General features: G+C 45.8%; 8 protein-coding genes and 6 long non-coding RNA genes across 24 annotated transcripts; 5 read left to right on the forward strand and 9 right to left on the reverse strand.

Moving 5' to 3' along the window:
• Positions 1-814: 814 nt before the first annotated feature.
• LOC139051387 (uncharacterized) lies at positions 815-9,236 on the reverse strand. The gene is made up of 3 exons (XM_070528407.1): positions 8,821-9,236; positions 6,734-6,976; positions 815-1,339 (listed from the first exon to the last, which is right to left on the reverse strand). Exons 1-3 carry the CDS (start codon positions 9,234-9,236, stop codon positions 1,156-1,158), a joined length of 843 nt encoding a protein of 280 aa, XP_070384508.1. The 3' UTR covers positions 815-1,155.
• Positions 9,237-13,308: 4,072 nt separating this feature from the next.
• LOC139051386 (uncharacterized) lies at positions 13,309-27,427 on the reverse strand. Of its 3 annotated transcripts, none has more exons than XR_011509363.1 (4): positions 26,904-27,427; positions 24,742-24,984; positions 21,573-21,994; positions 13,309-14,912 (listed from the first exon to the last, which is right to left on the reverse strand). XR_011509363.1 is itself a non-coding variant. In XM_070528406.1 (3 exons), exons 1-3 carry the CDS (start codon positions 27,317-27,319, stop codon positions 21,811-21,813), a joined length of 843 nt encoding a protein of 280 aa, XP_070384507.1. In that variant the 5' UTR covers positions 27,320-27,427; the 3' UTR covers positions 21,484-21,810. The 3 variants fall into 3 exon arrangements, 1 of the variants encoding a protein (XP_070384507.1); XR_011509364.1 differs by lacking the exon at positions 13,309-14,912 and having other exon boundaries at positions 21,484-21,670; positions 21,746-21,994; XM_070528406.1 differs by lacking the exon at positions 13,309-14,912 and having other exon boundaries at positions 21,484-21,994.
• Positions 27,428-31,355: 3,928 nt separating this feature from the next.
• Positions 31,356-45,471, reverse strand: LOC139051249 (uncharacterized). Of its 3 annotated transcripts, none has more exons than XR_011509286.1 (4): positions 44,941-45,471; positions 42,797-43,039; positions 39,628-40,049; positions 31,356-33,036 (listed from the first exon to the last, which is right to left on the reverse strand). XR_011509286.1 is itself a non-coding variant. In XM_070528238.1 (3 exons), the coding sequence occupies exons 1-3, from the start codon at positions 45,354-45,356 to the stop codon at positions 39,866-39,868; spliced, it is 843 nt and encodes a 280-aa protein (XP_070384339.1). In that variant the 5' UTR covers positions 45,357-45,471; the 3' UTR covers positions 39,539-39,865. The 3 variants fall into 3 exon arrangements, 1 of the variants encoding a protein (XP_070384339.1); XR_011509287.1 differs by lacking the exon at positions 31,356-33,036 and having other exon boundaries at positions 39,539-39,725; positions 39,801-40,049; XM_070528238.1 differs by lacking the exon at positions 31,356-33,036 and having other exon boundaries at positions 39,539-40,049.
• Positions 45,472-50,745: 5,274 nt separating this feature from the next.
• On the reverse strand, positions 50,746-407,914 carry LOC139051388 (uncharacterized). Of its 6 annotated transcripts, XR_011509367.1 has the most exons (6): positions 361,091-361,270; positions 359,196-359,335; positions 297,803-298,020; positions 238,741-238,883; positions 61,250-61,492; positions 57,142-57,566 (listed from the first exon to the last, which is right to left on the reverse strand). XR_011509367.1 is itself a non-coding variant. In XM_070528409.1 (4 exons), exons 2-4 carry the CDS (start codon positions 63,695-63,697, stop codon positions 57,383-57,385), a joined length of 843 nt encoding a protein of 280 aa, XP_070384510.1. In that variant the 5' UTR covers positions 63,698-63,760; positions 103,098-103,394; the 3' UTR covers positions 57,142-57,382. The 6 variants fall into 6 exon arrangements, 2 of the variants coding, with proteins under 2 accessions (XP_070384510.1, XP_070384509.1); XR_011509368.1 differs by lacking the exons at positions 359,196-359,335; positions 361,091-361,270 and adding an exon at positions 407,823-407,914; XR_011509365.1 differs by lacking the exons at positions 238,741-238,883; positions 297,803-298,020; positions 359,196-359,335; positions 361,091-361,270 and adding exons at positions 50,746-51,121; positions 63,282-63,780 and having other exon boundaries at positions 57,145-57,566.
• Positions 88,992-95,978, reverse strand: LOC139051236 (uncharacterized). Its single transcript, XR_011509279.1, has 4 exons — positions 95,719-95,978; positions 94,501-94,553; positions 93,249-93,438; positions 88,992-92,171 (listed from the first exon to the last, which is right to left on the reverse strand). It is a non-coding gene; the product is annotated as an uncharacterized lncRNA (long non-coding RNA).
• Positions 253,058-258,197, forward strand: LOC139051274 (uncharacterized). The gene is made up of 3 exons (XR_011509299.1): positions 253,058-253,405; positions 254,165-254,278; positions 256,649-258,197. It is a non-coding gene; the product is annotated as an uncharacterized lncRNA (long non-coding RNA).
• Positions 400,868-414,850, forward strand: LOC139051389 (uncharacterized). 2 transcript variants are annotated; one of them, XR_011509370.1, is made up of 4 exons: positions 400,868-401,227; positions 403,897-404,096; positions 414,479-414,581; positions 414,697-414,850. It is a non-coding gene; the product is annotated as an uncharacterized lncRNA (long non-coding RNA). The 2 variants fall into 2 exon arrangements; XR_011509369.1 differs by having other exon boundaries at positions 414,479-414,850.
• A 3,553-nt stretch (positions 414,851-418,403) lies between these two features.
• Positions 418,404-420,386, reverse strand: LOC139051371 (micronuclear linker histone polyprotein-like). Its single transcript, XM_070528389.1, has one exon. It carries the CDS (start codon positions 420,384-420,386, stop codon positions 418,404-418,406), a length of 1,983 nt encoding a protein of 660 aa, XP_070384490.1.
• Positions 420,387-430,725: 10,339 nt separating this feature from the next.
• LOC139051352 (uncharacterized) lies at positions 430,726-444,361 on the forward strand. The gene is made up of 3 exons (XR_011509344.1): positions 430,726-431,086; positions 433,416-433,615; positions 444,003-444,361. It is a non-coding gene; the product is annotated as an uncharacterized lncRNA (long non-coding RNA).
• A 3,568-nt stretch (positions 444,362-447,929) lies between these two features.
• On the reverse strand, positions 447,930-449,912 carry LOC139051372 (micronuclear linker histone polyprotein-like). The gene has a single exon (XM_070528390.1). It carries the CDS (start codon positions 449,910-449,912, stop codon positions 447,930-447,932), a length of 1,983 nt encoding a protein of 660 aa, XP_070384491.1.
• Positions 449,913-463,544: 13,632 nt separating this feature from the next.
• Positions 463,545-478,535, forward strand: LOC139051335 (uncharacterized). Its single transcript, XR_011509339.1, has 3 exons — positions 463,545-463,911; positions 466,567-466,766; positions 478,343-478,535. It is a non-coding gene; the product is annotated as an uncharacterized lncRNA (long non-coding RNA).
• Positions 478,536-482,267: 3,732 nt separating this feature from the next.
• Positions 482,268-484,250, reverse strand: LOC139051373 (uncharacterized). The gene has a single exon (XM_070528391.1). The coding sequence runs from the start codon at positions 484,248-484,250 to the stop codon at positions 482,268-482,270; it is 1,983 nt and encodes a 660-aa protein (XP_070384492.1).
• Positions 484,251-493,884: 9,634 nt separating this feature from the next.
• LOC139051364 (uncharacterized) lies at positions 493,885-508,694 on the forward strand. Its single transcript, XR_011509346.1, has 3 exons — positions 493,885-494,245; positions 496,916-497,115; positions 508,329-508,694. It is a non-coding gene; the product is annotated as an uncharacterized lncRNA (long non-coding RNA).
• A 3,560-nt stretch (positions 508,695-512,254) lies between these two features.
• Positions 512,255-514,228, reverse strand: LOC139051374 (micronuclear linker histone polyprotein-like). The gene has a single exon (XM_070528392.1). The coding sequence runs from the start codon at positions 514,226-514,228 to the stop codon at positions 512,255-512,257; it is 1,974 nt and encodes a 657-aa protein (XP_070384493.1).
• Between the last annotated feature and the right edge of the window lie 9,044 nt (positions 514,229-523,272).

Below are 523,272 nucleotides of genomic sequence, written 5' to 3' on the forward strand. Positions count from 1 at the left end.
ATAAAGAACACAGAAAGCTTCGCTTACTGTACTTCACAAGACCTGTCAGGAATTTTCAGCCGTTGTGTAGGTACGAATATGGGCAAATAAACTTTTATGGCCTTCGTAAAGCAATTAAATCAACATCAGCTGTCACATCTACGAACGACCACAATAGTTTTCAACATAGTGCTACAAGCCGAGGGAAACGTTCCCGCTACGCTTAGTGTTGTTGTCGGAAAGGATATATTGCGTTTCTGAGCTACCAGAGTTAACATTTAAGGAGGGGTGGAACTTGCAATAATAATAATAATAATAATAATAATAATAATAATAATAATAATAATAATAATAATAATAATAATAATAATAATAATAATAATAATAATAATAATTCTACTTCATCTTCCCAAACATTGACCCGTCCGAACGTACAGTCCCTCTTAGGTCTGAGCGATACGAACACATTTCTGCGTATGTGACTGTGTGTTCATATTTTGCGGCTATCCCCCAAGCAATCCTTAAAAATGGAACGCTGAATCCTGGCAGCTTTAGAAGGACTTCCTTTCGAGCAGCGCGGCGTGCAATTCCAGCGACCCCTGTGCGTCCGTGGATTACATTCCATTGCAGGGTATTACAGTCAAGCACACAAACGGAACCATTTGACTGATCTGGCCACATTGTCGCGAGGCAGGATTGTCGAGCTGACGTTGTAGCTTTTGAACGGTATAGTTATAAATAAAAAAAAAACAGATATACAGTGCAGGGCTCATTCAATTTCGCCCATTACCACCGCCCCCAAACGCAATGCTCAAGGAATTAACATAGCAACATATTTCGATCGCAAAAAACTGTAATATAAACTCATATAACAATACTACTTTCACACCAATACACTGAAAAAAATGTAAAAAGATACGAAACAAAAGCGGACGCACTCCCCGCAAGCGGCGCCACAGTTTCGTTGCACTATCGCCGCGGGATAGCGACACGGCGACTAGCTCGCAGCGGTTGCTGGGCGCGTCCTCGCCAAACCCTGCGCAAGGTGACCATCCTGTAAGCTGAGTGGAGCCGCCAGTGCACCCCCAAAGGTCTACTGTGGCCATCGTGCCAGCGAACCGAGTGCCCTTCGAAGTCGCTGGTCGCGTGGTCAGCAGGGAACGCACGGTGAGCCACTCAGCTTGGATAAGCACAGCGGAGGGGACGGCAACGCCGCCTGGAGAGCCTGGGACTGTTGCAACGCTGCAGTTGTGACGAGGTGCAGCCGAGCAGACGGCAGCCACCCGCGCGTTGAAGCAGGAGACGGTGGGCGACTCCTGTCGGGATTGCCGTACTGTCGTCTGCTCTGTTCGCGGAGAACCTGATGGAAGAAGGGAGAAGATGCGAATTGTTTGTGACTCAGCCAGGGGGAGAGTCAATGTCCTCTTTCCCAATTGGAAAATTAAAAATTTTACAGCAGGTGAACGCACTGTATCGCCGAAAACAACTTCTCGATGGTTTGAGCTTGTGTGAAGCTGCTAATGATGTGTTCTACGCAGTTAATCGAATATACTTCAAAAAAGCTATCATCCTTTCAATGTCTTCAGAACGATTAAAGTACAGATTTATCTTTTACACATCTAGGAAAGAAGGTTTGTCTATATGAAGGAGCTCTGCCAAAGGAATAGTTATGTGCTGAACAAGCTTTAGAGAGCGTAAGTGTAGAAGAAGAGACGGGGTTTGGTATGCAAAACAGCAGCATACGCGAACATGGATGAGTGCGTATACTGTTCGAATTACTTCGAACACTCTCTCACCTAACCGTACACGGTGAAATAAAACGCTTTGTCTAATGCTTTCTGTGATATGGATAACGCATTTGCAGTGGAAGAGGAAAGGAGTTGTAGAGCTTTGAGGACATGAAAACTCAGTTGTACGAAAGCACTCAACGTTGAGGAAGGCTCATGAATGAGAAAAAAGTCATCCACGCGAACTTTCGCATTTTTTTCAGAATTTAAAAAGGGGAAGCGAAATAAAAATTTGGCTTTGTGAAATCTCGTTTTCACTGTTTGTTTTAAGTTCAACTATAGTATGACGCTTTAAAGAAAACCCTTCACCATTTTTCAGAAACAGAGCTCCTCAGTTGATGAAAAGTTCGTCCGGGTCCGGAGAGATCGACCTTATGACCAACGCCTTTGATTGGCGGTATTTCTGAGTTAACGAAGAAGTTAACAGATAGCAGCAGGAAGGCGAATTAATCGACATCTCCAAGCACATGGACACTGAACATCGGAAATCAGTTCTACTGAGCAGCGCAAAGGGAGGAAGGATCATGAAAGAGAAAATTGTCATCCACCCAAATCCATGTGTTTCGATTGTCGACTGATTCGCCTTCGTGCTGCGTTCACTGAAGGTAGACTCCTGTTTATCTCAGATGGTGGAAAGACCACCCCGGAAAGGCGTCTGTACCGGCTTCGATCCGCGAACCTGGACGAATGTTCCTTGAATTTCGAAGCTTTCTTTTATAGGCAGCTAATCTGGACACGTGGCATGCTATCGTCGTAAGTGGCTGCTGGCGGAAGCTTGCGCGTTTTCTGTAGAACGATCAGGTTGTTCACCAATACCTGAAGATACAGGGCAAATATTCAAAAAGGCAGGTGAAAGAGACCTGCTATAGAAAACAAGCCACGCGAGACAAATGCAGTGATTAGGCTGTGGAAAGCTGAAATTTCGTTCCCACAGGCGTTAAAGATCCAGCTTTGGAAGCCTGTGGAAATGACGAAACGTTTGGCTCGATTTTCGAGGCAAAAACAGCCACTGTAATAACACTAGGGCAGCTGTCGATATAGTCAGTAAATTGTATGTAGTCCGACAACATCTTTTGATTGATGCCTGTCTCAACTCTCCGTAAACAGCGTAGGGCTTTTCTTGAAAGCGATTTTGGAGACACTGTTGAACAAATCCCCATGGCACCTTGATAATCCAAAGCTTATCGTTGTAGCACCGTCGGAAGCAGAGACAGTGTGGTTTAATAGCACGCTCCTATCTCTGCATGTGAAGCGGGTAGCACTTCACTTCCACGGTATTTTTTTTTTCAGCTAGACACGACTTAGTTATACAGAATGGCACCAGAGGGCGGAAACAAAAACTCAAACATTATTTTCGATTGCTTTTTTACAGTGTTGCTGCTGAGATATTGTTATAAGATATTGCTTTAAAGAGACGTAGCAATCTGTTGCACATTTAGTAAGTATTCGTGTTTATAGCAAGAGCGTATTCCTTCCACAACATACCTAAGTACATACGAGCGTCTCTGTGCTACGTATATAAATAATATAGCCAAAGAAAGGCTACTTTGCCATTTAAGGCGAGCAATGAACGTAAAACGCACAATTTGTCCCCTTCAATGTGAGCAAGCAATATACAGTGCTCCAACACTGTTGTTTATACAGGCATCTATAATTTCGGCAGAGAGGTGAAATAGCATACAGGAGCCCCTTAAAATAAAGCTATTCCAATCCGTTTTTATTCCAATCTGTTGACGTCATATTTATGTAACCATCGACGCAACCATCGTTCGGTGACCCGCGGCGTTGTTTACAGAGGCCAATATGAAGCGCTCCTCGCTATAGGAGGAGACTTTGCTTTGCTTCTAAAGCAAATAGCATTGCCTACCTTCACTCGTTTGTCTAATTGGCGGATCAGAGGCGAGGACTACGTAGAAGTGGCGAGCGTTTCATTGGGGCCGAGCTACCGCAGTGAAAGTATATAACCGGACGAGGATGGCAGTGCCGGCGTCGGCGATTAGCCCGCTTCCCTTTCCTTAGCTTTCGCTTTCTGGTAGACATGCTGGGGGACATGCTACGGAAGGGTAAAAATGCCGCTTGAACGAACCCTCGGGGTAACAAAGGTGGTGGAGCGATGTCGCGTACCCGTGAACGAAAGTATGCGGATCACGGGATCGCCAACAAAACGGAATTTCTTCGTAATTAACATGCGTAAACGGAAACCAATGAGGGCGTTAGAAAAATCATAATGCAAGTTTGGACTGCAGTCTTTAATATCAATGTGCATTCACAGACACAGGACAAAATGAGTTTTAACGGCAATCTCTTTTCCGTATTATTTTAGTCATGGGAATGGGTGCCGAAAGGCCTCGACAGCATCCTGTGCCGCGGAAAAGTTCCGAAAAAATTCAGATTTTTACGTCACTTCGAAGTGGTGAGTTTTCGTAGTTTTTTCACATCTCGTGACTGGCCGGCGAAGTGGGGACAGCCCAAAAAGATTTGACCAACAGCGCACGGCTCTTGGTGAAAAAGTCGAAGAATCTGAAATATTTTTCTTGTTCGGTTTAATTGCAGAAATGGAATATAATAATTATAATAGTTATGCGTTATTGCGCCCATGGATGTTTGGGTAGGTCATGGTCAAATGAAGCAAATTAAAGCGGTCATGGACAAATGAATGAAAATAAATTAGTGCTACTCATTCGTTTCACAAAAGGATTCATCGGACTTCTAAGAAAGAGCTCTGCCTCTAGACGAGCAATACAGTATTGCACTTTAACGCCTTAATAGTTTGCCATTTCATTTACAAAGAACCACATCAAAACTTCAGACCGTAAAAATAGCCATGTTTAAAAAAGCGCTGATGCGGATAAGAGGACCTTCGTACAAAATATTGCATACGAAATACAAGCAGGCCTGTTTGTATCTAGAAAAATAGGCGTTTTCGACACCGAAACCGACAAGAACGCCTCTCGCTCGCTGAAATGAAGGAGACAGTAGATCACTGAGAACGAACTCGCTTGACCCTTTGGCAAACTCTGACAGTTCACGCATCACCCGGGCCAAGTGAAATAACGCAGGCCGTGGTTTGGGATTTACGGCACTCGCCGTTTGCTTAAATGCCATTTGTGGGCTCGAATTTATTAAAAGAGAAATTACCGGCCAATCTTTGCCAAGACTACTATCATAGCCTGGTGCTACTCATTTAAAATCAACCTAGCCAAGTGTAAAATTCGTTGCTGCTGGACATTAAACGGGACATACAGTGTCATTTGTTCTTGAATACTTTAGTTTCGAGGTGACCTCGACGCTTCGGGTGGTACGGAGTGTAAGTCAGGACTCAGTTTTCCATCGGCATCCAGATGTATATATCTGCACGAGAAACTGGCTACTCGGCATAGTTTCTGTATTTTTCTCAAGACTAATGCACGGGAAAATCAGTTGCGCAATATTTAGTATGCCTGCCAAGAGAACTAAATAACTCTGTGTCGCGTCCTCCTGGGTGGCGCGTTTCCTTCCACATTCAACTGTCGTCAGTGCACCCACAGTATACGCTGCGCATGTGGCTGTTGACATCGCGAAGGTGATGTGAGTCAAGGCACATCGCCTAGGCTGAGAGACCCTTATGGGTTTCCTCTATCGCTTCGTTCTACAGTCGGGTGGATGACAACTTTGCCTTTCTTTCGCTCCTTTGCGGACACAATGACAGTGATTCGCCGCTTCCACCAGGCGATACCTTTTCTGTAAGACCATATTTCACCACCATATGGTCTAGCGACTGGTCTCATGGAAGACTATAGATTGCGAGGCAAAAGTGGCTACAGCGACTTTTGGCTTCCGCGTATTATATCCACGGTGGATCGACAACCCGCAGCAACACATTTTCTCTATCTATTCATTGTTAAGTTGGCGCGCTTGTTTGTTTTCTTTCCTAAATATTTACATATCAGTTGTATGTTTATGGTATTTCTAAAATAAAAAAAAATCAATTACGGTGTTTTACGTGCCAAAACAACGGTCTGATTATGAGGCATGCCGCCGTGCAGTACTCCGGAAATTTGGACCACCTGGGTTTCCTTAACGTGCACCTAAATCTAAGTACACGGGTGTTTTCGTATTTCGCCCCTGTCGAAAGCAGCCGCCGTGGCGGCCGGGATTGGATCCCGCAAGCTCGTGCTTAACAGCCTTACACCGCTGCCACTAAGCAATCACGGCGGGTGTATCGTACTATTTCTCATCCTGCACGCTTTTATCTATAAGACGTACTTTCGTACGAACCTTATCGCATCTATTATACTCCTGTGATATTGCGTCTTTTTTCATGGTAGATGTATATGGTTCAGGTGTCCATAGAGAAGTCAAACAGTAAACAAGCCCGCAGCCTCTAGCTTTCCTCTTCGTCTACGAATTCACGTGAAGTTACCAACGGTACTGTCCGCTTTATGAGTCAACACATGCAGATTTTAGAAATATATCGTTCATATATTACTCAGCTACAAAGTTGTAGACTTGGTGCAGCTCTTTACCTCGTGTCTTTTCAAGTTTTTCAAGGTTTCACGTTATAATTTCAAGTTATATGCGACTGAAAGAAAAGAGCGATTATGCGAACTAAAAATTTGCTCTTCACAGCCCGTATATTTTTACATACTCTCTCTATCTCATAACAGCTTTGACTGTAAAGTCAAATAGCCCAGAACTGGGTACTAATGAACAGTCTACATGTCCTTCTACAAGTACGGACATCGGTATTTGACGAAAGCGCTACAATCCCTTCGCTGAACGATAATTTTACATTGAAAGATTACGCTAGATGATTACCTCAAACCGGCCTATAGGCAGTAGTTCATCGTGACACCTCGGCTTAGCCGAGCATATATGTGACCTACAATCACGGTGTCTCTTACGAGATAAGATGGCGTAAATGGAATAGTAATGAAAGAGGCCGCACATTGACTGCAGCGTATTAGTTGGACTGGTGTTTGGCTTACCTCGCGTGTAGCCTCCAAATGCGGCTGCTTGGTGCAGCCACGCCGTGCGTGTCGCCGTTGCTCTCAGCCTTGATGGCGTTAAGCATCGTCAACGCGCACGGCAGCGGGTCACGTGGGTGGATGCGTAGCCTGCAGCCCGAGACGTCGAGGCTGCGCTCGGCAGAAGTCACGTGGTCGCACTCGACGAACCGGCCACTCGTGGTCGCGGCCGCTTCCGATCCACGCGTACTCGGGTCTCGCGCACTGCGTTGACAATGCATGGCGACAACGAACACTGCTGTTGCAATGCACATTCGTCAAGCAAGGCTCCGACGAACGCCGCAGCTCGTCTCAGGAAACGTGTCCTGCTTCATTGGAAGCAAACAGCGCCTTCAGAATCGAAACACTAACGACGTCATCGCCCATCCGGGAAGCAGGAAAATAGATTCTGGCTGCTCAATTGGGTATTCTTACCATGCATATATGCTACGAAATGACGATTGGCGCGGAATATGCATAGTAATGTTGGTTCTGGAAATCCAACTACCATGTGTTAGGATATAACATAATTTATTCTAACTCATCCTCACCACACTGAAATGGTTTTATAGATTGCCAAAAATTATTCTGTTTATTCCAGCAATTGCTATTTTTCGTTGTATTTCAAACTTGATGTTAAGGCGCGACCGAAAAGACCTCTACCAGCGGTATTCTGTGTTAGGATTTCTCTCTTCGATTTTGTTTATTCACAAACGACTTCAGTCGAACCAATAAAGAAACGTAAAAAAATAAGAAAGTGCCCTAATAAAATACTTCGCGCTCTACTGTGATTAATACGTCATGCGCCACTCGATTTACTGTCAGTTTTTCGTGCCAGAATTTCAAGACTTTTTGCTGTGTGTTCAATTTAGGCACTTTTTTTTTCATAAAGGGGCAAAAGCCTGAACTTCATCCTTTGATTCCCTGCTTTTGTCTATGTGACACAATGTGGTATCGGAAAGGTGTCCTTTGGGACAAGAAAGTGTCTGAATGCACGCTTTTCAAATGTTAATTTGCTATTTGATTCTTATGCAATTTTTATGGAAGCAGAGAGCGGCATCGTATATACAGAGGAGCGCCAACTTATCACGTACCCAAAGATGTTGTTCTTGTTCTCGTTGCTATTATTATTATTATTATTATTATTATTATTATTATTATTATTATTATTACGGGGTTAAAAACAGTCAGACGTGTATTTACACAATATTTACAACAATTATATCATCTGACAAGATGGTAGCCAGCGCGCGAAGCCCAGAACATCGTCTCCTTCCGAAGATGATTAAAACATCTTCTTCGTCAGCTTGTCACATTAATATTATTAATATATTATTATTATTATTATTATTATTATTGTTATTATTATTATTATCGTATGCTGCTAAGTTCTTAGCCCATCTTTTTTATACCATTGTTCGCACACGAAGATATATCAATACAATAACACTGAGTCATAGGCTGTAAGCCTTCCTCAAACAATGCTATCCAACGAAATGACGTGGTCTAGCTGTGAGGAGAGTTGAAATCAGTTGGGGAACCAACACTACCAAGCAACGAATGGATAAATAAATATGATAGGCGCTGTATTCACGCGTAGAAGATACAAACCTCCCAATTTACGGATTGGTTCTCCTTGGCGCAAGTCGTGTTCGTCTCTCCTTCTCTAGACTTTTTGTAAAAGAATAGCAATAATTGCGCTTTCGGCGGGCTTTATCTTCCTTCTGCCAGACTAGTGCCGATACGAGACGTCGCCGAATTCGCACAAGTCCATTCAAGGCGCTCAATCGTAACTCCTTGCTTGGCCTTGGGACGTGAAAATTAAGCGATGAAATTCTTTGTATTTGCGGCATATAGCGGAATACAACCGACTGCCTGAGCCCACGTGTACATTTAAGGCGTAAACGTGTAACTCAACAAGTTACACGCTGTCTTTCTTTTCTTTGCGAGGCAAAACAACCCGTCAATGGCATTTTCGCAACAGTATAGAAATAACATAAAATTTGTCCACTGAGGATGTTTGGAGTGGTCCTGACATATGATATAGAAAACACCGAATTGACCGTTACCTCTGCATCAGTAGGCGCACGGTGAACCTCGAGGCTTCCACCGTCTGGTGCCAGGCTCCTTGCGCGGTCCATGGTACTTGCATGGTGGTACGCAGGGGCACGGTGTCCTTGACGCCCATACCAACGAGCGGGTACCACTCGGCCCTCGGGAACAGCCTCCTGGGATGTCCTGCGTGGCTGCCGCAAGTGCGTTCGTCGACCGTGTACCACGGCTTGAGGTACCGATTATCCGGGAGGACGTCCTCGGTGGCCATGTTACTGAACGAGTAGGCCGCGTCATCCTTGGGCCCATCTGGAAGTGCGGCGAGTGAAATCGGGGAAGGCGTCTTGCGGCATGGCGTCTCTTCCGACATGGTTGACAGGCAGCCTTGGAGGAGACGGTGAACTTCGATGCCGCTAGGTACGCCGATCTCCATGACAGGTAGCAGGACGATGCGGTTCCTTTCTGCGATGGTTCTACGTGCGTCCGCCACGATTAGCTGCGTGTTCGAAAGCGCGAGACAGATTCTCCTTTGTCGCGTGGGCCTCGCGTGCCAGCGCGTGAGGGCGTGGCCTCCGTGTCGTTCTTCTTTTTCCTCTCTTCCATTGCTTAACCTTCTTTAGCGAGTCATAGCGCTTTGCTAATAATGGAATAATAATAATAATAATAATAATAATAATAATAATAATAATAATAATAATAATATAGTAATAATAATAATAATAATAATTGCTAATAGTAATAATTCTGGCCCGCTCGCGAGCTCTAGCGGTGAGTGAAATTAGCTGAAATGAGAATGTGTAAAACCCGCAACGGCTGTACAGATATGGGCAAAATTTGTTGCATTTAATAGATAAGGTTACAAGCTATGAAATATGATTGATAAAAACGGGTAAGTCCAAAAAATATTCATACGCAAATTTTACACATCGTAATCCTCCAGCAAAAACAGACAACGCACTTCTATCAAGTGCATCTCTCCGAGAAGATAAAGCGGGAAAACGGCATATATGAAATCATAGTCTACGTGAAATTGTTACAATGTTTACAAGTGTGTTGCGGAAGTCATCATAAAAATAGTGGTACTGTTCAGAAAGGTGGGTCATAGATCACGTTTATCTGCTCTAGCCGTATTATTAGGTGTAGTTTAGTGATTGGTAATTCTGTTTTTCATTGCTGAATTAAAGAGTTGTAAACATGGCGCTTGGCTTTCGTGTATTTTGAAAATATCGAACAATATTGATATTACCTTTGTGTTCGAAATGCAACAAACCGCATCGAAATTGCTGTTGTGGTTGCCGAGTAAAAAGAAATCTGGCAGTTTTGCACGAGGCGAAGCATCGATTGCGATAGAAAATATTAGGCGTCTATACGGAGGGAGGATAGTACTTTTATCGGCCGTAAACTAGTAAACATTGGCTATTGACTAAATTCGCAAACATAGTTTTATGCGCGCACACGGAAACATGAACACATCTCACTCGATGAGCGCGGACGCCCGCTGTAAAAATGCTGGCGTCACGAAGAGCGGCATATGCAGCGAGTGAATTGACTCTAGTGCTGTCTCTCACTTCAACGCGTTCTAAGCGCACACGAAACCATCAGCTAACGGCACACCTACGACTATGAACCGACCACCTGTCGCTTTCACGATAGGGCCGGCGCGACCGCGCAAAGCCGTGGCATACGTAGACGCCGCCATAGGAGAACGTGTCTTCTCCTACTCCCCCCTCCCGGTGCCTTGCGCCCGAAGGAAGACGGCGGGCTTGCTCCCCGCCTCCCACGCTTGCACGAGCGAGATCGAGCCTCCATCTTTGGCTCATCCTCACACGCTCTCACTAGCAGCTATAGCATGCAGCTAGCGGCCACGCCGTTATGGAACTTGGACTTTATACGGAATATCATGACGACCGCGGTGACGGCCTAAATGTGCCTGGAAGTGTCTATATAATTAGTTTTGCAATGAAACGATGAGGGCTCCCCAACTAAAGCTTAGGCTTGTCACACATACTGTTAGCAGAGGTACAGCGCGTTCAAAGGTGCCAAATCGTCAGGGCATTGAAGTAATGCAATATGTCAACGTGAATGTCTGCTGTTAGGAATGGCCGTACGGGGTGGCAACGTGCCAGCTTTCAGCCCGCCGCACGTGTTCCAAGCCCCCCAGACGAGGCGCCTTCCGAGAACTGCGGATGACCGGCAGCCACGTGGCGCGCGGTCAGCTCTGGAATGTGGTATGCCGCCGCGCCACCCGGGACGGAGCACAGTTTTACGAAGCCCTCGGTCGACGACACCGCGAGCTATGCTGTACCGAGAGTTGTACAAAGCCCTCTGACGTCGACTCCGGAGCCTTTGTGTGTGGGCTCGAACTTGTGTGCATTAGTGTGTGTGGGCCAAACGGCGGGGCGGTGGCAAGTTTACAATGATTGGACGAACATTCCCGACCACTCGTGCTCCGTCCACGCCGAACGGTGACGTCAAGCGGAAAGCTTATAAGCAGCGTTTGCCGGCTGCTAGAGCGTGCTCGTGTCGTGCTCGTCGTAGGGAGCTGAGTGCTCGTTGTTATGCTCAAAATGTAGTAGTGAGCTGTGTGCTCGAATACTGTTTGCTGAATGTTAATCTTGCGGGCTCCATATGGGAGTCGCGCTAGACTGCCGATGTGTGTCTTGTCTTAAAATATGTTAATCTGTAAATAAATCCTGTTCACCGAATTCATCTCTACGACTCCTTCAAATGGTGGCAGCGGCGAGGTAGTCCGACGACCCCTACATCTGCTTGACAGCCGTAGGATCGTCCGACGAATCTAATACTGCCTGTCTATCTGCAGACTCCTCGAAACGCCTGCAGCCGCACCTTCCAAGGCGTATAACCTCTTTCTAGTGACTTGTATCGTTGTATCATTCTTTTATTGTTGACATCTATCATTCCCCATCCAGAAGGGAAGAAGTGCCCACGCGGGCACTACGCACACATCGTTGTGCAGGAGAGCGCGCCGCCTGCATCATCATCATCATCATCGTCGTCGTCATCATCATCATCATCACCACCACCACCACCACCACCACCACCATCTTCATCATCCAAAACCTTCATTGGCTTCTATTTACAGGGTTATTTGTGGCAGTCTGTCAGGGTCATTTTTGACGCTCTTTGCTGGGTTTAGTAGGGGTGGGACCCTTTGTCCAGGGCTCCATTAGTTTCAACTGCCCTTCGTGCTCGCTGCACGAGACCAGTTTGGTCCTAGCAGTGGTCGCCGGCCAGCTGTGCCTGCCATTGCTCCCCACTTGGATTTATGATTTTGGCGACTGCTGTCATATGTTGGCATTCCCACGTTATCTGTTACAAGGTGGCTACCGGATATTTATCTGCGCATCTGGCGGGGTACACGTTTTACTGTGTAGATTTAAGTTGGGCAAGGTTCCTGTCTGCATGGAGCTGTCTCGAATAAGTGACCTCCGCCCTCGTGAGTGATTTATGTGGGGGAGGATAGCGTATCCTGGTTCCCCTGCAGTAGTGTGCCAATAAATCCGAGTATTCACTGGTAACAGACGGTGGACTTTCGAGTTTGGATTCTTCGGGTACACGGATTGCATACCGTTGAGCAACATGTCCGTCTCTTCGTTCCCCGGCATTCCTGCATTGCCCGGCACCCACAGGATCTTGTGTTGGATCGGCTGTGGCTGTGTTGTGTGGAGTGTTACGCCGCCTCTCATCTCGGGGAGTAAGTAGTACACAGAGGGCGCGGTGGCCTATTCTGCTGTTGAGGAAATGTGAATCAGCTGGAATGGTTAGTGATTTGCCGGTTCTGAAGCCATCCGCCGCAGTTAGAGCGACGGCTCCTCAGCTTCAGTCACGCTTCTTCAGTTTATTGAGGCGCTTGTAATTTCGGAAAGGCTTGCGTTGAAGACCATGGCCATTCTGCGTCCTTGTTCGCGATTTTGTGCGGCTGCGTTCACGTACACTACGTCGTTTTTGGTGGAGAACGTGCGTTTGATGTCTGTGCGTTGGATGTCTTCAGCTGATGTCGCGTCCATCGGGTTCCCTTTTTTAAAATATGTTTGCGAAACTTTCACAAAGCTTGTAATAGAACTTACAAAACATATTTCTCGTTAATAATTTTTGCCCGGCATATGAAGGCTCCCCACGATTTACAACGTGAGTCTGTCTTTGCCGTCCGGCCTCGAGGTGACGTGCTAGTGACGTTAGCCAATGAAACTAGGCGCGTCTATGGGGTTAAATATGACTTGTTCATTTATGAGACGAGCTCGGCAGAGCTCACGAAGAGTACAAGCTTGGCCGAACGGCAGGCCTTCCCTCATAGCGCCCCTGCTCTTTGAAGTCTCATCGTGCCTTATTCTGGCACTTCGAAGATGCCCAACCCCATATGGAAGCAACAGATAATCAAACCAAGAAAACATAGGGAAAGAATTTGTAGTATTACTTGGAGTGTATAATTGATAAGCTAAGGGAAAATCAAAGCCGATGAAAAAGCACGTCCACTCTCCCAGGGCACCATCCCCCTCTCCATGGGCCGTCGGGGGACTGTTCACGCTCCTCTGGCTACTGGTCCGGCGGGCACGAGTACTGCGGCGGCTGCCGCCGCCTCAACGTGCGCGGATTCCACCCCTGGTTCAACGGGCGGCACAGCCGGCAGCTTGACGGACATCATGCGAGCCATCTCGCTGCTCTCGCAGCAGGTCAACTACATCGTTTCGGCCACCTTCGGCTTCCCGCCCGCAACCTTACCATCACCGGCTGGCTCGAAACTGCCGCAGTTCCACGGATTTCAGAATGGGCCTATTCTGTGGGTACAAGCATGCCAACACGCTCGGCGCTCGCCATGCCTGGCCCGACAACACGATATTGCTGGTTGCAGCGGGGAGGTGTCGAGGTGGTGCCAAGGCGTGGGGCAAGTACGAAGGTCACAAGTGCCGGTCCTTGGCAGAATGGAGCGCAGCTCTGGCGGCTGTTTTCCGCCCGCTCACTTATGCCTACGAGGAGCCCCTGCAGCACTGCTCAGCGGCCGGAGCTCCTGAAGTGCACCACCTTGAGGTGGCAGTGGTGAATGCCTGAAGAGAGAGGTACGCAGACGTCCTCACGATAGACACCTACTCACCGGTTGTCGCCGTCGGCTACACAACAGGCCGTGGGAAGCGCATGACGACCGCCGGTGCTGTGTCGTCCCACCACCGAGCGGTGCATCACAAACCAGCCCAGTGGCTCCACCACGGCTAGTTAACACGCAACAGACCACCGCTGCTATTTTGACATGGCAGTTTACGCCAGCTGAACTGCACCGACGAAAACCCTGTGAGCTCCGGAGCAGCATTATCTCGCTGCTGCAGCTGCACGTGGTAATATTTTCACAAATAGCTTCCCCATCTGCCCTGCTTTAGACACGGAATGCGAGCCATTTTCTCCACCACTGGTCTCGAACTCTGCGTCGGCATCCGACGCTATACCATCACTTCCAGAGGCCGAGACCACTTTCCACCCACAGAAGCCGGCGAAACGACTCCTAAACTAATCAACGCCGGGGCGCATGGAGGTGCCGACGCTACCACTCCAGGAACCTGCCCTGTCTACGTATCGCAATGGAGGTGCTTCCTGACTCGTCGGAGCCACATCCTTGGGTGTCAACGCAGTCGTTGGCCGAATTAGCGGCCGTTCACACCGCACTGAGGGAGACCTTGCTCAAGGTCATTGTCATCAAAGACCTGCACGCATGCGAAAGACGTGCAGGACGCGCAAGTCACCACAATAGACACGCAGCAGACTAGATGCGCAAACCACGCGGTTTTTTCGTCAAGTTCGGCTGATTCGAGCTCAACGGGTAGTCTCGATAAGTCAGCTGCACCGTTGCGAAGAAGCACGCGACGGCTGAGCAGAGGGCCTGCTCACTGTACAGGATGTCCTTTCGTGCATGCATGCCAAATTGCGACGGGACAATCGTCGACGAGCCTGCGACCAGCGCGCAACCGAGCCAGTGCCGCCCGCCATGAGAAGCTGGTTGCGCGCTGGACGGCGCACCAACGACGACTTGACACCCTGCAAGCCGTGGCGGAAACTTGCAGCGTGGCCGAGTGCGGAGAAGAGATGTACTTGGGCGCGGGCGCTAGAAAAGTAGAGCAGGCAGAAGTCAACAAGGCGTTCTGGCGGACGGCCGATTTGTCTGATTTGCTCTGTACTATATATATAGTTTGCGCCTTTGAATAAATACATTATAAGTATGCCTAGTATGTGCGGCATTGAGTTGGTATTAACCATTTGATTGATAATCAAAAGATGCCATCTACTACAGGTCTTGATTTTATTAATTCAGCAATGTTAAAGTGTACGGCATTATTTTCGTCTGTTATTCTATCTAAACTGTTTGCTCAGTCATTACAGTATTTATCGCTTCCTACAGACCGGAAAATGGCTAGGGTGGTTCCAGTCCGTAAATCAGGTAACGCAGATTGTCCCGACAACATCCGACATATCTCATTAACTAGCATTCCATGCCAAATCTTGGAACACGTAGTATAATCCCACCTCATCGATTTCCTGGAGAGCAACTCGTTCTTCCATCAATCTCAACAATGTTTAAAAAAGAAACTTTTTCAGGCGATACTCAACTTTTCTGTTTCATTAACGATTTGTTCACCGCCTTGGATCAAGGATTTGATATTGACTGTATCTTTTTAGATTTTGCCAAAGCGCTCGACACCGTATGTCATGATCTACTTACCCATAAACTTAATGAGCTTAATATTGACCCAAATGCCTTGTCTGGAATTAAAGAGTTTCTTTCTAATCGAACTCGATATGTCACAACGAATGAGTATTCATCTGCTTTATCAGCAGCTACACCCGGATTGCCACAAGGCTCCGATCTTGGGGCCTTTACTTTTCTTGATTTATATTAATGATCTCCCCTAACTCGCACATCATATATCCGGATGTATATCCTACGGACAAATGCAAGACATGTGAATCCAGAGCCACTCTGGAGCATATATTATGGGAATGCCGAGGGCTAAATAGCAATAAAGAAAACGCGGCCTCTAGCAGCAGCCTTCGCACGCGCTGGGAAGCCGCGCTGCTCAGCCCCGCCCTCGAAGATCAATTATGGGCCGTCCAGCGGGCCGAGGATGCCGCCAGGACCCAAGAACTCCTGGCCGTCACCTAGGCGGGGCCTTTGGCCCTCCCCACCAACTCGCAGGGCACACAATAAAGTTCTTTCTTCCTGCTCCTCCGTAACTGTGCAACATCACCATCAATTATTCTGTTCGCAGACGATTGTGTAATATACCGAAAGATCACTAACACTGATGGTTCATATAAACTGCAAGGGGATCTTTACAATGTGTCATTCCGGTCTATGAAATGGCTCATGAAACTTAACGCTAGCAAGAGTAAGTCGATGCGCGAGTCACGTACGGCCAGTAGTGGCAATGAGTGAAGATATGTACCGAATGACACTTTATTACAATCTTTTAACGCTCACAAATATCTCGGCCTTCACATAAATAATTATCTGTTGTGGAATATGCCTACTAATTGTATTACTGCAAATGCAAATCACATATTATGATATCTTCGTCGTAATTTTTCCACTGTTCCTACTTCTGTAAAATTGACACTCTACAAAACCCTAGTTTGCTGAAAACTAGAATGCGAATCTGCCATTTGGGATAACAATCAAGCATGACTATAGCCCCTTCCCTTGAAGCGATTCAAAATCGAGCAGCTTGCTTTACCTAACCATTCCCGCCATTCCAGTGTAACATGTATGACAAAAACCTGAATCTGCCAGATCTTTGATTACGCCGCAAATGTGCTCGCAGTTGCCTATTCCCCAAGGTTTATCGCTCTAACCACGCACTCGGGAATCAACTTATCACCCCACCTTTCCCCGTTGCATACCGTTATGAGCACAGATATAAAGGTGCCGTCCCACACTGCCGAAAGAACAACTACCATGATTCTTTTTTACCCCGCACAAGTGTCGACTGAAATAATAATAATAATATTTGGGGTTTTACGTGCCAAAACCACTTTCTGATTATGAGGCACGCCGTAGTGGAGGACTCCGGAAATTTTTGACCACCTGGGGTTCTTTAACGTGCACCTAAATCTAAGCACACGGGTGTTTTCGCATTTCGCCCCCATCGAAATGCGGCCGCCGTGGCCGGGATTCGATCCCGCGACCTCGTGCTCAGCAGCCCAACACCATAGCCACTGAGCAACCACGGCGGGTGTCGACTGAAACCACCTTCCTGCTTCCATCATTCAGATCGCAGATACGTGTTCATTCAAAACAGCAGTTTACCACGCTATCGCTCAACATTTTTTTCCCTTTATACAATTGTCTGCATTTTACTTTGCTCTGTTACCACCCCTTTCTGTAATGCCTGCGAGTCTTGAAAGTATGTATATTAAATAAATAAAAATAAATAAATAAATAAATAAATGTGTATTTTTGTGTCCCCATTAACTGCAGGTTATGTACCATTTGAGTGTTGTAACTCCAGGACTGTACGTGTTAATGAAGATTTTTTTCCTTTTCTTCCTTTTTCTTTTTGGCTGCCGCACTTGGTTTCTGAAAAATCTACCCGTCCTTTTAAGTTGAACCATAAGAATGATTATTAGCTAGATTTTTGCCCTCCTCCGTTTTTTTTAACTCACGATAACGTGCATGCTTTAAAACAGCTAGGATATTAATGTTCAAATGCAATGCTGTATCTGACAGCTTTGCAAGAGGGAAAAAAAAGAACGTGTAATATGTGATCGTGTTGAACCCGAATATAACCAACATAACCAAACGCGAGGCGCGTTTAGAAAAAAAAAAGTAAAACCAGAAATACTTACGTTGAATGCGTGCAAATACGGTAAGCGTATGACCTCGTTCTTTGAATGCCATAGGCGTACAGCTGCGGAGGCGGGCGGGTGTTGATTTCACGTGCGACCGTTTCCGCAGTTTCGCCCTGACCCCGCAGTACCTTATAACGGCTTTGCGCGTCAGTATGCCGTGTATCATTTGTCCACTTGCCATATTTGTATGGACCTTGAGCCTAAACTTGCCTGTTTGCCCGCAACTGCTGTCCTGTGTATAGTAGTAGCGCTTCCTCGCCTTCTCACTTCGCCTTTTCCCTCTCCCGCCCTCCCCCCACATTATATATATATATATATATATATATATATATATATATATATATATATATATATATATATATATATATATATATATATATATATATATATATATATATATAGTCATATCATAAGAAGCCAACAAACACTTACACCAAGGACAACATAGGGGAAATTACTTGTGCTTAATAAAAGAAATAAAGAAACGATAAAGTACCGGAAATTAAAGTGGTTGAAAAAACAACTTGCTGCAGGTGGGAACCGAACCCACAACCTTCGCATTTCGCGTGCGATGCTCTACCGATTGAGCTACCACGGCTTCGTTTTTCCCATCCACTTTCTTGGGTATTTATGTGTCCTAGTAGAACCCTGGGAATGTTAGCCAGCGCCACCACTCACAGACCTTGGCGGCGGACGTGGAACGTCTTTTTTGCCGCAGGCGTCACGAGAACGTAAAGCATATATATATATATATATATATATATACATATATATATATATATATATATATATATATATATATATATATATATATATATATACGTATAATATATGACCTTAGACTTCTGCCAAGCAAAGGACCAGGCAGGATTCCGTAAAGGCTACTCAACAATAGATCATATTCACACTATCAATCAGATGATAGAGAAATGTGCGGAATATAACCAACCCTTATATATAGCATTCATTGATTACGAGAAAGCGTTTGATTCTGTCGAAACCTCAGCAGTCATGGAGGCATTACGGAATCAGGGTGTAGACGAGCCGTATGTAAAAATACTGAAAGATATCTATAGCGACTCCACAGCCACCGTTGTCCTCCATAAAGCAAGCAACAAAACCCCAATAAAGAAAGGCGTCATTCAGGGAGATACGATCTCTCCAATGTTATTCACAGCATGTTTAGAGGAGGTATTCGGAGACCTGGATTGGGAAAAATTGTGGATAAAAGTTAATGGAGAGTACCTTAGTAGCTTGCGATTCGCTGATGATATTGCCTTGCTTAGTAACTCAGGGGACCAATTGCAATGCATGCTCACTGACCTGGAGAGGCAAAGCAGAAGAGTGGGTCTAAAAATGAATCTGCAGAAAACTAAAGTAATGTTTAACAGTCTCGGAAGAGAACAGCAATTTACAATAGGCAGCGAGGTACTGGAAGTCGTAAGGGAATACACCTACTTGGGGCAGGTAGTGACGGCGGATCCGGATCATGAGACGGAAATAATCAGGAGAATAAGAATGGGCTGGGGTGCGCTTGCCAGGCATTCTCAGATCATGAACAGCAGGTTGCCATTATCCCTCAAGAGAAAAGTATATAATAGCTGTGTCTTACCAGTACTCACCTACGGGGCAGAAACCTGGAGGCTTACGAAAAGAGTTCTACTCAAATTGAGGACGACGCAACGAGCTATGGAAAGAAGAACGATAGGTGTAACGTTAAGGGATAAGGAAAGAGCAGATTGGGTGAGGGAACAAACGCAAGTAAATGACATCTTAGTTGAAATCAAGAAAAAGAAATGGGCATGGGCAGGACATGTAATGAGGAGGGAAGATAACCGATGGTCATTAAGGGTTACGGACTGGATCCCAAGGGAAGGGAAGCGTAGCAGGGGGCGGCAGAAAGTTACGTGGGCGGATGAGATTAAGAAGTTTGCAGGGACGGCGTGGCCACATTTAGTACATGACCGGGGTTGTTGGAGAAATATGGGAGAGGCCTTTGCCCTGCAGTGAGCGTAACCAGGCTGATGATGATGATGAATATATGGGTACCGCCAGCGAAGAGTGGCAACGCTGTCATTCATTTCACGACTGCGTCATTTCTACCAATACCACCAGGAAGAAGTTAACGTCGAAGCACTGCCTGATATCTGCGACCCTACGTCATCGAATGGAGCCGTTCCAAATAACGCACCTTACCTTGGCCGTTAGGCTTGTCAAACGGTGCGCCCTGGCACGGGAACATTGTTTGCTTGCCATTGCAATCGTGTATCTATTGTCATGGCTCGTCAAATATTGCGTCCAGTAGCTTTTGTGCGTTAGATGAATCAATTCACTTGTTGGATCAAGTTGTCTACAATTTCTCGTGCTGTCCAAAATCGCGTCGCTACCCATCCCCCCATATGATTTCAAAAAGGTCCACATTTTATTATTGGCGTTACATTACCATGCGCATGCCTAAGAAGTGTTGTGTTCCCAACAACCGGGGAAAGCTCGACGCAAAATGCGAGGTGCGTGCGTTCAGCTTTCGTTGCCATAATCGTCTGTGCTCTAAGTGGATACGCTGTATACATCACAAGATCTCATTACTTCTCAGCACTATACAGGGCGAGTATTGTCAAATACATTTTAATTAGGGTTGGCCCAAACGCTCTTTAAAAATATGTTGTTCGCAGAGTATTTAACCGGTACCAAATAGCGACTTCTAGCGAAAGTTTTACCGTGTGTCGAGCAGAAATATGTCACTTGCAGATAACATCCCTTACACACGAGCACACGGTACCAGAGAGAATCAACGTTACTTGATGTAGAAGGATATTTAGAAGAAATGCAGAACATAAATGTTTTGCAAAGGCATCAGCAGTGTTCGAGACATCGCCATTTTCATCATCAATACATACAGCTCTTCTTACAACCGTGAGAGTGCGCGTAGCTCCTGAAATATTTTGATTTACTTCTCGTGCTGGCTTCAACACGTTCAACTTGAAAGAAGTGATCATTGTTACAATCAAATTACAAAGGTAATGACAGCGCCTAAATTTTTCAGTTTCTACATATCTAGGCCTGTTGGCCCAGCTTTTCTGTGTGCGCGGTCTTTCAGATTTATTGTCGTGTATAGTACTTTACAAGACGAGTGAGGAATTTTGAGCCATTTTGTAGGTACGAATATGGGCAAATAAACTTTCATGACCTTCGCAAAGCAATTAAATCAACATCAGCTGTATATAGCTGTAGCTGTAACTGTATATAGCTGTATCAGCTGTAAGGATATATTGCGTTTCTGAGCTACCAGAGTTAAAGGAACACTTAAGGAGGGGTGGAACTTGCAATAATAATAATAATAATATTAATAATAATAATAATAATAAGCTGCGTAATCATGTTCTCGTGCTTCTACTTCATCTTCCCTACCATTACCCCGTCCGAACGTACAGTCCGCAAGTCCCTCTTATGACTGTGTTAATGTGACTGTGTGTTCATATTTTGCGGCCCTCTCACAAGCAATCCTTAAAAAGGAAGGCTGAATCCTGTCAGCTTTAAAAGGGCTTCCTTTCGAGCAACGCGGAGTGCAATTCCAGCGACCCCTGTGCATCCGTGGATTAGATTCCATTGCAGGGTATTACAGATAAGCACACAAACAGAACCATTTGACTGGTCTGGCCACATTGTCGCGAGACAGCGTTGTCGAGATGACGTCGTAATTTCTGAACACTATAGTTATCAATAAAAAAAAACAGAATTACAGTGCAGGGCTCATTCAATTTCGCCCTTTATCATCGCCCACAAACGCCATGCTCAAGGAATCAACATAGCAACATATTTCGATCGCAAAAAACTCTATTATAAACACATATAAGAATACTACTTTCACACAAATACACTGAAAAAATTTTAAAAAGTTACGAAAGAAAAGTGCACCCACTCCCGGCAAGCGGCGCCACAGTTTCGTGGCACTATCGTCGCGGGATAGCGACACGGCGACTAGCTCGCAGCGGTTGCTGGGGGCGTCCTCGCCAAACCCTGCGCAGGTACACCAGCCCGTGAATGCCGTGGAGCCGCCAGTGCGCCCCCAAACGTCTAGTGTGGCCATCGTACCAGCGAACCGAGTGCGCATCGAAGTCGCCGGTCACCTGGTCAGGAGGGAACGCACGGTCAGCCACTCAGCTTGGATAAGCAAAGCTGAGGTGGTGGTTAGGCCGCCTGCAGAGCCCGGTGGTGTTGTAACGCTGCAGTTGTGAAGTAGTGCAGCCGAGCAGACGGCAGCCACACGCGCGGTGAAGCAGGAGACGACGGGCGACTCCTGTCGGGATTGCCGTACTGCCGTCTGCTCTGTTCGGGGCGAACCTGATGGAAGAAGGGAAAAGATGCGAATTGTTTGTGACTCAACCAGGGTAGAGTCAATATCCTCAAGAACGAGTAAAGGACTGATTTATCTTTGACACATCTAGGAAAGAAGGTTTGTCTATATGAAGGAGCTCTGCCAAAGGAATAGTTATGTGCTGAACAAGCTTTAGAGAGCGTAAGTGTAGAACAAGAGACGGGGCTTGCTATGCACTACAGCAGCATACGGCAACAGCAGCAGTTACTTCGAACACTCTCTCACCTAACCGTACACGGTGAAATAAAACCCTTTGTCTAATGCTTTCTGTGATATGGATAACGGATTTGCAGTAGCAGAGGAAAAAAGTTCTAGAGCTTTCAGGACATGAAAACTCAGTTGTACGAAAGCACTCAACGTGGAGGAAGGCTCATGAATGAGAAAAAACTCATCCACGCGAATTTTCGTATTTCTTTCAGAATTAAAAAAAGTGGAAGCGAAATAAAAATTCGGCTTTGTCATATCTCGTTTTCACTGTTAAAGTAGTATGACGCTTTAAAGGAAGCACTTCACCGTTTTTCAGAAACCAAGGTCCTTAAGTGATGGAAAATTCGTCCAGGTCCGCAGAGATCGACCTCATGCCCAACGCCTTTCATTGGCGGTCTTTCGGAGTTAACGACGCAGTTAACAGGTCACAGCAGGAAGGTGAATTAATCGACATCTCCCAGCACATGGACACTGAACATCGGAAATCAGTTCTACTGAGGAGCGCAAAGGGAGGAAGGACCATGAAAGGGAAAATTGTCATCCACCCAAATCCATGTGTTTCGATTTGTCGACTCATTCGCCTTCGTGCTGCGTTCACTGAAGCTAGACTAGACGGGGTCGCCAACAAAACGGAATTTCTTCGTAATTAATACAAAACTCGTAATGCCAAGTTTGGCCTGCAGTCTTTAATTTCAATGTGCATTCACAGACGAAGGAGAAAATTAGTTTTATCTCCAATCCCTGGTCCGTATAATTTTGGTAAAGGGTATGGGTGCCAATAGGGCTGCACAACATCATCTGGCACGCAAAAGTTCCGAAAAAATTCGTTTTTGTTGCGCCACTTCGAAGTGGTGACTTTTCGTAGTTTTTTCACATCGCGTGACTGGCAGGCGAAGTGGGCAAAGCCCAAACACATTCGACCAACAGCGGACGGCTCTTGGTGAAAAAGTCGCAGAGTATGAAATTGTTTTTTTTTTCTTTTGCTAGAGCTAATGATTCATAATACGTCATATGAGTTGAAGGGTTTTCCTGACGTCACGTGAAAGACAAGCGAAGTGTTGGTGGTCCGAAAAAATTTTACCAATCGTGGAGGGCTGATTGCAGAAATGGAATAGAATAATTATAATAGTTTTGCGTTAATGCGCCCACGGATGTTTGGGTAGGTCATGGCCAAATGTAGCGAAACGAAGCAAATTGTAAAAAAATAAATTAGTGCTAGTCATTCCTTTCACGAAAGGATTCCTTTTCCTTTTCCTCGTAGCTTCAACCAGGCGATACCTTTTCTGTAAGACCATATTTCACCACCATATGGTCTACGGACTGGTCTCACGGAAGACTAGAGATTGCGAGGCAAAAGTGGCTACAGCGACTTTTGGCTTCCGCGTATTATATCCACGGTGGATCGACAACACGCAGCAACACATTTTCTCTATCGCTTCATTGTTAAGTTGGCGCGCTTGTTTTTTTTTTCTAAATATTTACATACCAGTTGTATGTTTATGGTATTTCTAAAATAAAAAATAAATTACGGTGTTTTACGTGCCAAAACAACAATCTCATCATGAGGCACGCCGCAGTGCAGTACTCCGGAAATTGCGACCACCTGGGTTTCTTTAACTTGCACCTAAATCTAAGTACACGGGTGTTTTCGTATTTCGCCCCTGTCGAAAGCAGCCGCCGTGGCGGCCGGGATTGGATCCCGCAACCTCGTGCTTAACAGCCTAACACCGCTGCCACTAAGCAATCACGGCGGGTGTATCGTACTATTTATCATCCTGCACGCTTTTATCTATAAGACGTACTTTCGTACGAACTTTATCGCATCTATTATACTCCTGTGATATTGCGTCTTTTTTCATGGTAGATGTATATGGTTCAGGTGTCCATAGAGAAGTCAAACAGAAAACAAGCCCGCAGCCTCTAGCTTTCCTCTTCGTCTACGAATTCACGTAAGGTTACCAACGGTGCTGTCCGCTTTATGACTCAACACATGCAGTTTTAGAAATATATCGTTCATATATTACTCAGCTACAAAGTATTAGACTTGGGGCAGCTCTTTACCTCGTGTCTACTTTTTCTAGGATTTCAAGTTATGTGTGACTGAAAGAAAACACGGATTGTGCGAACTAAAAGTTTGCTCTTCACAGCCCGTATATTTTTACATACTCTCTCTATCTCATAACAGCTTTGACTGTAAAGTCAAATAGCCCAGAACTGGGTACTAATGAGCAGTCTACATGTCCTTCTACAAGTACGGACACCGCTATTTGACGAAAGCGCTACAATCCCTTCGCTGAACGATAATTTTACATTGAAAGATTACGCTAGATGATTACCCCAAGCCGGCCTATAGGCAGTGGTTAATCGTGACACCTCGGCTTACACGAGCATATATGTGACCCACAATCACGGTGTCTCTTACGAGATAAGATGACGTAAATGGAATAGTAATGAAAGAGGCCGTACATTGACTGCAGCGTTTTAGTTGGATTGGTGTTTGGCTTACCTCGCGTGCAGCCTACAAATGCGGCTGCTCGGTGCAGCCACGCCGTGCGTGTCGCCGTTGCTCTCAGCCTTGATGGCGTTCAGCATCGTCAACGCGCACGGCAGCGGGTCACGTGGGTGGATGCGTAGCCTGCAGCCCGAGACGTCGAGGCTGCGCTCGGCAGAAGTCACGTGGTCGCACTCGACGAACCGGCCACTCGTGGTCGCGGCCGCTTCCGATCCACGCGTACTCGGGTCTCGCGCACTGCGTTGACAATGCATGGCGACAACGAACACTGCTGTTGCAATGCACATTCGTCAAGCAAGGCTCCGATGAACGCCGCAGCTCGTCTCACGAAACGTGTCCTGCTTCATTGGAAGCAAACAGCGCCTTCAGAATCGAAACACTAACGACGTCATCGCCCATCCGGGAAGCAGGAAAATAGATTCTCGCTGCTAAATTGGGTATTCTTACCATGCATATGTGCTACGAAATGACGATTGGCGCGGAATATGCATGTTGGTTCTGGAAATCCAACTGCCATGTGTTAGGATATAAGATAATTTATTCTAACTCATCCTAACCACACTGAAATGGTTTTATAGATTGCCAAAAATTATTCTGTTTATTCCAGCAATTGCTATTTTTCGTTGTATTTCAAACTTGATGTTAAGCCGCGACCGAAAAGACCTCTACCAGCGGTATTCCGTGTTAGGATTTATCTCTTCGATTTTATTTATTCACAAACAACTTCAATCGAACCAATAAAGAAACGTAAAAAAATAAGAAAGCGCCCTAATAAAATACTTCGCGCTCTACTGTGATTAATACGTCATGCGCCACTCGATATACTGTCAGTTTTTCGTGCCAGAATTTCAAGACTTTTTGCTGTGTGTTCAATTTAGGCACTTTTTTTTCATAAAGGTGCAAAAACCTGAACTTCATCCTTTGATACCCCGCTTTTGTCTATTTGACACAATGTGGTATCGGAAAGGTGCCCTTTGGGACAAGAAAGTGTCTGAATGCACACTTTTCAAATGATAATTTGCTATTTGATTCTTATGCAATTTTTATGGTAGCAGAGAGCGGCATCGTATATACAGAGGAGCGCCAACTTATCACGTACCCAAAGATGTTCTTCTTGTTCTCGTTGCTATTATTATTATTATTATTATTATTATTATTATTATTATTATTATTATTATTATTATTATTATGGGGTTAAAAACAGTCAGACGTGTATTTACAGAATATTTACAACAATTATATCATCTGACAAGATGGTAGCCAGCGCGCGAAGCCCAGAACGTCGTCTTCTTCCGAAGATGATTAAAACTTCTTCTTCGTCAGCTTGTCACATTAATATTATTAATATATTATTATTATTATTATTATTATTATTATTATTATATTTATTATTATTATTATTATTATTATTATTATTATTATTATTATTATTATTATTATTATCATTATTATTATTATTATTGTTATTATTATTATTATTATTATTATCGTATGCTGCTAAGTTCTTAGCCCATCTTCTTGATACCATTGTTCGCACACGAAGATATATCAATACAATAACCCTGAGTCATAGGCTGTAAGCCTTCCTCAAACAATGCTATCCAACGAAATGACGTGGTCTAGCTGTGAGGAGAGTTGAGATCAGTTGGGGAACCAACACTACCAAGCAACGAATGGATAAATAAATATGATAGGCGCTATATTCACGCCTAGAAGATACAAACCTCCTAATTTGCGGATTGGTTCTCCTTGGCTCAAGTCGTGTTCGTCTCTCCTTCTCTAGACTTTTTGTAAATGAATAGCAATAATTGCGCTTTCGGCGGGCTTTATCTTCCTTCTGCCAGACTTCGCACAAGTCCATTCAAGGCGCTCAATCGTAACTCCTTGCTTGGCCTTGGGACGTGAAAATTAAGCGATGAAATTCTTTGTATTTGCGGCATATAGCGGAATACAACCGACTGCCTGAGCCCACGTGTACATTTAAGGCGTAAACCTGTAACTCAACAAGTTACACGCTGTCTTTCTTTTCTTTGCGAGGCAAAACAACCCGTCAATGGCATTTTCGCAACAGTATAGAAATAACATAAAATTTGTCCACTGAGGATGTTTGGAGTGGTCCTGACATATGATATAGAAAACACCGAATTGACCGTTACCTCTGCATCAGTAGGCGCACGGTGAACCCCGAGGCTTCCACCGTCTGGTGCCAGGCTCCTTGCGCGGTCCATAGTACTTGCATGGTGGTACACAGATGCACGGTGTCCTTGACGCCCATACCAGCGAGCGGGTACCACTCGGCCCTCGGGAACAGCCTCCTGGGATGTCCTGCGTGGCTGCCGCAAGTGCGTTCGTCGACCGTGTACCACGGCTTGAGGTCCCGATTATCTGGGAGGACGTCCTCGGTGGCCAAGTTACTGAACGCGTGGGACGCGTCATCCTTGGCCCCATCTGGAAGTGCAGCGAGTGAAATCGGGGAAGGCGTCTTGCGGCATGGCGTCTCTTCCGACATGGTTGACAGGCAGCCTTGGAGGAGACGGTGAACTTCGATGCCGCTAGGTGCGCCGATCTCCATGACAGGTAGCAGGACGATGCGGTTCGTTTCTGCGATGGTTCTACGTGCGTCCGCCACGATTAGCTGCGTGTTCGAAAGCGCGAGACAGATTCTCCTTTGTCGCGTGGGCCTCGCGTGCCAGCGCGTGAGGGCGTGGCCTCCGTGTCGTTCTTCTTTTTCCTCTCTTCCATTGCTTAACCTTCTTTAGCGAGTCATGGCGTCTATACGGAGGGAGAATAGTACTTTTATCGGCCGTAAACTAGTAAACATTGGCTATTGAATAAATTGACTAAATAATGGAATAATAATAATAATAATAATAATAATAATAATAATAATAATAATAATAATACTTTCTAATAGTAATAATTCTGGCCCGCTCGCGAGCTCTAGCGGTCAGTGAAATTAGCTGAAATGAGAATGTGTAAAACCCGCAACCGCTGTACAGATATGGGCAAAATTTGTTGCATTTAATAGATAAGGTTACAAGCTATGAAATATGATTGATAAGAACGGGTAAGTCCAAAAAATATTCATACGCAAATTTTACACATCGTAATCCTCCAGCAAAAAACAGACAACGCACTTCTATCAAGTGCATCTCTCCGAGAAGATAAAGCGGGAAAACGGCATATATGAAATCATAGCCTACGTGAAATTGTTACAATGTTTACAAGTGTGTTGCGGAAGTCATCATAAAAATAGTGGTACTGTTCAGAAAGGTGGGTCCTAGATCACGTTTATCTGCTCTAGCCGTATTATTAGGTGTAGTTTAGTGATTGGTAATTCTGTTTTTCATTGCTGAATTAAAGAGTTGTAAACATGGCGCTTGGCTTTCGTGTATTTTGAAAATATCGAACAATATTGATATTACCTTTGTGTTCGAAATGCAACAAACCGCATCGAAATTGCTGTTGTGGTTGCCGAGTAAAAAGAAATCTGGCAGTTTTGCACGAGGCGAAGCATCGATTGCGATAGCAAATTATTAGGCGTCTATACGGAGGGAGGATAGTACTTTTATCGGCCGTAAACTAGTAAACATTGGCTATTGACTAAATTCGCAAACATAGTTTTACGCGCGCACACGGAAACATGAACACATCTCACTCGATGAGCGCGGACGCCCGCTGTAAAAATGCTGGCGTCACGAGGACGGCATATGCAGCGAGCGAATTGACTCTAGTGCTGTGTCTCACTTCAACGCGTTCTAAGCGCACACGAAACTATCAGCTAACGGCACACCTACGACTATGAACCGACCACCTGTCGCTTTCACGATAGGGCCGGCGCGACCGCGCAAAGCCGTGGCATACGTAGACGCCGCCATAGGAGAACGTGTCTTCTCCTACTCCCCCCTCCCGGTGCCTTGCGCCCGAAGGAAGACGGCGGGCTTGCTCCCCGCCTCCCACGCTTGCACGAGCGAGATCGAGCCTCCATCTTTGGCTCATCCTCACACGCTCTCACTAGCAGCTATAGCATGCAGCTAGCGGCCACGCCGTTATGGAACTTGGACTTTATACGGAATATCATGACGACCGCGGTGACGGCCTAAATGTGCCTGGAAGTGTCTATATAATTAGTTTTGCAATGAAACGATGAGGGCTCCCCAACTAAAGCTTAGGCTTGTCACACATACTGTTAGCAGAGGTACAGCGCGTTCAAAGGTGCCAAATCGCCAGGGCATTGAAGTAATGCAATATGTCAACGTGAATGTCTGCTGTTAGGAATGGCCGTACGGGGTGGCAACGTGCCAGCTTTCAGCCCGCCGCACGTGTTCCAAGCCCCCCAGACGAGGCGCCTTCCGAGAACTGCGGATGACCGGCAGCCACGTGGCGCGCGGTCAGCTCTGGAATGTGGTATGCCGCCGCGCCACCCGGGACGGAGCACAGTTTTACGAAGCCCTCGGTCGACGACACCGCGAGCTATGCTGTACCGAGAGTTGTACAAAGCCCTCTGACGTCGACTCCGGAGCCTTTGTGTGTGAGCTCGAACTTGTGTGCATTAGTGTGTGTGGGCCAAACGGCGGGGCGGTGGCAAGTTTACAATGATTGGACGAACATTCCCGACCACTCGTGCTCCGTCCACGCCGAACGGTGACGTCAAGCGGAGAGCTTATAAGCAGCGTTTGCCGGCTGCTAGAGCGTGCTCGTGTCGTGCTCGTCGTAGGGAGCTGAGTGCTCGTTGTTATGCTCAAAATGTAGTAGTGAGCTGTGTGCTCGAATACTGTTTGCTGAATGTTAATCTTGCGGGCTCCATATGGGAGTCGCGCTAGACTGCCGATGTGTGTCTTGTCTTAAAATATGTTAATCTGTAAGTAAATCCTGTTCACCGAATTCATCTCTACGACTCCTTCAAATGGTGGCAGCGGCGAGGTAGTCCGACGACCCCTACATCTGCTTGACAGCCGTAGGATCGTCCGACGAATCTAATACTGCCCTTCTATCTGCAGACTCCTCGAAACGCCTGCAGCCGGCACCTTCCAAGGCGTATCACCTCTTTCTAGTGACTTGTATCGTTGTATCATTCTTTTATTGTTGACTTCTATCATTCCCCATCCAGAAGGGAAGAAGTGCCCACGCGGGCACTACGCACACATCGTTGTGCAGGAGAGCGCGCCGCCTGCATCATCATCATCATCATCGTCGTCGTCATCATCATCATCATCACCACCACCACCACCACCACCACCACCATCTTCATCATCCAAAACCTTCATTGGCTTCTATTTACAGGGTTATTTGTGGCAGTCTGTCAGGGTCATTTTTGACGCTCTTTGCTGGGTTTAGTAGGGGTGGGACCCTTTGTCCAGGGCTCCATTAGTTTCAACTGCCCTTCGTGCTCGCTGCACGAGACCAGTTTGGTCCTAGCAGTGGTCGCCGGCCAGCTGTGCCTGCCATTGCTCCCCACTTGGATTTATGATTTTGGCGACTGCTGTCATATGTTGGCATTCCCACGTTATCTGTTACAAGGTGGCTACCGGATATTTATCTGCGCATCTGGCGGGGTACACGTTTTACTGTGTAGATTTAAGTTGGGCAAGGTTCCTGTCTGCATGGAGCTGTCTCGAATAAGTGACCTACGCCCTCGTGAGTGATTTATGTGGGGGAGGATAGCGTATCCTGGTTCCCCTGCAGTAGTGTGCCAATAAATCCGAGTATTCACTGGTAACAGACGGTGGACTTTCGAGTTTGGATTCTTCGGGTACACGGATTGCATACCGTTGAGCAACATGTCCGTCTCTTCGTTCCCCGGCATTCCTGCATTGCCCGGCACCCACAGGATCTTGTGTTGGATCGGCTGTGGCTGTGTTGTGTGGAGTGTTACGCCGCCTCTCATCTCGGGGAGTAAGTAGTACACAGAGGGCGCGGTGGCCTATTCTGCTGTTGAGGAAATGTGAATCAGCTGGAATGGTTAGTGATTTGCCGGTTCTGAAGCCATCCGCCGCAGTTAGAGCGACGGCTCCTCAGCTTCAGTCACGCTTCTTCAGTTTATTGAGGCGCTTGTAATTTCGGAAAGGCTTGCGTTGAAGACCATGGCCATTCTGCGTCCTTGTTCGCGATTTTGTGCGGCTGCGTTCACGTACACTACGTCGTTTTTGGTGGAGAACGTGCGTTTGATGTCTGTGCGTTGGATGTCTTCAGCTGATGTCGCGTCCATCGGGTTCCCTTTTTTAAAATATGTTTGCGAAACTTTCACAAAGCTTGTAATAGAACTTACAAAACATATTTCTCGTTAATAATTTTTGCCCGGCATATGAAGGCTCCCCACGATTTACAACGTGAGTCTGTCTTTGCCGTCCGGCCTCGAGGTGACGTGCTAGTGACGTTAGCCAATGAAACTAGGCGCGTCTATGGGGTTAAATATGACTTGTTCATTTATGAGACGAGCTCGGCAGAGCTCACGAAGAGTACAAGCTTGGCCGAACGGCAGGCCTTCCCTCATAGCGCCCCTGCTCTTTGAAGTCTCATCGTGCCTTATTCTGGCACTTCGAAGATGCCCAACCCCATATGGAAGCAACAGATAATCAAACCAAGAAAACATAGGGAAAGAATTTGTAGTATTACTTGGAGTGTATAATTGATAAGCTAAGGGAAAATCAAAGCCGATGAAAAAGCACGTCCACTGTCCCAGGGCACCATCCCCCTCTCCATGGGCCGTCGGGGGACTGTTCACGCTCCTCTGGCTACTGGTCCGGCGGGCACGAGTACTGCGGCGGCTGCCGCCGCCTCAACGTGCGCGGATTCCACCCCTGGTTCAACGGGCGGCACAGCCGGCAGCTTGACGGACATCATGCGAGCCATCTCGCTGCTCTCGCAGCAGGTCAACTACATCGTTTCGGCCACCTTCGGCTTCCCGCCCGCAACCTTACCATCACCGGCTGGCTCGAAACTGCCGCAGTTCCACGGATTTCAGAATGGGCCTATTCTGTGGGTACAAGCATGCCAACACGCTCGGCGCTCGCCATGCCTGGCCCGACAACACGATATTGCTGGTTGCAGCGGGGAGGTGTCGAGGTGGTGCCAAGGCGTGGGGCAAGTACGAAGGTCACAAGTGCCGGTCCTTGGCAGAATGGAGCGCAGCTCTGGCGGCTGTTTTCCGCCCGCTCACTTATGCCTACGAGGAGCCCCTGCAGCACTGCTCAGCGGCCGGAGCTCCTGAAGTGCACCACCTTGAGGTGGCAGTGGTGAATGCCTGAAGAGAGAGGTACGCAGACGTCCTCACGATAGACACCTACTCACCGGTTGTCGCCGTCGGCTACACAACAGGCCGTGGGAAGCGCATGACGACCGCCGGTGCTGTGTCGTCCCACCACCGAGCGGTGCATCACAAACCAGCCCAGTGGCTCCACCACGGCTAGTTAACACGCAACAGACCACCGCTGCTATTTTGACATGGCAGTTTACGCCAGCTGAACTGCACCGACGAAAACCCTGTGAGCTCCGGAGCAGCATTATCTCGCTGCTGCAGCTGCACGTGGTAATATTTTCACAAATAGCTTCCCCATCTGCCCTGCTTTAGACACGGAATGCGAGCCATTTTCTCCACCACTGGTCTCGAACTCTGCGTCGGCATCCGACGCTATACCATCACTTCCAGAGGCCGAGACCACTTTCCACCCACAGAAGCCGGCGAAACGACTCCTAAACTAATCAACGCCGGGGCGCATGGAGGTGCCGACGCTACCACTCCAGGAACCTGCCCTGTCTACGTATCGCAATGGAGGTGCTTCCTGACTCGTCGGAGCCACATCCTTGGGTGTCAACGCAGTCGTTGGCCGAATTAGCGGCCGTTCACACCGCACTGAGGGAGACCTCGCTCAAGGTCATTGTCATCAAAGACCTGCACGCATGCGAAAGACGTGCAGGACGCGCAAGTCACCACAATAGACACGCAGCAGACTAGATGCGCAAACCACGCGGTTTTTTCGTCAAGTTCGGCTGATTCGAGCTCAACGGGTAGTCTCGATAAGTCAGCTGCACCGTTGCGAAGAAGCACGCGACGGCTGAGCAGAGGGCCTGCTCACTGTACAGGATGTCCTTTCGTGCATGCATGCCAAATTGCGACGGGACAATCGTCGACGAGCCTGCGACCAGCGCGCAACCGAGCCAGTGCCGCCCGCCATGAGAAGCTGGTTGCGCGCTGGACGGCGCACCAACGACGACTTGACACCCTGCAAGCCGTGGCGGAAACTTGCAGCGTGGCCGAGTGCGGAGAAGAGATGTACTTGGGCGCGGGCGCTAGAAAAGTAGAGCAGGCAGAAGTCAACAAGGCGTTCTGGCGGACGGCCGATTTGTCTGATTTGCTCTGTACTATATATATAGTTTGCGCCTTTGAATAAATACATTATAAGTATGCCTAGTATGTGCGGCATTGAGTTGGTATTAACCATTTGATTGATAATCAAAAGATGCCATCTACTACAGGTCTTGATTTTATTAATTCAGCAATGTTAAAGTGTACGGCATTATTTTCGTCTGTTATTCTATCTAAACTGTTTGCTCAGTCATTACAGTATTTATCGCTTCCTACAGACCGGAAAATGGCTAGGGTGGTTCCAGTCCGTAAATCAGGTAACGCAGATTGTCCCGACAACATCCGACATATCTCATTAACTAGCATTCCATGCCAAATCTTGGAACACGTAGTATAATCCCACCTCATCGATTTCCTGGAGAGCAACTCGTTCTTCCATCAATCTCAACAATGTTTAAAAAAGAAACTTTTTCAGGCGATACTCAACTTTTCTGTTTCATTAACGATTTGTTCACCGCCTTGGATCAAGGATTTGATATTGACTGTATCTTTTTAGATTTTGCCAAAGCGCTCGACACCGTATGTCATGATCTACTTACCCATAAACTTAATGAGCTTAATATTGACCCAAATGCCTTGTCTGGAATTAAAGAGTTTCTTTCTAATCGAACTCGATATGTCACAACGAATGAGTATTCATCTGCTTTATCAGCAGCTACACCCGGATTGCCACAAGGCTCCGATCTTGGGGCCTTTACTTTTCTTGATTTATATTAATGATCTCCCCTAACTCGCACATCATATATCCGGATGTATATCCTACGGACAAATGCAAGACATGTGAATCCAGAGCCACTCTGGAGCATATATTATGGGAATGCCGAGGGCTAAATAGCAATAAAGAAAACGCGGCCTCTAGCAGCAGCCTTCGCACGCGCTGGGAAGCCGCGCTGCTCAGCCCCGCCCTCGAAGATCAATTATGGGCCGTCCAGCGGGCCGAGGATGCCGCCAGGACCCAAGAACTCCTGGCCGTCACCTAGGCGGGGCCTTTGGCCCTCCCCACCAACTCGCAGGGCACACAATAAAGTTCTTTCTTCCTGCTCCTCCGTAACTGTGCAACATCACCATCAATTATTCTGTTCGCAGACGATTGTGTAATATACCGAAAGATCACTAACACTGATGGTTCATATAAACTGCAAGGGGATCTTTACAATGTGTCATTCCGGTCTATGAAATGGCTCATGAAACTTAACGCTAGCAAGAGTAAGTCGATGCGCGAGTCACGTACGGCCAGTAGTGGCAATGAGTGAAGATATGTACCGAATGACACTTTATTACAATCTTTTAACGCTCACAAATATCTCGGCCTTCACATAAATAATTATCTGTTGTGGAATATGCCTACTAATTGTATTACTGCAAATGCAAATCACATATTATGATATCTTCGTCGTAATTTTTCCACTGTTCCTACTTCTGTAAAATTGACACTCTACAAAACCCTAGTTTGCTGAAAACTAGAATGCGAATCTGCCATTTGGGATAACAATCAAGCATGACTATAGCCCCTTCCCTTGAAGCGATTCAAAATCGAGCAGCTTGCTTTACCTAACCATTCCCGCCATTCCAGTGTAACATGTATGACAAAAACCTGAATCTGCCAGATCTTTGATTACGCCGCAAATGTGCTCGCAGTTGCCTATTCCCCAAGGTTTATCGCTCTAACCACGCACTCGGGAATCAACTTATCACCCCACCTTTCCCCGTTGCATACCGTTATGAGCACAGATATAAAGGTGCCGTCCCACACTGCCGAAAGAACAACTACCATGATTCTTTTTTACCCCGCACAAGTGTCGACTGAAATAATAATAATAATATTTGGGGTTTTACGTGCCAAAACCACTTTCTGATTATGAGGCACGCCGTAGTGGAGGACTCCGGAAATTTTTGACCACCTGGGGTTCTTTAACGTGCACCTAAATCTAAGCACACGGGTGTTTTCGCATTTCGCCCCCATCGAAATGCGGCCGCCGTGGCCGGGATTCGATCCCGCGACCTCGTGCTCAGCAGCCCAACACCATAGCCACTGAGCAACCACGGCGGGTGTCGACTGAAACCACCTTCCTGCTTCCATCATTCAGATCGCAGATACGTGTTCATTCAAAACAGCAGTTTACCACGCTATCGCTCAACATTTTTTTCCCTTTATACAATTGTCTGCATTTTACTTTGCTCTGTTACCACCCCTTTCTGTAATGCCTGCGAGTCTTGAAAGTATGTATATTAAATAAATAAAAATAAATAAATAAATAAATAAATGTGTATTTTTGTGTCCCCATTAACTGCAGGTTATGTACCATTTGAGTGTTGTAACTCCAGGACTGTACGTGTTAATGAAGATTTTTTTCCTTTTCTTCCTTTTTCTTTTTGGCTGCCGCACTTGGTTTCTGAAAAATCTACCCGTCCTTTTAAGTTGAACCATAAGAATGATTATTAGCTAGATTTTTGCCCTCCTCCGTTTTTTTTAACTCACGATAACGTGCATGCTTTAAAACAGCTAGGATATTAATGTTCAAATGCAATGCTGTATCTGACAGCTTTGCAAGAGGGAAAAAAAAGAACGTGTAATATGTGATCGTGTTGAACCCGAATATAACCAACATAACCAAACGCGAGGCGCGTTTAGAAAAAAAAAAGTAAAACCAGAAATACTTACGTTGAATGCGTGCAAATACGGTAAGCGTATGACCTCGTTCTTTGAATGCCATAGGCGTACAGCTGCGGAGGCGGGCGGGTGTTGATTTCACGTGCGACCGTTTCCGCAGTTTCGCCCTGACCCCGCAGTACCTTATAACGGCTTTGCGCGTCAGTATGCCGTGTATCATTTGTCCACTTGCCATATTTGTATGGACCTTGAGCCTAAACTTGCCTGTTTGCCCGCAACTGCTGTCCTGTGTATAGTAGTAGCGCTTCCTCGCCTTCTCACTTCGCCTTTTCCCTCTCCCGCCCTCCCCCCACATTATATATATATATATATATATATATATATATATATATATATATATATATATATATATATATATATATATATATAGTCATATCATAAGAAGCCAACAAACACTTACACCAAGGACAACATAGGGGAAATTACTTGTGCTTAATAAAAGAAATAAAGAAACGATAAAGTACCGGAAATTAAAGTGGTTGAAAAAACAACTTGCTGCAGGTGGGAACCGAACCCACAACCTTCGCATTTCGCGTGCGATGCTCTACCGATTGAGCTACCACGGCTTCGTTTTTCCCATCCACTTTCTTGGGTATTTATGTGTCCTAGTAGAACCCTGGGAATGTTAGCCAGCGCCACCACTCACAGACCTTGGCGGCGGACGTGGAACGTCTTTTTTGCCGCAGGCGTCACGAGAACGTAAAGCATATATATATATATATATATATATATATATATATATATACGTATAATATATGACCTTAGACTTCTGCCAAGCAAAGGACCAGGCAGGATTCCGTAAAGGCTACTCAACAATAGATCATATTCACACTATCAATCAGATGATAGAGAAATGTGCGGAATATAACCAACCCTTATATATAGCATTCATTGATTACGAGAAAGCGTTTGATTCTGTCGAAACCTCAGCAGTCATGGAGGCATTACGGAATCAGGGTGTAGACGAGCCGTATGTAAAAATACTGAAAGATATCTATAGCGACTCCACAGCCACCGTTGTCCTCCATAAAGCAAGCAACAAAACCCCAATAAAGAAAGGCGTCATTCAGGGAGATACGATCTCTCCAATGTTATTCACAGCATGTTTAGAGGAGGTATTCGGAGACCTGGATTGGGAAAAATTGTGGATAAAAGTTAATGGAGAGTACCTTAGTAGCTTGCGATTCGCTGATGATATTGCCTTGCTTAGTAACTCAGGGGACCAATTGCAATGCATGCTCACTGACCTGGAGAGGCAAAGCAGAAGAGTGGGTCTAAAAATGAATCTGCAGAAAACTAAAGTAATGTTTAACAGTCTCGGAAGAGAACAGCAATTTACAATAGGCAGCGAGGTACTGGAAGTCGTAAGGGAATACACCTACTTGGGGCAGGTAGTGACGGCGGATCCGGATCATGAGACGGAAATAATCAGGAGAATAAGAATGGGCTGGGGTGCGCTTGCCAGGCATTCTCAGATCATGAACAGCAGGTTGCCATTATCCCTCAAGAGAAAAGTATATAATAGCTGTGTCTTACCAGTACTCACCTACGGGGCAGAAACCTGGAGGCTTACGAAAAGAGTTCTACTCAAATTGAGGACGACGCAACGAGCTATGGAAAGAAGAACGATAGGTGTAACGTTAAGGGATAAGGAAAGAGCAGATTGGGTGAGGGAACAAACGCAAGTAAATGACATCTTAGTTGAAATCAAGAAAAAGAAATGGGCATGGGCAGGACATGTAATGAGGAGGGAAGATAACCGATGGTCATTAAGGGTTACGGACTGGATCCCAAGGGAAGGGAAGCGTAGCAGGGGGCGGCAGAAAGTTACGTGGGCGGATGAGATTAAGAAGTTTGCAGGGACGGCGTGGCCACATTTAGTACATGACCGGGGTTGTTGGAGAAATATGGGAGAGGCCTTTGCCCTGCAGTGAGCGTAACCAGGCTGATGATGATGATGAATATATGGGTACCGCCAGCGAAGAGTGGCAACGCTGTCATTCATTTCACGACTGCGTCATTTCTACCAATACCACCAGGAAGAAGTTAACGTCGAAGCACTGCCTGATATCTGCGACCCTACGTCATCGAATGGAGCCGTTCCAAATAACGCACCTTACCTTGGCCGTTAGGCTTGTCAAACGGTGCGCCCTGGCACGGGAACATTGTTTGCTTGCCATTGCAATCGTGTATCTATTGTCATGGCTCGTCAAATATTGCGTCCAGTAGCTTTTGTGCGTTAGATGAATCAATTCACTTGTTGGATCAAGTTGTCTACAATTTCTCGTGCTGTCCAAAATCGCGTCGCTACCCATCCCCCCATATGATTTCAAAAAGGTCCACATTTTATTATTGGCGTTACATTACCATGCGCATGCCTAAGAAGTGTTGTGTTCCCAACAACCGGGGAAAGCTCGACGCAAAATGCGAGGTGCGTGCGTTCAGCTTTCGTTGCCATAATCGTCTGTGCTCTAAGTGGATACGCTGTATACATCACAAGATCTCATTACTTCTCAGCACTATACAGGGCGAGTATTGTCAAATACATTTTAATTAGGGTTGGCCCAAACGCTCTTTAAAAATATGTTGTTCGCAGAGTATTTAACCGGTACCAAATAGCGACTTCTAGCGAAAGTTTTACCGTGTGTCGAGCAGAAATATGTCACTTGCAGATAACATCCCTTACACACGAGCACACGGTACCAGAGAGAATCAACGTTACTTGATGTAGAAGGATATTTAGAAGAAATGCAGAACATAAATGTTTTGCAAAGGCATCAGCAGTGTTCGAGACATCGCCATTTTCATCATCAATACATACAGCTCTTCTTACAACCGTGAGAGTGCGCGTAGCTCCTGAAATATTTTGATTTACTTCTCGTGCTGGCTTCAACACGTTCAACTTGAAAGAAGTGATCATTGTTACAATCAAATTACAAAGGTAATGACAGCGCCTAAATTTTTCAGTTTCTACATATCTAGGCCTGTTGGCCCAGCTTTTCTGTGTGCGCGGTCTTTCAGATATATTGTCGTGTATAGTACTTTACAAGACGAGTGAGGAATTTTGAGCCATTTTGTAGGTACGAATATGGGCAAATAAACTTTCATGACCTTCGCAAAGCAATTAAATCAACATCAGCTGTATATAGCTGTAGCTGTAACTGTATATAGCTGTATCAGCTGTAAGGATATATTGCGTTTCTGAGCTACCAGAGTTAAAGGAACACTTAAGGAGGGGTGGAACTTGCAATAATAATAATAATAATATTAATAATAATAATAATAATAAGCTGCGTAATCATGTTCTCGTGCTTCTACTTCATCTTCCCTACCATTACCCCGTCCGAACGTACAGTCCGCAAGTCCCTCTTATGACTGTGTTAATGTGACTGTGTGTTCATATTTTGCGGCCCTCTCACAAGCAATCCTTAAAAAGGAAGGCTGAATCCTGTCAGCTTTAAAAGGGCTTCCTTTCGAGCAACGCGGAGTGCAATTCCAGCGACCCCTGTGCATCCGTGGATTAGATTCCATTGCAGGGTATTACAGATAAGCACACAAACAGAACCATTTGACTGGTCTGGCCACATTGTCGCGAGACAGCGTTGTCGAGATGACGTCGTAATTTCTGAACACTATAGTTATCAATAAAAAAAAAACAGAATTACAGTGCAGGGCTCATTCAATTTCGCCCTTTATCATCGCCCACAAACGCCATGCTCAAGGAATCAACATAGCAACATATTTCGATCGCAAAAAACTCTATTATAAACACATATAAGAATACTACTTTCACACAAATACACTGAAAAAATTTTAAAAAGTTACGAAAGAAAAGTGCACCCACTCCCGGCAAGCGGCGCCACAGTTTCGTGGCACTATCGTCGCGGGATAGCGACACGGCGACTAGCTCGCAGCGGTTGCTGGGGGCGTCCTCGCCAAACCCTGCGCAGGTACACCAGCCCGTGAATGCCGTGGAGCCGCCAGTGCGCCCCCAAACGTCTAGTGTGGCCATCGTACCAGCGAACCGAGTGCGCATCGAAGTCGCCGGTCACCTGGTCAGGAGGGAACGCACGGTCAGCCACTCAGCTTGGATAAGCAAAGCTGAGGTGGTGGTTAGGCCGCCTGCAGAGCCCGGTGGTGTTGTAACGCTGCAGTTGTGAAGTAGTGCAGCCGAGCAGACGGCAGCCACACGCGCGGTGAAGCAGGAGACGACGGGCGACTCCTGTCGGGATTGCCGTACTGCCGTCTGCTCTGTTCGGGGCGAACCTGATGGAAGAAGGGAAAAGATGCGAATTGTTTGTGACTCAACCAGGGTAGAGTCAATATCCTCAAGAACGAGTAAAGGACTGATTTATCTTTGACACATCTAGGAAAGAAGGTTTGTCTATATGAAGGAGCTCTGCCAAAGGAATAGTTATGTGCTGAACAAGCTTTAGAGAGCGTAAGTGTAGAACAAGAGACGGGGCTTGCTATGCACTACAGCAGCATACGGCAACAGCAGCAGTTACTTCGAACACTCTCTCACCTAACCGTACACGGTGAAATAAAACCCTTTGTCTAATGCTTTCTGTGATATGGATAACGGATTTGCAGTAGCAGAGGAAAAAAGTTCTAGAGCTTTCAGGACATGAAAACTCAGTTGTACGAAAGCACTCAACGTGGAGGAAGGCTCATGAATGAGAAAAAACTCATCCACGCGAATTTTCGTATTTCTTTCAGAATTAAAAAAAGTGGAAGCGAAATAAAAATTCGGCTTTGTCATATCTCGTTTTCACTGTTAAAGTAGTATGACGCTTTAAAGGAAGCACTTCACCGTTTTTCAGAAACCAAGGTCCTTAAGTGATGGAAAATTCGTCCAGGTCCGCAGAGATCGACCTCATGCCCAACGCCTTTCATTGGCGGTCTTTCGGAGTTAACGACGCAGTTAACAGGTCACAGCAGGAAGGTGAATTAATCGACATCTCCCAGCACATGGACACTGAACATCGGAAATCAGTTCTACTGAGGAGCGCAAAGGGAGGAAGGACCATGAAAGGGAAAATTGTCATCCACCCAAATCCATGTGTTTCGATTTGTCGACTCATTCGCCTTCGTGCTGCGTTCACTGAAGCTAGACTAGACGGGGTCGCCAACAAAACGGAATTTCTTCGTAATTAATACAAAACTCGTAATGCCAAGTTTGGCCTGCAGTCTTTAATTTCAATGTGCATTCACAGACGAAGGAGAAAATTAGTTTTATCTCCAATCCCTGGTCCGTATAATTTTGGTAAAGGGTATGGGTGCCAATAGGGCTGCACAACATCATCTGGCACGCAAAAGTTCCGAAAAAATTCGTTTTTGTTGCGCCACTTCGAAGTGGTGACTTTTCGTAGTTTTTTCACATCGCGTGACTGGCAGGCGAAGTGGGCAAAGCCCAAACACATTCGACCAACAGCGGACGGCTCTTGGTGAAAAAGTCGCAGAGTATGAAATTGTTTTTTTTTTCTTTTGCTAGAGCTAATGATTCATAATACGTCATATGAGTTGAAGGGTTTTCCTGACGTCACGTGAAAGACAAGCGAAGTGTTGGTGGTCCGAAAAAATTTTACCAATCGTGGAGGGCTGATTGCAGAAATGGAATAGAATAATTATAATAGTTTTGCGTTAATGCGCCCACGGATGTTTGGGTAGGTCATGGCCAAATGTAGCGAAACGAAGCAAATTGTAAAAAAATAAATTAGTGCTAGTCATTCCTTTCACGAAAGGATTCCTTTTCCTTTTCCTCGTAGCTTCAACCAGGCGATACCTTTTCTGTAAGACCATATTTCACCACCATATGGTCTACGGACTGGTCTCACGGAAGACTAGAGATTGCGAGGCAAAAGTGGCTACAGCGACTTTTGGCTTCCGCGTATTATATCCACGGTGGATCGACAACACGCAGCAACACATTTTCTCTATCGCTTCATTGTTAAGTTGGCGCGCTTGTTTTTTTTTTCTAAATATTTACATACCAGTTGTATGTTTATGGTATTTCTAAAATAAAAAATAAATTACGGTGTTTTACGTGCCAAAACAACAATCTCATCATGAGGCACGCCGCAGTGCAGTACTCCGGAAATTGCGACCACCTGGGTTTCTTTAACTTGCACCTAAATCTAAGTACACGGGTGTTTTCGTATTTCGCCCCTGTCGAAAGCAGCCGCCGTGGCGGCCGGGATTGGATCCCGCAACCTCGTGCTTAACAGCCTAACACCGCTGCCACTAAGCAATCACGGCGGGTGTATCGTACTATTTATCATCCTGCACGCTTTTATCTATAAGACGTACTTTCGTACGAACTTTATCGCATCTATTATACTCCTGTGATATTGCGTCTTTTTTCATGGTAGATGTATATGGTTCAGGTGTCCATAGAGAAGTCAAACAGAAAACAAGCCCGCAGCCTCTAGCTTTCCTCTTCGTCTACGAATTCACGTAAGGTTACCAACGGTGCTGTCCGCTTTATGACTCAACACATGCAGTTTTAGAAATATATCGTTCATATATTACTCAGCTACAAAGTATTAGACTTGGGGCAGCTCTTTACCTCGTGTCTACTTTTTCTAGGATTTCAAGTTATGTGTGACTGAAAGAAAACACGGATTGTGCGAACTAAAAGTTTGCTCTTCACAGCCCGTATATTTTTACATACTCTCTCTATCTCATAACAGCTTTGACTGTAAAGTCAAATAGCCCAGAACTGGGTACTAATGAGCAGTCTACATGTCCTTCTACAAGTACGGACACCGCTATTTGACGAAAGCGCTACAATCCCTTCGCTGAACGATAATTTTACATTGAAAGATTACGCTAGATGATTACCCCAAGCCGGCCTATAGGCAGTGGTTAATCGTGACACCTCGGCTTACACGAGCATATATGTGACCTACAATCACGGTGTCTCTTACGAGATAAGATGGCGTAAATGGAATAGTAATGAAAGAGGCCGCACATTGACTGCAGCGTATTAGTTGGACTGGTGTTTGGCTTACCTCGCGTGCAGCCTACAAATGCGGCTGCTCGGTGCAGCCACGCCGTGCGTGTCGCCGTTGCTCTCAGCCTTGATGGCGTTCAGCATCGTCAACGCGCACGGCAGCGGGTCACGTGGGTGGATGCGTAGCCTGCAGCCCGAGACGTCGAGGCTGCGCTCGGCAGAAGTCACGTGGTCGCACTCGACGAACCGGCCACTCGTGGTCGCGGCCGCTTCCGATCCACGCGTACTCGGGTCTCGCGCACTGCGTTGACAATGCATGGCGACAACGAACACTGCTGTTGCAATGCACATTCGTCAAGCAAGGCTCCGATGAACGCCGCAGCTCGTCTCACGAAACGTGTCCTGCTTCATTGGAAGCAAACAGCGCCTTCAGAATCGAAACACTAACGACGTCATCGCCCATCCGGGAAGCAGGAAAATAGATTCTCGCTGCTAAATTGGGTATTCTTACCATGCATATGTGCTACGAAATGACGATTGGCGCGGAATATGCATGTTGGTTCTGGAAATCCAACTGCCATGTGTTAGGATATAAGATAATTTATTCTAACTCATCCTAACCACACTGAAATGGTTTTATAGATTGCCAAAAATTATTCTGTTTATTCCAGCAATTGCTATTTTTCGTTGTATTTCAAACTTGATGTTAAGCCGCGACCGAAAAGACCTCTACCAGCGGTATTCCGTGTTAGGATTTATCTCTTCGATTTTATTTATTCACAAACAACTTCAATCGAACCAATAAAGAAACGTAAAAAAATAAGAAAGCGCCCTAATAAAATACTTCGCGCTCTACTGTGATTAATACGTCATGCGCCACTCGATATACTGTCAGTTTTTCGTGCCAGAATTTCAAGACTTTTTGCTGTGTGTTCAATTTAGGCACTTTTTTTTCATAAAGGTGCAAAAACCTGAACTTCATCCTTTGATACCCCGCTTTTGTCTATTTGACACAATGTGGTATCGGAAAGGTGCCCTTTGGGACAAGAAAGTGTCTGAATGCACACTTTTCAAATGATAATTTGCTATTTGATTCTTATGCAATTTTTATGGTAGCAGAGAGCGGCATCGTATATACAGAGGAGCGCCAACTTATCACGTACCCAAAGATGTTCTTCTTGTTCTCGTTGCTATTATTATTATTATTATTATTATTATTATTATTATTATTATTATTATGGGGTTAAAAACAGTCAGACGTGTATTTACAGAATATTTACAACAATTATATCATCTGACAAGATGGTAGCCAGCGCGCGAAGCCCAGAACGTCGTCTTCTTCCGAAGATGATTAAAACTTCTTCTTCGTCAGCTTGTCACATTAATATTATTAATATATTATTATTATTATTATTATTATTATTATTATTATATTTATTATTATTATTATTATTATTATTATTATTATTATTATTATTATTATTATCATTATTATTATTATTATTGTTATTATTATTATTATTATTATTATTATCGTATGCTGCTAAGTTCTTAGCCCATCTTCTTGATACCATTGTTCGCACACGAAGATATATCAATACAATAACCCTGAGTCATAGGCTGTAAGCCTTCCTCAAACAATGCTATCCAACGAAATGACGTGGTCTAGCTGTGAGGAGAGTTGAGATCAGTTGGGGAACCAACACTACCAAGCAACGAATGGATAAATAAATATGATAGGCGCTATATTCACGCCTAGAAGATACAAACCTCCTAATTTGCGGATTGGTTCTCCTTGGCTCAAGTCGTGTTCGTCTCTCCTTCTCTAGACTTTTTGTAAATGAATAGCAATAATTGCGCTTTCGGCGGGCTTTATCTTCCTTCTGCCAGACTTCGCACAAGTCCATTCAAGGCGCTCAATCGTAACTCCTTGCTTGGCCTTGGGACGTGAAAATTAAGCGATGAAATTCTTTGTATTTGCGGCATATAGCGGAATACAACCGACTGCCTGAGCCCACGTGTACATTTAAGGCGTAAACCTGTAACTCAACAAGTTACACGCTGTCTTTCTTTTCTTTGCGAGGCAAAACAACCCGTCAATGGCATTTTCGCAACAGTATAGAAATAACATAAAATTTGTCCACTGAGGATGTTTGGAGTGGTCCTGACATATGATATAGAAAACACCGAATTGACCGTTACCTCTGCATCAGTAGGCGCACGGTGAACCCCGAGGCTTCCACCGTCTGGTGCCAGGCTCCTTGCGCGGTCCATAGTACTTGCATGGTGGTACACAGATGCACGGTGTCCTTGACGCCCATACCAGCGAGCGGGTACCACTCGGCCCTCGGGAACAGCCTCCTGGGATGTCCTGCGTGGCTGCCGCAAGTGCGTTCGTCGACCGTGTACCACGGCTTGAGGTCCCGATTATCTGGGAGGACGTCCTCGGTGGCCAAGTTACTGAACGCGTGGGACGCGTCATCCTTGGCCCCATCTGGAAGTGCAGCGAGTGAAATCGGGGAAGGCGTCTTGCGGCATGGCGTCTCTTCCGACATGGTTGACAGGCAGCCTTGGAGGAGACGGTGAACTTCGATGCCGCTAGGTGCGCCGATCTCCATGACAGGTAGCAGGACGATGCGGTTCGTTTCTGCGATGGTTCTACGTGCGTCCGCCACGATTAGCTGCGTGTTCGAAAGCGCGAGACAGATTCTCCTTTGTCGCGTGGGCCTCGCGTGCCAGCGCGTGAGGGCGTGGCCTCCGTGTCGTTCTTCTTTTTCCTCTCTTCCATTGCTTAACCTTCTTTAGCGAGTCATGGCGTCTATACGGAGGGAGAATAGTACTTTTATCGGCCGTAAACTAGTAAACATTGGCTATTGAATAAATTGACTAAATAATGGAATAATAATAATAATAATAATAATAATAATAATAATAATAATAATAATAATAATAATAATAATAATAATAATACTTTCTAATAGTAATAATTCTGGCCCGCTCGCGAGCTCTAGCGGTCAGTGAAATTAGCTGAAATGAGAATGTGTAAAACCCGCAACCGCTGTACAGATATGGGCAAAATTTGTTGCATTTAATAGATAAGGTTACAAGCTATGAAATATGATTGATAAGAACGGGTAAGTCCAAAAAATATTCATACGCAAATTTTACACATCGTAATCCTCCAGCAAAAAACAGACAACGCACTTCTATCAAGTGCATCTCTCCGAGAAGATAAAGCGGGAAAACGGCATATATGAAATCATAGCCTACGTGAAATTGTTACAATGTTTACAAGTGTGTTGCGGAAGTCATCATAAAAATAGTGGTACTGTTCAGAAAGGTGGGTCCTAGATCACGTTTATCTGCTCTAGCCGTATTATTAGGTGTAGTTTAGTGATTGGTAATTCTGTTTTTCATTGCTGAATTAAAGAGTTGTAAACATGGCGCTTGGCTTTCGTGTATTTTGAAAATATCGAACAATATTGATATTACCTTTGTGTTCGAAATGCAACAAACCGCATCGAAATTGCTGTTGTGGTTGCCGAGTAAAAAGAAATCTGGCAGTTTTGCACGAGGCGAAGCATCGATTGCGATAGCAAATTATTAGGCGTCTATACGGAGGGAGGATAGTACTTTTATCGGCCGTAAACTAGTAAACATTGGCTATTGACTAAATTCGCAAACATAGTTTTACGCGCGCACACGGAAACATGAACACATCTCACTCGATGAGCGCGGACGCCCGCTGTAAAAATGCTGGCGTCACGAGGACGGCATATGCAGCGAGCGAATTGACTCTAGTGCTGTGTCTCACTTCAACGCGTTCTAAGCGCACACGAAACTATCAGCTAACGGCACACCTACGACTATGAACCGACCACCTGTCGCTTTCACGATAGGGCCGGCGCGACCGCGCAAAGCCGTGGCATACGTAGACGCCGCCATAGGAGAACGTGTCTTCTCCTACTCCCCCCTCCCGGTGCCTTGCGCCCGAAGGAAGACGGCGGGCTTGCTCCCCGCTTCCCACGCTTGCACGAGCGAGATCGAGCCTCCATCTTTGGCTCATCCTCACACGCTCTCACTAGCACCTATAGCATGCAGCTAGCGGCCACGCCGTTATGGAACTTGGACTTTATACGGAATATCATGACGACCGCGGTGACGGCCTAAATGTGCCTGGAAGTGTCTATATAATTAGTTTTGCAATGAAACGATGAGGGCTCCCCAACTAAAGCTTAGGCTTGTCACACATACTGTTAGCAGAGGTACAGCGCGTTCAAAGGTGCCAAATCGCCAGGGCATTGAAGTAATGCAATATGTCAACGTGAATGTCTGCTGTTAGTAATGGCTGTACGGGGTGGCAACGTGCCAGCTTTCAGCCCGCCGCACGTGTTCCAAGCCCTCCAGACGAGGCGCCTTCCGAGAACTGCGGATGACCGGCAGCCACGTGGCGCGCGGTCAGCTCTGGAATGCGGTATGCCGCCGCGCCACCCGGGACGGAGCACAGTTTTACGAAGCCCTCGGTCTACGACACCGCGAGCTATGCTGTACCGAGAGTTGTACAAAGCCCTCTGACGTCGGCTCCGGAGCCTTTGTGTGTGAGCTCGAACTTGTGTGCATTAGTGTGTGTGGGCCAAACGGCGGGGCGGTGGCAAGTTTACAATGATTGGACGAACATTCCCGACCACTCGTGCTCCGTCCACGCCGAACGATGACGTCAAGCGGAGAGCTTATAAGCAGCGTTTGGCGGCTGCTAGAGCGTGCTCCTGTCGTGCTCGTCGTAGGGAGCTGAGTGCTCGTTGTTATGCTCAAAATGTAGTAGTGAGCTGTGTGCTCGAATACTGTTTGCTGAATGTTAATCTTGCGGGCTCCATATGGCAGTCGCGCTAGACTGCCGATGTATGTCTTGTCTTAAAATATGTTAATCTGTAAATAAATCCTGTTCACCGAATTCATCTCTACGACTCCTTCAAATGGTGGCAGCGGCGAGGTAAACCGACGACTCCTACATCTGCTTGACAGCCGTAGGATCGTCCGACGAATCTAATACTGCCCTTCTATCTGCAGACTCCTCGAAACGCCTGCAGCCGGCACCTTCCAAGGCGTATCACCTCTTTCTAGTGACTTGTATCGTTGTATCATTCTTTTATTGTTGACTTCTATCATTCCCCATCCAGAAGGGAAGGAGTGCCCACGCGGGCACTACGCACACATCGTTGTGCAGGAGAGCGCGCCGCCTACATCATCAACATCATCATCATCATCATCATCATCATCATCATCATCATCACCACCACCACCACCACCACCACCACCACCACCACCACCACCATCTTCATCATCTTCATCATCCAAAACCTTCATTGGTTTCTATTTACAGGGTTATTTGTGGCAGTCTGTCAGGGTCATTTTTGACGCTCTTTGCTGGGTTTAGTAGGGGTGGGACCCTTTGTCCAGGGCTCCATTAGTTTCAGCTGCCCTTTGTGCTCGCTGCACGAGACCAGTTTGGTCCTAGCAGTGGTCGCCGGCCAGCTGTGCCTGCCATTGCTCCCCACTTGGATTTATGATTTTGGCGACTGCTGTCATATGTTGGCATTCCCACGTTATCTGTTACAAGGTGGCTACCGGATATTTAGCTGCGCATCTGGCGGGGTACACGTTTTACTGTGTAGATTTAAGTTGGGCAAGGTTCCTGTCTGCATGGAGCTGTCTCGAATAAGTGACCTCCGCCCTCGCGAGTGATTTATGTGGGGGAGGATAGCGTATCCTGTTTCCCCTGCAGTAGTGTGGCAATAAATCCGAGTATTCACTGGTAACAGACGGTGGACTTTCGAGTTTGGATTCTTCGGGTACACGGATTGCATACCGTTAAGCAACATGTCCGTCTCTTCGTTCCCCGGCATTCCTGCATTGCCCGGCACCCACAGGATCTTGTGTTGGATCGGCTGTGGCTGTGTTGTGTGGAGTGTTACGCCGCCTCTCATCTCGGGGAGTAAGTAGTACACAGAGGGCGGGGTGGCCTATTCTGCTGTTGAGGAAATGTGAATCAGCTGGAATGGTTAGTGATTTGCCGGTTCTGAAGCCATCCGCCGCAGTTAGAGCGACGGCTCCTCAGCTTCAGTCACGCTTCTTCAGTTTATTGAGGCGCTTGTAATTTCGGAAAGGGTTGCGTTGAAGACCATGGCCATTCTGCGTCCTTGTTCGCGATTTTGTGCGGCTGCGTTCACGTACACTACGTCGTTTTTGGTGGAGAACGTGCGTTTGATGTCAGTGCGTTGGATGTCTTCAGCTGATGTCGCGTCCATCGGGTTCCCTTTTTTAAAACATGTTTGCGAAACTTTCACAAAGCTTGTAATAGAACTTACAAAACATATTTCTCGTTAATAATTTTTGCCCGGCATATGAAGGCTCCCCACGATTTACAACGTGAGTCTGTCTTTGCCGTCCGGCCTCGAGGTGACGTGCTAGTGACGTTAGCCAATGAAACTAGGCGCGTCTATGGGTTTAAATATGACTTGTTCATTTATGAGACGAGCTCGGCAGAGCTCACGAAGAGTACAAGCTTGGCCGAACGGCAGGCCTTCCCTCATAGCGCCCCTGCTCTTTGAAGTATCATCGTGCCTTATTCTGGCACTTCGAAGATGCCCAACCCCATATGGAATCAACAGATAATCAAACCAAGAAAACATAGGGAAAGAATTTGTAGTATTACTTGGAGTGTATAATTGATAAGCTAAGGGAAAATCAAAGCCGATGAAAAAGCTCGTCCACTGTCCCAGGGCACCATCCACCTCTCCATGGGCCGTCGGGGGACCGTTCACGCCCCTCTGGCTACTGGTCCGGCGGGCACGAGTACTGCGGCGGCTGCCGCCGCCTCAACGTGCGCGGATTCCACCCCTGGTTCAACGGGCGGCACAGCCGGCAGCTTGACGGACATCATGCGAGCCATCTCGCTGCTCTCACAGCAGGTCAACTACCTCGTTTCGGCCACCTTCGGCTTCCCGCCCGCAACCTTACCATCACCGGCTGGCTCGAAACTGCCGCAGTTCCACGGATTTCAGAATGGCCCTATTCTGTGGGTACAAGCATGCCAACACGCTCGGCGCTCGCCATGCCTGGCCCGACAACACGATATTGCTGTTTGCAGCGGGGAGGTGTCGAGGTGGTGCCAAGGCGTGGGGCAAGTACGAAGGTCACAAGCGCCGGTCCTTGGCAGAATGAAGCGCAGCTCTGGCGGCTGTTTTCCGCCCGCTCACTTATGCCTGCGAGGAGCCCCTGCAGCACTGCTCAGCGGCCGGAGCTCCTGAAGTGCACCACCTTGAGGTGGCAGTGGTGAATGCCTGAAGAGAGAGGTACGCAGACTTCCTCACGATAGACACCTACTCACCGGTTGTCGCCGTCGGCTACACAACAGGCCGTCGGAAGCGCATGACGACCGCCGGGGCTGTGTCGTCCCACCACCGAGCGGTGCATCACAAACCAGCCCAGTGGCTCCACCACGGCTAGTTAACACGCAACAGACCACCGCTGCTACTTTGACAGGGCAGTTTACGCCAGCTGAACTGCACCGACGAAAACCCTGTGAGCTCCGGAGCAGCATTATCTCGCTGCTGCAGCTGCACGTGGTAATATTTTGATAAATAGCTTCGCCACTTGCCCTGCTGTAGACACAGAATGCGAGCCATTTTCTTCACCAGTGGTCTCGAACTCTGCGTCGGCATCCGACGCTATACCATCACTTCCAGAGGCCGAGACCACTTTCCACCCACAGAAGCCGGCGAAACGACTCCTAAACTAATCAACGCCGGGGCGCATGGAGGTGCCGACGCTACCACCCCAGGAACCTGCCCTGTCTACGTATCGCAATGGAGGTGCTTCCTGACTCGTCGGAGCCACATCCTTGGGTGTCAACGCAGTCGTTGGCCGAATTAGCGGACGTTCACACCGCGCTGAGGGAGGCCTCGCTCAAGGTCATTGTCATCAAAGACCTGCACGCATGCGAAAGACGTGCAGGACGCGCAAGTCACCACAATAGACACGCAGCAGACTAGATGCGCAAACCACGCGGTTTTTTCAAGTTCGGCTGATTCGAGCTCAACGGGTAGTCTCGATAAGTCAGCTGCACCGTTGCGAAGAAGCACGCGACGGCTGAGCAGAGGGCCTGCTCACTGTACAGAATGTCCTTTCGTGCATGCATGCCAAATTGCGACGGGACAATCGTCGACGAGCCTGCGACCAGCGCGCAACCGAGCCAGTGCCGCCCGCCATGAGAAGCTGGTTGCGCGCTGGACGGCGCACCAACGACGACTTGACACCCTGCAAGCCGTGGCGGAAACTTGCAGCGTGGCCGAGTGCGGAGAAGAGATGTACTTGGGCGCGGGCGCTAGAAAAGTAGAGCAGGCAGAAGTCAACAAGGCGTTCTGGCGGACGGCCGATTTGTCCGATTTGCTCTGTACTATATATATAGTTTGCGCCTTCGAATAAATACATTATAAGTATGCCTAGTATGTGCGGCATTGAGTTGGTATTAACCATTTGATTGATAATCAAAAGATGCCATCTACTACAGGTCTTGATTTTATTAGTTCAGCAATGTTAAAGTGTACGGCATTATTTTCGTCTGTTATTCTATCTAAACTGTTTGCTCAGTCATTACAGTATTTATCGCTTCCTACAGACCGGAAAACGGCTAGGGTGGTTCCAGTCCGTAAATCAGGTAACGCAGATTGTCCCGACAACATCCGACATATCTCATTAACATATCCGACATATATATCCGACATATCTCATTAAATTCATCGGCACTACCACGTGCCATCCGTCTTTGGAATGACCTCCCTGATAACATACCCTCCATATCTATTCTCGACACGTTCCGCTCTCAGTTACTCATGCTTTTCCCATCTAATACCGTTCACGAGTGACCAATCTAGTGTAAGTTATCGTGCATTTTTTGCCATGTTGTATATCATTTTCATAAACGGTATTCCTTTGCTCTGTTAACAGTAACAAGTGTTCATGTGCCTTCATATACTGCTTTGTATTCCCATTTCCTTCAATATTGTGTAACATGTTAATCTTTTGATAGCACTGTTCCTATTGGAAATTTGTACTTTTTATACAATTTACTGTTTAATGTGCCCCCCTTACTTTATGCCCTTCCATAGGGCCTGTAAGGTTCTTTTGAATAAATAAATAAATAACTAGCATTCCATGCAAAATCTTGAAACACGTAGTATAATCTCACCTCATCGATTTCCTGGAGAGCAACTCGTTCTTCCATCAATCTCAACAATGTTTAAAAAAGAAACTTTTTCAGGCGATACTCAACTTTTCTGTTTCATTAACGATTTGTTCACCGCCTTGGATCAAGGATTTGATATTGACTGTATCTTTTTAGATTTTGCCAAAGCGCTCGACACCGTATGTCATGATCTACTTACCCATAAACTTAATGAGCTTAATATTGACCCAAATGCGTTGTCTGGAATTAAAGAGTTTCTTTCTAATCGAACTCGATATGTCACAACGAATGAGTATTCATCTGCTTTATCAGCAGCTACACCCGGATTGCCACAAGGCTCCGATCTTGGGGCCTTTACTTTTCTTGATTTATATTAATGATCTCCCTAACTCGCACATCATATATCCGGATGTATATCCTACGGACAAATGCAAAACATGTGAATCCAGAGCCACTCTGGAGCATATATTATGGGAATGCCGAGGGCTAAATAACAATAAAGAAAACGCAGCCTCTAGCAGCAGCCTTCGCACGCGCTGGGAAGCCGCGCTGCTCAGCCCCGCCCTCGAATATCAATTATGGGCCGTCCCTGCAGCGGGCCGAGGATGCCGCCAGGACCCAAGAACTCCTGGCCGTCACCTAGGCGGGGCCTTTGGCCTTCCCCACCAACTCGCAGGGCACACAATAAAGTTCTTTCTTCCTCCTCCTCCCTAACTGTGCAACCTCACCAACAATTATTCTGTTCGCAGACGATTGTGTAATATACCGAAAGATCACTAACATTGATGGTTCATATAAACTGCAAGGGGATCTTTACAATGTGTCACTCCGGTCTATGAAATGGCTCATGAAACTTAACGCTAGCAAGAGTAAGTCGATGTGCGTGTCACGTACGGCCAGTAGTGGCAATGAGTGAAGATATGTACCGAATGACACTTTATTACCATCTTTTAACGCTCACAAATATCTCGGCCTTCACATAAATAATTATCTGTAATGGAATATGCCTACTAATTGTATTACTGCAAATGCAAATCACATATTAGGATATCTTCGTCGTAATTTTTCTACTGTTCCTACTTCTGTAAAATTGGCACTCTACAAAACCCTAGTTTGCTGAAAACTAGAATACGAATCTGCCATTTGGGATAACAATCAAGCATGACTATAGCCCCTTCCCTTGAAGCGATTCAAAATCGAGCAGCTCGCTTTATCTAACCATTCCCGCCATTCCAATGTAACATGTATGACAAAAACCTGAATCTGCCAGATCTTTGATTACGCCGCAAATGTGCTCGCAGTTGCCTATTCCCCAAGGTTTATCGCTCTAACCACGCACTCGGGAATCAACTTATCACCCCACCTTTCCCCGTTGCATACCGATATGAGCACAGATATAAAGGTGCCGTCCCACACTGCCGAAAGAACAACTACCATGATTCTTTTTTACCCCGCACAAGTGTGGACTGGAACCACCTTCCTGCTTCCATCATTTAGATCGCAGATACGTGTTCATTCAAAACAGCAGTTTACCACGCTATCGCTCAACATTTTTTTCCCTTTATATAATTGTCTGCATTTTACTTTGCTTTGTTACCACCCCTTTCTGTAATGCCTGCGAGTCTTGAAAGTATGTATATTAAATAAATAAATAAATAAATAAATAAATAAATAAATAAATAAATAAATAAATAAATAAATAAATAAATGTGTATTTTTGTGTCCCCATTAACTGCAGGTTATGTACCATTTGAGTGTTGTAACTCCAGGACTGTGCGTGTTAATGAAGATTTTCTTCCTTTTCTTCCTTTTTCTTTTTTGCTGCCGCACTTGGTTTCTGAAAAATCTACCCGTCCTTTTAAGTTGAACCATAAGAATGATTATTAGCTAGATTTTTGCCCTCCTCCGTTTTTTTTTTTTTACTCACGATAACGTGCATGCTTTGAAACAGCTAGGATATTAATGTTCAAATGCAATGCTGTATCTGACAGCTTTGCAAGAGGGAAAAAAAGAACGTGTAATATGTGATCGTGTTGAACCCGAATATAACAAATATAACCAAACGCGAGGCGCGTTTAGAAAGAAAAAAGAAAAACCAGAAATACTTACGTTGAATGCGTGCAAATACGGTAAGCGGATGACCTCGTTCTCTGAATGCCATAGGCGTACAGCTGCGGAGGCGGGCACAGAAGTGTTGATTTCACGTGCGACCGTTTCCGTAGTTTCGCCCTGACCCCACAGTACCTTATAACGGCTTTGCGTCAGTATGCCGTGTATCATTTGTCCACTTGCCATATTTGTATGGACCTTGAGCCTAAACTTGCTTGTTTGCCCGCAACTGCTGTCCTGTGTATAGTAGTAGTGCTTCCTCGCCTTCTCACTTCGCCTTTTCCCTCTCACGCCCTCCCCCCACATTATATATATATATATATATATATATAAATATATATATACATATATATAGTCATATCATAAGAAGCCAACAAACACTGACACCAAGGACAACATAGGGGAAATTACTTGTGCTTAATAAATGAAATAAAGACACGATAAAGTAACGGAAATTAAAGTGGATGAAAAAACAACTTGCTGCAGGTGGGAACCGAACCCACAAGCTTCGCATTTCGCGTGCGATGATCTACCGATTGAGCTACCACGGCTTCGTTTTTCCCATCCACTTTCTTGGGTATTTATGTGTCCGAGTAAAACCCTGGGAATGTTAGCCAGCGCCAGCACTCACAGACCTTGGCGGCGGACGTGGAACGTCTTTTTTGCCGCAGGCGTCACGAGAACGTAACGCTTATATATATATATATATATATATATATACGTATAATATATGACCTTAGACTTCTGTCAAGCAAAGGACCAGGCAGGATTCCGTAAAGGCTACTCAACAATAGATCATATTCACACTATCAATCAGGTGATAGAGAAATGTGCGGAATATAACCAACCCTTATATATAGCATTCATTGATTACGAGAAAGCGTTTGATTCTGTCGAAACCTCAGCAGTCATGGAGGCATTACGGAATCAGGGTGTAGACGAGCCGTATGTAAAAATACTGAAAGATATCTATAGCGGTTCCAGAGCCACCGTTGTCCTCCATAAAGCAAGCAACAAAATCCCAATAAAGAAAGGCGTCAGGCAGGGAGATACGATCTCTCCAAAGTTATTCAAAGCATGTTTACAGGAGGTATTCAGTGACCTGGATTGGGAAAAATTGGGGATAAAAGTTAATGGAGAGTACCTTAGTAGCTTGCGATTCGCTGATGATATTGCCTTGCTTAGTAACTCAGGCGACCAATTGCAATGCATGCTCACTGACCTGGAGAGGCAAAGCAGAAGAGTGGGTCTAAAAATGAATCTGCAGAAAACTAAAGTAATGTTTAACAGTCTCGAAAGAGAACAGCAATTTACAATAGGCAGCGAGGTACTGGAAGTCGTAAGGGAATACACCTACTTGGGGCATGTAGTGATGGCGGATCCGGATCATGACACGGAAATAATCAGGAGAATAAGAATGGGCTGGGGTGCGTTTGGCAGGCATTCTCAGATCATGAACAGCAGGTTGCCATTATCCCTCAAGAGAAAAGTATATAATAGCTGTGTCTTACCAGTACTCACCTACGGGGCAGAAACCTGGAGGCTTACGAAAAGAGTTCTACTCAAATTGAGGACGACGCAACGAGCTATGGAAAGGAGAACGATAGGTGTAACGTTAAGGGATAAGAAAAGAGCAGATTGGGTCAGGGAACAAACGCGAGTTAATGACATCTTAGTTGAAATCAAGAAAAAGAAATGGGCATGGGCAGGACATGTAACGAGGAGGGAAGATAACCGATGGTCCTTAAGGGTTATGGACTGGATCCCAAGGGAAGCGTAGCATGGGGCGCAGGAAAGTTAGGAGGGTGGATGAGATTAAGAAGTTTGCAGGGACGGCGTGGCCACATTTAGTACATGACCGGGGTTGTTGGAGAAATATGGGAGAGGCCTTTGCCCTGCAGTGAGCGTAACCAGGCTGATGATGATGATGAATATATGGGTACCGCGACCGAAGAGTGGCAACGCTGTCATTCATTTCGCGACTGCGTCAATTCTACCAATACCACCAGCAAGAAGTTAACGTCGAAGCACTGCCTGATGTCTGCGACCCTACGTCATCGAATGGAGCCGTTCCAAATAACGCACCTTACCTTGGCCGTTAGGCTTGTCAAACGGTGCGCCCTGGCACGGGAACATTGTTTGCTTGCCATCGCAATCGTGTATCTATTGTCATGGCTCGTCAAATAGTGCGTCCAGTAGCTTTTGTGCGTTAGATGAACCAATTCACTTGTTGGATCAAGTTGTCTACAATTTCTCGTGCTGTCCAAAATCGCGTCGCTACCCATCCCCCCGTATGATTTCAAAAAGGTCCACATTTTATTATTGGCGTTACATTACCATCGGCATGCCTAAGAAGTGTTGTGTTCCCAACAACCGGGGAAAGCTCGACGGAAAATGCGAGGTGCGTGCGTTCAGCTTTCCTTGCCATAATCGTCTGTGCTCTAAGTGGATACGCTGTATATATCACAAGATCTCATTACTTCTCAGCACTATACAGGGCGAGTATTGTCAAATACATTTTAATTAGGGTTGCTTTAGAGAGCGTAAGTGTAGAACAAGGGACGGGGCTTGCTATGCACTACAGCAGCATACGGCAACAGCAGCAGTTACTTCGAACACTCTCTCACCTCACCATACACGGTGAAATAAAACCCTTTGTCTAATGCTTTCTGTGATATGGATAACGGATTTGCAGTAGCAGAGGAAAAAAGTTCTAGAGCTTTCAGGACATGAAAACTCAGTTGCAGGGTATTACAGATAAGCACACAAACAGAACCATTTGACTGGTCTGGCCACGTTGTCGCGAGACAGGGTTGTCGAGATGACGTCGTAGCTTCTGAATGCTATAGTTATCAATAAAAAAAACAGAATTACAATTCAGGGCTCATTCAATTTCGCCCTTTACCATCGCCCACAAACGCCATGCTCAAGGAATCAACATGGCAACATATTTCGATCGCAAAAAACTCTATTATAAACACATATAAGAATACTACTTTCACACAAATACACTTAAAAAGTTTTAAAAAGTTACGAAAGAAAAGTGCACCCACTCCCGGCAAGCGGCGCCACAGTTTCGTGGCACTATCGTCGCGGGATAGCGACACGGCGACTAGCTCGCAGCGGTTGCTGGGGGCGTCCTCGCCAAACCCTGCGCAGGTACACCAGCCCGTGAATGCAGTGGAGCCGCCAGTGCGCCCCCAAACGTCTAGTGTGGCCATCGTACCAGCGAACCGAGTGCGCATCGAAGTCGCCGGTCACCTGGTCAGGAGGGAACGCACGGTCAGCCACTCAGCTTGGATAAGCAAAGCTGAGGTGGTGGTTAGGCCGTCTGCAGAGCCCGGTGGTGTTGTAACGCTGCAGTTGTGACGTAGTGCAGCCGAGCAGACGGCAGCCACACGCGCGGTGAAGCAGGAGACGACGGGCGACTCCTGTCGGGATTGCCGTACTGCCGTCTGCTCTGTTCGGGGCCAACCTGATGGAAGAAGGGAAAAGATGCGAATTGTTTGTGACTCAACCAGGGTAGAGTCAATATCCTCAATAACGAGTAAAGGACAGATTTATCTTTGACACATCTAGGAAAGAAGGTTTGTCTATATGAAGGAGCTCTGCCAAAGGAATAGTTATGTGCTGAACAAGCTTTAGAGAGCGTAAGTGTAGAACAAGAGACGGGGCTTGCTATGCACTACAGCAGCATACGGCAACAGCAGCAGTTACTTCGAACACTCTCTCACCTAACCGTACACGGTGAAATATAACCCTTTGTCTAATGCTTTCTGTGATATGGATAACGGATTTGCAGTAGCAGAGGACAAAAGTTCTAGAGCTTTCAGGACATGAAAACTCAGTTGTACGAAAGCACTCAACGTGGAGGAAGGCTCATGAATGAGAAAAAACTCATCCACGCGAATTTTCGTATTTCTTTCAGAATTTAAAAAAGTGGAAGCGAAATAAAAATTCGGCTTTGTGATATCTCGTTTTCACTGTTAAAGTTCAACTGTAGTATGACGCTTTAAAGGAAGCACTTCAGCGTTTTTCAGAAACCAAGGTCCTCAAGTGATGAAAAATTCGTCCAGGTCCGCAGAGATCCACCTCATGCCCAACGCCTTTCATTGGCGGTCTTTCGGAGTTAACGACGCAGTTAACAGGTCACAGCAGGAAGGTGAATTAATCGACATCTCCCAGCACATGGACACTGAACATCGGAAATCAGTTCTACTGAAGCGCGCAAAGGGAGGCAGGATCATGAAAGGGAAAATTGTCATCCACCCAAATCCATGTGTTTCGATTTGTCGACTCATTCGCCTTCGTGCTGCGTTCACTGAAGCTAGACTAGATGGGGTCGCCAACAAAACGGAATTTCTACGTAATTAATACAAAACTCGTAATGCCAAGTTTATCCTGCAGTCTTTAATTTCAATGTGCATTCACAGACGAAGGAGAAAATTAGTTTTATCTCCAATCCCTGGTCCGTATAATTTTGGTAAAGGGTATGGGTGCCAATAGGGCTGCACAACATCATCTGGCACGCAAAAGTTCCGAAAAAATTCGTTTTTGTTGCGCCACTTCGAAGTGGTGAATTTTCGTAGTTTTTTTCACATCGCGTGACTGGCAGGCGAAGTGGGCAAAGCCCAAACACATTCGACCAACAGCGGATGGCTCTTGGTGAAAAAGTCGCAGAGTATGAAATTGTTTTTTTTTTCTTTTGCTAGAGCTAATGATTCATAATACGTCATATGAGTTGAAGGGTTTTCCTGACGTCACGTGAAAGACAAGCGAAGTGTTGGTGGTCCGAAAAAATTTTACCAATCGTGGAGGGCTGATTGCAGTAATGGAATAGAATAATTATAATAGTTTTGCGTTAATGCGCCCACGGATATTTGGGTAGGTCATGGTCAAATGTAGCGAAACGAAGCAAATTGTAAAAAAATAAATTAGTGCTAGTCATTGCTTTCACAAAAGGATTCCTTTTCCTTTTCCTCGTAGCTTCAACCAGGCAATACCTTTTCTGTAAGACCATATTTCACCACCATATGGTCTACGGACTGGTCTCACGGAAGACTAGAGATTGCGAGGCAAAAGTGGCTACAGCGACTTTTGGCTTCCGCGTAATATATCCACGGTGGATCGACAACACGCAGCAACACATTTTCTCTATCGCTTCATTGTTAAGTTGGCGCGCTTGTTTTTTTTTCTAAATATTTACATACCAGTTGTATGTTTATGGTATTTCTAAAATAAAAAATAAATTACGGTGTTTTACGTGCCAAAACAACAATCTCATCATGAGGCACGCCGCAGTGCAGTACTCCGGAAATTTGGACCACCTGGGTTTCCTTAACGTGCACCTAAATCTAAGTACACGGGTGTTTTCGTATTTCGCCCCTGTCGAAAGCAGCCGCCGTGGCGGCCGGGATTGGATCCCGCAACCTCGTGCTTAACAGCCTAACACCGCTGCCACTAAGCAATCACGGCGGGTGTATCGTACTATTTATCATCCTGCACGCTTTTATCTATAAGACGTACTTTCGTACGAACTTTATCGCATCTATTACTCCTGTGATATTGGTAGGTGGTGTATTTCATGGTAGATTATTCGAGAAGCGATTCGCCACATCTGCGGCGAAAGACCTCAGGAGTGGTGCATTTTCACGGACTCAAAACCCGCGCTGCAAATTTTGGGATGCTTCCTGCGCCACACCGCATATCAGGTTCTGGCCCTGCAGATCACCGAGCTACTTTCATACGCTCAAGAAAAACACCACCGCATAGTGTTCCAATGGATCCCGGGACACTGTGGGCTCAGCGGTAATGAGATGGCCGATGCTGCAGCAAAGCGCGCCCTCAGCAATGGCATGCGAACTGTAGTGCCATTCTCCAGACCGGACATCACATGCCTCCTGTCGGAATTAATGAGGAGTGCGACGAGAACATACTGGGCCCAGCCAGACGCTCGTCACGTCCGCCTTAAAAGCCTGGATCCCGATATGAAATTTCCTATTCTGCGTGGAATTCCACGCCCTCATACATGCCTGATACACAGACTGCGATTAGGCGTCGCCTTCACGCGCAAATATTTGCACATTATTGGACGGACAGATTCCCCGGACTGTTCAGTGTGTGGCGCTGTAGAGACTATAGAACATGTGCTCGTGGTGTGCCCTGAGTATGCGCGAGAAAGACTGACATTGGCAGATACATTGAGGCATTTCCACAATGGACCACTGTCGGAGGACCTCTTGCTAGGCGCGTGGCCACAGAGTTGGCAGACGACAGAGACAATGCGAGCACTTTCACGTTTCCTAGGTGACACGGGCCTGGACTCACGCCTGTGATACCAGTTGTGTAATGTGTCATTCACCTCGTTCCTCCCATTATCATCCATCATTGTGACTCCTTTTCGTCCCCTCTTCCCCCTCCCTTACGTAGAGTAGCAGGCCAGATCCTCCATTATCCGGCCGACCTCTCTACATTTTCCAATCTTTAAAAAATACTTCTTCTTCTTCTACATGGTAGATGTATATGGTTCAGGTGTCCATAGAGAAGTCAAACAGAAAACAAGCCCGCAGCCTCTAGCTTTCCTCTTCGTCTACGAATTCACGTAAGGTTACCAACGGTACTGTCCGCTTTATGACTCAACACATGCAGTTTTAGAAATATATCGTTCATATATTACTCAGCTACAAAGTATTAGACTTGGGGCAGCTCTTTACCTCGTGTCTACTTTTTCTAGGATTTCAAGTTATGTGTGACTGAAAGAAAACACGGATTGTGCGAACTAAAAGTTTGCTCTTCACAGCCCGTATATTTTTACATACTCTCTCTATCTCATAACAGCTTTGACTGTAAAGTCAAATAGCCCAGAACTGGGTACTAATGAGCAGTCTACATGTCCTTCTACAAGTACGGACACCGCTATTTGACGAAAGCGCTACAATCCCTTCGCTGAACGATAATTTTACATTGAAAGATTACGCTAGATGATTACCCCAAGCCGGCCTATAGGCAGTGGTTAATCGTGACACCTCGGCTTACACGAGCATATATGTGACCTACAGTCACGGTGTCTCTTACGAGATAAGCTGGCGTAAATGGAATAGTAATGAAAGAGGCCGCACATTGACTGCAGCGTATTAGTTGGACTGGTGTTTGGCTTACCTCGCGTGCAGCCTCCAAATGCGGCTGCTCGGTGCAGCCACGCCGTGCGTGTCGCCGTTGCTCTCAGCCTTGATGGCGTTCAGCATCGTCAACGCGCACGGCAGCGGGTCACGTGGGTGGATGCGTAGCCTGCAGCCCGAGACGTCGAGGCTGCGCTCGGCAGAAGTCACGTGGTCGCACTCGACGAACCGGCCACTCGTGGTCGCGGCCGCTTCCGATCCACGCGTACTCGGGTCTCGCGCACTGCGTTGACAATGCATGGCGACAACGAACACTGCTGTTGCAATGCACATTCGTCAAGCAAGGCTCCGATGAACGCCGCAGCTCGTCTCACGAAACGTGTCCTGCTTCATTGGAAGCAAACAGCGCCTTCAGAATCGAAACACTAACGACGTCATCGCCCATCCGGGAAGCAGGAAAATAGATTCTCGCTGCTAAATTGGGTATTCTTACCATGCATATGTGCTACGAAATGACGATTGGCGCGGAATATGCATGTTGGTTCTGGAAATCCAACTGCCATGTGTTAGGATATAAGATAATTTATTCTAACTCATCCTCACCACACTGAAATGGTTTTATAGATTGCCAAAAATTATTCTGTTTATTCCAGCAATTGCTATTTTTCGTTGTATTTCAAACTTGATGTTAAGCCGCGACCGAAAAGACCTCTACCAGCGGTATTCCGTGTTAGGATTTAGCTCTTCGATTTTATTTATTCACAAACAACTTCAATCGAACCAATAAAGAAACGTAAAAAAATAAGAAAGTGCCCTAATAAAATACTTCGCGCTCTACTGTGATTAATACGTCATGCGCCACTCGATATACTGTCAGTTTTTCGTGCCAGAATTTCAAGACTTTTTGCTGTGTGTTCAATTTAGGCACTTTTTTTTCATAAAGGGGCAAAAACCTGAACTTCATCCTTTGATACCCCGCTTTTGTCTATGTGACACAATGTGGTATCGGAAAGGTGTCCTTTGGGACAAGAAAGTGTCTGAATGCACACTTTTCAAATGATAATTTGCTATTTGATTCTTATGCAATTTTTATGGTAGCAGAGAGCGGCATCGTATATACAGAGGAGCGCCAACTTATCACGTACCCAAACATGTTCTTCTTGTTCTCGTTGCTATTATTATTATTATTATTATTATTATTATTATTATTATTACGATCTTAAAAACAGTCAGACGTGTATTTACACAATATTTACAACAATTATATCATCTGACAAGATGGTAGCCAGCGCGCGAAGCCCAGAACGTCGTCTTCTTCCGAAGATGATTAAAACTTCTTCTTCGTCAGCTTGTCACATTAATATTATTAATATATTATTATTATTATTATTATTATTGTTATTATTATTGTTATTATTATTATCGTATGCAGCTATGCTAAGTTCTTAGCCCATCTTTTTGATACCATTGTTCGCACACGAAGATATATCAATACAATAACACTGAGTCATAGGCTGTAAGCCTTCCTCAAACCATGCTATCCAACGAAATGACGTGGTCTAGCTGTGAGGAGAGTTGAAATCAGTTCGGGAACCAAAACTACCAAGCAGCGAATGGATAAATAACAATGTTAGGCGCAATATTCACGCGTAGAAGAAACAAACCTCCTAATTTGCCGACGGGTTCTCCTTGGACCAAGTCGTGTTCGTCTCTCCTTTTCTAGACTTTTTGTAAAAGAATAGCAATAGTTCCGCTTTCGGCGGGCTTTATCTTCCTTCTGACAGACTAGTGCCGATACGAGACGTCGCCGAATTCGCACAAGTTCATTTAAGGCGCTCAATCGTAACCCCTTGCTTGGCCTTGAGATGTGAAAATTAAGCGATGAAATTTTTTGTACTTATGGCTTGTAGCAGAATACAACCGACTGCCTGAGCCAACATGTTCATTTGAGGCGTGAACGTGTAACTCAACAAGTTACACGCTGTCTGTCGTTTGTATATATTTCTCTGTCCACTGAGTATGTTCGCAGTGGTCCTGACATATGATATTGAAAACACCGAATTGACCGTTACCTCTGCATCAGTAGGCGCACGGTGAACCTCGAGGCTGCCAGCGTCTGGTGCCCGTCTCCTTGCGCGGCCCATGGTACTTGCATGGTGGTACACAGATGCATGGTGTCCTTAACGCCCATACCAACCAGCGGGTACCACTCGGCCCTCGGGAACAGCCTCCTGGGTTGTACTGTGTGGCTGCCGCAAGGGCGTTCGTCGACCGTGTACCACGGCTTGAGGTCCCGATTATCTGGGAGGACGTCCTCGGTGGCCAAGTTACTGAACGCGTGGGACACGTCATCCTTGGCCCCATCTGGAAGTGCAGCGAGTGAAATCGGGGAAGGCGTCTTGCGGGATGGCGTCTCGTCCGACATGGTTGACAGGCAGCCTTGGAGGAGACGGTGAACTTCGATGCCGCTAGGTACGCCGATCTCCATGACAGGTAGCAGGACGATGCGGTTCGTTTCTGCGATGCTTCTACGTGCGTCCGCCACGATTAGCTGCGTGTTCGAAAGCGCGAGACAGATTCTCCTTTGTCGCGTGGGCCTCGCGTGCCAGCGCGTGAGGGCGTGGCCTCCGCGTCGCTCTTCTTTTTCCTCTCTTCCATTGCTTAACCTTGTGTAACGAGTCATAGCGCTTTGCTAATAATAATAATAATAATAATAATAATAATAATAATAATAATAATAATAATAATAATAATAATAATTGCTAATAGTAATAATTCTGGCCCGCTTGCGAGCTCTAGCGGTGATTTAAATTAGCTGAAATCAGAGTGTGTATAACCCGCAACCGCTGTACCGATATGGGTAAAATTTCTTGCATTTAATAGATAAGGTTACAGGCTATCTAGTTCGGGAAGCACAATATCAAATTATGCCTGTGCATATTTCTAAATATGATTGATAAGAACGGGTAAGTCCAAAAAATATACACAGCCAAATTTTGCACATCTATAATTCGCCAGCAAAAACAGACAACAAATTTCTATCAAGTGAATCTCTTAGAGAAGATAAAGCGGGAAAACGGCATATATGAAATCATAGTCTACGTAATATTGCTACAATGTTTACAAGTGTCTTGCGAAAGTAAGAATAAAGAATAGTGGTCTGTTTCGGAAAGAAGTGTCATAGATGACGTTTATCTGCCCTTGGCGTTTGATTAGATGTACTTTAGGGATTAGTAAGATTGTTTTGCGTTGCCTAATTACGGAGTTGTAAACTTGTGCTTTGGCTTTCTTGAATATTGAAAATATCGAACATTAATATAAGAACACTGGCGGAGTAAGAAATGTAATTGCTGCACTTGATATTGCCTTTTTGCTTGAAATGCAACAACCCGCATCGAGATTACTGTTGTGGTTGCCGAGTAAAAAAAAAAACAAAAAACGTCTGGCAGTTTCGCACGAGCCGAAGCATCGCTTGCGATAGCAATATATTAGACTGCTATACGAAGGGAGGATAGTACTTTTACCGGCCGTAAACTTCTAAACATTCGCGTTTTGACTAAATTTACACGCATGGTTTTATGCGCGCATAGGGAAACACATCTCACTCGATGACCGCGGACACTCGCTGTCACAATGCCGCCGTCACGAAGAGCGGCATATGCAGCGAGCGAATTGACTCTAGTGCTGTCTCTCACTTCAACGCCTTTTAAGCAGGGCAAGCACCGCGCAAGAAACCATCAGCCTTTGGCATACCTAGACCATGTACCGATCGCCTGTCGCTTTCACAATGAAGCCGGCGCGACCACGCTAAGCCGTGCCATACGCAGACGCCGGCGTATGGCACGGCGCCCCTCTCCCGGTGCCTCGCGCACGATGGAAGACGGCGCGCTTCCTCCCCGCCTCCCAGCCTTGAACGAGCGAGATCGAGTCAGCATCTTCGGCTCATCTCCTCCACGTCCACTTTCGGCTATCCCGCTTGCGGAAGAAGGTATTCATTATCCTCATAATATTCTGTTCCGCAAACGCTACTAATAACTCTCCCCTGATATTCCTAGTGCCTATGCCATATTCCCCCACTGCCTTGTCTCCAGCCTGCTTCTTGCCTATCTTGGCATTAAAGTCGCCCATTAGTATAGTGTATTTAGTTTTCACTTTACCCATCGCGGATTCCACGTCTTCATAGAAGCTTTCGACTTCCTGGTCATCATGACTGGATGTAGGGGCGTAGACCTGTACAATCTTCATTTTGTACCCCTCATTAAGTTTCACAACAAGACCTGCCACCCTCTCGTTAATGCTATAGAATTCCTGTATGTTACCAGCTGTATTCTTATTAATCAGGAATCCGACTCCTAGTTCTCTTCTCTCTGCTAAGGCGCGGTAGCACAGGACGTGCCCGCTTTTTAGGACTGTGTATGCTTCTTTTGCCCTCCTAACTTCACTGAGCTTTATTACATCCAATTTACTGCCCTCTAATTCCTCCAATAGCACTGCTAGACTCGCCTCACTAGATAACGTTCTAGCGTTAAACGTTGCCAGGTTCATATTCCAACGGCGGCCTGTCTGGAGTGGCCTATTAGAAAGACTATAATGACCCCATTTCATCCCTTTTCATATTTTTTCTCACGCTTTTATTTTTGTCACGCTCTTCTTTCCGTCTTTACTTCCCCTTTCCCTTCCCCTAGTGCAGGGTAGCAAACCGGAGGTTTTAAGTCTGGTTAAGCTTCCTGCCTTTGTCTCATTTGCATCTCTCTCCCTTTTCCCCCAAATTTCAGCGGTCTACGACCTTCGCCAACCGGAGGCATGGGGCGCTGCGTCCGGTGTAATAATGTATTCCTTGCGCTGAAGCCCATCGCGCCTATAGACACGCACTTTAGCTGGAGACCACTTTACCTGAATACACGCGCACGGGGAATTCAATGGCAGGAAACAGGCGCTGTTTCTCGTGGATCGATCGCGCTCTGCGTTTTTCACACATGCAGACTTTTCACATTGTCGTTTCGGATGGACTAACCGCGCCACCTGCGAGCACCTGTATAGTGGAACGCCGAATTTACACATGGCCATAGCGGAGCCCTCTTTGGTGAAAATAAGGTGAAACAAACTATGCAAACAACGCATTTGCAGGAATATAACACGAATTTCTTTTCTCTCTCGTAATTTCTGGGCTCAGAACGTGCCACGCGTTATATTCCAGTTCATGACACGAATTATAACGCGTTTCGTGTGTGTTTTATTTTTGCCTGTTCGCTGTGCTTCCGTGCCCGCTGCCATTTCACTCGCGCGAGAGCGGCGAGCTGGGAGGGGCTCCCTGTGCATTTTTGAGTCGTCTCTGGTCTGCTGATTTTCCACGGTGTTTACGCCATTGCGGTTACTGCGTAGCAACACGATGGACGCTGTTGTGCAGGCGCGTCCAGGGAGAGCGGTCTCCGAACTCCTGCGATGGGTCACCGCGTAACTAGCTTTACCGCGTTCGGTTGTGTCGCCAACATTTCTGAAGTGGCGGTTGTCCGATAACCTGGGTGGATGCCACAAATCGACGACGCTACGCCGCGGTTCTCGCTATAGCGACAAAGACGCCACCACCACTAGTCTTGTCCCTTTATTTCGCTACGGTAGTTCACAGAAACAATGAATATCTTCACATTCTAATAAAACGCGCTCCATCATTTCCCTAGTTTACCGCGGCAAGCACACCAGCGCCATCCAGGGGCTATTAATGTAAGAAAGAGGTAGGCCCAAATGTTTCTGGCGAAGGCATGCATTTCCGCCTGCCTTGAGCAGTTTATTTTGAAAGACCAGCAGATGTCTTCGTTTAACGGAATAGAGTCCGACTAACTGTGACCAGCCATTCGTTGAGGTGATTCTGGCTCTGAAACAAATTGACTCGATCAAATGGTTTTCGTATTCATGACCCACTGTTACGTGGGCTGAACAAGTTTACTGGAGCGGCACTATAAACGCACTATAGCATCGTCCACTCTTCTCGTATGAGCCTTGCGAGTAGCCAAGCGATATTGTGAGCACAACTTTGGGTTGATGCCCGGCAAGATTATGTTTTAATGACGTCTTCTTAAGTTTCGCATTACCCATGTTTTCTCAATAAATAATAAAATCTAAATCATATCGAATCGAGATGTAATAAGGTGATAAGGCTAGAAATGGGAGAACCTACATACTTGTACTGTGCGAGGGTAGACAGTCATGTCACTAATGCCTCCTGATAGCAACTTAATGCTTCTGTTTGATTTAGAAGTCTCTATATGTCCACCGAAAGCGCATTTCTGTATCGGTGAGTTGGTTAATCTAACCTTGAGTGCCATGATTATATTGTGTAGGAATATAATATATGCGCTACAAATGCTGCTAATTGAATTTGTTAGTGATCCGTAAAGGCAACCTAGCGAGTTAGACACGAGAACAAACAAAGAATGAAGTGAACACACATGGCGCTAACTTAGATGTATACTACTGTTGCCTCCTTGTCTGCAACGCGCTACGTTTTCTTAAGCGGCAACCGCATGCGTGCGTTATGAGTGACGCGGCAGGCAAATCCCGTAACGCCGACGCGTTGGGGTGGCATGGACGCGACATCGCGACAGAAGGTAGCAAGAAATTTCCATATTCATTATTCCATATTTATTTCTAATAGTGTATTTATTCCGAGAACAGTCCAAATAAATACAATCGCACGCACCTAAAAAAATTGTAAACGTGCCGCGAGGCCAACGTTTTATCGAGATTGCCCAAGGTGTAGATTTAGCATTCCAAGAACAGTGTGTTCAATGCCACCAGTATGAAATGTTCGGCCGCCCAACTGGTAGGTAGTGGGTGAGTGAGGGAATAAACTTTTATTTGTTCCTGCAAAACGCGATAAAACGAGCACCCGGCTAATCCCACGACGGGACTGACAGATTTAGTCTGCCGGCCCGATCGCGGGCGCACTGGACGGCCAGGATTTGATCCTCAAAGACGGGACTTCGCAGGAGCACGTCCCACTCTTCCTTGGTGAACTTCGGGCGCAGCGACCCGCACTCCCAGAGCATATGAGGCAAAGTGACGACCTCACCACAGGCCACGCAAGAATAATTCGGGTAAATCTCGGGATATACGCTGTTAAGGAACGCCGGATTTGGGTAGGAGTTCGTTTGCAGGTGTTTGAGTGTGACCGCCTGCGACAAATAAAAACATTCGCGACTCTCAGTAGCGTTTACAGACTACCAGCGTCAAAAGAAACAACCGATCTCAAAAATGAAAAATAGCACCGATACTTCATCCTCAGCGTGACATGATACGAAGCGAAGGCTTAATTCACTCGAAGGTGGAAGAGGCAAAGACATAACAAGAAGCTTCGCAGACGTATACACGCGCTCAACAAGCAAGTGACCGAGTATGCGGAACAACTATGCAGGGAAAACTGGATGAAGATGTGTGATGACCTGCAAGGCACACTGTCTACGAAGAAGACTTGGAAGCTGTTGCGACACCTCATAGATCCATTAAAAAGCAAGAACGCATGCGTCCGAGACCTCACAAGAACGATCAACAGTTACGACGGGGACGGGGAGAAGCTCATTCGTGAACTCACAAGTAAATACCTCAAGACCGAGAAGAGCGGTAACCCGACTCACGAGTATGAAGGCGATAGCAACGTCGAGATGGACGAAGCCTTCACCGAACTGGAGCTGGTTGCGGCCATCGATGAAAGTAATCAAGGCAGCACACCGGGAATTGACGGCGTTACATACAAGATGCTAAAAAATATGGGCGACAAAAGCCGAGCTGAACTGCTAAACTTCGTCAACGCGTCCTGGGAGAAGGGTTCGTTACCAAAAGAATGGAAAGAAGCGGAGGTGCATTTCATTCCCAAGCCGGGGAAACCACCCCACGTCGACAATCTACGCCCCATCTACCTCACGTCATGTGTAGGGAAGGTGGTCGAGCGTATGGTGTTCAAGAGACTTCAGAGACATTTGGATGTCACTGATCAGATGCCACCGACCATGTACGGATTCCGGAGGCACCTGAGCACGCAAGACGTCTTGGTGCAAATACACGAGCTGGTTATCAAGCAAGCGAAGACCCCTACGCCAAGAGCTATCCTGGCGCTCGATCTCAAGGGGGCATTCGATAACGTCACACACGAAAGTATTCTTCGTAACCTGCACCAAACGGGACGCGGAAAGCGGACATTCAAATATGTGCAGGATTTCTTAACCAATAGAACGGCAACCATCAAAATTGGAGAGGAGAAGTCGGAACCGATAGCCCTGGGAGACAGAGGCACTCCGCAAGGATCGGTTCTTTCGCCGCTTCTCTTCAACCTGGCACTCCTCCCTCTCCCGACTTTGCTTCAAGACATAGAGGGCATAGATCACGCTCTCTATGCAGACGATAACACTGTGTGGACGTCGAGGGCAGGGTCGGAGAGTTGGATGGAGGAGACCCTTCAGAGAGTGGCAAAGACCGTGCACGAGTTCGCTAAATCGTTCGGCCTCAGTTGCTCGCCACAGAAGTCCGAGTTACTCGTCATCAAGCCAAGAAGAAAGAAAGGAGACCAAGAGAACGTACGCATCACCATCGACGGGACGACCATAACACCAACCACGCAAGCACGTATCCTGGGTGTCATCTTCCAGAACAATGGCAAGGCGGGAGCGTCGATCGACAAAATCAAAGTTTCAACGGAACAAATTTCGAACATGATCAGAAGAGTCACAAACAGACAAAGGGGATTGAAGGAGGACGATGTACTGACGCTCGTCCAGGCCTTCTTGACGTCGCGCATCGTTTACGCGGCGCCGTACCTCAAGTTACTGAAAAAAGACAGGGACCAGTTGAACGTCATTATACGAAAGGCAACCAAGATGGCGCTGGGCATTCCGAAGCATTCTTCGACCGACAAGCTTCTCGGCATGGCCAAGCACAACGTCGTCGAAGAGCTAATAGAAGCTCATCTATCTAATCAAAGAGTTCGGCTCAGTCAGACGTCGGCGGGACGTCGCGTTCTTGCCAAGTTGGGCTGGCAAGAGGCAGAGCGGAAGGAAACGGGGCCGTTACCCAGGTTGTGGGTGCATAAAATTCACAGTAAGCCACTGCCCAGAAACATGAGGTCGGGTCGTAACGACGGCCGCAGAGCAGCTCGTATAGCGGCCTTGACGGAGACTTTGGGTCAAATAGTAGAAGAGGAAGAGGGGGTCACTCTCTTCACAGACGCTTCGTTACCCAAGTTTTCATCGAAAGCAACGCTGGCAGTTACGACGCGGGATGTGCTCGTAACCTGCGCCTCCATCAAGACGTCTTTCCCAGAGGTGGCAGAAGAGGCCGCTATAGCGCTAGCACTCGCGCAGCCCAAGGTGGGAAGAATTGTCACCGACTCGCAAAAGGCGTATAACAACTACAGGAAGGGGTGGGTGTCTCTTGCGGCACTAGATATTCTCCAAAGTGAACGCGACATACCTGAAAGGAAAGTTGAGTTAATATGGACACCGGCTCACTCTGGGCTGGAGGGCAACGAACTTGCCCACCAGTTCGCCCGAGAGATGGAACACCGGGTTGAGGAAGGTGAGCCACAGTCCATATTTAGTTACAGAGACATTACGAACCATTATAAGACGGAGAGGCGCCGTTACCCCGATCCTCACAAATCGCTTAGCAGAGAACAGCAAGCGATCTACAGGCAAATACAGGCAGGATCCTTCCCGCACCCTTACCTTCAAAACAAGATGTACCCGGAAAGGTACGAGAAGGATTGCAACTTCTGCAAAACTCATTTAGGCACGCTCCAACACGTCATTGGAGTATGCAATTTCATCAAGGCGATCCCCCTACCTCTTAACTGCCCCGCTACCCTACCCCATGCCTCATCCACCCTTACCGAGCGATGGAAGACCTTGCTAACCAGCACCGCCCTGGAAGACCAGCTCGTCCTGATCTCCAGAGGCCAGGCGGCTAGGGAAGCATATGGGTCCCGTGAAGAGGGAACCACTTCCATCGACGGCGTCTAAGAAGATGTCGAGCTCGGCTCAATAAAGTTGTTTCTCTCTCTCTCTCTCTCTCTTAATTCACGATTTCTTGATGTCATAGCGGAGAGCAGGTAGCAGAAGCGAATACAGATCGAAGCGGGAGCCCTAATCACTGCCATGTTGCTCGGCCTTCATGCCGTAACCGGTGGAGAACGTCACGCGGACCTCTTGGTGATAAGCGAAATTTTGTAGCTTGCCAAAGCCGGCAACGCGGCAAGCAACGACGATGATCGCCCTCCGCGACGCCAAAACCTTCGCTGTCGCTTACCGCCGTCGCTCGAAAATCGCGCGCCCGTGGTTGAGCCTTTAGGGGATCGCTATTTATGTTTGTGTCTGTTTGTGTTCCTCTACAAAAGCACTTACCCCATACTCGGGAAGCATTCCACTCGGTCGAGATTAGGTGCTCGGTACCTGGAGGTATACCTTACTCGATGTATACTAAGGGCTTTCGCAATGTGATCACATGGGTACCTCTTACGGAAATCTAGGTTATAAGTAGTGTTTACGACCAAGCCTTCCCAACGATGCATTTGTCATTAGAGATGTTAATGTTTTTTTTTTAACTGCTGCTACGAACCTGCATTTTTTCAATAACCACATAACGGTTTAATTGTTCCTGTTGTGATTGTAACTTATATTTCATTGTTTCTTATGTTGTCGCTGTTGCATTGCATTGATTAACATTGTACCCACTCCCCTCTCTAATGCCCTATGGCTTTGAGGGTAATTGATGAAATAAATAAATAAAAAATGCCTGTGGCTTAGCTAAGGTTAAGCCCAGGATGCGAAGCATACTAGCCTTTGTTTTAGTTGTTGAACCAGTGTTTAGCCTGGTGAACTGCTGTTGCTTGGCTATATTTCGTTCGGCTAGACGAAGAAACAACTCATGCATTACTCTGCTTATTCCTTTATTATGCATTGCATATTGCAATCACTCAGTTCAGCCCTTGGGCGCGGCCGGGCAGCCACCATTGAGGGTATGAGCCATTGTTCATTGCTGCGCGTCTCATATGTGGGTCTATTCTCTTTTAAGTTTGCGGGAGTTAGGCCGCAGTACCATCTGTGCGACCGCAGGCGAGCGCACGAGCTGAGACCCGGCTATGTAGCTACGCGGCCGCAAGCGAGCGCACGAGTTGAGCCTCCGCTTTTGCAGCTGTTATGACGTCATATGGTAGCTACGCGGCCGCGCGCGGCGCAGCAAGGAAGAGCGTGGTTGTGCGGCTAGTATGCTTCGCATAATAAATAAATAAATAAATCATAAGAAACACTGGCTGACAGACACTTTCGCTTATACAGCTGTGCGCTGGCACTTCTTGATGATAAGGGAAGTCATACAGACCGCCACTGTCCTACTTCTTGTATTTCAAGTAGCAAGCTGAACCGCAACTGGCATGTTCTTAAGTGTTCCCCATTCACCTCTGCGCCATAACACGTCGCGCAGCGCGGTTCCTCTTCTGAAACAGTTGTGCACGTGCTTTCCTTCGCTTGACGTCCACACGATTCAACATGTCAGGATTTTACACATACAGGGTGTTTCAGTGAACACTTTCAAAAATATTTAAAAGTTGGCTGTGGCAGACATCACAATTCTAGTTCATGAGCTGGTCTACTCGAAGTGGTGGACAATACTTGCACAAAAAATTGAGATGCAAAATCGACTAATTAATAAAAATTCACTAATTATTGTTTTAACTAGTAACATTATGGCTCATATTGCAATTTACATATTCTAGCCGTGAAGTTCGCAAGGCGGATCCACTTGGAACGAATTTTCAAGATGACACCAGTTTCGAGATAAAAATTCCGAACTCCCGAACTATGCGGAGACATGCATGGCGTTCCAGTTAATTTGTTAACAAAACGTTGTTACATGCACTGAAGTACATACAAGTAACTGAAACGCCAATGCATTTCTTCGTAAAGCTCGGGAATTTATATCTCAAAAGTGGTGTCGTCTTGAGAATTCGTTCCAAGTGGATCCGCCTTGCGAGCTCCCCTGCTAGAATTTGTAAATTGCAATATGGGTCATAAGAAAATTAGCTAAAAGTTAATTAGTGAATTCTTGTTAAATGGTAGATTTGGCATACCAATTGTTGTGCTAGTAGTTTCCGCCGCTTCGAGTAGACCGGCTCATAAGCTAAAATTGAGCTATTTGCGGCAGGAAACTTCTAAACATTTTTGAAAGTGTTCGCTGAAACTCCCTGTATATGCCGAACGCTGTTTCGCTTCCAATCGTGTACATTATTCTTGCAGTCTTATGTGCGATAGCATGTTGAGTAACCTGTTCAGTTTGTTGTGCGATAGCTCAGTGTTTCATTATTGAGAAGCATCAGAAAATGTCTAACCATTTGAATTATTTCCCTCCAGTACATAGTCGCACTTTTCACAAATCACTGATTACTTAAAGACGCAATGTCCATACTAAGCACCGTGAATGGATGTGCAAGAGGAGTACAGATGATGGGATCAACAGTTGATGAGTATTTTTGATAATGCACTGCAAATGATGTCCTTTGATGCGACTGCCTCCTCGCTGAAGATCAGTGCTGCCATTTTAGTGGTTTTCTCAATAGACTTAAGGGCTTCTTGGTCTGTTTAGAGGTAATTTTTACTGTTTAGTGACCAGTGACATTTTTATGAACGCGACAGAAATCGGCGGCATTTTAGCGACTTCCAAGTTAGGAAAGTTGGGTTGAAAAAGGCTTTCAGGAATGCGCTTTATTATTCGAAAACTAGAAAACGGTGGCTGAAGTTGACTGTAAGGGGTACGGGCTCTAGATGATGATGAAGCAACATGGTGGTTGCAAATGACCGAGGCCATATTCCGGGGTTCATTGCGTCGAGAGAGACCGCCTTCACATTGTGCTCACAGAATGCACGTTGTTATTCTTTATAAAACTTGTTAAAATGGGTCTTAACACTGTGGTTGCTGCAGTTTCACTAAGTACGGTTCGAATGCTGGACGTCTTGTAAGTGTAGCAGTAAATTAACATACCAAAACCTCTTGCAATATATTTGATGGAAACATTCAGAACGCAGCATGCCAACAATAGGGGATATTAAACGCATAAGTGAGTACATATTCGGGAGAGGCTGGGCTAGTTCATGCAAATCTAAAAAGACCGCCTAACGGCTTTCGGACGAATCAATACTCCACGGAGCTTTCTGGGGCATCTAGGAGCGGCAACTTAGTTTTGTAACTGTATGAAGGTCACGCAATTGCCATTCCATATTAACGTGGCGAAGATCGTGTCGCATAATTTAGTCGTTTTTTTTTCCTTTTATAGTGCTGGAAGCTAAAACATATGCAGGCATAACTTAGTTGACGAAGTGCGCCATTGATCTAGGACAATCTGGTGACCCGTGTTATGTAAAACTGTGCTCTATTTACAATCATAAACTATCAAAGCCAATGCAGGATTTACGCTATCCTTATGAAGTTTTGTTTTTTGCTGAAATAGTAAATCAACATTTCTGTACACCTTGTTGGTAAATTCACGGTTTAGTCTTCGTATGCGCGGGTACTAGACGAACATGAAACGTTCCGCTAGGTTAACACTATGTTAACGAATAATAGACTGTTTCCAAGAACGCCTAGATTATATAACATTCAACCGACAGTTTTAGTGGCTAGTTTAGCGACATTGAAGCAAACCATAGCGAAAATTTTGCTACTTGTTTATCTGTGTTTCCCGACGCGCTAGAAAAAAGTTAGCGACACTGCTGAGGATTGCCGAAGAATATGTCGGAATACACTTCAGCGGACGACGTAGCTTAATAAATTGCCCGGTGACAGTATCAATATCGTGTGGTCGTGTTCAATTTTACCTTTCTTGAAAAGTGTTTCGGGGTGTTCCCACGAAAAATGTGGCAAAGAAAAAGTGACATGGCCTTCCTTACTGCTTCATAAACTGCAAATTATGGCCTGTTTTGATTACAATAAAACCCAAGTGTACCGCATTGCCTAGTCTTTTAACGAATATACAATACAGGACGATATCACAGTGAACCGATCCAAGCACAGAGAGCAAACAGATTGCAGATGAACAGCTTAATTATTCATGGATTCGGAGCACACAAAAAATCTAACAAGTAGCCTTGGTTCTTGAAGAGACGATTGTGGCTTTGTGATAACTTGCCCTGAGGCTGGTCCCTTAAACTGTGGCCCCCCTCTAGCCTTATTTGCAATCCACTCGACGATCACTTGTGCAGCAGGATTTAGTCAATCGTCAGGGCAAAGCACCACAACATCAGGAACGCCCTAAACGTATCCATAATGCAGGTGGCGATGAAACTGGAGAGAGAGGAAGGGAAGCATGTCTGGAGCCATTTCAGGTCTTGACCTGAGCATGTCGTGGCAATTGACGCAGGTTATATTGAAGAGTTTCATTCGACAAGGTTTTTTTATTACTGTCCAAAACATTTTGCACGAATGCAGTGATTTTGTCCTACTGTTTTGGATGTTCTTCAATGCGTAGTAAATTTTCCTGTTTTACCTCAATGACCCTATGTCATTCCATGTAAACTAACAGAGTACATTAATTACTATCCTCTAATATTGCTCTTTCAATTTAGGAACTTCTTTATCAAGCAGCACCATAGCTTCAGAAATTACTACTGATGTCAAGCACAGCTTCTTATATTTATTAACGGCTTGTTTTCTGTTGTCGTCCGATGTTACGGTATTTACTGTAATGATACTGTAATGCTGAATTACAATCAACCATGCTTATCGCACACTCGGTTTAATACGCCGTAAGCTTTCCTCTACTCCTATAGGTTTCCGAATCTGGTATATTACGAAACGCTCCCTAGGCCGAAACTGAAGTATGCTTAATCTATATGGGCTCCTCATTCAACATTATTTTCGTATTCCAAAGCCATTCCAAACTGTTCTGCAAGATTGCTTGTTGGCATCTTCTCTCATAGTGCATGTGTCTCTTCAATTAAGTATTATCTTGATCTTCTTGACTTCGCATATACAAGAAGGGTTGTCCAGCTGTGCCTGTTTCATAAAATATTTTTTACGTCGCTTTACACATCTCTTCCCGTTCTCATCACATCTCAAGGTTGAGAACCAAGTTGCCACTCCAACATATATACAAACTCGTTTGTGCCAACGGCTGCTTTTTTTTTTCGGCTTGTAACCGCCTCCCCACATCCATTGCCGGCAATCCTCACCATGCTTCATTTAAAGCCGCTATTGCTAGTATTGTATAGGTGCACATCGAATGCAGAAGATTATTTTTTGGGCGCATACTCACTCCTTCTTGTAATGCCCAAGAGGCCCTGAGAGTATTGAAATGCATAAATAAAGTACGTTTTGTAAGAACAACCAATTTGCACGTAAATAACCCCACCATGAATATAACGAGAGGGGGGACTTTCGGTCTCTCATATATATATATATATATATATATATATATATATATACGCGAAGTGACGCCGCAAATAAAAAAAAACAACTAAACGGGGCATAGAAACGGATACTCGCAGGGCTTTCGTCGTTCTTACTGTGAACTCCGGACAGGCCGCCGTTGGAATATGAACCTGGCAACGTTTAACGCTAGAACGTTATCTAGTGAGGCGAGTGTAGCAGTGCTATTGGAGGAATTAGAGGGCAGTAAATGGGATATAATAGGGCTCAGTGAAGTTAGGAGGCCAAAAGAAGCATATACAGTGCTAAGAAGTGGGCACGTCCTGTGCTACCGGGGCTTAGCGGAGAGAAGAGAACTAGGAGTCGGATTCCTGATTAATAAGAATATAGCTGGTAACATACAGGAATTCTATAGCATTAACGAGAGGGCGGCAGGTCTTGTTGTGAAACTTAATAAGAGGTACAAAATGAAGATTGTACAGGTCTACGCCCCTACATCTAGTCATGATGACCCGGAAGTCGAAAGCTTCTATGAAGACGTGGAATCGGCCATGGGTAGAGTGAAGACTAAATACACCATACTAATGGGCGACTTTAATGCCAAGGTAGGCAAGAAGCAGGCTGGAGACAAGGCAGTGGGGGAATATGGCATAGGCACTAGGAATAGCACGGGAGAGTTATTAGTAGAGTTTGCGGAACAGAACAATATGAGGATAATGAATACCTTCTTTCGCAAGCGGGATAGCCGAAAGTGGACGTGGAGGAGCCCGAACGGCGAGACTAGAAATGAAATAGACTTTATACTCTGCGCTAACCCTGGCATCATACAAGATGTGGACGTGCTCGGCAAGGTGCGCTGCAGTGATCACAGGATGGTAAGAACACGAATTAGCCTAGACCTGAGAAGGAAACGGAAGAAACTAGTACATAAGAAGCCGATCAATGAGTTAGCGGTAAGAGGGAAAATAGAGAAATTCCAGATCAAGCTACAGAACAGGTACTCGGCTTTAACTCAGGAAGAGGACCTTAGTGTTGAAGCAATGAACGACAATCTTGTGGGCATCATTAAGGAGTGTGCAATGGAAGTCGGTGGTAACTCCGTTAGGCAGGATACCAGTAAACTATCGCAGGAGACGAAAGATCTGATCAAGAAACGCCAATGTATGAAAGCCTCTAACCCTAGAGCTAGAATAGAACTGGCAGAACTTTCGAAGTTAATCAACAAGCGTAAGACAGCTGACATAAGGAAGTATAATATGGACAGAATTGAACATGCTCTCAGGAACGGAGGAAGCCTAAAAACAGTGCAGAAGAAACTATTAATTGCCAAGATTCAGATGCATGCGTTAAGAGACAAAGCCAGCAATATCATTACTAATATGGATGAGATAGTTCCAGTGGCTGAGGAGTTCTATAGAGATTTATACAGTACCAGCGGCACCCACGACGATAATGGAAGGGAAAATAGTCTAGAGGAATTCGAAATCCCAAAGGTAACGCCGGAAGAAGTAAAGAAAGCCTTAGGAGATATGCAAAGGGGGAAGGCAGCTGGGGAGGACCAGGTAACAGCAGATTTGTTAAAGGATGGTGGGCAGATTGTTTTAGAGAAACAGGCCACCCTGTACACGCAATGCCTCATGACCTCGAGCGTACCGGAATCTTGGAAGAACGCTAACATAATCCTAATCCATAAGAAAGGGGACGCCAAAGACTTGAAATAGTATAGACCGATCAGCTTACTGTCCGTTGCCTACAAACTATTTACTAAGGTAATCGCAAATAGAATCAGGAACACCTTAGACTTCTGTCAAGCAAAGGACCAGGCAGGATTCCGTAAAGGCTACTCAACAATAGATCATATTCACACTATCAATCAGGTGATAGAAAAATGTGCGGAATATAACCAACCCTTACATATAGCTTTCATTGATTACGAGAAAGCGTTTGATTCTGTCAAAACCTCAGCAGTCATGGATGCATTAAGGAATCAGGGTGTAGACGAGCCGTATGTAAAAATACTGAAAGACATCTATAGCGGCTCCACAGCCACCGTAGTCCTCCATAAAGAAAGCAACAAAATCCCAATAAAGAAAGGCGTCAGACAGGGAGATACGATCTCTCCAATGCCATTCACAGCCTGTTTACAGGAGGTATTCAGAGACCTGGATTGGGAAGAATTGGGGATAAAAGTTAATGAAGAATACCTCAGTAACTTGCGATTCGCTGATGATATTGCCTTGCTTAGTAACTCAGGGGACCAATTGCAATGCATGCTCACTGACCTGGAGAGGCAAAGCAGAAGAGTGGGTCTAAAAATTAATCTGCAGAAAACTAAAGTAATGTTTAACAGTCTCGGAAGAGAACAGCAATTTACAATAGGTAGCGAGGCACTGGAAGTAGTAAGGGAATACATCTACTTAGGGCAGGTAGTGACGGCAGATGCGGATCATGAGACGGAAATAATCAGAAGAATAAGAATGGGCTGGGGTGCGTTTGGCAGGCATTCTCAGATCATGAACAGCAGGTTGCCATTATCCTTCAAGAGGAAAGTGTATAATAGCTGTGTCTTGCCAGTACTCACCTACGGGGCAGAAACCTGGAGGCTTACGAAAAGGGTTCTACTCAAATTGAGGACGACGCAACGAGCTATGGAAAGAAAAATGATAGGTGTAACGTTAAGGGATAAGAAAAGAGCAGATTGGGTGAGGGAACAAACGCGAGTTAATGACATCTTAGTTGAAATCAAGAAAAAGAAATGGGCATGGCCAGGACATGTAATGAGGAGGGAGGATAACCGATGGTGATTAAGGTTTACGGACTGGATCCCAAGGGAAGGGAAGCGTAGCAGGGGGCGGCAGAAAGTTAGGTGGGCGGATGAGATTAAGAAGTTTGCAGGGACGGCGTGGCCACAATTAGTACATGACCGGGGTAGTTGGAGAAGTATGGGAGTGGCCTTTGCCCTGCAGTGGGCGTAACCAGGCTGTGAGATGATGATGATGACTGTGAACTGTCGTAGCGAAATAAAGTGAAGCGACTAGTGGTGGTGGCGGCGTCTTTGTCGCCATATACACTCTCAGCACGGTAACGTTTATAAAAGGGGCATATTCTCACAGATTTGTGCACCTTTAATAAGTTCAACATTAGCCTTTAAATATTTAACCTCCATTAAAGGTAGGTAGGCGTGCACCTAAAGTAGAAGTCAAAACACTTTAAGCTCCAGTATAGGCATACAGTATTGAGCGCCTTTGCCTAAATATAGAGGTTGCTTGCTACAGTATACCGTTTGAACCATTAAAATGCTTACGCAAAGCGGCTTGCTGGAGGTCCCAGATGGACACCGCGCTGCGCATGCTCCGTATAGCCGGTATCGCCTAGCGACGGGGACGCGGCTCTTCTTTCTTTCAGACTATTCTCTGCTTGCGCCTCATCTTTCTTGCGCGCTTCTTTCTGCGGCCGTATTAGGCAGCCTACAACCATGCGCGGAGAAATGTGCGCTCTCGCCGAGGACGCCCTTCGGTCAGTCCTTTGCGGAGGCTGCCTTTACACGCGCTTTGCACTTCGAAATATTTCACGTGTCCACCTCGTGCGGTTTCCAGGGCATAGTGTGTCCCTGTGTCCTTCTCAGTCAAAGAAAAAAAAAGAAACATTGTGTTTTGTAAGCAACTTAGACCTTACGCGTACCGCAACATCTCCTATTCGATCTCCAGGATATGAAGACAAAATAATGCCACCTACTCCCCAAAAAGGCGCAACAAAGGTGAGCGTAAGAGCCACAGAAATATCGTTATTTTCGAATAGTATATTGTAAGTGACCGACTCATGTTTTTTTGGGTTACAATTGTGCAGTTGCTAACCAATAAATGAGGCAATTATTCGCTTTGCCAACGTAAAGTGTTCCGACCGTTGGCTCGCGCTGTTGCTGTTTTTCTTCTCCTGCACATGCATTTGTGTTTACTCGGTGGATTGCTCCTAAGGTATCATTTAGCATGCGAAAATGAAAAAAAAAATGAATTTCAGCTGACCGATTTTCTTTTTCAAATTTTTGCATGCTGAATGATACCTTTGGAACAATCCACACAGTAAGCGTAAATGCATACGCAAGAGGAGAAAAACAGCAACAGCACGGATCAAGGGTCTGAACGCTTGACGTTGTTCACGGGCAAATCAATAATTTCCTTTATTAATTGTTTAACAACCACACAATTGTACCTAAAAAGAGTATGCATCAGTCACTTACTATGCCATTCGTAAGTAAAGATCTGTTCTCCCGCACTCACCTTTGTACTTTTTGAGGGGCAGAGAGCATTTTTTCATTACATATCCTTGCGGTCGAAGAGGAGATGCTATTGCTTGTGTAAATTCTGAGTTGCCAGCAAAACGCAGTTTTATTTTTTTGTGTGTGTGTGCTTAGGCTGAGAGACACAGGGACACCCTTCGCTCTGGAAACCACATGAGGTGGACAGGTGAACTATTTCGAAGCGCAAGCGCGTGAAGAGACAGTGTCCAAAAAGGACTGGCCGAGTGGCGTCCTCCGCGAGGGCTCACATTTCTCCACGCACGGTTGTAGGCTGCTTAAACCGGCCACGGAAAGAAGTGCGCAAGAAAGAAGAGGCGCAAGCAAAGAGAAGCGCGAAAGAAGGAAATGACGCACCTCTGTTGTTTATGGACAGGTGGCTGGGTGTATCATGCGCGGATTTGGCCTTTCTGGTACGAAGCCCAAGGGGTGGCGCGTCTCCGTAGCTAAGCCGCACCCGGCTCGGCGGACAATATAAAGAGCGGAGCCCATATAAAATTCTCTGCCAAAAAAAAAGCCACTCAGCTGAATGGGGTAACAAGAGGTTACTTTCATTTATATCACTCAAATCGTTGTATATCAGCCAGCAAAGGGCTACTGCTAGTATCCTTTCGGATTTCTGACGAAATGAAACTTCCCGTGAGATAGTCTATTGCTCAACATTTGAGCAAATATTTAACGGCAATGTTCCCAACAATACAGTTCAAAAAACAATATGAAGGCCTGAGGAGAAGGCACACTTAGCTTGTATAAGTATTTCGAGTATAAACTGACAGTTCCGCAACTATAGTATAGGGTTGTTTAGAATGCAATATCTTTATTTTAAAATAGAACATAGGATACACTACAAATACAGCAGGCCTTGCTGGCACATGACTAGATTTGAAACTTCAAAAGAATAGTATCACTTGCATACTATCACAGGAAATCACTTGTATCATATCACGGTGTTTGATTCATGCATGTCATCATTAAATCCACGTTAACCGTCTATGTAAAAGTTTGTACTGCACTCAGGAAGCAAGAACTGAAAGCAAAGGTTAAGCATATGAGATTGCAGGCACTAAAGCATGAATTGGACACTTGTGTTCAGACCCACCTTGGACACTACCGAAAAAAAAAAGCTTTACACATTCTGTGCAGCTTTAGAGCAGGACAATAAAGACCCTCCCAATGCAATGTAGCAAATGCAAAAAAAATATACAGAGTTTCGGCTATGGTGACACCTAAAAAAGAAGACGGGGCCATAAGGCCATGCATGCTTCCAAGCCAATATAAATGTAAATTGGCATCAAGACCAAAAACTAGTCTTTCAACCTAAGTCTCAACAAACATAACATTAAAAACAAATTTTGAAATTAAAGCTCTATACTTGTCCATGTAAGCACTGGAGGAAGCATTTTCTCTGTGCATGTGAGCAATAAGTATCTCTCAAAGGTTGTAACATTTGCATCATATTACACTATCAGCTATACATGACATCAGTGAAATGCTGTTAACTGTCTGTATAAGTTTGCACTGCGGTTAGCAAACAATAAAACCAGGAAAATTTGAACTGCACCATGATGTTACAGGCACAACAACAGGAATGGGACAATTGTTATTATATGACATTTGAAGACCACACAAGTATTGTTGCACATGCTGGTGTACATTAAGAATATGGTTCCAAAGACACTCCAAATAGAATATAGCAAATGCAAAAATTCAAGATTATAAATGTTTGATTATGGGTAACATCTGAAAAAGAAACACTACCATAGAGCCACATACAGCGCTTCCAAGTCAATATTAAAGGGAAAGCGGGAGGCAGACAAAAAAAGCAGCCTTTCATGCTGTAATTGAGCAAGAATAAAATTAAGAACGGATGTTGAAATTACACTTCTATACATGTTCATGCAAGTAGTACAAGCAATGCTTGCATACATGTGAGCTAATACTAAAATATTAGCAAATATACCAGACAAATATTTCAAACATGCTGACTAATGTGTAGCAATGTAAAATAGTAAGATCATCACACTTCAGTTGTGGCACTTGAATGATACAACACACACACCACCACAAATATCAAGTATCACCTTAAATAAAGTATAGCTCACTAGTTTACATTTGTAGGTATTTAAAGTAAATGCTCATATTGCAATAGAAAATCAAGGCTGCTGAGTTTGATCACGTTGTTATATACATTTCTATCGCTGGCACCACAAGTATTCACTCTCAAAGTCTACTTTTAAGCATGCTAATCTTGTTAAACAGGCTATCGTCTAAGCATGATAGAAGCTTTTTGCTGTGTTTTACTGCGATAATGTATCAGAATCACAGAAGGCCATTTGACACTAACACGGCACCTATGGCATCTATAGATGTTATGTTCGTTTGTACGCAGAAAATTTGGGAGCTCAAGGTTGCTCTCTTTTTTTTTCTTCACGGCCATGAAGCAATAATGAAAAAAAACCATCGAGCACAGCGCTGCTTGGCAGAACACATTTATTGCTACAGCAGCACCAGGAATGATGCAAATAGACATAAATGTTGATAGTTCATGTACAATATGTCTAAATAGAAATACATATAAGTTTTATACTATCATAAGGAAGACGATCTCAGCCCTGTTGAGAGCGCAATCATGTCTGTTTGCGGCCAGTATGTTAGTTGTATATTCTCCGAACTCCAGTGAAGCCTACAAGAACAGAATAGTATTCCTAAATTCTTATATTTACTTGTTTAAGTCGTACTGCAAACAGCTGTCAACATGTAATGAAAGAGGCATGAATTAACCCCAAATAGATAAAATATTACCACAGAACATATAATTAAACGCGCGAAATTTAAGTATGTTCTATGAAGGTCATTTCGGTAACAATAAAAATTCAAGGTTAGATATTAAAAAAATATATTAATCAATTCAAACTAATCATGCAAATTAATTTCGAAGTCATTTCGTACTCTTCAGTACAAAAAACAACACCGGAAGAATGTGACAGTTTAACAGTAGAAACGCGATATCAAGTAATTACGAAATGACGTACTGCAATTAATATTATTTAATTAAGGATATTTACAATTCATTTCTAAACATATGGCCACATCAGCACAAAACACCAGTTACGTGCATGAGGTCTAATGCCGTGCGTACGCCCAAAAGTGCAACATGCACTCCAGCTTTAAGAATAACCAACACGGTGTCTCATAGAGATAAAAAATAAACGTGTTTATGAAACGAGCGAGCAGTGTGCTTCAATAAAACTCGGAAGCGTAAGCATGAGCAGGAATTGGCGGTGAAATATACGACGGACAATGCCGCCTCCCCACCCGGCACTCAGTCGGGAGGAGGCCGTAATCCTAAGACAAATACAGACCGCGTCACTCCTCGCTCCCGCAGTGCTGCACGTGCTTCACCCAGAGCTCTATCCGAGTGGGCTGTGCGGTGTCTGTGCAGCGGGTCCGACGGACCAATAGCACATCATGTGGGACTGTGCCAGGTTCCCGACGGCAGCTACCTCCAGGACTTACCCGCCCCAACTTCAAGGTCCACTGCAGTCTGCAGACAAGGACTCACGGCTATGGGCCGTCCAGCAGGCCGGGGTAGCGCTCGAAAAGCACAAGCCTCATGACCTACTACAAACGGGCCCAACTGGCGTAGTGCAGAGTAAGGTATAACCCCGGGTCGGTGCTTGGCCAGCGTCACGACTCGTTAAACCGTCGTTTGCCGGCACTTTATTAAAGTTATCCATAGCCTATTGGCCTCGAGCTCCACCACTGGAAAAGCTGGCGCCACCGTCGGCGTGACGTACTAGGAGGGATCACGTGGACATAGCGGCCGCGTCAGCTGCTTCGGGCGCGCCGAAGCGAGCTGAAAACGAGTTTAATTCCCTCGTACGCTGTGGTCCTCATTTAGTGGCGAAATTTTCCCGCTTCGAGTGTCTCCTTTACAACGCTTGAAAGCACTACAACAGGTAGTGGCTGCCTTTGAAGGCGCGCAACATGGTAGGCTACTGCTCGGTGCCGCAGGGCCGGACGCACGTAACGGAGGCCGGTGTCAGCCTTATTCACACGTAGCCGCAGGACAAGAAGCTGCGTGAAGCCTCGCGAAACATAAAACCGGCAAACAGTCATCGGCTACAACTCGGGTATGCAGCAAGCACAGACTCGAGGAAGATTTCTGCCCGGTCTGCGATGTTCTGAAAACGCGCACTGAGACGCTCGCCCGAGTCCGCTGCCCGACTAATGTCATGACGGTTTGGTCTATGAACTTGTCGATGCTATAGATACTGGCAAGTTCAGTGGAGTGGAAAGGCAGTGGTAAGAAGCACATTTGAAAAAAGCATGGCATATGGTCATATTTCTGTTATGAATTAATGCACTGGGTTACAAAAAAGGAGCAACGGGAAATTGCACACTGAGAACACCGATAAACATACAGTGCGACGCAACTCGAGAAATAGTATTGAAAGGTCGAAGAATTTAGAAGACAAAAAAAGATTGAATCGTCGCGACGGCACATCACAGTCCCCGTAGGTGTCGAAGTCTCTACAATGAAATTATTTTTGAACAGCTCTGATAGTGCCCACGCAACAATGGTTGCTTGTGTACTGTCAAATGCTCATATTCAGCGGCCTAAAACTCATGGCACGGTGCGAAAACGCGCTCGCGGGGAAAGCGAAACAGTGCGCGGACAAGGATGCAGACGCGCAGTCGGTCGCTGCGAATCTGCGCGATCGCTGCATTGAGGCTTCGTTCCATTACAGTCCATTTAGTTATACAAACACTATAAGAACATATTTCACATAGTTTGCTCTCAGCGTTTACCTACCTTTCACGCAAGAAGCCGGTTCGGGAGACTCCATCGCGGCAACTGCGCGCAGTGGCGTTCACTGTACGTATTCGGTAAAGAGATAGCGTCTGTAAAAGATTGTGCGCGTTCAGTTTGCCCAAGATTATCATTTAGACAGTAAGAAACTTCTCTCGTTTCGAAAGTACTTACAGAAATGTACGGGAGAGCTCGCGCGTGGTCTTTACAGTGAGCGCTGACAGCAAAACCTATGAGGAGCGCGCCACGTGATCCCTCATACTACACACTAAGAAAAAAAAGAGTACCTCTTACTCTTTTCGGAGAGTCTGGATTCGCCACGTATACGACACACTTTGTGGGAGACACCCGAACTATCTTTCGGCAGAGAGTCCCGAGACTATCCGTGCTCAATACAAGGTGTTTGCGTGACTCCGCACACAATAGTCATGCACACTCTGTTGTAATAGTCGCCTATACCCTCTCAAAAGGGTTACAAGACTAGTGCTGAGGGAGTCCGTTAACAATTCTAAATGAGTCGAACGACTCAAGATAAAAGGGTGACATGACCAGTGCTGAAGGATTCGGTCAACTCTTCTTGACGAGTCTGATGACTCCAGCAGTGTGTGTCAAGTTACCCTTAGTGCGTGGTGCAGGACTCTTGTAAATGGAGTAAAATAACTAATCCGTGTAAGTCGTTTGACTCTCGGATGGCAATGTCGAGCCGCTTTTCAAAATGTGTCACCAACTTTTGCTGTAATTACACATGACTATGGCTAGTTCTCAAGATGGCTACTGTGAAAAGACAACATATAAGAAAGAACCCATAGCAAACTTGCCAAAAAGGACGTGGCAGGTTAGCAACAAAATGTTAACATTTCATCACCCTTTGTTGTCTTCTGGAAAATTCAAATGTATTAGTCAGCACAGAATCACCATGAAAGCAAGACAGTTCTCATTACCATTAAACTGGAATCAATAGCCAACCAAGCAAAACAGTCTTAAATAAACATCCAATATGTAGCCTGCAGGTGCATATGCATGACACTGCAACGCAACTCAGAACCATAATGAGACCCCAAAATATTATGTAACCCATGTAGAAGTTCAATTCAGCACTGCACAGGTCTCTAATGTCAAAACATTTATAGGTTAAACCTATTTCACTGTTCTTCGAGACGTGTTTTTATTTAGAACTTACGATTTAACATTTTAAGCAAGTAAGCTACACATAACAAATAAAGAAGGCCGCACTTATGTACAAAGGAGACCCAGATAATCAAGTGCAATAAAAACAATATTCCAACTTAGATTACATAATCTATGCGTTATACTATGCTTGCTGAAAACAACTGGTTGGCAATTGATAATCCAATCTAACAGTAAGAACAGCTGTCTTACCTTATGGTACTCTTGTTGGCACTTTTCCCCCACAACTTGTGCGTGTTAGCGTCAGTTGAAAATTGATCTGAAAAATACCACATTAAAAAGTTGTGCATCAATTTTATTGTCATACAACATGCAACAGTGTATAAAAGCTTCACAACAGATAATATTACAAAAATAAATAGAGCAAAATTTATACTAATTGTTTATTTATGTTGACAAACATACTTTTCAAGACTAAGTATAATAGCTGATAGACAATTTCGCAGATTGCAATAACCACTAATACAAAACTTGCCATAATGCAAACACGCTGACAAAATATGTAGCACAGGTAGCTGTATTTTGTTACGGCAAAGATAGCACATGAATAATGAGGACAAGGGAGTTAGCAGAACACAAACTATACCCAGCTGCATGCATGCAGCTGTAACAATACACATGGTGCACCGAGGTCCAAAAGAAACAAAGAGGAAAATGTGAGGAAGGCTTCTTTTACTCATCACAAGCTATCCTGTAAGAGCAGACAGATTATGCACTGGCTGTAATGTGCCCTCAGCACATACGTAAATAAGTTCCATTAGATGCCACATTTGCAAATCACTCATACAATGTTCTTGTGATCGTCCTTATTCCGATTTTTAACTTGGAAAGCATGACTGAGTTATGTAATGCTTCCCTACACTTTCGCACATATGCAGAAAGAAGTGTTTCTATAAACACGGGAGATCATGGAAGGATGACTGACACATACTTCTTTTAATTCTTTTGTCTTGGTCTTTATGATTATCTACCACAGTAGTCTTTTGTAGAGTGAAACACATTCAGATAATAAATACACTGTGGGCAACAAAGTGTGAATACCTGTTCTTGATTTCTACCTTTCTCAAGTGTCCCACTAAGGTAAGATTGGTGCAAAAAATTGTCTTCCCAATGTATGCGTTCCCACAAAACAGGAGCAGATGATAAGCCACATTAATGGTGCGTGAAATAAAACATCTGTTCTTAACATTCTGTTCTTAACTTACCACTGCCATTGCAATCTGGTGCGATTTTCTGCTTTGTTGTGTACTCTAGCACAGGTGCTACGCAGTTCACTTGGTGCCCAAAGCAACTCTCACACTATAGCAGGATGTCAATTTTGTTTTTCAAATTCTAAGCGAAACTCAGGTTATGGGGGACAATTGTAAACTTATAGTTTTGCTTTGTATCTTCATAATGTTGTAGAGCAGGGTAGAAAGCAAGAACAGATATTTATAATTTGGGGTCCCATTGTGCATTGCATGGATATGTTTCAATGAATGATAAAACTACTTGGTAGATAAGAGAATTAACTTCGAAGTCTACCATATCAGTAACTGGAAATTTTATGTGTAATTGAAATTTTGTGATTCCCAGTGATGAAGAAACAGTTTTGATAATATGTGCCAAGGCAACTAAGTCACTCATGCTCACAAAGGAAACAAAATAAAAACAACCAAGATTGCAATAAGTTCCAACTTGCAACCAAAAGTGAGACACCTCACATGACTGACTTATGTATTTACTGAGCATGATTTACATCTAGCGCATAATCTGCTTGTACAAGATGACGAACAATTAGTTACTGTTGCTTTCTCTCTGGGGCATTTGGCTCTTCTGAACACATGCACATTGTGTGGCAAAGCTGCGTGGATGTAGCTGGGCACAGCTGTTATTCAGCATCAGTCTGTTCTTATGGTCCTGTACTATTATCATTGTAATTTATAATTAGCAAATAGCCTAACTATTGGGTTGATCAGCTCCATTTTAAACAAAACATACTGACAGATTTCCCTGTTGATCGCTAACAAAGTGATGGGTACATCATTTCAGATTTCAAGAAACAGCTGTGGAACAGAACAAATGCTGAAGACAGAAAATCTACAATGACCAGTACCTTCTTTATTAAATGCCATGTACTAGCTTTTTCTGCAATGAATACCATTATAACCAAAAATTGTAGCCTGAAAAAATAATTGGGAAATATTTACAAAAGTGACAGAGATTAGAACTGCATGTTAATTACATATGTCTTCTTAAACAAGATCACGATAATTGAAGTTTCATTAATTTTAGCAAAACACTGACATCCCATTATTGAAGCTAGTCAGTGCTGAAGGTATTGTTAGTTTGTAGGAGTCCTCAGACTGGCAGCTCTGAAATATTTGTCACCATACTTGGTGGAACATGCTTTGCTCTTTCGGATATTACTTTGCCAAAAAGCCTTCTGTAATCCTTGTAGGGCAATTCTGTGTGGAAAAGAAATCTATTTGATCATTACTTTTTGGGTATATGTATCTCAGAACTGGTGCTAGTCTGAGTTCTTACAAAGTAGACGTTATTGAGTACTGTAATTCTAATGCCTGCCACAGCTAAAATTTATGTTAGTGAAAATTGTCGCACTGTCATGAAGCAGTTATGTTCAATAATTAGTGGCAGTCACCGGTGAAACACTCAGTACAAAACACAAATATATGGAGTCAAAATTTAAATGTCCAACAAAGTCACGTCTCAAGTCTACATTTCACAGAACTGTCTTTTTTTCTGTTAGTGTGCCAATACCAATCGCACATTCACAAACATTTTAGTATTGCACTTCTGGTAAATGCAGGAAAATTCACCGTCTTTAACAAAAGCCCTTGGGAAGACAGCCCATATTCGCTTCGACAAGAGGACTTGCCTTAAGCTTTGTGTCGCTATGTTGTAGGTCACTGTAGCAAGGGGAACGTTTTGCTGATTGAATATTACTCGAAATATTTTTATTATTTGTACTAGAGGTTTCAAAAGAGAGCCAATTGTAGAGTTCTTCACGCAGATTTCATATATTCCATTAGTTTTTGTTTAGCTGCTTCGTGAGTTATGTCCTTTACAACGGCAAAATACATAGAGATATTTGCGGGCACTTTCTTGTGTATTAAATTTTCACAAAAAAGCAGTGTGCTGCAGCTAACTCAGCTCCCTGTAGACTGCCAGGTGCCGATATCTATTCAAACAGCACGTAAAGTTACTAGAAGTATGCAAGATTAGTAGGCAGGCAGGCAGGCCTGCTACTAAAGTTATTGAGAATACTTCAATAATTTTTTCTCACAATAGCATGAGAATAACCTCATGCTTTATAATTGTCCTATACAAATTAAATTTGGCATACATACTCTTCAAGATAAGCACAATACCAGTATTTAATTGAAATTGCAATCTAAAAATTATTTAAAGTGGCCTAATATTTTTTGCATAATTCCAGTAATTGTACAAGCTGTTTGGATAGGTATCGCCACTTTGCGGTATACACCTAGCTAAATAAGATACAGCATGAAACCATTTGCGAAACCTTTACACACAAGTGCCCATAAAAATATATTGCCACTATGTAGGACATAACTAAACACCAGCTACACAAAAACCAATGACAATTCAAATCTACATAAAACTGCCTATGAATAGCAGTACATTCAAATTTCTAGTACAAATTAAAAAAGTTGTTTCGAGGAGCATTTCCCCTTAATAAGTGGGTGTCAGTGTTTCTACCAAAGGGTTACAAAACTCCTTGAGGCATACCGTAGGGAGTTTTATAAATAGCACACACATGCATCTGTCTAAAAAGTGCCATGCCCTGCTTGCATTCCTTAGACATTTTTCTGCATTCTGTTGTATGTCACCGTTTGCATCCCTTAACACTGACGGCGCAAAACCGAAAAACAGCCTATTAATACACTTAATTTTTAGCCTGTAAAGGGGTTGTATGCGAATGGGGGCAGCCAACTCTAGCATGAGAATAAAGAAATATTTGTTCTCGCATTAATGAAACCAGTCAAAATATAATCTCGCAAATCTGGAAATGAATGCACAAAGAACCTTGCTGATTGTTACATTAGTGTCCCGAACAAGATCTTTTGATGTTTATAATTCCTAGTTTTATTCACTTTCCTCTAGTAACTGGGCTTTGACCTAGAATACTCAGTGTAGGAGACTAACCCAGGCCTGGAAGCCAATATTTAAATCTGAAATAGACATTCATCCCCCGACCACATGGCACTGCTACGTCATCAGAAGAAACATGCATCCATGGACATGTAGTCTGTAAAATTATTTTTACATGATCTGTAGCGTTACTCTTGCACTAACAAATTCTGAAAATTAGGAAATACATCTGCTATTTAAAGCACTGCTGCAAACCCATGTGTTTGAGAAATGCAATACTCAAAAGGTGTAATACAACCAATGTGTGCATGAAACCTATGCTGCCTTTGACATTCGTCAGTGTGGCAAATAAGCACTAAGAAATGCCAAGGGTATCATAGCTTTCATGTCTCAAACCTTGTATGCGAGTACCAGTATCTTTGCAGTGAAAGAAGTCACATTATTACCAGACTTATGAGGGGAACCAATGTTTCTCTAGTTCAATAGTTTCTTTCTTGTGCTCCTATATCCTTGAGTTTTTAAAAAATAATGGGTGCTTGAAATAAGTACTCTATATTGCTCTTAAATTTATCCTGCACCAGAGCCCGTGTTATGTTATATTTTTTGAACACATTGCAGTGCTGTAGATTATCAAAGGAAGAAAAAATGCCGTAAGTTCGTATTTTAGCCTTCCGTACAACAAGAATTAATAACCTATCAATTACATCCACAAGTACGAAAGAACTACGAGAAACGGGGCTTAAAGGCAGGTATACATTAGAATAGCAGGGGCTGATGGTGAGAATTCTAAGAGAAAGGAACTATTAAAAACTAGATACTAAAGACACATATGAATTATAACAGAAATATTTACAAAGAATTTGAAGAGACAAATAGAATGTCTGTTCAAATCACTCCACCCCAACATTCATCCATGGTTCGATAAGTGATCACAGCCGGTGATGCTGTTTGGATAGATGGTAGGTGAGGCACAGCTGTGAAATAGGTAGCACATGTAGAGGGGTCACCAAAGGTTGCACGCTGGTTGCACAGCAGGTTGCCTTGATCTCCGGACTCCCTCGACCCTGATGCGTTGAGCCTGGTTATACGTCGTTCGCAAGAGGCCTGGCCCGAGTGTGCGGCATGGCTTGGGTAAAATTTCGAGGCAACCTGAAAAACACAGTTTCATATATTAGCACCAAAATATTCTGTACCATAGGGCAAATCTGAAGTTTACCATCTGCACATAGCAGATGATGAAAACAGACACAAGTCACCAGACTCAAGGTATATAAATGTGCAAAAGTGGAAATGAATGTGAAGAGCTGCTTATAGGATGGAATCCTTCAATTTGTCTTTTGTGGATCAATAATAGTATCTTAACATAAAGTCAAGTGTACATGACCCTCCCTATTTGTGTAAGTAGGGTATTCCATGCCAGCTGTTCCAACCTGGCACACAACCACTTGGAATTTCTTCTTGAAAACTGATGGCCTTTCATTATAGAAAAAATCTCAATTTCACACAATACTTGAAGCAAAAAAAAATTTTTACTGCCATAAACATTATGTCAAATTTCGTGTAATGCACCAAAGTATGCATCATAAAATGGCAGCCAGAAATTTGGTTATTTCATTAAGAGGGCCAAATTTTTAACAACGAAGAGAAGCCTTACACCAAAAACTTGACTGCTTATTAGCCACTGCTCAGTTTATTATGGCTGATTAAAAATGGACAAAATGGCTTATTAACTTTATTTTCACAAAAGTGACCTACAGCAAAAGCTGCAAATTTATGCAATCCATGTGTTTAGGACTTGTGCTGTGTGCAAGAATGGTATCAGAAGGATACATTATGCAGCAGTGCAGAGAGGAGGATGAACTTGGAAAAGAAGACAGTTTTGGTGTACGTTTATCGGCCTGCTTACCATTGAGGCAGCCCTAGTAAATTTATGCCAAATACCATGTATGCGCGTACATTGTATTCTTTTTAAATTGGTATAAAGCTTTATCAAAGTAGTTTTTGTGTTAAGCAAAAAAAATTGTGCAAGTGGTCTCTTGCAGTTTGAAAATTTACATCGCATTTCGTCTAATACACATAGCCTCTTGGCGGCTAAGACAAAATGCATGGACTTGAGCATCCCTGCACAGATAGCAGGGAGTCTAAACTACTTCGAAGTTACGTCTTTCATTGCTGAGTGACAAGCCATTTCACTCAAAAAGACGTCACTTAATTACAGGTATTTACCTGAATCTTTCTGTCCGCTGTCAGCCTGCTGGCATCATCACTAAGGCTGCCAACTCCCTAGTGGACATAGTCGGGACATGGTGGCGGCAGGATGCAGTGGCAGAAGCCGCCAAAGGCTCCCAACTACCTAGTGGATGTAGTCAGGACAGGGTGGTGGGAGGACACAGGGGTAGGAGCCGCCAGAGTGTACCTGCAACAAATTTGCACAAATGTTCTTAGTCCTACCATGACATGATTTACAATAAAACTGAGCTGTCTGTGTAACATGGCTACCAATACAAATAAAGGTAAACAGTTAGGCCCTACGACACAACTAGAAGCCCAACAAAAAAGAAACGGTACTTATGTTTATGAAAATCCAAACAATGAAACAAAAAATGTGTAACCGGTTTGTGCATGGAAGCTCGGTTGAAACCTGAGCTCATACCATCAAGTGATCTGCTAGACAACTGCAAGCCTGCCACCTAAATATGTCATTGTAAATTATTTTTACATGAATTATGTTAAGCTGCATTAATACAAGTTCAAAATCTCTTAATATAAGTAAATCACCAAGCTAATTCAATTAACGAATTCCAGTGGTCGTTAATGCAACAAAGTGCAAGCTCGGAATAAAGCTGGCTAAACTGGGCAGTGAAAAATAACAATGTGGTTCTCTACATCTTGTTTTCCTGGCTTTCGCTTTAGCGCTGGAATATACAAGAATTTTGACATTCCTCATATTTCACCCTGCTAATTTTTATGCCATAATGCATAATACTTCAGCAAGAGGAATAATGCTTTCTTTCAACCGTAAATAGTGATAGAACAAAAAAATTCATTGGAGCCAACATTTTGAGAAGAAAAATCTCCTTCTTTTTGTAAAAATATTGGCTCCAGCGGTCCTTGTTCTACGGCTCTTCATCAGTTCAAGTCTCTTGTCCTCCTGTGTACCTCTGTACTTTCAATGTTATGTCAATGAAACTGTAATAACGGATCATTAGTAAATGTAGCTGATGAGGAACTTGGGCTTGTTGGTAGATAACGACAGAGTAACTGCGCAACATAAAGATACGGACAAAGGAGGCTTGTGTGTGTTGTCTCCTCCAGCCATGTCCCCCTTTGGGTGATTACTCTGTCTCAATGTAAAACTGTTACCCTTTGCACAATAATAGTAAAATGCATAAAGACAGGAAAGTGGACACAAAAATTACAACAAATAGCATCATATGCTAATGAGATATGCAAAAGTGCCTGCTACGATTTGTCTCACCCATAACGTGCTGGTAAGATGGTGACTTCTGGCTGTTGCCATTTCTTGAATACCTAAAATAAAATACATTTCAAAATTATAAAAATATACAGGACAACAGCAGTAGCCGAGGACATAATGCATTGTTTAGTACAAGAAGGTAAACTAATCTCCGATACACGGCAGACGAAATTTCCTTTAAGTTAGTAGAAAAATACAACACACTTCATTTCATTCAATACTGTCAGCGTTTCTTGCTACAAGAAAAAAGGTATTTCTGCATGGAAGCAGCTAAATAATAAATGGCCTTCTACTTTTACAAAATATGTTGCAGCGACTAAGCCAACTACAGCTGTATATACTTAAAATTGCTGTATGCACATTACAATAGCCAAGACAGGATAAACTTGGGTTCATATGCAGCTCACTGGAAGGTACAACTTTGCAATCAACTCATTTCTGCTGGGCAAATATACGCACTAACATAAAACTACACATAAAAGGACCTTTTTTTTCATAAAACCACCGGACTCAATATAAAAAATCCAGTAGCAATAGTACAATTTTACCACATAACACAGCCAGGTTTTGTAAGCTTAGTAGGATTTACTATATAAATGTTACAGCATATTCATGCTTTTAAATTTTTACAACCGTGAAAATAAACATTACGTAAAAATAATACATTATATATAGGCTTAGATTGTGAGCTAATGTGTTTTCTACTTACAGCCAAATGCACAAAAAGTTTGTTCTCTTTCAGCGCTTTGAAAGCGCCGTGTCTGTTCGCTTGTGCATGCAGCCGCTTAACCGCTCTTAAAATATCTGTGCTGCCACATCGCCTGACACTGCCATACAGCGTTGTAGCGCTTTTATTATTCGCGGCAATATACCTAAAGCGCTAGTAAATCTTCAGAATGCACAAGCTGCCTTTTCGATTACCTGTCTTCGCCACGCGAAAGTCACACTGGTGCTAATATTGTATATACACTTCAAGTTACGCAGTACTTGATATTCTACGGATTTTTCGATGCGACAGGCCACTCGTCACTAGAGTCGTTAAGAACGGTGTTTATCCTGAGGCTTCCGTCTGCCAGTAGTATTTCCGCATACATACGCGCACGCATGCCTAAGAAACGTCTGTGAACTGCCAAGAGAAACATGGCGCAAAATGTAGCCGTACCGGAAGGGCCGAGTACGCGCCGTTTGTAAACTCGGAACAAAAGCTGATATGCTTACCTGAGACGTTAAGAGAAATATGGCACAGGTCACTCCCCGCTGGTAGTCGTTCGTATGCATCTGGTCGTCTGTCCGTTGCGATCTCCCATATCACAATGAAAGATGCAGTGCAAACCGCAGCACTTCGGGCGCTTATCGGCGATACGCTGCTGCTGGCGGCAGTCCCCTCGTCGCAATCACACAGCTAGGACAGAAGCTCCCACCGTAACTTGCCACAACGCTTGGTTGCAGTCGCCCTTAACGCAGCGATTTCAGAACCACTCAACGACAACGTACTCGCGCGTGATGCAGCACAAGTTCAACATGGCGTCATGCTATTGACGGCTTCAGCTTTGGATCATTTTGTATCTGCACAACTGGGCAAAACAGTTGCGCTAGTTTCGGTTTTGTTTCCTTGCGTTGAAATAAAAACTGTTTTGCTCACTGATAATTTTACGTCACTTAAGTAATGTTTACGAATGAAACAGCCATGAATTTAACACGCGTCTTGAAATACCCGCTACGTTCACTTGGCAGAAGCAAAATTTTCTCGTCCGAGTGTGGTTGTGTTTTAAATATCTATCGCTGGGCTGTCGGAGCGTGCTCGAAGTATGAAGACGCGGCGTAATTGTCCTTAATTTGCTTAGCTATAACGGTGCGGCTGCCCTTGCTTTCTGTCGAGTGCAGTTTGCTCTGATGTAAGGTAGAACTACAAAGCCGGCCATGTTACTGAATGATCTAGTGCACCTGAAGCTGCCAGAACTCCGGTATTTCCTCCACAAGTTCTTGCGACTGTGTGCCGCTCTCACCAAATGCGAGCGTATAGTCATTTGGCGGAGATTTAGCAACACATTTTCTAGAACTATCGTTCACCGCTCTATCACGACATGGCAGCAGCGTGGTTGGTCCTTAGTAAAATTTTCTATGTATTGCGAATTTTGCGATAGCAATTATATGGACACAACCGCCGAAATATATCTGTCGGTGTTGCCGTGAGCTTACGTATAAAGTGCGATAAGATCCTATCCTGCGCCGTTAGCTGTGCGCGTTAAAGGAAGTGTACGAGGGCGAGCCGAGATGTATAGTGCCTGGATGGGTGCCCCAAGTATCTATAGGTGGTCACGTCATAAAACGCGCGCAAGCCGGGGAAAGGAGGCGCTGGTTTAGCACACTTCTCCTCTGGCCGTTGCTCTAGCCCGGTCTGGCGCCACTCTCGCTCTGTCTTGGAGATAATTGCCGATGGGTGCAAAGTGGGGAGGGTGGGGGGGAGAGGAGAAGGCGCTTCTATATCGCCATTTCAAGTTTCGGGGACGCTTTGAAGGACGAGGCAGCAGAAGCGTTCTGTCCGCTCTGTTCGCGCCCTTCATCACGCGGACGCTGTGGCAGCGAGTGTTCGCGGTCATTGAGTGAAATCTGTTCATGTTTGCACGTGCGCGCGTGACCCCGTGCTTGCTAATTTACGGAGTAAGCGATTGTTTACTGCAGTTTATTCAGGCGATGAAGCTACAAACCTTGGTTCGTGCAGTTGTTCGTGCAGTGGTTCATATGCAGCATTGGGGGGGAAACTGCTACATTTTTTTTTAATTTCTGGGGGGTTCAAAAGCAGTGCTGCGTACGCTAGTGTTTGTTTCTGGTCGCGGAACACAACGCACTGCGGTAGCCCAGTGGCTTTGGTGTTGCGCTGCTGAGCTCGAGGTCACGGGTCCAATCACAACCGCAGCAGTCGCATTCCAATGGGGGCAGAATGCGAAAACGCGCGTATATTGTGCATTCCGTGCACGGTAAATAACCCGAGCTGCTGAAAATAAATCTGCAGTTTTCAATTACCGTGCGCCTCATAACAAGATCTTGATTTTGGAACCTAAATCCTCAAAATTTACCTTAACGTAGCGCAATTACATTTACAATCGACACTGTTGAGTGCGCCTACTGAACTTGTTATCTCGTTTCTGTGCTCTCTTTAGTAGCCAATGCTATATTTTTTAGATTCACTTATGGTCAGAATCCATTGTGACAAATCCGGGTCTTCCTTAGCATAGGAAGCCAGCTATCGCTTAAGCGTGTGATATATCAACAAACATGTTCAAGGAAAATCGATATTTAGAGTTCGATGTAATTGCAGAACATGACAAGCTTGACGAAAGAATGATACACCGCATGTCGGTAACATGTCGGTAACATCATTTCAGCATCAAACAAAACACTCGGTTTTCTAAAACGTCACCTTCGTCTTGCCCCACCACATGTTAAATTGCTCGCGTATAAATCACTTATAAGACCCAAATTAGAATATGCATGCCCCATCTGGAGCCCACTTCAAGCATATCTAATCACCGCATTGGAAGCTGTGCAGAATCGTGCTGCCCGATTCATTCATTCCTCATACTCTTATGACGTCAGTGTTTCATCCTTGAAAGCTACATCCGGACTGTCACCCCTTTCTTTTCGTCGTCGCATTGCTAGCCTCACCCTTTATCACAAATTCTTTTATTCTCCTCTCAATCAAGCACCGTATATCGCCGCCGCATCACGCATATCTCACCGCACCAGTCATCCCCTTCAAGTTGCCCGCCCACTATCACGCAGTGGCGTAGCCAGAAATTTTGTTCGGGGGGGGGCTACTCCACTGGCCACATATATATATATATATATATATATATATATATATATATATATCCAATTCACGTAAGATACAAATTGACACAGCAAACTTGTCCGCTTTGACTGTTATAATAAATGCGGTTTACAGAACCACAATATCTGTTCTTCATGCATAGCTATTAGTTTGTAAACGCCGTGCTTCTATTTTTTCAAACTTTCGAATTTTCCAAAATATTTTAAACAGAATTCAGGCCCTAAATCGAAGTTCTGTTTCCAACAGACACTAGGATTTAACTTTCTCTCTCAAATGCAACCAATTTCAATAAAAGCGATTAGCAGGATTATCTCAGAAAAGCGTTTCTGCGTTTTACAAGTATTTGAATAGGCCGCGTCGGATTGGGCCCGACCTAAAGCTTCCTCTTAAACAATTTATCGAGGGATCAAATACATGAATAATAACTGCATTGTCATTGCCAAATATGCTGCAAACGAATTCTTGAAAGCTACGCTCTGTGAATACAAGTAAACTATGTTTTTTGTTTTTCATAAAATATTATACTCGTATGTGCCAAAAATTGTGCCCAACGTAACTGACGTCAATGCTTCCATGTTCTTTGTCTATTTATTAAGTAAAGAAAATATCACATGAACTTTAGAACTATATCAGTTCGAAACCAGGAAAGCAGTGCATGCCGCTGATATGAAAAATTAAAAACCAATGAACTGAACAAGTTGAGGACAAATATGTTAATGAAACTTTGTCATTCAAGAACCGTGCTTACATTCTTGTATATATGCAATGGCCAGTGAAAAATCTCAATGATGCTGTCGTTTGTTCCAATGTATTACGCAGGAGTAGCTGTCCCTTGTCGTGTATCGTGAGTAATTGCACCGAAGTTATAGTCGCGACAGAGAGCACGTATAAAAAGCAGGAGTTCTGCAAGATATATGAGGGCAAGTCAAATGAATGAGCCAACAACGGGTTACTTTATTTAAAAGTAGTCTTCATGAGAATTTAGACATTTGTCCTATTGACTAACGAGTTGTGTGATTCCCGTCTTATAAAACTCCTTGGGTTGCTGCTTCAAAAAGTCTGTATCTTGTTTCCGTGAGCTGTTTTTTCGGTTGCCCCAAAATGTAGAAGTCGCAAAGGGACAGGTCTGAGCTGTATGGCGGATGTTGCAGCGTTTCCCACTTGAACTTTGCCAGTTTTGTATTGACCGCATAAGCGACGTGGGGACAGGCATTGTCGTGGAACAAGATGACCCCATTCGTCAATTTTCCGCGTTATTCGTTCTTGATTACGACACGCTGCCGTTCTGGCGTTTCACAATATCGGAAATAATTGATAGCCTCTCAAGATTTAGCAAATTCTATCAGTAATGGACCCTGCCGATCGAAAAAAAAAAGTCAACAACACCTTTCCAGCGGAAATGATGGCCTTTGCGTTCTTTGGGCGTGGTAAATTCGAATGTTTCCGCTGTAAGCTTTGCCGTCGTGTTTCAGGCTCGTAGTAGTGGCACGAAGGTTCGTCCCCGATCACAGTTGCAAACAAGAAGTCGTCATGCTGATTGTGATACCCGATCAGATGAGTCAAGGCAGCGCGAAACTTCTCCGTCTTCTCGCGATGGATAAAAATCTTGGGGATCTATTGCGCACCAAAGAGCCGATAACGAAGAAGCTCATGAATTATGGCGTGAACCGAACCGTGACTGATGTTCAGACGGTCTGCCAGTTCATCGATGCTAATCCTCCGTTCTTGTTTCAGCAGCTCATGAACCTTTGAAATTGTGTGGGGGGTGATTGCACGATGGTTTTGGCCCTGTCTTGGAATGTCTTTGCAACGTCCTTTGAACCGTTTGCTCCAACGCTTCACAGTGGTCAATGAAATGCAGTGTTCAACGTACACATCAGTCATATGGTGATTAATTTCTGTTTTGGAAACACCTTCAGCTGTCAAAAACTTCGCGACACCGAGTTGTTCAACTTTTGAAGTGTCCATTATGTGACGCAACCATATTCAACCCAGTGTATGAGAGCATTAAAGAACATTTATCTTCACACCTGCGTGTCACTTTTGTAAATGAGATATGCCGTTCTCCTACGCGCATGCCTCGCAGATAATGAACCGAACCAATATTGCGCGGTTAGGGTAGGCTCACTTTCATTTGACTCGCCCTCGTACATTAGAAATGGGAAGATACAATGGAATATGCAAATGCGAAAATACGGCTTGATAAAGGACAAAAAAGTGTCACTGGAAACAAAGTTCACTGCATGTATACACAAAACCTCGCAACAAGATATTTAAGTATACGTATAAGTCTCCAATGAGTCTATGTATGTAACTGCATAAGTTAACTGAATATAATGCGTCTAATAACTGTATAACTGTAACAATTGTATAATGCGTATATAAAACTGTAATAAAAAAGTAACTGTATATAATGCGTCAAACAAGGCAAATAAACATGTTGCACAATCATAGATTCACAGAATCCTATATTCCGCCCCCATTCCATCCACTCCCCCCGATGTATTGCGCGCGACGGAAGGCGGCGCGCTTGCTCCCCGCTTTTCTCCTTTGCGCACACAAGACTGAGCCACCATCGTCGGCTCACCCATTCCACCTCCCCTCCTACGCTTTCACTCGCACATACAGCATGCAGCGCGTGGACTTTATACGAAACATGAGGGCGATGGCAGGAATGCGCCTGGAGTGTCCATATAATTGCTTTCGCAATAATATAATAAACGTATCTGGCAACTGAAGCGTCCCGTCGCCCATTACTTTCCGCAAAAGAAGTATCAAAATCGAACATTCATCATGCGACAATTCGCTGCGCTGCAACAATGTATTTTCTTTCTGTGAGGTGGACGCACCGAAATGAAAAAAAAATAACGCATAGGAAAGTATCTTGGCCAGAATCTAATGCCTACTTCGGGCACCTAATGGGGCTTGGTCCACTGAGAACCATACGCATACTGCTCAGTATCCTACAGCGGCGAAAGAAGACTGTCCGGAAAGGTTCCGCTCAAGGAATGCGGTGCAATCCTTCGAGTCCCCACAGTGATGGCGGCGAGCGACCATTGTATTTTTTTCTTCTTGTCTGCTAGCCAGAAAGCGTCCAAAACTCTGTCCGGTGAAAATCCACTCGGCCAGAGCAAACCGAACGCGCACCGAAGTGTACCGCACGGTGGTCGGGGCCATACGAGAAAAACGTATGCGCTCTGGTTGGCTCTGGCAGCCCGCAGGTAGGGTAGCGAGAACAAAAAAAAAAAAAAAAAATTCAAGAGGCTCAATGTGTCCTCGCGAATAAAAGTCAAAGTAGAAAAAATAAATAAGAACGTATTTACTTTGGCTGGCTTTAGTGTCTTGACATGGATGTTCTGGCGTAGGTTTAAAAAGATGTTGATATTTTTTTATGTGACATGACGGCACAAATGAACCACCCCAACGCTTCGTCTCATTGGACCTCGCTGCCTGCTTTGTCAACTCGTCTGCTAGTGTGTTGATTTGGCTTGTCTCGTTGTATGTTCCGATATAAGACTTTAGAAAAGTCAATAGACCTTTGGCGTCAAATGTTTATAACAACATTAAACCCACAAAGTTCCGCAATTGAAAATCTGAAGCACAACTTTGGAAATGTCAATGCACCTTTCACATCAAGAGCTTATGAGATATATACCCATAAAGTTTCGCAATTGATATCCATGCGCTTCATAGATTCTGTGGCCTCAGTGAGATGCCGCGGCGAGCCCGCTCACCATCAAAGCGCCCTTAAAACTTTGTGCTCGGATGGGACTGCTTGGCGTTATGTGACTCCCGGTGTATGGGCGTTGCCACGAAATCCAGCCGGAGTTTGCAATCTTCGTGGTTAAATGTCTTTTCGAGCGTCAAAAAGACATTCTAGACAAAATCCAGAGTGATTTCCGGCGCCGGGGGTCGCTTTGGTCGGCGGTGCATGGACAGCACGAAAAAATTTCGGGGGGGGGCTGAAGCCCCATAAGCCCCCCCCCTGGCTACGCCCCTGCTATCACGTACTACTACGTTTTCAGCCTTGTTATTTCTCCGAGCAGCCACGGACTGGAACGGCCTACCCCATGACATCGTCGCCATCGCTTCAACACCTGCTTTTCAAGAACGCGTAACAGATAATAATAATAATATTTGGGGTTTTACGTGCCAAAACCACTTTCTGATTATGAGGCACGCCGTAGTGGAGGACTCCGGAAATTTTGACCACCTGGGGTTCTTTAACGTGCAACGCGTAACAGATCACCTTCAATGTTAAATCACCATCGCTGTTTGTTTTCCTCACTACAAATGTAATCCCACCCCTTATGTAACACCCCCTGAAATGGGGGCCTTTAAGGAATGAAACTGAACTGAACTGAACTGATTACAACCAGGACAGGAACCCGAGGGCCTGCCTAAAACAGAAGACGTTATCTGGTATTTCTTCTCCTGCATTTTAATCTTTCTCTCGCCAGACTCATCTCGAATATCAGAGGAGTCGCAATCTTGCACGACGACTCTTCGCGTCCTATTAAGAGTCAAACGACCCACACACAAATGTTGACTCTTGTTTTGTGACTCTACCCGCGCGAAAATGGGTCTTCGTAAGAAAAAAGAGAGTCAAGTTGCTGTGACTCACTTTTTACTCTCTTTTTTCTTAGAGTGTACGCCAGCGAGGCGCTTCCGATAGATGGCAACTCCGTAACTCCTCGCCGCCAATACTATGCGACCCACACACACGCACCAGCAAATAAATAATTGAACAGGAAGCATTGCTTACCTGGGTCACATTTATTGCTGTCTTCAGTATTCGTTACAGCCGTCACAACATAAGCGATGCTCACCACTCTCGCGTAAGCGAAGAACTTTCACCATATTCCATCAGCAATGCTGCTCCTTGCATTGGCCAGTGCCACGCATTGCGCCAATATGTCGCTTATCCACGGCGGCAGTGCTTCTTTTCAGCGGCTCGCGCACCTATTTTTGGTAACTGCACAACGCGTCACCAGCGAATCAGACATACAACACGCTTGGTAAGCGCACGCCACGAAATCAAAGAGCGTTTAACAGCGGTTAAAGCGATGAAACAAAGCGCGGCACGACCGTTACAAAAAGGCCGCATCGGCGATACTCTTCCCGGCATGCTTCTTGAGAGCTACACAACGCAGAGGAGAAATGACTGCGCTCGCTTTTGGCTCAAGCTGAAGCGCGTTTGATTATGGCGTCCATCTACAGAGCGCAAATAAAAACAATAATCAAGCTACAGTTCCACCAAAGTGTCACATAACAGCCATATAAATATTCTAATATTCTATAGTTTAAAGATGTTGCTGTTAGTTTGTAGCTGTATATTTTCTCTCTGCTCATTTGGCCGGGCGCCATTGTGGCCTCATACCGTGAGTGCCCGTTCATCTCTCTACGATACCTTACTGGAGCGCCTGTCGCCTGCTGTAATGTGAATGTAGCGGCGTCATTATCGCGTGTTAGCGAGGGAGCAAAAGCGGTGCGTGTCTGGCGTTCTGTATAAGGAACCCGACATTTGCTGCAGTTTAGGAACCACCTCCTAATATGCGTTAGAAAGGAAAAAAATAAAAGAAACACAGCGGCATATTACGTTATGTTGCAGTGCACAAAACATTTTTCTCCCCTGCAGAATAGTTGTTGGGCCTGCTCGACGCTTTCATTCTGTCGGTCATCGAGCTTTTACAGTATTTCAACGTGCGCCCGCGCGCACCCTTCAATGTGCGTCCTGCTGTCAAAGGGTGTCCTGTTTCAGCAGAAGATTTCAAACGTGACTAAAGAAAGCGTTGATGCTCAAATACAAAAAAAAATTATTGGGTACAAATGTATCTTCACTCACCAGAATGCATCTGCGTTTAATTTTTCTGCGCGCAGGTTTTGTACCAAAGCCTAATATGCCTGCGGTGGTAGCAGTAGTCCTTGCACCACACTGAACCGTAGTTACAATTTATGCCACAGCATCGTTCGCCACAATATTCTCCGATGTATGTTTAATATTTCTGTGGCTTGCTTTTACATCATAATGGCACGTATGTAGTATATAAAATTGGTCACTGAATTGCTGCTGGTTGACTTGAGCATGCGCTCGTGCAATATTTAAGCTTTTCTTAATATTGCGAAAACAAACATTCCGACTGGCACCAATAACATATTTAACACCATATTTTACCCGTTAGTCCTGGCTGAAAATATCATATCAGAATCGCCAACGCGACACAATAATCAGCAAACTTCCAGTCCATACAATAGGTCCCCTGAGACACGAATCACAACTTTTTTTATATAAGTTACAATCTAAAGGTTACGAGAAGAGTTGAAGTAACATTTAAAATAGCATACTTCGACACATGTAACTTCTAGCCGAGACTGAAATTAACAAAAACACAAATATCAAGTTGGTTTAGTAAACTCGTAACCTTTATATTATAGGTTACTTGCAAATAAAGCTGACCTTAGACGTTACTGTGCTAAGAGTGTAGGCGAGAACCGCGGCGTCGCGTGGTCGATTTGTGGCATCCACCCAGGTTATCGGACAACCACCGCTTCAGAAATGTTGGCGACACAACCGAACACGGTAAAGCTAGTTACGCGGTGACCCATCGCAGGAGTTCGGAGACCGCTCTCCCTGGACTCGCCTGCACAACAGCGTCCATCGTGTTGCTACGCAGTAACCGCAATGGCGTAAACACCGTGGAAAATCAGCAGACCAAAGACGACTCAAAAATGCACAGGGAGCCCCTCCCAGCTCGCCGCTCTCGCGCGAGTGAAATGGCAGCGGGCATGGAAGCACAGCGAACAGGCAAAAATAAAACACACACGAAACGCGTTATAATTCGTGCCATGAACTGGAATATAACGCGTGGCACGTTCTGAGCCCAGAAATTACGAGAGAGAAAAGAAATTCGTGTTATATTCCTGCAAATGCGTTGTTTGCATAGTTTGTTTCACCTTATTTTCACCAAAGAGGGCTCCGCTATGGCCATGTGTAAATTTGGCGTTCCACTATACAGGTGCTCGCAGGTGGCGCGGTCAGTCCATCCGAAACGACAATGTGAAAACTCTGCATGTGTGAAAAACGCAGAGCGCGATCGATCCACGAGAAACAGCGCCTGTTTCCTGCCATTGAATTCCCCGTGCGCGTGTATTCAGGTAAAGTGGTCTCCAGCTAAAGTGCGTGTCTATCGGCGCGATGGGCTTCAGCGCAAGGAATACATTATTACACCGGACGCAGCGCCCCATGCCTCCGGTTGGCGAAGGTCGTAGACCGCTGAAATTTGGGGGAAAAGGGAGAGAGATGCAAATGAGACAAAGGCAGGAAGGTTAACCAGACTTAAAACCTCCGGTTTGCTACCCTGCACTAGGGGAAGGGAAAGGGGAAGTAAAGACGGAAAGAAGAGCGTGACAAAAATAAAAGCGTAAGAAAAAAATATGAAAAGGGATGAAATGGGGTCATTATAGTCTTTCTAATAGGCCACTCCAGACAGGCCACCATTGTAATATGAACCTGGCAACGTTTAACGCTAGAACGTTATCCAGTGAGGCGAGTCTAGCAGTGCTATTGGAGGAATTAGAGGGCAGTAAATTGGATGTAATAAAGCTCAGTGAAGTTAGGAGGCCAAAAGAAGCATACACAGTCCTAAAAAGCGGGTACGTCCTGTGCTACCGGGGCTTAGCAGAGAGAAGAGAACTAGGAGTCGGATTCGTGATTAATAAGAATACAGCTGGTAACATACAGGAATTCTATAGCATTAGCGAGAGGGTGGCAGGTCTTGTTGTGAAACATAATAAGGGGTACAAAATGAAGATTGTACAGGTCTACGCCCCTACATCCAGTCATGATGACCAGGAAGTCGAAAGCATCTATGAAGACGTGGAATACGCGATGGGTAAAGTGAAAACTAAGTACACTATACTAATGGGTGAATTTAATGCCAAGATAGGCAAGAAGCAGGCTGGAGACAAGGCAGTGGGGGAATATGGCATAGGCACTAGGAATAGCAGGGGAAAGTTATTAGTAGAGTTTGCGGAACAGAATAATATGAGGATAATGAATACCTTCTTCCGCAAGCGGGATAGCCGAAAGTGGATGTGGAGGAGCCCGAACGGTGAGACTAGAAATGAAATAGACTTCATACTCTGCGCTATCCCTGGCATCATCCAAATGTGGGCGTGCTCTGCAAGGTGCACTGCAGTGACCACAGGATGGTAAGAACTCGAATTAGCCTAGACCTGAGATGGGAACGGAAGAAACTCGTACATAAGCCGATCAATGAGTTAGCGGTAAGAGGGAAAATACAGGAATTCCAGATCAAGCTACAGAACAGGTACTCGGCTTTAACTCAGGAAGAGGACGTTAGTGTTGAAGCAATGAACGACAATCTTGTGGGCATCATTAAGGAGTGTGCAATGGAGGTCGGTGGTAACTCCATTAGGCAGGATGCCAGTAAACTATCGCAGGTGACGAAATATCTGATCAAGAAACACGAATGTATGCAAGCCTCTAACCCTACAGCTAGAATAGAACTGGCAGAACTTTCGAAGTTCATCAACAAGCGTAAGACAGCTGACATAAGGAAGTATAATATAGATAGAATTGAACATGCTCTCAGGAACGGAGGAAGCCTAAAAACAGTGAAGAAGAAACTAGGAATTGGCAAGAATCAGATGTATGCGTTAAGAGACAAAGCCGGCAATATCATTACTAATATGGATGAGATAGTTCAAGTGGCTAAGGAGTTCTATAGAGATTTACACAGTACCAGTGGCACCCACGACGATAATGGACGAGAAAATAGTCTAGAGGAATTCGAAATCCCAAAGGTAATGCCAGAAGAAGTAAAGAAAGCCTTAGGAGATATGCAAAGGGGGAAGGCAGCTGGGGAGGATCAGGGAACAGCAGATTTGTTGAAGGATGGTGGACAGATTGTTCTAGAGAAACTGGCCACCCTGTATACGCAATGCCTCATGACCTCGAGCGTAGCGGAATCTTGGAAGAACGCTAACATAATCCTAATCCATAAGAAAGGGGAAGCCAAAGACTTGAAAAATTATAGACCCATCAGCTTACTGTCCGTTGCCTACAAACTATTTACTAAGGTAATCGCAAAAAGAATCAGGTACACCTTAGACTTCTGTCAAGGAAAGGACCAGGCAGGATTCCGTAAAGGCTACTCAACAATAGATCATATTCACAATATCAATCAGGTGATAAAGAAATATGCGGAATATAACCAACCCTTATATATAGCTTTCATTGATTACGAGAAAGCGTTTGATTCTGTCGAAACCTCAGCAGTCATGGAGGCATTACGGAATCAGGGCGTAAACGAGCCGTATGTAAAAATACTGAAAGATATCTATAGCGGCTCCACAGCCACCGTAGTCCTCCACAAAGAAAGCAACAAAATCCCAATAAAGAAAGGCGTCAGACAGGGAGATATGATCTCTCCAATGCTATTCACAGCGTGTTTACAGGAGGTATTCAGAGACCTGGATTGGGAAGAATTGGGGATAAATGTTAATGGAGAATACCTTAGTAACTTGCGATTCGCTGATGATATTGCCTTGCTTAGTAACTCAGGGGACCAATTGCAATGCATGCTCACTCACCTGGAGAGGCAAAGCAGAAGAGTGGGTCTAAAGATTAATCTGCAGAAAACTAAAGTAATGTTTAACAGTCTCGGAAGAGAACAGCAGTTTACAATAGGCAGCGAGGTACTGGAAGTCGTAAAGGAATACATCTACTTAGGGCAGGTAGTGACTGCGGATCCGGATCATGAGACGGAAATAATCAGAAGAATAAGAATGGGCTGGGGTGCGTTTGGCAGGCATTCTCAGATCATGAACAGCAGGTTGCCATTATCCCTCAAGAGGAAAGTGTATAATAGCTGTGTCTTACCAGTACTCACCTACGGGGCAGACACCTGGAGGCTTACGAAAAGGGTTCTACTCAAATTGAGGACGACGCAACGAGCTATGGAAAGAAGAATGATAGGTGTAACGTTAAGGGATAAGAAAAGAGCAGATTGGGTGAGGGAACAAACGCGAGTTAATGACATCTTAGTTGAAATCAAGAAAAAGAAATGGGCATGGCCAGGACATGTAATGAGGAGGGAGGATAACCGATGGTCGTTAAGGGTTACGGATTGGATCCCAAGGGAAGGGAAGCGTAGCAGGGGGCGGCAGAATGTTAGGTGTGCGGATGAGATTAAGAAGTTTGCAGGGACGGCATGGCCACAATTAGTACATGACCGGGTTTGTTGGAGAAGTATGGGAGAGGCCTTTGCCCTGCAGTGGGCGCAACCAGGCTGATGATGATGATGTAGAATAGGCCACTGTCACGTAGAAAAGTCAGCAAAGCCTTCACCGACTTTTGCTGCGACGACAGTTCACGTCCGCATTCCAAAACTGACTGTTCTGAAAGTGGCCTGTCATCAAGACGTGCCAACGTGGTCGCTAGAGACAGCGGGTGCGCGCTGTATCGAGGACAGTGGCAAAGCGCGTGTTCGATAGTCTCTTCGCAGCCGCAGTCTCTGCAAGCCGCGCTGTCGTCCATACCGACTCGGAAGACGAAGGATCTTGTGTAGGCGACACCAAGCCACAATCGGCAAAGTACTGCTGTTTCGAGTCGAGAGAGTCCAGGTGGGGGTCGAAGTCTACGGGATGGGTCCAGTCGGTGTAGACGTGTATGCTTTAAGCTGGGTGTGTTCCATAAAGACATCGGTGATTTTCACAGACTCAAAAGCAGCCCTACAAAGTATGGGGAACAGACACAAGCGTTGCAATAATGAACCAGCAGCATTTGACATTGCTTATCTTCACCACAGGGCTAAGATTGCTGGGCATTGCATAAAGTTCCAGTGAATACCTGGCCATGCCGGCATTTCGGGAAATGAAAGAGCGGACGAAGCTGCCAGAAATGGACTCCTATACCGCAAATTCAGAACAACATATTTTACAACAGCCGACGCTTCAACCATGGCAAAATATATGCCTATCAAGAAAAAGACCGCATCTTGAATCTGCCGCTTCACCAAGAGAACTTCCTACGTTACATTGACCCAGAAATGAGACCGAAAATTCCACGACCACTTCCTCGACATTTAGAGACATTGTACCATCGTCTTCGACTGAACGTGGCATACACGAACAATTATCTGCACCGCGTAGGACTTACCACTAACCCATACTGTGATAACTGTCGCAACTTAGAGACAATTGAGCACATATTACTAGAATGCCCCGCGTACCGCGACGAGAGACAATTTTTTGAGCACCAAATGGACATGATTTGCCCCGAACCATTAACGTTACCGAGCATCTTAGGTCCAATGCCCGGCCCTTCAAAATAGCGACGGGTTTTGGATTTATTGTTCAAATACCTGACAGAAATTGGTCAAATAGGAAAGCTTTAAGAGTTGCATCCTTCCTATACAAAAGCCTAAATTTACCCGCCATGTCACCTGTAAAAATTAGTATCAGGTCCACTCGGACATTTCATATTTATTTTTATCCTTTTTTTTCTCCCACTCTTTTCTGGAATCTTTTAATCCCATTCCCCATCCCTATACAGAGTAGCATGCCAACGGTTATATACGCGCCGGCAAAATTTTCTGTTTTTCTAATAAAGAGCCCCCCCTCTCTCTCTCTCTCCCATAAAGTTTTGATGGCTTCGTTTGCAAGCACACGAATTTTCGTTGCAGCGTCTGTTCTTGAGAATGGAATGGAGTCTTGCAAGCCCTCCTCGTGTGCAGATCGGGCTGCTGCGTCGGCATGTTCATTGCCCATTATGCCACAGTGGCTTGGAATCCACTGCAACGTGATGTCGTGTCCTTGCTCGACGAGGTGGTGAAGCAGCAGTCTGATTTCCAAAACTAGTTGTTCGTGGTGTCCTCGGCGTAAGGCAGAAACCAAACGATGAAGAGCAGCCTTGGAGTCAGTGAACACGCTCCATTTCCTGGGTAGTTCATCAGAAATTACACGAAGTGCACAACGACTAGCAGCAAGCTCTGCGGCAGTCGATGTAGTCTGGTGAGATAGTCGAATCATTATGGTGGAAGGTTTTGCAGGAAAGATCACCGATCGTGCAGACCCATTCACCGTGATTGAAGCGTCAGTATAAAGATGGTGATGCTCGTTGTACGTCTCATACAGCAAGAGCAGTGAAAGCTGCTTGAGTGATGGAGGCGAGAGTTGGGCTTTTGTTCGTATTCCTGGTACCATTAGTCGAGCCTTTGCTTGAGCCAAGCACCATGGTAGAAACGGAACTTTCGCTGGAGCTGTGTAACCTGATGGAAGGTATGCGCGATAAGGCAGGACTGTTTCACAAAAGGAAGCACGTGGTCGATCCTCTGGTAGTGAGGCTAGATGATGGGCAGGGGCTCGAGCAAGGTGTCTTACGTGTGCCCTGAGCGCTTCCATGACTATATGGGTCTTGGCTGGGAAATCATGTGCAATCGCAATGGTTTCAGCCGTTGACGAACACCGCGGCAATCCAAGACACACTCAAAGTGCCTGAGCCTGGACGCTTTCGAGTTTACGGATATTACTTCTGCAGGTGTTGGTCAGCACAGGCAAGCTGTATCGCAAATACCCAAGAAAGAGCTTCCTGTACAGTTGCATCATTGCATGTATCCCAGACATTTCCTCCAAGAAACTTAAACACATTAGAGATATCTGTCAGGCGCTTCTTTAGGTAGGCCACATGAGGACTCCAGCAGAGGTCACTATCAATTATTACGCCTAAGAATCGGTGCGTCCTGACATAAGGTATGCTTTGACTGTCGATAGGGACATCGTATGATCTCATTGGCTTTCGGCTAAACGCGACCAATGCGCATTTTTCTGGCGAGATCTTGAGGCCTTGTTCATTTAAGTATGCCGATCTTGACGTGGCAGCTTTTTGAAGCCTGGCGCGTACTTGCGGCCGTGTCACACCAGATGCCCAGACGCAGATGTCATCGGCATACATTGATATTTTAACTGTGTTCGGAAGTCGTTCCAGGAGACCAATGACTACAAGGTTGAAAAGTGTGGGACTCAAGACACCGCCTTGTGGAACTCCATGGTGCGTATAGTATTGCGAGGTTGGGCCAGCTTCAGTGTTAAGAAAGAGAGACCGCCTATGTAAATAACTGCGAGTCCAACGATATAATGGACCGCCTAGGCCCACCGATTCCAATGCTTCAAGTATGGCGTCATGAAGAACGTTGTCGTAGTCTCCCTTTATGTCTAAGAACATTGCGACAGATAACCTCTTACACATCTTTTGGTGTTGAACATAGGTTACCAGATCGATAACGTTGTCGATAGAACATCGGTGACGTCGAAAACCAGCCATGGCGTTCGGGTAGATTTCGTAATGTTCAAGGTACCACTCAAGTCTGGCGAGAATCATTCGCTCCATTACCTTCCCAACGCAACTTGCCAGCGCAATTGGTCGGTATGAAGTAATCTCTAAGGGAGACTTGCCAGGCTTAAGAAGCGGTACCAGGCAGCTGATCTTCCAATCTTGGTTAACGTTGCCCTCCTGCCACGACTCGACAGGTTTGCTTACATTAAATCGTATTCCAGATTCACAAGATTCACGCATGGATCTGCTTTTCACGACGCAAGAGCTTCACGCGGCGCTCGCCCTATGTAATCGGTCGTCGTCGCCTGGTCCGGATGGCTTATCTTACCGCATGCTATGTCACCTTGGCGAACGGGCACGAAGAGCAGTCCTTAATATCTGACTTAGGCCTTACCATTGTGCCTAGGAGATAAGCGGACGCGGAACCTATTGGCAATAATGCAGCTTGAGTGCAGAACACCCCTATCTCCAATGGCTCACGAGAGTGCTCCTCGGGGATTCCCGGTTCAGCTTTACAATGTCTGCCCACGTGGTCATCATTTTTTGTTGCAACGATCAGTGAAATAGTCCTTTCTATCTCCAATAGTTCATCACCGCCACTGCATTTAAAAGCGCGGAGACGTGGAGAGACGAGCAAAGTGTCAACCTTTCCGCCAGACAGAGCACCTCTGAACCGCCTCTTCACCCGGTGAGTACCACTTTGCCAAAACTGTCTTTTCCACTCACGTCGAAACTTTGCTTTCTTTTACCCAATGAAGGGTATTGTCGCACTGCGATAGGAAGGAGTCAATAAGCAGAGTAAGCTTCAAACCACCGCCTGGGCAACTTAGGTGTGAAGAAAATCCTTAGGTCGGTGGTGGCTGGGTGTCCGGTTTACCAATCCATATTTGTTTCTCATTGGATGAACTGATGAACTATACATTTAGATTAGTGAAGGATAGAATCACAGGATCCTACGTAGAAATAGTTAAAGCAATAGAAGCACGTAGGAAAAAAACGGGATTTTACTTACGTGCCGGCCGGGGTCAAGCCTTCATCAAGATTACACGTATATATATATAAATATATATATATATATATATATATATATATATATAGATGAGAAGAAAGGGGGTTGACCAATGGGCCCGATGTTTAATAATATCACAAGAAGCCAACCAACGAAAACAAAGAGGAGGTTTCTTGTACTTATTAATTAAAATAATGAAATGATGATGGTTAGGAATGGAAATGACACGAAAAATCTATCTCACGTTGATATATATATATATATATATATATATATATATATATATATATATATATATCATTTGAGATCACTCGGACTCGCTCAAACTCGCCAACTTGCCAACTCGCTCATAGCATAGCTCGGTTACACAGCGAGACAAGACCCGATAAGAGAGTGAGTCTAAGTGAGCCGGTTCACGAGTGAGTTTGCCGACCTACGCTTGCGACTTTGACGAAGCGATCGCCCAAATTGGGCGAATCTTCTCACGTTGAAGTACATCGAGGCACGCGCTGTGCTCCGCAATTGAGACAATGGACAACCGGCCGCTCTCAGAACAATATATTTTAGGCAGTGCGTTCAGCATAGGCGTACGGCGCCACAGGCAGCTCGAGTGTTACAGCTCGCCTCCTGCGGTTTACGAAAGTGCGAGATAGATTGGTAACGCATGCACGGCCATAAGAACAAAAACACCGCGTGCGGAAAGCCGCTCGCGACAGAACGTACCTCAACTGTCATGGCCACACTTTCGCATGTCCTTGCCGCCGCGAAAAGCACGTGATAGATCGACTGGAATCACTGCGGCTGTGGTTTTCCAACTAATGTGGGCGCGCGCGTTTTTTCCCGCTATAATGTGGACACGCCTTCAAAGTGAGGCGTGCCGCTTCAAAATTTTGTATGTCCATTGAATACTCGTGTTTCTTCCTTCACACCGCTCTAAATCCATTTTCGTCTTTCCTCCACGCAGCGTAGCAAATAGGACGTATTTCCTGGCTAACGTCACTGCCTTTCATCTATTTATGTTCCTGTCAAACCACCGGGATGCTATCCGCAGCTGTCGTTTCACCTTGGTAATAAATTTACCATTTTGAGTGAGAGGTGCCGTGCACTTCCGGAACAGCATTTTCGTATGGTTTTCGAGCACGTCCGTGAGCGTGACAGCGGATGTCAAGCCGGGTTCCCTCCCTGAGGCAGTCCAGGCGAGCGGTACTGCCGCAATCAGCGGAGTGGAGCGCAGCTTTAGCCTCGGCGTGCATTCATACATTCGATGTGATCTAGCTCTAACTCGCTACTTCGAAGAAGCGAGTGAAACCACTTCGACTGGCGGTGGAGCATTCATCACTGATCACGTTGTCCGCTTTTGACAGTGGATGTCATGTTGTCCATCATTTACTGAAAGCAGTGAACAAATGGCGGAGGTCCTCATGCTTTCACATAGCCGTTTACAGCGGGATGACCTCCTCTGCCCATTTGTGTCGTATTTGATGAAAGGGGTGCCATGGAACACTCGCATACGCTTTGACGTGTAAGGAAGGAAGCTACGTCACATCTTGCAGAGGAAAGTGGCTTCCCCCGCATGAGCTTTGAAGCCGTTATGTTTCTTGAAGAGCCCGAATGCATGAGGAATTGAGTTCTGCCTTTGCTGCTTACATGCCTCCGAGACACTGCGCACATAAATGTTTCATTAAACATCCACGTAATACGCAAGAGTTTGCACATTTAACTGGAAGAACTGCCGGGCAAACGCACCAGACTAAACACCACTTGCTGAAACACCGCAAAGAACAAAACCACCTCTTTGTAATAACGTCAGCTGCTACGACGAAGAACACATACGCACGCACACGCACACGGCAACGAAACTTCCCGACGCAGAGGATTGAATCCGTCAGCACAGACCACCGAATAACACCGGATATGCTCATTAGAATCAAACTATACAAACGCGATCGTCAAAGTGGCTGCAGATTCGATATAGCTTTACAAGATTCGAAGTTTTGCACATTAATCTGAAGCACGTTTTTTCTCTCTCTAATTCCAGTAATGTTTTCGCCGTGCATTTTAATTTTTTTTGCGCTATGTCGGTAGCCTGTAAACATCGACTACATTTTGTCATTCGTAAATGCTTGCGAAGGGGACCGCCAAAATTCTCGTTATTAGCGTGTAGATGGAGCTGTGCGCCATTTACTTAAATGAGGCAGCTCCGGTCTCTTTTATGTTTCATCCAAGAAGAATTCTCTATGGTTCTTCCCAAATGTTGCGACCAAAAAGGCAGTGGCTGGTAACGAGCAAGGTTGTCGCGTTGCCCCTCCCCTTTATCTCAAGTCGTATCTCATTTCCTCTCCATACCGCCATAGCTCTTTTTACATCACCCATTTCAAACTTTTTTGTTCTCTCTCTATTTAAATCCTACGCTTCTCAGTAATCCAGAAGCATACCGCTCGATATCTGTATCTCTCCGCTTCCCCAACCTCTCACTTTTGTTCAGCGAACACCCGTGCTCTCATTTCATACGTTTCTTTTTCCTTTTTCTTTCTTTCTTTCTTTCTTTCTTTCTTTCTTTCTTTCTTTCTTTCTTTCTTTCTTTCTTTCTTTCTTTTGCTACTGTAATTTGATCGTCCACCTTTGCACACCTCGTTAGACCCGCTGTTTGAGGCAATTCTATCGTTAGGAGTACAAAGTTCTTAGTTATCATGCTGCAGATTATTCTCGGCGTGTTCTTGTCTGTTGTAGCTACTGTCCACTGCTTGTATTTTGGCGGGACGAGGAAGTAGGAGCTTCGCAAACTTGAGTACATTTTCTGCGTCTTTTTACTGCAGCAGCAACTCATTGCTCGAAGCTGGGTTTTCTTTGTCCGTCCATCCGTTCCTCCGTCGATTCCTTTGCACTGACGACGACTGTGTTGTTGCAGTCGACATTACTGTGTCGTAGCCAGGCCGCTTACGTACACCTGAACTTTACCGTCGCCATAGGGCGAAGCAAGAAAGGAAAACGTTTTCTACAACCACCAGCATTCGGCCTCAGATTTACGTGTCGTTGCAGAAATATGCACTCTGTGGAGCAGCCATACGAGCTAACCAGCAGCTGCTCTAATGTGCAACAACAGCGCTTGGCAATTATCGCAAGGTTTCTGGCAACATACCCAGAGTGGAGGGTGGGGGGGTCTGTGAATGTATTCCCCACGAGACTATACTGTAATACACTGTGGCGGATGAGGATGACATACTGTTGCGCATCGCACAGAAGTTATCCTTGACAGGTTAACGCAATTATTTGTCGTGGCACACACGCACACACGCACGCACACACACACACACACACACACACACACACACACGCACGCACGCACACACACACACACACACACACACACACACACACACACACACACACGCAGTCAGTCAAGTAAACACACACACACACACACGCACGCACGCACACAAACACACACACCCTATCTATCTATCTATCTATCTATCTATCTATCTATCTATCTATCTATCTATCTATCTATCTATCTATCTATCTATCTATCTATCTATCTATCTATCTATCTATCTATCTATCTATCTATCTATCTATCTATCTATCTATCTATCTATCTATCTATCTATCCATCTATCTATCTATCTGAGAGTGTAAAATTTTTGCATCTATTTTGAATTCCCCAGCGCCATATGTAAATACCACAGATAATTGAAGTCTTCGATATGGTAAATGAGATGAAGTCATAGGTCTAAATCACGTTTATCTCTCTCGGATATTAAAATCTATACGTTTTTCGTTATCTGACATGAAAGTCTATACTTAAAGGTTAGATATTATTGAAATAGTTTCTAAAATCTTGCTTGAAATTATTACTATACTTGTCCCTTTAACACAGCGAAACAAGCTCGATAAAGCATTCGCTTGCGAGTGTGTTTTGTATGCAATCAGTGTCGATAAGCCAGTCTCTCTGACGGATATTGCGAAGCGCTGAGCGTGGCGCGCACGCGACTGCTGCAAAGGGGCAAGTCAGTTAAGCCCCCTGGATGGCGCTGCTGTGCTGGCTGCGCTAAAGCTAGGGAAACGATGGCGCGTGTTTTATTAGAACGTGAAGATATCTGCGCAGCGGTCGATTCAGGCACAACTGGCCTCCTTGAAGCCCTGGGATTCAGCGAAAGCAGGGGGAAAGTAAACATGTCCGCAGTAGAGGTTAGTAAGAGGCGATTGGAAGATTGGTTGAATAAAAGTAGGGAAAGTGCAAAAAACATTGACGTACAAAAACAAAGTTCACAGGGGGTCCGAAAAACTCCGGTATGGGAATTAATCATGTTTTTTTTTCTTTTTCTTTTTTTTAACCTAGGTAGGACACATCAGGCAGTGTTATAGCAAGAGATTGGTGGCGCAACCCACCGCCCCATTTCAAAGCGGATGCTCATAACATCCTTCCATTCCATCAAATTAGGCGCCTCGGTAGCTGTGCCGCCGTGCAGGCGGGCGGCACCCTTTAGGCAGCCCCGAGCCCCTGTGTACCACAATGGCGACCCACCGGCGCCATCGAATATGAGAGCGTTTGCCTGACCCAAAGACCCCCTCTTCCCCTCCCCCGTTTAACTGCCGCTTAAACTTCTGTCAAAACAGGATCGTAAACGGGATTGTAGCCCGTAGGGATCTCGACATTGGGAGGAGTACGTGTCACATGGGCAGAAATTTATATTTGCAAATAATTATTTCACAGTAAAAACAAGTTTGCAGCAACAACATGTGATTATTCATCGCTCTCCAGCCGCTAAAGTGTCATCTACCTAAGCTCGTACCACCGCGCGCTTCGCTCCCCTTGGCAGGAACCATGCATCCGTGTCAGACCTGGTGCTGAAGCATAGAAAAAGAACATCTACTAAGTCAAAGGTGGAATAACATAATAGTGCAGAAACATTTAAAAAAATGGTAAAGATGTTTATGGAACAGGCTATTCGAAGCGATGTTCCGTCTAATCACACACACAAAAAAAGCACAATGCTCTGGCACGGTGCTACAAAAGACGAACGGAGATAGCGCTTGCCGGAGTGTTTATCCGCTGTCGCGTATAGAGCGGTTCGTCTACGGAAAAACGTAGCAAAGTATAAGTCCTCTTCCGTAGTACTGTAGTGCCAAGGGAAAAACAGATTTGGAGAATTGCCCACATGTCTCCCGCGCAATTCACGCATGCGCACGACGGTCGGACAAACGCGAGAAAGAAGGTGACGATACAGAGGACAGCCATGGGCGATTGCTTCGCGGCCGAATTGGGACGCGGATTGACTGTGCGAAATTGCGCGAACACGTCGAGGAGCGCGTCTGTTACACGTGCTAGTTGAAGCAAAGGAGAACCAGCGGCCGTTGCGTCTCGTTACGCATCACATCAGAGTGTTCTTCTTGCGGCGAGACCCGGAGCGGACAAAGAAGTGGCAGGCACATGTGTAGCGGAACCGCCGAAAAGCGACCGAAACATCTAAGTTCTACATGGAGATAGGAGAAAGCGCGTTCTTCGTTCTGACCTGTTCGTCACGCCTGTTAGGAATGCGTTCACGCAATTCGGATAATTGCGTCGATCTTGCGTCTTCCCGAACGCGTCTGCCAGAGATGCGAGCGACGCGCAGTCAGCGATATAAAACGACAGAGAAGTCAAATGGATGTACCGGCACACTCCAGTCGATTTACTCGGCAGCTAAAAGAGGGCAGCGTTTCATCTTTATGCGCACTCGAATAAAGATTGCACTGTTTGACCGCACCGTTAACGCCATAACCGCCAACGCAGTGGATATATATATATATATATATATATATATATATATATATATATATATATATATATATATATATATATATATATATATATGAGAGACCGAAGGTCCCCCCTCTCGTTATATTCATGGTGGGGTTATTTACGTGCAAATTGGTTGTTCTTACAAAACGTACTTTATTTATGCATTTCAATACTCTCAGGGCCTCTTGGGCATTACAAGAAGGAGTGAGTATGCGCCCAAAAAATAATCTTCTGCATTCGATGTGCACCTATAGAATACTAGCAATTGTCAATTGTGTTTAGGGTTATGAACGTGTCATAACCCTAAACGGCGAGAAGCGGTACTATCGATGCGCCCTACATATGCAGAAAGATGACTATAGTATTGGTGCTGCCCTGCATTGATGCATCTTACACATGAGATCTTACGGATGAGCGCTGATATATGCAAACATTTTCTTGTTGCCTGTAACAGTTCTTTTCAGGTGCCGCCTTATACACTAGCCACTGTTGCGCGTCTCAATTCCTCCGTGGATCTTCTGACATGCGACACAAGATAATTAATGACTGGTCATGGCGGCAAGAAAACAACTAAAAATTGCTGCGTCTGTTAGTGGTCTTTTTCTTCTTTTTTTTAAGTATATGCATCACGTTTCAGCGCGAAACAAGAACAACAAATTAATGCGTGCTTCGTCTGTTCGCAGGTTCGAGAAACGCGAGTCACCATGCGCAGACCAGGGCTGTCGTGGACCACCGCACTATCACTGCTGCTGACGCTTTTCGGTGCGTCACTGGCTATGCCGAGCGGTGCCCCCGAAAGCGTGTGCCGCAGCATGTTGCCACTCCACAGCGGACTTCGGAAGTTCAACGGCAGCGACTCGCCTTATCGGCTGGTGCAAGAGAAGGTGGCCTTCCACCCTAACGAATCCCTGGCCGGTATGCAACCCGTGGATAATCGAGAGCGGCTTATAGAAACGAGCGAAGGAAAAGATGCGTTTCATCCAGGGCTCGTAGTTATGTGACGATTATTTTCATTTTTCATTCTCTCGTTTTTCCTTCGTCATTGATTCGCCCCGTGCACATGTCACCGGGATCAGCCGATCGACATTACATCTAACGATACAAATGATTACGATCGGATGAACATAACAATTACGGAATACTGCCACAGGGTCGGAATTCACAAAGCTTTTCGTTCGTGAGTGCTGTTTTACATTGGCTGAGACGCCTTCGCTAATAATATGCCCTACGTCGTGATCGACTGGCACGAACGCTTTTAGCCTAAGAACGTTTTGTGAATACGGGCCCAGGTTTTTACTCTTTTAGCACAAGATGCGAGACATTGACTGTTGGCTAGCGATGGAAGTCGTTAGGCATCATCATCAATGGCCTATTTTGTGTCCACTGTAGGACGAGGACACTATCCCATCGATCTCAAATAACCCCTGTCTCTGGCCAGTTGACACTACCCTGTGCAGACCCCCCCCCCCCCCCTAGTATCTAATTTCATCACACCACTTACTTCTGTGGCGTCCTTAACTGCGCTTCCCTTCTCTTGGCATCCATTCTGTAATTCTAATAGGCCGACGCTTATCTTCCCTACGCCCTACATAACCTGTCCGACTCCATTACAAAAGCCGAAGGCCTTCAAAAGACTCCCTCACTCTCTCCAGCAACGCACACAAAAACAATAAACACCGCACTACATAGGCGCTGTTTGAATCAATGGGCGCTACAGCGCCCATTGTTTCACGTTTTGACGTAAAGCTGTTCGGAACTGTTTCTGTTCCCTTTCTGCAATCAGCCCCCCAAGATTGGTCAAACATTCTTCGGGCCACCTCCACGACCCCAGTCTCTCACGCGACGTCACCAAGACCGTGAAAATTCTCCACCTGACATTACGTGTACACACTGATTATGCCTGATAAGACCGAACAGAAAAATAATTATTTCTGATTCAGCGCTTTGATCACCATTATGCCACCGCAATTGGTCAATTTTTTTTTCCGGGGGGCTGCGCGCACTTCGGCTATCTGTCACGCGAAGCCGCGAAACCTCAGCACGTCAAAGTGACGTGTACGCATTAAAGATGCATTATTGTGAACCCTTCCGAAAATAACAGAAGATGGCTGCCCGCCGATCACCGTGGGCACTGGCTACTCAAAACTGCGGGGGAGGATGAATTTATTTATTTATTTATTTTATTTATTTATTTACTTTCAGTGACTGGAGGCACTAAAGCAAGGAGTGGGCAAACATAAACAATTTGTGCAAATAACATTGGATTTAAGCAAAGGCATGTCGAATGGCGTTCTTGACGTTAGTGTCCGTGATGACGGCGATGGCAGTGGGAAGATGGCTCCATTCCTTGCTTGTTTGAGGAATGAAGAAGCACTGTAAAGATTAGTCTTACATGACGGCACGCCTACTTTAAAGCAACGATCTGAACGAGATGAAACATAAAACGGCTGTGAGAGAAGCTGCTCTTTTAACACAGGGTTGAAGTGGAAAGGGGCAGGAAAGAGAAAAGAAGGCAGGGAGGTTAACCAGAATAACGTCCGGTTGGCTACCCTACACCGGGGGAATGGGAAAGGGGAAAGCAAAGATCACAGGGAGAGAGAGGAGGGAAGGAAAGAAGAAAATTGCGGCAAGTTCGCTGACGCGTGTGGTTTTACAGAAATTGAGTTAATAGACACAGGTGGTCGCACAAACCTGTCGTCCTTAAGAAACACGAAAGTGCCTTCACCGCTTTATGGGCCGACGGGCGATGGGGGCGGTGTTCCAGCAGCACCTGCACAGAAAGCGGCCGATTGTCCAGTTTTTGGAAAGCTTTGGCAAATTGTTGTCTCTCTAGGGCATATCTTGGACAGTGGCACAGCAGGTGGTCGATGTTTTCTTCGGTGCCACAGACCTCGCATGCTGCACTGTCAGTCACTCCAATTAATGTAGAGTATGCCTTTGTGAAGGCCACTCCTAACCAAAGGCGACAGAGAAGCCTAGCTTCACGTCGAGGAAGTCCGGGTGGAGGTCGGAGCTGCAGGGAGGGGTTTAGTCGATGTAGTTGTGTCAGTCGTAAGTTTTGCGAGTTCCACTCGGTCACTGTGAGGCTACGTGCCAGGTGTCGAAGCTGCCATGCAGCGTGTTACGAACTTGCACCGCTGCACCACGATTACGGCTTTGTGGTCCCGTAGCGCTCGTCACCCGTTTCGTGACAGAGCGTTGGTAGCGAAGACTCCGAGCCTGGCGTCGATGAGAATAACAAAAGGGACTTTATACATTATATACAGGTTATCATACAGGACATGAACGGGTCGGCACTGGGGCCGAGTGCTCACAACAAACGCGACTGTTCTCGCACGACGACGTCCGGCGAAAACGCGTGACACATCTCACCCCAGTCGGGAGCGACACTCTCTCCCGGTGGGTTGGCGGATCCTGTTTTTCAAGCGGCGTGTCGCTGCTTTTATAATCCCCGAGGACCATTGTCACTCAAACGGCCCAATACAAAGTCAGCACACGACGGTCGTCCGAGGGGTCCAACCAGCGACCGCGCTGGCCACCCGGTTCAAAGTTCGCGCGCGCGGTGACCTCCAGGCAAAGGGAGGTGCGGCGCCGGGCTGTCTGGCACACGCTGACATGTCCAAACTTGCGGCTCGCCGAGGCTTCTCCCGCGCGCTGCCTGACGGCTCAGCATCTTGACTTGTGAAGGGAGAATTAGGGCGCTCGCAGGATAGATTCCGCATCTTGCAGATTCGGAATCCGGGCTTGTGGTAATGGCACAACAGCACACGCCGCCTGAAAAACAGGATCCGCCAACCCACCGGGAGAGAGTGTCGCTGCTTTTATAATCCCCGAGGACCATTGTCACTCAAACGGCCCAATACAAAGTCAGCACACGACGGTCGTCCGAGGGGTCCAACCAGCGACCGCGCTGGCCACCCGGTTCAAAGTTCGCGCGCGCGGTGACCTCCAGGCAAAGGGAGGTGCGGCGCCGGGCTGTCTGGCACACGCTGACATGTCCAAACTTGCGGCTCGCCGAGGCTTCTCCCGCGCGCTGCCTGACGGCTCAGCATCTTGACTTGTGAAGGGAGAATTAGGGCGCTCGCAGGATAGATTCCGCATCTTGCAGATTCGGAATCCGGGCTTGTGGTAATGGCACAACAGCATCCCCGCCCTCAGATAAGGCGCCGGGAAGACGAGCTGCCTCCACGTGGCTCGGATGCCAGGCGCGCACGTTCGTCAGGCTCGACCAAGTTCACGTCCAGTGTCGGGACGCCAGGTAACTTCACGTGCCCAGGTCCGACTCGCCAGGACAGGAGCTCTGCTCACCACGTCGTCGCCAAGGCACCTTGACCAGCTCCGCTCGGGTCGTTCCTAAGACCTTGCTTCTCGCCACTGGTCCCGCTTGGTCGTTCTGCAGCTTGCAAAACCGACCGGCAAAAGGCAACACCCAACACGAACAAGTGCCCTCTGTCTCCCGTCAAACACCAGACAAGGCCATAATTCAAATCAACCTAACTAAATTGCTATCCCTCTTTTTGCTCCCGCTGCAACAAGAGGCAGGTGTACGATCTAGCACACAAGGCTCAAACAATCAGTTTTCAAATCAACAACACAACAAAATAGAAACAATTATTAATCAGCAATAATAATTACAAATAGAATGGTCCCCTTGAAATCACTTGGACCGAAAACATACTTCTGAGGAAGCAAATGAGGTCATTCATTTTTCCCGGCGATATTTTCGCGGAATCCGAAGCTGCTTATATTTGCGACCCTGCTTATCCGTGTAGCCGCGGTACGATAAGCCAGATTCTTTGCCAAATGAAACCCTCTTTTTTTTCACTCCCCGTTTGACGCTCTTCCTCAGATCGGCTAATGAACAGCCTTCCTGTTGCTCGCGAATCAGACTTTCTCTTTCAACTGCAGCCTGCTCCTGCCGGCTGGCGGAAACCGGAGCGAGTGTGGAGCCCGCGTCGCCTAATTGCGGCGTCGCGTCTATATCGCGGCTAGCACTGTACGCGTCACTCCCACTCACTTCCAGGACCCGCTCGTCTAGGCCAGCGTCCGAGCTCTGCCTCTCCCGTGACTGCTCGCCACTCAAGTTACCTTGATCAGTCCGTGTGCCGCACCGCCTTTCGCTCACCGACGCTAAGTCAAGTTCCCTCGACAGCGGGCGCGCTTTGGATCGCGTGGGGGCCATGTACGCCACGTCGGCAAAGAATGATTTGCCCTGATCCCTCAGCAGCTGCTCCGAGCTATTTGAGAAGAGGTAGGAAAATTGCTCCGGGAGGGCGGCTGACACAGCGGCTTCGGTGTTAAGTTTCCCAAACTCTCCTTCAATGATAACCGTTGCGATCGGTAAACAGACACTCTCCTTCTCGGCCACTTGCCGTATCCTAACGCACTCTCCCGTAAAATCACTCGAGGAGACGAAAGACGGGTGAACAACGTCCATAGTTGCTGCAGAGTCCCGCAGTGCTCGGCACTTCTTGCCGTTTACCTTAATTTCCTGCACATAGGGCTCCAATAGACGTATGTTCTTGTGAGTTTCCTGTATCGTTGCAAAAGCAATTCTCTCTGGGCAGCTTGCAGCGATGTGCCCTTGCTTTTTGCAATTGTAGCAGGTTAACGGTTTCCGTTTTTCAAAAGAACGCGTCATTTCGTTTCGCTGTTTCGGACCATCGTCATCATTCTGAGATGCATTCTGTCCTTCCCTTACAGTTTCTTTGGTAAGGGATTCGTCGTCCCGAAACTCGCGACGCGTGATTTGCTTCCGTTCGTCGGACTTCCCGGAAAACCAATCTCTCCTATCAGCTTTTTCTATGCGCACTGCCTTGCTGTGCAAGCTGCGGCGGGTGTAATACTCTTCCGCTAACTCTGCTGCCTTGTTTAGCTTAACCTCCTTTAGCCTATCTTGCAGCCAGAGCCGGACATCCTCATCAATGCAACGGTAGAACTGCTCCAACGCGATGCATTCGACAATTTTGTCGCGGTCGTCGTAAACCTCTTCGCCCTTCAGCCATTCCACCAAGTCGGCTTTTAGACGAAACGCGAAGTCAACATTCGACTCCTTGCCCTTTTTTGCATACCGGAACCTCTGCCGGAAAGCTTCGGGCGACAATTTGTACTTCCGCAGTAGCGCTTCCTTCACATCACTGTAGCTCTCAAACGCCTCTTTCGATAAGCAAGTTATTACGTCTGATGCCTCCCCAGGAAGCAAGGCTAACAGATTCTGTGCCCAAAGGGATCGCTCAATGCTATTCCGTTCGCAGACGTGCTCAAATTTCACGAGGTATTTGGCCATATCCTCTCCGACGACAAAGGGTGGAAGTTGATCGCGTATTCTTGGAACATTAGAAGTGAGACTAGGCGCCGGCGAGTTATTTCGGATCTCCAACTCTTTCATTTTAAGCTCGTGCTCACGTCGCTCCCTCTCTCTCCTTTCCTCCTTTTCCTCTTCGCGACGTTCCTGTTCTCTCCTTTCCTGCTGGCAACGTTCCTTCTCCCTTTCCTCCCTTTCCCGACGTTCCTTGATATCCGCCCAGGCCTCAGCGGCTTCCTCAGCCGTTACGTCCCCAGTCCTCATGACCTCAAGGATCGCATTCTTTCTTTTGGTTGAGCCCAACTCAATGCCCAACTCCTCACAAATTTCGAGAAGTTCCTTCACCTTGTACTTCTCCATCGTTCACACTGTCCTCCTGCTGTTTACCCTTTTTGAATATACCTGCCGTACGCTACTATAACACTACTAGTAAGACATATGCAAGTATTTCACACACTGCCCTGTTTACCCCCTCAGCATCCCCTGGTTTTCAAAACACTCTTACTAGGCTTGAAACACACAAGGTTATCACAATGCAACACCAAATCCTTCCCTAAGCTACTATAACCTGTGTCAGAGAAAGTCTGGTGTTTGAGGTAAACTTCAGGCACTCACCGCGCCGAGGTAGCTGATGCCGGTCAATCCCACCGCTGCCACCAGTGTTACGAATTTCCAACCGGTGCCACCAGTGTTACAAACATCCAACCGGTGCCACCAGTGTTACGACATCCCACCGCTGCCACCAGTGTTACGAACTTGCACCGCTGCACCACGATTACGGCTTTGTGGTCCCGTAGCGCTCGTCACCCGTTTCGTGACAGAGCGTTGGTAGCGAAGACTCCGAGCCTGGCGTCGATGAGAATAACAAAAGGGACTTTATACATTATATACAGGTTATCATACAGGACATGAACGGGTTGGCACTGGGGCCTAGTGCTCACAACAAACGCGACTGTTCTCGCACGACGACGTCCGGCGAAAACGCGTGACACATCTCACCCCAGTCGGGAGCGACACTCTCTCCCGGTGGGTTGGCGGATCCTGTTTTTCAGGCGGCGTGTCGCTGCTTTTATAATCCCCGAGGACCATTGTCACTCAAACGGCCCAATACAAAGTCAGCACACGACGGTCGTCCGAGGGGTCCAACCAGCGACCGCGCTGGCCATTTGTCACATTTGTTTTTGAGACAGGTAGTCAATCGCTTTTTTTTTCTTCAGGGACGCAAAAAACCCGTTTTTATACACTGTCTGCCAACTTCGCCTGGGCAAACACTTGCCCGGAATGGTTGTCTCAGTGGGCAGTTTGCCATGGGATGTTTATGGTTTTCTACGTGAAGTTGTGGTTTCATGCAGGTTTTTGTCAGCGCGTTTTTCACTTCAATATTTGAGTGACGTCAACCGGAAAAAACTGTACAAGGACCTGTGTGATGTTGTTCTTCCCGTGCCTTTATATCGGCCTCTCTACAGAGCTAGCCATGGGCACAATGTTCTGAAGCGCGTTAAGGCGATGTCAGTACCGTCAGGCGCTAAGACATTCTTTTTTAAGTTGAACTCCGGAACGCTAACTGTCAAACCGTGGCTGGCTGAAAGAGGTTTCTTTGTTCTTTGGGGCTCTCATTGTACAATTTGCAGGCAGGAGGAGACAATTGAACATGTTTTTCTGCATTGTTGGGATGCCGTTTTCCTCTGGGATGTGCTCCAGCGCACAATCAAAAAAGATTTCCCCCTAGATGCGTATGGGATTCGCTACTTGCCAATAGAAAGTGATGATGGTACCCCATTCGATGTGATCATGCTTATTGCCCTGCATAGCATTTGGAAATGTAGAATGGCGGTAAGGCACACCGATCTCGATGCAAGAGCGGCTCGCCAGTATTTCAAAGAAAGCATACGGAACTTTGTAGGGGAACAAAAGTTGCTGGAGTGCATCCCAGAGTGGTTGCCACGTGTGGAATTATTATTGGCGATAAGGAAATTTTAGCACAAGCGCAGCCGCACAATTTCTGCGGTCGTTTTTAACATATTGTGAGTGTGCCTTTTCATTATTTGTGAATGTGTATTTTTTATCCGGGCCAATGACCGGCAATAAAGAAATAAAAAATGACACATCTACACTGAAATTCAATTGGTTTCACCAACGCCCGCTTGTATTCTCTAGACGCCTAATTGGGACTTCGCCTGCCACCAGGACTCTTCTCTTTCTTCTCTTGATGTCCCTCCCCACTTTCGCAATGTGCTAAGACGTGCTTCCACCGATGTTCGATACTCTATTTTCTTCATACATGAATGCAAAAATTCGTTCATTCATCCCTTTATTCCTGGGGTAACGCCCCATTCATCTCCGTAATCACCTCTTTCTCACCTGAACTCTCAGATCGCAAAACGATGTTACTGCGTGGCATATAGTTGGGTGTCGCATTTACAATTGGTTAGGAATGGCGAACAGCGCGGCATGCAGTTGGGTGACGAGACAGTAGAGCATTTTCTGTGCAACTTCTACAGTCAATGCCCTGCTCCATGAGCTACTATTAGCCGCTTCGACTAGACGAGAAAATATCCTGTAAACTTGGCCTATAAACACTATTGTATGCACAAGGCCACAAAAGACCAACTGCGCTTCCTGAAGGCCACTGTACTGTGTGTACAAACGCCTGTCACTGTTAGCGGTCATTCCTCTGCGAGTGCGTTCCCTCTCGCTAACTCTTCATCATTTTCTTATATGACTTTTCCTTAGCATTTCTGCTATTAATACTTTAGCATTATGCGTGTCAAAGTGGAAAAAAAAACGCACGTGTGTGAAGTGTGTAGTCACGTGGTAGAGGAAGATAGCTGGGAGCTTAGGATAGCGTGTATCACACACACACACACACACACACACACACACACACACACACACACACACACACACACACACACACACACACACACACACACACACACACACACACACACACACACACACACACACACACACACACACACACACATATATATATATATATATATTATGTGTGTGTGTGTCGAGTGAGCTCCTGAATAACATCTTGCAATGTGGTGAACGTAGTTTTTCTCATGGATCCGGCACTTCAACAACGTGCGACGCAATGCCTATGGCATTGCTCTCGCATTGAGCACTAAATTTCCTTTAAATTTTTTCTCCCCAATGTGTATGGTAGCCAACCGGGCGTGCGATGCTCTAACCAATTGAGCTACCGCGGCGCCGTTTTCCCATCCACTTCCTGTGTATTTATATTTTACTACTAGAACGAACTACTACTACTACTACTACTACTACTACTACTACTACTACTACTACTACTACTACTACTACTACTACATCATTTCCCACCTGCAGCAAGTTGTTTTTTCATCCACTTTCATTGCCATTAATTTATCATTTCTTTAATTCAATTAGTAAGTACAAGTGATTTCCCTTATGTTGTCTTTGGTGGCTTTGCTTGTTGGCTTCTCATGATATGATTATTAAACATCGCGCCCCTCGGTCAACCCCCTACCTTCTCCTTCATTACTGCTTCTGCTTGTAGGATCAGAGTTCACGCTGTATTGCATACTATCAAAGTACAAAAAGGCGAGAATAATGTTAATTTATTGTTTTAGAAAAACATTGGCACTTGAATTGACCAGAAATTATTAAGGGGTACATACTGACTTAATAAATATGACTGAAGAAAGGCCATCTGGATGAAAAATACAATTACTACAGCTACAACGTGTCTATGAAGGCAAATACATGCAGTCAAACTGCTTTTGGTGGTGACGTTTGAGCTGGTAGGATATCAGAAAAATGATAGATGTCTTAAGCAGAATATTTCGATGGCTATTATAGTGCAGCAGGACATTAACTGGACCTCTCCTCCACTTGCACACCAATGCAAGCGCAGCACACACAGCACAGCTGGAAAGGCAGTTGCTCTTCGTGCGTGTGTTGGCAACCTAGTTCCTGCATAAAAGAAGGGGTTGGTAATAAATATACAACGATGTTGAAGAAGGTCCATGAAACTAGCTTAGGTACTGTATTCGTTTTCTTTAGTTTACATTTCGTAATAATACATTCGTTTAAGAAGCTTGTGTTCTAGAGCGGGATTTTTTTTTACATTAATTAGCTCATACTGTTTTTATTTATTTTTATTTGCAAAGAAACATTTTTCAGCTGGTCTACCGCTTGCTCAGCAAGACCGACAACAGCGATCTAACACTTACATAATGAACCTTATAGCGAGCTAGGATGTTCGCAGTAAAGGTGTGCGAGATATATCTGCTACCACTTGCTTGCACTGTCTGTATTAGGTGCTGTCACTACACTGCTACACCTTTATTTATCGGAATAAAAAATAGATGCACAAAACTCTACTCTGTGGTATTGTTATTCTCTCTCTTTTATTCGAACAAAACATTACATTAACCTGCGTATACGTGCAGGTATAATTCTGAATGCCATTTCATGGTTGGTGACTTCCTCGTTGAGCTTGGATCTTCATAGGGATGACAAGCTAATTAAACTGAATGGTTGAAGTAAGGATTACGTAATTATTGTTTATGACTTTAAATTGCACCAACTGCACACGGTCCGCGCGAAATTACAGTCCATTTCTTATTTTCCTTAGCGCAACTAGCCGCATCAAATTAAAGAAAATTGCAAAAATGAAAGTGAACGCACCTGCTCGTTTACAAAGATGCTCGCTTTGCTGCGGCGTGTTTCGCCGTCCTTGGATTGGCGTAGGCAGTGACGATCTGCCCGAGTACAAACAGCGCCGACGGGGCGACGGCCGGCGCTCGCGCAAGCGACACACGCACACAGGCAACACACCCACTGGTGACAGGAATCTTCGTAGCTCTTTTCTTTTTGCAAGTTCGAAGTCCGCCGCAGTTATGTATCGCGCCGTGCTTGAACTGATGTGGCTTTCTACGATGAGCCGCAAGAAACACGTGAATGCACTGACGCCGATAGTAGGCTCGGAGCACTGGCACGAAGAATACCAGTGTGCAGGTCATCAACTGGCTCATGCACGGAGTAAGACGACAATCACTGCACTAGCTCGCAGTCTTCTTGACAGGACGGCCGATCTGTCTCGGAGCTGCAGTGGAATAATGCCGGTGCCGAAGCGCTCCAGAGGAGTGCAACGGTGCCTAAAACGAAGCGCTTGAAAATGCGCAGCACGGTTAACCCAAGAAAAGCTACGGAGGCAACTGGCATCCATCGGAAAATGCTGACGAGGCGACTGACAGATCGCAAGGCAGCCATGTTTACGCACTGACTTCACTCGAGGAGCGGTTCAAGGTAGCTGCGAGGCTACCTTGAGATTCTCGAGTAAAGCGCTCGAGCTTTCCTTCACTCAAGGCGCGTTTCAAGTGGAGGGCGATTTGTAAAATGAAAAACCGCCCTCAAGGAGCATTTCGAGTGGAGGGTCAAGTCGAGGTGCGTTTGTGAATACGGGGGTTAGACGCTTAAAAAAGCTCACCGCCAAAAAAGAAGAAAAAATATGTACAGTTACCTCTAACATTAGCTGAAACACATAGCGCGTAATATAAGGGGCCCCCAAGGCTTCACAAAGGTGCTGGCAAATCAAAATTTCAAGAGATAAACACTTTCAGATTACTGATATTTATTAAACCAGCATTTTATGTGTCATTGCATCCCTATGTCCAAGGACCAGCTCCATCACGGCCACTGTGTCGGAGCTCGTATTTCACGTCACTGTACGTATGTCAGCCATAATTGTCATAAAATGGTGGAATTTTTTTCTTTATATCTTAACATTAGACAGCCCGATCATATGCCGCAAAGCACTCATCCTAAAACTTCAGTATATTTCGTTCTAACACACATGTCCACGCTGCTCCATGTCATACAATGTACTACAAAAGCGATCCATTGTTTTCAGCCAGGCAGCTGTTTTTGTTCTTAATGATGCCAAGAAAGGAAGCCTGATGCCACCAACGCTCACAAGTCTAATAGGAAGCGCACACAATCTTCACGCCCACCTCGTGCGATGTACTGTAGCGCTAAGGTGCTTGTTGTGGGAGAATCCATCGCAAGAGCAGAAGTTCACGGTTGGGCAGATTCATTCAATCTCATGCACTTGATTTGAGCCAAAAAAAAGTAAAACAAGCCCATGAATACACGCTAAGTGCCTCGAGCAGCCAGTCGCACGGCAATTTTTCGTGTACTTGCGCGCTTCTTTAACGCTCGCTAAAACACTTTTATCTCGCACGTATCGAGCAAGAGAAAGCTGTATCGCGAGTTTTTCATGTTCTTCTACAATTGTCTAATTGATACATTTCATCTAATTACAATATTTGAGAAGTTAATTAATTAATCAAGTAACTAATTAACCCTTAACGGCACCTTGTTGCATTTACGCAACATTGCGACGAACGGCATTAAACACAGAAACAAAGTGCGTTTACACATGCCTGTACACGGTGTTGCATTTCCGCAACATTCGTCTAAAAAACAAGCCGCTTTGTGCTGCCATCTGTGCTCATCCTTCGCATCTTCTACCAAAATAAACGTGGCGGAGGCTGTGCGCGCCCGCGAGCAATGATACGGATAAGTTTGGCCAATCGTACATGTATTTCCCCATAAGACAAAGCCCAAAGAAAGTTTATATGCTAAGCTCCACGTGCTCCTCACTCCGTAGATTTAAAAAAAAAAAAACATTGTTATCTCGGAATAGTTTGTTCCTGGCGACGGAACGTTGCTATGTTGAGCAAATGCATCAACGTGTACATGGTTTATTTTCTTCGGAAAAGTGAAATGGCTCTCAAACGCTTTTATGGCCGAGTAATTCCTCCTGATAGTGGAGGCAGCGACCTTTCCAGGAGTGACGACAACCACGAGTTAAATCCCTTTCGATTTAAAATGTGTGCAAAATGTTTTCTGGTCGATTTTTTTTTCAGAAGGATGCGGTGTGTCCGCACGCTACCGTGTTCTACATTTTGACAATAAAGCGCAAACATTGCATTGTTTCCTGGCTGCACGGGAATCTGCATGACGTACTGCACGAAGTGTGGGAAGCACCTGTGGTTTACAAGTAAGTACAATGGCTTCTTTTTGTCCCACACTAAATCATACGTGCACCAATGATTGTCACGTGCGAATAAACATCTAACTTGGAATCGCACGAAGTCTACATTTCACCTACAAATTCTTCTTTATTTGCACGTTGTTGCGAATACGCAACATACCCTTTTTCTGCGAATTCAAACCGCTGAAATTCACTGAAATTAGTTTCTATGGGAGTACAGCTACGGTTATCCTTCCCTACAACTCCATCAATAATAATTTGAGGACAGAAAGTTGTGCAGTGAAGGGATAATTAATGATTATACAATGAATCAATAAATATAATTAATTAGTTAACTAAATAATTATTTATTATTTGAGACAATTTTTTTTAAAACCGGAATAACAAATAATCTGAGTGTCTCCAAGCGATCGCAAGCATTACTTTTAGTCTGTTCAGCTACGTGTCATTTACATATTTTTTATGTTTGGCTCAAGTTTCGCGGAACACCCTATATATACGCACAGGCATTTACATTGATTATGGGCATGACTTGCTGTTGAATTAACACCCCCTAATTACTCGCCTTTTCATTAAAGATCACAATTCTCGATTTCTCTGTGCTAATCTGAAAGTCTACATTCGTCGCTGCGTTGCCACAAATATTCGCAAGTGTGTGTAAATGTCTTTCATTGTCGCTAGTGGCACAATGCCGTCATCTTACAGCAGTCCGGGGACTCTGTTGCGCCGTTTGTCAATTACTCACGTAGGGTAAATCAACCCCTAATTCCCTGTTTTCCAGTCGCCCAGCACCTCCGACGAAAGTGGCACTATGAAGAGATCGCGCATCCCGACAAGCTTGGGGAGGCCGGTTTTCACACCTCCCAGTGTCGCCACCATAACGCAGTGGCATTGGCGCTGTGCTTCTAAGCCAGAGGGCGTGAGATGGAATGCCGGCTGAAGTGGCCGCATTTCGGTGGCGGTGAAATGCAGCAACGTTTGTGTGTGTATGTGCGGGGGGGGTGCTGTGCGTTGTGTGAAAGTTGAAAGAACCCGAAGGTGGTAAAAATTAATCGGAAGCCCCCCATTACGATGTGCCTCGTAATTATACTGTGGTTTTTGCTCGTGAAACCGAATAATTTATTATAACACTCGCTATGCAATCAATACATTTGCCGCAAAGGTCTCATCCTAAAATTTCGATATTTTCCGTCCTAGCCCAAATCTAATCGGATCCGCACTGCCCCATCTGTACCGAATTACTGCAAAAATTATCCAGTGCTTTCCCCGAGACAGCTGTTATCAAGGTGAATAGCATTATTCGCCTATAATCTATCTATCTATCTATCTATCTATCTATCTATCTATCTATCTATCTATCTATCTATCTATCTATCTATCTATCTATCTATCTATCTATCTATCTATCTATCTATCTATCTATCTATCTATCTATCTATCTATCTATCTATCTATCTATCTATCTATCTATCTATCTATCTATCTATCTATCTATCTATCTATCTATCTATCTATCTATCTATCTATCTCCTTACGCCGACCCAGTGGCTAAAGTAGTCTACCTGCTTCGGCCACTAGGTATGAGCTGCTTTCAATCCTAATGATGCCAGGTAACCAAGCCTGATGCCAGGAATGCTCAGAAATATAACCGGGAGCACAGAAAATGTTCCGGCACACCTCTTGTAATGTAGCGTGGCGATGAATTGTTTCTTGTATAATGTAGGTGAGTACATTGTAAAGAGTACATTGTGCGGCGCATGCAATCTAAGTTCATCAACTTGAATTGCGTCAAGAAAACCTGTCGAAGCATACGCACCTGCTTTATCAGAAGCCTATTGCACCATCAATATAGAGGCGGTATTCTTTAACGGCACCAAATTTTGAGAAATAGACGGCTGTGATTCTTTCTGACATTATTATCATTCGAGCATTCAGATGGTAACCTCCGGATACGGAGCAAGTTGAGCAGTTGTGTGCGTAAGTTACGAAGCTATGATAATTAGCTTTTAAATAATTGATCTTGGGCGGCTAAAGCTAATGAGTAGTTTGGAGCCCATCTTCAAGATTGTGTAGCTGGGCGAATATATGTTTATTAAACATGCTTCTGTAAAAGCTAACAACAAATATTTTGCAATTAAGATCGTGGGTAACATTTTGAATTAGGATCGGAATAAGATCGCGGGTAACATTGGCCTGACCGCTTTCAGCCTTTGGGATATTGTCATCGATAATACGGCTCCATGAGTATGTTCCTTGCGGCCAGACGACTGTCGATTTTTATTCACATTGTTTTTCCCAAGGCAAGACGTTTAAAGTTGAAATGTTAATGTAGCAGCGAAAGTGCGCTACCGAAAGCTTGCTTGGTCACAGGAACGGTACACGATGCAATGATGGTGCAGATTTAGCATGGCATTGTCCTGAAGACATTGCGCTGCCGCCGACGGAAGCAAGATAACGAAGGTGGACCGCTGAGCAGCTTCTTGCGGCCGTGCCGATCTAGGGTGGCGATACTGACGTCACAGGCGCTTTCTTTTTTGTCCGTTTCGCTTTGAGAAAGAGTAATGCCACAAATGCAGTTTCATTCGTTCTTGTCTCGTGGATTTAAATGTGAGTTTTAATGATCTCCATATTGCGTTTATTTCCAAGAGTAAGTGTAAGCATAAAAATGTCCATTCACACCAACAAGCACACACTCTCGCTCGCACGAACAAACACTCTCTACGTCGCATGCGCGCGCACACACACAATCTCTTTCTCGCACTCACACACACTCTATCACTCTTACATACACGCTCTCTCTGCTTCATATGCACACACACGTAGACGAATTCTCTCTCCCACACACTCACATACACACACAATACGCACACACAGGTAACAATGCACACACAAACAAGAAACCAGTACACATTCACACGTGCCCATGCATGCACCGCAAGCACGCAAGCACACATACACTAACACGTGCCTACACACGTGCGCACGCGCAAATGCAGGCATGCACACACGCCGCGAATGCTCACACACACATACACGCACTCGCGCGCATGGAAATGCACAACGCGGAGGCACTCGAACGCGCACAGACTCTCTCTCTTTCGCACGCACACACTCTCTCCGCTCGTACACACATCACACTCTCTTTCCCTTGCACACACTCTCGCTTTTTCGCACGCACAGAAACACTCTCTCTCTCCCTCCACACAAACGCACACACACACACACACACACACACACACACACACACACACGCACACACACACACACACACACACACACGCACACACGCACGCACGCACGCACGCACGCACGCACACACACACACACACACACGCACGCACGCACGCACGCACGCACGCACAATACGCCCGCAGAGCATCCATGCGCACACAAACACGCACATATTTCTTCGCACGCGTGCATGCTGAATTACGAACACACAAGTTGGCACACGTACAAGTTCACACGTGCCCACGCATGCACTGCAAGCGCGCGTACACGCGCACACACGCACTCACACACGCAGGCATGCACACACTCTGCGAACACTCACACACTCACGCGCGCACTCACGCGCATGCAAGCGCAAATACGGAGGCACACGCACACACACATACACAGAGCGCACACGCGCATACAACCATACACATGCAAGCTCAAGACATGCACACGCATAATCACTCTCTGCTGTCTCGGCTGCCTCTCAAAAACCTGCGCGTGCAAACAGGCTGCATAACACTCCATCTACCATTACCGTTTGAATGCCAACTGTAATAAACCAATGTACGGTTTAAATTTGGCGTTTCTTGAAGTCAATATGTCCTCTTCCGGGAGGGTGCATAACGACTTCATCCTGTCGTGTGACTTCACGTCCCCTCTATGACCTCCTTTAATACACCACCAATGCTCGGACTAAGTGCCATAATGCATATGTTAGAAGGTACTATCCTCTTGTTGTATTCAGTTGAAACTTTTTGACCTTCAGCCTATTTTCTAAAATATAATTCAAAAAGAAATTTCCCATTGAGTTACAATTGCGCATTGCCATGAAGTTTCGAAGGAGAATGTCCAGAATCCCTGTACATACTTGCCCTACTGCAAAAGCAAAGCGCCTTATTTGACGTTCACTGCAAGCTTCTGGGGCGCACTTCCGTCGCAGTACATTCTATGGAAACCGAAGGCAGCTCAATTGTACGAAGCCGCGCATACCACGTGCCCTATGCTAAGCGCAAAATCAATGCGGACAACGTTGATCAGATGCTCAAGAGAAACATCATTCGGCCATCGTCCAGTTTTTGCTCGTCTACTGTGCTCGTCCTGAAGAAAGACGGCTCTGCGCGGTTTAGCGCCGACTATCGAGCACTATAATATCATCACGGCAAAGACATATGTCCAATGCCTAAAATCGACGATGACATTCACTCGCTCCAGGGCACTGAAAGTTTCTCAAGTCTAGACCTTCAATCCAGGTATTGGCAAATACCCGTACACGAGGCGGTCAAGGACAAGATAACCCTTGCAACACCAGACGGACTTCACGAGTTCAACGTAATGCCCTTCAGTTTATGTAATGCTCCTGCAACATTTGAACGCATGATAGGCACAGTTTTACGCGACCTTAGGTGGAAGACCTGTTTGCGTTATTTAATAGCATCCAGGGAAAACACGAGGAAGGTGGGAAATGGAAATTCAAGACGATGAGCAAAACGAGAACAAGGTTAATGCGGGAGCCAACTTTTCAACAAGTGGAGTTGTCTTCTTCAAGGCGACATACGCTTTCCTCGGCATAGGGTTCTTCTAAAGAGGAGATGGGGTAACGCAAGTGCGCGAGGCAACGACTGAGGGTGTGTTAGCGGCGAGGGTGTAGAAATGAAAAGACAGGTGTGCGATTCAACGTCGATGGAGGAATGTGAGGTTGCGCCACGTGTCAGGCGGCCGTGCGTTTTTCCGTGGGAGGGGCCCGGACGACTGCGTGTGAGGGAGAACGGGGACTATTATCTGCTCCGTTGGACGTCACTGAGCTATCGTCCCTCTGAAAGAGAGAATAAAAGAAACGACAGAAAATGGCACTCGTGAAAAAAAAAATAATTACTGAAATGGAATAAATATATAAATAGAAGAAAAAGAGAAAGGGAGGAAAAGAACCGCTAAGCAATCCAATTAAATATCACCAAGTACTGTTACCTATAGCTGGAAGTTTAGCATAGCAAATAGATTCTGAAGCTCCCTTTGAAACGTTCAAGCCTATTGGTTGCAATGTCCTGAACTAGGATGAGGTATGATTCTCCGTATTTTCTGCCTCGCACAGAATGGAAATTTGACTATAGGATGCAGAGTTTAACTTCATCAAAGTTATGACCTGGTTGGTTAAAATGCTCGGCGATGGCTTTGGGAAGCTTTTTAGCTGTGCCCGCGCGTTGCCTGTTTAATCTGGCGTTTATTGATGGCCCCGTTTCACCGATATATTCTTTCTTGCAGAAGGAACATTCAAGCATATGATTCACGTGGGAACTAGTGCAAGTAAAGCTAGTTTTCACTTCGTGTGTATGACTATTTGCGGAGCTCTTATATTTAATGTCACTTTGAAGGTGCCTGCAGGTTTTGCACCTGGGGCGGCAACATGCTTTAATTAAGGGGGAATGATGTTGGTGGACTTTTGTGTGCATTGACATGCCTTTAAAGTTTGTTGTGGCGATAGCCCATCCTTGGTGCTACTGGGAACGCTTTTCTCAGACGCTCGTTACTTGATAACATTGGGTAGTATTTTGGCAGGATGTCTTTCTGTTTGGGAGGGCATTAGAATATTTTGTTATAAAGGCTGGTGGCACCTCCCATTATGGTGTAGGCTGTTAGCTAATTCCGACTGCCTCTCCAATCTTGACGCGACATCATAGGCTCTGTCGAGAGGAATTTGTGGATAGTTTCTTTCGGCTGCCTTGCTTTAAGCTCATTTAGGCGGTGGGTATAATCGTGGTCTTCACTGCAGACTCTTCTTATTAGTTTCGTTTGTCCGACACAAATTTCTTGCTTGCAGTGCGACGGGTGATGACTGTTGCAGTCTAAATATTGTTGGCCATCCGTAGGCTTTCGGTAAAGTGTCATTCTCCGTTTTCTATTTTCTATGAAGACCGTCGGGCCGAGGAAGTTAGTTTGACTAGGAGAGTGATGAGCGGTAAATATATTACTTGAGTGACAGCGATTGAGCTGGCTAATTAGGCCGATTAGTGCGATTGTGCCATGTTCCCATATTATAATTATGTCGCCAATGTAACCCAGATAGGTGTTGGCTTTAAAGCGCATGAATTTGACAGGTTTGCTTCAAGCTGTCTCATGAAAATGTTGGCATGCGTGTGAGCGAATGGCGTTTCCATGCTTGTGCAGAAAGTTTGCAGGTGGCGAACAGAACCGAATTCGAAATAGTTGAGCGTGAGAACTAAATTAAGGAGTGATAGGTAAAATTCAGGAGCATGCGTTTCAGGATTGACTACCAGGGATTTCGATACGGCTTCAATTACTTCTCTCATGAGTATGTTAGTGTAAAACGTAGGAACATATTAGGTGATCAGAATAGCGCGGTCGGAAAGGACTTGCTTGGCGCTAATGCCGTCGGTAATTCGCTGGAAGTGAGGCGTGTCTTGGACAAAAGGTGGGAGGGTGGTGAAGATCTTTAACAAGTGGTGATTTAAGAGTTTAGATAGTGACTGGGTAGGTGTGCTGCTCATCATCATCATCAGCCTGGTTACCCCCACGGCAGGGCAAAGGCCTCTCCCATACTTCTCCAACTACCCCGGTCATGTACTAATTGTGGCCATGTCGTCCCTGCAAACTTCTTAATCTCATCCACCGACCTAACTTTCTGCCGCCCCCTGCTACGCTTCCCTTCCCTTGGAATCCAGTCCGTAACCCTTAATGACCATCGGTTATCTTCTCTCCTCATTGCATGTCCGGCCCATGCCCATTTCTTTTCCTTGATTTTAACTGAGATGTCATTAACTCGCGTTTGTTCCCTCACCCAATCCGCTCTTTTCTTATCCCTTAACGTTACACCTATCATTCTTCTTTCCATAGCTCATTGCATCGTCCTGAATTCAAGTAGAACCCTTTTCGTAAGCCTCCAGGTTTCTGCCCCATACGTGAGTACTGGTAAGACGCATCTGTTATACACTTTTCTCTTGAGGGATAATGGCAACCTGCAGTTGATGATCTGAGAATGATTGCCAAACGCACCCCAGCCCATTCTTATTCTTCTGATTATGTCAGTCTCATGATCCGGATCCGCGGTCACTACCTGTCCTAACTAGATGTATTCCCTTACCACTTCCAGTGCCTCGCAACCTATCGTAAACTGCTTTTCTCTTCCGAGACGGTTACGCATTACTTTAGTTTTCTGCAGATTAATTTTTAGACCCACTCTTCTGCTTCGCCTCTCCAGGTCAGTGAGCATGCATTGCAATTGGTCCCCTGAGTCAATATCATCAGCGAATCGCAAGTTACTAAGGTATTCTCCATTAACTTTTATCCCCAATTCTTCCCAATCTAGGTCCCTGAATACCTCCTATAAACACGCTGTGAATAGCATTGGAGAGATCGTATCTCCCTGCCTGACGCCTTTCTTTATTGGGATTTTGTTGCTTTCTTTATGGAGGACTATGGTGGCTGTGGAGCCGCTATAGATATTTTTCAGTATTTTTACATATGGCTCGTCTACACCCTGATTCCGTAATGCCTCCATGACTGCTGAGGTTTCGACAGAATCAAATGCTTTCTCGTAATCAATGAAAGCTATATATAAGGGTTGGTTATATTCCGCACATTTCTCTATCACCTGATTGATAGTGTGAATATGATCTATTGTTGAGTAGCCTTTACGGAATCCTGCCTGGTCCTTTGCTTGACAGAAGTCTAAGGCGTTCCTGATTCGATTTGCAATTACCTTAGTAAACACTTTGTAGGCAACGGACAGTAAGCTGTTTGGTCTATAATTTTTCAAGTCTTTGGCGTCCCCTTTCTTTATGGATTAGGATTATGTTAGCGTTCTTCCAAGATTCCGGTACGCTCGAGGTCATGTGGCATTGCGTATGCAGGGGGGCCAGTTTTTCTAGCACAATCTGCCCACCATCCTTCAACAAATCTGCTGTTACCTGATCCTCCCCAGCTGCCTTCCCCCTTTGCATATCTCCCAAGGCTTTCTTTACTTCTTCCGGCGTTACCTTTGGGATTTCGAATTCGTCTAGACTATTGTCTCTTCCATTATCGTCGTGGGTGCCATTGAGACTGTATAAATCTCTATAGAACTCCTCAGCCACTTGAACTATCTCATCCATATTAGTAATGATATTGCCGGCTTTGTCTCTTAACGCATACATCTGATTCTTGCCAATTCCTAGTTTCTTCTTCACTGCTTTTAGGCTTCCTCCGTTCCTGAGAGCATGTTCGATTCTATCCATATTATACTTCCTTATGTCAGCTGGCTTACGCTTGTTGATTAACTTCGAAAGTTCTGCCAATTCTATTATAGCTATAGAGTTAGAGGCTTTGATACATTGGCGTTTCTTGATCAGATCTTTCGTATCCTGCGATAGCTTATTGGTATCCTTTCTAACGGAGTTACCACCGACTTCTGTTGCACACTCCTTAATGATGCCCATAAGATCGTCGTTTATTGTTTCAACACTAAGGTCCTCTTCCTGAGTTAAAACCGAATACTGGTTCTGTAATACCGGTTCTGGGGACAATCTAAAGGCACTTCATCCTTTTCATACACGTGCAGCTCTCGACAATGTCTCTTATTTTGCCCCTTGACGCGAGGCGATAACCTCTGAATTCCGGGAAATTCCCTTCACCGGCGACACACGTGAGTAGTGTTCGGCGAGTTGACTTGCATAGGTGGTGCATGAAAACAAGCCATGGCCGTTGCTGCTCGTACGGTATTTTTCGTTTCTCGCGTAACGGTGGCCTTCACTGGTTTGTTTTTTGTTGTTTGAAGAATACGGGCTTCTGTGATGCATGACTGACTCAGCATTCGCAAACATTTGGGTTTTTCTTCTCTGTTTTCCGATAGGGTCAGCATTTCAAGTATGCGCAATGGACCTACGCTCAAGGCATGAAACGTGGATGCATAATCAGTTTCTCATCTTTGCCGAGGAGCAATCGCTATGGGCGGCGCCCAAAACTAAGCGTGCTCGTAAATCATTCCTCCAGCTTGGAAAAAAGCTATCAAGTACTCGTTCGCTGCTAACGTTTAAATAACAGCAGGTTGGGTTTTATTTCAAAGGGCGAAACAGGGCGTCAACTGTTTTACTGATGAGGTGATCAGGACTGCTGGAAAATACTAAGCAAGTGCTTCGTCTTGTGTCATGCCCGAACTGCTATGCTAAGAAAATGTTCTGCAGAGTAACAGCTGGAGTGCATAAGCGATTGCAAACTTTCCGACTAGCAGCTTCTTGCAAGTACTCTGACCCGACATGTCTATTACAGGCAAAAGAAAGTGCACATGAAAAAAAAAACAGATATTGAAATGCAGCCCCATTCTGAACAGTGAAAGCGCGAACATACGCGCTGTCAATTTCAAAACCACTAAATGAGTCAAGGTATAAATTTCCATTCAACTGTTGGTACTTGTTAGGGTTTTGCCAATAAATTGTCACAACCTACTCCTACTCTGGTTTGTGGGTACCTAGTTTTTCCTAGTTTCTTCTTCACTGCTTTGAGGCTTCCTCCGTTCCTGAGAGCATGTTCAATTCCATCCATATTATACTTCCTTATGTCAGCTGTCTTACGCTTGTTGATTAACTTCGAAAGTTCTGCCAGTTCTATTCTAGCTGTAGGGTACGAGGCTTTGATACATTGGCGTTTCTTGATCAGATCTTTCGTCTCCTGCGATAGCTTACTGGTATCCTGCCTAACGGAGTTACCACCGACTTCTATTGCACACTCCTAAATGATGATCATAGGGTTGTCGTTTATTGTTTCAAAACTAAGGTCCTCTTCCCGAGTTAAAGCCGAATACCTGTTCTGGAACGATCGACAACGAATTTTGTCGGACACTTTTTAAGTTATAATCTCGGAACTGCTTCGGCCCAGAGAATTCGTTGCGAGTGGACATGCCATGCGAACTCAGCGGCTATAAATCGTAGATTGAAATATGTGGCGTAAATTATTTAATTCGAAAGTTATTTAACGCAGTTACGTTAATTATTCAATTGAACATCTTGATTTCTAGTATATGTAGTGGTCCCCTCATCGAGTAATATAAATCAAGGGCTAGAATTCTCCTGTCTGGCATAGGCAATCTTTGAAAAAAATTGGTGCAGCTAAAAAAAAAAACACCCTGTATATTACACTACATGCCATTAGAGACAGCCACATCCAAACGCATCACTGCTGCATGCATCCTATTTCCGTAGTTATGCTTTAAAATAAGCCTTCTGGGGAAGAAAAAAAAAAATGGAAACGCCTGGTCATCTGCTTCTGCATTGATATTTCTACATCAGATGCCGACTTCGCGATCTACATGCAGATGGCGTACGTCACTCTTAACGGACAACCCTAATTTTGCATTTATTTCACATCACGCGAAGAAGCGCATCTGAGCGTGGAAAAAGTCTGTATTCATGGCAAGTGTCGTCGAGAGTGGGCAAGCCTAGAGTTACTTCTAATAAAACTGGCAAAGTAAGCAATTCATAAAGTAAACATAAAGACCATTTGGGATATTTTCACGACGAACAGCGAGCCGGCGTAAAGCGGCATCAGATATTTCTCCCAATATTCATGTATGTGATCCTATCGAAAGCAGTTAGCATATGCGTGTCTGCCCCTCCCCTTCCCTGTGTGATTCAGTAGCGTGCACTCAATGCATTCTACACAGAAGCCGATAACCCGCGTGGTAAATTCCCGTGACGTCAGGCTCCTGTGAACAGGCACGTTCAGATGAGATATACCCAAGGACGCTGGCCAACTGTTTATTTTCTTGTTTTCTGTCGACGTCTCCATAAAAAGCTCGCGCCGATGCAAGTAAAACGATTGCTGTGGTCAGTGCAACGTGTTAAGTGCTGGCAGCAGTGTCTGATCCGTGCGGGGGCATTGCACGGCGTGAAGTGAACACTCATTGCTGCGTACCAAGGCTGTGTTTCTCATTAGCAACAACAACTTTCAGGCGTTGTACGTTCAAGGGGTGATTTATTCTTTAAATTTTTTATATCCTGGAGCGGTGGACATTTTCCTCTTGTTCTTCTGATTGTCAATATTACAACGCACACATCGTCGTCTTTCAGAACTTCGAAGTAACAATGCCCAGAAGAAAACTCGATTTGAAAAAAGACAACGGGTTGTTCTTGCACACCCGCAATTTACGTCGGCCCTTAAACTTCACTTCTCTGACACATGATTTAGACCAATATTTTAATGTAGAGTAGGTCGACGCGTCAGATGTCATAGCGCACTGCACGGTCGTTGGCGAAGTTGCAGACGTCATACTTAAAATGAATGTGCTCACACTAATCTACTCCGCATATTTTTTTAGGGCATTCAGGGAAGACTTGCTGAGCTTGGTGCAAACGCAGCCAAATAAAATTTTGCTACAAAGCGCTCTTTGTCCCGGCACACAGAGTATAGTACATACGTGATGTCGCCAAAACAAATTATGATGCTTTATAAGTGTTCGAGCAAGAGAACTAGTGAGCATGGAGAAACATTCGGAGGAGGACACAATTTTAGGAATTTTAGGAACAGTTCGAATTACCGGCAGTAGTAACTATAGTAAGAGTTCTGGCCCCCCGAGCGTCAGCGTCCGCAGGACGGAGCGCCTTAATCTCGGTTTACAAGTGCGCTTATTCCGGCACTTATGGCAGTAGCAGCTCTTACTTTCCTCATGCCTTTTTGCTTAAGGACACGCCACTGGGGGTAAGATTCTATCGTGTTCTACTGCCAAAACCATGTCACGGACATGGTTTTTGGTAGCGGTTGCCGCATTCTGCTGCAGGGGGAATTAAATACCACTGAAATTTCACTGCGCACTTTCAATAACTATCATGGAAAGGCTGACAACATAAGGCTGTAAAGGCTGGGAAAATCATAAGAGACTTATCATTATGAGAAACTTAATACTCATACCATACCGTGGTACTCTAACGGCGACCATCGATTTTATTAAGTCTAATATAACAGAAAAAGAAGACCTGATATAGCGATAGGGAAAAAAGATGGTACGTTATTTAAATGTTCCTATGCAATAAAATATGCAATGTTTGTATGTGTGCACGGAAGCATAAATGTCACGTAAAAAAATGTGAGATAAAAATGAGCTCTGAAGTGAACATTGCATTTGTTCTATTGCATCGCAGAGCATATTTGCACTTTTTCGCGCATCACTGGTGTCACTGGTCATTCTCACCATCACTGTCCTTTTGAGAATGTTCGTAAATGTGGTGGCAAGCTCGAAATAGCCTTACAGGGATACGATTCAAAGCAGGGATGATGTATGGAAGTCAACGCTTTAGCCAAGCTTTCATGCAAACTGCGATCAGGGCTGCGTCAGAGCAGTATCTGACGATCTTCAGTTATAAGTTTAATTAATATGCTTCCGCATTGTCTACTTCCTCGGAATTGACGCACCTAACCTTGCCAGTACGTACGGACAGGGGTAATCAAATGGAGATACAGCCTTATTTATAATACCGTGGCTTATGTGCACCATTCCCAAGACTCATGTATATCATGGACTCCAGGTATGAACAAGATTTCGTGGCGCTGTACAACTTTTTAAAATATGTTTTAATAACGCGATTCAGATCACCGAAAAATAAATCAAACTGTAGCTTTGACCCATTTTACTGCCAGGCTTTCTTTTTAGGAGATTTGTAGTTCTCAACACTTATTTTCGGTTGACGGTACTTTCTTTCACTGCCATTTATTCAATGGCCCATACATACTGCCAAGGCACCCTGTAGGGGAGAAGAAAGATAGTCAGCAGTGATTCCTAAAGCAGGAAATGGGCTTTGTTTTCTTGGGACACTGCGAATATCTCAATAAAGGTGGAACACCAAATAATTCTCACGACTCCATAGGAGCTAGCAGTACTGAATTCTATTTATTGGCTTTTCTTTATTTATTTGAATAATAATACACGATTGTGGCTATGCTGGAGACCAAAGGGGATATGAAAGGTCATAATTGATCCCAGAGGAGAAACCGATGCTGCTGATCGTCGATGGCCTGAGTGTAACCGGCGTACTGGAATCTACATTCTACATGGCCGACGATGGCGCCTTCGCGCAATGTACAATGCGCCCCATGTTACCCCTCTTTCCCATTCAGAGTATGCGCGCAGGGAAGGGTGCTTTACGTACCCCGAAGTCGCAAGTATTTTCGGAGCAGAGAATCTGAGGGCAGGCAAAATTTTGTTGCGGCCAATGCCACCACACTTAGAATCAAGACATGCAGTGCATACTTCCGCGTACCACTAGAACATAGCTTGGGCTAAATTCCAAACAAAGTTGGCAGGACTGTAGGAAGTTTAACTTCGTCGCGAATTCTGTGTGCAAAAAACTATTGCGGTCGCGTTTGGTCGTGTGACCGCCGCTGTCGTTAGATCACAAGCTTATGATTTGGGTGAAGAAGAAAATAAAGAAACCGTTTCGAGTAGGAGAACCGGTACAACGCAAAAAAGATGCTCAGGTAAGTGGCAAACACAACCGCACGCTATGCTTTGCATTTACTTGCTGCAAGTCTTGCAACTAGGAGCCTCGCATTGACGAAGTTGATGGAAGGCCGCTCTTACGTCGTTATGTCCATTACTTCGTTTTGACCATTACATCTTTGCAACAATTGTTTGCTCTCACGCGCAATATTGGCCGTCAGGAAAGGTGAAGGTGTGCTGTTAGTCTCCCGTCCCTCCTCTTTGTCCGCCCTCAACTAGTCGCGCTTCAATCTGCTGTACTACATGAAATCTCTGGCAGAAGGTTTTGGCACGCTTTTCCTTGCAAGCATCGCGACCCACTTAGCCTGCCACCCTACAAGCGCTGCATAATGAGTTCCGTAAACCCCTGGCGCTTCGTCATTCAATTTAATGAAGTTTCGGCGAACGAAGCCGCACATGGTGGAAAGTGCACTGACGCTTTTCAATTGCATATTACGACCTAGGCAAAATACCTAATAGCCCGCGGCTTTTTTTTTTTCTTGTACCTTCTCCCTACAAATCCGGCCACTCCACCGAGGGGAAATCAAACGAAGGTTGTCTGTGCGCACATGGGCGAAGTCAGCGTGCGATTTATATGTTACTTAAATTTATTTGTCTATAACATTAGCTGTCGTACAACCAAGGAAGCGGGCACCGAATGCGTAAATATCAGAGGAATGAGAGTGATGTGAGGGCCTTAGAAGAGTAAACAGGCGGAATATACATAGCAGCGCGTGATATATATAAGATTACAAGTGTTGCTGCACAATCCAGGAAACCGGATAGCAGAAAATAAGCATATATAGTACCCACCACATGCGACAACGACAGCGAGAATTCCACCACATATGCATGCACTTACCAAATATATTCTGCGATCGCATATAACCCATTGTGCGCAAACCTGGGGCGCGATCGGAGATATTTTGTTCGCTGCGCGTTCTGTTCAGTTGCTGCAACGTCACAAAGTTGCAGTATGCAAAATTTGTGACAGCTGGGCGGAGAGAGCAGCCAATCAGGAAGCGGTGACCTCCCCGGAAGTTTACTTCCGTCGTTTGTCGTCTGCTTGCAAGCAGTATGCTAAAAAACCAAATGTTTCTCGTCTTCCAAATGAATTAAATCTTTATCTAAAAAAATGAATTTTTCTTCTCAAGCCCAAACACGTTTTCAAATAGTAGTACGTGTGACTACTGCAATTTATAACTACAAGGTTCTTTGCGTCGTCCCTTGGTGGTGTCGCGCACAGCGAGAAGGAAAAAGAAAAAAAAAACGACGGGAAGAGTGGCGCACTTTTCAAGAGGCAGCGACAACATCCCAGTGGCTCGCTGGCACCGATGATGTTGTCGATTTCTCTGTGCAACCGACGAATTATTTGTTTCGAGAAAGAAAAACGACGCTGGAATTCACTTTCTGTCATTTCTTCAAACGCGTTTCGCAAACGTGCCATTCTGCAGCCGCAAAGGCCGCCTGTTGGATCCAATCCAATCCACCAGACGCGCCATGCGAAGCCGTATGATCGCTCCAAACTTCTCAACTCCCGTCGCGTTCGGACGAAATGCTCGGTGGGCGGATGATTGACAGGAGCGTGTCGTCATTTTGACGTCACCAAAAACGGGGCGGCGCCCCGCGGCTGGCGACGTCGGCGCGGAGTAGGCCAATCGCGCGCGCCGGTAACCGAACGAACGCGCCGAACAACCATCTCCGATCGCACCCCTGGAGCTATGCAGCGTCCCCTGGACGACAGAAGCGCTTGCTGCGCTGAGCCGTGACGTCAAGTGCCGAGGCTGATAACGTGGAGTCACAGGTGGACGCGGTGTGACACTTATTGCAACGACCTTTATTTCGAGGCGTGGTTCTAACGCCCTTATTGAGCTCATTCATGGTGTCGCGTCACTAAATAAGCAGGCGTCGTTGTCTAGGAAGAATCGGCTAGTATTCTCAAATGAAAATTCCCTTTGTTACGTGGTCCTTTGGTTAGTTATTTGGAGGAACAATTTAGAGATGAATTCTGAACCCAGAATGTAAGCGGCATGTGTCGTGGGATCTACATACGCCGTGCTTCAAACATAATTAAATAATTTATGAGGTTTAACGTCCCGAAACTGCGAAGTCGGTTTAACCCGCATACATATCAAGTATAGCGCGCAAGGCTCCTCGATTTTCACCTTTATCAGAATGCAGCGGCCACCTTCAGAAATCGAACTCGCGACCTCATTCTCAACAGCTCCACCCCCACTGAGCGCCTTTGGTACCATTGCAATGCTTTCCTGAGATGCATGCGCGGTGTCGCAGATATCGTCCTCACCGTTTTTTGTTATAATCAAAAAGTGACAGTTTCGCCCGAAAGGCCAAGCATCGATTGTGATAGCAAACTAGTGGACGAAGTAAGGATAGTAGTGTTATTGGTGGTATAAACTTGTAAACATAGGCACACTAAATAAATTAACAAGTTTGATGTCACGCGCGCACAAGCAAACATGACCACATCTCACTCGATAAACGCGGAAACTGAAAGCGCTGGAGTGAGGAAGCACGGTAGAAGCAGCGAGCGAATTGATCGTCGTGCGGCGTCTCCATCAATGCGAACTAAGCCGCGAAAGCACAGCGCGCAATCGGACTCTGTCCCCGTTGCAGATGGCTTTCAAGATACAGTGGCGTGGGCGGGCGCGCGCTGCCGCCAGTAGTATAACGTGCGCCCTTTAACAGGATCTTTAGCTTTAACAGGATCTTCGCCAGAAAAAAAAATGTGAATTTTGCAATATGGCTATACTGAAGAAAAATAAAAATCCTTTTTAGTGCGTAAAACATGAAGGGAAGGAAGGAGGCGACAGGTCAGAACAACAGGTCAGGCCAGTCTGAGCTGTAAGAAGAAACATTTAAAAAAGTATGTGGAATGCACCATGACAGTTGTCTACCTCATTTCTTTATAATGTGGTCGCGGCTACATCGGCCAGAGAGGCCTGTGTATTAGCCACCACATAAGGGAGCGCGTAGATATGCGCGGGACTGTAGGCACCCGACTTTCATGTCACTGTTCCATGTGCAAGTACACCCTTAGTTTTGACGATTTCCAAGTTGTGGCAAATACAGTGACAAAAGGACACGTACTATTCATGAATCCTATCTTTCCATGGTGCAGGGGAAAAGAAATGTGTGAGTGCGCCATCTATTACCTTACTAGATAATGAATATCAGTATCTTCTATGATGATGCGTGTTATTCTACATGTGCCTAAGTAGTTTTTTACCCCTTCTTTCCCCCTTCTCCTCCGTCTCCAATTGTATTTATATTCCCGCCATCTGAGCAATAAACATTGTTGTTATTTTGCACTCTGTCCTGTCGGCTTCTTTTATTCTTAGACGTTTTGCAGATTAAAAATGATTATTTTCTTGTCTGAAGTAATGTTTCAGCAACGAGAGCTCAAATAGCACCCTTTTGTAATACGAGGGCGAATCAGAAAGTCCTTTCCCGTATTTTTTAAACCAAATTATGGCTGTAAATTCGAAGTCAACATATCCATTCCCAGCGGTGGACCTTTATTGGACCGGCCCGACCTCATCTACTGGTAGCTCCGAAGGCGCTGCTGCCAGTTGTGGAAGATGCTGCATGAGTGAATGGCTCATGGAGCTTAACCCTGCAATATGCGAATATGTGTCATTCCACCGCAAATGCAACCCCCTTTGCCTCCCTTACTTAACCGCTGGCGTCGCAGTAGAATGAGCCAGTTCTTACATATACCTGGGCGTAACATTGTGCGAAGACCTAACCTGGAATGCTATGTCACAAACATCCTATTATGAGCTAACAGAACCCTTGGTTTCATTAAAACGGCACTTGCGCCACGCACCACCAAATGTCAAACTCCTCGCACACAGGTGTCTGGTACGACAAAAAAAAAACTAGAATATGCATTCCCTATCTGGAACCCTAACCAAATGTATCTTATAACTTCGCTACAATCACTAAAGAATCGAGCCACTAGATTCATTGATTCGTGTTATTCATATAATTCCAGCGTATCATCTTCAAACATGAAATCCGGTCCAACAAATGTTGCTTGTCGTCGTCAAATCGCTAGTATGTGTTTGTTCCATAAGTTTTTTTTTCAGCTCACTCCGTATTCCACCCTACGTCAGCCCTCCGGCACGCATTTCACTCCGCATTGGTCATCCCCTGCAAGTTGCCCCTCCATGTGTCCATACTGCAACGTTTGCTGCATCATTCTTTCCTCGCTCAGCCATAGACTGGAATGAGCTCTCACACGACGTCAGTGCAAACACATGTCCATCTACGTTTTCTGGTTGTATAATTCTCATATTTAACCAATACTTTTTCTTGTATGTGCGATTACTTACACCTGTATCCACCGCTTATGTAATATCCCCATATTAGGGGTCTTTAAGATAATAAAATGATGTGATGATGGCGGTTGTGCTTAACACGTCCACGTTTTTTATTCGATTTGTATGAGCAAGGAACGAACGCCCATCGAAAACCTCAGGGAAATTCAGCCTACGTATGGGTAAAAGTGTATCGCTTTGAGAAGTGTCTGCTGTTGGTGTTAGTTCGCAAAAGGTGACGAAGCCAAGACAGCCGTCCGAAGGTGGTTCCACAGCTAGCTCGACGAATTGTACAACAGGGGAAACTCAAATTTCGTGCACGAGGGGGCAGATGTCTGAACCGGTGTGGAGACTGTGTGGAAAAATAGTGTACACCCATGAGCAAAAGTATACAGACTGCAGGGTAACTGCAAAAACAGGATTTCTTCGTAATTAACACGCCTAAGCGGAAACTGACGACTGCGCTCGAAACTTCTTAATGTCAAGTTTCGTTACCAGACAGAGGAGAACACTAGTTTTATCACCCAATCGCTTGTCCGTGTACTTCTGCTCACGGGTGTAAGTAGAATATCGCGCACGTTTTAATTACCTATATGTACCTTATTTTGCCTAATGAAAAATACGGGCAAAGGCTTTCTGATGTGCCCTCGTATTAGAGGCTGGTGTTTACAACACGACCTAGCCATTGGTCGGGATTATGTATATACCCCGCTCATACAGATGTTGCAGGGCCTCTATAAGCTCATGGTTGCAGTGACATGTATAAAAGGAGGCATTCGACGTTTAGACAAAATATGACACCTAAACATTAATCCAGTTTTTGTCAAGTCGCTTTCCTGACTAAGAAGACGTGCACGCTCGAAGAACCACGATCCCTTTTCCGTTTTAACTACGATCAAGAGAAAAACGTGTGCAAGTGAACCTCCAGCACGAGCCCAAATACGAGTGTATATTTTGTTAAAGCGCTGTTCAAGGACTTTCCTAACCATCGTCAGGCTGCAAAAACACCAAGTGGGTAAAAGAAAAAAAATAAGCGAAAGGAGATGTTATGTTTAGTGCGGTTAGTGCCGCACTCGTTAACTATATCCTCGTTAAAGCAGTAGACCCGTGTTGGTAGTGACTGCGTAGGCGCCAGAGGCTCATTGCTTGACGCAACCAATAAGCAATCAACTAGGTTTCTTCTTATTGAACTTTAAGTATCAAATATGGCCGCCTAGCTAAGCATGAGGTCGCGGATCGAATCCCGGCCACGGCAGCCGCATTTACATGGGGGCGAAATGCGAAAACACCCGTGTACTTAGATTTAGGTGCACGTTAATGAACCCCAGGTGGTCAAAATTTCTGGGGTCCCCCACTACGTTGTGCTGCATAATCAGAAAGTGGTTTTGGCACATAAAACCACATAATTTTTATGGCCACCTAGCATTATTATAAGAGTTTAGCTGAAGCTTTGAGGCGCAGTATTTGCCCTTATGACTAAGCTCTTGGGTTGACTATGTCAAGAATAGATATGTGCAAGCCCTGACGCGTAGAGCACAATCTTTCGGACCTTTTGCGACCACGAAGAATTATAATATAGACACAGTTTCTCTTCTCGTCACATAAGCTGTGTTCTCACAAGGGAATGGGGTATAGAAACACCGGTCTGTTTGTTTCCTCCATGCTATGGGATGCTTCTGTTACTTGAACAAAGCTATGCGCAAAATTTATCCACAACGATTCGCTCGGAATCGAAAGTTCAGTAGCAGTTAGAGCTCACCCTCGGTAGCCCAAATCAGGGCGATCTTCAGGAAAACAGGTGAATTGTTCCAGTGAAAGAAATTGGCTGCAGTTCCCGAAGACACATGGACTTCTATAGCAACGACCGTCAAGACCACGGCAACCACTGAGGAAACTGCCGTTCAGGAGGACCGGACCACCACGACGATGCGCTCCTCCAATCGGACTGAATCAACGGTCTTCAAGTTTGCACGGCTGGCCAAGTTCGTAGTCGGAGAGGCTTATAGCGTGATTCATGCCATGGGGGCATTACACACTACCGAGTCATTTGCTGCTCGGACAATGGTGGCATCTACCTCTGGTCAACCGCAGGAATCAATGTTACTCGAGAGCTTGCAATCAGACATCAAGCACCTCATGTCTGCTTACGCCAGCGGATTTGCTCGGCAGTTACTCCAGGCTCATATATCGGCATACTGCAGCTTCGGCTTGCTGAAGTTTATGCGTGCCATCCGGGAGCTTGAGCCGTGGGCTTTGAGACGTAAGTGTGTGACTACTAACATTTCTCTTCCCTTTTCTGCATTCTCACAACCATGTGTTTTTGGGGTATGTAGTTCTTGGAAAAGCACCTAGTGAGTTGACACTCGCCTTGTCTTGAGAAGGTGGACACCACGCCCATTTACAGTGCCCACAATATGAATAGAGTTCTCAGGAAATCCTCTTAATTTATGATTGCGCATGTAGTGTTTTTTGATGTTTTTCTGTTGAGACCCACTGCCTAGGAAATTAGTCACTTGTAGAATATGTAATGCTCGTTCAAAAATCATGCGTTCATATTTTGTATTAGAATTATTTGCGTTTAGTAAGCAACTTTTGTCGTCTAGGTCTGTCGCACAGCACCTCTGTTCAATCTCTGCTGTTAGTCTGATGTCAGTGGTGCGCTATGTCGTTGCGCTTACTCTAAGTTTTCCAAAACTCCGAATATATCGTGTGTCCGAGCTAACGTTAGCCAATCTCTTCAATTAAAACAATACCAAAACATCGTACAAGATACAATTATAAGACCTACGGTGTTTGGCTGTCAGAGGTCTGATGACTGACCACCGTATATCTTAAAATCGTACCTTACAGTTCTTTTTATACTTTTTTTTTTCGTTTAAAAGCTTGGGTATACCGTTAGCTAGGGTACCATATATGCTAAAGAAGATTTTATTTCTTTAAGAATGTCTAGGCAAACCAGCCTGGGCGAAGTCCTGACCAGCTGCCCCCTGGGACACTGGTTGAACTCTTACGAATTCAAAAGAGAGTCTAGAGTCTCATACTGGCGGCTATATGGATAGACCATGTCATAACTCTTTGTTCGGTGCTGCAAAACTTCATTGCTTTTGCGCTATTTAACTAATTAACCCATTCTTTAATCAACAAAAGTGCTTCCTACAGTTTAATGCCCAGGGCCATTCCATTCGACAAATGATTTTAATGGGAATTGCACTATGCTGTATTCAAATTGTTGTCTTTTCGATCTAGCTTAAATAAGGAAATAATGATGTGAAGAAAGCTCTAAATTGACGCAGAAACTGATATGGCTATGTTAAATACACTTAGCTGTTGCTATAGTTAGATTATCTCTGCAACGAACATTCAGAACAAGCATCGCATAGACGAGTCGGCCTTACAAGTTTGCGCGTGTATTTAAAGAAATATTCAAATTAGTCAAAGCAGCCTAGAATAGACCAGAAGGTCCATGCTAGCTCAGGGTAGGCTTGTGTCACCTGCGCCTCTGCAACACACACGCCAATTGTTCGTGATTTCAGAAAGCACAGAATTTTGCATTTCCTTTATTGAGCACAGATACAAGTTCGAGATCGGCTGTCGAAGGGCTTCGTGGGTTCTACCGATGCGTATTATTTGCTGCTGATGTCGAAGAAGCAACTATTAACTCTATGCGCCGGGAGTTCCCCAAGTGGTGAATCTCAAGGATGCGCACCAATGACCTCAAACGACTCTTGAGGACCGCATACTTGATTTCAAGATCTTCGTCGGAAATCACACCAGTCATTGTCTCCTTTCGGTAAGTAATGAAGGAGCGGACATGGATTGCGCAAAACTTTGGAATGGTCTTCTCCAGTATTGCCAAATTTTTCGCATCTATCGTCAGGATGTTCTTGTGAGCTTTCATCCTAATCTCATTGGTTTGCCCAGGCGCTAAACTGTCAAAATATTGGATTAGAAATTGCCTGCTGAGGGACTTCATGCTGCGTGACGTCGAGAACAGCACGTAAGAGACTATGAAGCATTCCTGTTCACTCTGTATAAATGAAGTCGTCTCAGTCGACATACGGCGCATCTTATTCATACAGCAGCCCATGGCTACGGTGTACTCGCTGTCAGAGTACATCACTTCAGGCGTTGAGCTCACCCGGGAATCGAGTTGGTCTGAGCTTCCAAAGGCACGTCGCCCGAAAATGAGCAATGAAACAGACGATTGACCTTATTCAGGTGGTCGTGAGAGCGTCGTTTTGCGCATCCTTGATGAAATGACTCTTACGGAAGTGGAAAAAACACATAAAGTTTGTATAACATCGAGAGGTTTCGTGTGGTTTGGTGCCTACGGATATGGCTCAACCCACTACGGGTGATTGACCATGAATCGGCAGGCAGTAGGTAAAAAGGGAAGAATACTTAAATAAATTTTCATGATTGAAAACTGATATTAAACGAATACTAATCGTTATTATCAATTTTCAGGCTGGATTATTTTCATATTTGAAGTTACTATTCTTGTGTTCATATTCGGGAAAAGTAAAACAATGAAATTAACATGGAAGCCTCCTTGTTTTACTTACAATATTAAACATGGCATCACATACGTTTCTATTGCAGTGTCCTAGTGCTAATTCCCGAAGAGACGACAGTATCACAGGGAGCGCAATGACCACAATCCAAGTTGGCGAAGGGGACCTTCTAGAAGCTGTTTTCTGGGAACGGTCGAACCTACGGCACTCTATGAAGAAATGTTCCATAGATTCATGTTTCTTGCATTGAACACATTGAAGGGAAGGTACCAAACCAGAGACGCTATGACGTAAAACTATTCCAAGCTTTTCTATTCCAATTCTGTAATCAGCCCTCCGCGATTGGTAAAAAACTTTTTGGACCACTCCCACTTCACCTGTCTATCACGTGACGTCACGAAAACCGCGATAGCTCCCCATCTGATATGACGTGTGCACACTGCTTATGCATGATTTGACCGAAAAAAGAAAAAGGGTTATTTATGATTCGAAGCTTTTTTGCCATTAGCCCCCGGCTATTGGTCAAAAGTCTTCGGGCTGCACCCACTTCACCTGCCTCTCACGCGACGTCACGAAACCGCAACAACTCACTTCGTCAATGGGACGTGTACGCGTTAAAGAAGCATTAATATGACGAACAAAACTGAATTTGCTTCTGAATAGCCGCAGGCTGCCCCGTTCCAAAAGGAATAAAAGGTGGCTGCCGCCGATCGCTCAGGCGCTGGCTACTCGCACCTGCCGGAGAGCATGGGTTTATTTGCGTATAAAAAAACTTCTTGCGTGGCCGCGTAACGTTTTCGAGCACTTCCGGCACGTTTACGACCTTAAACTGCCAACTATTTTTTGCTGAGGATCCGTTTTAGCGTCATCCTTAAGCTTCCGTTGCATGCCGCCGCAATTTTCGACCAGCCACCGCAAGCTAAGTAAGGGAAAGCTGACCAATCGCAGACGCTGGCACCGACTTCTTCATCCGATTATCGACTATCAGTGCAGTGGCTCGGCCCTATCAAATTTCTCTCCGCTTGAGTCTACTCCTCGCCTTTCGTCAGCCAATTAGAAAAGACAAGACGCTCAGTGTAGGCAATGCTATTCGTTTTTCAAGCAAACAAAATTGACCTCCTATTGATTGACCTCCTTGATTGGTCTGTTGAAACAACCCTGCGGGTGACCGCCCAGTGCTTGCGGAGGCGGTTACGCAAATTAGACGTCAGGAGATTGGAATAAAAACATATCGCAATAGTTTTACGTTATAGGGCCCCAAACCTGTGGGAATAAAAATTAAGCATTGGTATTGGGCCACGCATTCTCGTGAATGAAACATCAGATTTTCTTGTTGAACACCATCTGCTATGCTAGGAGACTCTAAGGTGCTTAAAATCGGTGTTAGTTAATAAACATGATTTATATGTCCTTCTTCAATACAAAATTTTCTAAATCTTTCAGCCATGATGTATGCCGAAGGTTTCAGGAGGCTGCAAGAGATACCGCCGCTAGTGCGTCTGCTGACTCGTTTAAAGTGAGTCCGATGTGTCCTGGCAACCATACCAAACGGATGAGGCATAAATGTTGGGGGATAGATGAATAAAATTCTCGGAGAATGGTAGATAAATTTGGCATGCTGCAACCATGGCATAAAGAAAACCTGTACTAATAACTCCTGTAGTAAAGTAAACAATAACTGTCGAAAATGGGTCACAACCAGGTAGGATTACGTCCAATACTAGCATCTCACTTTCTGCAGAGAATGACTGGTTACTAACCTTAGCTCTATGACAAATTTTTGATGAGATGAAAAATGCTAAACCCCCTCTACGAGAAGGGCGATCCAGACGAAAAATACGATAATTCTTTAAATGAAATCTCTTTTCTGTAGATAACAATGTTTCTTACAAAATGTTCAGGTCAGGAGCCAGTTCTTTATAAAGACATAGCAAATCAGTGGCTGCAGCAAAAATGGAACAACAGCTCCACTGGAGCACTTTTAAGGTTCCTATGTTGACGATATACCGGCAGTATTAAGTGCCGTCTGTAGAATGTTGTATTTTAGGAAATCATGCTTTGATAGGTTGTCATTTTGACTCTTTTTAGCCTTTAGTTTATGGGGGATAGCAGTTCTAGGGGAGTACGGAGAAGCACGACGTTTGCACGTTCGAGTATCCAAATCCATGTTCTCAGTGTTTTCTGAATCGGAGTCGCAACTGTTACCACACTCGTGCTTGACATGAGATGCGGAAGGTTCTATGTCGTCAGCACTGCGGTGCGAGGTCTCTGGTGATAGGTTTTTGTATATATGGCCATGAAAAGCTATAATCTCAGAAGCAACAATTGGTCGTGCAGCAACCTACAAAATGTGCCACATCTGAGCAGCGAAAACTTGCTCCGTGATCTTAGAAAGGATCAAAAAAAGACTGTCAAGGGCTTTTGCCATAGCATTATCCACACCAGCTACTGCATCACCAAGAGATGCCTCCATAGCCTTGAGTGATGTGCAGCAGTTTCAGCGTACCCACGTGATTTCTCTAATGCAATGGCCTGAGCCTCACGGCGTGAACATCGCTTCCGTTCTATAACTTATAAATTTGAAGCTCTTGGTCTATCGCAGGGCATTTCAAGCAGTCCGCAGGGTAGGAGCCTCCGCTCAAGCAGCATCACTCGCTCTGATAGGGACACTTTTTTGCATCATGGCCTTCATGCATCAAGTGCGGCACCGAAGCTCTGACCTACAACCCTTAATGCTGTGGCCATGTCGCCAACACTGAACGTACTGCAGTGGGCAGGGAGAAAGTGTTTAAAACCTGCATATTAAAGGCCATACTTTTATCTCTGGCGGCCTAGTTGTGCCTGCAAGAGTGACAATGACCGACTTCGTGGGAACTCTGATTCTTAGAAACTAGTGAACATTGGTCTACGGATATGGCACCTGCCATGGAAATACCAGGTGCTTCCGGTTGATTGCGAACATTGCGAGATTGTGAACACTAACCCGTTGATTCGCGAACATTCCACAATTTAGAAGGCCGGAGACACAGGTCTGGTCCTGCGAACAACGTGGAATGCCCCCTCTGCCAAATTGTAGGACATCGGTTATGCTCTGGCAGTGCGGGGTAGCTTTCCGCGGCTCTTCTTGAATTGTCTTTGGATTCTTCACCCGGATGAATCCACCATTGGTCGACACTAGCGCAACTGGAACGGCGAAATTGTCACTGGGCAAGAAAGCCTCCATAGAGATATCGTTAGTGGGAACGAAAGCTATCCAGAGGAAAGAACGCTGGGCCCGAGAAGAAAGAGACATTAAGAGCTCACTATGAGATCAACCAGATTATAAGTGGGAAATACTAAACAAGAATAAAAACAAATAAACCATCTGATACTTGAACAATAAAGCGCAACACCAGACCTGGGGAGAGCGTGCGTAGAACCCGATGCCAGTGGCGGTCTAGCGAGAGGCCCAGAGCTCCGGTGGGCGCTGGGAGTTCTTTCTGTTCCGTGACTGCCTCCATGTTTGCCATTTAGGCAACTCCACGAAAGATGTAATAGAAAATCTTCTTTAGCAAATTTTTTTTAGATTAGTTTTCGGAAACTCACCTTATCCGTATCCAGCTTTTGTGAACATCACGGTTTAGTTCACGCGAGTGCCACCACGTGGCCTATTGACCTTAAACTTTTCAATGTTCCCGCGGTGACATAGGGTTGACGCCAGCGAAAAAAAAATTTCAGTATAAAAAGCTATCCCTGCGCATTGCATTTCACCATAAAGCTTGTCCTGCCGGTGTTATCAGTGTTCTTGATAAAGAGTGTCCGCTCGTAGGCTGCAAAGTACTCGCCTGTTCCGACTTGGCAGGACAAAAGTCCTTAATTAGCCAGGTCAGGCCGGTGGCAGAGGCCAGTGGGGCCCTGGACTGGGGCGCTCCGACCACCCCTCCATAAAATCTCGTACTAACAAATAAAGTTTCTCTCTCTCTCTCTCTTTCTATATATATATATATATATATATATATATATATATATATATATATATATATATATATATATATATATACATGTACTTGTCCTCCTAAGAACGTTTAGTCACGATGACGATGAGGCAAACACAGTGGGGATTAATGCCAGGCTTTTCAGAGGCTTCCCGAAAGGTAGCCATGTATTTTTTTCTTTTTTACAATGCTGCGAAATCAGCAGGCTAAGATAATCGTCGAAGCACTTCGCTGCAGCTTTAGTTCAGGCCTAAGTCCGATGTCGCCTATTCAAATACATGTAAAACGCAGAAACGCTTTTATGAGATAAGTACTGGGGTAAATTTAAGGAAACTTGTTCCATTTGATGGAAGATACTAAACTATAGTGAATGTTAGAAACAGAATTTCGACTTAGTTCTGGATGTTTCAAGTAATTTTCAAGAACTATTAAGCTTAAAAATATAGAAGCACGAAGCTTACAAATTCGCAGCTCTGCTACTAGAATTGATATAGCAGTTCTGTAAACATCATCCATGAGAGCATCCAAAGTTGACACATTTCATATTCGATTTCTACCTTACGTAAATTTTTTACATTGTTTACAAGTGTTTCACAGATCTACACACAACTTAGTGGTATTTTTGAGAGTCATGTATAATATCTCAATTTCGTCGTCTTTTGATGTACTTTAAGGTGCAATTGACAAAACTGTGATAGACTTTTTTGATTGCTGAGTTACAGATAATTTCGTTTTTAGATAATATGCAATTTTTCCTATATATGTTAAAAAAATTGAGGACTTAAATCAACAATTCGCAACCAGCAGTGACTATATTTATTTTTTTTTAAATGCAACAAACCTCGTCAAATTTGTGCTGTGGTTGTTGAGAAAAACGATTTCTGAATTTTCATAAAGTTAGATAGGAGTCCCGTGCTACAGCGTTCTCAGCGTCGCGCAGCGCCTTCGAGAGGCGCCGCCGTAGGCGGCTTTTGATTTTCACCTATCGGTTCCCCCTATACTATATTAATATTGATTATTTTATTATATGGTACCCCTATTAATTCCCTAGCAATTTTGCTTTCCTCACTGGTGGCCTACCGCATCAGCTGCAAATCGAGAAACGATGTCCTTAGGTATAAAGATGGACGCATGAAGAAGTTGGTTTTACCCCTTAGGGCAAAAGGTATGACACAATTATTGTGCGAACTGTTTCTTTGTCGACGTTCATTAGCATACTATGGCCGAAGCTACTTACAACATCACGTCTTATTTACTGATCACCGGACCAGCTACACCTTTGGCCATGACATATACAATAGTTGCATTTATTTGTCAAAACACTACCCTGTCACGGTTATTCACGTGCGTGAAAAGTGACCACTATTTAGGATTATTGCGCAGTATTACATGCATAATTTGCCTGCTCTTCATATTCTCTACCATGCTGCCGTTTCGCTTTTATAACATAGCCGCAATGCCGACTAGCAGGTATCAACCGCCAAAAAGGCTACCCACGTACTCAAAGGCCTCGCTCACAACTCCTCGCACTTACTTGCATCCAAGATTTGTGCGACTGTCGAGGACAACATTGAGGAATGTTGGCAGTTTGAAGAAGGTGACAGTTCGCACATAAGACAATTTGTTTGTTCCTCACTACGCGAAAATTGGTATCAGCATTGGAAGAATTAAATTGTAGAGTGCATTGTAATTAATCCTCGTCCCAAATTTCACAACCCGTGCCTCAACTTGCAAGGACTCACCCAGTAAGATTGACGACTAAGCATCTCTCTTATATGTGTAATCATCCAAAAGTTGCCGGGCGCTGACATGGGCCATAGTACCTACTGGACCTCTTTTGAATACTTGCTGACATTCTCGCCTTATTTCGTACCATTGGGTTTCAGCTGAACTCTTTCAACAGCCACTTCATTGGTCCCGAAATTTGGTCTCCCTGCCAACGTACCTTTGGTTTTTTATCTTTAAGATATATTGATATTAAAGTTAGTGTTCCCGATATTTCCATCGGTTTCATCTTTCCGAAGATGTCCGAATTTTGTCGGCCTCTGTTCGTATTTTGGGGAATTTTCAATTGACGTTGAAACAATAACACGGCCCTTTGACAATGCCGCTCAAAAAGTCCTTTTATTTTGCTGAGGCCGTCTGCAAGCTTCTGTTTTTTTGCTTTTCAATCCGTAGTGAATTCAGTTCCTGAATTCACTACGGATTGTAGCCTTTTGACGACTACATTGCCACGGCAGGCGGTAATCATAATATGGCCATTGGATTGAAGCCTAGGCAAGAAACTGGATCGAATCGAGAACGTCAAATACACGATATACGCAGATGACGTAACGCTCTGGGTCCCCGGAGGTAGCCTGGGATCAATTGAAAGCGCTCTGCAGCAAGTGAATACCTCGCTCCCACCGGCCTGCGATGTTGGAGCTCCTCGTCTACAAACCATCGAGAAGCGGTCCCAAGCGAAAGAACGAAATCAGAGACACAATGTCAAAGACACGCACTCTATTACTTTCAGAACAAAAGACCAAGGAACCATTCCACACGTTAGCAAAATCAGAGTCCTTGGGATGCTCATTGAGAGCAACGGCTCTAACACCGCGACAGTGGACAAGATCGTGACAAAGTCGAATAATGCCTTGAATCTCATACGACGCGTAGCAAACAGACAACACGGCCTTAAGGAAGAAAATCTCCTCAAGCTAACACACGCTTTTGCGCTATGACACTTCACCTACGAAGCGGCCATGCACAGATGGAAGGTAGCGGAGAAGGACAAACTCAATGTACAACTGAGGAAGCTAGTCAAACTAGCGCTGGGAATCCCCAAGAACACCGAGACAGAGCTACTGTTGCAACTGGGGGTGCACAATACACTTGAAGAAATCGCCGAAGCTCAAGAACGGGCTCAATGGACAAGACGCTCTGGAACCAAACCAGGTAGAGAAATCCTAGCCAAACTAGGTCATGACACCACAGTAATGGAGAATCTATATCAAAACGTTCCGACGGACAGACGCAACTCCTACATGGTTCGCCCACTCCCGCGGAACGGGAATCCCGCGCACCATCAACCCAGAGGGCTGGCCCGCGGATCGTTCATCCTGCGCGAAATACGTGATAAGAAGATCTTAGCCTGTTTCGTAGACATGGCACAGCACCCGACCAGGAAGGGCTTCGTTGCCACCCCGATCAATAAGCAAGGTCAAGTCACAAACGCTCTCACAATCAAGACCCACAAGTCCGAGATAGCAGAACAGGTCGCCATCGCACTCGCGCTCTCAGACCCGACCACCACCCACTTCTACAGCGATTCACGCCCGGCCGTCAAAGCCTTTCAGAAAGGAGACGTTGCAAGACAAGCACTTCAAATAATCAATAGGTCCGCACCACTGCAGCATCACACCATCTGCTGGTTCCCGGCACACCTCGGAGATATCGAGGACGCCGCTCGCAATCTCAATGAGCTTGCTCACAGAAGCGCGCGACACTTGACCCTCCGCGACGCCACCCATTCTGGTCGTGACCATCCCAGTGAGGATCGGGACCCTCCCTCCACATATAACCAGGTAACAAAGCACTTTTATCTAGACCGTAGATTATACAGCACACCTCTCAATAAGCTCACCAGGCCTCAAGCCCTCACGTTCAGAATGCTTTAAACAAACACGTTCCCCACGCAGAACAGACTACATCACTACATGCCTGACCTATACAAAAGATCATATTGCGAAAATTGCCATAGCACACTAGACGTGCATCACTTCCTCTGGCCGTGTGGTCGGACCCACGCAAACAAGGATCAAGACTCCGCCAGGCTACAAGAAGCATTACGCAGCACGGACCTGGCGGATCAGCTCTGGGCCGTCCAGCGAGCGCACGATGCGGCCAGGGAGTTATAACTCCCGGTACCAACGTGGGAGTAGCCCGCTCTATGGGACCTTGCGTCCTGTAGCTCGCAGGACCTTTCATTACAGTTATTCTATCCACCCATCCAATTAACCGAGGCTCAGGGGCGAACGCCGCCAATCCGACTCACGATCACTAAGGCGGGTCACCTATTCTGCGTGAATGTGGCCACCACATTCTTATTCTCCTCGACGACCAGGGATCCACCGAACTTGACGCCGGTTCCCTGCGAGATCCGAAACTTCAACACGATCGCTCCTATTCCACGAAAGGTACATCCTGACCACGACAAAGGCAGGCGCCTTGGCTGGGTGACCACCCTTCTCCAGCGCCAAAATATGAAAGCGGATGACGTCACGTACGGGGACGCCGCCGCCTACCGCAAAAGCCGAGCCTTCGCCTCAGTCACGGTCTCATCCATGCAGCGGACCCTCAACAACGCCAAAATCCTCACCCGAGACCCCGAGGTGGCAGAACAAGTAGCCATAGCCCTGGCCGTGCTCGACGGCAAAAGGGAAGTGATCTGCAAAGACTCCACATCGGCCATCAAAGCCTTCGAACGGGGCGTAGTCTCCGACCAGGTGTTACGCATTCCCCCTAGCGCAGATCCGAGCACCCTGAAGAATCACACTGTCATCTGGTTCCCCGCCCATCTCGGTCATGTGCAGGGTGCCCCGCCTAACCTCAACGAGATCACACACGACGCAGCGTGCGTGCTTACCGACCGCACCGTCCCCAGGCAACCCCATCTCGTCGAGCTAAAGGACAACCGGGACGCGCTCATTATGTACAGCGAAATTAGAAAACACCTATACCTGGGGCGCCGCATCTTTCCGCCACCACACCCCAAACTTAACAAGCCGGAGGCACTAACACTACGCTTACTACATACGCACATGTACCCAAACCCAGCGAAATTGCGAATTTTTTTATCCCGTAGTGTACCCAAGCGACACGTGCCCCTCGTGCAGAGACACGGTGAGACTCGCACACATGCTCTGGGAGTGTAGAAAAGCTCTTCACGACTCCACCTCGGACAAGTGGGAGAAGTCCCTCAGAAGTTCACTGCTCGCCGACCAGCAACGGGCCGTCCTGCAGGCGCGCGAAGCGGCCGCCAGGTACTTCCTATCGGTCCCTACGTGGGAGACGCCCGCCACGCGCTAAGCGCTTCCTGCTCGACTAGAATAAAGTTTTCCAGTCCACTATATTTGTAAAAGATAGTTGACGTGAAATGTTAGCACAATATTATTTTTCTTCAGCTTCAATGTACTCCAGAACGCGCATAATCCTATCCCCCTCCCCCGCCCACTAATTCATACATAGTCAAGGCGAGAAATGTGGGCGGTTGAAAAAAGCATTGAAAATTCCGAAAAAACTGCTTTTTTTCTTTTTTTTGAACCAGCATAAAATTGAAAAAGAAAACAGAGGTTCCCCGCAGAATTTTTCTGTTGCGATGCGATTCCTTTCGATGTATTAAAGATTGGACAAAACAGGTAGCTCGAGAGTCTGCGAAACACTTAGATCCATCCACGCAGTGGCAACGACTTCAGTTTAACAAACCCTTGAGCCCCCCCTCCCCCTCCCTGCATGTCGCGTACTGCAGATTCCCTCTTCTACTGCAGCATGTTAAATAAACTGGCCGAGTTTGGAAGTGCGCACACCAAGCTACGCAACAAGCTCACTGGAGATCGCTTGCAGAAACTAGTGTACGTGCCCTCGAACTTCAACGTTCGGAAGGCTTCGTCCGCTGCACAGCGAAGCGTTCATGCGTAAAGCGAAAATGAATCGGACACAGATTAATACAAATGTCGGTCTTGAAGTTTTGATGTGAAATCGATGCCTTGACGTAATATCGTGCCTAAATTTTGGACTCGAAAGCTCTGCTGGGACTTTTGTGTTGCAATAATGTGACAATTATATTCTTTTCATAGTTGTAGAAATGAATGCGTTGGGCTTTTCATAGCTGTGTGCGCAATCGTCTTCTTTTATAGTTTTCTTATTTTTGAGAAAAAAAAAACATGATAGAAACAAGGTCTTTTCACGCCCCTCAAAATTTGATGAAATTTTACACCTCTAGTCGAAGCTCCAGTCGAGGCTCTAGTCGAGGGGACGTGATTGCTTTCAAAATGTGAATGCGCTCTCTTTCTACTTGCTTTCTGTTTCTGTTATCATCATACCTTGCTGGTGAAGCAGCGCACGGACACGGACACAGTGAAGACAAACAGGGAAAGACGACACTCGCTGTTTGTCTTCACTGTGTCTGTGTCAGTGCGCCGATTCACCAGCAAGGTATGATGATCACTCACCCACTAGCCCAACCTTCCACTTTCTGTTTCTGTGCCATCTCATTCCATTTAGAAATTTCAGCATTGTCAAGTCGTTATAATTTCTTTTTTATCCGACCGCGTCAGGCAAGACGAGTGCTTTCCCTTCAGATGCACTGCATTTGCTGCCGTGAATATGTAGCCGTAGTACTTTTTTCCCTAGCGAGAGCAATTATGTGCTCGAAACTGGTTTTATCCATCCGTTATGCTGGAAATAGCCCTTGACGTCACCGACGTTATTTTATCGTCATCACGCCGTCTAGTCTTCTTGAGCTTCACCAAGGTCATAGGTATAGAAGTTCGCGCGACCAGCGGATTGTTAATACACCGATCGGCAGGAATCTGTGTTCATTGGAAACAGATGGCACAACCAGGATACACGTCAAAAACTCGACCGTGATCGCCATCCAGGACAAGGCGACTGAGAATTAAATCCCCGGGGTCACTCATTCACTCGCTGATGCATCGGCCTTCAACAAAAGTTGCGTTGCAGGAACTGCAGCTCTAAATATTCATGCGGAGAACACATAATGGCGGTGAGCGTGTACTACAAGGAAATAATATTGTAATCTTTACATTTTGTGCTATATTAACAGTATATTAACTTGAGGCGGCAATGCAATCAGCAGCCACCATCGTTGCATAGTGCATATGGTGTTAGGCTGCTAAGCACGGAGGTCGCACGATCGAATCCCCGCCACGGCGGCCGCATTTCGATGGGGGCGAAATGCGAAAACACTCGTGTACTTATATTTAGGTGCGCGTTAAATAACCCCAGGTGGTCGAAATTTCGAGAGTCTCCCCTACGGCGTACCTCATAATCAGATTGTGGTTTTGGCATGTAAAACCCCATATTTTAAAACAAAATGTGAACAGGTGACTCTTATATGCACAGCCGAAGACATCAGCAGAAAATACTGTAGTAAAAAAAAAAACAGAAAACACAAAACAACATGACAAAAAAAAGAGCATTGGACAGCGCCCTTCGAATTAACGTGAGGTTTCTCTAGTTTGGAAACAGTGCCGTACCCTCTCGGCCACGGTACCTGCGCAGTTGTGTTCGGCAAACTGTAGACCCTCGTGGGCTAAACTCCGAAAAATTACAACAATGCTACGTGTATTGTAATGGGTGTACCATGGTGCATGTTTTTTGAACTAACGGTTATCCTTGCAAAAATATAAAGTGGCTGCATTCTCCCGACAAACTAACGCGAAATTAGCATAGTGACAACGGAAAGGCCGACGAAAGCGCAGTACAAATGCAAACATCGGTTAACAACAGTAGAGATATGTGTGCTACCAGGAAAAAGCGAGCAATTAGCATTGCCCTCCTACAAAAGAGAAAAGGGAACTTTTAGCTCTTCAAGCTCTCAGGAAGTTCGGTGGCAACACGAGCATAGTCGGCGTAGGGCAATTTTACATGCTTGTCTCCAATGGATTGTTTGTAGTCCAGCTATACCAATTTCTTATTTCTGTTATTCACTCTATGCCATTGGGGACCAATTTAAACGTAGCCTGTGCAGGGAATAATACGCTCCATTTTGTTTGAAACACACAAACATTGCATGTTTCTTCACCAGGTCAGATTGCTTCATTCGGCGACAGCCCACTGCAGATCCGACGAAGACAGCGTTCGATAGAGGGTGTTGGTGTTAACACACCTTTGAAACTCACTGTCCACTCTAAACGTGTAATTAGAATGAACAAATAATTATTAGTTCAGCAAATCAACGGCGCAGAATGATGCGGACGAAGAGCATATACGAGAGGCCCTTGCATGCGTCTTTTGTGCGTCGCTGACACCCTCACGTATGACTCATGAACAATCTGGAACCAAGGTTCTGCTTGAAGTAATTATTAAATTATGCTGATAACATTGTTACATATAAGCCTTATTAATTTGATTGATGCAATAATTCAAGTTTTCATCGTTCTTATGCTTATCTACCCAATACATGTTATTTTATTTTTGTTTACTTGGGATGCTACGCGGCATAATGTTAGAATGAAACTCTACGTAAGCATGGAAGCCCGTTTCATGAGGGTATTACAACAGCGATTTGTCAATTGTGAATGAGCCATCACACAAGTTGCCAGGTTTGCTGTTCTTCACATATCTCAGTGCGTTTTTCGCCGATTGTCTATGCCCAGGGCACGCCCAGCGTAGACCTTTGCTGCCATGTTACCAGTTCATGTTCAAGTTTATTGTTTCATTAGTGGTACATATACACAGTAGACGTTATACAGAAAGAGGTCCCGCAGTTGTAAACTGCCGCGGGACCTCTTGTTCTTAGTTACATAATAATATATAACTAAAGAGGCGTCAGTTACTGTTAGGAACAACCAAAAAAACGTATTACACAATTTAAACAGTGTTAAAGGAATAAAACCTACGGCAACGCATCATAACATGAAACTGTACATAGTAAACAACATAAAGAGATACATCGAAGAAGAGATACAGTCTACTTGGTAGTAATATAAGATTTCGGTGAAGGCTGGTACGATGACAATGTAGGCGAAGATTCTGCATGAGCCTGCAAATTATTTCACTTTTTCACACTAGCAAAACCAGTTAGTTTACCATAGTTGCTGAGGGATTTGGGAAGTAAAAGATTAGTTTGTAAAGAGAGCCTTGTAGTGTTAGGGTTAGCAAGACTATTTCGCCCAATTACATAATGTAATTGTGGGTATTGAAGTAGGCGGTAAATAACGATGGTGTGGTTGGAGCGGATAATTTTATTTATTGTGAGTAGATTTAACTCAGTGAAGATGGTGGTAACATAAGCGTTATAAGAAGTCGGCGCACTGATACGCACAGCGTTATTTTGGAGGTGCTGCAATGAAGCTATTTGACAGCGATATGTAAGTCACCAAGAACTGATACAATCACTTAAATGGCTATAAATAAAGGCATAATACAATGTCAAGAAAATGTGCTTTTGAAGTATAGCCTTTGCAAGCACTCTGATAACATAGACGATTTTTTAAGGAGCTCATATGCAAATTAAGCTTTAGAAAGGGGGCTAACTGAATACCTAAAAATGAGCACTCATTAGACGGTAATGTTGGGTGAGACGCTGTTCTCACTGGCGTAAGGTTACAACGAGGTTTAGTGTATTTCTCAGTTTCTCAGTTTCTTGTTGCGTCGCCGGCAAAATTTTGGCGTCACTTGTCGCCAAAGAAGCAATCAGTTTCGAACCTTATGATAAATGGCACGGCCATGAGTGATCGAAAGGACGTAGCCGATGCCTTAAACCTTTGATTCTGTTCCGTGTCCACCAGGGATGATGATGTAAGTCCACAATTCAGTGCTTTTGACAAAATTTCTGCAATAAATAATCTATCTATTGGTGAAGAGGGTGTACTGACGTTTCTGCTCAATTTAGATATCAGGAAGTTGCCGGGAATTGACTGCATTCCTGTTTCTTTTCTCTTCCGTTACGCTAAATGGCACGCAAAGTACTTATGCTTGATATTTGATAAATCAGTGTCCCGTGCTGAACTTCTAATGCTAAAATCGCACCGATACCAAAAACCGACGACCGGTCTCTTGTCTCTTCCTACAGGCCTATTTCCTTATTATGTACATGTGCGAAGATACTCGAGCACATTTTATTCACACATATTTCCACCTTTGCTGAGGAAAACTGCATTATTGGTAGCCGACAGCATGGTTTCCATCGCAAACATTCCACGGTAACGCAATTGTTAGAAATTGTTCATGACCCCGCAGCAGCATTACAGAAGGATAATCAAATAGACATGATATTTCTGGATTTTGAGAAAGCTTTTGATAGAGTGTGCCACCAAAACTGCTTTTGAAATTTAAATATATTCTAAAAAACGATACATTGCTCGCGTAGATGGCCGCATACTTATCATTCCAGCATAAAACAGTATATATCGATGGAATCAGTTCGGACCATGCCGCTGTAGAGACCGGTGTTCCTCAGGGCTCCATCCTGGGACCATTACTTTTCTTGGTCTTTATAAATGATACTGCTGCCAATTTTTCAATTAAGGTACGTCTGTTTTCCGATGATTGTATACTTTACCATGAGATTTTGTGCCACCTGGATCAGGAATTATTAAATATGTCTCTATGTAAAATTCAGGCCTGGTGTTAAACTTGGCAAATGTGCATTAATTATAAAAAAATAGCTATGACTGTGACACGCAAAGTTAATCCTTTGAAGTTCCGCTGCACCATTGATAACAACACCTTATCTTGGGTTACAAGATACAAATACTTAGGAGTTCTAATTACATAAGATCTGAAATGGAATGAGCACATAACGTACACTGTAAATAAGGCAATGGAACAACTTGGGTATTTAAGAAGAACCCTTGCTAAATCCTCTACAGAAATTAGGCTACTCGTGTACAAAACTTTCGTCAGATCAATTCTAGAATTAGCAGCAGTTGTTTGGGATCCACACACAAAGTGCAATATTACCAAACTTGAAAATGTCCAAGGCAACTGCGTCAGGTTCACATATAATTGTTATAATTGGAAAAAATCCTCATCAGCCCTTTTGCAAACAGCAAATTTAGAGAACCTACAGGTAAGACGACACCAGGAAAGACTAAAAATGTTCTACTTAATTTACCATACCCATCCTGGAATAAACAAAAATGCATATTTTCATTCAGGTACTCCGCGACAAACCCGTTCTTTCCATTCAAAGAAGGTGAGCGAGTTCTTGTGCAGAACAAATGTGTTCAAAGCCTCATTTTTCCCGAGGACAATTCTCACATGGAATAACCGGCCTGTCATTGTGGTTGAGTGTTCGGCGGTGTTTTCTTTCTTGAGTGCATTCCGTAATAGATAACCATGCTTCACATTGCCGTGGCATATTGTTTGTACTTTGCTTTGTACGTCTTATGTAACGTTGTTCTAATGCCGTACTTGCTCGACCAAATGTACATCGTATTCCTATATACTGTATTGTTCTGTACCCCACTCATGCCTAAAGCCTGACATCCAGGCTGACAGTATAAAATAAATAAATAAATAAAAATAAATAAATAAATAAAAACCGTAAACTTTCTTTTTTTCTGAAGGTTAGTGGACATTTTTGTAGCCGAATTAAATATATTATTTTGTTCATCCTTTAAACGCTCAATTAGTGCACAGATGCCGTTACAGGAAGTGTAAACAGTGGTGTTGTCCGCGCGCAAAAAATATTCTGTAGAAGTTTGGCAGTCTGGAAAATCCCTAATGAATATAAGAAATAAGGGGAGACCAAGTATGGACCCTTGTGAAACGCCAGTGCTAATTATTTTTGTCTCAGACAGTATTCCTGAAATGCAAAACTTGCTGTATGTGGTGTGAATAACTTCGCAGTAGCTCTGAAGATGAACCGGTTATGCCGCATGCACTCAGTTTAGTATAGAGAATGTTGTTATTTAGCGAATCGAATGCTTTTGAGTGATCGATAAAGACAGGTCATACGTATCTGGCCCCATCAATTTCCGCTTTGATCTTGTGAGTGAGTGGTATGATAGCTAGGTTAGTTGAATATGCAGGGCGAAAATCAAACTGTCTTGGTGTTAATAGTTGGAACTTGTCTAAGTAGTTATAGATGCGCTGTTGTGTTAGTTTTCCTACTGCTTTAATAAAACATGGCAATGTTGATATAGGCCTGTAATTTGCCATTGAGGTGACGTCTCCTTCTTTATGCACCGGAATTATTTTTGATCTTTTCGAGTCACTGGGTATCATTGCAGTATTAAAGCTTAAATTGACAACGCGACTGAAAGCTTCCCATATGCTGCGACCAATTTCCTTGATGTGATAAACGCATATAGAATCTGAAGCAGGACTAGAATTTTTAAGATTCACAATCCTTGCGCGAACTTCACTGGGTGTAGCTGGGAAAAGCTAAAACGATAAGCGCTACACATGAGTGTCATTACCACGGGGAATATCAGGCACAGTAGGAAAAGGTTGCTCAATGCGCTTGCAATATCATTTGGATTTGTAAGTATTCAGTCATTTTCCTGAATTTTCGTTATTCTACTCCTAGTAGGATTCTTATTCAGAAACACATTAAGTACCTGCCACAGCTTTCGGCAATTGTTCCCAGTTTGATTTATTACATTGTTTAGTAAGTTTTCTTCGCCTTTTTTTAAAGTAGGCATGCCAGTAAGGTGCAAAACTTTTACCACCGAAGTTTGAGAGATTGGTTAAATGGTTGATTTCTGCATTTACGGCACAGATTTTCTTTCTTGCGCATGCTGTTCAAAAATCCTAGTGTAAGCCATTAGTTCGAAGTGGAGGCATAATGTTTATAGCACTTAACTACTGTTGTTGCTGAGGATATAGAAGCTTCAATTGTGCCAAAGAATTCATCAGAAGAAGCTTCAGCATTATTTATTGGTGTCACGTGCAACCAATCTGAATTGGTGACAAGCTCGATGAAGTGTTCTTTGTCAACTTAAATTTTGTGTTCAGAAGGTCAAAGGTGTGATTAAGACGTGGAAAACGGACCACAATTGGAAAGTGGTTGGTTATGCTGATTCGTACGATAAGAACATCAGCGGGATAAAGCAGGTTTGTTGATGCATGATCGATGAGACTATCCGAGTTAAAGACGCCCCTAGTGGGAAGTTGTAGCAATCACTCAATATCGTATTCATGACAAATGTCAATGTATACTCGGCTGTGAGCAGAGTCCTCATTCAGAAGATTGAGATTTAAGTCTCCCATGACAACTATGCCTTTGTTTTCATTCGAAACAGCATACAGGATTCCATTTCGAGTGACGCAAGACGTGCTTGCATTGTCAACGTATCTGAGCGTATCGGGTGGTTGTCACGTATCTGGGCCATGAAATGAACCCAGATAGTGACAACACCTTTCAAGGATTTCCGCCGGATATGCTGTTCATACATCTGCGATACTGCTCACACTAATATATTTACAGTCTGTCATGCCATCGCACTCAGCTGCACTCACCGATGCGCAATCGGCCACGATGCGAGTATGACTGAGTTGCCCATGTCGCGCCTGGGAGGAGATTGTTCACTAAGGGTTAAACAAGGTGCCAGGTAGGGGTCGAGCCGGAGCACAGCTTGTTCATTCCTGGGATTCCTAGCCTACGTTTAGCTCACCAATGAGTAGCATCAAGGGCGCACTGCTGCAGCCCTGAAATGCATGACATTAAGTAACTAGAGTAGAACGAAGGAACAGGCAGGCCTCAATCATATGCTGACGTTTTGACAAGAAGTCTTGTCTCCGTTTCCTGTCAAACCGTCGGCACCAGACTGAGGCTGCCGTCTTTTCTTTTCTCTTTTGGTTTCTTTATTTAAGCCTTGTGTTCCAGAACGTTCCACCACTCCACCCTCCCTGCAGACTAAAAAGAGCCGATGGCCCTTTTTGTTCCCCGACTTTCACGCCCTTTCATTGTTCACTGCCTTTTAATGTAACTCCAGGGATAATCCTAATCACATTGTATTCAGCGAAGGGGTGGCGCTGTGCTTCATTCGGTGGAGTCGATGAAAAGCTTCGTATCGAGGTCTATCAGTGAATACGGGGGTAAGTTGCCATCTTCCAAGCACATCACTTGGCTTGCCTCTAAAGTCCATGACGGTACGCTAACATCATCTTTGAGGAGACCTTTTGGGTGGCGTACCACCTGATATGGACGAGACAAAGCCCACCAGCAATACCATACAGCGACCTTGCTGGGCTACGGAACTGAGTCATTACACTCCACGACGGGGTATTTCCAAAAGTTGCCCTTGCCTCCCCAAAGGCCATCTACAACAGCGTGCTGCTACAGCTCCTGAGGAGCAAGGCAACCGATTGAAAGTAGGCTTGCACCTCAAAGGAAGTCCCGTAGGAACTGTTTGCTGCTTATTGCTTTTCTTTCTTTATTAAAGAGAAAAATATTAAAAAGAACACCGGGAAGGACACCACGTCAAGTACTCATAGTGGCGGAAACACCCGCCTTGGATACCGACTTCGAAGCGTATAGAATTTTATTTGTTTTCTAATCAAATTAATTCCTTATTTAAGGGCACAGATGTGAAATGCGCGCTTTCCCAAATAAGTTGCTCGTACACCTTATAAAAGTCCGTCAACAGAGCAAGAGTATTTAAAACGAGGCGGATCGTAGAAGCAGGAATACCGACATCCCCAATGGAAGCAGTGTACCAACTCTATTATGTAGTGTCGTTGAGCGGAAATACGGGTGGGAAGAAACGGAGTGGACAGGACAGACGCTCACTTACAACTGAAGCTTAATTCTATACTGGCCTGTACATCACCTAGAGGACTCAGGAGTACTCCATTCGAAACAATAATGAACAGGGCCGGTATTGTGTAGCGATGCCTTTTCCCATTCTATGCTTTTTCCGGCTTTTCGCGCTTGGCCAGTGGTAAGAGCGAAGGTCTGCCCAGAATATCAACAGGATCAGGTGGCCCTGTGAGGTCGATGATAAGAATAGCATAGAATAAGGCATAAGGCATCGCTACAATATAGCGGCCCAGGATACAGAAACTCCTCGTATAACAAGAGATGAGGTCAAAAAAGCCTTGCAAGACATGAAAAGGGGAAAAGTGGCAGGTCAAGATGAAATAACAGTCGATTTAATGAAAAATGGAGGAGACACAATGCTGGAAATACTGAAGGCTCTCTATACAATTGTGTTTATCGACTGCAAGGGTCCCAGAAAACTGGAAGAATGCAAACAATATACTAATCCACAAAAAGGGAGACGTTAAAGAACTGAAAAATTATAGGCCGATTAGCTTACTCCCAGTACTACACGAAATATTTACCAAAATAATCTCCACTTGAATAAGGGCGACACTAGACGTTAGTCAACCAAGGAAACAGGCTGGCTTCACGAAGGGATACTCCACAATGGATCACAGCCATGTCATCAATCAGGTTATCGAGAAATACGCAGAGTACAATGAGCCTCTGTATATGACTTTCATAGATTACAAAAAAAGCATTTGACTCAGTAGAGATACCAGCAGTCCCACAAGCATTGCGTGATCAAGGAGTACAGACCACTTACGTAAATACCTTAATTGGAACATGTCTACATAGATTCCACAGCCGCCTTAATTTGACACAAGAAAAGTAGGAAGATACCTATAATGAAAGGGGACAGACAAGAAAAACAATCTCTGCAATGCTATTCATTACGGGCTTGGAAGAAATATTCAAGCTATTAAAGTGATGATGTTTAGGAGCAAGGATCGACTGTGAATACCTCTGCAACCTTCGGTTTGCCGATGGCAGTGTTCTATTCAGCGACACTACAGACAAGTTACAACAAATGATTGACGACTTTTACAGGGAGAGTGTAAGAGTGGGGTTGAAGATTAATATGCAGAAGACAAAGATAATGATGAATAACCGGGCTTCGTCCTGCAGTGGACATAAAATAGGCTGCTGCTGCTGATGATCATCATCAAGCGCACATTAGACGTGGACACAGAAATGAAGTAGACAAGATGGCGCTTGACTCTCAACTTAATTTATTGTTGGACAGAAAAGCATTTATAAAGATGTTACAGTATTCTCGTGCACGTGCAGCAAACTAAGATGAGACACTCATGAGACCAGCGCGAGGATTTCAGACCCCTCAAAATTCTATCGTAATTGTTGTATATCTGAGTAGATACCCATACTCTCTATCGTGCAGCGTAACAGTTATCTGACTGACGCAATCACTACCCCCTTTTTTAATGTACTATGCCTCAACCATTTCCCGAGTTACTTGATCTTTGTGTCTAAAAATAACCTGTGTGTCACAAAAACTGGACTTATATCCACCATTGCTGCAGTTTGTGCAGTGCATGGCTAGATGAGTATCGCTTGGGGACATTAACGATGCGTTGTGTTCGCTAAGTCGATCGTTTACGCATCTGCCGGATTGCCCCACATACACTTTACCGCAAGGGAAAGAGACCACGTAAACCATCCCCTCTCTGCATTTACAAACTTGTTTTGATGATTAAAAGAACAATACCTTGGTTCTATTGTTTTGTCAGCGCACGGGCCGATACGCGCCAGCTTGTTTCTTGCTGTGAGTATCACGTCAATGTGGCACCTACTTCCAATATTTTTCAAATTATGTGTGAACTTGCGAACATAAGGGATAAAATCTATTTTACCCTCCCTCTCGTTTGACGGTTGCTTCTTTTTGCCCTTTAATTTCATGGGTATGTTATTGCATACGGAGAGGGGTACCTACGTTAGGTAACCGGAATTTCGGAATTTTTCCAAGTGGCCTGGTATACTCTCACTCATGGAGTGCACACATGTTTTTTGCAAAACTGACATAAAACTGGCTTTGAGCCGTTACGTCTGCTTTCTTACTTTGTCCACGTCTAATGTGCGCGTCCATCTAAATTCAAATAAGGAATTCTATGCAGTTGACGTCCAGCATGCGATACTGACCCATGAGAAAATAGATGTATAAATAGAGAAACCACGCATTGAGTGTTAGTTATGTCTTCCATAGTGAATGCGTAAAGCCCGAAGCATGATTGTTGCTGTACCTTGATAATACTGTGAAAACATTGGGCATATTCCCAAAGGCAAACAACAAAACCGGAAGCACAAATACTTCGTTGGAACATTGTGAAGAATGCTCATCAAAAATACTTTACGAAATGTCGTGTGACCGCCGGACAATGATGACTTTCCGTTACCAATAAACATTCAGTGGAAACTCGGTGGTTTCTCGGATAATTTCGCATGTCTTCACCCGTTAGACAAGCCACACAGCACGAACAAGGCGGCAACTGCTGTTTGTGTTTGTGCCCCTTTTGGTGTAGGAGTTTCTTTCTCGCGATTGATCGATCGCATTAAAGATATGGAAGCTATTTACTGCACGTGGGCTCGCTTAGTAGATGACTTTACTTCTTTCAAGCTGCTCCAAGCAAAAGGATTCAATGGCCGCAGTGCGCGTCTTCATTGGCTGGGAGTAGTCCGTCACGATGCCTTAGAAAGCGTACCATTGACCCTTACTTTAATACTCGCAAGGTTACCGTAGCGAAAAAAAATTCTGATTGGATGCTTTTTACTTTTTCTCTTGCAATTTTCATGCTCTTTGAAAGAGTGAATGAATAGTAAGCAAGGTTGAAGCGCACTGGTACCTGTAAAATAAAACATCGTGTTTTTGTTTGGTTGCCGTCGCATGCATAGGAAGGCAGCTGAGTGCAACAGTGGCCTCAACGACGGCACGTTTGATGAGCGCAAAGCAACGGTTGTTGCTGTTGAAGAGAAGTTATTTGTAGTATTGCATCCGGGTGCGACGTCCATCAAGAACGTCAATGTATAAACTCATTGCGCTTAAGTGGTTTAACGCAGAGTTCGACAATAATGTCTGTTCACAAACGAACTTCTTGATAACCGACGTGACGATAATAATTTCATGGGTGCTGTAACGCGAAGCTATTCCACTCTGTCTATTTTGTATCTGCCACTAGCCCTCCACGATTTGCCAAAAAGTTTTCGGGCCACACCCACTTCGCCTGTCGGTCACGCGACGCCAAGAAAACTAAAAAACTCTCTATCTGATATGACGTGTACACAGTGACAATGTATGATTAGGCCCAACGAAGCACAAAAAATATTAGCGATTCTACGCCTTCTTTGCCATGAGCCCTAACTATTGTTCGAAATTTCGGGAGGATGTGCCTACTTCGCCCGTCTGTCTCATACATCGCAAAACCTCAAAAACTCACACATCAAAGAGTCGTGTATGCACCAAAGATGCATTATTATGCCGGACAAAACTGAATTTTTTCCGGAAGAGCCGGAGACTGGCCGGTTACGAAACGACAAAATAAGGCTACCAAACTATCGCTCTGGCACTGGCTACCCGAAGCTGCCAGCTAGAATATACTTCTCTGCGTATATTAAAAAATGATGGAAGTATTTCGTTGTCGAGCCCTTTCTGCACACTTACGACATTGCTCTGCGACATCTTCTTCGCTAAGGTGGCAGAGCGATGACGCATGCCGCTTTTGTGGCCGACGACTTCACGTCTTCTCTCTATTTTAAGGCCGTCTGTAGGAAAGCATACCCATTCACACTTACGTTTTTCGATAGCACCTGATTATACAAATACATACTCAAAATTCATGGCAAAATGTATTGTAATAAATCTGTGAATTTCGACACATACTGTTAGTACAAACTTGTTGGAAATGGTGTCAGTCGCAGGATTTCATGCAACCGAGTGTAGTTTGCCTACTGACCGGACTGGATAGTAAGTTTGTCTAGTCGGATTCAATTAATACAATTTTAAACTGGTATGCCAAAGTATGTACACAATTTTAAAGAAGAATGTGTTTAACTTGAGTCTAGTGTATGCTGGCTAGAATGTAATAGCGTAAAATCCTTATATTGTCAAACACGAGCAATCTGTATAAGGAGAAAGAACATTCTATCAGCGGAAGCTGTCTCTTTTCGACCCTGGCTACAATGTTAGAAGGTCTCCCGAGCATAACACGCTTCTGTTACCATGCAATAAAACAACGAAGCTTCAACGACATGCTAAGCCTCTTACAGTGCCACCATGGAATACTGTTCCACGAGCACTGTCTGCTTTATATGCAGACGCGGCTGCTAACACAGGGAGAGGCCGAGTCGTCCTTTGCCAGTCCAATCGCATCCTCAAATTCAAGTTGCCCAAAGTACCAAACAAAATTGCACGCTCCAAAGATTGAGCTGCAGGCTATGCTCGAGAGAGAGAAAGGTAAAGAAGAAAATACAGGGAGCTTAACCAGGTTCACGCGCGGTTGGCTACCCTACGCATGTGAAGGGGAAATAAATATATGAAGGAAGAAAGAGAACAGTGTGCGCACACCTGCAGATCCATCTTCTCTCAGTATATAGTCACAACTACTCATGCAGTCTGGTTGTCTTCAAGAAGCGCATTAGTGCTTTGGTGGACTTGAGCATACTCGATGTCTGTGACCAAAGTCATAGTATCTTAGCGTCTAAGAATGGTTTGTCGTCTAAGCGTCTGAGATGCGTACGCAGTGGATGTCATTGACAGTCAAAGGTTGTGCAGTGGCACATAATGTGCTCAATAGTTTTATGACTAATGGAAGAGTGGCATCCGACGTTCTTGACCATTCCGGTGAGGAATGAATAGCCGTTCATAAAAGGGACCCCAAACCAGAGCCGGCTCACTAAAAAAAGAAGCCCGGGTGGCAGCCAAAAGCGCAAGTCAGGGTCCATTGAATACAATTGCGAATGTGCCAAATTCCAGGAATTTCAATGTTGAAATGTGATCCAATGACCTAGTGAGTAAAGGTACCAGCTGAAGGTTCTCGACAGCTGTACTGGCCCGCACTTATCTTGCTGGTGAGCCAAGCGTGCGGCTTCATCTGCGCTGTCGTTGCCGGTAATTACGCATTGACTCCGCCACCGCTCAAATACTGGCCGCTCTCGAAAGCTTCGTCATCAGCATGTCTAATTTGACTCTTACACTAGCTGCTCATGAATGCTATGCATGATGAGAATAAAGCCGCCAATACAGTGGCCACTATTAGTATGGTATGGAACAATAATTTCCTTAGCGCAATACAGCACCTCGAGCAAGTTTTCAAGACGCCACGAATCTGCGATCAGGTATTCACAAGTGCTTGTTCTTAATCATAAATATACTGTAGGTGCAAAGTACATAATAAAAGTCAATACGACCTACCCGAAGGAAATGCTCATTTGCTGCACACTAGTAGACCTACTTCCTTCCTTCCATTAAGACTTACAGTTTATCATTGTAGCCGCAAAATCACTTCTAGGAAAGGAAACACGTGGCTTAGTTCTTCAGTATGTCTGCGCCTTCGCCAGTAGCCTTTCACAGGCTGAGAATGTTTCTTTTCAGGGAAATAAAAAACAGGGCTTTTTTAGCTTTTGGATGCACGTTAAAGACCCTTGGAGGTCAAAATTAGGCCGGAGTCTCACACTACGGCGTGCCTCATAATCAGAAAGTAGTCTTGGCACGTCAAACCGCTGAATTTAGTTGTTCATATTTTCTATTATATTGCTTTTTATGAAACTTTCGTTTGAAGTGGTGCCTACTCCCTCCGTGATATAGACTTGGGGTCAAACACCTGAAAACCCAGGGAGAGAGAGAAAATTATCAGAACTGCCAACTTATGGGAGGGAGAAAACTGACGGTTACACGCGCTAGCATAGTAATAACAGGCTTTGGGAGTGACTTCAACAATAGCTACACGGGGAGGCCGTGAACGCTTTCAAGATCTACCCTGACACGCCGCAAGATAACCTGTTGAAATTAAATACAAGACAGAAGCTAGCAGCGTTCATATTTTTTAGCATGCACTCCTCACCATATAAGATAATAATTTGCCTTCTCAGGCACAAAACACTGCTTTATGTTGTCATATTAGTACCCTTTTGGGATACTATTTTTTTTTTTTTGCTGAGGACGTAAGGGGTCTTGAAATTGTTGTACCATGTTAACCATTGATTCGACAGACAGTGAGTATATCGCGCATTTTGGTTCACCCATTTTTATGCAAATAAACTAATGGTATGCAACGTTTGCCTCCATGCTATTATGTTCAACGGGGACATGTCAGTGTTCCGCATTGAGTATTTGGGTTTGAGGATGCCTCCCATAAGCTTTGTCCTTATTCTATGCGCCATGTCCCTGTCAATAGTGATGGACCCATGAATACGTACGGCGGTTTTTGGTGTTCTTAAATTCAAACATTTTTTCAAGTGAAATCTATATTTTGCGTCAGTACTGTTGCAGTTTCGCAAAGTGTTAAACTAGACCCAGCATTTATACATACCTGCCAGCCTGTGAGCTTTAAAATCCGTAAAAATCGCGTGGAGCGTACGCGGCGAAGGGGGGGGGGGGCAGGAGAAAGAGGATGACAAGTGTTTTTAAGAATTTTGCTGTGAGCACACACCTTGGGCCCTATAATGTAAAACTATTCCAATATGTTTCTATTCCAATCTCCTGATGTCAAATTTGCGTAACCGCCGACGCAAGCGTCGGGCGATGACCCGCAGGGTTGTCGCAAGGAACCAATCAAGCGCTCTTCTCATTTATAGGAGGTCACATTTGTTTGCTTTAAAAACGAATAAGATTGCCTACACTGAGCTGCTTGACTTATCTAATCGGCTGCCAAGGGGCGACGAGCCCAGTTAAGTGGAAAGGGATTCGATCGGGCCGAGCCAGGACACTAAAAATCGATAACCACATAAAGAGGGTGGTGCCGGCACCTGCGATTGGTCCGCTTTCCTTCACTTGGCTTGCCGTGTCTGGTCGAAACTGGTTGGCCGGCATGCAAGGGAAAGTTAAGAGCGCTGCTAAAACGCATCCTCAGCAAAGAAGACTTAGCCAAGAGAGGTCTTAAACGTGCCAAAAGTTCTCGAAAACGTCACACCGCCAGGCAAAAAGATTTACAGTATGCAAATAAACCTAAGCTCTCCTGCAGGCGCGAGTAGCCAGTGCCTGAGCGATGGGTGGCAGCCATCTTTTACTCCTTTCAGAACGGGGCAGACTGCGGCTATTCAGAAAGAAAGTGCAGGGGCGGTATAGCGTAAAACTATTGCAAAATTTTCTGTTCGAATTCTACAATCAGCCCACCGCGATTGGTCAAAAACTTTTTTAGACCATGCCCACTTCACCTGTCTGTCACGCGACGTCGCGAAAACCCCGATAGCTCCCCATCTGATATGACCTGTACACACTGATTATGCACAATTTGACCGGACAATATAAAAATAGTTATTTCTGATTCGATGCCTTTTTGCCATTAGCCCTCGGCTATCGCTCAAAAATGTTCGGGCTGCACCCACTTCACCTGCCTCTCACGCAACGTCACATAACCGCCAAAACGTACCGCGTCAAAGGGACGCGTACGCGTTAAAGATGCAATAATATGCCAAACAAACCTGAATTTTCTTCTGAATAGCCGCAGGCTGCCCCGTTCCGAAGGAATAAAATATGGCTGCCGCCGATCACTCAGGCGCTGGGTACTCGCACCTGCCGGAGAGCAAGGGTTTATTTGCGTATAACAAAACTTCTTGCGTGGCCGCGTAACGTTTTTGAGAACTTTCGGCACGTTTACGACCTCGTCCTGCCAGCTCTTCTTTGCTGAGGATCCGTTTTAGCGTCATTCTTAAGCTTCCGTTGCAGAGACACCACAAGCTAAGAGAAAGCGAACCAATCGCAGACTCCGGCACCAGTGGCGTAGCTAGGTCGTCTGGCACCCGGGGCCCATAGGTCTTCTGTCACCCCCCCCCCCCCCCCCCCCCCCGCGGGTGTAGTCGAGGAAAGCGAGGTTATCAATAATGTCCGTGTGTCTTCAGACATATATGACACCCCCCACTGGCCCGTTGCACCCGGGGCCCACGGTCCTCCGGCGCACCCCCCCCCCCCCCCCCCTTTGCTACGCCACTGTCCGGCACCACCCTCTTCATCCGGTTATCGATATTCAGTGCAGTGGCACGGCCCCATTCAATTCCTCTCCACTGGAACATGCTCCTCGCCTTTTGTGAGCCGATTAGATAAGACAAGCCGCTCAGTGCAGGCAATGTTATTCGTTTTTCAAGCAAACAAACGTCACCTCCTATGAACGAGGGAAGCATTTGATTGCTTTGTTCAGACAACCCTGCGGATGACCGCCCGATGCTTGCGTCGGCGGTTACGCAAATTTGGCGTCAAGAGATTGGAATAAAACATATTGGAATAGTTTTACGCTATACAGCCCCAGTTTTGTTGGGCATATTAACGCATCTTTAACGCGTTCACGTCATTTGACGCGGTGAGTTTTCGTGGTTTTGTGATGTCGCGTCACAGGCAGGTGAAGTGGGTGCAGCCTTAAAACTTTTGACCAATACCCGAGGTCTAATGGCGAGAAGGCGTCGAATCAGAAATAACTGTTTTTCTGTTGATCGATGCAATCACGCATAATCAGTGTGTACACGTCATATCAGATGAGGAGTTATTGCTGTTTTCGTGACTTCGCGTGACAGACTGGCGAAGTGGGGGTGGTCCAAAAAAGTTTTTGACCAATCGCGGACGGCTGATTGCAGAATGGGAATAGAAAAACTTGAAATAGCTTTAGGTTATAGCACCCCTTTAATGGTATTCGTACGCGTTTTGTAACGATGATTTAACATTCGAAGCAGCACGCAAACTGTAGCAAACTTGGATCAGCAGAGACAAGAAATACATTCTCTTTAGATTGCATTCATGTTTTAGCCGACGATTGCTGCTGCCCATATCACCTGCTTCAGAAGCAATACTGAATAAACTTGCTCGAAGGAAGTTTCCCGCTGGTATAGAACATGCGTAGTTTAGCACTTCTACAAGAAGGTGGCGCAAGTACCATCAAGATTCGTTTTCTGTATGCATGTTCTTGCAATTTTGCGTTCACCTCATCTTTCAGCACTTTAAATAATTTCACAAATTGAATTTATTTTTCGCAAAACACCATGCAGCATTCGTAAAATCTTTACAAAATATTCGGAAAAGTTGGAAGCTATGCATAAACAATCGCGTGTTGGCCTTCTTTTCCTTGCAAAACAGTAACTATCACGTCTATAGGTATTTTTCTGCAAATATTTCGTGGTACTACGATGCATGGGATATAATTCTGGTAATCAACCCTTCCTTTTTACCCTCTCAGGTACGTCTAAATCACTTCCTTCGATTGCTTTATCGTTCCACTCAGTACAGGTAAATACCAGAGCGCTGGAGGTGCCTGAAGCATCCCAACATATTCGCCTTGACAATGGTCTGAACTGAAACCGGAATTGAGGTGGTCAAACAAGCAGTAATGAACTTCTTGTTTCACTGCTGAACGAAAGGTATTTTTTCTAAGGGGCGTTTGTTGGGCGAGTTGTTGCGTCCATGTTGAGCGCAGGAATGCCACCAAACAGAAAGAGACAAGTAAAAAGGATTCAGTGGAAGACAGGCAATGTTGAAGGCAGGGTGCTGAGCTAACAACTGAGTTTGTATCCAGAAACACTGTTATTACTCTAAATCCGAATCACTTACGAGTAATGAGCTTAGGTTTAAACTGCAGCAGAAAAGTGAGGTAGCAAAACTCGCAGCAGTCAAGGCAGCAGGACAAATGAATTTTTGTTTTACTTTACGTGCTTTTTGATTATTAGCAGCGTATATTAAGCGGTCAACATGTAAGATAATATTCACAGTCACTTTATCACACTCCAAAGATGGTGAAGCCGAAAGCCTGCGCGCTCAAGAAATTCATTAAATTACTCAATGTTCTCATTCGAAGGCCTTGTTACTTCTTATTACTTCTCCCACCAAAGGTTGTGGGTTCGAATGCCTTAATTGACCCTACCTTGATTAACTGCGCCTTAATTAGCTTCGCCTAATCAACACCAAAGACTGTGGGTTGATGTGCCTTAATTAACTCACTATTAATTAGCTGTGTCTTAGTTAACTTCGCCTTAGGACCAAAAGTCATGGGTTCGACTTTCATAGAAGCTCGAGGGTTCGACTGCCACGGAAGATAGTATGTTCGAGGGCCTCTATATTTTAACTCCATCTTTAACTTTATCTAATTACCTCAATCTCATTTAACTGTGCCTTTTTTTTGGGCATGATGAGCGGCATCGGAGCCAGCTGTGCGAAAACACAACAACGATGACCGCGAGAGCGGTAATACGAGCGCGTGTCTACGCAAGGCGAGCTCACATGACTTTCTGTACCGCACTCCGCGTTTTCCAGACCATCGGGGGTACGAGCCACTTGAGGCTTCCGCCTTAAAATATAATCGCCCATGATGAGAACGTTTCGCCATGCCGGTGTTCACCTGTTATAGAAGATTCGCAGGTATGTACAGCGGAACCACTCCACGTCGTAAGATTACCGCCGCCGCAGCTGCATCTGTTGTGAAAATAGACTACGATAGCAGCAGGATCTTCGCTTCTACTTCATAACTGAAAGTACTGCGTCGTGCTGTAAACCATATAGCCATGCATTTTTTCCCTGGCGCAATCACAGTGTGGTGATCATGTTCAATGTAAACATAACAACAACAAGAAAAAAAAACTGCAAGAAACTCAAGGTGCCAATATTTCCCTGTTAAAGAAATCAAGTAATCAAAATACTATTCAGCTGTACACTAAAGAACGTATATTAGTTTGCATGAACGTTCGGCATGCGTTAGCCGCGTAATCAAGCCTATGAAATGATTTTTCTAATCGAAATGCTTACTGATAGTCAAACACACATCTGATATCGACAGCAGGGTCGTGCCTCTGCGTCACAACCCGACCAATCAAGCGTATAACAATGCCGGCTGGCAGCAGGCAAGAGTCCTTCAAACTGTGCCACTCGACATGAGACGAACAAAACCAACAACTTTACTGCCAAGTGTCTACTTTCACCTAACAAGAAAAGCCTGCAGTTCCGTAAGTAATTTTTCTGCACTCCTTCGATTCTTTATTTTTTATTGAGTATCTTGTAGTTTGCATGTATCGAACACTATTTGCATATCCGTCGTGAAATCCCACTTGCACGTGTTTTGACGTCAGAGCAGCACGTTTTTATTACGCCAATGACGCACGCGCTTGTTATACGCGCTGATTTCGGTCTGTCTGTCTTGCTGCTGCAATAAACACACAGAGATTCCGGCACCCACCTTGTTAGTACATATTATTTTTTAACCTACTCGTTCTGTTACAACTTTCTTGTTCGTATTTTTTTCGAGGAGGACAGCCGACATTTTGCAACTGCAGTTATATGAAGCTCGGTGGCAAACCGGAAAACTAAGCGAAGGAAGAAGGTCACGCATTGTGACATAGTACTGTTCGCAAGCAGACTTCATCGCCATTCATTAAACCCGTGCAGCGCAGCAGCGCCGTCGTCGCAGTTCATGCAAATACGTGATGGGAGTTCCTGTATGCAGCGGCGAATTCCTAATGAGGGTTGCGCCAGCGACGCTCTTAAACCTGTTAAGCTTCTTCAGCTACAAATATAGTCAGCTTGGAGAATAAAATGCCTCAGACGCACATATCTGAGTGGCCTAGTTTAGAGAAGTCGTTATTTCAGCTAAACTGGTTTTGTTGATTATTCAAGCAAAGCTTATGCGATGTTCGTCTAACGCCTAGCTTATTTCATTCGGTGCCCTTCGCCCGATACCACATCTTCGGTGCCTCAGTAGAAGCCTTAAAACCCAGGCAGGTTCCTCTGCAACACTCTACAAACTAGGGAGAGTATCGCAGGAGTGAAGCGGCTGATTTACTCTCCGAAGCGTTCTTTTACTCTCACAAAGTGTCGAGTGGAGTGTAATCCATTGTTCACTCCGTCAGCAAGGAGAGAGTGAAATGTGCTTTTCACTCTGCCCTTCTGAGACAGAGTAGACTACCCGTTCTACTCTTGCGGCCAGAGAGAACAAAACGTAGCGTAAGCTCCTGCTTCAACTGTAGGAGGCTGGCCCCTAATATGGCGATGTATCACTCACGCACGCTAAGCAAAGAACGTACCGTTTTGCTTCTAAGAGAACCGGCAGCCACAGTTCAAATGAAGGCGCAGAGAGCGCTCTACTTTTTTACTCGGAGTCGCTCCACCGCGCGCGCGCTCAACATCGCAGAACAGCACATAACCGGAGAAACGTGATCCGTCTACCGAGCAGTAACGAAAGCTAAGCAAGGTAGATCGTGTGTCAGCCATATCGCGCCGCCGCGAAAACACGACAGTCATTCGTTGGACATTACAACAAATCCTCCATGGTAAGTGAATTCTACCTTAGGTGCACATTATGCTTATATGACGTGCTATCGCCATGAAGTCGTCGCGGCGCATAGCCGAGGCGATTGACAACGGACTTTGCCAAGCGCGCTGTCTCTCGATGTCAATCGAAAAATGCATCGTCGTAATTATTGCATGTGATTTTATCACTTGCCGCTCTCCGTAAGCTTTGAAAATCGCAAACGCTGCCAGAGCCATGGTATGTTCAATAACACGTGAGGCGAAAGGACGCTTTAAATGGTTTGTTCACCAGTCCATGATTCCGACCCTATGCGGAGTGTGCTTAGCGTATGTTTTGTGCGTTTGAATTTATTCAGTTTGGCTGTTTACTGTGTACGGAATGGTGTTGAAATAAGGAGTCATGTAACAGAGGCCTCATTTAGCTCGCACCATGCTTTCGTTATAAATAAGCCACGCGCTTGACGGTGTCTCGCCCATAGGCAATCTGCGACCATTAAAGTTACGTGCAGCACTAGTGCAAGTTAGAAACTTTGCCGCACACATTCAGCTGCATGCTACACGAGGTCAATTGGGCGCGTTATGTTGAACACACTGAAAACGCATGAGGAATTCATGTTTATGCTGAATAGAGTACAAGCCCCATATCAGCGATCTTGCACGCGACAGGTATGCAGGTGATGTGATGGAGATGGCGGTCGCCTTCGCTCGTCGCCTACAAATCTTACTCCGTGCGAGCGACCATTTTGAGCGACGTCTCCCCAGTGTTGCCGGTATGTGGGCTGCAAATACGCGTCGATAGTAGCGTGACACGTGCTTTAGTAATTTGAGCTGATCTATTGTACTGTAAAAAGTAGCATAAAATATTTCTGAAGGTCTTGCAGAAGGTTATTTTTTTTGCACGTATCAAAAATTTAATTGCTTGCTCATTTCGCGCGACAATCGGTGGTATTTCAGCGATGTAGTACGTCGAGTTCTAGCTTCGCGCTATTGGCGAGTCACTCATAGCACTTCCGGTCGACGAGCGACGAATTCTAGATTTTGAGAACCGAGTGATCTGTACAAGCGACGGCCCGTTTTTTCGCTCGTCGCCGTCACGCACTAAATCTCTCTCATGGGGTTTAGGCATAAGACTGAACTGTTTTTGCTGATGTATTTAAATGATGTGATTATATGTCTGATTTTATGCCTCGTGTTGCGGTTTTCGAGCACGGTTCGAATGTGAAAGGGTGCTTATGTCTACGAAATGTGTGAATTGTCAAGCAGCGAGTTATGCATCGGCGTCGAATATAACAGCTGCTGTGTGGAATTACAAACGCAGGAGTGCTTTGCATACGCTTATTGTTTTGGATATGCCTGTGCATTTGCTATTATGAGTTGGCGTTTCGGAGCTATGTCATATGAACAGCTTGCCATGACAAGCCTTGCTTCCCTTTCTTATATGCACATCCAGCCATATCCATTGAACTGGAGGACCATATTTTCATCCCTACTGAGCATCATGTTTGCAGATATGATACTCAGATTACGCCTTGAGCAGTGGCACAACCAGAGATGGTGTGAGGGGCACACTGGGCACATGCTTAGGATGTGTCACAAGTGGTGTTTGCGACACACCAGACTAATGACAGACTTATGACATCTGACAATGACCAATATTCTATTCATTAGCAGGACTATCTTAAAATTCGTGCTGAAGGACGATGAACTGTCGGTTATTTCTTTTTTGTTTAAATCTAAAAATTGAAGTTATTTTAGCAGTCCACTGTTGCAGTCATTTAGATGTCTCGCATGCATTTCAGTAGGAAGACTAAGAGCTAAGACTTTCCTTTAGGGCCATGGCCTTACTTTATGACTGTCTTGATGTTGTTTTACGCTATGTCGTCGTGTTGACTTTTGCACACAATATTTTTCAGGCACCCGCTTTATATAACGCAAGAACGCAGCTGCAAGGACACAAGGATGTCAAAGAGCCAGAACAGCGTTACTCCACTTAGTGCAGAGGAGCGCACGTCAAAGAATCGAAATACATTGCCATCCAATTTAGATGAGAGAACTAGAATGTTGGTTTATTGGGTGTACCATTTGACTAAACATCAACAAAACTTTCAAAATACAGTATGTCACACCAAGTTGAAAATTTTCAAGTGCTCTAGGCAGTCATCTTAACATGGTATATTTATGTAGTGTCTCTGACAGGAAAGTCAAAATCAAGCATGCTCGCTGGAGACAAACACGTAGGAGCAAGTGTCATTGAAAAGTTATAAATGTGTTTTAAAAAAGCTGATTATTTTTGTGAGAAGTGACTACTTTTTGCCTTGCCTCTCATGAGATATATCCATCTGATAAAAAATAGTAGTACAATGAAATTGAATATTTGCTTTGTGACATGATACATACTTGCAATGAAGACGATGCCTTTGTTCACTGTAAAAAGCAACAGCTCATGCTTGGTTCGGTGCTTACATACATTTAACAACTTTAATACCTCGCATTTAACGGCACGTGAATGCAACGGTGCAAATACAAACCACTGTCATTCTGTATTTTAAATGCTGACATGAAGCAGACAGATTTTCATGTCGTCCCTTTTATCTATGTTTTACACCTAATTTTGGAAGTATGGTTTCCTTTTAGGTTCCAGAAAGGGGAAGCATTGGGGGAAGAGAACCCATGTTTAAGAAGTCATCGTTTACCTACATGCTCATGAAACCAGTTTATCAGAACTGCTAGTGCTTCCCGAAGCGAAAGCAAAGAGCAATTAAGGCCTTTAACTGTGTACATGGTGGTGCACACCTTACGTCTTAGAAGCCGGAGCGTCACTTGGAATCGAAAATTATTTCAAAAATGTAAAATTGTAGTGTCTCCTGAGAAATAGTCATATTATAGCTTCCGGCAAATATTTGATATCATGAGTAGGGTGTCTCAATGTACTTGCCAACCAAGTATGCTAGTGGAGGTAGAGATGCGTTCAATGCAAAGAACTGAGAGCATCTGAGTAGAACACTTGTTCGTCAATTGGCAGATGTGAACATATATGGTTACCCAAAAGCCCCCTAGTCTCATGGCTTCTGTAGACATAATTTTTATAAGGCAAAATAAAATTACCGCATTATCGCACATGGTAAATTTCCGGACTTAGGGTAGAGTGCACACTGAGGCGATGTAATAATCTTCCCAGGCACATATGTACTTCTTATGAGACGAAGATTCTGTGAAATGCGATAATTTTTCTTACTTTATGACATCTTAACCCCTTCAGTAGGAAAAAAGCTTTGGTTTCATGTAGTTGTTTCATTGTGCAAGTATATGCATAGTCGCATGCAAAATCCACGCAGATGCAAGGCGTATGTAAAGCAGGATGGTGCTTTCTCAGTTTATGTCTTTTTTGTCTTTTTCATGCACTTCCCTGCTTGTACTTATGCTTATGTCGCCTTTGATGCATCATATTCAACACATCCGATTTTTGGTTCACATCTGAAGCCATGCAATACTTTAGTTAAGATTGCATTTTCAACGAGCCACCATAATTGGTCATGTAATTATTCAAGCTGCTCCTCAGAAGTATAGCTTTCTTACCGTAATTGGGATGAAAAGCTACCATATCAGACAAGAAATTTCATGCGCAAGATTTTAATGCCAATGCTCCTTGCAGTTCTATACTGACTTGCCACACACTAGATAATATTGTAAATTTAATTTTACTTATTTGTGAGGACGTTTAACGGATCAATTCCAACAGCACCAGGAAACTTCTTTCGTGAAGAGGCCAACCAAATAGGAAATATGATACGCCTGTGTACCACTTTGAGACCGGGCAGGATATGGCTGCAGAACCCCGACAAGACACACTTATAAACAATGGGATGCTGCACATACATGAATAACTTTATGTGAAATATAAGCAAAGCTAGCTAGACCTGCGGCCTCACATGAGAATATACAACACATTTCTAAATGCACTGTACTTTCAGTCAGGAACATTCATACACTGTGCAGGACGTTATCAAATGAGCTGCTGTCTTAGAATATGGCACACAAAAAACGTTTCTTGCAAAATTATCTACATTACCAGCCCCATCCTTAGCAGCTCATCTGGTATCCTCTACCATATAAGTGCATCAGTTTCGTGCGAGAAATGCATTTGCTGGCCAGTAATGTGGCACATATTTATCTTCTATCATAGTGTCAATACATTGTGAGTTTGCACACGTTTGTTCTGTTTAAGTTTCCATTGTATACTTTATTTTTGGAAAGAAAGAGCAAATTGAATTTAAAGATATTTGTACACTGTAACAGTAATGAAACTTTCATGAATATACTTATGTTTTATAACAAGATGTGTTTTAAAGTTCATGGGCATCATTGTAATCTGATTTTATTTATTTGTCTGTATGTTTCTCAAATTATTATTCAGTTTGTCTTGTGACTGATCAATAAAGATTTTGACCTTTTAAGAGAGAAAATGTTTCATTTGAGTAATTCGGCGACTACACATTACATCCCATTCACTAAATATAGGTGCAGGAGCTGCTTATGAAGGAACCAATTATTCCCCACATGTAATATTGCGAATCCCTTCTAACATGACCATTGATCTACATAGTGATTTCACCTTATTGGGAAGAGTACTAGCACTCTGTTCTGAAGGAGTACAAGCACTCTGTTTGGGGGAGTAGAAACACTTGGTTTGGAGGAGTAGAAGTACTCGGCTTGCAGGAGTAGTAGCACTCAGTCTGGGGGGTACTATTACTCCTGTGGGGAGAGTGTTGACACTCTGCGGAAGCGTAGTAGCACTACCTTGCCATGGAGTAACAAAACTCTGTCAGGAGGAGTTACTCTGCTCTCTCTCAAAGAGGGTCGATGTACTGTCGAAAAGAGAGTGAAATATGGAAGAAGCAGTTACTCTCTAGAAGAGAGTGCCCGGAACTCTCTTTGTTTCTAGAGTGAAGCTTTGACGGTTTCTTGTGAAGAAATGAAACACCCAGTCATCTCTGTCCTGGGGCTTTGCTTCTGGAGTTTGTTCTTTCTGCTAGTGTCTGTTTGCGACGCACAAACTACGAATGAAGAAGTGCGACACAATCTAATGCCATCTCAAGGGTACGGTCAAGCGGTATCGGCTATTACTATCGGCTATCCCAAACTGTACCTTATTCACGACCAACTGATGAATCTCTAAAGTTTCAAACTAAAGGTAATTCAATTCATCCGGAAGGCGGGGTGACTTCACCCGTGGTTATGGAGGAGACGACAGGATGTGCGAATCAATGGGCGGTGAGGCAAACGTTTCCCGGAGTTATGACGACTCCCTTCAGCTCAACGAAGACAGCGACGATGCATGCTGTGCGCTCCTCAAGCAATGTTACCATCAACATGACAGAAGAATCAGCTACCACCAGTGGAATGGATGGGTGGCGGAGAAACCACTCCAAACTGCTTCCGGCTACCTCGTCAATGCTGGCAGGGACAACTGGGCCACCGGAAAGGACAACGTTCTTTGACAACTAACGGACAGTGGTCGAAAAGCTCGCATCAAAAGCAGGCAGCAGATTTATGCGAAAGTTATTACACACCAACCTATCTACTGAATGCAGCGTCGGTTTACTCAACTTCATGCAAGCCATCCAGGAGCTGGAACCATGGGTCTTGAGGCGTGAGTGCGCTGCTTCTTGACACCTTCATCTTCGTGCTTTCATGCGCTACCGCGTAGAGCGCCTTTAGGACGCTCCTCGTATTGACATAATGAGCTAGTGCTGAGCTCAAGTGTATTCCAGGCCTATAGGTTGTGTCTTAGAAAATAGTTTATCGTGTTTTACTAGTAGAAGTTAGGTTTCTTTCTTTACTGTGGTTATGTCAGCTAGGTTTTTATTAGTATTATATAGAGTAGCGGATACGTTTCTTAACATTACGCACGCCCTGCCATGACGCACCAAAGAAAAACTGTAAATATTCCCCATTATACCAAATCCGAGTCGATTACTTGGATGTTCGTTAAACCGCTGCCTCCATGCTCCAGATATTAAAACTACGTTTCCCTGTGCATCATGTCGGTGCACTAAAACAGCAGGCGTACGGACTTCTTGCGGTCGTACTTTCCTTAGTAACAAGACATTTAGAAAACAGGGAGGCAATAAAGTGCACCCACGTTCAAGTGCTCTCGCCCGGTTCAATCGCTTTTATTTATATTTTTTTATCTTCAGAGGCCTCATATTTATGTCATCTATGTAAAGAGTTTCTCATCTGGTAGATGAAATTCTGTGCCGCAATCATATGGCGAATATTAATTCCAATGGCTCAGTAAAAGGGCCACGCTTTCTGTTCAAGGGCGATCGCCAATAGCGCTAGCTGCACTTTTAGCATGTGACATGGTTGACGAGCCACAAAACATAATCAATGGCTGCATTTACTTCTCTTTGCCGCTCCTGTAAGGAGGCTTCAGAAAATGTATACCTCACCAGATTTTCGGTCTATGCGCGGAAAGGAGTGCGTGAGAAAATACATATAACTGATTGTCACGAATATGCTTGCTGACGTCATCCTTACGGCCTGCCGCCTGTAATTTCTAGATCAGGCATTAGTAGAGGAAAATTTCCCCTTCGGTATAGTTCTTACTCCTACTATACGATACAGAAATATGCTGACCGCGGGACGCTACAATGTAAATTAAGATTCATGTATCGTAGGAGCCTTTGCATGCCTTGGCAAGTAAGTCTGCGGTGATTCTGGCATACAGTATGTTATACAGCCTACAGAAGTGGCACGTCAGTGCATATTGACACATCATCGTGTCACTGATTCGAACCTTCCTTTTATAGCCGCCACTGGTTAAAGGCTCACACAAATTATTTACACATTTTACTCAGACTTATGTACAGCTAAGAAACGCACCTCCATCTTCACATTTAACGTGCATAGTAAAATTAGGATAATCATCCACTATCAACGCTATCGTCCTTTCAGATGAAATCAAGTGCCATAAAGTAGACGGTCATGGCACAAATTCTACAGATGTCGAATCTACCTGAAACAAAAAACGTGGAGGCAGTACGTTGAGTACCTAAATGAAGCCATCATGCTGCATTATATACATACTTCAAGATATGCATCCATGAGCACTGTCGCGCTGCATTTGAATCCCTTCAATGGTGTTTAGTGGTACACGAGGTACTCATAATGCAGTTAGATTTTATATACAGCAAAGATACCAATAGCGACTCCTGTATAAGGTATACCTGGAAATCGACCGGCGTCAGACGCAATTGTAGGTGGTGTCCATGTCAGTTGGTGTATGAAAATATGCTATTGCTATACAATGTGCACACTCCCCCCCCCCTCCTTTTTCTACTTTGAACGCTTTTAAAAAGCCTACAAATTTTACTCTCTTTCGGTCGCTGCAGATTAATTACCTTCCCAGGCAGATATTATTGCAAGAACAGCTAAAGTATACAAATCGCTGTAAAAACAAATTACGCAAAATAATTTTTTATTTTAAAACTTTACGCCGCATGCTGGCAATAATCAGAAAATTAAAAGAAAAGATAGAGAGAAACAGAGGGAAAGAGAAAAGATGATAAATAAAATACAGAGAGTTTAACCACCTTAACTGAGCACGGTTCGCTGCCCTGGACCGAGTGATCGAATGAGGAGAAAATATTAAGAGAATGATAAAAAAAATCTAATGTTGATGTGCACTAGACTCGCCGACGTAATGTAAATTTTCAACTCTGTGTCACAGACAGTTGTTCTGTTCGGTTGCATTCAGGAATCGCAGCAGCGTTTTTCGATGCCTTCTGCGGCTGTGATGTGCGAGACCATGGTCCGAAGATCTTAGTAGAAGGCTACAGCACGGGAACCGACGGAGACGAAGGAGGTACACAAGGCACCCAGACACAGCGCTTTCCTTTACTTCGTGTGCCTCCTCTGTTTCCGACGGTTCTCGCACTGTAGCCTTCCATTGTGTTCAACTGACAAGCCCAACTGGTTACTCTGCCCGATGATCCTGTTCAACGAGAAAAGTTTCCTGTCTGGCTGGTTTAGATTAGTGCGCATTAAATCATCCCCCCCCCCCCTTTTTTTCGAAGGGCGGGCAGTAGCACAGAACATGATCCGTAGCTTCTTAGTCGCCACAAGCATTGTGTACGGTTCCACCGGTCATTGCGATCAAGAAGGACTATGCATTGGCGAATGAATAGTAAACATAACAATGACGACATAACACTGTTGCTTCAATTCGTGGAGCTGTTGTTCGCGATCCCGCGTGCATAATGAGGACAACTGAACCAACAATTTGACGTCTGTCATTGCCATTTACATGTACAGTCTCGTCCACTCTTAGGGTGAACACGGCTCACCGTGGCCGCGCTCCACGGGGCGCCGGTGCGTCCGGCGCGGCAGCGCTTCTTGCTTTGCTGTTAAGTACACTTCGCTAGACCCAGGTGACTGAGTGCCCGAGGGGGCATTGCGGGAAGGCGCACTTCACTAACTGGAGCATTTTCCAGCTGGTGCCGTCGACGGCTTGTGAACAGCCTGCTTAATCAATATACATAAACAGAAACAAGCTTCTCACCACATAAATCACTTAGCATGTTTTTTATAAATGATGAGGGTAAAAATACAGTCATTTTTTCGGGCTCTTTATTAGACTGGGGCCCTTTTATTTTACTCTCACAGCACTTGGTGTAGTGCATACCGAGAAACCTATTAGGCGCGCTCTTGGTTGGAGTCATCATGTGATGAGCCTAGCGCGCCGTTTCGCGCTAGTCTTGATGCTAGAACGAATGTGCTTAATTGACTTAAAAAAACGACCGAAACCCGCTATAAATTTTGCAGAAAGTTAGAGAGCGATTGTTCAATCACGCATCATCATGTTTACCATGGATTTTACCATTAAGCAGGGCAATACTATTGCTTCGACAGAAACTAAGAAGTGACATCCACTGCTTCGCACTTTTTATTGACACGTTAATGTCGCTGGTAGGAGAGCATGGAGCGCTTTACGCGATGTAAGAAAGTGTTGTTCCCGGAGTAGCAACTCATTTGGCAGCAATATTACTCCGCCTTTTCATTTTTCTACATCCTATAAAAAAACTAAAATCATTTTTGTGGTCACAGTTTGGGTAAAATCACCGAAGCGGTGCCGGTCTTTTGACGGCTACCTGACTCGAGAGATCGCATTCTCATTTAGAGGAATCGTCAGTCAATTATTTGGTTACATTGATTAGATGAAGTAGAAAATGTGGGGCCGACGTTCTTTTTTGGTTGTTTGTTCTTTTTTCCTTGGAGTCAATGCACGCCGCATGCAAATGCTGTTTCCGTCCCTTTTTAATAGGTAATTGGAGTGGAAAATCTGTAATCTGCATGTCTGTTTTCTAGCTGAAATTACGTCTTGCCGGGTAATTAAGTCGTTATTCTCTTCTATTTCATTTCAGTACTTCTTCGGAATGGGCCATATGCACATTCTCACTAGCATATAATGATTTGTTAATTGTGCGGTATACGTCCCGAAGTGACACATGGCATCTGAGTTACGCCATAGAGGTGGGCATCAGCTGAATTTGGAGATTAGGAGCAATTGATTTCTTTTTTTTTTATGGGGTAGGCGGGGGTTGGCTGGGCTGAGTGGGTAAAACCCAAAGATGAATACGGCAAAGGCACCCTTGCCGCGGACAAACGATGCTGTTGCCGTCGTGGGGAAGTGGCCGGTCTGTGTGTTGGGCGAACGCGGCGACGATATTTAAACCGACGGTCATGGGGCTGGCCCGGTGTCGTCTTCCCGCAGCATGCCGGTGGTCGGCAAACGGGCTCGCCATTTGTAAAAGCTAAGCCCGGCCCAAGCCAGATTGCTGTGGTCGGGCCAGTCTACTTTTTAACTGACCATGTGCGTCAGCCCGCTGAACCGCCGAGCCCCCCCCCCCTCTTCTCTTTTTTTTTTTTTGCTTAGGTCATGCTACCCCATCTTAGTTTAATGTGATGATGCGGTGCAGCCAACGACTACTCAACTGAGCGACTGGCCGCTCAGGAGTTAAAGATTCCGGGATGATTCGCCAAATCGAAAGAAACCAGAGGTGTTTCCATTAAACGCATTTCCGTCGAGTTGCATGATGAATTGCATTTTGTTCGGTTGCTGGTTGACATGGCACTTCGGCGATAAAAACGATGTAACAGTACAGAATAATTTCATTTCCCCTGGTGCACTTTGGACGCTAGCCGTGTCGCGGGTACTGGAAAAAGAAAGACGATGCGTTGTAGATCTGTGCCTACAAAACTATTCTCAACGCATTATATCGCATATGACAAAAAGGCCACTGAAGACTGTAAATAGAATCGTCCGGGATTACAAGAAGGATGAAAGAATTGCGGATGATCCCCGTAAAGCCCGGCAAAGAGTGACCATTGTTGCGGCGGCTGCTACAAACCCAACCTCCACCGTTCGTGAAATTAAGAAGAGCCTCAGGCTGAGTGACGTCCCTGACAGGACTATCAAGCACCGCCTCTACGCCCCAGCCTAATAAAGAGCGCGAAAAAAGGAGTGTATACCCTCATCACTTGTAAAAAAAACATGCTAAGTGATTTGTGGGGTGAGAAGCTTGTTTCTGTTTACGTATATTGATTAAGCAGGCTGTTCACAAGCTGTAGACGGAATCAGCTGGAAAATGCTCCAATTAGTGAAGTGCACCTTCCCGCAATGCCGCCTCGGGCACTCAGTCACCTGGGTCTAGCGAAGTGTACTTTACAGCAAAGCAAGGGGCGGCGCGCTCCAGCGCTGTAGCAGACGACGCGAAGCACCTCCCCTATGTCCGTGTGCGCCTGCACCGCTTCGCTTCGATGCGCTGCCCCGCCGGATGCACTGGCGCCCCGCGGAGCGCAGCCACGGTGAGCCGTGTTCACCATAAGAGTGGACGAGACTGTACAATTTATTACACGGAAACACGAGAGTGCAATTATATGATGATTCCCTTCGGCTCTTCTATATAAACATGCACGGGCCATAAAGTCGGTCATTGCGAAGGTAATTCATTAATGTTGTATCGGTGGATGGGTCGCTTTGGTTTTCCTTGGAAATGATGTCCACCTGGACAGTTAATTCAGCTGGAGTTGAATAATTCGAGTACATTTTGCAGCCTTTTCTTTTTGCTCTGACTGAGAAAACACACCTACACACTGTGTATCATTATCGGTGACGGCACATATAAACTTTTTGAGGAGATCCGTGTACTAGTACCAGTCGTGTAATGCAGGGAACATAAGTACATAAATATGTCCGCAAGTATACTTCATAGGTGCCACAAGATTAGCATGCCATTATGTTTCTTTTTTGTCCCTCTTACGTCGAAGTGGACGACGCTACGGCCAAGTACCCAACCGGCTTCTTCCAGATGTCCTTAGCCGACCTGGCGGCTTACGACGACTGCGTCGAAGCCGTGGTGCGAGGTGAGGATGGCGGAGTGCAAGCGCGTAGCCAGTAGTGCGATGTGCCGGTGAAACTCGGTGATGACCTTCCCGTGGTCCCTCAACTGGTGCTGGCCTTCGTATTTTCCCACAAGAAGGTGAGCTTGTGTCTCGTTCCTTCTGCATTCCTTTCATTTTCCTCAATCCCCCCAAGTGCCTGAGGATGATTCCACGAATGATATGAACGAGCAGTGCAAAGGGAGTGCTGGCGCATCCCTACAGGGTGCGTTATTGCCTCCCTAATCTCTAACCAGCGGGAATTTCGTATATTAGAGCTCACGTGATGCCGCCTGGTAATGCAGCGTCCAAGCCGCACTCAAATTTCCCCGATCCCTCGGCATGGGTTACACTAGTGGCGAATTATAATCTGAGTAACATGTAAAGGTAACTTTCTTTCAAGACAACTTAGCACACTCTTGCCGGCCCTCGCCTTTTGCCACAAGAAGGCGTGTTTGTGTCTAATTTCTTCAGTATTTATTTCCCTTACCTTAATCACTACCCACGTCTAAAGATAATCCACAACTGGCATGAACGGGCAATACATAACGGGTGCCGATACTTGCAAAATGCCGAGTTTGAAATTGTGAAACAGTCCCTCTCCGCATTGTGAGGCACACAGCTATGAAGCTGTTTACGTGATCACACGCTGCTTGGAACTGCGGCCATGTGTGCCTTCATTGTGGCATGCAAAAGTATTTTGAATTAGTTACATGACTGCCGCTGCTTCACCTTCAGGCATCGCTCCATTTATCACGTGTACATTGGCGGCATGAAGCAGTGACGAGAGTTTTTGCAGAAATCTTGTCTTACTCACCCATGTGGCAGTGTCTCGCGGAGCCTCAAGAATCGCCATCTCACTCTGCTTGTCACTATATTTAGCACGCACACTCACACACACACTCACAAAAAACACGCCACTTATGGACGAAGTCGTACTTGGACCCAGAACGTGGTGCTTTCCACAAGGCGTGAAGGTTTTCCGAGCACGAATTCCAAGGGAACAAGGTGACATAAAGCAATTAAGAAGCTTCAAAAACAGCAGTGATGGTCGTTAAAGAAAGAGAGAAAAGCCCTAGCCGACAAAACACTTAGGCCAATGAAATTAATTGGTTCATATATAAATAATGAGATCTCTAAAATCGCAAGCTGGGAACCAACTAAGGCATATGGCGTGCAGCTTTCTCTCTCGCTCTCTTTCTCTAAATATGTGATGCCACCCTTCCCCTCCTCTATCCTTGTAAAACAAGGTTGGACCAGCATGGGCTCACAGTGAAGAGGAATCATGTGTAACGAAGTCTTGGACAAGATACTATAGACATGCGTAGAATACGTCATCCAACGATTCGAGTTAACGTTAACCCATGAATTAAGGGCACCTGTCAAAATCGACACCGGCTCACTTAATTCGCGCTAAAGGAAGCTCATCAAAAAGAGCGGAAGGCCCATTCTTCGCTTTTATAGGCCGCCACTTTACTCTTGCATTAGGCCAGAAACAGACGAGCGCCAGACCTTCCAAAACATTCGCACGAATCGTCAGAAATATGGCTGCTCAGACTACCTCAACCTGTTGCGAATTTGTTAGAAGCTTGTTTTAATGTCAAAATATCAGCTAGGTTTCTATTATAATTCTCTATAAACAGAGAAGCGTGGACTTTTGTTAACAATATGAACTTAAAGCAACCGTGAAACACCACAAGAACAGCGCATAATAGCGTGGTTCTGGTGCCATGACATCTCAAATATACACATAAGCTTTCTCGTATATTCGTTTGCAGATAAGAGTGTGGTCTTCCTGATCGCGCACTTGCTCCTAGGACCTGTGCATGGTACGACGTCGTATGGCCTTGTTGGTCTCGTCGGTAATATTCGTAGGACAGATGTGATGTTTGTTACGTAGATGTGATTTATGCTCTAAGAGCTGCCCGAGGCTGCGCAGCGATGCCAATCTCTTTCCTCAATTTGATTCACTTTACTTCGTTTGCGCTTTGTGTCAACTGGCGTTCATGTAATAATAACGTTTTAACAATGTAAATGTGTAATTAGTATTTATAATTAATGAACGCTCGAGTGTTCTTCCTATTTTGAGTTTCTTTTTTACAATTTCACTCTTTGGGCATAATGGTCTCAATAGCGCGCGGCAAAACGCGAGATGTTTCTTCCGTGCTGAACAGGTCCGTACCGCCGCCATCCTAGAGCTCGAAGCACATTGCATTACAGGCACCCAATTATTCATACCCTTTTCCTGAGACACAGGTGCGCCTCTTTGAGTTCACGTATTTGCGGAACTAATAGCTGTACTAGTCATCGTTAAAACGTAGAGAAACTGGGAAGTGCGGATGCCGGTGCTAGTCAGCTGCATGTGGTTGCAATACGATAACCACGTCTACATTTTTCATATCACAAAGGCAAGCATTTCTATCACGCATGCGCCGACCCTAAAACTGACTACTACGGCATTAGTTTGGTGAACAGCATGGAGGGAATGATGGCATTAAATTTGACAGAAATCCCAATGTGCCGCTAACGTAATAAATGCCCAGGAATTACTTGAATACTTCAAATACTTGAATACGGCTTGGCTGCGCGGCACCTCGTTAGCTCTAATGTTTAAAATTCCTGTTATGACGAAAGCAGTGACGTAAAGCACTATCTGCAGTCGATCACTAAGATAAGCCTAGTAAAAAAAAAATTTCTGCACGTGAACCAACAAACTAACGTTCATCTTACCAGCAATCATGGGATTCCATTCGCCAAAAAGCGCTCGGGTGATAGCCCAACAAAACGCCATGGCTCATCAACAGGCTTGTGTTCATACTTGTGCTATCTATCATGTCGTTACTGTGTTATGAAGATGCCTAATTTGGGACAACCTTTTTGGTTGTATTGCGAGGCGCGGTTGCAAAGAGCTGAAAGTGTAGACTTTATGGTTTGTCAGACTTCTGCAATATTCCCAATCGGCACCGAAGTTATCTTGCAAATGTCTTCTAACAGAGTAATGGTTCCAAGAAATTTCAGTGGCTTTCATAGACTTCCATTCTTAGAATTTCGCACGCAATTTCGAACGGATTTTAGGACATGAGTGCTTGTCCGATGCGCTGTACTAGTTTCACAAGAGCCCGCTTGATTACAAAGTGCTTGCTATTTATCAAATATGTTTGTATATGCGTACTCAGACGCAGAGTAATGCAGCACATTTCACTTTAAGTTCCAGGATGCCTTTCTGATAAGCATATCCCAACCTCAAAAGATGAAGCAAAATGTAAAGGAAGCGAAAACAAGATTAAACGACTTTACCATAATACATTCACGTCAAACATCATAAATAGAGAAGAGAGAAACTATCTAGGCATGTGAAAAGAAAAAGTTTCCCAAATGCAAACGCTGTTTAATTAATTTAATGATGGGGTTTTACGTGCCAAAACCACTTTCTGATTATGAGGCACACCGTGGTGGAGGACTCCAGAAATTTCGACCACCTAGGGTTCTTTAACGTGCACCTAATTTAAGTACACGGGTGTTTTCGCATTTCGCCCTTATCGAAATGCAACCGCCCTGGCCGCGATTCGATGCCGCGACCTCGTGCTCAGCAGCCTAACACCACAGCCACTGAGAAACCACGGCGGGTGCAAACGCTGTAAACACGCATTCTTTTGTATGATTCCAAGCAGCAACTACATCCATGCATAGGAATCTTGATCTAGGGTCGATGCGTATGCGTATAGTCCATAATTTTTAAGGCTGAACATTTCGTTTCTTTTCCAGTCGCGTTATTGTTTCAACGGGATGCCGAGACCCTCCGTGCTGGGGCGAACTGTTCATGTTGCTCCATTGACCGCCTCTGCAATCTATTCGTTCTTTTTTCCGTGGCATATGTTTGTTGTCTTGTCATCATTAATTCTAGATTAGTCATAATGCTTGTCTTTTTTCAGCACCTTATCCAGTACCAGGTCTCGAAATTCGGGAGCACTGCCATGGAACCGTTTGCACCTGGGGTTTGGCTCGGCTTGTGCTTCATCGATGCTTGCAACGAAAGAGCCCTGGCCAACATCAGTTGCGCCCGTAAGGCTTTCACCACATCTCCCACATTATTCGCAGTAAAGAAGCTCGGACAGGCACAAAATTTAATACATGCGCATTTACAAAACTCTTCTGTGTAATATTATTAGATGTTGAGCTTGCACCACGCATACTGTGGTAGTTTCGGGAAATTTCGAAGCAATGCAGTCTTCACAAAATATAGAAATCACCAGTGTCGACTCTTTCGCTTCATCCACCGAAGACTTCCGACTCCACTTTCTAGATCTAGCTAACAAGCGCTTTCTTAAAATATAAACAACAAATAGGTGTCCCTAGATTCACTAACGTCATGTAGCTGTGGAGGGACACCTTCTATAGCAGACGGGTTCAAACTGCTGTCTCTGTTACCCATGTATGGTGATGCAAGGGTGAGGGGGGCTAGTTCTTATATATGTGTAGGGGACTGAGGGTCTGAGTCTTATGACATGATATATAAAAAAGTATTATTTACATGGCTACACGCCAGCATAGAGAGTTGGGCAAAAGCGTTTCATCCGGGCTGCCCCTGACCAATCACCAGAAAAATTCGCATATGATAAATCGAATGGCATCACTTTTTTTTTCATATTCTTCATGCATAAAAAAAACACATAGTGAGCAGCCAGCTAGTAGAGTTCGTGCTTATTTGATAAAACAACTTAAGAATGACTCCAACGACTTCCTTGTGATCCCTTAACCTCGACATTCTTCTGCCGGAACCCCACAGACAGAGGTCAGCGCGGGATTGTTAAGGAGGTCATAAAAAAGCATGAAAGGTGAAAGCACACGAAATGGTGGAAAATAGTGATAATGTACTGGTTGAAACATGGGGCTTGTGAAACTGTTCGTTGGAAATATCGACCAAAGAAGACAATTGTGATGAAGACAAGGAAGAGCTTTGTGGAGTAAACTTGATTTTCTTTCAAGGTGAGAAACATTAAGGTTGTGGGTAATTTTTCGAGGAAAGCAAGTTGTCAGAAAGTGTGTGCCATACTGCTTAAGACCTGTAAGACACGAACGCAAGATATGTGTCATGCACAACCAATTTAGTCTTTGGAAGTGACTTCAGTTGTCGAAACACACGATCGTCCTTACATTTTTAGCAAATTAAGCACAAATAGGCGCGGAACGCATTCCATGGATGGCCTGCCCTCAGTGATGGGTATTAATGCGTAAGCATTCTTTGACTAGTGCGCCGGGAAAATTATGTATGCACCGTAACACCTTCTAACTGCGAAGTGCGTAATTGGTAAAGTCAGGCCATTTAATTGTTATAATGGAGTAACTGTAGATGGCTGGTAGCTTTAGAATTGATAAAAAAAGAAAGACCTGACCCTATGGCGTCGCCTTGACATAGCCATTTGATGCCGTAAAAAGTATCAAATGATAAAAATAACAATTCTGTATAAGTGGTTTGGCCAAAAACGCGTTGCAGCGGTTAAACTCAGTTTATATGATCGCCTGGAAATGTTCGCCAAGTGTTTCGTGAGCTACGGTGTAGTAGGAATAACGAGATTTCAAATCGAAGAGTAGCAGTTTCCCAGCATCCAGCGAAGAAATCCAGGTTGTCTGACTCAGAAGAAAAGATTATCCAGAACGCAGCAAAATGAGGTTATAGTCGCCGTGATTGTATGAAATTTAATTGTGCGTGAAACGTAATGATATGATCTAAGCACGACTAACATGATAAGCAACGAAAATGCTACAGAAATTTTAAGAATTGTCTGCTAATCCGCAATCATTCTTTGGCTCAGGAAAAAGCGATGGATAGATACGCATAAGCTAGCAACCTACGCAAGCAAAAGCGAAGTAAACATCCGAGTCAAAGAATGCTTACGCATTAGTGGGCGATTCTCCTAATTTGCTAAATAATACAATGCGTATCATACTGAACAAGCTGCAAGCACCAGCAGCTCGAAGTGCTCTGCAAATACTGAATGCACTAAATCCAGTCCTTGCTAGCATGGTTAAGCATCATGGCTCGACCAATAGACCCCTTCCACACTGAAGTTAAAGTGCGTCGATGTTTCAATGGAATGCCAGAGGTCTAAGGACCCGTAAAGCAGACTTTCGCCAATTCATTTTTACAAATCGCTTCCCCACACCGGTCACTTGCGAACGAAATACATCAAGTCCACTCAAACTGTCCGATTACGAATCTTTCGACTCGTCCACATGTGGCGCTAGCACGAAAGTAATCATCTGGATCCGCACAGACTTTACATATGTCACTAGCGCGGTAGAGCCTCATGACGACAACCAATATGTCTGCCTGAATGTCAAAAAGAAGGATGTGTCATTTACACTAACTGGAGCCTACATATCCCCAGCGGGTCACTTTGACGGCAAACGACTTAGGAAAATATTACTAATGAACAATGACCCCTGGGTTACCACAGGTGACTTCAACGTGCATCACCAGCTATGCGGAAGCACTAAAATTGACTCCAGAGGATGGAGTCTCGCCTCCTTTGCTGCCGGCCGTGATTTGTGTTGTGTGAATGACAGCAGCCCTACAGTTATGTGAGGCATGGCTTATAGTAGCTGCTTGGACTTAACTTTGGTGTCACGGCGCTTTGTCTCGATCGTCCAATGGTTCACGGACCTAGAAACACATGGAAGCGACCATATTCCTATACGCATAAAGATCAGATTACTTGATAAACCCTCATGTATTGCCTTGCGCACAGTTGATTGGTCAAGGTTTCAGAAGGATATGGATGACGCATCTCGGTAAGGCCTTTCACGCACAATCGAAGATGCAATCGCAGAGGTGTTGAAAACTTCCATCTGCTCGCTTACAATGTCAGCATGTTGAACAGACTTGTACACTGCACTGGAGAGGCTGCGTGTGGCACGCCGACAGGCGGAGAGAAGGAAGGTATCGGTGCACGAAATCCGTCTTGGATCTGAGGGCTTCACGACGCGTACAAAAGAAAGTCCAGCGTCGTATGGATGAATTGGAAGACACGTGATGGAAAACTTTCTGTCAGTCACTTGATCCCCGAAAATTGCTCTCGCATATATGGAGGACGGTTAGGCGTCTTCGCTCATCTCCGCATCAAAGGGAGCCTTTTGCTTCTCTGGCCCTCTACCAACTCCGCTCGGACGTTGAATTGGCTGAAGAGCTCTGTGCACTGGTTGCTGGGCCCGTGGTCGTCATTATTGACGCAGCACTGAATGACATCCCTGAGGCACGTGTACCAGAAATGAACGTGCTATTTTCACTCGAAGAGCTCGATGCTGCGTTGGCGACCTGCAGGCGTCCTTCTTCATCAGGACCAGATGACATCACTTTTGCTGCCCTATGCCACCTTGGACATGACGTATGTGGTGAGCTGCTCAACTACTACAATGAATCTTGGCAGAACGGTGCTGTTCCTAAACGATGGAAATTGAGCCGCTTGATCCCCATTCTCAAACCTGGAAAGTATTGGCTTGATCTGTCATCATGTCGTCCGATTGCGCTTTCGAGCTGTGTCGGCAAAGTGATGGAAATAATGATCCTTGCTCGCTTGGAATGGTACCTCGAGCGATTCAACATATACCCGTACGCCATGACGGGCTTTCGTCGAGGTCGCTCATTCATCGACAATGTCATTGACATCGTAACCTGGGTCCCAAAACAAAAAAGCCTCAAAAGCATATCAGTGGCACTTTTCTAGATATGAAAGGAGCATACGACAACGTCGCATATGAGGCCGTACTGAACTCACTGGAGGCTGTGGGAGCTGGTGGCCGGATGTATCGATGGATTCGGGACTATTTGACTGAGAGGTGCTTTTTCTTACAGACCAAAGGCGACCCAACTTCAGAACACTACACCTGCTGTGGTGTGCCGCAGGGTGGAGTGTTGTGCCCCATATTGTTCAACCTCGTCCTCGTGGGACTAGCGGAGTACATAACGCGGACAATTCATGTCTCGATATACGCCGACGATATTTCCATCTGGGCCCCTGCAGTGACTCGCCCTCAGGTACGAGCCAGGCTTCAGCGGGCGGTAACCATGACGGTGTCTTATCTCCAAGGCCCGTATTCACAAACCGAACTTACGTACACTTAACTTATGACTTAAGTAGCCGGTTGATGCTTAACGCATTTCATAGATCAATCTTGTACTCAAAGTAAACTTTAATCAACACTTGAGTGCCAGCAAGTAAAGTACGGTCATTGGCAACCTTAAGTGCGACTTTCGCTACTCTCGCGCCTAGCAAGCAAGATGGCTGCCTGCTACGGCAGCCTCGACGACCTTGCCGATTTCGTCGGACGTGTGCGCAATATTACGGAGGATGAGGCATACTGATACGTGTCACCATTACGACCACGGCTTAAGGATGGAAAAAATCCCACGGAAGTACACAACGACGCAGAATTCTTGTGGCGGTACCACTTTTCCAAGGAAGTGGTGCTACGGCTGTTGTAAATGCTGCCACTGGTCCCCAAGACAACGAATGCGGTCAGCCCGTGCCGCCGCTGCTCCAGCTTCTAATCGCGCTGCGATTCTGTGGCACCGGAATATTTCAGGTTGTCACCGGGAACCTCGATAATGTTTCGTAAGCAACTGCATGTGTCTCGAATCATTCCACGAATGTCAAGAATGATTGCCGAGACTTTGCTCCCGCAGCTCGTGAAGTTGCCAAATGCTAATGATTTGGCATCCGCAATGGAGGAGTTTTACACCATCGCATGGTTTCCTGGTCTGAATGGGTGCATTGACTGCACTCATGTACCCATCAGGAGTCCCGGTGGAGATGACGCGGAGGTTTTTCGCTGTCGAAAGGCTGCGATGGTGCGGAACGGACTCATGGAGCATGGCGCGTTCTTCTTCGGAAAAGTTTGTTTTTCTTTTCTCCATAGTCCGCGCGGGTTGAAACCACGCAACGCGCACACACTCTCTGCGCAAGAACACCGCAAGTTTTCTGCAGCAAAACCGAAAAAAGTCGGGACGGCGACAAACAGAACCGCAGTGGCTGCGAGAACCAACGTGAATTTGTGGCCAGACGAGGTTGAGTAAAGCGCTAAAACCAAACCGTTCTTTGTATTTTACTCAGAAGAATGCACGAGCAAGCACTGCAACAGTTAGAGCCACATTACTCTGCTGCAAAAATTATTTTTTTTGCGATTGAACCTATCGAACACGTAAAATATTTGCGTATCCTCGACACCAGACGACATACTTGACTCGAAAAGTGCTAATTTCGAAAGGGATGCTTAAGTGTCGTTTTTGAAATGCTCGCCTAAAACTTTCCGAACACTTGTACTTTTCCCGCACTTATTGACGCCCTACTTAAGTTCTGTTTCTGAATACGGGTTCAAGAACAAGGCCTGAGTGTGTCTACTAAAAAGTGCGCAGTGGATGGCTTTACGCACAAATAAATGCCATTGTATCGTGTTTCAATCAATGGTCAAGCTGTATGATATGTTAAGACGCATCACTTTCTGGGAGTCATCATTAACCGCAACCTCTCGTGGAGCCCTCACTGCGTCTATCTGAAGAAAGTAGTTGCCATTGCTCAGATCTTCAAATTTCTCTGCGGGAATAACTGGGGTACACCAGTTCATTCTATGATGCAGCTGTACAGAGTAATCTTTCTCGAACTCCTACGTTACAGTCTACCAGTGTTGTCAAATGCATGCAAGACGAACTTTCGCGCTTTGGGGAGCATACAAGGTCAAGCCCTGCGCACGTGTTTAGGGCTGCCTCGGTGTACTTCAACAGCAGCACCAATTCCCATCGCGGGAGACCATGTAATCCCGACACATGTAGCTGTCGACTCTCTCAGAGCGTACATTCGCCATCTGTCAAGGATCCCTGACCATCATTTAGCATCCCTACCAGCCGAGAGATCTCAAGCGACCTTTTCAAGAGTGATTAGCGCTCCTCAAGAGTGTATACCGTCATCTTTTACACAGGCGGCGAAGTCTTCATCTCCCCTGTGGTGCCTGCGACAGCCTCAAGTAAATTTGGCTATTCATGGAGTTACAAAAAAAGGCCAATCATTCATCGCCGGCTCTGAAGCAACTTACGCTCCTATTACTGCACGAGACGCATCATGACAACATACATGTATATACTGATGGTTCGACCTCACCTACCAGCTCAACTGCCGCATTCGTCGTTCCAGCTAAGCAGCTAAGCTGCCTCGGCAGAACTTGCGGCTCTCCATGCCGCTATGACGTACGTCACCGAAGAGCCAACAGAGAACTGGGTCGTATTTTGCGATTCTGAGGCACCTCTTCACAGTATCAAATTTGCATCACATTAAAGGACTTACAAGCAGATGATATCTGACACCAGGGAAGTGCACCACCATGCCCAGGAAAGAGGGCAAAACATCATCTTTCGATGGATTCCTGCTCACTGTGGCATCGTCGGCAACAAACTTGCTGACAAGGCTGCCCGGTCTCCCTACGAATATACCCAGACGTGTTCAACACCTTTGGCGAGGTCGGACGCTGCCAGGGCATTTCGCCTACTTGCACGCAAAAAGTCACAAGATCTCAGGAGTTAAAGTGCCTTCAATTGCCGATTACTTAAACTGGACCCCACGCTACGGCTACAACAGCCATCTAGCCTTTTCTGCGACGAAACAACCTTGCTGTGCCTATTTTGGCTGGGAGTGGCGTTCACGAACGCCTACTCCTATCGTTTGGGAATGGCCAAGAGCCCGGTGTGCGACGCCTGTGGGTGCGAGGAAACCATCGATCGCCTATTGTGTACCTGCCCTTGCTACGATGTACTACAACGCCTCTCTCTGCGGGCTACTTTACACCAACTGGACTCAAGGCCGTTCACCGAGTCAAAGATACTCGGACCGTGGCCACACCCGTCATTGGCACGGAAAGCGATTCGTGCACTAGTACAATACCTGAAGTGCACCGGCTTGAGAAACATTTATTAGTGTCCCTGTGTATAGTGTCTTTCCCACATGCACTCAGGGCTTGTTCTCTCCCTTTTTTCCTCTTTCTATTCCCCTTTCCCCTACCCCCAGTGTAGGGTAGCAAACGGGGTACTCATCTGGTTGACCTCCCTGCCTTTCCTATTCTTGCTCTCTCTTTCTCTCTCTCCGAATTTCTGTGGCATTTAAAGAAATTCTTCTTAAGACGGGGCCTTATTGCAATTGTTTCATTCAGTTTCAGTGTGTCGTTGGTCGTCCTCGTAACTATTATCATTCCTGCAACATGCTTTGAAGTCTGCACTACGCAGTGGGACGAAAAGCTAAAGACAGGTATACAGAAGTGTGCAATATTCTTCGTTTTTGTACTGTAGATGTCAGAACACTGTCTTTTTAATTAGGCAAGAGTTGTGAAGAAAGAAAGAAGCAGCACGAGTGAAGCAATGATTGTTGAAAGCCATTCTTGTTAGCAGGCAAAACATATACGCAAGTTTCTATGAAATATTCGGTACGACGCCTTCCTCATAAAAGCTATTAGATAGCGATTATCTTTAGCGCCCCTTCCCCTTGTCTCTGCACGCCTTGCATGGAAACGCGCGCCTAAACTATGAAATATTTAATTATAAGGTTGCGTTTAAGTTTGCACAAGCTTAAACAAACTGACTTTCGATATGTACTTATTAAAAGTCAGTTTATATTTGTTTACTACGGAACTTGTATAGTTACGTAACTAATATGCGTTCCATGAAAGGAAATCAAACACCATGCTTTACCATTAGCTGAAACACTGTTTAATAGCCTGTGTCTACCACTCATGCTTTCTGAATCATCTCGGAGCCTTCCTAAATATTGCGAACCCATCAGTATATTACTGACGTGTCCGAGAGTGCCCATAAACGGAAACACTTTTATTCATTATTTACCTTAATGATGTCGAGAGTGTTGTTACTAACTCTGCTGTTAAGCTCCGTTTGTACGCAGATGACTGTGTCTTGTACTCCAACATCGCCAGCGCCAGTTCTCAGGAGCTGCTGAATAACACGTTCAATGCCTTCTGCAACTGGAGCAAGACCTGGCGAATGGAAATCAACTTCGATAAAACAGTATCAATGACCTTTTCGAAGAAAAAGGAACCCCTGAAATTTACCCCTGAAGACTGACTTCCGTCACCGAGTTCAAATATCTTGGTGTAATTTTTTCTTCCAACTTAAAATGGCACAAACACGTCGACTTCATTTGTTCCAGGGCTCTAAAACGACTTGGATATTTGAAAAGAACACTAAAACCAGCAACCAAGGAATGCAAACTAGCAGCTTACAGATCCCTCGTGAGGCCCACTCTAGAATATGCATCTGTCGTCTGGTCACCCAACTGTGTATATGATGTATCAAAGCTTGAGGCTGTGCAGAAGAAAGCTATCAGATTTATTTATAATAGATACGATCGCAATTTCTCCCCTTCTCTGCATGCTGGCCTGCTATCGCTTGAGCCGTTGGCACATAGGCGCACGTGTGAAAGGATTATATTGTTGCACAAAATTGTACATGCTTCTGTCACTGTAGACATACCTGTGACATTTGTTGGCTCCTCGGCACGTGTAACGCGAAGAGCCAATCCATTGAATATTGTTCCCTTTAGAGCTCACATAGATAGCTTCAAATTTTCTTTCTTGCCACTAACCATTGAATTGTGGAACACGCTACATACTAATCTACGAGAATTGCCACTTGAGCGTTTTGTGGACGAAGTTCGTTTACATGTGACATGCTGATTGTATGTTATCTTGATGTACTCACCCACTCCTGCTATGTCTCAATTTTGAGACAGCAGTATTTGTAAATAAATAAATAAATAAATAAATAAATAAAAGTGAAATAACATTGTGTAAGGAACACAATTTCTCTGTCTGGCGCATTTTTTTGCCACTGAAAAATGGGCTTTTGTTTAAATTTTTCTTTTTATTTTGTTGTTATTTTCACTTTCTAGCGGCTTCTTACAACTCTGTAGTAGCGTCTTCGACCATGACGAGCAGCAGGCTATACACCTGGGTGCCCACAAAAGATAGAATGATAAAACTGACTCTTACCGGTTAATATAAGCATGAATGTAAGCTTGAAATTTTGAATATACATTGTTTTGCACTCTGATTACCTCTGCCAACCAATATGGCTGCAACTCAATTAGTTTTCCTCAAAATTAATTTTAAACATTGGTGTCGTTCCCGACTGATGACTTCTTACTGGTCACCCGGTGTTTGGCACGTCAGAGACTACACAGCCACTGTCGCTCACATCGTCGCTGAAATCGCCGCTTTCTAGTTCGGAAAATCTGCAAAAGCTCCCAGTGGCATCCGGAGACTTCATCATCTTCGCTTCTTTGGCGTTATAGCGGCACATTTACTGCGTGCTTAGCACGCATTCTGGGTGCTTACATTACGGTAATGTAGGATCTGACGCCAGCAACTCATCATGACATCAAATGAAGCTACCCGTTTCGGTTTCGGTATCTGGTTTATTGTTACCAAAAATTATTGATGAATTTCTAAGGAACCTAACCACCCTACTGGGGACAGGATTATCAGTGCAATTTAAAGATGACATTACCCTAATATGGTTAAAGAAATGCGAGACTTGCGGTTTAAGTCTTCTTGTTCTTAATTATTGCTGTTGATAGTTTGTATACTATTATTAGTAGCAGTTGTAATAAAAGTAATAGTAGTAGTAGTAGTAGCGGTAAAAAAAATACATATGGCACTATTGATGACGTGGCAATACACTTTCATCGAAGCGTCATGTTCTATAGGTTAATTTCTCTAGGACCCCTAGGACTCTAGGATCATTTTGAACAAAGAAACTAAAAATAGTGAATGTGTTGCAAAAAGCGACGCTTCTACTGTCGGGGCCACCAATCTGTGACAAGGCTGAAGCGACTAAATGCGCATTGAATCACATGTGTGTGTGTGTGTGTGTGTGTGTGCGTGTGTGTGCGTGTGTGTGCGTGTGTGTGTGTGCGTGTGTGTGTGTGCGTGTGTGTGCGTGTGTGTGTGTGCGTGTGTGTGCGTGCGTGCGTGCGTGCGCGTGCGTGCGTGCGTGCGTGCGTGCGTGCGTGTGTGTGTGTGTGTGTGTGTGTGTGTGTGTGTGTGTGTGTGTGTGTGTGTGTGTGTGTGTGTGTGTGTGCCCGCCCATGCCTGCTATAAGCGGCTGTACAGAATTTCAAAATGCATTTAGTGATGTCTAGAATGAAAAAGAAATTTGATAAAAAAACAAAGGGGAAATAAGATGGCCTGACGTAATCAGAATTTAGCAGACTAGTCACCATGAATGAAAAGTAGGCACCTCGTCACCGTAATGAATAAGCCTATAACAATGTCCAAGAAATGAGGCTTGCAAATATAGATAATTAAGAATCAAAAGATTGTGATAGGTGATTCTTCTTGCATTCATCTGAACTCTTATAATACCTTGCGTAGAATTATTTATTGAGGTCTTTCCACAAGGCCCGGTGAAATAGCTTTCTGTTGCTTTCTTCCTTTTTTTTTGTCGCAGAGAAATGCAAGCTAATCATTACGTTCCCTGAGATAAATTTCCTAGTTATTGGACGAACAAAAACTAGTACATGCGGCAAAAAATTTGCTTTCATAGTAATCAGCACATTCCGCCACTGCACCCGCCGCGGTTGCTCAGTGGCTATGGTGTTAGGCTGCTGAGCACGAGGTCGCGGGATCGAATCCCGGCCACGGCGGCCGCATTTCGATAGGGGCGAAATGCGAAAACACCCGTGTACTTAGATTTAGGTGCACGTTAAAAACCCCAGGTGGTCGAAATTTCCGGAGTCCTCCACTACGGCGTGCCTCATAATCAGAAAGTGGTTTTGGCACGTAAAACCCCATAATTTAATTTTTTAACATTCCGCCACTGCCTAGTGCACTGTAGGTTTAAATATGCGGTGGCATGAATTTTATTTTATTTTTCATTTCCTTCTCTTCAGCATACGGCTAATATTTGTTGCCTCCAGCACCATGCATAATGTCAAGAAGCATATCACCCAGATCAGATTCCTATGAAATACAGCATTTACTAATGAAATCCTCTCTGATCTCTAAGTCCCAATGACTCCAGAAGGGCTGTTCTTGATGTCCCTTGATGGTTGACATGAAAGCAGCGACCGAGTTAAATCATCACGTTTGACGTCCCGAAACAGAGTGGGTTACGAGGGTCGCCGTAATGCAAAGCTCTTCATTAATTATGGCCCCTTGGGATCCCTCGACGGCCCCCAAAACACCCCGAACGAGCGCTTTTTTTGCATTCCATTCCCATCGCAAGGCGGCTTTTGCTGCTTGAAATTGAGCCCGCGGCCTTGTGCTCTGAGCAGGAAAACGCCGTGCCAGTGAGCTACCACGGTGAGTCCCGATTTAGTCGAGTCGTCAGTTTGTCAACAAATGCCGTTGCTCGTTTTAAACGCATGAAAAAGCGTGCAAGGTGTATATTTTGCTTTATTTAGCAATGGAAAAGAACAGCAAATAATAACGACCCCTGGTTCGGAGGAAAGCTCTTGAGCTTAACATATCAAAACGTATTGAAAGTTTCAACATATTAAATCAGGCATTTCGTTCCTCTATACAGGTGGACTATGGCATAACACATTCTCAAAAGCTTCTTGATCATGTGCGATTTCTCGAACCGCAAGAGTTTTCACCAAGCAGCATTCCGCGTTTTCTGCGCAGCCTTATTGCATTAGGGACTATCCTAGGGTTCCCCTAAAAAAAAAAGAACAAGAATTAAATACATGACCTGCATAGAGATATTTCAGTTCATTTCCTGTGTTTTGTATATATGTAGATAGTGATGTTATATTAATATCTTCCGTTTACTCTTGCCTATCGTTTTTTTTCATTTCCCTATTTGTTTCTCCATCTCATTGTTTTCTCTGACACATTTGTCTGCTCTTTACATTTCCTGCCACCTGTTCCTTTTTTAAGTGCAACAGTACGTGGTCTCCGTAGCTGTTCCTGGGCACTATATAATCAACATTTATTAACTGATAATTATTATCATCTTTAGTATTTTGCCGTAGAAAAATCCGGGTTCGCAGTCTTCCGATTCGCCCGTGAGCGAAAGTTTTCGTGTATGCAGGTGTGTATATGCGTGTGTGCTTCGGACTGAGCAGCTTATCCATTCTCCTCGGCTCGGCCTTCAAAGGATCGCAAGATTGAAGGGCCCCGTGTTTATTCGCCTTTCCGGTGAGACAAGCGACAAGTTCTCCGCCATTATCTAACCCCTCCACGTTCTGAACGCTATCAAAGGCGGCCGAGACGGATTATACCTAGCCGGGTTCTCGGCATGCTGCCCACGTGCGATTCCGGAACTACGAAGCCAGAACCATTTAGAAATTGTTCTATATTGAGTTACAAATCGCTATCAGCTAAAGGCATTTATCGCGGACAATTCAAGGAAATCTTTAGGTACCTAGGGCCCTCGGCGCTGTACTTTCCGGCGATAAGGTAGACTTGCCGCATGTGGGATTAGCTGACTAAGCTATGTCGAATGCTCGGTTGCCATCGTGGGAAGTTCGAATCCCGCTATAAGAGGTTGTTTTTTTAATACGGTGGGGACCTTGAAATTGACCTCCTCGATCGCACAACATCTGCAGGCTTGGCATGACGCCTGTCACCGGCAAAAGATGCCAAGAGCAAGTTGGGCTGCACTAATCCAGGTACAACCAAGTTAGGAAGGCCCACTAAGCTTCAACAAAACACTCCCTCACCAGAACAGGAATTGGCCTCCCTCGTGCAGTATTCGGCCACCCCCTCCCACATGGCTCACTCATTTACCTAATGGCCATCAGTCCCCAGCAACTGCGGAGCACCTGACCAAGGCGGCGGTCAGACCTGTAACGCTTCAGAGGGTGCTAAGAATCTCTCAATCAGGACAGGCCGCCAATGGCAACTGACCCTTGCAACGTTTAACACCCGAACCCTCTCGAGTGAGGCTAGCCTACCAGGACTCTTTGAGGAATTATCAGACATTGTTTGGGATATCATCGGCCGTAGTGAGAGTAGAACTGGTGAGCCTTATACATTTCTGAGTAACGGTCATGTCCTCTGCTATAGAGGTCGCCTAGGTAAGAAGTTATACGGGGTAGGATTCCTAATCCATATGGACATAGCGGGTAACATTGACGAATTTTAAAGCATTAATGAGAGGCAAGCTGTAGTCGTAATCAAACTTAATGAGAGGTATAGATTATTGGAAGTACAGGCCTACGCTCCAACATCCAGTCACGACGATGAGAAAGTAGATAAGTTTTATGAAGATGTTTCATTAGCGATGAGCAAAGTGCAAACTCAGTATACTATAGTAATGAGTGACTTGAGTGCAAAAGTGGGGAAAAGGCAGGCTCGAGAACAAGCAATTGGCAACTATGGCGTTGATTCTAAGAACGCTAGAGGAGGGATGCTGGTCGAATTTGCAGAAAAAAATAAGCTTCGGACAATGAACACCTTTTTCAAGAAGCGTATCAACAGAAAGTGCGCCTGGAAAATCCTTAATGGGCGAAACAAGTAATGAAATTGACTTCCTACTTTCTGCTCATCCCAGCATAGTGCAGGATGTAGAAGTGATAGTTAGGGTAAAGTGCAGTGATCATAGGTTAGTGAGGACTAGGATTCACTTCAAATTGAAGAGAGAAAGAGCAAAATTAGCCAAGAAGAAACAGGTCAGCCATGAGGCAGTAAGGGTAAACGCAGACAAATTCAGGCGGGTACTTGCACACAAATATGCAGCCTCAGAACAGAGAGAACAGAGAGAGCTAATGAATGAAACTGTAACTAGGTTGGCTTCAATAGCAGCAATTCAAGTGTGAGGCCAGTCACCAAGGCGACCATTAGGCAAGCTCTCCCAAATAACAAAGGACCTAATAAAGAAACGACAAAAAATGGAAGTGTCCAACTGAAGCAATAATATAGAATTCGGGGAACTGTCAAAACTTAACAAGGCGAAAATAAGCGATATTCGAAACTATAACTTGAGCAAGACTGAAGAAGCCGTAAGAAATGGACGCAGCCTGAAATCAGTGAGAAAGAAACTTGGCATAGGACAAACCAAGATGTATGCGCTAAAAGATAAGCCGGGTAATATCATCAGCAATCACGAAGATATAGTAAAAGCGGCGGAAGAATTCTATACTGACCTGTACAGTATCCAGAAGACTCAGGATAACTCCATTCGAAACAGTCATGAACAGGGTACAGAAACTCCTCCTATAACTAGCGGTGAGGTCAGAAGGGCCTTGCAAGTCATGAAACGAGGAAGAGTGGCAGGAGAAGATAGAATAACAGTCGATTTAATCAAAGATGGAGGAGGCATAATGCTTGAAAAACTGACGGCTCTTTATACGAAGTGTCTATCGACTGGAAGGGTCCCAGAAAACTGGAAGAATGCAAACATTATACTAATCCACAAAAAGGGAGACGTTAAAGAATTGAAAAATATAGGCGTATTAGCTTACTGCCAGTATTATATAGAATATTTCCCAAAATATTCTCCAATAAAATAAGGGCAACACTGGATTTTGGGTCAACCAAGGGAGCAGGGTGGCTTCAGGAAAGGATACTCGACAATGGATCACATCCATGTCATCAATCAGCTTGTCGAGAAATCCGCAGAGTACAATAGGCCTCTCTACATGGCTTTGATAGATTACGAAAAGGCATTTGATTCAGTATAGATACCAACAGTCATAGAGGCATTACATAATCATGGAGTACAGAACGCTTGCGTAAATACCTTGCAAAATATCTATACAAGTCCTACGGCTACCTTATTTCTACATAAGAAAAGCCGGAAGATACATATACAGAAAGGGGTCAGACAGGGAGACTCAATCTCTCCAATGCTTTTCACTTCGTGCTTAGGAGAAGTATTCAAGCTATTAAACTGGGAAGGCCTAGGAGTAAAGATCTACAGCTAATATCTCACAAACCTTCGGTTTGCCGATGACATTGTTCTATTTGAGACGATGCAGACGAGTTACAACAAATTATTGACGACCTTAGCAGAGAAAGTGTAAGAGTGGGGTTGAAGATTATTACGCAGAAGAAAAAGATAATGATAAATACCCGGCCAAAGGACAAAGAGTTCAAGATCGCCAGTCGGCCTCTAGAGTCTGTGAAGGAGTATGTTTACCTAGGTCGATTATTCGCAGCGAACCCTGATCATGTGAAGGAAATTCACAGAAGAATAAAAAATGGTTTGGATCGCACACGGCAGACATCTTGAGCTTCTGGCTGGAAGCTTACCGTTACCATTGAAAAGGAAGGTGTACAATCAGTGGATTTTACTAGTGTTGACATATGGGGCAGAGACTTGAAGACTTACGAAGAAGCTTGAGAACAAGTTAAAGAGCGCGCAAAAAGTGATGGAACGAAGCTTGCTGGGCATAACGTTAAGAGACGACAGAAAGACAGCGGTTTGGATCAGGGAGCAAACGGGTATAGACGATATTGTAATTGACCTCAAGAGAAACTAATGGAGCTGGGTAGGTCATGTAATGCGCCGGTTAGATAACCGTTGGACCATTAGGGTTACAGAATAGGTACCAAGAGAAGGAAAACGCAATCGAGGACGGGAAAAGAATAGGTGAAGCGATGAAATTAGGAAATTCGTGGGCGCTAGTTGGAATCGGTTGGCGCAGGACAGGGGTAATTGGAGATCGCAGGGAGATGCCTTCGTCCTGCAGTGGACATAACAGAAAATGATGATTATTATTGTTATTATTTTTTGTGCACCGGCACAAATACGCCAGTGTTGTTCCCGGGAACGTTAAATAAGTGGTTGATTGATTGTATATTGCTATACTCTTCATACGCAGCTGACTCACTCATCAAAACGACTACAATGCAGAGAACTTCACGAGCAATCTCAGTGAGCAGGTGAAGTCAGTCAAACCGTAGAGCTTAGCGGCAACACAGGAAGTAACGGTCCTGTGCGCGGTTCCGAATAGGAACCAAAAGCTCCCTTATTTATGGTCAGTGTTTGTGTACATCAAGGGAGAAAAAACAGCGCTATTAACGCGGCTGCTTGGCTAGACTTCACCTGAGCACTTTACAAAGGCATTTCCACCACGACTTGATTGTCATCCGACAATCCCGGTTTTACATCGCAATTGACCCACTACGAACATAGGTGTTGCTGAATGCAAGTGCATGCACGCGTGTGTATTTATATGCATAGATGCGCGTCGGCCTGCTCTTGCCGTGCGCGTGAGAGTGCGAGCTGTGGGCTTGTCTGATGTGAAAGATTACTCTGAGCCTGAAAGTTGACTCTTCATAACCGATACTCATTGCCGCAATTACTTTTCACAAGCGCAAGATGCGAACATATTGTGAATAAAAAATTCGAAGAATACTCTGTAGAAAAAAACATACTTTCGTAATTAGTTACGACATTTTAGCTGACTTCGTGAACCATTGTTTGTATCTGGGAGCGAGGCGGAAATTCCCGCGCCTTATCGTTTTTTTTGCGATATCATGATATTACTACGCGCTGCGTAGTGTTCGGTGTGTACATACCAGAGCAGTTTTGCAGGATCTCTGTTCCAACACTGGGCTTCTTTTGGCAAGATAGGGCAAACGAGAGCAACCCTCACAAGAGGCAGGGGCAAATAAACAGGATGTGGTTGGAGCTAACTCTTTCTTTTTTCTTATCGCAGGTTGCGAAGAAGCCGAGTAAATTCGAATGTAAATTCGAATTCGAATTCGAATTCGAAAGTAAATTCGAATATCACGGCTGTAGTGTGATCGACCACGAGCGTCTATTTATACTGTGGCTGTTTTGAATATTGTTGAGGTTTAGGATAACCATTCATGGCGGGCTTATCTTCGTTAGCTGTCCATCCTCACAGTACGCCTGGAGAATCCGATTAACAGTCGACAATTGGCGGCCTGTAATGCTGGCAATGTCACGCTGCGGCACATTGTACCGGTAAATAGCTATCATCTGAAGTCTGTCTTCTGTCGACAAACCAGGCATGGCTGAGTTCTAACGGCCTTATGAACACTGGTTTCTGCAATTATATACAATAGCGCCGACATGGCAACACCAGCCCGTTAAAATGTGGCTCTTGAGCAAGTGGCGTTTTTAACGATACAATTGAGTGGCACGAGCAGTGCGGCCTTCCTGCAGTTAAAGCGCCGGTGATAGCGAGGAGACGATGATGGCAAAAATAAATACATAAGTAAAAAGCCAGGCTTGATTGCGAGAAAAGCAAACGCTCATCTCGCACGTGCGGGCTCCCTTTAGGCGACACCGCGTGACACGAACAGCTGCTTTGACGGCAAAGTCAGCGTGGCGCCGGTGCGGCGGTATGACAAAACTAGCGCACAGGAAGCCGCGGTCGAACGTATCGGAGTGGGACACGTACTTTCGCACCCACCGCGTGACTTGAGCATGGCCAGCAGGTCGCGTTGATTGCACGATTGCCACGCGCTACGCTGTTCGCGTTTCATTTGTTCACCATAGTACATAACAGGGCAATTTAACAGGATCTCTGTTCCAACACAGGCCTTCTGTCAATAAGATAGCACAAGCAAGCGCAACTTTCGCAAGTTCCAGCGTCAAATAAGCAGGATGGTGTCGGAGCTAACTATTTTTTGATATCGCAGGCTGCGAAAAGCAGTTTAACCCGGCTGTATTGTGCATGACCACGAGTGCCAACTTATACCGTGACTGTTTTGAATATTGTCCAGGTTTAGGATAATCCTTCATGGCGGGCGTATCTTACTCGAGATATGACGTCACGTCCAACGATCCCGTGGTGCGCAGAAGCTTTATTCTTAGGTCGTCTTGTTTATTATTATTTTCTTAATATTCTTATTAGTACTATTAGTAGAAGTAGCAGTAGTCTTAGTAGTAGTCGCGGCAAACCGGGAGTATGAAAGTGAGAGACCGGCAACGTTGGCGAGCACATATCAGGCTCCAGAAAAACGTATAAAATTAGCATTCGCTGTAAACACCTGATTTGCTCTTGGTGTTAAAGTAGTAAATCGTGGACTGGTACAACGCGCATGAAGCATATGTACAGAACGAAGACGTGGTTTTTTGGTTTATGCTGTAACATCGAGCATATGCGTGTTCACTTGTTTAAAACACACTTTTATAGAAGCGCCATGTTCTACTCGCTTTCTGTGGGAAGCATTGTGTGTCTCCAGGATCATTGTGAATAAGGGAGCCAAAAGTTCGGAATATTGCTCAAAAAAAGATCCTTCTACTGTCGCACACCGATCGCTTGGAAGACTGAAAGGATTGGCTGCACAATGAATCAAGGGGCATCATCTAATATTCCCCTGTGTAGAAAATTGAATACAATTAGGATTGGTGAAGCTGCTGAGGAGAAAAATAATATTGATTACCCGTGTGTGAGCGCTCAAAATGTCGAAATGGTTGTAAAAACCCGTGCGATACTTCGTTCACAACGCTGAAATGATGATATTCCAAACAGTGCAGTCAAAGTGCGGACTTGTCATCGCTGACTACTCTCCTTCGCATGCCAAAGATCATGGGCAGATACACCTCATTTGTTTAAGTGAGCAATAGGTTTTGTTTTTTTTTCTTTTTTTAGGTGTGACTTAAGTGTCATCCCTATCTTGTTACTACTATTTATCTGCACAAAGAATAAAGCGAGTCTGCTTTCGCATACGAAGCCATTTGTGGATGATCCTGATATAAAAGAAAAAAAGCTTTCTTTTTAAATGTAGGTGAAGTTTAGGACGGCAGCAAAAGCATGAAAACGTACTTGAGACTTCGTTTCGAACGTCGCAGCAATAAGCTGGCAAAGACTTCAATCACTGGGCACTCAATTAATTTGTTGATGGCCCAACAGAGCGGGACCCAATTCACAAAGCTTTTTCCCATTCGCCGGCTATTATGTCCAACATTACGATTGACTGGCACTTGTTCTTGCGAACAGTTTCGGTTTAAAAACTTGATTATGACTACGGGTCCAGCAGTTGAATCTGCGAAGCTTTTAAAGGGCGCCTCACGAGATCAGGTTATTTTGAACTGACAAGCGCAGTGCATACAGTGCACGCTAACAATACAGTGGCGCCACGTTCCCAGCCGGATAGGTGGCCATATGAGCAAGAGCGCCTACGTACATGTCTGTGCTGTGACGTCACTCATAGTGACATGTGATTTCGTGAATTATTGAAAGCAACACCTCGTGTAAGCGTTATGCGTTGCTTCAATAGACGAAATAAAGTTTAGTTAAATAATAAAACACACAAACCGAATCTATGCGTGTTTTTTTGTTTTGCTAGAGAGATGCGCTTCCCTTTCGTCTGCTTGTTCCCACGTCGTGCAGTCGCGCGTGCGGACAACGAAACTATGTAATTTCTACCGTGTTGGAGCGGCGCGATCGTGCTCTGTGATCCCCTTGAGTGGGCTTCACATTTAGTGTAGCACACACTAATACAGCTAGTCCGGTGTTCTCGTGCACAGTGCGCAAAATCATGCGCTGCGCGAAACGAAGCCTGCACCGAAGCCTGCACAGTCATCTAATCCTAAGTGGCCAGACCAGTCTGACACGGCACGCCTAATGCGCTCGAATAGTAACTCTCGCTATACAGAAAGAAGCATCTCTGCTTCAAGGGGTAATGCAGGCAAAGCATAGCCCCAGCACATACTTGCTGTATCGCTTTATGTACGCACTGACTCCCGACGTAGGAAAGTTGCAGAAATCAGTTAACGATTGACTGGATGCTATAGAATCCCGCGTCTCAGCATCGGAATCATTGCGTGCATCAACCGACTTTCTCCAACAATATTTGATTCCTTAGATTCTCGCATTACCGCACTTCAATCTTCTACACCAGTGATTCATTTGCCATTATCAAGCTCCTGTATGTTGGAATAAAAGCTAAGTGCGCTGGAATCTCTTCGTCTTCCCGTGGACGAGAGGTGTCCTTACAAAAGGTTATGCTCCGATTTAATTATGACACAGCTTCCACATTTCAAATCTTATAACTATGGCAGACTTTAACGTACCAGGTGTCGATGGGGATATATTCAAACTTCTTTTGGATGTGATGGCATTGTTGCAGGGGAACTTATTAGCCTCACCTTGTTCTACCACCTAATACAATTCGTACAGAGTACACAATGCAGGAATATCTTCTTGACGTTGCATTTTTAAGTTCAGGCGTTCCAGAGAATTATTCTCAGTGGTAAATAGTTGATGGAATTTCGGTCCACAAGGTTGTATTGATTTAACTTCCTTGTCCGCGTTCAATGCCTCGTGTTCAGTTTGCCAAATTGTATAACTTTCATCATGCAGATAAGAGTCAGGGCAGCGGTTTGGTCAATGGCCAAGCATAGCGAGCATTAGTGCCACCGCAGCGCAAGCGGTAGTGCAAAGCACGCGTATTGTGGAGGTTGTGGGTTCAGCTCCCTCCTGCAGCAAGATGTTATCCGCCGACTTTCATTTTCCTTTATCTTAGCAGTTATACTGTGGAATTAAAAACTTCTTACCATTTTCTACGCTGTACTTGCCTGCATTGTATGTTGGCTTCATGTGGTTGTAGTTAACATCGGGCCTTCATGTGGTTGCAGCTAACCAAATCGGGCCGGCCAGTTCCCCTTCTTCTTGTTCCCTTCTGTGACTCGGGTAAATTCAGTAGGCTCCTTTTAGACCTTTTAGAATGCATTACGAATAAAAAAACTCATAATCACAGTATTCTTCGCACTAGGTTAGTTGAACTGTGAGCACGATTTATCCTGCGAATAAAGAATCACGACAGCAGTTCGGTCAATGGCCAAGCAAAGCGAGCACAAGAACGAAGGACCGCGTCTCCTTTCACATACTTTGCTGCAGGTGTCCGTCTGGGTCACTGCCGTATTACACAGGGAATACAAATGAGATAGTGCTCATGTAAGTATGCTAGAAATTGTAAATTAAGCCAGTGTCTTGAAGGAATGAGGAAAAAAAATTAAAGCTTGACGCTGTTTTGCAGAAGAAGGTATAGGATCCTGCGTGATTGAGGGCTAGAAGAATGAAAGCACTATATGGTCATCCGCACTTATTGTTTCCGGCCATGAAAGTACGTTGCCTTTGAACGTCTGTTTCCTTTCAATGGGCAGCTCGGCGCTAAAGCCGACCTGTCCCTGTGGAGGGCCGTTCCAGCCGTGACCACCGGCGCGGCCGGAGCTCTTGGAGGCCTCGGCACTGGCGACGATATTGCCACAATTGGGGAACTTGTGGATCACTCCCTCGGCGCGAATGCCGAGGTTGGCGCCAAAGTCGCGAGCGTTGTTTCGTGCTGCGGACACGATGGGCCTTACTTTCTTCTCGAGACCGAAATGAAAGAGATGTAAAAGAAAATAATGAACAACAAAGCAGAAGCAGAAAATAGATCGCTAAATAGATAGATCGTCAGTACTGGCGCAGCCAATCATGCACCTATCTTTCTCTTTCTTATCGCGCATGCGCAATGAGTTCCGCCTGAGGAGTTTACAGCGTAGAGGCGGCATATGGGCGGACGAATGGCCTAGCCATACACAGCTTCGCTGTAAAAATAGTCATGAAGGGATTTTTTTCCTTGGCAGTACTGACAGGAGCAATAACGTCAGGCCAGTCCGAAGATATGTCCCATCCACTTTTTTTTTCGCGTCCAATAGTCGCGTTCTTTAATTCACACAGCCAATTAAAGGCTCAGACGTGTCAACGATGAATGCGCGTGTCCGGCAGTATACACGATGGGTCTCACTGCATTAAGATGCCTGTAAACTGTACGCACAGTTGCTGTTTTGGAGAAAAACGCTTTGCCTTACCCCGTTTAGTGTTCAGCGAGACTTCCCAAATAAGTTCTAGATTTGAAATAAAGAGGTCGACCCATCAATAGGGAGACTAGAACAAAGGTTCTGCAGATACACACATGCATTCACTCCGAAAGGTATATGTGTGTCTATATATTATTCCTATTATATTTATTTATAATCTTTTATATTCTTCCTCTCTGCACCAGTCATGAGATAATACAAGTTCCTTACATTAAAGCTTTTTAGAAATCTGTTCTTCCGGTGAAGTAATTCACCCGCCAGAACGATAACAATGCAGGGAACTTCAAGTGCCATCTCAGTGAGCAGATGAAGTCAGTCAAACCGAAGAACTCAGCTAGCATAGAGGAAGGAACGGTCCCGTGTGGGTTTCCGAATTGGAAAAAAAGGGAATGCCTTATTTATGGTCACAGATTGAGTACTTGAAAGAAGGAAAGGAAACAAGGCCGATAACGCGATAGTGTGGTTATACTTTATCTTACTGCTTCGCAAAGGAATTACCACCACGACTTGATTTTATTCCGAAAGGCGAAGTTTTACTTCACTTCACTATACACTCAGTACGAGCAGTGGTGTTTGCTGAATGCACGTGTGTGGCACGTGCATGTGTGCACGCGTTTGCGTGTATATGCATAGAATGCGCATTGGCTTGCTCCTACAGGCAGCGAGGGATGGCGACCTATGGGTTTATTAGATGAGGTAGATTACTCTGAAGCCCACAGTTTACTCTTCATAGCCGATACTCTTTACCGTAATTGCTCCTAATTGTGGCGTAAGAAAGACGCCACATTATGGCCGACTGCCTGAACAATTGTTTGTATCTGGGAGTGAGGAGGAAATAGCCGCGACATACCGTTTTTATGCGATAGCATTGTTTTACTACGTGGCGCCTAGAGCAGTTTTGTAGAAGCTCCGTTCCAACACCGCCCTTCTGTTGATAAGATAGCGCAAGGAGGAGTAACCTTCGCCAGCTGCAGTGTCATGTGAACAGGATGTCGTCGGAGCTAACTGCGTGTGTTGATTTTTACAGCCAAAAAGGTAAAAGGCTACATTCCCCACTGTCATGTCTGCGTGTAGAAAACAATAACGAACAGTGTATAGAATACCGGGCCGACCCGCTGCGGAGGTGCAGTTCGACATTAAGGGGCCCACATACAAAGCTTCGCTGGTTATCCTTCTTCACAGAGGGGGGAGGGCGCTGAGTTTTTCATATCACGTGTCTCGAACATCTCGTTTAACACGGCAGTAGCGCGCACGACCACAAGCGCCCATTTATACCGGGACTGTTCTGAATATCGTGGAGGTTTAGGGTAATCTTTTAACGGCATGCTTATCTTACACGAGAAATGACGTAATATCCAACAATGCCATGTCGCGCAAAGGCTTGAATATAAGCTTGAATGTAAGCTTGAAATATTAAATATACGTTCTTTTGCACTCTGATTACCTCTGCCAATCAATATGGCTGCAAGTCTAATAGTTTTCCTCAAAATGAATTTTAAAGATTGGTGTCGCTCCCGACTGATGAGTTTTTACTGGTCACCCGGTGTCGCTCAAATCGTCGCTCAAATTGCTACTGTATAGGTCGGAAAAATCTGGAAAAGCTCCCTTTGGCGTCGGCAGACACCATGAGCTTCGCTTCTTTGGCGTTATAGCACCGCATGTACTGCGTGTTTTGCACGCATTCTGTGTGTTTACATTATGGCAATGTAGGATCTGACGTCAGCAAGTCCTCATGACATGAAATGAAGAAGCCACCCGTTTCGGTTTGGGTATCTCCTGTATTGGTTATCAAAAATTATTGATGAATTTCTAAGCAAACTAAACCACCCTACTGGGGACAGGACTATTAGTGCAATTTAAAAATGACACTACCCTAATATGGTTAAAAAATGCCGGACTTGCGCTTTAAGTCCTCTTGTTCTTAATTAATACTAATGTTAATTGTTATATTATTAATAGTACCAGTTGTAATAATAGTAATAGTATAGTTGTGGTAGTGGCAGTAGTAGTAGTAGCAGTAATAATAATAATGATAGTAGTAGTAGTAGTAGTAGTAGTAGTTGTAGTAGTAGTAGTAGTAGTAGTAGTAGTAGTAGTAGTAGTAGTAGTAGTAGTAGTAGCAGCAGTAGTAGTAGTAGTAGTGGTAGTAGTGGTGGTGGTAAAAACAAACATATCGCACTATTGATCACTTGGCAATACACTTTCATCTAAGCGTCATTTCCCTAGGACATCTAGGAGTCTAGGATCATTTCGAATACAGGAACGAAAAATAATGAACGTGTTGCAAAAAGCGACGCTTCTACTGTCAGGGCCATCGATCTGTGAAAAAGCTGAAACGACTAAATGCGCATTGAATCACGTGTGTGTGTGTGTGTGTGTGTGTGTGTGTGTGTGTGTGTGTGTGTGTGTGTGTGTTTGTGTGTGTTGGTGTATGTGTGTGTGCGCGCGCGTGCGCGCGCGCGCGTGTTTGTGTGTGTGTGTGTGTGTGTGTGTGTGTGTGTGTGTGTGTGTGTGCGCACGCTGGGGGGGGGTCTTCGGTTTTCCTCTAAATACGGCCCATACCTGCTATAAGCGGCTGTGTGGAATTTCAAAACACATTTAGTGATGTCTAGAAGGAAAACGAAATTTAGGAAAAAAACAAAGGGGAAATAAGATCGCCTAACGTAATCATAATTTAGCACACCGTGAATGAAATATAGACACCTCGTCGCTGTAACAAATCAGCCTAAATCAATGTCCAAGAAATGAGGCTTGCAAATATATATAATAAGGAATGAAGATTGTGATAGGTGATTCTTCTTGCATTCATCTTAACTCTTATTATACCTTGCCTATGGTATAAAGTTTGTAAACAGGGATAAGATGCCTCAGAAAGGCCGGCCAACGTTTCGATAGGAGGACCTATCTTCGTCAAAGGCGGCCTCGTCATCCTCGGCGGGTTAGTTTTAAAGGGTTCAGTGCAGTGACGTCACGTGCGGGTGTTGTCGCTGGCGGCTGGTTTTAAAGAGAGAGATTACCAGAGGAAACAAGCACTGTCGTCCGACGTCTGTGAGCTTCATTCCCAATACGAGGGGACAAGAGCGTGAGAGTGGGCACGCGGGGAGAAAAGAAAAGAAATAGAAGCAGAAAAGAAAAAAAAGGGGAAAAAAGGGGGGTGGGGGAAGCCATGGCGGCACCAAGACATACAAAAAAAGGGGGGAGCGTGAAAGAAAAAGAAAGAGAAAAATGAAATTTTTAAGAAATACGGGGGCTTGGAAGCGTGTTGGGGATGCGAAAGGTTAGGAGGTATTCAGGGGGAGTCGTTGGCGGCATCTTTTTGAGGCATTAGAACGGCCGGTCAAGCGGTCAGTGCGCGAGTAACACAAGACAAAAAAAGAGAAAAACAGACAAACACCCACACACAAAAAAACACATGTGATGAAAGTGACTTGAGGAGCATAGCAGCAGTACGTCGACTAGTTCTGAAATAGTTAAGATGGTGACGAGGAGTCTGCGGTGCAATGTGTGGGGTGACTGAAAGGCAGCAACATGGTCTTTCAAGGGGCACTGCCCCAGTCGCTCATCGTAGGTGTCGTTACGGCGGCATCCAGAAATGGCGATACTCTGGGTTGAGGCGCCGAAAAAGGCATATTGACTTCGGAATGTGTTGATGAGGGGATTAAAAAAAAATAGATTTAGAAAAAAGGGGGCGAAGGGAAGGGAGAGGGGGAGGGGGGGGACCAAAACCGGAATAACAAACAGAAGGGTGAGGCGCGCAGAAGCGGGCGAGGGCAAGTGTACATGGAAAAGGGGGTCGTACACTTGGTATAGACGTAAAAACCTGAAAGAGCACATTAAATTCAGTAGTAGGCCGGAAAAATTTTTTTAGAAATGAAAGAGTAGGTGAGGTTAAGAATTAAAGTTAGCTGGTGGCCTAATGTGTTTTGTGTCTTGGTTGATGATATGAGAGCTTCATATTTAAGTTACCGCTTTTAAAGATGCTAAGTTGCCGCGTGCCAAATTAATTCCTGTCGGGTGTAGGCAGTTAAACTTGTGCATGAGGTATGATTCCGTATACTTACTTTCGCGAGGGGAACGGAAATTTGTTTGTAGCATATAGAGCCTTGCTTTGTCAAATATATGACCATGTTCATTTAAGTGGCTGGCTACTGCTTTGGGTAAATTGTGTTTACCCAACACGATACCTTGCCTAGAAATATTTAATCAAGTCTTTCCACAAGGCCCTGAGAAAGAGATTTCGGTTGCAATTTTCTTCTTTATTTTTTGTCGCAAAGAAATGCAAGCTAATCATTGCGTTCCCTCAGATAAATTGCTTAGTTATTGGACGAACAAAAACTGGTACATGCGGCAAAAAATTTCCTGTCATAAGAAGTAGCACATTCCACCACTGCCCAGTGAACTGTAGGTTTAAATATGCGGTGGCATGAATTTTATTTTATTTTTCATTTCCTTCTCTTCAGCATACGGCTAATATTTGTTGCCTCCAGCACCATGCATAATGTCACGAAGCATATCACCCAGATCAGATTCCTATGAAATACAGCATTTACTAATGAAATCCTCTCTGATCTCTAAGTTCCAATGACTCCAGAGGGGCTGTTATTGATGTCCCTTGATGGTTGACTGTGAAATCAGCGACCGAGTCAAATCGTCACGTTATACGCCCCGAAACAGAGTGGGTGCAGAGAGTGCAGAGCTCTTGATTAATTATGACCCCTTGGGATCCCGGGCCCCCAAAACACCCCAAACGTGTGCTTTTTTGCATTGCATTCCCATCGCAACACGGCTTTCGCTGCTTGAAATTAAACCCGCGACCTTGTGCTCTGAGCAGCAAAACGCCGTAGCCAGTGAGCTACCATGGTGAAGTCGTCAATTTGTCAACAAATGCCGTTGCTCATTTTAAACGAATGAAAAAGCCTGCAAGGTATATATTTTGCTTTATTTAGCAATGGAAAAGAACACCAAGTAATAATGACCCGTCGTTCAGAGATAAGCTCTTGAGGTTAAGATGTCAAAACGTATTGAAAGTTTGAACATATTAAATCAGGCATTTGGTTCCTCTATAAAGGTGGACTATGGCATTACACATTATGAAAAGCTTCTTGCTTATGTGCAATTTTCTGTTCCGCAAGAGTATGCCAAGCAGCATTCCCCATTTTCTGCGCAGCCTTGGTGAATAAGGGACTATCCTATGGTTCCACTAAAAAACAAAAAAACAAGAATTAAGAACATCGCCTGCAGAGAGATATGTCAGTTTAATTTCTGTGCGTTGTATATATGTGCATACTCATGTTGTGTGACTATCTTCCTTTTGCTCTTGCCTCATCGCTTTACATTTCCCTATTTGTTTCTCCATCTCATTGTTTTCTCTGACATTTTTGTCTGCTCTTTACATTTTGTACTGCGCGCGTTCCTTTTTTAAGTGCAACAGTACGTCGGCTCCGTAGCTGTTCCTGGGCACTATAATCAACATTTATTAACTGATAATTATTATCATCTTTAGTACTTTGCGTAGAAAATCCGTGTTCGCAGTCTTATGATTCGCCCGTGAGCGAAAGTTTTCGTGTATGCAGGTGTGTATATGCGTGTACGCGTACGACTGAGCAGCTTATCTATTCTCCTTGGCTCGGCCTTCAAAGGAGCGCAAGATTGAAGGGCCGCGTGTCTAGTCGCCTTTCCGGTGAGAGAGGCGACCAGATCAGTAAAGATACCAGCAGTCATAGAGGCATTACATAATCAAGGAGCACAGAACGCTTACATAAATACCTTGGAAAATATCTACAGACGTTCTACAGCTACCCTAATTCTATATAAGAAAAGCAGGAAGATACCTATAAAGTCCGACAGGGAGACTCAATCTCTCCAATACTGCGTGCTTAGAAGAAGTATTCAAGCTATTAAACTGGGAAGGCTTAGGAGTAAAGATCGACGGCAAATATCTCGGAAAAATTCGGTTTGCCAATGACATTGTTCTATTCCGCAACCATGCAGACGCGTTACAACAAATGATTGACGACCTTAACAGAGAAAGTGTAAGCGTGGGGTTGAAGATTATTGTGCAGAAGACAAATATAATGATAAAGAGCGGGGCAAAGGACCAAGAGTTCAAGATCGTCAGTCGGCCTCTAGAGTATGTGAAAAAGTACGTTTACCTAGACCAATTAATCACAGCGAACCCTGATCATGGGAAGGAAATTCACAGAAGAATAAAAAATGGTTTGGATCGCATACGGCAGACATCTTGAGCTTCTGGCTGGAAGCTTACCGTTATCGTTGAAAAGGAAGGTGCACAATCAGTGCATTTTACCAGTGCTGACATATGGGGCAGAGACTTGGAGACTTACAAAGAAGCTTGAGAACAAGTTAAGGAGCGCGCAAAGAGCGAGAGGAACGAAGATTGCAAGGCATAACGTTAAGAGACGACAGAAAGACAGGGGTTCCGATCAGAGAGCAAATGGGTATAGACGATATTGTAATTGACCTCAAGAGGAAAACATGGAGCTGGGCAGGTCACGTAATGCACCGGTTAGATAACCGTTGGGCCATTAGGGTTACAGAATGGGTACCAAGAGAAGGAAAACGCAATCGAGGACGGCAAAAGAATAGGTGAAGCGATGAAATTAGGAAATTCGCGGGCGCTAGTTGGAATCGGTTGGCGCAGGACAGGGGTAATTGGAGATCGCAGGGAGAGGCCTTCGTTTCGCAGTGGACATAACATAAGATTATTATTATTATTTTTTGTGTGTGTGCGCCGCCACAAATACACCAGTGTTGTTCCCGGGAACGTTAAATAGATGGTTGATTGATTGTATATTACTATATTATTCATGCGCAGCTGAACAAGTCATAAGAAAATAAAAGGGTAAATATGGAAACCGCAAAATATTCTTGAGAGAGACAGCAAATAAAGAAAACGCATAATTAAATGAATCAAAAAAGTAAGTGTGTCTTGCAGTAGGGCCAAACAGCAGCTCACCGTGCGTTAAGAAAAGGGCAGAGTGGCGAAATCAGGCACTGAACATTTCAAGAAGGAAGGGTGCGTGGCTACAGAGCACCGCTATATTGTTCGCCTCGGCCACCACAGTCACTAGCAAGCCGCTGGAGCACGGTATTGATCAGCGTGCACGTCTGTCTTTCTTTCTTCTTCCTTTCATCGAACTCCAAGTAAAGTTTATGACGAATTAAAGTAAAGCGCTGTCAGAAAAAATACAAACACGCTATCACTCCTATAGCTTATTATGAGGAACCCAGGCAATAAGGTGCACGACTTTGAAAGACTACCAGGTTAACTCGGTGTAAAATTTTGCGTTGCGGTATTTACCTAAACCTGGTTGTTGAGAGCTGATACTGAGCCTCATCTTGGTTACTGATGTGCAAGCTTGAGCGGAGAAAGTAAGCAAGTTTGCGAATCAATTTATTTCACAGAAAGTCTGCAGCGTGAAATTTCAAGCGAATTCACGGGAACGAAGAAAAAAGAGTGAGCATATTCATTAAGTTTTCTGGTTCCCTAATTGCTGTAGTTAGGGCATTGTACAGAATACACTCGGATAGCATGTATAGTGCGTAGTGCAGGTTTTTTTCCAACTTCGACAACTTCAAAAAAGGCCTGCAAAATTTATTCGTAAAATGTCAGAACAAGTGATCTCTACAGGCGTTGGTCAGTTACAAGAAAAAAGAAAGCGATTATCAAAATAAAATAATTGCATCAATAACTTTTAAATTACAACTATCAAGTAATCAACATGGGTTGGTATGGCTTTCTAAAGAATAAGTCAGCTTAATAAGCATTATTTGATGTTCAAAAACACTTCATTGGAGACTAAGCGGTAAATGCGAGAGAAAAGTATTTGCATTAACTCGCGCGTCTTTGAGGCCCCATTTCAAGATTTAAACCACGTTCAAGATATTAGAGAGTTTTAGCACAGCGGGTTTACGGCCAGCGTAGCGGAGCGGTCTCCACCGTTGCGCCAGCGGAGCGGCTCGCGAAAAAAGAATTTTAGCCCAGCGGATCACCCGCTCGAGCGGGGAAAAGAGCGGGGCGCTCTGCTGCCCCACCTAGTGGTTCGAATAGGAGTTACTGAGAATTGAAATTGAATTACGCTTGCTTTTATTATGCAAGAAATGTTGAATAAAGATATATTACATGTTCTCAGTGCATTATTTGTTAATAATGTACTGAGTACTAATGTACGGGTCAGCGCGGCAGTCGCCGTCTCGATGCAGAACTGCCGGCGTTCATGTTCGCGGCTGCCGTCTTGCATTTCCCATACACGCCCGCGCGCCCTTACGCACGCTCGCGCGCTGCGTATACCCTCCGCTGGGGAGTGCTTTCCAGCGGGCGTAAACGCTGCTCCGTAAAACCGCTGGCCGCCTCAGCGTGGTGCGCATGCGCAGTCGCGTCTCCGCTCGCCCGCTCCGCTCCGCTGGCCGTAAACCCGCTGGGCTAAAACTCTCTATTGCAAAGCGTTTTCCCGGAGTTCACTCCACACGTCTCCTGCCTCTGCGAGGAGCGAAGTGCCACTATGGTTGCGCATCACCGTCAATTGCACTAATACATACATACATACATACATACATACATACATACATACATACATACATACATACATACATACATACATACATACATACATACATACATACATACATACATACATACATACATACATACATACATACATACATACATACATACATACATACATACATACATACATACATACATGCTCTTCTAAGCTGTCCCATCACCTCTTTACCACGTAAGCGTCTTTCCACACTTCTCACGTGCGCTTGTTTTCAATCTTACACGCCTAATGCTAATGCCTTAATAAAATAATTGCACATATTGAAAACAAAATGTTGCGGCAAAGATTTTCTCATATCTAAGGAGAGGTTTCGATACAGTGCAGAATTACATTCTTACATATTATAGTAAACAAAACAGGAGTATAATTTGGAGTTTACGAAGGAATCAGGCAGCCGACGTCATTTTATTTCTGGGTCCCAATTCTCTTAGGAACAGTACAAACTGTCGTTTAACAGAGGTGTCAGTAACTACAAGTACACCCAAAAATATTGCCACTGGGCATTTTATTAGCAAGCTTCTTCCGGTGAAGCTTATCATGAGGTAACCATGAGGTAATCCTCAAACACGGAACAGCCGTAACGACGAACATAATTTTTATCGCACCACGCATTATCGAAAATATTCAGCGGCTGATCCTACTTAAATTCCCCTTGCACATTTATTCACGGATGCTTATCTAGTGATTGCATCTTACAAATTATTAGTTATTTATCTGTAAGTACGTATTGGAGCCATACTATTCGCATATGTGCTTAAGATTGCTCCGAAGCTTCTGAATCATTCCTGTAAGGCTACCCAAATGGCTATCGCAAATAAGACTCTGTAAGAATAGATTATACATTTAGAAGGAAAACGATCTTGGGTGCATACGTGCTAAACCCTCAAATAATGAACTGTGTGCTCCTGAAGAAAAAGAAATTGCGTGCCTGACAGCTCCAGCCAAGGGACAGCGCTTCCCGACGAGTTACGAAGCAGATCTGAATAAGGAAAGCTTCAGAACGTATCATTAACCTCAGTTTGCTACTTATTTCACTAATACCCAGGTAGCACAAAAGAGATACGTAACGTTTTCGTAGCGTTTATCCAAGACGATAAAAACGGGTTAAAGAAGACACGAATGAGAGAACTTCGGCGGGAAAACGTCGTACATCTCTGCTAATGTCCGGCTTAATTACTTTCTTGAGACGATCTAGAACAGGTCTGCAAGACGTATTCGAAAAGCTGGTCTAGAAATAGGATTAGGAAAGACACAAGTAATCCCTTTGCCAAAACTATGCGTAACCAATTTCTAAACGTTTTTAGGATGTTATCAAAAAGTTGGTCTAGAAGCGGTCTTGAAAGGTTTACGATCACCTGAAGCTAATTTTTGCGGGTGACCGGCGCGATCAGACATCGTTGTTCAAAACACGCGTTTAGTTTCGCCTCACGCGACTGGCCTATGCCGCGCAGACGTCGTCAGCCGCACCCGTTGGCATGGCCTAGGCCAATCGCGTGAGGTGAAACTGATCGGGCGTTTCGAACAACGATCTCCAATCGCGCCCCAGATAAGTAGAAGCGTCGGTGTTGATCGTAAGAGCCATGGCGCAGTGCCAAGCACTGTTCCCCGCATGGCCGGCGCATCCTCTACCAAGTCACACGAAAATGAGCCTGTTAGGAATAATAAATCCTTAATACCGCCTTTAGTAAGCTACCATGCTTACAACCACAATGGGAATGACATCCTGCAAAGAACAAATGGCCACGTCTTGGCAGGTGGCCAGACCAAGCCCTTCATGCCAAGAGTGCATGAAATGAGAACATTGTGACAAAGCAAAAACACTTTATTAAAATGTAATGCTTATGCAAGGTTCGAACAAACTGTGTGAGAAATGCAAATAGAAGTAAGAGTACATCAACAATGACAAAAGTCGCAGAAAGGATTCGTAATGAACTCGAAAGTCAACATTCACTAGCACATAAACAAAATTCCAAGTACACATACAAAAATGAACAGAAAAACCTGGATTGTACTAAAGTGTCTAATTTATCATAGTAAAGTGCACGTGCTATTAGATGGACTAGAGTAATGCAGAAGTGACATTGGAGCGAATGGAAGAAGTAGACTGAAAAATGCAAGAGTATGAATCGGATGGTAACTGCCTCCAAGCAATGTTACCAACCAGCTAGAAGCTTGAAAAGAGCACAAAAAGAAATACCACCGCATACCATCATAAAACAATCCTGTGACAGAAATAAAAAAATGGCAACAATGCAAAATTGGAAATATTGCCTTTAGGATATATCAAAGAACGTAATGGCGAGAAAAAGTAACCATACAACAAAAAAGCAATAAAGTGAAATTAGTACAGAATACTTAAACGGGGGATTCAGTGTAACAAGTGAACACTACTGTAGTACAGCGAACGATGAGACAGTAATGCTGCATCTTGCCACTCCAGAACGTGAGAAATGAATATGCAAGCCTCATATTAGAAACTTACATAAACATGGAAATAAACTGGAATGCACTGGAAGCTGCATTTGTGTAACAAAGGAAGCAATGGCCATAATGAATAGTAAGTGTTTTATCTAAAAAGCCCTTTACAAGAGGCAAAGTTGTACCTCTCTGGCAAAAACAAAGTTGCAACGAATAATTTGCAAAGCAGCAAATACATTAATTAGCACACTGACATGTCACACTTTGCGCACCTCTCCAGTCTCCTAAAGTAAAATAAGCACTCTGAATGAGAAAAACGTTTAACACATGTAGCCCAGAGCAAATTCTTTGCCAGTTCACTCACACTTTCACATCCAAAAACATTTGCCACAAAGTCCAGGCACAGTTCCACTGATGTTTACCAATTCACCCCCACTTTCACGTCCTAAAATATTTGGCACACAGTCCAGGCAGAGCTTCATAGATAAACAGCTTGAGAGCACCCTACTGATTATTGTGCAGTCCCACTGCTGGAAATAGAACTGCTGCACATGCTGGTAGTGGTTTCAATGTAGACACACTTGCTGCCCGGGACAGGTATGCTCAGATATCTGCACTGGTGCTCCATTTTGTCGAAGTAGACACATTGATGCACTACGCTGGTAATTGAAATGTTTTGAATGCACAAGTATTGTCTTCACCAGAAAGACTTGCCCACATGCCACCACTGGCATATATATGCACTTGCTCTTCACTCAGTAGCATTGAACCTAAAGTGTTCCCTATGTGGGAGCCATGTGTAAAACCGGTGTCACACGACCACTCTCGATCGCGATCACGCCCGATCCGGATCGAAATTGTCGATGCGACTGGCTCACTCTCGTAGCTTGCGCAGAGGAGCCAATCACGACCGAGAAATTTGGTTTGTAACGGAATGGTTAGCGGCTAAAAGAGCCCCGTGTGAAACCGGTATCAAATAATGCACAGACGTACGCTAGGAAAATGTGTTGCACAAGGGCAAAGAACTGCGACATGCCCTGTTGTGCGAAGCGCGCGAACAGAACACATGTGTGTGTATATATATATATATATATATATATATATATATATATATATATATATATATATATATATATATATATATATATATATATATATATATATATATATATATATATATATATATATATATATAAACTGCGAGAGCGCTTCGCGAACTCCATGCGCACACATGGCACCCGCACGAACTCGGCAGGCCGCCGTAAAGCGCGAAGGGCGCACAGCGTACATTCCTACACATGTCCCAAACTGCAAACAATCGTACTACCTAAAGCATACAAGTTATTTTATACCAAGGGCATACTCGACTCACATATGCAGTATCCACAAGCGAGTTATGCAGCGTACATGCTGTATCCATTCGCCAAATAGTAAAATTGATAACAAGCACAAAGCTACAAGAGACTCAATACATTACTACCATTTGAGGCGTCAAATAAAATCGAATTTGGTCGTTTCATAAATTGGGACACAATATATGGACACATGTGGTACCCAGTAATACCATGAAATACCCATCACGTGGGTAAAGGGGGCGAAAACACAACCGAGAACCTGAAGCGCAAACGATAAAAGCACGGTATGGTGCACGCAAAATTCTGTCAGTGCGCTGTAGCGCGAGGGAAGAAAATAGGGCGAGCACTTGACCTCACCTTTTGGGATACCGCACTATAGTACTGAATGATTAAAAGAAAAGCCTGTTTGAACCAGTTCCCTTGTCTGCAACACTCTTGCTAAACGGAAGACTAAAATACCACGATGACGGCTCTATTGCGGAGATCGGCAAGGTGCGCACAGTCAGAAATTGTGCCGCCTTTCTTCGGATTCTGCAAAATGCTTTCTTGTTAGGATCACGCATAGCGGCCGATACCGACGCTAGGGACACACAGGCACGATTTCGTCCCTCTAACTTTCGTCTTTATACTGCCCTTAACGCCTTAATTACAGCGTCAGTGAAAAGGCGCCTCACATAACATGACAATGAACTTGAAGAGCTGATTAGTGCCCTCCACTCCGCGCCCTCCAATTGAAAACACTAGTAATTTCCAAATTAAACTACACAAACCCTGCACAAACTACAAAAACCCTGCAACACTTACATGACAAAGGGCAGCGGCAGCACATTCAGAACAGCCGCAAACAGACCATAGTGCCATGCGAGTGCGATAACGCAACTATGCCCGGCTTCACGAATAACGTGGCCGCCTTGGTCACATAACAATGGAAAACACTACTGATTTCCAAATTAAAACCACACAAACATATCGCACAACCCAAACTGATCACAGAATATCGTTTTCTTGACAGTAAAACACTGCAACACTTACATAGCAAAGGGCAGCGGCAGCACATTCAGAACAGCCGCAAACACACCACAGCGCAATGCGAGTGCGGTGACGCTACGACGCCATGACGACGCGACTATGCCCGGCTCGCCCGGCTGCCCGGCATCACGAATCACGTGGCCACCTTGGTCACATGATTTGACGACGGTATCGCCTCCTTGCGCAAGGTTGGATCGCGTTGATGGGTTGTTGAATATTGTAGAAGCCGCTAAAGAGGCTGACGCGCCGTAGCGTGGCGGTGCGCCTTGAGTCGTTTTCAAAACGTATTCACCCCTCGTTTTTAAGCTGCCTGGCTTCCAACGTTATCAAAACGTATTCACCCCTCGTTTTTAAGCTATCTTGTTTGGAACGTCTTTTATGCGTCGATTTTGGTCAAAAATCCGTTTCAGACGTTGAATCTCTTAATACGACGTTTTCAAGACTTTGTGTGCTACCTGGGTAGGGAAGCGGCTGTCTGCAGAACTTGAGCTATCATCAAGTATAAGTGTCAACACACTGCAAAAGGGGAAAGTATGTTCTGCCCGCCCCTGTTCTGTAGTCATTGATTATAAACACTTATTTAACATAGATTTCCTGCCAGGTGCCCATGTGTTCACTACAAAGGGCTTGAGCACACAAGGCAACTTGCGGTACTGAGTTGAGATTCGTAACACAACCCTGTTGGCTTCCCTTTCAACAGCGCAAATTCCGCATGTTGGAAAAGTTTCTGCTCATAATGTAGGAATGAGGCAGCTTAAGAAGTGTCAGATGAAAGCATGCATTTTTGCTTTGAGCAGATTATATGAAAGAGTAGCAGGTGCCTTCAATTCAGAGAAGAGAGTTCGACTAACTGGCATTTGCAACTTATTTAGGCGACGAAGGCTATATGAAGCAAATTTTGTCGACCACCTGAAATTTGTATTCATGACAAAGACGTACACGGCAAAGACGCACTTTCATGTGGGCTATATAAGACTAAGGTGTTCGGCTTCTGTGGGAGCTGCAAGTGGGGTAGTTCTGCCATTAAGTTCAATGTGACCTATAGCCTGGGAATAAACACAAAGTTTATGTATACAATTGCTAGAGGGAACTCTGCCACTGCGATGCCTTAGCCGTCGTGGCTATGGTGCATGGGTTGTACGTGGATCTTTCTGATCTGCCTGCTTGGGGCTTAAGACTTTTTTTGCGGTTTCGTTTATCACGTTTCATCTGGGCCTATGTTGGCCGAAATTTCAAAGTAATTTTATTTATTTAAATGGAAAAGGTAATAAAATTCTGCAAACAAGCAGAATTGCTTCTAATTACAGTTGTTGTGTTTGTCCCATGCGTCCTTGGTGTAATAGTTTCAATAACGGGCTTCTGTGTTCGAATCCTGCCCTCGGACAGTGGTAGTTATGTTTTTTTTTTCATAACGCAGTACATTCTTAAAGTGATCACTTTGCAAGGTTACAAACACATTTAAAGCCACAAGGAAGAAGTTTAGGTAAAGTGATTCACTGCCAATCATTCCCTTGTCAGCTGAGCAGCCCTGCTTGCATCTTTCTTGGACACTAGCCCTACAGTTTGCTCTTGTAATAGTATTATACTTTAGCGAATTCTGCGTAGCAGATGGATTTACCAAAACTTTGTCCATCTGCCTTCAAACGGCTTCGTCACTTTGTAAGCTCGTCATTTCCAACAAGAAAATGTATAGTAAGTATTTAAATAGACATTATTAAAGTTTACGATGCCAGGAGTCCAACCTAGGACCACTAGCACAGAAGCCAGGTATTGAAACCATTATACTACGGACTCATGTATTGACAAACTGCCATAGAACGCCCTCATAAATTTCTCGCAGGCAAGAGAGCGGGTTGAGATGCTTGGCGCGTTTCGATTTGGACGCCTGGACAGCTGGACCGCTGCAATTAGTAGTAATTTTGCGTGTTCGTAGAGCCTTGTGCACTTAGGAAAGTACAGATTGTTTTGAAATTTATACATTGAAGGCAGATAAACTAGACCAAACAAAACCACGAGAAGGTCTGAATCCACAAGCATGAAAACCAGAAAAATCCATGTACCACCCATGATTTTCATGGTCACTGAACAATTGGTGCGCCGGAGATGCCTCCGATAAGAACTGCAGGAAACTGCATATGCCCAGAGTGAAATGTTTCACGCCATCTAGTAGGTGGAAAGCAAAACATTTTCGTCGCTGTATGTAGCGTCTCAGGTCAAACAGCGCAAAAAGAAAGAAGATGATCTCAAATATACATACAACAAATTCCAAAATTCTTTGTCGTCAGCGTGAGATGAGAAGAAACAAAGCCTTAATTTAGTATTCTTTGATGTGACGGCGTACAGAAAGTTGCAAGAGTGAATTCTGATAGGCACGGCAGGATTGATTTCCAGTTTTGTTGCACAATGACGCGGTAATCGGCGGAAGTCGTCACGCGGACTAGAAGGCGACAAGCGAAATTTTCTGGCGACGGCGTTAGATCGCTCTCCACGACGACAAAGTAGTCGCTGTCACTTCCCGCTGTCGCTCGAAAATTGTCTTCATGTGGTATTCTTTAGGGTACCGGCGTGAATTTAATTCTGGGGTTTTACGTGTCGAAACCACGGTTTGATTTCGAGGCACACCGTAGTGGGAGACTGGATTATTTTTGAGCACCGGGGTATCTTTAACGTGCCCGCAATACACAGGACACGGGCGTTTTCATTTCGTCCCACATCGAAATACGCAGCCGCACTCGGGATAACATCCCGCGATGTCGTGCTTAGCAGAGCAACACCATAGCCGCTAAGCCCCCGTGGAGGGTTAGAGCATCGGCGTGTTTATGTTCCGGTACAAAGCACTCACCCTATACTCCGGAAACATTCCTACCAGTGGAGATCAGGCGCTCGGTACCTGGAAGTAACCAGATGCCCTCTTCCTCTTCGCTCGTCATGGTAGAGGTGGCAGGGACGACGTCGTCGCGGCACTGTACACTATAATGGCGGTACCTGCAATATCAATGACAATTGAAAAATAGTAATCTTAAGGTGAATGCTGTCGTTCTGTGTGGGTTTACAGCGTACCTGAACTGCTACAGTTTGATTATGCCCTCCGTCTCTGGACTCAACCGAGATTTCAGTCAAAATTCGGACTCCAATCTTTACACGTTAGTCCTGCCACCGCCATATTTACACTGGTTTCTCCAGCTTTGCAGCGCATATATGGTGCCGAACGCTTTTGCGCGAACAAAATGCATTGCCATAATGCTATAGCTATGAAACCACTGGTCATTAACACCGTCTATCCTCGATATTCACCTGCGTCTCGGAGACTCTCCGCTCGCATCCAATGCTGGCTGAGAGAGCGGGGAGGCCGGCGAGACCTGAGGGACATCGGCATGTGAGACTTGGATGTATATCTTCCCATACCCGCAACGGGCCATCTTTCTAGTTTCACTTGTTGTCATGGCTGAGCAAACGTTCCTTTTCTATTCAGAGAGATAATAATATATTTAAATGATGGGTCTAGACCAATTTGGGAAGGTGGGTAAAAGGAATGTAGATAATACAATTCATGAAGTTTACAAAGGAGCGAGGCAGGCCAGCGTCTTTAATTTACTTTTGATACATTCGTAATGGCTGCTATGCAAACCAAGTAGACAGACAATAAACACAAGCTCATGGAAGGATTGGCGCCGCAAATCGATTTATTACATAGTATCATCCGATGAAGACTCTACTGTCCTAGTTCTCTGAATAGAATCCTGAATTATGCAGTACCGGAATCAATGTAGTAGATCAATTGCAGGGTATCTAATATTAACGGAAATACTTCGCCATTGGTTATGATCGATCACCGCTGGACATTGCACGTTCGCGATAAGTAACGATTTAAGAGCAGTCAACAGAGCCCCGATGAGAGTAGCAGATGCCACGTAACCAAAGAGACCATGATGGAAGCCGAGAATATTAGCTCATGTGTCTCATGCGGCACGTGGTAGTGGCTGCCTTTTTTCTTGCTTCGTATCAAAGTGGCTAGTATTGCAAGTTTTTCATGACGGTTCCACTGCTATACGAAACGTGAAATTTTGCACCGAAGCTGCTTTATATCTCGGCTATCTGATATAATGCTTTTTAAGGGGATTTAATATTCTGTTGAATTTCAGCTTGAAGATGTGCAGACCATAACCCCGTCTATGGCGCATGATGTGACTTGGCGCCCACAAAAGACAGCAAAGGATGATGGGCAGTGTAAGATGTCAACTCCAATTAAAGTTTGTATAGTTTATGTCAATAACGTTGGCCAAGAAGCGCTCATATGTTTGCCCCCGAGATCCGATGCACCCCGGAGGAGATCCAGTTTAGAATGACTCACATTTCGCAACAAGCAATCATTTGTGAATAAATCGGGTGGCCTGCAGTTGGCAACGCCCTAGTGCCCTCTCTCTTGCGACCCAACAGTGGCAGGAGCGACCATAGTCATCGCGTTGTATACGAGGTATAGAGACCCGCCCAAGAACGTAGGAAAACAAAGGGGATGTTATGGTGGGTGTCTACACCGCCGTGCAACACAATTTTCGCGCTTGAATCGCACGAGAAGATGGACTACTTTCTCAGTGACACATTCTTAAATTTCTTGCGCGCGTTTCCAATCTGTAAAATGTCATATCTACGCGAATGACGTAAGCGTGAACACAACGCCTCCTTTTCGCATTTCTATCGCAGTAAACATGCAGAAACATCATGACCGTCTCTCTGGACACGCATCTTGGACTCTGTGGCTCGGCCGTCGCGTTCACGGTCGACCGCAATACAGCCCAAGGGAATCCGAAGGTCCGTGGCCATATACTGGAACAGGCGGCATATGGCGCTAGAAGCGGAAGTAGCCTCGTACTTCAGGCCCCGAACAAGCCCCGGTTGGAGCTAGATCATGCAGGTCTGCCTTTGCCTGCGACGATGATGATGCTTATGATGATGATGATGGTAGCCTCACATTATGGCTCATAGCCACAATGAGGGGCTAGCCAAAAATTTTGGATTGGGCATCTTCTTCTTCGCCGCCCTCACGCCCGTGCTGCTTCTCCAAGCGCCATGTTCTTTGCTGTCAGTGAATGAAAGAACTTTCTTGGAGACCCAGCGAAGACGCGAAGTTTTCGCGCACCCACCTAGTCCCACGTTTGAACCGGCAGGTCAAGCCCACCAACCCGGTCGCGTGAACTCCGGACAGCCGGGATTTTCTTGTCTAGAGCGGGGCTGCGTAATAGGGAGTCTCAGTCCTCGTTGCTTTACTTGGGGTATCTCGACCCGCGCTCCCAGAGCATGTGTGCTAGAGTGGAAGCCTGCCCGCAGGACGGGCAGCCGTCGTCGTGATATAGGTAGGGGTAACCTTCGCGCACAACGGCCAGACATGTGCCAGACTGTAAGAGTCTAAGAGAAAAGGCTTGCGCCCTATTCATCTTGCGGTGAGGGAGTGGAAAGACCCTTCCAGACATGTAGAAGAATTTCGTAGCCTAGTTGTGAGTAGCGTGAGTGTCCCTGTGGTCATAGGAACGCTATACAGGTACAGGTAGGGACGCTATACAAATACCCTGATTAACTCTAGAGAGGTGCGAATATTATGCATTCGGTTAGACTCGCGTCCGGAGTGCCATTGATTTTTAAAACATTGGTTCAAGTTATTTGGGACAATCGGTATCAGAAACAGCATTGATTTTTTTTTATCCATGCGACTGTTATCTCTTAGTACTGTGATCAATGAAGCGTCGTGAGTGAGTAAATAAACTTTTATTTGGTCCAGCAAAGTGCGATAAAACGCGCACCCGGCTAATCCCACGACGGGACTGACAGATCTAGTCTGCCGGCCCGATCGCGGGCGCGCTGGACGGCCAGGATTTGGTCCTCAAAGACGCGACTTCGCAGGAGCGCGTCGTGGAAGTTTCATTTTCTTTAAAAAAAGATCCCTGCCCGATGGCCCGAATAAATGTTTTTTCTCCCTCTCTTTAAAAAATATTTTTAATGTGCATGTACCTTGCGGGAACCACAGACACTGCTTCCTTGAAGCAGTGTCTGTGGTCTGTGTGTATATATATATATATATAGTCGCATCACAATAAACTATCTAGGACGACAAGGAGTTTAGAAGAAATTTGTTGTAGTAATTATTTGATAAAAGAAATTATAAATTATTAACATTTAAAGTTCATGTCGAAACAACGGGAAGCAGGTCGGATGCGACGCCTATGTTTCGTATCTCACCTGCGACCAGTTGTTTTTTAATCCACCTTGGTTTTCATTAATTTAAAACTCATTTATTCAGTTAATAAGTACAAGTAATTTCCCCGACGCTGTTTTTGCTGTCTTTGTTGGCTTCTTACGATAGTAGTAATAAAAATCGGGGCCCTAAGCTTCCTTTCTTCTCGGTCGTACATATGTATACGAGGAGGGCGTGTATGCCAAGTGAGCTCCTGAAATATATTTTGCAAAATAGCAAACGCAGTTTAATCCTGGATGCGGGACCTCAAAGAGGTGCGACCTACTGCTAACGCATTTTACTCTCATTTAACCCTCAATCGTGACCGATTATTTATTTGCACTGTCCGCACATGCAGCGTTGCCAAGCCTCGACCAGTCGGCCGACGCAGCTCCGACCAGGAGCTGCTTTAACGCTTGCCCCATTTGACCTGCCGAGCGCCATATTTATGTGGAATCCCCTATTAACTTTAACCAACAAGAGAAGAACATGCAGTATGGGAAACAACATCTGGCAGAAATAATTGAACAAAACTTCAGCACCTTCATCGCGAAATTTATTCTGAAACAATTTCCAATGACGAAAGACAAGATTTTGTGAATGAACTCACGGCGCCTTGCAATGATTCGATCTTCCACAGGAAGCCAATGCAAATTCCAAGTGCCGATTTTCACTGGATTTGACCAGCGCGCTTCCGCGATCACTGTGATGTCACTTGCCCTTGGCACTTTTCTTCGGCTTGGAAGCACTCGTCCGCTTGGCCCGCCGTGATTTCGACGAGGACCTGCTACGGGCGTAGCGGTGCCGATTACGTCCGCCACTCTTGGTGGTCCCGCTCGCGGCAGACGAGGAGCGGTGGCGTCGGCTCTTGCTGCGTCCCCTTTTCCTGCCACGGGTGCTCTCCGAGCCGGTGGTTGACGTGTGCTTGCGGCCACCTCGACCGCTGCGGGACGAGTGTCGGGATCGGCCACGGCTCCTTCCCCTCCTGTCATGCTGGCTGCTGCTGCCGGAATGGTGACTACGTGAGTGGTGGCGACGCTTCGTACCCTTGGCAGCGGCCGAGGAGGCATGGCTCCGGGACAAGCTCCGTGCTCGGGTCTTGCGGCTCACTCTGGGGGCCTTTTGTGAGCGTCCCTTGCTGGTGGACGGGACGGTCACATCAGCTTCTGGTGACGGTTCATCGGAGGCCTTTCTTGTCTTAGCGGAAGCCCTGGTGGTGATGGCTTTCTGCGCTGCCGGCTTCGCTGACCTGGACCTCGTCGTTGGTGTAGGCGAATCCTTGTTCGCCTTCCCGCGCGGCCGCTTCACGACGGGCGCCTCTTCCGATGGACTGCCCCCATCATCGGCAGCAGCCGGCTTCCGCTTCGCCCGGGTTGTCTTGGGTGGGGCCGCTTTCTTGTTGGTCGAATCATCCTCCTCCGTCATGGCGGCAACAGCCCGGCGCGCGCCCTCTGCCTCGGTCCTCCGTCGGCGCGCACTGCCGATGTCTCCCTGCCGTTGGCCTCCGCCTTGAGGCTGGCAGGGAATCGGTTGGCAGGCCTGGCTTCCAGAGCAGCCGCGGCCACAGTGCGAGGACAGCCGCCTGCCGCGATCCAACCGAGGCTGCCCTGGCCGGTCGAGCCGTGTTCGCGAGTCCCGTGGAACGGCGCGTGAAGTGCCGGGCTTCTTTCTCTTTCGGCGTGCCAATCTTCTAGCGAGCAGCCCTCAATTTTGCAGCATTCCAATGCTTGGAATGGTTAGCGATGTTAATACAGACCTTATAAAAATTGTGCCACATTTATTTACAGTCTGTTTTAACCCCAATATTTGTTATTTCCGGACTCTTCGGAGCAGGATACAAGCGAGAATTGTACGCGGGCATTTTGTAATCGCACGTATTGCAGTTAGGAGCTGTGCAGTACGGTTCTAACACAAAATCTACTGATGTGTATGTGTATGGCTTAGGAACTCGATTTCTATGCTATTGATATTCTAAAATGTTTTCAACTAATGCGTCTATATTATTGGTTTCCTCCACTAGTTCAATGTACGCTAATGCATATACACTCGCAGCCCTATTACTACTTTATAGCTGAACAATATGTTCTCTAGTGTAATGTATGTATAATCACCGAGCAATACTTTTCGTAAAATTTGATGCGATTGCCTATGTAGATATTCAATCAACAGAAAGCCTCCCTGTGCCTTCAGCTAGGCCACTCAGAATTTATTATCTCGGGGTTGAGTACGGCGAGATTTCATTTCGAGCCTTATATTCTGGCGCATGGTTTTATAACAGCTTCAACAGCAAACCATTGGCTTTGCCTTGTGTGATTGGTTAGAATGATTCTTGATATGACGGAAGCGCAATATTCACCAATCGCACCAGGACATATGAATGGTTTAGTTTCTGAACGGGCATAGTGGTAGCATAGCCACCATTATCCAACATGTGGACGCCCTAATTGGCGGTCGAGCAGACATATTATTTTCTAAATTCCTGCTGAGAACCTTAAACATTGCAGAAATCGCTTTCGGGCATTGGTCAATATCACGAAATGGGCGTAACCTTGTAAATATAGCCGAAGGAAACTCGCTTCGCAAGTATATTGCCATGTTAGCGTTTCGAATAGAAAGTTAATCGTTGAGCAGGAACCCCTGCAATGTATTTTCAATTTCACGGTAAATGGGTGGCATTTTTGTAAATTCATTTTTTTTTACCCGGTGTGGTGCCTCAGCGCCTTAGCCCTAAGCACGAGGTCGCAGCATCAAATCCCGGCCACGGAGGCTGCGTTTCGATGGAAGCGAAATGGAAAATTCTCCATGTCTTGATTATTTACGGCACGTGACGTTGCACTGGGCTGAAATCGCAAACATTTTGCGCCATTATTATTAGTGTGCAAAACCGTGCAAATTATGGTAGTCTGTGGCGATGTGACACCTGCATCGCCACGTTTTTTCCTTCGTTTCGGCCGACCTAAATCTTTTCTTAATGAATGCGGCTTTCTTCCTCATAGCGTTTTCACGCTTTCGTATTGTGTGTGGACATTTGTGGTTGAAGTGACTGCTTCTTTAAACGATGTGTATATTTTAAATGGTATTCGTTAAACAATACGCATCTCTTGCAGCTTTTCACTTATTTTTCAAATTGCAGTCAAAATTATTACTTTTCTCAAAATGAATTGGTATGCCCACGCCGGCTTCTTTTTTTTTACTTTTTATGAAGAAAAATATACGCAAGGCAGCACCGTCAATTTTCACCACGCAAATCAGATAGTGCCACTAAACAACGAATTGAACAAGACATATCAATGCCGGTGTTTCCATCGGGCAAACGGTAGTCTGCGGGGCACGCATCGCTATCGGTTATATTTGGCAGCTTATTGGTCAGCTGAGGTGGCCTGAGTCCCTTGCGTTTCAAGAGATAGCGGTAACGGGGCGTAGAACGCGCGCTCTTCGATACTGGATGGCTGCTTAGGTTGTCACAAGGATGAAAACACGCGGGTTGATGCCAACCTACGACAAGTATACGTTTTTTTTTTCTTTCTTTCAGAGGCAGGCATCTTCCCTAATGTATCACATGTCGGTGAGAGGCGTTTACGAAAGAATGACCTCGTGCTATGAGATGCCTGCTTTATTTTCACTCAGGAAGAAAGCCGCTTTCTTTTACGAAGGACGTTAGGTTGACTGCTTTCATTCACTTTCGTATGCAACACGTAAACATTTCGTCGAGTTAGAAAGCAAATTGTAAGGTTCAGTTTGCCATCTGCGCCATTATGATCGCGTCACCTTTACATCACGTCTTGAAAAAAAAAGCGAAATGTATAGAGCAGTACCACTGATCGTAGGGTGATAGCTTATCGAACTCTTAACGAAAACATTCCATGATGTGAGACTGCGCTTATCCCGTAGCGTTTTCGTCCTGTGTTGCCTTGGTGTTGTTCGCGTTCAGCGCGGCAGAGGAAAAAAGTCTCCATAGCAGCCATGCAAGGATTCGGCAGTGTCACGGGTGCCGCCAATATACATGAATTTGACGATTTCGAGTTGTTCCGACACATTCGCAACGTAAGCTTAAAGTAAGAATAATAAAGTTACGCCACATTAACGTAGAGAGAAGTGTAAGAAGAAAGTCTCATGGAATTTAACGATGTTCTTGTAGCATCTAGTACGACAGAAGTTAGGTTATCATTAGGAGTAACAGGTACTAGCGCTGGTGTAGATGTGCGATGGAGAGGAAATGCCCGATCCAGAGCCTCGTGCGATTCGGTGGCGCGATCCAGTTACGGCACCTGCAAAGGTGCACACTCGTCAAGACCAAATTTCAAATAACCGCTGCTCCATCGTGAAAAACATACAGAGGGAATTGTCCTACATGTCATATGTCGACATGTCAGACATGTCATATGTCGATTCCAACCATGCCGCCGTGTTCTTAGAAGGACAAGACAAAGATTTATTTACATTTTCATGCCTGGCCTTTATTGGCGACGTTGCAGCCACTGCACTAGAGCGTTAATTATACACTGGGTTTTGCGCATTTGTAGCATACAATTACGTAACCATTAGTATTTAAGAGAATAACTGTGCAGACCGCTATGACGCTTTTGAATCATGGCAGTGCCATTGCGATTGTCGCTCTTTCGGTCAGTTTTTCGCATTGCTGTACAACTGTATTAACGCATTGCACCACAGAGACGAGTTGTACTTTAGGCACCATGCGCTGTGCATAAACCAAACGCTTCTTGTCGCAGTAAACTGCTTTGTCACGCAGCCCTCCACAGATGCGCGAACGCCTGCTGATTGTCGGTGATCAAATTTCGCACAAAGTGCGGTACATTACGCGACAGTAAAATAAGAAAGGAACTTTTAGATTACACAATAATAGATGAATTACCTTTACAATTTAGCAACAATAGTGACCAATGAACTCGCTACGATTGCGATATTGGTTAAACAAGTACCACAGAATAACGCCACCTATAAAACTCGGTGCGCATTAGTCAGTAGTCGGGGTGTGCACGGAGTGTGCGGCATGTCTTTCCGGAACGACATGTTGTCCCGGAGAAGCTAATAATATTTAATCCAGGCCCAAAAAAACGTCCAACATATGCACACTTAACATAAGCACAAGTACACAGAATAAACGCCGGAAGACCCGAAACAATTCCAACGCTTTCCTGCGGCGATCGGCAGTGGGCAGCGAAGGGACGTGAAAGAGGAGGATTTGCAAACGCGGCGGCCGCTTTTGACTTTGACCGAAATGGCAAAACCCGCGTGCACTGTGCCTAGGCGGCACTATATATGTGTACATGTATATATATATATATATATATATATATATATATATATATATATATATATATATATATATATATATGGATATATATATCCACCTGCGGAAAGTTGTTTTTTCATCCACTTTAATTTCCATTTCTTTACCGTTTCTTTATTTCATTTATTAAGCACGAGTAATTCCCCCTATGTTGTCCTTGGTGGCAGTGTTTGTTGGCTTCTTATGATATGACTGTATATATATATATATATATATATATATATATATATATATATATATATATATATATATATATATATATATATATATATATATATATATATATATATATATATATAATGCGAAGCGTCTGAAACACGGCATGCCTCATGGTCGTGCTCGTCAAAATGAAAAGACTTGACCGTCGGGTGTTTGCGACGGGACTATGCATATTCTCCTTTGTCCTACGTCTACCCACTCGACGCCAGGGAGTGGTTTGTCTCCGAATTCCTCTGTGTGGTTTACCAGTGCGTTGACGAGAGGTGACCTATGCTGACCCCCTCTACGCCAAGGAGTGGTTTCTCTCCGAATATCACTTTGTGGTTTGACGATTGCGCTGAAAAGGCCCAATACCAGGAAACAAGATATAATGAGGTTGACCGGATAGTGTAAGTTGTAAAAAGGCCAGCGAGAGGTCACGAACACATCTTCTCTGCACTTGCGTCCAGGAGCACACATGCCAAACGTTCCTTTACTTTTTGCCTTGGAGCGCACTGCTCACCCGTAAGTTTGTGTTAAACTTCTGGCATTTCTTTTTACATCACCTCGTCTTCCCAGCCGGACCCTCTCCGATGGTCAATCTGCTTCCAGCTCCAAGCAGACGCTCTTTATGATCGGTGAAACACCGTCCCCGTAAGAACTAGTGGCAGCTGTAACACGTACTAGCGGTTGGACCGACAACATGCCTAATGCATACTGTTCTTTAGGAAATTGCTTTGCCAAAACTGCTGCTTACCTGGTCTCGTACTTGACGCCCCGGCTGTTCTTCCCGGTTTCAACAATTCCACGTGCGCTACGTGAGCACAATAATCCCAGAATCACATTCGCCTTCAGCGGCTCACGATCTTTCAGTCATGGACGGCCCTGTCACCCATGCGCGTCACAGCCTCGGCTAGTGCAGCAGCATACCTGTCGACGTACTGGCCGCTTCTCGCCTTTACCACGTGACATGGGATGGTCCATTCATGGGCGTTCCCGCGCCCGTGACGTCATTGAGTGAATTCTCAAAAGGCCTTCCGTGGCACCCATCTTCAGTGGTAAGGCAATGGCTCGATCGATAACGTGCCTGATCGTATGCTGTTGTTTACGCAGGTATGTTATTGCAATTATTGTTATTACTTCGAGTCTGATGTTGGCTCTCTACTGCTGCGGCCTTGCCCACGCAGTATAATTTCCCGCCTTTCGAGTTGTCTGTATTGCACGCGACAGCTTCTGCCTAGCCGAGATGATGAGATGAATACCGGCCCACCGAAGCCTGGACAGTCATCTAATCCCTACCTATCTGACCAGTCCGAGAGCAAGCTTAACACGTTCGAAAAGTACGTTTGCCTCTAAGTATCCTCAGCTTCAAGTGGTAATACAGGCAAAGCTTTGGCCACCGATAGCCCCAACATATATCTGCGGCCTTGCTTGATCTACGGAAAGAAATGAGTCACTACTTAGACAAGTTGCAGAAAGCTGTTGATGATCGACGGGGTGCCCTTGATTTCCACGTGTCAGAATTGTAGCCATCGTATTCATCAACTGACTCAGCTCAAGGAGGATCTGATTCTTTAAAATCTCGCATTGTCACACCTAAATCATTTACACCTATGGTTGAATGCCGATGATCGAGTCGCTGTACTTTCGAATAACGCCTAAGTGTGTTGGAATCATCCCGCCTTCCCCTCAACGATAGCTCTCCTTGCTGTCACTTACGCTCCGGTTTATCCCTTATGAAAATGGATTTAGAGTTCCTTTAGAACTCCTAATGAATTCCTATGGAGTCAAAAGGGACTCTATAGGAACTCGCGATCTATAGAGTCGTCTGCATAGAATCTTTATAAGAAGTCTATAGAAACCTTTCTATAGAAACAAGTCATTTCACACACAATAGATGTTCTATAGAGGGTGTATTGACGTCCTATGTACTGAATTCTATAAAGTAAGTTTTATAGAATGTCGTTAAAACTTCTAACGCGACCTGTCTATAGAATGGCTCTCCATTCGTTCTCTATAAATGTTCTATAGAGATTGTATTGATATCATATGTACTAAATTCTATAAAATCATGTCTATAGAAAGTTTTTAACACTTCTAATGCGGCTTGTCTATAGACTGACTCTCCATTCACGCTCTATAAGCAGTCTATAGAGGGTTTATTGTCATCATATGTACAATATTCTATAAAATAATGTCTATAGAAAGTTTTTAACACTTCTAATGCGACTTGTCTATAGACTGACTCTCCATTCACCCTCCATAAATGTTCTATAGAGGTCGTATTGACATTTTATGTACCAAATTCTATAGAAAAGATTTTATAGAACGTTTTCGGAAACGTTCTATAGAGGTCGTATTAACATCTTATGTTCCAAATCCTACAGAAAAATGTTAATAGAACCTTTTCAGAACTTCTAATGCGGCCTGTCTATAGAATGGCTCTACATCCTCCATAAAAGTTCTATAGAGGTCGTGTTGACATCTTATGTACCAAATTCTATAGAAAAATTTATAGAACGTTTTCAGAACTTCTAATGCGGCCTGTCTCTGGACTGGCTCTCCATTCCCGTTCTAAAAGTGTGCCATCATATGGCATACGTACTGAGTTCTGTGAAGGAACGTTTATATAAAATTAAACAAGCTAAAGTGCGGCCTGTCTAAGAACGGCTCTATATTTTCACTCTATAAACAGTACCCAGTATCCAGTGCATCGCCGGATTATGGGTCCAGTGCCGCGCGCTGGATGCATGGGGCGCTGGGCAAGCGCGGCGTACTGGGAGGCGCTGGTTACTGGTGCGAAAAACAGCTCTAGCGCGTTAAATACGTGGTGCCTGGACACCGTATGTATTTTTTTTGAATACAGAAAGCAACAGATAGCATTTTAGTACAATATAAATCGAAAAAATGAACATGTAAAAACAGAAGTGCTCTGACCAGGATTCGATCGTCGTACCTGCAGATCTCCAGCCCGGCTCATTACCGCTACGCCACGCCAGCATAGGGACATGGGCGGATAATTTAGCTTATCAAAATCGAGAAGCAGTTTTAGTTTCACAGAGAGAAGTCTTGCACAGACGTGGTAGATGCGCTATCGGCCAGCAACTACAACTCACGCCTGTACCACAAAGAAAAATTTGCTCTCCGTATTCAATAGTATGCTCGGAAGTGCCATAACATCGACTGCGATTGGTATTTTAGCTTCGAAAAAAGTCCTAAATGAACCACCGACCCGGGACGATGCATGAATGGGCTGTTACTGCCGATTTCGATAGCCGTTTCTTGTTCTTCACGCGAGGGGTATGCAATGTTTTCTTAGTTCAGTGATGCCTTTCAGTCTACACGTCTGTCTAGCCATATATATTCGTCAGAGAAACGCGGGCTAGTGCTGGGAGCCTTCGGCGATAGCACATATACCTGCGGTTATGATGCGTCACATCGGCGCTCCTCACTTCTTGTGCTGGCACTGTAGACATGAAAAAATTGTTTATTTAAAAGCACCGATGCGAAATATGAAATATAAAGTAATTTATCCTTTTTAGACTTCTTGATTCTTGAGGTTAGACGCGCCGATAGCGTGCAGACGGACTCGGCGGATACGCTATGCCTATGCTTCGATGGGGACTGATCTCGGCGCGGGTAGCTGGCGAAAGCTAAAATGTGTGTATTTGAGCCTCAGAACTCTTTTTAGTACAATAGGGAAAGTGGAAGCGCACGAATCGCCTCAGCCTTGTTATCGGTGCGATAATATCAAGCAGCGGTAGGCTTCGAACTCGGGGTCCGTTCGAGCGCGTCTGAACGACTTCTGGATTTCATGTCCACTCCACAACACTGCGACAATGGCGATAACTCCCAGTCATACGTTACGTGCGAACTACTAAAAAAGCGGCGTCCTCTGCGTTTGCGTGGTTTCGTTAAAGAATTTAGCTGTCCGCCCTGTCAAAAGGCAAAATGCAAAAAACGAAAGTGATTTTCAGTGTCACATGTGCAGGAATAAACATAAGGCAGCTCACGCACCTTTATTCCATGCTGCGACACGATATAGTTCTATGACCCTAAGATATAGCGTTATTTAGGACAAGAGACTAGTATCAAGCCATGAAATTGTATAAAGCATTTAATATTCAGCAGCGCTCGTCCTTGCGTGCTGGAGCCAGCGCGGCACAAACACAACCAGCGCCGTTTCCAATGCGAGCGTCTCTTCCAGTGTGACCCAGCTCTTATCCAGCGTTCCCACTGGTCTCGAGTGAGTTCCAGCGAGTGCCAGCGTACCCAGTGCGATCCAGTGCTTAAAAAAAAAAGAAGAAAGAAAAACGCGCTGGTTTCACACTGGAAGGCACTGGAAGACCCAGCAATCGGCATTTCAGAGGTTTTTTACTATCAAGAGCATCGTTAAAAAGACACTCATTGACCAAGGCAAACATCACACTAATCGAAATTAGGAAAACCAAATAAATATAACGGAAGCGCGCATTGTGGTTTATATCGCATACGCAGGTAAATCACAAAGATGTATACCAAGAAACACTAAGCAAAACTGCGCCTTAGCAATGGCGTCATATCTATTTGCTGGCATGCAGTGACTGCAGCACTTGGGGCGGAAACAGATCGAACGCCGCCGCACATTTCTGGCACATACCACTGAAATGCGACAAATGCACGCTGCAGAAACGATTTTTTTTTTTCAAGAAATTTTGAAAAGTCACAGACCACATGAGCGCGATCCGCGCATGATAAGCGCATCGCCACGAAAGCAAGATAGGGAACACATAAGCGTAACCTGTACCTCACGGGTAAAATTAAACATCATCGTATATACGTTGTTGTGCGACGGACACAAGCGCACGGAAACATCACCCACTGCACACGTGTATGTACCTCCGAGGTTGTGTCGACAATTTCTGGGGTACATTTAAACGACAGCAGGAAGTTACTTCAATGAGAAACGAAGTGAGGGCGCAGGCACTGCAGGTAACGGCTGCGCATAAAGTCAGTTAGGGTTTTAAGGCCAGTGACCGAGGTTGAAATCGTTAAAATCACACCGCAGCGATAGCTTACACAGGGTAAATTGTCGAGATCTTGAAGGCCATGCTTTTTGCTGGCTACATGTGGCATAAGCGATTCAAAAGCAAGAATACTGCATGTAATTTATTTCTGCCCTAAACTATAGCACACAATATGAGCATGTCAATGTTTCTTCTTGTCTAGCAACATATGTATGTAGTTCGGCTCAAAGGCCGGCTCAAAACGACACAAAACCTGCTGTAGTGGGTATTATTGTAGGAATCACGGAGGCCACGGCAGCCGCACTATTATACAGACGGCGCTGGCGGCGCCAGTATTTTCGTATTCAACGCGACAGGTAGAATACGAAGGTACGGCGTGTTGTTATTGCTCCGTCTTCAACGGTTGTTATGCGGGCTGCGTCGATGTGTTTGTTTGATCGTGTGTTATTAGGTTTGCTGTAATGAAATGAGGCGTAGTTCGCGAGCACGAAAGTGCCAGAAGATGGCTTGAGTCTCGCTGTAAGCACGCCGTATGCGTGGCGCGCCAGCTAAATGTGGACCAACGATTTTCATGCCATGGAGTGCGTTCCCTTTGTCTCCGCTTGTGTTCGTGGAAAGTTTGGTGGACGGCGCAAAGAAGTAATGCGTATTATTAGCGCGCCTCAGCTCGTCCACTACCCAGCGGCTTGTATGCTGCAAGTAACATCGCAGACGCATCACTGGAAACTTGGAGAGTGCCTTTCGACCTCGTCGTACTGTTGAAACGGTAAGCAATCGTGCTCGCCAACTACACGTGCGTTCATCCGTGTTGTGTGTGCTTCCCGTGTGTGTATAGAGTGCCTTGCGAACGTAGTAAGTGGAACACCCACGACAACAGTGAACCCTGTGCTGATACTTGCTACGCGCTGGTTGTAAGAATTGTGTACGCAACTCTATTGCCACAGTGCGGAATTGATAATCCTGATAAGTGTTTGCTTCCCCTGAGAAAAGTTTCGGAAATCGTGTTCGCCTTGTGCAGTTGTGCGTGAGCTCCCGCTTGTCTGCTAAAGTTGCATAGTAACGACCCGTCTACCTCTTCATCGATTCTTTCTTCAATGACGTTTCCTCACTTATAAATGCTTCGACGTTGTGCACAATCTCTGCTTACGAGGTTTTTGGCTAACGAACAGGTCTAAGAAAAAAATGTAAGCCAATCACATCTTGCTACTAGTACAGCTTTATTTCCAAGGCAAGATGTGTTGACATAATTGACTTAACTAAGCATGACAGGGGAACGTTGCCTATACTAAGTAATGGAAAAAAAACGTTAAGTTTAGATTGTAATCTGCTGCTGCGGTGCGTCCAAAACTTTATTTGATGTAGAGGTCCGCATTGTCATAACATTCGATGATTTCAAGCATTTGCTCTCTTTCCACATTAGTGCAGACATTGTTTTCGTGACTCTTTTAGTGCTGATTGCATGTTTTCACGATATCACAGCTTTATTGTGCCACTGCTATAAGCTAACATAGAATTGATTTTGTAGTGGCGAGGCCGTGACCCACAACATAAACTACAAGATCGAGGAGCCCCAAGAAATGCAGACCCTGTGGATATATGGCTGCAGCAGCATGGCGTGTGATCTGGATGGTCATGACAGGTGTGTATGAAATGTACGTGTTCCAAAAAGGGGGCTTGGTGTCATTCATGGTGAAGTTTGTCAACACATTACTTAATGCAGCATACTAAAGAGACTAAATATTTATGCAACCTTATTGAACTTGCTACCTATTAGTGTGCATAGCCATTATGCCCACATGATTGTGTTCTGTATAAAACTATACCCAACCATTCCTGATGTTTAGTATTTCCTTTGCGTAAGTTGCTTACCTGCAAGTTACATATATTTTTTGCTTTGTACATAGTGTATTTATGACTTTTTATTGGGGTTTTATTCTTTGAAAACTATTTCCTATGCTGTACCCCTATTTGCATAATTTTTTTCTGTTTGTGCTACAATCTCGTGCAGTTTTCTGTGCATGTAGGAATTCGAAGGGTAGTGGACTAAATATGTCACAGGTCTAAGCACGTAGTGTGCACATCTTTGTTTATCAATGATATCTTTACAGTTACTTCTCTGTTCCCATAGTAACAGCCACTGCAAAATACACATTTGGTGAGCTTTAATTTCTTGAAAATTAATATGAAGGTCAGTATTTACTAAGCTGCATTTACTTCTGTAGTACATAGGCACAGACTGATATGGATACCTTGTGACCTACACAGGATGCCTTTTTTGTTTGTTGCATTAAATATGGGGGCTCACCCACATCTCTTACTATATATGTGGTATGCCTCATCGATTTCACTTGTCAGTTTTTACGGTGGATGAAAACAGATGAACGATTGTAATCCAACATGAAGCCCTGTTGTAGAAATGTACGGCCAAGTTGGATGACCATACTGGTCTTTTAAATGAAATATGGTGACCTCTTATACACATGAGAAGATACCAGCCAGTTTGCCCTATGTACGCTTGACCACATGTGAAAGGGATACAGTGCACTCACTGCCTGTGACACACGACAAATTTGGTGGTATCTTTCACCGAGCAAGCCTCCCTTGCCTGCTTGCCTTTCTCAATTTCTCAATTCTCTTGCACACTGCTGTGCATATGGCACCCTGACAAGAAAGGCTTGCTTAGATACCACTAAATTTGTCTTGTCTGTCAGGGGTAGTGTAGTCTATTCTTGTGATCATGTGTATATTTGGTCAAATGTACATGCAACAGATTGACCGGTGCCTCAACACGTACCTAAGACAGTACCATAATTCACTCCCCGGATCAGTATGTTCGTCCCACTTGACCATGCACCGATGGGACTGGGGATGCGCGCCAGATTTAGACTGTTCAGCTGCGGCAACCAATTGACCAACAACATCACTGAGGAATGCCACATAAAAAGACTAGGTCACAATCTGTTTACTGAATTGTCCGCACCCTTCGTAGTAACAAATTTGTTTGTTGCAACTAGTTTTAGGCACGTTATTTCTTGTTAAATTTTCTGCTTGATCTATAGAGCAGTTATGCAATCAGTTTTCAAAGTTACTTGATTAGTATAATTTTTGTTTTCTGTTTTTCACGTGCCAGGTTGCAAGAAGAACACTTTTTAATTAAAACTGAATTAACTTTTCAATTGCAATTGGGCAGTCTTATCATTGCGTTTAGGATACATATCAGTGTACATACCCGTACTAGATTAGAAACTAATTGTCTCAATGACTCAAAAAGCACGAATATACTGTGTCCATTGTATCTGACAGTGACACCGCGACTGTGTTCCAAATACCACAAATTGGCAGTTATCCATCATAGTTTGCGAAAACAACTTAAAACATTATTGTTCCCCATACAATGCATACTTAGATGCATCGTCATGATTGCCCAAGCTCCATGTGAGAAATTTATTATTCGCATATTAAGCATAGTACATACCAACTATGGCTAATAGCGGATGGAATATTAATTTTGTCTACCGCTCAGCAATAGAAGCCAGTAGATCATTCCCTTCTTTTCAAAAAAATTTTTTTCTATGCATAGTGTGACATCTGTATAGGACTCTTAGCTCATGGGTTTTCCTGCTTGCTTATGTTATAAATGGGAATGTGTTGTCATTGCAAGATGAGATTAATGTGTGACTAGGCTGTTGTCGTTCGGAGATGCTTTTTGTCATCAGCAATTGTATTCTACTGCCAGGCACATTGGCCCAGTGCTGATGTCACCGAATCTTGGGAAAGTAAAAATATTCTCAAAAGTGATTCTCAAAAGAACTGCCACTGTTTGGCAGAGTGGTGGGGAGGTCGGGCGTTCTGCCACCTTTCTGTTATAATTTTTTTCTGAAATACTGAAAGGAAACTTAGCATAATGCTACAACTATATAGATATTTGTGGCATGTTTGTGCCTGCTAATACATTATGACTGAATGTTCATTACACCTTTTGAAAATTAATTTCAATTTTATTTTCCAGGCTCCACCGTCGCCGTTACTAGACGGACCAAATGAGGCCAAAAACTAGCCTTTCCTCACTCCATTCCTGGGAAGTGAAATAGCAGGTGATCATGTAAGAATGAACTTGCAACCATGTGGGCAGTAGCCAAAGCTCCCTACAGTTCATGCTGGTGGTGGAATGATAAGACAAACCGCAATATTTATTTGTTTACTTATTCACTTAATATTTATTTATTCATATCTCATGAATACTGTGCAGTTTTTTAGCAAGGAGTCAGGTAAAATAAAGAAATATTGTTGCATCAAAGTAAACGTTATTTGAAAAAGCATAATTCACGTAGCACGAATTCATGGAAACTGTAAATTTCGAAGAAACAGAGCAGTAAGGTTAACAAATCTTATATAACAAAAAATGAGATCACATTTCTGTTGGACCCAATACCATAATTTAATCTGTCAAATTAGAGATACCATATGCTGCTCTAATATACAATCACTAATTTATGAGTAGATGCGTGAAACTCTCAAACGTTGCAACAATTTCATGTAAGCTGTAAATTCATATATACAGTTTGTTGACTTTATACATAGCAGATGGAGTCTGCAGAACTATGATATCTCTTTCTGGCACAGAGACGGGGATTAGCAAGCTTCGTGGTGTTATTTTTCTTAAACCTGCCAAATAGTTCTTCCTGCAACAGGTAGAATTCTCAAATGCCGCAAACTTAATTCAAATGAGTGCTGTGGTTGTCTTAAAAGTATTTCTGTATTTTGGATGTATTTGAGTAGGAAAATTTACAGAATTAACGAACTTGTGCTAGCTCTTTTTTTTATTTACAGTTGCAAACTAAGTCCTTTTCCTTCAAGTTTTGCTATTTTCAGGAAATTTTAATAAAAATTGATGGTGTTAATGTAAAAACTATAATTTAAACATTTTTAAATGTATCAAACCTCATCAAATTTGGTTGCACAGTTGCCGAGAAAAACGATTCTACTGTTCATGTGCATTACATAGGAGCTCCTGAGCTAAATCTCTTTAGTCATTGCGTGTGTCGGTCTGGTTTGTATTTCTCACCCTAATTAGAATATTGGCTCTGATCTCAAAATTGTTTCCCTTACAACGAAATACAAGCTTTTAAACTTTTTACGATATATGCTGTACTGCTCTATGATAACCCCTGTTTGCCACATTTTTGCAGGGCCTACCAGTGCTAATTTTACACATAAACATAGACTAAAATGCTGTGTGGTTTCGGTATATGGTGTACTTATCTGTGAAAGCCATTATTTGCCACATTTTTGCAGCGACTGCCAGTGTTATTTTTGCTCAGACTAAAATGCTGTGTCGTTTCGTCAGGCTGACACAACATTGCAGTGCACATTCATATCAGTCTATTTTCAGGCTTTAGTATCCAAACATTTAATGTGCACTGCTGGAACAGGCACTCCTTTTGCAGTTTTAATGGTATGGTTTCTTGTCCTAGTAAAGCCTGTTATTGCGAGGTGTCAACTGTAATGAAGTCTGCCACTGATTCTTTTACCTCATGTTTCGTGTGTTTGCACCACCAGCTTGACCTGAGAAGCATGTTGGCAGCTACAGTTTGTGTTTTGCAAGTTCTAGTCTGAAGTGTGTATGTCACATATATGAAGCATGTATCTAGTCTGAAGTGCAATAAACATTTCAAACTGAATACTTTGTGGTTGTAGCACCAATTATTTTGCCACTGCATTTACTGTAGTCCTTATTGCCTACAGTAGAACTTTGGTAAATTGCAAGTACTTTACACACATCGGCCTAGCTTTTATAGGCATTTGCTTGTAGGGACTCGAAAGCAACTGCATAGAAATATTCTATAGAATTTTTGTCTTTAGCATCTCTAAAGCAACGCGATAGAAATATTCTATAGAAATTTGCCTTTAGCATATCTAAAGCAACTCGACAGAAATATTCTATAGAAATTTGCCTTTAGCATCTCTAAAGAAACACGATAGAAATATTCTATAGAAATTTGTCTTTAGCATCTCTAAAGGAACTCGATAGAAATATTCTATAGAAATTTGTCTTTAGCATCTCTAAAGCAACTCGATAGAAATATTCTATAGAAATTTGTCTTTAGCATCTCTAAAGCAACTCGATAGAAATGTTCTATAGAAATGTGTCTTTAGCATCTCTAAAGGAACTCGATAGAAATATTCTATAGAAATTTGTCTTTAGCATCTCTAAAGCAACTCGATAGAAATATTCTATAGAAATTTGTCTTTAGCATCTCTAAAGCAACTCGATAGAAATGTTCTATAGAAATGTGTCTTTAGAGTTCCTATAAGAATGCGGTGGCCAAATAACTTTTGAAACTCTATAGGAAAATTCTATAGGCAATCAAAATAAACACAATAGAGTTCTATAGAGAAAGTTCAAAAGACTTTCTAAAAAAACACATTAAAAATTTTTGTAAGGGTATAAATACACGCTTGCCGCTCCCTTAAAAATATTTAAAAAAATGATGATACAGATACTCACTCTAGGCGAAATATCATGTTGCACAGACTCAGAGAAGTCAAGAAACATAATGTCCTACATAAAGACAGGATCGTGGAGTTGTCCCAAAGCTCAACATTTTTTATCCTTAAATAAATTCGTTAAACAGCATCGAAATAAGGGGAAGTGAACGCTTGCGTGCTTTGAGTATGAGGTTAATAGACTTTCGAAGCAAAATAGACCTAATGAGTAAAACTCTTGCTTTGGCTAGTTTGTTCATGCTTGAATTAGTAAAAGCAAGGCGTAGAAGACCAGGCCTCAAGAAGAACACAAACCACAGGACCCGTCCTGTCGGTCCTGCCGTTTGTGTTCTTCTTCTTGAGTCCTGGTCTTCTGCGCCTTGCCTTCACTAATTCAAGACCTAATGAAAAACGTGTCAGCACGAAACGGCCCATCTCTTCACACTTCTGAAGATTTAGGTAATTTCCAAGCAATGATGTCATTGTGAAGCTCCAGCGAGACCATCTTTTCATTGGCCGCGTCCCTTACCACTCGGATGAATCTTCTAACCATCTTGTGAATGAAACCCGCGAATCATCCTTATCATCCACATCTCCCCGTTGTCTACGCCCCTTCCGCCTTTGAACAACTTTCTTTACTCCATATAATATATTCCCCAGCCCTAACTTATATGAACGACTTACCGAGTATTATTTCTTCTAACACCAGACTGTTCGTAGATTACTGCGTCCTTTATCATCCAATTAACATATCTGACATTCACTTACTTCAGTCTGAACTCCATCGAATCGAAATCAGGTATAACAAGTGACTCTTGTCACTAAACACGAAGAAAACATCACTGCTTTCTTTTCCTCGCCAGCAATATGTTTTTGACTGACGAATTATATGATTTACAACTCCGAACTTTCAAGCGTAAATACGCGCAAGGACTTAGGTGTTAATTTTTCGTCAAAATTAACAAGGTCCCTTCACATAACGCACGTTTAACGAAGCTAACTGCGCTCTTGGGTGTCTACGTTGGAACCTTTACCTAGCAGCTCCTTCGGTCCGACTTCTCGCCTGTCAAACATTATTCAGACCGAAACTTGAATACGCATGCGCTGTTTCGGACCCTGACCAGTGCAGCCTTAAGGAAACGCTAGAATTTCTGCAGAAATGTCGAGTCCGATTCATTTTCTCAGATTACTCATATCAGACAAGTGCCAACGAATTAAAATCTCTCGTTTGCCTTAAACGTCTTTCGTCGCGCGTCGGTATAGCACGTCTGCGCCTAATCTTCGAGTTTTATCTAGCGTCATCCAATAATTTTGCCATCAAGGCCGCCCATCATCATTAAGATCGCAACAGTCACAAAAAAACAGCATAGCCGGCACATTTGTTCATTCCTTTTTTTATCAAAATATCACGAGGTTGGAATGTCCTTCCCTCTTACGTTGTGGCCCGCTCCAGTAGTGTACTCCACCGACTTCAAGGCAACGATCGAGAAATTGTGTTGTGAAGATATCGTAAATAAAAATAAATAAATAAATAAATTAATTAATTAATTACTAAATAAATAAATAAATAAATTACTAAATAAATGCTAGAAGCATCTCGAGCAAGCTCATTGATAGTCTGTCTCTAGCAACTTCGCATTCTCCACATATAGTCTGCCGAACTGAACCATGGCTACATGGAGGAATTCTAGACTCCGAACTTGCACCTTCCTGCTACGTCGCTGTCTGCATCGTAACAAATGCCGAGGTGGTAGTGTCGCTCTCTTATTTTGGTCAGGCCTGAGCTTCTCTCGCATTCCTGGGCTTTAATCGTGAATCTTTGTGATGCAATCTCTACTCGGCGAAGCACACTCTAATACCGTCGGTCTTATACCGTCTTCCTATTTATACCATTGACAGGACATATGTGCACTATTAATTTGGGCGCAAACAGAACGTCCACGTTTCAAATCTCATAACTATGGCAGACATTACCGTACCAGGTGTCGATTAGGGTACACACACTTCTTATCGACATGACGCCTTTCAAAGAGGTGAACTAATACACCTCGCCTTGTCCTGCGTCACTAAAACAACTCATCCAGAAGAACCCCACAGCGCATAAATCTCGTGTTGACCTTGTATTCTAAAAAAAAAATGATCCGACCTTGAAGAGTTATTCTCACGGCGACATCATGGAATTTTGGACCCCAAGGATGTGTTGTTTCCCCTTCCTTGTCCAGTTTCCATGTCCCGCGTTCAGTTCAAGAGATTTTATGACTTTCATTATGCAAGCAGTAGTCAGGACAGCGGTTTGGTGAACGGCCAAGCATAGCGAGCACAAGTTCCATCGTAGCGCAATTGGTAATGCAAAGCATGCGTGATGCGAAGGTTGTGGGTTCAGCCCCCTGCTAGCTACGGCAAAATTCCGCGTCCACTTTCATTTCCCCTTCGCATTTCTACAGCTCAATGAAAAACTACATATATAACTTTTTCTATGCTGTCCTTGACTTCATTATTTGTTGGCTTCATGTGGTTGAGGCCAACGAAAATCGTGACTCTTAAGTTACCCTTGTCCTCGTTTACTGCTGTGATCCGAGTAAATTTTATCAGGTGTTAGAAAGAAAAACGAACTGTATGATCATACTATTGTACGCACTAGCTTAACTTTAGGCGCGATTTAAGCTGCGAGTATAGATTCACGGCAGTGGTGTGGTCAAGAGCCAATCAGAGCGAGAACGACTACCAAGAACGGCGTCTCTCTTCACATCATTTGCTGCAGGCGTCCGTAGTATTGTACAGGGAATCCAAAGGAGATGGTGCTTATGTAAGTGTACTAAAACTTGTCAATTTAACCAATGTCTTGAAAGAAAGTAGAAACAATTTAAAACTTTACATTATATTGCGGAAGAAGGCATAGGGCCGAATATTCTTCCAGGCTAGAAGAATGAAACGGCTGTATAATGCCGCGCTGAGCAGAGCGTTGCGCATTGCAACAAACAATGTGTGCTGAAAGCTCCGTTCACGAATCTTCGCATTGCAACGCAGTTGTATAGAAACCAGAAATGCGTGCAGACCATTAGTGTGAACAGGAACCTTGTGTTATGTTTATGCAGCAGTTGGATATGGTCTTTCCAGATCGAAAGCTAGACTCGTTTTTTTTTATTCACCCTCCATGTTCAGAGCCTAAAATGATATAAATTCTAAGGAAGCAGAGCGATAATCTTGTGTTGAATCGGAGCAATGCAACAGAATCAATGTTTTAAAGTTTGGCCTTTAAGAGTAACGCCGGGTTCCTCTTTTTTGCGTTCTTTCAACGTTGAGGAAAGGTTTCAATATAATTTGGCACAGTGCCTAAGCGGAACCTGTTGAGTAACAGGTGTAGCTAGTATTCACGACAAAGAAGTGCATAAATTTACGCCAAACTCTGTAATCTAATACACAGCGTTCATGGTAACTCCGCCTTTCTTCGTCTGCTTCTCACTCGTACAGTGGAGGATTGGCGCAGTCCTTTTTTTTTTTCCTTTTGTGTCCATCAGTCACATTCATCCATGCACCGAGGCAATGAAAGGCTCTGGCGCGTGAGTACTGAACGCCTTTATCCGAAAGTATATACGATGGATCTCGCGGCGTTTATATGCCTGTAAACTGTGTAAACGTTTGCCGTTTTGGTGAACACCGCGTTGCATTACCCCGACTAGTGCTCGACGAGACATCGCTGAGCAACAACAGCCCTAGATTTGAAATAAAATCGTAGCTCGCTTCAATAGGGAAACTAGAACAAAAGTAGTGGAGATAAGGCAGGCATTCATTCCGAAGGGTCGATGTCTCGCTTTTTCGAATCTTTCTCTCTACAGCATGAGGTGATCACGTAGTATCGATTCTCTACGTTAAAGCTGTTTAGAAAGCTCTCCTTACGCTGAAGTGACTCACTCACCAAAACAATTACAATGCAGAGAACTTCACGAGCAATCTCAGTGAGCAGACGAAGTCAGTCAAACCGAAGAACTTAGTGGCAACAGAGGAAGTAACGGTCCCGTGTGCGTTTCCGAATAGGAACGAAAAGCTCCCTTATTTATGGTCACAGTTTGTGTACATCAAGGAAGGAAAAACAATGCTATTAACGCGGCTGCTTGGCTAGACTTCACCTGAGCACTTTACAAAGGCATTTCCACCACGACTTGATTGTCATCCGACAATCCCGGTTTTACATCCCAATTGACCCCCAACGAGCATATGTGTTGCTAAATGCAAGTGTATGCACGCGTGTGTATTTATATGCATAGATGCGCGTCGGCCTGCTCTTGCCGTGCGCGTGAGAGTGCGAGCTGTGGGCTTGTCTGATGTGGGAGATTACTCTGAGCCTGACAGTTGACTCTTCATAACCGATACTCATTGCCGCAATTACTTTTCACAAGCGCAAGATGCGAACATATTGTGAATAAGAAATTTGAAGAATACTCTGTAGAAAAAAACATACTTTTGTAATTAGTTACGACATTTTAGCTGACTTCGTGAACCATTGTTTGTATCTGGGAGCGAGGCGAAAATACCCGCGCCTTATTGCTTTTTTGCGATAGCATGATATTATTACGCGCTGCGTAGTGTTCGGTGTGTACAAAGCAGAGCAGTTTTACAGGATCTCTGTTCCAACTATGGGTTTCTGTTGACACGATAGCGCAAACAAGGGGAACCCTCGCAAGATGCAGTGTCAAATAAACAGGATGTCGTCGGAGCTAGCTCTTTTTTTTCCTATCGCAGGCTACAAAGAAGCCGTTTAACCCGGCTGTGGTGTGATTGACCACGAGCGCCTACTTATTCCGTGGCTGTTTTGAATATTGTTGAGGTTAGGGTAACCATTCATGGCGGGCTTATCTTCCTTAGCCGTCCATCGTCACAGTACTACTGGAGAATCCCATTAACAGTCGCCAACTGGCGGCCAGTAATGCTGGCAATGTCACACTGCGGCACATTGTACCGGTAAAGAGCTATCATCTGAAGTCTGTCTTCTGTAGACACACCAGGCATGGCTGAGTCAGGCACGTACCCAGGGGGGGGGGCGCCCCCCCCCGAAATCAAGTGCCATACCCCCCCTCCCCCTCCTCACCCACGCCACCACTCCTCACACATTCCTAAAGCGCCACCAGATCAACGTTGAGACTTGACAGATGTTCATCGGTCAGCATTATGCTGCCTTTTTCACTTCTTTTAGGCGGCGGTAGTTATCGGCACCTCTTGTAATGTGAAGGACAGGTTTCTCATAGATTCCGCACCCGCGCGATTAACTCGAGATGCGTTCAGTTGTCACCATCTATTCAACCGTCACGCGCATAGCTGTTGCTTTTGTTAGTTCAACCTTCTTTGTTTAGGCTGATCCTGGGACCAGGAGAGGGATGCGGCTGTTACTCAGCTGGTCTGTACTCTCATGGAACGAGTTGCGGCCGGAGAAAACGTCAATTGCGTTTAACCTATCCCTTTGCTTCATTATTTTCTTGAGTTACGGCTCGCCCCGACGCTGGCAGATGCCCGGAACCATATACACGTGATATGGGTTAGATAAGGTGGGAAATAAAATAATGTGAAAGAGCGTCCATCATGAAACCCTGCAATAACCCTTAAATCCATAAGTAAGATGAGTGTCGCTCGTTACCTCGTCTGTTTTTGCCTAACTGTATAGCACCTTTCGTGCAAAATTGGCAACTGGAAACAAAATCGCAAGGAGTTGAGAAATTAAGCGATATACTAAGGGAGCGTGCCAAGGCAACAACAGAACTGCAAGCAAAAGCGAATAATAAATAAGTTAGGCGTTGTTTATGAGACTATTTATGGATCAACATCTTTTTATTGAAAAAGGAAGCAGAGAAAACGTCGCCGGAAGTGGAGAACAATTACTTGTTTTGAATGACGCTTCTACAGTTATCGGTCGAACCGCCTCACGTAGTCACTTCTCTGCTGTGCTTATGTGGGTGTTTTTCTAACCTTTGGCGGTGAGCGCAGTACGTCTAGAATCGCAGAGTCCTGCGCTCTACGCGGTTGTATGGGACTGGCGGCCGCACAGCGTTACGCAATTCGCGGAACTGTCAAAACTGATCAACAAGGCGAAAATAACTGATATTCGAAACTATAACATGACAAATACTGAAGAAGCCGTAAAAAATGAACGCAGCCTGAAATCAGTAAAAAAGAAACCTGGCATAGGACAAACCATGATGTATGCACTAAAAGGTAAAAAGGGGAATATCATCAGCAATCTCGAAGACATAGTAAAAGCAGCGGAAAAATTCTAAGTCGACCTGTATACAGTACCAAGAGGAGTCACGATACCTCACTTAGAAACAGTAATGAACAGGATACAGAAACTCCTATTTGACAGAAACCACATTTGAAACCCACAGAAACCCAGAAACCCACATTTTACAGCTTCTCCAGAGTATAAACACCTGGCATTTCCCTGGCATAGCGAATCTTCTTACTCAAAGATGCTTGAGGTCTGCCTCACCAAATTATGCTGCCGCATTCCCTCCCTAAATGTCTATTTATACAGGTCGGGTTTGGTTCCCTCTCACCTTTGTTCTTTTTGTGAGGAGGAGGAGATGATACAGCACTTCTTCTATCATGCCGCCGCTCTGCTGCGTTAAGAAAAAGATTGTTGGAGATACCTTTTCGAAGAATTGGCCTGGACTGGACAGAACCTGCAATTCTTTCGTTCGGGGCGTCCACTTTGGGATTAAGCCACAGGGATGCATGCTTCGCTGTCCAAACATTCCTTACAGAATCTAAACGAATGCCCTGCTAAATACTATTTTTCTTTTATTTTTAAATTAATTATTCCTCATTCAACAGCACCTTCCTGATTTTATTTTAGCCGGTAATTCAACCCTATTCAACGCTATTCGCATAGATATTAGGAAATTTATGCTCTATATTATTTTGGAATAATGCACCCATTTCTTGGCCAATCCCCCATCGTGGGTAGGAGCCACACGTGCCACAGGCTACAACAACAACAACGACGACAACAACAACAACAAAGGAACAAGAAATCAGGATCGCCAATCGGCTACTAGAGACTGTGAAGGAGCACGTTTACCTAGGTCAGTTAATCACAGGCAACCCTGATCATGAGAAGGAAATTCACAGAAGAATAAAAATAGGTTGGATAGCATGCGGCAGACATTGCCAGCTCCTGACTGGAAGCTTACCATTATTATTGAAAAGTAAGGTGTGCAATCAGTGCATTTTGCCAGTGCTGACACATGGGGCAGAAACTTGAGAGCAAGTTAAGGACCGCGCAAAGAGCGATCGAACGAATATTGCTAGGAATAACGTTAAGAGAGAGAAAGAGCGGTTTGGATCAGTGAGCGAACGGGTATAGACGATATTCTAATTGACATCAAGAGAAATGTAGCTGGGCAGGTCATGTAATGCGCCGGTTAGATAACCGTTGGGCCATTAGGGTTACAGAATGGTTACCAAGAGAAGGAAAAGGCAATCGACAACGACAAAAGGCTAGACGGAGCGATGAAATTAGGAAATTCGCGGGCGCTAGTTGGAATCGGTTGGCGCAGGACAGGGGTATTTGGAAATCGCATTGCAGGGAGAGGCCTTCGTCCTGCAGTGGACATAAAACAGGCTGATGATGATGATTATGATTATGATGATGATGATGATGATGATGATGATGATGATGGTGGTGGTGGTGGTGGTGGTGGTGGTGATGGTGAGGTTGATGATGGAGGTGGTGCCCCCCCCCGAAAAAAAATCCTGGCTACGTGCCTGGGCTGAGTTCTAATGGCCTTATGAACACTGGTTCCTGCAATTATATACGATAGCGCGACATGCCAACACCGCCCCGTTAAGATGGGGCTCTTGTGCAAGTGGCGTTTTTAACAATACAATTGAGTGGCATTAGCAGTGCAACCTTCCAGCAGTTAAAGCGCCGGTGATAGCGAGGAGACGATGGTGGCAAAAATCAATACATAAATATAAAGGCAGGCTTGATAGCGAGAAAAGCAAACGCTCATCTCACACGTGCGGGCTGCCTTTAGGCGACACCGCGTGACACGAACAGCTGCTTTCACGGCAAAGTCAGCGGACCCGCCGTGGTTGCTCAGTGGCTATGGTGTTGGGCTGCTGAGCACGAGGACGCGGGATCGAATCCCGGCCACGGCGGCCGCATTTCGATGGGGGCGAAATGCGAAAACACCCGTGTGCTTAGATTTAGGTGCACGTTAAAGAACCCCAGGTGGTCAAAATTTCCGGAGTCCTCCACTACGGCGTGCCTCATAATCAGAAACTGGTTTTGGCGCGTAAAACCCCAAATATTAATTAAATTAAAGTCAGCGGGGCACAGGTTCGACGGTATGACAAAACTAGCGCGCAGGAAATCGCGGTCGAACTTATCGCAGTGGGACACGTACTCTCGCACCCACCGCGTGACTTGAGCATGGCCAGCAGGTCGCGTTGATTGCACGATTGCCACGGGCTACGCTGTTCGCCTTTGATTTGTCCACCATAGAACATAGCAGGGCAATTTTTCAGGATCTCTGTTCCAACACAGGGCTTCTGTCAATAAGATAGCGCAAGCCTCGCAAGCTGCAGTGTCAAATAAACAGGATGTCGTCGGAGCGAACTGTTTTTTGATATCGCAGGCTGCGAAAAGCAGTTTAACCCGGCTGTATTGTGCATGACCACGAGTGCCAACTTATACCGTGACTGTTTTGAATATTGTCTAGGTTTAGGATAATCCTTCATGGCGGGCCTATCTTACACGAGATATGACATTATGTCCAACAATTCCATGGCGCGCAAAAGCTTTATGCTTAGGTCGTCTTGTTTAATATTATTTCCTTAATATATTATTAATACTAATACTAGAAGTAATAGTAGTATAAGTAGTAGAACTAGCGGCAAACCGGGAGTATGAAGAGAGAGATCGGCAACGTTGGCAAGCACATAGCAGGCCCAAGAAAAGCGGATAAAATTAGCATTCGCTATAAACACTTGACTTACTCTTTGTGTACCAGTCTGTTAAAGTAGTAAATCGTAGACTGGTACAACGCGCATGAACCATATGTACACAAAGAAGACGTGGTTTCGGAGGTCAAAGCGCTCTAGGCCTATGCTGTAGAATCGAGCTTATGCGTGTACACTTTTTTAAAATACACTTTTATAGAAGCACCCTGTTCTACTCGCTTTCTCTGGGACGCATTGTGTGTCTTAAGGATCATTGTGAATAAGAGAGCCAAAATACGAAATGTTGTGCAAAAAGAGATCCTTGTACTGTTGCACACCGATCGCTCGGAAGACTGAAGTGATTGGCTTCACATTGAATCAAGAAGCATCAACTGGTGTCTCCCGAGTAGCAAATTGAATACCTTTAGGGTTGTAGAAGCTGCTGCGGAGAAATATAATATTGATTACCCGTGTATTAGCGTTCAAGATGGCGGAATCGTTGTAAAAACCCGCACGATATTTTGTTCGTAACGCTGAAACGATGATATTCCAAACAGTGCAGTCAAAATGCGGACTTGTCATCGCTGACTACTCTCCTTCGCATGCCAAAGATCATGGGCGGATACACGACATCTCTTTCAGCCAGCAATAAGTTTTGTTTTGCAGTTTTCTTCGGTGCGAATAAGGTGTCATGCCTATCTTGTTAGTATTATTTATCTGCGCAAAGAATAAAGCGACACTCGTTTCGCATACGAAGCCAGTAGTCCATGATCCTGATAAAAAAGAAAAAAACTTTCTTTTTAAATGTACGTGAAGTTTATTACGCCAGCAAAAACTCGTAAGCATACTTGAGACTTCATTTCAAAGGTTGCAGGAATAAGGTGGCAAAGACATCAATCACATGGCTTTCGATGATTTTGTTGACGGGCCAGCCGAGCGGGACCAATTTCACAAAGCTTTTTCACATTGGCTGGCTATTGTGTCTAACATTATGATTGACTGCCACTTGTTCTTGCGAACAGTTCCAGTGTAAAAACTTCATTATAAATACGGGTCCAGCGGTCGTACCTGCCAAGCTTTTAAAGGGCGCCTCACGAGATCTGGCTACTTTTAACTGACAAGCGCACTGCATACAGTGCACGCCAACTATGTAGTGGCGCCGCGCTCTCAGCCGGATAGGTGGCCATATGAGCAAGAGCGCCTACGTACATGTCTGTGCTGTGACGTCACTCATAGTGACATGTGATTTCCTGAATTACTGAAGGCAACAGCTTGTGTTTGTGTAATGCGTTGCTTCAATAGACGAATTAAAGTTTAGTTAAATAATAAAACACACAAACCGAATCTATGCGTGTTTTTTGTTTTGCTAGAGAGATGCGCTTCCCTTTCGTCTGCTTCTTCCCACGTCGTGCAGTCGCGCGCGCAGGCAGTGAAACAGTGTAATTTACTACCGTGTTCGAGGGCGCGATCGTGCTCTTTTATCCCCTGGTGTCGGCTTCACCTTTAGTGTAGCACACACTAATACGGCTAGTCCGGTGTTCTCGTGCACAGTGCGCAAAATCATACGCTGCGCGAAATGAAGCCTGCACCGAAGCCTGCACAGTCATCTAATCCCGAGCGATCAGACAAGTCTTACATCGCGCGCCAAACACGCTCGAATAGTACATCTGGCTATATAGAAAGGAACATCTGCTTCAAGTGGTCATGCAGGGATAGCTTCGGCCAGCGATAGCCCCTGCACATATCTGCTGTATTGCTTGATGTACGGAATGACTCGCGACCTACAAAGGTTGCTGAAATCGGTTAGCGATCGACTGGATGGTAAAAAATCCCGCGTCTCAGCATTGGAATCATCGCGTGCATCAACCGATTTTGCTCCAACGAGATTTGATTCCTTACATTCTCGCATTACCGCAGTTCCTTCTTCTACACAAATGATTGATTTCCGATTATCCAGCCCCCGTACGTTGGCATAACGACTAAGCGCGCTGGAATTTCTTCGCCTTCCCCTCGACGATAGGTCTCCTTCTGATCGGTAACGCTCCGATTTCAATACGACGCAACTTCGACATTTCAATTCTTATACCTATGGCAGACATTAACATAGCTGGTGTCGACGGTGATGTACACAATTCTTTTGCATATGATGGCATTATCGCAGGGGAACTTATATTAGCCTGCCCTTCTTCTGCGACCTAACACAAATCGTCAAGGGTCCAAGAATGCAGCAATCTCTTCTTGACGCTGTATTTTTAATTCAAGCTTTGCAGAGAATAATTCTCACAGGGAAATAGTTGATGGAATCTGGGACGACAAGGCTGTATTGATTTAACTTCCTTTGTCTACGTTCAATGTCCCGTGTTCCGTTTCCTAAATTTTATAACTTTCATCATGCAGATAAGAGTCACGACTGCGGTTTGGTCAACGGCCAAGCATAGCGAGCATGATTGCAAAGCACGCCTATTGTGGAGGTTGTGGGTTCAGCTCCCTCCAGCAGCAAGATGTTTTCCGTCCACTTTGATTTTCCTTTATCTTAGCAGTTCTACTGTTCAATTAAAAATTTCATAACATTTTCTACGCTGTACTTGCCTTCATTGTATGTTCGCTTCATGTGGCTGTAGCTAACAAAATCGGGCCTCTCAGTTCCCCTTCTTCTCGTTCCCTTCTGTGATTCGAGTAAATTGAGTAGGCTCCGTTTAGAAGGCATTAAAAATTTAAAAAAAACACTCATATTCACAGTATTATTCGCACTAGGTTAACTGTGTGCACAATTTATCCTTTCAGTAAAGACTCTCGACAGCAGTTCGGTTGACGGCCAAGCGGAGCGAGCGCGAGTACAAAGGACCGCGTCTCCTTTCACATACTTTGCCGCAGGTGTCCGTCTGTGTCACTACAGTATTACACAGGGAATACAAATGAGATAGTGCGCATGTAAGCATGCTAGAACTTGTCAATTAAGCCAGTGTCTTGAAGGAATTAGGAAAAAAATGCTTGACGCTGTTTTACAGAAGGTATAGGGTCCTGTTTGCTTGAAGGCTAGAAGAATGAAACCGCTATATGGTTATCCGTATTTATTGATTCCGGCCATGAAGGTACGTTAGCTTTGTACGTCTATATCCTTCCAACAGGAAGTTCGGCGCTAATGCAGACTTGTCCCTGTGGAGGGCCGTTCCAGCCGTGACTACCGGCGCGACCGAAGCTCTTGGAGGCCTCGTCGGTGGCGACGATCTTGCCACCGTTGGGGAACTTGTGGATCACTCCCTCGGCGCCAACGCCGAGGTTGGCGCCAAAGTCGCGAGCGTTGTTTCGTGCTGCGGACATGATGGGCCTTACTTTCTGCTCCAGACCGAATTGAGAGACATGTAAAAATAATTTAATGAACAACAAAGCAGAAAAAGCAGAAAAGAGATGGCTAAAACAAGACAGGGAGAGAGAAACGATCACTTAATACGTTTTGCAGCATGTGTTGTCTAAGGGCATAACCCGGGGGTGTCGTACCGTTCTACATTACTACAATGTGCGCTGAAATGTCAGTTCACGGATTTTTCCTTTGAAATGCAGCTGAAAATAAACCAGAACAGCGTTCAAACGATTACTGCGAAAATGAACTTTGCATTAAGGTTATGTACACATTTGGTATGGTCTTTCCAGATCAAAAGCTGCTCTTGCTTTTTTTTTCAGCCTCTAGTTTGAACGCATTAAACAATATTCTTTTAAAGAAAGGAAGAATTGCGTTGAAATAGGGTCCTATGCCACGCAATCAACGTTTTTAAGTTTAGCCTCTATGGGTAATGGCTTGTCCACCGTTTTGAATACAATTTGTGAATACAAAAGAAGGCTTGAATACAATTTGTCAAAGCACCTAAATTCAGCCTGTTGATAAACAAGTCTAACAAAAGCGACAAACAAGTCAATAAATTTTCGCCAAACTCAGCCAGCCAATACACAGCGTTCAAGGTGAATCTTCCTGTTTTCATCTGCTTCTCTTTGGCACAGATGATGGTAATGAAGAAGAAGAAGAAGAAGAAGAAGAAGAAGAAGATGATGATGATGATGATGATGACATCATACTATGGCTCGTACCCACACTAGGGGACTGGCCAAGAATTCTGTGCTTGAACTTAATCGTTTGAAGTATGACATATTCGATTAAAGAAACTAAAACAGTGAAAAAGACATTAAAAACTTCATTTAGGTGATTGTATAGAACCACAAACGCCATCAAGCACCTCCTTGTGGCGAAGATACAAAACTGGCACACCGAATTTACTACTATTTCTCATGACAGTGTTAACACCAGTTTAGCTAGTGCAATTTCCACATGTGTTTGTCTTAGTAATTTGTACCGGCGCCATAACGAAAATGACCGCGCAAGCACTGGTCGCATTTACCACTGGGTGCTACGTGTCCATACTGCTCCGTTCCTGTGGTGGAAGCAGATGCATACCACCTAATATGGACATGTACGGGTTTACAATCCGAACGCTCGCGTCTCCTACTGCAAGCCGGCCTCCGCTACAGAGTGACAACCAGCTATGACCGCTGGACACATGACAACAGATTCCACAAAATACTGCTTCAATTCATACACAACAGAGGCCTCACTGCACACATATAATACACATATACGCTCCAAGAATTATGCCTTCAGGGCAAGTCTTTATCGCAATAAAAAAAAAAGCACTGTGTACAGATTGCTAACCACCCAAGCTTAAACGTGCCACCCCTGTGTTTATCACTGGGTTAATCCCAACGGTTCATTTACCGATGGTTAGGTAGGCTGCCGGATCCTCCGCACGCAGTTGCTCCTTGCGCTCGGCTGCCCGAGCCTGTAGCCGAGCTCGTTCCCGGTTCTGCTTGCAGTGTTGCTGATCGAAAGCTGCCTGCTCCTCAGCAGTACGTATGACGTATGGTCTACCCGTTTCAGAGCTGTGCAGAAACTGCTGCGCGCGCACGCTCGGCTGCGACGGAGAGCAACGACGTCACTACTGGCGCAGCCAATCAAGCTCCTATCATTCTCTTTCTTATCGTGCATGCGCAATGAGTTCCACCGGAGGAGTTTTCAGCGTACAGGCGACAGATCGGTGGAGGAATGGGCTAGCCATACCCAGCTTCCCTGTAAAAATAGTGCTGAAGGGATTTTTTTTTTCTTGGCAGTACTGACACAGGAGCGATAACGTCTGACCAGTCAGATGATTTGCCCCGTCCTTTTTTTTCGCGTCCCATAGCCGCGTTCGTTAATTTACAGAGCCAATTAAAGGCTCAGGCGTGCGAACGCCGAATGCGCGTGTCCAGTAGTATGCACGATGTGTCTCACTGCGTTAAGATGCCTGTAAACAGTACGCACAGTTGCTGTTTTGGAGAACAACGGCTTGCCTTACCCCGCCTATAGTGTTCGGCGAGACTTCATAAAGAAGTTCTAGATGTCAAATAAGGAGGTCGATCCATCAATAGGGAGACTAGAACAAAGGTTCTTCAGATACACACATGCATTCACTCCGAAAGGTCGATGTGTGTCTATATATTCTTCCTCTTATATTTATATATAATCTTTTGCATGCATCCTCTCTGCACTAGTCGCGAGATAATACAAGTTCCTTACATTAAAGCTATTTAGAAATCTGTTGTTCCGGTGAAGTAACTCACCCGTCAAAACGACAAACATGCAGAGAACTTCACGAGCCGTCTCAGTGAGCAGATGAAGTCAGTCAAACCGAAGAACTAAGCTGGAATAGAGGAAGCAATGGTCCTGTGTGCGTTCTCGTATTAGATAAAAGAGAATGCCTCATTTATGGTCACAGTTTGAGTGCATAAAAGAAGGAAGAAAAAGGCCAATAAGGCGCTTGTGTGGTTATAATTTAGCTTAGTGATTTGCACAGGAATATCCACCATGACGCGATTGCATCCAGTTTGCAAACGGGTCGCTGGTTTTACTTCACTATTGACTCAGTGCGAGCTATGGTGTTTTCCGAGTGCACGTATCTGGCACGTACTTCTCTGCACGCGTGTGTGTTTATGTGCATAAAATGCGTATCGGCTTGCTCTTGCAGGCAGCGGGAGATTGCCACCTATGGGTTTATTTGAGGAGGTAGATTATTCTTAACCTGACAATTTCCTCTTCATAGTCGATACTCATTACCGTAATTGCTCGTCGCACGCGCCTGACGCGGATAAAAAATAATACATCGTGGATAAGAAATTGTAGGAATACATGAAAGAAAAAAAACGCGCTGTCATAATTAGAAAACGACGCCACATTATGGCCGACTGCCTGAACAATTGTTTGTATCTGGGAGTGAGAAGGAAATAGCCGCGACTTATCGTTTTTATGCCATAGCAAAGTTTTACTACGAGGCGCCTAGAGCAGTTTTGTAGAAGCTCCGTTCCAACAACGGGCTTCTGTTGATAAGATAGCGCAAGCAGGAGCAACCTTTGCCACCTGCAGTGTCATGTGAACAGGATGTCGTGGGAGCTAACTATGTGAGTTGGCTTTTACAGTGAAAACGTTAAAGGCTATACTTTCCCCACTGTCGTGTCCGCGTGTAGCGAAAACATCCCAAATAGTGTATACAATACCGGGCCGACCCACTGCTGCGGAGGTGCAGTTCGACATTAAGGGGCCCTCATACAAAGCTGCGCTGGTCATCCTTTTTCACAGAGTGGGAGGGCACTGAGTTTTTCATATCACGTGTCTCGAATAACTCGTTTTACACGGCTGTAGCGCGCACGACTACAAGCGCCCATTTATACCGGGACTGTTCTGAATATCGTGTAGGTTTAGGATAATCTTTCAACGGCATGCTTATCTTACACGAGAAATGGCGTAATATCTAACAATGCCATGGCGCTCAAAAGCTTGAATATACGCTTGAATATAAGCTTGAATATAAGCTTGAATGTAAGCTTGAAATTTTGTATATACCTTCTTTTGCACTCTGATTACCTCTGCCGACCAATATGGCCGCAACTCAATTAGTTTTGCTCAAAATAAATTTTAAAGATCGGTGCTGTTCCCGACTGATGACTTTTTACTGGTCACCCGATGTTTGGCACGTCAGAGACTACACAGCCACTGTCACACAAATCGCCGCTAAAATCGCCACTTTCTCGTTCGGAAAATCTGCAAAAGCTCCCTTTGGCGTCGGGAGACATCATGAGCTTCGCTTCTTTGGTGTTATAGCGCCACATCTACTACTTGTTTAGCACGCATTCTGTGTGATTACATTATGGTAATGTAGGATCTGACGTCAGCAACTCACCATGACATCAAATGAAGAAGCTACCCGTTTCGGTTTGGGTATCTCGTTTATTGATTATCAAAATTTATTGATGAATTTCCAAGCAAACTTAACCTCCCTACTGGGGAGAGGGCTATCAGTGCAATTTAAAAATGACACTACACTAATATGGTTAGAAAATGACGAACTTGCGCTTTAAGTCCTCTTGTTCCTAATTATTACTGTTGTTAGTTTGTATATTATTATTAGAAGCAGTTGTAATATTATAATAGTAGTAGTAGTGGTAGTAGCAGTAGTAGTAGTCGTAATAATAATAATTGAATATGAGTGACACTGAATACGTCTACATTGATTGATATTTTTGTTACAAATGTAATGCCGGAGAGAATCAGAGCTGGAGTTATCGCGGCTGAGTTGAGTGATCATTTGCCTATTTTTTTATGCTGTAGTAAAAAGGTGAACATGAAACAAAATTCGCCTGCAAATTTAATACAGCGTATTACGCCGCAAAATCTTTCATTTGTAGACAAACTTTCGTTGGTATCGTGGGACACTGTGTATAATATTACAGATGCTTGCGCAGCTTACGAATAATTCCTTAAAATCCTTAAACCTATATATACAGAGAACTTTCCTTTTGTACGCTTAAAACAAATGAGAAAAATTCGTAAGCCCTGGATAACCTCTGACCTGGCAGCAAACATTCGGGAGAAAAATACAATGTTTAGCAAATTTATTAAGAACAGAGATCCAGACGCACTGAAGAAGTTTAAAACTTTCGGTAACAGTTTAGACATAGAGTTAAAAAGAGCAAGAAAACATCATTTCAATAATTTATTTACTTCCCTTTCTGGCTGCTCAAATGCTCTCTGGAAGAAGTTGACGATATAATGTTAAAAACCAATCAGTTCGTGAAATAAAATACAATGGCAACGAGTTGTCAGGGAAGGCGTTAGCCAATGCTTTCAATGAGCATATTGTGAACACCGCGGGTCAAATGGCAGCAACGAGTGATTTCAAAAATGTTTACTACAATAACAGTCAGTGTTCCTTGACCCTGTCACTGAAACTGAAGTGACAGAGGTAATAATAAGCCTAAATAACAGCAGTGCGTTGGATGTTGACGGGATGCAAGCGAAGCCTTTGACACATGCTGCCTCTTTGCTTGCTCCATGCATACGGTACATATTTAACTTATGGCTCGAGCAAGCGATATTTCCACCCCAACTGCAAGTTGCTCGTGTTAAGGTACTCTATAAGAAGGGTGACAAGAACGATATGGGCAATTACCGGCCTGTTTCTATATTGCCCGTGTTTTTAAAGGCCTTTGAAAAGGTAATCCTCAAGATACTGAAAAAATTCGAACAGAAACACAACATCTTGATTGACTGCCAGTATGGTTTCCGTGAAGGTTTGAGCACTGAATCGGCACTTCTTGCACAAAAAGAGTGTATACTAGATAAAATCGGAAAAGAAAATGTGATACTGGGCATTTTTATAGATTTTTCAATGGCCTTTGACCTTATTAATCATGAACTGCTCATTAGGAAGCTAGAACGATACGGTATGCGAGGTGTTGCTGCTTCTCTAATCTATTCATATTTAAGAAATAGGCAACAAATTGTAGACATAGAAGGCTTTCACTCGGATCCATTAGCAGTTTCTTGTGGTGTGCCTCAAGGCAGCATCTTGGGACCATTTCTTTTCAATCTCTATCTAAATGCCATCGTAAGTATATGTCCAGAAGTAAAATTCCTCATTTATGCAGATGATACTAGTATATTTTTGTCAGCAAAAAAAAACCAACCCAATAGTTCGCAACGCCAACGAAATCCTGGGTAAACTTGAAAAGTGGACAGAAGAAAATGCCTTTAAAATAAACGCACAGAAAACAAAGGCAGTTTTGTTTCACGCTAGAAACAAGAAGATAACATTGAATCAAAGGGTTCTGCTTAACTCAACTCCAATTGAAATAGTGCCTTCTATTAATACACTCGGTGTTGTCTTCCACAATACCTTGTCTTGGGACGAGCACATAGATAAGTTAACAACAAAACTCTCCCAAGTAATCGGCCTCATATATAAGAACGCAAGCATACTACCACGCAGTGTAATGATGCTAATTTACAATACTTTATTTTGTTCTAGACTTAATTATCGTCACCTAGTTTGGGCCTCTATGACACAAACCAATCTGCGAAAAATCCATGTTTCGCAAAAAACGTTTTTCCGAATTATTGCGGATGTACCCAGGTACTATCCATCTGAGCCCTTATTTCGCAGCTACAACATAATGCCAGTAACAAATGTTTATGATTATTGCCTGTACAAGCGATATAAACAAAAGATAAAAAATAATACTTGTTTCTTGCGTCAGTTAGCGAAGTTGAAATATCACTCTGCTACATTTATTACGCGAAATTTTGAAACATGGGCAATAGATACTTCTAGGACAACATATGGCTTACAAATGTTGAAAAACCGGCTGCCAAGGTTATCGAATACACTACAGAAACAAAATATAGAGCCTGACAAAATTACTTCTGCGGACCTCCGAAAATACTTTAGTGCGTAGAAGAAGAAAACAAAAAGGGAAAAAAGAATGGTATAGTTTGTGTATAATTTTGCTGCACTTTTACTGCGGAGTTATCTGCGCTTTCTGCGGTTCCTTTTGTGTGCGCTGGTCTCTGGTGGCGTTCTTGTATGGATAAACAGCGGCTTGAAAGCTGAATGTTTGCACTTCATAATTGTATAACTTCAAATTGTATTGTATTACTTGTATTAATTGTATTGCAATTGTAATTGTAATAATTGTATAACTTCAAATTGTATAACATAATTTGTATAACGATGTCTGAATATGGAATGAGTTTTATCTTTTTTTACGTATGGGTTTCAGTGAGTGCTGATAATAACTCACATATATTTTATAATTTGCTGACTGCTACGTGAAGTTGCTAGTGCGGGGGCCTGCAGCTTTCTCAAGCTGCAATGCGACAGCTTTTTCTGTAGGCCTCGGGCATCGTGTATTTCGGATGCAAATAAAGTTATTATTATTATTATTATTATTATTATTATTATTATTATTATTATTATTATTATTATTATTATTATTATTATTATTATTATTATTATTATTATAGTAGTAGTAATAGTAGTAATGGTAAAACAACCATATGGCACTATTGATCTCGTGGCAATACACTTTCATCAAGCGTCATGTTCTCGGGTCATTTCTCTAGGACATCTAGGACTCTAGGATCATTTTGAATAAAGGAAAGAAAAATAATGAATGTGTTGCAAAAAGTGACGCTTCTACTGTCAGGGCCACCGATCTGTGAAAAGGCTGAAACTAAATGCGCATTGTGTGTGTGTGTGTGCGCGCGCGCATGTGTGTGTGTGTGCGCGTGTGTGCGCGTGTGCGCGTGTGTGCGCGTGCGTGCGTGCGTGCGTGTGTGCGTGTGTGCGTGTGTGCGTGTGCGCGTGTGCGTGTGTGTGTGTGTGTGTGTGCGTGTGTGTGTGTGTGTGTGTGCGTGCGTGTGTGTGTGTGTGCGCGCGCGCGCGCGCGTGTGTGTGTGTGTGTATGGGCGGGGGGGGAAGGCGTTCTTTGGTCTTCCTCCAAATACGGCCCATACCTGCTTAGGCCACTGCGTGAAATTTCAAAATACATTCAGTGATGTCTAGTAACAAAAAGAAATTCGAAAAAAAAAACAAAGGGTGAACAAGATCAAAGTGAAACAATCAGAACTTATCAGGCTTGTCACCGTGAATGAAATATAGACACCTCGTCACCGTAACGAATCAGCTTATAACAACGTCCAAGGAATGCGGCTTGAAAATATAGATAATTAAGAATGAAAAGATTGTGATAGGTGATTCTTCTTGCATTCATCTGAACTCTTATTATACCTTGCCTAGAATGATTTACTCAGGTCTTTCCACAAGGCCCGGTGAAATAGCTTTCGGTTGCTTACTTCCTTTTCTTTTTTTGTCGCTGAGGAATGCAAGCTAATCATTGCGTTCTTTGAGATAAATTTCCTAGTTATTGGACGAACAAAACCGAGTACCTGCGGCAAAAAATTTGCTTTTATATTATTTGTACATTCAGCCACTGCCTAGTGGACTGCAGGTTCAAAAATGCGGTGGGATGAATTTTATCTTATTTTTCATTTTGACTCTCTTCAGCATACGGCTAATACTTCTTGCCTCCAGCACCATGCATAATGTAAAGAAGCATATAACCCAGATCAGATTCCTGTGAAAGACAGCATTTACTAATGAAAGCCTCCCTGATCTCTAAGTCTTAATGAATCTAGAGGGGCCGTTTTTGATGCACCATGATGGCTGACCAGAAAGCAGCGATCGAGTTGAACCGTCACGTTTGACGTCCCGAAACAGAGTGGGCTACGAGGATCGCCGAAATGCAGAGCTCTTTATTAATTTTGGCCATTTGAGGTCTCTTCACGGGCCCCCAGAACAGACCACACGAGCGCGTTTTTGCATTCCATTCCTATCGCAATGCGGCTTTCGCTGCTTGAAATTGAACCCGCGACCTCGTGCTCGGAGCAGCAAGACGCCGTAGCCAGTGAGCAAACACGGTGAGTCCCGATTTATTCAAGTCGTCAGTTTGTCAGCAAATGCAGACAGACAGACAGAGAATGAACTTCATTTGATCCTGAGGAGCTTCAGCGGAGGCCCCTATCGGGGACCCGCGGAAGCCGCTGGCCGCGTCCAAGTCGGGGCAGGAATACCGTGATGTTCCGCCCTTTCTCGGGCCCTCTGGATTGCCTCTAGTTGTGTCTGGAGTGATGGCCTCCGGAGTGCCTCTTCCCAGTCGGCTTCGCTGGAGAGAGGGCCGTTAGGTAACGCGGGGCATTGCCAGAGCATGTGCGCTAAGGAACAATAGATCTCATTGCAGCCCGGACAGCTCGAATCGACGTCTGTGTAGATACGGCTGAGAAAGCCCAGCGAAGGGAATGAGCAAATGCAGTTGCTCGTTTTAAACGAATGAAAAAGCGTGCAAGGTGTATATCTTGCTTTCTTTAACAATGCAAACCACAGCAATTAATAATGACCCGTATTTCAAAAACGAAAAGGTTCATGGGGTTAATGTATCAAAACATATTTAAATTTTGTACATATTAAATCAGGCATTTCGTTCCTCTATAAAGGTGGACTATAGCATTACACATTATCCAAGGCTTCTTGATCATGTGCAATATCTCGTACCGCAAGAGTATACCTGGCACCATTCGCGTTTTCTGCGCGGCCTTGTTGAATTAGCGACTGTCCTATGGTTCCACTCCAAAAACACAAGAATTAAATACATTGCCTGCATAGATATATTTCAGTTCATTTCCAGTGTGTTGTATATATGTAGATAGTCATGTTGTATGATCATCTTCCTTTTGCACTTGCCTAATCGCTTTACATTTCCCTATTTGTTGCAACTGTACGTGGGCTCAGTAGCTCTTCCTGGCCACTATATTCAACATTTATTAATGATAATTACCATCATCCTTAGTATTTTGCCGTAGAAAAATCCGGGTTTGCCGTCTTCTGATTCGCCCATGAGCGAAAGTTTTCATGTATACAGGTGTGTATATGCGTGTACGCGTACGACTGAGCAGCTTATCCATTCTCCTCGGCTCGGCCTTCAAAGGAGCGCAAGATTGAAGTGCCCCGTCTCTAGTAGCCTTTCCGGTGAGAGAAGCGACCAGATCAGTAAAGATACCAGCAGTCATAGAGGCATTACATAATCAAGGAGTATAGAACGCTTACGTAAATACCTTGGAAAATATCTACAGAAGTTCTACAGCACTTTAATTGTATATAAGAGAAGCAGGAAGACACCTATAAATAAAGGGGTCAGACAGGGAGACTCAATCTCTCCAGTGCTATTCACTGTGTGCTTAGAAGTATTCAAGTTATTAAACTGGGAAGGCTTAGGAGTAAAGATCGACGCCAAATATCTCAGAAACCTTCAGTTTGCCGATGACATTCTTCTATTTGAGACGATGCAGACGAGTTACAACAAATTATTGACGACCTTAGCAGAGAAAGTGTAAGAGTGGGGTTGAAGATTATTATGCAGAAGAAAAAGATAATGATAAATACCCGGGCAAAGGACCAAGAGTTCAAGATCGCAGGTCGGCCTCTAGAGTCTGTGAAGGAGTACGTTTAGCTAGGTCAATTAATCACAGCGAACCCTGATAATGTGAAGGAAATTAACAGAAGAATAAAAATGGCTTGGATCACATACGGCAGACATCTTGAGCTTCTGGCTGGAAGCTTACCGTTATCATTCAGGAAGGTGTGCGATCAGTGCATTTTGCCAGTGCTGACATATGGGGCAGAGACTTGGAGATTGACAAAGAAGCTTGAGAGCAAGTTAAGGACCGCGCATTGAGCGATGGAACGAAGCTTACTGGGCATAACGTTAAGAGACGAAAGAAAGGGAGCGGTTTGGATCAGAGAGCAAACGGGTACAGACAATATTGTAATTGACCTCAAGAGGAAAAAATGGAGCTAGGCAGGTCATGTAATGCGCCGGTTAGATAACCGTTGGACTATTAGGGTTATAGAATGGGTAACAATAGAAGGAAAACGCAATCGAGGACGGCAAAAGAATAGGTGAAGCGAGGAAATTAGGAAATTCGCGGGCGCTAGTTGGAATCGGTTGGCGCAGCAGAAGGGTAATTCGAGATCGCAAGGAGAGGCCTTCGTCCTGCAATGGACACAAGAAGATTATTATTTTTTTTAGTCCGCCGCACAAGCACGCCAGTGTTGTTCTCGGGAACGTTAAATAAATGGTTGATTGATTGTATATTACTATATTATTCATGCGCAGCTAAACAGGTCATAAGAAAATAAAAGGGTAAATATGGAAACTGCAAAATATCGTTGAGAGAGACATCAAATAAAGAAAGCGCATAATTAAATCAATCAAAAGAAGTTAGTGTGTTTTACCCGCCTTGGTTGCCTTGTGGCTATAGTGTTAGGCTGCTGAGCATGAGGCCGCGGGATTGAATCCCGGCCATGGCGGCGGCATTTCGGTGGGGGTGAAATGCGAGAACACCCGTGTACTTAGATTTAGGTGCACGTTAAAGAACCCCGGTGGTTGAAATTTCCGGGGTCCTCCACTACGGCGTGCCTCATAATCAGAAAGTGGTTTTTGCACGTAAAACCCCATAATTTAAGTTAGTGTGTCTTGCAGTAGGGCCAAACAGCACCTCACCGTGCGTTAAGAAAAGGGCAGAGTGGCGAAATCATGGGCTGAGCATTTCAAGAAGGAAGGGTGTGTGGCTACCGAGCACAACTATATTGTTCGCCTCAGCCATCACATTCATTAGCAAGCCGCTGGAGCGTGGTATTGATCAGCGTGCACGTCTGTCTTTCTTTCTTCTTTCTTTCATCGAGCCCCAAGTATAGCTTATGACGAATTCAAGTAAAGCGCTATCAGAAAAACACAAACACGCTATCACTCCTATAGCTTATTATGAGGAACCCACGAAAGAAGGTGGGTGACCTTGAAAGACTACCAAGATCACTCTGTGTAAAATTTTGTGTTGCGGTATTCACCTAAACCTGGTTGTTTAGAGCTGATACATAGCCTCATCTTGTTGGTTACTGATGTGTTAGCTTGAGCGGAGAAAGTAAGGGAGGTTGCGAATCGATTTATTTCACAGAAACTCTGCAGCGTGAAATTTCGAGTGAATTCCCGGGAATGGAGAAAAAACAGTGAGCATCTTTATTAAGTTCTTTGGCTCCCTAATTGCTGTAATTAGGACATTGTACAGAATACACTCGGATAGCGTGTATAGTGCGTAAGGCGGTTTTCGTTCCAACTTCAAGAACTTCAAAAAATGGGCCTGCAAAATTTATTCGTAAAATTTCACAACCAGAGATTTCTGCAGGCGTTCGTCATTTACAAGTACAAAGAAAGCGACTATCAAATTAAAATCGTTGCATCAATAACTTCTAAATTACAACTATAATGTAATCAACATGGGTTGGCATGGGTTTCCAAAGAATAAGTCAGCTTAATAAGCATTAATCGATGTTCAAAAAACACTTCATTGGCTACTAAGCGTTAAATGCGAGAGATAGGTATTTGCATTACCTCGCACGTCTTTGAAGCCACGTTCAACATATTGCAAAGCGTTTTTCCAGAGCTCACTCGACACGTCTCCTGCCTCTCCGAGGAGCGAAGTGCCGCTATGCAACCGTAAATTGCACTAATACATACATACACACATACATACATACATACATACATACATACATACATACATACATACATACATACATACATACATACATACATACATACATACATACATACATACATACATACATACATACATACATACATACATACATACATACATACATACATACGTACATACATACATACATACACACACACACATACATACATACATACATACATACATACATACATACATACATACATACATACATACATACATGCTCTTCTAAGCTCTCCGATCCCCTCTTTACCACATAAACGGCTTTCCCCACTTCCCACATGCACATTATTTTCAGTTTGACACACCTAATACAAACGCCTTAATAGAATAATTGCGCATTTTGAAAACAAAATTTTCCGGCAAGGCTTTTTCTCCTATCTAAGAAGAGGTTTCGATACGGTGCAGAATTAGATTCTTCGATTCTCTCGTAAACACAAGAGTATAATTTGGAGTTTATGACGGAGTCAGGCAGCTGGCGTAACTTTATTTCTTGGTCCCATTTCTCTTGGGAACACTACAAGTTGTCGTTTAATAAAGATACCAGTAAGTACAACTTCACCTAAAAATATTGCCACCGGGAAATTTATTACGCAGCTTCTTCCAGTGAAGCGTAAGACGAGGTAACCATCGAGAACGGGACACCTCAAGCACGGGACACCTGTAACGACGAACCTAATTTTTATCGCACCGCGCATTATCGAAAACATTCAGCAGTTGTTCCCACTTAAATTCCCCTTGCACATTTACTCACGGTTGCTTATCTAGAGATTGCAACTTACAAATTATTAGTTACTTAAGCTACAAGTAGGTACTGGGCCGGTATTTTGTAGCGATGCCTTTTCAGATTCTATGCTTTTTCAGGCTTTTCGCGCTTGGCCAGTGGTCAGAGCGACGGTCTGCCCACATTATCAACGGGATCAGGTGGCCGTGTGTGGTGGATGATAAGAATAGCATAGAATAAGGCATAAGGCATCGCTACAAAATAGCGGCCCTGGAGCCATACTATTTGAATGTGTACTTAAGAGTGCTCCGAAGCTCTGAATCATTCTTGTCAGACTACTCAAATGGCTATCGCAAATAACACTCTGTAAGAAAAGAATATACATGTTGAAGGAAAACGATCTTGGGCGCATACGTGCTTAAACTCTCACATAATGAACTGTGTGCAACTGAAGAAAAGAAAATCATGTGCCAGACAGCTCCAGTCGATCGAGGGTCTGCGATTACCGACGGGTTATGAAGCAGATCTGAATAAGGAAAACTTTAGAACGTGCCATTAACCTCCGCTTTCTACTTAATCCACTAATAGGGCAGCAGCTGCCTGTAGAACTTGAGCTATCATCAAGTATAAGTGTCAACACAATGCAAAAGGTGTAAAAGATGTTCTGCCCGCCAGTGTTCTGTAGTCATTGATCATAAACATTACATTAACATAGATTACCTACCGCGTGCGCGTGTGTCCATTACAAAGGGCTTGAGCACATAATGCAACTTGCGGTACTGAGTTGAGAATCGTAACGCAACCCTGTTGGCTTCCCTTTCAACAGCGCAAACTCCGCAAGTTGGAAAAGCTTCTGCTCATAATGTAGGAATGAGGCAGCTTAAAAAGTGTCAGATGAAAGCATGCAATTTTGTATTGAGCAGCTTATCTTAAAGAGAAGCACGTGCCTTCGATTCAGAGAAGAGAGTTCGACTAACTGGCACTTGCAACTTATTGAGGCGACGCAGGCTATGAAGTATAATTGTGCCGACTAACCGAAATTTGTATTCATGACAAAGACGTACATGGCAAAGACGTACTTTCATGTGTGATACATAAGACTAAGGTGGTGGGTTGCTACGGGAACTGCTAGCGGGGCGGCTCAGCCAGCACGGGCAAAGTGAGCATCAGCATGGGAATAAACATAGTTTCTTACAATTGCTAGAGGTAACAGTAGGCGCTGCGATGCTTTAGCCGTCGTGGATATGGTGCATTGGTAGCAAATGGATTTGTCTGATGTGCCTGCTTGGGGCTTCAAACGTTTTTGCGGTTTCGTTATTACGCTGTATCTGGGCCTATATTGGCCAAAATTTCAAAACCATTACTATTTATTTTAATGAAAAGGTAATAGCACCTGGGCCTATATTGGCCGAAATTTCAAAGCCATTATTATTCATTTTAATTCAAAACGTAATAACATCTGGGCCTATAGTGGCGAAGTTTCAAAGACATTAGTATTATTTTCATGCAAAAGGTAATAAAATTCTGTAAGCAAGCAGAATTGCTGCTAATTACAGTAGTTCCGTGTGTCCAATGCGCCCATGGTGTAATGGTTTCTATATCGGGCTCCTGATCCGAAATCCTGCGCTCGGACAGTGTTATTTATGTTCATTTAATTGTTCACAACGCAGTACATTCTTAAAAATGATCACTTTGCAAAGTGACGAAGCCATTTAAAGCCACAAGGACGAATTTTAGGTAAATCCATGTACTACCAATCATTTCTATGTCGACTGAGCCACCCTGCTTGCATCTCCCATGGACACTAGTCCTACAGTTCTCTTTTGTAATTGCATTAAACTGTATGCGAATTGTGGGCAGCAGATAGATTTACCAAAACTTTGTCCATCAAACGGCTTCGTGACTTTATGAAATCGTCATTTCCAACAAGAAAATTTATAATAAGTATTTAAATAGGCATTATTAACGTTTGCGACGGCAGGAGTCCAACCTAGGACCACTAGCACAGAAGCCAGGTATAGAAACCATTATAATACGGACTCATATATTGTCAAACTGCCATAGAACGCCCTCGTAAGTTTCTCATAGGCAAGACAGCGGGTTGAGATGCTTGTCGCGTTTCGATTTGGCCGCCTGGACAGCTGGACCGCTGCAATTAGTAGTAATTGTGTGTGTTCGTGGAGCCTTCTGCACATAGGAAAGTACAGATTGTTATAAAATTAATACATTGAAGGCAGATAAACCATCAAAAACAAAGCCACGAGAAGGTCTGAATTCACAAGCATGAACATCAGAAAAATCCATGTACAATACTTCATTCTCAAGGTCACTGAACAATTGCTGCGCCGGAGATGCCTCCGATAAGAACTGCAGGAAACTATATATGCCCAGCGTAAAATGTTTCACGCCATCTAGTAGGTGGAAAGCAAAGCATTTTCGTGGCTCCAAGTGGCGTCTCAGGTCTAACAGCGCGAAAAAAAAAGAATCTGATCTGGAATATACATACAAAACTTCACAAATACTTTCTCGTCAGCGTGAGATAAGAAGAAACGAAGCCTTAATTTAGTATTCCTTGATGTGATGGCGTAGTGGAACGAGCAAGAGTGAATTTGGATCGGGACGGCAGGATTAATTTCCATTGTTTTGTTGCACAATGACGCGGTAATCGGCGGAAGGCGCGACGCGGACTACAAGGCAACAAGCGAAATTATCAGGCGAAATTATCTGGCGACGGCGTTAGATTGCCCTCCGCGAAAACCAAGTAGTCGCTGTCACTTCCCACTGTCGCTCGAAAATTCTCTTCATGTGGTATTCTTTAGGGTATCAGCATGAATTTAATTTTGAAGTTCTACGTGCCAACACCACAGTTTGATTTCGAGGCACGCCGTAGTGGAAGACTGGATTAATTTTGAGCACCGGGGTATCTTTAACGTGCCCGCAATATACGGCACATGGGCATTTTGATTTCAACCCCATTGAAATAAGCAGCCGCACTTGGTATAACATCCCACGATCTCGTGCTTAGAAGCGCAACACCAATATCCGCTAAGCCACCGCGGATAGTTAGTGTATCGGCGTCTTTATGTTCCGGTACAAAGCACTCAACATATACTCGGTAAGCATTCCTACCAGTTGAGATGAGGTGCTCGATACCTGGAAGTAGCCAGATGCCCACTTCTTCTTCGCTCGCCATAGAAGAGGTGGCAGAGATGACGTCGTCGTGACGCTGCACACTAGGGTGGTACTTGCAATAACAATGGTTATGGAAAACTAGTAATGCTAAGGTAAATTCTGTCGTTCGGTGGGGGTTTGCAGCGTACCTGAACTGCTACAATTTGATTATGCCCTCCGTCTGTGGGCTCAAACGAGATTTAAAACAAAATTCAGGCTCCAACCTTTATGCGTGAGTCCTGTCACCGCTATATTGACACTCGTGTTTCCAGCTTTGGAGCGCATATATGGACCCGAACGCTTTTGCGCGAAGAAAATGCATTGCCATAATGCTAGCGCTATCAAACCACTCGTCATTAACATCGTCTATCCTCGATAGTCACCTGGGTCTCAGAGGCTCTGCGTTCGCATCCAATGCTGGCGAAGAGAGCGCAGAGGCCGGTGAGACCTGAGGGACATCGGCATGTGAGACTTGGACGTATATCTTCCCATACCCGCAACGGGCCATCTTTCTGTTTCACTTGTTGTCATGGCTGAGCAAATGTTCCTTTTCCATTCAGACATATAATATTAGACTTAAACAATGCGTCGAGACCAATTTGTGAAAGTGGGTAAGAGGAATGTGGATTGTACGATTCATGAAGTTTTCAAAGGAGCGAAGTAGGCCAGCGTCCTCGATCAACTTTTCATACCTTCGTAATGGCTGCTATGCAAACCAAGTAGACAGACAATAAACACAAGCCCATGGAAGGATTGGCGCCGAAATCGATTTATTACATGCTCTATTCTGATGAAGACTCTACTGTCCCAGTTCTCAGAATAGAATCCTGAATTACGCAGTACCGGAATCAATGTAGTAGATCAATTGCAGGGTATCTAATATTAACGGAAATGCTTCGGCATTGGTTATGATCGCTCACTGCTGGACATTGCACGTTCACGATAAGTAGCGATTGAAGAGCAGTAAACAGAGCCCCGATGGCAGTGCCAGATGCCACGTGACCAAAGAGATCATGGTGGAAGCCGAGAATATTCACATGCGGCATGTGGTAATGACTGCGTTTTCTTTTCAGTTTTGTATCAAAGTGACCAATCTAGCAAGTTTTTCGTGACGGAGCCACTGCTATAAGAAACGCGAAATTTTGCACCGAAGATGATTTATATCTCGACTATCTGAAATAATGCTTTTTAAGGGGATTTAATATGTTGTTGCATTTGAGCTTAAAGGCGTGCGCACCAGAACGCCGATTATGTCGCATGATGCGACTTGGCGCCCACAAAAGACAGCAAAGGATGATGGCACTGTAGAATGCCAACCCTAATTAGAGTTTGAACAGTTTCTGTCAATTATGTTGGCTCACGAGGGCTCATATGTTTGCCCTCGAGATCCGATGCACTCCGGACGAGATCCAGTTTAGAATGACTCACACTTCTCAACAAGCAATCATTTGTGTAGACATCAGGCGGCCTGGAGCTGGCAGCGTCCGACTGCCCTCTCTCTTGTGACCCAACAGTGGCAGGAGCGACCACAGTCATGGCTTTCTATGTGAGGTATAGAGACCCGCCCAAAAACGTAAGAAAATAAAGGGGATGTTATGGTGGGTGTCTACACCACCTTGCAACAGACTTTTCGCGCTTGAATCGCACGAGAAGTTGGAGTACTTTCTCAGTGACACATTCTTAAATTTCTTGCGCCCGTTTCCAATCTGTAAAATGTCATATCTACGCGAATGACGTTAGCGTCAATACGACGTAACCTTTTCGCATTTCTATCGCAGTAACCATGCAGAAACATCATGACCGTGAATCTTGACACGCACCTTGGTCTGTCTGGCTCTACCCTCACATTCACGGTCGACCGCAAAACAGCCCAAGGGAATCCGAAGGTCCGTGGCCATATACTGGAACAGGCAGCATATGGCGCTAGAAGCGGAAGTGACCTCTTAATTCAGGCCCCGAACAAGCCCCGGTTGGAGCTAGATCGTGCACGTCTGCCTTTGCCTGCGACGATGATGATGCTTATGATGATGATGATGGTAGCCTCACATTATGGCTCATAGCCACAATGAGGAACTAGCCAAAAATTTTGGATTGGGCATCTTCTTCCTCGCCGCCCTCACGCCCGTGCTGCTTCTCCAAGCGCCATGTTCTTTGCTGTCAGTGAATGAAAGAACTTTCTTGGAGGCCCGGCGAGGACGCGAACTTGTCGAGCACCCATCTAGTCCCACGTCGGGACCGGCAGGTCTAGCCCACCGATCCAGTCGCGGGAACGCCGGACAGCCGGGATTTGCTTGTCAAGAGCGGGGATGCGTATTAGCGAGTACCACTCCTCGTTGCTCAACTTGGGATATCTCGACCTGCACTCCCAAAGCATGTGTGCTAGAGTGGAAGTCTGCCCGCAGGACGGGCAGGCGTCGTCGAGATATACGTCGGGGTAAACTTCGTGCAGAATGGCCAGACATGTGCCGGTCTGTAAGAGTCTTAGAGAAAAAATGGCCAGGTTTAGCTTGGTTAAGCCAAGAATGGGTTGCATATTGCGCGAGATGGGGCCCAGCTTTTCCTCCGGCGATCGTGACGTCACGTCACGTGGTTGCGCTAAAGGTCCATGGTTGCTGCCCGGCCGCGCCCAAGGGCTGAACTGAGTGATTGCAATATGCAACGCATAGAAATAGAAGCCACATAATAAGAAACATAGCAAACTTTAAAGAGAATAGACCCACATATGAGACGCGAAGCAATGAACAATGGCTCATACCCTCAATGGTGGCTGCCCCGCCGCGCCCAAGGGCTGAACTGAGTGATTGCAATATGCAACGCATAAAAATAGAAGCCACATATTAACAAACATAGCAAACTTAAAAGAGAATAGACCCACATATGAGACGCGCAGCAATAAACAATGGCTCATGCCCTCAATGGTGGCTGCCCGGCCACGCCCAAGGGCTGAACTGAGTGATTGCAATATGCAACGCATAAAAACTTGCGCCCTATTCAACTTGCGGTGAGGGGATCGAAAGGCCCTTCCAGACATGTAGAAGAATTCGTAGCCTGGTTGTGAGTAGGGTGAGTGTCCTTGTGGTCGTAAGGACGCTATACAGGTTGTAACACATAACTTGCGGTCTGCAGCCAATACCTAAAGAGTTGATTATTTAAACATAATTAATCCGTTGGTTAAGAGGAAAATAAGAAATACCCTGATTAACTCTAGGCCATTGCCAACATTATGCATTCGGATCAACTCGCGTTTGGAGTGCCGTTCACTTGTAAAACATTGGCTCAATTTATTTGGGACAGTCTGTATCAGCAATCTGTATTGATTTTTTTTGTTAGTTAGTATTAATTTTTTCTGTTAGTACTGTGATCAATGAAGCGTGGTGGACAGTTCCATTTTCTTTTTAAAAGAATTTTAAAGTGCATGTGCCTTGCGGGAACCAAAGGCACTTCTGCCTTAAAGTCATATATATATATATATATATATATATATATATATATATATATATATATATATATATATATATATATATATAACTGATAACTACCTAACTAACTAATAACTAACTATAACATAATAAACTAACTAGGGCGCCAAAGACTGCTTAGGATAAATTTGTTGTACTTATTTATTGATTAAAGGAATTCTAAATTGTTAACAATGAAAGTTGATGTCGAAACAACGGGAAGCAGTTAGTAAAGCAATAAAGGGGGCTAGTTGGTGAACGTTCATGGTTATATTGCACTCAGTTTTACAAAGACGATATTAAGAAAGGAAAGGACGTGGACGGACGTAGCGCAAACTACCAACTGTTCAATAAAGTTAAATAACGCGCTTATATACAAGGAGATATGGCGCGAGGGGGGGGGGGGGGTATAAAAGATATGACAAGTTCACGGAATGTTTGCCAGGGCGAACGGGTGCCAGTGAACCATGTATGCCTGACCCGAACTATGATCACATTCCGTGAACTTGTCATATCTTTTATACCCCCCCCCTCGCGCCATATCTCCTTGTATATAAGCGCGTTATTTAACTTTATTAAACAGTTGGTAGTTTGCGCTACGTCCGTCCACGTCCTTTCCTTTCTTAATATCGTCTTTGTAAAACTGAGTGCAATATAACCATGAACGGGAAGCAGGTTGGATGCGAACCTGAGGGTTCGTATCTCACCTGCGACCAGTTGTTTTTTATTCCATTTTCGTTTTCCTTAATTTCTAACTTATTTATTCAGTCAATAAGTACAAGTAATTAACCCTATGCTGTCTTTGCTGTATTTGTTTGTTGGCTTCTTAAGATAGTAGTAATAAAAATCGCGCCCCTCGGTTTCCTTTCCTCTCGGTCATACATAAGTATTCCAAGTGAGCTCTTGAACAATATTTTGCAATATAGCGAACGCAGTTTAATCATGGATGCAGGACCTCAAAGAGCTGCGACCTACTGCTAACGCATTTCACTCTCATTTAACCCTCAATCGTCACCAATTTTTTTAATTTGCGCTGTACGCACATGCAGCATTGCCAACCCTCGACCACTCGGCCGATGGAGTTCCCACGTGGAGCTGCTTTAAAGCTTACTCCATTTGAGCTGCCTTACAGTGAGCGCTATCTTTAATAGGAATCCCCTATTAACATTAACGAACAAGAGAATAACATGCACCCTGAAAAAGAACACCTGGAAGGAATAATTGAACAACAGCTTAGCTCATTCATCGAGAAATTTATTGTGAATCACTTTCCAATGACGCAAGACAAGATTTCGTTAACGAATTCACGACGCCTTCCAGTTATTCGATCTTGCACGGGGAGCCAATGCCAATCCCATTTGCCGATTTTCGCTGGATTTGACCATCGCGCTTCCGCGATCACTGTGACGTCACTTGCCCTTGCCACTTTTTTTTGGCTTGGAAGCACTCGTTCGCTTGGCCCGCCGTGATTTCGACGAGGACCTGCTCGCCGCCTTCTTCGACTTCACCCGCCTACCTCCACGGCTTGACGAGAAGTGGCTGCTACGCGCACGGCGATGCCGTTTACGTCCGCCACTCTTGGTGGTCGCGCTCGCGTCAGACGAGCTGCTCACTGAGCGGTGGCGTCGGCTCTTGCTACGTCCCCTCTTCCTGCCACGGCTGTTCTCCGAGCCGGTGGTGGATGTTCCTCGGCGACTGCCTCTGTGCTTGAGGCCACCTCGACCGCTGCGGGACGAGTGTCGGGATCGGCCACGGCTCCTTCCCCTCCTGGCATGGTGGCTGCTTAAGCCGGAGGAGTGACTACGCGAGCGATGGCGACGCCTGACACCCTTGGCAGTGGCCCAGGAGGCATGGCTTGGGGCGGAGTTCCGTGCTCGAGTCTTGCGGCTCACCCTGGGAGCCTTTTGTGGGCGGCCTTTGCTGGTGGAGGGGAGATTCACACCGGCGTCTGCCGCGGGTTCATCGGAGGCCTTTCTTGTCTTAGCAGAAGCCCTGGTGGTGATGGCTTTCTGCGCTGCCGGCTTCACTGACCTGGACCTCGTCCTTGGTGTAGACGAATCCTTGGTCGCCTTCCCGTGCGGCCGCTTGACGACGGGCGCCTCTTCAGATGGACTGCCCCCATCGTCGGCAGCAGCCGGCTTCCGCTTCGCCCGGGTTGTCTTGGGTGGGGCCGCTTTCTTGTTGGCTGAGTCATCCTCCTCCGTCATGGCGGCAACAGCGCGGCGCACTCCCTCGGCCTCGGTCCTCCGTCGGCGCCCACTCCCGCGGTCTCCCTGCCGTTGCCCTCCGCCTTGAGGCTGACAGGGAATCGGGTGGCAGGCCTGGCTTCCAGAGCAGCCGCGGCCACAGTGCGAGGACGGCCGCCTGCCGCGATCCAACCGAGGCTGCTCTGGCCGGTCGAGCCAAACTCGCGAGCCCCGTGGAACGGCGCGTGAAGTGCCGGGCTTCTTTTTCTTTCGGCGCGCCAATCTTCTAGCGAGCAGCCCTCACTTTTGCAGCATTCCAATGCGTTTAATGGTTAGCGATGTTAATACAGACCTTAAAGAAATTATGCCAGATTTATTACCAGTCCGTTTTAACCCCAATGTTTAGTATTTACGGACCCTTCGGACCAGGATACAAGCGAGAATTGTACATGGTCATTTTGTAATCGCACATGTTGTTAGGAGCTCTGCAGCACAGTTCTAACGCAAAATCGTACTGATGTATATGCGTATGGCTTACGAACTCGATTTTTATGCTATTGATATTCTTAAAAGATTTCAATGAATATGTCTATATTATTGGTTTCCTCCACTCGTTCAATTTACGTTAATGCATATACACTCGCAGCCCTATTACTACTTTATAGCAGAACAATATATTGCCTAGTGTAATGTACGTATAATCACCGAGCAATAGTTTTCGTCAAATTTGATACGATTGCTTACGTAGAAATTCAATGAACAGAAAGCCTCCCCTGTGCCTTAAACTAGGCACAGAATGATCAGAATTGATTAGAATGATCCGTGTTATGAGGGAAGCGCAATTTTCACCAATCGCGCCCGGACGTATGAACGGTTTGGTTACTGAACGGTCATGGTGGTTGCATGGCCACCATTATCCGACATGTTGACGCCGTAATTGGCGGTCGAGTAGTCATGTTTTTTTCTAAATTCCTGCTGGGAAACTGAAACCTTGCAGAAATCGCTTTCGCCCTTTGGTCAATATCACGAAACGGGCGTAACGTTATAAATATAGCCGAAGGAAACTCGCTTCGCTAGTATATTGCGATGTTAGTGCTTCGAATAGAAAGTTAATCGTAGAGCAGGAACCCCTGCAATGTATTTTCAATTTCACCGCAAAGGGGTGGCGTTGTGTAAATTGATTTTTTTTTTTTTTGTTTACCCGGCGTGCTACCTCAGCGTCTGTGGAGTTGGGCTGCCAAACACGAGGTCGCGGCATGAATCCCTGCCACGGAGGCTGTGTTTCGATGGAGGCGAAATGCAAAATCGTCCTTGTCTTGATTATTTACGGCATGTGACGTTGCAGTGGGCTCGAATCGCAAACATTCTCCGCCATTATTATTAGTGTGGCAAATCGTGCAAAATATGGTAGTCTGCGTCGATATATAATGGCGGTGAGAGACACCTGCATCGCCACACTTTTGCCTTCGTTTCGGCACACCTAAATGTTCTGTTAATCAATGATGCTTTCTTGCTCATAGCCTCTTCACGCTTTCGTAATGTGTGGACATTTCTGCTTGAAGTCACTGCTTCTTTATATGATGTGTATATTTTAACTGCAATTCGTTAAACAATACGCATCTCTTGCAGCTTTTCACTTATTCATTCAAATTGCAGTCAAAATTATTACTTTTCTCACAATGAATTACTATGCCCATGGCGGCTTCTTTTGTATTACTTGTTAGGAAGAAAAATATATGCAAGGCAGCATCGCCAATTTTCACAAGGCAAATCACATAGTGCGACTAAACAACGAATTGAACAAGAGATATCAATGCCGGTGTTTCCATCGGGCAAACGGTAGTCTGTGGGGCACGCATTGCTATCGGTGACATTTGGCAACCTATTGGTCAGCTGAGGTGGCCTGAGTCCCTTGCGTTTCACGAGATAGCGGTAACGGGGCGTTGAACGCGCCCTCTTCAATGCTGGATGGTTGCTTATGTTGTCACAGGGTTGAAAACAAGCGCGTTGATGCCAACCTACGACAAGTATGTGTTTCTTTTTTTTTTTTAGAGACAGGCATCTTCCATAATGTATCACATGTCAGTGAGAGGCGGTTGCGAAGGAATGACCTCGTGCTTTGAGATGCCTGCTTTATTTTCACTCAGGAAGAATGCTGCTTTGTTTTATGAAGGACGTTAGGTTGACTACTTTCATTCACTTTCGTATGCAACACATAAAATTGCGACGCGTTAGAAATCAAATTGTTAGGTTCACTTTCCCGTCTGCGCCATTATGCTCGCGTCACGCTTACATCACGCCTTGAAAAAAAAAGTGAAGTGCACACAACAGTACCACTGATCGTAGAGTTATAGCTTATCGAACTCTATACGAAAGCATTCTATGATGTCTGACAGCGCTTGTCACGTATCGGTTTCGTCCCCTGTTGACTTTATTGTTCTTCGCGTTCAGCACTGCAGAGGAAAAAAGTCGCCATAGCGGCCATGCAAGGATTGGGCAGCTGCACGGGTGCCACCAATTTGCATAAATTTAGCGACTGCGAGCTACTCAGACATCTGCGCAACGTAACGTGAGATTAAGAATAATAAAGTTACGCCAAATTACTGCATAGAGAAGTGTAAGAAGAAAGACTCATGGTATTTAACGAACATGTTAGTGTAGAGTCTAGTACAAGTAAAGTTAGGTTATCAGTAGGAGTAACCGGTATAAGCGCCGGTGTACATGTGCGATGGAGAGGAAACGCGCGATCCTGAGCCTGAGGGTATTCGGTGGCGCCATCCAGTTACGGCACCTGCAAAGACACACGCTCGTGAAGACCAAAACACCAAATAACCGCTGCTCCATCGTGAAAAACACAGAGGCAATTGTCATACATGTCATATGTCGACAGAGATGTCATATGTCGACATGTCAGACATGTCATATGTCGAGTCCAACCATACCGAGTTCTATCAAGGACAAGACAAAGCTTTATTTACATTACCATGCCTAGCCTACAATTGGCGAGGTTACACCCACTGCACTAGAGCCTTAATTTTACACTGTGTTTTGCGCATTTGTAGCATACAATTATGTTACCATTAGTTTTTAAGAGAATAACTGTACAGACCACTATAAGGCTTTTGAATCATGGCAGTGCCGTTGCGATTGTCGCTCTTTCGGTCACTTTTTCGCATTGCTGTACAACTGTATTAACGCATTGCACCACAGAGACGAGTTGTACGATAGGCACGATGCGCTGTGCATAAACCAATCGCTTCTTGTCGAAGTAAACTGCTTTGTCACGCAGCCATCTACAGATGCGTGAACGTCTGCTGATAGTCGGTGACCAAATTTCGCACAGAGTGCGGTACATTACGCGACAGCAAAATAAAAAAGGAACTTTTCGATTACATAATAATCGAATTATCTTTACAATTTAGCAACAATAGTGACCAATGAACTCGCTACGATTGAGATATTGGTTAAAAATGTGTCACAGAATAACGCCCAGCATTAGACTCGTGCAAATATCGCCGCACTGTTTGCACAACACCACACTCATTCCTTCTCACCCAGTAGTCGGGATGTGCGACATGTCTTTCCGGAACGACATGTTTTCCCGGAGAAGCTAATAATATTTAATCGCGATCCAAAAAACGCCGAACATATGCACACTTAACATGGGCACAAGTACACAGATTAAACGCCTGAAGACCCGAAACAATTCCAACGCTCTTCTGCGGCGATCGGCAGAGGGCAGCGAAGGGACGTGAAAGAGGAGGATATTCCACCGCGGCGGCCGCTTTTGACTTCGAGCGAAATGCAAAAACGCACGTGCACTGTGCCTCGGCGGCATGACAAGACTTGACCGTCGGGTGTGTGCGACGGGATAATACACGCTCTCCTTTGTCCTACGTCCGCCCACTCTACGCCAGGGAGTGGTTTGTCTCCAAATTCCTCGGTGTGGGTTGACCAGTGCGTTGACGAGACGTGACCTATGCTGACCCCCTCTACGAAAAGGAGTGGTTTCTCTCCGCATTCCTCTTTGTCGTTTGACCAATGTGCTGACAAGGCCCACTACCAGGAAACAAGAGATAATGGGGTTGACCGGATAGTGTAAGGTGTAAAAAGGCCAGCGAGAGGCCACGAACACATCTTCTCTGCCCTTGCGTCCAGGACCACACACGCCAGACGTTCCTTTACTTTTTGCCTTGGAGCGCACTGCTCACCCGTAAGGATGTGTTAAACTTCTGGTATTTCTTATATATAATATATGGGGTTTCACGTGCCAAAACCACTTTCTCATTATGAGGCACGCCGTAGTGGGGGACTCCGGAAATTTTGACCACCTGGGGTTCTTTAACGTGCACCTAAATCTAAGTACACGGGTGTTTTCGCATTTCGCCCCCATCGAAATGCGGCCGCCGTGGCCGGGATTCGATCCCGCGACGTCGTGCTCAGCAGCCTAACACCATAGCCACTGAGCGACCACGGCGGGTTTCTGGTATTTCTTCTTACATCACCTCGTCTTCCCTGCCGGACCCTCTCCGATGGTCAATCTGCTTCCCGCTCCAAGCAGACGCTCTTTATGGTCGCCGAAACACCATCACCGTAAGAACTAGTGGCAGCTGTAACACGTACTAGTGGTTGGAGCGACAACATGCCTAGTGTATACTGTTCTTTAGGAAATTGCTTTGCCCAAACTGCTGCTTACCTGGTGTCGTACTTGACGCCCCGGCTGTTCTTCCCGGTATCAACAATTCCACGCGCGCTACGTGAGCATAACAATCCCAGAATCACAATCGCCTTCAGTGGCTCACGATCTTTCAGTCATGGACGGCCCTGTCACCCATTCGTGTCACAGCCTCGGCTAGTGCAGCAGCATACCTGTCGACGTACTGGCCGCTTCTCGCCTTTATCTCGCCTTCTCGCCTTTAAAAAAAAATAGAAAGAAGATCGAAACTATATGCGCAATTCATTAAATCCAAGGATCCTGTGAAATTTTCTCAATATAAGAAATATCGCAATAACTTGAACAAAGAACTACGTCAAGCCAAGTACGAATACTTCAGCTATTCGTTATCAGATAATTCTAGCACGAACCCTCAGCATCGATGGCATGAACTAGGTAAACTGCTTGGACGTCGCTACAACAGTGGTCCAAACTGCATTATGCGCGATGGTGCTGTGCTGACAGGGCAGGATCTCTCAAATGCTTTTAATGATTTCTTTGTGAATATCACAAATACAGCAAGCTCTCCTATTAATTCAACAAACACGTCAATTCACCAAGCACCAGGAGTCTCGATGTCGATGTTTATGCCCCCTACAACCGAAAATGAAATAATTTCTGTATTCAGAAATCTTAAAAACAGTAGGGCTGTAGATATTAACGGTTTTCAAATAAAACCTCTAAAGTATGTAATTGATTTGTTAGCCCCAATATTAACACACATATTCAACCTTTGTCTCAGTAGTGGAGTATTTCCTAAGCAGATGCAGATTGCAAAAGTTATCGTGATACACAAAGGAGGCGATACCTCTGAACTGTCAAATTATAGGCCTATTTCTATTCTACCGGTAATTTCTAAAGGCATAGAAAAAATTATTCACATGAGAATAACAAATTTTTTAGATAAGCATTCCGTTTTGTCGAATGATCAGTTCGGGTTCAGACCAAAAAGATCCACTGAGTTGGCACTGCTCAAGCAAAAGGAACTCATCATAAATGCATTTGAAGACAAGCTCCTTGTCCTCGGAATTTATATTGACTTTTCGAAAGCCTTTGATTTAATCAATCATGACTTGTTAGTAAATAAACTAAACCACTACGGTATAAGAGGGATTCCTAATTCTTTGATACGGTCATACCTTCAACATCGTAAACAAATTGTAGCACACAATGAAGCTCTGTCTGATGGCCAATACATAAGATCGGGCGTGCCGCAAGGCAGCATCTTAGGCCCTTTGTTGTTTTTAGTTTACTTAAATGATATATTTTACACTAAGCTACCGGTGAATCTTACTGCCTACGCTGATGACCTTACGGTGCTCATTACGGGTAGTAGAGAAAATGACTTATCCTCTAGAGGTAATGAGTTTTTGCAATACATGTGTCAGTGGTCGCAGGAAAATTACTTAAAGGTGAACACAAGCAAAACTAAAGCCATAGTATTTCGAGCGAAAAACAAAGTTGTAAAGGATATTATGCTTAAGTTTGAGAACAACTATATTGAAATCGTGCGTACTATCAAGTGCCTGGGAGTAACCTTCTCGGAATCGCTTAATTGGGATGCCCAAATTAATAACGTAAGATCAAAAATGAATAAAGTGAATGGGGTGCTATGTCGTCAACGGTATGTGCTATCAACAAAAATTAAACTATTAATCTACAACGCTTTCTCAGTTCCAATACTTAACTATTGCCACACTGTCTGGGGCACAAGTACGAAGCATAATTTATCCAAGATTACTCTTACCCAGAAACGTGCGATAAGATTAATTGCTAACATACCATGGTATGCCGACACAGAAAGCTATTATTCCGAGTTGAGCATCATTCAAGTGCCTAATCTTTATGCCTTCAGATTAATTCTTATGTACAAGAATGCTGTTAGAACAAACAACGCAGGTATGTTGACACTGTTCAACCTTCAAAGCAATGTGCCCATGTACAATGTACGCCGTTGTACCCCTTGGTCTACACCGTTTTGTCGGACTGTGTACCGATTTCAATCAAGCGCCTATAAACTTCCCTGTTACCTTAACACACTTGAACGTAATAACATCTCCCTGGAAGAAATATCGAAAAATAAGTTAATTAGTGTTTTGCCACTCCTGCACTAGTGTATGGTGTTTCATCCTGTTTTTGTATGTCGCGCTATTGTTTCTTACATCACACAATGTTAACAAATGCACTAAGGCTGTTGTCAATTTTGTACGTATATTTTCTTACTGATCCCTACTGTATTTTTTGCCCTTGTACGTTCACAAATTTCGCAATGTATTCCAATGTTTCTAGTATTTCTCTGCGTTTGTCATGATTAAGCTGTTTCTCGTCATACTGTCATGTGGGGCGTAATGGGGTTTTTTTCAAGCCGCTGCATGCGGCTTTTACCCTTGCGTCCGCTCTCATTCTGTATTCTGTGGAAAGAGAGAAATAAAGATTATTATATTATTATTATTATCCCATCACCTGGGATGGTCCATTCATGGGTGTTCCCATGCCCGTGACGTCATTGAATGAATTTTCAAACGGCCTTCCATGGCACCATTAGTATTAATTATCTGCGCAAAGAATAAAGCGAGACGTGCTTCGCATACGAAGCCATTTGTCGATGAACCTGATAACAAAAAAAAACTTTTTTTTTATATGTAGGTGAAGTTTAGGACGGCAGCAAAAGCACAAAAACGTACTTCAGTCTTTGTTTCGAACGTAGCAGCAATAAGGTGCCAAATACTTCTACCACTGGGCACTCGATGAATTTGTTGATGGCCCAACAGAGCGGGACCCAATTCACAAAGCTTTTTCACATTCGCCGGCTATTATGTCCAACATTACGATTGACTGCCACTTTTTCTCGTGCAGAGTTCCACTGTAAAAACTTCATTGTGAATACGCGTCCAGCGGTCGAATCTGCAGGGCTTTAAAACGGCGCCTGACGAGATCTGGCTTTTTTTAACTGACAAGCGCAGTGCGTAAAATTCGCGCTAACTATTGCGCGGCGCTGCGCTCTCAGCCGGATAGGTGACCATGTGAGCAAGGGTGCCTACGTACATGCCTGTGCTGTGACGTCACCCATAGTGACACTTGATTTCGTAAATTATTGAAGGCATCCCCTCGTGTTTGTGTAATGCTTTGCTTCAATATACGAATAAAGTTTAGATAAATAATAAAACACACAAACCGAATCTATGCGTGTTTTTGTTTTGCAAGAGAGATGCACTTCCCTTTCGTCTGCTTGTTCCCACGTCGTGCAGTCACGCGCGCAGACAACGAAACTATGTAATTTTCTACCGTGTTCGAGCGCGCGATCTTGCTCTGTGATCCGCTCGTGTCGGCTTCACTCTTAGTGTAGCCCACAATAATACGGCTAGTCCGGTGTTCTCGTGCACAGTGCGCAAAATCATGCGCTGTGCGAAACGAAGCCTGCACCGAAGCCTGCACAGTCATCTAATCCCGAGCGACCAGAGCAGCCTGACAAGGCACATCTAACGCACTCTAATAGTCACTCTGGCTACATAGAAAGAAGCATCTTCTGCTTCAAGGGGTAATGCAGGCAAAGCATATCCCCAGCACATACTTGCTGTATCGCTCTATGTACGGATTGACTCGCGACTTAGGAAAGTTGCAGAAATCGTTTAACGATCGACTGGATGCCATAGGATCCCCCGTCTCAGCATTGGAATCATTGCATGCATCAGCTGACTCTGCTTCAACAAGATTTGATTTTTTAGATTCTCGCATTACCGCACTTCAATCTTCTACACCAATGATTCATTTGTGATTATCAAGCTCCCGTATGTTAGAATAAAATCTAAGTGCGCTGGAATCCCTTCGTCTTCCTGTCGACGATAGGTGTCCTTGTAATTGCTTACCCTCCGATTTAATCATGATACTTCGACATTTCAAATCTTATAACTATATCAGACTTTAACGTACCAGGTGTCGATAGGGATATATACACACTTCTTTTGGATATGATGGCATTCTCGCAGGGGAACTTATTAGCCTCACCTTGTTCTACCACCTAACACAATTCGTACAGGGTCCACAATGCAGAAATCTCTTCTTCACGTTCCATATTTATGTTCAGGCGTTGCAGAGAATTATTCTCAGTGGTAAATAGTTGATGGAATTTCGGACCACAAGGTTGTATTGATTTAACTTCCTTGTCCGCCTTCAATGTCCCGTGTTCAGTTTGCCAAATTGTATAACTTTCACCATGCAGATATGAGCCAGGACAGCGGTTTGGTCAACGGCCAAGCATAGCGAGCATTAGTGCCACCGCAGCGCAAGCGGTAGTGCAAAGCACGCGTATTGTGGAGGTTGTGGGTTCAGCTCCCTCCTGCAGCAAGATGTTATCCGTCCACTTTGATTTTCTTTATCTTAGCAGTTCTACTGTTCAATTAAAAACTTCAGAACATTTTCTACGCTGTACTTGCCTTCATTGTCTGTTCGCTTCATGTGATCGTAGCTAACAAAATCGGGCCTCTCAGTTCCCCTTCTTCTCGTTCTCTTCTGTGATTCGAGTAGATTGAGTAGGCTCCATTTAGAAGGCATAAGAAATTTAAAAACAACACTCATAATCACAGTATTGTTCAAACAAGTTAAATGTGGGCACGATTTATCCTGCGAATGAAGGCTCACGACAGCAATTCGGTCAATGGCCAAGCAGAGCGAGCACGACTGCAAAGGACCGCGTCTCCTTTCAATTCTTTGCCGCAGGTGTCCGTTTGTGTCACTGCAGTGTTACACAGGGAATAGAAATGAGACGGTGCTCATGTAGGTATGCTAGAACTTGTCAAATAAACCAGTGTCTTGAAGGAATGAGGAAGGAAATAAAGCTTGACGCTGTTTTGCAGAAGAAGGTATAGGGTCCTGGTTGCTTGAGGGCTAGAATAATGAAACAGCGATATGGTCATCAGCACTTATTGTTTCCGGCCATGAAAGTACGTTGCCTTTGAACGTCTGTTTCCTTTCAATGGGCCGCTCTGAGCTAATGTCGACCTGTCCCTGTGGAGGGCCGTTCCAGCCGTGACCACCGGCGCGGCCGAAGCTCTTGGAGGCCTCGTCGGTGGCGACGATCTTGCCACCGTTGGGGAACTTCTGGATCACTCCCTCGGCGCCAACGCCGAGGTTGGCGCCAAAGTCGCGAGCGTTGTTTCGTGCTGCGGACATGATGGGCCTTACTTTCTGCTCGAGACTGAAATGAAAGAGATGCTGAAAAAAATGAACAACAAAGCAAAAAAAGCAGAAAAGAGATGGCTAAAGCAAGAGATGGAGAGAGAAATGATCAGTTAATAAGTTTTGCAACATGTTTTGTCTAAGGGCATAAACCGGGAGTGTCGTACCGTTCTGCATTACTACAATGTGCGCTGAAATCTCAGTTCACGGAGTTTTGCTTTGAAATGCAGGTGAAACGAAACCAGAACAGCGTTTAAACGATTACTACTAAAATTAACTTTGCATTAACGTTATGTACACATTTGGTATGGTCTTTCCAGATCGAAAGCTGCTCTCGCTTTTTTTTTCTGTCTCTAGTTTGAGCGCATTAAACAATACTCTTTTAAAGAAAGAGGAAGAATTGCGTTGAAATAGGGACCAATGCCACGTAATCAACGTTCTTAAGTTTAGCCTCTGTGGGTAACGGCTAGTCCATCGCTTTGAATAATATTTGTGAATTCAAAAAAGGCTTGAATGCAATTTCTCAAAGCACCCAAATGCAGCTTGTTGATAAACAAGTCCAGCAAAAGCGACGAACAAGTCAATAAATTAACGGCAAACTCAACAAGCTGATACGCAGCGTTCAAGGCAAATCTTCCTGTCTTCATCTGCTTCTCTCTGGTACAGATGAAGGTGAAGAAGAAGAAGAAAGGTGATGACGATGATGAAGAAGATGATGATGATGATGGTGGTGGTGTGATTACGATAATGATAGATGATGATAATTATGTCATACTATGGCTCGTACCCACACTGGGGCCAAGAATTCTGTGCTTCAACTTAATGGTTTGAAGTATGACATATTCGATTAAATAAAGAAAAACAGTGAAAAGAACATTAAAAACTTATTCATTTAGGTGATTGTACGTAACTACAAACGCCAACAAGCACCTCCTTGTGGCTAAATTCCAGAACTGGCGCACCGAATTTTAGTACTATTTCTGATGATAACGTTAACCCCGGTTTACCTAGCGCAATTTCCAGGTGTCTTTGTCTTGATAATTTGTACCGGCGCCATAACAAAAATAACCACGCAAGCAATGTGTACAGATTATTAACCACCCAAGCTTAAACGTGCGACCCCGGTGTTTATCACTGGGTTAAACCCGTTGGTTCATTTAACGACGGTTTGGTATGCTGCTGGATCCTCGATACGTAGTTGCTCCTTGCGCTCGGCTGCGCGAGCCTGTACAAGGTAAATATACCTGGTAGCGAAGCTTCCATAGCAGCCCACACGTTCAAAACATGGCGGTCCATCGGTGGTCCATGGGGCTTAGCGCCATCTGCATGTGGTGGGAACCCTTCCGGCGGAAGAAAACATAATGTGACGCCATGTGCGTTAAACGCAGAAGTGACGTCATTTTGTTTTCGAAGGCGTGAAATTTGTTTTGTTCTTCCTTTGGAGATATATATATTCAAATGCCCCGCCATTCGACTTGACGGGCGTCTCGAGCTTTCAGCGTGGAAAGCGATGCAGGAAAAGGCCAGCCGTACGGTTGTCGAAATCGCATCCCTGCACAGAACGTACTTTCATTGGAGGCCGACGAAAGCTTTAGGCGTAGAGTGCTGATCCTATTGTTGGATGCCAAGCCCGTCAGCCAGCGCAGTCGCACGAAAACAACTACACATTTATCTGGCGGTCGTAACTCACTACTTTTGACTGAACAGATTCAAAAGCAATGAAGCTACCCACGTCACCAAATTCAGACAAACTTCGACAAGCAAAAAAGCACAAACTGTGAGGGGGGCATATTTCAACAGGTGATACGAGTGCGCCTTTCTGCCCATTTCAAGACGTGCATTGCATTGCGAGTGATAGTGGCGTCAACGCCCCCTGTAGCGATGGGCGCTGAAAAGAAATGCATTAATAATAATAATAAAATTAAACTTGTATTTTCTTAATTCGTCACGAATATATAAAATTGACTAGGAATTTTATTTTTGTTGAATGAATCTAACTCTGTCCCGTTTGAATTAAAAGACACGTTTTTCTTTTCCAATGTTTATTCCCTCCAAACATAGTCGCGCTTCAAACGCTGCTCCCATAACCCCCTATGATGATGTCGGTGACAATCTGTCATCATCATCATCATCATCATCATCATCATCAGCCTGGATACGCCCACTGCAGGGCAAAGGCCTCTCTCATACTTCTCCAACAACCCCGGTCATGTACTAATTGTGGCCATGCCGTCCCTGCAAACTTCTTAATCTCATCCGCCCACCTAACTTTCTGCCGCCCCCTGCTGCGCTTCCCTTCCCTTGGGATCCAGTCCGTAACCCTTAATGACCATCGGTTATCCTCCCTCCTCATTACATGTCCTGCCCATGCCCATTTATTTTTCTTGATTTCAACTAAGATGTCATTAACTCGCGTTTGTTCCCTTACCCAATCTGCTCTTTTCTTATCCCTTAACGTTACACCTATCATTCTTCTTTCCATAGCTCGTTGCGTCGTCCTCAATTTGAGTAGAACCCTTTTCGTAAGCCGCCAGGTTTCTGCCCCGTAGGTGAGTACTAGTAAGACGCAGCTATTATACACTTTCCTCTTGAGGGATAACGGCAACCTGCTGTTCATGATCTGAGAATGCCTGCCAAACGCACCCCAGCCCATTCTTCTTCTTCTGATTATTTCTGTCTCATGATCCGGATCTGCCATCACTACCTGCCGTAAGTAGATGTATTCCCTTACAACTTCCAGTGCCTCGCTGCCTATTGTAAATTGCTGTTGTCTTCCAAAACTGTTAAACTTTACTTTAGTTTTCTGCAGATTAATTTTTAAACCCACTCTTCTGCTTTGCCTCTCCAGGTCAGTGAGCATGCATTGCAATTGGTCCCCTGAGTTACTAAGCAAGGCAATATCATCAGCGAATCGCAAGTTACTAAGGTATTCTCCATCAACTTTTATCCCTAATTCTTCCCAATCCAGGTCTCTGAATACCTCCTGTAAACACGCTGTGAATAGCATTGGAGAGATCGTATCTCCCTGTCTGACGCCTTTCTTTATTGGGATTTTGTTGCTTTCTTTATGGAGGACTACGGTGGCTGTGGAGCCACTATAGATATCTTTCAGTATTTTTACATACGGCTCGTCTACACCCTGATTCCGTAATGCCTCCATGACTGCTGAGGTTTCGACAGAATCAAACGCTTTCTCGTAATCAATGAAAGCTATATATAAGGGTTGGTTATATTCCGCACATTTCTCTATCATCTGATTGATAGTGTTAATATGATCTATTGTTGAGTAGCCTTTACGGAATCCTGCCTGGTCCCTTGCTTGACAGAAGTCTAAGGTGTTCCTGATTCTATTTGCGATTACCTTAGTGAATAGTTTGTAGGCAACGGACAGTAAGCTGATCGGTCTATAATTTTTCAAGTCTTTGGCGTCGCCTTTCTTATGGATTAGGATTATGTTAGCGTTCTTCCAAGATTCCGGTACGCTCGAGGTCATGAGGCATTGCGTATACAGGGTGGCCAGTTTCTCTAGAACAATCTGCCCACCATCCTTCAACAAATCTGCTGTTACCTGATCCTCCCCAGCTGCCTTCCCCCTTTGCATATCTCCTAAGGCTTTCTTTACTTCTTCCGGCGTTACCTTTGGGATTTCGAGTTCCTCTAGACTACTTTCTCTTCTATTATCGTCGTGGGTGCCACTGGTACTGTATAAATCTCTATAGAACTCCTCAGCCACTTGAACTATCTCATCCATATTAGTTATGATATTGCCGGCTTTGTCTCCTAACGCATACATCTGATTCTTGCCAATTCCTACTTTCTTCTTCTCTGTTTTTAGACTTCCTCCGTTCCTCAGAGCATGTTCGATTCTATCCATATTATACTTCCTGATGTCAGCTGTCTTACGCTTGTTGATTACCTTCGAAAGTTCTGCCAGTTCTATTCTAGCTGTAGGGTTAGAGGCTTTCATACATTGGCGCTTCTTGATCAGATCTTTCGTCTCCTGTGATAGTTTACTGGTATCCTGCCTAATGGAGTTGCCTCCGACTTCCATTGCACACTCCTTAATGATGCCCATAAGATTGTCGTTCATTGCTTCAACACTAAGGTCCTCTTCCTGAGTTAAAGCCGAGTACCTGTTCTGTAGCTTGATCTGGAATTCCTCTATTTTCCCTCTTACCGCTAACTCATTGATCGGCTTCTTATGTACCAGTTTCTTCCGTTCCCTTCTCAGGTCTAGGCTAATTCGAGTTCTTACCATCCTGTGGTCACTGCAGCGCACCTTGCCGAGCACATCCACATCTTGTATGATGCCAGGGTTAGCGCAGAGTATAAAGTCTATTTCATTTCTAGTCTCGCCGTTCGGGCTCCTCCACGTCCACTTTCGGCTATCCCGCTTGCGGAAGAAGGTATTCATTTTCCTCATATTATTCTGTTCCGCAAACTCTACTAATAACTCTCCCCTGCTATTCCAAGTGCCTATGCCATATTCCCCCACTGCTTTGTCTCCAGCCTGCTTCTTGCCTACCTTGGCATTAAAGTCGCCCATTAGTATAGTGTATTTGGTTTTCACTCTACCCATCGCCGATTCCACGTCTTCATAGAAGCTTTCGACTTCCTGGTCATCATGACTGGATGTAGGGGCGTAGACCTGTACAATCTTCATTTTGTACCTCTTATTAAGTTTCACAACAAGACCTGCCACCCTCTCGTTAATGCTATAGAATTCCTGTATGTTACCAGCTATATTCTTATTAATCAGGAATCCGACTCCTAGTTCTCTTCTCTCCGCTAAGCCCCGGTAGCACAGGACGTGCCCGCTTTTTAGCACTGTGTGTGCTTCTTTTGGTCTCCTAACTTCACTGAGCCCTATTATATCCCATTTACTGCCCTCTAATTCCTCCAATAGCACTGCTAGACTCGCTTCACTAGATAACGTTCTAGCGTTAAACGTTGCCAGGTTCATATTCCAATGGCGGCCTGTCCGGAGCCAGTGATTCTTAGCACCCGGACAGGGCGCCATTGGAATATGAACCTGGCAACCACTTACTGAACCACTTTTCACCCGAAGCTTCGCGACCTATTTGAATCGACCTTGGCCTGTACCCGAGCTCGTTCCTGGTTCTGCTTGCGGCGTTGCTGATCGAAAGCTGCCTGCTCCTCAGCAGTACGTATGACGCATGGCCTACCCATTTCAGAGCTGGACAGAAACTGCTGCGCGCGCACGCTCGGCTGAGACGGAGAGCAACGACGTCAATACTCGCGCAGCCAATCGAGCGCCTACCTTTCTCTTTCTTATCGCGCAGGCGCAATGGGCTGCGCCGGAGGAGTCTTCAGCATGCAGGCGACGGGTGGGCGGAGGAATGGGCTGAATCAAAGGATGAATGGGGAATGAATGAACGAATCAAGGGATTTTTTTTCTAGGCAGTACTGACACAGCAGCGATAACGTCGGACCAGTCCGATGACTTGCGGCGTCCTTTTAGAGCGCAGCTCTTTGGCGTCCGTTCCTGGGTTTCGCGTCATCATCGGCCTCGTAACCAGCTCCGCCCCCCTTCGCTGGAGTGGGAGACGAAGGACGCGAGCCGCGAATGGCGGGGACCAATGAGAGCGGCCCCTTCAGTGACGTGCGCGCGCGATGCTGGTGTCATGCGGACCCTCCTTACGGCTCGATGCGCACTCGTGTCTGGTCTCAGCCGATCCGCTCGTTTCGTACTATCGTCTGCTCGCGCCACAGCTCTCGCCCGCGCCTGTTTGGTTCTGTTGGGTCGGTCTCGTTCGCGCTTGTTTTGGTTGTTATTTCGACAACAAACGGTTACAAATATCCCTCGAGGCCAGCGCACCTTCCACAACTTAATGCGGTGAGTGTAAGACTCGTATCTCCGCGAATCCCATTCATGCAAGTGCGACGACTGATGCACGGCGGAGGCCAATATGGCATTAAGGGCCCAGTTGTGAACGTCTTTGTGAACGTCTTTGAGAATCAAGCATTGGTGTACCAAGTCGAACATATATCAGTCTATTTCTCCGACCACAAAGCTTCCTTCATGACTGTCAAGAACTGTTAGTGGAGTCTTTGTTAAAGGAATACGTGTGAAAAATAAAAAAAAATTCTGTGATAGCGCATACATGTGTTGCTCGATTTCTTTGCCTCAATATATCGAAAAGGTGAAACAGCTTATTTGCTGCGCTCAAATTTCGCATTAGGAAGTAACGTAATCGTCGGTAATTTTTTTTTTCTTTCGCGACCAATAGTCGCCTTCGTTAATTCACAGAGCCAATTAAAGGCTCAGGCGTGTGAACGGTGAAAGCGCGTGTCCAGTCGTATACACGATGAGTCTCACTGCATTAAGATGCCTGTAAACTGTACGCATAGTTCCTGTTTTGGAGAAGAACGCGCTGCCTTACCCCGCCTAGTGTTCGGCGAGACTTCATAAAGAAGTTCTAGATTTGAAATAAAGAGGTCGATCCATGAATAGGGAGACTAGAACAAAGGTTCTTCAGATACACACATGCATTCACTCCGAAAGGTCGATGTGTGTCTATATATTCTTCCTTTTATACTTATGTATTATCTCTTATATTCTTCCTCTCTGCACCAGTCATGAGATAATACAAGTTCCTTACATTAAAGCTATGTAGAAATGTGTTCTTCCGGTGAAGTAATTCACCCGCCAGAATGACAACAATGCAGAGAACTTCACGAGCGAAATCAGTCAAACTGAAGAACTCAGCTAGAATAGAGGAAAGAACGGTCCTGTGTGGGTTTCCGAATTGGAAAACAGAGAATGTCTTATTTATGGTCACAGATTGAGTACATAAAGAAAGGAAAGAAAACAAGGCCGATAACGCGATAGTGTGACTATACTTTATCTTACTCCTTTGCATAGGAATTACCACCACGACTTGATTTTCTCCCGACAGTCGGAGTTTTACTTCACTATTCACTCAGTAGGAGCAATGGTGTTTGCTGAGTGCGCGTGTGTGGCAGGTGCATGTGTGCATGCGTGTGTGTTTATATGCATAGAATGCGTATCGGCTTGCTCCTGCAGGCAGCGTGGGACTGCGACCCATGGGCATATTTGATGAGGTAGATTATTCTGAACACGACAGTTTTCTCTTCATAGCCGATACAATCATTACCGTAATTGCTCGTCACACGCGCCTGACGCGGATAAAAAATTATACATCGTGGATAAAAAATTGTAGGAATACACAAAAGAAAAAAAACGCACTTTCATAATTAGAAAACGATGCGACGTTATGGCCGACTGCCTGAACAATTGTTTGTATGTGGGAGTGAGGAAGAAATAGCCGTGACATACCGTTTTTAAGTGATAGCATTATTTTACTACGTGCGGCCTAGAGCAGTATTGTAGAAGCTCCGTTCCAACACCGCCCTTCTTTTGATAAGATAGCGCAAGGAGGAGTAACCTTCGCAAGTTGCAGTGTCATGTGAACAGGATGTCGCGCGAGCTATGTGTGTTGGTTTTTACAGCGAAGGCCTGGAAGGCTACTTTCCCTATTGTCATGTCCGTGTGTAGAAAAAAATAACGAACAGTGTATACAATACCGGGCCGACCCGCTGTGGAGGTGCAGTTCGACATTAAGGGGCCCACATACAAAGCTTCGCCGGTCATCCTTCATCACAGAGTGAGAGGGCACTGAGTTTTTCCTATCACGTGTTGCGAACAACTCGTTTAACCCGGCTGTAGCGCGCACGACCACAAGCGCCTATTTATACTGGGACTCTTCTGAATGTTGTCGACGTTTAGGGTAATCTTTTAACGGCATGCTTATCTTACACGAGAAATGACGTAATATCCAACAATGCCATGGCGCGCAAAAGCTTGAATATACGCTTGAATATAAGCTTGAATGTAAGCTTGAAATTTTGTATATACGTTCTTTTGCACTCTGATTACCTCTGCCGACCAATATGGCCGCAACTCAATTAGTTTTCCTCAAAATAAATTTTAAAGATTGGTGCTGTTCCCGACTGATGACTTTTTACTGGTCACCCGATGTTTGGCACGTCAGAGACTACACAGCCACTGTCACGCAAATCGTCGCTAAAATCGCCGCTTTCTAGTTCGGAAAATCTGCAAAAGCTCCCTGTGGTGTCGGCAGACATCGTGAGTTCGCTTCTTTGGCATTATAGCACCACATGTACTGCGTGTTTAGCACGCATTGTGTGTTTACATTATGGTAATGTAGGATCTGACGTCAGCAACCCATCATGACATCAAATGAAGAAGCTACCCGTTTCGGTTTAAGTATCTCGTTTATTGGTTATCAAAAATTATTGATTAATTTCTAAGAAAACAACCACCCTAGTGGGGACCGGACTATCTGTACAATTTAAAAATGACACTACCCTATTATGGCTAAAAAAATGGCGGACTTGCGCTTTGAGTCCTCTTGTTCTTAATTATTACTCTTGTTAATTTGTATATTATTAATAGTAGCAGCTGTAATAATAGTAATAGCAGTAGTAGTGGTAATAGCAGTAGTAGTAGTAGCAGTAATAATAATAGTAATAGTAGCTGTAGTAGTAGTAGTAGTAGTAGTAGTAGTAGTAGTAGTAGTAGTAGTAGTAGTAGTAGTAAAAACAAACATATTGCCCTATTGATCACATGGCAATACACTTTCACCGAAGCGTCATGTTCTGGGGTCATTTCGCTAGGAGATTTAGGACTCTAGGATCATTTTGAATAAAGGAACGAAAAATAATGAATGTGTTGCAAAAAGCGACGCTTCTGCTGTCGGGGTCACCGATCTGTGAAAAGGCTGAAACGACTAAATGCGCATTGAATCACGTGTGTGTGCGTGTGTGTGTGTGTGTGTGTGTGTGTGTTTTGTATGTTGTGTGTGCGTGTGTGTGTGTGTGTGTGTGTGTGTGTGTGTGTGTGTGTGTGTGTGTGTGTGTGTGTGTGTGTGTATGCGTGTGCGCGTGCGTGAGTGCGTGCATGTGTGTCTGTGCGTGCGTGTGTGGGGGGGGGGAGGTGTTCTTCGGTTTTCCTCTAAATACGGCCCATCCCTGCTATAAGCGGCTGAGTGGAATTTCAAAACACATTTAGTGATGTCTAGAAAGAAAACGAAATTTAGGAAAAAAACAAAGGGGAAATAAGATCGCCTAACGTAATCAGAATTTAGCACACCGTGAATGAAATGTAGACACCTCGTGCCGTAATGAATCAGTCTAGAACAGTGTCCAAGAAATGAGGCTTGCAAATATAGATAATTAAGAATGAAAAGATTGTGATAGGTGATTCTTCTTGCATTCATCTTAACTCTTATTATACCTTGCCTAGAATTATTTACTCAGGTCTTTCCACAAGGCCCGGTGAAATAGCTTTCGGTTGCTTTCTTTCTTTCATTTTTTTTCTGTCGCAGTCAAATGGAAGCTAATCATTGCGTCCCCTGAGATAAATTTCCTAGGTATTGGTCGAACAATACGGAGTACCTGCGGCAAAAAATTAGCTTTTATAATAATTAGCACATTCACCCACTGCTTAGTGGACTCTAGGTTTATATAGGCGGCGGGATGAATTTCATTTCATTTTTCATTTGCATTCTTTCAGCATACGGGTAATATTTGTTTCCTACAGCACCATGCATAATGTCAAGCAGCATATAACCCAGATCAGATTCCTGTGAAAGACAGCATTTACTAATGAAAGCCTCTCTGATCTCTAAGTCTTAGTGACTCTGGAGGGGCCGTTTTTGATGCACCTTGACGGTTGACCTGAAAGCAGCGATCGAGTTAAATCGCCACGTTTAAGGTTCCGAAACAGAGTGGGTTACGAGGGTCGCCGTGCTGCATGAGAGCTCTTTAATAATTTTGGCCATTTGAGGTCTCTTGACGAGCCACCCCAACACACCCCGAACGAGCACTTTCTTGCATTCTATTTCCATCGGAACCCGGCTTTCACTGCTTGAAATTAAACCCGCGAGTTTGTGCTCTGAGCAGCAAAACGCCGTAGCCACTGAGCTACCACGGTGAGTCCCGATTTGTCAAGTCGTCAGTTTGCCACCAAATGCCATTGCTCGTTTTAGACGAATGAGAACGCGTCCAAGGAATATTTTTTGCTTTATTTAGCAATGGAAAACAACAGCAAGTAATAACGACCCATCTTTCAGAGAAAAGGTCTTGAGGTTAATATGTCAAAACAAATAGAAGTCTTAAACATAATAACTATGACGTTTCTTTCCTCTGTAAAGGTGTATCATGACATCACACATTCCCAAAAGCTTAGTGATCAGGTGCAATTTCTGGTACCGCAAGAGTATACCAAGCAGCATTCCGCGTTTTCTGTGCGGCCTTGTTGCATTAGCGACTGTCCTATGGTTTCATTCCAAAAAATAAACAAGAAATAAATACATCGCCTGCATAGATATATTTCAGTTCATTTCCAGTGTGTTGTATATATGTAGATAGTCATGTTTTATGATCATCTTGCTTTTGCACTTGCCTAATAGCTTTACATTTCCCAATTTGTTTCTCCGTCTCATTGTTTTCTCTGACACATTTGTCTGCTCTTTACATTTTGTGCCACCTGTTCCTTTTTTAAGTGCAACAGTACGTGGTCTCCGTAGCTGCTCCTGTGCACTATATAATCAACATTATGAACTGATAATTATTACAATCCTTAGTATTTTGCCATAGAAAAATCCGGGTTCGCAGTCTTCCGATTCACCCGTGAGCGAAAGTTTTCGTGTATACAGCTGTGTACATGCGTGTGTGCGTACGACTGCGCAGCTAATCCATTCCCCTCGGCTCGGCCTTCAAAGGAGCGCAATATTGATGTGCCCCCTGTCTAGTCGCCTTTCCGGTGAGAGAAGCGACCAGTTTTTCACCATTATCTTACCCCTCCACGTTCTGAACGCTATCAAAGGCGGCCGAGACGGATTATACTTAACCGGGTTCTCGGCATGCTGCCCCCGTGCGATTCCGGAACTACGAAGCCAGAACCGTTTAGAAATTGTTCTATATTGAGTTACAAATCGCTATCAGCTAAAGGCATTTATCGCGGACAATTCAAGGAAATCTTTAGGTACCTAGGGCCCTCGGGGCTGTACTTTCCGGCGATAAGGTAGACTTGCCGCATGTGGGATTAGCTGACTGAGCTATGTCGAATGCTCGGTTGCCATCGTGGGAAGTTCGAATCCCGCTATAAGAGGTTGTTTTTTTAATACGGTGGTGACCTTGAAATTGACCTCCTCCATTGCACAACATCTGCAGGCTTGGAGTGACGCCTGTCACCGGCAAAAGATGCCAAGAGCAAGTTGGGCTGCACTAATCCAGGTACAACCAAGTTAGGAAGCCCCACTAAGCTTCAACAAAATACTCCCTCACCAGAACAGGAATTGGCCTCCCTGGTGCAGTATTCGGCCACCCCCTCCCACATGGCTCACTCAATTACCTAATGGCCATCAATCCCCAGCAACAGCGGAGCACCTGACCAAGGCGGTGGTCAGACCTGTAACGCTGCAGAGGGTGCTAAGAATCTCTCAATCAGGACAGGCCGCCAATGGAAACTGACCCTTGCAAAGTTTACCACCCGAACCCTCTCGAGTGAGGCTAGCCTAGCAGGTCTCTTTGAGGAATTATCAGACATTGTTTTGGGATATCATCGGCCGTAGTGAGAGTAGAACTGGTGAGCCTTATACATTTCTGAGTAACGGTCATGTTCTCTGCTATAGAGGTCGCCTAGGTAAGAAGTTATACGGGGTAGGATTCCTAATCCATAAGGACATAGCGGGCAACATTGACGAATTTTAGAGCATTAATGAGAGGCAAGCTGTAGTCGTAATCAAACTTAATGAGAGGTATAGATTATTGGAAGTACAGGCCTACGCTCCAACATCCAGTCACGACGATAAGAAAGTAGATAAGTTTTCTGAAGATGTTTCATTAGTGATGATGAAAGTGCAAACTCAGTATACTATAGTAATGAGTGACTTGAGTGCAAAAGTGGGGAAAAGGCAGGCTCGGGAACAAGCAATTGGCAACTATGGCGTTGATTCTAAGAACGCTAGAGGAGGGATGCTGGTCGAATTTGCAGAAAGAAATAAGCTTCGGACAATGAACACCTTTTTCAAGAAGCGTGTCAACAGAAAGTTCACCTGGAAAATCCCCCATGGCGAAAGAACTAATGAAACTGACTTCATAATTTTTGCTGATCCCAGCATAGTGCAGGATGTAGAAGTGATAGTTAGGGTAAAGTACAGTGATCGTAGGATACTGAGGGCTAGGATTCACTTCAAATTGAAGAGAGAAAGAGCAAAATTAGCCAAGAAGAAACAGGTCAACCTTGAGGCAGTAAGGGTAAAAGCAGACAAATTCAGGCGGGTACTTGCAAACAAATATGCAGCCTCAGAACAGAGAGAACAGAGAGAGCTAATGAATGAAACTGTAACTAGGTTGGCTTCAGTAGCAGCAATTCAAGTGGGAGGCCATTCACCAAGGCGACCATTAGGCAAGCTCTCCCAAGTAACAAAGGACCAAATATAAAAACGAAAAAAAAAATGGAAGTGTCCAACTGTAGCAATAATATAGAATTCGGGGAACTGTCAAAACTGATCAACAAGGCGAAAATAAACGATATTCGAAACTATAACGTGAGCAAGACTGAAGAAGCTGTAAGAAATGGACGCAGCCTGAAATCAGTGAGAAAGAAACTTGGCATAGGACAAACCAAGATATATGCACTAAAAGATAAGCAGGGTAATATCATCAGCAATCACGAAGATATAGTAAAAGCGGCGGAAGAATTCTATACTGACCTGTACAGTATCCAGAAGACTCAGGATAACTCCATTCGAAACAGTAATGAACAGGATACAGAAACTCCTCCTATAACTAGCGGTGAGGTCAGAAGGGCCTTGCAAGTCATGAAACGAGGAAGAGTGGCAGGAGAAGATAGAATAACAGTCGATTTAATCAAAGATGAAGGAGGCATAATGCTTGAAAAACTGACGGCTCTTTATACGAAGTGTCTATCGACTGGAAGGGTCCCAGAAAACTGGAAGAATGCAAACATTATACTAATCCACAAAAAAGGGAGACGTTAAAGAATTGAAAAATATAGGCGTATTAGCTTACTGCCAGTATTATATAGAATATTTCCCAAAATATTCTCCAATAAAATAAGGGCAACACTGGATTTTGGGTCAACCAAGGGAGCAGGGTGGCTTCAGGAAAGGATACTCGACAATGGATCACATCCATGTCATCAATCAGCTTGTCGAGAAATCCGCAGAGTACAATAGGCCTCTCTACATGGCTTTGATAGATTACGAAAAGGCATTTGATTCAGTATGGATACCAACAGTCATAGAGGCATTACATAATCAAGGAGTACAGAACGCTTGCGTAAATACCTTGCAAAATATCTATACAAGTCCTACGGCTACCTTATTTCTACATAAGAAAAGCCGGAAGATACATATACAGAAAGGGGTCAGACAGGGAGACTCAATCTCTCCAATGCTTTTCACTTCGTGCTTAGGAGAAGTATTCAAGCTATTAAACTGGGAAGGCCTAGGAGTAAAGATCTACAGCTAATATCTCAGAAACCTTCGGTTTGCCGATGACATTGTTCTATTCAGCATCGATGCAGACGAGTTACAACAAATGATTGACGGCCTTAACAGAGAAAGTGTAATGCCCCAACCACTGGAACGCGTCGGCAAGCTTCGGCGCGCGCCGACAAGCGAAAGCTTCGCTTCGTGTTGGTGGAAGGAAGAGGGCCATCATGTGGCCTCATCCGGAGACGTTCCTGCTTGCCCTCAACTCCGAGAGTATAAAAGCAGCTGCCCCCGGACGCCAAGAGAGAGGCTCCGAATTCTTCGGTCGAGTAACGTGCTCTCCCGTCTCTCCACTTCGGTCGACCTGACCGGCCGCTCTTTTGCGATGCTAGAATAAACAAGTTGTTCTGTTAGCAGTCGACTCATGCTTTGCCAGGACCTTCGGATGCTTCCAGCTGTGCCCCAGGCCGCCAGGCCAACGCTACCCTTGGGGCTTGCGACCCAGATGTAACAACTGTCTGCCAGCGGTGAGATCGCGACAACGGAGGTCAGCAGCGAAGATATGCGGTTGACTGTATGCTGAGCAGCACAACAACCATCCGCGAGCAGTGCAATGAGCCCTGTGTGACGACTGGTTGCCTGCAGTGGAACGACTGCGCTGAATTCTTGGCTACCAGGTTTGGTGAGTGCGGGACTTTCTTCTCCTGAGTTTTGCCAGGCTTTTGTTAGTGTCAGAAACAGAGCTGGTAATTGTGGTTGTCGTTGTGGCCGGGTTAGTTTGCGGCAAGACAATAGTAGGCAGTAGAGAAAGCAGCATTCAGAGCAGCCATGGATTTGAAGTAGTTGCGCAAACCGAAATTGCTGGAGCTTGCAAGAGAGTTGGGTCTGGATGTCTCAGACAAACTCAGAAAACCAGAACTGCTAAGGGCTATTCTTGAGTTAGAAGCTGAGGATGACGAGCTGTCGGAATGCCTTGAGACCATTGAGGAGAGGGCAAAAAGACAGGAGCGCGAACTTAAACAGCGAAAAGAGAGACAGGAGCGCGAACTTAAAGAGCAAAGAGAGAAACAGGAGCGCGAACTTAAATAACAGAAAGAGAAATATGAGCGTGAACGAAAAGAACAAAAAAAAGAAGAGCGCGACCGTCAACACGCTTTGGAAATGAAGCGTCTCGAGGTAGAGATGGAACGCGCTCGTAATAGAAGTGAGGCACATGGTGCAGGAGAACGAGTATCGTTCAAAATGACTGACCTGATGCGGCCGTTTAAGCTTGGAGAGGACATTGGTTTGTTCCTGGTTAACTTTGAGCGAACGTGCGAGAAGCAGGGGTTCTCTCGGGAAACGTGGCCACAGCGCTTGCTCACTTTGTTACCCGGCGAGGCGGCCGACGTAGTCGCTCGCTTGAAGAGAGAGGAGGCAGAGGATTTCGACAAAGTGAAATCGAGTCTGCTAAAAAAGTACAGGCTGTCAGCGGAGGCGTTCCGTCGGAAGTTTCGGGAGAATGAGAAAGGCAGAAGTGAGTCATGTACAGAGTTTGCCTACAGGCTAATGTCAAACATGCAGGAGTGGCTCAAAGAAGAGAAAGCATTTGGTGACCACGAGAAAGTTCTGCAGTGTTTCGGGCTGGAACAGTTTTATAGTCGGTTACCTGAGAACGTGCGGTACTGGGTCTTGGATACGCCAGACGTTAGTACGGTGGCTAAAGCCGCTGAGCTAGCCGAGGAGTTTGTGACGCGTCGGGCTCGCGGAGCTAAGGATGGTCAAAAGGGTGAATTTGGCTCCAAGTTTGAGAGGCCGAAGTTCACACCCATGAGAGCAAGGGGGAACACACGTAGTGCGGATGCGAGTGAAAGCCGTCCGACCGAACCTAAGGAGACGGCGGCAACCGAAGCCGAACGCAGAAAGCGGTTCGAGACGAGGCAAGCGCGCGTGTGCTATACGTGCCAGAAGCCGGGTCACTTTTCGGCGCAGTGTCCGGAAACAAAAACAAAAGTCGTGTTTTTGTCATTATGCAGCACTGACGAGAACATGAAGCTTCTCGAGCCTTACATGCGAGACCTCCTCGTGAACGGGAAAGAGTGGCGAGTGCTTCGCGATTCCGCAGCTACACTGGATGTAGTTCACCCCTCTTATGTAGAACCCGACATGTTCACGGGCGAGTGCGCATGGATCAAGCAAGCCGTGGAAGCTCATAGCGTGTGTCTGCCCGTAGCAAAAGTGCTTATTAAAGGACCTTTCGGAGCGCTTGAGACGGAGGCCGCAGTGTCATCTATGCTGCCCCCCCCCCCCCCCCCAGGACCCGTACCTATTTTCGAACAGGTCCGATCACCTCCTGCGCAAGAAGGGCCTTTTGTTTGGTGAGGCTAGCGTTCAGGCCTTAACCAGATCGAAGGTTCGGGAGCTCGCTGCAAAGGCGGTAGTTGCGGGGCCGACGTTGTCGAACAATGAAAAAGGGTCAGAGGCGCAGCAAGCTCATATTCAGAGCACGTCCGAACTGTACAAAATTAAGCCTGTAGCGTTGAAGGCACCAGATACTGGAGAGGAAATGCCCGACACGGGAAAGTTAGAAGAGCTATCTGCAGATTTGCTCATCGCGCCTACGTCAGACGGACTTAATGGGTTGCTAAAGTCAGCCGGGCGGCTTTGATAGCCGAGCAAAAAAAGGATGGCAGCCTAGAAAACATACGCTGCATTGTCAAGTAAGGTATCGCCAAGAAAAATTCTCGTTTTGTGGAAAGAGGTGGGGTCCTGTACCGGAAGTATCTAGACCGCAGGGGAGTGGAGTTCGATGAGCTGATCGTGCCTCAGTGCTACCGTGAGGATCTGTTGCGCTTGTCGCATGGAGGTTCGTGGTCCGGACACCTAGGAGTTAAGAAGACTAAGGACCGTCTCTTGCAAGAGTACTATTGGCCGGGGTGTTTTCGTGACGTGGAACACTTTGTGAGGACTTGTGACACTTGCCAGCGGTTGGGCAAACCAGGGGACAAATCGAGGGCGCCGTTGAAGTTGGTACCTATCATTACGGAGCCTTTTAGACTGCTCGTTATTGATACAGTGGGACCTCTGCCGGTAACAACCACGGGGTACAGACACATTTTGACTGTGATCTGCCCAGCGACAAAGTTCCCTGAAGCAGTGCCGCTTAAAGAACTCAGCTGAGATAGTTAATGCACTACTGTCCATATTTGCGCGAGTTGGTTTTCCTGCGGAAATCCAATCAGATCGGGGCACAGTGTTTACTAGCGCTTTGACGACAACTTTTCTCGAAAGGTGTGGGGTAAAGCTGTTACACAGCTCAGTGTACCACCCACAGTCGAATTCCGTTGAGAAGCTCCACTCCGTCATGAAGCGCGTGTTGAGAGCATTGTGTTTTAAACAACAAACTCACTGGGAGCTGTGTCTGCCTGGGGTGATGTCTGCATTAAGGACCGCGCCGCATGCGGCTACGGGCTTTTCGCCTGCTGAGCTAGTGTAAGGTCGCTCGCTGCGATCTCCGCTTCGTATGCTTCGAGACGGATCACTGCCCTCTACAATGACTGCAGACCATCTCTTCCACAAATGGCCGCCTCCTGCGCTGGAGCCTCGCTTTGCAACAATATTTTTTTGAGGTGCGTTACAAAAAGGGGAGTCTCAACGGTAACGCCGATGGCTTAAGTCGAAGCCCCTAACATAGGAATCAGCCTCAAAGTTGTTTGTTACTGATGTTTTTCTTCCTGAGGCAGGATTTTTAACATATTGCTTTTGTTTAGTGTTTCAAAGTCATGATGTGCTTTCTAATGCAATTTTCCCATTTGTGGACGCGTTCTGGGTGCTGCTAGACTACTGTAAGGAACTAGGCAGTAGTATAAAAGGGGAAAGAGCCTGGCATGGCTTAGTGAGGGTTGTGTCGTGCTTGCTGACTGAGCGGTTGAGTTTCGGCGTAGTTCTAACGCTTGCTGGGAACGAGAGAAAAATGGCAACTCTCCCGAAGTCACTTTGCAGTGTCCTGTGTGAACCTGAAAGTGAGAACGAGGCCTTCTCTGTGCGCTGCGCTCAAGAAACGCCGAGGGACGACCGACTTCCGTTGTGAGCATCATCGAGCGACATCCCTCCGGACAGCGGATGCAGTCCCCTGACCATCGGGATCTCTTTCCCCCGGCGGGGCGGTTTGTTACGTTTCGCCTACGACGCGCGGTATAGCCGGCGCAGATGAAGCGGACGCCGGAGCTTCGTTCAAACCGGCGGACATTTTGGCCCGTTCAGCGCTGCCGCAACGCCTCCCCGCCAAGCGCGTCCAGGCATGTTTCAATGCCACGTGTCTTCGTGTGCGCGTGTGTGTGTGTGTGCATGTTGGTGCCCACGCTTGTCAAAGCGCGGCAGCCGGGGAGAGGAGCTCCCCAAGTGTGAAGCGAGGAGGTCTGACCGGCGCCGGCCCGGCGGATGCGTCACCTTCTAGTCTCAACGTGCCCGAGCGCCGCCGTCACGTGGCCTCATCCGGAGACGTTCCTTCTTGCCCTCAACTTCGAGAGTATAAAAGCAGCTGCCCCCGGACGCCAAGAGAGAGGCTCCGAATTCTTCGGTCGAGTAACGTGCTCTCCCGTCTCTCCACTTCGGTCGACCTGACCGGTCGCTCTTTTGCGATGCTAGAATAAACAAGTTGTTCTGTTAGCAGTCGACTCATGCTTTGCCAGGACCTTCGGATGCTTCCAGTTGTGCCCCAGGCCGCCAGGCCAACGCTACCCTTGGGGCTTGCGACCCAGATGCAACACCGCGCGCCTTGCAGAAACTACAACACAATTCATGTCGCGTATGCAATCAGATTAGCAAGGTTCGTCGACAACAGACAGAACCATCGATAACATTCGCGAAACTTCCGATACGTTCAGGCGCAACCTGCACCAAGCGATAACGTTTAACATTTTTTAGCTGGTGAAATACGGTAACCGGATACAGATAAAGCATCCGTGTCAATATAATTATGCTTGTTGGTGCATGAGAGAAACGTGAAAAAGTGGGTTCTGAGAAAATCAGCAAAACAAAATTGAAACACCTGCAGCACTCTAAAAAAACTAGAATAACTAAAATGTTTGGAATTCGTATCGTGTCTCCCCCTAATTCTTGATTCTGCCAAATCTAGCCCATGGAGCACCTCTATTATTCTAGGTATTTTGATGCATCAGCACCGCACCCGGAGGCCTTCACATTGAGTGTATTGCTACAAAACATTTTCACAGTGTAAGGGCCATGTTCTATTGTAACTGATTTCCACTTATCAAGTTTTCCTTTCTTTACATTAATGAAATGACATACCGTCAAATAAAAGCTTGAGAATTAGATGGTTTTAATAGGAGTCTTTCGTTGCCCTTTGCCAAGTCGCACTATTGAAGCACTTATTCGAATGTATGGGAGCAGCTCATTTGCATAGTATAAGAAATATATAAACAGGTTATTTTCACAATTTATACACTTCATCACCACAAAAAGAAAAATTGCAGTTCATAGTTTTCAGCCTCCTATGATGTTTTGACTGAGAAAGAGATATTCAATTTGTTCTGTGAGGCATGCAATAATTGCTGTGGCATATTATTCTATTGCACAACGCTGTATACAGTAACCAGCCATTATTAAAACTCAGAAGAAATTAATAGCACAATGCATTTGATCAGGCACATAGCATATTATTGCACTTTCTTAATTCATGCCAGAACGACGACCACAGGCGCCCTTCTCCAACAAGGTCAGCATCTATCGTGCCTCCTTACCATTGGGCTTCACACCCTCAGCACGTTCAACCTCAGCTTTGTGGTGTTTAAAACAACCTCAAGTGCGTCTTACCGTTCCAGGGATAAGAAAGAAGACCGACCTGCCTACCTTGGCCTTGAAGCAAGCAGCTCTGGATTGTCTGCACACTTTCTACTTTGATCGAGTCCACATATATACGAATGGTTCTTCCACTCAGACCAGCTCCACCAGCGCAGTGGTTATACCATCACGATCCCTAAGCATTCAATACAACATTTCTCACTTGACAACATCGACCGGTTCGGAGCTTGTTGCCCTCCGAGGTGCCGTTGATTCTATTAATAACAACCGGCTAATCGGTGGGCAATATTCGGCGATTCAAAGGCGGCCTTACAATGTCTTCTGTCATTTCTTCGTCGCGGGTCGTGTGAACAGCTCGTGTCGGAGATACGAGAAATGCACCATCTCATGATCACGAAAGGACACAACGTCATGTTTCAGTGGCTGCCTAGTCATCGCGGTATCTCCGCCAACGACCTCGCTGACGAAGCTGCTAGGAAAGCCCACGAAGGAGCAACCCTTGTTTCTATACCTTTATCGCGGACCGACGTAGCCCAATACTTAGGCAAGCTAGCGCACTCTTTTGACATTGGAAAAGTGGCACACACGTGAATTCACTCAACATCGATTGCATTCCCTCCATCCCTCTATGCAACTGCGGCTGTTACCAGGTCTTCCGCGAAATGAGGAAACAGTGCTGTGCCGCTTACGTTTGGGCGTCGCATTCACCAATGCATATGCATTTTTTTATTGGAATGGCTGATAGCGCCGAGGGCAATGCCTGCGGTGTCGAGGAAACCTTAGAACACCTACTGTGCTGTTGCCCATCTTTTGAAGGTGAAAGGCAAGACCTCTGCACAGCTCTCGATCAGCCAGATGGAAAGCCGTTTACCTTGAACAAGATCTTGGGACCATGGCCTCGCATATCGCTGCTACAAAAGGCCACAAAAGCGCTGCTGCGATATTTGAAAGATACCGGATTGAGTCAGTGTCTGTGATCCGGACTGAGTGACCGACTGATATCCCCAGTGGACTTTCTCTTCTTTTAATCTTTCCGTCCCCATTTCCCTTTCCCCAGTGTAGGGTAGCCAACCGGGCTCAGTCCTGGTTAACCTCCCTACGTTTCATTTATTATTTTCTCTCTCTCTTCTTAATTCATGCCCTTTTTTTATTTGCTCAAAAGCTACTGCACTGATACAGTATACTAGTACATACTTAAAAAGCACAATTTTATACTACGATAATAATCAATCATTCAAATTTTCATTGTAGTGCCCAGGAACAGCTAGAGAACATTTGTACTGGTGTACTTAACGAGCACTATGTGAGACAAAATGTACAGAAAACATGAATTTAGTAGACAAAAAAATGGTAGAGAAACAAATTGGGAAAAAAGGAAATGTGGAAAAGTAAAAGGGAGTTATTCCTACGTGATTATCTACACATACAAAAACCACAGGAAATGAACTCTGAAGTATGTTTTAGAGTCGAGTCTTAGCACAGTCTTGTAAGAAGCCCAGGCAACGAATGTGGAATGCTACCTGGTATACTCTTGCGGCACGAACAAATGCATATGATCAAGAAGCTTTAAGGAATGTATAATGTCATGGACCACCTTATACAGGAACAAAAGGTGTGATTAATTAGGACTTGAATCTAGAGGTGCGAGTTGAAGTATAATTGAGAAGGCTCAACTGTGGTGGCCAGAATGGCAAAAGTGGTGCTTTAAGATAGATATCAATTTATTCTGGATGTGTTCAATGAGGTCAGAATTAGATTTGCTCATTGCACCCCCCTCCTACAGAGGCATACTCTAGTAGGTGGAGGCACACAGCAGAATTTCAGAAACACAGCAGGTGAGCGGAAATCATGCAATAGAAGGCATGCAACTCCAAGAGCGTGAAGGGTATGTTGTGTAATTATCTATGTGAAGAGAAGCTTAGCATTTTGTCGAAGTACACACCAAGATCTTTCATTTCATCGACCCTAAGGAGTGGAGCATCACGTAGGGTGTTTCAAAATTTCACATGGTGCGTTTTGTGCATATAACTTAATGCCATAGTGTTGGGAGCATTTAAGAGTACTTATTGTTTCTGCACCAGTTTGAGAGTGAAAAAATGTCTTTTTGGAAGTCGATGCAGTGGTGAACACTGTTGACAGTCTCAAAGAGTTTTAAGTTGTCGGCACACAAAGTCATGCTGTTCATTTATTAAAATGCTCTTAGCACTAACAGAAAGCGAGGAATCCCATATCGATTTAAACACCTGACGCACTGAAGAGGATAGATATAGGTCGGCAGTTAGTAACTGCACATCTAGCAACTTATTTGTGCATGGGCAATGTTCATACTACCTTCGGAATGCTAGAAAAGGTACTAGACTTTAGGGAACTATTGAAGATGCTTGTGAGAACGGGGAACAAGTATGCTTCTATACGTCTGAAGCTTTGCAGAGGAAATACCATCAACACCGCAAGAAAGGGAACGTTTAAGGCAAGGTTTAAGGCACTTCATATACTTGGAAACAAGGTTTTCATTGACTGATAGCATACACTGTGCCAGACTGAGAAGGAAGGTTACCTGAAGCACATTTCACACCATATAGCAAACAGAAATGTTCTGCAAAGGCATCAGCAGTGTTCGAGACATTGCCACTATTTTCATAAAGAAGACGTATACATTATTGGCACTCTTTTTAGAAGAGAGAGCCCACAAAGCTTCAGAAATATTTTGAATTATTGCTCACGCTGGCTTCAACACCATCAATGTGGTCGTAGTGATGATGATAATAATAATAATAATAATAATAATAATAATAATAATAATAATAATAATAATAATAATAATAATAATCGTAGTGGTAACTTGGCACACTAGACTAAAAAAAGGCTGATGCCTGTATGTTAGAGCATCTGATAACCAGCCATCTAGAGCAGGAGTTTGCAGGATGCAGAAGACACTTCCTTCCCCTCAACGCGCACACACTAGCACGCGTGCCCACACACTTGCTCAATAACACAGCACGGCACACACACACACATTCGACAGGTGCACAACACACAGGAGTGCCATTTCAGTCTGGTTCCAAGGAAGGAGAATCCAAATCACCAGGGGGGTGGAGAGAAAGCTCTGCATGCCAGATATATTCATGGAGTTGTGGTGTCGGGCCATAGAGGCGCGATGAGGGCTCATGCTGTGCTGACCACTTGTTCAGACGAACTGAAGAAAGATTGGTGCTGTCCAGAGAGTCGTTAAGCAACCTGCAGTACAGACTAGTGCAATGTTGCGCTGGTATTGCAGGGTGTGCTACTTGAGGGGTTTAAGGCAATCCTCGAAGGCTGGCACGAGCTTGTGACAAAAGAAAAGGCGGTAGTAAAGGGTGCGTATTATCCGGCGCTGAACAAGCTTAAGTTTGTTAGCGTCGCGAGTTTGGCACGAGAACTATACTGATGAGCAGTACTCAAGTCATGACAGAATGATAGAAGTGTAGAGTGCTAGGAAAACCTTAGGTCATCAGGGAAGGGAGACACGGGACACAAACCCAAGAATGGGCCGGTACTTACATACAATGCTGGTGACATATGCGGAAAAGTTGAGAGAAGAGCTATATGTTACACACAGAATGGGAAGGGCCCGAACAGTCCTTATATATATAGAAGTGCCTCCAACGAAGAAGGTTGGACGTGCCGCAGTTTCGTTGTGGCTGATACGCATGGCAGCACTTTTTACGGTGCTACTACAAAGTTTGATATTGTAGGCCCAGTCGTTCACCTTGACGGAATGTATTTATTGTAAGCACATATGCCGTGCATCGGCATATTGCTGTTGTGGAAGTGTTAATTTGTTAATCAAACACATTCTGCGCAGATGCATTAGTAACTTGGTTTTGAGTAGATCTTTGTCCTGACTACAATTTATAGTATCGCAGCAAGAAACAGTTTAGTAGAAGCTGAAGGGATTCCAGCAGTTTAAGCATACCGAGTGCACAAAACAGTGATTACACCTTTTCACCTTCCCCACAATGCACTCACACCATCTACACGTTCAATAAACAAAAGGTGAGATAAAAAATCAATTACAGTTTCATTGACTCAGTTCTTGCTGCTTCTGAAGCGGGCATCGAAGCAATCGTGGTATACGCTGCTACATGCATAGGTCTTGCGTGATGCAGGTCCTGCTATGCACTGCACACAGGGCACACGTTGCAAACAGATAATTACTTTTTGCAGTGCTCAAATATAAGGACACACTGGCTCAAACATGACTGCGTTGTCACGTATGCTTCAGTGCGTCAGTGTTCTTGATTGCTACACGAGCGATTTATCCCCAACTAGCCCAAAAGACGGATGCACTTCAAAGAAGTGAGTGAATGAGTACAGTGAACTTGTACTGAACTGGATTCACATGCCGAATAGAAGAGCGCAGTGTCAGCTGAAACAGGCAGCACGGCTGATTATGTACTTCCAATAGTTCGGCTACTAGTGTCTTTCGCTTTCAGAAGTTATCTTTACCACTGGAAACAGCGCAGAGCTTGCCCGTTAAACTTGAGTCAACCAACACCACACGAAACACGCCGCGGCTGACCAATCCAACTTCCACACGGTTCATTCACCACATCACACGAAGTCAGGAGTGCCATATTTTAAGTCACTGCAGCACCAAACGGACCTGAAAATTCATTTCCTTCGACGGAGTTTCGCAGGTGAGTTCGTTCACTCGCCAGTTACGAACTCAATGGGCGCGCTAGGCCTACGCGTACCGTAAACAACATCGGCGATAGGCGAGTGTTGATTGTCCAGACTTCGGAGCTCGTAAACATGTTTCCATTCATTTCGAGCACAACAAAATACACATACAACAAGCACAGGCGTTGCGGCAATCGTGATTCGGTTGGCTGTTTTAGCAGACGATCGAGGTATTCGCGAGGTATTTGCATTACCTAGCACGTCTTTGAGGCACCGTTTCAAGCTTTAAACAACGTACAACATATTGCCAAGCGTTTTTCGGGAACTCACTTGACACGTGTCCTGCCTCTGCGAGGCTCGAAGTGCCACTATGCTCGTCCACAACACACCACCGTCAATTGCACTAATACATACATACATACATACATACATACATACATACATACATACATACATACATACATACATACATGCATACATACATACATACATACATACATACATACATACATACATACATACATACATACATACATACATACATACATATTACACGCATGCTCTTCTAAGCTCTCCCATCTCCTCTTTACCACATAAGCCGCTTTCCCCACTTCCAACATGTACTTTCTTTTTCAATTTCACAGACCTAATACTAACGCCTTAATAATATAATTGCACATATTGAAAACAAAATGTTCCGGCAAGGCTTTTTCTCATATCTAAGTAGAGGTTTCGATACAGTGCAGAATTACATTCTTCCATTTTCTAGTAAACAAAACCGGAGCATAATTTGGAGTTTACGAAGGACTCAGGCAGCCGACGTCACTTTATCTCTTGGTCCCATTTCTCTTGGGAACACTACAAATTGTCCTTTAAGAAAGGTGTCAGTAACTACAAGTACACCTCAAAATATTGCCACCTGGCAATTTATTAAACAGCTTTTTCAAGTGAAACGTATAACGAGGCAAGCATCGAGGTAATCTTCAAGCATGGGACACCTGTAACGAAGAACCTAATTTTTATCGCACCGCGCATTATCGAAAATATTCAGCAGTTGATCCCACTTAAATTCCCCTTGCACATTTATTCACGGTTGCTTATCTAGAGATTGCATCTCACAAATTATTAGTGATTTAAGCTGCAAGTAGGTAGTGCAGCCATACTATTTGAATGTGTACTTAAGAATGCTCCGAAGCTTATGAACCATTACTGTCAGACTACTCAAATAGCTATCGCAAATAAGACCCTGTAAGAATAGAATATACATTTAGAAGGAAAACGATCTTGGGCGCACACGTGCTAAACCCTCTCATAATGAAATGAGTGCACCTGAAAAAACAGAAATCGTGTGCTCGACAGCTGCAGTCGAGGGACTGCGCTTCCCGATGAGTTATGAAGCAGATCTAAATAACGGAAGTTTCAGAACGTGCAAGTGACCTCAGATTGCTAGTTAATTCATAAATAGGGAAGCGGCTATCTGTAGAACTTGAGCTATCATCAAGTATAAGTGTCAACACACTGCAAAAGGAGAAAGGATGTTCTGCGCGCCAGTGTTCTGTAGTCATTGATTATAAACACTATTTTAACATAGATTTCTTACCACGTGCCCATGTGTCCATTGCAAAGGGCTTGAGCACATAAGGTGACTTGCGGTACTGAGTTGAGATTCGTAACACAACCCTGTTGGCTTCCCTTTCAACAGCGCATCTTCAGCAAGTTGGAAAACCTTCTGCTCATAACGTAGGAATGAGGCAGCTTAAGAAGTGTCAGACGAAAGCATGCATTTTTGCATTGAGCAGCTTATCTGAAAGAGAAGCAGGTGCCTTTGATTCCGAGAAGAGCGTTCGACTAACTGGCACTTGCAACTTATTGAGGCGACGCAGGCTATGAAGCAAATTGTGTCGACCAACCGAAATTTGTATTCATGACAAAGACGTACATGGCAAAGACGGACTTTCATGTGTGATACCTAAGACTAAGGTGGTGGGTTCTTACGGGAACTCCTTGCGGGGCGGCTCAGCCAGCACGGGCAAAGTGAGCTTCAGCATGGGAATAAACATAGTTTCCTACAATTGCTAGAAGTAACATTAGGCGCTGCGATGCTTTAGCCGTCGTGGATATGGTGCATCGGTAGTAAATGGATTTTTCTGATCTGCTTGCTTGGGGATTCAGACTTTTTTGCGGTTTCGTTTATTACACTCCATCTAAGCCTATGATGGCCAAAATTTCAAAACCATTATTATTTATTTTTAATGCAAAAGGTAATAACATCTGGGCCTGTATTGGCCGAAATTTCAAAGCAATTTTTATTTATTTTAATGCAAAAGGTAATAACATCTGGGCCTATATTGGCCGAAGTTTCACAGATATATTATTATTTTTTTCATGCAAAAGGTAATAAAATTTTGCAAGCAAGTGAAATTGCTGCTAATTACAGTGTTCCGTGTGTCCAATGTGCCCATGGCATAATGGTTGCAATATCGGACTCCTGTGCCGAATCCGGCGCTCGGACAGTGTTATTTATGTTCATTTAATTGTTCATAACGCCGTACATTCTTAAAAATGATCACTTTGCAAAGTGACGAAGCCATTTAAAGCCACAAGGACGAATTTTAGGTAAATCCATGTACTACCAATCATTTCTATGTCGATTGAGCCACCCTGCTTGCATCTCCCTTGGACACTAGTCCTACAGTTCCCTTTTGTAATTGTATTAAACTGTATGCGAATTGTGGGCAGCAGATAATTTACCAAAACTTTGTCCATCAAACGGCTTCGTGACTTTATAAAATCGTCATTTCCAACAAGAAAACTTATAATAAGTATTTAAATAGACATTATTAACGTTTGCGACGGCAGGAGTCCAACCTAGGACCACTAGCACAGAAGCCAGGTATAGAAACCATTATAATACGGACTCATATATTGTCAAACTGCCATAGAACGCCCTCATAAATTTCTCATGGGCAAGACAGCGGGTTGAGATGCTTGGCGCGTTTCGATTTGGCCGCCTGGACAGCTGGACCGCTGCAATTAGTAGTAATTGTGTGTGTTCGTAGAGCCTTCTGCACATAGGAAAGTACAGATTGTTCTGAAATTAATACATTGAAGGCAGATAAACCATCAAAAACCAAGCCATGAGAAGGTCTGAATCCACAAGCATGAACATCAGAAAAATCCATGTACAATCCTTCATTTTCATGGTCACTGAACAATTGCTGCGCCGGAGAGGCCTCTGATAAGAACTGCAGGAAACTACATATGCCCAGCGTGAAAAGTTTCACGCCATCTAGTAGGTGGAAAGCAAAACATTTTCGTGGCTGAAAGTGGCGTTTCAGGTCTAACAGTGCCAAAAAAACAAAGAAGCTGATCTCAAATATACATACAGAGCTTCACAAATATTTTTTCGTCAGCGTGAGATGAGAAGAAACGAAGGCATAATTTAGAATTCCTTGATGTGACGGCGTAGCGGAAGTTGCAAGAGCGAATTTGGATCGGCACGGCAGGACTGAATTGCCACCGTTTTGTTGAAGAATGACGCGGTAACCGGAGGAAGGCGCAAAGCGGACTACAATGCGACAATGAAATTACCTGATGAAATTATCTGGCGACGGCGTTAGATCGCCCTCCGCGATGACAATGATTTCTCTGTCACTTCCCGCTGTCACTCGAAAATTGTCTTCATGTGGTATTCTTTCGGGTATCGGCGTGAATATAATTCTGGGGCCTTACGTGCCAAAACCACGACTTGATTGCGAGGTACGCCATAGTGGGTGACTATGGATTGATTTCGAGCACCGGGGTATCTTTAACGTACCCCCAATACATGGGACACGGGTGTTTTCATTTCGCTCTCCATCGAAATACGCAGCCGCACTCGGGATAAGATACCGCGATCTCGTGCTGAGCAGCGCAACACCACAGCCGCTAAGCCACCGCGGATGGTTAGTGTATCGACGTGTTTATAGTCCGGTACAAACCCTATACTCGGGAAAAATTCCTGCCAGTTGAGATGAGGCGCTCGGTACCTGGAAGTAAAAAAAAATTAAATTATGGGCCTTTACGTGCCAAGACCACTTTCTGATTGTGAGGCACGCCGTAGTGGGGGACTCCTGAAATTTAGACCACCTGGGGTTCTTTAACGTGCACCTAAATCTGAGTACACGGGTGTTTTCGTCCCCATCGAAATGCGGCCGCCATGGCCGGGATTCGATCCCGCGACCTCGTGCTCAGCAGCACAACACCATAGCCACTGAGCAACCACAGCGGGTTACCTGGAAGTAGCCAGATGCCCTCTTCCTCTTTGCTCGGCACAGAAGAGGCGCCAGAGACAACCTCGTTGTAGCGCTGCACACTAGGGTGGTATCTGCAATAGCACTGGCAATGGAAAACTAGTAATATTAAGGTGAATGCTGTGGTTCTGTGCAGGCTTGCAGCGTCCCTGTACTGCTACAGTTTCATTATGCCCTCCGCATGTGGACTCAACCGAGATTTAAAACAAAATTCAGACTCCAACCTTTATGCGTGAGTGCTGCCACCGCTATATTGACACTCGTGTTTTCAGCTTTGGAGCGCATATATCGACCCGAACGCTTTAGCACGAAGAAAATGCAATGCCATAATGCTAGAGCTATAAAACCACTCGCCATTATCATCGTCTATTTTCGATAGTCACCTGCGTCTCGAAGACTCTACGTTCGCATCCAATGCTGGCGAAGAGAGCGAGGAGGCCGGCGAGACCTGAGGGACATCGGCATGTGAGACTTGGATGTATATCTTCCCATAACCGCCACAGGCCATCTTTCAAGTTTCACTTGTAGTCATGGCTGAGCAGACACAAACTCATGAAAGGAGTGGTGCCGCAAATCGATTTATTACATAGTATCATCCGACGGAGACTGTACTGTCCTTGTTCTCTGAATAAAATCCTTAATTATGCAGTACCGGAATCAATGTAGTAGATCAATTGCAGGATATCTAATAGTAACGGAAATACTTCGGCATTGGTTGTGATCGCTCACCGCTGGACATTGCACGTTCGCGATAACTATCGATTTAAGAGCAGTCAAAAGAGCCCCGATGGCAGTAGCAGATGCCACGTAACCAAAGAGATCATGATGGAAGGCGAGAATATTAGCTCATGCGTTACATGCGGCACGTGGTAATCGCTGCGTTTTTTTTTTGAGTTTTGTATCAAAGTGGCCAGTGTTGCAAGTTTTTCGTGACGGATGCACTGCTATAGGAAACGTGAAATCTTGCACCGAAGTTGATTTATATCTCGGCTATCTGATATATTGCTTTTTAAGGAGCTTTATTCATGATGCAACATGGCGGCCACGAAAGACAGCAAAGGATGATGGGCAGTGTAGGATGCCAACTCCAAATAAAATTTGTATAGTTTCCATCAATAATGTTGGCTAAGGAGCGCTCATATGTTTGCCCCCGAGATCCGATGCACCCCGGACGAGATACAGTTTAGAATGACTCATAATTCGCCACAAGCAATCATTGGTGTAGAAATCAGGCGGCCTGGAGCTGGCAACGTCCGAGTGACCTCTTTCTTGCGACCCATAAGTGGCAGGAGCAACCATAGTCATGGCGTTGTATACGAGGTATAGAGACCCGAGCAGCAACGTAGGAAAATAAAGGGGATGTTATGGTGAATGTCTACACCGCATTGCAACAGAATTTTCGCGCTTGAATCGCACGAGAAGTTGGACTGCTTTCTCAGTGACACATTCTTAAATTTCTTGCGGGCGTTCCCAATCTGTAAAACGTCATATCCACGAGAACGATGTCAGCGTGAACACAAAGTTACCTTTCCGCATTTCTATCGCAGTAACCATGCAGAAACATCATGACCGTCTACTTTGACACACACCTTGGTTTGAGTGGCTCGGCCCTCGCATTCACGGTCGACCGCAAGACCACCCAAGGGAATCGGAAGGTCCGTGGCCATATACTGGAACAGGCGGTATATGGCGCTAGATGCGGAAGTGACCTCGTACTTCAGGCCCCGAAGAAGCCCCGGTTGGAGCTCGGTCGCGCACGTGTGCCTTCGCCTTTGATGATGATGATGATGATGATGATATCCTCATATTTTCGCTTATAACCTCATTGGGGGACTGGCCAAGAATTTTGGATTGGGCATCTCCCTCGCTGCCCTCCCGCCCGTGCTGCTTTATCACGCGCAATCGTCTTTGCTGTCAGTGAATGAAATATCTTTATTACAGGTCCGGTGAGGACGCGAACTTGTCGTGTATCCACCTAGTCCCACGTCTGAACCGGCAGGTCTAGCCCACCGACCCAGTCGCGGGCATGCCGGAAAGCCGGGATTCACTCCACGTTGCTGAACTTGGGGTATCTCGACCCGCCCTACCAGAGCTTGTGTGCTAGAGTGGAAGTCTGCCCGCAGGACCGGCAGGCGTCGTCGCAATATACGTCGGGTTAAACTTCGTGTAGAACGGCCAGACACAGATATGTGCCGGACAGTTAGAGTCTATGAGAAAAGGCTTGCGCGCGATTCAACTTCCGGTGAGGGGGTCGAAAGGCTCTTCCAGACATGTTGAAGAATTTCGTAGCCTGGTTGTGAGTAGCTGGAGTATCCCTGTGGTCGTAGGGATGCTATACAGGTTTCCCCACAAAACTTGCGGTCTGCAGCCAATACTTAAAAAGTTGATTATTTAAACATAAGTAACCATTGGTTAAGAGGAAAATAAAAAATAGCCTGATTAACTCTAGGGAAGTGCCAACATTATGCATTCGGTTCAACTCGCGTCCGGAGTGCCATTCATTTTTAAAATTTTTGCTGAATTTATTTGGGACAATCTGTATCAGCAACCTGCATTGAGTGAATGGGTGAATGAACTTTTATTTGGTCCAGCAGAACGCGATAAAACACGCACCCGGCTAATCCCACGACGGGACTGACAGATCTAGTCTGCCGGCCCGATCGCGGGCGCGCTGGACGGCCAGGATTTGGTCCTCAAAGACGGGACTTCGCCGGAGCGCGTCCCAATCTTCCTTGGTGAACTTCATGCCCAGCGACCCGCACTCCCTGCATTGATTTATTTTTGTTATCCATACGACTGTTATCTCTTAGTAATGTGATCAATGAAGCGCCGTTGAGAGTTCCATTTTCTTAAAAAACTTTTAAACTGCATGTACCTTGTTGGAACCACCTTATATATATATATACATCATAGCAAACTAACTAAGGACACCGTAGAAGAAATTTGTTCTACTTATCCATTGATTAAAGAAATTATAAATTATTAACAATGAAAGTTGATGTTGAAACAACGGGACGCAGGTGAGATGCGAAGCCGAGGGTTCGTATCTCACCTGCGACCAGTTGTTTTTAAATCCACTTTCGTTTTCCTTAATTTAAACCCCATTTAAACAGTTAATAAGCACAAGTCATTTCCCGTACGGTTTCTTTGCTGTCTTTGTTTGGCTTCTTACGATAGTGTTAATAAAAATCGGGCCTCCCGGCTTCCTTTCTTCTCGGTTGTACATATGTATAGGAAGAGGCCGTGTATGCCAAGTGATCTCGTGAACAATACTTTGCGATATAGCGAACGCAGTTTATTCACCGGTGCGGGACCTCAGAGGTGCGACGTACTGCTAACCCATTTCACTCTCATTTAACCCTCAACTGTCACCGATTCTTTATTTGCGCGGTCCGCACATGCACCGTTACCTCGACCACTCGGCCGACAAAGCTCCGACGAGGAGCTGCTTTAACGCTTGCTCCATTTGACCTCCCTTACAGTGACTGCTATATTTAACTGGAATCCCCTATTAACTTTAACCAACAAGAGAAAAACATACACCGTGAAAAAGAACACCTGGAAGAAATAACTGAACAGCAGTTTAGCGTCTTCATCGAGAAATTTATTGTGAATCACATTCCAATGACCCAAGACAAGATTTCGTGAATCAATTCACGACGCCTTCCAGTTATTCGATGTTCCACGGGGAGCCAATCCAAATCCCAATTGCCGATTGTCACTGAATGTGACCAGCGCCCTTCCGCGATGACTGTGATGTCACTTGCCCTTGTCACTTTTCTTGGGCTTGGAAGCACTCGTCCGCTTGGCCCGCCGTGATTTCGACGAGGACCTGCTCGCCGCCTTCTTTGACTTCACCCGCTTACCTCCATTGCTTGACGAGGAGTGGCTGCTACGGGCGCGGCGATGCCGTTTACGTCCGCCACTCTTGGTGGTCGCGCTCGCGGCATACGAGCTGCTGACGGAGCGATGACGTCGGCTCTTGCTGCGTCCCCTCTTTCTCCCGCGGGTGCTCTCCGAGCGGGTGGTTGATGTCCCTCGGCGGCTGCCTCTGTGCTTGCGGCCACCTCGACCGCTGCGGGACGAGTGTCGGGATCGGCCACGGCTCTTTCCCCTCCTGGCATGGTGGCTGCTGCTGCCGGAATGGTGACTACGTGAGTGGTGGCGACGCTTCGTACCCTTGGCAGCGGCCGAGGAGGCATGGCTCCGGGACAAGCTCCGTGCTCGGGTCTTGCGGCTCACTCTGGGGGCCTTTTGTGAGCGTCTCTTGCTGGTGGAGGGGACGTTCACATCAGCTTCTGGTGACGGTTCATCGGAGGCCTTTCTTGTCTTAGCAGAAGCCCTGGTGGTGATGGCTTTCTGCGCTGCCGGCTTCGCTGACCTGGACCTCGTCGTTGGTGTAGGCGAATCCTTGGTCGCCTTCCCGCGCGGCCGCTTCACGACGGGCGCCTCTTCCGATGGACTGCCCCCATCATCGGCAGCAGCCGGCTTCCGCTTCGCCCGGGTGGTCTTGGGCGGGGCCGCTTTCTTGTTGGTCGAATCATCCTCCTCCGTCATGGCGGCAACAGCCCGGCGCACTCCCTCGGCCTCGGTCCTCCGTCGGCACGCACTCCCGCTGTCTCCCTGCCGTTGGCCTCCGCCTTGAGGCTGGCGGGGAATCGGGTGGCAGGCCTGGCTTCCAGAGCAGCCGCGCCCACAGTGCGAGGACAGCCGCCTGCTGCGATCCAACCGAGGCTGCTCTGGCCGGTCGAGCCGCACACGCGAGCCCCGTGGAACGGCGCGTGAAGTGCCGGGCTTCTTTCTCTTTCGGCGTGCCAATCTTCTAGCGAGCAGCCCTCAATTTTGCAGCATTCCAACGCCTTGAATGGCTAGCGATGTTAATGCAAACCTCATAAAAAGTATCCCACATTTATTTACACTCTGTTTGAACCCCAATATTTGTTATTTCCGGACGCTTCGGTGCAGGATACAAGCGAGAATCGTACTCGGCCATATTGTAATCACATGTATTGCAGTTAGGAGCTGTGCAGTGCGATTGTAACACAAAATTCTACTGATGTATATGTGTATGGTTTAGGAACGCGGTTTCTATTCTATTGATATCTTAAAAAGTCTTCAATGAATACGTCTATATTATTGGTTTGCTCCACTCGTTAAATGTACGCTAATGCATATACACTCGCAGCCATATTACTACTTTATAGCAGAACAATATATTCTCTATTGTATTGTACGTATAATCACCGAGCAATACTTTTCATCAAATTTGATACCATTGCTTGTGTAGCTATTCAATGAACAGAAACTCTCCCTGGCCTTCAACTAGGCCACTTCGAATTGATTATCTCGGGTTGACTACGGCGGTATTTCATTTCGGGACACACATTCTGGGCACGATTTTATAACAGCTCCAAAAGCGAACCATTCGCTTTCCCTTGTGTGATTGGTCACAATGATCCTTGTTGAGACGGAAGCGCAATTTTCACCAACCACGCCAGGACATGTGAACGGTTTGGTTTCATAACGGGAATGGTGCTTGCATGGCCACCATTATCCGACATGTTGACGCCCTATTTGGCGGTTGAGTAGTCATGTTTTTTTTCCAAAATTCGTGCTGGGAAACTGCAGAAATCGCTTCGGTGAATTGGTCAAGATGACGAAACGGGCGTAGACCTGTAAATATTCACGAAGCAAACTCTATCGCAAATATACTGCGAAGTTAGCGTTTCGAATAGAATGTAAATCGTAGAGCTTGAACCCCTGCAATGTATTACAAATTGCACCGTAAAGGGGTAGCGATCTGTAAATTCATTTTTTTTTACCCAGCTTTGTGCCATAGCGCCTGTGGATTTGAGCTGCCAAGCACGAGGTCGCGGCATCAAATCCCGGCCACGGAGGCTGCGTTTCGATGGAGGCGAAATGGAAAATCGGCCGTGTCTCGATTATTTACGGCATGTGACTTTGCACTGGGCTCAAATCGCAAATATTTTCCGTCATTATCATTAGTGTGGCAAACCGTGCAAAGTATGGTAGTCTGCGGCGAGACCCACCTGCATCGCCACACTTTTGCCTTCGTTTCGACCCACTTAAATCTTTTGTTAATGAATAATGCTTTCCTGCTCATAGCCGTCACAAACTTTCGTATTGTGCGGATATTTGTGGTTGAAGGCGTTGTTTTTTTGAACGATGTGTATATTTTAAATGGTGTTCGTTAAACAATACGCATCTCTTGCAGCTTCTCCCTTATTCATTCAAATTGCAGTCAAAATTATTACTTTTCTCAAAATGAATTAATATGCCCACGGCGGCTTCATTATTTTACTTGTTATGAAGAAAAATATACGCAAGGCAGCACCGTCAATTTTCACCATGCAAATGACATAGTGCAACTAAACAACGAATTGAACAAGAGATGGCAGCGCCGGAGGTTGCATCGTGCAAACGGAAATCTGTGGGGCGCGCATCACTATCGGTTCTATTTTGCAGCTTATCGGTCAGCTGAGGTGGCCTGAGTCCCTTGCGTTTCACGAGATAGCGGTAACGGGGCGTAGAACGCGCCCTCTTCAATGCTGGATGGTTGCTTATGTTGTGACAAGGTTGAAAACGAGCACGTTGGTGCCAACCTACAAGTATGCGTTTTTTTTTTTTTTAGAGACAGGCATCTTCCCTAACGTATCACATGTCGGTGAGAGCCGTTTACGAAGGAATGAACTCATGCTTTGAGATGCCTGCTTTATTTTCACTCAGGAAAAAAGCTGCTTTGTTTTATGAAGGACGTTAGGTCGACTGCTTTCATTCACTTTCGTATGCAACACGTAAACATTGCGTCGCGTTAGAAAGGTAATTGTGAGGTTAACTTTGCCATCTGCGCTATTATGCTCGCGTCACCCTTACATCACGTCTTGAAAAAGAAAGCGGAATGTATAGAACAGTACCACTGATCATAGGGTTATAGCTTATCGAACTCTATGCGAAAAGATTCCATGATGTCTGACAGCGCTTGTCCTGTATCATTTTCGTCGCCTGTTCCCTTCGTGTTGTTCGCGTTCAGCACTGCAGAGGAAAAAAGTCGCCGCAGCGGCCATACAAGGATTCGGCAGTGTCACGGGTGCCGCCAATATACATGAATTTGACAATTGCGAGCTGCTCAGACACCTGCGCAACGTAAGCTGAAACTAAGAATAATAAAGTTACGCCACATTACTGTATAGGGAAGTGTAAAGCCCAGACCACACGTACGCTTGCGGACGCGCGCAAGCTCGCGTTCACGCACCCACGCATGCGCAGACGGTGTGGCATGGCTCGTACGCGTCGAAACGCGGCGTGATCTTGGAGAAGAGTTCCGCTCTGTTATCGAGCGCTTCGGTTGACTCGCGCCGGCGCGCCTAGCTACGCAGCTACGGCGCGAAACGTTCAACTCTCGGTGAAGCAGATTTATATCATGCAAGAATGTGGTTCTTCCCTCCTTCTTACGCTGCTCTAACAGCTATAAAAATATTACAATTACGTTTATATATATTGAAGCATTTTGAAACACTGTCGATAATAAAGTGTGAACAAAGTACGAAGCGGTGCCTACCAAGGCGTCTGCGAGTGAGCCCAGTGAGCGCGCGCTGTCGCGCGTCTTTGTGGATGCAAACCACCATTACTCGCGAGGCGCGGCAGGCACTAGGCGCGCGGATGCGAGCTTACGCGCGTCCGCAAGCGTACGTGTGGTCTCGGCTTAAGAAGAACGACTCGCGGAATTTAACTAAGATGTTCTTGCAGCGTCTAGTACGAGTAAAGTTAGGTTATCAGTAGGAGTAACCTGTATAAGCGCCGGTGTAGATGATCGATGGAGAGGAAACACGCAATCCTGCAGCCTCGTGCGATTCGGTGCCGCCATCCAGTTACGGCACCTGCAAAGACGCGCACTCGTGCAGGCCAAATTTCAAATAACCGTGGCTCCATCGTGAAAAACATACAGAGGCAATTGTCAGACTTGTCATATGTCGAAATGTCAGACATGACATATGTCGAGTCCAACCATGCCGAGTTCTATGAAGGACAAAACAAAGCTTTCATTACATTACCATGCCTGGCCTACAATTGGCGACGTTGCGCCCACTGCACTAGAGCCTTAATTTTACACTGTGTTTAGTGCATGTGTAGCATACAATTACGTTACCATTACTAATTAAGAGAATAACTGTGCAGACCACTATGAGGCTTTCGAATCGTGCCAGTGGCATTGCGATTCTCGCTCTTTCGGTCTGTTTTTCGCATTGCGGTATATTTATATTAACGCATTGCACCACAGAGACGAGTTGTACGAAAAGCACGATGCACTGTGCATAAACCAAACGCTTCTTGTCGAAGTAAACTGCTCTGTCACGCAGCCCACTACAGATGCATTAACGTCTGCGGATCATCGCTGATCAAATTTCGAACAGTGTGGTACATTACGCGACATATTAATCGATGAATTACCTTTACAATTTAGCAACAATAGTGGCCAATGAACTCGCTACGATTGCGATATTGGTTGAAAAAACATCACAGAATAACACCCACGTTTAGAACTCGGTGTGCGTTTATCGCCGCACTGTTTGCACAACACCGCACTCAGTCCTTCACACCCAGTAGTCGGAGTGTGCGGCTTGCCTTTCCGGAACGACAGGTTGTCCCGAAGAAGCTAATAATATTTATTCGCGATCCAAAAAACGTACAAAATATGCGCACCTACCATGGGCACAAGTACACAAATTAAACGCCGAAAGACCCGGAATAATTCCAACGCTTTTCCGGCGGCGAGCGGCAGAGGACAGCGAATGGACATGATGAAACAGGCGATTTTGAACCTCGGGGGCCGCATTTCACTTCGAGCGAAACGCAAAAACGCGCGTCCACCTTGCGTAGGCGGCGCTATGAGGAATCCCACGTGGTCAAGGTTAATTTGGAGTCCCCATTTGCGGCGTCTCACATGCCTGAGGTATGCCTCGAGAATGTATCATACAGTGTTACGGTTCACTATGTGCGGCGGTGAATGCAATGGATGCTAAGCGCCTGAGGCTCGACCTAATGGTAATGCTCGTCAAAATCAAAACACTAGACAGTCGACTGTGTGCGACAGGATATTGCATACTCTCATTTCTCCTACGTTCACCCCCTCTACGCTGAGAAGTGGTTTGTCTCCGAATTCTTCTGTGTGAGTTGACCAGTGCGCTGACGGGACGTGGCCTATGCTCACTACCTCTAGGCCAGGCATAGGCTTGTCTCCGCGTCCCTCTTTGTCGTTTGACCAGTGTCCTGAGAAGGCCCTCTACCAGGCAGCCAGAGATAACGAGGTTTCACGGATGGTGTAATGCTGTAAAAAGTCCAGCCGGATGCCACGAACACATCTTCTCTGCACTTGCGTCCAGGAGCACACCCGCCACACGTTCCTTTACTTTTTGCCTTGGAGCACACTGATCGCCCGTAAGGATGCAATAAACTTCTGGTATTTCTTTTTACATCACCTCGTCTTCCCTGCCGGACCCTCTCCGATGGTCAATCTGCTTCGAGCTCCAAGCAGACGCTCTTTATGGTCGCCGAAACCCCGTCCCAGTAAGAACTAGTGGCAGCGGTGACACGTATTAGCGGTTGGACCGACAACATGCCTAATGCATACTTTTCTATAGGAAATTGCTTTGCCAAAACTGCTGCTTTCCTGGTCACGTACTTGACGCCCCCGCTGGTCTTCCCGGCTTCAACAATTCCACGCGTGCCACGCAACCGCAATAATCCCAGAATCACATTCGCCTTCAGCAGCTGACGATATTTTGGTCATCGACTGCCCTGTCACCCAAGCGCGTGACAGCCTCGGCTCGTGCAGCAGCATACCTGTCAACGTAGTGGCCGCTCCTCTCCTTTATCACGTAACCTGGGATGGTCCCTTCAGGGTTGTTCTCATGCGCGTGACGTCATTGAATTAATTCTCAAAAGGCCTTCCGTGGCACCCATCTTCAGTGGCAAGGCAATGGCTCGATAGATAACGTGCTTGATCGTATGCTGTTGTTTACGCAGGTACGTTATTGCAATTATTGTTATTACTTCCAATTTGATGTTCGCTCTCCACTGCGGCGGCTTTGTCCACGCAGTTTAATTTCCCACCTTTCGAGTTCTCTGTATTGCACGCGACAGCATCTGTTAAGCCGAGATGATGAGATGAATACTGGCCCACCGAAGCCTGGACAGCCATCGAATCCCTAGCTATCTGACCAGTCCGACAGCAAGCTTAAGAGGTTCGAAAAGTACGTTTGGCTCTAAGAAAGAAGCATCCTCTGCTTCAAGTGGTAATACAGGCAAAGGTTCGGCCAGCGATAGCCCCAACATATATCTGCGGCCTTGCTTGGTCTACGGAAAGAAATGAGTCGCGACCTAGCCAAGTTGCAGAAATCTGTTAATGATCGACTGTATGCGATATGTTTCCACGTGTCAGAATTGCAGCCATCGTATTCATCAACTGGCTCAGCTCCAACAGGATCTGAGTCTTTAAAATCTCGCATTACCGCACTTAACTCATTTACACCAATTGTTGAATGCCGATGATCAAGTCGCCGTACGTTGGAATAACGCCTAAGTGTGTTGGAATCATCCCGCCTTCCCGTCGACGATACCTCTTCTTGCAGTCAGTTACCCTCCAATTTAAATACGCGTTGCTGCCCCTTTAAACAATATATTGAAAAAATAATGATGATACAGATAAACTCTAGGCGAAACATTATGTTGCACAGACTCAAAGAAGACAAGAAAGAAAATAACATCCTACTTAAAGACATGATCACAGAGTTCTCCCAAAAGATCAACATTGATTCTCCTTCAATAGAGTGCTTAAAAACATCCGTAGGAGATGAAGTGAACACTTGCGTGCTTTGAGTATGAGGTTACTAGGCTTTCGAAACAAAATAGACGCAATGAAAAACGTGTCAAAACAAAAGGGCCCACCTCTTCATACTTCTGAGGATTTACGTACTTTCCAAGCAACGGTGCCATTGTGCAGCTCCAGTACGACAATGTTTTCGTTGACGGCGTTCATTACCATTCGGATGAATCTTCTAACCGTCTTATGAATTATACTATCGAACCTACTTCATAATCCACATCTCCCTGTTGTCTACGCCCCTTCCGCCTTTGAACGAGTTTCTTTACTCCATATAATATATTCCCCAGTCCTAATTTATATCAACGACTTACCGAGCATTTTTTCTTCTAACATCAGGCTCTTCGTAGATGACGGCGTCCTTTATAATCCAATTAACATATCTGACATTCACTCATTTAAGTCTGAACTTCATCGAATCGATATCTGGTGTAATAAGTGACTATTGTCATTAAACACGAGCAACACAACACTGCTTTCTTTTCCTCACCGGCAATATGTTACTAAATGCCGAAATATATGATTTACAACTCCGAACTTTCATGCGTAAGTAGATGCAAGTACTTAGGTGGTAATTTTTCGTCAAAATTTGCATGGTCTTTTCACATAACACACGTTACTAACGAAGCTAACTGCGCTCTTGGTTGTCTACGTCGTAACCTTTACCTAGCCCCTCCTTCGGTCAGACTTTTCGCCTGTCAAACATTATTCAGACCAAAACTTGAATACGCATGCGCTGTTTCGGACCTTGACCAATGTAACCATAATGAAGCGCTAGAATTTCTACAGAACTGTCGAGCACGATTCATTTTCTCAGATTTTCTCAGGTCTGCGCCTAATCTTCGAGTTTTATCAAGCTTCATCCAATAAGTTTGCCATCAAGGCAGCCCATCATCATTAAGATCGCAACAATCACACAAAAAAAACTGCATAGCCGGCACCTTTCTTCAATTTTTTTTGTCACATTGTCACGACATTGGAATGTCCTTTCCGCTTACGTTGTGGCCCACTCCAGTACTGCATTCCACCGAGTTCAAGGCAACGATCGAGAGATTGTGTTGTGAAGATATTGTACATAAATTTAAATAAATAAATGCTAGAAGCATCTGGAGTAAGCTCACTGATATTCTGTCTCTAAGAACATCGCATTCTCCACATATAGTCTGCCGAACTGAACCATGGCTACATGGAGGAATTCTAGACTCCGGACTTGCACCTTCCTGCTACGTCGCTGTCTGCATCGTAACAAATGCCGACGTGGTAGTGTCGCTCTCTTATTTAGGTCAGGCCTCAGCTTCTCTCGCATTCCTGGGCATTTAATCGTGAATCTTTGTGATGCAATCTCTACTCGGCGAAGCACACTCTAATACCGTCGGTCTTATACCGTCTTCCTACTTATACCATTGACAGGACATATGTGCACTATTAATTTGGGCGCAAACAGAACTTCCACGTTTCAAATCTCATAACTATGGCAGACATTACCGTACCAGGTGTCTATTAGGGTACACACACTTCTTTTCGACATGACGCCTTTCAAAGAGGTGAACTAATACACCTCGCCTTGTCCTGCGTCACTAAAACAACTCATCCAGAAGGACCCCACGGCGCATAAATCTCGTATTGACCTTGTATTCTAAAAAAAAAAGGATCCAACCTTGAAGAGAGTTATTCTCACGGCGAAATGATGGAATTTTGGACCCCAAGGCTGTGTTGTTTCCCCTTCCTTGTTCAGTTTCCAAGTCCCGCGTTCAGTTCAAGAGATTTTATGACTTTCATCATGCAGGCAATAGTCAGGACAGCGGTTTGGTCAACGGCCAAGCATAGCGAGCACAAGTACCATCGTAGCGCAATTGGTAATGCAAAGCATGCGTAATGCGAAGTTTGTGGGTTCAGAGCCCTGCTGCAGCAAAATTCCGCGTCCACTTTCATTTCCCCTTCGCATTTCTACAGTTCAATTAAAAACTACATACTTTTTCTATGCTGTCCTTGACTTCATTTGATGGCTTCATGTGGTTGTCGCTAACGAAAATCGGGTTCCCCTTGTTCCCCTTGTTCTCCTTCATTGCCGTGATGCGACTAAATTAAGTAGGCTATTTTTATCAGGTGTTAGAAATAAAAACAAACTGCGTGATCATAATATTGTTCGCACTAGTTTAAGTTTAGGGGCGATTTATGCTGCGAATAAAGATTCACGGCAGTGGTTTGATCAACAGCCAAGCAGAGCGAGAACGACTACCAAAAACCGCGTCTCCTTTCACATCATTTGCTGCAGGCGTCCGTATTTGTGACTACAGTATTGTACGGGGAAACCAAAGGACATGGTGCTTATGTAAGTATGCTAGAACTTGTCAATTAAGCCAGTGTCTTGAAAGAATGAAGAAACAATTTCAAACGTGACGTTGTTTTGCGGAACAAGGCATAGGGGCGAATATTCTTGCAGGCTAGAAGAATGAAACGGCTGTTTACCCCACGCTGTGCATAATGTTGCGCTTTACAACAATGTATGCTGAAAGCTCCGTTCACGAACCTTCGCATTGCAACGCAGTTGTAAAGAAACCAGGACAGCGTTAAGACTGTTAGTGTGAAAAGGAAGCTTGTGTTATGTTTATGCACAAGTTGGATATGGTTTTTCCAGATCGAAAGCTAGACGCGTTTTTTTTATTCTCCCTCCATGTTCAGAGCCTAAAAAGATATATATTCTAAGGGAGCAGAGCAATAATTTTGTGTTGAATCGGAGCAATGCAACGGAATCAATGCTTTAAAGTTTATCCTTAAAGAGAAACGCCTGGTTCCTCCTTTTCTTGCGTTCTTTCAACGTTCAGGAAAGGTTTGAATATAATTTGGCACAGCACCTAAACGGAACCAGTTGAGAAACATATTTAGCTAGTATTCACGAAAAAGAAGTGCATAAATTTACGCCAAACTCCATAAGCTAATACACAGCGTCCATGGCAAATCTGCCTGTCTTCATCTGCTTCTCTCTCGTACAGTGGTGGATTTGCGCAGTCCTTCTTTTCCTTTTGTGTCCATCAGACACATTCATCCATGCACATAGGCAATCAAAGGCTCAGGCGTGTGAGCACTGAACGCGTTTATCCGACAGTATATACGATGGGTCTCGCGGCGTTTACATGCCTATAAACTGTGTAAACCTTTGCGTTTTGGTGAACACCGCGTTGCATTACCCCGACTCGTGCTCGGCGAGACATCGCAGAGCAAGAACAGTTCTTGATTTGAAATAAAATGGTAGCTCGCCTCAATAGGAGACTAGAACAAAAGTAGTGCAGATACAGGCATGCATTCATTCCAAAACGTCCATGTGTCGCTTTTTTCTAATCTTTCTCTCTACACTATGCAGTGATCACGTAGTATGAATTATCTACGTTAAAGATGTTTAGATAGCTCTCCTTACGCTGCAGTAACTCACTCGCCAAAACGACCAAAATGCAGAGAACTTCACGAGCAATCTCAGGGAGCAGTTTAAGTCAGTCAAACTGAAGAACTTGGAGACAACACAGGAACTAACGGTCCTGTGTGCGTTTCCGAATGTGAACGAAAATCTCCCTTATTTACGGTCACATTTTGCGTACATAAAGAGAGGGAAAACAAGGACATTAACATAGCTACGTGGTTAGACTTCATCTCAGCGCTTTGCAGAGGAACTTCCACCATGACTCGATTGCCTCCCGACAATCCCGGTTTTACATCGCAATTGACCCACTACGAGCAATGGTGTTGCTGAATGCAAGTGTATGCACGCGTGTGTGTTTATATGCATTTATGCGCGTCGGCCTCCTTTTGCCGTGCGCGTGGGAGTGCGAGCTGTGGGTTTGTCTGATGAGGTAGTGTACTCTGAGCCTGACCGTTGAGTCTTCATAACCGATACTCATGGCGCAATCACTCTACACAAGCGCAAGATGCGGACGTATCGTGAATGGGAAACTTAAAAAATACTCTGTAGAAAATAAAATAGCTTTCCAATTTGTTACGATATTTTAGCTGACTACCTAAACCATTCTTGTCTTTGGTAGCGAGTATGAAATACCCACGCCTTATCGCTTTTTTTGCTATAGCATGATGTTACTACGTGCTGCGTAGTGTAGCAGAGCAGTTTTACAGGATCTCTGTTCCAACAATGGGCTTCTGTTGAAAAGATAGCGCAAGCAAGAGTGACCCTCGCAAGATGCAGTGTCAAATAAACAGGATGGCCTCGGAGCTAACTGTCTTTTTCCTATCGCAGGCTGCGAAGAAGCAGTTTAACCCGGTGGTAGTGTGATCGACCATGAGCGTCTATTTATACCTTGGCTGTTTTGAATATTGTCGAGGTTTAGGATAATCATTCATGGCAGGTCAACCTTAATCTGGATATGGCGTCATGTCCAACAATCCCGTGGCATGCACAAAGATTAATTCTTAGGTCGTCTTATTTATTATTATTTCCTTAATCACGGGGAGCGGGGAGAGTGATGTAAGTCGTCGAAGTGGGAGCAGGTGTCGGAGCCGGTGGAGTCGAGTTGTCGTCGCCGGGAGCCATGAAGGAAGGCTCGACGTACCGTCCACGGCGAAGCTCCGTGACGAGGTACAGGGAACGTCCACCTCCACCAGATATGTTACGTAGGAAGACATCGACGAAAAGCTATTTACAAGTATATTTACAAGGCAGTACGCCGCAGTTGGCCAACAGGCAACAGCTCGCGCTAGCTTCCAATCGTCGTCGTCGTCTTCCTACTGCTCGGCTCTTCGTCATTGGAAATACTATCCCGTAGCAATATTATTATTAGTACCAATACTAGAAGTGGTAGTAATATTATTAGTTCTATTGGCAACAGCGGACGTGTGGAAGTGAGAGACCGGCATTCTTAGCGAGCACATCGAAGGTTCCAGAAAAGCGGATAAAATTAACATTCGCTATAAACACCTCATTTGCTCTTGGTGTTAAAGTAGTAAATCTTGGACTGGTACAACGCGCATGAACCATATGTACAGTACGAAGTCGGTGGTTTCAGAGGTCAAAGCGCTTCTTTGCTTAAGCTGTAATATCGAGTTTATGCGTGTACACTTTCTTTAAAATATACTTTCATAGAAGTGCCATGTTCTAGTCGCTTTCCGTGGAAAGCATTGTGCGTCTCTAGGATCATTTCGAATATAGAGCCACTAATAAGGAATGTGGTGCAAAAAGAGATCCTTCTACTGTCGCACACCGATCTCTTGGAAGACTCAAGAGATTGGCTGCACATTGAATCAAGAGGCATCATCTAATGTCTCATGTGTAGAAAATTGAATACCATTGGCATCGGTGAAGCTGCTGCGGAGGAAAATAATATTATGCGAAGCATATCATGAGGGCTCAACCCAGCTCCTCAGGCGCGGCGGTGTCGCCTTGAAACCACGTGACACCGTGACGTCACGACAGAGGAGAAGTGGCCTTGGCTCAACTCTTGCAAGATGGGCTGGGTGGGAATCGAACCAGGGTCTCCGGAGTGTGAGACGGAGACGCTACCACTGAGCCACGAGTACGATGATTTAAAGCGGTACAAAAGCGCCTCTAGTGAATGCGGTGTTGCCTTAGAAACGAGCTGTTTCTAAGGCTCAGGCGTGCGTCGCTTGCTCAGGCGCACATTTCGTTGCCGCGCCGAACGCTGCGTTGCTCGACGCTCACCGCGTCCAATGCGGGGCGTCCAAGGCGAAGCAGAGTAACGCATGAGTTGTTTCTTCGTCTAGCCGAACCAAATATAGCCAAGCAACAGCAGTTCACCAAGCTAAACAGTGGTTCAACAACTAAAATAAAGGCTAGTATGCTTCGCATCCTGGGCTTAACCTTACCTAAGCCACAGCCATTTTTTGATTACCCATGTATGAGCGCTCAAGATGGCGGAATGGTTGTAAAAAACCGCGCGATACTTCGTTCGCAACGCTGAAACGATGAGATTCCAAATAGTGCGAAGTGCGGACTTGTCATCGCTGACTACACACCTTGGCCTGTCGAAGAACATGAGTGGATACACCTCGTCTGTTTAAATGAGCAATAGGCTTTGTTTTTCTTTTTTCTTAGGTGCGAAATAAGTGTCATCCCTATCTTGTTCCTACTATTTTTCAGCACAAAGAATAAAGCGAGTCTTGTTTGGCATATGAAGCCACTTGTCGATGATCCTGATAAAAAAGAAAAAATTACTTTCTTTTTAAATCTAGGTTAAGTTTAGGACTGCAGCAAAAGGATGAAAACGTACTTGAGGCTTCGTTTCGAACGTTGCAGCATTAAGGTGGCAAATACTTCAATCGCTGGGTAATCGATGATTTTATTGATGGCCCAACAGAGCGGGACCCAATTCACAAAGCTTTTTTCCCATTCGCCGGCTATTATTTCCAACATTACGATTGACGGGCACTTGTTCTTGCGAACAGACCCAGTTTAAAAGCTTCACGGTGAATACGGGTCCAGTGGTCGAATCTGCCAAACTTTTAAAGGACGCCTCACGAGATCAGACTATTTTGAACTCACAAGCGCAGTGCATTTAGTGCAGGCTAACAGTGTAGCGGTGCCACGGTCCAGCCGGAGAGGTGGACATATGAGCAAGAGCTGCTGTATACGTACATGCCTGTGTTGTGACGTCTCTCATAGTGACAGGTGATATCATGAATTATTGAAGGCAACACCTTCCGTTTGTGTAATTCGTTGCTTCAATAGACGAATTAAAGCGTAGATAAATAAGAAAACACTCAAACCAAACGTATGCGTGTTTTTTGTTTTGTTTTGCATTGCAGCAAGAGAGATGTACTTGCCTTTCGTCTGCTTGTTCCCACGTCGTGCAGTCGCCGGCGCAGAGAACGAAACTATGTAGTTTTCTACCGTGTTTTAGCGCGCGATCATGCTCTGTGATCCGCTTGTGTCGGCTTCACTTTTAGTGTAGCACACACTAATACAGCTAGTCCTGTGTTCTCGCGCACAGCGCGCAAAATCATGCGCTGCGCGAAACGAAGCCTGCACCGTAGCCTGCACCGTCATCTAATCGCGAGTGATCTGACCAGTCTTACACGGCACGCCTAACACGCTCGAATAGTACGTCTGTCTATATAGAAAGAAGCATCTTCTGCTTCAAGTGGTAATGCAGCCAAAGCATAGCCCCTGCACATTTCTGCTGTATTGCTTGATGTACGGATTGACTCGCGACTTAGGAAAGTTGCAGAAATCTGACAACGATCCACTGGATGCCATAGAATCCCACGTCTCAGCATTAGAATCATAGCGTGCATCAACCGACTTTGTTCCAACAAGATTTGATTCCTTAGATTGAAGAGACCGCACTTCTACACGAATGATTCTCCTACACGATTGATTCATTTCCAATTATGAAGCCCCCGTATGTTCCGATAACGCCTAAGTGCGCTGGAATCCCTTCGCTTTCCCGTCGACGATAGGCGTCCTTGTAATCGGTTAAGCTCCGATTTAAATATGACGCAACTTCTAAATGTCAAATCTCATAACTATCGCAGACCTTAACGTACCTGGTGTCGATAGGCATATGCACACTTCGGATATGACTGCATTCTTGCTGGTCTACTTATTAGCCTCACCATGTTCTGCGACGTAACACAAATCGTCAGGGTCCCACAATGTACAAATCTTTGGTTGACGTTGTATAATTAAGTTCAGGCCTTGGAGATAATTATTCTGAGTGCGAAATTGTTGATGGAATTTCGGACGACAAGGTTGTATTGATTTAACTTCCTTGTCCGCGTTCGATGTCCCATGTTCAGTTTGCGAAATTGTATAACTTTCATCATGCAGATAGGAGTCAGGACAGCGGTTTGGTCAACGTCCAAGCATAGCGAGCACTACTGCCATCGCAGTGCAAGCGGTAGTGCCAACAAAAACATTCCAGCAAAACTTTTTGTTGGGCTAGTTGGTGCGCTCGTCTGTGTCTCTTCTTCCCGTGTCGTCTGTTTGGCGCAATAGTAGTTCGGTAGTGCCAAGCATGCGTAATGCGGAGCTTGTGGGTTCAGCTCCCTCCTTCGGCAAGATGGTATCCGTCCACTTTCATTTTCGTGTATCTTGCATTTCTACTGTTCAATTAAAAATTAGCTATAACATTTTCTATGCTGTCCTTGCGTTTATTATTGTGGCTTCATGGGGTTTTAGCTAACAAAAATCTGCCCTCCCAGTTCCCCTTCTTCTTGTTCGTAAATTCAGTAGGCTCTTTCTAGAAGGCATTATAAATAAAAAAAACACTGATTATCACGGTATTATTCGCACTAGTTTAACTGTAGGCGCGATTTATCCTGCGAATAAAGAGCCACGACAGCAGTTCGGTCAACGGCCAAGCAGAGCGAGTACGAGTACAAAGGACCGCGTCTGCTTCCCCATATTTCGCTTCGGGTGTCCGTCTGTGTCACTGCAGTATTATACAGGGAATACAAAGGAGATAGTGCTCATGTTAGTATGCTAGAACTTGTCAATTAAGCCAGTATCTTGAAGGACTGAGGAAAAAATTTAAAGCTTGACGCTGTTTTGCTGAAGAAGGTCAACGGTCGTGTATGCTTGAGGGCTAGATACTCGCGCCGTCCAACCGTGCGTCCGTCCGTGCCCTGGAACGGTGTTAGCAGTGGCCACTGTGGCCTCTACCCCTCACACTTTCTCAGCAATCATGTGATGGCACAGCGGCGCATAGCAACAGTTGCGCCCCCACAGCTGTGGTCTCTCCCCCTTACGCTCTCTCAGCAATCACGTGATGGTACAGCGGCGGGCGCGGCAACGTTCCTTCTTCAGACGTCTCGTTGCAGCAGTCGAGTTAGTCGGATGGCTCCCAAGCGGCCCGGTGATGATTCCACGGCAAGTGGCTCGGAGAAGCGCCCCAAGAATGCGGATTCCCCCGATAACAAACGCCAGAAGAAGGATGAGTGAATGCTTATGCGGCGGGCTAACATGTCACCGGGCACCAAGGCAAGGGAAGCGGAGCGGAAGTGACGACATTTCCCGGTCGGGAACTATCGGCAGACATCTACGGCAGTTCTCTTGAGCAGACATACGGCAGACATCTTGAGCTTCTGGCTGGAAGCTTACCGTTATCATTGAAAAGGAAGGTGTACGATCAGTGCATTTTAGCAGTTCTGACATATGGGCCAGAGACTTGGAGACCTACAAAGAAGCTTGAGAACAGTTTGAGGAGTGCGCAATGAGCGATGGAACGAAGACTACTAGGCATAACGTTAACGGGACAGAACGGGAGCGGTTTGGATCAGATAGCAAACCGATATAGACAATTTTGTGATTGACCTCAAGAGGAAAAAATGGAGCTGGGCAGGTCAGTAATGCGCCGGTTAGATAACCGTTGGCCCATTAGGGTTACAGAATGGGTAAAGAGAGAAGGAAAACGCAATCGAGGACGGCAAAAGAATAGGTGAAGCGATGAAATTAGGAAATTCGCGGGCGCTAGTTGGAATCGGTTGGCGCAGGACAGGGGTAATTTGAGATCGCAGGGAAAGGCCCTTCATCCTGCAGTGGACATAACACAAGATCATTATTATTATTTTTTTTGTGTGTGTGTGCGCCGCACAAATACGCCAGTGTTGTTCTCGGGAACGTTAAATAAATAGTAGATTGATTGTATATTACTATATTCTTCATACGCAGCTGAACAAGTCATAGGAAAATAAAAGGGTAAATATGGAAACTGCAAAATATCGTTGAGAGAGACAGCAAATGAAGAAACGCATAATTAAATTAATCAAAACAAGTTAGTGTGTCTTGCAGTAGGGCCAAATTGCAGTTCACCGTGCGTTAAGGAAAGGCCAGAGTGGCGAAATCAGGCACTGAACATTTCAAAAAGTGAGGGTGTGTGGCTACAGAGCACCGCTATATTGTTCGCCTCAGCCACCACAGTCACTAGCAAGCCGCTGGAGCACGGTACTGATCAGCCTGCACGTCTGTCTTTCTTTCTTCTCTCATTCGTCGAGCCCCAAGTAAAGTTTATGACGAATTCAACGAAAGCCACCAGAAAAACAGAACCACGCTCTGAATCCTATAGCTAATTATGAGCATCCCACGAAATAAGGTGGGTGACCTTGAGAGACTAGTAAGTTCACTCGGTGTAAAATTTCGTCTTGTGGTATTTACCTAAACCTGGTTGTTTAGAGTTGATACTGGGCCTCATCTTGATGGTTACTGATGTGCTAGCTTGAGCGGAGAAAGTAAGGGAGTTTGCGAATCGATTTATTTCTCAGAAAGTCTGCAGCGTGAAATTTCAAGCGAATTCACGGGAATAGAGAAAAAACAGTGAGCATATTTATTCAGTTCTTTTATTCCCTAATTGCTGTAATTAGAGCATTGTAACGAATACACTCGGATAGCATGTATAGTGCGTAAGGCGGTTTTTGTTACAACTTCGAGAACCTCAAAAAAGAGCCTGCAAAATTTATTCGTAAACTGTCAGAAAAAATTATCTCTACAGGGGTTCATCATTTACAACAACAAAGAAAGTGACTATCAAATTAAAATCACTGCATCAATAACATCTAAATTACAACTATAAAGTATTCAACATGGATTGGTATGGTTTTCTAAAGAATAAGTCAGCTTAATAAGCATTAATCGATGTTCAAAAAACACTTCATTGGCGACTGGGCGGTGAATGCGAGAGAAAGGTATTTGCATTACCTCGCACGTCTTTGAAGCCCCGTTTCAAGACTTAAACCACGTTCAAGATATTGCAAAGCGTTTTTCCGCAGCTCAATCGACACGTCTCCTGCCTCTGCGAGGAGCGAAGTGCCACTATGGTGGCACACCACCGTCAATTGCACTAATACATACATACATACATACATACATACATACATACATACATACATACATACATACATACATACATACATACATACATACATACATACATACATACATACATACATACTGTGGGAATGCGCGACCCTCGCGCCTCCCCTGATGTTTTTCCCGCATAGCGCGTCTCCTGTAGTGCGGCTTCGCCGCACACGCGGCGGTCCGAGTGGTACAGGCGCAGTCCGAGAGATGGCGCTAGTGTTGCGCGGCTGCGGGGTTACCCTCAGCGGGAGATGCAAGGCGCGCTGTGTTGGGTTCGAGGCAACGAGCGGGGACGGGCGTGCCGCACGTGCAGCGCGGCTCTTTCCCGGCGGGTCGACGCACAGCGGGGACGTCTCCCGCGTGCCGCCACCCATGCTTCTGCGAGACCGCCTCGCGTGGCCGCCTTCGAACGCGCCACGATTCGCGTGACTATACACGCGAACGACCAGGCGTTGGGATCCAGCATGGAGCGAACATATTCGCTCGCGAGGACGCGGTAAGCAGGACTTCTAGATTTGTCGCGCGCCCATCGGCATGTTTTGTCGATAGCAACTCGGCTAGCAGGCATTGATGTATGAAAGGTGCAATAAATGCCCTTGTGATTGTTTGCACTACTGTGTTGTCGTTCCTTTGTCCCAAGAGTACGGTGTGAGATATCCCACATCAGATCCCACATCTGGCTGCCCAACGTGGACCTCTTGGGGCATCGGACGATAATTTTAAGTGTTGCTTCGTTCGAGACCTTTGTTTGAACCGAAGCGTAGGCCTAGCGTGGATTTTGATCGCTAGCGTCGGCGGCGTGCTTTCTTGAGCGAGGTGATGGTGGCTGTAGTGTGTTTGAACATGTCAACATGCTAAGCCTTTTCGCAAGTGTTTTTTTTAATGGCATTCGTTGGTACGAGAGCCACGTGGTCTGCATCCTGGGAGGGCGAGGCTGAGCGCCCGCGAAGCAGTGGCAAGCCTGAAGCGAGTGAGTACGGAAGCCTCGTGGGTGGTCCGAATTTCCTATGTAAATAGCTTCTTCTATCTCTTTGACTCGGATGAAGTCGCGGCTCTGGGAGCCGGGTGGCCGCGGGCCACGGGTGCCACTACGGGCTGACTCGTATTGCGGCCTGGCACCGGGCGCTCCGACACCGTCTGGGACGGTGGGCGCCGTCAACTCGGATGCTGTGTGCACCGAGCGGAGTAGGACCACCTCACAGAGCTGACGTCTCCTCGCGGCTGCCGGTTTTGCGCCCATCTTGGGTGTTGTTGTTTTTGGATGCCGGTTGGTGTCAGGGTAGCGACGCTTTAGGCCTAAGGCTTTACGAAGCTGCCTGTCGCACGTGGAGGGACACAACCGGGTGGACCGTGGCGTTGAGGCGTTGCAATTTGCTTCCCTCATTCTATTTAGCCTCGCACGAATTGAAATTACTCGTTCGACTCAAGAAAGCGAGCTTCGTTCACGTGAACTTAGCATCTGAGTATAGCTGCCCGATCTTTTGCTAGCCGAGTTGAACATCGTACCACGTGGGCGATGCGCATGCATAATTCCTCTCCCTTGCACTACTTTAGTGTTTGCCGAGTGTGTTGAGTTTACGCAGTGTGATTGGAGTCACCCCTGGTTTGCCGTCACCTGCACATCGTCTGCGCTGCTGCCCCGGACTACGATCGAGCCACCCCGGGCGATGGTGATGCTGTGGCCAGTTCGGCGCGACGACTTCGGCGGCCTCCTGTATCCAGCTCGCAACCCTCGGCGGCGGACAAAAGAGCCGGCGGTCACCGACAGCTACTGCTGCTCCCGCCAGCAGGGCGCGTCGGCGCGAGCGACGCTTGCTCGTGCCGACTACTGCGTCGTCGTCACCGGAGTCCTGGCTTGGGATCGTGCCGCCGAGGCTGCACAGCTGCTGCTGTGACCGGCGGACGCCAGCGGTGCACCCAGGGACAATGTCGGCTCGCATGCTATGGACAGCGTGTGGACATTTATTCGGCGCGGCCACTGTTACATGTACTACCTTGTCGCGAAGCGCGCGTTGATGTGAGACCGAGTGACATGTTTCGCCGGAATATGTAGTGATTTAAGGTTGGGGGGATGTGGGAATGCGCGACCCTCGCGCCTCCCCTGATGTTTTTCCCGCATAGCGCGTCTCCTGTAGTGCGGCTTCGCCGCACACGCGGCGGTCCGAGTGGTACAGGCGCAGTCCGAGAGATGGCGCTAGTGTTGCGCGGCTGCGGGGTTACCCTCGGCGGGAGATGCAAGGCGCGCTGTGTTGGGTTCGAGGCAACGAGCGGGGACGGGCGTGCCGCACGTGCAGCGCGGCTCTTTCCCGGCGGGTCGACGCACAGCGGGGACGTCTCCCGCGTGCCGCCACCCATGCTTCTGCGAGACCGCCTCGCGTGGCCGCCTTCGAACGCGCCACGATTCGCGTGACTATACACGCGAAGGACCAGGCGTTGGGATCCAGCATGGAGCGAACATATTCGCTCGCGAGGACGCGGTAAGCCGGACTTCTAGATTTCTAGATTTGTCGCGCGCCCATCGGCATGTTTTGTCGATAGCAACTCGGCTAGCAGGCATTGATGTATGAAAGGTGCAATAAATGCCCTTGTGATTGTTTGCACTACTGTGTTGTCGTTCCTTTGTCCCAAGAGTACGGTGTGAGATATCCCACATCAGATCCCACAATACATACATACATACATACATACATACATACATACATACATACATACATACATACATACGTACGTACGTACATACATACATACATACATATTACACGCATGCTCTTCTAAGATCTCCTATCCCCTTTACCACGCAAGCGACTTTCCACACTTCACACGTGCACTTTTTTTTTCAATTTTACACACCTAATACAAACGCCTTAATAAAATATATGCATATATTGAAAACAAAATGTTCCGTCAAGGCTTTTTCTCATATCTAAGTAGAGGTTTCGATACAGTGCAGAATTACATTCTTTCATTTTCTAGTAAACAAAACAGGAGTACAATATGGAGTTTACGAAGGAGTCAGGTAGCCGACGTCACTTTGTTTCTTGGTCCCATTTCTCTTGGGAACACTAGAAACTGTCGTTTAAGAAAGGCGTCAGTAACTACAAGTACACCTAAAAATGTTGCCACCTGGCAATTTATTAAGCAACTTCTTGCGGTGAAGCGAATCACGAGGTAACCATCGAGGTAATCCTCAAACTCGGGACAGGTGTAATGACGAACATAATTTTTTATCGCACTGCGCATTATCGAAAATATTCAGCAGTTGATCCCACTTAAATTCCCCTTGCACATTTATTCACGGTTGCTTATCTAGAAATTGCATCGTACAAATTATTAGTGATTTAAGCTACAAGATGGAGCCAGACTATTTGAATATGTTCTTAAGATTGCTCCGAAGCTTCTGAATCATTCCTATCAGACTACTCAAATCGCTATCGCAAATAAGACTCAGTAAGAATAGAATATACATTTAGAAGGAAAACGATCTTGGGTGCATACGTGCTAAACCCTCACATAATGAACTGTGTGCACCTGCAGAAAAACAAATCGTGTGCCTGACAGCTCCAGTCGAGGGACAGCGCTTCCCCACCAGTTATAAAGCAGATCTGAATAAGGAAAGCTTCAGAACATTGCCATTGACCTCAGCTTGCTACTTAATCCACTAATGGGGAAGCGGCTGTCTGTAGAACTTGAGCTATCATCAAGTATAAGTGTCAACACACTGCAAAAGGAGAAAGGATGTTCTGCCCGCCAGTGTTCTGTAGTCATTGATTATAAACACTACTTTAACATAGATTTCCTACCAGGTGCCCATGTGTCCATTACAAAGGGTTTAAGCATATAAGGCAACTTGCGGTACTGAGGTGAGATTCGTAACGCAACCCTGTTGGCTTTCCTTTCAAGAGCGCAAATTCCACAAGTTAGAAAACCTTCTACTCATCATGTAGGAAAGAGGCAGCTTAAGAAGTGTCAGACGAAAGCATGCATTTTTGAAATGAGCAGCTTATCTGAAAGAGTAGCAGGTGCTTTCGATTGAGAGAAGAGAGTTCGACTAACTGGCACTTGCAACCTATTGAGGCGACGCAGGCTATGAAGCAAATTGTGTCGACCAACCGAAATTTGTATTCATGACAAAGACGTACATGGCAAAGACGCACTTTCATGTGTGCTAGATTAGACTAAGGTGGTCGGTTTCTATGGGAGTGGCAAGCGGGTTAGCTCAGCCAGCATGGGCAAAGTGAGCCTTAGCCTGGGAATAAACACAGAGTTTCTATATACAATTGCTAAAGGGAACTCTGGCGCTGCGATGCCTTAGCCGTCGTGGGATTGGTGCATAGTTTGTACATGGATTTGTCTCATCTTTCTGCTTGGGGCTTCAGACTTTTCTTACGCGTTTTCGTTTATTACGTTATATCTGAGCCTATGTTGGCTAAAATTTGAAAACAATTATTATTTATTTTTATGCAAAAGCTAATAACATCTTGGTCTATATTGGCCGAAATTTCAAAACCATTATTATTTATTTTAATGCAAAAGCTAATAACATGTAGGCCTACATTGGCCGAAATTTCAAAGCAATTATTGTTTATTTTATTGCAAAAGGCAATAAAATTCTGCAAGCAAGCAGAATTGCTGCTAATTGCAGTAGTTGTGCTTGTCCCATGCGTCCTTGGCGTAATAGTTCCAATATCGGGCTTCTGTGTTCGAATCCTGCCCTAGGACAGTGGTAATTATGCTTTTTTTGTTCATAACGCCGTACATTCTTGAAAATGATCACTTTGCAAAGTAACAAACCCATTTAAAGCCACAAGGACGAAATTTAGGCAAAGTGATGTACTACTCATCATTCCCATGTTGGCAGAGCCGCCCTGCTTGCAGCTTCCGTGGACACTAACCCTACAGCTCGCTCTTGTAATAGTATTATACTTTCATGAATTCTGGGTAGCAGATGGATTTACGAAAACTTTGTCCATCTGACTTCAAACGGCTTCGTCACTTTGTAAGCTCGTCATTTCCAACAAGAAAATTTATAATAACTATTTATATCGACATTATTAACGCATATGATGGCATGAGTTCAACGTATATGACCACTAGCACAGAAGCCAGGTATTGAAACCGTTATACAACGGACTCATGCATTGACAAACTGCTATAGAACGCCCTCAAAAATTTGTCACAGGCAAGCCAGCGGGTTCACACGCTTGGCACGTTCTGAGCGATTTGGCCGCCTCAACAGCTGAAGCGCTGCAATTAGTAGTAATTGTGCGTGTTCGTAGAGATGCCTCCGATAAGAACTGCAAGAAACTACATATGCCCAGCGTTAAATGTTTCACGACATCTAGTAGGTGGAAAGCGAAACATTTTTCTGGCTCTCAGGGGCGTCTCAGGTCTAACATCGTCAAAAGAAAATGAAAGAAGCTGATCTTCAGCATACATACAAAACCTCACAAAATACTTTCTCGTCAGCGTGAGATGAGAAGAAACGAAGGCATAATTTAGAGTTCCTTGATGTGACGGCGTAGAGGAAGTTGCAAGAGCGAATATGGATTGGGACGGCACGACTGATTGCCACCGTTTTGTTGCACATTGACGCGGTAACCGGCTGAAGGCGCCACGCGGACTACAAGGCGACAAACGAAATTATCTGGCGAAATTATCTGGCGACGGCGTTAGATCGCCCTCCGCGACGACAAAGTAGTCGCTGTCACTTCCCGCTGTCGCTCGAAAATTGTTCCTAGGTGGTATTCTTTAGGGCATCTGCATGAATTTAATTCTGGGGTTTTACGTGCCAACACGACGGTTTGTAAGAGTGGCTTGTTGGGCTAGTTGGTACATGGTTATACTAGGAGAATACCAGCAAACCTTCCTGTCTCTTTGTCTATGTCTGCCTCTTGATTTTTTTCTACGCTCAAGTTTGCTGGTATTCTCCTAGTATAATATAATGACGGTTTGATTACGAGGCACGCCGTGGTGGCGGACTCTGGATTAATTTTGAGCATCAGGAGATCTTTAAAGTGCCCGCAATTTACGGGAAATGGGCGTTTTCATTTGACCCCCCCCCCCCCCTTTATCGAAATACGCATCCGCACTAGAGATAAGATCCCGCGATCGCGTGATTAGCAGCGCAACAGCACAGCCTCTAAGCCAGCGTGGAGGGTTAGAGCATCGGCGTGTTTAGGTTCCGGCACAAAGCACTCACCCTATACTCCGGAAACATTCCTACCAGTTGAGATGAGGCGCTCGGTACCTGGAAGTAGCCAGATGCCCTCTTCCTCTTCGCTCGCCATAGAAGAGGTGCCAGAGACGACGTCGTCATACTGCTGCACACTAGGGCGGTACCTGCCACAGCATTGGCAATGGAAAAATAGTCATCTTAAGCTGAATTTTGTGATTCTGTGCAGTCTTGCAGCGTATCCTGAACTGCCACAGTTTCAGTATGCCCTACGTGTGGACTCAACTGAGAGTTAAAACAAAATTCGGGCTCCAACCCTTATGCGCTTGTCCTGCCACCGCCATATTGGCCTTCGTGTTTCAAGCTTTAGAGCGCATATACGGACCCGAACGCTTTTGCGTGAAGGAAATGCATTGCCGTAATGCTAGAGCTATCAAACCACTCATCATTAACATAGTCTATCCTCGATAGTCACCTGCGTCTCGGAGACTCTGCGCTCGCATCCAATGCTGGTGAAGAGAGCGAGGAGGCCGGTGAGACCTGAGGGGCATCGGCGTGTGACACTTGGATGTATATCTTGCCATAACCACCACGCGCCAGCTTTCTAATTTCACTTCTACTCATGGCTGAGCAAATGTTCCTTTTCCATTCAGAGAGATAAAAATATATTTAAACTATGCGTCGAGACCAATTTGGGAGAGTGGGTAAAAGGAATGTAGATTGTACAATTCATGAAGTTTACAAGGAGCGAGGCAGGCCAACGTCTTTGATTTACTTTTGATACCTTCGTAATGGCTGCTATGCAAACCAGGTAGACAGACAATAAACACAAGCACATGAAAGGATTGGCGCCGCAAATCAATATATTACATAGTATCATCCGATGGAGACTCTACAGTCCCAGTTCTCTGAATAGAATCCTGAATTATGCAGTACCGGATTCAATGTAGTAGATCAATTGCAAGGTATCTAATATTATCGGAAATATTTTGGCATTGGTTATGATGGCTCACCGCTGGACATTGCACGCTCGCGATAAGTAGCGATTGAAGAGCTGTCAACAGAGCCCCGATGGCAATAGCAGATACCACGTAACCAAAGAGATCATGATGGAAGCCGAGAATATTAGCTCATGCGTCACATGCGGCACGTGGTCATGGATGCGTTTTTTTTTCAGTTTTTTATCAAAGTGGTCAATGTTGCAAGTTTTTTCTGATGGATCCACGGCCATACGAAACGTGAAATTTCGCAGCGAAGCTAACTTATACCTCGGCTATCTGATATAATGCTTTTAAGGAGATTTATGATTTCGTTGCATTTGAGCTTGAAGGCATGCAGACCAGAACCCCGATTATGTCGCATGATGCGACTTGGCGGCCACAAAAGACTGCAAAGGGTGATGGGCAGTGTAGCATGCCAACTTCAATTAGTTTGTATAGCTTCCGTCAATAACGTTGGCTCACGAGGGTTCATATGTTTGCCCCCGAGATCCCACGCATCCTGTACGAGATCCAGTTTAGAATGACTCACACTTCGCAACCAGCAATCATTTGTGTAGAAATCAGGTGGCCTGGAGCTGGCAACGTCCCAGTGCCCTCTCTCTTGCACACTATGAGTGGCAGGAGCAACCATAGTCATGGCGTAGTATATAAGGTATAGAGACCCGCGCAAGAACGTAGGAAAATAAAGGGGATGTTATGGTGAACGTCTACACCGCCTTGCAACAAAATTTTCGCGCTTGAATCGCACGAGAAGTTGGACTACTTTCTCAGTGACACATTCTTAAAATTCTTGCGCGCGTTTCCAATCCGTAAAACGTCATATCTACGCGAATGACGTTAGCGTCAACACAACGTAACCTTTGCGCATTTCTGTGGCAGTAACCATGCAGAAACATCATGACCGTCTATCATGACACTCACCTTGGTCTGTGTGGCTCTGCCCTCACATTCACGGTCCACCGCAACACCACCCAAGGGAATCCGAAGATCCGCGACCATATACTGGAACAGGCAGTATATGGTGCAAGAAGTGGAAGCGACCTCGTACTTCAGGCCCCGAGCAAGCCCCGGTTGGAGCTAGATCGTGCACGTCTGCTTTCGCCTCCGACGATGATGATCCTTATGATGATGATGATGGTAGCCTCACATTATGGCTCATAGCCACATTGGGGGACTGGCCAAAAATTTTGGATTGGGCATCTTCTTCCTCGCTGCCCTCACGCCCGTGCTGCTTCTCCACGTGCAATGTTCTTTGCTGTGAGTGAGTGAGTGAGTGAGTGAGTGAGTGAGTGAGTGAGTGAGTGAGTGAGTGAGTGAGTGAGTGAGTGAGTGAGTGAGTGAGTGAGTGAGTGAGTGAGTGAGTGAGTGAGTGAGTGAGTGAGTGAGTGAGTGAGTGAATCACCTTTTATTGCAGGTCCCGCGAGAACGCGAACTCGTCGCGCACCCGGCTAGTCCCGCGTCCGGACCGGCAGGTCTAACCAACCGGCCCGGTCCGGCGGCCCGGTCGCGGGCGCGCCGGACAGCCAGGATTTTCTTTTCAAGAGCTGGGCTACACAGAAGCGAGTCCCACTCCTTGATGAACTTGGGGGTATGTCGAAACGCACTCCCAGAGCATGTGCGCTAGATTGGAGTTCTGCCCGCAGGAGGAGCAGGCGTCGTCGCGATACACGTCGGGGGTCAGTGATTGAAAGCACTTTATTAAGGACGCGAGCTTGTCGCGCACCCACCTAATCCCACGTCTGGACCGGCAGGTCTAGCCCAGCGACCCGGTCGCGGGCACGCCGGACAGCCGGGATTTGCTTGATTAGAACGGGGCTGCGCCGTAGCAAGTCCCACTCCTCGTTGCTGAACTTCGGGTATCTCGACCCGCACTACCAGAGCACGTGTGATAGAGCGGAAGTCTGCCCGTAGGACGAGCAGGCGTCGTCCCTATATATGTCGGTATAAACTTCGTGTAGAACGGCCAGACACAGACATGTGCCGGACTGTAAGAGTCTAAGAGAAAAGGCTGGTGCCCTATTCAACTAGCGATGAGGGGGTGGAAAGACCCTTCCAGACATGTAGAACAATTTCGTAGCCTGGTTGTAAATAGCGTGAGTGGTCCTGCGGTCGTAGAGACGCTATACAGGTTAGCCCACATAACTTGGATTCTGCAGCCAATAACTAAAAATTTTATTATTTAAACATAACTAATCCGTTGGATAAGAGGAAAATAAAAATAGCCCGATTAACTCTAGGCCAGTGCCAACATTATGCATTCAGTTCAACTCGCGTCTGGAGTAACGTTCATTTTTAAAACAATGGCTCAAGTCATTTGGGAGAATCTGTGTATATATATATATATATATATATATATATATATATATATATATATATATATATATATATATATATATATATATATATGTGTGTGTGTGTGTGTGTGTGTGTGATATATGTGATATATATATCACATCCTACCAAACTAACTAGGACGCCAGGGACAGCTTAGGACAAATTTGTTGTACTTATTAATTGATTAAAGAAATTATAAATTATTACCAATGAAAGTTGATGTCGAAACAACGGGAGGCAGGTGGGATGCGAAGCCGAGGGTTCGTATCTCACCTGCGACCAGTTGTTTCGACTTTCGTTTTCCTTAATTTATAGCTTATTTATTCAGTTAATACGTACAAGTAATTTCCCCTATGCTGTCTTTGCTGTCTTTGTTGGCTTCTTACGATAGTAGTAATAAATATCGCGCCCCTCTGCTTCCTTTCTTCTCGGTTGTGAATATGTATAGGAAGAGGCCGTGTATGCCAAGTGAGCTCGTGAACAATACTTTGCGATATAGCGTACGCAGTTTATTCACCGGTGCGGGACCTCAGAGGTGCGACGTACTGCTAACCCATTTCACTCTCATTTAACCCTCAGTTGTCGCCGATTCTTTATTTGCGCGGTCCGCACATGCACCGTTACCTCGACCACTCGGCCGACAAAGCTCCGACGAGGAGCTGCTTTAACGCTTGCTCCATTTGACCTGCTTACAGTGAGCACCATATTTAACTGGAATCACCTATTAACTTTAACCAACAAGAGAAAAACATACACCTTGAAAAAGAACACCTGGAAGAAATAACTGAACAGCAGTTTAGCGTCTTCATCGAGAAATTTATTGTGAATCACTTTCCAATGACCCAAGACAAGATTTCGTGAATCAATTCACGACGCCTTCCAGTTATTCGATCTTCCACGGGGAGTCAATCCAAATCCCAATTGCTGATTGTCGCTGAATGTGACCAGCGCCCTTCCGCGATGACTGTGATGTCACTTGCCCTTGCCACTTTTCTTGGGCTTGGAAGCACTCGTCCGGTTGGCCCGCCGTGATTTCGACGAGGACCTGCTCGCCGCCTTCTTCGACTTCACCCGCTTACCTCCAAGGCTTGACGAGGAGTGGCTGCTACGGGCACGGCGACGCCGTTTACGTCCGCCACTCTTGGTGGTCGCGCTCGCGGCATACGAGCTGCTGACGGAGCGATGATGTCGGCTCTTGCTGCGTCCCCTCTTTCTCCCGCGGGTGCTCTCCGAGCGGGTGGTTGATGCCCCTCGGCGGCTGCCTCTGTGCTTGCGGCCACCTCGACCGCTGCGGGACGAGTGTCGGGATCGGCCACGGCTCTTTCCCCTCCTGGCATGGTGGCTGCTGCTGCCGGAGTGGTGACTACGTGAGCGCTGGCGACGCTTCGTACCCTTGGCAGCGGCCGAGGAGGCATGGCTCCGGGACAAGCTCCGTGCTCGGGTCTTGCGGCTCACTCTGGGGGCCTTTTGTGAGCGTCTCTTGCTGGTGGAGGGGACGTTCACATCAGCTTCTGGTGACGGTTCATCAGAGGCCTTTCTTGTCTTAGCAGAAGCCCTGGTGGTGATGGCTTTCTGCGCTGCCGGCTTCGCTGACCTGGACCTCGTCGTTGGTGTAGGCGAATCCTTGGTCGCCTTCCCGCGCGGCCGCTTCACGACGGGCGCCTCTTCCGATGGACTGCCCCCATCATCGGCAGCAGCCGGCTTCCGCTTCGCCCGGGTGGTCTTGGGCGGGGCCGCTTTCTTGTTGGTCGAATCGTCCTCCTCCGTCATGGCGGCAACAGCCCGGCGCACTCCCTCGGCCTCGGTCCTCCGTCGGCGCCCACTCCCGCTGTCTCCCTGCCGTTGGCCTCCGCCTTGAGGCTGGCGGGGAATCGGTTGGCAGGCCTGGCTTCCAGAGCAGCCGCGCCCACAGTGCGAGGACACCCGCCTGCCGCGATCCAACCGAGGCTGCTCTGGCCGGTCGAGCCGCACTCGCGAGCCCCGTGGAACGGCGCGTGAAGTGCCGGGCTTCTTTCTCTTTCGGCGTGCCAATCTTCTAGCGAGCAGCCCTCAATTTTGCAGCACTCCAACGCCTTGAATGGCTAGCGATGTTAATGCAAAGCTCATAAAAAGTATCCCACATTTATTTACACTCTGTTTGAACCCCAATATTTGTTATTTCCGGACGCTTCAGTGCAGGATACAAGCGAGAATCGTACTCGGCCATATTGTAATCACATGTATTGCAGTTAGGAGCTGTGCAGTGCGATTGTAACACAAAATTCTACTGATGTATATGTGTATGGTTTAGAAACGCGGTTTCTATTCTATTGATACTTTAAAAAGTCTTCAATGAATACGTCTATATTATTGGTTTGCTCCACTCGTTCAATGTACGCTGATGCATATACACTCGCAGCCATATTACTACTTTATAGCAGAACAATATATTCTCTATTGTATTGTACGTATAATCACCGAGCAATACTTTTCATCAAATTTGATACCATTGCTTGTGTAGCTATTCAATGAACAGAAACCGTCCCTGGGCCTTCAACTAGGCCACTTCGACTTGATTATCTCGGGGTTGACTACGGCGGTATTTCATTTCGGGACACATATTCTGGCGCACGATTTTATAACAACTCCAAAAGTGAACCATTCGCTTTCCCTTGTGTGATTGGTCACAATGATTCTTGTTAAGACGGAAGCGCAATTTTCACCAACCGTGCCAGGACATATGAACGGTTTGTTTTCAGAACGGGAATGGTGCTTGCATGGCCACCATTATCCGACATGTTGACGCCCTATTTGGCGGTCGAGTAGTCATGTTTCTTTTTATGAAAATTCGTGCTGGGAAACTGCAGAAATCGCTTCGGTGAATTGGTCAAGATGACGAAATGGGCGTAGACCTGTAAATATTCACGAAGCAAACTCTTTCGCAAGTATATTGCGAAGCTAGCGTTTCTATAGAAACATAGCCGTAGAGCAGGAACCGCTTCAAAGTATTTTCAATTTCACCGTAAAGGGGTGGCGTTGTGGAAAATAATGTTTTTTGTTTGCCCAGCGTGCTGCACTGCAACCCAATGCAACCCAAAAACCCAAAACCCCTGCATTGTATTACAAATTGCAGCGTAAAGGGGTAGCGATTTGTAAATTCATTTTTTTTTACCCAGCTTGGTGCCATAGCGCCTGTGGAGCTGCGCTGCCAAACACGAGGTCGCGGCATCAAATCCCGGCCACGGAGGCTGCGTTTCGATGGAGACGAAATATAAAATCGTCCGTGTCTCGATTATTTACGGCACGTGACGTTGCACTGGGCTGAAAACTCAAACATTTTACGCCAACATTATTAGTCTGGCAAACCGTGCAAAGTATGGTAGTCTGCGGCGGTATTTAATGGCAGCGAGAGGCACCTGCATCGCCATGTTTTTGCCTTCGTTTCGGCCCACTTAAAATTTTTGTTCATGAATGATGCTTTCTTGCTCATAGCCTTCACAAGCTTTCGTAGAGTGTGGACATTTGCGGTTGAAGGCGTTGTTCCTTTAAAGCATGTGTTTATTTTAAATGATATTCGTCAAACAATACGCATGTATTGCAGCTTTTCACTGATTTATTAAAATTGCAGTCAACATTATTACTTTTCTCAAAATGAATTAATATGCCTACGGCTACTGCTTTTTTTTTCTTGTTATGAAAAAAAATGTACGCAAGGCAGCACCGTCAATTTTCACCAGGCAAATGGCATAATGCAAATAAACAACGAATTAAACGAGGGATGGCAGTGCCGCAGGTTCCATCGTGCAAACGGTTGTCTGTGGCGCGCATCGCAATAGGTTATATTTGGCAGCTTATTGGTCAGCTGAGGTGGCCTGCGTCCCTTGCGTTTCACGAGATAGCGGTAACTGGGCGTTGAATGCGGGTTCTTCGATGCTGGATGGTTGGTTATGTTGTGACAAGGTGGAAAACGAGCGCGTTGATGCCAACCTACGACAAGTAGGCGTTTTTTTCAGAGACAGGCATCTTCCCTAATGTATCACATGTCGGTAAGAGGCGTTTACGAAGGAATGACCTCGTGCTTTGAGATGCCTGGGGCCCTATAACGTAAAACTATTCCAATATGTTTCTATTCCAATTTCCTGACGTCAAATTTGCGTAACCACCGACGCAAGCACCGGGCGGTCACCCATAGGGTTGTCTGAACAGACCAATCAAACGCTCTCCTCGTTCATAGGAGGTCCCTTTTGTTTGCTTGAAAAACGAATAACATTGCCTACACTGAGCGGCTTGTTGTATCTAATTGGCTGACAAGAGGCGAGGAGAACGCTCAAGTGGAGAGGGATTCACTAGGGCAGAGCCAGTGCACTGAAAACCGATAACCGGATGAAGAGGGTGGTGCCGGCGTCTGCGATTTGTCGGCTTTCCCTTACTTAGCTTGTGGTGGCTGGTCGAAAATCGCGGCGGCATGTAACGGAAGCTTAAGAATGACGCTAAAATTGACCCTCAGCAAAGAAGAGTTGGCAGAATGAGGTAGTAAACGTGTCGAAAGTGCTTAAAAACGTTACACGGCCACGCAAGAAGTTTTATTATACGCAAATACACCCATGCTCTCCGGCAGGTGCGAGTAGCCAGCGTCTCAGCGATCGGCGGCAGCTATCTTGTATTCCTTTCGGAACGGGGCAGCCTGCGGCTATTCCGAAAAAAATTCAGTTTTGTTCGGCATATTAATGCATCTTTATCGCGTACACGTCACTTTGACGCGGTGAGTTCGTGCGGTTTTGTGACGTCGCGTGACAGGCAGGGGAAGTGGGTGCAGCCCGAAAACTTTTTACCAATAGCCGAGGGCTAATGGCGAAAAGAAATCGAATCAGAAATAACTGTTTTTCTTTTTCTGTCAAATCTTGCATAATCAGTGTGCACACATCATATCAGATGGGGAGGTATTGCGGTTTTTGTAACGTCGCTTGACAGACCGGTGAAATGGGGGGTGGTCGAAAAAAGTTTTTGACCAATCGCGGAGGGCTGATAGCAGAATTGGAATAGAAAAGTTTGGAATAGTTTTACGTTATAGCGCCCCTGCTTTATTTTCACTCAGGAACAAAGCTGCTTTGCTTCATGAAGGACGTTAGGTTGCTTGCCTTCATTCGCTTTCGTATGCAACACGCAAAGATCGCGTCGCATTTGAAACCAAATTGTGAGTTTAACGTTGCCATCAGCGCCATTGACGACTGCCAGCTGCTCAGACACCTATGCAACGTAAGCTGAAAGTAAGAATAATAAAGTTACGCCACATTACCGTATAGAGAAGTGTAAGAAGAAAGACTCATGAAATTAACGAAGATGTTGTTGTAGGGTCTAGTACGAGTAAAGTTAGGTTATCAATAGGAGTAACCAATATAAGAGCCGGTGTCGATGATCGATGGAGAGGTAACGCGCGATCCTGAGCCTCGTGCGATTCGGTGGCGCCATCCAGTTACGGTACCTGCAAAGGCGCACGCTCGTGTAGACCAAGTTTCAAAGAACCGTTGTTCCTTCGTGAAAAACATACAGAGGCAATTGTCATACATGTCATAAAAAAGAATGCCGAGTGATATGAATGGCCAGACAAAGCTTTATTTACGTTACCACTCATGGCCTACAATTGCCGATGTTGCACCCACTGCACTAGAGCTTTACTTTTACACTGTATTTCGTGCATTTGTAGCATAGAATTATGTTACCATTAGTAATTCAGAGAATAACTGTGCAGACCACTATGAGGATTTTGCATCATGGCAGTGCCGTTGCGATTCTTGCTTTTTCGGTCAGTTTTTCGCATTGCGGTATAATTATAATAACGCATTGCACCAGAGAGACGAGTTGTACGAAAGGCAGGTTGCGCTGTGCATAAACCAATCGCTTCTTGTCGAAGTAAACTGTTTGTCACGCAGCCCTCTGCCGATGCGTGAACGTCTGCTGATCATCGGTGATCAAATTTCGCACAGAGTGCGGTACATTGCGCAACAGCAAAATAAAAAGGAACTTTTAGATTACATGTTATTCGATGCATTACCTGTAAAATTTAGCTACGGTAGCGACGAATTAACTCGCTACGATTGCGATATTAGTCAAAAAGCATCACAGAATAACGCCCAAATTTAGAACTCGGTGTGCGTTTATCGCCGCACTGTTTGCACAAAACCGCACTCATTCCTTCTCACCCAGTAGTCGGAGTGTGCGGCATGTCTTTCCCAAACTACATGTTGTCCCGAAGAAGGTAATAATATTTAATCGCAATCCAAAAAGCGCACAACCTATGCACACTTAACATGGGCACAAGTAGTCAGATTAAACGCCGAAAGACCCGGAATAATTCCAACGGATTTTCAACCTTGGCGGCCGAATTTCACTTCGAGCGAAATGCAAAAACGAGCATGTACCGTGCGTAGGCGGCACTATAATGAATCCAACGTGGTCAAGATTAATTTGGAGCCCCCATCTGCGGCATCTCACATAACAGAGATACGCCTCGAGCATGTAACATACCACGGTTACGGTTCACTGTGTGCGGCGATGAATGCAACAGATGCCAAGAGTCTGAGAGTCGGCGTGCCTAATGGTCATGCTCGTGAAAATGAAAAGACTTGACCGTCGGGTGTGTGCGACGGGATCATGCATACTCTCTTTTCTCCTACGTCCGCCCACTCTACGCCAGGGAGTGGTTTGTTTCCCCATTCCTCTGTGTGGCTGGACCAGTGCGTTGACGCGACGTGAGCTATGCTGACCCCCTCTCCGCCAAGGAGTGGTTTCTCTCCGCATTCCTCTTTGTCGTTTCACCAGTGTGCTGACAAGGCCTTCTACCACGAAGCAAGAGATAATGTGGTTGCCCGGAAGGTGTAAGGTGTAAAAAAGTCAAGCCGGACGCCACGAACACATCTCTACACTTGCGTCTAGGAGCACACAAGCCAGACGTTCCATTACTTTTTGCCTTGGAGCGCACTGCTCACCCGTAAGGATGTGTTAAACTTCTGGTATTTCTTTTTACATCACCTCGCCTTCCCTGCCGGGCACTCTCCGATGGTCAATCTGCTTCGAGCTCCAAGCAGACGCTCTTTATGGTCGGTGAAACACCGTCCCCGTAAGAACTAGTGGCAGCTGTAACACGTACTAGCGGTTGGAGCGACAACATGCCTAGTGTATACTGTTCTTTAGGAAATTGCTTTGCCAAAACTGCTGCTTTCCTGGTCTCGTACTTGACGCCCCGGCTGGTCTTCCCGGTTTCAACAATTCCACGCGCACCGCGCGAGCGCAACAATCCCAGAATCACAATCGCCTTCAGCGGATCGCGATTTTTTAGTCATGGAGGGCCCTGTCACCCAAGCGCGTGAAGGCATCGGCTCGTGCAGCAGCATACCTGTCGACGTGCTGGTCGCTTATCGCTTTTATCACGTCACCTGGGATGGTCCATTCATGGGTGTTCTCGTGCCCGTGACGTCATTCAATGAAAAGGCCTTCCGTGGCACCCATCTTCAATGGCACGGCAATGGCTCGATCGATAAAGTGCCTGATCGTATGCTGTTGTTTACGCGGATATATTACTGTATTTATTGTTATTACTTCCGATCTGTTGTTCGCTCTCTACTGCTGCGGCCTTGCCCACGCAGTGTGATTTCCCGCCTTTCGAGTTCTCTGTATTGCACGTGACAGCTTCTGTTAAGCCGAGATGATGAGATGAATACTGGCCCACCGAAGCCTTGACAGTCATCTCATCCCTAACTATCTGACCAGTCCGACAGCACGCTTAACACGTTCGAAACGTACGTCTGGCTCTAAGAAGAAAGCATCCTCTGCTTCAAGTGGTAATACAGGCAAAGGTTCGGCCAGCGATAGTCCCAACATATATCTACGGCCTTGCTTGATCTACGGAAAGGAATGAGCTGCGACCTAGACAAGTTGCAGAAATCTGTTAATGATATACGAGATACCATAGGTTTCCACGAGATACCATAGGTTTTCATAGCCATCGTATTTATCAACTGACTCAGCTCCAACGGGATCTGATTCTTTGAAATCTCGCATTACCGCACTTAAATCATTTACGCCAATGTTTCAATGGCGATGATCAAGTCGCCGATGTTGGAACACTCTAAGCGAAACATCATGTTGCACAGACTCACAGAAGACAAGAAAGAAAGTGCCCACTCCACTGCTAGAGCGGGCACTACCGGAGTACCCACTCCAGTATTGCACTCCACCGACTTCAATGAAACGATCGAGAAATTGTGTTGTGAAGATATTGTAAAGAAAAATAAAATAATAAATAAATAAATGCTTCAAGCATCTCGAGCAAGCTCACTGATTTTCTGTCTCTGAAAATTTGGTATTCTCCGCATATAGTCTGCAGAACTAAAACATGGCTACATGGCGGAATTCTGGACTCCGAACTTGCACCTTCTGGCTACGTCGCTCTCTGCATCGTAACAAATGCCGAGGTGGTGGTGTCGCTCTCTTATTTAGGTCAGGCCTGAGCTTCTCTGCCATTCCTGGGCATTTATTCTTGAATCTTTGTATTGCAATCTTTACTCGGCGAAGCGCACTCTAATACTTTCGACCTTCTACCGTCCTCCTGCTTATACCACCTACAGGACATATGTGCACTATTAATTTGGGCGCAAACAGGGCCGGTATTTTGTAGCGATGCCTTTTCCGATTCTATGCTTTTTCAGGCTTTTCGCGCTTGGCCAGTGGTCAGAGCGACGGCCTGCCCACATTATCAACGGGATCAGGCGGCCGTGTGTGGTGGATGATAAGAATAGCATGGAATATGGCATAAGGCATCGCTACAAAATAGCGGCCCAGAACTTCCACGTTTCAAATCACAAAACTATTGTACCAAGTGTCGTTTGCGGTACACACACTTCTTTTCGACATGACGACTTTCAAAGAGGTGAACTAATTCGCCTCGATTTGTCCTGCGTCCTAAAACAACTCCTCCAGCAGAACCCCACAGTGCATAAATCTCTTATTGAACTTCTATTCTAAAAATTAAAGTTCAAGCCTTGTAGAGACTTATTCTCACTGCGAAATTGTTGATGGAATTTTGGACCACAAGGCTGTATTGTTTCCACTTCCTTGTCCAGTTTCCAAGTCCCGCATTCGGTTCACGAGATTTTATCAGTTTCATCATGCAGACAATAGTCAGGAGTGCGGTTTGGTCACCGGCCAAGCATAGCGAGCACAAGTGCCGTCGTAGCGCAATTGGTAGTGCAAAGCATGCGTAATGCGGAGGTTGTGGGTTCAGACTTCTCCTACAGCAAAATTCTGCTTCCACATTCATTTCCCTTTCGCATTTCTACAGTTCAATTAAAAACTACATACATAACTTTTTCTATGCTGTCCTTGGCTTCATTATTTGTTGGCTTCATGTGGTTGTGGCTAACGAAAATCGGGACTCTTAAGTTCTCCTTGTTCTCGTCCATTGCCGGGATGCGAGTAAATTAAGCAGGCGTTTTTATCAGGCGTTAGAAATAAAAACAAACTGCATGGTCATATTATTGTACGCACTAGTTTAAGTTTAGGCGCGATTTATGCTGCGAATAAAGAATCACGACAGTGGTTTGGTCAACAGCCAAGCAGTGCTAGAACGACTACCAAGAACGGCGTCTTTTTTCACATCATTTGCTGCTGGCGTCCGTATGTGAGTACAGTATTGTACGGGGAACCCAAAGGAGATGGTGCTTATGTAGGTATCCTAGAATTTGTCAATTAGGTTAGTGTCTTGAAAGAATGAAGAAACAATTTAAAACTTGACGTTGTTTTGCGGAAGAAGGCATACGGCCGAATATTCTTGCAGGCTAGAAGAATGAAACGGCTGTTTACCCCACGCTGTGCATAGTGTTGCGCTTTACAACAATGTATGCTGAAAGCTCCGTTCACGAATATTCGCATTGCAACGCAGTTGTAAAGAAACCAGGACAGCGTTAAGACTGTTAGTGTGAAAAGGAACCTTGCGTTATGTTTATGAACAAGTTGGATATGGTTTTTCCAGATCGAAAGCTATACTCGTTTTTTTTATTCACCCTCCATGTCCAGAGCCTAAAAAGATATATATTCTAAGGATGAAGAGCGATAATTTTGTGTTGAATCGGAGCACTGCAACGGAATCAATGATTTAAAGTTTAGCCTTTAGGAGAAACGTCTGGTTCCTCCTTTTCTCGCGTTCTTTCAACGTTGAGGAAAGGTTTGAATATAATTTGGCACAGTACCTCACCGGAACCTGTTCAGAAACAGATCTAGCGAGTATTCACGACAAAGAAGTGCATAAATTTACGTCAAACTCAGCAAGTTGACTCTTCATACATAGCGGTCATTGCAAATATGCCCGTCTTCATCTACTTCTCTCTCCTATAGCGGAGGATTTTCGCAGTCCCTCTTTTCTTATTGTCTATATCAGTCACGTTCGTCTATGCACACAGGCAATCAAAGGCTCAGGCGTGTGAACACTGAACGCGTTCATCCGAAAGTATATACGATGGGTCTCGCTGCGTTTACATGCCTGTAAACTGTGTAAACATTTGCCGTTTTGGTGAACACCGCGTTCCATTACCCCGCCTAGTGCTCGGCGAGACATCGCAGAGCAAGAACAGTTCTAGATTTGAAATAAAATGGTAGCTCGCCTCAGGAGGGAGACTTGAACACAAGTATTGGAAATAAAGGCACGCATTAATTCCGGAAGGTCGACATCTCGCTTTTTCTGATCTTCCCCTCTACACCATTCAATGATCACGTAATATCGATTCGCTACGTTAATGCTGTTCACAAAGCTCTCCTTACGGTGAAGTAACTCCCTCACCAGAACGACCACAAAGCAGAGAACTTCACGAGCTATCTTAGTGAGTAGATGAAGACGAAAAAAACCGAAGAATTACCTTAGCGGCAAGAAAGGAAGTAACGGCCCTGTGAGCGTTTCCGAATAGGAACGAAAAGCTCCCTTATTTATGGTCAGAGTTTTTTATACATCAAGAAAAAAGGAACAAGGCTATTAACGCGGCTGCGTGGTTACACTTCACCTGAGCGCTTTGCAACGGAATTTCCACCACGACTTGATTGTCATCGGACAATCGCGGTTTTACATCGCAATTGATACTCTACAAGCATAGGTGTCGCAGGATGCAACTGTATGCACGCGTGTGTATTTATATGCATCGATGCGCGTCGGCCTGCTTTTGCCGTGCCTGTGAGGGTGCGAGCTGTGGGCTTGTCTAATGTGGGAGAATAGTCGCAGCCTGACAGTTGACTCTTCATAACCGATACGCATTGCCGCAATTTCTCTTCACGAGCGCAAGATGCGAACCTATCGTGAATAAGGAATATCAAGAATACTCTGTCGAAAAAAAAAACTTTCACAATTACGACATTTTAGCTGACTACGTGAACCATTGTTTGTATCTGGGAGCAACGCGGAAATAGCCGCGCCTTATCGCTCTTTGGCGATAGCATGATATTATTACGCACTGGGTAGTATTCGGTGTGTACATAGTAGAGCTGTTTTACAGGATCTCTGTTCCAACTATGGGCTTCTGTTGACCAGATAGCGCAAACTAGAGCAACCCTCGCAAGATGCAGTGTCAAATAAACAGGATGCCGTCGGAGGTAACTCTTTCTTTCCTATCGCAGTCTGCGAAGAAGCAGTTTAACCCGGCTGTAGTGTGATCGACCTCGAGCGTCTATTTATACCGCGATGTTCTGAATATTGTTGAGGTTTAGGATAAACATTCATGGCGGGCTTATCTTACTCGTGATATGACATCATATTCAACAGTCCCATGGCGCGCAATAGCTTTATCCTCAGGCCATCTTGTATGTTATTTCTTCTTTAATTTTATTATTAGTGCTAATACTAGAAGTAGTAGTAGTAGTAGTAGTAGTAGTAGTAGTAGTAGTAGTAGTAGTAGTAGTAGTAGTAGTAGTAGTAGTAGTAGTTGTTGTTGTTGTTGTCTGTTGTTGTAGTATCAGCGGCTAACCGGGTGTATGAAAGTGAGAGACCGCCAACGTTGGCGAGCACATACCAGGCTCCAGAAAAGCGGACAAAATTAGCATTCGCTATAAACACTTGATTTGCTCTTTGTGTATCAGACCGTTAAAGTAGTAAATCGTGGACTGGAACAACACGTATGAACCATATGTACACAAGGAAGACGTGGTTTCGGAGGTCAAAGCACGCTTTGGCTTATGCTGTAGCATCGAGCTTATGCATGTACACATTTTTAAAATACACTTTTATAAAAGCACCATGTTCTATTCGCTTTCTGTGGGAAGCATTGTGTGTCTCCAGGTTCATTGAGAATAAGGGAGCCAAAAATTCGGAATATTGCTCAAAAAGAGGTCCTTCTACTGTCGCACACCGATCGCTTGCAAGACTGAAGGGATTGGCTGCACATTGAATGAAGAGGCATCATCTAATGTCTCTTGTGGAGAAAATTGAATACCATTAGGAATGCTGAAGCTGCTGCGGAGAAAAATAATATTGATTACCCGTGTATGAGCGCTCAAGATGGCGGAATGGTTGTAAAAACCCGCGCGATACTTCGTTCGAAACGCTGAAACGATGAGATTCTAAATAGTGCAGTCAAAGTGCGGACTTGTCATCGCTGACTGCACACCTTGGCATGTCGAAGATCATGGGTGGATACACCTCATCTGTTTTAATAAGCAATGGGTTTTGTTTTTCTTTTTTTCTTAGGTGCGAATTATGTGTCATCCCTATCTTGTTACTACTATTTTTCAGCACAAAGAAGAAAGCGAGTCTTGTTTCACATACGAAGCCAGTAGTCGATGATCCTGATAAAAAAGAACAAAAAATAACTTCCTTTTTAAATGTAGGTGAAGTTTAGGACGGCAGCAAAAGCATGAAAACGTACTTAAGACTTCGTTTCGAACATTGCAGCAATTAGGTGGCAAAGACTTCAATCACTGGGCCCTCGATGATTCTGTTGATGGCCCAACAGAGCGGGACTCAATTCACAAAGCTTTTTTTCACATTCGCCGGCTATTATGTCCAGCATTATGATTGAATGGCACTTGTTCTTGCGAAGAGTTCCACTGTGAGAACTGCATTGTGAATACAGCAGTCGAATCTGCCAAGCTTTTAAAGGACCCCTCACGATATCTGGCTATTTTTAACTGACAAGCGCAGTGCATACTATTCGCGCTAACTATAGTGCGGCGCCGCGCTCTCAGCCGGATAGGTGGTCATATGAGCAAGAGCGCCTACGTACATGTCTGTACTGTGACGTCACTCATAGTGAAATGTGATTTCGTGAATTATTGAAGGCAACACCTCGTGTTTGTGTAATGCGTTGCTTCAATAGACGAAGTAAAGTTTAGTTAAATAATAAAACACTCAAACCGAATCTATGCGTGTTTTTGTTTTGCTAGAGAGATGCACTTCCCGTTCGTATGCTTGTTCCCACGTCGTGCAGTCACGCGCGCAGACAACGAAACTATGTAATTTTCTACCGTGTTCGAGCGCGCGATCTAGCTCTGTGATCCGCTTGTGTCGGCTTCACTCTTTGTGTAGCCCACAATAATACGGCTAGTCCGGTGTTCTCGTGCACAGTGCGCAAAATCATGCGCTGCGCGAAACGAAGCCTGCACCGTAGACTGCACAGTCACCTAATCCCGAGCGACCAGAGCAGCCTGACAAGGCACATCTAACGCACTCTAATAGTCACTCTGGCTACATAGAAAGAAGCATCTTCTGCTTCAAGTGGAAATGCAGGCAAAGCATAGCCCCAGCACATATCTGCTGTATTGCTTGATGTCCGCATTGACACGCGACGTAGGAAAGTTGCAGAAATTGGTTAACGATCGACTGGATGCCGTATAATCCCGCGTCTTCTGTAATATATAATGTAATATCATCCTGCATCAACCGACTTTCCTCCAACAAGATAAGATTCTTTAGATTCTTGCATTACCGCACTTCAACCTTCTACACCAATAATTCATTAGCGATTATCAAGCTCCCGTATGTTGGAATAAAACCTAAGTGCGCTGGAATCCCTTCGTCATCCCGTCTACGATATGTGCCCTTGTAATCGTTTATGGTCCGATTTAATTATGACACAACTTCCACATTTCAAATCTTATAACTATGCCAGACATTACCGTACCAGGTGTCGATGGGGATATATACACACTTGTTTTGGACATGATGGCATTGTCGCAGGAGAACTTATTAGCCTCACCTTGTTCTACCACCTAACACAATTCGGACAGGGTCCACAATGCAGAAATTTCTCCTTGATGTTCCATTTTTAAGTTCAGGCGTTGCAGAGAATTATTCTCAGTGGTAAATAGTTGATGGAATTTCGGTCCACAAGGTTGTATTGATTTAACTTCCTTGTCCGCGTTTAATGTCCCGTGTTCAGTTTGCGAAATTGTATAACTTTCATCATGCAGATATGAGTCAGGACAGCGGTTTGGTCAACGGCCAAGCATAGCAAGCATTAGTGCAACCGCAGCGCAAGCGGTAGTGCAAAGCAGGCGTCTTGTGGAGGTTGTGGGTTCAGCTCCCTCCTGCAGCAAGATGTTATCCGTCCACGTTCATTTTCCTTTATCTTAGCAGTTCTACTGTTCAATTAAAAACTTCATAACATTTTCTACGCTGTACTTGCCGTGATTGTATGTTGGCTTCATGTGGTTGTAGCTGTAAAAATCGGGCCTCCCAGTTCCCCTTCTTCTCATTCCCTTGTGTGATTATAGTTAATTCAGTAGGCTCCTTTTAGAAGGCATTATAAATAAAAAAAGCACTCATAACCACAGTATTCTTCGCAATAGTTTAACTGCGTGCACGATTTATCCTTTCAGTAAAGACTCTCGACAGCAGTTCGGTCGACGGCCAAGCAGAGCGAGCACGAGTACAAAGGACCGCGTCTCCTTTTACATACATTGCGGCAGGTGTCCGTCTGTGTCACTACAGTATTACACAGGGAATACAAATGAGATAGTGCTCATGTAAGTATGCTAGAACTTGTCAATTAACCCAGTGTGTTGAAGGAATGAGGAAAAAAGAAGCTTGGCACTGTTTTGCAGAAGGTCTATAGGGTCCTGTTTGCTTGAAGGCTAGAAGAATGAAACCGCTATATGGTTATCCGTATTTATGGTTTCCGGCCATGAAGGTACGTTGGCTTTGTACGTCTTTTTCCTTCCACCGGAAATTTCGGCGCTAATGCAGACCTGTCCCTGTTTGAGGACCGTTCCAGCCATGACCACCGGCGCGGCCGAAGCACTTGGAGGCCTCGGCACTGGCGACGAAATTGCCACCGTTGGGGAACTTGTGGATCACTCCCTCGGCGCCAACGCCGAGGTTGGCGCCAAAGTCGCGAGCGTTGTTTCGTGCTGCGGACACGATGGGCCTTACTTTCTGCACGAGACTGAAATGAAAGAGATGCTGAAAAAAATGAACAACAAAGCAAAAAAAGCAGAAAAGAGATGGCTAAAGCAAGAGATGGAGAGAGAAACAATCAGTTAATAAGTTTTGCAACATGTTTTGTCTAAGGGCATAAACCGGGAGTGTCGTACCGTTCTGGATTACTACAATGTGCGCTGAAATCTCAGTTCACGGAGTTTTGCTTTGAAATGCAGGTGAAAACAAACCAGACCAGCGTTCAAATTATTACTGCGAAAATGAACTTTGCATTAAGGTTATGCACACATTTGGTATGGTCTTTCCAGATAAAAAGCTGCTCTCGCTTTTTTTTTATTCATCCTCTAGTTTCAACGCATTAAACAATATTCTTTTAAAGAAAAAGGCAGAATTGCGTTGAAATAGGCACCAATGCCAAGGAATCAACGTTTTTAAGTTTAGCCTCTATGGGTAACGGATGGTCCGTCGCATTGAATAGAATTTGTGAATACAAAAAAGGCTCGAATACAATTTGTCAAAGCACCCAAATGCAGCAAAGTCTAGCAAGAGCGACAAAGTCAATAAATCTACGCCTAACTCAGCAAGCTAATACCCAGCGTTCAAATCGAATCTTCCTGTCTTCATCTGCTTCTCTCAGGTACAGGTGACGGTAATGAAGAAGGATATGATGATGATGATGACGGTGGCGACGACGACGATGATGATGATGATGGTGATGATGATGGCGGCGGCGGCATCATACTATGGCTCGCACCAACACGGGCTTTGGCCAGGAATTCTGAGCTTGAACTTGATGGTTTGAAGTATGACATATTCGATTAAAGAAACAAAAACAGTGAAAAGAACATTAAAAACTTATTCATTTAGCTGATTGTATGTAACCACAAACGCCATCAAGCACGTCCTTGAGGCTAAAGTCCAGAACCGGCGCACAGAAGTTGAGTACTATTTCTGATGATACTGTTAACCCCAGTTTAGCTAGCGCCATTTCCAGATGTCTTTGTCTTAATTTGTACCGGCGCCATAACAAAAATGACCGCGCAAGCACTGTGTACATACTGTTAACCACCCAAGCTTAAACGTGCGACCCCGATGTTTATTACTGGGTTAATCCCTACGGTTCATTTAACGGCTGTTTGGTATTCTGCCGGATCCTCGATACGCAGTTGCTCCTTGCGCTCCGCTGCGCGAGCCTGCAGCCGAGCTCGCTCCCGCTTCTGCTTGCCGCGTTGCTCATCGAAATCTGCCTGCTACTCAGGAGTATGTGCAAGCGACAGATGGACGAAGGAATGGGCTAGCCATACAGAGCTTCGCTGTAAAAATAGTGTTGAAGGGATCTTTTTTTCTTGGCAGTACTGACACAGTAGCAACAATGTCAGACCAGTCCGATGATTTGCTCCGTCCTTTTTCTTCGCGTCCAATAGTCGCGTTTGTTAATTTGCGGAGCCAATTAAAGGCTCAGGCGAGTGAACGCCGAACGCCCGTGTCCAGCAGTAGACTCACTGCGTTAACATGCCTGTAAAATATACGCACAGTTGCTGTTTTGGAGAACAACGCGTTGCCTTACCCCGCCTAGTGTACGGCGAGACTTCACAAAGGAGTTCTAGATTTAAAATAAAGAGGTCGATCCAACAATAGGGAGACAAGAACAAAGGTTCTGCAGATAAACACATGCATTCACTCCGAAAGGTCGATTTGTGTCTATATATTCTTCCTTTTATATTTATATATAATCTTTTATCTTCTTCCTCTCTGCAACACTCATGAGATAATACAAGTTATTTGCATTAAAGCTATGTAGAAATCTGCTCTTCCGGTGAAGTAACTCACCTGCCAGAACAACAACAATGCCGAGAACTTCACGAGCCATCTCCCGGAACAGATGAAGTCAGTCAAACTGAAGAACTCATCGGCAATATAGGAAGCAACGATCCCGCGTGAATTTCCGAATTGGAACAAAGAGAATGCATTATTTATGGTCACAGATTGAGTACATAAAAGAAGGAAAGAAAGCAAGGCCGATAACGCAATTGTGTTGTTACACTTTATCTTACTGCTTTGCATAGGAATTACCACCACGACTTGATTTTCTCCCTACTGTCGGAGTTTTACTTCACCATTCACTCAGAACGAGGAATGGTGCTTGCTGAGTGCGCGTGTGTGGCACGTGCATGTGTGCACGCGTGTGTGTTGATATGCATAGAATGCGTATCGGCTTGCTCCTGCAGCCAGCGTGGGATGGCGACCTATGGGTTTATTCGGTGAGGTAGATTATTCTGAACCCGACAGTTTACTCTTCATAGTCGATTTGCAACCTCAGCGGCTGCTTTTGACTTCTAGCGAAATGCAAAAACGCGCATGTACCGTGCTTAGGCGGCACTATAAGGAATCCCACGTGGTCAAAATTAATTTGGAGTCCCCATCTGCGGCGTCTCACATACCAGAGACACGCCTCTGGCATGTAACATACCACGGTTACGGTTCACTGTGTGCGACAATGAATGAAACGGATGCCAAGCGTCTGAGATTCGGCATCCCTAATGGCCATGCTCGGCAAAATGAAAAGACTTGACCGTCGGGTGTGTGCGACGGGATAATACATACTCTCCTTTGTCATACGTCCACCCACTCAACGCAGGGCAGTGGTTTGTCTCCGAATCCCTCTGTGTGGCTGGACCAGTGCGTTGACTCGACGTGACCTATGCTCACCACTTCTAGGCCAGGCAGAGGTTTCTCTCCGCATTCCTCATTGTGAGTTGACCACTGTGCTGAGAAGGCCCTCTACCAGTAAGCAAGAGATAACGAGGTTGCCCGGATGGTGTAATGGTGAAAAAAGTCGAGCCGGACGCCACGAACACATCTCTACACTTGCGTCTAAAAGCACACAAGCCAGACGTTCCATTACTTTTTGCCTTGGAGCGCACTGCTCACCCGTAAGGATGTCTTAAACCTCTGGTATTTCTTTTTACATCACCTCGTCTTCCCTGTCGGGCACTCTCCTATGGTCAATCTGCTTCGAGCTCCAAGCAGACGCTCTTTATGGTCGCCGAAACCCGGTCCCCGTAACAACTAGTGGCAGCTGTGAAAGGTACTTGCGGTTGGAGCGACAACATGCCTAAGGCATACGTTCTTTAGGAAATTGCTTTGCCAAAACTGCTGCTTTCCTGGTCCCGTACTTGACGCCCATGCTGCTGTTCCCGGTATCAACAATTCCACGCGCGCCACGCGAGCGACAATCCCAGAATCACATTCGCCTTCAGCGGCTCACCATCTTTCAGTCATGGAAGGCCCTGTCACCGATGCGCGTCACAGCCTCGGCTCGTGCAGCAGCATACCTGTCGACGTACTGGCCGCTTCTCACCTTTATCACGTCACCTGGGATGGTCCATTCATGGGTGTTCTCGTGCCCGTGACGTCATTGAATGAATTCTCAAAAGGCCTTCCATGGCAGCCATCTTCAGTGGCAAGGCAATGGCTCGATCGACAACTTGCCTGATCGTTTGCTTTTGTTTACGCAAGTACGCTATTGTAATTATTGTTATTATTTCCGATCTGATGATCACTCTCTGCGGTTCCTGCCTTGACCACGCGCTATAATTTCCCGTCTTTCGAGTGCTCTGTATTGCACGTGACAGCTGCTGTTAAGCGGAGATGATGAGATGAATACTGGCCCACTAAAGCATGCACAGTCATCTATCCCTAGCTATCTGACCAGTCCGACAGCACGCTTAACACGTTCGAAAAGCACGTCTGGCTCTAAGAAAGAAGCATCCGCTGCTTCAAGTGGTAATACAGGCAAAAGTTCGGCACGCGATTGCTCCAACATATATATGCTGCCTTGCTTGATCTACGGAAAGAAATGAGTCGCGGCCTAGACAAGTTGCAGAAGTCTGTTAATGATCGATGGGATGCCACAGGTTTCCCCGTGTCAGAATTGGAGCCATCGTATTCATCAAGTGACTGTGTTCAAACAGGATCTGATTCTTTAAAATCTCGCATTACCGCACCTAAATCATTTACACCAATGCTTGAATGCCGATGATCGAGTTTCCGTACGTTGGAATAACGCCTAAGTGTGTGGGAATCCTCCCGCCGTCCCTTTCGCGATACCTCTCCTTGAACTCATTTACGCTCCAATTTAAATACGCCCTTGCCGCCCCTTTAAAAAATATATTGAAAAAATTGATTATACAGATAATCACTCTAGGCGAAACGTCATGTAGCACAGACTCACAGAAGACAAGAAAGAAAAGAACATCCCATGTTGTTCAGTTGTTTGGCGCCTCAAATAACCTCCGAATTAAGCATTTGTTTAGTACTCAGCTTTGCCTCGTTGGTTTTTCAGAGAAAAAATTACCGACGATTACGTTACTTCCTAATGCGAAATTTGAGCGCAGCAAATGAGCTTCTGCTTCAGCCTCGCTTACTGCTGGTTGCTCTCGACGGCGGCGATGAGCCTCCGCTTCGGCGGCGCGAACGGCAGGGTCTTCTCGGCGGCGGCGCTTAGCCTCTGCTTCGGCGACGCGTACTCCTGGATCATCTCGACGGCGGCGACGGTAAGCTTCTGCTTCGGCGGCACGCACCTCTGGATTCTGACGGCGACGGCGCTGGGCCTCTGCTCTGGCAGCTCGTTTAGCAGCAGCAGCAGCAGCAGCAGCAGCAGCAGCAGCAGCAGCAGACGGAGGACTTCCATCGGTCGTCTCGCTCATGGCTCAGAAAGAACTGGCAGATAATTTCGCAGTGGCGAACGGCAGCGGCAATTTCGGCTCGGGCGGTGCACATATACAGATCCGCCGCCACCGATCTGGCTCTCTGATTGCCACCGCACAGGGCGAACGGCAGCGGCAATTTCGGCTCGGGCGGTGCACATATACAGATCCGCCGCCACCGATCTGGCTCTCTGATTGCCACCGCACAGGGGTTGCATTGGAGGAGGAGCGAAGAAAGGAATTAAGTTCGAGCCGGCGCTTTGACAACCGGAGACTCGCAGGAAGAGGGGGGCGGCGTGTACACCCAGCGGCAAACGATGGGGGCAGAAGCGCGCGCAGCAAGCGGACAACACGATAAAGGGAGGAGGGAAGAGATAGCAGCGACTGACTGATGCCGCTGACGCCGATAGTGAGTCAACCCCAGCTGCGGAGTTGGTTTCAGGGACAACGCCGCCGATGCCGACACAAACAATATGATACCCTCGCTTCCGCAGCGCTAAGAACCAGGTCTAGCCGTGGGAAGGTGGTCACGTATTCGTCGACGTGCCGGGGCCTACGTGAAATAACCGGCGCGTCGGCAACTGAAGAGCACCCTATCCGCCACACAAGAACAGGGGGGGGGGGACCCTTTCCTCCTCTTTCTGCATGGCGGCGACGGTGTTCTATGCAGTCACGTTATCTTGACTCTCTAGCGGCGTCAGCGGCATCCAGCGGTATCAGTCGGTCGCTGCTAGCGCTGGGGGGATGAAAGGGGGGCGGAGCTGGTTACGAGGCCGACGACAACGCCGACGACGACGCGAAACCCAGGAACGGACGCCAAAGAGCTGCGCTCTAAAAAAACAAAGCGAGCGAAACATTCAAAATACGATATAGGCGCTCTCGCGCCCATGCTCAAGCGCTCCCAAGCGAATAGCCACAAATACGCGGCTTCACTAGCGGCGGCAGCTCGATACAGGGCTTGACGCCATGTGATAGTCGCGGCATCAAGAGAACACGCCGCTGACGCAATGATAAGCGTTGCGGAGCCTTGTACAATGCGGCGATAAGAGAACGCAGCCGTATATCTTTCAATGGTTGCATGTAGGCGCTTGAGTAGCGGCGTGCGAGTGCGAATCTATTTCGTGTGTCGCGTATTTCGTGGGCTTTTGTATTTTCTTGGGAAAAACAACCAGGACCACTTCAGCACGAAATAAATGCTTGATTCGGAGGTTATTTAAGGTGCCCTACAACTTTGTAATTGATATGTTTGCGAATAATGCACTAATTAAAAAGTTCACTAATTAAAAGTAATTATGTAATACTTCGCGATGAAAAATATGCTGGCCGTAAGTACATATGACTGTGGCTACTATACAGTAGGTGCGATTTCTCTAGAGCTCTTGGGTATTTTTAAAATCTTGGTTCAAGTTAGCTGGGATACCCTGTATACGCGGAATCCCGCCTCGATGATTGGCCGCGCGTATTTCAGTCGACTTTGAGACACGAGAAACATGATGGCACAAGCGCCCAGCTCTCAGCCTTTGCGCGGGCTTAGAAGATTAGCAAGCACGCACGTTGGCGGAAATGTAGCTAGTAATACTCTTTCGAACCTTCAGAGCAGCCATCGTTCGTGCCCTCTGTCGGCCTTTGTACGTCATAGCTGATACGCACCGCGAATTCATATGGTAAGGACGGCGCGGATTATTTAGGCTACTGAGGGTTCGCTGGAGGTCAGGATGTGCGCATTCGATCGTAAATGTGTTATTTACAACCATTCGCAACAGCACCTTGCGACACTCACTCGACGTTCGCTACCTAATTGTAGCGAACGCGATACATTCGGAGTCGTCATGGCACAACGTTTGCGCTCCTTCAGATACTTTTTTTAAAAAATAATTATGAAAACAGGAAAAGAAATCTGCCGTCACTGAATCAGTATAACCGTCCGTATAGAAATTAGATGCTGTACACGAAGTTGCTCGGAGCTAGAAAGCCAACGCGAACGCCTAGAGCGCAACGCCTTCACTCTGCGAAAGGTCCTCTGCTACGGTCGAGCGGTGTATGCGGCATCACGGTCGAGAAAGGAGCGTGAAAGAGAGGAGAAACGAGGAGGAGTAAAGGCGGAGGAGGAGAGTGTCGCTACTTTACGAAGTTTTGGCAGTTTAAGGGGTTTCAGAGGATGGATGGATGGATCTTCTGAGCATCCCATTGGAACCGGGTGGTGGGTTGCACCACCAAGCTCTTTCCAGTATATTGCTTAATGTCTTACCTATGTTAAAAAAGAAAAAAAAAAACGCTCGACGAATTCCCATAACGAAATTTTCTGGCCCCCTATTGTGAACTTTGTTTTTGTAGGTCTCCGTTTTTTCTCGTACCCTACTTCCACTAATCTTCCAATCGCCTCTTACTAATCTCTATTGCGGACGTGCTTACTTTGCCCTTGCTGTCGCTGAACTCAAGGGCTTAAAAGAGTCCAGTGGTGCCTAAATCGACTGCGGGGCAGATATCTTCACATTCTAATAAAACATGCTCCATCGTTTCCCTAGCTTTACCACAGCAAGCACATGCTTCTTTCTTCTTATATATTGCTTTCTATGTGCGTGTTCTAAGGCATCCCAATCTCGCTTCGAAAAGTTATGAGCTTCCGTTTGAGTTATCATAAATTGTTTCTTTCCTGATTTCGTTTTTTCCTCTTAAGTGGTTACTCATGGCAGGCTTCTTTTCCATTGCCCCCACCCATGTGGACTTTCAACATGACGTTCTTCGCGGCAAAGCAGCGCCATCTAGAGTAAAGTCTAAGTGGTGTTGAGGGAAGCGGGGAGGGAGAAAGGAGGCGAACAGTGGCGCAGCAGCAAGGTAGGCGGAGGTGTGGTGGGCTGAACTGGCTAAGCAGGCCCAGCATTGTAGCGTACTAGAATCATTCTAGAACAACATACCCAGCATCGCCAGTTCCAGCAATCGCCACAAAGGGCGAAGAATCAACCGCGGCGCGTTCCAGCATGAAGCGCGCAAGTGTAGCTACTGTAATTTGTTCGCATACCGTAATTTGTATCTTTTTCTGCTAGGGGCGCTCTACGCGTCTAAATGTTTGATCTAGAAATGTACATATAATAACCGACAAACCTACTTAACATGTGGTTTTGTTACAAAATAAGTAGACAGTTGTTTTTAGGGGACTTGTGTTGTTAAAGTTTCTGTTTTATTACTTGTATAAAGGCTTTTGAGACCTCACTGGTGTCTGGTATGCAGCAGCCGACTGGTATCGATTGCAGTCCGTGCCGTTTATCGGTTTGAATTGTGCGGCGGTAAAATGTTTGCGAACGGGGTGGTCGTTTTCTTTGGGCATCATCACACATGTTCGTTTTAATAAGCTAACAATAATATCCCAGCCAGTTTATGCGTCCAACGTTCGATAGCCACCACCAAGCGAACGTGTTTGAAGACGGTGAATCTTAACAGCTGCGGTGTTTCACTGGCATAATGGCTGCATGCACGGCTTCAGTCGTTACAGCTGCTGCGTCTGGCCGCGTAATGACGCCTTGCTTTTGAAAATATGTGCTAGCTAGCGCGAAAGTTCGCCGCTGGAACCGATCACAGTCCGTTTGGAAACTACCCGCGAAAACGGATAAACCTTGCAGCCTCTGGGTGTGTGCGCCGGCGAGTAAAAAAGCACTGCTTCGCATTTTAAATTTTGCAATTCTTTGCATGCGAAGCGAATAAAACAGATTTCGGTAGTCATATCATAAAAGTCTAAAGTAATAATTATAACGTTATCGCTCTTCAAAGAGAATTCGAACAAGGCTCTTGTTATTTCGCCACGTTGCTAAAATTCCCAACACGGTGTACAGCATAAATAATAAATAGTTTTGTCTGCTTCTACATGAAAGATACGTTGCGACAAATTCACTACGCATTAGTGCATATGTATTTCCGGTGATAGTTGGATTGATTGCATTTGGTACGCATAAAAATTACTGTGTTTATTACCTGGTATCTGGCAAAAACATTTAATCTAATCAAGGCTTCACTAAGCACAGCCCACATAAGGACACCATTGGAAGAAATGCACACTCAAAACTGTGTTATTTGTGTGCTTTTCTGTCATGGAGCGTTTTGTGCACAGTTCTTAGTCATACATGAATCACAACTCACCCGCACTTCTGCCATTGTAACTGAGGTTCGTCTTTCTTTCTACTACAGCCTCCAAGACGCTGCTCATATTTGTTCGCCCCTTTGGACTCTATTGTCTCTGGACGTACAAGGCAACCGGGAATGTGACACCACTGGGCCACAATCCTCACAAGTTATGTTTCTGAACACTTCACCTAGATCCGTGATTTCTTCAATCATTTCACTTACATTTGTTTCACCATTCTTTTCTTGCATGTTTATCATGGTTTCATCATTTCTATTTTCAGGAAGACGGACAAAAGAGTGATTATTGGTCTGCAAGCTGCCCACGCCAAGCCATAAGAAGCTCAACAGTCACCATAAAGACAACAGGTCCTCTTGAAATATGTGCCTCACCATGAAATGTTTGTAAATTTACCAGATAAAGAAATGTGAACCCTATCAGGAAAGCAACAGTCTACAGTTTTGTGTTGTACCGAGCTGGAAGGCTACATTTTTACATACAAGCTTACTGGCATTCAAGGGCGTCTGATGACAACCGGAGAAGTAACATGTTCAGTGCCAACGTGTTTCTTTTCAAGTCGTTATAGCCATGATGACCAGAACAGAAACAATGTATACATATATATAGCAAACTCCTACTCACTAGTTCACAAACTATGTCGTCTGCTCTTTGCAAATCAGCTTTGCGGACATTACCACAAAGCATCACATGCTACCTCACAACGTTAACTTGTTACATGAAAGTTAAAATAATTTTAAAACTTTGAAAAACACTCAATGCAATTTTGAAGAAATTATACTTCATGTTGACTGAAACCCTGGGAGTCACTCTTCAGTTTATTATTGTACCTTTTATTTAAAGTACCCTCAGGGCCATGTGGCACAGAAACGGGGAGTGGTTACGAAGCAGTAGAGCAAAGCAAACACGCATAGAAGTGCAGTGAGTTCTGGTAACGTAATAATTCTCCTGAGTATACCATGTTAGCTAATATTTTGCAAAAAGAAGTTTACTATTGGTAATGGTTACCATACTCGAGGGAAGGTGGTTCCATTCCTGAGATGTACGGAGGATGAAAGATTGACCGAAAACTGCACCCGCCTTGGTTGCTCAGTGGCTATGGTCCGGCCACGGCGGCGGCATTTCGATGGGGGCGAAATGCGAAAACACCCGTGTACTTAGCTTTAGGTGCGCGTTAAAGAACCCCAGGTGGTCGAAATTTCCGCAGTCCTCCACTACGGCGTGCCTCATAATCAGATAGTGGTTTTGGCAGGTAAAACCACACAATCTAAAGAAAGACTTCGTGCAACATGAATAAATTCCTACCTTGCGGCGATGACCAACGCGGTTTGAAATGTACTGAGGTCGCAGTAGCAAGTCGTCGTAGTTTCCATTACACCAAGCGTGGTGTAATGGAAACTTTTATGAAGTAGCGAAGGGGGGGGGGGGGGGGGGGCGACTGGCGTCATTGCGGCTGTTAGCTAGTGGAATAAGTGCTAGCTTAGTTTTTATTGAGATACTCGTTGTACGGTTATAATGAAGAAGAATGCAACGAGTAGAGTCAAGTAATAAGATTAACGCTAGTAGGATCGCGTATTGCGGATGCCGATTCAAGTTTCGAGTGTATTAGAGTCTTGCAAAGCTGTAGTTTTGATGTAGAGGATGCTTTAGAAATGTTGCGCCATAAGTGCCCGAACTTCTGATCAGCATTGCTAATGGCATATTTTATATTAATAGTCCAGTTTAAGCTATTTGTAATATGTGCACCAAGATATTTATACTACATGATGAAATCTAAGAGATCGTTGTTCAGTTGGTAAATGCTAGAATTAAAATTAGATCTGGATGTGCGGAATATGATACCTTTGTTAACTACAAGAGACGTCATGTACAGTTTGCATGAAATCGATAGGCTAGCCCTGCACCGTAAGAGATAGCTAGAAAAGGGAAATGCACACAGTCGGCCTACTTCACACTTCTCAAACATGACAAATCACTAAAACAATTTTTCTTCCTCCTGAAACAGCAGATAACAAACCTGAGCAGTGTGTTCCCAAAAACGTTTTGAAATATACTCGGCGTAAGTTTGCCTTAGCACTCAACCAATCCACAGTGGACGAGCAAGGGAAGCCTCAAAGTGGAAACTTGTCTTCGTCACGGCCCTCACAAATATGTTTGCTGGTTGAAACGTTGGCTCCTGCCGGCTGAGACTTCTCTTGCTCACCTCTGTTACTCATATGAAATGTTCATTTCCTTGCAACCTCTTTGGCTTGTTTGAATAAGCAAATCTAGATGTTTTTCCAACATGAAACCGTAAATTGCATTTTCCAAGGATCCCTGGTAAATAATTGATCTTATACGTTTATTTAGTGCCCTTGTTTATTCACATAATATTTGCAAAGGTCCTCGTAAGCACTGTTGTCTCCACAACGTTCCTCGCTTTCCTACGAATTCTCCACTTGCGTCGAAGCCTTTCCTGCCGCAGTTGAACATTAATTGTGCGGTTGAAACATCAAGAGCGGACGATGTTTGCTGTAAAATTTAGCATACCGTTTTGTTTTGTTTTTTACCCCTACACTTCGTGTCTATCGCCAATGTGTTATGAAAACAATGGGACATTGCAGTTGTAGCTTATCTTGCGGAAAGCACATCTTGGCCGAGCAGTTCTTGTCTTTCTTTTTTGATATAGTTGAAATCGTTGAACGCAGACAATGTACTATGAAGCACGTCAAGCAGCACTGTACGCAATACAAGTACGAGGGTAGCTCAACATAAATATCGCTGTCTGAAACTTCATTCTCCTTGCTTTGGCAGAACACGATGAGAAAACTCAATTTCATTGAATAGATGGCTATTTGTGTTCCTGTGTTGTAAACTAAGTGACTGACAGCATTAACTCCTCCTGACCTTTACGAAAACTGTGGCATGTACTGCTTTATTCACCATGACAATAAACGATATAAGCTTACTTGCTTCAAGTATTTTTTTGGCAGTTGAGGCCTCTGGGTCACCTGGCGGCATAATAAATATATCCGTAGTCATGTTACAGTACCGTACACACGAATACCACCCCGAAAGTGGTAACAAAGCAACCGAAACTAGCGAGCGAGCAGAGTGACGAGCCCCACCAGCCGCTACCGTAGCGGCCATATTGCTCACTACGTAATAAAGATGATGTTAGTTTTGATTTTGCTAGCGCAATCTCTCGGTGGCATACCTTAATTCACAACGCCACCACTACTCTTACATCGGTTGCACAGAGGCAGGTACAGTTGCCCTTCTGTAAGTTTATATAGGTGCTCTGTGGTCTGACTTCCTCTGTCAGTTGCGGCGAGTTCTGTGTGTGCTACGGACTTGCCTTGTTAGTCTCGTGATCGAGAGGCCGAGTGTCGAGCAAGGACGGAGCAGCGACAGAAGCGGTGGCAGGCCGAGCGCGTGTCGGCCGACCCCGAAGTGCCTTACCATCGTCGCTAATGGTACTCTACACTTCATGGGACATAAAACATACAACATAAAAAATAGCCCTTGTAAAACTACTTCCCAAGCGCTCCGTACAGAAGGTTAAGCAGCGAACCTGCAACATGCGGCCCAGGTGTTTATCACTGGAGCCCCTCGTTCAATCGCGGCGGGAACTGAGCCATTTTTTCTTCCATTCCTGGCGAAAACTGCGACGGACACAGGAGGCGGCGGCGGCGGACAACAACGCCAACCAAAACGGCTGCTGCAATGAGCCCATAACTGTAAAATATTGAAAGAAAACGCACCAGATAGCTGAAATGCTTTACTATGCGATGTTCACGACCAGTCTGCAAATCTAAGCATATAACGACCAATCCTGCAAGCCGATGATTTGGACTTTATGCTGTGCGCGTACAGCCGCTGCCCGGGCTGCTGTTTGGTCCTTGGATTTCTGATCGCAATTTAGGAATAAAAACTGCCAATATTTTGCGGCGGATTGGAACAGTTTCCGCCACCAACTGCCCTGATGGTTGATGAACAGCTTGTCAGTCTTCAGTCCACTCCCGCTAGTTGCTTAGTTGCGTTCTGTAGCATACCTGGTTGCTGCCGTTTACTTGACACTTCCTTCACATCTCGAGTCGTCAGTTGTTTCCGCAGTGCGCTCCTTCGCCGTATAGTGGCTGGTGTGTTGTCACGCGTCTTTTTGCTGGTGTTCGTGTCTTTAGATGTGCTAGGTTTGCTCTTGGGTGTCTTGGTCAGTGTGGTTGACTTTGTACCGTGCTTTCTCGCCGTGGCAGGGATATCGGTCTTTTTAGGGCTTTTTGTGTCTTGCGGCATTGTGGCTTTGCGCTCTCTTGTCATGCCTGTTTTACCCGTCGAATCAATCTTCTGACTACTCTCTCCGTACTCAGCCGTCTTTGCTTTGCGTTTTGTTGTGGTAGCGCCTACTGTTGTCCCACTCTCTACATTGACTCCTGCATCTTTCGATGGTGTTGCTGTGCGCTTTCGCGATGTTCCTGCTGCTTTCTCGCCCTTCTGAGCTCCACCAACGTCTTCAGATGTATTGGCTTTGCGTGACCGTGTTGTTGTAGGTCCTGGCGTCGGCTGAATCTTCCCAGCACTGCCGGCAGCCTCTGACGTCCTAGCTTTGCGTGTACGCGTCGTTGCAGGTCCTGGCGTCGGTTTGGCTTTCTCAGTGCTGTGAGCCTCCACAGACGTCCTAGCTTTGCGTGTGTAGGTCGTTGCAGTTCCTGGCAAAGTGTCAGATTTCTGAGCACCGACTGCACCTTTGGATGTAGTGGCTCTGCGTTTTCGCGTTGTTCCTGGTGTTGACTCAGCATTCATACCCGGATTCGGCGCAACGGTCTCTTGGCTGCGTGCCTCGTCTTCCGACGTCTTGGTTTTGAGTTTGCGCGTCGGTCTCTTCACTGTGGAAACCGCTGGACAGCTCGATTTCTTTTCCGCGGATGCTTGTTTACTCTTTGGCGTTCTCGGAGCTTTTGCTGTCACCGTAGCCTTTTCAACAGCACCCCGAGTGTTCTTTCGAGTCGCCGCTGCCTTGGCCTTGCGGCTCTTGCGCGTCGATACAGTGGGTGATGAATGGCTGCTTGACGGGGCGTCTGTTGGGCGTCGGCTCTCGTGGTGGCTGCGAGTGCTCGAAGAGCAGCGTCCAGCACGGCAATTCTTCTTGGTTTTGCGACTATCGCTCAAGCTGCTAAGCGAGCTGCTCTCCGACACAGATCGACCTTTAACCCTGTGCTTACTGCCTCCACTGTGCCTTGACATGCTTCGCAATCGACGCTGTTGTTTAGCATCAACTGCGCTCTCGCCAGTGCTTACCATCGATGTAGTTCCAGAGCGGCGCGCCTTCTTGATTTTTCCTTTGTGCCCACTCACTGTGCTTGAGCTCCGCGACCACGGGTCCCTCTTAACGCCGCGCTTAATAGTGATGCTGCTGCTGCTCGAAGACCAGCTTGTTGCAGAGATTCGACTACTCGTTCTGCGCTTACGCCGACTGACGCCACTAGACGACGAGCTCCTTGGTCGCCGAGCGTTAGCAGTGCCGCTCTGTCCACTAGCTTTGCTCCATTTGTGGGCCGTCTGAGTCCCGCGCTTCTCTTCTCTGCCGCTGCTCGATGGCCTAGTTGTGCTTCTGTAACCAGTGCTGGTCGCAGGTCTTTCCTCTGATGCATACCTCTTTTCGGCCATGCGATTTGTCTCTCTTGGGTTGACATAATGCGAGTCTTTCCTTGAGCTGCGAGCCTTCTTGGCAGTAGGCTTGCTCCCTCCAGCTCTGCTCGGTAACAAGTTTCCTTTTCCTTGGTGGTCCTTCTTTCCTACGCGTTTGTCGCTGCTAGCGGCTATCGTCGACGCGACGCTTGACGACTCGTCGGTATTGCGTAGATTTTTCCGAACCTTGTTCCGAGCTGAAGCTTCATTTCCGACGAGCCCGGATGTGCCAGGGTCGCCGATGTCCGCTGGTCCAGCTTCATTCTCTCCCTCCGGTGGATCGCAAGCGAAGCAGATGCCCGCCATGTTGGCACTCTCGAAATAAGAGGCAGATTTGAGCGCTAAGATTTCGCCCCGTTGTTTCCGTCAGTCGGTCGCTCGCCTCCGGCGCTCTTCTCGCAAGCAGTGCTTGGTACCACCCAGGAACCAGGCTCCCAGCGTCTCTAGATAGGCCGGCTCCAAAGTGCTCGAGTCAGCGCTGCATCGGGGGACACATAGCGATGTACCTGAGCTTCCAGGTGCGAGCGTCAACGGCTGTTCGAAGCGCACCACACGCGCCTGGTACACAGTGCAGGACACGCGCCTCTTCTTTTCCGTTTCTTCGCCACCCTCTAGGCTCGAGCAGTAGCGGCTATTCGCGTGTTTCAGTGCCAGATAATCTGAAAAATTCCTGGAACACCTATCTCACAATGACTCTCAAAGGTAATTCGATCAGCATTCAAGCAATGTAGCAACACACAATATTGACAAAAATTCAGAGCCATCCCACTGTGTGAAGGCGAATGACCAGCAGAACTATATACATGGATGGAACGAAGGCGGCAGTATAACGACGATGGCATGATAACATCCCGATGATGATTTTAAAATATTGGCCATTATAAAATGACGGCAGAGTCACGTCATCGATGTAAGGACAATAGGAAGGCGATGATGGCGTGGCCTCAAAAGCGACGAGAGTGAGATGACGAAGTTGGAATGAAGAAATAATAATTATGTATTGAAAAATTTACGTGCCAAAACCACTTTCTGATTATGAGGCACGCCGTAGTGGAGGACTCCGGAAATTTCGACCCCCTGGGGTTCTTTAACGTGCATCTAAATCTGAGTACACGGGTGTTTTCGCCCCCATCGAAATGCGGCTGCCACGGCCGGGATTTGATCCGGCGACCTCGTGCTCAACATGCCAACACCATAGCCTCAGAGCAACCACGGCGGGTAAATGAAGAAATAGAGTGACCGCAACGGCACAATGACGAAGAATGTTTGGAAACGAATGTTCGGCAAACACGAATGTTTGACAAAAGCATGACGGCATGACGATGAATATTTGACGAGGACACAGTGATGACGATGGAATGACGAAGGAATCACGTAGATGGAATGGCGGAGATGATATCACCACGGCGGCATGATGACAATGGTATGACGATCTCAAAATGCTGACAACGGTATAACGACGACAGCTTGACGACGACGCGATGATGACAATGAGCCAACGACATTTGTATGGCGAAAATGGCATGACGATGGCTGTATCACGAAAACTATGATGAATGATGGCATGACGACGACGGCTAACAATAACTAGATGAAGAAGTTGAAAAGACGACTATGGAACGACCACGACCGCATAGCCATGACTGTACGCCAGCAAACGTTGGATGACAACTGTCTGACGACGACGCAATGATGATGAAGGCATAACAATGGCGGCATAATCTCGAATGAAGGACGACAGGTTTATTATGGTAGAATGGTGAATTACAAATGACGTCGATTGAACGAAGATGGCGTATAGATGACAATGGCATAACCTCAATGAGATGACGTGTCTGAAATGATGGTGATATTGAGACGACAGCGTGACGATGGTGGCATAACGAACACGGTATATGGACGGATGGATGATGACGTTGACGTGGTGGCGACGACATGGTTAGATTCGGATGACGAAGTTAGAAGGACGATGGCAGAACGACCATGACGTCATCACAACGACGCATGGCGAAAATGCACGACGACGATGGCATGATAACGGTATGAGGACAATGAGATGCCTACGAAAGTATGACGACGATTGCGTGACGACGATGCATGACAAGGATTGTATATGGAGTATGGTGTGACGACGATGGCATGAAGAGAATCACTGATGACGAATCAGGAGAGACGACAACAGAACTACCACGACGGCATCGCGATTACGGTACAACGATGAATACATGACGACTGTATGATGACGATGGTGTGAAGACAATGCTACTACCACGACGCCATTAGGACCATTACAGACCTAGCGGCCCAAGCTATATGACAACTGGGTCAGATCGTGGACGGCCGTTCCAGAGACGTCAAGGCTCTGCTCGATCTGGACCTCGAAAACGCTTTTGACAACGTGCTCCACACCTTCATCACCAAGGCCACTCTCCAGACCTGAGCCTCGGTTCCAGATTCCACAGCTGCCTCAGCTCTTTTCTAACGGACAGGAAGGCCAAGCTTCGCAATGGAGACTTTTCCTCCAAAGATGTGCCTCTCTGAGGACGGGGCACTCCTCAAGTCGCCGTCATCTCCACAACACTGTTTAGCATCTGTATGATTGGTCTTTCCGAGAGGTTGGCACGCGTCGAGGACATCAAGCACACCATTTACGCCCACGACCTCACTACTGGATCTCCGGCGGCTGCGAGGGTACAGTCGAAGAAACCATGCAGGAGGCGATGCACGTGATCGAGGAGTATCTCTGCCGCACCTAAATTCGATGCTTCCCCGTCAAGTCGGAGATTCTGCTTTACAGAAAAGAGAAGGGAGGCACACCCAAAGATTGGAAGCCAGTCTCCGAAAGCAGCATCAGTCTTCGCACTTGTGACGAAAAGGGGGGGGGGGGGGGGTAATACTCAGGGTCAACGTCATTCGGGTCCTGGGCATGTTTGTCGAATTCAACGGCGGCAATGGAAAGGCGCTCCGCAAGATCATCGCAAAGACGGACGCCGCTTTCCGCCTAGTTCACAGAATCGCAAACCGACACAGAGGCATGAAGAAAAACAATCTCCTCAGGCTAATCAACGCCTTCGTACTATGCCACTTCACGTAGACGATTTCTATGTACAACTGGCTAAGATCGGAGCGAGACAAGCTCAACGCTCTCTTCCACAAAGCAGTCAAAAGGGCTCTCGGGACCCTACCGACGATCTCCTCAAGCTGGGAGTACATAACACCACTGAGAAGATTGCCGAAACCCAATAACGCGCGCAACTCCCTCGCCTGACCACCACAGCGTCAGGTAAACGCATCCTCGAAGACCTGGGTTACCACCCTGTTAGGCAGGCGGGCATGCTCAAAATTGCTCATGTAGGCAAAGTCTGCTAATCGCAATAATAAGGGGTGCTCGTTCATGAAACGAATATGATAGTAGAGAAGCACACCTAGACCGTGTGTGCTTCTGTCATCGTTCTCGTTTCTTGCACTGGAAAAAATCTTTGAATATGGAATCAAGAACAGCTTGTTCGTTCACTTTGAACAAGGAGACTCAGTTACTTGGAGAAGGAAAGATACTGTTGTTTATATTATGCCAGCTGAGGCACATCCTAAAGCATTCGTGAACATAGCAACACACGGAATATAACCACAAGCACGAATCATCCATCAGACGCTGGGTCTCGTTGTTTCGTCTGCACCTTCTGCATTTGTTCTGGGAGTGCCACAATTTCGTCTTTAATTTCACAGTGCCCTGTCTAGGAATTTTGGACATTGCCCCTTTGGCACTCTTTCGAAATTCACGCCAATACACCAGCGTAACTGAATGGGTGCGAATTTTCAGAAATGGTATTTCAAATATCCGCCAAATTTCAACAAATTGTAACTAACATCGCCGAGAAACGATACCCTTCTAACGACTTATGCATTTACGGCAATTAGCGCTAACGTTCGTGCTGCGTGAGAGTGCTGATTTGGTCAAGGATCAGCGGCAAACTCACACGACAGGAGCAAATCGTTTTGCACTCTCCCGGACGAGGGCGCATTGACTTCAAGAACAGGCTAGGAGGTAACCTATTCGTCCGCCCGATACAATAAGAAAAAAAACGCCATGTCATCGTCATCATATCATCATCATCATCATCATCATCATCATCGAGGTGCCAAATTACAGCAAAAGCTGTGCATGACTAACCTTCCGTAGTTTTTTCGGCGTCCGGCAACAGAAACGGACTTAGCGATGTCTAGCAAGCCCATACGGGTGGAGTGCGGCGGCGCAGGTGTGAAAATGCGGAAGAGATTACAACAATAGCGTGACGCCAAGGTTATCTGAATATATAAGCAGGAGAGGTATCGGCGCTAAAAGTAGTAGCGTTATCGATAGGGAGGACCCGTATAGCTCGTACACCCGAAGAACAACATTCGTACGAGGAGCGCCGGAAGGAACAGCAACGAGAATGTAAATTGCACCTGCGCGAAACGACCACCGACGAAGAACGTTCCCGCGATGTTGAACGAAAACGACAATCGCGAGCCCAGGCACCTCCGAACGAGCAACGACGCCAGACTCGCAACACAAAAAATGACAACCATTCCACTCTGTGAAGATGGAATGGCAGCGAAAGCACTTTGCTTTTTGTTTGAGAGCTTTAACTGTCGTCAGCTTTCGCAGCCATTCCATCTTCACAGAGTGGAATCGTTGTCTTTTTTAAACCGTAAAGCGATTTATGACATCTGGCGTTGAAACGGTAACGGCAGAGCGAGTGCCATTCAGTCTGCTTGGACGCGCAGGTTCTTGAGAAGTAGCAGAAAGGGAGAGATAGTGATTATACGCGTCGCATATGTGTGGCGGCCAAAGATTCAAGGAATGTCGAAGAACGAGCGTTGAGCGGTGGCGTGCTTAAAAACCAGCAAAAACTTGCCGGTGACATGATTAGGCCTCATTGGCAGGATCAACGGTAGGAATGTATCGCCGCCGTTCGGGGGGAAATCACTTGCCATCACGCTTTTTTTTTGTTTGTCCTGTCGATCTGCGTTACACTCGGTAATGTTTACGTGGTTAAGCGATGAAGTCGATCACGGCCTACACCCATGTTTTGGTTCGGTTTGTCCGCAGTGTGGCATTTGGCTTACGTTGTGAACACCACTTGCCGCCTTTATCATTTACCGCTTCTTTTCCTTGCTGCTGTCACTGTAGGGTGCACGATTGTAAGAGTGCATCGTGTTGTGTTCCTCAGCTCCTGAGGCATGCAAGGACTGACTATGCTGTACGCGGCCCTTTAAATCATCTCACCAGTTGTCACGGAGTTATCGTATCTGTTTTACGCGTGCACTTTGCACATGTTGTACTGTTACTACGTAGTTCCTTCATGTAACACTGTTGGTAATTGTTTTTTTTAATACGAGGTTTTCGCCTGGACTCGTTTGTAAGGGGCTTAAATCACGCCGTGTCTTATTGTAGTGAGAACATGCGAGGACATCTTCGATTTTGCGGTTGCTTGGGAAATGTGTTAGAAAACACGTGGCTCAGAGCGAGGATTGGTGGTAGCTACTGCATATTGCCGCCAGCATTGCGAGAAGAAAAAGACGACCGACATATCCCAACTGCGTAGCCGCCACACCGCGAGCGTCAAGCAAAGCGCCGCAAGGCAACGCTCGGCCGGTGCTGACAGGCCGGCGGCTCGTGCGCGAGAATCGTACGATTGGCACGCGACAGCAGGCCACAAAGAGGAGAACGACGCTCGAAGGAGCGAAGCTCGAGGGACGCTTTTGTTGTTGCTGATTGTTCAGTCGGTTTTTGTTTACGGGCACAGGTTCCCCCAGAATAAATTAGTTTTCGTTGAAACGGCTGTTGTAACTGTTGGTTACAATATGATTTTGCTGTTCGATTTCCACAGAAAAAATTGGCATCATATTTGTGAAGTAATTACACCTTGATGCTGTCTGAGCAGACTTACCACGCACAGTGCCTTTTTGCGTCTGTATTTTGTACGAAATTGACTTATTTCTCTTATATTTTGCGTATATGAGTACAATTACTTACACCGCAAAGGAGTAAACCCGGCCTTGCCGTCAGCGCATGCATCTACCTTGGCCGGCGCTGCCCCGCTTCTAACAATATCGTGTGGCTCTACTCTTCCGTAACAATCGAAAAAAAAAATACTGAAAAGTTGGTAAGATCTAGTTTTGTATATTTCCAAGCAGGTATTGCCAAGCAGGCATTTCGCCGACGTCTGCAGCGGAATTACATCGGCGGTACAGTGCTAACTCGCACTTTTATTCACCCGTGTGTTTGGTGACTTCGTTCACTAGTCTAGGCATTTCTTCTAACATATTCGTAATTACTCTTCCTAAGGCGACGTTGACGGCACTTATTCGGTGATATCATGTGTATTCATCGGTAGCAAGATCACGCATGCAACGTACAGTACAGCGTACGTTTCAATAAAGGACAAGCTCCAGAACAACCATCTATCATCATCCTCGTCATCATCATCATCATCATCATCAACATCATAATCAATGGCTCATGCCCCGGTAGGCAAGCAGAAATGCAGTGGCTCATAACCCCGTGAGGCAGAGGCTATACCAGAGCTCAGCAAAGTGAAGCGAATATTGCATACCATTCATTGAAATTGCCCATAGAACAAACAACGTACGTTTCAATAAAGAACAAGCTCAAAACAAGCACCCTCACCATCAATAAAGCATTGCATACCCCCCCAGCAGTTATTGTGATGGTTTCGCAACAGCTTCGGTGGAGATGCATTTTCGCAGGGCCGGGATGACAAGTAAATTTCTTTTGTATACACCTCTCTAATTTTTTTCTCTGCCTCAAAATTTCTCGATCTAGGTCGTACCGCTACCTATGCCTCTAACGGATCCGGTCGTATCAATCTCTTCCTTGCTTTTTTTTTTCACCCATACTCTAAATTTATCGTTCTTATCTCGACTGCAGACCGGTTCATTCCGTCCACTTTAAATCCAAGCACTTCTGGAAGGTATACGTTACCTACGGGTCTCACTGGGTGAATATCACTGGTTTAGGCCCACGTGAAGGAACCCCTGGTCGTGAAAATTTATCCGTAGCCGTCTACAACTGCGTTCCTCATAACCCACTAGGCAGCTGCGGTACGTTTCAAACTCACGATTAAACTTAATTTGTAATGCATGCTGGTACAACCTTTGGGACGCGAAACCCGGTCAGTGAAAGAAAATACAGCGCTATTTTCCATTAAGATGGGCTGCAGATTTGTGAAAGTGTAAAGCGGCCATCTATCTCTTCAAAAGCCGCAACTGCTCGCGTAAGCGTACGCGCATTGAACGACTCATTTACTAGCTTTTCGACGCGCAATTTTGTAGCCGCCTAAAGGTGCGCAAGAGTAAGGTCACGGCGCATCAACAACGGGCGTTAACGGAGCAAGTGCGCTCCTTTCGTGGGCCTTTGTGCTGGCCTTCAATAAATTTTTCCCCTTCCTTCCTTTCTTCCTTCCTTGCTTCATAGTCAATGAAAGTTTGCCAGTTGAAAGTACTGGCTTAGTACCTCCACAAGTCATATCTGATGAGTCTATCTTGCAGCAGCACTCGATACCGGTTTTTTACAAACACTTTGTCTAAATGTACGCGCCACGCGCTCTCATGCAGTAGCTACATCTTCTTCGCTCTGACGTAATGGAACACAAACATGTTCGTTTAGATGGAAGCTCATTTGTTTTCAGGGAATATTCCAGCAATTTTAGTCACTCCTTTTCGCCGAGAATAGATGTCACAAGCCCGCAGTGGCCAAAGATATCCGTGATCCTGGCCCGTTATGCAGAAGTAGATGAAGCCGACTAAGATGAGCGGGGCATAAAAATGACTGTTAAAATTTATTACCGTTTGGAGCTGTATAGTGTTCCTCTCAACCACGTGAAAATTCGCCCAGCACTGCGCCAACTCATTGGCGTATCCAGCAGGTTACGTTGCCGTCCCTGCTGCGACTCCGCTTTGCCACATATTCTTTTAACTACTGCCGTACCTCCGTTTTTATGGTCTGCTTTGCTTCCCTTTACTCCGAGAGTGGCTTTCACCCACTATGGGGGATTGGCCAAGGATCGTGTGATTTAAGAAAAAGATTGCCCGAATCTGAAAAGAATCACTACTGAGAAATTTTGAATAGCTGAAGAAATAAATTTGGATAAATTTTAAGAATTTAACGAGGAAATTGCCCTGATTCTCTACGACTCCCTGTTCTTCCTTCTTTTTGCCCCTCCCCTTTCCTTGTTTGGCCTTCGCGTCTTGTCCTCGCGGAACTCCAGACACATTTCCTTACCTTTCCGGTAATTCGGTGTTAATAATTTTTTTTAGTTTTTTTGAAATTTTGGTATTTGCGGCGGGTAATTAATTTTTTCTCGACGTGTGGCCAATATTTCTCACGGGCAAGTGCCGCGTGTCGAGCAATTGACATCGCCATCGACAATAACCTCCCCCCCACCCCCCCACCCCCCAAGAAATCGAACCATCGGCACCTGATCTGAGGTCGGCTACAAGCGGCAAGGCTCGCAAATCGGCCAAGTCGTCCACAGGCATCTCCTCCCTGAGCAGCAAAAGCGACCAGCCGAAAGCGCTCGCCTCGGTCGAGGCGCCCCAGCGCCACGCGAATGTCGTGGACGACTTCCCCGGTGTGACGGAGACGGGCACGCCGCGCGAGGCGCCGGCCTCTGTCGAGCCACACGAGGACCCGACGAAGCAGAAGGCCGCAGACGTCATGGCTCGTGCGGCGCAGCGGCCCGCGAACAGGACGCCTCCAGCCGAAGCTCCCCACGACGAACGGCGCGGTTCCGATCCCGTAAGCCTTTCACGGCGCGACTGAGGTAAGCGATTGGACCCACCTGTGCCACAAACAAAAGGGCACCCCATCGTCGCGCGCAACCGAGATCTATAGCTGCGCCGGTGTTACGAACTTCTTGCGGTGCTCCGCGGTGGCTGGCACACTGGGCTGCTGTGAGGCTACATATAGACCCTTATTATATTTTGTAAGGTTTTCACTCTTTGAAAGTAGGACAGTGCCAATAGAATGAGAGTGCCGCTGCTACAAGACAAGCTGAGTCCGCTTCGGTCGTGGCTGCACAGTGACGTACAATTTCTCAAGTCGACGGTATACATCCCATAGTCTCTAGTGTAGCGAGGCTGAGGGACCACTAAGTGCTGACTGCAACAATGGTTCACTAAGTGCACCATAGTTACAATCCATGCTATATAATAAATAACTTCCACGGCAAAAAAAATAAAAAAAAATCCCGTCATGCGATCACGATGCAGGTTTATCCCACCCACCTTTATTATGATTATGATACGGTGTACGTGGAACAAACACCCCGTTGTCGTCACCAATATATAGAGCGACTGTGACTCCGACGCAAACGAGAAATGGCATGCAGCGCGCTGCCATGTACGGAGACAGGAAGCACATTGAAAGCTTGAATTCGGAAAAATGATGATCGCCTTGAGCGTTGGTGCACGTCTCCTACATTGCAAGTCATGTAACCTTGCGTGACTTCCGTCCGTCACAATCCAAAGCCCGCCGCCCTCTTGATAAGTCGTTCAGGTAAACCGCAAGCCTTGTCAAGAAAGCTGGCTATACTTCCCGGACGGTGGGCGAGCGTTAATTTTTCTAAAGACAACCGCCGAGAGAGGATCCAGGAAAAGTTCGGTTGCCCCAAGAATAGCCCGCAACAATAACTAACAATTTCTTGAAGCCATTGTCAGGATCCGTGTTGCCAGTTAGGCAACGACATTCCAGAGGCCAACTGGTTGTGACGATGCGACGCTGTAGTTAGCCATGGTCGTGCTATATAGAGTTCCTTATTTTTCACTGCCATTCTCTTCGAAAAAGAAGACAGAAAAATATTTTCATGAAAAGTATGCCGCCATCGACACATTTATTTCCTTCCGCAAAAGAAAGTGGAATACGGTCGGGCCATTGCAATAAAAAAACTATGGAATAAACTTACGCTTTATAACTAGCCGTAAATAACTAAGTATGATCACATGGTGCCCTATAACAGGGCGTTTTAGAAATGCGTTCCCAATTACATAAAAATAGGGAAGATGCGATAACGAAACAATTTTTTCAGGATTGCTTTTACCGTAAAGTAGTACATATTAAAATCACTGGAAATCGTAATTAGACAAGTAATTATGCACATTATATTAACTTTTTATCCGAAAGAGCCACGATTGGTCCTAACGCAAGATTTGAAGCCACTTGTCAGAGAATGTTCATAAACGTTTCCTAATATCCAAAAATGTTGGCGCTGCCCAATTTCTACAGCGTTCTGAAATTCCGGGAGAATTCACCCCGAAAACAAAAACTGCCGAACAGCGCGAATGTCACGCGTTTAGCCGACGGCCGTCAATGACGACACTGTCTGTGCCTCACCATCGGCCGTGCATGAAGCCGGTATCCTTATCGAGCTGCTATCTCGCTCGCTTCATACTTCAGACAGGGCTAATTGAAGATCGATGAGAGAGGCCTTCGTCCTGCAGTTAACATTAATAAGATGATGACGGTGATGACTGCAGAGTTTAGGTAAGTATAGGCTATGTCCAATTATAAGTATCGGTTTACTGATAGTCAGCACTGTTCCGTAAGCGGCTTTTACCTCGAAACACCGCCAGCGAATTTTCGACGTTCAGTAACTCGGAAAAGTATAGACCACCTTATAACCCCGCAAGTATATATATATATATATATATATATATATATATATATATATATATATATATATATATATATATATTATCCGGAGGTTCCCATAACGCGCTACACACACTCTCTCGTAGTGCACTCATGGTGTTCGCACTAGTGTTTGTGCGACCAAACACTTGTGTGTGCTGTTTTGTGCGAACCAAACAGGTGAATAATACGTACAGTCCTGCTGCTAATGCATGACCACGTGGAACCGCTGGCTCGATTTTTAGTCCGAACTAACCCGGCATCCTCGACGACTCTCGAAAGGGAGAGCTGGTATCGATCTGAATGCAGCACGATGCTAGAAAATAAAAATATAATAAAAAAAGAAACAACGCAGGCTCTTCGCTCCTCATTACCAGTGGAACCCTAGGGATTTCTTTGCAGCTTTCGCTCCTGTGCGCGAGGTCGTAGAGTCGTTTCTCGGCCGCGGGTGCAACGCATTGCAATGGTGAACGTTAAAGAAGAAGAAGAAAGTCTCTCGCAGACCGTATATCGTTAATTCTTTCATCCAGTCAGGAATCTACGTGCTGTACACTGCTGGTTCAGTTAAGTGACAGCGTATCTCATTAGTCGAGATGTGACACAACTTAATGACACAAAAATGCGATCGGTCATAAGGCGTTTTATTCTGCTGTTTAAAGCTCTACGGTGTGTGCAAACTAGATAGTTACGGGGCCCTTTTCGGCGAACATTTCTCGTAACCAATTTTCTCCCCGCCTTTCTTTTTCCTTTTCTTTTTTTTTTTCTAACCTTCTGATGTCTCTGTGTGCGCATGGATGGCGAAAGGAAGTGAAGAAGTCTCGTCGGCAGCGCTAGCGGCTGGGAGGGCGACGATAAGGCCACCGCGGAGGAAGGTGGACGCTGCGTGTTCCCCGTCTCCCTCTGGATCCTTCGGCCACCTCGGGCCCCGCCCCAGGAGAGCCAAGGTCGACGGGGCCAGAAAACCGGGTCAGTGACGACAAAGGAGAAAGAAGCACAAGGGCAGCGTAAGTCATCCGTTTGTGCATGTCATTTCTCCCGTGACGTTTGAAGTGAAGCTTTACTTGTGGCGTTCGAAAATCTTGCATGCTGTTCTCGGAAGTGGTTGACCCGTCGTGGCTGCAAAGTTGATTGGAGCAGGGCCCTCCATTCCATTCCCACTCCATTCTGTAGGGTGGAAACCTCCGTAATTTCACTCATTTTCTTGCTTGTCGGAATGGTGAGAGTTGGACAATCCGCACTCAGTGGGATCGGTGAGATGAGCCATTCCATTCCTCTAATTAGAGCAAATGAAGCGCTTTCTCTATAATTGTTTGCTAATTGCGGTTGCGTGCATCGTAACTAAAGGCGTATTTTTGAAGCCTTAACAACGTTTCATATATATTTAAGCACAATCTTCCTTACTCTAAAAGCATGTGTTGTGGCCTGTTATCTCGGCAGCGGGTTGTTGCCTGCAATGTAGCTAATCTATTCTTAAAAGAAAAAAAGAGATTTTTCGCATTTATGGTGTCCACAGAAATCTCTCTACTTATCTGCGGCCAAAACTATAATGAGCCCTTAAAATAAGCATTGCGCGAACGTTAATATGGTAGAGCGCATGCCATGTCAATATAGCAATCACACTTAAGGGGACCTTATTTCCAACACATAAAGACGATGTAAACTCAAGACAACTACACGTGTAATACGACTGGACAGACCAATACATAAATTATAATTAGATAGATTTCATTCTCTCGCTTGCCAAATCACGTCAACGAACACATCTTAGCTTCGCGGGATAGAAGTCACGAATGTTTGATGATACTCAACATATATTCCGTTCTTCTAATCAAAATAATCTCTAAAACATGCCAATTTGTAGCGACAGGCTAAATTGTGGTCCTCTCTTCCCAAGACCCTCCCTCCTGAAGTCGAAAAAAACTCAAAGAGACAGAGCCTTGAGCTAGAGTGAGATAGAACTCACTGTATAGGCCACTTCTAAACCATAATTAAAAAAGAAAACCGTCTATAATGATTGAGGCCTAGCTTCATAATAGAAATTACGCTTCATCGTGGTTACGCGGCTTTCTTTTTTCAATTTAGGATTACACAAAACATGCCGCTAACTTCTGGCATCGCGGGGTCACACATTTCTGACACCAGAGACGTCACGCTAACATTTGGTCCTACGCCGAAAGTACGAGTCAGAAGGGCCACCGATGGCAGAGGTGAGGCGTTTCACACTTTCGCCACACACGCCGGGTTTGATGCACCGCGTTTGTTTCGGAAAGCACGCGCACGTGATTTGAACGAGCGCGGAATGCACGGTTCGGCCGGCTCGACTGTGCATGAGCTGCCATCGGGCGGAGCTCCGCCGAGTTTTGCTTACGGTCCGCTGCGCGCTCACGTTTCACATGCTCAGGCTGGCGCTGCACATAACTCCTTCGATTTCGCGTTTTTCGACGAGCCCATGTTCCAGAGACATTAGCGACGCGCAGTCAGCTTGGCTTTGTGAAAAGACAAATAATTGGACGCATAGGCGCCGACTACGGGAGGGGGAGGCTCCGGGGCCCGAGTCCCCTCTGGCGTTTTCCGGAGGGGCAGAGCCCTCCCTCTCCCCGGCGATGCCAAAGAGCACCTAAAAAATGTAATTGCCAGAGTTATGGAACCCACATCATTTGATATTTCTTTTGACTTGGCCCTAGCTTTTCACCTAAGATTTCGCTGTGGCTAATAGTTTACGTACTGCATTATTGTTGGCGCGGTTGTGCACGGCTTTTAATTCATACTTTCCCTTTCTTTCTGAACATCCTGACAATAGGAGGACAAGCGCATTACAAGCGCTAGCAGCGCCTACCTCATCCGTATTTTCTCACTTCAACATTGTTTTAAATTTCCACTGTAAATACCATGCACATATACAATATTTTTAAATATACACACAGGACAAAATTTATTATATTTTTGAAAGAGATGGAGGTAGCCAATTAAACATATTTTCTAAAGTTATTTATAACCTTTGCCTGGAGAATAAATAAGTTGATGTATGTTCATCACGCTTCAAATTGTATTGCGTGATTTTTTTGACCCTGCAAAAAACCTCCAGACTTCAGTCACCCCTTCGGCAGAGTCTTTTATCAATGGCGTGTGAATGCACATGAAGGATATATGCCTCAATAACAATACGAGTTGGTTTTCGCAATGAACTTGGTAGAGCAGTAAACACAAGAACCAAAAAAACTGTGATTGTTCCGCTAATATATATTTCTCTATAATAATTCCAGAGCTAATTCAAAAAACGCTAGTAGAAATCTTCATTTTATACTTTCGCTGGTTCACTTGTTCTTGGTCGTTATCTTCCTGCGCGAGTCCATTTGATGTGGTTTCTTGTTTGTCAAGTATACAGGAGAGGTGTATCTGACAGGCATACCTGTGAGTTATACCTTATTTCATTTCTCTTTTGTGGGTTTGCCCGTCTTTATGGCGAATGGTGGGAAATTATTCACAGTTGTACTAGTAAAGGTACACCTCCCCTCTATTGCATAAGAATTACCTTGGGTTGGGCGCCCTTCCCCGAAAAAATATACTGGATACGTGCCTGGCTGCAAATATATATCAGTAATGGAAGTGTTGCGGTAGACCAAACCCAACAACTATTGTAAGAAATTCTGAAAACCTGAGACAAACCGGCAGCTTCCAGAAACAGCGGCGGAGGGCTCCATCTTTGAGTCCTAGCCTACGCACAGATGTTGTAGTATTCATGGCCTCAAACCCTCACGCTAGCGTGCGGAACGTGGCCGCCCAGGTACCAATTCCCCAGTCATCAGTTTGGAGGATTCTAAATCACTCGGTCTTTCACTCGTAGCACGTAAGCCAGCATCAATGCTCGGAAGATAAGGAGCTGCAAAATCATCTAGATTTATTTAACTGGGTCCTCACAAAAGCTGATGAGTCACCGGACTTCTTGAGCAACATCATGTACACAGATGAAGGCAATTTTCGTGGAAACGGCTGGATAAATTTGCATAATGCAGGCTAGCGGAATGACTTCAATCCACACTGGGTAAAGCAGACTCGGCACCAGTACTATAGTGGTTGCTCAATGTGTGGTACGGAATTTACGCCGGTGCTGTAGTTGGTCCCGGCTTCTTCGCTCACACACTGACTGGACAGCGTTATGTGGACGAAATCCGTCAAGGAGTGGTGGATGAGTTTCTCAGCGAAGTCCAGCTGTCACGTCTTCCACTTCTGTGGTATCAGCAAAGTGGGGCACCAGCACACAGCAGCAGGCAAGCACGAAACTGGCTGCATGCGACTTTTCATGCGCAATAGATTGGAAGGCACAGGCCTGTAAATTGGCCGGCTAGGTCACCTGACCTCACTCCACTCGATTTCTTTCTTCGGGGTTATGTTAAAAATTGAGACGGACGTCAGGAGAGCTCAAAGCAAGGATAACGGATGTCTGCCTTAGAATGCTGGCGTCGGCCATCAAGAAAGCCACTGAAGATGTGGTAATGTTGACTCAGCACTGCGTAGCTGCAAAAGGAGACCTATTCGAACACGTCCTCTAGGCAACAGCTCGTCTTCAACGGCGCTTACGAATTCGTAGATATTAAGGGCACACTGAAATCTGATGGCTTTAAATGCGTACGCATTTCTATCCTTACTCAACGGAAAAACCGTCTCTCCGTCCCTCCCGTAAGACGATCGCTTTCAACATACCGCCCGCCGCAGCGAGCGAATTGACTTACGTGCTGCCTCTCTCTTCAACGCCAACGAATCGGCGAGAACACAGCGCTCACGGAGCTCTCGTGCGAAGGAAGCTCTCGCGACTCGCTTCCCCCTCGCCGACTCTGTCACTCGCTTCGACGTTGCCAAGGCGACCATACTGCGCACCCTCCGCGCGCATCATCCCGACGCACGTGTTGCTGCGGGGATGCCCCTTCGCCTCCTCCCCCGCGCCGCCTCTCCCGCTGGGACCGCTCTTTCCTCCTGCCGCTACGCGTCGGCTGCTACAGCACGGCCTCCCCTTTGCACAGACTGCACGGAACTGGCAGCCCCGCATGTGCGGAATGCGGCGAAGAAGAGACTCTCGAGCACCTCCTGCTACGCTGCCCATCCTTCGATGTTGAGCGCACTGCGCTTTGTGCGTCGTATCGTCGCGTGGGACTGCCTTGCGACACGGAGGCGGCTCTTCTCTTTCCCGCAGCGCACGCCTCTATCGTCCAAAGAGTGCTTCCTGCCCTCCCTGACTTTTGCTGCGAAACACAGCTGAGAGCGCGGCTGTAAGCCTTGCATTGCTTCTTCTTTAACCTTCTTGTTTTTTTTTACTACTCTCCTTCATTCTCTCTCTAATCTTTCTCTCCCCACTCCCCTTACCCTGTGCAGTGCTGTTGAGGTGCCCTCCCTTGAGAGACAGTTACGGCACTGCACTTTTGTCTTCATTTCTTTCTCAAAATCACTACTACTACTACGGAGCTCTCAGCACATGCCGCACTCTGCCGCTTTCGCAGATCGCTTTAAAGGTACGGGCTGCGCCGCCGCGCCAAACATAGCCACCGCCGGAGCACGGTTGATCACGGTTCATAATGGTTCCGTGTACCTAATAAATGTTGCATTTATTTCCTTCATTTACTACATCTCCTTCATGATTTCATCCCACTTCCACATCCGTTGCGGGCTATCTGTAAACACCAATGAACATTGCCTCTACTCGCCTCTTCTATTTTTACTCGTGCAGGTCTCACTTAACATTACGGTGTTGCAACCACGCTTCTCCGTTTCACAGTTCTTTCGCCGTCGTTCTCGCAATTATACGAACCACACCAGCATGCCACCATGAAACACGACGTCAGTACTACGAAATTCTTACGCACGATTCAGATAAATCCCAGAAAAGATTGTGCGAGGATCTATTCTTTTTTCCTTCTTTCTTTTCTTTTTCGTGCAGCCGAATTGGCTACGGGGCGTAGCCAATTCGGCTCATTTAGAAGTGGTACACTGTCGTCCTTTATGAAAGGGAACACGCGAGTGCGTGGCCTGAGCTCTGCGGCGGTAAAATCCCTCAATCATTTAAAAGTACCGCCAGGCTTTGGTCCAGCCGACAACGCCTGAGATAGGCTGATCGGTGACATGTGACCTTGCTCCGCCCCTTTGCCGCCATGAAAGTTCCTGCGCGCCGGGCGAAGAGCGCGCGTTTCGCCTGTTGTGCTTTGCACATCGCAGCGATAATTTCGTTCCCGGAGTTTCGAAATGCCTTGTTGCTGTGTGGTTGGGTGCCGAGATCAGACGGAGGACGACAAGAAGTTACTTTGCATCCCGCGCAGCAAACAAAACCTAACCAGAAGGTAATTCTGGTTGCATAGAAATGGACGGAAAGACTGAACCGTCGGTAACTGCACGACTATGCGAGGAAAGTAACGTAGAGCGATACGAAGGTGTGAGAGAAAGTATGCACCTGTGTGTGCAGAGCTGCAGTATTATTTCATTCGCGCGCATGAATGTTGACGGCCGAAGTTTGTGGAGATTACTGATTTTAGTGCATTACGAGCCCGTTGACTTAGCAAGTGCAGTATGACCTAGCATGCAAGTAAATAGTGGGGCAGAAACGCATTAACTCGCTGACAAATATGACTCTGGTAGTTGGACAATCCGCTACCTCTGGTATTTCTTTTTACATCACCTCGTCTTCCCTGTCGGGCACTCTCCTATGGTCAATCTGATTCGAGCTCCAAGCAGACGCTCTTTAGGGTCGCCGAAACCCGGTCCCCGTAACAACTAGTGGCAGCTGTGAAACGTACTTGCGGTTGGAGCGACAACATGCCTAAGGCATACGTTCTTTAGGAAATTGCTTTGCCAAAACTGCTGCTTTCCTGGTCCCGTACTTGACGCCCATGCTGCTGTTCCCGGTATCAACAATTCCACGCGCGCCACGCGAGCGACAATCCCAGAATCACATTCGCCCTCAGCGGCTCACCATCTTTCAGTCATGGAAGGCCCTGTCACCGATGCGCGTCACAGCCTCGGCTCGTGCAGCAGCATACCTGTCGACGTACTGGCCGCTTCTCGCCTTTATCACGTCACCTGGGATGGTCCATTCATGGGTGTTCTCGTGCCCGTGACGTCATTGAATGAATTCTCAAAAGGCCTTCCATGGCAGCCATCTTCAGTGGCAAGGCAATGGCTCGATCGACAACTTGCCTGATCGTTTGCTTTTGTTTACGCAAGTACGCTATTGTAATTATTGTTATTATTTCCGATCTGATGATCACTCTCTGCGGTTCCTGCCTTGCCCACGCGCTATAATTTCCCGTCTTTCGAGTGCTCTGTATTGCACGTGACAGCTGCTGTTAAGCCGAGATGATGAGATGAATACTGGCCCACTAAACCATGCACAGTCATCTAATCCCTAGCTATCTGACCAGTCCGACAGCACGCTTAACACGTTCGAAAAGCACGTCTGGCTCTAAGAAAGAAGCATCCGCTGCTTCAAGTGGTAATACAGGCAAAAGTTCGGCACGCGATTGCTCCAACATATATATGCGGCCTTGCTTGATCTACGGAAAGAAATGAGTCCCGGCCTAGACAAGTTGCAGAAGTCTGTTAATGATCGATGGGATGCCACAGGTTTCCCCGTGTCAGAATTGGAGCCATCGTATTCATCAACTGACTGTGTTCCAACAGGATCTGATTCTTTAAAATCTCGCATTACCGCACCTAAATCATTTACACCAATGCTTGAATGCCGATGATCGAGTTGCCGTACGTTGGAATAACGCCTAAGTGTGTCATAATCCTCCCGCCGTCCCGTTGACGATACCTCTCCTTGCACTCATTCACGCTCCAATGTAAGTACGCCCTTGCCGCCCCTTTAAAAAACATAATGAAAAAAATTGATTATACAGATAATCACTCTAGGCGAAACGTCATGTTGCACAGACTCACAGAAGACAAGAAAGAAAAGAACATCCCATGTTGTTCAGTTGTTTGGCGCTTCAAATCACCTCCGAATTAGGCATTTGTTTAGTACTCAGCTTTGCCTCGTTGGTTTTTCAGAGAAGAAAACAAAAGCGAGCGAAACATTCAAAATACGATATAGGCGCTCTCGATCGCGCCCATGCTCAAGCGCTCCCAAGCGAATAGCCACAAATACGCGGCTTCACTAGCGGCGGCAGCTCGATACAGGGCTTGACGCCATGTGATAGTCGCGGCATCAAGAGAACACGCCGCTGACGCAATGATAAGCGTTGCGGAGCCTTGTACAATGCGGCGATAAGAGAACGCAGCCGTATATCTTTCAATGGTTGCATGTAGGCGCTTGAGTAGCGGCGTGCGAGTGCGAATCTATTTCGTGTGTCGCGTATTTCGTGGGCTTTTGTATTTTCTTGGGAAAAACAACCAGGACCACTTCAGCACGAAATAAATGCTTGATTCGGAGGTTATTTAGGGTGCCCTACAACTTTGTAATTGATATGTTTGCGAATAATGCACTAATTAAAAAGTTCACTAATTAAAAGTAATTATGTAATACTTCGCGATGAAAAATATGCTGGCCGTAAGTACATATGACTGTGGCTACTATACAGTAGGTGCGATTTCTCTAGAGCTCTTGGGTATTTTTAAAATCTTGGTTCAAGTTAGCTGGGATACCCTGTATACGCAGAATCCCGCCTCGATGATTGGCCGCGCGTATTTCAGTCGACTTTGAGACACGAGAAACATGATGGCACAAGCGCCCAGCTCTCAGCCTTTGCGCGGGCTTAGAAGATTGGCAAGCACGCACGTTGGCGGAAATGTAGCTAGTAATACTCTTTCGAACCTTCAGAGCAGCCATCGTTCGTGCCCTCTGTCGGCCTTTGTACGTCATAGCTGATACGCACCGCGAATTCATATGGTAAGGACGGCGCGGATTATTTAGGCTACTGAGGGTTCGCTGGAGGTCAGGATGTGCGCATTCGATCGTAAATGTGTTATTTACAACCATTCGCAACAGCACCTTGCGACACTCACTCGATATTCGCTACCTAATTGTAGCGAACGCGATACATTCGGAGTCGTCATGGCACAACGTTAGCGCTCCTTCTGATACTGTTTTAAAAAAATAATTATGAAAACAGGAAAAGAAATCTGCCGTCACTGAATCAGTGTAACCGTCCGTATAGAAATTAGATGCTGTACACGAAGTTGCTCGGAGCTAGAAAGCCAACGCGAACGCCTAGAGCGCAACGCCTTCACTCTGCGAAAGGTCCTCTGCTACGGTCGAGCGGTGTATGCGGCATCACGGTCGAGAAAGGAGCGTGAAAGAGAGGAGAAACGAGGAGGAGTAAAGGCGGAGGAGGAGAGTGTCGCAACTTTACGAGGTTTTGGCAGTTTAAGGGGTTTCAGAGGATGGATGGATGGATCTTATGAGCAGCCCCTTGGAACCGGGTGGTGGGTTGCACCACCAAGCTCTTTCCAGTATATTGCTTAATGTCTTACCTAGGTTAAAAAAGAAAAAAAAACGCTCGACGAATTCCCATAACGAAATTTTCTGGCCCCCTATGGTGAACTTTGTTTTTGTACGTCTCCGTTTTTTCTCGTTCCCCTACTTCCACTAATCTCCCAATCGCCCCTTACTAATCTCTATTGCGGACATATTTACTTTGGCCTTGCTCTCGCTGAACTCAAGGGCTTCAAAGAGTCCAGTGGTGCCTAAATCGACTGCTGGGCAGAGATCTTCACATTCTAATAAAACATGCTCCATCGTTTCCCTAGCTTTACCACAGCAAGCACATGCTTCTTCCTTCTTATATATCGCTTTCTATGTGCGTAATCTAAGGCATCCCGATCTCGCTTCGAAAAGTAATGAGCTTCCATTTGAGTTATCATAAATTGTTTCTTTCCTGATTTCGTTTTTTCCTCTTAAGTGGTTACTCATGGCAGGCTTCTTTTCCATTGCCCCCACCCATGAGGACTTTCAACTTGACGTTCTTCGCGGCAAAGCAGCGCCATCTAGAGTAAAGTCTAAGTGGTGTTGAGGGAAGCGGGGAGGGAGAAAGGAGGCGAACAGTGGCGCAGCAGCAAGGTAGGCGGAGGTGTGGTGGGCTGAACTGGCTAAGCAGGCCCAGCATTGTAGCGTACTAGAATCATTCTAGAACAACATACCCAGCATCGCCAGTTCCAGCAATCGCCACAAAGGGCGAAGAATCAACCGCGGCGCGTTCCAGCATGAAGCGCGCAAGTGTAGCTACTGTAATTTGTTCGCATACCGTAATTTGTATCTTTTTCTGCTAGGGGCTCTCTACGCGTCTAAATGTTTGATCCAGAAATGTACATATAATAACCGACAAACCTACTTCATATATGGTTTTGTTACAAAATAAGTAGACAGTTGTTTTTAGTGGACTTGTGTTGTTAAAGTTTCTGTTTTATTACTTGTATAAAGGCTTTTGAGACCTCACTGGTGTCTGGTATGCAGCAGCCCACTGGTATCGATTGCAGTCCGTGCCGTTTATCGGTTTGAATTGTGCGGCGGTAAAATGTTTGCGAACGGGGTGGTCGTTTTCTTTGGGCATCATCACGCATGTTCGTTTTAATAAGATAACAATAATATCCCAGCCAGTTTATGCGTCCAACGTTCGATAGCCACCACCAAGAGAACGTGTTTGAAGACGTTGAATCTTAACAGCTGCGGTGTTTCACTGGCATAATGGCTGCATGCACGGCTTCAGTCGTTACAGCTGCTGCGTCTGGCCGCGTAATGACGCCTTGCTTTTGAAAATATGTGCTAGCTAGCGCGAAAATTCGCCGCTGGAACCGATCACAGTCCGTTTGGAAACTACCCGCGAAAACGGATTAACCTTGCAGCCTCTGGGTGTGTGCGCCGGCGAGTAAAAAAGCACTGGTTCGCATTTTAAATTTTGCAATTCTTTGCATGCGAAGCGAATAAAACAGATTTCGGTAGTCATATCATAAAAGTGTAAAGTAATAATTATAACGTTATCGCTCTTCAAAGAGAATTCGAACAAGGCTCTTGTTCTTTCGCCACGTTGCTAAAATTCCCAACACGGTGTACAGCATAAATAATAAATAGTTTTCTCTGCTTCTACATGAATGATGCGTTGCGAGAAATTCACTGCGTATTAGTGCAAATGTATTTCCGGTGATAGTTGGATTGATTGCATTTGGTACGTATAAAAATTACTGTGTTTATTACCTGGTATCTGGCAAAAACATTTAATCTAATCAAGGCTTCACTAAGCACAGCCCACACAAGGACACCATTGGAAGAAATGCACACTCAAAACTGTGTTATGTGTGTGCTTTTCTGTCATGGAGCGTTTTGTGCACAGTTCTTAGTCATACATGAATCACAACGCACCCTCACTTCTGCCATTTACACTGAGGTTCGTCTTTCTTTCTACTACAGCCTCCAAGACGCTGCTCATACTTGTTCGCCCCTTTGGACTCTATTGTCTCTGGACGTACAAGGCAACCGGAAATGTGACACCACTGGGCCACAATCATCACAAGTTATGTTTCTGAACACTTCACCTAGATCCGTGATTTCTTCAATCATTTGACTTACATTTGTTTCACCATTCTTTTCTTGCATGTTTATCATGGTTTCATCATTTCTATTTTCAGGAAGACGGACAAACGAGAGATTATTGGTCTGCAAGCTGCCCACGCCAAGCCATAAGAAGCTAAACAGTCAACATAATGACAGCAGGTCCTCTTGAACTATGTGCCTCACCATGAAATGTTTGTAAATTTACCAGATAAAGAAATGTGAACCCTATCAGGAAAGCAACAGTCTACAGTTTTGTATTGTACCGAGCTGGAAGGCTACATTTTTACATACAAGCTTACTTGCATTCAAGGGCGTCTGATGACAACCGGAGAAGTAACATGTTCAGTGCAAACGTGTTTCTTTTCAAGTCGTCATAGCCATGATGACCAGAACAGAAACAATGTAGCAAACTCCTACTCACTAGTTCACAAACTATGTCGTCTGCTCTTTGCAAATCAGCTTTGCGGACATTACCACAAAGCATCACATGCTACCTCACAACGTTAACTTGTTACATGAAAGTTAAAATAATTTTAAAACTTTGAAAAACACTCAATGCAATTTTGAAGAAATTATACTTCATGTTGACTGAAACCCTGGGAGTCACTCTTCAGTTTATTATTGTACCTTTTATTTAAAGTACCCTCAGGGCCATGTGGCACAGAAACGGGGAGTGGTTACGAAGCAGTAGAGCAAAGCAAACACGCATAGAAGTGCAGTGAGTTCTGGTAACGTAATAATTCTCCTGAGTATACCATGTTAGCTAATATTTTGCAAAAAGAAGTTTACTATTGGTAATGGTTACCATACTCGAGGGAAGGTGGTTCCATTCCTGAGATGTACGGAGGATGAAAGATTGACAGAAAACTGCACACGCCTTGGTTGCTCAGTGGCTATGGTCCGGCCACGGCGGCGGCATTTCGATGGGGGCGAAATGCGAAAACACCCGTGTACTTAGCTTTAGGTGCACGTTAAAGAACCCCAGGTGGTCGAAATTTCCGCAGTCCTCCACTACGGCGTGCCTCATAATCAGATAGTGGTTTTGGCAGGTAAAACCACACAATCTAAAGAAAGACTTCGTGCAACATGAATAAATTCCTACCTTACTGCGATGACCAACGCGGTTTGAAATGTACTGAGGTCGCAGTAGCAAGTCGTCGTAGATTCCATTACACCAAGCGTGGTGTAATGGAAACTTTTATGAAGTAGCGAAGGGGGGGGGGGGGCGACTGGCGTCATTGCGGCTGTTAGCTAGTGGAATAAGTGCTAGCTTAGTTTTTATTGAGATACTCGTTGTACGGTTATAATGAAGAAGAATGCAACGAGTAGAGTCAAGTAATAAGATTAACGCTAGTAGGATCGCGTATTGCGGATGCCGATTCAAGTTTCGAGTGTATTAGAGTCTTGCAAAGCTGTAGTTTTGATGTAGAGGATGCTTTAGAAATGTTGCGCCATAAGTGCCCGAACATCTGATCAGCATTGCTAATGGCATATTTTATATTAATAGTCCAGTTTAAGCTATTTGTAATATGTGCACCAAGATATTTATACTACATGATGAAATCTAAGAGATCGTTGTTCAGTTGGTAAATGCTAGAATTAAAATTAGATCTGGATGTGCGGAATATGATACCTTTGTTAACTACAAGAGACGTCATGTACAGTTTGCATGAAATCGATAGGCTAGCCCTGCACCGTAAGAGATAGCTAGAAAAGGCAAATGCACACAGTCGGCCTACTTCACACTTCTCAAACATGACAAATCACTAAAACAATTTTTCTTCCTCCTGAAACAGCAGATAACAAACCTGAGCAGTGTGTTCCCAAAAACGTTTTGAAATATACTCGGCGTAAGTTTGCCTTAGCACTCAACCAATCCACAGTGGACGAGCAAGGGAAGCCTCAAAGTGGAAACTTGTCTTCGTCACGGCCCTCACAAATATGTTTGCTGGTTGAAACGTTGGCTCCTGCCAGCTGAGACTTCTCTTGCTCACCTCTGTTACTCATTTGAAATGTTCATTTCCTTGCAACCTCTTTGGCTTGTTTGAATAAGCAAATCTAGATGTTTTTCAAACATGAAACCGTAAATTGCATTTTCCAAGGATCCCTGAGAAATAATTGATCTTATACGTTTATTTAGTGCCCTTGTTTATTCACATAATATTTGCAAAGGTCCTCGTAAGCACTGTTGTCTCCACAACGGTCCTCGCTTTCCTACGAATTCTCCACTTGCGTCGAAGCCTTTCCTGCCGCAGTTGAACATTAATTGTGCGGTTGAAACATCAAGAGCGGACGATGTTTGCTGTAAAATTTAGCATACCATTTTGTTTTGTTTTTTACCCCTACACTTCGTGTCTATCGCCAATGTGTTATGAAAACAATGGGACATTGCAGTTGTAGCTTATCTTGCGGAAAGCACATCTTGGCCGAGCAGTTCTTGTCTTTCTTTTTTGATATAGTTGAAATCGTTGAACGCAGACAATGTACTATGAAGCACGTCAAGCAGCACTGTACGCAATACAAGTACGAGGGTAGCTCAACATAAATATCGCTGTCTGAAACTTCATTCTCCTTGCTTTGGCAGAACGCGATGAGAAAACTCAATTTCATTGAATAGATGGCTATTTGTGTTCCTGTGTTGTAAACTAAGTGACTGGCAGCATTAACTCCTCCTGACCTTTACGAAAACTGTGGCATGTACTGCTTTATTCACCATGACAATAAACGATATAAGCTTAATTGCTTCAAGTATTTTTTTGGCAGTTGAGGCCTCTGGGTCACCTGGCGGCATAATAAAAATATCCGTAGTCATGTTACAGTACCGTACACACGAATACCACCCCGAAAGTGGTAACAAAGCAACCGAAACTAGTGAGCGAGCAGAGTGACGAGCCCCACCAGCCGCTACCGTAGCGGCCATATTGCTCACTACGTAATAAAGATGATGTTAGTTTTGATTTTGCTAGCGCAATCTCTCGGTGGCATACCTTAGTTCACAACGCCACCACTACTCTTACATCGGTTGCACAGAGGCAGGTACAGTTGCCCTTCTGTAAGTTTATATAGGTGCTCTGTGGTCTGACTTCCTCTGTCAGTTGCGGCGAGTTCTGTGTGTGCTACGGACTTGCCTTGTTAGTCTCGTGATCGAGAGGCCGAGTGACGAGCAAGGACGGAGCAGCGACAGAAGCGGTGGCAGGCCGAGCGCGTGTCGGCCGACCCCGAAGTGCCTTACCATCGTCGCTAATGGTACTCTACACTTCATGGGACATAAAACATACAACATAAAAAATAGCCCTTGTAAAACTGCTTCCCAAGCGCTCCGTACAGAAGGTTAAGCAGCAAACCTGCAACATGCGGCCCAGGTGTTTATCACTGGAGCCCCTCGTTCAATCGCGGCGGGAACTGAGCCATTTTTTCTTCCATTCCTGGCGAAAACTGCGACGGACACAGGAGGCGGCGGCGGCGGACAACAACGCCAACCAAAACGGCTGCTGAAATGAGCCCATAACTGTAAAATATTGAAAGAAAACGCACCAGATAGCTGAAATGCTTTACTATGCGATGTTCACGACCAGTCTGCAAATCTAAGCATATAACGACCAATCCTGCAAGCCGATGATTTGGACTTTATGCTGTGCGCGTACAGCCGCTGCCCGGGCTGCTGTTTGGTCCTTGGATTTCTGATCGCAATTTAGGAATAAAAACTGCCAATATTTTGCGGCGGATTGGAACAGTTTCCGCCACCAACTGCCCTGATGGTTGATGAACAGCTTGTCAGTCTTCAGTCCACTCCCGCTAGTTGCTTAGTTGCGTTCTGTAGCATACCTGGTTCCTGCCGTTTACTTGACACTTCCTTCACATCTCGAGTCGTCAGTTGTTTCCGCAGTGCGCTCCTTCGCCGTATAGTGGCTGGTGTGTTGTCATGCGTCTTTTTGCTGGTGTTCGTGTCTTTAGATGTGCTAGGTTTGCTCTTGGGTGTCTTGGTCAGTGTCGTTGACTTTGTACCGTGCTTTCTCGCCGTGGCAGGGATATCGGTCTTTTTAGGGCTTTTTGTGTCTTGCGGCATTGTGGCTTTGCGCTCTCTCGTCATGCCTGTTTTACCCGTCGAATCAATCTTCTGACTACTCTCTCCGTACTCAGCCGTCTTTGCTTTGCGTTTTGTTGTGGTAGCGCCTACTGTTGTCTCACTCTCTACATTGACTCCTGCATCTTTCGATGTTGTTGCTGTGCTCTTTCGCGATGTTCCTGCTGCTTTCTCGCCCTTCTGAGCTCCACCAACGTCTTCAGATGTATTGGCTTTGCGTGACCGTGTTGTTGTAGGTCCTGGCGTCGGCTGAATCTTCCCAGCACTGCCGGCAGCCTCTGACGTCCTAGCTTTGCGTGTACGCGTCGTTGCAGGTCCTGGCGTCGGTTTGGCTTTCTCAGTGCTGTGAGCCTCCACGGACGTCCTAGCTTTGCGTGTGTAGGTCGTTGCAGTTCCTGGCAAAGTGTCAGATTTCTGAGCACCGACTGCACCTTTGGATGTAGTGGCTCTGCGTTTTCGCGTTGTTCCTGGTGTTGACTCAGCATTCATACCCGGATTCGGCGCAACGGTCTCTTGGCTGCGTGCCTCGTCTTCCGACGTCTTGGTTTTGAGTTTGCGCGTCGGTCTCTTCACTGTGGAAACCGCTGGACAGCTCGATTTCTTTTCCGCGGATGCTTGTTTACTCTTTGGCGTTCTCGGAGCTTTTGCTGTCACCGTAGCCTTTTCAACAGCACCCCGAGTGTTCTTTCGAGTCGCCGCTGCCTTGGCCTTGCGGCTCTTGCGCGTCGATACAGTGGATGATGAATGGCTACTTGACGGGGCGTCTGTTGGGCGTCGGCTCTCGTGGTGGCTGCGAGTGCTCGAAGAGCAGCGTCCAGCACGGCAATTCTTCTTGGTTTTGCGACTATCGCTCAAGCTGCTAAGCGAGCTGCTCTCCGACACAGATCGACCTTTAACCCTGTGCTTACTGCCTCCACTGTGCCTTGACATGCTTCGCAATCGACGCTGTTGTTTAGCATCAACTGCGCTCTCGCCAGTGCTTACCATCGATGTAGTTCCAGAGCGGCGCGCCTTCTTGATTTTTCCTTTGTGCCCACTCACTGTGCTTGAGCTCCGCGACCACGGGTCCCTCTTAACGCCGCGCTTAATAGTGCTGCTGCTGCTGCTCGAAGACCAGCTTGTTGCAGAGATTCGACTACTCGTTCTGCGCTTACGGCGACTGACGCCGCTAGACGACGAGCTCCTTGGTCGCCGAGCGTTAGCAGTGCCGCTCTGTCCACTAGCTTTGTTCCATTTGTGGGCCGTCTGAGTCCCGCGCTTCTCTTCTCTGCCGCTGCTGGATGGCCTAGTTGTGCTTCTGTAACCAGTGCTGGTCGCAGGTCTTTCCTCTGATGCATACCTCTTTTCGGCCATGCGATTTGTCTCTCTTGGGTTGACATAATGCGAGTCTTTCCTTGAGCTGCGAGCCTTCTTGGCAGTAGGCTTGCTCCCTCCAGCTCTGCTCGGTAACAAGTTTCCTTTTCCTTGGTGGTCCTTCTTTCCTACGCGTTTGTCGCTGCTAGCGGCTATCGTCGACGCGACGCTTGACGACTCGTCGGTATTGCGTAGATTTTTCCGAACCTTGTTCCGAGCTGAAGCTTCATTTCCGACGAGCCCGGATGTGCCAGGGTCGCCGATGTCCGCTGGTCCAGCTTCATTCTCTCCCTCCGGTGGATCGCAAGCGAAGCAGATGCCCGCCATGTTGGCACTCTCGAAATAAGAGGCAGATTTGAGCGCTAAGATTTCGCCCCGTTGTTTCCGTCAGTCGGTCGCTCGCCTCCGGCGCTCTTCTCGCAAGCAGTGCTTGGTACCACCCAGGAACCAGGCTCCCAGCGTCTCTAGATAGGCCGGCTCCAAAGTGCTCGAGTCAGCGCTGCATCGGGGGACACATAGCGATGTACCTGAGCTTCCAGTTGCGAGCGTCAACGGCTGTTCGAAGCGCACCACACGCGCCTGGTACACAGTGCAGGACACGCGCCTCTTCTTTTCCGTTTCTTCGCCACCCTCTAGGCTCGAGCAGTAGCGGCTATTCGCGTGTTTCAGTGCCAGATAATCTGAAAAATTCCTGGAACACCTATCTCACAATGACTCTCAAAGGTAATTCGATCAGCATTCAAGCAATGTAGCAACACACAATATTGACAAAAATTCAGAGCCATCCCACTGTGTGAAGGCGAATGACCAGCAGAACTATATACATGGATGGAACGAAGGCGGCAGTATAACGACGATGGCATGATAACATCCCGATGATGATTTTAAAATATTGGCCATTATAAAATGACGGCAGAGTCACGTCATCGATGTAAGGACAATAGGAAGGCGATGATGGCGTGGCCTCAAAAGCGACGAGAGTGAGATGACGAAGTTGGAATGAAGAAATAATAATTAATTATAGAAAAATTTACGTGCCAAAACCACTTTCTGATTATGAGGCACGCCGTAGTGGAGGACTCCGGAAATTTCGACCCCCTGGGGTTCTTTAACGTGCATCTAAATCTGAGTACACGGGTGTTTTCGCCCCCATCGAAATGCGGCTGCCACGGCCGGGATTTGATCCGGCGACCTCGTGCTCAACATGCCAACACCATAGCCTCAGAGCAACCACGGCGGGTAAATGAAGAAATAGAGTGACCGCAACGGCACAATGACGAAGAATGTTTGGAAACGAATGTTCGGCAAACACGAATGTTTGACAAAAGCATGACGGCATGACGATGAATATTTGACGAGGACACAGTTATGACGATGGAATGACGAAGGAATCACGTAGATGGAATGGCGGAGGTGATATCACCACGGCGGCATGATGACAATGGTATGACGATCTCAAAATGCTGACAACGGTATAACGACGACAGCTTGACGACGACGCGATGATGACAATGAGCCAACGACATTTGTATGGTGAAACTGGCATGACGATGGCTGTATCACGAAAACTATGATGAATGATGGCATGACGACGACGGCTAACAATAACTAGATGAAGAAGTTGAAAAGACGACTATGGAACGACCACGACCGCATAGCCATGACTGTACGCCAGCAAACGTTGGATGACAACTGTCTGACGACGACGCAATGATGATGAAGGCATAACAATGGCGGCATAATCTCGAATGAAGGACGACAGGTTTATTATGGTAGAATGGTGAATTACAAATGACGTCGATTGAACGATGATGGCGTATAGATGACAATGGCATAACCTCAATGAGATGACGTGTCTGAAATGATGGTGATATTGAGACGACAGCGTGACGATGGTGGCATAACGAACACGGTATATGGACGGATGGATGATGACGTTGACGTGGTGGCGACGACATGGTTAGATTCGGATGACGAAGTTAGAAGGACGATGGCAGAACGACCATGACGTCATCACAACGGCGCATGGCGAAAATGCACGACGACGATGGCATGATAACGGTATGAGGACAATGAGATGCCTACGAAAGTATGACGACGATTGCGTGACGACGATGCATGACAAGGATTGTATATGGAGTATGGTGTGACGACGATGGCATGAAGAGAATCACTGATGACGAATCAGGAGAGACGACAACAGAACTACCACGACGGCATCGCGATTACGGTACAACGATGAATACATGACGACTGTATGATGACGATGGTGTGAAGACAATGCTACTACCACGACGCCATTAGAACCATTACAGACCTAGCGGCCCAAGCTATATGACAACTGGGTCAGATCGTGGACGGCCGTTCCAGAGACGTCAAGGCTCTGCTCGATCTGGACCTCGAAAACCCTTTTGACAACGTGCTCCACACCTTCATCACCAAGGCCACTCCAGACCTGAGCCTCGGTTCCAGATTCCACAGCTGCCTCAGCTCTTTTCTAACGGACAGGAAGGCCAAGCTTCGCAATGGAGACTTTTCCTCCAAAGATGTGCCTCTCTGAGGACGGGGCACTCCTCAAGTTGCCGTCATCTCCACAACACTGTTTAGCATCTGTATGATTGGTCTTTCCGAGAAGTTGGCACGCGTCGAGGACATCAAGCACACCATTTACGCCCACGACCTCACTACTGGATCTCCGGCGGCTGCGAGGGTACAGTCGAAGAAACCATGCAGGAGGCGATGCACGTGATCGAGGAGTATCTCTGCCGCACCTAAATTCGATGCTTCCCCGTCAAGTCGGAGATTCTGCTTTACAGAAAAGAGAAGGGAGGCACACCCAAAGATTGGAAGCCAGTCTCCGAAAGCAGCATCAGTCTTCGCACTTGTGACGAAAAGGGTGGGGGGGGGGGTAATACTCAGGGTCAACGTCATTCGGGTCCTGGGCATGTTTGTCGAATTCAACGGCGGCAATGGAAAGGCGCTCCGCAAGATCATCGCAAAGACGGACGCCGCTTTCCGCCTAGTTCACAGAATCAAAAACCGACACAGAGGCATGAAGAAAAACAATCTCCTCAGGCTAATCAACGCCTTCGTACTATGCCACTTCACGTAGACGATTTCTATGTACAACTGGCTAAGATCGGAGCGAGACAAGCTCAACGCTCTCTTCCACAAAGCAGTCAAAAGGGCTCTCGGGACCCTACCGACGATCTCCTCAAGCTGGGAGTACATAACACCACTGAGAAGATTGCCGAAACCCAATAACGCGCGCAACTCCCTCGCCTGACCACCACCGCGTCAGGTAAACGCATCCTCGAAGAGCTGGGTTACCACCCTGCGGAATTCTCGATGGTCAGTAACCCGATCCGTAGGTGCATTCGGGACAAGTTCGAAGTGGCCCCCATGTCCCGAAACGTCCATCCGTCCACTACGAGGGCAGACGCACGGCCAGAGCAGCAGCGATCCTCAACCAGATCAAGCAACAAGACATCAGAGCAAGCTTTGTCGACAGCGATGGGAAGACTTTTGCTGTCGTTGTGGTCGACACCAGCGGCAAGATTTCCAATAGCGCCTCGATTCGCACTTCAGAAACCGAAGTCACCGAGCAAGCCGCAATCGCCCTTGCCCACTTAGACGGTCGTGGGTCTGAAATTTATTGTTATTCCAAAACGTCAATTAGGGCTTTTAAGAAGGGTTGAATCGCCGAGCAAGCTGCTCGCCTTGTTAGCGTCTAGAGTCCGTATGCTCTCAGGCATTATTCGATTCACTGGTTTCCCGCTCACATAGGGTCGGTCCAGGGTGCTCCCACGAACCTCAGTGAGTCTGCTCACGAGGCTGCGCGCGAACATCCGACCGGGCTTCCTCTGTAAGGAGCGCCGACTCCCCTCCCCCTACCGCCACAGGGACGCTCCTGCTACTCACAACGAGGTAACGAAATTCTGCATGTCCAGAATGGTCTTTCCAACCCCTCACCCCAAGTTGCTGTCGGGGGTGCCCGCGACCGGCCGCTGGGCTAGACCTGCCGGTCCCGACGTGAGACTAGCCGGGTGCGCGACTAGATCGCGTCCTCGCCGGACCTCCAATAAAGTTGTTTCAGTCATATGATAACTGCGTCATCGCATCGGCGTTAGAAGCGTGACGACAACGGTATGAGGAGAGTCAGATGACTAAGCTGAAATGAGGACGATGGAACGACCATAACGACATCACGACCACAAGCACATACCATGTGGCCCAAGCTATTAGACAGCCCGGGGCAGTCAGTAGACGTAAGCAACTAGACAGACAGACAGACAGACAGACAGACAGACAGACAGACAGACAGACAGACAGACAGACAGACAGACAGACAGACAGACAGACAGACAGACAGACAGACAGACAGACAGACAGACAGACAGACAGACAGACAGACAGACAGACAGACAGACAGACAGACAGACAGACAGACAGACAGACAGACAGACAGACAGACAGACAGACAGACAGACAGACAGACAGACAGACAGACAGACAGACAGACAGACAGACAGACAGACAGACAGACAGACAGACAGACAGACAGACAGACAGACAGACAGACAGACAGACAGACAGACAGACAGACAGACAGACAGACAGACAGACAGACAGACAGACAGACAGACAGACAGACAGACAGACAGACAGACAGACAGACAGACAGACAGACAGACAGACAGACAGACAGACAGACAGACAGACAGACAGACAGACAGACAGACAGACAGACAGACAGACAGACAGACAGACAGACAGACAGACAGACAGACAGACAGACAGACAGACAGACAGACAGACAGACAGACAGACAGACAGACAGACAGACAGACAGACAGACAGACAGACAGACAGACAGACAGACAGACAGACAGACAGACAGACAGACAGACAGACAGACAGACAGACAGACAGACAGACAGACAGACAGACAGACAGACAGACAGACAGACAGACAGACAGACAGACAGACAGACAGACAGACAGACAGACAGACAGACAGACAGACAGACAGACAGACAGACAGACAGACAGACAGACAGACAGACAGACAGACAGACAGACAGACAGACAGACAGACAGACAGACAGACAGACAGACAGACAGACAGACAGACAGACAGACAGACAGACAGACAGACAGACAGACAGACAGACAGACAGACAGACAGACAGACAGACAGACAGACAGACAGACAGACAGACAGACAGACAGACAGACAGACAGACAGACAGACAGACAGACAGACAGACAGACAGACAGACAGACAGACAGACAGACAGACAGACAGACAGACAGACAGACAGACAGACAGACAGACAGACAGACAGACAGACAGACAGACAGACAGACAGGCAGGCAGGCAGACAGACAGACAGACAGACAGACAGACAGACAGACAGACGGACAGACAGACAGACAGACAGACAGACAGACAGACAGACAGACAGACAGACAGACAGACAGACAGACAGACAGACAGACAGACAGACAGACAGACAGACAGATAGACAGATAGACAGATAGATAGATAGATAGATAGATAGATAGATAGGCAGGCAGGCACGCTCAAAATTGCTCATGTAGGCAAAGTCTGCTAATCGCAATAATAAGGGGTGCTCGTTCATGAAACGAATATGATAGTAGAGAAGCACACCTAGACCGTGTGTGCTTCTGTCATCGTTCTCGTTTCTTGCACTGGAAAAAATCTTTGAATATGGAATCAAGAACAGCTTGTTCGTTCACTTTGAACAAGGAGACTCAGTTACTTGGAGAAGGAAAGATACTGTTGTTTATATTATGCCAGCTGAGGCACATCCTAAAGCATTCGTGAACATAGCACCACACGGAATATAACCACAAGCACGAATCATCCATCAGACGCTGGGTCTCGTTGTTTCGTCTGCACCTTCTGCATTTGTTCTGGGAGTGCCACAATTTCGTCTTTAATTTCACAGTGCCCTGTCTAGGAATTTTGGACATTGCCCCTTTGGCACTCTTTCGAAATTCACGCCAATACACCAGCGTAACTGAATGGGTGCGAATTTTCAGAAATGGTATTTCAAATATCCGCCAAATTTCAACAAATTGTAACTAACATCGCCGAGAAACGATACCCTTCTAACGACTTATGCATTTACGGCAATTAGCGCTAACGTTCGTGCTGCGTGAGAGTGCTGATTTGGTCAAGGATCAGCGGCAAACTCACACGACAGGAGCAAATCGTTTTGCACTCTCCCGGACGAGGGCGCATTGACTTCAAGAACAGGCTAGGAGGTAACCTATTCGTCCGCCCGATACAATAAGAAAAAAAACGCCATGTCATCGTCATCATATCATCATCATCATCATCATCATCGAGGTGCCAAATTACAGCAAAAGCTGTGCATGACTAACCTTCCGTAGTTTTTTCGGCGTCCGGCAACAGAAACGGACTTAGCGATGTCTAGCAAGCCCATACGGGTGGAGTGCGGCGGCGCAGGTGTGAAAATGCGGAAGAGATTACAACAATAGCGTGACGCCAAGGTTATCTGAATATATAAGCAGGAGAGGTATCGGCGCTAAAAGCAGTGGCGTTATCGATAGGGAGGACACGTATAGCTCGTACACCCGAAGAACAACATTCGTACGAGGAGCGCCGGAAGGAACAGCAACGAGAATGTAAATTGCACCGGCGCGAAACGACCACCGACGAAGAACGTTCCCGCGATGTTGAACGAAAACGACAATCGCGAGCCCAGGCACCTCCGAACGAGCAACGACGCCAGACTCGCAACACAAAAAATGACAACCATTCCACTCTGTGAAGATGGAATGGCAGCGAAAGCACTTTGCTTTTTGTTTGAGAGCTTTAACTGTCGTCAGCTTTCGCAGCCATTCCATCTTCACAGAGTGGAATCGTTGTCTTTTTTAAACCGTAAAGCGATTTATTACATCTGGCGTTGAAACGGTAACGGCAGAGCGAGTGCCATTCAGTCTGCTTGGACGCGCAGGTTCTTGAGAAGTAGCAGAAAGGGAGAGATAGTGATTATACCCGTCGCATATGTGTGGCGGCCAAAGATTCAAGGAATGTCGAAGAACGAGCGTTGAGCGGTGGCGTGCTTAAAAACCAGCAAAAACTTGCCGGTGACATGATTAGGCCTCATTGGCAGGATCAACGGTAGGAATGTATCGCCGCCGTTCGGGGGGAAATCACTTGCCATCACGCTTTTTTTTTTTTTTGTCCTGTCGATCTGCGTTACACTCGGTAATGTTTACGTGGTTAAGCGATGAAGTCGATCACGGCCTACACCCATGTTTTGGTTCGGTTTGTCCGCAGTGTGGCATTTGGCTTACGTTGTGAACACCACTTGCCGCCTTTATCATTTACCGCTTCTTTTCCTTGCTGCTGTCACTGTAGGGTGCACGATTGTAAGAGTGCATCGTGTTGTGTTCCTCAGCTCCTGAGGCATGCAAGGACTGACTATGCTGTACGCGGCCCTTTAAATCATCTCACCAGTTGTCACGGAGTTATCGTATCTGTTTTACGCGTGCACTTCGCACATGTTGTACTGTTACTACGTAGTTCCTTCATGTAACACTGTTGGTAATTGTTTTTTTTTTAATACGAGGTTTTCGCCTGGACTCGTTTGTAAGGGGCTTAAATCACGCCGTGTCTTATTGTAGTGAGAACATGCGAGGACATCTTCGATTTTGCGGTTGCTTGGGAAATGTGTTAGAAAACACGTGGCTCAGAGCGAGGATTGGTGGTAGCTACTGCATATTGCCGCCAGCATTGCGAGAAGAAAAAGACGACCGACATATCCCAACTGCGTAGCCGCCACACCGCGAGCGTCAAGCAAAGCGCCGCAAGGCAACGCTCGGCCGGTGCTGACAGGCCGGCGGCTCGTGCGCGAGACTCGTACGATTGGCACGCGACAGCAGGCCACAAAGAGGAGAACGACGCTCGAAGGAGCGAAGCTCGAGGGACGCTTTTGTTGTTGCTGATTGTTCAGTCGGTTTTTGTTGACGGGCACAGGTTCCCCCAGAATAAATTAGTTTTCGTTGAAACGGCTGTTGTAACTGTTGGTTACAATATGATTTTGCTGTTCGATTTCCACAGAAAAAATTGGCATCATATTTGTGAAGTAATTACACCTTGATGCTGTCCGAGCAGACTTACCACGCACAGTGCCTTTTTGCGTCTGTATTTTGTACGAAATTGACTTATTTCTCTTATATTTTGCGTATATGAGTACAATTACTTACACCGCAAAGGAGTAAACCCGGCCTTGCCGTCAGCGCATGCATCTACCTTGGCCGGCGCTGCCCCGCTTCTAACAATATCGTGTGGCTCTACTCTTCCGTAACAATCGAAAAAAAAAAATACTGAAAAGTTGGTAAGATCTAGTTTTGTATATTTCCAAGCAGGTATTGCCAAGCAGGCATTTCGCCGACGTCTGCAGCGGAATTACATCGGCGGTACAGTGCTAACTCGCACTATTATTCACCCGTGTGTTTGGTGACTTCGTTCACTAGTCTAGGCATTTCTTCTAACATATTCGTAATTACTCTTCCTAAGGCGACGTTGACGGCACTTATTCGGTGATATCATGTGTATTCATCGGTAGCAAGACCACGCATGCAACGTACAGTACAACGTACGTTTCAATAAAGGACAAGCTCCAGAACAACCATCTATCATCATCCTCGTCATCATCATCATCATCAACATCATAATCAATGGCTCATGCCCCGGTAGGCAAGCAGAAATGCAGTGGCTCATAACCCCGTGAGGCAGAGGCTATACCAGAGCTCAGCAAAGTGAAGCGAATATTGCATACCATTCATTGAAATTGCCCATAGAACAAACAACGTACGTTTCAATAAAGAACAAGCTCAAAACAAGCACCCTCACCATCAATAAAGCATTGCATACCCCCCCAGCAGTTATTGTGATGGTTTCGCAACAGCTTCGGTGGAGATGCATTTTCGCAGGGCCGGGATGACAAGTAAATTTCTTTTGTATACACCTCTCTAATTTTTTTCTCTGCCTCAAAATTTCTCGATCTACCTCGTACCCCTACCTATGCCTCTAACGGATCCGGTGGTATCAATCTCTTCCTTGCTTTTTTTTTTTTCACCCATACTCTAAATTTATCGTTCTTATCTCGACTGCAGACCTGTTCATTCCGTCCACTTTAAATCCAAGCACTTCTGGAAAGTATACGTTACCTACGGGTCTCACTGGGTGAATATCACTGGTTTAGGCCCACGTTAAGGAACCCCTGGTCGTCAAAGTTTATCCGTAGCCGTCTACAACTGCGTTCCTCATAACCCACTAGGCAGTTGCGGTACGTTTCAAACTCACAATTAAACTTAATTTGTAATGCATGCTGGTACAACCTTTGGGACGCGAAACCCGGTCAGTGAAAGAAAATACAGCGCTATTTTCCATTAAGATGGGCTGCAGATTTGTGAAAGTGTAAAGCGGGCATCTATCTCTTCAAAAGCCGCAACTGCTCGCGTAAGCGTACGCGCATTGAACGACTCATTTACTAGCTTTTCGACGCGCAATTTTGTAGCCGCCTAAAGGTGCGCAAGAGTAAGGTCACGGCGCATCAACAACGGGCGTTAACGGAGCAAGTGCGCTCCTTTCGTGGGCCTTTGTGCTGGCCTTCAATAAATTTATCCCCTTCCTTCCTTTCTTCCTTCCTTCCTTCATAGTCAATGAAAGTTTGCCAGTTGAAAGTACTGGCTTAGTAGCTCCACAAGTCATATCTGATGAGTCTATCTTGCAGCAGCACTCGATACCGGTTTTTTACAAACACTTTGTCTAGATGTACGCGCTACGCGCTCTCATGCAGTAGCTACATCTTCTTCGCTCTGACGTAATGGAACACAAACATGTTCGTTTAGATGGAAGCTCATTTGTTTTCAGGGAATATTCCAGCAATTTTAGTCACTCCTTTTCGCCGAGAATAGATGTCACAAGCCCGCAGTGGCCAAAGATATCCGTGATCCTGGCCCGTTATGCAGAAGTAGATGAAGCCGACTAAGATGAGCGGGGCATAAAAATGACTGTTAAAATTTATTACCGTTTGGAGCTGTATAGTGTTCGTCTCAACCACGTGAAAATTCGCCCAGCACTGCGCCAACTCATTGGCGTATCCAGCAGGTTACGTTGCCGTCCCTGCTGCGACTCCGCTTTGCCACATATTCTTTTAACTACTGCCGTACCTCCGTTTTTATGGTCTGCTTTGCTTCCCTTTACTCCGAGAGTGGCTTTCACCCACTATGGGGGATTGGCCAAGGATCGTGTGATTTAAGAAAAAGATTGCCCGAATCTGAAAAGAATCACTACTGAGAAATTTTGAATAGCTGAAGAAATAAATTTGGATAAATTTTAAGAATTTAACGAGGAAATTGCCCTGATTCTCTACGACTCCCTGTTCTTCCTTCTTTTTGCCCCTCCCCTTTCCTTGTTTGGCCTTCGCGTCTTGTCCTCGCGGAACTCCAGACACATTTTTTTTTTGTCGACGCAATTTTTTTTCTCCAGACACAATTTTTTCTCGTCGTGTAGCCAATATTTCTCACGGGCAAGTGCCGCGTGTCGAGCAATTGACATCGCCATCGACAATAACCTCCCCCCCACCCCCCACCCCAAGAAATGAAACCATCGGCACCTGATCTGAGGTCGGCTACAAGCGGCAAGGCTCGCAAATCGGCCAAGTCGTCCACAGGCATCTCCTCCCTGAGCAGCAAAAGCGACCAGCCGAAAGCGCTCGCCTCGGTCGAGGCGCCCCAGCGCCACGCGAATGTCGTGGACGACTTCCCCGGTGTGACGGAGACGGGCACGCCGCGCGAGGCGCCGGCCTCTGTCGAGCCACACGAGGACCCGACGAAGCAGAAGGCCGCAGACGTCATGGCTCGTGCGGCGCAGCGGCCCGCGAACAGGCCGCCTCCAGCCGAAGCTTCCCACGACGAACCGCGCGGTTCCGATCCCGTAAGCCTTTCACGGCGCGACTAAGGTAAGCGATTGGACCCACCTGTGCCACAAACAAAAGGGCATCCCATCGTCGCGCGCAACCGAGCTCTATAGCTGCGCCGGTGTTACGAACTTCTTGCGGTGCTCCGCGGTGGCTGGCACACTGGGCTGCTGTGAGGCTACATATAGACCCTTCTTATATAGCGACTGTGACTCCGACGCAAACGAGAAATGGCATGCAGCGCGCTGCCATGTACGGAGACAGGAAGCACATTGAAAGCTTGAATTCGGAAAAATGATGATCGCCTTGAGCGTTGGTGCACGTCTCCTACATTGCAAGTCATGTAACCTTGCGTGACTTCCGTCCGTCACGATCCTAAGCCCGCCGCCCTCTTGATAAGTCGTTCAGGTAAACCGCAAGCCTTGTCAAGAAAGCTGGCTATCTACTTCCCGGACGGTGGGCGAGCGTTAATTTTTCTAAAGACAACCGCCGAGAGAGGATCCAGGAAAAGTTCGGTTGCCCCAAGAATAGCCCGCAGCAATAACTAACAATTTCTTGAAGCCATTGTCAGGATCCGTGTTGCCAGTTAGACAACGACATTCCAGAGGCCAACTGGTTGTGACGATGCGACGCTGTAGTTAGCCATGGTCGTGCTATATAGAGTTCCTTATTTTTCACTGCCATTCTCTTCGAAAAAGAAGACAGAAAAATATTTTCATGAAAAGTATGCCGCCATCGACACATTTATTTCCTTCCGCAAAAGAAAGTGGAATACGGTCGGGCCATTGCAATAAAAAAACTATGGAATAAACTTACGCTTTATAACTAGCCGTAAATAACTAAGTATGATCACATGGTGCCCTGTAACAGGGCGTTTTAGAAATGCGTTCCCAATTACATAAAAATAGGGAAGATGCGATAACGAAACAATTTTTTCAGGATTGCTTTTACCGTAAAGTAGTACATATTAAAATCACTGAAAATCGTAAATAGACAAGTAATTATGCACATTATATTAACTTTTTATCCGAAAGAGCCACGATTGGTCCTAACGCAAAATTTGAAGCCACTTGTCAGAGAATGTTCATAAACGTTTCCTGATATCCAAAAATGTTGGCGCTGCCCAATTTCTACAGCGTTCTGAAATTCCGGGAAAATTCACCCCGAAAACCAAAACTGCCGAACAGCGCGAATGTCACGCGTTTAGCCGACGGCCGTCAATGACGACACTGTCTGTGCCTCACCATCGGCCGTGCATGAAGCCGGTATCCTTATCGAGCTGCTATCTCGCTCGCTTCATACTTCAGACAGGGCTAATTGAAGATCGATGAGAGAGGCCTTGGTCCTGCAGTTAACATTAATAAGATGATGACGGTGATGACTGCAGAGTTTAGGTAAGTATAGGCTATGTCCAATTATAAGTATCGGCTTACTGATAGTCAGCACTGTACCGTAAGCGGCTTTTACCTCGCCTGTAACTGAAAACACTGCCAGCGAATTTTCGACGTTCAGTAAGTCGGAAAAGTATAGACCACCTTATATACCCGCAAATATATGCATATATATATATATATATATATATATATATATATATATATATATATATATATATATATATATTATCCGGAGGTTCCCATAACGCGCTACACACACTCTCTCGTAGTGCACTCATGGTGTTCGCACTAGTGTTTGTGCGACCAAACACTTGTGTGTGCTGTTTTGTGCGAACCAAACAGGTGAATAATACGTACAGTCCTGCTGCTAATGCATGACCACGTGGAACCGCTGGCTCGATTTTTAGTCCGAACTAACCCGGCATCCTCGACGACTCTCGAAAGGGAGAGCTGGTATCGATCTGAATGCAGCACGATGCTAGAAAATAAAAATATAATAAAAAAAGAAACAACGCAGGCTCTTCGCTCCTCATTACCAGTGGAACCCTAGGGATTTCTTTGCAGCTTTCGCTCCTGTGCGCGAGGTCGTAGAGTCGTTTCTCGGCCGCGGGTGCAACGCATTGCAATGGTGAACGTTAAAGAATCTCGAGCCTTCCAGGGCGGCGTCTCTCGCAGACCGTATATCGTTAATTCTTTCAGCCAGTCAGGAATCTACGTGCTGTACACTGCTGGTTCAGTTAAGTGACAGCGTATCTCATTAGTCGAGATGTGACACAACTTAATGACACAAAAATGCGATCGGTCATAAGGCGTTTTATTCTGCTGTTTAAAGCTCTACGGTGTGTGCAAACTAGATAGTTACGGGGCCCTTTTCGGCGAACATTTCTCGTAACCAATTTTCTCCCCGCCTTTCTTTTTCCTTTTCTTTTTTTTTTTCTAACCTTCTGATGTCTCTGTGTGCGCATGGATGGCGAAAGGAAGTGAAGAAGTCTCGTCGGCAGCGCTAGCGGCTGGGAGGGCGACGATAAGGCCACCGCGGAGGAAGGTGGACGCTGCGTGTTCCCCGTCTCCCTCTGGATCCTTCGGCCACCTCGGGCCCCGCCCCAGGAGAGCCAAGGTCGACGGGGCCAGAAAACCGGGTCAGTGACGACAAAGGAGAAAGAAGCACAAGGGCAGCGTAAGTCATCCGTTTGTGCATGTCATTTCTCCCGTGACGTTTGAAGTGAAGCTTTACTTGTGGCGTTCGAAAATCTTGCATGCTGTTCTCGGAAGTGGTTGACCCGTCGTGGCTGCAAAGTTGATTGGAGCAGGGCCCTCCATTCCATTCCCACTCCATTCTGTAGGGTGGAAACCTCCGTAATTTCACTCATTTTCTTGCTTGTCGGAATGGTGAGAGTTGGACAATCCGCACTCAGTGGGATCGGTGAGATGAGCCATTCCATTCCTCTAATTAGAGCAAATGAAGCGCTTTCTCTATAATTGTTTGCTAATTGCGGTTGCGTGCATCGTAACTAAAGGCGTATTTTTGAAGCCTTAACAACGTTTCATATATATTTAAGCACAATCTTCCTTACTCTAAAAGCATGTGTTGTGGCCTGTTATCTCGGCAGCGGGTTGTGTCCTGCAATGTAGCTAATCTATTCTTAAAAGAAAAAAAGAGATTTTTCGCATTTATGGTGTCCACAGAAATCTCTCTACTTATCTGCTGCCAAAACTATAATGAGCCCTTAAAATAAGCATTGCGCGAACGTTAATATGGTAGAGCGCATGCCATGTCAATATAGCAATCACACTTAAGGGGACCTTATTTCCAACACATAAAGACGATGTAAACTCAAGACAACTACACGTGTAATACGACTGGACAGACCAATACATAAATTATAATTAGATAGATTTCATTCTCTCGCTTGCCAAATCACGTCAACGAACACATCTTAGCTTCGCGGGATAGAAGTCACGAATGTTTGATGATACTCAACATATATTCCGTTCTTCTTATCAAAACAATCTCTAAAACATGCCTATTTGTAGCGACAGGCTAAATTGTGGTCCTCTCTTCCCAAGACCCTCCCCCCTGAAGTCGAAAAAAACTCGAAGAGACATAGCCTTGAGCTAGAGTGAGACAGAACTCACTCTATAGGCTACTTCAAAACCGTAATTAAAAAAGAAAACCGTCTATAATGATTGAGGCCTAGCTTCATAAGAGAAATTACGCTTCATCGTGGTTACGCGGCTTTCTTTTTTCAATTTAGGATTACACCAAACATGCCGCTAACTTCTGGCATCGCGGGGTCACACATTTCTGACACCAGAGACGTCACGCTAACATTTGGTCGATAGCTACGCCCAAAGTACGAGTCGGAAGGGCCACCGATGGCAGAGGTGAGGCATTTCACACTTTCGCCAAACACACCGGGTTTGATGCACCGCGTTTGTTTCGGAAAGCACGCGCACGTGATTTGAACGAGCGCGGAATGCACGGTTCGGCCGGCTCGACTGTGCATGAGCTGCCATCGGGCGGAGCTCCGCCGAGTTTTGCTTACGGTCCGCTGCGCGCTTACGTTTCACATGCTCACGCTGGCGCTGCACATAACTCCTTCGATTTCGCGTTTTTCGACGAGCCCATGTTCCAGAGACATTAGCGACGCGCAGTCAGCTTGGCTTTGTGAAAAGACAAATAATTGGACGCATAGGCGCCGACTACGGGAGGGGGAGGCTCCGGGGCCCGAGTCCCCTCTGGCGTTTTCCGGAGGGGCAGAGCCCTCCCTCTCCCCGGCGATGCCAAAGAGCACCTAAAAAATGTAATTGCCAGAGTTATGGAACCCACATCATTTGATATTTCTTTTGACTTGGCCCTAGCTTTTCACCTAAGATTTCGCTGTGGCTAATAGTTTACGTACTGCATTATTGTTGGCGCGGTTGTGCACGGCTTTTAATTCATACTTTCCCTTTCTTTCTGAACATCCTGACAATAGGAGGACAAGCGCATTACAAGCGCTAGCAGCGCCTACCTCATCCGTATTTTCTCACTTCAACATTGTTTTAAATTTCCACTGTAAATACCATGCACATATACAATATTTTTAAATATACACACAGGACAAAATTTATTATATTTTTGAAAGAGATGGAGGTAGCCAATTAAACATTTTTTCTTAAGGTATTTATAAATTTTGCCTGGAGAATAAATAAGTTGATGATGTTCATCACACTTCAAATTGTATTGCGTGATTTTTTTGACCCTGCAAAAAACCTGCAGACTTCAGTCACCCCTTCGGCAGAGTCTTTTATCAATGGCGTGTGAATGCACATGAAGGATATGTGCCTCAATAACAATACGAGTCGGTGTTCGCAATGAACTTGGTAGATCAGTAAACACAAGAACCAAAAGAACTGTGACTGTTCCGATAATATATATTCCTCTATAATGATTCCAGAGCTAATTCAAAAAACGCTAGTAGAAATCTTCATTTTATACTTTCGCTGGTTCACTTGTTCTTGGTCGTTATCTTCCTGCGCGAGTCCATTTGATGTGCTTTCTTGTTTGTCAAGTATACAGGAGAGGTGTATCTGACAGGCATACCTGTGAGTTATACCTTATTTCATTTCTCTTTTGTGGGTTTGCGCGTCTTTATGGCGAATGGTGGGAAATTATTCACAGTTGTACTAGTAAAGGTACACCTCCCCTCTATTGCATAAGAATTACCTTGGGTTGGGCGCCCTTCCCCGAAAAAATATACTGGATACGTGCCTGGCTGCAAATATATATCAGTAATGGAAGTGTTGCGGTAGACCAAACCCAACAACTATTGTAAGAAATTCTGAAAACCTGAGACAAACCGGCAGCTTCCAGAAACAGCGGCGGAGGGCTCCATCTTTGAGTCCTAGCCTACGCACAGATGTTGTAGTATTCATGGCCTCAAACCCTCACGCTAGCGTGCGGAACGTGGCCGCCCAGGTACCAATTCCCAAGTCATCAGTTTGGAGGATTCTAAATCACTCGGTCTTTCACTCGTAGCACGTAAGCCAGCATCAATGCTCGGAAGATAAGGAGCTGCAAAATCATCTAGATTTATTTAACTGGGTCCTCACAAAAGCTGATGAGTCACCGGACTTCTTGAGCAACATCATGTACACAGATGAAGGCAATTTTCGTGGAAACGGCTGGATAAATTTGCATAATGCAGGCTAGCGGAATGACTTCAATCCACACTGGGTAAAGCAGACTCGGCACCAGTACTATAGTGGTTGCTCAATGTGTGGTACGGAATTTACGCCGGTGCTGTAGTTGGTCCCGGCTTCTTCGCTCACACACTGACTGGACAGCGTTATGTGGACGAAATCCGTCAAGGAGTGGTGGATGAGTTTCTCAGCGAAGTCCAGCTGTCACGTCTTCCACTTCTGTGGTATCAGCAAAGTGGGGCACCAGCACACAGCAGCAGGCAAGCACGAAACTGGCTGCATGCGACTTTTCATGCGCAATAGATTGGAAGGCACAGGCCTGTAAATTGGCCGGCTAGGTCACCTGACCTCACTCCACTCGATTTCTTTCTTCGGGGTTATGTTAAAAATTGAGACGGACGTCAGGAGAGCTCAAAGCAAGGATAACGGATGTCTGCCTTAGAATGCTGGCGTCGGCCATCAAGAAAGCCACTGAAGATGTGGTAATGTTGACTCAGCACTGCGTAGCTGCAAAAGGAGACCTATTCGAACACGTCCTCTAGGCAACAGCTCGTCTTCAACGGCGCTTACGAATTCGTAGATATTAAGGGCACACTGAAATCTGATGGCTTTAAATGCGTACGCATTTCTATCCTTACTCAACGGAAAAACCGTCTCTCCGTCCCTCCCGTAAGACGATCGCTTTCAACATACCGCCCGCCGCAGCGAGCGAATTGACTTACGTGCTGCCTCTCTCTTCAACGCCAACGAATCGGCGAGAACACAGCGCTCACGGAGCTCTCGTGCGAAGGAAGCTCTCGCGACTCGCTTCCCCCTCGCCGACTCTGTCACTCGCTTCGACGTTGCCAAGGCGACCATACTGCGCACCCTCCGCGCGCATCATCCTGACGCACGTGTTGCTGCGGGGATGCCCCTTCGCCTCCTCCCAGGCGCCGGCCTCTCCCGCTGGGACCGCTCTTTCCTCCTGCCGCTACGCGTCGGCTGCTACAGCACGGCCTCCCCTTTGCACAGACTGCACGGAACTGGCAGCCCCGCATGTGCGGAATGCGGCGAAGAAGAGACTCTCGAGCACCTCCTGCTACGCTGCCCATCCTTCGATGTTGAGCGCACTGCGCTTTGTGCGTCGTATCGTCGCGTGGGACTGCCTTGCGACACGGAGGCGGCTCTTCTCTTTCCCGCAGCGCACGCCTCTATCGTCCAAAGAGTGCTTCCTGCCCTCCCTGACTTTTGCTGCGAAACACAGCTGAGAGCGCGGCTGTAAGCCTTGCATTGCTTCTTCTTTAACCTTCTTGTTTTTTTTTTACTACTCTCCTTCATTCTCTCTCTAATCTTTCTCTCCCCACTCCCCTTACCCTGTGCAGTGCTGTTGAGGTGCCCTCCCTTGAGAGACAGTTACGGCACTGCACTTTTGTCTTCATTTCTTTCTCAAAATCACTACTACTACTACGGAGCTCTCAGCACATGCCGCACTCTGCCGCTTTCGCAGATCGCTTTAAAGGTACGGGCTGCGCCGCCGCGCCAAACATAGCCACCGCCGGAGCACGGTTGATCACGGTTCATAATGGTTCCGTGTACCTAATAAATGTTGCATTTATTTCCTTCATTTACTACATCTCCTTCATGATTTCATCCCACTTCCACATCCGTTGCGGGCTATCTGTAAACACCAATGAACATTGCCTCTACTCGCCTCTTCTATTTTTACTCGTGCAGGTCTCACTTAACATTACGGTGTTGCAACCACGCTTCTCCGTTTCACAGTTCTTTCGCCGTCGTTCTCGCAATTATACGAACCACACCAGCATGCCACCATGAAACACGACGTCAGTACTACGAAATTCTTACGCACGATTCAGATAAATCCCAGAAAAGATTGTGCGAGGATCTATTCTTTTTTCCTTCTTTCTTTTCTTTTTCGTGCAGCCGAATTGGCTACGGGGCGTAGCCAATTCGGCTCATTTAGAAGTGGTACACTGTCGTCCTTTATGAAAGGGAACACGCGAGTGCGTGGCTTGAGCTCTGCGGCGGTAAAATCCCTCAATCATTTAAAAGTACCGCCAGGCTTTGGTCCAGCCGACAACGCCTGAGATAGGCTGATCGGTGACATGTGACCTTGCTCCGCCCCTTTGCCGCCATGAAAGTTCCTGCGCGCCGGGCGAAGAGCGCGCGTTTCGCCTGTTGTGCTTTGCACATCGCAGCGATAATTTCGATCCCGGAGTTTCGAAATGCCTTGTTGCTGTGTGGTTGGGTGCCGAGATCAGACGGAGGACGACAAGAAGTTACTTTGCATCCCGCGCAGCAAACAAAACCTAACCAGAAGGTAATTCTGGTTGCATAGAAATGGACGGAAAGACTGAACCGTCGGTAACTGCACGACTATGCGAGGAAAGTAACGTAGAGCGATACGAAGGTGCGAGAGAAAGTATGCACCTGTGTGTGCAGAGCTGCAGTATTATTTCATTCGCGCGCATGAATGTTGACGGCCGAAGTTTGTGGAGATTACTGATTTTAGTGCATTACGAGCCCGTTGACTTAGCAAGTGCAGTATGACCTAGCATGCAAGTAAATAGTGGGGCAGAAACGCATTAACTCGCTGACAAATATGACTCTGGTAGTTGGACAATCCGCTACCTCTGGTATTTCTTTTTACATCACCTCGTCTTCCCTGTCGGGCACTCTCCTATGGTCAATCTGATTCGAGCTCCAAGCAGACGCTCTTTATGGTCGCCGAAACCCGGTCCCCGTAACAACTAGTGGCAGCTGTGAAACGTACTTGCGGTTGGAGCGACAACATGCCTAAGACATACGTTCTTTAGGAAATTGCTTTGCCAAAACTGCTGCTTTCCTGGTCCCGTACTTGACGCCCATGCTGCTGTTCCCGGTATCAACAATTCCACGCGCGCCACGCGAGCGACAATCCCAGAATCACATTCGCCCTCAGCGGCTCACCATCTTTCAGTCATGGAAGGCCCTGTCACCGATGCGCGTCACAGCCTCGGCTCGTGCAGCAGCATACCTGTCGACGTACTGGCCGCTTCTCGCCTTTATCACGTCACCTGGGATGGTCCATTCATGGGTGTTCTCGTGCCCGTGACGTCATTGAATGAATTCTCAAAAGGCCTTCCATGGCAGCCATCTTCAGTGGCAAGGCAATGGCTCGATCGACAACTTGCCTGATCGTTTGCTTTTGTTTACGCAAGTACGCTATTGTAATTATTGTTATTATTTCCGATCTGATGATCACTCTCTGCGGTTCCTGCCTTGCCCACGCGCTATAATTTCCCGTCTTTCGAGTGCTCTGTATTGCACGTGACAGCTGCTGTTAAGCCGAGATGATGAGATGAATACTGGCCCACTAAACCATGCACAGTCATCTAATCCCTAGCTATCTGACCAGTCCGACAGCACGCTTAACACGTTCGAAAAGCACGTCTGGCTCTAAGAAAGAAGCATCCGCTGCTTCAAGTGGTAATACAGGCAAAAGTTCGGCACGCGATTGCTCCAACATATATATGCGGCCTTGCTTGATCTACGGAAAGAAATGAGTCCCGGCCTAGACAAGTTGCAGAAGTCTGTTAATGATCGATGGGATGCCACAGGTTTCCCCGTGTCAGAATTGGAGCCATCGTATTCATCAACTGACTGTGTTCCAACAGGATCTGATTCTTTAAAATCTCGCATTACCGCACCTAAATCATTTACACCAATGCTTGAATGCCGATGATCGAGTTGCCGTACGTTGGAATAACGCCTAAGTGTGTCATAATCCTCCCGCCGTCCCGTTGACGATACCTCTCCTTGCACTCATTTACGCTCCAATGTAAGTACGCCCTTGCCGCCCCTTTAAAAAACATATTGAAAAAAATTGATTATACAGATAATCACTCTAGGCGAAACGTCATGTTGCACAGACTCACAGAAGACAAGAAAGAAAAGAACATCCCATGTTGTTCAGTTGTTTGGCGCCTCAAATCACCTCCGAATTAGGCATTTGTTTAGTACTCAGCTTTGCCTCGTTGGTTTTTCAGAGAAGAAAACAAAAGCGAGCGAAACATTCAAAATACGATATAGGCGCTCTCGCGCCCATGCTCAAGCGCTCCCAAGCGAATAGCCACAAATACGCGGCTTCACTAGCGGCGGCAGCTCGATACAGGGCTTGACGCCATGTGATAGTCGCGGCATCAAGAGAACACGCCGCTGACGCAATGATAAGCGTTGCGGAGCCTTGTACAATGCGGCGATAAGAGAACGCAGCCGCATATCTTTCAATGGTTGCATGTAGGCGCTTGAGTAGCGGCGTGCGAGTGCGAATCTATTTCGTGTGTCGCGTATTTCGTGGGCTTTTGTATTTTCTTGGGAAAAACAACCAGGACCACTTCAGCACGAAATAAATGCTTGATTCGGAGGTTATTTAAGGTGCCCTACAACTTTGTAATTGATATGTTTGCGAATAATGCACTAATTAAAAAGTTCACTAATTAAAAGTAATTATGTAATACTTCGCGATGAAAAATATGCTGGCCGTAAGTACATATGACTGTGGCTACTATACAGTAGGTGCGATTTCTCTAGAGCTCTTGGGTATTTTTAAAATCTTGGTTCAAGTTAGCTGGGATACCCTGTATACGCGGAATCCCGCCTCGATGATTGGCCGCGCGTATTTCAGTCGACTTTGAGACACGAGAAACATGATGGCACAAGCGCCCAGCTCTCAGCCTTTGCGCGGGCTTAGAAGATTGGCAAGCACGCACGTTGGCGGAAATGTAGCTAGTAATACTCTTTCGAACCTTCAGAGCAGCCATCGTTCGTGCCCTCTGTCGGCCTTTGTACGTCATAGCTGATACGCACCGCGAATTCATATGGTAAGGACGGCGCGGATTATTTAGGCTACTGAGGGTTCGCTGGAGGTCAGGATGTGCGCATTCGATCGTAAATGTGTTATTTACAACCATTCGCAACAGCACCTTGCGACACTCACTCGATGTTCGCTACCTAATTGTAGCGAACGCGATACATTCGGAGTCGTCATGGCACAACGTTAGCGCTCCTTCTGATACTTTTTTAAACAAATAATTATGAAAACAGGAAAAGAAATCTGCCGCCACTGAATCAGTGTAACCGTCCGTATAGAAATTATATGCTGTACACGAAGTTGCTCGGAGCTAGAAAGCCAACGCGAACGCCTAGAGCGCAACGCCTTCACTCTGCGAAAGGTCCTCTGCTACGGTCGAGCGGTGTATGCGGCATCACGGTCGAGAAAGGAGCGTGAAAGAGAGGAGAAACGAGGAGGAGTAAAGGCGGAGGAGGAGAGTGTCGCAACTTTACGAGGTTTTGGCAGTTTAAGGGGTTTCAGAGGATGGATGGATGGATCTTATGAGCAGCCCCTTGGAACCGGGTGGTGGGTTGCACCACCAAGCTCTTTCCAGTATATTGCTTAATGTCTTACCTAGGTTAAAAAAGAAAAAAAAAAAACGCTCGACGAATTCCCATAACGAAATTTTCTGGCCCCCTATTGTGAACTTTGTTTTTGTACGTCTCCGTTTTTTCTCGTTCCCTTACTTCCACTAATCTCCCAATCGCCTCTTATTAATCTCTATTGCGGACATATTTACTTTGGCCTTGCTCTCGCTGAACTCAAGGGCTTCAAAGAGTACAGTGGTGCCTAAATCGACTGCTGGGCAGAGATCTTCACATTCTAATAAAACATGCTCCATCGTTTCCCTAGCTTTACCACAGCAAGCCCATGCTTCTTCCTTCTTATATATCGCTTTCTATGTGCGTAATCTAAGGCATCCCGATCTCGCTTCGAAAAGTAATGAGCTTCCATTTGAGTTATCATAAATTGTTTCTTTCCTGATTTCGTTTTTTCCTCTTAAGTGGTTACTCATGGCAGGCTTCTTTTCCATTGCCCCCACCCATGAGGACTTTCAACTTGACGTTCTTCGCGGCAAAGCAGCGCCATCTAGAGTAAAGTCTAAGTGGTGTTGAGGGAAGCGGGGAGGGAGAAAGGAGGCGAACAGTGGCGCAGCAGCAAGGTAGGCGGAGGTGTGGTGGGCTGAACTGGCTAAGCAGGCCCAGCATTGTAGCGTACTAGAATCATTCTAGAACAACATACCCAGCATCGCCAGTTCCAGCAATCGCCACAAAGGGCGAAGAATCAACCGCGGCGCGTTCCAGCATGAAGCGCGCAAGTGTAGCTACTGTAATTTGTTCGCATACCGTAATTTGTATCTTTTTCTGCTAGGGGCGCTCTACGCGTCTAAATGTTTGATCCAGAAATGTACATATAATAACCGACAAACCTACTTCATATATGGTTTTGTTACAAAATAAGTAGACAGTTGTTTTTAGTGGACTTGTGTTGTTAAAGTTTCTGTTTTATTACTTGTATAAAGGCTTTTGAGACCTCACTGGTGTCTGGTATGAAGCAGCCCACTGGTATCGATTGCAGTCCGTGCCGTTTATCGGTTTGAATTGTGCGGCGGTAAAATGTTTGCGAACGGGGTGGTCGTTTCCTTTGGGCATCATCACGCATGTTCGTTTTAATAAGATAACAATAATATCCCAGCCAGTTTATGCGTCCAACGTTCGATAGCCACCACCAAGCGAACGTGTTTGAAGACGGTGAATCTTAACAGCTGCGGTGTTTCACTGGCATAATGGCTGCATGCACGGCTTCAGTCGTTACAGCTGCTGCGTCTGGCCGCGTAATGACGCCTTGCTTTTGAAAATATGTGCTAGCTAGCGCGAAAATTCGCCGCTGGAACCGATCACAGTCCGTTTGGAAACTACCCGTGAAAACGGATAAACCTTGCAGCCTCTGGGTGTGTGCGCCGGCGAGTAAAAAAGCACTGCTTCGCATTTTAAATTTTGCAATTCTTTGCATGCCAAGCGAATAAAACAGATTTCGGTAGTCATATCATAAAAGTGTAAAGTAATAATTATAACGTTATCGCCCTTCAAAGAGAATTCGAACAAGGCTCTTGTTCTTTCGCCACGTTGCTAAAATTCCCAACAGGGTGTACAGCATAAATAATAAATAGTTTTGTCTGCTTCTACATGAAAGATACGTTGCGAGAAATTGACTGCGTATTAGTGCAAATGTATTTCCGGTGATAGTTGGATTGATTGCATTTGGTACGTATAAAAATTACTGTGTTTATTACCTGGTATCTGGCAAAAACATTTAATCTAATCAAGGCTTCACTAAGCACAGCCCACACAAGGACACCATTGGAAGAAATGCACACTCAAAACTGTGTTATGTGTGTGCTTTTCTGTCATGGAGCGTTTTGTGCACAGTTCTTAGTCATACATGAATCACAACGCACCCGCACTTCTGCCATTTACACTGAGGTTCGTCTTTCTTTCTACTACAGCCTCCAAGACGCTGCTCATATTTGTTCGCCCCTTTGGACTCTATTGTCTCTGGACGTACAAGGCAACCGGGAATGTGACACCACTGGGCCACAATCCTCACAAGTTAAGTTTCTGAACACTTCACCTAGATCCGTGATTTCTTCAATCATTTGACTTACATTTGTTTCACCATTCTTTTCTTGCATGTTTATCATGGTTTCATCATTTCTATTTTCAGGAAGACGGACAAAAGAGTGATTATTGGTCTGCAAGCTGCCCACGCCAAGCCATAAGAAGCTCAACAGTCACCATAATGACAGCAGGTCCTCTTGAACTATGTGCCTCACCATGAAATGTTTGTAAATTTACCAGATAAAGAAATGTGAACCCTATCAGGAAAGCAACAGTCTACAGTTTTGTATTGTACCGAGCTGGAAGGCTACATTTTTACATACAAGCTTACTTGCATTCAAGGGCGTCTGATGACAACCGGAGAAGTAACATGTTCAGTGCCAACGTGTTTCTTTTCAAGTCGTTATAGCCATGATGACCAGAACTGAAACAATGTAGCAAACTCCTACTCACTAGTTCACAAACTATGTCGTCTGCTCTTTGCAAATCAGCTTTGCGGACATTACCACAAAGCATCACATGCTACCTCACAACGTTAACTTGTTACATGAAAGTTCAAATAATTTTAAAACTTTGAAAAACACTCAATGCAATTTTGAAGAAATTATACTTCATGTTGACTGAAACCCTGGGAGTCACTCTTCAGTTTATTATTGTACCTTTTATTTAAAGTACCCTCAGGGCCATGTGGCACAGAAACGGGGAGTGGTTACGAAGCAGTAGAGGAAAGCAAACACGCATAGAAGTGCAGTGAGTTCTGGTAACGTAATAATTCTCCTGAGTATACCATGTTAGCTAATATTTTGCAAAAAGAAGTTTACTATTGGTAATGGTTACCATACTTGAGGGAAGGTGGTTCCATTCCTGAGATGTACGGAGGATGAAAGATTGACAGAAAACTGCACCCGCCTTGGTTGCTCAGTGGCTATGGTCCGGCCACGGCGGCGGCATTTCGATGGGGGCGAAATGCGAAAACACCCGTGTACTTAGCTTTAGGTGCACGTTAAAGAACCCCAGGTGGTCGAAATTTCCGCAGTCCTCCACTACGGCGTGCCTCATAATCAGATAGTGGTTTTGGCAGGTAAAACCACACAATCTAAAGAAAGACTTCGTGCAACATGAATAAATTCCTACCTTACTGCGATGACCAACGCGGTTTGAAATGTACTGAGGTCGCAGTAGCAAGTCGTCGCAGTTTCCATTACACCAAGCGTGGTGTAATGGAAACTTTTATGAAGTAGCGAAGGGGGGGGGGGGGGGTGACTGGCGTTATTGCGGCTGTTAGCTAGTGGAATAAGTGCTAGCTTAGTTTTTATTGAGATACTCGTTGTACGGTTATAATGAAGAAGAATGAAACGAGTAGAGTCAAGTAATAAGATTAACGCTAGTAGGATCGCGTATTGCGGATGCCGATTAAAGTTTCGAGTGTATTAGAGTCTTGCAAAGCTGTAGTTTTGATGTAGAGGATGCTTTAGAAATGTTGCGCCATAAGTGCCCGAACTTCTGATCAGCATTGCTAATGGCATATTTTATATTAATAGTCCAGTTTAAGCTATTTGTAATATGTGCACCAAGATATTTATACTACATGATGAAATCTAAGAGATCGTTGTTCAGTTGGTAAATGCTAGAATTAAAATTAGATCTGGATGTGCGGAATATGATACATTTGTTAACTACAAAAGACGTCATGTACAGTTTGCATGAAATCGATAGGCTAGCCCTGCACCGTAAGAGATAGCTAGAAAAGGCAAATGCACACAGTCGGCCTACTTCACACTTCTCAAACATGACAAATCACTAAAACAATTTTTCTTCCTCCTGAAACAGCAGATAACAAACCTGAGCAGTGTGTTCCCAAGAACGTTTTGAAATATACTCGGCGTAAGTTTGCCTTAGCACTCAACCAATCCACAGTGGACGAGCAAGGGAAGCCTCAAAGTGGAAACTTGTCTTCGTCACGGCCCTCACAAATATGTTTGCTGGTTGAAACGTTGGCTCCTGCCGGCTGAGACTTCTCTTGCTCACCTCTGTTACTCATTTGAAATGTTCATTTCCTTGCAACCTCTTTGGCTTGTTTGAATAAGCAAATCTAGATGTTTTTCCAACATGAAACCGTAAATTGCATTTTCCAAGGATCCCTGAGAAATAATTGATCTTATACGTTTATTTAGTGCCCTTGTTTATTCACATAATATTTGCAAAGGTCCTCGTAAGCACTGTTGTCTCCACAACGTTCCTCGCTTTCCTACGAATTCTCCACTTGCGTCGAAGCCTTTCCTGCCGCAGTTGAACATTAATTGTGCGGTTGAAACATCAAGAGCGGACGATGTTTGCTGTAAAATTTAGCATACCGTTTTGTTTTGTTTTTTACCCCTACACTTCGTGTCTATCGCCAATGTGTTATGAAAACAATGGGACATTGCAGTTGTAGCTTATCTTGCGGAAAGCACATCTTGGCCGAGCAGTTCTTGTCTTTCTTTTTTGATATAGTTGAAATCGTTGAACGCAGACAATGTACTATGAAGCACGTCAAGCAGCACTGTACGCAATACAAGTACGAGGGTAGCTCAACATAAATATCGCTGTCTGAAACTTCATTCTCCTTGCTTTGGCAGAACGCGATGAGAAAACTCAATTTCATTGAATAGATGGCTATTTGTGTTCCTGTGTTGTAAACTAAGTGACTGACAGCATTAACTCCTCCTGACCTTTACGAAAACTGTGGCATGTACTGCTTTATTCACCATGACAATAAACGATATAAGCTTAATTGCTTCAAGTATTTTTTTGGCAGTTGAGGCCTCTGGGTCACCTGGCGGCATAATAAATATATCCGTAGTCATGTTACAGTACCGTACACACGAATACCACCCCGAAAGTGGTAACAAAGCAACCGAAACTAGTGAGCGAGCAGAGTGACGAGCCCCACCAGCCGCTACCGTAGCGGCCATATTGCTCACTACGTAATAAAGATGATGTTAGTTTTGATTTTGCTAGCGCAATCTCTCGGTGGCATACCTTAGTTCACAACGCCACCACTACTCTTACATCGGTTGCACAGAGGCAGGTACAGTTGCCCTTCTGTAAGTTTATATAGGTGCTCTGTGGTCTGACTTCCTCTGTCAGTTGCGGCGAGTTCTGTGTGTGCTACGGACTTGCCTTGTTAGTCTCGTGATCGAGAGGCCGAGTGACGAGCAAGGACGGAGCAGCGACAGAAGCGGTGGCAGGCCGAGCGCGTGTCGGCCGACCCCGAAGTGCCTTACCATCGTCGCTAATGGTACTCTACACTTCATGGGACATAAAACATACAACATAAAAAATAGCCCTTGTAAAACTGCTTCCCAAGCGCTCCGTACAGAAGGTTAAGCAGCAGACCTGCAACATGCGGCCCAGGTGTTTATCACTGGAGCCCCTCGTTCAATCGCGCCGGGAACTGAGCCATTTTTTCTTCCATTCCTGGCGAAAACTGCGACGGACACAGGAGGCGGCGGCGGCGGACAACAACGCCAACCAAAACGGCTGCTGAAATGAGCCCATAACTGTAAAATATTGAAAGAAAACGCACCAGATAGCTGAAATGCTTTACTATGCGATGTTCACGACCAGTCTGCAAATCTAAGCATATAACGACCAATCCTGCAAGCCGATGATTTGGACTTTATGCTGTGCGCGTACAGCCGCTGCCCGGGCTGCTGTTTGGTCCTTGGATTTCTGATCGCAATTTAGGAATAAAAACTGCCAATATTTTGCGGCGGATTGGAACAGTTTCCGCCACCAACTGCCCTGATGGTTGATGAACAGCTTGTCAGTCTTCAGTCCACTCCCGCTAGTTGCTTAGTTGCGTTCTGTAGCATACCTGGTTCCTGCCGTTTACTTGACACTTCCTTCACATCTCGAGTCGTCAGTTGTTTCCGCAGTGCGCTCCTTCGCCGTATAGTGGCTGGTGTGTTGTCATGCGTCTTTTTGCTGGTGTTCGTGTCTTTAGATGTGCTAGGTTTGCTCTTGGGTGTCTTGGTCAGTGTCGTTGACTTTGTACCGTGCTTTCTCGCCGTGGCAGGGATATCGGTCTTTTTAGGGCTTTTTGTGTCTTGCGGCATTGTGGCTTTGCGCTCTCTCGTCATGCCTGTTTTACCCGTCGAATCAATCTTCTGACTACTCTCTCCGTAATCAGCCGTCTTTGCTTTGCGTTTTGTTGTGGTAGCGCCTACTGTTGTCTCACTCTCTACATTGACTCCTGCATCTTTCGATGTTGTTGCTGTGCTCTTTCGCGATGTTCCTGCTGCTTTCTCGCCCTTCTGAGCTCCACCAACGTCTTCAGATGTATTGGCTTTGCGTGACCGTGTTGTTGTAGGTCCTGGCGTCGGCTGAATCTTCCCAGCACTGCCGGCAGCCTCTGACGTCCTAGCTTTGCGTGTACGCGTCGTTGCAGGTCCTGGCGTCGGTTTGGCTTTCTCAGTGCTGTGAGCCTCCACGGACGTCCTAGCTTTGCGTGTGTAGGTCGTTGCAGTTCCTGGCAAAGTGTCAGATTTCTGAGCACCGACTGCACCTTTGGATGTAGTGGCTCTGCGTTTTCGCGTTGTTCCTGGTGTTGACTCAGCATTCATACCCGGATTCGGCGCAACGGTCTCTTGGCTGCGTGCCTCGTCTTCCGACGTCTTGGTTTTGAGTTTGCGCGTCGGTCTCTTCACTGTGGAAACCGCTGGACAGCTCGATTTCTTTTCCGCGGATGCTTGTTTACTCTTTGGCGTTCTCGGAGCTTTTGCTGTCACCGTAGCCTTTTCAACAGCACCCCGAGTGTTCTTTCGAGTCGCCGCTGCCTTGGCCTTGCGGCTCTTGCGCGTCGATACAGTGGGTGATGAATGGCTGCTTGACGGGGCGTCTGTTGGGCGTCGGCTCTCGTGGTGGCTGCGAGTGCTCGAAGAGCAGCGTCCAGCACGGCAATTCTTCTTGGTTTTGCGACTATCGCTCAAGCTGCTAAGCGAGCTGCTCTCCGACACAGATCGACCTTTAACCCTGTGCTTACTGGCTCCACTGTGCCTTGACATGCTTCGCAATCGACGCTGTTGTTTAGCATCAACTGCGCTCTCGCCAGTGCTTACCATCGATGTAGTTCCAGAGCGGCGCGCCTTCTTGATTTTTCCTTTGTGCCCACTCACTGTGCTTGAGCTCCGCGACCACGGGTCCCTCTTAACGCCGCGCTTAATAGTGCTGCTGCTGCTGCTCGAAGACCAGCTTGTTGCAGAGATTCGACTACTCGTTCTGCGCTTACGCCGACTGACGCCGCTAGACGACGAGCTCCTTGGTCGCCGAGCGTTAGCAGTGGCGCTCTGTCCACTAGCTTTGCTCCATTTGTGGGCCGTCTGAGTCCCGCGCTTCTCTTCTCTGCCGCTGCTCGATGACCTAGTTGTGCTTCTGTAACCAGTGCTGGTCGCAGGTCTTTCCTCTGATGCATACCTCTTTTCGGCCATGCGATTTGTCCCTCTTGGGTTGACATAATGCGAGTCTTTCCTTGAGCTGCGAGCCTTCTTGGCAGTAGGCTTGCTCCCTCCAGCTCTGCTCGGTAACAAGTTTCCTTTTCCTTGGTGGTCCTTCTTTCCTACGCGTTTGTCGCTGCTAGCGGCTATCGTCGACGCGACGCTTGACGACACGTCGGTATTGCGATGGTTTTTCCGAACCTTGTTCCGAGCTGAAGCTTCATTTCCGACGAGCTCGGATGTGCCAGGGTCGCCGATGTCCGCTGGTCCAGCTTCATTCTCTCCCTCCGGTGGATCGCAAGCGGAGCAGATGCCCGCCATGTTGGCACTCTCGAAATAAGAGGCAGATTTGAGCGCTAAGATTTCGCCCCGTTGTTTCCGTCAGTCGGTCGCTCGCCTCCGGCGCTCTTCTCGCAAGCAGTGCTTGGTACCACCCAGGAACCAGGCTCCCAGCGTCTCTAGATAGGCCGGCTCCAAAGTGCTCGAGTCAGCGCTGCATCGGGGGACACATAGCGATGTACCTGAGCTTCCAGGTGCAAGCGTCAACGGCTGTTCGAAGCGCACCACACGCGCCTGATGATGATGATGATGATGATGTCCTGGATGAGTTTGGCGCTTACCCACTCGCGGGGATTGGCCAAGAGTCGGGCAGACTTTGCTTATGTGTTCAGAAAAGGAGGTAAAAATCTAAAATTTTGTTACATGAATTTAGGCGAGGGAAAATCGAAACGGTTCAGTAGATTGTCATGCTACGTAGAGGAGAAAAAAAAATAATTATCTTTAATATATCAGTGTGGCAATAGAGGAGGAATGAATAGAATAATATGGTCATCAATGAAATCGGTTTGATTCAATAAGAAATTTTTCTAAGGCGAAGCACACATTCCTGTGTGAGTACCCAAGCACAGACGCTCCGAAAGACAGCAGTACCGGAGTGTTCAATGGCAGACCAAGCTGTCGCACTGTAATTTCTAATGTCATTTTCCTTATGGAGGAGAAACGCCGGCATTCCAGTAGGTAGTGCTCAATCGTCTCTAATGCATTGCAAAAATGGCACAATGGGGATATTGCCAGACCAGATCGGTGCATGTAAAAATTTAGAGATGGGACTCGACAACGTAGTCTCGTTAATGTAACCTCCGTTTGTCTTGTTTTGCAAAAGTTCCTGCTCCAAGGGAATTGTAAGTGGCGTAGTTCCAATGATGATTTGAGGTTCGATTGAGCTGTTAAAAGGATGTATCTTCTGAACCTGGCGGACGTGATAAAGCCCGTTGTTGGAAGAAGGGGAAGCACTGGGCCGCTGATAGAAGCCTTGGCCAAGCTGTCTGCCACCTCATTCATAAATATGCCTTTGTGGCCAGGTACCCATATTAATCGTAAACTTCTCAAATGACTTGGAGCCAGTGAGTTCAAAGTTTTCAATATGTGTGTCTCGCCGGGAGCAGTAAGTGAGGTGCACAGCGACAAAGAATCTGTGATTATTACCGCCGTTGACCTGGAAGACTGTAGCTTTCGTAAAGCTAGGACAACAGCTAGGAATTCCGCTAGGTATATTGGAGTGAAGTCGGGAAGCCGAATAGAAAAAGACCAGTCCAATGATGATGAGACGATTCCAACTCCTGCCTTTTAATCAATCTGCGAAGCATCCGTTGCTATAATTACGTTAGTGTGGAGTTGATTTAAGTGATCCTGGAGTAAGCCGTTAAAAATATGCGAGGGAAGCTGCTTTGCATTATTTGGGTATAGGTCATCATAAGTAATAACTAGTGAATTAGTGAATAACTAGCGCCTGGTACACAGTGCAGGACACGCGCCTCTTCTTTTCCGTTTCTTCGCCACCCTCTAGGCTCGAGCAGTAGCGGCTATTCGCGTGTTTCAGTGCCAGATAATCTGAAAAATTCCTGGAACACCTATCTCACAATGACTCTCAAAGGTAATTCGATCAGCATTCAAGCAATGTAGCAACACACAATATTGAGAAAAATTCAGAGCCATCCCACTGTGTGAAGGCGAATGACCAGCAGAACTATATACATGGATGGAACGAAGGCGGCAGTATAACGACGATAGCATGATAACATCCCGATGATGATTTTAAAATATTGGCCATTATAAAATGACGGCAGAGTCACGTCATCGATGTAAGGACAATAGGAAGGCGATGATGGCGTGGCCTCAAAAGCGACGAGAGTGAGATGACGAAGTTGGAATGAAGAAATAATAATTAATTATAGAAAAATTTACGTGCCAAAACCACTTTCTGATTATGAGGCACGCCGTAGTGGAGGACTCCGGAAATTTCGACCACCTGGGGTTCTTTAACGTGCATCTAAATCTGAGTACAAGGGTGTTTTCGCCCCCATCGAAATGCGGCTGCCACGGCCGGGATTTGATCCCGCGACCTCGTGCTCAACATCCCAACACCATAGCCTCAGAGCAACCACGGCGAGTAAATGAAGAAATAGAGTGACCGCAACGGCACAATGACGAAGAATGTTTGGAAACGAATGTTCGGCAAACACGAATGTTTGACAAAAGCATGACGGCATGACGATGAATATTTGACGAGGACACAGTGATGACGATGGAATGACGAAGGAATCACGTAGATGGAATGGCGGAGATGATATCACCACGGCGGCATGATGACAATGGTATGACGATCTCAAAATGCTGACAACGGTATAACGACGACAGCTTGACGACGACGCGATGATGACAATGAGCCAACGACATTTGTATGGCGAAAATGGCATGACGATGGCTGTATCACGAAAACTATGATGAATGATGGCATGACGACGACGGCTAACAATAACTAGATGAAGAAGTTGAAAAGACGACTATGGAACGACCACGACCGCATAGCCATGACTGTACGCCAGCAAATGTTGGATGACAACTGTCTGACGACGACGCAATGATGATGAAGGCATAACAATGGCGGCATAATCTCGAAGAAGGACGACAGGTTTATTATGGTAGAATGGTGAATTACAAATGACGTCGATTGAACGATGATGGCGTATAGATGACAATGGCATAACCTCAATGAGATGACGTGTCTGAAATGATGGTGATATTGAGACGACAGCGTGACGATGGTGGCATAACGAACACGGTATATGGACGGATGGATGATGACGTTGACGTGGTGGCGACGACATGGTTAGATTCGGATGACGAAGTTAGAAGGACGATGGCAGAACGACCATGACGTCATCACAACGACGCATGGCGAAAATGCACGACGACGATGGCATGATAACGGTATGAGGACAATGAGATGCCTACGAAAGTATGACGACGATTGCGTGACGACGATGCATGACAAGGCTTGTATATGGAGTATGGTGTGATGACGATGGCATGATGAGAAACACTGATGACGAATCAGGAGAGACGACAACAGAACTACCACGACGGCATCGCGATTACGGTACAACGATGAATACATGACGACTGTATGATGACGATGGTGTGAAGACATACTACTACCACGACGCCATTAGGACCATTACAGACCTAGCGGCCCAAGCTATATGACAACTGGGTCAGATCGTGGAGGGCCGTTCCAGAGACGTCAAGGCTCTGCGCGATCTGGACCTCGAAAACGCTTTTGACAACGTGCTCCACACCTTCATCACCAAGGCCACTCCAGACCTGAGCCTCGGTTCCAGATTCCACAGCTGCGTCAGCTCTTTTCTAACGGACAGGAAGGCCAAGCTTCGCAATGGAGACTTTTCCTCCAAAGATGTGCCTCTCTGAGGACGGGGCACTCCTCAAGTCGCCGTCATCTCCACAACACTGTTTAGCATCTGTATGATTGGTCTTTCTGAGAGGTTGGCACGCGTCGAGGACATCAAGCACACCATTTACGCCCACGACCTCACTACTGGATCTCCGGCGGCTGCGAGGGTACAGTCGAAGAAACCATGCAGGAGGCGATGCACGTGATCGAGGAGTATCTCTGCCGCACCAAAATTCGATGCTTCCCCGTCAAGTCGGAGATTCTGCTTTACAGAAAAGAGAAGGGAGGCACACCCAAAGATTGGAAGCCAGTCTCCGAAAGCAGCATCAGTCTTCGCACTTGTGACGAAAAGGGTGGGGGGGGGGGTAATACTCAGGGTCAACGTCATTCGGGTCCTGGGCATGTTTGTCGAATTCAACGGCGGCAATGGAAAGGCGCTCCGCAAGATCATCGCAAAGACGGACGCCGCTTTCCGCCTAGTTCACAGAATCGCAAACCGACACAGAGGCATGAAGAAAAACAATCTCCTCAGGCTAATCAACGCCTTCGTACTATGCCACTTCACGTAGACGATTTCTATGTACATTACATCATACACATAACCATACGCATACCGAGACAGGAAACAAGAATCTTCAAATTCACTGATTGGGATCACTTCAGAAAAATTAGGGCGAACAGAGGGACAGTGGGGCCTCCACATGCCGAGCAGGAGCCCCTTCAGACATGGGTCATCCAGCTCAGAGAGGACGTCAAGGAGGCCACTAAAGAAATCAGGACAGAGGAAAATATTGAAGCTATGGACAGCAGGCTGGCGCATTTGATTGAGGCCAAACAGGCTATATTACAGAGATGGAAAACGCAGAGACTTAACAGAAGGCTAAGAAAAAAAAATAGCGCAATTAAACAGAGAAATTGATGATCATTCGAAGACCCTCGTGAAGCAACAGTGGGATGAGATCTGTAATTCGGCTGATGGTAGACTCAAACATGGAGGTAGCTGGAACCTCCTCAAGCACTTGCTCAACGAGAATGAAACAAGGACAAGCAAGAGAACAGCTATAGCTAAGTTGGTTCATCAGGAAAGCCAAGATAAAGCAGAGAGGGATATCATGGATAGTCTCGCAGCCAAATATCTCCCACTTAAACAACCAAACGAAGGAGAGGAGAGCCCCGAGTATACGGGAGGCATATGTGAAGAACTTGACCGGGACTTCACTGAGAGTGAAGTGAGGGCCGCTCTTCATAGTCTTAATGGTAGATCGGCGGCTGGACCTGACGGAATAACTAACAAGATGTTAAGAAATCTAGATGATGCATCAATCTATTATCTAACTGAACACTTCAATGAATGTTGGAGAAAAGGGGTATACTCAGAGGAATGGAGGGTGGCCAATACTATCCTCATACCAAAGCCAGGCAAAAAACTCACTCTAGACAACCTCCGTCCTATTTCCTTAACGTCATGTCTAGGCAAAGCTATGGAACATGTCATCCTAAATCGACTCACGAAATACGTTGAGCAGAACGAGATCCTCCCATACAACTTGATCGGCTTTCGTCCAGGGCTGTCAACTCAGGATGCTATGCTGCTGATCAAACATCAACTTATACAGGCTAGCCCAGCGCATACGAAAGCTCTTTTGGGATTGGATGTGGAAAAAGCTTTTGATCGTATAAAGCATAAGGCAATACTTGACGTTCTCTCGGAGATGGGTTTGGGTAAGAGACTTTTTAACATGATTAAGGACTTTCTTAGAAATAGAACTGCACAACTCATGCTGGGTGAGCTTAAATCAGAAGCTAAGAATTTGGGAAATAGGGGCACTCCACAAGGGGCTGTACTCTCACCCATGCTATTCAATTTAGCAATGTCCAAGGTTGCAAGAAATCTGGAGAAAATTGAGGGTATACGTTATGTGATATATGCCGACGACATAACCATATGGAGTGCCAAGGGCAATATAGGACAGACAGAGAACAGATTACAGGAAAGTTTATACGTTGTAAAGAACACACTGAAAGCCATGGGGTTGAAATGCTCGGCAGCCAAATCAGAACTCTTAGTCATTAAACATTGCAGAAAAGGTCGTAAACCAAGAGGTTACATTCCGGAAGATGAGCCAAGAGTGTGCTTATATACTCATGAAGGATCCGCAATCAGGCTAGTTGAAAAAATCAAGGTTCTTGGGTATCACATAGACGGAAACAATACTAACTACAGAACAATACAACATATCTAGAATAAAACAGATGAGGTCATTAGGTTACTAAGGAGAATTACCAATAGACACAGAGGCCTGGGAGAAGACAGCGCTTTAAGGATAATACATGCCTTTGCTCTCTGTCACTTCACTTATGTAGCTGGATTATTCAAATGGAAGCAGGCAGAACTTAACAAACTTAATGTGATGCTCAGGAAGCTCGTTAAAGTAGCCCTAGGTATACCCAGTAACGCTGCAACCGACAAACTCATGAGTCTAGGGGTGCACAATACAATGCAAGAAATTGCGGAGGCCCAACAGCTAGCGCAACACGAAAGCTTGACAAAGTCACGAGCTGGCAGGAACATATTACAGGCAATAGGTGCAGAACTGAATACATCGAGGAGTCCAATAGAGGCTGAAGTAGAATTAATGACTGAAGTTAGGAGCAAGATCAGAACCAACCCTCTCCCAGAAACATGCATCCAGAATATAATGTCGAAAGGAGAAAGGCAAGAGCTAAAGCACTCTTGAAGGAAATAGAGCAGCAGAACCAACTGGCAGCTATAGTTGATGCCGCCTGGGTGAACGGTAAAGAAGCCTATACGGCCATTGTCTCAAATTATCAAGGGAAGGTGCAAGACGCTCTCACAATTTTTACCAAGGACCCCACGGTGGCGGAACAAGCGGCAATTGCTCTAGCCATTAGGAGTAATAAGTGGGCCTTCATTTACAGTGATTCGAAAACCGCTGTAAAGTGTTTTGATAAAGGCTACGTAGCTGGAGTTGCAGCTAAACTTTTTGAAAACATTGTGATTATGACAACTGAAATCCGATGGTTTCCTGCGCATATGGGGAAAGTGGACGAGACTCGGGTAAACCTCAATGAGGTTGCTCATGACTTGGCACGAGGACTTGCTAACCGTGACAGTCACAACCGAGCCGTTCACCATCAAGCGAAGGAATCCAGAGATCATTTATTAACATACAATGATGTTACCAAACATTACTATTTAGGACGCAGACAATTCCCATTGCCACATTCAAAACTGAACAGGGCTCAGGCAGTCTCACTGCGCTTATTGCAAACGGGTACATATCCCACACCGTACACCATTAATAAAATATATCCAGAGAGGGAGATTAAGATGGAATGCAATGATTGTAATGGCATCATTGGAATCAGACATATGCTGGCGGGGTGTCCCGCGACTCTCCCCAACCTCGTTGAAGAATGGACACAGTGGGAGAAAAGGATTCAAAGCCCATTGTTTCAGGACCAACTAAGGGCAGTCCAGAGGGCCCATGATGTCGCTGAAAGGCTTGGCCTGACAGTGCCAACGTGGGAGCGGCCCGCCTTGGCTTGAGAAGTCGAGCCTCCGGACCTCAGTACAATAAAAGTTTTCACACACACACACAACTGGCTAAGATCGGAGCGAGACAAGCTCAACGCTCTCTTCCACAAAGCAGTCAAAAGGGCTCTCGGGACCCTACCGATGATCTCCTCAAGCTGGGAGTACATAACACCACTGAGAAGATTGCCGAAACCCAATAACGCGCGCAACTCTCTCGCCTGACCACCACAGCGTCAGGTAAACGCATCCTCGAAGAGCTGGGTTACCACCCTGCGGAATTCTCGATGGTCAGTAACCCGATCCGTAGGTGCATTCGGGACAAGTTCGAAGTGGCCCCCATGTCCCGAAACGTCCATCCGTCCACTACGAGGGCAGACGCACGGCCAGAGCAGCAGCGATCCTCAACTAGATCAAGCAACAAGACATCAGAGCAAGCTTTGTCGACAGCGATGGGAAGACTTTTGCTGTCGTTGTGGTCGACACCAGCGGCAAGATTTCCAATAGCGCCTCGATTCGCACTTCAGAAACCGAAGTCACCGAGCAAGCCGCAATCGCCCTTGCCCACCTAGACGGTCGTGGGTCTGAAATTTATTGTTATTCCAAAACGTCAATTAGGGCTTTTAAGAAGGGTTGAATCGCCGAGCAAGCTGCTCGCCTTGTTAGCGTCTAGAGTCCGTATGCTCTTGGGCATTATTCGATTCACTGGTTTCCCGCTCACATAGGGTCGGTCCAGGGTGCTCCCACGAACCTCAGTGAGTCTGCTCACGAGGCTGCGCGCGAACATCCGACCGGGCTTCCTCTGTAAGGAGCGCCGACTCCCCTCCCCCTACCGCCACAGGGACGCTCCTGCTACTCACAACGAGGTAACGAAATTCTGCATGTCCAGAATGGTCTTTCCAACCCCTCACCCCAAGTTGCTGTCGGGCGTGCCCGCGACCGGCCGCTGGGCTAGACCTGCCGGTCCCGACGTGAGACTAGCCGGGTGCGCGACTAGATCGCGTCCTCGCCGGACCTCCAATAAAGTTGTTTCAGTCATATGATAACTGCGTCATCGCATCGGCGTTAGAAGCGCGACGACAACGGTATGAGGAGAGTCAGATGACTAAGCTGAAATGAGGACGATGGAACGACCATAACGACATCACGACCACAAGCACATACCATGTGGCCCAAGCTATTAGACAGCCCGGGGCAGTCAGTAGACGTAAGCAACTAGACAGACAGACAGACAGACAGACAGACAGACAGACAGACAGACAGACAGACAGACAGACAGACAGACAGACAGACAGACAGACAGACAGACAGACAGACAGACAGACAGACAGACAGATAGATAGATAGATAGATAGATAGATAGATAGATAGATAGATAGATAGATAGATAGATAGATAGATAGATAGATAGATAGATAGATAGATAGATAGATAGATAGATAGATAGATAGATAGATAGATAGATAGATAGATAGATAGATAGGGTAGGCTAGATAGATAGATAGATAGATAGATAGATAGATAGGCAGATAGATAGATAGGGTAGATAGATAGATAGGCAGGCAGGCACGCTCAAAATTGCTCATGTAGGCAAAGTCTGCTAATCGCAATAATAAGGGGTGCTCGTTCATGAAACGAATATGATAGTAGAGAAGCACACCTAGACCGTGTGTGCTTCTGTCATCGTTCTCGTTTCTTGCACTGGAAAAAATCTTTGAATACGGAATCAAGAACAGCTTGTTCGTTCACTTTGAACAAGGAGACTCAGTTACTTGGAGAAGGAAAGATACTGTTGTTTATATTATGCCAGCTGAGGCACATCCTAAAGCATTCGTGAACATAGCAACACACGGAATATAACCACAAGCACGAATCATCCATCAGACGCTGGGTCTCGTTGTTTCGTCTGCACCTTCTGCATTTGTTCTGGGAGTGCCACAATTTAGTCTTTAATTTCACAGTGCCCTGTCTAGGAATTTTGGACATTGCCCCTTTGGCACTCTATCGAAATTCACGCCAATACACCAGCGTGACTGAATGGGTGCGAATTTTCAGAAATGGTATTTCAAATATCCGCCAAATTTCAACAAATTGTAACTAACATCGCCGAGAAACGATACCCTTCTAACGACTTATGCATTTACGGCAATTAGCGCTAACGTTCGTGCTGCGTGAGAGTGCTGATTTGGTCAAGGATCAGCGGCAAACTCACACGGCAGGAGCAAATCGTTTTGCACTCTCCCGGACGAGGGCACATTGACTTCAAGAACAGGCTAGGAGGTAACCTATTCATCCGCCCGATACAATAAGAAAAAAAACGCCATGTCATCGTCATCATATCATCATCATCATCATCATCATCATCATCATCGAGGTGCCAAATTACAGCAAAAGCGGTGCATGACTAACCTTCCGTAGTTTTTTCGGCGTCCGGCAACAGAAACGGACTTAGCGATGTCTAGCAAGCCCATACGGGTGGAGTGCGGCGGCGCAGGTGTGAAAATGCGGAAGAGATTACAACAATAGCGTGACCCCAAGGTTATCTGAATATATAAGCAGGAGAGGTATCGGCGCTAAAAGTAGTGGCGTTATCGATAGGGAGGACCCGTATAGCTCGTACACCCGAAGAACAACATTCGTACGAGGAGCGCCGGAAGGAACAGCAACGAGAATGTAAATTGCACCGGCGCGAAACGACCACCGACGAAGAACGTTCCCGCGATGTTGAACGAAAACGACAATCGCGAGCCCAGGCACCTCCGAACGAGCAACGATGCCAGACTCGCAACACAAAAAATGACAACCATTCCACTCTGTGAAGATGGAATGGCAGCGAAAGCACTTTGCTTTTTGTTTGAGATCTTTAACTGTCGTCAGCTTTCGCAGCCATTCCATCTTCACAGAGTGGAATCGTTGTCTTTTTTAAACCGTAAAGCGATTTATGACATCTGGCGTTGAAACGGTAACGGCAGAGCGAGTGCCATTCAGTCTGCTTGGACGCGCAGGTTCCTGAGAAGTAGCAGAAAGGGAGAGATAGTGATTATACCCGTCGCATATGTGTGGCGGCCAAAGATTCAAGGAATGTCGAAGAACGAGCGTTGAGCGGTGGCGTGCTTAAAAACCAGCAAAAACTTGCCGGTGACATGATTAGGCCTCATTGGCAGGATCAACGGTAGGAATGTATCGCCGCCGTTCGGGGGGAAATCACTTGCCATCACGCTTTTTTTTTGTCCTGTCGATTTGCGTTGCACTCGGTAATGTTTACGTGGTTAAGCGATGAAGTCGATCACGGCCTACACCCATGTTTTGGTTCGGTTTGTGCGCAGTGTGGCATTTGGCTTACGTTGTGAACACCACTTGCCGCCTTTATCATTTACCGCTTCTTTTCCTTGCTGCTGTCACTGTAGGGTGCACGATTGTAAGAGTGCATCGTGTTGTGTTCCTCAGCTCCTGAGGCATGCAAGGACTGACTATGCTGTACGCGGCCCTTTAAATCATCTCACCAGTTGTCACGGAGTTATCGTATCTGTTTTACGCGTGCACTTCGCACATGTTGTACTGTTACTACGTAGTTCCTTCATGTAACACTGTTGGTAATTGTTTTTTTTTAATACGAGGTTTTCGCCTGGACTCGTTTGTAAGGGGCTTAAATCACGCCGTGTCTTATTGTAGTGAGAACATGCGAGGACATCTTCGATTTTGCGGTTGCTTGCGAAATGTGTTAGAAAACACGTGGCTCTGAGCGAGGATTGGTGGTAGCTACTGCATATTGCCGCCAGCATTGCGAGAAGAAAAAGACGACCGACATATCCCAACTGCGTAGCCGCCACACCGCGAGCGTCAAGCAAAGCGCCGCAAGGCAACGCTCGGCCGGTGCTGACAGGCCGGCGGCTCGTGCGCGAGAATCGTACGATTGGCACGCGACAGCAGGCCACAAAGAGGAGAACGACGCTCGAAGGAGCGAAGCTCGAGGGACGCTTTTGTTGTTGCTGATTGTTCAGTCGGTTTTTGTTGACGGGCACAGGTTCCCCCAGAATAAATTAGTTTTCGTTGAAACGGCTGTTGTAACTGTTGGTTACAATATGATTTTGCTGTTCGATTTCCACAGAAAAAATTGGCATCATATTTGTGAAGTAATTACACCTTGATGCTGTCTGAGCAGACTCACCCCGCACAGTGCCTTTTTGCGTCTGTATTTTGTACGAAATTGACTTATTTCTCTTATATTTTGCGTATATGAGTACAATTACTTACACCGCAAAGGAGTAAACCCGGCCTTGCCGTCAGCGCATGCATCTACCTTGGCCGGCGCTGCCCCGCTTCTAACAATATCGTGTGGCTCTACTCTTCCGTAACAATCGAAAAAAAAAATACTGAAAAGTTGGTAAGATCTAGTTTTGTATATTTCCAAGCAGGTATTGCCAAGCAGGCATTTCGCCGACGTCTGCAGCGGAATTACATCGGCGGTACAGTGCTAACTCGCACTATTATTCACCCGTGTGTTTGGTGACTTCGTTCACTAGTCTAGGCATTTCTTCTAACATATTCGTAATTACTCTTCCTAAGGCGACGTTGACGGCACTTATTCGGTGATATCATGTGTATTCATCGGTAGCAAGACCACGCATGCAACGTACAGTACAGCGTACGTTTCAATAAAGGACAAGCTCCAGAACAACCATCTATCATCATCCTCGTCATCATCATCATCATCAACATCATAATCAATGGCTCATGCCCCGGTAGGCAAGCAGAAATGCAGTGGCTCATAACCCCGTGAGGCAGAGGCTATACCAGAGCTCAGCAAAGTGAAGCGAATATTGCATACCATTCATTGAAATTGCCCATAGAACAAACAACGTACGTTTCAATAAAGAACAAGCTCAAAACAAGCACCCTCACCATCAATAAAGCATTGCATACCCCCCCAGCAGTTATTGTGATGGTTTCGCAACAGCTTAGGTGGAGATGCATTTTCGCAGGGCCGGGATGACAAGTAAATTTCTTTTGTATACACCTCTCTAATTTTTTTCTCTGCCTCAAAATTTCTCGATCTACCTCGTACCCCTACCTATGCCTCTAACGGATCCGGTCGTATCAATCTCTTCCTTAGCTTTTTTTTTTCACCCATACTCTAAATTTATCGTTCTTATCTCGACTGCAGACCGGTTCATTCCGTCCACTTTAAATCCAAGCACTTCTGGAAGGTATACGTTACCTACGGGTCTCACTGGGTGAATATCACTGGTTTAGGCCCACGTTAAGGAACCCCTGGTCGTCAAAGTTTATCCGTAGCCGTCTACAACTGCGTTCCTCATAACCCACTAGGCAGTTGCGGTACGTTTCAAACTCACAATTAAACTTAATTTGTAATGCATGCTGGTACAACCTTTGGGACGCGAAACCCGGTCAGTGAAAGAAAATACAGCGCTATTTTCCATTAAGATGGGCTGCAGATTTGTGAAAGTGTAAAGCGGGCATCTATCTCTTCAAAAGCCGCAACTGCTCGCGTAAGCGTACGCGCATTGAACGACTCATTTACTAGCTTTTCGACGCGCAATTTTGTAGCCGCCTAAAGGTGCGCAAGAGTAAGGTCACGGCGCATCAACAACGGGCGTTAACGGAGCAAGTGCGCTCCTTTCGTGGGCCTTTGTGCTGGCCTTCAATAAATTTATCCCCTTCCTTCCTTTCTTCCTTCCTTCCTTCATAGTCAATGAAAGTTTGCCAGTTGAAAGTACTGGCTTAGTAGCTCCACAAGTCATATCTGATGAGTCTATCTTGCAGCAGCACTCGATACCGGTTTTTTACAAACACTTTGTCTAGATGTACGCGCTACGCGCTCTCATGCAGTAGCTACATCTTCTTCGCTCTGACGTAATGGAACACAAACATGTTCGTTTAGATGGAAGCTCATTTGTTTTCAGGGAATATTCCAGCAATTTTAGTCACTCCTTTTCGCCGAGAATAGATGTCACAAGCCCGCAGTGGCCAAATATATCCGTGATCCTGGCCCGTTATGCAGAAGTAGATGAAGCCGACTAAGATGAGCGGGGCATAAAAATGACTGTTAAAATTTATTACCGTTTGGAGCTGTATAGTGTTCGTCTCAACCACGTGAAAATTCGCCCAGCACTGCGCCAACTCATTGGCGTATCCAGCAGGTTACGTTGCCGTCCCTGCTGCGACTCCGCTTTGCCACATATTCTTTTAACTACTGCCGTACCTCCGTTTTTATGGTCTGCTTTGCTTCCCTTTACTCCGAGAGTGGCTTTCACCCACTATGGGGGATTGGCCAAGGATCGTGTGATTTAAGAAAAAGATTGCCCGAATCTGAAAAGAATCACTACTGAGAAATTTTGAATAGCTGAAGAAATAAATTTGGATAAATTTTAAGAATTTAACGAGGAAATTGCCCTGATTCTCTACGACTCCCTGTTCTTCCTTCTTTTTGCCCCTCCCCTTTCCTTGTTTGGCCTTCGCGTCTTGTCCTCGCGGAACTCCAGACACATTTTTTTTTGTCGACGCAATTTTTTTTCTCCAGACACAATTTTTTCTCGACGTGTAGCCAATATTTCTCACGGGCAAGTGCCGCGTGTCGAGCAATTGACATCGCCATCGACAATAACCTCCCCCCCACCCCCCACCCCAAGAAATGAAACCATCGGCACCTGATCTGAGGTCGGCTACAAGCGGCAAGGCTCGCAAATCGGCCAAGTCGTCCACAGGCATCTCCTCCCTGAGCAGCAAAAGCGACCAGCCGAAAGCGCTCGCCTCGGTCGAGGCGCCCCAGCGCCACGCGAATATCGTGGACGACTTCCCCGGTGTGACGGAGACGGGCACGCCGCGCGAGGCGCCGGCCTCTGTCGAGCCACACGAGGATCCGACGAAGCAGAAGGCCGCAGACGTCACGGCTCGTGCGGCGCAGCGGCCCGCGAACAGGCCGCCTCCAGCCGATGCTCTCCACGACGAACCGCGCGGTTCCGATCCCGTAAGCCTTTCACGGCGCGACTAAGGTAAGCGATTGGACCCACCTGTGCCACAAACAAAAGGGCATCCCATCGTCGCGCGCAACCGAGCTCTATAGCTGCGCCGGTGTTACGAACTTCTTGCGGTGCTCCGCGGTGGCTGGCACACTGGGCTGCTGTGAGGCTACATATAGACCCTTCTTATATTTTGTAAGGTTTTCACTCTTTGAAAGTAGGACAGTGCCAATAGAATGAGAGTGCCGCTGCTACAAGACAAGCTGAGTCCGCTTCGGTCGTGGCTGCACAGTGACGTACAATTTCTCAAGTCGACGGTATACATCCCATAGTCTCTAGTGTAGCGAGGCTGAGGGACCACTAAGTGCACCATAGTTACAATCGATGCTATATACTAAATAACTTCCACGGCACAAAAAAAAAAATCCCGTCATGCGATCACGATGCAGGTTTATCCCACCCACATTTATTATGATTATGATACGGTGTACGTGGAACAAACACCCCGTTGTCGTCACCAATATATAGAGCGACTGTGACTCCGACGCAAACGAGAAATGGCATGCAGCGCGCTGCCATGTACGGAGACAGGAAGCACATTGAAAGCTTGAATTCGGAAAAATGATGATCGCCTTGAGCGTTGGTGCACGTCTCCTACATTGCAAGTCATGTAACCTTGCGTGACTTCCGTCCGTCACGATCCAAAGCCCGCCGCCCTCTTGATAAGTCGTTCAGGTAAACCGCAAGCCTTGTCAAGAAAGCTGGCTATCTACTTCCCGGACGGTGGGCGAGCGTTAATTTTTCTAAAGACAACCGCCGAGAGAGGATCCAGGAAAAGTTCGGTTGCCCCAAGAATAGCCCGCAACAATAACTAACAATTTCTTGAAGCCATTGTCAGGATCCGTGTTGCCAGTTAGGCAACGACATTCCAGAGGCCAACTGGTTGTGACGATGCGACGCTGTAGTTAGCCATGGTCGTGCTATATAGAGTTCCTTATTTTTCACTGCCATTCTCTTCGAAAAAGAAGACAGAAAAATATTTTCATGAAAAGTATGCCGCCATCGACACATTTATTTCCTTCCGCAAAAGAAAGTGGAATACGGTCGGGCCATTGCAATAAAAAAACTATGGAATAAACTTACGCTTTATAACTAGCCGTAAATAACTAAGTATTATCACATGGTGCCCTATAACAGGGCGTTTTAGAAATGCGTTCCCAATTACATAAAAATAGGGAAGATGCGATAACGAAACAATTTTTTCAGGATTGCTTTTACCGTAAAGTAGTACATATTAAAATCACTGAAAATCGTAAATAGACAAGTAATTATGCACATTATATTAACTTTTTATCCGAAAGAGCCACGATTGGTCCTAACGCAAAATTTGAAGCCACTTGTCAGAGAATGTTCATAAACGTTTCCTGATATCCAAAAATGTTGGCGCTGCCCAATTTCTAACGTTCTGAAATTCCGGGAAAATTCACCCCGAAAACCAAAACTGCCGAACAGCGCGAATGTCACGCGTTTAGCCGACGGCCGTCAATGACGACACTGTCTGTGCCTCACCATCGGCCGTGCATGAAGCCGGTATCCTTATCGAGCTGCTATCTCGCTCGCTTCATACTTCAGACAGGGCTAATTGAAGATCGATGAGAGAGGCCTTGGTCCTGCAGTTAACATTAATAAGATGATGACGGTGATGACTGCAGAGTTTAGGTAAGTATAGGCTATGTCCAATTATAAGTATCGGTTTACTGATAGTCAGCACTGTACCGTAAGCGGCTTTTACCTCGCCTGTAACTGAAAACACTGCCAGCGAATTTTCGACGTTCAGTAAGTCGGAAAAGTATAGACCACCTTATATACCCGCAAATATATGCATATATATATATATATATATATATATATATATATATATATATATATATATATATATATATATATTATCCGGAGGTTCCCATAACGCGCTACACACACTCTCTCGTAGTGCACTCATGGTGTTCGCACTAGTGTTTGTGCGACCAAACACTTGTGTGTGCTGTTTTGTGCGAACCAAACAGGTGAATAATACGTACAGTCCTGCTGCTAATGCATGACCACGTGGAACCGCTGGCTCGATTTTTAGTCCGAACTAACCCGGCATCCTCGACGACTCTCGAAAGGGAGAGCTGGTATCGATCTGAATGCAGCACGATGCTAGAAAATAAAAATATAATAAAAAAAGAAACAACGCAGGCTCTTCGCTCCTCATTACCAGTGGAACCCTAGGGATTTCTTTGCAGCTTTCGCTCCTGTGCGCGAGGTCGTAGAGTCGTTTCTCGGCCGCGGGTGCAACGCATTGCAATGGTGAACGTTAAAGAAGAAGAAGAAAGTCTCTCGCAGACCGTATATCGTTAATTCTTTCATCCAGTCAGGAATCTACGTGCTGTACACTGCTGGTTCAGTTAAGTGACAGCGTATCTCATTAGTCGAGATGTGACACAACTAAATGACACAAAAATGCGATCGGTCATAAGGCGTTTTATTCTGCTGTTTAAAGCTCTACGGTGTGTGCAAACTAGATAGTTACGGGGCCCTTTTCGGCGAACATTTCTCGTAACCAATTTTCTCCCCGCCTTTCTTTTTCCTTTTCTTTTTTTTTTTTCTAACCTTCTGATGTCTCTGTGTGCGCATGGATGGCGAAAGGAAGTGAAGAAGTCTCGTCGGCAGCGCTAGCGGCTGGGAGGGCGACGATAAGGCCACCGCGGAGGAAGGTGGACGCTGCGTGTTCCCCGTCTCCCTCTGGATCCTTCGGCCACCTCGGGCCCCGCCCCAGGAGAGCCAAGGTCGACGGGGCCAGAAAACCGGGTCAGTGACGACAAAGGAGAAAGAAGCACAAGGGCAGCGTAAGTCATCCGTTTGTGCATGTCATTTCTCCCGTGACGTTTGAAGTGAAGCTTTACTTGTGGCGTTCGAAAATCTTGCATGCTGTTCTCGGAAGTGGTTGACCCGTCGTGGCTGCAAAGTTGATTGGAGCAGGGCCCTCCATTCCATTCCCACTCCATTCTGTAGGGTGGAAACCTCCGTAATTTCACTCATTTTCTTGCTTGTCGGAATGGTGAGAGTTGGACAATCCGCACTCAGTGGGATCGGTGAGATGAGCCATTCCATTCCTCTAATTAGAGCAAATGAAGCGCTTTCTCTATAATTGTTTGCTAATTGCGGTTGCGTGCATCGTAACTAAAGGCGTATTTTTGAAGCCTTAACAACGTTTCATATATATTTAAGCACAATCTTCCTTACTCTAACAGCATGTGTTGTGGCCTGTTATCTCGGCAGCGGGTTGTTGCCTGCAATGTAGCTAATCTATTCTTAAAAGAAAAAAAGAGATTTTTCGCATTTGTGGTGTCCACAGAAATCTCTCTACTTATCTGCTGCCAAAACTATAATGAGTCCTTAAAATAAGCATTGCGCGAACGTTAATATGGTAGAGCGCATGCCATGTCAATATAGCAATCACACTTAAGGGGACCTTATTTCCAACACATAAAGACGATGTAAACTCAAGACAACTACACGTGTAATACGACTGGACAGACCAATACATAAATTATAATTAGATAGATTTCATTCTCTCGCTTGCCAAATCACGTCAACGAACACATCTTAGCTTCGCGGGATAGAAGTCACGAATGTTTGATGATACTCAACATATATTCCGTTCTTCTAATCAAAATAATCTCTAAAACATGCCTATTTGTAGCGACAGGCTAAATTGTGGTCCTCTCTTCCCAAGACCCTCCCCCCTGAAGTCGAAAAAAACTCGAAGAGACATAGCCTTGAGCTAGAGTGAGACAGAACTCACTCTATAGGCTACTTCAAAACCGTAATTAAAAAAGAAAACCGTCTATAATGATTGAGGCCCCGCTTCATAAGAGAAATTACGCTTCATCGTGGTTACGCGGCTTTCTTTTTTCAATTTAGGATTACACCAAACATGCCGCTAACTTCTGGCATCGCGGGGTCACACATTTCTGACACCAGAGACGTCACGCTAACATTTGGTCGATAGCTACGCCCAAAGTACGAGTCGGAAGGGCCACCGATGGCAGAGGTGAGGCATTTCACACTTTCGCCAAACACACCGGGTTTGATGCACCGCGTTTGTTTCGGAAAGCACGCGCACGTGATTTGAACGAGCGCGGAATGCACGGTTCGGCCGGCTCGACTGTGCATGAGCTGCCATCGGGCGGAGCTCCGCCGAGTTTTGCTTACGGTCCGCTGCGCGCTTACGTTTCACATGCTCACGCTGGCGCTGCACATAACTCCTTCGATTTCGCGTTTTTCGACGAGCCCATGTTCCAGAGACATTAGCGACGCGCAGTCAGCTTGGCTTTGTGAAAAGACAAATAATTGGACGCATAGGCGTCGACTACGGGAGGGGGAGGCTCCGGGGCCCGAGTCCCCTCTGGCGTTTTCCGGAGGGGCAGAGCCCTCCCTCTCCCCGGCGATGCCAAAGAGCACCTAAAAAATGTAATTGCCAGAGTTATGGAACCCACATCATTTGATATTTCTTTTGACTTGGCCCTAGCTTTTCACCTAAGATTTCGCTGTGGCTAATAGTTTACGTACTGCATTATTGTTGGCGCGGTTGTGCACGGCTTTTAATTCATACTTTCCCTTTCTTTCTGAACATCCTGACAATAGGAGGACAAGCGCATTACAAGCGCTAGCAGCGCCTACCTCATCCGTATTTTCTCACTTCAACATTGTTTTAAATTTCCACTGTAAATACCATGCACATATACAATATTTTTAAATATACACACAGGACAAAATTTATTATATTTTTGAAAGAGATGGAGGTAGCCAATTAAACATACTTTCTAAAGTTATTTATAACCTTTGCCTGGAGAATAAATAAGTTGATGTATGTTCATCACGCTTCAAATTGTATTGCGTGATTTTTTTGACCCAGCAAAAAACCTCCAGACTTCAGTCACCCCTTCGGCAGAGTCTTTTATCAATGGCGTGTGAATGCACATGAAGGATATGTGCCTCAATAACAATACGAGTTGGTTTTCGCAATGAACTTGGTAGAGCAGTAAACACAAGAACCAAAAGAACTGTGACTGTTCCGATAATATATATTCCTCTATAATGATTCCAGAGCTAATTCAAAAAACGCTAGTAGAAATCTTCATTTTATACTTTCGCTGGTTCACTTGTTCTTGGTCGTTATCTTCCTGCGCGAGTCCATTTGATGTGCTTTCTTGTTTGTCAAGTATACAGGAGAGGTGTATCTGACAGGCATACCTGTGAGTTATACCTTATTTCATTTCTCTTTTGTGGGTTTGCGCGTCTTTATGGCGAATGGTGGGAAATTATTCACAGTTGTACTAGTAAAGGTACACCTCCCCTCTATTGCATAAGAATTACCTTGGGTTGGGCGCCCTTCCCCGAAAAAATATACTGGATACGTGCCTGGCTACAAATATATATCAGTAATGGAAGTGTTGCGGTAGACCAAACCCAACAACTATTGTAAGAAATTCTGAAAACCTGAGACAAACTGGCAGCTTCCAGAAACAGCGGCGGAGGGCTCCATCTTTGAGTCCTAGCCTACGCACAGATGTTGTAGTATTCATGGCCTCAAACCCTCGCGCTAGCGTGCGGAACGTGGCCGCCCAGGTACCAATTCCCAAGTCATCAGTTTGGAGGATTCTAAATCACTCGGTCTTTCACTCGTAGCACGTAAGCCAGCATCAATGCTCGGAAGATAAGGAGCTGCAAAATCATCTAGATTTATTTAACTGGGTCCTCACAAAAGCTGATGAGTCACCGGACTTCTTGAGCAACATCATGTACACAGATGAAGGCAATTTTCGTGGAAACGGCTGGATAAATTTGCATAATGCAGGCTAGCGGAATGACTTCAATCCACACTGGGTAAAGCAGACTCGGCACCAGTACTATAGTGGTTGCTCAATGTGTGGTACGGAATTTACGCCGGTGCTGTAGTTGGTCCCGGCTTCTTCGCTCACACACTGACTGGACAGCGTTATGTGGACGAAATCCGTCAAGGAGTGGTGGATGAGTTTCTCAGCGAAGTCCAGCTGTCACGTCTTCCACTTCTGTGGTATCAGCAAAGTGGGGCACCAGCACACAGCAGCAGGCAAGCACGAAACTGGCTGCATGCGACTTTTCATGCGCAATAGATTGGAAGGCACAGGCCTGTAAATTGGCCGGCTAGGTCACCTGACCTCACTCCACTCGATTTCTTTCTTCGGGGTTATGTTAAAAATTGAGACGGACGTCAGGAGAGCTCAAAGCAAGGATAACGGATGTCTGCCTTAGAATGCTGGCGTCGGCCATCAAGAAAGCCACTGAAGATGTGGTAATGTTGACTCAGCACTGCGTAGCTGCAAAAGGAGACCTATTCGAACACGTCCTCTAGGCAACAGCTCGTCTTCAACGGCGCTTACGAATTCGTAGATATTAAGGGCACACTGAAATCTGATGGCTTTAAATGCGTACGCATTTCTATCCTTACTCAACGGAAAAACCGTCTCTCCGTCCCTCCCGTAAGACGATCGCTTTCAACATACCGCCCGCCGCAGCGAGCGAATTGACTTACGTGCTGCCTCTCTCTTCAACGCCAACGAATCGGCGAGAACACAGCGCTCACGGAGCTCTCGTGCGAAGGAAGCTCTCGCGACTCGCTTCCCCCTCGCCGACTCTGTCACTCGCTTCGACGTTGCCAAGGCGACCATACTGCGCACCCTCCGCGCGCATCATCCTGACGCACGTGTTGCTGCGGGGATGCCCCTTCGCCTCCTCCCAGGCGCCGGCCTGTCCCGCTGGGACCGCTCTTTCCTCCTGCCGCTACGCGTCGGCTGCTACAGCACGGCCTCCCCTTTGCACAGACTGCACGGAACTGGCAGCCCCGCATGTGCGGAATGCGGCGAAGAAGAGACTCTCGAGCACCTCCTGCTACGCTGCCCATCCTTCGATGTTGAGCGCACTGCGCTTTGTGCGTCGTATCGTCGCGTGGGACTGCCTTGCGACACGGAGGCGGCTCTTCTCTTTCCCGCAGCGCACGCCTCTATCGTCCAAAGAGTGCTTCCTGCCCTCCCTGACTTTTGCTGCGAAACACAGCTGAGAGCGCGGCTGTAAGCCTTGCATTGCTTCTTCTTTAACCTTCTTGTTTTTTTTTTTACTACTCTCCTTCATTCTCTCTCTAATCTTTCTCTCCCCACTCCCCTTACCCTGTGCAGTGCTGTTGAGGTGCCCTCCCTTGAGAGACAGTTACGGCACTGCACTTTTGTCTTCATTTCTTTCTCAAAATCACTACTACTACTACGGAGCTCTCAGCACATGCCGCACTCTGCCGCTTTCGCAGATCGCTTTAAAGGTACGGGCTGCGCCGCCGCGCCAAACATAGCCACCGCCGGAGCACGGTTGATCACGGTTCATAATGGTTCCGTGTACCTAATAAATGTTGCATTTATTTCCTTCATTTACTACATCTCCTTCATGATTTCATCCCACTTCCACATCCGTTGCGGGCTATCTGTAAACACCAATGAACATTGCCTCTACTCGCCTCTTCTATTTTTACTCGTGCAGGTCTCACTTAACATTACGGTGTTGCAACCACGCTTCTCCGTTTCACAGTTCTTTCGCCGTCGTTCTCGCAATTATACGAACCACACCAGTATGCCACCATGAAACACGACGTCAGTACTACGAAATTCTTACGCACGATTCAGATAAATCCCAGAAAAGATTGTGCGAGGATCTATTCTTTTTTCCTTCTTTCTTTTCTTTTTCGTGCAGCCGAATTGGCTACGGGGCGTAGCCAATTCGGCTCATTTAGAAGTGGTACACTGTCGTCCTTTATGAAAGGGAACACGCGAGTGCGTGGCCTGAGCTCTGCGGCGGTAAAATCCCTCAATCATTTAAAAGTACCGCCAGGCTTTGGTCCAGCCGACAACGCCTGAGATAGGCTGATCGGTTACATGTGACCTTGCTCCGCCCCTTTGCCGCCATGAAAGTTCCTGCGCGCCGGGCGAAGAGCGCGCGTTTCGCCTGTTGTGCTTTGCACATCGCAGCGATAATTTCGTTCCCGGAGTTTCGAAATACCTTGTTGCTGTGTGGTTGGGTGCCGAGATCAGACGGAGGACGACAAGAAGTTACTTTGCATCCCGCGCAGCAAACAAAACCTAACCAGAAGGTAATTCTGGTTGCATAGAAATGGACGGAAAGACTGAACCGTCGGTAACTGCACGACTATGCGAGGAAAGTAACGTAGAGCGATACGAAGGTGCGAGAGAAAGTATGCACCTGTGTGTGCAGAGCTGCAGTATTATTTCATTCGCGCGCATGAATGTTGACGGCCGAAGTTTGTGGAGATTACTGATTTTAGTGCATTACGAGCCCGTTGACTTAGCAAGTGCAGTATGACCTAGCATGCAAGTAAATAGTGGGGCAGAAACGCATTAACTCGCTGACAAATATGACTCTGGTAGTTGGACAATCCGCTACCTCTGGTATTTCTTTTTACATCACCTCGTCTTCCCTGTCGGGCACTCTCCTATGGTCAATCTGATTCGAGCTCCAAGCAGACGCTCTTTAGGGTCGCCGAAACCTGGTCCCCGTAACAACTAGTGGCAGCTGTGAAACGTACTTGCGGTTGGAGCGACAACATGCCTAAGGCATACGTTCTTTAGGAAATTGCTTTGCCAAAACTGCTGCTTTCCTGGTCCCGTACTTGACGCCCATGCTGCTGTTCCCGGTATCAACAATTCCACGCGCGCCACGCGAGCGACAATCCCAGAATCACATTCGCCCTCAGCGGCTCACCATCTTTCAGTCATGGAAGGCCCTGTCACCGATGCGCGTCACAGCCTCGGCTCGTGCAGCAGCATACCTGTCGACGTACTGGCCGCTTCTCGCCTTTATCACGTCACCTGGGATGGTCCATTCATGGGTGTTCTCGTGCCCGTGACGTCATTGAATGAATTCTCAAAAGGCCTTCCATGGCAGCCATCTTCAGTGGCAAGGCAATGGCTCGATCGACAACTTGCCTGATCGTTTGCTTTTGTTTACGCAAGTACGCTATTGTAATTATTGTTATTATTTCCGATCTGATGATCACTCTCTGCGGTTCCTGCCTTGCCCACGCGCTATAATTTCCCGTCTTTCGAGTGCTCTGTATTGCACGTGACAGCTGCTGTTAAGCCGAGATGATGAGATGAATACTGGCCCACTAAACCATGCACAGTCATCTAATCCCTAGCTATCTGACCAGTCCGACAGCACGCTTAACACGTTCGAAAAGCACGTCTGGCTCTAAGAAAGAAGCATCCGCTGCTTCAAGTGGTAATACAGGCAAAAGTTCGGCACGCGATTGCTCCAACATATATATGCGGCCTTGCTTGATCTACGGAAAGAAATGAGTCCCGGCCTAGACAAGTTGCAGAAGTCTGTTAATGATCGATGGGATGCCACAGGTTTCCCCGTGTCAGAATTGGAGCCATCGTATTCATCAAGTGACTGTGTTCCAACAGGATCTGATTCTTTAAAATCTCGCATTACCGCACCTAAATCATTTACACCAATGCTTGAATGCCGATGATCGAGTTGCCGTACGTTGGAATAACGCCTAAGTGTGTGGGAATCCTCCCGCCGTCCCTTTCGCGATACCTCTCCTTGAACTCATTTACGCTCCAATTTAAATACGCCCTTGCCGCCCCTTTAAAAAATATATTGAAAAAATTGATTATACAGATAATCACTCTAGGCGAAACGTCATGTAGCACAGACTCACAGAAGACAAGAAAGAAAAGAACATCCCATGTTGTTCAGTTGTTTGGCGCCTCAAATAACCTCCGAATTAAGCATTTGTTTAGTACTCAGCTTTGCCTCGTTGGTTTTTCAGAGAAAAAATTACCGACGATTACGTTACTTCCTAATGCGAAATTTGAGCGCAGCAAATGAGCTTCTGCTTCAGCCTCGCTTACTGCTGGTTGCTCTCGACGGCGGCGATGAGCCTCCGCTTCGGCGGCGCGAACGGCAGGGTCTTCTCGGCGGCGGCGCTTAGCCTCTGCTTCGGCGACGCGTACTCCTGGATCATCTCGACGGCGGCGACGGTAAGCTTCTGCTTCGGCGGCACGCACCTCTGGATTCTGACGGCGACGGCGCTGGGCCTCTGCTCTGGCAGCTCGTTTAGCAGCAGCAGCAGCAGCAGCAGCAGCAGCAGCAGCAGCAGACGGAGGACTTCCATCGGTCGTCTCGCTCATGGCTCAGAAAGAACTGGCAGATAATTTCGCAGTGGCGAACGGCAGCGGCAATTTCGGCTCGGGCGGTGCACATATACAGATCCGCCGCCACCGATCTGGCTCTCTGATTGCCACCGCACAGGGCGAACGGCAGCGGCAATTTCGGCTCGGGCGGTGCACATATACAGATCCGCCGCCACCGATCTGGCTCTCTGATTGCCACCGCACAGGGGTTGCATTGGAGGAGGAGCGAAGAAAGGAATTAAGTTCGAGCCGGCGCTTTGACAACCGGAGACTCGCAGGAAGAGGGGGGCGGCGTGTACACCCAGCGGCAAACGATGGGGGCAGAAGCGCGCGCAGCAAGCGGACAACACGATAAAGGGAGGAGGGAAGAGATAGCAGCGACTGACTGATGCCGCTGACGCCGATAGTGAGTCAACCCCAGCTGCGGAGTTGGTTTCAGGGACAACGCCGCCGATGCCGACACAAACAATATGATACCCTCGCTTCCGCAGCGCTAAGAACCAGGTCTAGCCGTGGGAAGGTGGTCACGTATTCGTCGACGTGCCGGGGCCTACGTGAAATAACCGGCGCGTCGGCAACTGAAGAGCACCCTATCCGCCACACAAGAACAGGGGGGGGGGACCCTTTCCTCCTCTTTCTGCATGGCGGCGACGGTGTTCTATGCAGTCACGTTATCTTGACTCTCTAGCGGCGTCAGCGGCATCCAGCGGTATCAGTCGGTCGCTGCTAGCGCTGGGGGGATGAAAGGGGGGCGGAGCTGGTTACGAGGCCGACGACAACGCCGACGACGACGCGAAACCCAGGAACGGACGCCAAAGAGCTGCGCTCTAAAAAAACAAAGCGAGCGAAACATTCAAAATACGATATAGGCGCTCTCGCGCCCATGCTCAAGCGCTCCCAAGCGAATAGCCACAAATACGCGGCTTCACTAGCGGCGGCAGCTCGATACAGGGCTTGACGCCATGTGATAGTCGCGGCATCAAGAGAACACGCCGCTGACGCAATGATAAGCGTTGCGGAGCCTTGTACAATGCGGCGATAAGAGAACGCAGCCGTATATCTTTCAATGGTTGCATGTAGGCGCTTGAGTAGCGGCGTGCGAGTGCGAATCTATTTCGTGTGTCGCGTATTTCGTGGGCTTTTGTATTTTCTTGGGAAAAACAACCAGGACCACTTCAGCACGAAATAAATGCTTGATTCGGAGGTTATTTAAGGTGCCCTACAACTTTGTAATTGATATGTTTGCGAATAATGCACTAATTAAAAAGTTCACTAATTAAAAGTAATTATGTAATACTTCGCGATGAAAAATATGCTGGCCGTAAGTACATATGACTGTGGCTACTATACAGTAGGTGCGATTTCTCTAGAGCTCTTGGGTATTTTTAAAATCTTGGTTCAAGTTAGCTGGGATACCCTGTATACGCGGAATCCCGCCTCGATGATTGGCCGCGCGTATTTCAGTCGACTTTGAGACACGAGAAACATGATGGCACAAGCGCCCAGCTCTCAGCCTTTGCGCGGGCTTAGAAGATTGGCAAGCACGCACGTTGGCGGAAATGTAGCTAGTAATACTCTTTCGAACCTTCAGAGCAGCCATCGTTCGTGCCCTCTGTCGGCCTTTGTACGTCATAGCTGATACGCACCGCGAATTCATATGGTAAGGACGGCGCGGATTATTTAGGCTACTGAGGGTTCGCTGGAGGTCAGGATGTGCGCATTCGATCGTAAATGTGTTATTTACAACCATTCGCAACAGCACCTTGCGACACTCACTCGATGTTCGCTACCTAATTGTAGCGAACGCGATACATTCGGAGTCGTCATGGCACAACGTTAGCGCTCCTTCTGATACTTTTTTAAAAAAATAATTATGAAAACAGGAAAAGAAATCTGCCGTCACTGAATCAGTGTAACCGTCCGTATAGAAATTAGATGCTGTACACGAAGTTGCTCGGAGCTAGAAAGCCAACGCGAACGCCTAGAGCGCAACGCCTTCACTCTGCGAAAGGTCCTCTGCTACGGTCGAGCGGTGTATGCGGCATCACGGTCGAGAAAGGAGCGTGAAAGAGAGGAGAAACGAGGAGGAGTAAACGCGGAGGAGGAGAGTGTCGCAACTTTACGAGGTTTTGGCAGTTTAAGGGGTTTCAGAGGATGCATGGATGGATCTTATGAGCAGCCCCTTGGAACCGGGTGGTGGGTTGCACCACCAAGCTCTTTCCAGTATATTGCTTAATGTCTTACCTAGGTTAAAAAAGAAAAAAAAAACGCTCGACGAATTCCCATAACGAAATTTTCTGGCCCCCTATGGTGAACTTTGTTTTTGTACGTCTCCGTTTTTTCTCGTTCCCCTACTTCCACTAATCTCCCAATCGCCTCTTACTAATCTCTATTGCGGACATATTTACTTTGGCCTTGCTCTCGCTGAACTCAAGGGCTTCAAAGAGTCCAGTGGTGCCTAAATCGACTGCTGGGCAGAGATCTTCACATTCTAATAAAACATGCTCCATCGTTTCCCTAGCTTTACCACAGCAAGCACATGCTTCTTCCTTCTTATATATCGCTTTCTATGTGCGTAATCTAAGGCATCCCGATCTCGCTTCGAAAAGTAATGAGCTTCCATTTGAGTTATCATAAATTGTTTCTTTCCTGATTTCGTTTTTTCCTCTTAAGTGGTTACTCATGGCAGGCTTCTTTTCCATTGCCCCCACCCATGTGGACTTTCAACTTGACGTTCTTCGCGGCAAAGCAGCGCCATCTAGAGTAAAGTCTAAGTGGTGTTGAGGGAAGCGGGGAGGGAGAAAGGAGGCGAACAGTGGCGCAGCAGCAAGGTAGGCGGAGGTGTGGTGGGCTGAACTGGCTAAGCAGGCCCAGCATTGTAGCGTACTAGAATCATTCTAGAACAACATACCCAGCATCGCCAGTTCCAGCAATCGCCACAAAGGGCGAAGAATCAACCGCGGCGCGTTCCAGCATGAAGCGCGCAAGTGTAGCTACTGTAATTTGTTCGCATACCGTAATTTGTATCTTTTTCTGCTAGGGGCTCTCTACGCGTCTAAATGTTTGATCCAGAAATGTACATATAATAACCGACAAACCTACTTCATATATGGTTTTGTTACAAAATAAGTAGACAGTTGTTTTTAGTGGACTTGTGTTGTTAAAGTTTCTGTTTTATTACTTGTATAAAGGCTTTTGAGACCTCACTGGTGTCTGGTATGCAGAAGCCCACTGGTATCGATTGCAGTCCGTGCCGTTTATCGGTTTGAATTGTGCGGCGGTAAAATGTTTGCGAACGGGGTGGTCGTTTTCTTTGGGCATCATCACGCATGTTCGTTTTAATAAGATAACAATAATATCCCAGCCAGTTTATGCGTCCAACGTTCGATAGCCACCACCAAGAGAACGTGTTTGAAGACGGTGAATCTTAACAGCTGCGGTGTTTCACTGGCATAATGGCTGCATGCACGGCTTCAGTCGTTACAGCTGCTGCGTCTGGCCGCGTAATGACGCCTTGCTTTTGAAAATATGTGCTAGCTAGCGCGAAAATTCGCCGCTGCAACCGATCACAGTCCGTTTGGAAACTACCCGCGAAAACGGATTAACCTTGCAGCCTCTGGGTGTGTGCGCCGGCGAGTAAAAAAGCACTGCTTCGCATTTTAAATTTTGCAATTCTTTGCATGCGAAGCGAATAAAACAGATTTCGGTAGTCATATCATAAAAGTGTAAAGTAATAATTATAACGTTATCGCTCTTCAAAGAGAATTCGAACAAGGCTCTTGTTCTTTCGCCACGTTGCTAAAATTCCCAACACGGTGTACAGCATAAATAATAAATAGTTTTGTCTGCTTCTACATGAAAGATACGTTGCGAGAAATTCACTGCGTATTAGTGCAAATGTATTTCCGGTGATAGTTGGATTGATTGCATTTGGTACGTATAAAAATTACTGTGTTTATTACCTGGTATCTGGCAAAAACATTTAATCTAATCAAGGCTTCACTAAGCACAGCCCACACAAGGACACCATTGGAAGAAATGCACACTCAAAACTGTGTTATGTGTGTGCTTTTCTGTCATGGAGCGTTTTGTGCACAGTTCTTAGTCATACATGAATCACAACGCACCCTCACTTCTGCCATTTACACTGAGGTTCGTCTTTCTTTCTACTACAGCCTCCAAGGCGCTGCTCATATTTGTTCGCCCCTTTGGACTCTATTGTCTCTGGACGTACAAGGCAACCGGAAATGTGACACCACTGGGCCACAATCATCACAAGTTATGTTTCTGAACACTTCACCTAGATCCGTGATTTCTTCAATCATTTGACTTACATTTGTTTCACCATTCTTTTCTTGCATGTTTATCATGGTTTCATCATTTCTATTTTCAGGAAGACGGACAAATGAGAGATTATTGGTCTGCAAGCTGCCCACGCCAAGCCATAAGAAGCTAAACAGTCACCATAATGACAGCAGGTCCTCTTGAACTATGTGCCTCACCATGAAATGTTTGTAAATTTACCAGATAAAGAAATGTGAACCCTATCAGGAAAGCAACAGTCTACAGTTTTGTATTGTACCGAGCTGGAAGGCTACATTTTTACATACAAGCTTACTTGCATTCAAGGGCGTCTGATGACAACCGGAGAAGTAACATGTTCAGTGCCAACGTGTTTCTTTTCAAGTCGTCATAGCCATGATGACCAGAACAGAAACAATGTAGCAAACTCCTACTCACTAGTTCACAAACTATGTCGTCTGCTCTTTGCAAATCAGCTTTGCGGACATTACCACAAAGCATCACATGCTACCTCACAACGTTAACTTGTTACATGAAAGTTCAAATAATTTTAAAACTTTGAAAAACACTCAATGCAATTTTGAAGAAATTATACTTCATGTTGACTGAAACCCTGGGAGTCACTCTTCAGTTTATTATTGTACCTTTTATTTAAAGTACCCTCAGGGCCATGTGGCACAGAAACGGGGAGTGGTTACGAAGCAGTAGAGCAAAGCAAACACGCATAGAAGTGCAGTGAGTTCTGGTAACGTAATAATTCTCCTGAGTATACCATGTTAGCTAATATTTTGCAAAAAGAAGTTTACTATTGGTAATGGTTACCATACTCGAGGGAAGGTGGTTCCATTCCTGAGATGTACGGAGGATGAAAGATTGACAGAAAACTGCACACGCCTTGGTTGCTCAGTGGCTATGGTCCGGCCACGGCGGCGGCATTTCGATGGGGGCGAAATGCGAAAACACCCGTGTACTTAGCTTTAGGTGCACGTTAAAGAACCCCAGGTGGTCGAAATTTCCGCAGTCCTCCACTACGGCGTGCCTCATAATCAGATAGTGGTTTTGGCAGGTAAAACCACACAATCTAAAGAAAGACTTCGTGCAACATGAATAAATTCCTACCTTACTGCGATGACCAACGCGGTTTGAAATGTACTGAGGTCGCAGTAGCAAGTCGTCGTAGTTTCCATTACACCAAGCGTGGTGTAATGTAAACTTTTATGAAGTAGCGAAGGGGGGGGGGGGGGGGGGGCGACTGGCGTCATTGCGGCTGTTAGCTAGTCTAATAAGTGCTAGCTTAGTTTTTATTGAGATACTCGTTGTACGGTTATAATGAAGAATGCAACGAGTAGAGTCAAGTAATAAGATTAACGCTAGTAGGATCGCGTATTGCGGATGCCGATTCAAGTTTCGAGTGTATTAGAGTCTTGCAAAGCTGTAGTTTTGATGTAGAGGATGCTTTAGAAATGTTGCGCCATAAGTGCCCGAACATCTGATCAGCATTGCTAATGGCATATTTTATATTAATAGTCCAGTTTAAGCTATTTGTAATATGTGCACCAAGATATTTATACTACATGATGAAATCTAAGAGATCGTTGTTCAGTTGGTAAATGCTAGGATTAAAATTAGATCTGGATGTGCGGATTATGATACATTTGTCAACTACAAAAGACGTCATGTACAGTTTGCATGAAATCGATAGGCTAGCCCTGCACCGTAAGAGATAGCTAGAAAAGGCAAATGCACACAGTCGGCCTACTTCACACTTCTCAAACATGACAAATCACTAAAACAATTTTTCTTCCTCCTGAAACAGCAAATAACAAACCTGAGCAGTGTGTTCCCAAAAACGTTTTGAAATATACTCGGCGTAAGTTTGCCTTAGCACTCAACCAATCCACAGTGGACGAGCAAGGGAAGCCTCAAAGTGGAAACTTGTCTTCGTCACGGCCCTCACAAATATGTTTGCTGGTTGAAACGTTGGCTCCTGCCAGCTGAGACTTCTCTTGCTCACCTCTGTTACTCATTTGAAATGTTCATTTCCTTGCAACCTCTTTGGCTTGTTTGAATAAGCAAATCTAGATGTTTTTCCAACATGAAACCGTAAATTGCATTTTCCAAGGATCCCTGAGAAATAATTGATCTTATACGTTTATTTAGTGCCCTTGTTTATTCACATAATATTTGCAAAGGTCCTCGTAAGCACTGTTGTCTCCACAACGTTCCTCGCTTTCCTACGAATTCTCCACTTGCGTCGAAGCCTTTCCTGCCGCAGTTGAACATTAATTGTGCGGTTGAAACATCAAGAGCGGACGATCTTTGCTGTAAAATTTAGCATACCGTTTTGTTTTGTTTTTTACCCCTACACTTCGTGTCTATCGCCAATGTGTTATGAAAACAATGGGACATTGCAGTTGTAGCTTATCTTGCGGAAAACACATCTTGGCCGAGCAGTTCTTGTCTTTCTTTTTTGATATAGTTGAAATCGTTGAACGCAGACAATGTACTATGAAGCACGTCAAGCAGCACTGTACGCAATACAAGTACGAGGGTAGCTCAACATAAATATCGCTGTCTGAAACTTCATTCTCCTTGCTTTGGCAGAACGCGATGAGAAAACTCAATTTCATTGAATAGATGGCTATTTGTGTTCCTGTGTTGTAAACTAAGTGACTGACAGCATTAACTCCTCCTGACATTTACGAAAACTGTGGCATGTACTGCTTTATTCACCATGACAATAAACGATATAAGCTTACTTGCTTCAAGTATTTTTTTGGCAGTTGAGGCCTCTGGGTCACCTGGCGGCATAATAAATATATCCGTAGTCATGTTACAGTACCGTACACACGAATACCACCCCGAAAGTGGTAACAAAGCAACCGAAACTAGTGAGCGAGCAGAGTGACGAGCCCCACCAGCCGCTACCGTAGCGGCCATATTGCTCACTACGTAATAAAGATGTTAGTTTTGATTTTGCTAGCGCAATCTCTCGGTGGCATACCTTAGTTCACAACGCCACCACTACTCTTACATCGGTTGCACAGAGGCAGGTACAGTTGCCCTTCTGTAAGTTTATATAGGTGCTCTGTGGTCTGACTTCCTCTGTCAGTTGCGGCGGGTTCTGTGTGTGCTACGGACTTGCCTTGTTAGTCTCGTGATCGAGAGGCCGAGTGACGAGCAAGGACGGAGCAGCGACAGAAGCGGTGGCAGGCCGAGCGCGTGTCGGCCGACCCCGAAGTGCCTTACCATCGTCGCTAATGGTACTCTACACTTCATGGGACATAAAACATACAACATAAAAAATAGCCCTTGTAAAACTGCTTCCCAAGCGCTCCGTACAGAAGGTTAAGCAGCAAACCTGCAACATGCGGCCCAGGTGTTTATCACTGGAGCCCCTCGTTCAATCGCGGCGGGAACTGAGCCATTTTTTCTTCCATTCCTGGCGAAAACTGCGACGGACACAGGAGGCGGCGGCGGCGGACAACAACGCCAACCAAAACGGCTGCTGAAATGAGCCCATAACTGTAAAATATTGAAAGAAAACGCACCAGATAGCTGAAATGCTTTACTATGCGATGTTCACGACCAGTCTGCAAATCTAAGCATATAACGACCAATCCTGCAAGCCGATGATTTGGACTTTATGCTGTGCGCGTACAGCCGCTGCCCGGGCTGCTGTTTGGTCCTTGGATTTCTGATCGCAATTTAGGAATAAAAACTGCCAATATTTTGCGGCGGATTGGAACAGTTTCCGCCACCAACTGCCCTGATGGTTGATGAACAGCTTGTCAGTCTTCAGTCCACTCCCGCTAGTTGCTTAGTTGCGTTCTGTAGCATACCTGGTTCCTGCCGTTTACTTGACACTTCCTTCACATCTCGAGTCGTCAGTTGTTTCCGCAGTGCGCTCCTTCGCCGTATAGTGGCTGGTGTGTTGTCATGCGTCTTTTTGCTGGTGTTCGTGTCTTTAGATGTGCTAGGTTTGCTCTTGGGTGTCTTGGTCAGTGTCGTTGACTTTGTACCGTGCTTTCTCGCCGTGGCAGGGATATCGGTCTTTTTAGGGCTTTTTGTGTCTTGCGGCATTGTGGCTTTGCGCTCTTTCGTCATGCCTGTTTTACCCGTCGAATCAATCTTCTGACTACTCTCTCCGTACTCAGCCGTCTTTGCTTTGCGTTTTGTTGTGGTAGCGCCTACTGTTGTCTCACTCTCTACATTGACTCCTGCATCTTTCGATGTTGTTGCTGTGCTCTTTCGCGATGTTCCTGCTGCTTTCTCGCCCTTCTGAGCTCCACCAACGTCTTCAGATGTATTGGCTTTGCGTGACCGTGTTGTTGTAGGTCCTGGCGTCGGCTGAATCTTCCCAGCACTGCCGGCAGCCTCTGACGTCCTAGCTTTGCGTGTACGCGTCGTTGCAGGTCCTGGCGTCGGTTTGGCTTTCTCAGTGCTGTGAGCCTCCACGGACGTCCTAGCTTTGCGTGTGTAGGTCGTTGCAGTTCCTGGCAAAGTGTCAGATTTCTGAGCACCGACTGCACCTTTGGATGTAGTGGCTCTGCGTTTTCGCGTTGTTCCTGGTGTTGACTCAGCATTCATACCCGGATTCGGCGCAACGGTCTCTTGGCTGCGTGCCTCGTCTTCCGACGTCTTGGTTTTGAGTTTGCGCGTCGGTCTCTTCACTGTGGAAACCGCTGGACAGCTCGATTTCTTTTCCGCGGATGCTTGTTTACTCTTTGGCGTTCTCGGAGCTTTTGCTGTCACCGTAGCCTTTTCAACAGCACCCCGAGTGTTCTTTCGAGTCGCCGCTGCCTTGGCCTTGCGGCTCTTGCGCGTCGATACAGTGGATGATGAATGGCTACTTGACGGGGCGTCTGTTGGGCGTCGGCTCTCGTGGTGGCTGCGAGTGCTCGAAGAGCAGCGTCCAGCACGGCAATTCTTCTTGGTTTTGCGACTATCGCTCAAGCTGCTAAGCGAGCTGCTCTCCGACACAGATCGACCTTTAACCCTGTGCTTACTGCCTCCACTGTGCCTTGACATGCTTCGCAATCGACGCTGTTGTTTAGCATCAACTGCGCTCTCGCCAGTGCTTACCATCGATGTAGTTCCAGAGCGGCGCGCCTTCTTGATTTTTCCTTTGTGCCCACTCACTGTGCTTGAGCTCCGCGACCACGGGTCCCTCTTAACGCCGCGCTTAATAGTGCTGCTGCTGCTGCTCGAAGACCAGCTTGTTGCAGAGATTCGACTACTCGTTCTGCGCTTACGGCGACTGACGCCGCTAGACGACGAGCTCCTTGGTCGCCGAGCGTTAGCAGTGCCGCTCTGTCCACTAGCTTTGCTCCATTTGTGGGCCGTCTGAGTCCCGCGCTTCTCTTCTCTGCCGCTGCTCGATGGCCTAGTTGTGCTTCTGTAACCAGTGCTGGTCGCAGGTCTTTCCTCTGATGCATACCTCTTTTCGGCCATGCGATTTGTCTCTCTTGGGTTGACATAATGCGAGTCTTTCCTTGAGCTGCGAGCCTTCTTGGCAGTAGGCTTGCTCCCTCCAGCTCTGCTCGGTAACAAGTTTCCTTTTCCTTGGTGGTCCTTCTTTCCTACGCGTTTGTCGCTGCTAGCGGCTATCGTCGACGCGACGCTTGACGACTCGTCGGTGTTGCGTAGATTTTTCCGAACCTTGTTCCGAGCTGAAGCTTCATTTCCGACGAGCCCGGATGTGCCAGGGTCGCCGATGTCCGCTGGTCCAGCTTCATTCTCTCCCTCCGGTGGATCGCAAGCGAAGCAGATGCCCGCCATGTTGGCACTCTCGAAATAAGAGGCAGATTTGAGCGCTAAGATTTCGCCCCGTTGTTTCCGTCAGTCGGTCGCTCGCCTCCGGCGCTCTTCTCGCAAGCAGTGCTTGGTACCACCCAGGAACCAGGCTCCCAGCGTCTCTAGATAGGCCGGCTCCAAAGTGCTCGAGTCAGCGCTGCATCGGGGGACACATAGCGATGTACCTGAGCTTCCAGGTGCGAGCGTCAACGGCTGTTCGAAGCGCACCACACGCGCCTGGTACACAGTGCAGGACACGCGCCTCTTCTTTTCCGTTTCTTCGCCACCCTCTAGGCTCGAGCAGTAGCGGCTATTCGCGTGTTTCAGTGCCAGATAATCTGAAAAATTCCTGGAACACCTATCTCACAATGACTCTCAAAGGTAATTCGATCAGCATTCAAGCAATGTAGCAACACACAATATTGACAAAAATTCAGAGCCATCCCACTGTGTGAAGGCGAATGACCAGCAGAACTATATACATGGATGGAACGAAGGCGGCAGTATAACGACGATGGCATGATAACATCCCGATGATGATTTTAAAATATTGGCCATTATAAAATGACGGCAGAGTCACGTCATCGATGTAAGGACAATAGGAAGGCGATGATGGCGTGGCCTCAAAAGCGACGAGAGTGAGATGACGAAGTTGGAATGAAGAAATAATAATTAATTATAGAAAAATTTACGTGCCAAAACCACTTTCTGATTATGAGGCACGCCGTAGTGGAGGACTCCGGAAATTTCGACCCCCTGGGGTTCTTTAACGTGCATCTAAATCTGAGTACACGGGTGTTTTCGCCCCCATCGAAATGCGGCTGCCACGGCCGGGATTTGATCCGGCGACCTCGTGCTCAACATCCCAACACCATAGCCTCAGAGCAACCACGGCGGGTAAATGAAGAAATAGAGTGACCGCAACGGCACAATGACGAAGAATGTTTGGAAACGAATGTTCGGCAAACACGAATGTTTGACAAAAGCATGACGGCATGACGATGAATATTTGACGAGGACACAGTGATGACGATGGAATGACGAAGGAATCACGTAGATGGAATGACGGAGGTGATATCACCACGGCGGCATGATGACAATGGTATGACGATCTCAAAATGCTGACAACGGTATAACGACGACAGCTTGACGACGACGCGATGATGACAATGAGCCAACGACATTTGTATGGCGAAAATGGCATGACGATGGCTGTATCACGAAAACTATGATGAATGATGGCATGACGACGACGGCTAACAATAACTAGATGAAGAAGTTGAAAAGACGACTATGGAACGACCACGACCGCATAGCCATGACTGTACGCCAGCAAATGTTGGATGACAACTGTCTGACGACGACGCAATGATGATGAAGGCATAACAATGGCGGCATAATCTCGAATGAAGGACGACAGGTTTATTATGGTAGAATGGTGAATTACAAATGACGTCGATTGAACGATGATGGCGTATAGATGACAATGGCATAACCTCAATGAGATGACGTGTCTGAAATGATGGTGATATTGAGACGACAGCGTGACGATGGTGGCATAACGAACACGGTATATGGACGGATGGATGATGACGTTGACGTGGTGGCGACGACATGGTTAGATTCGGATGACGAAGTTAGAAGGACGATGGCAGAACGACCATGACGTCATCACAACGACGCATGGCGAAAATGCACGACGACGATGGCATGATAACGGTATGAGGACAATGAGATGCCTACGAAAGTATGACGACGATTGCGTGACGACGATGCATGACAAGGATTGTATATGGAGTATGGTGTGACGACGATGGCATGAAGAGAATTACTGATGACGAATCAGGAGAGACGACAACAGAACTACCACGACGGCATCGCGATTACGGTACAAGGATGAATACATGACGACTGTATGATGACGATGGTGTGAAGACAATGCTACTACCACGACGCCATTAGGACCATTACAGACCTAGCGGCCCAAGCTATATGACAACTGGGTCAGATCGTGGACGGCCGTTCCAGAGACGTCAAGGCTCTGCTCGATCTGGACCTCGAAAACGCTTTTGACAACGTGCTCCACACCTTCATCACCAAGGCCACTCCAGACCTGAGCCTCGGTTCCAGATTCCACAGCTGCCTCAGCTCTTTTCTAACGGACAGGAAGGCCAAGCTTCGCAATGGAGACTTTTCCTCCAAAGATGTGCCTCTCTGAGGACGGGGCACTCCTCAAGTTGCCGTCATCTCCACAACACTGTTTAGCATCTGTATGATTGGTCTTTCCGAGAAGTTGGCACGCGTCGAGGACATCAAGCACACCATTTACGCCCACGACCTCACTACTGGATCTCCGGCGGCTGCGAGGGTACAGTCGAAGAAACCATGCAGGAGGCGATGCACGTGATCGAGGAGTATCTCTGCCGCACCTAAATTCGATGCTTCCCCGTCAAGTCGGAGATTCTGCTTTACAGAAAAGAGAAGGGAGGCACACCCAAAGATTGGAAGCCAGTCTCCGAAAGCAGCATCAGTCTTCGCACTTGTGACGAAAAGGGTGGGGGGGGGGGGGGGGTAATACTCAGGGTCAACGTCATTCGGGTCCTGGGCATGTTTGTCGAATTCAACGGCGGCAATGGAAAGGCGCTCCGCAAGATCATCGCAAAGACGGACGCCGCTTTCCGCCTAGTTCACAGAATCAAAAACCGACACAGAGGCATGAAGAAAAACAATCTCCTCAGGCTAATCAACGCCTTCGTACTATGCCACTTCACGTAGACGATTTCTATGTACAACTGGCTAAGATCGGAGCGAGACAAGCTCAACGCTCTCTTCCACAAAGCAGTCAAAAGGGCTCTCGGGACCCTACCGACGATCTCCTCAAGCTGGGAGTACATAACACCACTGAGAAGATTGCCGAAACCCAATAACGCGCGCAACTCCCTCGCCTGACCACCACCGCGTCAGGTAAACGCATCCTCGAAGAGCTGGGTTACCACCCTGCGGAATTCTCGATGGTCAGTAACCCGATCCGTAGGTGCATTCGGGACAAGTTCGAAGTGGCCCCCATGTCCCGAAACGTCCATCCGTCCACTACGAGGGCAGACGCACGGCCAGAGCAGCAGCGATCCTCAACCAGATCAAGCAACAAGACATCAGAGCAAGCTTTGTCGACAGCGATGGGAAGACTTTTGCTGTCGTTGTGGTCGACACCAGCGGCAAGATTTCCAATAGCGCCTCGATTCGCACTTCAGAAACCGAAGTCACCGAGCAAGCCGCAATCGCCCTTGCCCACCTAGACGGTCGTGGGTCTGAAATTTATTGTTATTCCAAAACGTCAATTAGGGCTTTTAAGAAGGGTTGAATCGCCGAGCAAGCTGCTCGCCTTGTTAGCGTCTAGAGTCCGTATGCTCTCAGGCATTATTCGATTCACTGGTTTCCCGCTCACATAGGGTCGGTCCAGGGTGCTCCCACGAACCTCAGTGAGTCTGCTCACGAGGCTGCGCGCGAACATCCGACCGGGCTTCCTCTGTAAGGAGCGCCGACTCCCCTCCCCCTACCGCCACAGGGACGCTCCTGCTACTCACAACGAGGTAACGAAATTCTGCATGTCCAGAATGGTCTTTCCAACCCCTCACCCCAAGTTGCTGTCGGGCGTGCCCGCGACCGGCCGCTGGGCTAGACCTGCCGGTCCCGACGTGAGACTAGCCGGGTGCGCGACTAGATCGCGTCCTCGCCGGACCTCCAATAAAGTTGTTTCAGTCATATGATAACTGCGTCATCGCATCGGCGTTAGAAGCGCGACGACAACGGTATGAGGAGAGTCAGATGACTAAGCTGAAATGAGGACGATGGAACGACCATAACGACATCACGACCACAAGCACATACCATGTGGCCCAAGCTATTAGACAGCCCGGGGCAGTCAGTAGACGTAAGCAACCAGACAGACAGACAGACAGACAGACAGACAGACAGACAGACAGACAGACAGACAGACAGACAGACAGACAGACAGACAGACAGACAGACAGACAGACAGACAGACAGACAGACAGACAGACAGACAGACAGACAGACAGACAGACAGACAGACAGACAGACAGACAGACAGACAGACAGACAGACAGACAGACAGACAGACAGACAGACAGACAGACAGACAGACAGACAGACAGACAGACAGACAGACAGACAGACAGACAGACAGACAGACAGACAGACAGACAGACAGACAGACAGACAGAAAGACAGACAGACAGACAGACAGACAGACAGACAGACAGACAGACAGACAGACAGACAGACAGACAGACAGACAGACAGACAGACAGACAGACAGACAGACAGACAGACAGACAGACAGACAGACAGACAGACAGACAGACAGACAGACAGACAGACAGACAGATAGACAGACAGATAGATAGATAGATAGATAGATAGATAGATAGATAGATAGATAGATAGATAGATAGATAGATAGATAGATAGATAGATAGATAGATAGATAGATAGATAGATAGGCAGGCAGGCACGCTCAAAATTGCTCATGTAGGCAAAGTCTGCTAATCGCAATAATAAGGGGTGCTCGTTCATGAAACGAATATGATAGTAGAGAAGCGCACCGAGACCGTGTGTGCTTCTGTCATCGTTCTCGTTTCTTGCACTGGAAAAAATCTTTGAATATGGAATCAAGAACAGCTTGTTCGTTCACTTTGAACAAGGAGACTCAGTTACTTGGAGAAGGAAAGATACTGTTGTTTATATTATGCCAGCTGAGGCACATCCTAAAGCATTCGTGAACATAGCACCACACGGAATATAACCACAAGCACGAATCATCCATCAGACGCTGGGTCTCGTTGTTTCGTCTGCACCTTCTGCATTTGTTCTGGGAGTGCCACAATTTCGTCTTTAATTTCACAGTGCCCTGTCTAGGAATTTTGGACATTGCCCCTTTGGCACTCTTTCGAAATTCACGCCAATACACCAGCGTAACTGAATGGGTGCGAATTTTCAGAAATGGTATTTCAAATATCCGCCAAATTTCAACAAATTGTAACTAACATCGCCGAGAAACGATACCCTTCTAACGACTTATGCATTTACGGCAATTAGCGCTAACGTTCGTGCTGCGTGAGAGTGCTGATTTGGTCAAGGATCAGCGGCAAACTCACACGACAGGAGCAAATCGTTTTGCACTCTCCCGGACGAGGGCGCATTGACTTCAAGAACAGGCTAGGAGGTAACCTATTCGACCGCCCGATACAATAAGAAAAAAAACGCCATGTCATCGTCATCATATCATCATCATCATCATCATCATCATCATCGAGGTGCCAAATTACAGCAAAAGCTGTGCATGACTAACCTTCCGTAGTTTTTTCGGCGTCCGGCAACAGAAACGGACTTAGCGACGTCTAGCAAGCCCATACGGGTGGAGTGCGGCGGCGCAGGTGTGAAAATGCGGAAGAGATTACAACAATAGCGTGACGCCAAGGTTATCTGAATATATAAGCAGGAGAGGTATCGGCGCTAAAAGCAGTGGCGTTATCGATAGGGAGGACACGTATAGCTCGTACACCCGAAGAACAACATTCGTACGAGGAGCGCCGGAAGGAACAGCAACGAGAATGTAAATTGCACCGGCGCGAAACGACCACCGACGAAGAACGTTCCCGCGATGTTGAACGAAAACGACAATCGCGAGCCCAGGCACCTCCGAACGAGCAACGACGCCAGACTCGCAACACAAAAAATGACAACCATTCCACTCTGTGAAGATGGAATGGCAGCGAAAGCACTTTGCTTTTTGTTTGAGAGCTTTAACTGTCGTCAGCTTTCGCAGCCATTCCATCTTCACAGAGTGGAATCGTTGTCTTTTTTAAACCGTAAAGCGATTTATTACATCTGGCGTTGAAACGGTAACGGCAGAGCGAGTGCCATTCAGTCTGCTTGGACGCGCAGGTTCTTGAGAAGTAGCAGAAAGGGAGAGATAGTGATTATACCCGTCGCATATGTGTGGCGGCCAAAGATTCAAGGAATGTCGAAGAACGAGCGTTGAGCGGTGGCGTGCTTAAAAACCAGCAAAAACTTGCCGGTGACATGATTAGGCCTCATTGGCAGGATCAACGGTAGGAATGTATCGCCGCCGTTCGGGGGGAAATCACTTGCCATCACGCTTTTTTTTTTTTTTTGTCCTGTCGATCTGCGTTACACTCGGTAATGTTTACGTGGTTAAGCGATGAAGTCGATCACGGCCTACACCCATGTTTTGGTTCGGTTTGTCCGCAGTGTGGCATTTGGCTTACGTTGTGAACACCACTTGCCGCCTTTATCATTTACCGCTTCTTTTCCTTGCTGCTGTCACTGTAGGGTGCACGATTGTAAGAGTGCATCGTGTTGTGTTCCTCAGCTCCTGAGGCATGCAAGGACTGACTATGCTGTACGCGGCCCTTTAAATCATCTCACCAGTTGTCACGGAGTTATCGTATCTGTTTTACGCGTGCACTTCGCACATGTTGTACTGTTACTACGTAGTTCCTTCATGTAACACTGTTGGTAATTGTTTTTTTTTTAATACGAGGTTTTCGCCTGGACTCGTTTGTAAGGGGCTTAAATCACGCCGTGTCTTATTGTAGTGAGAACATGCGAGGACATCTTCGATTTTGCGGTTGCTTGGGAAATGTGTTAGAAAACACGTGGCTCAGAGCGAGGATTGGTGGTAGCTACTGCATATTGCCGCCAGCATTGCGAGAAGAAAAAGACGACCGACATATCCCAACTGCGTAGCCGCCACACCGCGAGCGTCAAGCAAAGCGCCGCAAGGCAACGCTCGGCCGGTGCTGACAGGCCGGCGGCTCGTGCGCGAGAATCGTACGATTGGCACGCGACAGCAGGCCACAAAGAGGAGAACGACGCTCGAAGGAGCGAAGCTCGAGGGACGCTTTTGTTGTTGCTGATTGTTCAGTCGGTTTTTGTTGACGGGCACAGGTTCCCCCAGAATAAATTAGTTTTCGTTGAAACGGCTGTTGTAACTGTTGGTTACAATATGATTTTGCTGTTCGATTTCCACAGAAAAAATTGGCATCATATTTGTGAAGTAATTACACCTTGATGCTGTCTGAGCAGACTTACCCCGCACAGTGCCTTTTTGCGTCTGTATTTTGTACGAAATTGACTTATTTCTCTTATATTTTGCGTATATGAGTACAATTACTTACACCGCAAAGGAGTAAACCCGGCCTTGCCGTCAGCGCATGCATCTACCTTGGCCGGCGCTGCCCCGCTTCTAACAATATCGTGTGGCTCTACTCTTCCGTAACAATCGAAAAAAAAAATACTGAAAAGTTGGTAAGATCTAGTTTTGTATATTTCCAAGCAGGTATTGCCAAGCAGGCATTTCGCCGACGTCTGCAGCGGAATTACATCGGCGGTACAGTGCTAACTCGCACTATTATTCACCCGTGTGTTTGGTGACTTCGTTCACTAGTCTAGGCATTTCTTCTAACATATTCGTAATTACTCTTCCTAAGGCGACGTTGACGGCACTTATTCGGTGATATCATGTGTATTCATCGGTAGCAAGACCACGCATGCAACGTACAGTACAGCGTACGTTTCAATAAAGGACAAGCTCCAGAACAACCATCTATCATCATCCTCGTCATCATCATCATCATCAACATCATAATCAATGGCTCATGCCCCGGTAGGCAAGCAGAAATGCAGTGGCTCATAACCCCGTGAGGCAGAGGCTATACCAGAGCTCAGCAAAGTGAAGCGAATATTGCATACCATTCATTGAAATTGCCCATAGAACAAACAACGTACGTTTCAATAAAGAACAAGCTCAAAACAAGCACCCTCACCATCAATAAAGCATTGCATACCCCCCCAGCAGTTATTGTGATGGTTTCGCAACAGCTTCGGTGGAGATGCATTTTCGCAGGGCCGGGATGACAAGTAAATTTCTTTTGTATACACCTCTCTAATTTTTTTCTCTGCCTCAAAATTTCTCGATCTACCTCGTACCCCTACCTATGCCTCTAACGGATCCGGTCGTATCAATCTCTTCCTTGCTTTTTTTTTCACCCATACTCTAAATTTATCGTTCTTATCTCGACTGCAGACCGGTTCATTCCGTCCACTTTAAATCCAAGCACTTCTGGAAGGTATACGTTACCTACGGGTCTCACTGGGTGAATATCACTGGTTTAGGCCCACGTTAAGGAACCCCTGGTCGTCAAAGTTTATCCGTAGCCGTCTACAACTGCGTTCTTCATAACCCACTAGGCAGTTGCGGTACGTTTCAAACTCACAATTAAACTAAATTTGTAATGCATGCTGGTACAACCTTTGGGACGCGAAACCCGGTCAGTGAAAGAAAATACAGCGCTATTTTCCATTAAGATGGGCTGCAGATTTGTGAAAGTGTAAAGCGGGCATCTATCTCTTCAAAAGCCGCAACTGCTCGCGTAAGCGTACGCGCATTGAACGACTCATTTACTAGCTTTTCGACGCGCAATTTTGTAGCCGCCTAAAGGTGCGCAAGAGTAAGGTCACGGCGAATCAACAACGGGCGTTAACGGAGCAAGTGCGCTCCTTTCGTGGGCCTTTGTGCTGGCCTTCAATAAATTTATCCCCTTCCTTCCTTTCTTCCTTCCTTCCTTCATAGTCAATGAAAGTTTGCCAGTTGAAAGTACTGGCTTAGTAGCTCCACAAGTCATATCTGATGAGTCTATCTTGCAGCAGCACTCGATACCGGTTTTTTACAAACACTTTGTCTAGATGTACGCGCTACGCGCTCTCATGCAGTAGCTACATCTTCTTCGCTCTGACGTAATGGAACACAAACATGTTCGTTTAGATGGAAGCTCATTTGTTTTCAGGGAATATTCCAGCAATTTTAGTCACTCCTTTTCGCCGAGAATAGATGTCACAAGCCCGCAGTGGCCAAAGATATCCGTGATCCTGGCCCGTTATGCAGAAGTAGATGAAGCCGACTAAGATGAGCGGGGCATAAAAATGACTGTTAAAATTTATTACCGTTTGGAGCTGTATAGTGTTCGTCTCAACCACGTGAAAATTCGCCCAGCACTGCGCCAACTCATTGGCGTATCCAGCAGGTTACGTTGCCGTCCCTGCTGCGACTCCGCTTTGCCACATATTCTTTTAACTACTGCCGTACCTCCGTTTTTATGGTCTGCTTTGCTTCCCTTTACTCCGAGAGTGGCTTTCACCCACTATGGGGGATTGGCCAAGGATCGTGTGATTTAAGAAAAAGATTGCCCGAATCTGAAAAGAATCACTACTGAGAAATTTTGAATAGCTGAAGAAATAAATTTGGATAAATTTTAAGAATTTAACGAGGAAATTGCCCTGATTCTCTACGACTCCCTGTTCTTCCTTCTTTTTGCCCCTCCCCTTTCCTTGTTTGGCCTTCGCGTCTTGTCCTCGCGGAACTCCAGACACATTTTTTTTTGTCGACGCAATTTTTTTTCTCCAGACACAATTTTTTCTCGACGTGTAGCCAATATTTCTCACGGGCAAGTGCCGCGTGTCGAGCAATTGACATCGCCATCGACAATAACCTCCCCCCCACCCCCCACCCCAAGAAATGAAACCATCGGCACCTGATCTGAGGTCGGCTACAAGCGGCAAGGCTCGCAAATCGGCCAAGTCGTCCACAGGCATCTCCTCCCTGAGCAGCAAAAGCGACCAGCCGAAAGCGCTCGCCTCGGTCGAGGCGCCCCAGCGCCACGCGAATGTCGTGGACGACTTCCCCGGTGTGACGGAGACGGGCACGCCGCGCGAGGCGCCAGCCTCTGTCGAGCCACACGAGGACCCGACGAAGCAGAAGGCCGCAGACGTCATGGCTCGTGCGGCGCAGCGGCCCGCGAACAGGACGCCTCCAGCCGAAGCTCCCCACGACGAACGGCGCGGTTCCGAACCCGTAAGCCTTTCACGGCGCGACTAAGGTAAGCGATTGGACCCACCTGTGCCACAAACAAAAGGGCATCCCATCGTCGCGCGCAACCGAGCTCTATAGCTGCGCCGGTGTTACGAACTTCTTGCGGTGCTCCGCGGTGGCTGGCACACTGGGCTGCTGTGAGGCTACATATAGACCCTTCTTATATTTTGTAAGGTTTTCACTCTTTGAAAGTAAGACAGTGCCAATAGAATGAGAGTGCCGCTGCTACAAGACAAGCTGAGTCCGCTTCGGTCGTGGCTGCACAGTGACGTACAATTTCTCAAGTCGACGGTATACATCCCATAGTCTCTAGTGTAGCGAGGCTGAGGGACCACTAAGTGCACCATAGTTACAATCGATGCTATATACTAAATAACTTCCACGGCACAAAAAAAAAATCCCGTCATGCGATCACGATGCAGGTTTATCCCACCCACATTTAGTATGATTATGATACGGTGTACGTGGAACAAACACCCCGTTGTCGTCACCAATATATAGAGCGACTGTGACTCCGACGCAAACGAGAAATGGCATGCAGCGCGCTGCCATGTACGGAGACAGGAAGCACATTGAAAGCTTGAATTCGGAAAAATGATGATCGCCTTGAGCGTTGGTGCACGTCTCCTACATTGCAAGTCATGTAACCTTGCGTGACTTCCGTCCGTCACGATCCAAAGCCCGCCGCCCTCTTGATAAGTCGTTCAGGTAAACCGCAAGCCTTGTCAAGAAAGCTGGCTATCTACTTCCCGGACGGTGGGCGAGCGTTAATTTTTGCTAAAGACAACCGCCGAGAGAGGATCCAGGAAAAGTTCGGTTGCCCCAAGAATAGCCCGCAACAATAACTAACAATTTCTTGAAGCCATTGTCAGGATCCGTGTTGCCAGTTAGACAACGACATTCCAGAGGCCAACTGGTTGTGACGATGCGACGCTGTAGTTAGCCATGGTCGTGCTATATAGAGTTCCTTATTTTTCACTGCCATTCTCTTCGAAAAAGAAGACAGAAAAATATTTTCATGAAAAGTATGCCGCCATCGACACATTTATTTCCTTCCGCAAAAGAAAGTGGAATACGGTCGGGCCATTGCAATAAAAAAACTATGGAATAAACTTACGCTTTATAACTAGCCGTAAATAACTAAGTATGATCACATGGTGCCCTATAACAGGGCGTTTTAGAAATGCGTTCCCAATTACATAAAAATAGGGAAGATGCGATAACGAAACAATTTTTTCAGGATTGCTTTTACCGTAAAGTAGTACATATTAAAATCACTGGAAATCGTAATTAGACAAGTAATTATGCACATTATATTAACTTTTTATCCGAAAGGGCCACGATTGGTCCTAACGCAAGATTTGAAGCCACTTGTCAGAGAATGTTCATAAACGTTTCCTAATATCCAAAAATGTTGGCGCTGCCCAATTTCTACAGCGTTCTGAAATTCCGGGAGAATTCACCCCGAAAACAAAAACTGCCGAACAGCGCGAATGTCACGCGTTTAGCCGACGGCCGTCAATGACGACACTGTCTGTGCCTCACCATCGGCCGTGCATGAAGCCGGTATCCTTATCGAGCTGCTATCTCGCTCGCTTCATACTTCAGACAGGGCTAATTGAAGATCGATGAGAGAGGCCTTCGTCCTGCAGTTAGCATTAATAAGATGATGACGGTGATGACTGCAGAGTTTAGGTAAGTATAGGCTATGTCCAATTATAAGTATCGGTTTACTGATAGTCAGCACTGTTCCGTAAGCGGCTTTTACCTCGCCTGTAACTGAAAACACCGCCAGCGAATTTTCGACGTTCAGTAACTCGGAAAAGTATAGACCACCTTATAAACCCGCAAATATATATATATATATATATATATATATATATATATATATATATATATATATATATATATATATATATATATATATATATATATATATATTATCCGGAGGTTCCCATAACGCGCTACACACACTCTCTCGTAGTGCACTCATGGTGTTCGCACTAGTGTTTGTGCGACCAAACACTTGTGTGTGCTGTTTTGTGCGAACCAGACAGGTGAATAATACGTACAGTCCTGCTGCTAATGCATGACCACGTGGAACCGCTGGCTCGATTTTTAGTCCGAACTAACCCGGCATCCTCGACGACTCTCGAAAGGGAGAGCTGGTATCGATCTGAATGCAGCACGATGCTAGAAAATAAAAATATAATAAAAAAAGAAACAACGCAGGCTCTTCGCTCCTCATTACCAGTGGAACCCTAGGGATTTCTTTGCAGCTTTCGCTCCTGTGAGCGAGGTCGTAGAGTCGTTTCTCGGCCGCGGGTGCAACGCATTGCAATGGTGAACGTTAAAGAAGAAGAAAGTCTCTCACAGACCGTATATCGTTAATTCTTTCAGCCAGTCAGGAATCTACGTGCTGTACACTGCTGGTTCAGTTAAGTGACAGCGTATCTCATTAGTCGAGATGTGACACAACTTAATGACACAAAAATGCGATCGGTCATAAGGCGTTTTATTCTGCTGTTTAAAGCTCTACGGTGTGTGCAAACTAGATAGTTACGGGGCCCTTTTCGGCGAACATTTCTCGTAACCAATTTTCTCCCCGCCTTTCTTTTTCCTTTTCTTTTTTTTTTCTAACCTTCTGATGTCTCTGTGTGCGCATGGATGGCGAAAGGAAGTGAAGAAGTCTCGTCGGCAGCGCTAGCGGCTGGGAGGGCGACGATAAGGCCACCGCGGAGGAAGGTGGACGCTGCGTGTTCCCCGTCTCCCTCTGGATCCTTCGGCCACCTCGGGCCCCGCCCCAGGAGAGCCAAGGTCGACGGGGCCAGAAAACCGGGTCAGTGACGACAAAGGAGAAAGAAGCACAAGGGCAGCGTAAGTCATCCGTTTGTGCATGTCATTTCTCCCGTGACGTTTGAAGTGAAGCTTTACTTGTGGCGTTCGAAAATCTTGCATGCTGTTCTCGGAAGTGGTTGACCCGTCGTGGCTGCAAAGTTGATTGGAGCAGGGCCCTCCATTCCATTCCCACTCCATTCTGTAGGGTGGAAACCTCCGTAATTTCACTCATTTTCTTGCTTGTCGGAATGGTGAGAGTTGGACAATCCGCACTCAGTGGGATCGGTGAGATGAGCCATTCCATTCCTCTAATTAGAGCAAATGAAGCGCTTTCTCTATAATTGTTTGCTAATTGCGGTTGCGTGCATCGTAACTAAAGGCGTATTTTTGAAGCCTTAACAACGTTTCATATATATTTAAGCACAATCTTCCTTACTCTAAAAGCATGTGTTGTGGCCTGTTATCTCGGCAGCGGGTTGTTCCCTGCAATGTAGCTAATCTATTCTTAAAAGAAAAAAAGAGATTTTTCGCATTTATGGTGTCCACAGAAATCTCTCTTCTTATCTGCTGCCAAAACTATAATGAGCCCTTAAAATAAGCATTGCGCGAACGTTAATATGGTAGAGCGCATGCCATGCCAATATAGCAATCACACTTAAGGGGACCTTATTTCCAACACATAAAGACGATGTAAACTCAAGACAACTACACGTGTAATACGACTGGACAGACCAATACATAAATTATAATTAGATAGATTTCATTCTCTCGCTTGCCAAATCACGTCAACGAACACATCTTAGCTTCGCGGGATAGAAGTCACGAATGTTTGATGATACTCAACATATATTCCGTTCTTCTTATCAAAATAATCTCTAAAACATGCCTATTTGTAGCGACAGGCTAAATTGTGGTCCTCTCTTCCCAAGACCCTCCCCCCTGAAGTCGAAAAAAACTCGAAGAGACATAGCCTTGAGCTAGAGTGAGACAGAACTCACTCTATAGGCTACTTCAAAACCGTAATTAAAAAAGAAAACCGTCTATAATGATTGAGGCCCAGCTTCATAAGAGAAATTACGCTTCATCGTGGTTACGCGGCTTTCTTTTTTCAATTTAGGATTACACCAAACATGCCGCTAACTTCTGGCATCGCGGGGTCACACATTTCTGACACCAGAGACGTCACGCTAACATTTGGTCGATAGCTACGCCCAAAGTACGAGTCGGAAGGGCCACCAATGGCAGAGGTGAGGCATTTCACACTTTCGCCAAACACACCGGGTTTGATGCACCGCGTTTGTTTCGGAAAGCACGCGCACGTGATTTGAACGAGCGCGGAATGCACGGTTCGGCCGGCTTGACTGTGCATGAGCTGCCATCGGGCGGAGCTCCGCCGAGTTTTGCTTACGGTCCGCTGCGCGCTTACGTTTCACATGCTCACGCTGGCGCTGCACATAACTCCTTCGATTTCGCGTTTTTCGACGAGCCCATGTTCCAGAGACATTAGCGACGCGCAGTCAGCTTGGCTTTGTGAAAAGACAAATAATTGGACGCATAGGCGCCGACTACGGGAGGGGGAGGCTCCGGGGCCCGAGTCCCCTCTGGCGTTTTCCGGAGGGGCAGAGCCCTCCCTCTCCCCGGCGATGCCAAAGAGCACCTAAAAAATGTAATTGCCAGAGTTATGGAACCCACATCATTTGATATTTCTTTTGACTTGGCCCTAGCTTTTCACCTAAGATTTCGCTGTGGCTAATAGTTTACGTACTGCATTATTGTTGGCGCGGTTGTGCACGGCTTTTAATTCATACTTTCCCTTTCTTTCTGAACATCCTGACAATAGGAGGACAAGCGCATTACAAGCGCTAGCAGCGCCTACCTCATCCGTATTTTCTCACTTCAACATTGTTTTAAATTTCCACTGTAAATACCATGCACATATACAATATTTTTAAATATACACACAGGACAAAATTTATTATATTTTTGAAAGAGATGGAGGTAGCCAATTAAACATACTTTCTAAAGTTATTTATAACCTTTGCCTGGAGAATAAATAAGTTGATGTATGTTCATCACGCTTCAAATTGTATTGCGTGATTTTTTTGACCCTGCAAAAAACCTCCAGACTTCAGTCACCCCTTCGGCAGAGTCTTTTATCAATGGCGTGTGAATGCACATGAAGGATATGTGCCTCAATAACAATACGAGTTGGTTTTCGCAATGAACTTGGTAGAGCAGTAAACACAAGAACCAAAAGAACTGTGACTGTTCCGATAATATATATTCCTCTATAATGATTCCAGAGCTAATTCAAAAAACGCTAGTAGAAATCTTCATTTTATACTTTCGCTGGTTCACTTGTTCTTGGTCGTTATCTTCCTGCGCGAGTCCATTTGATGTGCTTTCTTGTTTGTCAAGTATACAGGAGAGGTGTATCTGACAGGCATACCTGTGAGTTATACCTTATTTCATTTCTCTTTTGTGGGTTTGCGCGTCTTTATGGCGAATGGTGGGAAATTATTCACAGTTGTACTAGTAAAGGTACACCTCCCCTCTATTGCATAAGAATTACCTTGGGTTGGGCGCCCTTCCCCGAAAAAATATACTGGATACGTGCCTGGCTGCAAATATATATCAGTAATGGAAGTGTTGCGGTAGACCAAACCCAACAACTATTGTAAGAAATTCTGAAAACCTGAGACAAACCGGCAGCTTCCAGAAACAGCGGCGGAGGGCTCCATCTTTGAGTCCTAGCCTACGCACAGATGTTGTAGTATTCATGGCCTCAAACCCTCACGCTAGCGTGCGGAACGTGGCCGCCCAGGTACCAATTCCCAAGTCATCAGTTTGGAGGATTCTAAATCACTCGGTCTTTCACTCGTAGCACGTAAGCCAGCATCAATGCTCGGAAGATAAGGAGCTGCAAAATCATCTAGATTTATTTAACTGGGTCCTCACAAAAGCTGATGAGTCACCGGACTTCTTGAGCAACATCATGTACACAGATGAAGGCAATTTTCGTGGAAACGGCTGGATAAATTTGCATAATGCAGGCTAGCGGAATGACTTCAATCCACACTGGGTAAAGCAGACTCGGCACCAGTACTATAGTGGTTGCTCAATGTGTGGTACGGAATTTACGCCGGTGCTGTAGTTGGTCCCGGCTTCTTCGCTCACACACTGACTGGACAGCGTTATGTGGACGAAATCCGTCAAGGAGTGGTGGATGAGTTTCTCAGCGAAGTCCAGCTGTCACGTCTTCCACTTCTGTGGTATCAGCAAAGTGGGGCACCAGCACACAGCAGCAGGCAAGCACGAAACTGGCTGCATGCGACTTTTCATGCGCAATAGATTGGAAGGCACAGGCCTGTAAATTGGCCGGCTAGGTCACCTGACCTCACTCCACTCGATTTCTTTCTTCGGGGTTATGTTAAAAATTGAGACGGACGTCAGGAGAGCTCAAAGCAAGGATAACGGATGTCTGCCTTAGAATGCTGGCGTCGGCCATCAAGAAAGCCACTGAAGATGTGGTAATGTTGACTCAGCACTGCGTAGCTGCAAAAGGAGACCTATTCGAACACGTCCTCTAGGCAACAGCTCGTCTTCAACGGCGCTTACGAATTCGTAGATATTAAGGGCACACTGAAATCTGATGGCTTTAAATGCGTACGCATTTCTATCCTTACTCAACGGAAAAAAATATTGGAGGACGCTTAAGCTTCGCCTTCAAGAGTGGGACGCGACAGCGTTCCCGTCGACCCGCCAAGGGGTATAAGACAATGCGCTACGGCACAGCGATCACTTACGATGCGCCCCGCATCGGACATAGCGCCCACCTATCACGCGGTGAGCGTCGAGCAACGCAGCGTTCGGCGCGTCAACGAAACATGCGCCTGAGCGAACGGAACGAACCAAAGAACTCGGTGTCTCGGAGGGGAAACGGTCTACGCCAGCCAAACGTCGTGATCGGCACGGGCGGAGAGATAGATCTAAACCGGGAGCACGGCGAAGCGTCGTCAGGGGAGAGGGAGTCCCGCGACGCGCCTGGCAGCGGTCCCAATGCGCGCGCGGCGCGCCGCCTGTCGGGGCAGCGCCGTACATTGAGAGGAGGGGGTCTTCTGTGTTTGCCGCAAGATGGCTCTGCGTGTGCGGAAAGCGCAGAAGAAATGCAGCGGAAACGCACTTCGCAACTCGTGTAATTGTGACTTCTGTACGTTACATGTTCATAATTACCGATATACACCGCAGTATAACTTTCCACGGCTCGTTTCGAAGGCAACACCGCATTCACTAGAGGCGCGTTTGCACCGCTTGGAAGCATCGAACTCGTGGCTGAGTGGTAGCGTCTCCGTCTCACACTCCGGAGACCCTGGTTCGATTCCCACCGGGCCAATCTTGGAAGTTGCTTTTTATTTATGAAGCGCCTGCCGTGATTTATCGCTCACGGTCAACGCCGCCGACGCCGACGACACCGGCTTTTCTGCGACACGAGCTCCTTAACGCTATCGCGTTGAAACCGTCTCTCCGTCCCTCCCGTAAGACGATCGCTTTCAACATACCGCCCGCCGCAGCGAGCGAATTGACTTACGTGCTGCCTCTCTCTTCAACGCCAACGAATCGGCGAGAACACAGCGCTCACGGAGCTCTCGTGCGAAGGAAGCTCTCGCGACTCGCTTCCCCCTCGCCGACTCTGTCACTCGCTTCGACGTTGCCAAGGCGACCATACTGCGCACCCTCCGCGCGCATCATCCTGACGCACGTGTTGCTGCGGGGATGCCCCTTCGCCTCCTCCCAGGCGCCGGCCTCTCCCGCTGGGACCGCTCTTTCCTCCTGCCGCTACGCGTCGGCTGCTACAGCACGGCCTCCCCTTTGCACAGACTGCACGGAACTGGCAGCCCCGCATGTGCGGAATGCGGCGAAGAAGAGACTCTCGAGCACCTCCTGCTACGCTGCCCATCCTTCGATGTTGAGCGCACTGCGCTTTGTGCGTCGTATCGTCGCGTGGGACTGCCTTGCGACACGGAGGCGGCTCTTCTCTTTCCCGCAGCGCACGCCTCTATCGTCCAAAGAGTGCTTCCTGCCCTCCCTGACTTTTGCTGCGAAACACAGCTGAGAGCGCGGCTGTAAGCCTTGCATTGCTTCTTCTTTAACCTTCTTGTTTTTTTTTTACTACTCTCCTTCATTCTCTCTCTAATCTTTCTCTCCCCACTCCCCTTACCCTGTGCAGTGCTGTTGAGGTGCCCTCCCTTGAGAGACAGTTACGGCACTGCACTTTTGTCTTCATTTCTTTCTCAAAATCACTACTACTACTACGGAGCTCTCAGCACATGCCGCACTCTGCCGCTTTCGCAGATCGCTTTAAAGGTACGGGCTGCGCCGCCGCGCCAAACATAGCCACCGCCGGAGCACGGTTGATCACGGTTCATAATGGTTCCGTGTACCTAATAAATGTTGCATTTATTTCCTTCATTTACTACATCTCCTTCATGATTTCATCCCACTTCCACATCCGTTGCGGGCTATCTGTAAACACCAATGAACATTGCCTCTACTCGCCTCTTCTATTTTTACTCGTGCAGGTCTCACTTAACATTACGGTGTTGCAACCACGCTTCTCCGTTTCACAGTTCTTTCGCCGTCGTTCTCGCAATTATACGAACCACACCAGCATGCCACCATGAAACACGACGTCAGTACTACGAAATTCTTACGCACGATTCAGATAAATCCCAGAAAAGATTGTGCGAGGATCTATTCTTTTTTCCTTCTTTCTTTTTTTTTCTTTTTCGTGCAGCCGAATTGGCTACGGGGCGTAGCCAATTCGGCTCATTTAGAAGTTGTACACTGTCGTCCTTTATGAAAGGGAACACGCGAGTGCGTGGCCTGAGCTCTGCGGCGGTAAAATCCCTCAATCATTTAAAAGTACCGCCAGGCTTTGGTCCAGCCGACAACGCCTGAGATAGGCTGATCGGTGACATGTGACCTTGCTCCGCCCCTTTGCCGCCATGAAAGTTCCTGCGCGCCGGGCGAAGAGCGCGCGTTTCGCCTGTTGTGCTTTGCACATCGCAGCGATAATTTCGTTCCCGGAGTTTCGAAATGCCTTGTTGCTGTGCGGTTGGGTGCCGAGATCAGACGGAGGACGACAAGAAGTTACTTTGCATCCCGCGCAGCAAACAAAACCTAACCAGAAGGTAATTCTGGTTCCATAGAAATGGACGGAAAGACTGAACCGTCGGTAACTGCACGACTATGCGAGGAAAGTAACGTAGAGCGATACGAAGGTGCGAGAGAAAGTATGCACCTGTGTGTGCAGAGCTGCAGTATTATTTCATTCGCGCGCATGAATGTTGACGGCCGAAGTTTGTGGAGATTACTGATTTTAGTGCATTACGAGCCCGTTGACTTAGCAGGTGCAGTATGACCTAGCATGCAAGTAAATAGTGGGGCAGAAACGCATTGACTCGCTGACAAATATGACTCTGGTAGTTGGACAATCCGCTACCTCTGGTATTTCTTTTTACATCACCTCGTCTTCCCTGTCGGGCACTCTCCTATGGTCAATCTGCTTCGAGCTCCAAGCAGACGCTCTTTATGGTCACCGAAACCCGGTCCCCGTAACAACTAGTGGCAGCTGTGAAACGTACTTGCGGTTGGAGCGACAACATGCCTAAGGCATACGTTCTTTAGGAAATTGCTTTGCCAAAACTGCTGCTTTCCTGGTCCCGTACTTGACGCCCATGCTGCTGTTCCCGGTATCAACAATTCCACGCGCGCCACGCGAGCGACAATCCCAGAATCACATTCGCCTTCAGCGGCTCACCATCTTTCAGTCATGGAAGGCCCTGTCACCGATGCGCGTCACAGCCTCGGCTCGTGCAGCAGCATACCTGTCGACGTACTGGCCGCTTCTCGCCTTTATCACGTCACCTGGGATGGTCCATTCATGGGTGTTCTCGTGCCCGTGACGTCATTGAATGAATTCTCAAAAGGCCTTCCATGGCAGCCATCTTCAGTGGCAAGGCAATGGCTCGATCGACAACTTGCCTGATCGTTTGCTTTTGTTTACGCAAGTACGCTATTGTAATTATTGTTATTATTTCCGATCTGATGATCACTCTCTGCGGTTCCTGCCTTGCCCACGCGCTATAATTTCCCGTCTTTCGAGTGCTCTGTATTGCACGTGACAGCTGCTGTTAAGCCGAGATGATGAGATGAATACTGGCCCACTAAACCATGCACAGTCATCTAATCCCTAGCTATCTGACCAGTCCGACAGCACGCTTAACACGTTCGAAAAGCACGTCTGGCTCTAAGAAAGAAGCATCCGCTGCTTCAAGTGGTAATACAGGCAAAAGTTCGGCACGCGATTGCTCCAACATATATATGCGGCCTTGCTTGATCTACGGAAAGAAATGAGTCGCGGCCTAGACAAGTTGCAGAAGTCTGTTAATGATCGATGGGATGCCACAGGTTTCCCCGTGTCAGAATTGGAGCCATCGTATTCATCAACTGACTGTGTTCCAACAGGATCTGATTCTTTAAAATCTCGCATTACCGCACCTAAATCATTTACACCAATGCTTGAATGCCGATGATCGCGTTGCCGTACGTTGGAATAACGCCTAAGTGTGTCATAATCCTCCCGCCGTCCCGTTGACGATACCTCTCCTTGCACTCATTTACGCTCCAATTTAAGTACGCCCTTGCCGCCCCTTTAAAAAACATATTGAAAAAAATTGATTATACAGATAACCACTCTAGGCGAAACGTCATGTTGCACAGACTCACAGAAGACAAGAAAGAAAAGAACATCCCATGTTGTTCAGTTGTTTGGCGCCTCAAATCACCTCCGAATTAGGCATTTGTTTAGTACTCAGCTTTGCCTCGTTGGTTTTTCAGAGAAGAAAACAAAAGCGAGCGAAACATTCAAAATACGATATAGGCGCTCTCGATCGCGCCCATGCTCAAGCGCTCCCAAGCGAATAGCCACGGATACGCGGCTTCACTAGCGGCGGCAGCTCGATACAGGGCTTGACGCCATGTGATAGTCGCGGCATCAAGAGAACACGCCGCTGACGCAATGATAAGCGTTGCGGAGCCTTGTACAATGCGGCGATAAGAGAACGCAGCCGTATATCTTTCAATGGTTGCATGTAGGCGCTTGAGTAGCGGCGTGCGAGTGCGAATCTATTTCGTGTGTCGCGTATTTCGTGGGCTTTTGTATTTTCTTGGGAAAAACAACCAGGACCACTTCAGCACGAAATAAATGCTTGATTCGGAGGTTATTTAAGGTGCCCTACAACTTTGTAATTGATATGTTTGCGAATAATGCACTAATTAAAAAGTTCACTAATTAAAAGTAATTATGTAATACTTCGCGATGAAAAATATGCTGGCCGTAAGTACATATGACTGTGGCTACTATACAGTAGGTGCGATTTCTCTAGAGCTCTTGGGTATTTTTAAAATCTTGGTTCAAGTTAGCTGGGATACCCTGTATACGCGGAATCCCGCCTCGATGATTGGCCGCGCGTATTTCAGTCGACTTTGAGACACGAGAAACATGATGGCACAAGCGCCCAGCTCTCAGCCTTTGCGCGGGCTTAGAAGATTGGCAAGCACGCACGTTGGCGGAAATGTAGCTAGTAATACTCTTTCGAACCTTCAGAGCAGCCATCGTTCGTGCCCTCTGTCGGCCTTTGTACGTCATAGCTGATACGCACCGCGAGTTCATATGGTAAGGACGGCGCGGATTATTTAGGCTACTGAGGGTTCGCTGGAGGTCAGGATGTGCGCATTCGATCGTAAATGTGTTATTTACAACCATTCGCAACAGCACCTTGCGACACTCACTCGATGTTCGCTACCTAATTGTAGCGAACGCGATACATTCGGAGTCGTCATGGCACAACGTTAGCGCTCCTTCTGATACTTTTTTTAAAAAATAATTATGAAAACAGGAAAAGAAATCTGCCGTCACTGAATCAGTGTAACCGTCCGTATAGAAATTAGATGCTGTACACGAAGTTGCTCGGAGCTAGAAAGCCAACGCGAACGCCTAGAGCGCAACGCCTTCACTCTGCGAAAGGTCCTCTGCTACGGTCGAGCGGTGTATGCGGCATCACGGTCGAGAAAGGAGCGTGAAAGAGAGGAGAAACGAGGAGGAGTAAAGGCGGAGGAGGAGAGTGTCGCAACTTTACGAGGTTTTGGCAGTTTAAGGGGTTTCAGAGGATGGATGGATGGATCTTATGAGCAGCCCCTTGGAACCGGGTGGTGGGTTGCACCACCAAGCTCTTTCCAGTATATTGCTTAATGTCTTACCTAGGTTAAAAAAGAAAAAAAAAACGCTCGACGAATTTCCATAACGAAATTTTCTGGCCCCCTATTGTGAACTTTGTTTTTGTACGTCTCCGTTTTTTCTCGTTCCCCTACTTCCACTAATCTCCCAATCGCCTCTTACTAATCTCTATTGCGGACATATTTACTTTGGCCTTGCTCTCGCTGAACTCAAGGGCTTCAAAGAGTCCAGTGGTGCCTAAATCGACTGCTGGGCAGAGATCTTCACATTCTAATAAAACATGCTCCATCGTTTCCTTAGCTTTACCACAGCAAGCACATGCTTCTTCCTTCTTATATATCGCTTTCTATGTGCGTGTTCTAAGGCATCCCGATCTCGCTTCGAAAAGTAATGAGCTTCCATTTGAGTTATCATAAATTGTTTCTTTCCTGATTTCGTTTTTTCCTTTTAAGTGGTTACTCATGGCAGGCTTCTTTTCCATTGCCCCCACCCATGTGGACTTTCAACTTGACGTTCTTCGCGGCAAAGCAGCGCCATCTAGAGTAAAGTCTAAGTGGTGTTGAGGGAAGCGGGGAGGGAGAAAGGAGGCGAACAGTGGCGCAGCAGCAAGGTAGGCGGAGGTGTGGTGGGCTGAACTGGCTAAGCAGGCCCAGCATTGTAGCGTACTAGAATCATTCTAGAACAACATACCCAGCATCGCCAGTTCCAGCAATCGCCACAAAGGGCGAAGAATCAACCGCGGCGCGTTCCAGCATGAAGCGCGCAAGTGTAGCTTCTGTAATTTGTTCGCATACCGTAATTTGTATCTTTTTCTGCTTGGGGCGCTCTACGCGTCTAAATGTTTGATCCAGAAATGTACATATAATAACCGACAAACCTACTTCATATATGGTTTTGTTACAAAATAAGTAGACAGTTGTTTTTAGTGGACTTGTGTTGTTAAAGTTTCTGTTTTATTACTTGTATAAAGGCTTTTGAGACCTCACTGGTGTCTGGTATGAAGCAGCCCACTGGTATCGATTGCAGTCCGTGCCGTTTATCGGTTTGAATTGTGCGGCGGTAAAATGTTTGCGAACGGGGTGGTCGTTTTCTTTGGGCATCATCACGCATGTTCGTTTTAATAAGATAACAATAATATCCCAGCCAGTTTATGCGTCCAACGTTCGATAGCCACCATCAAGCGAACGTGTTTGAAGACGGTGAATCTTAACAGCTGCGGTGTTTCACTGGCATAATGGCTGCATGCACAGCTTCAGTCGTTACAGCTGCTGCGTCTGGCCGCGTAATGACGCCTTGCTTTTGAAAATATGTGCTAGCTAGCGCGAAAATTCGCCGCTGGAACCGATCACAGTCCGTTTGGAAACTACCCGCGAAAACGGATAAACCTTGCAGCCTCTGGGTGTGTGCGCCGGCGAGTAAAAAAGCACTGCTTCGCATTTTAAATTTTGCAATTCTTTGCATGCGAAGCGAATAAAACAGATTTCGGTAGTCATATCATAAAAGTGTAAAGTAATAATTATAACGTTATCGCTCTTCAAAGAGAATTCGAACAAGGCTCTTGTTCTTTCGCCACGTTGCTAAAATTCCCAACACGGTGTACAGCATAAATAATAAATAGCTTTGTCTGCTTCTACATGAAAGATACGTTGCGAGAAATTCACTGCGTATTAGTGCAAATGTATTTCCGGTGATAGTTGGATTGATTGCATTTGGTACGTATAAAAATTACTGTGTTTATTACCTGGTATCTGGCAAAAACATTTAATCTAATCAAGGCTTCACTAAGCACAGCCCACACAAGGACACCATTGGAAGAAATGCACACTCAAAACTGTGTTATGTGTATGCTTTTCTGTCATGGAGCGTTTTGTGCACAGTTCTTAGTCATACATGAATCACAACGCACCCGCACTTCTGCCATTTACACTGAGGTTCGTCTTTCTTTCTACTACAGCCTCCAAGACGCTGCTCATATTTGTTCGCCCCTTTGGACTCTATTGTCTCTGGACGTACAAGGCAACCGGGAATGTGACACCACTGGGCCACAATCCTCACAAGTTATGTTTCTGAACACTTAACCTAGATCCGAGATTTCTTCAATCATTTGACTTACATTTGTTTCACCATTCTTTTCTTGCATGTTTATCATAGTTTCATCATTTCTATTTTCAGGAAGACGGACAAAAGAGAGATTATTGGTCTGCAAGCTGCCCACGCCAAGCCATAAGAAGCTCAACAGTCACCATAATGACAGCAGGTCCTCTTGAACTATGTGCCTCACCATGAAATGTTTGTAAATTTACCAGATAAAGAAATGTGAACCCTATCAGGAAAGCAACAGTCTACAGTTTTGTATTGTACCGAGCTGGAAGGCTACATTTTTACATACAAGCTTACTTGCATTCAAGGGCGTCTGATGACAACCGGAGAAGTAACATGTTCAGTGCCAACGTGTTTCTTTTCAAGTCGTTATAGCCATGATGACCAGAACAGAAACAATGTAGCAAACTCCTACTCACTAGTTCACAAACTATGTCGTCTGCTCTTTGCAAATCAGCTTTGCGGACATTACCACAAAGCATCACATGCTACCTCACAACGTTAACTTGTTACATGAAAGTTCAAATAATTTTAAAACTTTGAAAAACACTCAATGCAATTTTGAAGAAATTATACTTCATGTTGACTGAAACCCTGGGAGTCACTCTTCAGTTTATTATTGTACCTTTTATTTAAAGTACCCTCAGGGCCATGTGGCACAGAAGCGGGGAGTGGTTACGAAGCAGTAGAGCAAAGCAAACACGCATAGAAGTGCAGTGAGTTCTGGTAACGTAATAATTCTCCTGAGTATACCATGTTAGCTAATATTTTGCAAAAAGAAGTTTACTATTGGTAATGGTTACCATACTCGAGGGAAGGTGGTTCCATTCCTGAGATGTACGGAGGATGAAAGATTGACAGAAAACTGCACACGCCTTGGTTGCTCAGTGGCTATGGTCCGGCCACGGCGGCGGCATTTCGATGGGGGCGAAATGCGAAAACACCCGTTTACTTACCTTTAGGTGCACGTTAAAGAACCCCAGGTGGTCGAAATTTCCGCAGTCCTCCACTACGGCGTGCCTCATAATCAGATAGTGGTTTTGGCAGGTAAAACCACACAATCTAAAGAAAGACTTCGTGCAACATGAATAAATTCCTACCTTACTGCGATGACCAACGCGGTTTGAAATGTACTGAGGTCGCAGTAGCAAGTCGTCGTAGTTTCCATTACACCAAGCGTGGTGTAATGTAAACTTTTATGAAGTAGCGAAGGGGGGGGGGGGGGCGACTGGCGTCATTGCGGCTGTTAGCTAGTCTAATAAGTGCTAGCTTAGTTTTTATTGAGATACTCGTTGTACGGTTATAATGAAGAAGAATGCAACGAGTAGAGTCAAGTAATAAGATTAACGCTAGTAGGATCGCGTATTGCGGATGCCGATTCAAGTTTCGAGTGTATTAGAGTCTTGCAAAGCTGTAGTTTTGATGTAGAGGATGCTTTAGAAATGTTGCGCCATAAGTGCCCGAACATCTGATCAGCATTGCTAATGGCATATTTTATATTAATAGTCCAGTTTAAGCTCTTTGTAATATGTGCACCAAGATATTTATACTACATGATGAAATCTAAGAGATCGTTGTTCAGTTGGTAAATGCTAGGATTAAAAATAGATCTGGATGTGCGGATTATGATACATTTGTTAACTACAAAAGACGTCATGTACAGTTTGCATGAAATCGATAGGCTAGCCCTGCACCGTAAGAGATAGCTAGAAAAGGCAAATGCACACAGTCGGCCTACTTCACACTTATCAAACATGACAAATCACTAAAACAATTTTTCTTCCTCCTGAAACAGCAGATAACAAACCTGAGCAGTGTGTTCCCAAAAACGTTTTGAAATATACTCGGCGTAAGTTTGCCTTAGCACTCAACCAATCCACAGTGGACGAGCAAGGGAAGCCTCAAAGTGGAAACTTGTCTTCGTCACGGCCCTCACAAATATGTTTGCTGGTTGAAACGTTGGCTCCTGCCGGCTGAGACTTCTCTTGCTCACCTCTGTTACTCATTTGAAATGTTCATTTCCTTGCAACCTCTTTGGCTTGTTTGAATAAGCAAATCTAGATGTTTTTCCAACATGAAACCGTAAATTGCATTTTCCAAGGATCCCTGAGAAATAATTGATCTTATACGTTTATTTAGTGCCCTTGTTTATTCACATAATATTTGCAAAGGTCCTCGTAAGCACTGTTGTCTCCACAACGTTCCTCGCTTTCCTACGAATTCTCCACTTGCGTCGAAGCCTTTCCTGCCGCAGTTGAACATTAATTGTGCGGTTGAAACATCAAGAGCGGACGATGTTTGCTGTAAAATTTAGCATACCGTTTTGTTTTGTTTTTTACCCCTACACTTCGTGTCTATCGCCAATGTGTTATGAAAACAATGGGATATTGCAGTTGTAGCTTATCTTGCGGAAAGCACATCTTGGCCGAGCAGTTCTTCTCTTTCTTTTTTGATATAGTTGAAATCGTTGAACGCAGACAATGTACTATGAAGCACGTCAAGCAGCACTGTACGCAATACAAGTACGACGGTAGCTCAACATAAATATCGCTGTCTGAAACTTCATTCTCCTTGCTTTGGCAGAACGAGATGAGAAAACTCAATTTCATTGAATAGATGGCTATTTGTGTTCCTGTGTTGTAAACTAAGTGACTGACAGCATTAACTCCTCCTGACCTTTACGAAAACTGTGGCATGTACTGCTTTATTCACCATGACAATAAACGATATAAGCTTACTTGCTTCAAGTATTTTTTTGGCAGTTGAGGCCTCTGGGTCACCTGGCGGTATAATAAATATATCCGTAGTCATGTTACAGTACCGTACACACGAATACCACCCCGAAAGTGGTAACAAAGCAACCGAAACTAGCGAGCGAGCAGAGTGACGAGCCCCACCAGCCGCTACCGTAGCGGCCATATTGCTCACTACGTAATAAAGATGATGTTAGTTTTGATTTTGCTAGCGCAATCTCTCGGTGGCATACCTTAGTTCACAACGCCACCACTACTCTTACATCGGTTGCACAGAGGCAGGTACAGTTGCCCTTCTGTAAGTTTATATAGGTGCTCTGTGGTCTGACTTCCTCTGTCAGTTGCGGCGAGTTCTGTGTGTGCTACGGACTTGCCTTGTTAGTCTCGTGATCGAGAGGCCGAGTGTCGAGCAAGGACGGAGCAGCGACAGAAGCGGTGGCAGGCCGAGCGCGTGTCGGCCGACCCCGAAGTGCCTTACCATCGTCGCTAATGGTACTCTACACTTCATGGGACATAAAACATACAACATAAAAAATAGCCCTTGTAAAACTACTTCCCAAGCGCTCCGTACAGAAGGTTAAGCAGCGAACCTGCAACATGCGGCACAGGTGTTTATCACTGGAGCCCCTCGTTCAATCGCGGCGGGAACTGAGCCATTTTTTCTTCCATTCCTGGCGAAAACTGCGACGGACACAGGAGGCGGCGGCGGCGGACAACAACGCCAACCAAAACGGCTGCTGCAATGAGCCCATAACTGTAAAATATTGAAAGAAAACGCACCAGATAGCTGAAATGCTTTACTATGCGATGTTCACGACCAGTCTGCAAATCTAAGCATATAACGACCAATCCTGCAAGCCGATGATTTGGACTTTATGCTGTGCGCGTACAGCCGCTGCCCGGGCTGCTGTTTGGTCCTTGGATTTCTGATCGCAATTTAGGAATAAAAACTGCCAATATTTTGCGGCGGATTGGAACAGTTTCCGCCACCAACTGCCCTGATGGTTGATGAACAGCTTGTCAGTCTTCAGTCCACTCCCGCTAGTTGCTTAGTTGCGTTCTGTAGCATACCTGGTTCCTGCCGTTTACTTGACACTTCCTTCACATCTCGAGTCGTCAGTTGTTTCCGCAGTGCGCTCCTTCGCCGTATAGTGGCTGGTGTGTTGTCATGCGTCTTTTTGCTGGTGTTCGTGTCTTTAGATGTGCTAGGTTTGCTCTTGGGTGTCTTGGTCAGTGTCGTTGACTTTGTACCGTGCTTTCTCGCCGTGGCAGGGATATCGGTCTTTTTAGGGCTTTTTGTGTCTTGCGGCATTGTGGCTTTGCGCTCTCTCGTCATGCCTGTTTTACCCGTCGAATCAATCTTCTGACTACTCTCTCCGTACTCAGCCGTCTTTGCTTTGCGTTTTGTTGTGGTAGCGCCTACTGTTGTCTCACTCTCTACATTGACTCCTGCATCTTTCGATGGTGTTGCTGTGCTCTTTCGCGATGTTCCTGCTGCTTTCTCGCCCTTCTGAGCTCCACCAACGTCTTCAGATGTATTGGCTTTGCGTGACCGTGTTGTTGTAGGTCCTGGCGTCGGCTGAATCTTCCCAGCATTGCCGGCAGCCTCTGACGTCCTAGCTTTGCGTGTACGCGTCGTTGCAGGTCCTGGCGTCGGTTTGGCTTTCTCAGTGCTGTGAGCCTCCACGGACGTCCTAGCTTTGCGTGTGTAGGTCGTTGCAGTTCCTGGCAAAGTGTCAGATTTCTGAGCACCGACTGCACCTTTGGATGTAGTGGCTCTGCGTTTTCGCGTTGTTCCTTGTGTTGACTCAGCATTCATACCCGGATTCGGCGCAACGGTCTCTTGGCTGCGTGCCTCGTCTTCCGACGTCTTGGTTTTGAGTTTGCGCGTCGGTCTCTTCACTGTGGAAACCGCTGGACAGCTCGATTTCTTTTCCGCGGATGCTTGTTTACTCTTTGGCGTTCTCGGAGCTTTTGCTGTCACCGTAGCCTTTTCAACAGCACCCCGAGTGTTCTTTCGAGTCGCCGCTGCCTTGGCCTTGCGGCTCTTGCGCGTCGATACAGTGGGTGATGAATGGCTGCTTGACGGGGCGTCTGTTGGGCGTCGGCTCTCGTGGTGGCTGCGAGTGCTCGAAGAGCAGCGTCCAGCACGGCAATTCTTCTTGGTTTTGCGACTATCGCTCAAGCTGCTAAGCGAGCTGCTCTCCGACACAGATCGACCTTTAACCCTGTGCTTACTGCCTCCACTGTGCCTTGACATGCTTCGCAATCGACGCTGTTGTTTAGCATCAACTGCGCTCTCGCCAGTGCTTACCATCGATGTAGTTCCAGAGCGGCGCGCCTTCTTGATTTTTCCTTTGTGCCCACTCACTGTGCTTGAGCTCCGCGACCACGGGTCCCTCTTAACGCCGCGCTTAATAGTGCTGCTGCTGCTGCTCGAAGACCAGCTTGTTGCAGAGATTCGACTACTCGTTCTGCGCTTACGCCGACTGACGCCGCTAGACGACGAGCTCCTTGGTCGCCGAGCGTTAGCAGTGGCGCTCCATTTGTTCCATTTGTGGGCCGTCTGAGTCCCGCGCTTTTCTTCTCTGCCGCTGCTCGATGGCCTAGTTGTGCTTCTGTAACCAGTGCTGGTCGCAGGTCTTTCCTCTGATGCATACCTCTTTTCGGCCATGCGATTTGTCTCTCTTGGGTTGACATAATGCGAGTCTTTCCTTGAGCTGCGAGCCTTCTTGGCAGTAGGCTTGCTCCCTCCAGCTCTGCTCGGTAACAAGTTTCCTTTTCCTTGGTGGTCCTTCTTTCCTACGCGTTTGTCGCTGCTAGCGGCTATCGTCGACGCGACGCTTGACGACTCGTCGGTATTGCGTAGATTTTTCCGAACCTTGTTCCGAGCTGAAGCTTCATTTCCGACGAGCCCGGATGTGCCAGGGTCGCCGATGTCCGCTGGTCCAGCTTCATTCTCTCCCTCCGGTGGATCGCAAGCGGAGCAGATGCCCGCCATGTTGGCACTCTCGAAATAAGAGGCAGATTTGAGCGCTAAGATTTCGCCCCGTTGTTTCCGTCAGTCGGTCGCTCGCCTCCGGCGCTCTTCTCGCAAGCAGTGCTTGGTACCACCCAGGAACCAGGCTCCCAGCGTCTCTAGATAGGCCGGCTCCAAAGTGCTCGAGTCAGCGCTGCATCGGGGGACACATAGCGATGTACCTGAGCTTCCAGGTGCGAGCGTCAACGGCTGTTCGAAGCGCACCACACGCGCCTGGTACACAGTGCAGGACACGCGCCTCTTCTTTTCCGTTTCTTCGCCACCCTCTAGGCTCGAGCAGTAGCGGCTATTCGCGTGTTTCAGTGCCAGATAATCTGAAAAATTCCTGGAACACCTATCTCACAATGACTCTCAAAGGTAATTCGATCAGCATTCAAGCAATGTAGCAACACACAATATTGACAAAAATTCAGAGCCATCCCACTGTGTGAAGGCGAATGACCAGCAGAACTATATACATGGATGGAACGAAGGCGGCAGTATAACGACGATGGCATGATAACATCCCGATGATGATTTTAAAATATTGGCCATTATAAAATGACGGCAGAGTCACGTCATCGATGTAAGGACAATAGGAAGGCGATGATGGCGTGGCCTCAAAAGCGACGAGAGTGAGATGACGAAGTTGGAATGAAGAAATAATAATTAATTATAGAAAAATTTACGTGCCAAAACCACTTTCTGATTATGAGGCGCGCCGTAGTGGAGGACTCCGGAAATTTCGACCACCTGGGGTTCTTTAACGTGCATCTAAATCTGAGTACACGGGTGTTTTCGCCCCCATCGAAATGCGGCTGCCACGGCCGGGATTTGATCCCGCGACCTCGTGCTCAACATCCCAACACCATAGCCTCAGAGCAACCACGGCGGGTAAATGAAGAAATAGAGTGACCGCAACGGCACAATGACGAAGAATGTTTGGAAACGAATGTTCGGCAAACACGAATGTTTGACAAAAGCATGACGGCATGACGATGAATATTTGACGAGGACACAGTGATGACGATGGAATGACGAAGGAATCACGTAGATGGAATGGCGGAGATGATATCACCACGGCGGCATGATGACAATGGTATGACGATCTCAAAATGCTGACAACGGTATAACGACGACAGCTTGACGACGACGGGATGATGACAATGAGCCAACGACATTTGTATGGCGAAAATGGCATGACGATGGCTGTATCACGAAAACTATGATGAATGATGGCATGACGACGACGGCTAACAATAACTAGATGAAGAAGTTGAAAAGACGACTATGGAACGACCACGACCGCATAGCCATGACTGTACGCCAGCAAATGTTGGATGACAACTGTCTGACGACGACGCAATGATGATGAAGGCATAACAATGGCGGCCTAATCTCGAATGAAGGACGACAGGTTTATTATGGTAGAATGGTGAATTACAAATGACGTCGATTGAACGATGATGGCGTATAGATGACAATGGCATAACCTCAATGAGATGACGTGTCTGAAATGGTGGTGATATTGAGACGACAGCGTGACGATGGTGGCATAACCAACACGGTATATGGACGGATGGATGATGACGTTGACGTGGTGGCGACGACATGGTTAGATTCGGATGACGAAGTTAGAAGGACGATGGCAGAACGACCATGACGTCATCACAACGACGCATGGCGAAAATGCATGACGACGATGGCATGATAACGGTATGAGGACAATGAGATGCCTACGAAAGTATGACGACGATTGCGTGACGACGATGCATGACAAGGATTGTATATGGAGTATGGTGTGACGACGATGGCATGAAGAGAATCACTGATGACGAATCAGGAGAGACGACAACAGAACTACCACGACAGCATCGCGATTACGGTACAACGATGAATACATGACGACTGTATGATGACGATGGTGTGAAGACAATGCTACTACCACGACGCCATTAGGACCATTACAGACCTAGCGGCCCAAGCTATATGACAACTGGGTCAGATCGTGGACGGCCGTTCCAGAGACGTCAAGGCTCTGCTCGATCTGGACCTCGAAAACGCTTTTGACAACGTGCTCCACACCTTCATCACCAAGGCCACTCCAGACCTGAGCCTAGGTTCCAGATTCCACAGCTGCGTCAGCTCTTTTCTAACGGACAGGAAGGCCAAGCTTCGCAATGGAGACTTTTCCTCCAAAGATGTGCCTCTCTGAGGACGGGGCACTCCTCAAGTCGCCGTCATCTCCACAACACTGTTTAGCATCTGTATGATTGGTCTTACCGAGAGGTTGGCACGCGTCGAGGACATCAAGCACACCATTTACGCCCACGACCTCACTACTGGATCTCCGGCGGCTGCGAGGGTACAGTCGAAGAAACCATGCAGGAGGCGATGCACGTGATCTAGGAGTATCTCTGCCGCACATAAATTCGATGCTTCCCCGTCAAGTCGGAGATTCTGCTTTACAGAAAAGAGAAGGGAGGCACACCCAAAGATTGGAAGCCAATCTCCGAAAGCAGCATCAGTCTTCGCACTTGTGACGAAAAGGGTGGGGGGGGGGGGGGGGGGTAATACTCAGGGTCAACGTCATTCGGGTCCTGGGCATGTTTGTCGAATTCAACGGCGGCAATGGAAAGGCGCTCCGCAAGATCATCGCAAAGACGGACGCCGCTTTCCGCCTAGTTCACAGAATCGCAAACCGACACAGAGGCATGAAGAAAAACAATCTCCTCAGGCTAATCAACGCCTTCGTACTATGCCACTTCACGTAGACGATTTCTATGTACAACTGGCTCAGATCGGAGCGAGACAAGCTCAACGCTCTCTTCCACAAAGCAGTCAAAAGGGCTCTCGGGACCCTACCGACGATCTCCTCAAGCTGGGAGTACATAACACCACTGAGAAGATTGCCGAAACCCAATAACGCGCGCAACTCCCTCGCCTGACCACCACAGCCTCAGGTAAACGCATCCTCGAAGAGCTGGGTTACCACCCTGCGGAATTCTCGATGGTCAGTAATCCGATCCGTAGGTGCATTCGGGACAAGTTCGAAGTGGCCCCCATGTCCCGAAACGTCCATCCGTCCACTACGAGGGCAGACGCACGGCCAGAGCAGCAGCGATCCTCAACCAGATCAAGCAACAAGACATCAGAGCAAGCTTTGTCGACAGCGATGGGAAGACTTTTGCTGTCGTTGTGGTCGACACCAGCGGCAAGATTTCCAATAGCGCCTCGATTCGCACTTCAGAAACCGAAGTCACCGAGCAAGCCGCAATCGCCCTTGCCCACCTAGACGGTCGTGGGTCTGAAATTTATTGTTATTCGAAAACGTCAATTAGGGCTTTTAAGAAGGGTTGAATCGCCGAGCAAGCTGCTCGCCTTGTTAGCGTCTAGAGTCCGTATGCTCTCAGGCATTATTCGATTCACTGGTTTCCCGCTCACATAGGGTCGGTCCAGGGTGCTCCCACGAACCTCAGTGAGTCTGCTCACGAGGCTGCGCGCGAACATCCGACCGGGCTTCCTCTGTAAGGAGCGCCGACTCCCCTCCCCCTACCGCCACAGGGACGCTCCTGCTACTCACAACGAGGTAACGAAATTCTGCATGTCCAGAATGGTCTTTCCAACCCCTCACCCCAAGTTGCTGTCGGGCGTGCCCGCGACCGGCCGCTGGGCTAGACCTGCCGGTCCCGACGTGAGACTAGCCGGGTGCGCGACTAGATCGCGTCCTCGCCGGACCTCCAATAAAGTTGTTTCAGTCATATGATAACTGTGTCATCGCATCGGCGTTAGAAGCGCGACGACAACGATATGAGGAGAGTCAGATGACTAAGCTGAAATGAGGACGATGGAACGACCATAACGACATCACGACCACAAGCACATACCATGTGGCCCAAGCTATTAGACAGCCCGGGGCAGTCAGTAGACGTAAGCAACTAGACAGACAGACAGACAGACAGACAGACAGACAGACAGACAGACAGACAGACAGACAGACAGACAGACAGACAGACAGATAGATAGATAGATAGATAGATAGATAGATAGATAGATAGATAGATAGATAGATAGATAGATAGATAGATAGATAGATAGATAGATAGATAGGGTAGGCTAGATAGATAGATAGATAGATAGATAGATAGATAGATAGATAGATAGATAGGCAGATAGATAGATAGGGTAGATAGATAGATAGGCAGGCAGGCACGCTCAAAATTGCTCATGTAGGCAAAGTCTGCTAATCGCAATAATAAGGGGTGCTCGTTCATGAAACGAATATGATAGTAGAGAAGCACACCTAGACCGTGTGTGCTTCTGTCATCGTTCTCGTTTCTTGCACTGGAAAAAATCTTTGAATATGGAATCAAGAACAGCTTGTTCGTTCACTTTGAACAAGGAGACTCAGTTACTTGGAGAAGGAAAGATACTGTTGTTTATATTATGCCAGCTGAGGCACATCCTAAAGCATTCGTGAACATAGCAACACACGGAATATAACCACAAGCACGAATCATCCATCAGACGCTGGGTCTCGTTGTTTCGTCTGCACCTTCTGCATTTGTTCTGGGAGTGCCACAATTTCGTCTTTAATTTCACAGTGCCCTGTCTAGGAATTTTGGACATTGCCCCTTTGGCACTCTTTCGAAATTCACGCCAATACACCAGCGTAACTGAATGGGTGCGAATTTTCAGAAATGGTATTTCAAATATCCGCCAAATTTCAACAAATTTTAACTAACATCGCCGAGAAAGGATACCCTTCTAACGACTTATGCATTTACGGCAATTAGCGCTAACGTTCGTGCTGCGTGAGAGTGCTGATTTGGTCAAGGATCAGCGGCAAACTCACACGACAGGAGCAAATCGTTTTGCACTCTGCCGGACTAGGGCGCATTGACTTGAAGAACAGGCTAGGAGGTAACCTATTCGTCCGCCCGATACAATAAGAAAAAAAAACGCCATGTCATCGTCATCATATCATCATCATCATCATCATCATCAAGGTGCCAAATTACAGCAAAAGCTGTGCATGACTAACCTTCAGTAGTTTTTTCGGCGTCCGGCAACAGAAACGGACTTAGCGATGTCTAGCAAGCCCATACGGGTGGAGTGCGGCGGCGCAGGTGTGAAAATGCGGAAGAGATTACAACAATAGCGTGACGCCAAGGTTATCTGAATATATAAGCAGGAGAGGTATCGGCGCTAAAAGCAGTGGCGTTATCGATAGGGAGGACACGTATAGCTCGTACACCCGAAGAACAACATTCGTACGAGGAGCGCCGGAAGGAACAGCAACGAGAATGTAAATTGCACCGGCGCGAAACGACCACCGACGAAGAACGTTCCCGTGATGCTGAACGAAAACGACAATCGCGAGCCCAGGCACCTCCGAACGAGCAACGACGCCAGACTCGCAACACAAAAAATGACAACCATTCCACTCTGTGAAGATGGAATGGCAGCGAAAGCACTTTGCTTTTCGTTTGAGAGCTTTAACTGTCGTCAGCTTTCGCAGCCATTCCATCTTCACAGAGTGGAATCGTTGTCTTTTTTAAACCGTAAAGCGATTTATTACATCTGGCGTTGAAACGGTAACGGCAGAGAGAGTGCCATTCAGTCTGCTTGGACGCGCAGGTTCTTGAGAAGTATCAGAAAGGGAGATATAGTGATTATACCCGTCGCATATGTGTGGTGGCCAAAGATTCAAGGAATGTCGAAAAACGAGCGTTGAGCGGTGGCGTGCTTAAAAACCTGCAAAAACTTGCCGGTGACATGATTAGGCCTCATTGGCAGGATCAACGGTAGGAATGTATCGCCGCCGTTCGGGGGGAAATCACTTGCCATCCCGCTTTTTTTTTTGTCCTGTCGATCTGCGTTGCACTCGGTAATGTTTACGTGCTTAAGCGATGAAGTCGATCACGGCCTACACCCATGTTTTGGTTCGGTTTGTCCGCAGTGTGGCATTTGGCTTATATGTTGTGAACACGACTTGCCGCCTTTATCATTTACCGCTTCTTTTCCTTGCTGCTGTCACTGTAGGGTGCATGATTGTAAGAGTGCATCGTGTTGTGTTCCTCAGCTCCTGAGGCATGCAAGGACTGACTATGCTGTACGCGGCCCTTTAAATCATCTCACCAGTTGTCATGGAGTTATCGTATCTCTTTTACGCGTGCACTTCGCACATGTTGTACTGTTACTACGTAGTTCCTTCATGTAACACTGTTGGTAATTGTTTTTTTTTTAATACGAGGTTTTCGCCTGGACTCGTTTGTAAGGGGCTTAAATCACGCCGTGTCTTATTGTAGTGAGAACATGCGAGGACATCTTCGATTTTGCGGTTGCTTGGGAAATGTGTTAGAAAACACGTGGCTCAGAGCGAGGATTGGTGGTAGCTACTGCATATTGCCGCCAGCATTGCGAGAAGAAAAAGACGACCGACATATCCCAACTGCGTAGCCGCCACACCGCGAGCGTCAAGCAAAGCGCCGCAAGGCAACGCTCGGCCGGTGCTGACAGGCCGGCGGCTCGTGCGCGAGAATCGTACGATTGGCACGCGACAGCAGGCCACAAAGAGGAGAACGACGCTCGAAGGAGCGAAGCTCGAGGGACGCTTTTGTTGTTGCTGATTGTTCAGTCGGTTTTTGTTGACGGGCACAGGTTCCCCCAGAATAAATTAGTTTTCGTAGAAACGGCTGTTGTAACTGTTGGTTACAATATGATTTTGCTGTTCGACTTTCACAGAAAAAATTGGCATCATATTTGTGAAGTAATTACACCTTGATGCTGTCTGAGCAGACTTACCACGCACAGTGCCTTTTTGCGTCTGTATTTTGTACGAAATTGACTTATTTCTCTTATCTTTTGCGTATATGAGTACAATTACTTACACCGCGAAGGAGTAAACCCGGCCTTGCCGTCAGCGCATGCATCTACCTTGGCCGGCGCTGCCCCGCTTCTAACAATATCGTGTGGCTCTACTCTTCCGTAACAATCGAAAAAAAAAATACTGAAAAGTTGGTAAGATCTAGTTTTGTATATTTCCAAGCAGGTATTGCCAAGCAGGCATTTCGCCGACGTCTGCAGCGGAATTACATGGGCGGTACAGTGCTAACTCGCACTTTGATTCACCCGTGTGTTTGGTGACTTCGTTCACTAGTCTAGGCATTTCTTCTAACATATTCGTAATTACTCTTCCTAAGGCGACGTTGACGGCACTTATTCGGTGATATCATGTGTATTCATCGGTAGCAAGACCACGCATGCAACGTACAGTACAGCGTACGTTTCAATAAAGGACAAGCTCCAGAACAACCATCTATCATCATCCTCGTCATCATCATCATCATCATCATCAACATCATAATCAATGGCTCATGCCCCGGTAAGCAAGCAGAAATGCAGTGGCTCATAACCCCGTGAGGTAGAGGCTATACCAGAGCTCAGCAAAGTGGAGCGAATATTGCATACCATTCATTGAAATTGCCCATAGAACAAACAACGTACGTTTCAATAAAGAACAAGCTCAAAACAAGCACCCTCACCATCAATAAAGCATTGCATACCCCCCCAGCAGTTATTGTGATGGTTTCGCAACAGCTTCGGTGGAGATGCATTTTCGCAGGGCCGGGATGACAAGTAAATTTCTTTTGTATACACCTCCATAATTTTTTTCTCTGCCTCAAAATTTCTCGATCTAGGTCGTACCGCTACCTATGCCTCTAACGGATCCGGTCGTATCAATCTCTTCCTTGCTTTTTTTTTTTTCACCCATACTCTAAATTTATCGTTCTTATCTCGACTGCAGACCGGTTGATTCCGTCCACTTTAAATCCAAGCACTTCTGGAAGGTATACGTTACCTACGGGTCTCACTGGGTGAATATCACTGCTTTAGGCCCACGTTAAGGAACCCCTGGTCGTCAAAGTTTATCCGTAGCCGTCTACAACTGCGTTCCTCATAACCCACTAGGCAGCTGTGGTACGTTTCAAACTCACAATTAAACTTAATTTTTAATGCATGCTGGTACAACCTTTGGGACGCGAAACCCGGTCAGTGAAAGAAAATACAGCGCTATTTTCCATTAAGATGGGCTGCAGATTTGTGAAAGTGTAAAGCGGGCATCTATCTCTTCAAAAGCCGCAACTGCTCGCGTAAGCGTACGCGCATTGAAGGACTCATTTACTAGCTTTTCGACGCGCAATTTTGTAGCCGCCTAAAGGTGCGCAAGAGTAAGGTCACGGCGCATCAACAACGGGGGTTAACGGAGCAAGTGCGCTCCTTTCGTGGGCCTTTGTGCTGGCCTTCAATAAATTTTTCCCCTTCCTTCCTTTCTTCCTTCCTTCCTTCATAGTCAATGAAAGTTTGCCAGTTGAAAGTACTGGCTTAGTAGCTCCACAAGTCATATCTGATGAGTCTATCTTGCAGCAGCACTCGATACCGGTTTTTTAGAAACACTTTGTCTAGATGTACGCGCTACGCGCTGTCATGCAGTAGCTCCACAAGTCATATCTGATGAGTCTATCTTGCAGCAGCACTCGATACCGGTTTTTTACAAACACTTTGTCTAGACGTACGCGCTACGCGCTGTCATGCAGTAGCAACATCTTCTTCGCTCTGACGCAATGAAACACAAACATGTTCGTTTAGATGGAAGCTCATTTGTTTTCAGGGAATATTCCAGCAATTTTAGTCACTCCTTTTCGCCGAGAATAGATGTCACAAGCCCGCAGTGGCCAAAGATATCCATGATCCTGGCCCGTTATGCAGAAGTAGATGAAGCCGACTAAGATGAGCGGGGCATAAAAATGACTGTTAAAATTTATTACCGTTTGGAGCTGTATAGTGTTCCTCTCAACCACGTGAAAATTCGCCCAGCACTGCGCCAACTCATTGGCGTATCCAGCAGGTTACGTTGCCGTCCCTGCTGCGACTCCGCTTTGCCACATATTCTTTTAACTACTGCCGTACCTCCGTTTTTATGGTCTGCTTTGCTTCCCTTTACTCCGAGAGTGGCTTTCACC

Source organism: Dermacentor albipictus, unplaced genomic scaffold, assembly GCF_038994185.2.
Source record: "Dermacentor albipictus isolate Rhodes 1998 colony unplaced genomic scaffold, USDA_Dalb.pri_finalv2 scaffold_11, whole genome shotgun sequence".
NCBI lineage: Eukaryota > Metazoa > Arthropoda > Arachnida > Ixodida > Ixodidae > Dermacentor > Dermacentor albipictus.

Bases quoted from the DNA above. Each gene is read 5' to 3' on its own strand.
- LOC139051373 (XM_070528391.1), bottom strand. From the start codon at position 484,250: ATGGCGGGCATCTGCTTCGCTTGCGATCCACCGGAGGGAGAGAATGAA.
- LOC139051249 (XM_070528238.1), bottom strand. From the start codon at position 45,356: ATGGAGATCGGCGCACCTAGCGGCATCGAAGTTCACCGTCTCCTCCAA. The intron at 43,040-44,940 runs GTAACGGTCAAT...TTGTCAACGCAG, and splicing joins GTGCGCCTACTGATGCAGAG to TGCGCGAGACCCGAGTACGC. The intron at 40,050-42,796 runs GTAAGCCAAACA...TTCTTCCATCAG, and splicing joins ATTTGTAGGCTGCACGCGAG to GTTCGCCCCGAACAGAGCAG.
- LOC139051374 (XM_070528392.1), bottom strand. From the start codon at position 514,228: ATGGCGGGCATCTGCTCCGCTTGCGATCCACCGGAGGGAGAGAATGAA.
- LOC139051386 (XM_070528406.1), bottom strand. From the start codon at position 27,319: ATGGAGATCGGCGCACCTAGCGGCATCGAAGTTCACCGTCTCCTCCAA. The intron at 24,985-26,903 runs GTAACGGTCAAT...TTGTCAACGCAG, and splicing joins GTGCGCCTACTGATGCAGAG to TGCGCGAGACCCGAGTACGC. The intron at 21,995-24,741 runs GTAAGCCAAACA...TTCTTCCATCAG, and splicing joins ATTTGTAGGCTGCACGCGAG to GTTCGCCCCGAACAGAGCAG.
- LOC139051372 (XM_070528390.1), bottom strand. From the start codon at position 449,912: ATGGCGGGCATCTGCTCCGCTTGCGATCCACCGGAGGGAGAGAATGAA.
- LOC139051371 (XM_070528389.1), bottom strand. From the start codon at position 420,386: ATGGCGGGCATCTGCTTCGCTTGCGATCCACCGGAGGGAGAGAATGAA.
- LOC139051387 (XM_070528407.1), bottom strand. From the start codon at position 9,236: ATGGAGATCGGCGTACCTAGCGGCATCGAAGTTCACCGTCTCCTCCAA. The intron at 6,977-8,820 runs GTAACGGTCAAT...TTGTCAACGCAG, and splicing joins GTGCGCCTACTGATGCAGAG to TGCGCGAGACCCGAGTACGC. The intron at 1,340-6,733 runs GTAAGCCAAACA...TTCTTCCATCAG, and splicing joins ATTTGGAGGCTACACGCGAG to GTTCTCCGCGAACAGAGCAG.
- LOC139051388 (XM_070528409.1), bottom strand. From the start codon at position 63,697: ATGGAGATCGGCGTACCTAGCGGCATCGAAGTTCACCGTCTCCTCCAA. The intron at 61,493-63,281 runs GTAACGGTCAAT...TTGTCAACGCAG, and splicing joins GTGCGCCTACTGATGCAGAG to TGCGCGAGACCCGAGTACGC. The intron at 57,567-61,249 runs GTAAGCCAAACA...TTCTTCCATCAG, and splicing joins ATTTGGAGGCTGCACGCGAG to GTTGGCCCCGAACAGAGCAG.